Below are 478,509 nucleotides of genomic sequence, written 5' to 3' on the forward strand. Positions count from 1 at the left end.
TATGCATATTTTAGAGCTGCAACGATTAAGCGATAAGTTGTCATAATTAATCAAAACACAGAAGAAACACATAATTAATCGTCAACTGTGGCACTTGATAATCGATTAATCTGTAAAAAAAACAAACAATAGTCAAGATTCCCTGTTCCCTGCTTCTTAAATGTGAATATTTTCTGGTTTCTTTACTCCTCTATGACAGTAGTTTGAATATCTTTTAGTTGTGGATAAAACAAGACATCTGAGGACGTCATCTTGGGCTTTGAGAAACATTGATCGTAATTTTTTCACAATTTCTGAAATTTATAGACCAAACTGATTGATTCATTGAGAAAATAATTGACGGATTAATCAACAATAATAATAATTGCTAGTTGCAGCCCTTGTGTATTTATGTGTGCATTTAGGTTAGTATATTTACTGTATCTATGTAATACATCTGTGTATAGATATTCTCACGTTGTATGTGTTTTTTTTCCTTTTTTCCTTGTAAAGCACATTGAAATCTCTGCTTTTGATGCAGTAAGTGCTATATAAATAAACTTTATTATCACCATTTATATGTAACTGCAAGAAAAATGTTCAAAGCTCCATATATAGTTAAATATAAATAGTTTAATGTACAGACTTTGACTTTACATAATGTTATTGGCACTGTAATGTATTGCAAATCTGGAAATAGCACTACAAAATAAATTGTAATCTTAGTTAAGCCTAAACAGTTAGACAGGTATGATACAAAACAATCCATTTAGTAGCTGTTATTAAATCCCACGGCGTCTGGTCGAACTGCATCGGCTGACGAACATCCTGTAATATGATGGAAAGCCCCAGAGCAAGCAGCTACTAAAGCACCTTAGGGTGACGTTGATTTGTCATTTTCTAAGGTCAAGAATAAACTTTGAAGGTAAACTTAAGGTAAAGTATTCACAAAATAGATACAAACTTAATAATAATAACAATAATAACATCTGTATTTTCACTGTCTCAGTCACATGTAAGATCAACAAACATCATATCCTGTCAAATTGTACAATTTTACTGCTGCACATGAAATAGGAACTGGGGAAATAGCCCTTCCTGTCCTGCTGTGTAACTCCAACTGATGCTACACTGATAAACTGAATAAAGTATAAACAGAGAGAGAGAGAGAGAGAGAGAGAGAGAGAGAGAGACAAACATGTCTAATGGCTCGGATGGATCGGGGTTGTGAAAGTGGAGTGTGAGTTCCATAAAGGAGATCTGGAGGCCGTCTCTGTAGTTGAGTCCACACTGGCCCGTTCCTACACGTAAAACACGCACAGAAACAAGCTGTTAAAGATCTCAGAATAATGTTTCCTGTGATACATAGTTCATATCATACCAATGGTTTTACTTTTAAACAAGCCTCCCTGTCTGGGTATCTAAAAACAGCACATTATCTTGGGTATTTCATAACCTAGTATCACTTCCATCACTACAAATACATCATCCCAAAAATACCCCGTTTTCTGACACTCCCAGTCTACATTCTCCGTCTCCAGCATGATCGTTATGTTGAAAGTTAAAAAATTGCTATTTCCTCTTGCTTTAATCTAAACCGTCACTTCTTCTTTCCCAATTTCGCCGGTTCAAGTCCCCGCCTGGACCAAGTACCAGTTTGCCTCTTGGGGTGAAGTGCCCTTGAGCAAGGCACCAAACCCCCAACTGCTCGGGGCGCCTTTCATGGGCAGCCCTCTCACTCTGACATCTCTCCATTAATGCGTGTGTATAGATCCTGTTTGTGCATCTGTGTATGTATTTCGGGCCTCTGTGTAATGTATAAACTAACAACAGAGAATACAAATTTAATTTCCCTTCGGGGATCAATAACATCTTTTTCTTCTTTCTTTTTTGATCTCTGTTTACTGAACTTTTGTTCAGAAAATCACAGAAAACTGTCTCTAATAAAACAAGGCATAATTGACAAAAATATACCCTCCAAAAGCTGTGATTCGTGATGGAATTACTGCTCTTTAAGCAGAAGGTACAGTAAGATATCACTGCTCAGACTGAGACACAGCTGATATTAAATATTCAGTTCAGCTGTTTCTTGATAGCTGGTTGGTCTTTCCATCAGCTGGCATTGACAGCATTATGTCCTCTATTCAGTAACAGTGCACAGACAGCCTTTAGTGTAATGAGAGCCCTTCATCCAGCTAATTAATGAAGGTGATTACAAGTAATGAGAGGCGGACCAGAACCCTGCGCTACAGCACTAACAAGGAATATGTGTGGGTTGACCGTGTGCTTGGTGATTGGCAGTGTGTGCGCACATGTGTGTGTCTGTGTGTGTTTGTTTACAGCAAAGGGATCAGGGATGTTTACAGTTGTTTGTCAAAGTGAATACAGGAGAAACATACCGCAGAGGCCGCAGAAATACCAGAAATACCAAAAGAAAGAAGCAGACTGATGTCAGAAAACATGCACACGATCAGCCTTATTTTGTGTCAAAATGAATTGTATTGCAAAGTTTAAGTTGCTTAAAAGTCTTGTCATATTCTATGTTTTTCTTATTGGCAACAAATCATTGAACAAAATAATCCTAACAAGTACTGTGTATCCAAACACTCTCCTGCTGCTGCAAATACTCAAAACACCAAATTCGTATTAATCCACTGCTGAAAATGTACTATTTGCGTCCTGTTTGCCAAGAGCTGCCGTGTCCAGCTGTTTAAGATTCACATCTTCAGTAGGAACCACTGGGCTTGGTGCCACAGACTGACAGTATGAAGAAGTCAAAGTAAAGAGAGATTTCATCTCCTAGATATCCTTTAACTCAAGTAATAGAGCATACAAAGTTAAAAGGAAGCTATTGCTTAATCATAGTTGATAAATCCCCCAAGAATTTTTATTAGCAATTGGAGATTCAGGTATTGATTAATAATTACCTGAGATGTGAAGCTTGGACGTCTGAGTGTAAGGTCTGCAAAACAAAGAAGAGAGCAAATATAGAGCAGAACTATTAGTTATAGTTTATTTATGATCATAAACTCACCAACAACATGGTCCTTAGAATGAACTTGAGTCCAGAACTGTGCTTCCTCCCTGAAACAGGTCAACACAGCAAAAAATTTTACCACAATACCAATTCCGCAATTGCAATAATGCATTTTATGTGCCACGTTATATGAAAATCAACTTGATAAGCCCAAATCGGAGCTGTGTAAAGGCAAGCCTATTATGTCAAATGGATGTTGTTATTGTTGGAGTGGGATCAATAAAGTGCAACTACTTTCCTCTGATGGCCATTATAGTACATTTTTAAACATATTCTGAGCAATTTTAAACTGCGTGTTTTATTGATAATCTTTCCTTTAAACAGTTTGTTATGTTGCCAACTTGAGAAACAATATTCGCAATTGTTGTCTGTCATAACTTTAAGAAGACAAAATGATTCAGAATAGACAAACGCAGTGATCTTGGTATTTAACACAAATGAGCACTAAAAAGACAATACCTTTTCTTCTTTTTCTCAGCTGCTGCTTTTACTTTAAAGAAGAGCGGAGAGACAACAAAGAGAGGAAATAATAAGTTTCACGAGGGAAAACAATCATGACAGTGTAAATGTGTCATGTGAGAAAGCAGAAATTCATGTGTGGGATACCTTTCCTGTGTGCCACAACAACCACGAGGGCCACTGAACAAAGGAACAACACCACGGCTGAGAAAGAGCCCAGTACGAGAGGCCAGTCCACATCGGACAGATCTGCTGACATCACATTGGCATTAGTGGGAGTGATATTTGTATTCATTGTCACTGGAGGTAGGTTACTTCCTGCCACTCACAATAGATAAAATATGAAATAATGACATGTACCTGTTGATGATGGAGGAGGAGTTCCTGAAAGATTAGAAAAGAAACAGTCACATTTTATGTCAAATTACTCTCTAATAAAACCACACACGTACAGTACAACCGTAAATCTGCACCATTGGTTACAGCCAAAGGGAGGCTGCGCTCAGAGTGGCTCCATTTCTCTCCCAGTAGGACATCATACTGGCACTGGTACAACGCCACTGGAGTGTCCTGGACAGGCACTGGGAAGGAGATCTGATGGTTGATCATGGTGGCGTGGTGAGTGGTAACAGGATGTTCATGATCAGCCAGGTAGAGGGAGAACATGGCGCCGGGGTACGCGGGAGACCCCGTGCAGAGCAAGTGCCACACGTCCGTCTCCTGCTGGAGGACAAGGGTGGGAACTGGCAACCCATCTGGCAACCAACAAAATCAGAGGAAACATTAGTGGAAGTGCTGCCATGTACTGTATATTTTATTGTATTGAAAGAAAATACATGATGTTACTAGATCAAAGGACTATGATGTTTCAACTAGAAGTGAAATTGTTAATTTATTAATTGCTATTAATCTGCAACAATTGTGATAATCAATTCATCTTTTAAGTAAAAAAAATTACTAGTTCCAGCTTCTTAAATGTGAATTTTTTTATTTTATTTTTTTTTGCAAATAAAATATGTCAGGTTCAGTAGTGGAATGTAACTATGTATATTTACTAAAGTACTGTACTTAAGTACAATTTTGAGGTTTTACTTTACTTGAATATTTCCATTTCATGCTACTTTCTACTTCTACTCCACTACATCAGGGAAATATTGTACTTTTAACTTCACTACATTTATCTGAAAACTACTTGTTACTTTGCAGATCAAGATTAATAATACAAAATATATTAACTAATCAATTATGATATATTATTATAGGTTAAGCTACCAAGCAGTATTTAAAATGAGCTCAACTTTTACTAGCTGCAACATTAAAGTGATGAACACATTAATGCATAAATGAACATAATCAAGTGATATATTACATATGATTCTGAAATGGGTACTGTTACTTTTGGTACTTTAAGTATATTTTTATAGTAATACTTTTGTACTTTTATTGAAGTAATATTTTGAATGCAGGACTTTTACTTGTAACAGAGTGTTTCTATACTTTAGTATTTCTACTTTTAGAAAAGATCTGAATACTTCTTCCCCCACTGGTCAGGTTGAACTTCGGGAAATAGTTATCTGGACATTTTCACTATTTTCTAACATTTTAAAAACAACTTTCACCTCCTTTGCAAATGTTAAATATTTGCATACAGTAATTAATTCAAATAATATTTTTCAGAATGCATCATAATGATAGTTATAACATCTAATTCATAAACGCAAAATGACAAAGGTGAGTCAGAAAAAAACATCCCAGAACAATAAAATAAGTGAAACATTTTGGAAAAATGCAAAGAAAAACTAGTTTGATTGAGTTGTACCAAATGACATCAAAAGAAAAACCCACTTAATGTAAAGCAGGTTTATAAACATTAGTAAAGATTTATAGGAAGTCAATGGAGCAACAAGGTAAATAACAGGGATGCTGAAAAAGTCATGTTGGACATCCTCACCTGAAATAGTGATTTGAACCGTGTTGCTGACGGTTGAATTAACCAATCCCGTTTCCTTGGTGATCTGGTAGAGACAGGTGTACTCGCCCTCCTCTCCCTTCCTCACTGGTCCCACGGAGAAGACTCCTGGCTGGGGTTCAGGGTTCGATACCTGACTGGCCGGAGGCTGGAGGATAACAGATGTCGGCCCTGTTCGCTCAGCGGCCCTCAGCAAAAGGAAGGTCACTGGGTTGTTGTTATGGCTGGACTGGGGCTGAGCCTGGGACAGGAGAGGGAGTGAGCAGCTGAAGGACAGCATGTCCCCAGGTTTTACCACACCGGTAGAGGGATTGACGGACAGGACTGGAGGAGGGAGAGAGGGCATGGAGCGAGTGGGGGCAGTATCTGGAAAAATAAAGAAAGGGAAAAGAAAATGAAACAACTATGTCTTTTATAGTTCAACTGGCACAAAAGTCATAAACTCTAGTAAACCCCATACAATAATGCTGACAACTTTGGTTTGCCACCGTTGCTAGCCAAACTTCCCTCTGTAACCGTCAACACTGGAAGCCAGTACGCATTGTGTTTGATGTGTGTGTGTGTGTGTGTGTGTATGTAGGTGTGTGGTTTCTAAATGAAGAGCAGGATGTTACCACCACTGCACACACCCACAGAGCGGATGACAATAAGAGACCACAGAGAGCACCTGCATGCAGCAATGTGTTTCGGGGGTTGGAGAGGAGCGGATGGGAGTGTTTATTATTTTATACCACATGTAGAATCACTACTGGGTTCACACAGAACAGACTGACTCTACAGACTCTGCTGTTCCACTTTTAATCAGAGGTGGAGCTATGGCCTGGAGCCAACTTCTCTCTGCTTTGTCCTCCAAGTAAAAGAAGTAAAAGAGAGAAAATGTTTTGTCCGTTAAAGTTTCCATCAAGAAACTGAGACTCAAATCAGATTTGTAATCAGTCTCAGGCAAGATTTCTATCAAGATATGGATTTTTTTAAAAACATAGACACACCTCTTGTGGACTCCAGCCACAAATAGGGACTGAACGCGCTGTAACGACCATCCTGGCCTTTGTACAGACAGCACAAGCGTTGGACTGAATCCTTCACCGTCACAGTGAACTGAACCTCCCGAGCACCAGACTGCGGCTCCTGAGAGTCAACCTCAAAGAACAAAGAGAAACACAAAGAGGAATAAAACACACAGGACACAACAGAAAACATACAGTACATCCTCAAAAAAAAAAGTACCCTTGTTGTGTCTCGGTACAACATGAACTGAAGCCCTCGCTGGCCCCCTGGGGCCCGGCAGACCAGAACCACTGAGCCCTCTGACCTCGAATGGACGTCTAGTTTAGGTATGGGAAGATTGGGAGGGGAAGTGGAGGCTGAAAGTCTTCCTAGACAGGAGAGAGAGAAAGGTATAAAGCACAGCAAGAATCACAGATTTTAAGGTGGTGCAACAGTGAAGTAAAAATCATCGCTGGGATTGCAACATGTGGTGACGCTCACTTTGTACCAAACCGGTGATTGCAGCTGATGATGAGAAAATGATGAACTCGAAATACAGATATTGCCGGTAACTTCTATATTTAGTAAATTTACAACAAATAGATTTATTTATGTTAATGATTATATATCTAATGGCAGTTTCACCATTATTTACTTCTTCTTTAACCCCAAAACATCATCAATAGATATTTCTAGTGGAAATATATTGTTGTTAGACAAAACAAAAGAAATAACGATGAGAATAATGTAGAAACATCTATGATACTTACCCCAGAGTTGTAGAGAAGTGAATATCAGAGTGTATATCCAAAGTGATTGTCCACCACTAACAACCTGCATCTTTGACACCAGAAGAAGATTGAATGGAGTAAGAAAGCACATACAAGCATGTAATGTACTGCTCTCTCTCTCTCTCTCTCTCTCTCTCTCTCTCTCTCTCTCGCTCTCTCTCTCTCTCTCTCTCTCTCTCTCTCTCTCTCTCTCTCTCTCTCTCTCTCTCTCTCTCTCTCTCGCTCTCTTTCTCTCGCTCTCTTTCTCTCTCTTTCTCTCTCTCTCTCTCTCTCTCTCTCTCTCTCTCTCTCTCTCTCTCTCTCTCTCTCTCTCTCTCTCTCTCTCTCTCTCTCTTCTCTGTTTTCTTAATACGTATTACATCCTCTTGAAAACAGAACGATTGGGGGAAGTTGAACCAGTAAACACACTTCCTTTTTTGGAGTCCACTGGTGTTGAGAATAAATAGCGGGCCCCAGTAACCCACATGTTAAAATATTTCTGTGTCAGCACATTAATGGGGACACAGCAAATATACAGAAGATGTCATCAGGATGTGGTGTGCTCGATAATCAGGAGTGGAATGTAACTAAGTACATTTACTCAAGTACTGTACTTGACTTGAGCATTTCCATTTCGGAGGAAGCCAATATTGTGCTTTTTACCACTACATTTATTTGACAACATTAGCTACTAGCTACTCTGCAGATTCATGTTATTAATACAACATGTAAATAAACTAATAAATCATGATGTACTTCAGGCCTATTCAATTACTTTTTTTGAAGGGCCAGATTTGAAAAACAGTGAAGGGCCAAGTGGCCGGACAATTACATTTCCTATGTCTGATCTGATCTAAATGAGAAAATAATACACCTTTTTAAACTTAGTAGGTTGTTGTTTTAATAAACATAATGTTGCTTTTAACATATTTTTTTTTCACTTTGACTCTCTTAAATTCCCTCTACTGAAACAGCCTCTTTAGCAGTATTTCTGTGCTTAAGACATAACTAATGAATGGGCTAATTAGCTTCTAATAAAAAGATGATCTTCTAATAATCAAATAATGTAAACAACCATAAACTTTATTACATTATTTAAATAAAAACACAATATTTTTCCGTAACAGCGGAGTGGTAACACTGATGAACGGGAATAAACTCTCTTTTTGGAAGAAATTATTATTTTTTAAATACTGTTTTCATATTTATAAATGATCAAAGGGCTGGATTGAGGTCGTTAAAGGGACGGATTCGGCCCACGGGCCACCAGTTGAATAGGCCTGATGTATTATTATTATCATTGATTAAGCAAGCCGACAGTGTATAAAGCAGATGAAATAAGCCCCACATTTACCTGCTGCAACATTAGTGAGAAAGATGTTAGCCTGTCACATAAGTGTATTCATTTCTTAAAATTAAAAACTCTTATATTATGCAAATCTAGAATTTAATTTTTTTGTGATACAGTATAATAAACCTGGGGGGAAATGAAGTGCAACGGTCTGATACTTTAAGCTTTAAACTGTTGTGAGTCAAGCAGACTGAGATGTTCAATAGAAGATTATTAAAGAAAAGGTGTCATGAAATATTATCATGATGAATTACGTCATTGCTTTTTGTTTCTTCACTGATCAAAACTACTTTTAGTTGTCGTTATGCAGTTGTTTTGTTACTTGTGGAAATAAAAACTAAATACTTTCATAGATTGAATGCGGAGTACAACATTTTGTTTTCAGGCCTGAAAACAAGTTTATTAGAGTCGACACAAAAGCCTGCTCTTTGTAATGCAAAAAGAAGTAGACTTCAAAGTGTGGGAAAAGTCTGAGGCAGCCACATCTGCTGATGATGGAAGAAAAAAGAGAAATTGGATAATAGAGACGGAGAATTGGGTCACTGATAGATGGAACAAGATGTTTATAAACTGTATCAACAACTCCAAACTCGAATCTATGAGAAGCAGAAGTAGTTTAGTTTGCACAACAGCAGACTACAACTCAAGCATAGAGGAGAATTAAAGAGCTCATTATAAATCTAATCCATCTCAAGGTGGTAAATATTCCTTAAAGAGGATAAGGGGACAGATTTAAATCACATTAGTCTGGGAACATTACTCTGGGAACTTCCACCAGCACTCGGCAAAATGAAGACTCATATTTCATAATCAATTCATCAAAAGGAGGATTGCTTCTACTAGTATTTTATTGATAGTGAAGCCAGTTATAGAGGAGTAGTAAATCAAATGATGAGTGCAGATTAGGTGCCCTGCCCATCACTTTTTCTTTAAGAGCCTCCTCTTATAAAGACTTATCAGGTGCAACAACATTTTAAACCCTTTAAAAACACGCCATCTGCATTTCTAAATTTATGCTTATTAAGGAAACTGGGTTTAACACATTTGCTTTAGAATCTCTTATAAGGATTCATATTTCGTGTGTCATTCTCACCAAATACAAACAAATATGTAGAGGGAAGTAAACATAAAGACGCATGTAAAATACAGAAGAGAAAAAGCTATGGTGAGATGGTGGAATATTTTTGAGGAAGACCAGTCATGTTATCATGTTAAGCTCTGTTCTTTAGAAATACCACCGCTGAGTCATTTTCTATGAACAAAAGTTCCCCGTTTTAACCAAGAAATTAGTTTATTTTCTTCATGTAGGCTATAGTTAGATCCAGAACCTAAATGATGTGACCAGTCTCTGAGTAAGATGATTCATCTGACTTCTAATGACCTTTTATAAAAAAAATTGCCCTGATGTCACTCCTAAAAATCCAAGGATTTTTTGCCAGAGGGCCATGTCCAAGACGGCTGCTGGCGACATCTTGAAGAATTGACTTTTGAACCAGAGCACCTCGAATCATGTACGAAGACACTTTTTTTGTGTAAGTCAACCACGAGATCCCATTTCTGACATTAAATTGACGTTATGACACAAAACTGACGAAAACTTAACTTTTGAACGGGAAGATGTTTTCAAGTGAAAATTGTCTATAAAAGACACTAGGCAATATTTGATAATTTTTTTCTGGTAGATCATGACATTACATTAGTAGAAGACGACCAGATCTGGGTAGATTCAGACCAGCTCTGTAGAAGATGACAACATCTGGGTAGAATCAGACCAGATCTGGGTAGAAGATGACCACATCTGGGTAGAATAGGACCAGATCTGGATAGAATAAGACCCAATCTGGGTAGAGTGGTACCAGATCTGGTAAGAATAAGACCATATCTGGGTAGAATAAGACCACATCTGGGTAGAATAAGACCACATCTGGGTAGAATCAGACCCAATTTGGGTAGAGTGGCACCAGATCTGGGAAGAATAAGACCATATCTGGGAAGAAAAGGACCATATCTGGGAAGAAAAGGACCACATCTGTGTAGAATAAGACCACATCTGGGTAGAATAAGACCACATCTGGGTAGAATAAGACCACATCTGTGTAGATTAATAACACATCTGGGTAGAATCAGACCAGAACTGGGAAGAATAATACCCTATCTGGATAGAATAAGACCACATCTAGGTAGAATAAGACCACATCTGGGTAGAATAAGACCAGAACTGGGTAGAATAAGTGTGTATCTAGATTACCGCTAATGAGTATATTACTGAGTGTCTTCTTTACCATGTGTTATCATCCACAATCAGGGACGGAGTCTTTGTCACACTATCAGAAATTACTTTGCACCTACATAGTGTTTTTTTTCAGTACAATAATGTTCTAGTCCTGAAAATCGGTTTCGAGTATGAACCTATTAATAGAAAAACTCTGGATTATATCCAAACCGGAAAAGTGTTGTGGTAATTTTCCTGTTACACAATTAATAATGGATCTCATCCAGACTGGCACGTTAGAAATATGTTTGTCCCTGTGAAGTGGAATGAGGTGTGTCTTATTTGTCTAGATTGTGATCTGCAGCAGGCTAAATGTTGTCCTAACACAAACTAAAACTAATAAAACTCTGCTAAGTCTGTCAGAATAGTCCAGAAATGTGACATTGTCCTGCCTATTCAGGGCTCTATGGCGTGTCTCTCGGCTCTGACACTAGTGAATCTGTTAATGCATCGTTTATCTCCACTCTCTTTTTCTCATTTAAGTTCAGTGTAGAAAACATTCAGGCAGCAGCTTCTCATTAGGCAGCACTGACCGTCACTTTAACCGCTTAAAATGGCAAACGTCGCCAGCGGCAGGTCACATCAACAGCACAGCTGTAGCCAGTAGACGATTTGAGGGGGAGTTCTATTGAGAGTGTTTTTGTTTCTGTTCAGACAACATTTACTGCAGGTTACAATTTAGACAGATGACACACCTCACTCCACTCCTCAGGTACGAGGAAATCTATAGTGTGCCAGATTGGACGAGATCCAATGTTAAAACAGGTTTTCAGGACGAGAACATTGTTGTGCTGAACCCACCATACACGTGTAAAGTGAAAATGTGACAAAAATTCCGTCGCTGATTGTGGATGACACGTGGTAAAGAAGACACTCACACTGTGAATGACACGATAATGCACCAGGTAAACGCTTTAAGCGTGTCATTTGCACGCCATGTAGTCTGTATAGAATGTAATGTATGTGCAATGTAAATGCATCCCCGTAATTATACTGCGCTCAGACCTAGTTACATACATTTTAACCGGGACACCTGTGTTCAAGACTGGTGTTTTGTTTTGTAAGTTAGGTTGGTGACGTGTTTTTAGTGAAGTTTGTCACATGTTTTCCGTACTGATGTTACGTTGTTTCCATACGTATTGTACTTAGTTTACGAACTTAATCTAAGGCCAACCAAGATGTTTTTCCTAAACCTAACGAAGTGGTTTTGTTGCATAAACCTATCCTCTGGTGGACAGGCTGGTCTATTTACCCAAATCTGGTCATCTTCTACTTATGTAATGCCATGATCTACCAAATAAATGATCAAATATAGTTTAAAAAGTAAAAATGTACTTTAGAAAGTGACTTTTATGGACAATTTTTATTGCAAAACATTTTTCCGTTCACCATGCAAAATAGGGAGAATTTTGTGTTTCCCCCCCCCCAGACAGTAGCACAGCGTCACCTCATAAATCAGTGATTTTACATCTGGTCCTTGTAATCCAGCAACTGCTGCTTTCTATCCCACTAACTTATTAACAGCATTCACCTTCCATCCTGGGTGTAAACATGTCTCTGATAAGATACTAAAATTAAAGTGTATTGAGAAATACAGCCATGTATGCACAAATAGCACAATGATTCAACCAGGACCTTTGTCATCATGTAAATCATGTAAACCAGAGAACCATGAAACTCAGTCATATGCAGCTGACGCCATGAAATCTGGTACAGATATCCACGGTGCCCTGATAATGAATCCTAATGACTTTGACCTTTCCTCTAGTGCCACCAACAGGTCAAAGTTTTCATTTATCCTGTGAAATATCTGAACTTTGGGTCTGACTTGAATTTCCTCTGGTGCCACCATGAGGTTCAAATTTGTGGTTTTTCAACAAACGTCTTTACAACTATTTGATGTATTATCATGACGTTTGGTACATTGATGTCCCCCTAAGGATTGATTGTATTGGTGATCCCCTGACTTTTACTCTGGTGTCACCAACAGGTCAAAAATTGTTTGTCCAAATCTTTGGCTCATGCAAAATTGCAAAAAAAAGAAGCCTACTCTGTGTTTATTTCTAATTATCTAATGTTAGCATGCTAACATGTTAAATAACAATTGTGAACATGGTAAACTTTTTTACCTAATGATAGCATACTGACATTAGCATTTCAGTCAAAGCCAAGGCTAGGGATGCATCGATACCGGATTGGATGTGGGCCGATACCGACTCAAATAGCAGGATCGGGTATCGGTGACAAATGGGGTCAATCTATTCAATTCAGTTCTATGTTTATATACCATATACATTATATACTGGGATTTTAATTCCTGTTTAAGTTTTGACCAATTTGTTACATTAAAAAGGTTCACACTTAAACTGTAATTCCTGTTAATTTTTAAGATTTTTACCAAGTTGCTGGTGTACGATTTACTATTTTAACAATAAATAACAATTCAGTAAATTCACATCTATGTATTTATTTGTTACATTTTGTTTTATAAAGTTAGAAAAGCAATGTTTAATGTCAAGCCTGATGTTGCCTTACACATAAAAGAATGATCCCAGTCACTTCCACACAGTGAGGCGTACAGCTTATTAATTAAACACTGGTATCGGATCGGTACTCGGTATCGGCCGATACCCAAAGACCAGGTATCGCTGTTGTTTATTTATTAAATCACTCTATTTCCCCATTCACAATATCTCTTATTAAAAGGCAGGAAAAGGGTATTCAATATAGGCTCTATACACCTACAAAATATACTATGAACTGTGCTTATCTTTGACCTGTTAAAATCTACTATTGCTTGGTACTTTTTCCTCATTTGCCCACCATAAAGAGAGAGCCGAAGGGACTGAAAAAGTTGGATCGCTGCATCCCTAGCCAAGGCTGTCCTCTCTTGTTTAGGCTATATCCTCTCAGTTTTTATTCACACACCACTTTTTTACACTTCACAGGCTATTTTCTTGTGATTTGCTTATTGTGCTATATGGTTTGTTGTAACAGCATGGCAAGGTATATATTTCATAATAACCTCTGCTTATATTTTACTCCCTTACTGTGACAAATTACTTGCCACATTGTTTTCTTTGGCAATTAGTTGTTACAAACACTTCAGTGAAGGTGAAAAACTAATGACAAACTGAATGGGAGGAGGTGACAGATAAGTGTTCTTCTGTACTTTACTGGTAATTGAAAACAATGCTGTGCTTCCGGGTTGTGATTATCTTGTCAATCACCATCATCACTCCTCCTCCTCCTCCTCCTTCTCCTCGCGTGCAGCAGCAGAAGCATCCACGAGCTCCTGTGTGTCACACGCGCACACAGCCCGAGCAGTTTGCAGACAGTGTGTGCACTGTGATAAAAACACCCCGAAAGAAGAAGAATAAAGCACTAAAATGATGGAGGAAGACTTTGTTCCTGAGCCGGACCGTCTGCTGACCTTTGTGAAGATCCTCAAAGAGGTGTTCGACGTGTGTGACGAAGACTCGGACGGCTTCATCCGGCCGGAACACTTCGTGCAGTTGGGTTCTCAGTTTGGACAAGCAGAACAGGTGAGAGCATGCAGCATGGGTCTCTTACTTTAAGGAATTGGACATTTCTGCTTCGTCTTGTCCCCCTGAACCAGGGTCAGCAACCTTTACTATCAAAAGAGCCATTTTAGTCAAAATAAAAAAAAAAAATTCTGTCTGGAGCTGCAAAACATTTGATCATTGTGATGAAGGTAACACAGTTTATAGTCTAAGTATATAGTATATAAGTCTAATGCAGTGAGGGCCAAAGTACAAATGTACGATGGAGTATTAGGGCCACATTGAGGGAAAAAATCTGAGATTTACAGATTAAAGTCATAATATTATGAGAATAAAGTCATAACTTTACGAGAAAAAAGAAAATAACTCGTAAAATTACTACTTTATAATATTGACTTTATTCTCATAATATTACAACTTTTTCTCATAAATTTATGACTTTATTCTCATAATATTACAACTTTTTTTCTCATAAACTCGTGACTTTATTCTCATAATATTACAACTTTTTTTTCTCATAAACTCGTGACTTTATTCTCATAATATTACAACTTTTTTTCTCATAAACTTGTGACTTTATTCTCATAATATTACAACTTTTTTTTCTCATAAACTCGTGACTTTATTCTCATAATATTACAACTTTTTTTCTCATAAACCTGTGACTTTATTCTTGTAATATTACAATTTTCTTTCTCATAAACTTGTGACTTTATTCTCATAATATTACAACTTTTTTTCTCATAAACTCGTGACTTTATTCTCATAATATTACAACTTTTTTTTCTCATAAAAATTTACTTTTTATTTCTTTATATTATGACTCTATTCTCGAAATCTCAGATTTATTAATTTTTTTCCTCAATGTGGCCCTAATACTCCGTTGTACTGTCATAGACCTACAACAATGATAAATACAAATGAAAATGTAAACAATAAACAGTTATTCATTTCCATGTTTATAAATCCACAAGGAGCCACTGGAGAGGAGCTAAAGAGCCTCATGTGGCTCCAGAGCTGCAGGTTGCTGACCCCTGCCCTAAACTATAGTTCACCCTCCACCTTTAGTGAAGTTAGGTGCTATCAACCGAATAATGCCAGAAAATTTGCGTTTTTTAAAATCTTTATTAAATTGAATAATTAAAAATAATAATAATTAGACTACAAAGCCACAACTTTAGGCTACTGTTTATTGCTTTTTGCAAATATATAATTAGGGGCTTTCACATTGCTATGTGATGAAGAAGCTATCATGAAGTTGCACTTTTATTTTGTGAAACACAAGAGAGTTGGAAGCTGGATCCTGTGATCTGATGCAGAGGAGGTTCCTCATGAAAGTTTTCCAGGTTGGGGCCAAAGTAGAAATTGTTTTTGTTCCTTAGCAATGCAGCTTGAACAGTGGAAATATGACAGTATGACAGTCCTGCAAAACAGCCTGATGTTCCTTTTAACGTTACCAGGGCTGGTTCTAGCCCTTTTGGTGCCCTATAGGTGATATTTGGATTTGGAGCCCCTCTCTGGCACCACTCTAAGGTTAGACTCCTAACCCTTGCCCCGTAAACCACAACACACATCAGACATCAAAATAGTTGTAAGACAACAAATTATGTTATTTATTTTCATAAATAACTGTATTTATTATAATATAAATATACAATTGGTCCTTGATATTGTTGGCTTAAAAGTGTTTAGTCAGTTTCACTATAATTTACATATTTATTAACAAATAAGTGCGGCCGGGCAGATGAAAAAGAGTGAAAAGGAGAGTTACAAGGGTGAAAAGTGTTTGTTTATTTATTTATTTATTTTTAGAGAGTGACCAGCGTCCCGCCAGAAGGTGAGGCCCTAGGCGACAGCCTATATGGCCTATGCTTTAAGCCGGCCCTCAACGTTACCTTTCTGACCTGAAAGTTTTGTGTGGAATAAGATGCTTGTTGAGCAGGAAAATGATTTTATCCTTCACTGGGCACACTGTCTAGTGGAAGTATGCTATTCACTTTTAACATTTTTTTCAAACTACAGAATATTAGAGACATTAGCCTACCATACAAGTGAAAACCATTATCCCTTATTTGACGAAATCCAGTAATAAAAGGAGATGAAGCCGACATTTAAACCAGAGGAGCAAGAAAATCATGAATATTGAGCACATTGAGATGTGAATGGTGCAAACTGGCCCAGCAGAAGGCTTTTACTCAGTAGCCTATAAAGAAAAGTGGAGTATGATAGTTTATCGGCAAAATATCGGTGTTTAGTTGTTGTTGTTTTTTTGTAAAGGTTTGTTTTATTGAAAAACAGACAGTGCTTAATTTACAGTGTGATTGCAATATGTTAGATATGGGAAGTTTTCCATTTGTGCATGAAAAATAATTTAAAGAAAGGAAGAGGGAAAAAATACACTTGTCTACAGATACATGTTAATGTACTTCAACATTCAAGTAAAATAGCAGTAATGATATCTTAAACAAACAAAAAAACAATACACATGTGTATATGCACATACAGAGTGAATACACCAGACATAAACAGCAGTAAATAGAGCAATAATAGATTCTATACATTTCAAAAGGTTAAGTTAGAGTTGTTCCAGGAAGAGTCATACGCTCATCTAATTTAAGAGAGGGTAGAATGTTGATAAAGTGACCCCAAATTTTCTGAAAGGTTGCAGGTTTCTTTTTTACATTTTATAATATCTTTTCTGGTATCGGTGTTGACCGATAAGTAACACAAAATTGCAGTATGGAAATGCCAAAGATATGTTTGAAATCATTTATAATGTAACACCGACATAGTTTGACCACCAGAGAGCACTGACACTGTCCCACTTAGTAGCCTACATATAAACAGTTCTTTAATAAAACACATTTAAAGGATCCCTAAAATGCATTTTTTGATCTTTAACTTGATTTATTACCTCAGTAAACATTGTAAACATGAGTTTATGGTCTCAATCACTAGTTTCAAGTCTTCTTCAATACAGCATGATGTTCATTTAGTAAATTATGGTCTCATTTAGAGTCAAATAGACCATAAAGCAGGGTATGCTTTAGAGCGTGGCTACCTTGTGATTGACAGGTCGCTACCGTGGCGCTGTCCGGTCTGGGAGTTGTCCGTGTTTTCGTCTCAAAACTTTAACCCTTTCACAGTGTGTTTTCTGTTCATTAAAGTTAATTATAACCTTTTTGGTCGCCTAAAAATGTCTTATTCAGCGTGCGGTTGTACTTAGCTCCACCCTCTCGTGCCACTTCTGGTTGCAACTCACCAACATAACGAAGGCCAGATACCTAGACGACCAAACTGCCAAACTCAAGGCTTCAAAACGCCAGTCCACAAACCAATGTCACTGTGGACGTCCCTCGTGTCTCACTGCATGTCAGGGTAATTGAACACTGGGCTTGATTGGCTCCCCAGTGTTGTGTTGCTCATCAGCAGAAACATTGCAGAGGCACTGATTAGCTCCTGAGGGAAGCTTTCCACTGACCTGGGAAATGAAGTGGATGCAATTTAGAACTCAAGCACCTACACGTTAGTAGAACCTCTACAATATAATGCAAAACATTTTGCTCTTCACAGTGCAGGGCATTGTATAACCTTTTATGTAAGGGATAATGTACAGCGAGCCGGTCATTGTTGTGAAAGAAACCCACGCATTGGGGTGGTCCTCGGGGAGGGGTCTCTCATTGCCCTGAAGGGGTTTCTTTCACAACAAGCTGTACATTATCCTGCTTATTACACATGTACTTACTGAAGAAATCAATAATTTGACACAAAAACAGTCCGCCAGAGTCCAACATCAGAAGTGCGCCCATAGCAACGGTCTGCTATACATAGCAACGGTCTGCTATAAAGAAATAGCAGACCGCAGAACGCAGAACGCTGTGATTGACCAATCAGAATTGAATATTCAACACAGCCATGTAATAATTATTGTTAATCATTGTTTAAAGGTGTAGTGTGCAGGATTTGGCGATATCTAGTGGTGAGGTTGCAGATTGCAACCAACTGAAACTAGTCCCGTGTGCCAAGTATGTCGGAGAACTTTTGTGATTCAACTCTCTGATTCTTGCGTTGAAAGTAATTTAGAATTTACACACACAAACAATTCTGTGATCATGTAACCCAAATAAGACTGTATACAGAAAAACACCTACTCTGTTTGGTTTGTACTTTTTAATTGATGCACCGTATCAAGCAGCCTCCTGCATTTGTTGCCCTCTCGTGTCATTGTCCTACATTGGCAAATCCCACCGGCTGCTCCGTGACAACCTGACCTACTATTGCACACAGTAGGTGACACTCTCCCAGATGTACACGTGTCACGTGCAAATGTGCACACGCTCAGTAATCTATACAGTGACCTCTTTTCTTTCCCCTTTACTTTGTCCTCAAAAACTGAAGAAGTCATAGACGGTAATCTAGGCTGACAACCTTGTTGAACAGGTCCAGCTGATTCATACTAATAGATAGATAGATTAATTGATCTAAATCCTCCAGTGACCTCAATTTAATGCACCGCAAAATGCTCTATAATCTGTAACACTATACATGTGACCCAGATGCCAGCATAATGGTTACGAGGGTGGAATGTGTGTGGCATATACCCTAATAACAGACAACGCTCATTTTAATAGAAAAATAATTACTGAGAATTACTGAGGTTTTTTTCTATTCTTCTTACGAGACCGCACTATTATTATTTCCACCTCTCAAAGTTGAAGCATCGATCTAAGTTGTTTCTTTTTAACCTGGAAAAAGCCCTGAAGTTATTTCCGTTTCAGTCACAAACCTTTGCTAAAATTAGTGCTGTTGAATTTGAAATGGCTGTGGGTAACTCGCAAAGAGAATAATGCATTATTCAGCCGCGGTGCAGAGCGCTTAAAGGCAGCAGCCCTCTTCAGTGATGTGGATGTGGGAGGATCATGAGTCAGGGTGTGCATGTACTTGTGCATTTCATTATACAAATGTATGATATTTCACATGAGGTGTGTTGGAATCTTTTATTAAAACATCCCAGTGCCCTCAGTCTTGGCTCAGATCAGAAGTTATTTACATATCATTATTTTCATTGGAGACAGTATTGCCTAAGTGAGGGCCTCAGGATGGCGATGTCATTTTATCTGTCTGTTTTTCCATTAGTCTACATGAAGAATACAGCTACTGGCCAAATGTCCATGTAAATTATTGTATATTCATGGTTCCTAGAGAAATATTTTCTAGTGATTTTTTTTTTTTTTTACTTCTTGAACTTTCATGTAGTGTCATTATTAATTAGGCGTAAGGCACCGAGCTGGCAGGCATGAGGAGTCAAATGCGGGTTTTCAAAAAAAGAAAACAAGGTTTTATTTATCCAAAAATGAAACCATTTACAAAATTAGAAACTAAGTTCTGTGCCCATAAAATAGGTTAACTAAACATAACTTAAAGGAACAGTGTGTAACATTTCAGGGAATCTGTGGAATATGATATTCATAACTATGTTTTCATCAGTGTATAATTTGAAGATAGGAAATGTTGTGTTTTCGTTACCTTAGAATGAGTCCTTCATATCTACATCGGGAGCGGGTCCTCTTCACGGAGTCCATGTTGCTCCGCCATGTTTCTACAGTAGCGGACAGAACGGACAAACTAAACATTGGCTCCAGAGGGAGCCTTTCACGTTTTTACGCTACCTATAGACCACCGTAGTTCTCCGACTGGCTTGGGAAATTGAAGTAACGTGAGCCGCCGTCTGACTTCCGTTGCTCCTAAAGTTGTGTTACTATGGTCAGGATGGCTTCTGAGTGAGGCAAACGGCGTTACCATGGTTTTGCACTCGGTGGCTCACGTTACTGCAGTCTTGGAAAGGGAGGAGTGAGCGAAGGGGTACTCAGTTGGTTGCAATCTGCAAACACACCACTAGATTCCACCAAATCCTACACACTACACCTTTAACTCAGGCTATGCTAACTTAACATACAAATAAAACAAAACAGGATAATTAGTCTATTATTATAAATATTTCAGTAATTAAAGGGGTCATATCGTGCTCATTTCCAGGTCTATACTTGTATTTTGGGTTTCTACTAGAACATGTTTACATCCTTTGTATGTTCTCTGCATACACTCCTTTAGCTAATACATGGCGACACAGCATGGGGTGACATTAAAGGGCCAATTATCATGAGTTTCAAGATTGCAGATGTAATTTAGTATCGACCTGAGTCATAGTTATGTGTGTCACATATGCACAGGGTGAGGCTGCCACGAGTCAGTGTGCTGTGGGTGCAAATTAAGGTGCCACTTAAATTCATCGCGTCGCTCAAGCCTCTAATTGTTATTCTGCCTCTTATTCAAACAAATCCCCATTATCTGGAGCTGAATATCTTCACCGTGTGTGCATGTGACTGTACAGGAAGAGTAAACTGTGACACGACAAATCAAGCAGACTTCGCTATTAAATAGCATGCTAGTTTTCAGAATCATACTTGTATTTTGGGTTTCTACTAGAAGATGTTTAAATGCTTTAATTTTCAAAAAGAACATTATTTTTCTCATACTGTCTGTCTGAATATACCTGTATTCAACCTCTGTTTGAAACACTCCATTTTAGCACCTGCCTCTTTAAGATCCCCTCCCGAAAAAGCCCCGTCTGCTCTGATTGGCTTTCAAGAAAAATATGGCGCACTTTTGTAAAGGTAGTTCTCAAGCCGTGGGTGATGTATTTTTTGATGAGCCTGCATGTGACATAGGAAGGGGAGCCAAATCTGAATGGCTTGTTGAATCAAATGTCTGATCTAGGAACTAGGTTGTCTTATTTCCCAGTTTGTGGGTTGGTAGGTACTCCAGATATTCAAATGTATGAGCACAAGCACCGAAAAAGTGAGTTTTTCATGATACGTCCCCTTTTTAACTAAATGCATGCAGTACAAATATAAACCAATGTACTGCCAATACTAAATAAACGGAGTATGATGTATGAAACAAAAGCAATGTGTCAGCATTTATCAGTTCGCTGATGTGTGTAATGTGCATGAGGTCAAAAGGTGAACAAAACTCAATGGAGGAGAAATGATCTATCAAGTGCAAACTACAGAAAGTGTGTGCAGGAGGGTATCTGACATTTAATCAGCTATGTGGCAGCAGTTGTGGTCATCTTATGAGGACAAAATCTCCACTTTTACTCAAGAAAATATCAGTGTAATGGGTGCCTAGAGGTTGAGTCTTGTCCATTTTAGACATCTCTGCACCGCCATCAGGCCAAAATATAAATTTTGCACATTCAATATCTCTCAATCTACTAGGCAGACTGCCATGAATTTGCCAAGATGATAAACCATATTGATTTTAATGACTCTACTGCCTTTCCTCTATTGTCATTATCTAGACAAACTTAACACTCAATACTCTTTAGGCTCTAAGAATATCAAAACCATCAATAATGGTATATTTGGCCAAATAAACAACACAGCATTGTGCTGTACAATAAACATTGCAGATTCCAGTGAGGCTGTAAACATGGTTTTGTTTTCAAGATAAAGGCAGTAAATCACTTTATTGTTGGGGTTATAATCCTACGGGGTTAATATACATCAACATCCCATGTGACCTTTTTTGCTTGACTTGGCATAGTAGATGTTCTGGAGGAGAATTCAAATGTTTGTTTTTAACTTTTTGAAAGCAAAGTTTCTGGAGGTCAGTTGTTTGAGGGGCATGAGTTATTATACAGCATTGACTGCATAGTGTAGCTCTGCATTTGAAAGACCACAGTGTTTGCATTATTATGAAAAGAGTATATATGCAACATGAGAGAGCATGACTATCACTGTTGTACTTAATATGGTTGGTGATGGCAAACATTCTGCAGCATTATTCATCTCTGGAAAGAACCGTAGTGCAATGTTGAAAGTGAGGATGAGTCATGTACTTATAATTGGTTTGTACTTACCAGCCACCTGTCAATCTCAGAACCCGACTGGTTTAGCGTGGCAGTGGGAGGCGCAGACCTGCATTAACACATGCAAATTCACATTGAAGTGGCTGACGATCCTAGGTAATAGATTTTTTCACAGCACACATTTTGAGTCGGCGTAGCGAGGAATGCACAGGTGTAACCAATAACACCACGGCTCGGTTCAGTGATGCACCTAAATGAAACGCAGCCATCACTGTTATTAATCAAACCTTTTACTGCAATGGCAAGTGTTTTTCTACCAAAAACCTTTTACATGCAACAAAATAATCTCTCAAATGTATGGATAATGTTGTCTTCATCGGCCCTCAGCCGGCACACATTATAGATACAGAGCCTTTTACACCATTTGGGCTGTAAGTTACTGGTCACAGACAAAAATGTTTTTTATGTGATATCAAGTATATATGCAAGTGATGTGAGATCATTCAGGGAAATGGGACGGTTGAATATAGTTATAAAACAAATTGCTGACATTAAGACACGTGTGTTGCTGTGTGTATGTGCGTGCATTGTGCGCATGCCTAAGTGCGTGTCATACATGTGTGTGCATACATGCACCTAAGTATATGGATTTACTGTAGGTCATGTGTACTATGTACAATGTGTGAACTACATCTGTATATGTATGCATGTTCTCTTCTGTCAACATGAACTAATACAAAATTGTTCGCAAAAAAAAAAGAGAGAAATATGTTTGATGTGCTCTGATAGCGTCATGTTTTCTCTTCCACAGGTGATGAAGTTGGCCAAATGTCTGTACCCCGACTCTCACGGGAGGATCAACTTCAAAGACTTCTGCCGCAGTGTCCTCTCCATGAAAGGTCAGAATGACATCCTGAGGAAATTACATTGTCTGTGTGTGAGAATTAATAGTTTTAAGGACAGCTCGTGTGTTAGTTTAGAGAACACACTGTGACTTTCTCCCTTTTACAGTAGCCTTGGGAATAATTTAGCACAGACTACATTTCTATTTCCATTAACTCAAAGTCCTACAATAATCAAAATTTTCTTTTGCTACACTACTCAGCTGAACAATTTCAGCATTTCTTTATTGTTGTTTAAATACATTCTCCTGTTTGCGATTGATGCCTTTATGTGAGGATGGTATGTAATCTGAACCAAACCTCCACATACAATACAGATTTAACAGTAAAACCAATGGTTACATTCAAACAGAATGGCAGAAATCTCAGAGACAGATGTTTAAAACACTGGGTACATTAATCCAAAACTGTCTGCAGGGCTGGATACCACTAGAGGTTAGAGAGATAGTGTTTGTTTGTTTTCCTAAATGGAATGAAACCAACCTTTTACTGTAATGTGGTGTTACTGTCATATCCATTCAGCTACCTGCAGGCATTCCTGGAGCATACTGACTGATAACAAACTTGTTTATGTACATAATAATAATAATTGTATTTGTGTAGCACTTTTCAAGCTGGGAGCTCAAAGTGCTTCTCCGTAGACTGCATAAAAAGAGATAAAATACAAAAGAAAACTCAAGGACAGCGAAATACAAGCACACAGCTAAAAGACTATATAAAAGGAAGTCACAAATAAATCATCCAAAAGGTAGAACAAGTGTAAGCATTAAAATAAACTTAAAAGCAGGTGGGTGTGCAACAGAGCTGTATTATGTAAACAAATAAGACTAGTTGTTAGATGAAAACACAAGCAAAATGTATTTTAAGACGGGATTTAAAAGGAGAAACAGAGTCAGCAAGTTGAATACTAACTGGAAGATGGTTCCAAAGCTGAGGTGCCGGTACAGCAAACGCTTGATCACACTTTGACCTTAATCTGGACTCTGGAACAGCTAGCAGACCTGAACCAGCAGATCTGAGAGGCCCTTTTTGGACAGTAAGGAGTTAAAAGTTCACTGATGTACTCTGGCGGATGGCCAGTTTATAAGTTAGTATTTCCCTGCTTTTATGTATTTTACAACAACAATCAGGAGACACTTCTACAATCAGCTAAATGGTCAGCTCAGAGTATGATGGATGCATACTATGTGGCTCTAGTGAAGCCCTAATAACGCTGCCCTGCTCAACCAAGTGGAATAAAGTATAATTTATGCCAACTCATCATATTTCCTCTTCCCGGGTTTTATTCTCTTTGTATTCTGCCAGACAGAGAGTCTTTGTAAATCCAGGTCAGGTCCAGTGGACCGAGGCCAACCAGGACACAGGAGGGGACAGAGCCGGGGTCCTGCCTCTGAGTTAGAGCTCCACAAACTGGGTTTCTGCATTGTTGAGTGGTATCGAGTTGACCTGGCATTAATAATGTTCATTTAACACTCGAGTGTTGGTTAATGATCTTAATGATCTTAGTTAAGGAGCTACACAGAATGTGACGTCCATTAGATTTCCTTTACACCAAAAGTACGGTAGATCATCGTGAAACCCCAATATAGACTATATCCCTTATAACGGCATCATGTATAGGTGAATTGGATGAATTATAAGTACATTTAAAGCGGCTATAATTGGTATTTTTATAATAGCAATGTATCAAAATGACAAGGTGAAGTGTGGTCGCTTGTCCTGGTGAACCTACAGAGAATTGAATCTGCTGCTTCCCTCGGCTTTACTGAGCTTTATAGATAGTTTCAGCTCACTGCTTAGCTCTCCGGCCCTCGTGTATATACAGTACATGAGACTGCTCAAAACCAGCCAGCTTCGACCGACTGCTGATTGACGGTGCATCTCTAGCTGTTAGTTTAGGAAGCACTTGATTTATTCAGCAGTTTTCTATGAGCGGAGCACGCATTTTAAACGTCAATATCGCAGGCGATCATGGTCATTTAATTGTGGGAAGCCAAAATCGTGATCGCGATTAATATTCAATTAATTATGCAGCCCTAGGGTGATGTTAATGTTTGCTCACTTGTTATACCCGCGCGACAACATATTCGGGGGGTATATAGCGCTCCGCATGTCCTTCCTTCCGTCCGTTCGCGTGTCACACTTTCTTTTAAGGAGCAGAACTTGGAAACTATTTAACCTAGGACCTTTAAATTTGGTTTGATGTTTGACAGTGTGGTCTAGTTGTGCCTTTTGGGGTTAGAAGTCCAAGGTGCCCAAAATTGGGCACCTTGGACTTGAGGAAGGAGAGCTAATAACAAGCTAGATTGTGCTCAATAGACTATTTCCATTAGTTCCAACAAGGCAAAACCTTTGGCCCTACTTTAGCAGGGGTCAAGCAGTGAGCCATGCTCACTTTTGCCTCATTTCCTCTGCCCTCAAGTGACCAAAAAAAAAGAGTTATTACAGTTTTAAGGGAAAGTTTCCGTTCCATATTTCAGTTTATTGTGCATTTTGCTGGATAAAGTCTTTCACCTCATGTCAACTCTGTAAGCCGTCCCCTCTGTGCCACTTCACAATTGTTTTCATGTGTCTCTCAATGTATTTGGGTTCCTAAATAATAGATGGGTTTCATAAATTACACCACTTATCTGCTCTCTCCTACAAGTTTTATCACAGGGAGTGTTTGTGTTTTCGTCCCAATATTGACCCGCTGTTTTTAAAGTGGTTTGGGAGCTTCAGAGAAGCTACTTCTCTAAACCACACAACAGAGTCTTGTTGTTGAGGCTTTTGAAAGGTTTGCAGAACAATGTCTTGTTGAAAATCAAAGCTACATTTTCCATTTTCTTCCCTTTTTTAAATTTGCAATGTTGAAAGTAAATAAAAGTGCTCTGGTGAATAACAAATTGAAAACCTAGAATAAGACGAGCATGTCAGTGCATTATCCCGAACCAAGGTACAACTCACAATATACAGGTGTTTGTCTCAACAAATATATTGTGTATTTAGCAGCACCTTCAGTTTTAGCAGCTTGGATAGGAAGTCATTGCTCTGCAGAATCTCACACAGACTGAGATGAGTCATGCATGCTTTTATTCTTTGCAGGTTATGGTGGCATCGTTAAAAAGAAAAGTGGGCCACGGTTCATCAAAAGGCCAAATAAGACAGCCAAGAGTTGCTACTGGGTAAGTTTTTAAAGTGTGTCTGTGTGTTTGTATCCTTTAATAAGTGTCTAATTTAACTGGAATTTATAACCCCAGTGACTCAACTGTCAGTCTTTGACACACTTAATTTTGCATGTCATGCTGGATATACAGTACGTCTAGATTAATATCAGCACTGCAGCACATGAAGTGAGCGGCAGGTTAATTGTGGTACAGACAGAAACGACAGAAAGTACTTGGCAGCTTCCCCTGTGCCTCTGTATTCGTTTTACAGTCCAGTTGTGCACATGTGGGCAGTTGTTGCCCCAGCATTCCTGTAGTCTGTGGGTTATGCCACAGTTTAGAAGTTGTATGTAAAATAAATAATGGTTTGAAACTCAGTCCCAATTCCTACCATGATGAAAAAAAGGTATGTCATTATTTATGAATTCTTTGTTTAGTCTTTGTTTTTAGACACTGGTGCAGTAAACTATAGTTTTCAGTAATACATGTGCAAATAAGTAGAAGAAAATGTGCCAAATTTTCATCCTCAATTTTTCAATATAAGACAAGTTACACTGTGTCTTGTGGACTGTGTGTTTGATCCATTTTACAAAAATGTAACAGCCATAATGAGTCACAACTATAGCAGCAACAACGCTGCAGTAAAATCAGTGGATGCAGCCTGTACTTCACTATTCTGTCCACTTGGTGGCAGTGTTCAACTGCAGATGTACAGTAGAAGACAGTATAAGATAATTTACTCAATTACTTGCTTGTATGTAAACAGTATAAAAATCCCCGATGAGTCATTGGATAAGGTGCATTTCTATAAACTGATTTGTTCTTCTAATTTTAATGTATTATTTTGGCGTTTAAGGACCCTTGGTTAAATGATAAAATAGAGGTAAAGGTTTATTGTCTGCTTTCACAAGAATTTAAAAGATTTTCCAATTTATATTTAAGGTTTTACAGATGGAAAGTTTTTACAGATGTAGTAATTTGGTTTTATTGCCACACAGTCTTTTGTTTGACTCCTACTGACGTCCTGTACGCTGAGATAATTGGTTCGTTACAGTCTAACTGAGGTCCCTAGGTGTTACATGTGACACATATCTCATAAATTCCTGGGACTGTCCTTTGGGAAATTTGATACAGTCTACAATACCACTGCTTTGCATAGCAACGAAGTCAAATAGACGTCAGCTCCACTTCATAGTAGAGAAATAACTGTTGCAGATTATTCTGCGCAACAGTTTGCGTCACTATTCCAGCTTCAGATTGTTTGTCTTTTAACTTGACTCCACAGGTTTCAAGAGTCATTTTACTGCCGTTGGCACAGTGTAACATTTCATTGTACCAATAGAGAAGTGCTCTTAAAATATTCACACTGGGTGAAATGCAATACGTTCGCTGCCTACCGCGTCTTTCACGGGCAATACAAAGCACTTCTCTTTTTTTAGAAAATGCTGTCTCATTTGTGCACTTCCCTTTGAACAGCGGCGTATAAAAGATTTTCTGGTAGCAGTCACACCATTTTCTATTCCAGGAAGAGGTGATTTCTTTTCACTGTTTATCATTTTCTCCACACAGTGACAGGTAGGTGTTGCAGTTATGTGTTTAGTCGTGTATTTGAATAAAAATGCATTGTGTTTTAACTAGGGCTGTCAATCGATTAAAATATTTAGTGACGATTAATCACAAATTCAATTTTTCTGTTGGAAATGTACCTTAAAGGGAGATTTTTCATATATTTAATACTCTTATCAACATGGGAGTGGGCAAATATGCTGCTTTAAGCAAATGTATGTTTATATTAATTATTGGAAATCAATTAACCACACAAAACAATGATACATTTTGTCCAGAAACCCTCACAGGTACTGCATTTACCATAAAAATATGCTCAAATCATAACATGGCAAACTGCAGCCCAACAGGCAACAACAGCTGTCAGTGAGTCAGTGTGCTGACTTGACTAGAGACAGACAGAGGATAAATGATGACATGATATACTGTGATAGAGGATTTTATCATTGCCCACTACAATTTCAAGTTCTTTATTTATCATATGCACTACAATTACAGAGAAGCAGTCGTTTGTATTGAAAATCTTAAGTCTCAGGCTGAAGTAAGGGATAATGTACAGCGAGCCGGTCATTGTTGCAAAATAAACCCTGACATGGCGATACAGGGGTCCACCCTTCCCTGACGGGGTTTATTTTGCAACAATGACCAGCTCGTTGTACATTATCTCACTTATTACATGGCTACTTACTTAAGAGATCAATAATTTGACACAAAAATGGTCCTCAGGCGTCCGACATCAGAACTGCGTCCAAAGCAGCGGCCTGCTGTTAAGAAATACAGGACTGTAGAGCGCCATGATTGACCAATCACAATCGAGTATTCAACAAAGCTGTGTAATAATGCTAAATAAATATGTATGAAAAGAAAAAGATCATGCAAGTAAATACAGAATGAGAAACTAAACAATATGGTCATAGCATAGTCATAACTCACAGTAACGGATGGTTAATGGAGATGATGCTGCTGCTTCTGATTACAATGGAGTTAATGACATTGCTGACAGTGAGGATAATGTTCAAGAGATCTTTTCAGAAGGCTAAAATTAAAAAGATTAGATAGCTAGTAGGTAAATATTTTATATACGGCACATAGACACTTTGGCTCCATTTGATTTCACCTTGTTTTAGTGCTGTTTGTGATAATAGGTCTGCTTACAGCTGCTGATATGAGAGCAACTTGGCCGGTCTGTATACATAATTGATCTGTTGTAACATCGAGTCTATTGTGCTGAGCAGCATAGATGGTTGTTTACAGGGAGTGTGTGTCTTTTCCTTGGATGAAATACTCTGGAAGCTCTAAACTACTGCATGAGGAAGCAGCCGCTGCATTGAAATTCACTGGAAGCTGCAGCCAGTCGATGCTACAGTATTGGTTTCCACAGAAAAACAGAGTGTAATCTGCAGGTACTTCCTCTTTTCCTCTGTGTCTGTGCAGAGCTTATCTCATTTTCCTGTTGGAAGGAGTTTTTCCTCTTGTGGTAGATAGAGATAATGTGAAACTAATAACTGCTATTTAACCTTCTCACTGATTAACATCTCCTCAGTCTACTGGAGGTCTTTTGTAAACGTCTCCTTATCTCATTTTCACATTAGAGAGGACTTCTCTCTCTTTAGCTGGATGAAGATATGTTGCACATTTTTCGTAATTAGATTTACGATCCATAGAAGCTCAGTTATTTGAGTGCCGGGGTGTCCAGTTGTGGGAAAAAATGTTCAGGAGGAGAGTTGTGTTGCCATAGCGAGGAGAGGGAGGAATCCCAGAACTCCCCAGGGTCGCTCTGCAGAGGTGTGTGCGTGTTTGTGCGTGTGTGTGAGGAGAGGTGAGAAGTGTCTCATTATTGCAAGACGTTGTAGGAGAGGATTTATTAGTTTGCTCTCCCCTGCTGCCTGGGTTCACACACACTTGAAAACACACACACACACACACACAAATATGAGTACGGTAATATATTAGGGAAAGACACAGCATGGCCAAGGCAGGTGCTGAAATGAATTTGGCACGTAGCAAAGACAGATTGAACTGGTGCGCTGAGCACCTGGTAGGATACGTGTGTGTGTGTGTGTGTGTGTGTGTGTGTGAATGTGTGTGTGTTTGTGTGTTGGCCTAGATGTTCAGCTCCAGAGTAACAAAGACAGCAATAGCATGATCAATAGGAGAAAGAGTGGGAGGAGGCTGTAAACAATACTTTTTATAGACTTGAGTAAAAGACAGGAAATTAATATCTGATATAATATCTATCTAAATCAGTCAAACATCCTTGATGATATTAACAGCAGCTGTCTGTGGATATATTGTCCTCGCTATGTAACTCCACCTGTATATACCATTTATTCTTTTTAATACTGTTATACAAAAAAGTTTAATCAATATATCATTAGTATGCAATTTATAGATAAGCTCTTATTCATCAGAATATAACACGTCAATCCTTTGTACCTTAACTACAACCTGTATATAAGTATATGCCTACTACGTACTGTACATACACCACATATATCATTGTTTGTATATATTGGCTTAATCAGCACTTCACTAGTTTGCATTCTGGTTAGATGCAAAGCTGCATTTCCTTGTACTTGTACTATGTGCAACGACAATAAAGTTGAATCTAATCTAATGTGCACAGACAAATGCTCCTCCATGTGAATCCCTCAGAACATTTTGGGACTCAAATGTGACTGACGGTGAGCAACCGATTTAACCATGTTTTATAAAAAGCAGCATCAACTGATTTTTGGTCCCGTGGGGACTTTGGAACAAGCTGTAAACACAACCACTGACGTATTACCACCTTATAAAGTTGCAATGGTGAACCTGTTGGCAAGCAGTTTACATATCCAGCTGATAGGGAGCAACATTAGCATTCATTTGGAGTCATGTCTCTGGCTACCTACATTAAGTCCAATGTTCGGTCCCTTTAGCTCTGTTTTTGGTCTCCAACAACTCCTGAGGGAAGTATCTGGCTCTTCAGCTGTTAAGTGCTCCACTATGTTCACTAGTTGCTGACGCCATGTCTATAGAGGAGGCGTATGAATGAGCAGAACGTTAGCAGAGCGGCAGCTTCGGTCCTCCTTCAGAATGTGTTCAGGCGTTACCGCAGCCTGTGTAGAGAGCTGTATTCATTAAAATAGGAGCGTAGTTCTTCCGCCAGACATGCTTGAGACGGACAACTAAAAAACACATCTGTAACTTTGTCTGTCTGCTGTTTTGGAACAATATCTTCATTATTTTAGTCTGACATCCCCTCACATTCAGTAAGAGGTAATTCGAAGCCCAAACACTACATACCCTACATACACCAGACCTTAACCAGCAGAGAACCTTAAAGAATCCTGAATATAAGTGGAATCTGTATGATGGCCCAGATTCGCCGAGCCGCTGCAAGAAAAATAATCAATAATTTACACCTCATTTTGTCCTCGCATGGAGAGATGTTACTTCTTTCTCCTTAGGGTTTCTAGCAGGTCAGAGGAATCATCTGAGCTCTCTGCCTCTAATCTGCTTGTCTGCTCTTTCTCTGTGTGTTTTCTTCATCTTCTGCTTGTATCGTTTGATCTCTGTGATCTCAGTGAACACACATCCTCCCTGGGTTTTCATCGAGACCGTTTTGTTTGTGTGTGTTGTTGCGGCTGCAGAAGTGGAGTTTGCAGGTCAGACATAAGCCACAAAAAAATGTCATCATGTCACCCTCATCTCTCTTTTCCATGCCCACCCATCGTCTGTTTTATATATGCTCTTGTTTAGAGCACATCTCTTGCTTTTATTTATCATCCATCACTCCCCAGCACTCTGCTGCTTGTACGTTTGTTCATCTCTCATCTTTTTCTAGAATTCTCTTTCATGCATTGCTTCATGTCCTCTCTCTTACCCCTCTTGCTTGTCTACATCTTGCTCTCCCTCTCCTTTGCATCTCTTCCCGCTTCCATCCGCCTCTTCTCCCTCCTTCCACATTAGCACTTCAGATGAACAGTGATGAGTCTCGGCAGTCATTTCATGGTCTGATTAAAGAACTGTGATGGGGGAGAAGTGATGCAGAGAGGGGCGGTGGGGGGGAATCGAGACAGGAGAGAACAATAACAGAGAAAGTTGAAACAAAGAACAAAGAAAAAAGGGGATTAAAAAGGGAACCAGCAAGAAACAGAGAGCGTACAAAGGGCATGTTTGCTGTTGTTTGTGCAAGAGCACGATGTGAAAATCAACCAGCCGAGCCGCAGTGCAGACTGCGAAGCAGAGGCAACATCCCTGTCACTGCAACATGAACACTTCCTCATGATGACTATATCAACACTCTTTCAACTCACTGAGTTAGTGGAAGTTTGTCTAAAAGGTCAACATCAGTTTGTGTATAATGTATTCATGCTGTTGTTCATGCAGTATGCATGAGGTAGTGTTGTCCTTCTCAGTCGGCAATGTTATGATTTAAATGGTTCATATCGCGGTGTCGTTTCATGCAGAATTTATCCACAGTATCTGTAAATCACACTGAGCAGCTGCATTCCTCCACCACTAAATGTTGATACCCTGTCTGCAGTATCACTTGATGCCACGTCACTGATGTTGTTATGGCACCTCAAACCCTCTTAGGGAGGAGGTCATAGTTGGTAGTTAGGCTTACAAAGTGCGTGCATTTGACATGAGAGATGACTTTTCGCATCCTGTTTCCTGTCAGAGTCGGTTTCTTTTAACCATGATGACCACAGTCTTTCCGTATCCTTAAAGGGCCCGTGTGAAATGCATTATAATCTTAATAAGTATGTTTTCTTTAGGGTATAATCATGTAAAATTAACAGTTTTCGTTACCTTGGAATGAGCCGTTTATATCTACATAGGGAGCGGCTCCTCTCTTCACGGAGCCGGCTGCGATGTTTCTACAGTAGCCCAGAATGGACAAACCACTGTTAACTTTTCCTGTTTGGGCCGGAGTCTTTATCGTTACTCGCTCCAGAGCGTTACTCCACTCAGCCGCTGGTAAACAAGACACAGGAAACCTCTGTTGGTCTTGAGGAGCTGCAGCATTTATTTCTGCACAAACTGCAACTTCCACTGAACATTCACTTGATATATTCTCAGAGCTAAACTAACTCTGTCTTCTGCTCTACTAGCTCACTTGTTCGCTCACACACATTCGCCGCCGCTCTCTCTCTCTCTCGTGCTTCACCACTCACTTCCAACGTACACACACTCTACTATTCTCCAAATGATACGCTCTTACAACAACTGGCTCTAGAGAGAGCCATTTGCGTTTTCACGTCGGCCACCCTAGTTCTCCTACACGCTTGGCATACGGGAGAGGTTGCAATCTGCAACCTCGCCGCTAGATGCCACCAAATGTTACATACTGTCCCTTTAACCAAAACTTTTTGTTGCTTAAACCTGAATGAACCTTAACCATAGCAGTAGAAAATCAAAATAAGTCATTTATATCTTTAGTATATGAGCAATGAAAAACCACCTATTTTATTTTTAAGTTTGGAGGACATGTTGGTTTAATTTGCATCAGTATCTTTGACTATAAGTGTGATTAAAACATGACTGAAGGCAGAGACAGGTCTACTCCGTCCTAACAATTAGTAATATATGTATTAGATAATTAGACGGCATGTTGTTTTTAATTTGAAGGGTTTCCAGGCTGAACGGGGGCAGTTGTAGAACATGCTGGATAGACTACATCTCCCAGCAAGTATTTTTGGGGAATCCCCATGAGTAGCCGGGGGATGTTGCCGAGTGTGTTTAAGCTGCTCTGCTCTCTCTTGTTGCCACTGTGACTCTGATCAAGATAAGCATCTCGGAAAAGGATAGAAGGATTGTTATCAGTATTTTTTCTCTTAAAGATGAACTGAAAATCAGGCAAGGGATTACATGAACTTGTCTTATGCCAAGTTTTCAAAGTTAGCAGGATGAATAGCAAGACTATTGATCTTGTTGCATCGATTAATAATTAAATTCAATTATTAATATCTAAGAATCTAAGAACCGCACTATAATGAATTCCACTTCTGTCAGATCTCTTTTGCAGATGGGAGCAAAGACTGTATGATTTGTAGAGCTTGACCAACCAGTTCTGTGTATTTCTGCGTATGTTTTATGCTTTTGGCACACGTGGAGCAGCATGTGTGAACGCCTGCAGGCATGTGACGTTTGGACAATCCCAAACCAACACGGTAAACTTTCTGGCCACATTAAAAGCCAACACATCTGACTGATAGCCCCGCTGACAGCCATGGAAACCTTGCGATATGTGATGCCACATTGTGAACCATCTGGTATGATGTGATGTGATGGCACATTATGACAAGCTGTCTTTTTAGATTTACCGTTTTTCTCGTGATCAGAGGACGGGGCTGGCAGTGTGTCCTTCTTCTGTGATGTCTGCTATTGACCCAGACCTTTTCTCAGCTGTCACGGTTAAAGGCTTTTTGAAATTTCATTTGAGACCGCAGTCATCATATGTCATACAGAAGTATGGAAAGCTAAAATTAGTGTTCCATCTTTTGTGGTCTTTCCTGCTTCAACAATTACACATCATTAAAATATGCAATGTACAAGTACAGCTTAAAAATATTTCTGAGGATTTGGGGAGATGTTTGTACTCACAGAATTACACATATTTGGGTTTTGAAATGAACATGTGATATCACAGAAAGCTTAATTTCACATAGTGTGATGATTCAGTCTCTCCTCTTTAATAGCAATTCATAAGACAAGCTGATTTTAATATTATAATGGTTGCATTCTGGTGCAAAACACATCATGTCAGCTCTCAACCTATTGCCATGGCATGTAATGTTTGCAACCCAGATAGTAGTAATACAAGTTTGTTCCACTGTGTATCAATCGGCTTGACTTTTTGCCAAACCAACTGGTTTGACTGCCAAAGCTGTGATTTAGTATCACGGTATAAAGATTTGCGATTAGTGTAAAAAAACAAACAAAAAAAACAGTAAATATTATTATTCATTTCTGCATGAATTGGATCCTGTTCAGGATACATGGTGTTAATGGATACATGGTGTTATAGTGTTCGAGGGTGGAGTATAACACTGAGACCAGTAAGACATTTAGAGCAGAGTGGTACATAAAATCTCACAAGTACAGTATCTTGCTATAGCAACATATATATAGTAATAGACTACTGCATATTACAGTAAAATGAGTACAGCAGCATTTCTACCACGACCTGTAGGAGGAGTATAGCATGTGGGTTAACTAGCTGTAGCACATGTAGCCTAAAGCAAAAATCAATTGGTATTCATTGCTTCATTGTTTGTTTTATTGATAGTATATTGACTTTGAGTACATCTAAAGAAGGTTGTTATGGGAAGCAAGCATGCTGAGTGTGAGTGATGACAGTAGAAAGAAAAAGAATGACACAAGGAAAACATTAATGGATTGATGGACGTGAAGGAACGTGAGTTTGGAAAGAGATAAGAGCAGCAGAAGGAATGCAGAGTCTGAAGAGAGACGAAAGGGAAACAGAACAGAGAAAACAAGGAGAAGATAAGAGGTAGACAAAGAGAGAGAACAGACGAACGACAGAGACAGATAAACCAAGCAGTACCTTTTTATCTAATTTATTAATGGCTGAGCCATTTGGCCTGTGATTGTGAGTGACGGGGCCCATTAGTGCAGGTGACACTCATCAGGCCTCACTTCCAAATCAGTTCTCTGTTCAGATGGAAACAGGAACGAATGATACGGTCAGGACGATATGGTCACGCGTGTGGGGTCTGCACTGCGGCTGCCTTTCTCAAATAGATTAGCATGGTGTTGGCAGATCCTGAAAAAAACATTAAATTGTGTTAACTGAAGATCTAAAATGCAGTTAAACATTGCATTTTAATAGTTAATTTCGAGAATTAAAAAAACAACAACTTGTGATCACATGAAAAAACAGTAGCTGTGCAGTTATGCAGCTGTGTGGAAAATATCATCGATCACAATGCTGCAGAAGTCTCTAAAATACCCTTGAGTAAAGCAGCCAGTCAACCCAATACTGTGGAGTTGCAAAATCATTCCAACTCTGTTGAAGCAGAGTAATCAATGGATGGTATCAATAAGGAAAAACAGCAAGGCATCCTGGTGGAAATGGGACACGGTGCATGTAGCTGCAACCATTGTTGTGTTTCCTTGTTAATTCCGCTTAGTGCTTCACACTGTCAGCTACCACTAAATGCCGTTAAAATATATATTTAAAGCAGTATCTGGCACTCGTTGCTGTTTCTATTGTCTCCGTTATACATCAAAATTCCCAGAGGATTGGAAATGCGTCCAACAATAGTCTGATTGGGAAGGAAGGGAATTACATGTTGTTCATTTGGAAGAGCACAAGCATTGCAGCCTCTCAGCTTTTTGGCACCAATGTGTGTGGCTTAGTTGTTTAATTAAAGTTTTGAAAGACTTTCATACAAACACACACACACAGACTGGAATAGAGACAAGGCCCAGCAGAGTCCCGCCAATGACAGTCAAGGACACACCGCCACCAAGCAGACATGATTATCCTGTAACTATCCGGCTATAAGGAAGGACTGCTAATGAACAGAGGCATCACTCGTTCACCCCGAGACCCTCTCTCTCTCTCTCTCTCTCTCTCTCTCTCTCTCTCTCTCTCTCTCTCTCTCTCTCTCGTTCTCTCTCTCTTTCTCTCTCTCCATCACACATACGAATTGCCTTTCTCCCAGATCTCACTGACTAGCAATGACTTTAAACCGTATACATAACTGGCTCTCACTCAGGGCTGTTGTACTGTCCAATTCCCCAGTTTAATGTTTATGCATGTAACTACTGTACATTTACATTAACACATTCCCTCAACCTTCTTACAGCATTTTTTTTTTTTTTGCATTAATACTCTCGTACTTCCTGTGTTGTGTCGACCACCCCATCTTTCCACTTCCCTCTTCCTCTCATTTTAGTGGGGCAGCTAAGCTGAAATATTCATAACAATTGTGCATTTTGCGATAAAAGTGACATATTTGGGACAGATTTTATGTTAAAAGCTTTTAACCTGAGAAAAACATGAAAACCAGATAAAATGAGCAAGGTCACTTCAGGGTCAAACTTCACTCCCTTGCCTTCATGACACAATGACAACCAATACACCATTAGAACCGCAAGATCTTCAGCTTTCCATTGGTATCTTTTCATTAGCAGTAAAATTGGCAGAGATATCTCTAGATAAAGTTCAGGATTGAACAGATTTCACGATCAACAGATGGATTTATTGACCATTTAGTGACCATGCTCATTCTATTTGGTTTTCACGTTTTTCTCAGGTTAAAAGCTTTTAAAAAAGTACCCTTAAAAAATAAAGAGGTAAAAAAAACATGTCTGTGATCTTCTGACATCTGATCTAATCAGCTTGAACACACTTTGGAAATCATCAAGAGTCATAAAATCAGTTTTCTGCAACATCTAGAAATATTTAGCGCCTATTTAGCGACCCTTTTTATAAATGGCTGCAACATATAAACCTATATCTGTGCTAAATGTGTTGCTTTTATTGCAAAATGCACAACTGTTCAGCTTAACTGCCCCGCTATTTCACCCTCATCATCTCTAAACTCCAGATTACAGAGCATCATCACACACAGAAACAAGTCTCTGATTTTCATCGGCATTTGATCACCTCAGCCAGTCGTGTGTGTGTCCCAGGGATGATTCTTCTATGTTATGCAGAACAGACTTGCAATGTTTAACAAGTTACAAACTCCACAAAAGGTGTTTGAAATCGTTTCATAGCAACATTCGTATACTGCTGATATGAGAATTTTACATTACGTTACATTTTGAGCTTGAGGCAGTGTTGTGAGATGAATTAGCATTTGGAAGAAGACAGCTGCAGTGGATGTGACATGCCAGGCTGGAGTCTGAGAGGAAGCTGAGGAAGGTGGTTTCATGGTAGTTATTTCTGCCGTTTCTATTGAACTAGTTATTCTGTAACTTTACATGACTTTTATTCTGACTTTGAGCAGGCTTTGAGTCTCTATATCCCTATGTGAGTGTGTCCAGACCGTCTGGTAGTGGACAAAGGTCACCTTCTGCCAGGAGCATCTGCTTGTTGCTGGGACAGAAAGTGTCTGAGTGTGCTTGAAAGAAATTAATGAGACTAACCACCCAGGAAGAATGACGGCATCAGTTGTTTCAGCAATTGCCTAAAAATTACGTTCAAGTGACAAAACCGGAGGAATAATGACGGGAACAAAGAAGGAAGCCAGGTGACGTTGTTACAGAGTGACTAAGTCGGGGAGGAGGCAACAAAACATCTTCTAATTGACATGAACAAGCACGACCACAATCATTTCCTAACCGTAACACCGTGTTTACTATTGCTACCATCTCAGTGTGTGCGTGGGTGATCTCTTCTGGCTCTTCCTTTTTTGATGACACCCCTCTTAACACTTTGCTTTGCCATCACTTTTAGCTGTTAATTTCCACACAACTTCTCTTTCTGCCTGGTGCCTCTTTCATCATTCTTAGCACGATAGAACAGAGAGCAGAACAGACAACATGCCGACTTGCTCAGCCGTTAAGTGTCCTTTCTGCAAATAATGTAGAAGTAAGTGTGTCAGTGCTCTGCAGAACACAGTAAATTGAAGATGTAGACATGGATCTGCAGAGATATTTCTTCATGCACTTGTATATATAACATCAAAACACATGTGTGTCAATGCTCATCAGTGGATGTACACTCAAAAACACACATTTGTCATCATCAAAGCTGAAATGAGAGATTGTACTGTATTCACAACCCGGTCTCACAGGAAAGTGTATAAATAGCAGGACATGAGGACGCATTCTAGCCTTTTTGTGTGTCATTTGTACGCCACGCAACGGTAACGTCTGCAGTTAGGTTGAGGCAACAAAACCACGGTTGGGCTTAAATTGAGTGCGTAAACTAAGTAAAATACATACGGAAACAATGTAACATAAATGGAAAACGTATCACAAGTGTGTCTGAAAAACGTGACAAACATCATTAACATAACTTACAAAAGAAAACGCTGGTTTTGAACAATGGTCTCCTGGTTAAAAGTTGTGTTTTTGTTGGACACACGAGCGGCCTTTTTTCCTTTTTTTATTCTACATCACTAGCTCTGAGCGTGGCATATTTGGACAGATGCGTTTACGTTGGACTCAGTACAGACTACGTGGCGTACAAATGACACGCCAAAAGCAAGAAAGGCATTCGTATTGCACAAACGGGCTGGTATTTAACAACGTAACTGCATGGCGAAACGACAATATTTAATGTATTAAGAAGCAATTCCATTGAAATGTAAGGCTGCACAATTAATTTAAATTTTATCATCATCGCATTATGGCCTACTGAGATTTTGAAATCGCAGAAGGCGCAATATTTGTTAAAGGCGAAATGTGTGTCCTGGCCTACACATCATATTCTACAGACTTAAGAAAACATCTTTGTTTGGTACAGATCCTTGCAAAAATCACACCATAATCATTTTAATGTGTTTAAATGAGAATAATGATGTAAAAATTATCATTCCCTCCAATGTCGCAAATTATATCACAATTGCAATATCAGTCAAAATAATCGCAATTCGATATTTTTTCAAAATCATGCAGCCCTACTAAAAAATGACCCTTAATAACCTTCTCAGTCACAACAGTTGCACAGACTGCACTGTGTCAGACTGATTCAACTATCTGACTCTTTCATGTATCATTTAGATTCAGTGTGACCAACAGGATACAGTCTCTGTCATTTAGTCTGACTTTGGGATCCAGCAGTCTCTTTTTCTCTTTCCTTTACTTCGTTGCTTTACTTTACTGCTGGCCTTGTAAGAGCTGCAGACAGGAAATTGGACTGCTTCTAGGTCTTTGTGGTAGTTGGAAACAAAGCGTCACCCCTGTGGCCTCCGTGTGCCCTGATTCTTATTAAATAAAATACTTAACTCTCTTACTTTCTGTCTCCCCTCCCTCCTTAATTTGCTGTCACTCTCCTTTCGTCTGTCCTGTTATCTCCCTTGACCACCAGTGCTGGAGGTCTGGGCAAAGCTCTGCTGTCCGTCTGTCTGTCTTGTTATGCATAATTAGTGTCCAGACCCTGTCTTCCTCTTTTCAAAGTGGATAAACTAAATTGCTTGCAACAGCACTGTTGCCCCCAACCTTTCTCTCTCTCTCTTTCTGCCCCGCAATCTGAGCCAGCGTTTTCTAATGTTGCTCAAGGCCAGTGTGTAAACCTCTTCACTCCTCCTCACTACCCCCTGCTACCATCCCTCTTTCCATTTTCTTACTTTACTCTCTTTCTACTCTGCTGCTCATGTTTTATTTGGGCCTTGCCTGATTTAATCATTGATTTTCTCCACTAGCTCTTTAGATCCTCTCATTCCCTTCCTCTCTTTGCAGTTTTTTTGTTTCTTTGATCTCCATTTTCTCCTTTGTTTTTCTCACTAGCTTTCAGTTCAAGTCAACACATCTTTTTTTTCTCCAGCATCTCTTCCCTCTCTGTTTCTCTCTGTTTTTCTCTCTTTTACTCCCTCATTCTCCCTCCGTTCTATTAATTAGGTCGCTGATTGTCCTGTGATGTGCAGACTGAATAGAAAAGCTGTCACAAGGGGTCATTTCTGGATCACTGCCTCCACCTTCTCCCCTTTTCTCTCCCTCTTCCTCCTCTTTCATAAACAGCACAGATATGCACACGCACACTCCCACTCATAGTGGGAGTTATGGCATTGCACCACACTGACTGTTGATTCACCAAACTGACTGGAAATTACCTCAAAGGGCTACAAACCTGAACCTGAAACTTAAAATTAAGAGAAAATAGAGGTTTAACATAAGTTTTAGCTCCAGTATCATCACATTTTTTATTTGTAATTGTTTGCGTTGTGATATTTCAGTCCGGTCGCATGAAAATGCGTATGAATGACATATCAATGCGCAAGGCAAAAGTGTGCAATTGACAACACTGTTCTTGCAATTGGTGTGTCATTTGTACGCCATGTAGTCTGATGCAATGTAAAGCTAGTGATGTGGAAAACAAAGTGAGAAAGACTGCTCATGGCAGGCGGAAGGGGAGGTGGACGGGTCCAACAAACACAGGCAGTTCACCAGAGACCTAACGAAGTTGTTTTGTTACCTAAACATAACTGCATTATCACATTACCATAGTTTTGTTGAGTGGCGTACAAATGACACCTGAGAAACGGCACACAAATGACACGCAAAAAGGCTAAAATGTGTACTCATGACATGCGGGATGTCACTGTAATGTTGTGCTATTTATACACCTTCCTGTGAGATCAATTTGGATAATTTGTTACACCACTATTAATGATGAAAGTGACTTAAAGGAGCAGTGTGTAGGATTTGTCGGCATCACCGTTGAGGTTGCAGATTGCAACCAACTGAAACTTCTCCTGTGTGCCAAGCGTGTAGGAGAACTACTGTGGCCAACGCGAAAACGCCCTATCTAGAGCCAGTGTTTGGTTCGTCCATTCTGGGCTACTGTAGCTCCCTATGTAGATATGAACGGCTCATTCTAAGCTAACAAAAACATGACGTTTCTTATTATCATGTGATTATGCACTAAAGAAAACATACTTGTTAATATTCCATTTCAGCCAATAGATCCCCTAAATGCTACACACTGTTCCTTTAACATCATTCTAGCGCTCACTTGTTCTAGCTGTGAGGACACTGAACAGTGCATGTAGCAAGTTTACAAGGCAATTTCACACATAAATGTTGCCTCCGCCTCAGGGTTACAGTGCAGCCATAAAGGAAGTTTAACGCTTGCACAAACCGTTTCAACAGGTACAAATCGTATTCTCCACAGTGTCATAACAATGTGACACACAAAAAAACACACAGCTGGCTCAAATCCTTTTTTCCAAGTAAACGAGAACTGTGAGTGAAAGAAAGGAGTCGTCTTGGTGCCAACGTCCTGTGTCGGCACCCAGGTGACTTCAAACCACAACACTGCTGCTCCGCTTGTTGTGCTAATGGAATAATACCACAAAATAAAACATTGTGGTTAAAATGAAAAGACTCATTACATGTTGAACACGGTATCGCCCGTGTCCTGTTGTGTATTGGTTCCAATGCTGCATATTCTGTTAAGCTACTAAAGTGCTTGCGCTTTTCTACAATGTGCCTGTTGCTGGCACTTTACAACAGCTGTGAAGTACGACAAACATGTGAAAATGGCAGCACTTTTCATGCAGGATTTAATGAATTCATGCGTCCATTTAGGAGAAAAGACTAAAAGCCTGTTTGGGAACAGTAGAGGCTTTGAATGCCTCGTCCACTGTGTGGGTGATTTGTTTGCATCTCTTTGCAAAGTGCATTTATATTCCAAAGACCTTGGTCAATAACTCTTTTCATGGTTCAGTGTTTTCCCTCCTGTCTGTCAGGCTAATTAGCAGCCATTGTCTAGTTGCATTGTTTCGGTTCAGCTCACACCAAGTACCCCTTTCTGTAACCTTTTAATAGAGGAAATGAAAACCTCCATTAAACTCCAAACATCCTACTGAAGCTCTGTTGCACTTCTTCTTCATCTGCTCTGAGCTGCAAATACACCGGGGATTTATATAATGGTTAAAGTTTTGTAGAAAAACTTTGAGTGTGCCTCTCTCTCCCCTTCCTGTCTCAGTTTTTAATCAGACCTCACTTCCTCATTGATCCCTCTGTCACTTGCTGTCCCAGGGGTCTGGTAGTGATTTGATAGATGGATAGATGGATGGATGGCCAGGTGGTGTATTGATCATCAGGGTTTGATCTGCTGTCAGTCAGATGCTAGCCGGGCCTGCTCAGCATACTGACGCAGGAGATTCTGTGTGTTGGGTACGTCTCTTTTCACCAAGCTAAGCATTGGCTAATATCGGCCTACATGGATGAAACTCCAATTGTGAGGCATGTTCACTGACTCATTACTGACTCATTATTAGTTTGCAAATAATCCATTTGTTATCTATACTCGCATGCCAATTTGAAATAACACTAAACGTTGATCTGATATGCAGCCAAGGGTCTTAACCTAAAGGGTAACTTTGGTATTTTTCAACCGGTGCCCTATTTCTCCCTGTTTTTGTGTCTAACTGACTAATGGGGTCAACTATTTCTGAAATTGGTCCAGTATTTAGGGATAACGCTGTAACCAGCCGCCGCGAAACAAAGACAATCAGAGCCTGTCATGGCAAAAACAAGCACTTCTAATGGACGTAAACAACAGTGCCAGCTTGCCCCAATAGCACCACATTGCAGCCCGAGATCGGCTGCCGTCTACAGCTCTCTCCCTCAATGCTGGACCAATTTCAGAAATTATTATCCCTATTAGTCAGTTAGACACAAAAAATAGGTCCCACATTGAAAAATACCAAAGTTGCCCTTTAATGTCCTCTATCTGTTACCCAACAGCTGGTATAAACGTGAACTTGTAAGTCAAAACTCCACAAAAGAATTTAATTAAAAAGAAAAAGAGACAAGAAAACAAAGAGAAAGTTACAGACAGACAGGGTTTTGTACTCGTGATGGCTGGGAAAATATGTGTTTCCACCGCAGGGCTTGATTACACTCATTTGCAGTGTCGCTGCATACAGTATCTCACAATACACATACCATACCTAAAGTGCATACCATGGAGTCTAAATCGTATTGTATACTGGATACTTGTCTGTCATTCTTAACTGTGTCAGAGTACATTGTGTCCTTGCATAAAGAGATGTATTCTCACCATGTGAACCGTAATCAATACCTCCACAACTGTGTGTGAGTTTTCCCTGCAGGCAGCGCTAACCCAGTAGCCTGGTTTCACTCATATTACAGCAGCCATACAGTCACCAACAGATAGACCGGGTCCTGCTGTGGCTCATTCTTTACATATTTGACCTGCAGGATTATTTCAAAATATTCTGTGTTACTGGATACGTTACTGCTTATATTTCACTTTAACTACAGTTCTGTGAAAGCCGATCAAACCTTGTTGTTTTGACTATTGCTCATATTTCAAAGACAATATATTTTGTTCTTACTAGATCTGCAGTAACAGGAAATAATGTTGCATAGGTGAAATACTGTTCTACTCTTGCTTGCGACTACGTGTTGTACTGTCTACACACAATGGTGTATATTGTGGCACGGATTAAGCGCAGCAATAAATCAGAGGAAGTTGATACAAAAACACTGTTCAAACTTTTTTGTTTGACAGTATTTATTCATATCCTCTTGTATATGTACGATTGTGTGAACGTGTGTGTTATATCTCTCTGTGTGTTTGTCTATACAGGGTGTGTGTACAGTCTGTGTGAATTGCCTCCTGTAGTGAAACTAAATTGAAATGTCATATTGTATAGCTGTATTTCTGCTCTGTCATTCTCTTCATTTGACTTTTATATTCCCCGCTTCACTTCATGTGTCTTTTTCCTCTTGTAAAATTCATCTTCTGCATTTTCAATCACACGTACTGAGACTCATTTATTCATGGTCTCACTTTTTCTGTCGAGCCCGGCGAACTCAAGATAGCAGCAGAAATGATATTGCAGATTTCAGGCTTCTCAATCTCTCGCTCGCTCACCGACTTGCTCGCTCACACTCCATCTGATCCCCCTCCTCTCAACGCCTACATTGTCATTATAGTGAATTTCACAAAGTTGTGCAGTTAGTGCTTGCATGTTGTCGGATCTTCGGCTCTGGAACAGATGTCACCTTTAAATATACTCCTCCAAACGCCAACCCTGTATAATGAAAGAGTTTAATTACAGCATCTAAAGTGTGACATTTCAAATTATGTGTGACTATCAATTATGCCAGAGATTATACATCATTTAAGATATCAAATCTGTGAATGCGGCCCGGTCCAGTAGTCTAGATCAGTAGATCAGTCCATGCCATGAGGGGTTATGGAAATTGTCAGGGGCAGGAGCACCAAAGAAATTCAGAAGCCTGAAGAATCACCTGCAACATATAATACTGAATACCCGAGGCTAGTGGGACTGAAGGTCCAGACACACCAAAATGACATCAGAGACCTAGCCATGATGAAGGCTGCCTGTTGCTTCAACTCACGTCAACCGTGTCTTGGCCAAAAAGTTGCACTCAAACACACCACAAAGATTACAACCGACGGACAACTACAATGCAAGTTCTGCGCAAGTTCTGTGAGATGAAATAACTCTCCACACATAAATGAAAAGAAGCGGCGTTTGCCGATCATTTTCACACCACTGTCACTCACCACTTAGCTTCATATCCGTGTGTTGGAATGATCAGATGAGATGAAGATGAAAAATAAGTAGAGCCTTCTGTGTTTTTGATTTTGAATTTACTCGTTGGCTTGCCTTCTTCACTTCTGTTTCTCTTCTCGTGCACTGATTCGTTTAAGCTGAACTGCTAATCAGAGTGATTTCTCTCACCAACGGGGCGTCACCGCCAATTCAACATGCTGAATCGGCCGAAAAAAACCTACGACACAGGCATACTAGAGCCGATGGTGCGGGACACACTGCAAAAACTAGAGCTGACAGACGTTCACCGACGGCCCCAAACTGGTGTGTCAGGGCCTTAATATGAAAGGCTAGCGTACATTCAGTTTGTTTTACTGATAAGAGAAAAAACACGAGAGCCTGTTAATAATTAATACATTTATTGGGTCTTATTTATAGTATCTAACATATGTTTTCAATAACACATGCATAAAACAAAGTTGTGATTCCTATTCAAGATAATATAAGGTGATGCGGAAATGACAGTAAAAATGGTCCGGGACGTTCATTTACGCACAGACTCATTCTTCGATAAGGATAAGGCCTATTGTTAATTGGGTCGCGATGGTTTATCATTTTTAAAAAGTGAGTTTCATTCGGCCCAGATGAGCAGTTGGTTGGTAGTATCCCTGCCTTGTTTCTTTCTTGTAAGCTTCTTCTGCTCTCCTTTCCTCTCTTCTTACTCTACGGGGCCTCTTCCTCACTCTCTATCCATCTCTAACCCCACCCTCTTCCTCTCTGTCATTCGTCTTGCTGCATTGCGAACCCCAGCAGCTGCTTGAGAATCCCCCACAGATCTGTTTCAGCTGCAACACGCACATTTGTTAGGTTTTTTTTTTTTATTATTACACTTAAGGGTGTGTGTTTGCTTTAGCCCTACATGTGTCCATTCACCTATGAGGAGTATAATACAGATTACTCAACCACCACCTCTACCTTCATCAATTTAATACTACACCTCCCTTCACTCCTTTATACACCATTATAGAAAGTAATGTAATAATGTCTTCTCCTCTCTGAATGGCATTAAAATAACTGTGTTAACACTTTGTGAAAGCACGTAGTGAAAACCAGGCTCTTGGTCCATAACTATGTGTCGCTGTCTGAATGAGGCAGGTAGACATGAATAGAATTGTAAATGGCTTCTTTGAAAAGGGGGGGAAGGGGCCAGCCCTTTAACAAATTGAACATAAACAAATAACCACAGGCCATTGGCTGAGCCACTGCCAACATCTTTTAAATGTGAAGGAGAAAGAGGACAGGACAGAGGGAGAGAGAGAGAAAGGAGACCGTAAGAAGGGTGCATTCCTTTCCACATAATCAGGTTTTATTTGGCTCCCTCCGCTTGGATCATATCTCTCTCCTCCTCTTCATCTTTCTCACCACCTCTCTCTCTCTTCCTCTCATCACTCCCATCGGTGTAAGAGTACTCACATCAAGCATCAGGACTAAGCATGCAGAGTGTGAGTCATGAAATTAACACTAACACTGAAAATGTGTCAACAGGCGGAAGAGAGAGTGAGAGAGAGACAAAGATAGCAGGAAGGTTACAAGTTCACTGACATTTCCTTGTAATTTTGGCAGGATTGAGTTTTGGCTTGGCTGCCATCAGATCCAGTTACTGGAACAAGACATGAAACCTGAGCTAACACCATACAAACAAGCTTGGAAACCGATATCTATACACCCAGAATATATGAGCTTTTATCACCATTATAATGACAATGTAGGTTAATATGATTTATAAATTACTCTGTCTATAAACAGCCAGAAGGTGAAAATAAATTCACAAAAACAGCATAAAAACATACATCATCCTTCTCTTTGTATTTCAAGTGGCACAGAGACCGAAGGGGATTTGTTGTGATGGCAGTAAGAGTGTGTGAGTTATGTCTCCGCAGCATGAAGAACAGGTCCGTCAAATATAAGTAGGACAGCAGCAGCAATATGGGGGGCAGTGATGTTCTCAGGTGACAATATTAAGAGAGAGCGGATCATAACAGTGTAGAAATATAGCAAATATATCTGAGATATTATTCTCAGTGAAATATAATCTTGTTTGTGATCAGTTCTTAAAAAAATTATAATAGATTCAGACTAACTATATGGTCCATGACATTCCCACTCCAGAAAAAAAGACAAAATACTTACCTCATACCATTTGTAGCTACTCGCCAAGTAATTTTTATGCTACTTGCCTCAACTCTTCTTTCAAAGTTAAGGGCTTACTGTTCAAGGGAAACATTCATAAACATGCATGTGTATATCACAGATATATATTGACAGGAATTTGATTAATAATACGAATTCATTAGCCAATTCTAGACCAAGTATAAGGAGCACAAGTAGTAGGGGCGGGAATCACCAGAGGCCCAACCATACAATATTATCACAGTACTTAAGTCACGATACCATCTAATTGCGATTTTAAACATTTTGCAATGTGCTGAGTAATAAGATACAGTTTTCACTCTGTTCATCTCAAACTTTCCATTCACATATCTTGAGGTCAGAGGTCAAGGGAATCCTTCGAAAATGGCCATGCCACTTTTTCCTTGCCAAAATTTTGCGTAAATTTAGGAGTGGTATTTAGCGTTCTTCCTGACAAGCTAGTATGACATGGTTGGTACCAATGGATTCCTTAGGTTTTCTAGTTTCCTATGATATCATCACTCTAGCTTTAAGACTGAGCCCGTTTGGCCGTCGGATTGTTAAGAGGTTAACCGTTTATATAATAAAAGATTGATAATTGACATCCATTTAGCAAAACAATATTGCGATACTATGCTATATCGATTCCTCCCCAACCCTAACAAGTGCATGTGAGGTTTAGAGTTGCTACGAGTAATCTGTTAATAGAAATGAAACTTCAACCTCCCCCTGTATTGCTTTGTGCAGCACAACTGAAACCAGGTCATCTTGTTGTCTTTGTGGGAAATGTATAGCTTCACACGGACGCAGACATACTGGTCGTTAAAACATGCTGATGGTGTTATAATCTAAAACTCGGGCTCAATCTGCCATCAGTGCACAGCACTCTGCCTGCCCTCATATCATGGTAATGTCCACATGGTCCTCATTTCAGTTGTGGTCCATGAGGGTGAAAAGTTGGTTGGAATCATATTAGAGCCAGTAAACTCCGGCCACTGTAACAGTAACAGTAAAACACGGGATAATAATCACATTACTTGAGCTCTAATTAGAAGTAGCCTGGGCTTTTCTATTCTGTCTTTCAGGCTGAGTTTTCAAGCTAGAGGGAAGATACTGGCATCATATGAAACTAGAAAACCTCAGGAATCCATTGATGCCAATATGCTAGCTTGTCGGGAAGATCACCAAATAACGGTGGAAAAACTGGAATGGCGATTTTCAAAGGGGTTCCTTGACCTCTGACCCCCACCACTAAACCTCTAAAAAAGAGGGCGGAATAGTTAACCAGAGTTTTACCTAACAGAACCAATATGTCCTCTTGTTCTCGATTGAGAAGTAACTGGATTGTAGTGAGTGTAGTTTATGTCAGAGAGGGGGGATACAGTTTATATAATGATATGAGACTTATATGTGGTTATTATAATACTGTTTAGGGCTGCAACTAAAGATTATTTCCATTGTCGATTAATCTGTCGGTTATTATTGTCGTGATTGATCAGTTAATTGTTGATAAAATGCCAGAAAATAGTAAAAAATTAAGCCCAAATTGGCATATTCAAATGCTTAATTCAATGCACTCCAAAAATAAAACAAAGAGATTCAGTTTAATAACATAGAAGACTAAGATAACCAAGAAATAATCACATTGGAGAGACTTGATCTAGAGTATTTTTGGCATTTTTGCTTAAAAATTATTTATTTAATTAATTCATTATTGAAATAGTCGCTGATTCATTTTTTAATTGATTAATTAAACTGCAATGCTACAGCTTAATTGGTGTCTTCTCCTGTTTTTAAAGGACACATTGCAGATACAAGTGATTTTCTGAACTCATTTGAGAGTTTTAGCCGAGCGAAGTGAACAAACAAATACCATCTCTAAAGCCCCTTTTCTCTTTCCCATTGTGACCAACCAGTAAGCGTCTTTTCTTTTTGACCCATCCTGTGGAATCTGCTGCATCACTGAAGACAAACTGTTTCAGTTTAAAGTGACAACAATCACCTCCCTGCCCCCCGTCTCCACGGCCCACACAGGCAGCACCGGCCTCTTCCACAGCACAGACACACACACACACACACTGTGTGAGGCAGGCAGGGCTTCATATGCAAATATAGCCTGAGTGGGAGGCAGCCGAGAGCAGAGTGTGCAGCAATGTGAGGACTCTCACAAGCCCCGCCCACAGAAGCCAGTTGCTAAGCAACCGTTGCATGGAGGGAGGGGGGTGGGGGGGGGGGGGGGGGGGGGGGTGAGGAGGAGGGGCCATGAATTCAACAACTGTTGCCTGATCTGAGCTCTCACTGTGTGAATGCGAGTCAGCCGGCGAACCAGTCAGCGAGAGAGGCAAAGTGTGTGAGTGTGTGAGGTGCAGAGTCTGTGCTTGTGTTGGTGTGTGTGTGAGTGTGTGTGTGTATGTGTTACAGAGAGAGAGAGATTGTGTCAGTGTAGGAGAAGCCAGGCAGCCGGTGCAGTGTTTTAAAGTGAACGATACATCCTGCTCGGCTCCTCTGCCTCTCTTTGGACTATACCACTAACAGGGACTCACCCTTTGGACTATCCCGACTATCCCTTCCCTCTTGGAAGGGAACACCTGTGTGTGTGTGTTGTGTGGTGTGTGTGTGAGCCAAGACAACGGACTTAGCCCTGGTGAATCAGTGGATGACTTCAGTGGATGAGGGTTTTGCTGGTTGGAAGAGGGGGACTGCTGACCATGGACTCCCCTCACTAGTAAACGGGGTAAGCAACCAGACTGCACCCAACCAGCTGGAATAATGGGGCTGATGGGAGATCACTTGACAGAATGGGAACAAAACAGAAAAGAGACCCGTGTGGGTTTACTGAAAGAAACAAAGGCGAAAACATGAAGGAAGCGGAGATAGTTTATATGTGAAGGGGTAGAGTTAAAGACTGGCGAGGGGGGGCAGCTCAGCAGCGGTGCAGAGTCCATTGTCCCCCAGTTTGTGTTTGAATGTGTGTTGCATGTAGTTGACCCTGCCTCACAGCTTCCCTGTCTCTCTGTCTCGCTCAGCTGTCGGTGTCTGTGTCATCACCTCTCTCCTCCTCTCTTCATCTCATTCCTGTCTGCTCTCTTCTTCTATGTCTGTCTCACAGTCACTGGTAGCTCTGTTGCAGTTCAACATCTCTTTTTGATGGTAATGGGATTAATTGGAAACCAGGGTGGCTGCAAGGAGAGGCAATGACAGAGTGTGAATGAGATGTGAAGAAAAAGTGTGAAGGGGACGGGACAGATGTAGCACGTCCAGGTCCGGATAGATCGGAAAAGATAGAGGTGGTGAAATGTAAAAAGGGACTGAGGAGAATGATATTTGGCACATAAATAGTATAGGCTGTTATGATTCATTCTGTCATGTGTGTTTAAAACATATAAGTGTAATTCAAGTTATTCCGGGTCTGTTTATTCAGGCTATAGTTGAGTGAAAAAGGGGAAGTTTATACCATAACAATCATGTTTTGAACCAACCACACTGCAAATGTAGGTGCACTGTAGACATAATACACACATAACAGGGCTTAGGAATGGTTTAATTGTATTTAAAGACATTTAATTAACTATTAGAACATTTTAGATGAAATCATTTCACAGTAAACAATTCAAAAACTGTCAGTGTCAACATTTAAAAAATAGGTTTTACTGTAATTTAGATCATCTAGATCTAAAAAAGAAAATCTGAATACAAAGTGCTGTTGACTGATACCTGTACTGTACTTTCTGTACCTTGTAATATCCATTCATTACTCCAAAAATAGAAAGGCAAGGTGAGTTTCACTTGTATTGTGGGGATTTCAATAGCAACACATGACGTCAGACTCTAGTCGTTTTGAATGCTCCTGGTCTGTGACTGGACATTACGTAATGAGATTTACTCGTCCTCAGCCGAGCAGGAAACTCTCTGTTCATTGTCCCGAGCAACAACAACAACAACAAAAAGAGACTTTTGTCTCTCTCATAAATCATTATGTTTATGGTTATATAGTTACAGTTTTTCACAACAATTTGATTTTGTTTCCTTCAACAATTATTGACACTGAGCCAAGTGCACTGTGAGTACACCAGGACTAGAATAACTAGATTAACATGCGGTGCTGAGCTGTTCTGGATGAATGGAGGCTAATCTGCAGGAGTTAAAGCAGTCGCTCCTCTCTATGATTTCTCTCATTCTGTCTAATACACCGATACTGAGAGAGAAGAAAAGAATAAAACAAGTAGGCAAAACAAATATCTTTAACACAAATACTTTCCCACGTTCTCAGAGTTAATGCACTGCTGTTTTTAAGTATTGTCTCTGGACTTGTTATGCTTGTTTTCCTTTTAGAAATCAGTTATTGTCAGCACAGAATACAAAATTTGAATCACAAACGTCACATGCAACGGCTGAAAATAAGCCGGGTCGTGACCACCTGCTGAGGGTCCGCCACTAGCACCGCACTGAAATGCCCCCATTCAGCTGCCGACAGCAAGAGGGCCGACAAACAAGACAAAGCACTTTGTTAAAGACAGACCTTCTTTTCTTTTCACTGGACATGAGTTTGATGACACAGAGAGGACAAACAACACGCTAAGACACAACACTCTTTGGCTGTGAGACGATGGATTTGAGCTATGAAAGAGATTGAGAGTTCTTGAGTGTTTGTGAGTCAGGGTGCTTTTCCTTGAAGTTGAATCTAACTTCCCTAATAATACTAGTGATAATGATAATTCAAGGGAAGCATGACTGAACCTTCCCAAATGCTGAATCAGTGGACTGTAGACTTAAAACCATTAGTCAATTATCAAACAAAAATGTCAAATTCTCAGGTTCCAGCTTCTGAAATGTGACTATTTTCTGCTTTTATTTGTTTTATATCATTGTAGATTAATGATATAAATGGTTTTAGTCTGTTGGTTGGACAAAACAAGAAATCTAAAGATGTCACCTTTGGTTCTGGGAAATTGCGAGGGACATTTCCTGAACTACATTAATCATTAGTTACAGCACCAGTAGGCTGGAATATTACGCTGTCTGTCGTAGGCTAAAAACAAAGCACACTCATGACTTTGGTATGACTTCTGTGGGTGAATGCCGACTTCCTTGTTTTGATGTGAAACAGTAGCGGGTTTTGTTTAAACATACATACATAACACTTAAGAGTTCAGAACAGGTGGCTGGTACGCAGAGAACAAATGGACTAATAAACCCACCAACACCTGCCTACTTGGTGTGACAGCTTCTCTTAACTACACTTCAATATGTTTCTGTGATGCTGTTTGGCATCGGCCACATTTGGGCTTTTATAACACACGCCCACACAAACAAAGATTGAGCTTCCTTTTTACGATCTATTTTCTCCCTGAAGGGTTGGCAACAGGTGCTCAGGGATAAGAAAGTACGACACAGCTCTTTGATTTAACTTTTGGACCAGGTTGAGCCTATTTCTGATGTCACACATTCCCACACTGACTATGTTTACATGCACACACTATGCTGTTTTTTGCTCTTATTCCGAAAAAGACAATATTCCTACTAAGCTGTTTACCTGGCTAATGAAAATGAATATTCACGTTTACATGCAACTGTGCATACTCCGATTAACGTAACCGGTTTCGTTCCTTCAACCACTTTCTTGAAAAGGTCGGCGTTGTGATATTTGCGCCTATTCAAAAACCTGTTGATATCGAAGTCTTCATAGTGTTTAAAACTAGGTGTGTTTCTCCTTCCGACCAGAAATGTGGCTTTTCTTTTTGGGCATGCATCTCTGCAAACTGTCGGCTAGTTGGTTTGTGTACAACGCCCAGAGCTGGCAGTAACAGGCAAGAGGCCATAAGTCACAAACTGCAGTAAAAAAGAAACAATTGAGACGCATATTCCGAATGCGCTGTATACTTGTCCAAAGAATACTCCTAAAACCAGAATAATATCAGCATATCCCACATGTCTTAATTGGAAAATGCTCCATTAGGAATAAGGCCTGATTTATAATATCCAAAAGGAATATGCTGTTAACATGACCCCTATCGAATTCTGAATATTATCGAATTCTGAATATTATCATATTCGGTATAATGGTTTAATATTAGTGTGCATTTAAACCTAGTCACTGACGTGTACAGTAGATACATTAGAGCATTGATTGAATGTTGTGCAGTCAGCATGATACAACAATAGCTTCGCCTGCAGCTTTGTGTTCTACAAGTAACAGAGATAAATCATCTTGTCATGTGTCTCCAGATTTTTTCTTAGTAATTAAATGCACTTCACTCATTGACTCACGCCCACACACACACACACGTAATGCAATAGAACAGTTTAATAACTCGCAATCAAGGGATGTATTTCAAGTTTTCCTTGTTTAACGGGCTGTATACTGTATATACAGGAACACACCCAAGCACGCACGGAAACGTTTTAAATTGGAACATGTAAGGATCTTTACTGACAGCACTCTTTTGTTAACCGCTAACCTCAACTGTCAACATGAACTGGTTTAACCGTTTAACCTTTTTTTTATAAATACCCCCTTGATGAAGTCAGGATTAGCCAAAATAAACTCACTTTTCAAGGACGTATTCTTTTTATTCAGTAGATTCAGACATACAACAAAACACAGGCACTCGTGTTGTTTCACCTGTTGGTGTTCCTTGCGTGCATCTAACTGGGTTTCATTGAGAAAACCTCCACACAGCCTCCAGTGTGCTGCTCCAGTCCCTCCCTACATTGTCCTTTGTCCAGCGCAGCATTCCTGGTAATCCAAGCAGCTACCTGTTTAAACTCAGGTGGAAATAAATCTGTGTGCGTGTAATGCTTTTAATAGTGTGTAGTTGTGTGTGTCACGCTGCTCTAAAAGCCCCAGTGTTGATGTTTTTAGTGTTGACAGTTTTGACTTTAAGATGAACGAGCACGGAGGAAGAGAGGGTTTATTTCACTAAAGGGAGTCTGAGGTGTTTTTGTGCAGTATTTCAGTTGGACGTGTGTCTCATTTTCTGTAGTTTCCCACAGTGTTGACTTCACAAAATGTTCATGAAATATGACTCATTACTTCCCCTTTGTGTAATGTGTGAGTGTGTGCATGTGTAGGAAGAGTATTGCTTACCATAGGAGCTGAATAATGCAGACACGCAGGCAGAAACATGCACGACACACAAACAGAGATGGTTTATGCTCCCCTGTCGTGCTATTTTGAAAAAGTGCTATTGAAGCAATTAAAATAGGTGTTATATAATGACCATCACTCAACAACTGAAGACTTTTTAAAGATAATATGTGTATATTAGGGTTTACAACTAACTATTGTTTTCATTATAGATTCATCTGTTGATTATTTTCTTGATTAATTGCTTATTTGCAGACCCGGCAGCCGACATAAATCTGTGAGCGGGCATTTGATTTCCATGAGTTGGGCTTATGTAAACATAATAGGCTGCGCAGCCACGTGAGTGTTGATCAGGCCGATTATACATATCTATACATAGCATATGTACATTGTGCTAAATCTTTTCACTGATCTAGAAACAACACAGGTGAAGTCATTGACTGAATATTTTGAGCAGATCAGTGGAAATGCAGCCTAGGAAATGGAGCATAGCTATATGTTCTTGGGCGCTGCAAAGATGTGGACAGGCTGTTATGTTACGAGGAGTAGCCTATCTCACATTCAAGCTTCAGATTTGCTTACATTTAAATTTTTGGGGCTACACTCAAGACTATCAGGGTTAAGCAATGCCCATCCATGCCGCTGGGACTGCTTATTTGTCTACGAAATGTCCGAAAATAGTGAAAATGTCAATCGCAGTTTCCCAGAGCCCCACCTGGCATCTTCAAAAAACAAAAACATTCAATCTAATATCAAATATGACAGAGATAAGAAGCAAATCCCCACCTTTGAGAAGATGGAACAAGCAAATGTTTGGCGTTTATGCTTGAAAAATAACTCAAATAACTGACTTATCAAGTAATCAACTAATCGTTTCAGCTGTTTCGTTCACATCTGTGAATTAGAATATCCTTTTACGGTTCTGTAAAGCCTCTTATGCCCTTCTGTCCCACAGCTTCTTGTTACCCGCTGGTGGGATCTGAGGCTCAGAATGACAGAGGCAGCCACTGCTAACAGAGTCAAAATGCTGAATATCAAAGCAGAAGCATTAAACGATTCACTTTATAGGTGAATATTTCTGTGGTGGCAGCAGTCGAGGAGCTCGGAGCTTAGAAGAATGGGGAGAAAGAGAGTCAGAGAGGATGAAATGAACAAAGAGAGAGAGAGCCTCTGCAGAGAAACGCCTCTTATCTGTGGAGCTCGCTCTGACAAACACAAGCAGAGAGACTGCTGTTCTTTCTCTGCTGCCCTTCTCTCTCTCTCTCTTTCCTCTCTCCCCGATCCATCCTCTATATTCCCCCTTTTTCAAAGTGTCCATCACTCTTCATGCTCATCCTCCAGTCCCTTTACTGCTGACTCACTCTAAATCAAAGCTTCATCAGAGTGGATCGATCCAGTCGATGTCAGTTCTGCTCGTCCAGTCCCTCCCCACACTGCGTGGTGTAGCACTCCATCTCTGTTTTGTCCTCTCTTGTCTTTTGCACAACACTTGTTTTGTGTGATTGTACAGCAACGACATGGTTAATGTCCAACTACTTATACAACAAATAGGCAACACCTTTTTAAACCCCTATAAGCTGTATAATTCCTTTAATCCAGTTTTTCAAATGACAAAACCGCAAAAATGTTCCTTACATATTTTTAGAGGGTGGTCCTGAATAGAGATCATAGCTCATTTAAAGCCTTATAGGACTGCTATGGGGGAAAAGCTTAAAGAAGACCTATTATGCTTTTGTGCTTTTCCCCCTTTCCTTTAGTGTGTTATATAGTTTTTTGTGCAAAGTTACAAAGTCCAAAGTCCACGCCAAAGGGAGTTACTCTCCCCCACAGAAACACTGCTCCTGAACTGCCTGAAACGCTTTGATTGAAGTCCTGTCTTTTCTTCTTTAACGTGGTGATGTCACCAAGTAACATTTTTGCATAACGGCTAATTTGACACGCCCTCAAACAAAGCTAGTTAGAGCGGAGCTGGAGCGGAGTCCAAAGAGTTTTGTTTGGTTGGACTTTTCGAGAAGGGGACAGATTCTCTTGATTCTTGTGTCTTTTATTGATATTAATGGTATTATCTGCTGTATTCTTTGTTTGCTAAAACTCAAAACTAGTTAAATATAAAAAATAAGTGAAACTAAATTAGACACAAGTGAGAATGTCACTCTGCTGGCAGCATTTTCAGCTGAGAAAATAAGATATTCAGGTTGTACTGCTCTTGCCCAGCCATGTCCTGTCAAGTTCAACGCCATCTTCTCCTTCTATTTAACATTTACATCAATGGGGCCATGAAATGCATCGTCATCCACATAATTCTCCGCCTTGCCAGAAGGGGCGGATTAATGATTTGTTCAGCACTAAACTGGTATTGACTATCAGCACTCAGCATAGACTAAAGGGGCTGTGGGGAGTCTATCTTTTTAATGACGGCTGCAACAAATGTTGTTGTCCAACCTGATAAAGACTTAAAGCCTTTGATGACTTTGAGATTGAACACTAACCTCAAATTAATTGGCCTTTTCAGTGAGTAATTAGCTCATGTCACTCACTGTGTGTGTGTGTGTGTGTGTGTGTGTGTGTGTGTGTGTGTGTGTGTGTGTGTGTGTGTATGTGTGCATGTAGGCTTTCACTATATAGAAGAGTTACCGCACTGTATGTAATTATATGCCAAGTATATATGTTAAAATACTTGGCCAGTAAAGTTGACTCTGGTTCTAATTGTTAAAAAGAGATGTCAGAGTGAAAACCATGAAGAGAAACATACAGAATGAACTTGTGCATTTTCTTTCACATTTTCAGAAGATGCATATTCATTTACTTTTCTACGATCGTCCCATAGACTGTATATAAGAAGTGGACGTAGTCACCGTGACGTCACCCATTGGTTTGTGGCAGTTTGGAGGTGGAGCTAAGTACAACCGAACGTTGAATAAGACATTTTTTGGCAACCAAATTATTACAATTAACTTTCATTAACTGGAAACACACGGAGGTTGCCAACTGGATAGTCCTCCAAATTAAAACGACAAAATTCGCCCATTCCCTCTAGAACAACACATTTTACATTCAGTTTGCTACGAATAATGAGTCATTTTCACTTGACTTCCTGAGAATAACCTGCTGTCTGTGCCTCTGTGATACGTACTGTATGTCCATGAGGTATTTGCATCGCTTATTTGGATGGTTTCATGATTTGACTACAGGTCACGTCAGAGGAAATAAGATTGCAAGTGATTATATGAGCAGGAGCACTTCAGTGTGTCTCTGAATGCACGTTTGCCTCCCACTCACCTGTTGTGTTCCAACTCCTTCTCTTACACAAACACACACACACAAATACTGTACGGTGGCCTCCTTAGCGACTAGTACTGTAGCAGTAATTGCAATACAATAACACCATTTGCATCTCACAATTTCTAATACTGTAGTCTTCCACAGTGTTGCTCAACGACTGCAGCATGACAAATACATTACTCAACATTTTGCGCTTCAGGACTGTCAACATGGTGTGATTGGTTGTCGTCATCCATATTGCATAATCTCCCATCCATGCACTGCTGAAAAACTACTGTCAAGATCAACTGAAAGTTAATCAGGAGGTCAAAGTATGACTTAAGGTGAGGCGTGTGTGTTGCACGGATAGCAGGGCTCGCTGTTGTTGTTGTTTTTAAGTTAGTTGCAGTTGTCTCTGGTCTTTTCGCTGCCGTCTCTCTTTTATTTCTCTCAACTTGACATGTGGTGATCTCATGAGACGTGTCCCTGCTCTTTATTTTCTGTCCCTCTATCCCCTTTCTTCTCACTTCTTTCATTTCTATGCAGCTGCAGTGGATGTAAATCATTTATATTTCCCCCCTAAGAGCCTGGCTGTGTTAGAGCCTCTTCTTTACTCCGTATCATACATACTGTATCTATTTATACTGCACAACTGTTGCACAACACCTGTACCTGGAAAAACCTGCGCTATGTCTCTTTGTGTCTAATACTGAAGCTGTCTGACTTGTATTGTCCCAGAGAAAGTTTACACATGACATGTAATAAATCTGTCTCATTTGAGAAGCTCATATTTAAACGCTGCACCTGGACAGAGAGATCATTCACACATACATGCACGGCTAGTCGTCGTTGTTAACATACAATCACACATTGTATACAAATTCACATAATTTTCCTAAAATAACACAACACACCCTCAAATGGACCACAAACACACACCAAAGGTCTGTTCACTCAACCTGAATTTCTCATCTCAGAAAAAAGGAGTTTTTCTTTTGTCTTCTTCATCTCTCCATCGTCTTCTTCTCTCACCTGGGAGAGCGGGAAGAAAAGCAGGAAAAATGGGATGTCTGTATTTTAACTAGGTCAGACCCTGCAGCAACAGACTCACAGACAGATTAGAAATCTTTTTTCCTATTTTATTTAAAAAATGTGATGAAAACCTGTCCAACATTAGGCATGGTGTGCAGCAGAGTAATGCTATAAAGCCTGCTCTGTCCTTCCCTCCATGTCTTTATAATCCTTGTCGATCAAAGCACGATAAAGTGTAAAATCTCTTTCAGTTAATACAGTTCTGTTCTGCATTTGGACCCGTGAGAAGTCGCCATCTCTTATATCTAACTATTACGCAAGGAATCTCTGTCTGTCTCAGAAAATAATCTTTTTCCCCTGGATTTTGTGGGTCCAGACAAATCTATCTATATAAGTCACGCCCATTTGCATCTCTTGATTTTCCGCCAACCTGAATTTTGTCCAAATCAGATTTTTTGCTACTCGCTCTTCGTATATCTCGAGAATCGTTAATCCAGTCATCTTTACACTTGGCGGGTGCAAGCAGCAGTTCTTGACAATGCTGCAAGCAGAACTTCTGGGTGCCAAGCAGTCGGCCCATTCCGGACCGGCACTGCACTAGTTTGGTATACATTTTGACTGTAAGACATTTAACTGAATTGAGCCTAGTTTCATTGCATTTTTTAAAATGCTATTGATATGTGAAAATACCGTCCTGCAAAACAAATACACTATAGTATAAAACAGATGTTGGTATAATACATTAGGTGTACTACCAAACACTGAAAGACACTCATACAGTAGATTCATTCACCTGATGAAACCTGCTGATAAATCACCGATAACAGAGCTGACTTGGCCCCAAAAAGACATTTAATGGTGATAAAAGTCCTCCTTAGACCAAAGGGTGATGTGAAGGCGCGTCAGGCTTCAGGCAGAGCCGCTGCAGTTAAAAGCACAGCAGATCTCGGCGTCCTCGGTTCAAAGCCACTGGCAGGTTGGACGCTGTTCGGCAGACCAGCTGTGTTTGCGCTCCGGGGGAATCAAGCAACTCCAAACCCTCTGTAGGCTCATGTTTTGGCAGTTCTAGCCCTCGGGCTGATCTGGAGCCGGCAGGTACAGAGAGAGAGGCATACTGTATAAACACACACAGATCCTCCCTCCATCATCACTTTTTCACTATTCTCATCAGAGTAACTCAGAGTGACGGGCAGAGTGCAAAGTAGGATGTTACTGTCCGTCAGCGTCTTTGCCTGAAACAACAGCTGTCAGAAAAGCTTTAATTGACAGCCTAAGTGATGCCACATGTGCTTCTGTTCTCCCAAAGATGCTACATGACTGACTGACTGACTTACAGGAAAATAAAGTTCTTTAAATATTTTTGAAATGACAATTAAATACAACTTCTTCTCATCGGTGTTGTAGTCAAGACCACCTAAACCGAGACCAAGTCATGACCAAGATTTGAGGGCTTGAGACCAAGTCAGGACAAAGACCAGACTAGTTGGAGCTGCCTGTTCCTTCACCTCACACTGTGTCTTTTTTTCTGCTGCAGGGAAATAAGGAGGCCGGTCTAAGGAATGCTAACGAGATCTTTATCCTGGGTTGTATTCTCCAGACCCCATGGTGGCTCTTTGTGACAGCACAAAGCCTCAGTTTATGAGTTCAATGGGTACTTTTTAATTTAGTTGTACACAGGCATGCAGGTTTGTGTGCGTGTGCGTGTGCGTGTGTGTGTGTGTGTGTGTGTGTGTGTGTGTGTGTTTGGTTGGGTATGGGATAGGAATGTAAACAAATATGAATATATTATTCGGATATGAAAGATGATTGGCTCTAAACAGACGCGATTGTTGCAGTAATATTCGTGATTTACAAACTATCTCAAAATGCACGCAAAATGGCCAATAGAGCTTTTTGGATTTGTGTTCAATTGCTTTCTAATTCTTTTCATAGACACTTCAAACCAACTTTATTTTCATCTGGATCTGCATGCACAACCTCCCTTTTTTAATTAAGCAGTATGGCCAATAAGCTATTATGGCCCGTTTGTTTATTTTATGAGACACTTCAGACCAACTTTGCATTCCTCTTGACTTCCTCCCATTATATAAACAACATCCAGCTTTTAGAGAAAAATCAAGCAACATGTAATGCAATTTTGACTCATATTTTCCCACTTTTAAAAGCTTTATTTCCACTATTCATTCCCACCCAGACCATTAAAAGTTTCACAAGTCAAGTTATACTTACTTTTATTCTTTTTTTGAAGGTACACAATTACGTTGTCTAAATTGATGATAACAAGCACATACTAACTGAAATTTATCAGAAAATCAGATGTGAAATATTTTGAGGGAATATCATTTGATGATTACGGTTTTTGTATTTACATCACACTTATAAATACACTCATAAAAATAGAAATATTCATTTTTTTTCTTTAGAATTTCACTTGAAAATACTCAGTATTTTTCATTTGTCAAGTATTTAATTCACACAGGAGTATACAAAAATAAGCTTTACCATGTGGTTATTTCATAAAGACTATTTATTTTTTGAACTACCAGAAATCATGCTATAGCGTGATATATATAAATCATTATCAAGATATGAAATTACCTATATTGGGATAGTAGATTTTGGCCATATTGCCCAGCCCTAATTTAGGTACATGTAATTTTGCATATTGTGTTATACATACATACAATCTAGACGTTTTCTAACAACGTTTTGGTGTAGGCTCTGCTCGCTTCTAGTGTAAATCTGACTACATACAGTATATTCTTGTGACATATACATCCAGACAGGAGCTTTGCGTTACACCCCTAGTATGGGATTGAAAATTCGGTGTTCAGCCAAGATTTGTACATCAGTGGAGCTTAAAGGATGAAAAGTCGAGGTTGTGTGTGTGAGAGAGACAGAGAGCAGTCTGAAACCTTTATTAGTCTGTAATGTTGTCTAATACCCACCTGACTGCTACGTTGTTATCTCCCTGCCTCTCATATCTTTCTTTACACTCTCGTCTAATCTCGCCCTCTTACTGCACTGCTAATTCCTTTTCATTCCTTCTTTGTTCCTTATGCCCTCTTTTTCTTCTCCTCGCTTGTTAGCTGTATTCTTCTCTGCTCTACTTATTCTTCCTCCCCACCTCCATCCGTACCGCCATACAGTACATGCCTATTTCACTCCCTCTCCACCTTTCTGTTACCCAACATGTTACTCAGCCTGCTCTCTCTCCTCTGTGATTACCTCTTCGCCTGCCCTCCTCCTTCACGCTGCACTGTGTTTCAGCTGCTCAGTCATGCTGAGATAAGTCCTTGTTCTCTGTTGCATTAGACGGGATTTGAGCAGTCGAAGAGTGAAACTAGATGGAGCGGGACCTGTGACCTTCGACCCGTTGCTCTTTCACCTTTTCTAGCTCTCCAGACCCCCTATGTGAGCTTAAGACCAGTCCCACAGTGAAGGAATTTACTAAATGGGAAATCCAACCAAACACAGAATCCACAAGTGTTAATACTCACAGCAACCATGATTTGTGAGACTTCCATTGTCTAAAGATTATACATTTCCAAGATATTTGGATGTATATCAGAGGGATATGAACATTTCTCCACCATTTGACATGTTGATGGTATGATAGAAGTTCTGGAACCGTTTTGATTGGGTTAGCTGAATTGTTATATATATATATATCATTTTTCATTTGAGCTGCGACAAAATTGATTAGTTTTGAATAATTAAATTAATCACCAACTATTTAGATAATCGATTAATCGGTTTGAGTGTTTTTTTTAAGAGAAAAACAGTCAAAATTCTCTCATTCCCGCTTCTTAAATGTGAATATCTTCTGGCTTCTTAACTCCTCCATGACAGTAAACTGAATATCTTTGAGTTGTGGACAAAACAATACATTTGATGACCACACTGATCAACATTTTCCCCCATTTTCTGACATTTATAGACCAAAAAACAAATCGATTAATCAAGAAAATAATCAACAGATTAATTAACAATGAAAATAATCGTTAGTTGCAGCCCTAATTGTCGTTATGATTTTTTTTACTCTGTATTTCTTTTTGCAATTTGTTGAATATGCACCATAACAAGTCATGCTACATTATTCATGTTTGCACATAACCATGGATATACAGACAATAACTATATTACTTTTGATTAGTTTATGAAAACATCTTAACATGATAGTCATGAGGCAGGATTTGATCTTATAAGGAGCGTCTTTTCTAAATGAAGTGGATTTATTGCTTGCAATAGAAAATAATGGTAACGTAAATGATGCTATCAGTGGAAAGAGTCAATTGTGGTTATAATATTTTCACTAAGAAGGATTTTAATAACATCACCGTGATTGTAATAACAGCTACATTTACTCAAACTCTGCTTCGGTTTGTTTGTAAATGTGTGTGTAAACTTCCTCTCTATCTCTTCCTTTCTCCCCATCATTCTCCAGGGCGGTGAGGAAGAGCGGAAGTGTACGGTCATCATGTGCACGCGAGCCTATCCTGACCTCGTCCCTGAGTGCCAGCTGTTCCCGGGAGAGTTTGAGGAGGAGGTGGCAGACGAGGGCAGGGAGAGGGAGTCAGACAGAGACAGCGCAGTGGAAAGCACCCAAGGGTCAGACACCTCGGACGGGCCGATCAGACCTGGAGACAAAGAAGACGCACTGGGGGATCTCTTTTTCCCTGGGGAGAAGTAAGCTTTGTTTCATCTTTGTTTTTTTACTTCTGCTTTACTGTCTCTACTTACGTCCACCTTCGATGATGCTCCTTGTTCCAGTGCTGCATTCAGTGGAGACTTTCATTCATGGGGACAAATGTCTGTTTCTATTCAGCTTGATGGTCCTCGATGCTGTTTTCTCAATCAGACTCTCTAAAATTCTCTATCAGACTAAAATATAAAAAAGTTATTTTCAATTAAAGGCCAAAGTCCGATAGCCACGGCAGCATGTTTCCTCTCGTCACTACTTTTCTGTATTACGTGTCAGTCTACAAGTTATATTTTGGGGAAAATGTATCCTCTAATGGGCTCAAATAACTACTTTTGTAATCATGTTTCATCAATAATTTCAGATCAGAATGTGAAACAAATTCTACCATCACTTATGGCTTTGTTTTAATTCAACCTAAATGAAGATAATGAATGCTGAGTGTAAGTAAGTATAACATCCCCTCGTTTTTCCTCAGGTGTGGTCAGACCAGCGTCTCAGTGACCTCTGACTTATCGACACGTTCCTCCGCGTCTCTGAACGAGGAGCAGTTTGAGGACTACGGAGAAGGGGAGGAACCGGACTACAATCCCAGCAGCCCCTGTCCGGACGACGAGACTCGAACCAACGGGTACTCCGACCTCGGCTCATCCGTTCCCTCTAGGTAAGAGAGAGTTACAGAGAGAAACACTGAACCTCAACGTTGTTTACCTTGTGCTGTGTTCACACTACGAGCGACGCAGCAACCGGTGACATGAAGCTACAAACTGACGCCTACAAATAAAGTTGAGCTGGTCTCAACTTTTTTCAGCGCTCCAATGACACGTTGAAGTATCAACTAATTATATATTTTGGTTTCAGCATGTTCTGTTCTGTTCTGCCAGTTCCCATTGTTATTTAATGACATAACTATGTCTAGGAGCGCTCGCGCAACACTTCAACAGTGTGACTCGGCAACAATGTAGCTGGCCAAATTTTGTTGATTTTGTCACTCGTAGTGTGAACGTAGATTTAGCCACCGAAATATTTATGAAGCCGCCCAAAAACACCACCATGACATTTCAGGATTTTCCACAGTGTTCTATAGCGGAGATGTGACGACCACCTCTGTTTACATCATAAAAAAATAATACTTCTTAAAAATAAAACATTAATATTCTGCAAACAAGAGCAGAGGCGCTTTTTAACACAGTAAATTCTATATATTAAATGGGTGCGGATATTGTTGTCACGACCACAATAAAAGTCAAACATTTGGATATTAAAACACGCATGTTAAGTCTCTCCCCAACATCCTCCAAAGAAACATAAGTTTTATCAAATTCTCAAAACTCTCAACGTCTTTTTACCCAAGTTAATACAGTAATGGGAACTCTGCTTATTAAACTAAACTTAGCTAATTGCGTAGCTACGTGGATGATGACAGATGATTACGTCATGTACTGATGACCTGCTTCAGTTCAAAATCATTATGACTTTAAGTTTATTTGCATTCATGCTCACAGTTACTTACTTATTCATGCACACATGCTCCCATGCATACTCATTTACAAATACAACCATAACACTTACATACAACCTTGCATACATTTTAAAACAACACTAATGTTTTGTTCCTTTCAGTTCTGTGTTGTACAACCTGACTGCTCTAGGCAGTGCTGCTGCTTTCAACCTGTTTGTTCTGCGCTGGACGTGTGTGAGATTGTTGTTTTGGGCGTAACAGGGAGTGATGTGGAGAAAGTACAGACAGGTAGTTTCTGCAGAACTAGCCTTAATTAGCCTACGAATTTATATAATTATCATTCAGCTTTCTTGATGAATCATAGCATGTCTTCCAGGCACAGTAGCAAATGTTTGGTGGCCCAGAACCCAATGTGCTTTATAATTATACATTATAATAATAATTATACATTTCAGTTGTGTCTAGGCGTCTTTGTTGTTTCTCAAAGGTTATGAAAAGACATTGACCAGTTTCTGTAGCTCCAACTCAGTTAAATATTACGGACTGCAGAATCATTACCTGACTCGTATTACTCTGAGTTTTGACTGTAGAAGTGTAGCTTATGAGTTCTTGCCCTTAAGGCTACATTAATATTCATCAAAGGCCTGTGTTTAATGGGATTAAGTCTCCCGGCTGATAGAGTGGCAATACTGCTGCATGCTCCTTCCGCGCATACCAAGCAGACAAAACTCACCAAATGGAGTTGGCATGGGGATTTAAATTCAAAATGAGGCTCGGATTTACAAGAAGTCTTAGACAACTCAGCATGGGAAAGAAGTTTGAACGACTACAGTACAAAGTGGGTTTAAGGTTCGCTGGTATAGTGCCTCCTAAACCAAATATTAAGAGCTTTGGAGGTCGAGATTGTGAGAACTCTGCTGTGTTGACTTTCAAAGTACAAACGGTGAGCTGGGAGAAAATAATCTGATTTATGGGAGTTATTGGAAACTATTACAAAATCAGGGAGTGTATCTTCAGGTACATGTCATGCATCATGGCCTCTCCTTATTTTGGCAACTGTTTTGGTAATGAGGTCATTGTTTTGCTGTCTGCACCTTCCCAACACACTGTAACACAGGGTAGGCAACCTTTGGCACATGGTAGCTTAACCAACGGCACACTAGCAATAAGTACAAGAGAGTTTTTTGGAAATGTTGAAGTGCCCTCTCATCCAAATGCCAAATTACCTCTTTCACAGCCACTGGCAGTTGCACCTATGATAATAATGCACTTTGTGATAGTCTGTAGATTATGTAGCCTATAGATAAGATATATTTGAATAAAATACAGTTGTACCAACAGAATACAGTAGAGCACAGAAGCCGTTTCCAAGCTGCGAGGCAGACAAGTGCTCACATCTGCCTGTCTATTCACATGAGTAAGCGGTCCTTAATGTGGCCCAGGACACATTTGCGTACACACTGCTAAAAGAATGTGGCCATGTGTGGCCCAGACCACCTCTGAATGCGGTCTGAGCGATCTGATCTCAATGCGTCCTCAATGCGCCTTGTGTGCGTTCACACCTGTACATAGAGCTGTCCACTTGTGATCCGATCACTACAGGACGCACGTTGAGACCACGTCTGAACAGGCTCTTATTTACTGTCATTTGATTGATTATTTTTCCCGGTCCGGTTAATGATTTAACTCAGATGTGGATGTTTTTCATATGGACTGCAGCCTTCTTGTATAGTGCTCTCATATAGAATTACAATGTCCTGATTATGGGAGAAACATGTGTTGAACGTTGCCTACATGGATGGAATCAAATTACAGGTCCGTTGGAGATTTAAATTTTGATGTGGTGTCATAATTAAATTACAAAAACAACCTTATATGATGATATGGCACACTGATTAACAAGAAGATTTAACAATGGCACTTCATACCAAAAAGGTTGCCGACCCCTGCTGTAACACAACTTAGTGGAGACTGCAAGGTGAAATATTCACCCCAAAGTGTCTCAGAAAATGTGGATCATCTCATAGTCAGAATTATTTTTTCTTTCTCTCCTTCTCAATCTTTGACATGTCTTTCTCTTTCAGTTTAAATTTTTAATGCCGTTATACGTAAAGTGGGTAGCCAGATAAATTTTTTAGGTGTCTTGGCACCGGCTACATTGTTTTATATCAGCCTCACTTCTCTACACACTCAAATGGTGTCTCAAATGGTCATATAAAAACTGTGTATGTCTCTGTGTATGTTTACAGTGCGGGCCAGACTCCTCGTAAGGTGCGTCAGCATTACAACGGCGATCTGATGGATGTCTACTGTTCTCAGTGCAGCAAAAAGGTCAACCTGCTGAATGACCTGGAGGTTCGCCTCAAAAACCTCAAGTCTAACAGGTAGGACACACACACACACACACACACACACACACACACACGCAAACCAGTATGACACAAAATCTTCACCCACCAAATGCCAGTTGTTAGTACAACTTCAATAAGGAGTGACTTTGTGAGCTATTTCTACACAGGCTTTAGCCTTTTCCCGCTGACCAACACTCTTCTTATTCTGACTGTAAGCCAGTCAAGTCAAATCAAATCATCAGCATGTATTCGCTGACTGCTGTTTTTCCTGACACTTTTATCCAAATTAAACCTCCGCATGGTGAAATATACTGCAGCAGAAAACACGACTTAAATAACAAAATTGAAAACAGGTAGGGTGACCTGTGTCTGTGGGAAATCAGCGTTAATTATCCCAGCAGGTATTTTTTAACCATGGTACTTTAAAAGAACAAATGTCAGCTATTAAAAGTATTGTGCAGGACAGTATAATTTAATAAGAGTATGTTTAAAGTGTTCCTCCTCCTGTTTCATGCATGTACTAACACTAACTGATTGTTATGTAAGGCCTGCAGTGATGTGCTTACCTCATCAACCATTGTAATAGGGAATCTATTATTGGAAACATAATCCGAGGTGACCATTAATAGATCTGCTGGCTACCTGCAAACACAAGTGCACGCAAGAACACACATGTGGAGTTATTTGAGGACATATAATGTTGTAAAATACGTTTTTTTTTAATATAGTGTGATCTGTGAAGTCACTTTTTCTTTGTTACTTGGACTCAACTGCTGACTCTGCAGGATTTCTCCCCAGAGAGAAACTATATTTCAACATGTCTCTCCTTAATCAGACCTATGCTTTCCTCTCATGAATAATGAAGTAGAGACGGGCAGAAAGAAAGAGTTAGCGGAAAGAGTAAGAGAGAATGGAGAAATTACTTTAAATGGAGTGAGCTCATAGAATAGGACGGTGGTGGGAATGGATTTCGATGAATATGAAACAGCCTAAAAAATGAAAAATACGGCATATAGATCAGTCCAAAGAATGAATGATTTTAGGCGAGACTAAATGGATTCAGAATGGACACAAAAAAGGGAGCTTTTGTCACACAGTATTTAAAGGATCACTTATGCGTGTCAAGCTCCTTCACACACAATTAGTTCATTTAAATTGGCCACAGTGAAGCATGGGTAATAAACTCATGAAATTACTGGGTGGGGTTTGGTTCATGAAGAAGACATAAGTGCAATCACGCAAACCAAAGTTCATGTAAAACACAACATTTTTGCTCTCATTGACAAATATGGTGCTATTGGTAATGTATTCATGTGAAATATTATTTGTCTAGTGCAGTTTATCTCACTGTGCATTCACTTTTGAGAACATCTGTGCATTTAAAGGGATAGTTCAGGTGTTTGGAAGTGGGGTTGTATGAGGTACTTATCTATAGTAGGTGTATTAGCTACAGTAGATGACGGTCGGCACGCCCCCTGCTTGGAGAACCAGACAAGACCACCGACACTGCAGCAAAGCAATACAGTGCTGTGGATGGGGACGGCAGAAAAACATATTTTAGCCACCTAAAAGAAAGGCACACCAAAAAGAATCAATATCTGGTTATGTGTACGCTATATTAAGAATATTTTCACCGCTTTACTTTGCCGTCTGACAGCCCTTTCCTTCTCCTTTCCGACGGCAAACTGATATTCTCTCCTCAAACCCAGCAGCAAAGCCTCAAAAACAGTATACTGTAGATATGTTTCACTTTCAGTTCAGTTCGCCGTTGGAAAATATAAATATTATAAATATAGCGTACACTAAAACGGATATACATTTTTTCCGGTGAGCCTTTTTTTTAGGTGGCTTTAATGTGTTTTTGCTTTGCTTCGGCGTCGGTGCTCCTGTCTGTTTCTCGATGCTGGGGGCGTGCCGACTGTCATCTACTGTAAGTAATACACCTACTATGGATAAGTACCTCGTACAACACCGCTTTAAAACACCCAAACTATCCCTTTAACTTGTGGGAGGAAGCAACGGTGCCAGGGTGAAAGTTTTGCAGCATGCTGTTAAAAAATGTACTGCTCATAACTGTAACGATAACACAAAGTGAAAAAGAAAGTTAAACATTTGAATTGATATATTTTGTACATAAGAGCACCAGTAAATCGATCACATGCACTTTCACACAAAAAAAATCAAATAATAAAAGAGTGCATTGAAAGTTCAGAGATGAAAGATAAATACTGCTAGCAGTAATTCTCCTCTGCAATTTAGCCTCTTAGACTTCTTCAAAGAGGGCATTTAGGTTAAGTGAAACATTAGCTGCAGGGGAATCGTTTTGTCACTCAGGATTATAAACTCTGCTGAGAGGATCCTCCTGGACGATCAGCCTCTGAGACACCCGTGTCAGTTATTTCTCGGTAAAGCCTCTTGATATTGTACCACTCTGTTACCACAAAGTGACATTTTTGGATAAGATGCATCTCTTTTGAGCTTGAGTTTTATATCATTCGTGTGGCCCTACAGTATGTTTGCCCGTTTTTGTTAATCCGATGTGAAACCCAGCACAGACAGACTGAAAGAGTCTTTGGGCTTTTGTCCCCCCGAGACAGTTGCTGAGCTGACAGAAACCCCCGCTCACTGAACCAAGAGTTAAATGGTGTTATCATTGACATGTCCTTCAGTGTTTCTGTCTCTCTCTCTCTCTCTTTCCTGCACATCTGTCACACTGAATAACTAAAATCTTAATTGCCATCAGCACTTAGTTCCACTGCATTGTTGAGCTGTGAGTCTAGACATATCCATAGCAATTGAGTGTAATAAAAACGTCTGTTGTTTTGTTTTTCCCTCTGTAGCCCCAACAGGAAAATCTCCAGCACTGCTTTTGGAAGGTAAGAGACTGTATGTATGTATGTGTGTGTGTGTGTCTACATGGAAGGTCACTCACTTGTACTCTGTGTGTTTATGCATTATACAGCCTGTTCCGCACGTGTTTGCTCTATTTGTTGACATAGGCACACACACAGTAAGATTCGTTATCACTGACCTGCCCGACCATTGTGCTCTAACAGCCAGTTAATTAGTAACTGGTTATTCAGAGAAAATGCATGACATTTGGATGGAAATTAATCTGATCTGAAACCAGTAGCGTGCTGGAAAATCTTTGGTAACACGTCATTTTACAGGTCTGCAAATTTCATGGTAATTAGGTGATAATTAGCAAGTAACCTATTTGAAATTTCTTTGGAATTACTGCCAAATTACCCCAATATTTACCTCAAAATGTATAAAAAATTACTTTCTTATAAACATTATTTCAATAATTATATTCCGCTATTTCCAAATAGCTGGTAATTTATTTAATACATTTCCAGGAAAAGAATACAAAGTTAATTGATATGCTTTATTTCCATGTCTCCTGGTAAATAGATAATAATTAGCAAATAACTCCTTGAAATTTCTTAAAAAACTCCCTGAATCATTACATCAGCTACCAGGTTACATCTGTGTAGACAATAAGTCACACAATGTTGAGATTTGTGCCTGATCAGAAGTGTCTTCTATTAGTTTTGGTTATCCACCTCCGATGAAGAGCAGCGCACAGCCGCTTCTCAAGCCTGAGGGCCCTATTTTAACCATTATATGCTATTTTAGCATCCATCCATCCATCCATCTGCAACCGCTTATCCCGTTAGGGGTCGCGGGGGGGCTGGAGCCGATCCCAGCCGACATTGGGCGAAGGCAGGGTACACCCTGGACAGGTCGCCAGTCCATCGCAGGGCTGACACATAGAGACAGACAACCATTCACGCTCACACTCACGGGCAATTTAGAGTCCACAATTAACCTAACCTGCATGTCTTTGGACTGTGGGAGGAAACCGGAGTACCCGGAGAAAACCCACGCTAACACGGGGAGAACATGCAAACTCCACACAGAAGGGTCCCAAGCCGGATTCGAACCTACAACCCTCTAGCTGTGAGGCGCCAGTGCTAACCACTGCACCACCGTGCAGCCCCTATTTTAGCATATAATTATTAAATAATGTTTATAATAAAGTAATTTTTGATCAATTTTTAGGTGAATATTGGGGTAATTTGGCAGTAATTCCAAAGAAAATTCAAATAGGTTACTTGCTAATTATCACCTAATTACCATGAAATTTGCGGACGTGCAAGTGTTACCAAATGTTTTATTTTTGTTCCGAAGTTGAGAAAAAAAAACTTCAGCTATACGTGGATGTATCCCCTCTTCATGGTCTGTACTGAGAGAAATGTTTTGTCGCTCGGCTTTTGTCCTATTTCCACCCACAGTAACTGAGTTATAGCGACAGAGTGAAAACGGCCTGTCAGACCTGATCTATGTATTCAATTTAAGGTTTGGCTCACTCCCCTCGTTCCCTCTACTGTCCTCTCTGTCTGCTTTGATTACTTCTTTCACTTTATTGCTCTTTTCATCTGTTCTTCTGTTCTTTCTGTTTCTTTCCTCTCCTCTCCATATTGCTAATCTCAGTAATGGATCAGAAGCTTGCTGTTGTCAAGTTATTTCCATCAGAGGAAAAAGAGGGCATATGTAGTCACATCACAGCATGAATGTCACACTTGATTGTGTGTGTGACACAATCAGATATACGCACACATGTGTGGGTGTCTGTTCAGGCATCTACAACAAGGTGTCTATATATATGTGTGTGTGTGTGTGTGTGTGTGTGTGTGTGTGTGTGAGTACTCATTGAAATTCAGTTTGCACCAGCTTCTCTGCTTGGCACCGTCCTTATAGTCCGATGCCATTAATGCAATCTTGCAGTAGGATCACTGCAGAGCAGAGCACACTTCTTTTCACTCCCTCACACACACACATATCAGCTGGTCCTCACCTGGATCTATTCCGGGCACATTCTTATAGTTTGTGTTGTCTCTGTGTGTTTGAGCAGGCAGCTGCTTCATAACAGCAACTTGAGCAGCAGCAACGGCAGCACGGAAGACCTTTTCCGAGACAGCATCGACTCCTGTGACATCGACATCAATGAGAAGGTATCATTGTGTTTGTGTCCTTTTGTGTGTGTGTTTTTGTCCATGTTGATCTGTGTCAGTAGACCTTTATTTAACTAATCTCTTGCAGGAAGTAACCCTTCCTGTTTCTGCGTAATTACTGGAAGCTCATAAAAGATTAAATATATCTCACCTTCAGCATTTTATTACGCTCTTGGCACTAAAATCACAGAGTAAAGCGTTATTCCGGGTGGATGCACGGCCTCTTAAGTTGAGAATGCTAATTCACAGGATGAGCCCTGTCAGGATTCCTCTTACGTCTGCAAATTCAAGGAATAGGGTTATCATTTTCAAGCCTCTAAAAAAAACGTTGGGAGTTCTGGAAAGTGTTGTTGTTTAGTGCCAATATGATATTTCTTGTTTTGTTGAGGGATATTTCCTAATTTCCATACAGGCCAGCATTCCCTTTTCAGCACTAAATATAATTGTCACATGTAATCATGTTTATAGTGCAAATTCAGGTTTTAGTAAACGGTCTCTGTCTCTATCAGGTGAGTTCTCTGGAGAAGAAGGTGGCAGAACTCGAGCATGAGATTCTGATGAACGGTGATCTCAAGTCCAAGCTGAGGCAGGAGAACACACAACTAGTACACAGGTACAGCAAGAAAACGGGTTTCAGAAATACACATGATTTATTTTATAACAATATTCAGTTCCATATTATACAGATCATTCTGTGTAACTTCTTTCCCCATATGAGTAATTGTGCCGACAGAACTGCAACAGAAAAAGTAATACACTCAGCTCAGTTATGAATTTTGTGTGATGTGTTCATCGACTCAGGGTTAATGAGCTCGAGGAGCAGCTGAAAGACCAGGAGACGCGAGCAGAGCAAAATACGAATGAGGGGCTAAGACGACACCGAGAGTCCTACAGCAAGATGGAGAGAGACAAGAACACACAGATAGAGCTGCTGACCAGCCGGTGAGAAACACATCTAACCAGCACACATACCTGCATGTTTATATGCAAATGTATGAATTCATTAAAGTTTATAATCTGATGCTGAGATACAGGTTAGATTATTATATTTTTTTATGTACAAAACTGAACATTGTGTGGCTCTTAGATTGACGTGCCTGCCTACAGAATGTAAAACTAAATGCTAAACAGAGCTCACAGATTCCTCCTGGGGTTAGTCAGCATATACTGTGGACGTTTGCTTAAACCGGTGCCTCGGCTCCCTAAGAGACACACTCAGCTTATTATATAAAAGTAAACTGACGTGCAGGTTTTTGTGTTTTTAGAGCTAAGCAGGTGGAGGAGGAGAACAGTGAGATGAGTCTGAACATGAGTCGACTCAAATCACAGACAGAGAAACTGGATGAGGTAAGTCATATTTACTGTTTGTTTTCTTTCATCTTGTTTGTTTTTTCTTTATTCTGTCCTTATTTTTCCATTTAAAAGGGAACTCCTTTGATTTTACGCATCAAAGTTTGTTTAGAGGTATTGGGGATTACTTCTGCATATGTGAAAAAAGTTGTATAAAGCCTTTTGTGGCTCCAGAGGGAGCTAATCTCCAACCGAACTGTCGGCAGTAGAGTTGTATTGTGGGTAATGTAGGCACCAGGTTTTGACAAGGAAAAAAATGTGTGCAATAAAAAAGACAGATCTCTCATTCTGCTGCATCAGTTTTAATCCTTTTTTTGTATCTGTCCATTGTGGGTCTATCACTTTTATAGGAGTGCATGCTAAATTACCCTAAAGTACCCTTTTAACACATCCAGCTGATGCTCTTATCTGTTTCTCTCTCACATTCAAAGGTCAACACAGTCCTACTGTCCCTTTCAAAAATGTCAGTTTCCTTAATTGTCAAATAATGTGTGCACACATACGAAGATAATGAGGAACTGTGATATTCACAAGATGAGGTGTGCCACTGGGTGCTGCTGAAACACACCTCTATTTTAAGACAGTATAAATAACACCAAAGATCTTGCTCTGGAAATAACAATGTGTGACCTAAGGTGTCACAGAAAATGATAAACTTAAAGGCAGAATAAAAAAAAAAAACATGTATAGACTCGTACAAAATATAATACCTCTCAATCATCACTTGTGACCCTTAAAAGTGTGTGGCGGCAACTTTGAATGTTGTGTTTACAAACCGCAACCGACAAATCCTACTCATTCTGCCTCTAACTGTATATGGAAATACTTTTTTTATGAATAAATGCGCACTGAAAACCTTTGACACCAAAGACATTTGTTGTTTAATATTACATTTACAAAAGTGTCTATCTTTGTAGATATGTGTGTATGACTTTGAGGGTTTTCAAATTTTGAATGATCACTGTAAATAGGAATGCCTGTCTCATAAGAGAGTGTGTGTGTGCTTCAAACTGTAACTGTATGTGTGTCCGTCCTCAGGAGAAGCAAAGGATGACAGACAAGCTGGAGGACACCAGTTTGCGCCTGAAGGACGAGATGGACCTCTACAGGAAAATGATGGACAAACTGAGACAGAACAGATACCAGTTCCAGAAAGAAAAAGAGGCCATGCAGGAGGTGGGGGGAGACTATTTTATGCAATCAGACACATGCACAGAGTGGGTTGTTTGTTGTGCTGCTCACTCTGTTTCCTCTCTTTCTCTTTCTCACTGCAATTATGCCGCCTCGTACACCTACACCTACAAAACACTGCACTGGCATTATATAACACTGTTTCTCTGTCCTCTCTGTGTATAGCTCATAGAGGACCTGCGTCGAGAGCTGGAGCATTTGCAGCTCTTCAAGCTGGAGGCAGAGAGGCCCGGCCGCAGTCGCAGCTCTTCCTCTGGGCTGGCAGACTTCAACAGCAGGACCAGGGAGGTGGAGCTGGAGCACGAGGTCAAGAGGCTCAAGCAGGTACGGATGGAAGACTCTGTTCAAACGTCTTTGTTGTGCACGGTCAGCTCAGCTCAGTGAGTGCTGTAGCCACTGAGTGTGCTTTAAGATGAGGAGATAATCATAAAACGCTTTCACATTGATTTTAGAGAATGGGAAGCAAAATGGCGCCTGTTGCACAACTTTGGTTTGGATGCTGAAGAGTACTAGATGTAAAGATGAGATGCAAATTCTCAAAGCACGCTACATAATTACACCCTCACAGATTGAATGCTGCCTATTGTGTACTTGATTTCTTACAGTATACTCATCATGGTTGTTTTTTTAAAGCGGCAGCAGAAGCATCTTGGCTGACCACTTCTTTTTATTTATTTAAATCATTGAACGAATTATTATAGTTTTCCTATCCTTGGTTTCCAAAATGTGCCTGAAATTGACAAATTTTTGATGGACAGGTTGATTTCATTTATCAGAATCAGAAATACTTTATTGATCCTGTAAATTGGGATGTTATAGTTGTTCTTATACAGTATAAAAGCATAAAGAAATATAAGAATAAAGGAGTATGTAACATGTAAATGGTGTACATAATATATAGTAGATATAGAGAAATATAAATAAATAATGAAAATAAGAATAAGAAATTACAAATATGTACAAATATGTGCATCAAACACATACACTATATAACCACTGTGTAAATAAAAGTAATAAAAAATGATGAGCAATGGGATCTATTAAGTATGGTAAATATAAATGCAAGAATAGTTTAAATAATAATTAAGAATATATAAATAAACAGTATAAATTCTATATTAATGACAGTGTATTGCACAGTTTAATTTTTGTACAATGAATTGTACAGTTTAATCAGTATTGCATAGAATAATACAAAAGGAATTATGGGGTATCATAAGCTTTTTAAAAATATTTTCACCATTTAACATGACTGAGCACCATACTACTTACTCTTAAGCCTCTGACTCTCTGTCAGTCCTTTCAGGTGTTTGCAACTTTTGTAATCACATTGGCTCCTCTCATTCCCTTAAAATCCCCTTCAACAGCAGCACCGTCCTCAACATGTTGTACTGATAGTTTGGTTATGCAGCTTAAGCCAGTTTCATATTTAATTCTGGCTGCAGAGTACATGTGTTCTTTATATTTTTCTCTGTTCTTTCGTTCCTGTATTCCCAGACACGGTGACATTTGCCTCTATTATCTGCCTGCTAGACTTAAATGTCATGTTACTGTTTCCAGTCCTGCAGAGTGTGCAGACCTGGTGTAAAGTAAACATTAGAGACCAGGGAGCAGAGGAGAGTGTTTTTCAGATCTCTCTGATAAGACGTGTAGATGTTAGCGCTCCTTAAAGTTGTATAGGAGCCTGTGTCTGACTCATTGTCGTGATGATATACATTAGAAGTGATGCAACCAAGTTCCTAAGCCAACAGTAAAGGCAATACAGGAGGCATAAGTTACTAAAACCATCAAGCCTTGAAGCAACTCTGTAAATGGTGCATAGCCAGTCAGTTAGAAGTGCTGATTTGTACAGTGTGTGTATCTTATCAGAGACTAAGATGATAAAGTCTATGTCCCCCTGTAGCCTCAGACCAAAAGTGTCACACTATGTGCAGGCGAGCAATTATTCCAGCTTCAATCTGCAGATAGTTCTTTTTTTTATTTATTTCTCTCTCAATATATCAACATCTTATCCTGAGCTACATCCTGCAGTTTTAGATTTAGAACAATTTGATTGTCTGTGGTTGCGAAAAATGATCTAATTTGAGAGACACTGCCCTGTGACATCCATAGCTCACTATCTTACAGTATGCTTGCCTGTGCACTTCTGTAAATGTCTGTATGTGTGTGTCCAGCGATTTGTGCCCCAGGACTTTCTCCCAACTGAATTCCAGCACCTGGTGTTGTCTGGGGCTCGGCTCCGTCCTGGTCTGATGGTAAAATTGCTTCCGTGACCTCCCGATTAACCACTAATCACAATGGAGTAGTGTGAACGCCCAAGCTGAATTGGGGTCAGTGCTGCAACAACCCTCGCTAATGGTTAAGGATAGAACGAGGGGAAAAGCAAACTGACCTCTTGTCAGCACTCAGAGGCAACTTAATCATGGAGCTTTTCATAACACACCAGACAAAGCAGGGCAGCAGTTTGTTCTGTAACACGCATATAACCCATGTTACGTCCTGTAGGTGTTGCCAAAATAGATTGCTGTGTTTGCTGCTGGCTGAAGTACATGAAGTGCAGAGTTTTGTCGTATGGGTTGAGTGAGGCTTGAGTAGCGGACATTTTTTCATAACAAGCATTATCGCCGCTGATACACTTGTGTGGTCCAGACACTTATCTCGTTCTCTATCTACCTCCCGCCCTGATTCTGTGTTTATAGGAGAACCAGAAGCTGAGGGAGCAGAACGATGAGCTCAACGGTCAGATCCTCAGCCTCAGTCTGTACGAAGCCAAGACCCTGTTCGCCACACAGACCAAGGCCCAGTCTCTAGCTGCTGAGATAGAAAACGCCTCCAGAGACCAGGTAAAACAAACATGATACAGACTATACATGCATATTATCGACATTGTTGACTGTTAAATGTTCTTCTATGGATTTCATCTGAACAATATTATAGGTGCTTTACATACAGTAGTTAGAGCGCAACTGTATTTCTAGGACAAATCACAGCATGACCGTGTTCTAGATATTGCATTATTGTAGATTTGAATCTATTATGCATAATATGGAGGTCATTTCTCACACACAGACACTGAACAACACCATGCAAATAAGCTATGCTATAACTAATCACTATGAAATCTGTATCTACAGCAGCATAAGAGCAGAAATAAGTAGTGGATTGATCGATTAATAGAAAATGAATTGGCAACTATTTTGATAATCGATATATTATTTTATTTTTTTTAAGTAAAAATGCCAAATATGTTCTGGCTCCACCTTCCTGTAATGTGAGGTTTTGCTGCTTTTCTTTGTTTTATATATTTAAAAACTTTTTTTTTTGTGTATATATATATCACGATATAGCATATTTTCTGGTAATTCAATAAATAAATATCTATATGAAATAACCACATTTTAAAGCCTATTTTGTATACTCCTGAGTTCTCATTTAATTAAGACCTTTAGTGCAAAATAAACATAACAGCTTCAAGGGAAATTATAGAGAAAATGTAAATAAATATATCCATATATACACATTTGTTAATCGCTTTGAACTGAGTGGTAATGTAAAGTGTGATGTAAAAACAAAACCGCAATCTTCAAATATCCCACATCAAATTTTCGGAGAAATTTGAATTGGTATGTGCTTGTTATTATAAATTTAGACAACATAATTGTGTATCTCGTTACATGATTTCATCACAATATGATTCCATTGAAAGACGTTAAATTATCATATGGAATTATCGCCCAGCCCTGATTATTGCAGGTGTACCCATAAATAATGATTTGCATGCAGTCAACAGTAGTCCCAGAGGAAAACTAAGAAACTTTTGTGTTATAATACTTGTTGATAAACTGAAATGAAAATGTGTTTGACGTACGTCTCTCTCTCTCTCCCCAGTTAATGGAAGCCCTGAAGGAGCAGGAAGAAATCAACATCCGTCTGCGACAGTACATGGACAAAATCATCCTGTCCATCCTGGACCACAACCCCTCCATCCTGGAGATCAAGGTCGACTAGCAGCGACTCAACTGGGATGAGAATCATTCTCGGGAATCTCGGGAGAATGAGGATCATTCCAGTTGTTTGATCGGAGCCTGCGAACCAGAGTCAGGAACCTGTACAGGAGAGCAGAGAGATCCAGGGTCAGTCTTAGAAACTGGAACATATAAATAAAGAAGCATCGCCCCCTGCTGTTTGTGGCAGGAAAATGACTTCCAGAATTGGGCTCTGCGCTGAACTAAAGGGAGTTTTCCCTGACTGCAGGTCATACTACTGTGACTCTTCAACTTGATCCACCCTGCTCTGTTTTTATTCGCTGTGAACTTTAGTCACAGCTTTGATCTCATGTGACAAAACAGGTGATTTCTTCCCAGGAATATTCTGCGCTCAACATGCTTTGAGGATTGACAGTCGCTCGATAAAGTACACTGGACATAAAAACTGGAACAATGTAACCTGACGTGGATTCTACTGTATCCTGGTGTAATATTAGCTGAGTTATCCACAGACGTTTTAGTAAAATACAGCGAGACAGACGAACAAGAAAGCAGAAAGCAGAGCTGCCTGATCTGTAAACTGCCCATCTTTTCCCCTCCGTCATGTACTGTAGGTGTTCTCTGAAGAATGCATGTTGACGACTTATTTGGACAGGCACGTTTTTAAGAGAGGATCGAGAAAAGTGTCAAAAGTGGTCAGAGAAATAAAAACAATAAGAAGCAGCAGAAGATATGAAGTAAAGCATCTCTTCCCTTAAAGAAGAGGGGCGTCAGATGAAGGACCGTGTATGCAAAGCAAAGGAAGGTTTTTAGTGAAGTCGGTGATGGTAAATCGAAGGTGAATTTGTTTATTCTTGAGAACATGTCTTCCAGTAACCTTGCAAACAGCACTTGCAGTGTCAATCAGTCCAATAGTGAATCTCTTTTCACTGAGAAGTGGCCCTTAAGTTGGTTCAGATGAGTAGTAGAGTGTCACTTTAAGGAGCAGAAGCTGCAACCAAGGAGTGTCTTTAAACTGTAACCCTCATTGCTGCTATTTGCTAGCAATGCGTTGGCTTGCAAAGGTACACTGTTGCTCGCAATAGACGCAATGATGTTGCACAGAAATGTAAGGATATGAATGTACAGGGTGTGTGTTGGAGTGACTGGTAGCCATTGTAACATGGTTTACTGAATCGTCTCTATGCTCAGTGAAATCAACTCAGATATTGTACGTGAGCGCGCACAGGAGACTCACTTTTTGGGTACAAAAAACTGGATTAACAATCTCATTGAAACCTACAGGTTGCAGATTGTTTTTTAAAGCCCTCTGATACTGTAAATATCATGAATGTACAACTGGATATTTCACTTCCTGTGAAGCCAAAAAAGGCTTTTTGACTTTAAACCGCTGTAATTGGTTAAGATGCGTTGTAACAGACATGTACAGTATTCAGTACTGTAATGACGAGGGCATTGTTTGGGGTGGAGAAACAATTACAATCTGCTGTATTATGTAATTATTCTAAACTTGAGTTTTGCTTCCTTGCACAAAAAAAAAAAAACATTTTGTTTCCTTTTTGCATGGTTCACCTTTTTCTTCTGTCTGTGCCTTTTGAGGACATTTTTCAAGACGATGTTGCTAATAGATTTACATAGTTTTTTGAAGGTGCGTTCTATGTCTACGTCTGACATATTCTCTTGACTTGTAAATGTTGTAATTATATAGTGATAATTTGTATTCATGTGTCACTCACCACTCTTTTTCAGATTGATACTATGAGAACTATTTTATACTGTTTTATCAAAAAAGAACTCGTGATTGCTTTTAGGTGTCCTGTTAGAAAAGCAGTATAGCACAATGCTTTGTATGGTACGCAGGCCAGGTTTGGGAATACTTTGTTAATGTAATGCTTTTTTTTTAATGCAATGGTGTTTTGTTTGAGTTCTCCGTTTTTTTTGTTAGTCCCGATAAGTCCATTGCTTTTCAATCTGCTTTAAAATGGCTTTTTCTATGGTTGTAAACTGTCTTCCTAACTTAAACTAAATGGTGAGCATTATGAGCAATATTAACTTATTTACCAATACCTGCTGATTTGTGTTTTGTTTTGCTTCACAAATCGTTTCACTCTATAGTTGCTCATGCCATTCTAGATATTAAAAAATTAAACAAATTAAAACAGTACATTAAACTGTAAAATTTGTCACAAACCCATTTCTTGTAGCTCTTAAGTTTTGAATCATTAGGGCGATCCAATGCGATGTAGTCACTATAAACAGCAATAAAAATGGCTTTGGCAGTGATGCAGTCTCATGAAATTTCTTATTTTATATTACGTTCATTTCTTCTCATTTCCATTTATATAATCTGCCATTGTGTACATACTGTGCTGTAAATAAAAAAATTGACATTAAAATAATCCATTCTTATCCATTTTCATGACTGATTTCAGAATTTACAATCACTGTTAATTGAAAGCTGGTTACATGTGGAAGCATATGTCTATACAGACCATTTAAACATTAATGGACCCACAAGACCCCAGTCTTGTGGGTCCATTTGAAGTACCTACGTTGCATTGTTTTCCAGTTGTACTCCGGAAATGAAATCGAAGTCGAAAAAATCACAGTATTTGGCCAAAATTTCAAAAATGTTGGGCACCCTGGACTTCTAACCCCCAAAAAGCACAACTACAGTAGACCCCCATCTACCAGCCACTTGTGATCAGTCTACAATTATTATTTTATGTCCAAAGCTGTTTATTCCTTGGTCTAATTTATGAAAGAAATTAGACCTACATAGTTTTTTTTTCATATTTACATTAATTTTGTATGTTGAAAGTTGTCTCTGAAAAGTTTGCAGCTTGCGTAAAGGAAAACAGAAGCTGAAGTCTAAAATCATACAGGCCTAGCTATGATTTTGCGCAAATAAGAGCTAATACATGGATCTATCATAATGCAAATTATTTCCTTGTGGCAGTACAGGGCCCAAGAGCTAATACATGGAGCAAAGAAGTGACTTTATGCCGCAAGAGGTCACTGTTTGATCATTAACGTCCCTGAATACAAACAAACAAACAAACAGATTAATCTTTTAGGGCTACAGGAGTTGGTGTTTCATACTCAGACTATACAGACTATAGCTTTCATTTCAAACATTTTAAACTGTTTATAAAAACCTGACTTTCCGGGTGATACCTACCGACTTCGCTTCCGGTTCGTCCCATTAGTGTGGACCATCTGGCAGGTGTGCTGCGTGCCTCAGGCTACAGGACAGGTAAGAAGAGGTAGCTGGCTAAAGTTAGGAATTAGAGTTAAATTATGGGATTTATTTTACATTTAACACTTTTACTGTGAGTTTCCCTGAGCAGTAGTTTGTTGACTGGATTGTTTTCTTTTCCTGATGGTAAACACATAAAGCTAACTGACAAACAGTAACGGTTAGTCAGTAACGGTTAGACAGTAACGGTCAAACAGTAACGGTTAGTCAGTAACGGTTAGACAGTAACGGTCAAACAGTAACGGTTAGTCAGTAACGGTCAAACAGTAACGGTTAGTCAGTAACGGTCAGACAGTAACGGTTAGTCAGTAACGGTTAGAAAGTAACGGTTAATCCCAACGGTCAGTTAGCTAATGAGCTAATGTTTGCTAGCCTGTAGCAGCTAGTTAGCTACAGGCTAGCTGTCAGCTAGCTCAGAGCTAAAGTAGCTTAACTTAGTTTGTCTTCATGGTGCTGGGGATGAGTACTACTGAAAGATAAGCTATTATTATTATGATTAACTCTAATCTTAATTTACCAAACATGAAGTTTAGGGAGAAAACGTCACAGAGTGAGTTTGATTGCTTATTAACTTTAGTATCAAACAGTTGGTGCATCAAGGCAGGACCAGATAGTGAAAAAAGACTAAAGATCATATCAGTAACTTTTAGAAAAGGTTAATTTAGGGGGATTAAATAGTCATACTAGGCTTCAGGGTCAGCTTCACAATTAAGTCAATTTATCATCATAAATGTGCCAATATATCAGATGCTAATTCACTCTAAAAGTACATTTGTGTACCAGACTTAATTTTATAAATAGAGGTAGCTAAGTTGCAAAACTTGTAAAAATGTTGGACACAGTAATATACTCTCAGTATGAAGGGAAGGATATTTACTGATATCCTCAATGACCACTAGAGAATTGATACAAATGATCAATAATCCCTCAAAAATGCCACATTAAGACACCAAGACCTTGAGGAACACGATAGAAAAAGCCATGCTGGGATTTGGTATCAAAAAGTTTTGACATTTTGAGATTTCTGCAAGAATTGCATTTTTCGGCGATTAGTTGGAGAGCACTTCTGTTCTGGAAATTGCTCAGAAACCCCCTTATTGTCACTCTACCTAGGAAAGCCATCCATCCTCTGAAGGCTCTACGTCTCTAGTTTGTGGCTGTAAAGTTTCATGAGGCTGTGATTATCCTAGAGGTCACCTCAGGTCATTTTATACAGCGAGGTCAGATTTTTAAAAAAATTGTTCCAATACAATAAAATAGCTACTATGGGGACTAACATCATCACACGATACAACAATTGAGCTCATTGGAGCCACACAAGTCTCAGCTTTACAGTGATTGGCAATTTATGTAAGTCTAAGACTGTTTAGGGACCCCAGTATGCAGAAATATTCAAACACATCGTTTTTAGAATAGGCACAAATAACACATTTATACTGCATTAAAATAACTGCATGGTCTTTGCCCAAAACTGCATGTGATTATTATAAAGTGGGCATGTCTGTAAAGGAGAGACAAATGGGTACCAATAGAACCCATTTTCAGTCACATGTCTTGAGGTCAGAGGTCAAGGGACCCCTTTGAAAATGGCCATGCCAGTTTTTCCTCGTCAAAATTTAGCACAACTTTGGAGCGTTTCTTATCGTCCCTCGCGGCAAATTCCAATGGATTCCTTAGGTTTTCTAGTTTCATATGATATCTGTAACTTCACTCTAGCTCTAAAATTAAACCTACTACAGCCTCTGAAAGACAGTAAAGTCGGTTGGGATTGCCTGCAATCCTGCGGGGTTTCAGAGGGTTGATAAGATAATGACACCATAGGTTTATGTTATGGCTATCAGTTTTAATTATTTCAGTTTCGTTTCGAAGAGTTCTTTGTTCCACTGTTGCCATGGAGATGCTATGAGATTGCTGAATACTAACATTGACTCAGAATTCAAATTATTTAAACTGTTGGATGTATTCTTCCCTACTTTTTATTTTATCAACAAACCACATATTTTCTAGTGCAGTTGCTCATCTTGGAGAATTTCATGCTCATCCAATCCTTCGGAGTACTCTAACTGCAAGTCATCAAACATTCATGTCATTCATGTCTATGTAGAAAATGAAAGATGCCCCAACATTAATACTCCCGCTTTGCCACTCTATTGACAAGTTTTTCAAGGGCATATTTTGGATAAATTTGGATGTATATGTAAAGAAATTCAAATTGCACACTAGTACATTTTAATAATAATAATAATATATTAGATTTATATAGCGCTTTTTAGTGATCTCAAAGACGCTTAAAATTAAAATTATTATTTTGCAACAGATTTTAAATATAAATATGTAACTTCATATATAAATATAAAGTTACATGTACTGGTTTTATTATTTGTATATTATTTTTGACAGGTACATGAAAAATGATCAATAATGATGTGCAAAGGGGCCTAGGTCAGAGGATCACCAAAGTCATCTTCTGGTTACCATAAATGTACCAAATGTCATGACAATACATCCACTAGTTACTAAATATAATATTTTCACGAATATATAAAATAATTGATATGTACATTTTCTGTATACGTTTATTTCTGTTAGATTTTTGATTATTATCAAGTTGTTTTCTTTCATTCTTTGCACTTACATCAAACCCTCTGACTCTATATTACAGGTGACGTGATGCCTCAGAATGGTTTGAGCTATGAGGGCAGAAGAGGATGGACGCATCACAGCACCTGTAAAGCCAACGATCAGGTCCCGGGCACTGGTTTGGTTAATGGAGCCGTTGCTCACAATGGCTGGCCAGCTGCTGCCACTAGAACCAGTGAGAGCACACCAGCTGGCACACCGAATGGTACCAAACCGCAATGCATGGTTAATGGTTATATTAACCATGGGTACAAGGGCAAGAGCACGAAAGCAGCGCCCCAAAGGACACGCAGGAAACATGGGAGCACGATTTCAGATGTCACTGATGCCTCAGCAGCTGGCGGGGTCCGCAGCGCAGGCACTCCAGGTGGTGTCTCAGTGAATGGGGCCGCCAGTCTAGACACTGTTGCTCCGCCGTGTAAATCTGAACAAATGGCACCACGGCACAACCTGTCAGCAGCAGCAAAGAACAAGAGAAGGGAGAAATTCAGACGCAAGAAGAGGTGCGCCACCTACCTTTGAATAAATCATTCATTCATGCAGAGTTAGTTACTCACACCTGTCAGTTCAATCTCCCCTGTATGTAAGCTGTCACAAGGCGGGTGTAGACAATTGCATTGGTTTAAATGGAAATGTTTCTGCTCCGTCAGACAGGCGACTACAAAAATGTATTATACAGGATGTGAAAAATGCAACTCCAGAGTGTTTTTGGTGGATTTCTACTGTCTTAAGGGAACAGTGTTGCCGCACATAACCTCCTGTATAACCACAAATTGTTGTGTATACACTTCGGTTATTGTTTGGATTACGCAAACTGTTTTCAGTCTCTATGCCAAGCTAAGGTAACCAGCTGCAGCCAATGAACAGATATGACAGTGGTATCAGTCTTTTCATCTAACTCACGGCAGGAAGGCAAATAAACTACTCTTGTAAAAGCGACCACAGCGTCAGATAATCAAAAATAGTATATGTATATGGAAAAGTAAAAAGAAGTATATAGAAATTTGCCTGATTGTGGAATGTTTAAGTTAGTTTCAGACCTATCAGTCTGCCAACTTTTTATAGAAACACTGAAGTCGTCTGTCCGGAGTACCCTACACTCCCACTGTTGCCGCCACCAGAGGAGGAAGACTGGGAAAGTGAGATCCAAGAGGTCAAACTGACTGACTGGGAAAAGATGTGTTTTGGCGTCGGCCCCTACGGTAAAGAAAAAATATTTCAATATTACAATTTGCCCCTCCACAGCACTGTATTGATACCATATGCTGGTGCCTGAAATACATACACTAGTTAGTATATATACTTGTTTTTTAAGTAATATGAATGAACAATAACCTATTTTGCAGTAAGGATAATTACAGTAGTGTTGTTACCACTGCGCTCAAATGAAGGAAACTAAAAATGTGTATAGCCAATTTCAGTTTTTTTCAAGGTTTATCTCACAACAAGCCATTTCTACTCAGGTTGAGGTTGGGTTTCAAAGCTGTTCTTAGGTTTCAGGTCAGGCCATGTTTTACTGGTATTCTGTCACTCCTCCAGGTCCAGAAGATGTGCTCCATTTCTCTTTGCGGGATTTGACGCTTAAGCAAAGGGACACCGTTGACCTGCCGGTGACAGCCAATTATAGCCCAGCCGTGCACCACCAACGCCGAGTCCGATGGTCCTGCTACAGCATTCCCTCCGAGCCAGACCAGTACGCAGACGCTGACGAGTAAGCCAGACGTATGCTGTTATGTTAGAGATTTGGTAGAAATCAATGTTCATGAGTTGTGCTGTGAATCTAGTTAGCCCCTATTGGCGTTGTGCAGATTTGGGGATTCTGGATAGTACCCTATGCTTAGAATATTTGTTTAGTCAGCATCTGTCTTATTTTCCTCATCCAAAACATTAGCGGAAGTTAAATTAAATGTAAAACTTACTCTAGGTTAGCATCTATGCAAAGCTTCAAAATCAAAGGGTCAAATAGATAGTAGGGTGGAGCCTAGGTTGCTTTCAGGTTGTTTTTTTATTGTAGGTTTGGTTTTATATTTTATATTCAGATTTTATATTGCAACATATTAATTTGTTAGTGATCTTAAAGAATGATTTTAGATAAACTACCATACTTTGCTGTTGTACCGCTTCAGTGACTGTTGTTATTGAAAATGGTCATGCATTTACTGTTCTTCTATTTAATATCTTCATCATTTTGCTAGTATACCAAAAAACTGAAATAATGGGTTTTATGTAAAGGTTTTTTATGTTTTAAAATGCCTGAAATGGGAACACTGTTGTCTTAATAAGTTGCTCTTTGGAGCTATCAATTCTATTGTTTATAAATTGCACGTTCACATCAAGTACATGAAGTATTTAAATTTGGGGGCAGCCAACCAAACCCAAGAAATTATGGTTTGTTAATGTACCAACAACAAATTGTTCTCTGCCCCTTTCAGACTTTCATTTTCATTTTTCACAACCACAATAAATCAAATTTTCTTCTACCTTGTGGCCAAACCGTGCATGTTTATCTCCTCTAGTCACCGCTGTAGTCAAAGTGGAGGTTCACCTGAGTAGCAGGGCTTTCCAGGAACAGTAGGTCCTCCTCTGTTCAGATCTCTCACTTCCATTTCACTGCATAAACCAACATCATGTTGCATAGTTTAAATCATACTGGTTTCATTTTATGGAGATTTTAGAATGTGATGACAGGTTTCGGCCACTAGATGGGAGTGTTGGCGTCAGATTGTGCTTTCTCTCAGTTATTCCACACACCTTTGGGAGTTCAGTGGGTTCATTCCCAAGGACTTGGGAGACACAAGCATTTACTTGCACACTGTTCAGACCCCATTTCCCCCCGGTGTTTCGTTCAGAATGCAACTAAAGATGGCATTGTTACTAAGCTGATTAATGTCATCTAATAGTGCTAAATCATTCATGTCCACAGACGCCATGTCAATAATAGATTGAGGTCATAATCTCTGGTGAAACCTACAGTCGTGCGCTCTGATGAGACTTTGTAGTTGAATTCTAAGTAGAGCTCTGGGGTTTTTTCTTTTTCTTCAAAAGTATACAGCATCAGACCGTTCACTATCAAAGACATGAAGTAGCTTTTGATGTTCCCCAGGCATCTATGTGAATTTTATTGTTGGTGTGCTGCAAGGGGCAAATGTGACTGGAGGAGTGGTGATGATAGGGGAAGATGATGTCGCACTTTTCTGTTTGCAGACACTTACGATGGGGATTGAAAGGTCACTGAGCACTTTGTGTTTAAATCCTGTTGAAATGTTCATAGGAGAACTGTTGGTAATGGTGTCAAGGGTGAATCCTGCCTCTCGATCAGTACATGCAGGGGAAGCCTTCAGCCCATCCACCCCTGAACGGGATAAGTAGTTTACAGAATGGATGGATGGTTTATCTCTGTCTTTAGTTTCCAGGAAGCTGACCCACGCTGAATGTCATTGTTAATTTACCCTACCGATGATCATTCTTTGCAAACTTGGCATGCCCTAAAGTGAAAATCCACTCCAAAGCGGAATTCATATATGCTATTTGTTTGATCTTAGACAGTTTACTAAATAACTGTGAGCATGAAGAACTCTCTCCCTAACCCAGAAACCAGAAAACCCAAAATCGTATTTGTCATGTCATCATGAGATTAAGTCTTGTAGCTGCTTCTTTGACGGGAAGTGATACACTGTTGCTGTTTTCACATCCGTGTGACCTATTTTGTTAAGAGCAAATGCTTTTCACTCATTTAAAGTTACCCTCAACACTAAGAATCTGTTCACGAAACCCATCTGTTATTCATTGTCATAGGAGCAGCTCACATACTCTCACATTTAGCTTTGTGAGAGGCTGCCTCACATTCACAAATCTTTACTAAAACAGAATCATTTGTTTTAAAAAAGTTGTCTTTAGGGTGAATTTCCCCTTTAATGCTGCACTAGCTGTAATAGTCTTGCATTATAATTTTGTGGGGGTGGTATCAGAGTTGCATTGTTAAGAAATAGCGTGTCTCATACATGTTGTAATCCTGGTGAGTGATTAATTCCCCTATATGTCTCAATGGACCCTTTCTCCACATCCTGCGTTTGGACAAATAAGCAGACTGCTTGCCCTCCTACGTCCGCACTGCAGTTACTGTATGGGTCAAGTTCAGCTCATTGCTTGTAGTTCATGTTTTAACTGAAGTTAACTACATAACTACATTATTAGAGTATCTGTAGTAAACTGATCACCCACAATGTTTGATTGTATTGATAGCCAGATAGACTTTGATGATAATACAAGTTTCATTTCTCAGTGCTGAGATGACTTTGGGAAATCGGCTCCAGGCCTTTTTAGCACTGCATTTCTCAGATGTGAATCATCACCAGTTATTTCATCTGGTTGCAGTATGACCAGTCATTTAGCATTCAGCATCTTGATTGATCTGGCAGCATAATGGTTTGTTAGCCTGGCACAGGAAGAGACTCAGGAGGAGGCAGGAAGGAGGATTGTGGTCAGTTTAACATCCGGCAGCCAACCAAAGCAAACACATTGCGGTAGTGGATGGACATTTGTCACCATAGTTCGAAACCTGCTCTCCTAAATCGCTAATCCTTCCTGTGCTTCCACGTGGAAGCTGCAACCAAATGCTCGGCCTACTTGTAGGTACAAGTGGTAACTTCAGGTCAACTTAAATGGTAATATTGTGCAGTAGATTTTTCTTTTAATGTAAACTAATCCTACCAAGTATTGTCTGTTGTCCAAATACTATTAAAAACACCAGTGAGCCACACCTGTGCACTACAGCATGTTCCTTCAGTTCGATGAAAACAACCACTGTAGTTTATCAGGAGTCAATCCCACATGAACCATCCTGCTGATGTTAATACTCACTAGAGAACCAGATGTATATTTATCCCCCGCTTAAAATAGTCCCCAACAAAATCACTATTATTTCTTGTTAAAGCAACATTTGCTAAAAACTACAGTGCCCAGCTATTTAAGGAAATTACTGAGCCTTTTTTTTAAATTAATCTATATATTTTTGACCCTTTTTTTAAGATATACAACTTCATTTGGAACCAATGGGCATTGGGGCAGAGTGCCACAGACAGGGCCGGGGAGTCAGGAAGTATTGAGAGACCTTCTAACTAGGGATGGTGGGGTGGGGGGGGATCAATACATATTGTATCAATACAGTATTGTATTGATACACAGACATCAAGTATCAATCTTTTATTATATAAACTATTAACCTCTAAACAATCTGACGTTTGCTATTCTGTCTTTCAGAGGTTGTAGCGGGCTCAAGGAATCAGTTGGTACCAACCATGTCATGTTAGCTTGTCAGGAAGAACGATAAGTAGCGCTCCAAAGTTACGCAAAATTTTGGCGAGGAAAAACTGGCATGGCCATTTTCAAAGGGGTCCCTCTGACCTCAAGATGTGTGAATGAAAACCTGAGATGAACAGAGTGAAAACTGTATCTCTTTAGATAAAACAGATGTTGATAAACTACATAATTTGCAGTTTAAAAAAGGCAATATATCGCAATATCAAATCTTATCGCAATACTCAGTATATCGCAAAATGTTTAAGATCGCTATAAGATCGTATCGTGACTTAAGTATCGTGATAATATCATATCGTGGGTCTTCTAGTGATTCCCACCCCTAGTACTAACACATTGTTGGTTTTGGTCTTTTCATGGGATTTGTTGACAATACATGAATATAGAATATCAGTAATATATATGGATGGATGACGGATGACTGTCTGATGGCAGTTCAAACAAGTTATTAGATTTGAGCTTGGGTATCCTAAACTGTTTAAGTTTCGGTTTAGCATGTATAGGAACTAAGAAACGAAACCAAAATGTAACCAACTGCTCTACATATGGTATTTTATAATAATATGGGTCAGTCCTCCTAATCCAGAGGTCTGTATTGATGCAGGGTGCATTAGGTCACCATTGGGGGAATGACCCTCAAAACATATCCTTTGTTCCTTCACATTCTTCCATTCAAACATCAAGTAATATGTGTTGTATCAATAGGATCCTGTTCCCCTTCTTCCTCCTCCTCCTCCTCCTCCTCCTTTAAATGACCTCCTGCAGTGCATGATATATTGCACACCCAGTTCAGACAGGCGCTTAGCTGTGTTTCTCCTCTGTGACTCACCTCCAGTCATAGCTTTTTCATCTCTCCTCAGTGTGTCCGGTCTTTTCCCATGCTTCTCCAGATTGATCTTTTAACAGTACGTTGGCAAGTACAGAAAGATGCCTGTGGTTAGCTAACCACAGCCAGAGCTAACCAGTACGAAAACATAAATTGCCTGTTTTGGGGGTTAGGGGTTCTGGTAAATTGGAACAATTAACTGCAGTCCACTAGGGAAAATTGGTAAAAGATGGAAACTACAAGGCCCCTTTTTGGAAAATGTGCCTCAGGCAGGCTAGATCCATGCCAGTGTTATTTAATTTGGGATTTTTGTTTCTCACAGAAATTTGGCAGCAGTAAATTTAATGATTCCTTGGCATTTTAAATCCTCCAAACTTTCTGGAAATGGTGGGTCGTATTTCATGATTTGTTTTTAGGCTGTGAGGATGTGAACACATTGATTTCTCTGAGGTTCTGTAAAGCCAATTGTATCGCTCCCAAAGAAGACGGTTCGTGGTTTCCTGTCATTGTGACTTGACCCAGTGGGAAGACAGCCAGGGTGAAGGGATCTGGGTGACGGACCAGAGCCTGTGGAAATATCTGGCAGCCGTGACTGTAGAGGTTACGGCAGCCTGATGACCAGGCTCACTGTTTCGTAACTTTGTGATGAAACAAAAAAAAGGGTCTGCAATGCTCCCGACTGTTCTTCCAAGTAGGTTAGCTTACACACTACATCATCTGTGGGCCTTAACCCTGAGCAAGTTTATTGGTGTATATATTGTAGAACTTGGGGCGCTGTAATTAAGTTGTAACATAGTGTTTTTGGGTGGATTCTTCTGAAAGAAGCCGTCGCCACATCTGTTGAACAGAGGAAGGGCAACAGATTTTGCAGAGTCAGAGTGATTGGAATCAGAGGGCGTTTGCCCGGACTAAAATCTTCACCATATGGTGAAACTAGAGCACTGCACCAGGGCTACAAGCCTGGGTCTAGTAAATTCACTTCCTGCGTGTCACTCTAATACTATTCTATGACATTCTTGTTGTAACATGATGGTTTTTATTAGGGTACAGTTAAGGAAATACATATGCTTTAACATCTTCCTCCTGACTTGGATTAAAGCAACATATTTCAGCTATGGTCAATGACAGCCCAGTTTGTGGACACTCACAACTGTCTCTAATATAGAGAAGGTTGTACCATCCTTGAATGTTTAACATCACATTAACACAGACGTTTCAACAGTGAATTAAAAGAATAAAAGGACAATGCCGGGATCATTTTCCAGAATTATGGGTACATTTTATGCGAAAGAGTATTTAAGAATTTGTGTGTATAGTTGGTCTCCTTTTACATAGAAAGCCAGTTTGGTTGATACATCTTCTTGTTGTGGCGTTCTTTGCAACATAGGAGTAATATTTTCATTTTAAATTGACTGCCGTTCCTCTTCGAGGTCTTAGTATAGGAATCCACTGGGACTGTGATTAGTTCATAGTCCATTCAGTCTATACTTAAACTGGACTTTTTTTGAGATTGAAAGATTATTCTTGCATTATGTTTTCGTGTTGTCTGTCCGTACCATTCTTGTGGATGCGATATCTCAGGAACACCTGGAGGGAATTCCTTCAAATTTTGCACAAACGTCCACTTGGACTTAAGGATGACCTGATTAGAATTTGGTGGTCAAAGGTCACTGTGACCTCACAGAACAGGTTTTCGGCCATAGCATAGTCAAGCATTCATATGCTATATATGACAATTTTACACAAATCTTGAGGAGGATAAAATGATGAAGTGATGACATTTTGGACAGAGCCATGTAAACTGCAACTTGCCTTGTTGGCAGAGGCAAACAATCCAGATGCGGTAATTCTAGGATTTTTTTTTGCTTTCATAGTCAGTTTAATCTATTAATTTGTTTTGCCTATAATATGTCAATAAATACTGATGAATGTCCATCACAGTTCCTTTATACCCGAATTGACATTGAGCTTGTTTTGTCAGGCCAACAGTCCAAAATCCAACGATATTCATTTTGTTAGAAGAAAACCAACAAATACTCACAAGAAGAACCGGAATACCTAAAGGACAATTTGATTATCAAAATTATTACAGATTAGTTTTCTGTTGATCAACTAATCGATTAATCGCTTAAACATTACAGCTCTACAATGAACCAGTTGGTGTGCTAAAACTGTGTAATTTACATCTCAAATTTACTAATATTTGAATGTTCTGTGTTGAGTTGAACTCTATTTGATACTCCATTCCTCCAATATCCTTACCCAAAGCCTTACTTGGGGTTTTAGGAGGCGATAACGTCTTCTTTTGAGTCATTGGGTGAACACGCAGAGATTAAAGGGTTATTGGTCTCCATGCAGGCATCATTTAACGCCTGTAGTACCGTACCAGGCCCAGACAGAGGCAGTGTTTATCAGCCATGCAGCCACTGACCCTCTGGCCTGTTGGGATGCTGGGCTCGTAGCGAGCTACGCATCGGCCTGTGACGACCTGCTTGTCTGGCTGCCTACCTGTCTGCCTCCTACTTGCCTGCCTATATCTGTCTTCCTACCTGTTTGGTAGTCTCTATGACAGCCTCTCTATCTTCTTGTCAAACTACTCGCCTGGGTGTCTCAGTGCTGCCTCTCTGGACGTCTCCCGTCCACATGCATTTTTTTTTTTGCCTGTCAGTCTTGCTGCAGTAACTGCCGAGCTGTCAGTCTTTCCTCCTCTCTGGACGTCTTTTGTCATTCTGTCTGGCTGTCTGGCTACCCAGCTGAGGGATGTCTGGATAGGTGCTGGATAACAAGGACCCCGCAGACCCACCACTCACATACAAGAACAGAGACGGAAGGGAGGGAGGGTGAGAGAAATGGGAAGGAGGAGGAGGAGGAGGCTGTGACAGATGAACGGAGAGATAAATGGAGAAAAAGAAGGAGGAGAGGAATAGGGAGGGAGCGCATACAGTAAGAGAGGGTGTGGAGAGAAAGGGAAGGAATGAACACAAGTAGATGGACGTGCGTTTGAGAGGGAGACAACGGAGGGAGGATAAAGCAGACGGATAGGTGGGAAAGCAGAGCGGAGTGAGTGAAAGAAGTAGTTGCACTCCGCTGCTGTTCCTTTATTGAATTAACACGCAGACGTACTGTTAGTCTGAGGAGCAGAAGCGTGACTCTATAGGGACTTAATATGCATAAAAACACACTGGATCTCTCTCACACCTTTCTCATACGCATGCACACCCACACAGGCAGTCATGTAGTGTCAGATTCCTGGTTCCCTGCACACAGTTATTGTGATTAGACCTGCATCTGAATTACAGATGAGTGTAAAGTGCTGCAGTCGGAGTTACAAATTTACAACTCATTTGTATAATACATAACTCATCAGGCAACCTGGGACTATAGTGTCTCTTTCTGCATGATGCTGTGGCCAAACGCTCCGCTCCAACCCCATTTAAAATGAATATTTAGAACCTCAGTGGGCATAAAATGCAATGCTATTAGGGCTGTCAAATATTTAATTGCGATTAATCGTATGATTGTCCATAGTTAATTGCGATCAATCGCAAATTAATCACACATTTTTCATCTGCTCAAAATGTACCTTAGAGGGAGATTTGTCAAGTATTTAATACTCTTACCAACATGGGAGTGTGTATGTATATATTTATTATTGGAAATCAATTAACAACACAAAACAATGACAAATATTGTCCAGAAACCCTCACAGGTACTGCATTTAGCATAAAAATATGCTCAAATCATAACATGTCAAACTGCAGCCCAACAGCTGTCAGTGTGTCAGTGTGCTGACTTGACTATGACTTGCCCCAAACTGCATCTTATTATCATAAAGTGGGCATGTCTGTCTAGCTATAGAACCCGTTTTCATTCACATTCGCCAAAATTTAGCGCAAGTTTGGATCGTTATATAGCCTCCTTCCAGACAAGCTAGTATGACATGGTTAGTACCATGTCATCTCCACTCTAGCTTTAAAACTGAGCCCGCTACAACCTAAAAATCACAAGTTGCGTTAAAGAAATTAGTGGTGTTGAAACAAATTTGCGTTAACGCTTTATTATCGCGTTAACTTTGACAAACTTAATTGCTATGCATTAACATTAGACAAAGATATTCAGTTTACTGTCATAGAGGAGTAAAGAAACATATTCACATTTAAGAAGCCGGAATCAGAGAATTTTTTCTTTTTTTTTTATGAATTGCAAACTATTTTGATAATTAATTATTCTCTGGTTCCAGCTTCTTCAATGTGAGGATTTGCTGCTTTTCTCAATTTTATATCATTATTGAGTATCTTTATGTTTTTGACCATTGGTCTGACAGAAAATGCCATTTGAACACATAAACTTGGGCTCCTGGAAATTATGATGGCCATTTTTTACTATTTTCTGACATTTTATAGGCTAAACAAGTTATTGATTACTCAAAAAAGTAGATTAATCATTAAGGAAAGTGATTGTTAGTTGAGCTCTAATCCTGCGCAGTCCAATGTGAGATGCAGAGAACTAACTGTTCAATATACTGTACAGTACTCAGGACTCAGCAGAAGCTAAAACAGGTGGTATTCTTCATTACAAATGTCCAACTCACATATTAAGCTAAACTCCCTCTGTAGAGTGATTGCTCATAGCATTAGCCTACATGCTATTTGCTGAGCTTGTAACTCTGTGTGTGTGGAGCTGGAAAGGGAAGGGGAGGGAGGGGTGTATATCAGCCTCTCTGTGTGTCTTTGATCGGCAGGGCTGAACCCAGAATCCTCATTCTCCACATTGCTCTGCGGAGCGATAAGAGGAGTTGTTGCTAGCTAGCTCACACCTCCCACGCCCATTTCTACAATACACAAACACACACACTCGCACTCTGCACACCATACATCACCCAGGAATCTGCCCTTTTAAAGATGAATTACATTCACTTTCCTATCTCTGTCTGCCTCTCCCCTTTTCTCACTCTCTCACACACACACACACACACACACACAATCTACGAACTGAGCAGGCTAATACATGACCACGTCCGGGGATCTTCAGCTCTCCTGCCATCCATTCAGAAAAACGTAACCTTTTATCCGCCCCTCCCTCCTGTCTCGTCTGTCTCGGCCCATGTGTTGTCTTTCCATGCCTTTTGTAGCTGTGGTCAGCGGAGCCATCTTTGCAGCTGTATCCACAGCTATAACTAACTTTCCGTAGGGGAAGGCCCGTCCGACAGCCCATAACAAAGGAATGTGACCGGACTGTCACAGCTGATAGAGACATCTGCGGCCTTGTGTGTTAATTTGCACCTCAGCAGTAGCTGGCGGAGGAGTTCAGCTGTTTCCTCCATTATTACAGTAGTGGGTAATTGCCTTCTCCCTACGCTTTATCTACATTGGAAAACACTTTTTAACTCATGGTCCAAAGTCAAATCGTGGGTGGCGGCATGGGAATGTTTTTTGGCCATCTGCTGTGTTGGGATGCTGCCAGGATTCGGTGGTGACACTTTCTCCAAAAGTAAAGCTGCCATGTCATTCTGTTGGCACACAACATGTGTTTGTTTTATTAAATTTGACTCTTTTTAGGAGTCACTTCTTTCAGCATGACATATAGAGGAGTATACCAATGAGATGATTTTGATTAGGGCTGAAACAATTAGTTGATTAATCAATTAGTTGATCCACAGGAAATTAATCTGCAACTATTTTGATAATCGTTTTCAAGCAAAAATGCCATAGTCTTTATAATTATTTGCTTAATACTTTTGGGGGGGTTTGACTGTTGTTTTATATAAAACAAGGTATTTGAATATACTGAAATTGTGATGGGCATTTTCACTATTTTCTGATTGGAGCTAAAACAATTAATTGATTAGTTGATCAGCAGAAAATTAATCGCCACTTGTTTGATAAACCAAGGTGGCAGGAGTTTCTGCTTCTCTCTGTTTTATGTCACAGTATCTAGTATAAAGTAAAGCTGCAACAATGAATTGATTAGTTGTCAACTATTAATTAATCGCCAACTATTCTATTCTAATAATGGATTAATCCATTTGAGTGTTTTGTTTTTTTTAAGAAGGAAAAGTCCAAATTTTCTGAATATCTTTGAGTTGTGGACAAAACAAGACATTTGAGGACATCATCTTGGGCTTTGGGAAACACTAATTGACATTTTTCACCATTTTCTGACATTTTATAGACCAAACAACTAATCGATTAATTAAGAAAATAATCAGATTAATCGACAATGAAAATAATCGTTAGTTGCAGCCCTAATATATAGTATCTTTGGATTTGTTTAGCAAAAATATAAATGCAATAAAAACAATTTTCACAGGCATTTTAACTATTTTCAAACATTTTATAGTCCAATTGATTAATCGAGAAATAATTGCATATTAATTGATAGTGAAAATAACTGTTAGTTTCAGCCCTGTATTTAATGTCGTATGTACCAACCGATTAATCATGAAAATATCTGACAGATTAATAAGAAATGAAAATAATTGATAGTTAAGGAGAAATTGTTTCCGTTGTGTAATTTTCTCACGGGTCACAGCAGATTATCGGTTATCAATCACTGAATGTGACAGCATGTGTAATTTACAAGATTTCCCGAATGGCGTCTTCACATGATGCTTAATATACATGTCACTCATTCATTCAATTTCACTTTGGCAAAACCATCCCTTCATAATGAATGAATCACTTCCCAGCAGTACTTCACCACCATCGCATATAAAGAGTGGAGAAGATCCCCCACATACTAATTAACCTGGGCACGTTTTGTCATGATCCCTGTCAAAGACCTCTCTTAACACGATGCGTTAACGTAAAACAGAGCCGTCTGCAGTTGAAATGTTGGCAACGGCGGCGCGGGCAGAAAAGTGTGCATCTGGTGGAACGCCACCTCTGTGCTCCTGGCGGTGTAACCTGGCACCGGCTGCAGAGAGATGGCAGCTTAGCAGGCAGACAAACAGAGGGAGCGGGCACTGTATCCAGGACGAGCAAGGTCACCGGCGCAGGTTGATTGAGTGCTCGTAGGAGTGGGTGACCTCCTTTGCTTCCCCTCGGTGGCAAAACAGAGAGGAAAACGAGGGGAGGATGGAGTTAAGAGCTTGTGTCGCTGCTGTCTGTCCCACTTTTGCTCTCCTCTCTCTTTCTTTCTTTCTTTCTCCATCTCTGTCCCTGTGGTCACACTCACAGACACTGTTCCCATACACTCACATATGTACACCCTACAGTACAGTATATTTCCATACACACTCATCAGGGCAGTTAAACTCTCTGCTTCTGTTGTTTCCTACATTTCTACACTCAGTGTATATGTCGAGTGCATTTTGGTGTGCCTACACACCACATATAAACGTTTTGGACCTTGACCGTGTTCATTATATAGCATCAAAGCAACGCCCTATAATTTAGAGCCTATGTTAAGTTTATCTGTGACTTTCTCTTTGTCTCAGCCACCTTATTCATCACAGCCTGCTCCTTTTGAACAGGCCATATTATTGTACATTAGCGCAGCCATGGTTGCTGCGCAGCATTGATCACACTTAATCACAGTGACAGACGAGCAGGTTGGTGAGTCAGCGGGCGTGCACTGCACGTCCATGTGTGTCAACCACTGAAATGTAACAGGCAGGCTTAAAACCTGGCCATCATGTGCAAATGTGAAAAGCACAGCAGGGCTGATCTGTGGAGGGCAGGGAGGAAAAGGGGGAGAAAGGTGAGGATATTAATCAGGGCTGACCCCAATGCTTCGAAGTTTCGAGCATTGACCTCCAAATCAGTATTTGAATGCTTTGTTTTGTTTTAATATAAGTATTTAATGATAAACTATAAATCCCCAAATATCCCATGAAATAAGGAATAATCACACAACATTATTCATTACTCATTCAACAGTAATTATTATTAGTGCAGCACTGTCTGGGGCAATGAAATGGGGGAAGCGGAGACAGACAGACAGACAGACTGACAAAAGAACATAGACTTCTAATCAATCAGACTTCTTTTTGCAACCAGAGGAGTCGCCCCCTGCTGGCTATTAGAAAGAATGCAAGTTTAAGGCACTTCAGCACTGGCTTCACTTTTCAGACCTGGAGGTTGCCCACTGCTCTGTCTTTATTCTTCAACCCTTTGCTGTTGTTGCTGTCCTCTGTCTCTCCTCTCACAAACCTCACTCTCTCTCCAGTCTCTCTACCTTCGGGCCTTGCAACAAGCCTTTAAACTCCCACTCTCGCACTCCTTGTTGGCCTCCAATTGCAATTCAGTTGCAAATCGTTGTGTGCAGGGCTCCATCGTCTGCTGGATTTGAGGAGCTCCTTCTCCCCTACCAAGTGTCCACTAACACCTACCTTCAGGCCGGGTCGTTATGGCCACGACAGGGATGCATGCTTTGTCTGGAATCTAGCCTTCCGGATGTTTCTAACAGGTGCCCTTAGACACCCATGTATCTATGTCTGCTGAGATATGTGGCCTGGATGATGTGTGTGACCGTGTGGGTTTGTGTGCGCGTTGGCAGTGATTCCTGCATCCTCTGGGGGGTCATCAGGGGCACTCACTGTAAACAGATCTTCATGGGCATCAGCAGATCTTCTGGCTGGAGCACATGCTCTATACCATTATATCATTTTCTCCTACACAGGCACATAAACACTCCCACTCTCGCATTCACACATATTGCTTATCTGTTGACCAGAGGTTTCAGTCTCTCCCTGCGCACTCGTTGTCACACAGTCTCCCTCTACCCCTTTCCCTGACAGCAGGGCCTCTTGCTTGCTTTACCGTTTCCAGGAAGCGGGTAAAACCAGTCTTGAGTTTCCCTCCCCTCCATTCCAAGCTTCCAGGTGGAGAAAATAGACTCCGCTGTCACCCTTGTCCAAATCCGTCCCCACGTTGGAGTGGAAAACAAACAGTGGAGCTGCCTGACAGGTCCGGGAGGACGTGAGAACCTGCACGCTGTTTGAACAAAGCCCAAGAAGAGAAATGAAGGATTGTACTTCAAAGCGGCTGCAGTTCCTGTCATGTCATTCATTTGTCTTTTCGTCCACCTTCCACCTATTGCCAGACACCGGGGGCAATAAGTCCGCCGCCATGACTGAAGCTCCCTCTTACATCACAACCTCATTGTCATTCATCACTTTGAGCCACATAAGTAGTGTCTTACGCTTTCAGCTGGTACGAAAATGCCAAGCTGTCAGACGGTTTAGTTTCTTTCAGGGCGTCTACGTAATCACATGCTGCTACAATCAGTATAACTTCTCATGTTGAAAATTATTCTAAATTAAGATGTGATGATTCGTAGAAAGTGGGCAATGTTCAGTCGCTTCTTAGAAAACCGTGGTCAATCATGTGACGGCAATTGTCTATTTCCTTTTTTCCAAGTAGCACCTACTGCTGCCGGGTCCCGCCTCTAGTAGTAATCTGGGATGCTGCCAGCTGTTACAGGGATCACTTAAATTACATATGTTAGCCACAAAGTATGCAGTTTAATGGGACAAGTGTCATAATGTGACCACAAAGTCCTTTTAAAGCCGTCATTTGCTTACTTAGAGCTATTCATTTGAGGATTGATTTATTTTAGGTTGTCAAACGCACCATCTCCCCTCTTTGACTGCTACACTGACGCAACACAATTATAACCAAACCTTAAAGACGCTTTGATTAAAGCTGCAGTTTGTCACTTTGAGCAAATATGACAAAATTTAATTTATATGAAACTGTCGCTATATCCTGACAATAGTGCATGAGAGAGATAATCTGTGAAAAAAAACATGTTCCTCTGCTTCCTCCTGTGCTCCTAATGGCATTTGCAAATTTTGACTGCGCCTGAAGGAAAACAACCAATCAGAGCCGAGGAGTCTCTAAAGCAACTGTCAATCACTGCTAGCGAATCTCGTGAACTCCGATGAAACTGTCAAACTAGGCAGCGCTGAGGATTTTTTTTCACAGACTACCTGCCTCATGCACTACTGTCAGGATATAGTGACACTTTTATAAAAATAACTTTTTTATCATATTTGCTCAAAGTAACAGACGTCTGCTTTAATATAGGTTATTTCTTAATTTCAGTCAAAGAACCTTTCATACCACTCTCTCTCATCGATTTAGTGTTTTTTTTGTAAGATTGCATGTGAAGTATTTTTTGTCCGGCTTCCAGGCAAAGAAAACAACAGATTCTACGAAAGTAAACTTTTCACACAACAGCTTTCTTCCATTTTGGCAGGTCTCTCAGTGAGCAGTGTTTTGGCAGGTCTCCCTCATGTGTGTGTGATAGTTGTTTGCTGAGTTTCAGGAAGGCTCACTTTGCCAGCGGGCCTGAAACAATAGAGCACGGTTTTCTCAGCTTGTTGCTGCTCAGTGTAGGCCTTCGCCTGCAACAGCGAGAGGGAAACTCCAGACTTGCCACCTCCTGCTTCTCCTCCTCCTCCCCTTTCTTCTTCTCCTCCTCCTCCTCTTTCTCCTCCTCCTCCTCCCCCCCCCCCCCCCCCCCCCCCCCACTCTGATGACTCAGAGAAATGTGCTTGGCTCAGCTCCCGCTGCCAAAGCGCAAACCGAGGTCTGATGAAAATGGAGTGAAACTGACAGAAGATTCCTTTATAAGAATTTGGCTGGTTTGAGGCCTTAAGCTATTTCAGATGTACCGGGTTCAATAAGTGCAATAAAACACAAATATTTGTTGAAGATAGACCGAATGGGTTCATATTTCTGAACTTCATACATGTTTATGTGCTCGCGCTGTCGTGCTGGAGCCGGTTGAAGGCAGCCAGTTGCTGCCAAGCACAGTTGCAACCATCGTAGCAGCAGTTTCAAGGCTCCGAGTTCTTGAGAAATAATTGCTGATAAGACTTAACTGAGGGGATTGCTTATTTATGCGGTCTGTTTTTGATATAATGGACTTTAATTTCTGACACAGTGGTGTCTGTGTTTTCAAGTATCTATTTTCTTTTACCTTCTGTTAATACATTTTATGACTGACTATAACATAGGTATCTCGTATTGGTAAAAATAGATTTGTTAAAATCAAGCGTTGCTCTCCTTCAGCAAAAATGCTTCTGTTATTTTTCTTTATAATTAATTTATTAATGATTGCATTCCATTTTTGAAGATATTATTATCAGTCTAAGAAGGTTGACTGGACAGAAGAAGTTAATTTAGAATAATTTCGGTGTAATACTTTACTAAATACTAGAATCCAGGTGATGGTATAAGAATTGTGCAGAAACTAAATACAATAAAGAACATAATCAGCTCCAAAAAGTGTGTTATTTAATTTATATATTTCATATGACTTATTAATATCTACTGGAAACCATTTAAAAGATAGAAACTCATATATTGCACAATCCAGTACGTGGAGCAGCATTTTAAAATGATAGTTTCTTCTCCTGTAAAACGATGTTTCATTAAATTAATTCAACAAATTTGTTCTGCTTTTGAAACAAAATGATTGCAGTCTAACATTAAAAAAAATATATAATCAAATCACTCATGAAAGGAGCTCAATAATACTTAACAATATGTAAATCAAATATGGGTCCAACAGGTTAGTTAGGTACTATACTGTAGGTCTATTGCTCATTTGATTTGCTTTGGTAAAATAAATATATTTATTAATTAATTTCATTTCACTGTTAAATAAGCTTAACACTGTATATTAATAGTTTTCTTATTACAGGTACATTTGCAATTTTATTTGCAATCATTAATTTTATCCCATGGGATCCCTCATTATAAACACATTTTACACTTGTTTATATAATTAATAAAATATATTGTATCTCCTCTGTAATACAAGTCTTGTCAGAAGTTAAATAAAAAGTTGAATAAACATGTTGACGAAAGTAATTAGATTTAAATTTCAAATTATTCTAATAAACAAGACTTAAAACTGTCCTTAATTCTATTTATATAATAAACAATATAATGATAATATTAGCAAAGCAATTTCAGTTTAATGTCGATAAATTTTTTTAATAAATCACACAGACTTACTGTACGCCAGCAGGATTTGAAATGCTTTGCCGAGTGACTCACAAACGTTTTTTCTGGATGACTTCTCGTTCTTGTTGCTTCTTGTCTGACCACTTGGCTTTTTCATTCAGGTTTTATGTGTCACTGTGGCTAATCTGTAGCTCCAGAACATTACGATGGTAGCTTTGGCCTTGGCTTTTCTTAGTGAAGTATTTTTAAGGGGCTCTGGCAGCAGTTGGACTGAGTGCCATCAGTGCTGTGAAGGTATGTGTTATGTACATCTGACGCTACATAGTTTTTTTCTTGTTTGTCTTGTGTGTACTTTTGTAGTCACTATTGAGCAGTGAATGAGATGCCTTGACTCTTAATATGCTGACCACCTCGCCCTTCTCCTCGCCCATCTCCTCTTTCCCTCTCCTCTTTTGGTTTCTTCAACTTTATCTTGCTCTTCTCCTCTCCTTACTTTTCAAATGATCTTTCTCCATATCTCTCCCACTTCTAAAAGTTCCCACTTGATCTTTGTCTCTTGTATGATCTTGCAGTCTTTGTCTCCGTTTATCTTTTAATTCCGCTCCGCTTTATCATTCCTTTTCTTTCTTTATTCATCACCGTTCTCTGTTTGCCCCACACACACACACACACACACAACAATAACACCAAAAGCCCCTGATAGTTTCTGCCAGAAATATCAACTCCTTGTCACATCTCGGCTGTAAAATGTTCAACTTTGTGAATTAGAAATTTGGACAAAACCCCAAAACTATGATATTAGAATGCACTGCACACAGATGGTTAAATATGGCAATAATAGCGCAGCAGATTTTCTTGGCAGCGCATTAGGTTTTAACTGTTGGCTGTAATATATTTGGCCAGCTACGATAGCTGCTCTAAAGCTAGCATTGTTGAGGGGTCCCCCAGGGCTTCCTCATTGGCCCCGCACAGTTTCTTTTTTGGAATAGCATCTGCTTTGTTCTCAGCTCTGAAGTACCATCCCTCAGATCACATATCTAACCACTATACTGATCTTAATCGCCGGAGCCTACGGCCCTCTGATACACACAAGCAAACACACACAGAGACGCCATCGCAGAAGCTCAGTTGGTCACTCTCTTACAAAGGGCTCACACACTCGCAGTCATGCTCAGGGCTACCGGTAATCGAATGCCTTGTGCAACACTGGTGATAAATCAGTTTAAGGAAATGACCCTCTGTAAAGGAAAGAGCAAGATCCCCAAGCTACTGCGGCTGCTGTTTAAATGTGTGTACGTGAGAAGGAGAATACACTTGCTTCTTTATCTATTTACTTAGCACTCTTGAGGGTATGTAGGATTACACACAGTTGTTCCATAAGCATACCATAAGTGTATGTGTGTCTGTACATGTGTGGCAGTTACTTTCCAGTGCTCTTTTGTGTGTTTGTTCCACAGGAAATTAGTTTTGTGCAAACTGGTGTTTATGATGAACCTGATTTGGCCTCTTTGTTGTGTGTGTGTGCTTTGACTGTGTGTGTTTCACACAACGCAGCGGGCTCAGAGTTTTATACGGCCGGCCCTGTTGCTGCTAGAAATCCCTGTGCGAGTTAGAGAAGCAGAGCAGGAGAGCTACAGGGTGTCATTGTGTGTGTGCATACTGTTATATATGTATGTATGTATGTGTGGGTGGACGTGTGTGTTTGTGTGTGTGTGTGTGTGTGTGTGCATTGCCTTAGACAGAAGCAGAGCGACAGTTTGTTTGAAGCCTGCCACTGAGACTAGCATCAAACACCACCTCAACTCATTGCCCTTCAGCCTGTAATCGCACACAGTTGCACATCCCCAACACACACATGCACACACACACTTCCATTCTGTTCTCCTACTCATATTAGTATAAAAAAGACATAAAGACTAACAGAAAAAATATCAAACACAGAAGCTGCTGGTATTTTATTATCTCCTCTTCTTCAAATCCAGGCAGTCATCTGTCTTGTCCATCTGTCAGACTAACAAGAAGACATACATTTGCAAACCTTTGAAGTTAGCGTATGTCAGGTCTGGAAAAAGATTAAGACCAAAAATCTACTAGTAAACCTGCAGTATGCAGAATGTTTTTGGCATCATTGGGCAAAAAATCCATAATAACCTTTCAGCATATTGTAATTCAAGTGTTCTGAGAGAAAACTAGACTTCTGCATCTCCTCATGGCTCTGTTTTCAGGTTTTAAAAAAATCTAGTCGGTGACGGGAGACTTTGACCAATCACAGGTCATTCCAGAGAGAGAGCGTTCCTATTGGCTCTGGCTGGTGAGCGGTGCTTGGTATTTCCTCAACTGATCTCAACATGCCTGCCGGGTCACACATTTTCTTATTTTACAGCTAAACAGTACACTACAAGATGTTTCTGAAAAGATTTGAGGCTAAAAATAGGCATTTGAGTAACAGAATATTGATTCATATTTGATCAGCGCTGCCTAGATTGACCATTTGATCGGAGTTTGTGGGTGATTGACAGCTGCTCAGAGACGGCAGACTCCAGCTCAGCTCTGATTGGTTGTTTTCCTCCAGTCTGTGAAATCTTGCAGATGCCAGTAGGAGCACCGGAGGACACAGAGACACATGAGACACATTTCTTTCAGATTACCTGTCTCATGTACTACTGTCAGGATATACTGACCATTTTATAAAAATATTTTTTTTAATCATATTTGCTCCACTTCAGCTTTAAGTTCTCATTTCAGACATACACATTTCTTAATTTTAATATTAAATTAAATTATAATAATTGCCCGACTAAAACACTCCATAATCATAGTAAAACAAGTGATGACAGATTTATACATATTCAGATGATTGATAATGTTGGTTAAGGTGTGTCTTCAGTGGATCCGAAACTCATAGGCCTTGGTGCACATGACCTAGATTGCTTGATGCTGAACATCTCCAAGAGAGGAAGTAAGAAAGACTGTCTTTGGTTAAAAATATGTCAGGGAAATTCCTCTGTGACTCACACTAAGTTGGTGCCGGCGTGTTCTGAATCTGGATTGGTGTAGGCTTTGGTGAAGTCCACCACCCTCTGGTCTCTTGCTCACCATGTCTGGGTGGATGGGAGGGATGGAGAGTGGGCGTGGGGGAGATGTAGGGAGATACAGTCGGGGTGATGACACTGAGTCATCTCCTCTTCTTTATTAGTATTCTGCATCATGGCTCCTGTTCTCACCACACCCTGCCACACTGTACACTGTGCTGTAAGTCTACACAGTCCCCCTGCAGGCTTTTTGCTCTTAAATCTGGGTCAGGACCCAATTGAGAGTTAAGGGAAGATTAAAATGTGCCTCAAATATTCTGAGAAAATTGGCATGTAAAAACTTTGCTTTTCTAACAGAGCCCTAAAGCCTTCCTGTACCCCTGCTATGTAAGGATGAAATCCACTCTAGCCTGTAGATGTGTCATTTTTTCAAGCCAGGGGAGAGAGTTGCATCATTTGTACGGTACAGTACTCCAAATGATGCAACTCATGCTGCAGATAAGCAAACACAATAGTCTGAAAAATCTGTCTGCGTTCACAAGGAAAAATATGTTGAAAATATGTAAAGTCGACCACACAGTCTCTCCAAATGATTGCCAGCTTTACGCAAACAGTTCTGTGCTGCCGTTATATAGATCTCCAGTGGTACTAACTGTAGGCCTCATCTACATCACACTGTTTATTCATTCAGTTCACAGAAACATAGAAACTGTGGTGTTTTTTTCTTAGCAATGCTAGTGGTTTGGCTTCAGGGATGATGGCAACTTTGATGCATCAGTTGGTCTGCCTGTTGAAATATCTCAACAACTGCTGAATGAATGAATTGCCATGAAATTTTGTACAGACATTCGTGATTCTCTGGGTGATCACCTGACTTTTCTTTTAGCACCAGCATGAGGTTTACATTTGTGGTTTTGTGTGAAAAGTCTCAACTACTAAACTGTTACATACATTGTTATGAAATCTGGTACAGATGATTTTTTTAACATTGGGAATCCCCTGACTTTTTCATCCAGTGCCATCATCAGATAGATTTTTTTCCATGTAGGTACTATTAGACAACACTAAAACATAAACAATATGGCACAACACCATATACAGTACAAAATCAAACAGGACAAAACAGACTAGGGATGCACTGATACCGGATCGGATATCGGGCCGACACTGACTAAAATAGCTGGATCGGGTATCGGTGACAATGGAGCCGATCCAGCAGCCGATCCTGGAATCTTAATTCCTGTTTAAGTTTTTGACAATTTGTTTACATTACATAAATAAATACCAATTCTGTAAATGTATATCTATGTATTTATTTGTTAGGAAAGCAATGTTTAAGTCAGGCTTGATGTTGCCTTTCACATAAAAGAGTGATCCCAGTCACTTTCCCACAGTGAGGCATATAGCTTATTACTATTAAGACACTGGTATCGGATCGGTACTCTGTATCGGCCAATACCCAAAGCCCAGATATCACTATCGGGACTGAAAAAGTTGTATCGTGCATCCCTACAACAGACAAACAAAGAAACGCGGCTATGATCTTATAAAGATCTGGAGTCCGTCATCTCCATGGTCATATTCAAAGAGGTTCATTGGCAATAAATCCATAAATTCTTTTAACCAATTTTCAATACTAAAACAATTTGGTTTATGTATTTTCCAATTCATCGTAATGATATGTCTAACTGACAAAAAAGCCAATGCTATGATGTGGTGCATGAGCGTTGACTGTATATTTTCTTCCCTCCGATCAGATCAAAATTTCAATTTGTCCAGTACGTTGGTTTGTGACCAAATACCTGCAAAACTAAAGACATTCCCATCAGCCCCAGCTGTGCTCTGTGTTTAGGTCCAATTAGAAAATGTTAGAATGCCAACACGCTGAACTAGGATAGTGAACATGGTTAAACCTGCTCAACATCAGCATGCTAGCATTGTCGTTGTGAGTGTGTTGGCAAGCTAAAGTTGGCATTTGGCTCAAAGCGTCGCTGTGTCTTAAGTACAGCCTCACAGGGCAGCTAGCATGACACAAGAACTAGTAACATCTGGACTGTGTTAGGACACACACTCCTGGCACAATACATTTCAATCCCAGCTACGGCATTAAAGCAACATTTTCCTGAGTAAGATCTCCTGTGATTAAGTTTTTCATTTCTAATAAAGACTTGCAAAGGGTAGAGGTTAGTTGCCCCGGGCGAGACACATCATGAGGTCAAATGTACAGACATGCCATTCATGCCCATAACTTTATAACCTACTGTAGATCATGATTGTGAGACTGTGCATACACTGGGCCTTAGCCAATGTAAACATGTGTTTGGCTGTGCCGCCACAGTTCATTGAGCTCATTGAAATATCCCAAATAACTCTGAGTCACAAACTTGAAGCTTTTATAATGTGAATAAACAAATCTGCCATGGGGAAGCTTGACATTTAACATGTAGATACTTGACTTAATTGAAATGTTCTTTCATGTTAAACATAATTATATGTAGCATTTGGCCCTTATAAGAGTAGATGTATATAAGCCAGGTTTTTTTTTTTGTATATTTTCTAGACAGCCAGAGAACATGCAGAGACCGTTACCCCGCAGGAATGGATGTTGGCGGTGGAAGCTTTGTGTGTTTGAATAATAGTTAATATCTCACAGGTAGACAGTTTCCCTCAGGGATCGCTCCTGCCCCCCCAGCCCTCATCCTCGCAATATCAAAGGCAAATGTGCTGAATAATCTACTCGTTTTTTGACTGGGAGCTTGACCCCCATGCCCGGAGAGAACAATCATGCACAGGAGGAAGCTTTTCCAGGCAAATTAGCTCAACTGAACTCTTGGAGAGGTCTCCTACCTTGACTTGTTCGCTGGGAATGCACTTTAAGTTTAAAATTGAGCGGAAATTACCATTACATTAAAAAGTAAAGTTAATAAAACATGTTAAAAGAATAACATTTTCAACAGCTCACATCTGCTGGAGGATTCCTGCTCAAAAAAACGAAGGCTGTTCAGAAATCTCTGAACCGTAAAGAAGGTCAAGATGCAGACGATCATGAGATCAAAAGGCCATAAAGCTGACAGTGAACTGTCTCTTTATGAAACTATTATCACAGTCTATACATGGCACACACACTCGTGTGTGACTCAAACTCTGTGACCCGCCGAGAGATTCCTCCTATGTAGACTGCTGGTGTGAATACTGGCACGGTGCCTAGAGAAAACATGTTTTATACCGCTGTCATGATAAACGAGTTCAGGCAACATGGAGGTGATCCTGAAAAAGTAGCACATCAGTGAAGAAAGAGGAGGCCTTACCGAGAATTAGTTTTTTTCTTTAAGTAGATAGTTCCTCATTATTGTTTGTCGTCAACCAGAAAGTAAACATTTTTAGCATTATTATAGTCTTCTGACCATTAAACTTAACTTTAGTGATATTTCCAGTTCTGCTTTTTAAGATGACTGCACAACTAAACTCTGACTCCCTCAGCATGTACATCAGGACAGGCAGTGGCAGACACTAACTAAGCAGATTTACTCAAATACTGTACTTAGATGTAGTCTTGAGGTACTTGCATTTTACTGAAGTATTGCCATTTCATGCTACTTTATACTTCTCTTCATTAGTATTATATTATTTGATTGCTGCACCTCAACCAGCTACAACAGTAAAACACTGCTTATAAGTTAATGATTCAATAATAATACACTATGAAATGGCCCATTTTGCATAATACATTTTACATAAATAAATACATTTACATAATAAATAAAATATGTTTACTTCTAAGTATATTTTTCTGATATATTTATAATATATTTTATGGGTTTGCTTAATTACAATTTTGAATACAGGACTTTAACTTGTAATAGAGTATTTTATCATAGAGGTGTAAAGAAACCCGTAAATATTCACATTTAAGAAGCTGGAATCAGACAATTTCAACTTTTTCTTTCTTAAAAAATCACTCAAACAGATTAATCAATTATCAAAATAGTTGCAGATTAATTGAATAGTTGATAACTAATTGATTAATCTTTGCAGCTCTAGTTGAAACCTTATTTTTTCTGTTGAGTTCATTATTTTAATTTGCTTGCACACAGAGATCAGCTTAGGATAATACACACTATAAAAACACGAGGGAAGAAATAAATCCAGATAACACAAATTCATTTTGGCATTGCTGATTGAATATTGCCAAAGGGGAAAATAAATAAATTAAAGAAAGCTTAGCTGACCAGCCCTGTTTTTGGATAACTCTTTTGACTGAATATTTCTCAACATTGTTAAAATAAACCAATCAAATGAATACATCACCCTTGACCAGAGCATAAGCCTTTGAAAAGGCCAGCGAGGGACCGTGATGGTGTGTCATGTGGGACATAAAAAGGCATCTGAGGCCTTGTTTGAGGAAGGAAGTCATAGTACTTCAAAATAGATTTGGTTTGCTCGTACGGTTTTGGCCATGGTGAGCTGGTTCTGCCTGGAGATTGAGAGCGCCGGGGGGGAGGTTACTGAAGAAGAGAAGGAGTTTTTATTAAGAGGCAGGCTGGCTAGAGTTGATCAGGAGTTTGTGTGTGTATGTGTGTATGTGTGTGTTTTGAATGGGGCTTTTTGTTCCAACGTGACTCACCGTGTTCAAGCCACGGTTGGTGCCTGAAGGGAGAGATGGAGGGAGGGTGAATGGCACAGAAGAAACAGACTTGATGTGGTTAAGTCATTAGGAGACTGCGTGTTCGCTAGCTATGTCAAGCTTCGGCCCACTTTTCTGACGAATCAATAATCCAAATGCCCGCCTGTGAAAGAGACACACACGAAGCGTAAGATCTATCTTCTGGTTCGTCTGGCTCTGGATCAGTTTAACTGTTAGCCAACTCCTCCACAGACTGTGTTTGCTAGCATGGCTAAAAGTACCCTCGACACGACATCAGTCAAACCAGATGGTGCATGTGATTGCTCACTACTGCTTATAAATTTGTCAGCAACATTTTATGGAGTTGACGTTCGTAAACCCTTTTGTCATGGTTCTGATTACTGTGAAAACATAAATGGATTCTTAGTTGTTTCTTAGAAACCACTGTTTGCCTGTGTTTGTTTATAAGTTCTGGAGCTTTAACAAATAGACTCAGCAATTTTACCTCACGTTTTTCCCCTTACGTTTTCTTTAGTAATATCTATATGTTACGATTATGGGAAATTTTGTGCGTCCGATCGGGAGCTCTGTGAGACTGTGGAAAAATAAGCAAAAATGCTGCACAGCGTCGATCACTTGTACATACTTGTACTATATTCAGAGAGTCCAAGTGAAACTGAAACTTCTGGGTTCAGTTGCAGAAGTAAGAAGACATCATACAAAATCACATTGACATTTGTAACAACGCTAATAGCTAAAAAATCCAGCCTTGGAGCAAAGCCTTTCTCAACAGTTATGTCTTGTGGCTTGATTCATATGTTTAGATAAGCATGGTAATTTGAAAAAACAAAAAATCTAATATTGTTTATAAGGGGAGACCCCAAATAGTCAACTATTCGATGATTCGTTCGACGGAGCCTGATTCGACTGCCAACCTCACAGTCGAATCATCGCAGTGATGGGAAAATGTGATTATGAAACAAGATCATTCATAAATAACAACAACATAAGGCTACTGTTTCAAATCAAAGAATAGGCATTTATGAGTGCTAAATATATTTTGATCTCTGCTCCGTGTTAGTACTACGGACGGCGTTGCAACTACACACACACACAACAAACAGCACTGTCCATTATTCTAAATCAACAGCTAAACCATAGTAACATGTATCTCGGTCAATCATTTTAAAATATTTTTCTATCAATACATAAAGCTTAAACAGAGGGGGTTCGATAAGCAAAACATAAAATTAAATATATCAAAGAAATCACATAAACTTAAGTATTGGGGACATCAGATTACTGCATACCAATTGTTTTTTTTAATGAATGAAGTTTTACATTTAAACATTTTTAATTAATAAAAAAATAATTTAAGTTCCATGTTCTGTCATCCATTACTTTTCCTGATGTTTTAGATCCGTGGTATCATTTCGGTAACGAGATATTTAGGCAGGGTATCGCATCGAAGTCAGAACTTTGGTATCATGACAACACTCCTTCCCATGAGACCTAGGCCGTCACGGGCTAAACGTCACGACTCGACAAAAGTGGCGAGTCGATGGATGAGATGGAATGATGGAATGCCAAGCGGACAGAATACAACGAACTACTATGCGTCTGTGGTGTCCTCAGCTGTCCGTTCGGGAGTATAACCAATAATTTAGGCTCTCTATATCCATATGTTAAAATGTTATGAAACAACAACACCTGTTGCTTGCATACGTGCACACGCTCACATGCACACATCACCCGTTTTTTTCTTAGACACCCCTCCTTTGTTTCCCAGCACTCATTGTCACCCAAGTGTGAAAGAAACCTCCACTTGAGGCCCACCCATGACCGCCTCTCCAAGACGTAGTCACGCACTTGGTGTCCCCTCCACCCCTCCACTCCAGCACCGTTTGCCACGGATGTTTCAAAACCATCTGACCTGGCTGTGCTAACGGGTGGCTATTTTGGGAGAGGGATGGCAAAACCGTCTGCTACTCGCAACGGCCATCAGGGAAAAAAAAAAAGAGGGATCGCTAAGAGGGAGTGCTCGCCGAGGGAGTGGGGGGTCCTCCAGTGTGTGTGTGTGTGTGTGTGTGTGTGTGTGTGTGTGTGTGTGTGTGTGTGTGTGTGTGTGTGTGTGTTCGTGTGTGTGTGTGTGTGTGTGTGTGTGTGTGTGTGTGTGTGTGTGTGTGTGTGTGTGTGTGTGTGTGTGTGTGTGTGTGTGTGTTCGTGTTCACAGCCAACCATACCAACAGTGACCAAGTGCGGTGTTGGGGTCATGTGTCGCTGTAGGCCATAGGGATTGCTGTTGAAATTGGAGATTTCATACTCTTGCAAAACCCGCACAGACGCTGAAGTTCATTCTCTGGCAACTGCTTGTTGTCAGTTCAGCCTTTCACCCACATCGTTATCAACATCTTGCTTTTATAAAGCAAAAATAGGCTGTTTTGCTTACTGCGGATCAGAACTCTGCTCGCTTTTTGTGGTGGTATAATGTGTGTGCTGATTTGCACGAGCTTGCACATGCAGTTTGTACTTATTTGATCCCTACAATTTGCACAGTTTATGGAAATTTTTAAATAAATGTATCCCTTTAGCTCGGGGCGTTTGGCACGCAAACCACCTGCCACTTTTAACAGAAACAGCCCGTAGTGAAATATGCGTTGAGGCCTTTTGGGAAAGAGCCTGATCAACAGGTTTGGGCAATGGAACATGCCAGCGAGTGGCTCTCTATTTGCATCTGAAACATCATCTCCCTCTGTGGGACTTGACTAATGCAAGCAAGAAAACGTGTGGTGGTCAAAGGCATGCGTCATCATGCTCGACGCAAGTTGATGCACTAGTAGGCGCATGCACTAAAAGCTTCAGGATTGCTCTAAAGTGGCCTAAATCTGAGATAAATTGAATTTAAAGCAGAACTGAACATTTTCTAAGAAGTTTTCAAGATCATGATTCACGTGTAGTACTTGAAAATTAAATGTAATGCCTTCAAATGGATCTTATTCCACTCCTGCATTAGTTCATCTTACACTTGTACTGTTAGACTTTGCAGGCATGTTGTAATCATTGTGACATTTTACATTAAACACTCACACACACACACACACACACACACACTCTAGAGACAGGCCTGTAGAGTGAGTGGGCCAGTTCCTCCTACTATTTCTCTTAATGTGTCCCTTGTGCTGGAGGTGTGGAGCTGCCAGCATTGTTCACTAGCTACACTGGACGCTAACAGCTGTGTGTATTTACCGATGGTGAACACACAAGTTACTGCGGACATTTTAGCCCTGCAACCACATTTAGTTATTGTTAACAGCAGGTGTTTTGATACATAAGATATGAGGAGCTGTATTTATATTCGTAGGTGTGAGTTCATCTGGCTTTACGCCTTTGCTGTTTTATCTGCGTGTGTCTGTTCAGCGTCTGGCAGAAATGCAGCACGGATAAGGCGTGTCTGCGTGTTTGCAAATCCTAGACTGGTCCCGTTGGACTGTGTAAGCAGTTCCTCCGATGCAGCTCCAGGGTGTGGATCGCAAAAGGCTGTACGACCGGGCCTCCTGATGCAGCTCCGGGGTCAGGCTCATAGGCATTATGGATAGGCCTCGAGATGCAGCTCCAGGGTTGGGCTCATAGGCTTTATGAATGGGCCACACGATGCAGGTCGTTGGGTGGGGCGCATCACCGTCCTCGCACGTGTTTGGTGGAAGTTTGTTTTGAAATATTGGATAAGTAGGATCATGTTTTCCTCCTTTTTTTCCCTTTGGATTCATTGGATAGGTGCTTTCCCACAGTGCATGAGGATTCATAAGGTTTAATAACATTTGAGGATTGATATTAAAATCAGAGTGACACTTCTCCCTGTCACGGCGATGAGATCCTGCTTGTCTCCCATCAGCTCTCTATTTTTATTCAAACTAAGCTTCACGTGACCAAGCAGTTTGCTTTGTTCGGAGCAGTTAATAATTTGGTTGGAGGGATTTGAGAAGGAATTTTGTGGTTTGCCAAATTGTGCCTCTGGGAAAAAACACAAACAAAAACACTCACCACAGATTCTTTACACATGAATAACAGTGATATCAACACACACCAGATAAGGTACTGGAAACTGCTGCAATTAAAGAGCGTCTATTTTAAAACTTGTTAAAGTTGCAGTATTTCTGTCGTCCCTCTTTCTATGAGAAAAGTGTTTAGCTGGGAAACGGCAGCATGTAACATACCATAGAAACTCCAACACAATGACCTAGCTTATCAAACATTTGTGTGAGAGAAAGAGAGAGAAGTGTATTTTATATGCATGGAATGTCTGACTCATTACTCCTGTGTGTGTGTGTGTGTGTGTGTGTGTGTGCGTGTGTGTGTGTGTGTGTGTGTGTGTGTGCGTGTGTGTGTGTGTGTGTGTGCGTCACATCATCAGACAAGCTGAGCTTAACGAGGTTAGTTAGATCATTTACATGTTTATTCTCCCCATTGAGTTCAGGGAACTGTCTCTTTAGCTGTCACTTTGCATAGACAATTGAAGCCCAATATCTTTTTTACATAGCAGTTTAAGTCTGATAACGTGTTGTATCTGTTTGATGAGCTTCCTGGTTCTACCTCAAATATGCATGTGTGTGTGTGTGTGTGTGTGTGTGTGTGTTCTAATGTAAACGATCCTGAGTTGTTCAGTTCAGTGTTTTCGATCATTGCAGATGTTCTGAATGAAGTTAAATGAAAATATAATTTGTGTGACTATTCATTGTAAAGTAGAAACGTAACGCTGGATGTGACCCGCACTCAAGAAAATTAAAGAATCATACTTGTTGTCTTACTGTATTTATTTATTTATTAGGAGCAGGGGACAAACATTTCAGAGCAGTCATCATGCGCAGCAGGCAGCAAGAATTTACACAAATAAGCTGGTCACATGACCCATCAGGTGATGTGTTTTTCTCTTTGAAATATTCTAAAGATGATCTGGAAATATTCTCTTACTGTCAACAAATCCTATGAAAAGAATAAGGCTTCTACTAACGATTATTCTCATTGTCAATGTTGATTAGTTGTTTGATCTATAAAATGGCATAAAATGGTGAAAAAAGTGTTTCCCAAAGCCCAAGATGACGTCCTCAAATGTCTTGTTTTGTCCACAACTCAAAGATTTTCAATTTACTGTCATAGAGGAGTAAAGAAACCAGAAAATATTCACATTTAAGAAGCTGGAAACAGAGAATTTTGACTTTTTTTCCTTTAAAAAATTACTCAAACCGATTAATTGATTATTGAAATCGTTGTCGATTAATTTAATAGTTGATGATTAAATAATTAATTGTTGCAGCTCTAGAAAAGAACAAACCTAACAATTAATTGATCCGTCTATCAAGTTTTGTCTGCGTAGCCAAAGCCTGATATAGTTTATTCCTCCATATAGAGAAAACACATCAAAGTAGTTCCCAACAAATACTATTTACTCATGTTTAAGTGATGTCTGCTACTAGAAACTACAGTACCCAGCTGTACATGTCTAAAAAGTGGAACATAATCTTAATAAGAGGAGATATTTCCCATTTTGTTAAGTTAAGAATTAAAAGTTATAACATACAGTAACTCATTTTCTACACAAAAACAACAACACAGTTAATATTGTTTTGAACAGAATCTTTATTCAACTTATTGCACATCATTAGTACACATAATCCAAGAATAAAACAATTTACAAACCTCCACTTACTCCTTTAAACCTGCAGTAGGCAGAATATTTTTGGCATCATTGGGCAGAAATTCCATAATAACCTTTCAGCATATTGTAATTCAAGTGTTCTGAGAGAAAACTAGACTTCTGCACCTCATGACTCCGTTTTCACACTTTAGGAAATCTAGCCTGTGACAGGAGACTTTGGCCAATCACAGGTCATTTCAGAGAGAGAGAGCGTTCCTATTGGCTGTGCTCCGGCTGGTGGGCGTTGCTTGGTATTTCCTCAACTGGTCTCAACATGGCTGCCGGGTCACAAACTTTCTCATTTTACATCTAAACAGTACACTTCAAGATGTTTCTGAAAACATATTAGGCAGAAATAGGCATTACAGTAACAGAATATTGATTAATATTTGATCAGCGCTGCCTAGTTTCACCGTTTGGTCGGAGTTCGTGAGTGATTCACAGCCAGCTCCCAGAGACGGCAGACTCCAGCTCGGCTCTGATTTGGTTGTTTTCCTCCGGTCTGTGAAATCTTGCAGATGCCGTTAGGAGCAGCGGAGGACACAGAGGCACATGATTTTTTTTCAGATTACCTGTCTCATGCACTTCTGTCAGGATATAGTGACCGTTTTATAAAAAAAAACTTTTTTTAATCATATTTGCTCCATTTCTACCCACTGCTGCTTTACCACTGTGTATTCCACACAAAGTCATTAACTCCTGAAGGTAGCCATCACTCAAAGGGACAACCATCTATCTTTGCATGTGCCTTTACATCCCTCTAGTCATCCTTCAATTCACTCCACGATTAGCCATGGTCACATATAGGCCTGCGACTCAAAGCCTTTTTCACTTGATTTTCATGCAGCCATCAGCACTGCGCCAGACAATCGGTTCTTTTCATATCTCGACAGTGGATGAACCCAGTAAACTTGTCTTAGTGAACACTACTCTGATTTAAAATGCCCTAAGTGGCCTGTGGCTATGCTGCCTGGGGGCACTGCCTCTCAATGACGCTACGTTGTGATGCCGATAGATGGCTTTCACACACCAACACACACATCCTCAGACATTTCTGCTCAATTTGATTTCACCCGTTTGGTTACACTCTGCCAGCCGATTTCAGCTATCAACCAAATCAAAGAGGGAACAGTCTGAGAGGATGTTCAGTAGTAAACTTTTATAACCCTAATCTCCTCTACTTTTTGTCTCGCCGGCCTTCATTTCACTGATTTTCTAAAAAACACCTCGCCCTATTTGTTTTATTAGCCGTTTTAACACCTTCAGAAGGATTTTTAACTGCCTGCCTATGAAACCTACCATGCAACATAAAAATGTAAAAATATATTAGCCATATTGGGCTCCAAAACTGCAGACATTTCAGTGAAAACGTCATTACTGATGGACTATATGATGAATGTTGAGGAGACAAGAAACGATCCCTGTATGATGAGAGAAGTGCAACTTATTACACTAACATACAGATATTATCTTGTTCTTCAGTAGATGAGATAAAACATGATACAACTTCTTGGAATATTTAGCTTTGATTGCATAAATGAAATACAAACCAACCATTGAGAGACATTAGGCCCTCTAGGTGAGACATTTATAGGACGCAGCAAAAAACAATCAAAGGCCTCATTCTTCCAAAACACGCCTTAAAATGAAGTCTTTTGCACTTCCTTCCCCCCGGTTAATGTCGCTCTCCTCAGGCTAAGCAGATGCTTATTGACAACATGCCGCCACCATGTTATGGTCTCTTTGAACCACGAGACTCGGCGTGGCGAACGGGATGGAGACCTCATGACTGCCAACAGACAGGACAGGCGGGGAGGCGCAGTCTCCCCCCGTCAGTTCTCTCTGTGGGACGCTTTTGTCCGATAAGAGGTCACGCACCACACCTGATTAAAGTCATGTGCTCCTCATTGCATGACGAGCAAGTCAAGACAACAGGGATGTGTTCTGCTGTGTGTGTGTGTGTGTTTGTTGTTTGAGCTGGAGGAGAGCGAACGCATCGACATCTGTAGCTGGGTACATTTTGTGCTCATCTTCATCTGAGGAAAATATGTTTGTTGTTTCAGTTCATATCCTTCCTTGTCTTTCTTGTTCTCTCTGTGTTTGTCATGTGTGTCCAAGTGCGTTTTTCTTTGCTGTTTAGCCAAAGTTTGAAAGCATGTGCTGGGCTGAAAGAAGAGTGGTGCTGTGTCCCTGTGAGTGGGTGCGTAGGGTCTGGGTCAAAGCCTTTTAGTACTTTAAGACCTTAACTCTGCTCCGGGGGACTCTTACTCCACACCCACGCCTCGTCCTATTAAACTCTGGACCACATCTACATTCCTGAGATTAATGTAGACACAAGCTCTATAGATACCCATGCACACACATATATTACTGCTCTGAGATACATTTGTAGAGACAGCCAAAAAAAAAAGGTTCGTCAGCCCTCATGTGAGTCCTAAGCTAAATATGTCCAGATGCAGCTTCATTATAAACTACTATTCTATAATTGAAGGCCTCCAAACATGACATAAAACCTGGCGCCTACAATACCCACAATGCAACTTGACTGCTCACAGTTTGGTCCATAAACATTTATAAATAAACAACGCATTGGGCGCTTCAGCCTGTTGCAGCAATATGTCAACGTGAGCGCCATATTGGACCTGGCAAGACTGGCCTGTAACCCTATACAAGTGAACGGGGGAGCTGCCGTGTTTTCTGGATAAAACGCACAATAACGTAACATTTCTCAACCGATTTCAATGAGTCTTTATTATATGATCTAGTGCTTTTTATCCAGAAAAACGGCAGCTCCCCCATTCACTTGTATAGGATTACAGGCTAGCGTTGCCAGGTCCAATATGGTGCCCACGTTGATATAAGATCCAGGAGTCATGCGATGTCTATGTATACAGTTTGGTCGGGTGTGTAATGCTACTTGCGGCTAATGTAGCCTTAAGCAGAGATGAGGGCTGTGTCCGAAATCATTCAACCATTCATGAAACCACATAATACAAATTTATACAACTTTTTTCACATATGCTGTAGGACTCCTCAACACCTGTAAACAGACTTTGATGTGTAAAATCGATGGAGTTCCCCTTTAATCAAACGTTTTTAGTTGCCCAATACAACACCCTAACCATGCAATTTATTTATATTTACCATGACTACAATCTTCCCCTCGCCTTAAACAGTTACACAATTAAACCATACATCAACTGTACTACAGTTGCCTCTTGTGGATGTTGGAATGAAATGGTTAGAAAACGTTGGCATTGAAAGTTCCACAAAAAAAGGTTTAGTCACGTTGTTGGTGATGTTCGTAGACCCAACGACCGTGCCTTTGGGAGGTTTGTTAGCACATGATTGGATGACATTTGTCCGTGGGGTATTTTTCTCATATGAACGATGATCATGTCATTGTGCCCGGCGGTAATATAGTATGTACAATACAATTCATTCTCCGTAGGTTGTCAGGCACAAACACTGAATGTAGCCACAGAGAGCTTTTACCTCATACGTTATGTGAGCTAAGAAAAAACGCCCTTAATGCCCCGTCAGTAATTCATTTATAAAAGGAAATTCATTTGTAAGGATCATGGAATTTTTTCAACCCATAGGAAACCATGTAAGCATGTGACTGTAGTACAATATAAATCACCAAAGTTGAGTTTGCAGCGAAGACACACCAATGCACAATGAATCATTGAAGACTTTTCATCATTAACAGACAGTTCATTGGCTTACATGTGGAAGTATTTTTTTCCAGTAAAGAAAAAATCTGAAACATGGGCACTAAACCAGGAGCTTGTGGGATTTATTCCCTTCTCTAAACTTAGACTACTTGCTGCATCTCATCATCTTGAGACGGGATGTAGGTGATCTATCTGAGCCATGATGAAAAACGATGAATTTAGAAGCACATACTGACACCTGTGCAGCTGCACAATACTCCCCTCTAAACGGTATATATACAGTCACTCACTCACGCACACACAGACATTCACCTTCTGCTAAGCCCTTAATCAAAAACATGCTCGTTTTCACCCTACATGTTTACCCAGACAGATCAATCCAGCTGATCCATCAGCTCCTTGACCTTGAGCTTAACCTAACCCTGACAGATAGAGCTCCTGTACATGCTCACTTTACTGCAGGTGTGCAAATGTGGTGCGCATTTGTGTTGTTTGCATGTAGTGTATCTATATAACAGTGCATGCAGTAGGGGTGGGAAAAAAACTGATTCACCTATGTATCGTGATTTTTTTTTTTTTTTAGAAATGGATTTTTTTAATGCCAGAATTGATATATTTGCTTCATTTGCGTATCCGTGGAGGTAGAAGGAAGTTACCGCTTTTATTGTTGCAGTCAGAGTAGCGTGACGTCATATACGTTCTTTATACGTCAACCAAAACAAACAGTCGCCGGCCGGCCGTAGCAAGCAGAAACCGTCAGATACGGCAGAACAGAAGACAGCGGAGGGTTGGCGTGGATACGACCTGCACCCTCACATGTTAAATCCAAAGTGGTAAACACTACACACACAGTAAAGTATGGAAACACTTTGAGTTTCACACATTGCCAGGAAAAACAGAGCTAGACATCATGGCTAAAGCTGCATACTAACCAAGCCAGCCGTCACTCTCATCTCCGTGGTCAAATCAGCCGACGCTACAACTGTAGAGCACCCATATACTGACATTTATTTTAAATACCTTCAAACAGCGCCGATGGAGCTGACCATGGATGTATAAAGAGAACGGAGCTAATGATAAGAGCTAGCGACGGACTTGGCGAAGTTAGCGGAAGTATACACACGTGATTATGTTCGGTTTTCATAATAAGGTGTTAACAAAGGGAACTGTATATACAAAATACATATATCGAAATAAGATTGATTAGATTATATTCACCAGAAGTATAAAACATTACATGTTGCTCATAAATTAAAAAGAAAATACAACTAATTTGTGAAGGAAATGTCTTTATTTTTTGATTTTTGGGTTGCTGGGGGGGAAAAAAATAATAAAAAATGCATGACAGTGATTGATATATTTGACTTCAGGACATCTCTGAATACATACATGCTGAAAATCAAACATTTTTACTGTATCAATTTAGACAAAGTAAAAGTCCCTAGAAGTTTATGATTCAACTTTTTCCAATGGTCTTGTGTTAAAGAAGTTAACAAAAATCACAATAAATCGTAATATCAAATCGCAATACATATCGAATTGGCACCCAAGTATCGTGATAGTATTGAATCTGGAGATAGGTGTATCGTCCCAGCCCTAGCATGCAGTGGCCTTCCTCATGCATTGATTGGTCCAGTGGGGCTACACTCACTGTGAGTGGGGTATCATTATGTATGAGTATGTGGTTGAATGTGGTGGTTGTGTGCATACATTTGCATTCATCTGCATGCTTCCATACTGTATTTTTTTTCCTGTCTTCGTGTGTGTATTGGTTTATGGTTGTACACACATGCTCCACTATGTGTTCCACATATGTGTGCGCCTGTATGCATACATAGAGTGCTGTACTGTACATGTTTCAGCTATCCGCATGTGCGTTTCAGGTTTAGCATGTGTGTGTCAGGAGCATGGGTTGTAACTCACTCTGACTGCGAGCTGAGGCCCCTGGCAGGGGAGGCTGTGGGTCTGGCAGGTCTCAGCAGGGCTCTAAAGCAGCTCTGCAGCTCAGCTCGGCTCCGCTGGTGGTGGCGGGCCCGACTCCATGTGACACTGAAGAGGTATTCAAGAGAACTCCTTACTGGGAGGCCTCCGGCGGGAAAACAGGGCAGTGTCATCATCGTGTCTTATTGTTGGCAGCCACGGTATAGTGCCACAATAGGTTCAGAGCCACCGAGCTGAAAAGAAGCACGCACATTTATGCCAGTTGATTTCAGTACAGCGTTTGCCATTTTCCCCGTGATGAACGGCAGCAAGAGCACTGTTACAGTTGCCAGGTCTGCCTTAGAGAATAGGCATCAGTGTGGCACCTTTTAAATCTTAAATCAGACTCCATCACTGGCTCTTTAACAGTTTCCGAGCAGCAATACATTGGAGCATATGCAGACTGTCTTAAGGACTGGAGAGGTTCATTTACAATTTCATGTCTTAAAGGAATACTCACGCACTTTAGTCAATAAACCTGCACGGTGGTGGACTCGGGCTCTCTGAGGGGCAGGGGCAAAAAAAAATAAAAAGGGCACCAGCTGCATGCGATGGGGCATTAGCGCACAGAAAGTTTCCTAGCATCTAGTGCAGCCTGCATCCCGTCTTTTCAATTTTAAGGCCACCCTAGAGGGCAGTTTTTCTCCATTTAAGGGTACCAAAGTGAGCACTTTATAGTACTTTCACCTCACAGCAAGAAGGTCCCCGGTTCGATCCCTGGTCTGGGCAGGGCCTTTCTGCACGGAGTTTGCATGTTCTTCCGTGTTCGTGTGGGTTTCCTCCGGGTTCTCCGGTTTCCTCCCACCACCAAAACATGTATCCCCCCCAAAGGGGGTTGCATCAGTAAGGGCATCGGGCGTAAAACGTATGCCAAATCAGTTTGCGGATCAATGCTTCGGCTGTGGCGACCCCTAAGGGGAGCAGCCAAAAGACGAACAACATAGCTGGCACCTTATCAGGTTCCCCTACTGTAAAGGGAACCTTTGTGCTGTTTTACCAGGAGTTGGATGAAAAAATTGATTTAATCTCTTTTCATACAGAGATTGATATGTTTAGCCTATCGTCTGAAAGCGAGGGTTTACAGCTAGCCTACGGCCGTAAAAGATTCAGTCCAGCAACTGCACACATTGTATCCTGCACATTTTACACAAAAAAAGCAAGGCAATGTGGTTTAACTAGCAGTTGACTTACGCATAGGAGCTATTTACTCACCAATAACCACTGGGACCAGTGACTGTACAGTGTGTAGCACCTCTGAGATGAAACTGGCATCAATTTTTAAGCCAATTGAGCGTAATTCACAGAATGTTTGAGTATTTCTTAAAAATACACCTCATTACCGCACTTCCTACATTTATTTTGTCTCGACTTGTTTACCATATAATCAAAGTACCTGATTTTTTTAAGTCCTGTGTAACTGCTGCAGCAACAGCTGCGCCTGTTTTTTTCTTAAATGCTATGAAGTAGAACTGAATAGGCTTATTGTAACAACTCATAACTCATCTGGCTGCCACTGGACCTGCATATGAATCATATGGCTGTTCCTTTCACCCGCCTCAAATGTTCTTAATTCCTCGTGGGAGATGAGCAATAGTTAAAAATCCACCGTTGTATTCTCAACAAAAATTTAAAGTGATATTTTTAGATTGTTACCAAATTTTTTTCAAAATGCAATGTTCATGTTCTTCTTATTCATTTACAATCCATCTTAATCTGAAGATGCTGACGGCAAAGCTGCTGCCTCTGTGGATGGCTCAGGTGGCACGGCATATGGAGAGAAACAAAGACGAGGAGTGAATGAAATAAAGTCGAGGATATGTAAAGTGGGTGAGAAGATAAAGCTGTAGGGAGAAGGAGAAAAGACAAAGAGAGGGTAGTGGGGTGAAATGAAGGAGTGCAGAGCAAGAGAGAGGTTATGGCTTGGACTATGACCCAGATTTTAAATATGATCCCTGACAACCTGATCTGACCACGCCGCTGTGTGGTCTTCCTTTCTTTCCATTCGTTACGGATGCGTGACGACCACACGCCTCTCCTGTCGGCACTCTGTGCAGTCACTCGACAAGTCGGAGCACGTTCGCTTAATGCAACATTAAAACGACGACAAGCTCGAGGTCATAGCGTCGCGAGGTTCTCTTACGGGGTTTTCAAAAAACCCACATTGCTCCTTTCAGCGTATGCATGTGCTCATCAAACATGGATTACACCTCAGGCTCAGAGAGAGGGCCAGAAAATGTAGTTTCATGTAATTATATTATACAGTGTGTAGCTGCTTTACAACAGAGTTTACTCTTTTGCAAGTGTTATGAATAAAACCATTTTTAATACAGGCAGAGAAATTCTATGATTCAAAGAAGAAGTAGGCAGAAATGTCTCCGTGTACCAGTAAGAGAACACTGGGTGCAAGCTGAAGTCTTTGGCAGAGGTTGTTGGCAATCGTCTTTTGCTTTTGCTTGTTTGCTGGCAATGCAGGCGCCTGTTTGGTTATTTTACGGCCAAGCAGGAGCTATAACCAAGCCAATTCCTTTTAGAAGAAAAAAAAAATCAAGATTTTGGGTGTTTGGCAGGGTTAATGGGATTCTTTTTTTTAATAGGCAGTATTAATAAAATCATAATTAATCATATCAAAGAGACACCATATCACAAAAGCCTGTTGTGAAGCTGCAATTATTATTATTATTCACCAAATCAAAAGGAGGATGTCTTGGGGAGGTATTCTAGTCTTTTTAGCGTGGCAAAGTGTCGGTGTATGTTTCTTGAATATGTAACCCGCCTGCCTGGATAAACATGAGCATTACACACACACGCAAACGCCTCCTGCGCTGCCTGTTGAGATCGTTGGGAGTTAGGTGACAGATGCTGAGAATGCCTGGGCCTAAATTAAGCCCACTGCTTCATCAAAAACATCCTGCCTTCCCGCTTGGGCCGAGCTTTGCGTTGACTATACTTCTCATGCTGCGCGCAGGTAAACTAGTGGGGACAAAACACACACGCTTTGTTAAAGCTTCTCTGGAAAAAAAGACGGAAAAGTTACCTTGGTTTTAACAGTTTATTTATAGTAAAAGAATATCAGGTGATAATTACCCGGCGCTGTGTTTTCCCTGCGATAATTATACATTTTAAAAGTAATTTTCTAGTAAATTACATCATTGCTACAACCACTCCTTTTTCCGTATATTGCGAAATATACTTCAGGAAGGAACTGCAACAACACATGGGCCAATTCCTCAAACAAAGAGTACTGTATGGATTCTATGATTACATAGGGCTTAGGCTACTCTTGCATCGACACATACACATGCACACAGATAACAGATTTGAAAAGAGCAAGAAGCGGAAGTTCATATATCAATTGTATGAACTTTTCAATGACACCGGTAATTTGAAGTTGCAAAAAAAACTTTTTTATACAACGAGCTCATGAAACACTAAACTACATCAACACCATATAGTTGGACCGGCTAAAACATGAGAAAAACTTCTTAGCATCGACTCCCACAATGAGAGCTCTTTTGACACACAAGTACATTTTGATTTAACACTTGCATGCGTAAGTACAGTAAGTTATAATCGTGACCTTTACTTTTAAATGCAGCATTGTTCCACTGTGTTGCTACTGTTACTTAAAGGTACAGGTTTGAGTACTTCTTTCCATACGCTCACTGGAAAAAAAAAAGTATTTACCCTCATGTACGCACAATCGCAGTATGACCCATATGCAGTAACAGAGAGCAAAAGAATTGGGTGGGAGCAGGGGAGGCGAAGGAGGCCAGGAGGGAGGAGGAGGAGAACTCTGCACCACTCTGCTCCAGCTCCACTTCCACTGGTGACCCCATGGCTGTAAATCTGAAAGTAGAAGACCATTCCTCGCTTCTTGTTTCTCTCGTTTACTCACCAGCACTGCACATATCACTGACTGAAGAAGTGACTGTCAGTGTGTAATATGGACTCCTTATCCTTTTGGCAAGTCATAGTTAGATGTTAATCTGTTTGACAAGTGGGTTCAGAAAGTGATATCTCAATGTCTGGTTGCAGATGTTATGGACTTTTTTTTCATAGAAACTATGAAGTTAAACAGATGTGATCTGGCTAACACAACAACACGTGTCTCTGTTTGTCTTTTCGTGGTAACAGACAAGTTAATTAAGCGATCCCACCACCTTGACATTCTGATCAGTACGCAGAGCTAAAACAAGAAGTAAGCCATTTTTACTCTCGCTCATTAAGCATGCATGTCGTCTTATTTACACCCACTCCAAAGCTTGAAGTGTGACAGTTGCCAGTAATGGGAAAAAAAAAAAAAGGACAGAAGAGGTGAGAATAGAGAAGAATCTCGCTAATACACTCAACTTCCAGGAAAACTAGACTGTGACCGCTTGATTATCTTGATGCCTGAAACACAACACGTCCCTCTGAGCCTGAGCCAGGCAGATCCCACTAAGACAAGTTAATGTGGTGGTCACCAGCTTAACCTGCAGTAGGCAGAATGTTTTTGGCATCATTGGGCAAAGAATCCTTAATAACCTTTCAGCATATTGTAATTCAAGTGTTCTGAGAGAAGACTTCTGCACCTCCTCATGGCTCTGAGGCCAATCACAGGTCATTTCAGAGACCGTGGCTATTCATTCAACGGAGGCAGCTGTCAATCACTCGCTAACTCCGATCAAATGGTCAAACTAGGCAGCGCTGATCAAATATGAATCAATATTCTGTTACTATAATGCCTATTTCTTGCCTCAAATGTTTTCAGAAACATCTTGTAGTGTACTGTTTAGCTGTAAAATGAGAACGGCTGGTGGGTGGTGCTTGGTATTTCCTCAAGCGGGGTCACAAACTTTCTCATTTTACAGCTAAACAGTACACTACAAGATGTTTCTGAAAGCATTTGAGGCGAAAAATAGGCATTACAGTAACAGAATATTGATTCATATTTGATCAGCACCTTTTTATAAAAATAACTTTTTTTTAATATTTTCTCCAATTCCACCCACTTTAAAGCTAGGGTTGGTAATCTTCTTCAAGACATTTTTTTGTTATACTGTATTTGTTGACATTCTTATTACATCCTGACAGCCATCAATAAATCAAATGCTTTCACAAAAAATAATTCTGTATCTGTGGCTGTCACAGGACTGTAATAAACCCGTCCGTCCAATCATTTCTGGCAGAATGAAATGATTGGACGGCACCTGCGCATTCTCTGCCCGTGCACTCATTGCCCAACAGCGAAGTCTTCCACAAACTGCTAGCGTGACAGCTGTGAGTACTAACAAAAGCCATGTTTGTTGTTTACGTTCATAATGATATTTTTGGAGGAGTGGCTTTGAAGTGAAGCTTGAACGGACGGACTGTCGGTGTTGTTGACTTGGCAACTTTCTCTCTGGATTTAGGGACTTTTGGAGCTAGTGCTGCTAGCGACTTTCATTGGAAACGAGTTGGCAACACTGGGCTTGGTTTTTCGGTTGGATAATTTTAAAAATCTAGCATACTCTTGCTAGTTTCTCAAAATTATCAACCCTAGCTTTAAGAGGGTAGCATTTGGTTGAGGCCTGCCAGAGTTTTTCATACAGCCCCCTCTTGCTTTGACAAGCAAGAGTGGATCAGGTTGATGTTGAAATGACCCCCAAAATGACACTAAAGATGTTAGCATCTGCAGCAGTGTTACAGTGCCTTGCCAAAGTCCACCCAAATAAGTCCTTGTATAGTCAGAATAAAATACTGTTGGCTTCTAAATTTGCAGCCAACATACAAATGTGAAGTTTGCCTACCTAATTGCCTGCAACATGAGCTACGACTGTGAGGGAAAACTGCTATAAAAGCGGCCCACATTTCCAAAACTTTAACGAGTTGCTGTTTTGGTTAAGAATTGTTTTGGGGCATGGTGCGCTACCTGTCTAAATGAACTATATCAGAGCAGTCCCAGGACACTGCTGGAGTCACAGGCCTGTCTCTGTTGGGTTGGTATTATTAGATTGAGTATCATTATGTTCTATTCAGCCATAGATCCATGTCCAACAGTCCATTATTTATTCTGACAACTGTGATCTTAGATCATTGCTCCGGCTTTTGAGAAACAGCGTGAACACTGCTCTTCGTGTAAATGTTCCTATTTCGCAAACAAAGAAAGTGCCCAAAGCTACATCACAAATCTTTCTGTATGCTAATAACTGACAGCCACGAGGTGAACACTGACAGGCCGATGGCAACACCGCAGCACGTAACTGAAAACAACACGTGGGAAAATTATTTTGAAATAAAATATCAAATTGCTTATTCTCCTCAGCTCTTGCTTTATTTGGGCCCACCAAGATCTTGCAGAGATTATTTTGTCATTTTTGCAGCCAAAAATGAATAAATTTGTGGCCACTATCCTGAGAAACAGAGATGCATTTTATGACCCTTTTTTTTTTGTTATTTTGCAATAAATTGAGATAGTGTTTCAAAATGGCAAAAAAAAAAAAAAAAAGAGCAGGGAAAAAGTCACTGGTAATACAAACTGTATGTACTAACTTCCAATAAAAGTTAATAATTGGTCTTAAGATGTTTCAGCTGGTGCCTCATACATATATGCTGGGATCAAACTGAAGGATACAGTATCAGTCCAATAACGGCCCAACCCAACAGATGCGGGGCGTTGGAATGAAAATGAGCCTCGGGTGCGACAATAACTTGTTTTATTCCATGAAGCGTGTCGTGTTGGAAGACAACTGTCCCAAAAAATACACTTGTGTGTCTGAATTGTGGTTAGTTTCAGGTTAATGTTACAAATGGCTTGCTTGGATTTCAATTGGTGGAGCTTGTTGAGGTTGATGCACAGTCTGAAAGTAAGCACTGCTTGAGAAACCAACTTCAGAGGACTGAAAATCCTCTGCAATTTTAAAATGTTTAGTTGGAGGTTTGACTTTATTTTGACCCGTGCCTGTAGTGGTGGATCTGAATTAGATTATTTTATGTGAGAAAATGCAGTCGCTGGTAAAATCTGCAAGCGCCCTTCAGACAAAACTGCAAACTCGCACAAAGATTGTGAGGAATGGTTGAATTTGCGTTCATTATTCCTGGAGGTATTGTATTAAGGGTGATTATTCAAGCTTTTGACATTTTAAATAATGAAATCAAGTTGCTCAGGTTCTTTAATGGCTTTTTAGGTGCTGACTTTGTTAGCTTTGCAGACTGTATTAGAGCAGGTTAATATGGATGGGTGCAGCAGGGGATGGGGACTGCCAAAGTTGAGCTGAGTTTATCCTCCAAACTCCATCACCCCCTGACCCCATCCTCCCATACAGCCTTGGGAAAAGGGGAGTGTTTATTCTGTTATGTACATGTTCCATTATAACAAGTTGATTTATGAAACGACTGTAGCTGTTGCTACGGCTCTGCTGGCAGGATAAGGACTGTGCTTATTGCATTAATGTTAGCCTCTATCTCTCATTTGATGTTGCCTTGAGACGTTTTTTATCCTCCCCATGCTTAATAAAGCCAGAGGCTATTTGACAATGAAGCGCACAGGGAGTTTGAAATGTCACCAGACGTGAGCAAACTGAGAGAATGATGATCAGACTGTGATGCAGGTGGTCAGAATCTGAACAGACGAGCATTAGTACGACTCGCAGTGTTATAGTTCTACTTAAAGGCGTCGGTATGCTTCAAACGTACTTTGTTACAGTCGAACAGTGTTAATTAATGAGCTGTAGAGGTGCTGGTAGGTAGGGGTGTGCAATATAACGAGATTAGATTGTGAACGATTAAAATGTCTCCACGTTGTGCCTTTACAGAGAGATCATTAGTATCTTACTACAGTGCACATTCTATCAGTAGCAGCAGCACCTTTGCTAGGGGTGTAAGAAAATATTGACAATATTAAGTATCACGATATTATGTTGTGTCATACTGATTTTCCATTAAAGAGGACCTATTATGCTCATTTTCAGGGGCATACTTGTATTTTTGGTTCCTACCAGAACATGTTTACATGCTTTTAATGTTAAAAAAAACGTTACTTTTCTCACACATTAGCCCACTAGCCCAGTCTGCTCTGATTGGTCAGCTGGCCTACTATTATGATTGGTCAACAGAACCAAACTCTTCAGACTCCGCTCCAGCTCCGCTCTAACTAGCTTTGTTTGAGGGCATGCCAAATTAGCCGCTAGTCAGGTATTATCAAAATGTGTTACTTGGTGACATCACCACGTTAGGAAAGAAAAGGCAGGACTTTAAGCAAGGCATTGCAGGCAGTTGAGGAGCAGCGTTTCTGTGAGGGAGAGTAACTCCCTTTGGCCTGGACTTTGGGCTTTGTAACTTTGCAGAAAAAAATATATAACACACTAAAGGAAAGGGAAAAAGCACAAATGCATAATAGGTCCCCTTTAATAGTTTACATGCAAAGATGAACTCAGTCAATACTTTATTTAATTTGCAAAGATATGCTCCATCCCTCTCAAAGTAGTGCTATGAACTTTTTTTGCTCAGATTTTATGCATATGGCAGTGTGTTCTTTAAACTATGACAGTTTTCCTATTTAGATTTATATATATATCTATTGGTAACTCGTGTATCATGATACGTATCATATCGCCAGATTCTTGCCAATACACAGCACTATAAAACTCACTATCTCTACTTTAAGCAGCCAGAGTCAGAGATGAGCGAGGATTATAGATCGAACACCCCAAGACATTGCAATCGTTTAGGTTCTCCACGCATGGAGCGGAGGAGAGACGGGTGAAGTGAAGATAACGTTGTCGGTACCGGTTACAAACAGGCTCAGTCCTGAACGACACGCTAACATGCTGACGGATTCTGTGTTTTTAGCTCAGTTAAACCAGAGAATATACGGTTAAAGCAGATCGGTGATGCTGTTTTGCTGTCATTGTTCTCCATGAAGTTTGCTGGAATTGATGAGCCCCGGTGCGTTTTATGTGGAGTGAGCACATCAGCGCCGGACTCCATTTTAAAAAAATAGCCTTTGAAATGCTGCATTGTTTGTCAGCAACCAGTCATATGGTAACTCAGGAGGCAAATTGTCCTTGTGTGCTGCTTTAATTAATTTGGCATGCGGTTAATACACGTCATAATTTTGTTTTAATGAAAACTCAACTCCTGACATTTGCTCCTGGTATTCTTCACTGCTGTTTTAGAAGAAGTAAATAACGGGAGTAACAGGCGAACCAGCTTTATAAGTGACTTATTTTCTTTTTAAAGAAGTGCTGTGCGATGGATCTAATTTATGCCGACATGAAGAGTGGTTCTTGTGGATTTCGAAACTGATAAATATTTGGAAAAGTAACCCATAAATATAGAATAAATAAAGAAACTTTTTTAAAAAGTGTTATATTTGAGAACGGAATTTGCTGTGGTATTTTTTTAAATTGTAGGGCTATATTTTTTTAATTAGGGAAATTAGTTTGGTTGTAGGCTACTGTTCAGTAACTTGCAAAGTAGTCTTAAAAACCAACATGAAAAAGAATTGTGATCAGATCGTGGATCGTGATCCCGCCTGAAAAAAATCATGATATGATATTTTTGCCATATCGCCCACCCCTACTGGTAGGTGGACTTTGTGACCTTTGGGCAGAGCCAGGCTAGCTGTTTCCCCTCGTTTCCAGTCTTTATGCTAAGCTAAGCTAACAGGCTGCTTGCAGTAGCTTCTTATTTACCATATATAGACGTGAGAGACATCACGTTCGGCATTAAAGTGAACCAAAATGTCATGTTAAGCATGAACAAACCATTTATAGGAAAGTCAACATCAAAAGTGTTGACATTACATGATGATGGGAGTTATTTCTCGCCATCAATCTTACATAAAAAAATAGGTTTCTGCATAGTTATACTGTATGTCATACATATTGTTTACATTCACACATCCACACTGCCCAAAATAACCCACCCTGTATGCCGAGGAGATGAGTCAAGACAAAAACAGCCAAGTATAACAAGAAAACATAAGAGGCATAAAGGAAGGAAAATAAAACACTGTCAACCCAAATAAGAGTCATTAAAGTGTATCTCAATATTTGGGATGCGGATGTAAAAGAGATTTCCAAAACTGTTGGTTTTGGAGTCAGACGGGCGCTTCTGCCCAAGAAATGAGAGGGCAGTTCCAAGAAGGCCCATTACAGGGCTTAAGGTCGACGCGGTCCTGTCACATTGTGGCTCCCATCACTCTGATGCAAACATAAAACAGCTCTTCGTTCAACACTTAACACACACAGAGGCAATTTATTTGTGTCCACATCCGTTGCAAAGGTTACAGTTACAGAAAAGCAGTGCAGATGCTGATATTTCACAGACCCAGCTGCACATGTGCTCTGCAGAGCAACAATACTTGCATACAACACTATAGAGCACGAAGGGTATAAAAACACATGCACACTTACACACAAGCTCCCTTTCTTCTGAAAACCAACTGTGGCAGCATCACGCGGTCCCGTGACTGGTGATTTTTGCCAACACGAAGACCAAAAAAAAAAAGCAGCAATTGATGTTTTCCAAGCGGCTTGAATAACTTCCATTGACAGCTTTTGATAGAAGCGGAAAACCTCTTTTCTGTAATGGAAGGTTTTGGGGGGGAAGATGGGTTTTCCCTTTTTGAAATATCCTCAGAGAGCCAAGCTTGGCACAGAGGCCCGCTGGACGGGAGGATGTCGGCTCGAGCCAGACAATGGGACTTCAAGTGAGCCACAGCGAGGAGAAGAAAAGATCACAGCAACCATGAGGCTCTGTCGTGCCCCTGATTAGCTGAAAACGTACTTCACTCCCTGGTTAGCTCCAAACGTTACATAGAAGTTTGGGTAAACAGCAGATTAACTCCACTGCTGTCTCTTTTTTATTTTAAAGACACGCCATAAGCCTACCACAGCTCACCATTTGGATCACAAAAGAGCTGTGAAGGAGGTGGGTGCGGGGAAGTAAAATGGCCACCCTCCCATTATCACTACTGAGGAGGTTGAGCAGATACTCACAACACTCACCGCCGCAGGTTTGTTTGGTGAGTTTTGGCAGCGGAACTGCTTCCTTGGCAAATGATCTTACTGCCAAAACAAACAGCCGCTATTCCTCACCCCTTATACACATACATGAACACACAGGTCTCACTTGCTGACTCCGCACAATGGCATGACTGTATCTGCAGCATCAAACAGACATCTGCCAATCGCCCTGCAGAGCTCATTGTTACTCAATACCGGTGCACACAAACGCTGAGCCGAGTTCAGCCTCCAACGAGTTTTGCAATGCAGAGAGAAAGTGCCGATGAGGTCTGCCAACATGCGTCGTTGACCCCAAATAGCCAGAAAACAACTGGAAACCGACGTGCCCCCGTCTGTGGTTGGCAGGGGACAGAGGAGAAGAGAAGAGGAGGAATGACTTTTCAAAATATTTAGGCTGAACTCAAACTCAGGCAGTGGTGCACCTCTCGACTGTTTCTCCTCATACAAGAGCGAATAGTTTCACACAATACAAACATCAACACTCTGCCTATGTATATGCAAACATAATCACAAAGACAAACAGTGGAAGATGAGGCCCGGCTGCCGACTGAAATGAACGCAGGCGGTTCAAAAAAAAAAAAAAAGTTCAATACCTGCGAGCAGTTTGACAATCCATATGAAAAGCAAACAGTGAGAAGAGAAGGTCGAGAGGTAGAGAGTTAATGTGTCTGGCTGTGTGAGTGTGCGACTGAGTATACTCGGTGTGTACACAGTGGCTGACCCCCGAGTCGAAAGATCTCATTTTGATATATGTGCGAGAGACGGAGACACACCTTCTACACCTATAGGTGAAGCTTGGGTGTCTTATGTGCTGTTTATTTTGACCTTTCAGTCTACCTACTTACCTACCGCCTCAACATACTGCAGTGCGCAGAGCAGCCTTATTATTTTATTTGCTTACTATTACAGCATGCTACTGCCTTCTCAAAAGGATAAACAGGATTTTGTTTCCTCCAGAGTTTTATTTATTGACGCTGGAATCACATCAAATTCAGTTTACACCCTCCCAAAACTTCTTAATAACCACCAGCTGGTGTCAATCTAGCTACTAAACTGGGTTGCACCATTAAAAATTAAGAAATATCTTTGCAAGTAAAGACTTTAGTGATGTGCAAATCGGTTCCTATAGGAAATATTTGATGAAAATCAGAAGAAAACTCTTTAGCATTCCAAAAAATAACAGTTTAAGGAGGCCAAAGGGTATATTAAACTTAACTGCTAGTCATCGATTTGTTTTATTTCTCTACGTATGCAAACATGGAGAGACACGTGTAGTTCATGCAGATTAAAATTATTGGAATATCAGATTAAGCTAACCTAGCTGGTTATTTATGGTATGTCTACAGCTGTATACTCCGGTTGCGTAACAGCTCGCCTTTTATTCACGCTATATGCATATTTTTATGCGTCTATAAGTCTATTTTCTTCTGTTTTTCGCACGTAATTTAAGTCATTCTGTGTTGGGCTCTGAGTGCTGCTAAACGCGGTTGACCTACACTCAATACTGTGCCTGAACGCATCCTGTGTAGACTGCTGCTCACAGCGTAAGTCTAATGTTATTGGCTTAACATTTTGCAATTATTAGGGCTGTTAATCGATTAACATATTTAATCGTGATTAATTGCATGATTAATCGCGATTAATCACACATTTTTTTATCTGTTCAAAATGTACCTTAAAGGGAGATTTGTCAAGTATTTAATACTCTTATCAACATGTGAGTGGGCAAATATGCTGCTTGTGTAATGTATGTATATGTTTATTATTGGAAATCAATTAACAACGCAAAAGAATGCCAATTCTTCCTGAAAAGCTGGGATGATATGGTACCAATGGATTCCTTAGGTTTTTATTTTCATATGATACCAGTATCTTTCCTCTAGCTTTAAAACTGAGCTCGCTACAATCTCCGAAAGATCGATGGCATTAATGCGTTTTAAAAAATAGTGGCGTTAAAACGAATTTGCGTGAGCGCGTTATTATCTAGTTAACTTTGACAGCCCTAGTACTTATATATTGTAGGAAATGGAAATTTCAAATCTTCCCAGTTTACATAGTTTTTAAATGGCACTTTATCAAGTATCAGGACCATATTCATTCTAAAAGGGTAATATATTAGCAAACTAAGGTTAGCTTTGTTAATTCCGTTAGCTATGCAACAGTTACACCTGGCAGTTATTGAGTGTAATTAATCTCTACGCAAGAACTAGTCTGTGTGGTGCAACCCGTTTTAACTTAGTGATTCATAAATCTCTACTCAGTAAACACTTAAAGGCAACATATCATGCTCATTTCCAGATTCATACTTGTATTTTGGGTTTCTACTAGAACATGTTTAAATGCTTTAATGTTCAAAAAACACATTATTTTCCTCGTACATGTCTGTCTGAATATACCTGTCTGAAAACGCCCTATTTAAGCGCCTGTCTCTTTAAGACCCCCTCCCGAAAAAGCCCAGTCTGCTCTGATTGGCTTGCGAGAACAATATGGTGCACCTTAGCAAAGGTAGTTCTCAAGCCGTGGGCGGTATATTCTAATGAGTCTGCATGTGACATAGGAAGAGGAGCCAAATCTGAACGGCTTGTTGAATCACGGATCTAGGCAGCCCAAAAAAACTGACTGGGTTGTCTTATTTCCCAGTTTGTGGGTTGATACGCTCTCCAGATACCCAACTGTATGAGCATAAGCACGGAAAAAGTGGGTTTCTCATGATATGTCCCCTTTAAGATTTAACATAACTACGCTAAGTTAGTGATTACAAAGAAATAGTGCAACCAGCCACAACAGATCCACAAAGGCAGTGGACCGCAGCAACATTCATTTGGCTAAAGGTATTAATAAGATAGTGGGGGATTACCATTGCAGATATATGATGGCTGATTACCCTCCTCTCTATTTGCTCTAGTCATACCAAAGCCCGCTCTCACAAGCTGATTGGCTAAAAGCAGGTCAGGAGGGTTCATTCTCATTTTTTAAAGCGGGGTGCTGGAGGGATCGACACAGGGAAGGTCTGCTCCAGTTTTTCCTGCCTTCTCGCCTTTGTCTGCAGTGTTTGCTCTGGATTTGAGTGGTTCTTCTGGTGTTGGAGCTGCTGTCAGCCCACACCCTAATGGCAACCTCTGTTAGAGAGCGATCTGGGACTGTGCCGCCACTGGTAAGGGGGGGCCTAAACCAGTCCTTTGGGTGTGCCCCGTTCACCTGTTGAGTCATGCCACCATGGTGTACTCATCATCTTTTTTTTGCTGCACATGCAGATATTAAAAAAAACAACCAAATAATCTTGTGACAGGTGTATAGGACTCATATAAAGTAGACCTAGGCGTGTGCGTTTACAGTCAGAAGCTCTCTGCTGACTCCTTCCCCCCTCCGCCACTGAGCGATGGGTTAACGCTTAATTCACCACCACTAACACGCGAGGTCATCTGCAGGGTCAGCTGCCGAGTCCCGAGCACATAAAGAGGAGCCGCGGTGCATGTCGTGCCCGTAACCCTTTTGCGCGTTTACATTCTCTGTCTTGTCATCACTCAATACAACTTAGTCATCCGCGGGCTCGCTGCTGTGTCACATTTATCACTGTAAAGATGGATTTACGCAGCCATGAAAGAGCTGTTTTGTAAGCCGAGCCACAGAGAAGAAAAGAAGCTACTGGACTTAAAATGTCACCCTCTGTTCGCCGTGTACTCCAGATACATATTCATAAAGCCATTTTCAGACCTTTTGAAAAGTTCCCTTTGATTACATATTTTGACAGTGTTGCCTAATTCGGAGAAAGAGCAGAGAGAGGCCTGCACTGACTTGCTGTAATGTAAAGCCCAAATATAAGCAGACAGGGACTGAGGTGAAACTCCTATTTCAAAATGCCTCAATATTTACACGCGATAATACTTATCTTTCTTGATTAAAAGCGGGACCTGAGCCAAGCTGGCCTCCCACACTTTCTAGAAACTATAGTAGCTACTCCACTTGGCCGATGATTTGACATATTCTCCAACACCCAGAGTGACACAGGAGGGCTATTATAGCCTCTGCTGAAATTCAAATGGCTTTGTCAGATAATGATGCCGTATTTTCAACATGCTCCCGTCAGTCACACTGGCTGGCTGTGGAAAGCCATACTGAGACATTTGGGGGGAGAAGTCGTGCGAATCAAACCTACTGGAGTGGATTCAGCTTTGATAAAAAAGAGTTTAAAAACTCATCTAATGTCAGTTCGTGCCTCATGATGTCCCCAAACTGAAGGGGATCCGGCTTTGATGAAAGAATTTATAATAAAAAAAACATCCCGTGTGAATTTGACCCCCGGCTCACCCTGATCCCCATCTTCTCTCTGTTCTCATTTGGCCAAAAAGCGAGGCCGATTGGCGTTGGTGCCTGAGGGAGTGATGGCGGCTGGGCGGCGGCTGAGTAGCAGCCATGGGGGAAGCACACTGTCGGTCCTGTGATAGCCGTATGAGATTCCACATGCTCTGATGAGTAATTCCTCCCTCCCTCCTCCATCACCATGTGGTTCGTGGCCCTGAGTCATCGTCCACACTTTCCCTCGCTCCCTCTCCCCTCTTCTGTCTCTCTCTTTCCCTCCATGTGGAGAGGATTCTTCCTTCCTTCGGCAGCGGCCGTCCCACTGGGAAACTCAGCAGAATAGCCTCCCTCCGATGACTCACTCCACAACACCCGCTCTCCAGCCACGACAGCCCGCCTCACCACACCCGGGCCTGGATCCCAGTCCTCCACAGCCTGCTCCTGCCTCCTCTCTCTATCTGTGTGTCTGCTTGTATCACAGCCTGTCTTTTGCCTGGTTGCCATTTTCTATATCTCTCTGTGCTGCCGCTGTCTCGTCAAGATGTCTCACTGTTTACCTGTCTTTATGCGCCCATCTGCCCGCCTGTATTTCTACCAGCCTGTACTGTATATCTTGATACTCTCTGAGTTTAGTTAGTCTGCCTTCGCTGCTTGCCAGCCTGTCATCTACCTGCCTATCAGTCTCTGTCTTTCAGTCCGTCCCTTGACACTTGATTGCAAAGTCAAAATACCGAAGGGCACGTAGCGCTGACTCCCCCGTCTGCATGTTAAACTACGAAGACTTGGGCAGAAATACAATGACAGAGCAATTCATAAGCCAAAGGGAAACATTGGTATTGTTAGTATGTTGCTCATTGAGCCTGTGCAGTTCCCAGATAGAGTTGTTTCCAACATTGTGCTAATCTGCATCAGCAAACGTGTTGGGAAACTTACGACGAAGGTTACTGTTGGATTTCAGCAGCTCCTGTGAGACTGCATCCTTCCATTCACGTGTTCTGCAATTCAATAAGACTTCTACAGTTGTTTGAACTGTGGTTAAACTCTCTAAATATGGACAATACATACAGCATACATTGACTTGGCCCAGCAGTGCGACAGGTTGTTGATGTGAATCCCTACACAGATTCTATACATGTTGCACGAGGAGATTTGTTGACCATTGCAAGAGCAATAAGGATTTTTAGGGGCATTATGACTGGGTTAATAAAACACAGCTGCCCCTAAAAGTCCCTCACTTTTCTTGCTGCCTTTTTCTCTCTCCCTCCGTCCCTCGCTAGTTTAATGTTTCTATGTCTCATTCCAGACTTTTGAGATCAAACTACAACATTTGCTGGCTCCTCGAAGTGCGATTGGGTGCATAACTTTGGTATCTGTTAAATCGTGGCTGAAGAAACGCAACAACCTGGAGTGACTGCAGCGTCTGAGGTTTGACCTTTTATAAGCCGGGTCATATATTTCACAAAAGGCGAGCACGCTTCCCAGTATTTATGAATTGTATATTTATAATGGCAGAGTTTTATTGGGATTTGCAGTGACGTTTTTAAAGGGGGTTGAATGAGTTCAGAGCAGAATTTCCGAGAAGGAGCGCGCTCCATGTGTTCATTAGAAGTTCAGCTTTCACAGAAAAGGTAAACACAATCTGAAGCTTTTACCTCAGCAGAGTTTTCTATATGATGCTCACAATAACATGCGCGTAGTTGCGGCCAATTTGAGAACTGAAGTGAACCCAGTGACCCAGAGCGGAAAACAACCTGTAGGAAAAGTCTATTTAAAGTCTAACAACCCTGCTAACGAACGGTGTGAGGAGAGAATATGGGACAGCCGCGGTGGAAAATAAGAAAGATGTAAGCAACGCTGTGCAGCAAGTGGCGAGATGAGTCCGATTGGGCCTTTTAAACAATGTGAAATGCCACTGAGAGAGGCTTGGCAGGCGGTAGCAGCCAACACTGTTTAATATCACAACTTTAATCAGCACACTTGGTGACTATCCCAGAGCTCCCCGTAGCCATGCTGCTTATTCAAACCAGGCTCATTCCACCAAGCCTCCCTTACTAGGCCCTCCGCTCTCATACTCGCACTGGCTCGTACTCTCCTGCAGCATATATGGAGAGCTTTTGGCTGGAGTGCTTTTATCTGCTTTCTGTGATGTGTCATTGCGCTTTAGTGGGCTACGTTGGAGGGAATCAGTGATGATAGTTGAGCTCATCTCGTCCTATCTTTGATGCATTTTCATCTATTCTCCATATTTGATTTTAGGTTTATTTTATGATCTGATAACAAGGATGTTAAGAGTGAAATAAAACGTTAATTAGCAGTAGGATATCGCCTACAATCACAAAGAATTTAAGTAGAACTTTTTGACAAAGTGTCAACTTTCCTCGCAACTACTTACAGACGTAACGAGTAATAGCAGGCTTGTACAAACAAACGACCTGCCACTGATCTGTTATACACAACCTACAAATAACTTATGATCGAGCATTAACTTTTTTATAAATAAAACTGACACAAAGATTAATGTAACCACTTCCCACCTACTGCGATGCCAGGGAGTTCATTTACAGGACTGTTTTAGGTTGCGTTTTAATAATCACGGAGGTCTCGTGTTTTTAAAATAAAAATCGCCACGCTTCAGCGAATGTCTTACCTATGTGTCACTTGCAGCATGGAGATGTCACCATGGCCCTCCACTCTATTAATTACATAAAGCATCTAGTGTCAGGATGCTAAATTCATTAGTGAGGTATGTACGGCATGCTAGGGTCAGGACAGATATAGAAGCGGGCCTCCAAAACAACTTCTTCCCCACTTGACACACTTGTTCGACATAATAGAGTATATGGCACTTTGGGATTTTTTTATTGGACTACATTACTTTTATAATTACAATTATACAAGGAGGCCACTTTGCTTGTAACGCAATTCATTTTTATCATTTGTGCTCTTTGTTGATTGATTAATTTAATAAATGAACTGATTTTTGCCTTTAAATTTAATTTAATCTAATTTCTAATATATTTTTGATTGGACGAAAAAAAAAAAAAACGTGGATAAGATAAATAAGATTTATTTTTAAAAATTAATTCATCAAAAGCTTTACCGCAGAATGAGGCCAGCTGAGAAATGCAGGGCTGCTTTTTTTCTTAGAGAAGTGGCATGTGAAAGTTGTTCATCATTGTAAGCATCAGACAGAAACACCCTCTGCTCTGGTTTTCTGTGACTATCTTGAGAAGCATGCTTCTCTTTCACAAGACTTTAAAGTTCAAGTTTGAGTAATCAAAGGTTTTAGCCGATTATTAAGCAATGACATTCACTGTTTGACCCCCTGAGCTATTAAATAATTTGACATATCTTTACATTTCCTTGGGTTAAGTACCTGCAGCTGTTTGCATAGGCCTACATAAATAAAGTGTAATATTCATATAAATTGCGGTCTATAGTGGGTCATATTAGTGACTTTATGATGACCGTATTTTGTCTCGATAGTATCGCCATAATATTCCGCCAAAAAATATTATAGACCGTATTATGCACCAGTGGTATTAAATGGTATGTTTACTGACCTTATCCAGCTTTACAGTGAGACTTTATCTCCTGAGATATCACTGGGCTTCTTTAGAAAGCCTATTTATATTCTCCGTTAAGACTTCCCATCTGTTCCCTATTTCTTCTCTTAATGTGTAGCAGAAGTGTAGGCTATTTCCAATAACTTGGTGGTCACATGAGCCAGAAACTGGGACTTTGTAGGCCAGTTGAACGAAATGAGGACTCACCTTGCCCGCAAAGACCCAGCCTCTGACACACACCATCATCATCATCATCATCATCAGGACTCAGTCAGTGAAGTGTGGAGGAAAACTACACAGGTTTACCTATGGATATTCTGGAAATGTCTTTTTTTTTTTTTTTTTAAACCATTTGACATCCACATTTTCTATGTGGCACAAATCTGCTCCCATCGTCAGTGTTTAATCAGGATTTCAATCAATTCTGTCTCTTAGTGATACAATTAACACTTGAAATGATAAAGGCACTTGCAAATGACATGGTAGTACAAATTGTAAACCGTACTTTGGTGTTTCATTTTTACCTCTTTACTTAAGATTTCATTAAATTTATTTTTTACAAAATGAACCAAAAGTCTGACAAAGAGGATAATGCAAATAGGGTTCAAACCTGTGATATCTCGCTGATACATACCCATAGAAGAAGCAGGTGATGATGCTGCTGCTGCCTGGTTGTTGTTACCTGTGCATGTGTCAGCAGCATCCTGCAGCCATATGGACTTCTTCGCGTAAAAAGCGCCGACTGACTGTCTGGCTGTCTGGTTGGTTGTCTGGCTGCTTCGGAGGAGATCGAGAAATTCGAACTTCAGATCGAGAACTTCGAACTTCGAGCGTCCATCCACCCACCGAGTCCTGCTCCAGCTCCATCTGATCACTTGGTGTTGCATGCATCCCAGATTGAGCACGATTATCCTTTTAAGGGTGGAGGGGGAACGAATTGTCTTTTGGAAGAAGAAGTCGGACAGTCCCCCTCAGGACAGGCCTATCTTTTCCCCTATGTCCAAGGGGGGAAAACATGCAGACGCAACAGTGTCTCGCCTTGTACCAGTCTCCCCCATCCCTCCCTCCTTTAAAAAAAAAAAAAAAAAAACCTTTCCCACAGAGAGATCCCAGTGCGCACCCAGCACCCAACCAGTCACCCAATATCCATTCTGGAAAGAGACAGCCTGGAGAGAGAGAGAGTCTGCTGTTGCTACTGCCATGCATGCTGCAGCCCTCGATATCTTATGAGCAGGATATTCCCAAACAGCTGGAAGGAAGGAGCTGATATATGGTGCTGCCGCCCTCGTGTTGGGGCCCTCCCCAAAATGGACCGGTGCTAAGTGGTAACCTGGTTATTTTCAGCGCGTCACTGGCTCGTCTCCAATTATAGGTTTTCCGTCGTGGAGGGGCAGCAGCAGTAGCAGCAATGTGGACCCCAGTATTTCCAATTATTCTAGTAAAAGAGGACTTTAAAAAACGGTCACTACTGTACACTGAGTAATGTCCGAGCATGTGTGTGTTTGCCTGTAAACTGCACACATTCCTGCGGTGTCCAACATGCGCCACTACTCATCCAGGAGCTTCGGTGCAGGACGCGCTCTGCTGCGGCTCCGGAGCGCCTCGTCTGCGGCTCTCTCTCTCTCTTTCTCTCTCTCTCTCTCTCTCTCTCTCGAGGTGTTCCCCTTCTTTTATCAATGCTGTTCAGGAGGCTATATACATCCCAGGTTCATCACACCTCTCATGTTACCTCCCTGAAACCAGCAACATGTTAGTGTGCCGCGACCCCTGCTGGCAGCAACGCGCCACGACACGACACTTCATCATCACCATCACATGCATGTGTCAAATACAACGTTTCATTGTTTTATTTAGATCACTGAGGGTCATCACGTGCAGCTGCACATCAGGGGGGAACAGCTGGATCACTTTAGACAAATCTATCTCTCAATCTATTTATTTTCTATCTCCTTGTGTTGTGTTATGTTGGTGCTCCATGACTTAACTTAATTGTTCTACTCTATATTCATTCATATTCTTTATGCCATTTTGCATTAAATCTATTCTGTCCTATTCTTCTATTTTACAGCAGTATTCGGTTCTGTTTTATTCTATTTTTTTCTGATGTTTTGCTTTATTTTCAATACTATTCTTGCATTTTCATTATATTCTTATCTACTACAAAGTGCTGAACACACGATGAACAAAATGTAGAATGTTTTTCATAATTTGTATTTATTTATTTATTTTTATTGTTATTTTGTATTATTCCTTGTATTTTATTTATTTTATATTATCTTAAATACCCACCTTTTATTGCTTTCTTATTCAATGAACTTTTATCTTGGTTGTTTTTGTGTGCATTAGTCTCTAAATCCATTTTAACATTCTACATTTTGTCAATCGTGTGTTCAGCACTTTGCATTGCATTTGACTTGTTTGAAAGGTGCTATATAAATAAAGTTTGATTGATTGATATCACAGTAGATAAGAATAATTCTGTTTTTCTTTGTATTCTATTTTTATTCTATTGTTCTACTCTATATTCATTCATATTCTTTATGCCATTTTGCATTAAATCTATTCTGTCCTATTCTATTTTACAGCAGTATTCGGTTCTGTTTTATTCTATTTTTTGCTGATGTTTTGCTTTATTTTCAATACTATTCTTGCATTTTACAACGTTTTATTGTTTTATTTAGATCACCGAGTGTGATCACGTGCAGCTGCATATCAGGGGGGAACAGCTGGATCACTTTAGACAAATTTAATCAGTGGATTCATTCCAAATCTATTTCTATTTCTATTTCTATCTCCTTGTGTTGTGTTATGTTAGTGCTCCATGACTTAACTTAATTGTTCTACTCTATATTCATTCATATTCTTTATGCCATTTTGCATTAAATCTATTCTGTCCTATTCTTCTATTTTACAGCAGTATTCGGTTCTGTTTTATTCTATTTTTTGCTGATGTTTTGCTTTATTTTCAATACTATTCTTGCATTTTTCATTATATTCTACTGTGATATCAATAAGTCAATAAATCAATCAATCAAACTTTATTTATATAGCACCTTTCAAACAAGTCAAATGCAATGCAAAGTGCTGTACACACGATTGACAAAATGTAGAATGTTAATAAATGGATTTAGAGACTAATGCACACAAAAACAACCAAGATAAAAGTTCATTGAATAAGAAAGCAATAAAAGATGGGTATTTAAGATAATAAAAGATTTAAAAATAAAAAAAATTATGAAACTACACAAAATAAGCAGATTGTATTAAAAAAATTAAATATTAATAAAAGTAAATAGAATAAAAGAGATAATGATCAGCAATAAAATAAATGTTGATTAAACTAAACTATATGATGTTCTATATGATGACGTTCTAGTCCATTGTGATATTTTGTCTTATTTTCTATTTTACTGTGGTATCTATTTTCTATCGTATTCTGCTTTGTTGTATTATATTTTTATTCTATTGTTCTACTCTATATTCATTCATATTCTTTATGCCATTTTGCATTAAATCTGTTCTGTCCTATTCTTCCATTTACATCAGTATTTGGTTCTGTTTTATTCTATTTTCTTCTGATGTTTTGCTTTATTTTTTGTTCTTGTATTTTTCATTATATTCTTATCTACTGTGTTATGATATATTCTATTCTATTTTGATATTTTGTTTTATTTTCCATTTTACTGTGATATCTTGCTTTATTTTCTATTGTATTCTGCTTTGTTTTATTCAATTGTTATACTCTATATTCATTCATATTCTTTATACCATTTTGCATTTAATCTATTCTTTCCTATTCCATTTTATAGCAGTATTCGGTTCTGTTTTATTCTATTTTTTTTCTCTGATGTTTTGCTTTATTTTGTATTCTATTCTTGCATTGTTCATTATATTCTTATCTACTGTGTTATATGTTCTATTCTATTGTGATATTTTGTTTATTTTCCATTTTACTGTGATATCTTGCTTTATTTTCTATCGTATTCTGTTTTGTTGTATTCTATTTTTATTCTATTCTACTCTATATACATTCATATTCTTTATGCCATTTTGCATTTAATCTATTCTTTCATATTCTTCCATTTTAGTTCTATTTTATTCTATTTGTTCTGATGTTTTGCTTTATTTTCTATTCTATTCTTGCATTTTTCATTTAATTCTCATCTACTATGATATGTCACCTTCTATACCTGTTCTGTCGTATTCTATTTTTATTCTATAGTGTTTCTACTCTGGAGGTCATGCTCCACTTTTAGTGCTCGTGGTGACGCTCCATATGGCTTCAGTCAGCTGCTTCATGTAGACAAGACGCGCACAGTAACACCGGAAATGGGGTGATTTTCTTATCAAAATAAAATAAAACACCTGATGCTTTGCCCTCATTCATCTGAATAGCTACTGTAACTTTTTTACATGGTGTTTTTTGGCATCATACTCTTTCTTCCATGCACATTTCTATTCGCTTGGGAACTTTCTGTTACTAAAATCTGATAAATTATAAGGCATATTTGTAAGGGTTTGACCGGAAGTGTTTGATTAAAGGCTATAACTTGATGCCAAATAGCAATGTCCGACTTTGTAGGCTACCTGACAGGAACAAGCCCGGCTTCTTCTCCTAAACAACATATTTCATTACTCTACAAACAGCTGGACGGATGTTCATCATCATCTTCATCATCTCATTGACATCTGACAGCCTGCGGTGAGTTAATAAATGTCCTTTTGATCTCTGTGTACAACACAAACTGTCGGCTCGTTCCTCATTTTCCTTTTTGTGGTTGTTGCTCTGCAGATTCTGATCTCACAAGACTAAAGGTTAGATCACGTGAAGCCAGTTCAGTCATTCAGTTCTGGACCAAGTTTATTGATACTGAAATGACGTCAGCATGACGTGTCGACCAGTCGAGACAGAGATGGAGAGGAATCATGTATATAAATAGGCCTCCATCACACATTATTTAAGTAAAATAAGCAACAAGTCTTGCATTTTTTTTTTCTTTACTCAGAGTTCTGTCATGCAAAAAAAAGCAGCCAGAATAACTTCAGTTCAGTGTTTATTTTTAAAAGCAAATTTGTAAGTAAACTCCTAATCTGCAGAGTACCTGCCAAGTAAATGCAGTGGAGTAATAAAAAGTACAATATTTGCCTTTGAAATGTAATAGAGAAGTACCAGATAGCATAAATGAGAAACACTAAAGTAAAATAACTTAGAGCAGCAGTGGGTAGAATTAGAGAAAATATGCTTTTAATAAAAGTTATTTTTATAAAGCGGTCACTATCCTGACAGTAGTGCATGAGACAGGTAATCTGAAAAATAATCATTTGTCTCTGTGTCCTCCGGTGCTCCTAATGGCATCTGCAAGATTTCACAGACCGGAGGAAAACAACCAATCAGAGCTGAGCTTGAGCCTAACGTCTCTGAGCAACTGTCAATCACTTACTAACTCCGGTCAAACTAGGAAGCGCTGATCAAATACGAATCTATATTCTGTTACTGTAATGCCTATTTCTCGACTCAAATGTTTACAGAAACATCTTGTAGTGTACTGTTTAGCTGTAAAATGAGAAAGTTTGCTCCGGCTGGTGGGCAGTGCTTGGTATTTCCTCAACTGATCTCAACATGGCTGCCGGGTCACAAACTTTTTACAGCTAATCCGTACACTAAAACATGATTCCCATATCAATCCCATTTAGAGTCAAATAGACCATAAAGCAGGGTATGCTTTAGGGCGTGGCTACCTTTCTCCCTCTCTGAAATGACCTGTGATTGGTCAACGTCTCCCGTCATGGGAGCCTGAAAACAGAGCCATGAGGAGGTGCAGAAGTCTAGTTTTCTCTCAGAACACTTGAGTTACAAAATGCTGAAAGGTTATTATGGATTTTTTGCCCAATGATGCCAAAATCATTCTGCCTACTGCAGGTTTAAGTACTATACTTGAGTAAATGTATTTAATAAATAAAACTCAAGGCAACTATAAAATGACTAAACTCTCAGAAGAGTTGTTTTCCTGAATGTCATCACAGAAAGAGAAAGTATAAAGATTGCTTTTTGATCAGAAGTTTCAGTCCTCCCAGTGAGTTTCTGCAGTATTTTTGACAATCTTCTCAGATGGAGCTCCTCAGGATCACATGTTCTGTTCATGTCTGTAGATGTGTAACCGTGATTGCTATTTTGGAGAACATCAGTGTGCCCACACAATGCTCTCTCCTCACTGCTCTCCTCTCTCTGTAGTGCAGTGGGGCCAATAAGCGGCGGATGCAGCTGGCGCCCGGCTGCGGGCGGCCCTCTCAATGGTCTCTCCCACCATGAAAGCGTTGGTGGATGCTGTGTGGATGGTGTGGAGCATCGGGGCCTCTGTTTATGACTACATCCACACCAACGCCATGGAGGAGCGCATCCACGCCCTGGAGGATGTCATCACCATCCACCAGTGTGTGATTGGACTCCTGTCTGCAGGCGTGTTGGCGCTCTTCTCCTACATCCTCTTCAAGAAGATCTGAAGATGTGTCCTCAACACGGGAAAGAGGAGATGGTGTGGGACCGAACACATACATGGGCGTCAAGTAACTTATTAACTTTTTTTAACATCGATCTGTTTTGGAGAAGACACATTGAGGTTCATGTCCTCCCTCAGTGATGTGATTGTGGAGGAGGTCAGCATGTGGAGCTACAGCTGTTTTTTAACGGCCTGTATAGATAGTTTTTTTACTGATGATAGATTTAATGTGCCAATATCTTTACATTTTTATTTAAATGTAATGGCTTTACCACTAAAATGATTCACTGTCCCCAACCAAACCAGTATTCTTTACAGGCCTGACAAAGCATTTAGAGCATCAAGTTTTGCAGGCTGAAGCTGTTGACTAAAATAGGTCCTTAACCCATTTCAATATTTTCTCTGGTTTGCTCTGATACAAAAACACAGTGTGTCCACACAGACACTTCATTATATCAGCAGTAAACTGGCCGACTTGCAATTTTTTAAATAGCCCAAGTAGCTCAATATATCAGCAAACCAGTATATGTCTGCCAGCCCTGTCAGAGACCCCAACACACACTGTAGTAGGATTTAAAACTCCATTTACATAGAGGAGACTTCAGCTGATAAGTGTGTGTCTGGAAGTTTCACCAATTTTCTAAAGGGATCATTATTGAAAATGATAATTCGCCATAACTTCTGCCTTAAAGCACATTATTTTTACTCTCTTGGTGTTTTGTTGTTTTCATGTTTGCATTAATTTCATCAAAGCCCGACAGAGATAACAGGAGAAGCTAAGTCCCCTGAAACTAGTGTCCGAGTACCGAGGTACTTCAATATCTTCAAGGTCATTTCTATAAATTTATAACACGGCTTTGTTGAATACTCAGTTCTGATTGGTCAATCATGGCATTCTACGGTCTGTTATTTCTTCATAGCAGACCGTTGCTATGTATAAAAGACCGTTGCTATGGGCACAGTTCTGATGTCGGACTCTGGAGGATGATTTTGGTGTCAAATTATTGATTTCTTAAGTAAGTCGCCATGTAATAAGCAAGATAATGTACAGCTAGTGTGTCATTGTTGTGAAATAATCCCTTCAATGACCGGCTCACTGTACATTATCCCATACGTATTTAATGGATATCATACTCCCCAAAAACTGGCGACATGGTTCTCATATGAACATCTCTTTGAGGAAATAAAGGAGACCATTAAGTGCGTTTGTTTACATCGTCCATGCCCGTGAAAGAAAACATCCTAAAATCCCATGTGATACAATGTTATAGGTGTATTATCTATATTATTAACTTCACGATCCATTTATGTAATGCTTTTTAAATGAAAGTCTTGTTATACCTCATAGCTGTTACATTACTGTATGTGCCGCTGCTGGCACACATGACAAATTTGAAGTGTCCTTAAAAACTGTAAATATATTTAGATGTTTATGGACAGTTTTTTTAAGCTGCTCATAGATGTGCATCTAGCTCATAGTACTACTGCTGCTTAATATTTATTGTTTTGTTTTTTAAAGGAGGCATTTTGTATCATGAAAAGCGGGAACTAGAACGATATGATTTAAGGCCCTGACACTGGATCAATGTGTGAAATGAGAATTTTAGAGGATGTTTTTGTCACCGTAACTTAAATTAACTTCACTAACCTACCAAGAGAACTGTTTAAAGAAAGTGGTGGGTCAATTGAAAACTATTGCAGTGTGAATCCGCTGTGTGTTTATCTGTGTACAGTTGTTATGTCGCTGTCTCAGAGGGATCACAACAGAGAAACACCCCAGAATGAAAGACTGTTTTAATATCATCATAACTGCATCAAAAGCTTGTCTTCACAAAATGACAAATAAATGAATTCAATGAAAATGGACATCTTTACGATACTACCGTGTTACCGACGTCAATCTGGTGTCAAATGCAGCGCAAACTGCCGTAAATGAAAATGGAAAGTTGTAAATTAAAGCTGCAAACATCAGAGGCAGCTCAATCAAGAACATCTCCCCCCCAATGCTTGAAGGCAATTAAACAACAAATGGATGGGCACAGCTCCAATCTCCTACAGGACCAAGAGGAACACTTGCTCCGAAATGTGCGCTGCTGCTTCTTCAGCTGCTGAATTTACTACGCTACCTGAACCTTTCAGGGCAACTCATAAGTGTCCGGTCTGAATCAGAGTATACTTGGACGTGAACCTCTCCACGGTCTCCCCTTCCAGGAACTTCATGGCTCTCCAGTGGATCTTGCCGCAGTTCTCTGGCTGTCCGAGGGATCCCAGCTCCTCCTGGATGTACCGCAGCCACAGATCTTCAGGGAAATAAAAACAACAGAAAACATTTGAAGGATTAAAATGGTAGACGTGTGCAAGGAAGATTAAATAATCTGACATCTGGTTTCTTCAACTCCCCCATATCCCAACTGAAAGCTTAGCTGACTAGTAGTTTGTGTGGGGTCCAGCCACAGATCAATTTTCAGATAACTATTTTGGCATTGACACATTTTTTTTGGTGCGGTTGTTTTGTTTGATAGAAACTTGGAATTCAGTCCTCGATACTTGACTAACAGGATATTGTGAATAAATATTTTTAACTAATGCTACTTTTCCTTTTTTCTCTTATTCCTTTAAAAAGGCATTTAAAGTCTGCTCACCGTCATCTGAGGTACCGAACTCCTGCAGGGCCCTCTCATAGTAGTCTCTCAGGTTGTTCATCTTTGGAGTCTCCTGGAAGAACAAACAACAGTTATTACGGCTCAGGATCGTCTCGGCTTATACAAATAGATATCAAAGTCCACCATCTGTCCCCACAATTTCTTCTTTTTAGGAAAGGTTAAATCTTCTAAAAACAGCTGTAACAAAGTTCAAACACCACCTAAAACCTAAAGAGGTGCAGTTTACGTGACATACAGTACAGTAGTTGCCATACATACTTGTTCCTTCTCGATCTCAATCATTTTGGTGAAAAAGGCCTTGGACAAGGGACGGTTTTCCTGTAAACTACAGAAAACAAATTTTTCCTGGCTTAAAATCGACAGCTTTGTCACAAGATACACTTCTAGGGAGTTTATTTAATATTTGCGACAGATTAAATTAGCGTTCCTTTTGTGTTATTTATCATTTAAATCAACGACAACATGAGCAGACAAAGTGATTTGTTTTTACCTTGTGAAGGTCTTCCTAGCCTTCTTGTAGCCTCCGGTGGAGCACGACCAATCAAGGTAGCTCTCTTTCATCTCCATGGCAACAGCCGCTACTGCAGACAGCAGACCTCTCTGGGAACAAGCAAGAGAACAAACTGTCTCGTTTCGGAGGCCAAAACACTGTGCAGACGTGAGCCGCTGTTCATAATAGATTATAGTTTCCTGATTTCAGTTTATGTGTGTATACTTTACATTACTGACCAGAAGAGTAACATGACTCCTGCATCATTCTAACTAATAAGAACTGTCTATCCAAACCAAGTGTAAACTATAACACAAAGGCATGTCATTATGTGCTACATGTTTACAAGCAGCAGCTCTTCCTGTCAGTTGACATTGAAGTCATTGCATTGACCGTGCAGTAGTTTGAATCTGAATGTGGTGGATTCAGGTGAACTACCTTGAAGACAGCTTCCGTCTCCTCAGGACTCTGGTTGGCCACGCTCCACTGGACCTGCAGCTGCCAGAGTGGTAGACTCTCCTGTTGAGACAGGACAGAAAGGATTTAGCTATCAGCTGGTTTCCAATCAGTGTCGTGCTCAGTGGGGAGTCCACTTGCTTCCTGTAGCATTGAGCAGTAACTTTTTCAGTCCCTATAGCGACACCTGGGCTTTGGGTATCGGCCGATACCGAATACCGATCCGATACCAGTGTTTAATTAATAAGCTGTATGCCTCACTGTGTGGACGTGACTGGGATCATTATTTTATGTGTAAGGCAACATCAGGCTTGACTTAAACATCGCTTTCCTAACTTTGTAAAACAAAATGTCCATAGACATTTCATTTGAGACACGGTGGTCGCATTCCAGATCGCATACTTTTTCTTTTTACTTTTAGTACGTACTGCAGCTGCCCGTACATTCTTCGTACTGTTGCATGCAGTATGCACACAATTGTGACATACTTCGTCATAACATTGTGCCTTGAACTTTGACTCTCTTGCTCATACAGTATATCCGCTGCGCAGAGGATTGTGGGTCAGAATAGACAGAAAAGCTTGCTGGCTTGCATACTGCAAAATGCGACCGGATGTAGTAGGACATCCTGGTATTTTTTGGCATACAGCATTTGACATACTATGTATTGGGACATACTGAATCTTTTTCTGGCAAACTAAATAGTATGATAGTATGGGTATTGAAACGCACATAAAATAACCGTAGAACTTGTTGGCGTAGCAAGCATGAAATACCTCCAGACATGTTTGTTGTTGGCTCCCTCAGGTATGCGGTCTAACGCCGTGCTGCTGACACATGACGTAGTACGCGGACGTGGAATTTAATTGAATAGATCAGTCCCACTGTCACCGATGCCCTATCCAGTTATTTGAGTCAGTATCGGCTCGATATCGGCGCAACCCTAGCGGTTGGTGTTGTCAATGTCGTACAATATCTCCATCCCCTTTTAGTCTTAGAGCGAACATACCAAGCTTAAATCAGACCCATGCTTATAGATTTAGCTACCTTGTTTTCCCATGATATGCAGACTCTTTAAAAATGAGTAATAAGTCAGTATCCTTGTGTAGCATCTGAGTGACAAATCACCTAGCTCTGCTCTCAGCTAGTTTCCCTCAGTGCATAAGTATAAAACATCATCTGGATTAACAGGGTACTCACACGTTTTCTTCATTAATTTATCTCTATACTTCTGTGCCGTGCAGTTATGGAAACATTTCATTGTTCGACATACCCTGAGGGTTTACACTATTTCCCAACACTTACGGAGTGTTTATCTTGAGACAAAGGGAGCTGCCTAATGAGCAGCGTGTAGTAATCCTCCTCACACAGCTACGTCTCAGGGCCACAGGCTTGTGAAACCTCCACCACAACCAGCTATTCTGCTCATTACTGTAAAGGCTGAGTCAAAGTATCTGTATTCATAGACATACAGCATTATATATTACTGTGAGATGTACTGTGTGATGATGTGAAGGGAGTCAATGTGACACAAAATCAAGGAAAAATGTGTGGCTTTTTAGTAAAGCCACACATTTCTAAGGATTAGTTCACTATCCATCCAAAGCTTATAATTCTACTAAGAGTATAGGGTTAAACAGTAATCCTGCCCATTTACCTGTCATGTTAAATTAAGATGAAGTGTCATTCTGACCTCAAATAATAAATAATTACACAGACTATTAATCTCTTTGTTCTCATGTTGCGTTTGCAACGGAAGGTTGCTCAAGTGCCTGAAGCTTTCCTCACATGTAGAAGGGGGCGGAGGAAGCCATTTGAGGAACTTTAATATAATGAAATAGAGACTAATTGGGCCAAGGAGATGGCCCACTTATACAGCAGTGCTGGTGGCTAATGTGTGTGCGCGTGGGTCCAAGTGTCTCCATCCTCCAAGGAGAACAATTATACTGCTACAGCAGGAGGACAACTGATGAGGTGTATGTGCTCAGTGTAAGCAGACAGTTGATGTGATTGAGAACAAATTATGTAGGGTCAAAGTGCGTGTGTGTGTGTGCGAGAGTGTTCTTCGTACCTTAGGACTGATGTGTGTGAGAGCCTCCTGGAATAGCCGGCCCATGTCTCCACTCCCCAGCTGCATTAGCGTCCGCAGACTCAGGCTCCACACTGACACTGATTGGCTGTAGCGCTGCGTGGCTGCCATGGCAACGCTGGCCGCTCCCTCGGCGTCTCCGGATGAGAGCAGCACCTGCAACTTTATTTGAAAAAAATCAAAGAGAGAGTTAAATCAATATCAGATTCCCTCCTGTTTCCATCTCATCGTTTTAACTTATTATTATTTCAGCTCCGTCTCTGCAGGTATATAAATACATAATATAGGATTTAATAATTGAATACCCCCAAAGTGCTACAAGGCAAAAACAACACCAGGTTCCTCTATCTTCAGGTGCCATCACGCTCACTTTGTTGACTTTGGTTCTGATCATATTTGTGTTACATTTTTATATCTGACTTGTTTAGGTTCACGCTGCCAAGCCACTGACTCACTCAACAGAGTTTTGGCAACATGCGGTTTTGGCAGCGAGAGGCTGTTCTGTGTTATTTTATGGACTTTTTTAATCCCTTAATTAGATGGTAAACAATAGAGAGCGACATGAAATGTGGGGCTGGCATGCATAAATAGGTCCTTGACTAGACTCAAAATATGAGCCTTAACCCACAAGGCCACCAAGACGTCATCTTTTCTTTCGCAATTTCTTCTAATCCACTGTCTGGGATCTTGGGAAACAGCAGTCTGGTTATGCTAGGATTTCCAAGAACGAGTAAGTACCGACTATCAGCTTCAGATGTAAATATTGTTCTCCACTTGACAATCAAACCTTGTGTTTTGAGTCCAGCACAGTTAAACTAATGTAGGAAACATGCTGTGTGTGAACAGACATTTGACGAGTCATTATTCAAATGAAGGGAGGCTGAACTATAAAATGCTATGATTACATTTACACATTTAATGAAGCAGTTATCTTACCCAGTTCTTATAATAATCCTCCTTCAGCAGTGAGAAGTCGTGGGCGCGCTGCAACACTCCAAGCAGCCTCTCCTGCCTCTGTGACACAAACACATAAACGCACGTCAGGATTCACCCCTCAAAACATCCACCTCCAAAAACACTGATGCCGCTGATATTTCTTCAGTGTAAACTCACTCACCTTTTCCTTTAACTCTTGGACGTTTGTCTTTCTCTTCAGCCTCTCCAAGCAGAAGGCCGCATAGCAAGTCCACATGGGCTCTAGAGCGCAGAGCACAAATATGGTTTGTTATATATATATATACACATCAAGTTGGCAGGGAATATGAAAGCGGTGCATTAATGCAGGGCACCCGAAGACTTTAAAAAGCCAAATTTAAGACGTAGGCTAAATGGATCTGATTTTTTGACAAACAAATTTTTAAAAACCAAACTTACTTCAAATTCAACAATGTAAACAACATTGACAGTGTGCAAAATAAACTATGGGAACTGAATAAGTAAAATAAAGTAATTCTGGTTTGGTAACCTTAAAGAAAATTACCCTTTCATATTGTAAAACTAAATCTCTTCTTATTCTAAAGCACATGCAATGAGAAGAAATGTGTCACCGCATAGTGATAAAACCTCAACTGTTATTAATAATAATTTAATCATTTTAATACTTTAGGTAATTTTCATAATAAATACAAAACCACAGGTCCCTGTAGTAATGTGTTGATCATAATTATTTATTACAAAGCTTTGTTGAACTCTCGATTCTGATTGGTCAATCATGGTGTTCTACGGTCTGTTATTTCTTCAAAACAGACCGTTGCTATGGGCGCAGTTCTGATGTCAGACTCTGGAGGACCATTTTTGTGTCAAATTGATTTCTTAAGTAAGTAGCTGTGTAATAAGCCGCATCGCCCTGTCTGGGTTTATTTCACAACAATGATCTGCTCGCTGTACTCATTAAACTTCAGTCTCAACAAGGGAAAAAACAGTCCATTTTCCATGTCTATCTCCCTGTGTATGTATGAGCACCTACCGGTGTTGAGGCTCTTGACCCCCTCCTCGTAGACCTGGCAGCAGCGCTCCTCTCTGCGGGTGATATCCGAGGCCCGGCCTTTGGCGGTCTGCAGCTCCTCCCCGGCCCCCGGAGCCTCCAGCTCCCTCTTAGCCATGAAATCCCACGTCAAGCTGTCCTCTGTGTAGTTAGCCTGTAAGCTGCAACACAAGGGTAGAGGAGGAGTAGGAACATTCACACTTACTGATGAAGTTCTGTTTAAGAATGCAGAGTGTGGTTGAGTGGAGCTGGTGTCTTACTCTTGCAGGATGAAGTCCTGGAGGTCTTTGGTGAAGTCAAAGATAGCCGCTATGTTCAGAAGTGAGACGACAAACGTCGCCTCTGTTGGAGAAAAAGATCAATGATATAAAGGGAAATTCTGTTAATAGTTTGACATTTTGGGAGGATCACTTATTTGCTTTTTTTGCAGTGAGTTACTCTTATGTCTGTATCATGAATACGACACTACAGCCAGCAGCCGGTTAGCTTAGCTTAGCATAAAGAGTAGACGCGTGTCCAAAAAGTACAAAATCTGCCTTCCAGCACGTCTTTAGCTCGCATTTATTTAATCTGCACAAAAAACAATGTGTAAAAACAATGGTTTGTGGATTCACGAGGGGTTATGTGGGATATCTTTGCCAAAAAAAGACTTAATTGACAAAATAGGCCAACCTTCTGCAATGCATCAGTTTTCTTACTCAAAATATTAACTAAATTCTTGTTTAAATGAGGAAATAAAATGTAACACTTTGATATTTTTTTATTTTTATGTCTTATGTTTTTGAACAAAATTGGAAATAAACTTTAAAAAGCCTACCTTTGATTTTCCCTGTAGCATCTCTGTACACAACCTCAGCCAGTTTGCCACTCAGGATCTCTGGAGAAAACTCATATTCACCCTGGAAGGAGTGAAGAGCAGAGTATTAAGGCACTGAATACAAAATTAGAGCATGTGTGTGTTTCGGATTTTATTTTTTTTTGTTTTCTTTCCCCACTGTGTTTGTGTTCAATTTGTGACACACTCACCAGGTCCATCTCAGCTTTCTCCAGCTCTTCCTTCTGCTTCCTCAGTTTCTCACAATGCAGCAGCTCCATACGGAAGTACTAACACACAAGTTGTTGGAAACTATTAGAAAAGAATATTTGACATAATCTTACAACAGTAGGAACATTTAGCTTATTTTACCTCCTGGAAGACTTTCTTGTTGTTGGGATGGAAGCGCAGAGCCCTCAGAAACAGGTGTCTGGCACTTTCAGAGGAATTTCTATCCTCCAGCTCACTCTTGGCTGCCATGATCCACAGGGCTTAAAGATGGAGAACTACAAAGTCACTACTAATTACAGTTAATCTTGACTTTGTTACAACAGATTGAAAAGCACAATCTTCTGTACCTGGTTTGTCGGGGTGTATCGCGAGCAAGGCTGAGAACACCTTGCTGATTTGGCCTTTGGTGGCCTGATGAGAGAAACCCAGAGGGAGATCATTATTAGCACGAGAAGACGTTGTGTTTTGTCTCTGATGTACTTAAAGCAAATGATAAAATCATTACGTACCCATTTCTTACAGAAAGCAACATGTGAGAGCCACAGCTGCACATCATCCTGTGGGGGAGAGAAGACATGCAAAATGATATCTCATTACATGTTTAGATTTTAAAGGAAATGGTGAGGGGAAAACATCATGAATAACATAAGAACTGAACTCTAATCATTTTCAAAGAGTCTTAGTTTGATTGAAAACAAATCATCCCGAAGCAATTTGATAATTTCTTTTAGCAGATCAATGCACCTCATTTGGCACGATACATAATCTGTGCAATGATTTCATTGATACACTCCAAAAGTACAATATAAACACTTTGTATACAGTACCTTCCACTTATTTGTTGCTCTTCTGAAGACACTGTTTATTCTATGGATGACGGGGTACTCAATCTCCTCTCTTTTGAACTGGTAATGGATGTGCTGCAAAAGCAAAGTTAGGCACCGTCAAATTATCATCTAAAAGTATACTGTTTGACACTCTCTCCATTTGTTTTGCATGCATGTTAAAAAAAGTTCACCACTAGAATATATAAAAAAAATGTGTGTACAATCAAATGACTCCAATCCAAAATGAATATTAACATGACATAAAGCAAAACACATGCCACTTACCGCTCTTCTCTTCTTGATCAGCTCTAAAACGTTGATTTCATACTGTAATTAAACAAAAAAATAGTGTTTTAAACATATCACTCATAGCTTTTATTTATTTAAAAGACATATGGGTAACATGATTAAGGCACATTACCTGAATGTATGCAATGAAGTCCTCTTTGTTTACGATCAACCTGTGGAGCTTGTATTCCAGAGCTGTTGCTCTCTTGATTATGGATCTGAAAAAGTGAAAAATAAACAGCTTATATATATATATATATACACATACATACACATATATTTATACACACACACACACATATACACACACACAAATACATATATATATATATATATATACATACATACATATATACATACATACACATATACTTGTGAGGTGTATTTTAGGATTTATTTCTCTTTTTAAATCCATTAATATTTCCTCTGTAGCAGTGAGATCACCGAGAGAGTAATAAGATGACAAAATAGATGTTCTAGTCAGGTTTCTCTCTATTATGTCTCATGTCTCCATATTACTGATAGTTGACCACAACAAAAAAACATTTATCAGCTGGGTGGCAACAAAATCTTGTCAAAAGGGTGTCCTTTGTATAGTGATGTGTTTTTTCTACTGAATGAACACATCTGGAAACCCTGGATCCTGGATCATACTTGTATCTCTGTGTTCCTGACCCTCTGTTCCTGTTCCTGTCATCTCTCTAAGCACAAACACACACCCAAACAACACATACCCTTCCACACACTTCACCTCCCTGACCTCCGACCCTTCACAACATTTATTTTTATTTAAATGTATTTATTTTAATTCTTTGAATTGTTTAACTATGTGTCCTCCCTTTTTCTCTGAATTCGATTGAAATTATAGTTTAAGATGAAGTCTTGTTTTTTGTGTGAATATTTGTGTTAAAAAAAAGAGACAGCTGTAAAATGAAAATACAGTAGAAAAGAATGTGATGATTGTATAAGTTGCTGAAACTGCAATAAAAACTTAGTTAAAAAAAAAAAAGGGTGTCCTTTGTATAGTGATGTGTTTTTACTACTGAATGAACACTTCTGTAAACGCTCCTCTGTAAATCATGTGTTCTTCTTACTTGACTTCTTTCTTGGTGAACAGTCCAACTCTCTCCAGCTGCTCTAACTCAGGGATCCTCTCCTCGATCCGGTGCTGAACGACCTCCGCCATCCTGACGACGCAGCCGTTGTTGTGTTATTATGTATTAATGTCAACTTTATGTAGAAATACCATCAGACTGTCTCAGCAATGAGGCTGATTTTCTCCTCACACATGTGTGTGGAAGCAAAGCGGAAGTTGTGATTGGCCGCTTTTCCGGCTCCCTCTTTAAATAGGTCCGTCAGGAAACACCATCAAGTCTGGCAAAACAGATTCAAACCAGCTAATCTACTGATCACTGACACACTATCCTCACTGATTTAAATGACATGAAATAACAAATATATTAGTCAAATACTTTAAAATGAATAAAAAAATTGTTGATTGGGAAATTCTAATTGAGATTAATTCAATTCAATTCAAACTTTATTGCAGACTCAAGGTCCAGATAAGAAAAAAGAAAAAACAACAACAATACATTACATATAAGACATTACAATACAGGGAGAACTATAAAAAGTCATGATTAAAAGATATTAAAAATATTAATATTAATATAAATATATAGATAGATAGATAGATAGATAGATAGATAGATAGAGATAGATAGATAGATAGATAGATAGATAGATAGATAGATAGATAGATAGATAGATAGATAGAGATAGATAGATAGATAGATAGATAGATAGATAGATAGATAGATAGATAGATAGACTTTATTGATCCCAAATTAGGAAATTATTGTGTTACAGCAGCAGGTTATCCAAGCAATGCACAGGAATAGTACATAAAATGTACACGTCAACATTACAGAAATATATCCATAGAATACAAAATATAAAGAATATTGGAATACACTATAAATAAACCTGACTACTACAACTAGCATTAACACAAATCTAAATTAAAAACATAGAATAACCCACTATATGCATTAGCATGTGTGCATTAACATACTATATACATTAGCAAACGTGTGCAAGATACTACAGTATATACATTAGCAAAGTGTGCAATTCAATTCAAACTTTATTGCAGACTCAAGGTCCAGATAAGAAAAAAAAGAAAAAACAACAACAATACATTATAATACATTACAATACAGGAAGTACTATAGATATATATACATACATCAATGCGTTACATATAAAGAACTATACCAGGGCCTCCACAGCTGTGATTGGTACCGTGAAGTGCTAAATCTGATGTTAGACAACCGCAAGATGATGTCATTCTCAGAGTGATTATGCCGGCATATAAATTTGTACATGAGATTTCTTAATATAGTTTGAAAAGTATTTATGCCTGCATACACAAACATTTCACTTGCACTGGAACATCTTGTTCTTTTTAGTAATATTCTCATTGCATCATTATTAACAACTCTGTTAACCCCTCATACAATTTAGAAAATGAATTCTAAATTTTTCATTAAGCTGAATCACAGTTAAAGGAAAATTAAGATGTTCCTAAACAGACATACATCTTAAGAACCTGAGGACAAATTATTCCCCTTGACGTTATTAATTGCCGTCTTGTTATCAACAAAATTAACATTTAAATATTATGTTTTCAATCACCATGCAGCCGACTATACTGTACTGATGTACGTACAGTTTACTCATTTATGCTGCTGTAATGTTCAGTTTCATTAAGAATATTTCTGATTGTATAAAATACAAATGGGATATATAATGTAATATAATATAATATAATATAATATAGTCAAGTCAATTTTATTCGTATAGCCCAAAATAATCATAAATCACAAATTTGCCTCAGGGGGATTTACAATCTGTAGAGGATACGACACCCTCTGTCTTTTACAGTACAACCCTCTCATCGGATAAGGAAAAAAAACTCCCAAAAAAAACTTTTAAAAGGGAAAAAAGAAAAAAATTATAACAATTATATTATATTATATTGTATTATATTATATTATATTATATGATATTATATTATAATTTATTGTTATATAAATAATTTCATTATATGATATTATATTATAATTTATTGTTATATAAATATTTTCATTATATTACATTATATTATATTATATTGTATTATATTATATTATATTATATTATATTATATTATATTATATTATATTATATTATATTATATTATATTTTTATATAAATAATTTCATTATATTATATTATATTTATATATTGCATTCGCTTTACCGCACCGTTGTGACGAAAAGAGAGCTGAGCCGGAAGGCAAAGCTCTCGATCTACCGTTCAATCTTCGTTCCTACTCTCACCTATGGTCATGAGGGTTGGGTCATGACCGAAAGAACGAGGTCGCGGGTGCAAGCGGCCGAAATGGGTTTCCTCAGGAGGGTGGCTGGCGTCTCCCTTAGAGATAGGGTAAGAAGCTCAGTCATCCGTGAGGGACTCGGAGTAGAGTCCTTGCTCCTTTGCGTCGAAAGGAGCCAGTTGAGGTGGTTCGGGCATCTAGCACGGATGCCTCCTGGGCGCCTCCCTTGGGAGGTGTTCCAGGCACGACCAGCTGGGAGGAGACCACGGGGAAGACCCAGGACTAGATGGAGAGATTATATCTCTACTCTGGCCTGGGAACGCCTCGGGATCCCCCAGTCAGAGCTGGTTAATGTGGCCCGGGAAAGGGAAGTTTGGGGTCCCCTGCTGGAGCTGTTGCCCCCGCGACCCGATCCCGGATAAGCGGTTGAAGATGGATGGATGGATGGATATATTATATTATATTGTATTATTTTATATTATATTATATTATATTATAATAAAATTATCTGGCTTATATGCCATATAATAATACCAACCCGAGACTCAAAATAATTACTTTCACCTCTGGACTATTTATTGTAGATGGATTTATTGAAGATTATTTAGTTCCATGTATTTCTTTCCCATGAAATAAATACATTTAACAACATACAGTCACATAGAGATAGATATTTATGGGATACATAATGTACTGCAAACTGTAAAGTCTCTTATGAATAATGAGATATATGTTTTAACACCAGGGTCATCTATATTATATTATAATTTATAGTTATATAAATTATTTCATTATATTGTATTATATTATATTAAAATGATATTTAAATTATATTATATGATATGATATGAAATTATCATATCATATAATATAATGAAATTATCTGGCGTTTATGCCATATAATAATACCAACCCGAGACTTAAAATAATTACTTTCAGCTCTTGACTGTTTATTATAGATGGATTTATTAGAGACTATTTAGTTCCATGTATTTCTTTGCCATGAAATAAATCCATATCCTAGAGGATATGGATTATGGAGTACATGATGTACTGCAAACTGTAAAGCCTCCTATGAATAATAAGACATGTAATAGTCGTCTTGTCTTGATGATGAAAAATTCTGATAAAAAAAATAGATTTCCCGCAAAAATCGCAGAAAGCGAGAGCGGGTTGTGTGTCACCTCCGGAGCTCAGCAGCCAATCAGAGCGCCGCATTCTCTCAGCTCGTCTCCTATTGGCTGACAGCTGACTCCTGCTCTGTTGTTCAGTACAAAAAAACTGAAGAGGAAAAACCAACACCAACAATAAATTACCAATCATTTTATCCAACAAATACTACAACCAGCTCGGTATTTGAAGACATCTGAATGCGGAGAAACCTCAGGTGTTCGGAGGTCACATTGTTTGGGTGTTTTTCTAGTTAAAACCATGTTAGCATTGCGAGCTAACTAGCGTCTCTTTCGCCTCCTCTTCATCTTCATGTTTCAGTCTGCCAGCAGGCTTCTGCTGCAGGCAGCGAGGACAACCAGTTAATGCCATCGGCCAGGGTGGGTTACCTTTATTTACACACTATATATAACACATTTTTTTTGTTAATAATAGTCTAAATACACGAATTGATCCGACGCTGAAATATAAAAGCAAACTGACATGTTAGCATTGAGCTTTTTAGCTGAGCTAGCTCGACTGCTAACTGCTACTGGCTAACATGTTGTATTTTCATTTGTTGTTTTAATTATTATTAATGTGTTTTGTTATCACTGGCAGAACTCAGGTGCTATTATGAGTGGGGCTAGTTGTAAAGCTAACGGAGCTGTGTACCCGGCCTCATCAGCCATGATGAACTCTGTGAAGAAGCCGAAGATGGAGCAGATCCAGGCCGACCATGAGCTGTTCCTGCAGGCCTTTGAAAGTGAGACATCCCTCCCCAGTCACTTTGTCAGGCAAACTTTACTGTTTTATTTGGTTAACACGAGAGAGGACGTTTTCTATGTATTCAATATGTGTTTAGCTACGCAGCTTAACTTTACTGTCACTTATTTTGTTTTCAATAACTAGCTTTTGGCTGACAGGCCTCTCTTAGTTATAACTAGACGAATCTGACTCACTGTTATTTAGGAATCAGACTGCAATCAATAAAACACATGGATTGTTTATTATATCAGTTTTTTTCTTTAGTTGCTGCCTAATCAGCCACCACCTGTTAACACCCCTTCTTTTGGCATGTGTTAGCAATAATATGGATTAATTTCTCTGAGCTATTGACTGACAGCAGACTGATGGAGGGGTCTGTCAGAAAAAGCAGGAGCACTTAGTTTATCTGTTATATGTGGGTTGTTATAACTAGACGAATCTGATGCTAACTGTTATTTAGGTGTCAGACTGGAATCAATAAAAACACGTGGATTGTTTAATATATCAGTTTTGCTTTAGTTGCTGGGGGATTTGCCTAATCAGCCACCACCTGTTAACACCCCTTCTTTTGGCATGTGTTAGCAATAATATGGATTCATTTCTGAAGATGCTGACATACTGAGATATTGACTGACAGCAGACTGAAGGAGGGGTCTGTCAGAGAATAACTAGACGAATCAAAGTTATCACCTTTTTTTCTTTTTCCAGAACCAACTCAGATATACAGATTCCTCCGCACAAGGAATTTAATTTTCTATGTATTCAATACGTGTTTAGCTACCTGCTTAACTTTACTGTTACTTATTTTGTTTTCAATAACTAGCTTTTGGCTGACAGGCCTCCCTAGTTTATCTGTTATGTGGGTTGTTATATCTAGATGAATCTGATGCTCACTGTTATTTAGGTAAATCAGACTGTAATCAACAAAAACACATGGATTGTTTAATATCAGTTTTCCTTTAGTTGGTGGGTGCTTTGCCTAATCAGCCACCACCTGTTAACACCCCTTCTTTTGGCATGATATGGTATGAGTAATGCAACTTTTCTGTTTGTTTTTTTGTAACACTAGAGGAACTTTTCTATGCATTCAATAAGCGTTTAGCTACCAGCTTAACTTTACTGTTACTTATTTTGTTTTCAATAACTAGCTTTTGGCTGACAGGCCTCCCTAGTTTATCTGTGATAGATAGATAGATAGATAGATAGATAGTAACTTCATTGATCCCGAGGGAAATTCAAGTTCCCAGCATCACAGTTCCATAGTGCAAAACATGTTAGTAAATAGGCAATAAAAAAAATGTAGTAGTGCAAAGTACAAAAAATATACCAGATATAAAAATACAAGGAGATGAAGAAAACGGTTAAACACCCCTTCTTTTGGCATGTGTTAGCAATAATATGGGTTCATTTCTCAAGATGCTGACATACTGAGATATTGACTGACAGCAGACTGAAGGAGGGGTCTGTCAGAGAATAACTAGACACGCAAAAATTGTATCTCATTACATGTTTAGATTTGAAAGGAAATGGTGAGGGGAAAACATCATGAATAACTGAACTCTAATCATTTTCAAAGAGTCATGGTTTGATTGAAAACAATGTTTTTTTTTTGGTAACGGGAGAGGAACTTTTCTATGCATTCAATACACATGTTTAGCTACCAGCTTAACTTTACTGTTACTTATTTTGTTTTCAATAACTAGCTTTTGGCTGACAGGCGTCCCTTAGTTAAAACTAGACAAATCTGATGTTAACTGTTATTTAGGTGTCAGACTGGAATCAATGAAAACACATGGATTGTTAAATATATCAGTTTTTTCTTTAGTTGATGGGTGTTTTGCCTAATCAGCCACCACCTGTTAACACCCCTACTTTTGGCATGTGTTAGCAATAATATGGATTAATTTCTCTGACATATTGACTGACAGCAGACTGATGGAGGGGTCTGTCTCAGGCCCTCCCTAGTTTATCTGTGATAGATAGATAGATAGATCGATGGTAACTTTATTGATCCCGAGGGAAATTCAGGTTTCCAGCATCACAGTTCCATAGAGCAAAACATGTTAGTAAAAAGGCAGTGAAAAAAGTTAGTAGTACAAAGTACAAAAAAAAATGTACCAGATATAAAAATATAAGGAGATGAAGAAAACTGTTGAACACCCCTTCTTTTGGCATGTGTTAGCAATAATATGGATTAATTTCTCAAGATGCTGACAAACTGAGATATTGACTGACAGCAGACTGATGGAGGGGTCTGTCAGAGAATAACTACACGAATCTGATGCTAACTGTTATTTAGGTATCTCAGACTGGAATTAATAAAAATCACATGGATTGTTTCATATATCAGTTTTCCTTTAGTTGCTGGGTGTTTTGCCTAATCAGCCACCACCTGTTAACACCCCTTCTTTTGGCATGTGTTAACAATAATATTGGATTAATTTTTCAAGATGCTGACATATTGTGATTTTGACTGATGGAGGGGTTTGTCTCAGAAAGAAGAAGCTCTCTGTAAAACCGCCCCTTTTTTGTATGTCTGCTCATGTTTCAGATTTCAGTGGGCTCCTGGTTGAACCTTGCAAAGTAATCCTGAAAACAGTGATGTGATATCACAATAACACCTTTTTTCTGTTTCCAGAACCAACTCAGATATACAGATTCCTCCGCACAAGGAATTTGATTGCAGTAAGTCATGCTATATTTTCTTGTGAGTCATTGTATTGATTGGCCAGCCCACTTTAAAATGAGTGATTTAATTCATTCTTTCTTTCCTTTTCAGCCCATATTTTTGCACAGGACGCTCACCTTCATGTCTCACAGAAATGGCCGAACAAATGCCAAAAGGTATGAAATCTGATGTGTTTTCAGTTATGATATATGAATAGAGTTCTTTTTTTAATAATGCATCAACAGAGTTTGAAAAGATGAAAACATTCCTATCTGATATGTTTATAATCTTATTTAAAGCATTAATTAATTAATACTGAATTAATAATACTTGAACCTGTGGGACTTGTAATCCCTCCTCCCAGGAAAACGTTCAAAGTGGACGACATGTTGCAGACAGTCGAGAGGATGAAAGAAGAGCAGGATTCTCTAAGGTAACACAGAGTTGTCAACGATATTGACTTAAATCTATTACCATTAATATTCATAGTTGAAGGAGTAGTTGATATGACCCAATCTCACCAGTGCATTGTTTTCTGTTGGTTCTTCAGTTTATCTTCACATCTACAGTTAACCTTCACTGGGTTCTTCCATAAGGATGGTAAGCAGATTTTACGTAGTAGTATATTTGTTTAACGGGAAATACTCACAATTATTATTATTATAATGTTATGTGTTCTGCATTTAAACACCATATTCTGGGATTGGACCTTACTCTGGTGTTGGGAAACCTGGGTATAACCCGGAGTGCTCCGATAAAAAATGGGATATTGTGGTATGACAACACCTTAGTCAGGTTTTCTGATCATTCTCTGTTGGTATAGAATACAGTGGCTCAGATGGGGAGCGGTCAAGAACAGGGTTGGAAAATATATATTTTTTGTAATCTAACAGCCACTCATTAGATTACCATTGTTCTTTGATGTGGCAAGTGAAGCAAATCTAGCAGTCATTTGCATATTTCACCACCATTCGGTTGGTGGTTGGGGCTAATTTCCATCCCTGGTCAAGACACAACTGCACACAGATGATCAGAAACCTGGATACAGTTAGGATTATGTATACAGCTTTCTCATGTTTCATGTAAACATCCTGTCTAAGATCAAAACCAGAATAAAACTCAAAACTAGGATACTAGTGCACATGTAGACATTGTCAGCACTATGTTGCCATGAAACCACTCAACTAAATTCAACAACTGCTAGCATGCTGAAGATTTGTGTTGAAGCAAGGGGTTTGCCAAAAAAAAATATTTAAAACACACAGTGATACTAGTGACAGAAGGAGTGGACGCTTTTCCTCAGGAGCAACATAAACAACGTACCAGTATGGCATCAGCCTTATATACAGATAGCAATGAAAATCACGTGTGCTTCACTTTAATGTAATCTGGGATTTTGTTGTGTATCACAAATGGACTAAAGGATTAACACTGAACTTTTGTTACCATGCAGAAAAGCCATCTCAGAATTCAGAAAATGAACAAAATTCCGTGTCCTTAGAGGTGCTACTTGTCAAAGTCTGCCATAAAAAACGCAAGGTAAAGTCAAACACTATGGAGACAGTCTCTTACTTTAACAGAACATCATTTCATTTTACTATTACTAGCGATCGTGTTTTGTTAAATTACGTTTGGTTATTTTTCTTTCAGGATGTCAGCTGCCCGATAAAGCAAGTGCCTACAGGTAAAAAGCAGGTGCCTTTGAATCCTGACAGTAACCAAACCAAGCATGGCTCCTACCCATCCTTACTGGTCTCCAGCAACGAGTTTGAGCCCAGCAACAGCCACATGGTCAAGTCCTACTCGCTCCTGTTCAGGGTGTCACGCACAGGGAGGAGAGATACTAATGGTCTGGTCAACGGAGAGGCCAACGAGAACATTGGTAGGAAATCCACGCTCTGTAATACAGATACAGTTTGCATCAGGATGACTGATTTCAACAGTTCATGTTGTTATGAGATCAGCACAGGGAGACTATGACAGCTCAGAATTGGGCCACAGCAAGCTGCTGGTTGCAAGGAGCTTTCTCTGGGCACATCATCTGAATAATAATGTGAGATGTCACTGAAATAGTTGCAGGTTGGATATGAAATTTCTCACTCTATTTTTGTATTTTCATTTTGTTTTATGCCAAGATGTAATAGATACTCCTAGTAGAAAGAAGAGAAGTTCATCCCATAGAGACGAGGGAGAGACCACAGAGACCTTTGTTGCACAGATGACTGTCTTTGATAAGAATAGGTAAGGTTTTCATTGACGTTTTCACATCACTTTTTTGCCGTTCTTTTGACTACCTTAAAATCACTCTTGATTTGTTCTCTGCAGGAGATTGCAGCTGCTGGATGGGGAGTACGAGGTGTCGATGCAAGGGATGGAGGACAGCCCTGTCAGCAAGAAGCGAGCTACGTGGGAAACCATTCTGGATGGAAAGGTAAGGGGGGGGGGCTTGTATGGCGGTCATAGTTTCAAGAATTGCTGTCCTCTTCATATCACCACATCCGACCATAACTCTGTATGACCGTTCCACAGAGACTGCCACCATTTGAGACATTTTCTCAGGGACCCACATTGCAGTTCATGCTGCGTTGGACAGGTGATGCTAGCGGAAAATCCACTGCCCCCGTGGCAAAACCTCTTGCCACACGCAACTCCGACAGCTCCAGCCCCATGGAGACTAGAACCAGCAATCACCGAGCTGCCCTCATGAGTAAGTACAAAAACACCACGGGGTAGTTTGAACTTTTTTTAATATGAGGCTGATTTAGAAATATGCTGTGATGTTGAGGATTTCTATCAATATTTTTAGTTTGGAAACATCAATTACATTTAATCCTATGTTACATTTAAGAGCAGGAAATATCAATGAATGATGGGAGGGGCACATAAATGGTTAATTCATCTTCTGCTTTCATGAAAAGTGTTGTAAAAGGCTTCATAAATGACACCAATCTGAATATAATTTCTTTATTTCATGCCAGATTCTCTGATTAAAGCTGAATGGTTCATGGTTTTGGATTTTTCCCCCACTGTGATATTGGTGTGGGATGGTCTATTTGTAACTGAATCTGGCAAAAGGCACTCTGTGAGCCATAGCTCTCGAGTCCTTTTGCTCTTCACTCCATGAATGTTCTGGCAACTTATCATGTGAATCTTTTGAATAAGGCCCTGAGTCATGTTTCTGTAGAAGTCATGAAGTATGTGTGAATATCAAGCAAAATGTTTGCCTACTGCATGAGTCATTACCCAACATCGTGTCATTTTTAACTCTGTTCAGGCTGTGTGAAAATAGGCAGCAGAATTATAGATGTTATATCTAATTAATGAAGAAATTTATACGGTGGTACATTTTAAAGTGTCTACATGGTTGCTTAGGCAAGTGAGAAGTGGGGTCGAGGCTCCCTTCAGCACTCATGATGCATGATGGTCATTAATTAAGCCACAGAGAAACATTTATCCAACTGCAAAATGAGTTTTGAAATCCCTCGCTGATGCAACCCAGGAGAAATCTGTAAACACTCTTACTACATTTCAACTGTTGTGGCAGTAAGGAGCCGAATATTACACAAGCATTGCTATTCTACCTGTAAAGGCCCAGACACACCAAACCGACATCAAAGAACCAGCGGCGACGAAGGCCAACTGTTGCGTTACCTCACATCGCCTTTGTCTTGCCCAAAAAGTTGCACTCGAACACACCGCAAAGACGACAGCCAGCGACCGACTAGCACGTACGTTCTGCGTGAGAGGAAATAGCTCTCCACACCAGCAGGTCGCGGTAGTCTGTATTCATCATTCAAAAAGGGAAACCTGAAGACTAGGAATCGTGAGATGAGGTGAAGATGAAAAAAGAGAAAAGCCTTCTGTGTTTTTCCTCTTGACTTTACTCGTTGGCTTGCTTTCCTCACTTCCGTTTCTTTTCTCGTGCCCTGATTCGTTTAAGCAGAAGTGATTTCTCTCACCGACGGACTCCGCCGCCGAATCGGCCGAAAAAACTCTGGCGCGGGTAGACTAGAGCCGACGATGCGGGACACACCGCAAAAACTAGACCGACAGACGCTCACTGACGGCCCGGAATTGACAATCGGCCTGGTGTGTCAGGGCCTTAATGGTCCATCATCTTTTGAACGGAACCATAATAGAACATTTACACAACAGAGACCTGTCGGGTTTGAATGCCATAAAGCCTTTACTTCAACAGGTAGATGAAGCCAGGTATGTTGCATGTTCCATGTCTGAAAGGAGCTTTAGCAACAGTGATATGTGTGCTTGTCATCTTGATGTTATGGGTGAAACGATACAGTTTCTACTTTTTTTTTGTTTTTTGTCAAATGCATGTTGAATGTTTCAAGTCAAATTGGTGATTCTCCAAGCAATAACCTCTCCATCTGTTCCCGTCAGCAGTGAAAGAGTCAGTGAGCACAGACATTCAGACGAGGAAAGAGCAGGTCCTGTGTGAGCCGCGGCAGAAGCTACGTATATTTTATCAGGTACAACACAGTGAGAAACACAAACTGGGCTTGGGACACTGATTTACAAGAATATCTTTTGGTGAGGTTGCTGAAAAGCAAAATGTCTATGTTGTCTGTTTTTTTCAGACATTTTAAAACATGTTTAGAATTACTGTCACATTTTGATACTGTAGAAAAAAAATTACTGGTTTGTAATAGTTCATCGAGACTCGGTCCTGAGGGTTTCGTGTACCAAAATGTGACAGTGACTCTGATGTTCTGTGATGCTAGAATAGAATCATCCATTTACATCTGCTGGAGGTTTAGATCCTCTCTGGTTTACCTTGATACTAATGTGATCTGTCCATGTTCAGTTCTTGTACAACAATAACACACGGCAGCAAACAGAGGCAAGAGATGATCTTCACTGTCCCTGGTGTACCCTGAATTGCAGCAAACTCTACAGCCTGCTCAAACACCTCAAACTCTCCCACTCTCGCTTCATCTTCAACTATGTGGTGAGTATGTTTGGTTGGGCTAGTTGCGTCTTTGCAAGACACCACCTGATTTCAAGCAATGGTTAAGTATACAAATGTAAAATAGCCAAATATGCTGTACTGTGCATATTTTGTGTGCATTTTTTCATTGGAGCTTTAGTCTCCATTGAGAGTATGTGATAGAGATGCTCCGATGCCATTTTTCTCCTAAATGATACCACTACCTGAACTTGCGTATCGGCCTGATATCGAGTACCGATCCGATACCACTGCGTTTAAAACCAAAAATATATACTATTATTATTTTTTTAACAGCTGTATACTACTAACCCTGTATTGATGTGATATGCTTGCTGCCTGGCTCAGGTTAAACCCTTTGTAAAACATGAACAAATGCATACATTTACAACACATCAATTTCGGACTCAGCGATCGTTTTTTCCAGAACTGATGATAGAAGTGTGAGCCATCTTGCTTCTTTCTCATCTCTGAAAGTTGCACACGCAGTACCAATCGGGTAGGATGAACGCATCGGGTAGTGGATGACACGTGTTGTTGGTCCTGTGTAGCATAAATGACCTGAAACAGGATATGATAACATAATATTGGATCAGTGCATAGACTCGCTGATATTTGATCCAGCACTTCAGGATGTATCGGAAGCATTTCCGATACTGGTATTGGTATCCTAACAACTCTAGTATGTAAAGCTATATCTCAATCCAGAACACGGTAACAAACATTGACAGCTTGGTAGATGAATGTTAAAAGCAGGAGGCCGCTGTGTCTTGGTTAGTTTACTCTGAAGCAATTCTTTGATGATCTCTGGAGAGCAACTCTGTGTCAGACAGACGTCACCGCACACTGAGGGACAGTAATCTGTGTTTACACGGCTTTGCTAGTTCGGTGAACTGAGAGGAATAAATTAAATGAAAGACAAATAAAGCAGCTCTTATATGTTTTGTAACTTTTGTAGAGTTGAATCAAACTGATGCTGAAGCTTAGTCAGTCTGTAGCGACACAGACAATACATATATTGTCTGAATAAAGTAACTTGTAGCTTTCAGGACTTTTGGGGGAACCCTGCGATGTGGACGTGTTTTTGTCACCCAGTGCAAAAAGAAAAATGTTAAAGGTGCTCTATACGATATCCAGAGATTAATATAGTAGCAAACAACTAGTCTGTGTAAAGATATAGAGGAGTAATGTCTACCTGAGCAGAGAATGAAGTCGCTCTCCCTCTGTGTGTGTTGTAATCTGAGCTCCTCCGTGCTTTGTTTATATATATTGCCGGCCGTGGGTGCTATTAGTGCATGTGAGCGTGCCCCACTGAATAGCTCACGGCCGCCGCTCTGCACTGCTCTCAACTTTTGAGGTGTTGCAGTGCATATCATCTGTCAAACCACAAAGGGCACCCAGTATTTAACAAGGGGGTTTAAGAAAGCTACTCTACCTCCTTTTTTAATTGCAGCTAGCTGCTTCTGTTTCTCTAGGGAACCCTCTGTTTCTCTGTCTGAACAGGCACTTTAATCATAAAGCATTAATGTACCTTCCGCTTTGAGAAATCGCACTTCTAACCTTGACAGCTAGTGCCAGGTTCTCCTTAGTCACAATATGCATCGGGCCAGTTTCCTGTCGAATTTCACTGATGCCTTTTTCTTTCTTTTAAATCTGCAGCCTCACCCCAAAGGAGCAAGGATAGACGTGTCCATCAATGAGTGCTATGACGGCTCGTACGTTGGTAACCCTCAGGACATCCACAGCCAACCCGGCTTCGCTTTCAGCCGCAACGGCCCAGTTAAGAGGACTGCTGTAACTCACATACTGGTCTGCAGGTAAACTTGGGACCTCCGTTCAAAAGCAGTGTTTGTATTCAAAGTAAAAGCATGTCAGACATTTCAATGATTTAGAATTTAATTTGATTTCCATTCAGTCTGGTTTAGTGATGAGTTAGTAATCAGTTGAATTAACTCCAATGAATTGTTCATGAGCAGTGAGCTGGATTAAAACAGATTTAGAAGGTGACCCTAAATAGATGAGCTCTTTTCAGTCTGCAGGTTTCTCATACTGGTGTGGTATTTGAAAGCATGGATCAAGATGTTAAGTCCTGATAAAGGTGCACTAGCACACAGGCAATCTCTATCCTTCTGCCTCCGATCTGATACTTCTTTAAATGTAGATTAGAAATGTGTCCAACACACTGAATTAACGGTGGTGGCCTACTTAATCTGGCACACGAAAGTAGTGTTATTTAATTGTGAAATGAAGAAACCAGTATTGAGGTTATCAGTATGTGTACTATCTAATAGATAAGATTTTGAAATATTTAAAATTCCAGAGTTCATAGTGTACATGCAGGATTTTCTTTTTCTCTCCCCCTGCCACAAGGCCCAAGAGGACCAAACCGAGTCTGTCAGAGTTCCTGGAGACTGAGGACGGAGAGTTGGAGCAGCAGAGGACCTATGTCAGCGGACACAACCGCCTCTACTTCCACAGTGACAGCTGCATGCCCCTGCGGCCCCAGGAGATGGAAGAGGACAGTGAGGACGAGAGAGATCCAGAGTGGCTCAGAGAGAAGACTGCCACGGTGAGAAGCCATTACTCGTTGCGTCGGTTTGTGTCTGGCTTCACTGTTGAATTAAGTTGTCACACCATTTATGGAGACGCCCTTAAAGGTCCATTTCTCAAGTTACTCCAAACATAGAATCTCTCCTTGGCTGGGTTTTTACACCTCTGTATTATTTATTATTACTTTTATCTTTTAAAATAATTACATTTGACAGAGCCCCTCTGGGGTCACATGGTACGGAAAAAAAGCTTGATGTGGAAATCCATGCTAACAGATTTGTAATCGGTGTAATCATTAGGTTTCGTCCATCTGGACTTCAGGCTCCTGCACAGTGAACTGTACTTCCAGATAGAGTTTGTCCTGAATAACATCTGCTCGGGGGGCATGTTAGGACTGCCTCAGTCACATTGTGTCCTTTCTACAGGAGAACAGTAGTTCCACAGTGTGCTATAATTTCTCTATAAAATTGTATATTTATGGCACTGAGTAAATTTATTATGAACGTACTTTACTTTGTGGCATTTTATCTGCTGTTGTATCACTTTAATATTTCTAAAGGGAACTTATAATGAGTCTGTGGTACTGAATAGTACCTTTTTATTGTGACCGTACTGTACTTTTGGGCATTTTTATCTACTATGGTATCAATTTAATACGTTACAGTGATATTGCTACAGGGAGTTGTATCCGATCATGCAGTGTAGTGAGTCAAGTTTATAGTGACCGTATTATTCCCAAATCTTACATTTTGTTTTCAATGGTGTATATATTGCTTTAGGAGTCTCTATTTGGCACACAGAATCCATGCTTAATATTTATTTATTCATTAATTTACGTAGGCCTGGCCTACTCATTAATTTATGTGTTTAATAATAATAAAGGTTGATGTCATGGACTTTACCTGTTCTCAGTGGTGGAAGAAGAAGCCAGATCCTTTATTTACGTTAACGTAGCAATAATATAATATATATTCTTAAAAGAAAATACCCCATTAGCAGTAAACGTTTTATTTAAGTAAACGTATGTAAGTATAAGTGAGTATTTCCCAGTGAAAAGGAATATTTGAGCGATGTACAGTTAAGAAAGTAATTTAAATCCAATCCTTTGCATTTGATTGGACCTCTAAAAAGTAGGCAGGCTTATGATGTCAGGAGACACGGAGCTACGAGGACAGGCGTCTCACACACACACACACCTTCCTTGTCGCTTAAAGTTGCAGCTTGATTGATGGATGAATGTCGTGATATTATCGGTTGAAACTGGTTGGTACTAGCTTACGTAAGCACACGTCATTTTATTTTACAGGAAGAAAAGTTGATTGGGTTTTTGACAATTATATAAAATTAATTGTTTTGTAATTTTTTTGCATATATTGTTAAATAGGTGCACGATATGATGTGATCTAAAAGGGTTAAAAAGGCATTTTTCATTTTATCTCCACTTAATATTCTGTGCCCATGTATTGTGAAACCGAGGGGCACTGTTTTTTTTCCTACCATGTGATCCAGCAAGAATCCAGTATTGAAATCTAAGGAAACACTGTGTAGTAACCTTGACTGAGGCCAGGAAACTATCACAATCGGACTCTTACAATGATTTAAATAGAATAAAAGTGGCTGTGTGTGAGTGTTTCTGAGGTGCCCAGAGAATAAAATGTTAACAGGAGGGGAAAATGAAGCTTTGGAGTACTGATTTTGGTGTCGGATTACCATGGCAACAAAGAGTCAAAGCATTTGGGTCAGCCCTGCTCCCCATAAATAACTTAATAGTGCTCAGAGCAAAAACTATTGCCAACACAGAACACTTCTTCAGCTTGCTCTCACACTCGAACACAACATTTGTACCACTTCAGTATTGATTTCCTGAATCTGCTAACGTCCCTTGCCGTAGTCTCTCTCAATATTACAGTAACTTCACTATCAGGGCCGACAGAAAATACCTAAAATTAATTAATCATTAAAATGGTTCCATTGCTATATATTGCTATGTATCATAATTTGTCTTTTTCTTTTCTTTTCTTTTTTACCTACAGCAACTGGATGAGTTCACAGATGTCAATGAGGGAGAGAAGGAAGTGATGAAGCTGTGGAACCTGCATGTCATGAAGTACGGGTACGTGGGATGTGATGAAGCTGAGATTTAACCAATATAATGGTTCAAACAGGAAGATTTGACTACAGTTTGAAAACAAATCCAGAGCACTTAGACGTTGGAGCAACGTATGTAACTAAACTGAGGGCTGGGCATCGTTACTCCAATATAACCCAGTACCAAGTAGTATCGAAACTTTTCAATCAAACGATACCTGCAATCTCTCCTTTTTGTGCTCTGATCTAGAAAAAAATACCATTATATGATTTTACTCTCAGCCAATCATCACAGTAGTTCTACAAGTTTTAACATGGGGGTGAACCAGAGGGTGGGCGTTACGCTTCTGAGACCCCAACACCGCGGGTTGTGGGTCAGCATTACCAGCTGTAACCGCTGTATGAGCGCTACGCAGTGAGGCGGCGATTAGCCAGTGGGACACACACAGCTTCCATTTACATGATGGGTGTTGAATGAAGTATTGGTATGGATATCGGTTTAAGGGTGTTGGTACTAGCCAGCCCTAAGTTGTACCATATTGTAGTTACAGCTTCTCTTATCCCATCAATCTATTGAAACACTAGAAACTAACCTCTTCTATCCTCCGTTTTCCCCGTTTCCCTGTCAGTTTCATAGCCGACAACCAGATGAATCAGGCCATCATGCTTTTCGCAGAGAAAACTGGCGCTCACATCATCCGCCGCAACCTCTGCCGCAACTTCCTCCTGCATCTAGTCAGCATGCACGACTTCAACCTGGTGAGCACGGCCACCATCGACCGCGCAATGGCCCGTCTGCGACAGATCCGAGAGGAGCTTCCGGACGTCGAGGAGGAGCAGGACCAGACTCTGGTACCGGCAGGAGCCTGCAACGGCAACGTCGTCACCTCCGCCGGAGGGAAACAGGGCAAGAGGACAAAAAGCGCACTAACGGAATGATGAAGGATGGATGGAACAACAACAACGATTGTCGTGTTTTTTTGTTTTTGTTTTTCTTCTTCAATGAACATTACCGACCCCTTTGGTGCTTAGATAGGTGGGAGAACTGGTCAGCGGAGGATGTGACCTGAAGCAGACCAGTATACAAGGTAAACAAGTTTTTGGAACTTGAGAACTGAACCAAATATGAACAATATAAAAGTGAATCACCCACAGTTACACAATCCAGGAATTTGAGGACTGGATGATGTATGTTGAACCTACTTAATGTGCATTTTGTAGGAGCCGCTGAAGTATCTGTTTGGGTGAGAGAGTGAACAAACGACTGCCTTCGGTATGTCCGTGTTAGAGACAACTGTATCGAGACTACAGTTCAGACTGTACTGGTAACATTTGTCACTCTTGATTATTTGTACACATACACAATAACCTTGTTGAGAACTTATCCTTTTAGCTGATTATTTTAGCACTTGGTGTTTGTATTTAGAAAGCTTACCTTGAAATTGTCTTTTTTTTTTATTATTATTATTATTCATGCTGCGCCAAATGTTAAATGCAGTGTTTCCACTGTCATCAGTGGAGAAACTCTAGTGGGTTTTATTTCACTGTTGTGAATGACATTTAATTTGAAGGGTCTTACCGTTACAGTAAAAAAAAATCCAGACTATAGGCATCGATGTCTAGAGTATATAAAGCTTGTGTTAGGACCCCCAAATGGATTGTGGGCTTTGCTGGTAGGTTGCCATGACAATAGTGATATATACTGTAAGCTTTGGATCCTGGACAAGAGCATAAATTCAGATTTGGGTCCATGCTGAAACTCCTACTTCATCACCCCTAAGCCTTTCTTGGCCTGCGTTGATAACGGCTCAAGGACAGCCAGGGAAATCAACTCTTCAGAATATTTTATTTACTGAAACCACCAGCAGCACATCACCCCGTGTATCATGCTGAGTGCTTAGCATTCAAGATATAGAAGTTTCTGTTCACCTGTAGTTTCTTTTCACTTTGAGGTTCGAACATGTTGCAATCACACTGTTAACCGTGTTTCTTCAACATGGGTTGTGACTATCGACAGAAAAGTGTTTACATCGTGATCACATCGAATGTTTAGCTCTTCTGAATCCAACAATTAACAGATTGCCGTTCTCTCAAAGCAATATGCTGTTTATTAGATGGTTGGTTTTCAGCTCCAAGTCAGTTTTTCTGGTGCAGTTTTATGCCAAAGGGGAATATTTTTCATCCGTCTCTCTTTAGTTCTGTATATTATTTAGCATCTTTTCTTTTGTTCATTCCACAACAAGTTATTTTTAAAAGCAGCAGTAGTTGTGTTTTTTGTAGTGTGCACTTAAATTGGCTATCACTCACTGTTTCATCAGACTTCCCTTGTCGACAACCAAATTAACAATATATTTTTTTCCTCCCTCCACTATTCGTGGAAGGTTTCTGTATTCATCTGGAAAAAAGGGAGACATATTCACCGTTATTGTCAAAACACCCTGTGAAAAATTGTGAACTGTACACTCTGGCTAGGGGGACTTTTATATTTAAAGAAATAAAATACATTTGACCTTATTCATGGCTGTAATTTTTCAGCGCTTTTGGACACGAACATCATTACACTCTCTCTCCATCACGGTCTCTACTTAGCAATTCCACTCATCTAATAACCCAGTCTGAATAATACCATTCCCTCCAGGCTAAAACCGCGGCTTTTAAATTATATATAAACAATTCATTCAGCATAAATTGAGATATTTCACATGTAGATGTTTTTCAGTAGCAGCTGTTTCTTCTTAAAGAAATGGTCAGCTGCATTTGTATTATACGTCTCTTCGGGGAAACGAAATGCAGAGCAGCAAAACCGTTTTGCTTTTCTTAACTTGATAGTCACTTACTCACTTTTTCTGGAGCTTTTCACCATGTCACACTGTCCTCATCACCAGGTTGTGTTTGATCGAACAGTCGTACTCGAGAACAGGCGTGCAAGTGAACAAGACTATTTTATTTCAACTGTTTTCAAGGTAAAAAATGAACACAAAATGAATTTCATAAACAATGTTGCTGAGTTTTCATGCAGTGCATCACGGCTTAGGTCCAGTCCTAATGAGCTTTCAAGTTCAGCTCTGTTTTTATAATGAATGTTCACTGAATATGAATTACATGCTAAATGAAACTTTGCACGTCTCCAGTGAATACGAAGAGAAAAAAGGATTAAGCAGAGTGCAGACCTTGCAAATTTCCCAGATGCATCAAGCGTCTTCAGAAAGAAGTCTCTGCAGACTCCAGTCTGCCTTCCATCTAACGGGAAGAAATACTCCAAAGTCTTCTGCCTCTTAGAGTCTCCTTTTATTTCTTTATTTTAAAAACGGGTTAATAATGAAGCTCCTCTGAGAGTCTGCGTCAGGAAATCTTTTCTCTCTCCTCAGTCTTCTTGCTGGTACCAAAACATTTGAGATATAATAAGAGAGTTGGTATAATTCTAGCCAAAACCCTCAGACAGCATTTCTCCCTTCAGGTGACTATAGGTTGACGACTTCTCGACACCGTTGGTGCTGTGATAAAACACGCTGGGGTTGTCCTCCAAGGTAGGCTAATGAAGAGGTCAAAGGCTGTGCTCCATCTTCCACAGTTTGCCTATGAAGCACACATTGAGGTGGGTCACACAGGTAAAAGCTGATACCAGTCAAGGTAGTGAACGCTTCAGACCATACATTTCAATTTCCTGTGCTATAAGCTGTGTTCTTTCAGGGCAGATATTCGGTTCGTTTTTAATATTGGAGAACAGGATGTCATCTTGGCCTCAGCTGGATCTCAATGTGTCTCTGGTCGATAGGAAGGACCTGTGGACAGTCGAGAACATGTTTACCATTTACACCCTTTTGTGTACTTTTCAAGGGACGCACTCTTTCAATATAGAGCATTTCAGACATAACAGCAAGGTCTTTTCTTTTAGTTAGGACAACAAAACGGTTATATCAGCATTTATATTGTAGCCTAAATATTTGTTTTAGTATCTTTCTCATATTTTTATTGTAATATTTCTATTCTATATTTCTATTCTTGTCTTTTGCATTACTTTGCCTGTATTTTTTTCCCTCTTAACTTGTTTATTGTATGAATTGAATGTTGAATAACCTACTTGGCAAAAAATCATGTAATAAACCAGTAAAATAAACAATCAAGAAATATACAAAAAAAAGCTGGTGAGAAAACAGCAAGTCCCACTCTGCACTTCATTCTGGGAGATTAAAAAAAAGTGTTGAGTCATGATTTTAGAGGAAAATATGTACTCCACGACCATTAATGTTATTGTTTAATACCAGATACAGATAGCTTAATTTATCCCCGAAGGGCAATTCAGTTTCTGCAGTCCACCGAGACATATACACATTCATACTGCATAATCATCAATGACAGAGGGAACACAGTAGGTGGCATATGGGGAGGTGCAAGATCAATAAAAGTACAAGAATAAAAATATTTGCAATAAATACAAGAATAAAAACAAGACGAGATAAAAGAATAAAGGAATAAAGTGCCAAGAGTATTGCACATTGCAAATTACATTCCAGGAATGTACCTAATTGCAAACACGGACAACCTTTATATGGTTAGTGCAAAATAACTTTACATTCAAAGCAAATAAAACATTTTTGTTTACCATCAGCATTTACTAAAAACGTTTAGGCCTGTGTGATGTGTAGCTTTAACGACTTGTTCATATCTGAATCAGTTCGGTTCACTTGTTAAACTGTACAAAAGCATCCGTGTGGTTTGTCTCTACATATACGATCTTTGGCTACATCCCAATCTTCTGGCGCACGTTTAAAACGTCACTCCAGAGCAGTTAGTTGTGACGTTTTTTGATTCAACCACACCCGTTAAAGTGAACAGAAGTTTTGTTTATTATATATTTGTAGCGTTTTACTTCATGTTTATACTGTAATGAATTTACAGCAAAATATGTTACTGCTGCGGGCATCTCCACCAGAAAAAAAACAGGAGCAGAGGAAGACTTTTTGCACAAAAAACACTAAAATTGCACCAATTTTCTTACATGCATGCAAGAGTAAAGGGAGCAGTGATGAGAGGCTGGGTCAGAGGCTGCAGGAATCAGTCAAACCTCCTCCTCCTCCTCTTCATCACACTGAAGATGTGCAACTAGTGGAAAGTCAGGAGTCAACAGAGTCTCACCTGACAGAGTTAAAGAAGAGGTCCTCCTGCAGAGGACAGCTGTCTCTCTCAGCGCTGCACATCTGTCTGCAGGAAATCCAAACATCCAACCCAGCATTTCCAGTCCAAACTGTGTTCAGCATTTTGCAGAAGAAAGCGAGGCTGCAGGAAGATTTTGGCTCCACAGGTGAGATATGAGCAACAGTCTGTTGTTATTCTGCATTCAGTCCATTAAAGCTGCAGTAGGTAGAATTGGAGCAAATATGATTAAAAAGAAAGTTATTTTTATAAAATGGTCACTATATCCAGACAGTAGTACATGAGATATGTAATCTGAAAAAAACAGAGGGAGAGGAATCATGTAAATAAATAGGCCTCCATCACACATTATTTAAGTAAAACAAGCACAAGTCTTGCATTTATTTATTTTTTTACTCAAAGTGCTGTCAGCAAAAAAAAGTATCCAGAGTAACTTCAGTTCGGTGTTTATTTCATAAGCAAATTTGTAAGTAAAGTCCTAATCTGCAGAGTAACTGTACCTGCCAAGTAAATGCAGTGGAGTAATAAAAAGTACAATATTTGCCTCTGAAATGTAATAGAGAAGTAACAAATAGCATAAATGAGAAACACTAAGTAACTTAACTTAAAGCAGCACTGGGTAGAATTGGAGCAAATATGATTTTAATAAATGTTATTTTTATAAAACGGTCACTATCTTGACAGTAGTGCATGAGACAGGTAATCTGAAAAAAAAAATGTGCCTCTGGTGTCCTCCGGTGCTCCTAATGGCATCTGCAAGATTTCACAGACCGGAGGAAAACAACCAATCAGAGCCGAGCTGGAGCCTGCCGTCTCTGAGCAGCTGTCAATCACTCGCGAGCTCCGATCAAACGGTCAAACTAGGCAGCGCTGATCAATATTAATCAATATTCTGTGAGAAATGAGAACGTTTGTGACCTGGCAACCATGTTGAGATCAGTTGAGGAAATACTAAGCACCGCCCTCCAGCCGGAACAAACTTTCTCATTTTACAGCTAAACAGTCCACTACAAGATGTTTCTGAAAACATTTGAGGCGAGAAATAGGCATTACAGTAACAGGATATTGATTCATATTCAATCAGTGCTGCCTAGTTTGACCATTTGATCGGAGTTTGCGAGTGATTGACAGCTGCCTCCGTTGAATGAACAGCCAATAGGAACGCTCTCTCTCTGAAATGATCTGTGATTGGCCAAAAACTCCCGTCACATGCCATTTTTTTTTAAAAGCCTGAAAACAGCCATGAGGAGGTGCAGAAGTCTAGTTTTCTCTCAGAGCAGTTGAATTACAATATGCTGAAAGGTCATTATGGAATTTTTGCCCAATGATGCCAAAAATATTCTGCCTACGGCAGGTTTAATTTATTCATTCATTAAGTCATTAAGCAGGGTTAATGCTATATGCAGCCATCCAACTGAACCCTTGCTGCCATGTCCAGTTATGCCTCTCTCTCCTTTTCCAAAGCAGAAAACCTCAGCTCCCCACAGAACCACATAAAAGAGAAGAGAAAGCGGGGAAATGAAAGCTCTGAGAAGGTGCCCAAACGTCTGAGGTCTAATCCTCTCACTGCAGAGGGTGCCGTTGGTATGGATCACTGTCACGTGTCATCAGCACAGGATGTCCAGGAAAGTCCTGTCCTGATGGTCAAGAAGCAGCGCAAAGCAAACAAGCTGAGTCGTACTCACAGACTGAGGCAGCAAAGTGGGAGCCCAGCAGGCCTGGTGGTGAACCACTGTGAGCTGCACTCTGGATTGATTAATCAAACCGAATCTCACAGCCAGTCACTCAAAACCTCTGACGTCCTCCAAGGAGGTAAACGTGTCGTATGATGATAAAGTTATGACATGTTTTAAATAGCAGGAAACTAACTTTTTTCCCTCTTTCTTTTATCTAGATTCTGAGGATGTTCTCTGGACAGACAAATACAGTCCTCAGCATTCAAGTGAAGTCGTTGGCAACTCTGCCTCTGTGAATAAATTGCAAAGGTTAGTTATATATAATCAGCTCCCTCACCCTTTCACTGATATATTGGACTTGAAATCAGTGGGAGCTAGAGCTGCAACGATTATCAACTATTAAATTAATTGCCAACTATTTTGATAACCGATTAATCAGTTTGAGTCATTTTTTAAGAAGAAAATGTCTCTGATTCCAGCTTCTTAAATGTGAATATTTTCTGGTTTATTTCCTCCTCTATGACAGTAAACTGAATATCTTTGAGTTGTTGACAAAACAAGACATTTGAGGATGCTTTGGGAAACACTGATTGACATTTTCACCATTTTCTGATATTTTATAGACCAAATAACTAATTGATTAATCAGGAAAATAATCAACAAATTCATCGACAATGAAAATAATCGTTAGTCGATGCCTAGTCTGAGCATAATCTTTTATTTCTGTGTTTTTCTGGAATTCAGTTGGTTGAAAAAATGGAAAATAAGAGCTGACTGTGACGAGAGGAGAAAAATGGAAGAGAGGAAACGAGAGGAAAAAAGCAATGGTATGAGCTGGCATTTGCCACACTTAACATTTGCTCTTGTATCTCCGCTTAGGGTCAACATTTTAATGTGGTTTCTAATGAGCCGTGACCAAAAATGTCTCACAAGCCAGCTCATTTTTCAGTATCCATCCACATGACTCACAGAATTGTCCATGTGCGGGGATTTTTGGTTGGAAAAGTCACGACTGTCCTCCTCCTGTGCAGACTCGTGGGACTGTGGAGACTTTCAGGGTGAGACTGGGGCTGAGGACGACAGAGAGGAGCCGCTGTGTAACACCATGCTGATCACAGGACCTCCGGGTGTGGGCAAGACCGCCTCGGTGTACGCCTGCGCTCAGGAGCTCGGCTTCAAGGTTGGATTCAAACAGGACCAATATCTTTGTATACATACTGCCAAAAGCTGATAATCTGAATCCATATTCATATCTTTAAATACACACTGTAGCTCATTGAAATGATGTCTCTTGACTCTTTGGCCTCAGAGAAGATGAAGAATTTAAAATACATTGTGTGGCCATTTGGCAGTAATCACAAAAATCAACAGTTTATTTATGATACTGCTGATTCTAAATGAAAGCGAGTCAAATTTGAAATTGATGGTCAAAATGAATTACTTGGTATTTTGTGGCCCTTACCAGCAGTAGAGGATGAAGTACCTGAAAGCCACACTTGAGTAAAGGTAGAGATATCTAACTAGAAAATGACTTTAGTAGAAGTTAAAGTCACCTATTAGAATATTACTGGAGTAAAAGTCTTAAAGTGTCTGATATTTTCTTGTGTATCAGAAGTAATTTTCTGATATTAAATGTACTGAAGTATTGAAAGTAAAAGTACAAGTAACTCTTATACACTTCCTCCACAGCTTAAAGGATTTAAAGAACAAAATCCTATTTTTCCTTCCCTTGTAGTCGCAGGTAGCATGATCTGCCGACTGCCTGGACTTGAGCAGAAATCAAAACTTAACTACGGCTTTGAGAGCACTTTGTTTGCCCATCATGTGAATGATGTAACTTGCAAGCTAGGACCGCTGATTCGCCAAAGTACAGATACTTCCAAAAAATACATAAGTGCTGTAATGAACTATTATTACTTTGTTACATTACACCACTGCTTACCAGAGTAATTTATGGAACTAGACTCTGCTTTCACAGCAAAGAATCATCTCCACATCACACTTGTATAAAATGAATTATCTTTTAATTTTCCTTTTCCTTTGCTGTCAAAGGTATTTGAGGTGAACTGCTCCTCGCAGCGCAGCGGCCGCCATGTTCTGTCCCAGCTGAAGGAAGCTACCCAGTCCCACCTAGTGGAGATGTCGGGGAAGGACCCACTGAAACCAACTTACTTCAACAACTACAACACCAACAGCTGCACTCCTAAATCTGAGACTTTACCTGGTACGACATAGATAGATGATGATGACACGGTGCTCATTGAAATCCAAATAATCATGCAAAATCTCGTGCTTCCTTACTTTGAAAAGCTTTCAACAGAGATTGTTTTGTAAGAAAGTTAAACACCTTATGGTGTCAGGTTTGTGTGATGTTTAAATGTATATCTGTAGATAGTAATGGCCTTAACGTCGTATTGATATTGACACATTTTACAGGCATTTGTATTAATTTCTTTCACAGGAAAAACAGTGCGTCCTAAAAATGCCTCAAAAAAGAGAGCAGCACAGAAGTTTGGCCACTCCAGTCACAAAGGAAAAACAAATCCAGCCACGGTCACTTTGGCCAACTACTTTAAGATGAAATCCAAAGCAGATCACTTACACTTCGGCGGTTTATCACCATCTGAAAAACCAGACAGCGAGAAATCATGCAACCCATCACCAGGCTCTGATCAAACGGTGCCGCGGAACAAAAAGACAGCCACATCACTCATTCTGTTTGAAGAGGTAAACCATCTGGCAAACCCCACACTGTAAGCCATATAATTTAACGGTTATGAGAACACACATTTTTGGGTTTGATCCCTTTTGCGACTGTCTGCTCCCACAGGTTGATGTCATATTTGATGATGATGTTGGTTTCCTCGCAGCCATCAAGGCTTTCATGACGACCACTAAAAGACCAGTCGTACTCACCACCGATGGTAAATGCACACAGTGTAATTTTAGAATAGAATAGATTTAAGGATGAGCTTTGATGCAAAAATGAATGTCTTCCTCAGATCCTTCATTCAGAGAGAGATTCAACTGCAGCTTGGAGGAGATCGTTTTCAAAACCCCGTCAGCGGTAAGTCCGATTTTTATGTTTACACTCTTGTACAACAACTTTGTTTGTTCGTACTTTGTTTTCCTGAAGTAGCTCACACTTCTCTTGTATGTTTGTCTTGTATGTCAATAAACTATTCAAAGTTTCCCACACATGCAAAATCACTAGAGCAAATAAGATAAGAGATAAGACAAGATAAGATGATCCTTTATTAGTCCCACAGCGGGGAAATCTGCAGTGTTACAGCAGCAAAGGGGACAACAACAACAAGAGGCATCAGTAGAAAAACAAGATATCATAAATTATTAACAGTAATTAAGAAAACAGTAAAGTAAAATATAAGTAAGTACAGTATAATAAGTAAACAATAAAAAAGCAGAAAACAGTAGTAAACAGACTGAATGGTTGAGTTCACATTTGCACATATGAAACATGGATAGCACAGAATATTAATATTGCAGTTTAGTATACATTGATATTGCACATGAGTGAATGAATGAATGCATGCATGTTTTTGGTATGTGCAGTCCTGCTGGGAGCAATGTTGAAATATGAGAAAAAATGACCCAGTTTGTCATAAACTCACTCCATCTCTTCCAAGGTGAACGTCTGTAGTTACCTGCAGCTGGTGGGTCTGGCTGAGAATGAGCGACTGGAGTTGGACGATGTCGGCAGCCTCCTCAGACTGTCCAGAGGTGACGTCAGGCGCTGCCTGCTGCAGCTGCAGCTCTGGGTGCACAGCGGTGGAGGACGGGCATCTCAGGCTGGAGGCTCGCCTAAGGAGTCTGCTCGTGTACAACGTAAGTCGCTCTAAATAAATCTCAATCAAGCCCCCTTATAAACGACTCAGTCAGTGGCTTCCTTTAAATCTAAACCTAAAACGTACTTCTTATGCACTACTTTCCCTGATTTCAATTGATTCTAGTTTTTATTGTATTTATATTTACTATTTTACTTTATATGTTGCTCTTTAGTACTTTTATTTTGTTCTTGCTGTGTTTTTTGTTTTTATGTGAAGCACTTTGTGACTTAGTTTTGATAAGTGCTATATAAATACATTTATTATTGTATTATTATTATTATAGACAAGTATTTTGTTACCAGAAACAACAGATTTGCAGGATTTTTTTTATTTCCGTATGTAGACTCGAGTGTTACTGAAAGAGGAGATGATGTAGACTCCCAGCTTCCTCATTGCAACCGAGGCTGCACTGCTAGCATGCTGGGTCTCCACCCTGTGAACCGACACCAACTGTTAAACCTTCTAAAGGCAAGTATTGATATCTTAACCTGGTGCATATGAAAAAATAACTTATTTTCTAGTTTCTTAAAACAACTGTTGATTAGTTGTTTTTAGAAACCAGAAAATATTTACATTTCAGAAGCTGGAATCAGAGAATTTTGACTCTTTGGTGATTCATTTAATAGTTGATAACTATTTGATTAATTGTTGCAGCTCTGTTTCATTTGTCAATACTTTCTTAAATTCTTCAGTGTCCGTTCTGGTCTGAATTGGACATGAACAACCTCCTGAGGCTGCTAGCTGAGAGCTGGAGAGGAGGTGTTCCTCTTCTGTACTCCAACCTGGAGCTTCTTCTACCCGTCGGGGCCAAGGGGACTTGTTCTGGGCTGCAGAGGGAGCTGGTACCCTCTGACACTGATCTTCACATCCAGCAGCTGGATGGATACGTCAGTGGAAAGGCATCGGCCACCAACAGCAAATCTGTTAGGAGTATCTCCAGGCTTAGCAGAAGGAAATGTATCACAGCAATCTCTGACGCCACATCATCTTCCAGTTTGACACAAAATCCTCAAAGAAAATCAAAGAGGGCCCCTAGTTCAAGAGACAAGACTGAAGACGCAGCCAAAGCGGAGACCGACTGTTTGAATGCCTTGACCGACTTCTTCGACCTCATGTCGTTCCTTGATTCCACAATGCCAGCTGCTGCAGCGCCGCTTGTCTCAGGCTCATGCCGACCTGAAGCGTTTGTCTGGACGGGAGCTGAGATAAAGGATGGCTTGTTGGATGAGTTGAGCGAGGACGAGGAGGTGAGCAGGATTCAGAGCCAGGAGAGACTGTTGGATATTCAGGCTGCTGTTGAGGGCTTGGGGTGTCACAGGTGCTGTTGCCGAGTGTCTGAGACGTGGACTGAAGCCCAGAAATACAGACAGGAGCTGGGAGACACAAGGAGGGAGAGGCTGACACTACCTGCCTCTTCTAAAAGACAGAGCCTCAGCTTTTGTTCTCAACCTCTGTGTGCACCAAGGTGAGTCTATTCTCTATCTCAACTCTGCCTGGGATTTCAGTCTGTTAAATGACTTGTGTCTACAAAGCACAAAACAACTGTTTTTCGTCGCTCCAGTGTTTCCAAAAGGAGGTATGATCTAAGCAGGAGGGTGCTTGGCAGTAAATCCTTCAGCCTGCTGGGGAACAGACGAGCTGTGAGTGTCGACTACATGCCGGTCCTCCGCTGCATCTGTCGCTTTCAGAGGGCGCAGGAACAGAAAGAGGAGCCAGTCAGGTGAGTCAGACACAATACAGATTTAAATTCACTTTCATTTCAGGACGCCAACTGTCATCAGTACAAACAGTGAGTCATTTAAAATGAAGGCACTGTTATTAATAAATTAAATCTAGTTTAACTCCATTATAATAAACCCGGTCTCATCAGAGCAGTCAGTGTAACAGTGAAAGACAGATGATGGTTGTTTTTGTTGGATCCAACTAATGTTATCAGCCTTGTCTTCCATTTGAGTCACTCTTGGATGAAATGGATTTGCAGACAAAATTCAAATGATTTATTCTTGTATATTAGGTGCCTGAACTACCTCAGCAGCAAACACCTGGGCCTCTCAAAGTCAACTATTCACCTCCTGGCAGAAGATTTCTCATAGAGAACCTCATAAACTACCTCACCTTACTCCACTCAGTATTTATTTGACTGTTCATTCATTTTACCTGAATACTATCTCCACCTAAATACTGTAAATGAATTGAATGCAGTCGAGATGACAAATCGTGTTTTATTTACATGTAAGTGTAACCATGAAAAGTAAATAAAAACATATTTTTGTAAATGATGATCATTTTTAAAGAATGTAAAGCACTTTGATTGTTCAGGTACTGATGTGGGTTGCTGGTGAGATCATTGCAGTGTTTTTCATTGTTGTAAAAAAGTTAAGCAAAAGTTATTGCATAACCCAGAAAACATTTTAATACAAACCAACAGGAGTGAAAAACCTCAGACGGTAGGAAGATGGCAGTCAGCATTTACCGTGCAAGTGTCAAAACCGAACATGTAACAGTAAGAATATTCAGTACTTAATATTTATCATTAGCAACCACCAAACCTGTTCAAGAGGTAAATGTTTGGTAAAAGTCCGACAGGGCTCAGAGTGCCACCCAGGAGGTTTGTTTTGGTGGATGCGGTGCACGGTTCGGTCATGAGATCAGTCCATGTGTCGGCTAACTGGAAGATTCACTGAGCAGCTCGTAAAAAGCCACAGCCTGAAGCAGAGCGTCACAGAGTTCCTCTCCTCCTCTTCTGCTGCCCATCTGAAAAGAATTCCTGTGCTTCACCAGCAGCTCCGGGGGGAAGTTTATCCTGGGAAGCTTCTGTGTCACCGACTCCGTCATCAGCTGTCGCACTGTCGGCGCTCCGCTGGTCCGCGACTCGCCCACCATGAGTCCAAAGTGACGTCCCACAGCAGGTCGCATCATGTTCAAAACTCTGCAAAGGAAGGAAGAAATGAAGGAGGGAAAAGTCATTTCATGAACCGTCACCGACCTCGAACAGTTGCCACAAAAAAAAATAACACGAAATGCAGAGCACATTTCAAAATAAATGTCATGTAAGTGTTTCCCACCTTGGAGGAATGTTGGCATCAGCTGGTGTGTTTCTTGGCTCAAGCAGAGAGAACAGCATGGCCTCCACGGTCCTCATGTGGGCCATGATGGGGAACAGAGCCGTATTCTGGACTGAGATGGAGGATTTCTCTATTATGTAAAAGTCAGCTGAGGGGAGGAGTGTCACAACTGTGGAGACCTAATAGCAGAGAAGAAAGATTTCAAATTGTGAAGGTGTATATGGACTTAAAACAAATGAATTCAATTAGTCACTGTGTAAAATGTCAATAATTACATGGACTCTGGTATTTATACTCACATCAGTCAAGTAAGCAGAAGCCATGTATGTTCCCCTCAAGAAATTTGGACAATCCAGCTGTTGCCAATCCAGCACCATCATCCCACGGTCCACATGAGCCCAGGCGATTTTATTAGTCCCACATACTAGTGACACAATGGTACTGGCATCCTGAGTAAGCAAATACAGAATCATGAAAGGTGGTCACAGTGAATCATCCTGCTTTCTACTTTAACATTTAGTTTGACAACTGAAATGAGGTGAACAGGGGATCTATCGCAGGGAATTCAAAGTTCAGTGTCAGTTATCCATCAGGAGAGCCCTCTACACTCCACTGATTTTACATGTCAAAGTCAATTTATCAATTACAGGGAGTACGACACAGCATGGGAAAGCAGTTGTATAATATCTTCTGTGGTTCATGGAGAGCTTTGTCAAGAAAATTAAACCTGCAGTAGGCAGAATGTTTTTGGCATCGTTGGGGAGAAAAATCCATAATAACATTTCAGCATATTGTAATTCAAGTGCTCTGAGAGAAAACTAGACTTCTGCACTTCTTCATGGCTCTGTTTTCAGGCTTTAAAAAAAATCTAGCCTGTGACGGGAGACTTTGGCCAATCACAGGTCTTTTCAGAGAGAGAGCGTTCCTATTTGCTGTTCAGCCAGCGGAGGCAGCTGTCAATCACTCGCAAACTCCGATCAAACGGTCAAACTAGGCAGCGCTGATCAAATATGAATCAATATCCTGTTACTGTAATGCCTATTTCTCTCCTCAAATGTTTTCAGAAACATCTTGTAGTGTACTGTTTAGCTGTAAAATGAGAAGGTTTGTGAAATCCTCCAGATGCCATTAGGAGCACCGGAGGACACAGAGGCATATGATTTTTTTTTTTTTAGATCACCTGTCTCATGCACTACTGTCAGGATATAGTGACCGTTTTATAAAAATACCTTTTTTCAAATCATATTTGCTCCAATTCTACTCACTGCTGCTTTAACTCAAATGACATTAGTTGAATAATTTTGGCATATTCTTAACACAAATCCTGCATTACAAACAGGAGGTGTAGAGTTTTAAAGGCATGGTTGCTTTCCAGGTAAGGAGGGTTTAACAAAAGCTACTATCAATTGTAGGAAATCCAGGATCCAGCAACTAATATACTAGGGACTACAGGTCAGGATATATCTGCGTCTGCGGCATTGATTTTAACAGGTTTTTTTTTCTGTATCTCACAACTTTATAGAAGTGCAATACTAAATTGTAAGAGTACCCCTTTCAGTATCTCAGGCAGACCAAAACCACCAGTCAGCCTTGTATAACCTAAATGTAACAGGAGCGCACCAGCAAACACAGAGACTTAAACCCGAGTCCCAAAGAAAGTCTCTGCTTGGCCACCCCCCAGTTAAGTTCATGTTTACAACTCTGGCAGGTGTGTGAAAACGCACAAGGACCTCACCTCCAACCAGGACCTGTCAACCTCTGGCCTGATAAACTTGGCCAACTGAATCCTCACTTTCTTCTCCTTCTTAACCGGGTTGAGGATGGAGTTGAACACGGTGACAGCACTTTTGTGCTTCAGCAGCGGTACATTGACAACACTCTCCAGAGTTTTAAAAGGTCCATTTTTAGTCCTGTACTCCACAAGGTTTTGAGACTTGCGGCCTCTGAGGAGCTTGACACCGGCCAGCTCTGACTGCTCGGCGGTGTTGAGCAGCTGCAGGATGGCGTCTCGTTGCTCGGAGGTGTAGCAGGCATCCAGGGATCTGTTGTCCTCATTGCAGGGCTCAGATGTGGAGGAGATGGTGGCGTTCAGGGTCTCGAAGCCTGCCACGGGAACCCGGCTCCGCCAGCAACATGTGCACTGGAGATACCGCGGCTCCAGTTCAGGGAGGCAGCCGTGCTGAGGGCGACGGAATAAGCCAGACTGTCCTGCATGCTGACCTGCAGAAGACACACAACATGGAGGTGACTTGTCAAATCAGCCTGTTTGGATAGCATAAAATCTACTACAAGTTGGACTCCTAAACACTAAGTAGAGAGCCATTGTGTCAGTTAATTTAATGTGAACTTGTCAAATAGACATCAAGGCAAGGCAGCTTTATCTGTAGAGCACATTTCAGCAACAGGGCAATTCAAAGTGCTTTACATAAACATTCAAGAACATTGCGACAAAGTGCAAAAGAACATTAAGAAATAATTAAAACAGTTATAAAAACATTAAAGATTAGAAAATAAAAAATAAAAGCTAGAATAAAAGCTATAGGATAGAAGCTAAGAATAGAGTATAACACACAAGAGTAAAAGCTCTAGTGCAGTATAAGATCATTATCTGGTTTAATAAAAGGCAGCAGCAGCAAACAGGAAAGTTTTAAGCTTTGATTTAAAAGAGTTGGAGTTGATCCAGCAGGTTTCTGGGAGCTTGTTCCAGATATTTGATGCATAAAAACTAAACCCTTCTTCTGCATGTTTCGTTCTGACTCTGGGGACACTAAGCAGACCTGATCCAGATGACCCGAGAGGTCTGGATGGTTCATAACATAGCAGAAGATCAGAAATGTATTTTGGCCCTAAACCATTTAGTGCTTTGTAAACCAGCAGGAGTATTTTGAAATCAATTCTCTTGAGAGACAGTGAGCCAGTGTAGAGACCTCAGAACTGGACTGATATGATCCACCTTCTTGGTCTTAGTGAGGACTCTGAGAGAGAAAGGGAGGCAGTGTAGAGACCTCAGAACTGGACTGATGTGAGCCACTTTCTTGGTCTTAGTGAGGACTCTGAGAGAGAAAGGGAGGCAGTGTAGAGACCTCAGAACTGGACTGATATGATCCACCTTCTTGGTCTTAGTGAGGACTCTGAGAGAGAAAGGGAGGCAGTGTAGAGACCTCAGAACTGGACTGATGTGAGCCACTTTCTTGGTCTTAGTGAGGACTCTGAGAGAGAAAGGGAGGCAGTGTAGAGACCTCAGAACTGGACTGATATGATCCTCTTTCTTGGTCTTAGTGAGGACTCTAGCAGCAGCAGCTTTCTGAATCAGCTGCAGCTGTCTGATCCATTCTTTAGGAAGACCAGTAAAGACATCATTACAGTAGTCAAGTCGGCTGAAGATAAATGCATGGACTAGTTTTTCCAAATCCTGCTGAGACATCAGTCCTCTAATTCTTCTTGCTGTGTCCTTCAGGTGACAGAAGTCTGTCTTTGTAATTGTCTTTAATATGGCTGTTAAAGCTCAGCTCAGAGTCCATGACTACACCAACAGCAGACATGAGACTCAAAGGCTGTGTGTCTAAAACAAATACTAACACAACCTGTAAGAGTTAAAGTTAGCAATGAAAACCAGCTGAGTTGAGTTAGCTTAGCATTGCTAGCCGGCGAATTTAAATGAATGTAAACAAGTAAAGGAGCAAACATGTCATTATAAACAACTTACTCCTCTGAGCGACAGACGACAGAACTCGCCTGGCGACCCACATCGTCGTTGATTAAAGTAAATAATGGTTGTTTTCTGTCTATAACATCATCACACTGTAGATCACACTGGTTCAGCAACTTCAACCTTTTGGCTTGTTGTCCGACGGTTTCCAATCAGCCGACGTAGCACCGCGACACCACTGCTCTTTGGTTCCGGCTGTGTCTGGCGGATTGCGAACCGTCGTTAAAGGTGTATGCCGCCACTTGCTGTATGGGAGTGTATGGAGCAGGGGTCTGCAACCTAGTTCAAATGTTGCTTATACAGTCATGCAACACTGAGAGGAGCCATTCTGCTGCATAATAAGTACTTTTAATACTTTAATTTTGCTGATAATACTTGCATACCTTTACTGAAGTAAGACGTTTACTTGCTATTTTGACTTAAAAAATAAATCTTAGATTTCGAGAATAAATTCTTAATATTACGAGAATAAAGTCAGAAGTTTACAAGAAAAAAAGTAATATTATGAGAATAATGTCATTATGTTTAAGAAAAAAAGTCGTATTAAATAATAAAGTATATAATATTATAGTCAGAATATTATAAAGTAATAATTTTACGTGTTATTTTATTTTTTTCACGTTAAGTTATGACTTTATCCTAGTAATATTACAACTTTTTTTCTCGTAAAGTTATGACTTTATTCTTGTAATATTACAACTTTTTATTGTTAAGTTATGACTCTATCCTAGTAATATTACAACTTTTTTTCTCGTAAAGATATGACTTTATTCTCGTAATATTACGAATTTCTTCTTGTAAAGTTATGACTTTATTCTCGTAATATTACAACTTTTTTTCTCGTAAAGTTGTGACTTTATTCTGGAAATCTCCGATTTTGTTTCCCTCAATGTGGCCCTAATACTCCGTAGTACATTGCACTTTGGCCCTCACTGCTTTAGACTTATATGCTATATACTTAGACTATAAACTGTGTTACCTTCATCACAATGCTCAAATGTTTTGCGGCTCCATACAGATTTTTTTTTTCTTTGCCTAAAATGGCTCTTTTGATAGTAAAGGTTGCTGACCCCTGGTATAGAGTCATACTGAGCTGCATTAATACATTTGTTTATTATTATTATTATCTTTTACTCCAAAACGTGTGGTTTATAGATTATAAAATATGTTGAATTGATATTGATTAAACTACCCAACCATAAAGTAGTTCAACCAGCTATAATATGAACTAGTTGCTTATACAGTAATGCAACACTGAGAGGAGCCATTAAGCTGCATAATAAGTACTATTTATACTTTAAGTTCATTTTGCTGATAATACTTGCATACCTTTACCTAAGTAAGATTTTGAAAACAGGACGTTTACTTGTAACAATTGCTATTTTGACTTAAAATATCAGAATATATAGATATAAAATACATTTATTTATATGTATTTATATCTTTGTCTGAACATTTCTTCCATTCCTGCAAACCACAGCCTCCAAAATGACCATAATTCTGAGCCAACGACTCTGTAAAACAGTTCCAATAAGCTTCATGAAGGTGGGATCTTTTTTTGCAGAGCTGTTGTATTCGACTGCATTAGTGATCAAGCACCAGGTACCAAGTTAATAACTAATGTATTTATTACCAAGGTAGCTACCTTGGTAATAAATACATTAGTTATAAACTGGCAAAGGAATGTGTCTATTAGCTTGTTTTGTAGTTTGCCTGGCCCCTTGTGGCCAGAATACATCAATGCAGCTTTAAATTTAGATATAAATACACCAGTGTTTCAGCCATTTGCGTTGACTTTATGCATTTCAGCAACAAGGAAGTGCTCAGACTCCATTATTTTGCCTTTTAACTTCCTGTCTTCACTGGAAGTATGTTGTATTATGTAGTCAGGCTATATGACCTCCGCAAAAAATGTGGAAGTGTTTTCCCAACTTTGAGAAATTTATATTAGGGTGTGAGCACTGAGCAGGAACAGCAACCAGAAGGTAAGACACAAAACAACAATAGTAAAAGGGGTGCCCCGCATAAGGTCAATACGCTGTCAGATGTCACAAATAGCTTATTGTTAATTTTAGCAATTGGTCTCTATTCATGGGTTTGTGTTTGAAAGCTCCTGCACACTGGTGTGTTCATTTAGTCTGGCTGATAAGACCTCTGCTTGGGTTAAAGTTGAATGGAGCTCTATTGGGAACCACACAAGGTCATCAAAATCTATATATTATTAAAAAAAGGTAAAGGTATAATTCTCTTGCTCTAATAAGTGGGTAAATATAAAAGAACAGGAGATTCAGGGATGTGTCAGTCAAGCAGAGTCATGTCTTGAGAAGAGGTTTAATCAGACATAATGCGTGTAACATACATGTAGGTGGACCAAAAATGTGTAGAGCCTTTAAATCTTTGCATACTTAAATAAGTAAATAATCATATAAAATGTAATTAATTAATTGAAATTCATTTAATTAAATATTCTTAAATGAAAAAACTTTATTTCAGATATTTACAGTGTAAACCTCGCCCACACAAGTCAAACCCACAATTATGAGCTACACACAAGTATATCAGTCTCTTACTGTAAGTCGCCCTGTTACACAATGACGTCGGTTTCACTTCCTTTCTCTGTTATTTCTGGACCTCTGCGTTTGTGTGCAGAACAATAAACGTAATGATGCTGTGCTGGTAAGAGGAAACGCTGGGCCACTGCTGGCCTCTGAGAAGAAATGATGTTTTCCACCTGCTACAGAGCAGAGCAGCTCTGTACTGTTCAACATGTGGAGTTAATATCTGGTAGCTCTTTTGTTGGGACTCAACTGTCAATCTGACTGAAGCAAACAACCTTCACCTATGGCCAGTCTGGACAGAAATAACAAGATCCTGCTTGATTTGGTGCGACAGCCGGGTAACAACTTGTGTGCGGACTGTGGAGTTCCTGGTGAGTATGCTGATAAAGATTCATAACCACATTATAATCATTTTGATATGATATCAACTATACATGTTTTGTCAAAGACCATCATACCTGATTTCTGTGTGAGTGTTTTCTTTGTTAAAGTTAAAAGAATGATGAACAGTAACCTGCGTCAACAGGCCACGCAATGTTGTTTGTTAACAGAACTCTCTCCAAAGTCATATTTTATAACCGTGTTTTGTAATATACTTTCACAAGGGGAAGTGGTGGCCCCTGTATGTTCTGTGGTATGACCTCATTGTTCCTCCTGTAACACTATGTCGCCATCACTGAGAAGGGCAGTCTGTTTGAGAGGGAAAGACAAACAACAAATTAAATTCTTAAATTAAATTTAATTTACACACAGATTTGCTGTTATTGTGACTTTATTGTATTATGCACTGTATTTGCTGCTCACACAACTAGAGTTTGTACTGTATTTAGTTTGTTCTTACACTGTAAACATTGTGATATATATATATATATTTATTTCTTTTGTTCACAGAGCCGGACTGGGCCTCCTACACTCTTGGTATCTTTGTGTGCCTGAACTGCTCGGGGATGCATCGTAATTTGCCTGCTGTCAGCAGGATAAAATCTATACGTCTGGATCTCTGGGATGATTCACTAGTAGAGGTATATGTTTGTAGTTTGTATTCATTTCGTATGGATAGTCATATTATTCATTTATTAAATTTACATTTTTATATATTGAAAATTTGCACAGCCCACTTAAAGGACCAGTCTGTAACAATTAGGGGGATCTAATAGCAGAAATGGAATATAATATTAATAGGTATGTTTTCTTTAGTGTATAATCACCTGAAAATACAAATTGTATTTTCGTTACCTTAGAATGAGCCGTTTATATCTACCGTCCTCTTCACGGAGCCGGTCGCCATGTTCTACAGTAGCCCAGAACGGACAAACCAAACACCGGCTCTAGATAGGTACATTCACGTCTTTGCGTTTTTTCATTTTCACGTTTTTGCATCGGCTATCATAGTTCTCTTACAGGCTTGGCACACGGGAGAAATTTCTATTGGTTGCAATCTGCAACCTCACCGCTAGATGGCGCCAAATTCTACACACTGACCCTTTAATACTCGGACAAATATATACAAATATGTATATATTTTTTTAGCTTTGATTTTTTAAATAATTTTTCTTATTCTTATTCTTCCTCTTATTCTGTTTATTATTCTGTATCTATTGTATGTGCATGTGACAGATAAAACCTTTAGATTTTGAATCTTGAAACCTAATCTGTCCACCACGTTAATGCTCTATTTTATTCAAGGTCATTGTTGAAGACCTTACAAAATGGATACTGTACATGTTTTGTTATTGAGGTCTGTCTAACTTGTAACTTGTTTCTGGTTTTACTAAATCCCTCCTCCTCCTCTGCGAGACACAAATCTAAAAATATAAAACGAAGGTAATTCTTGTGAATTTTCCTAAATCTCACATCCTATATGGTTTCAGTTCATGCGGAAGACGGGAAATTCCGCAGCCAAAGCCATATATGAGAAGTGTGTCCCTGCCTTCTTCTACCGGCCACAACAGAGAGATTGCATGTGAGTGACCGTCACCACAGTCCCCATCCATTCATCTCATTAACCCAGTGGAAGTGAAAAGTGAAGTATTTCTAGTGAATGGGTGTGGAGAGGTACAGTTAGAGGAACAAACACTGAGAGTCAGGTACAGAAGTGGAGCTATTAATACAGACAATATGAATTAGACTCATTCATCAGTGACATGTTTTCTGTTATTTACTTATCTTTCAACAATAAGGAAACAGTAATGAGTTTTTTGCTTTGTTGTAGTGTTCTTAAGGATCAATGGATCCGTGCAAAGTATGAAAGAAGAGAATTCACAGGAGAAAACAACTACGTTCAGCAAACTTATTGCTCAGGTAATTATCCTGCCAAGATAAAAAATAATCTTCCAATCAGCAAAAATATTCAGAATTATGCATTTGTTTTTGTATTTTATAAGAAGTTTAGTTCATCTCTCTCATTTATTTGATGTATCTAACCCAGACCCGATTGAGTTGACACTGTGGAAGAAGGGCAAAGACAACAAGCAGTTTTTAAAGAGGATCTTCTTGCTGTCCCGGAAAGACTTCACCCTCAGATACTTTATTAAAGAGGACGTGAGTTTTGCCACATCAATATTTCATCTACAACATAATATGAGCATTAGAGTCAAATACCGTTTGTTTCTAATCTCTTGAAATCCTTCCTCAATCCTTCTCTTTGAAACCAAGTCCAAGCTTCCCAAAGCTGTCATCACCATGAAGGACCTGAATGCTGTTTTCCAGCCGGAGAAGATCTGCCACGGTCACGGTCTGCAGATCTCCTACATGCACGACAAACGCACGAGGAATCTGTTTGTTTATCACGAGAAAGGACAGGTGAGCTTGAGTGCCATTCTAGTGCTGTTTTATTTCTACTTTTAACAGATAAATGTCTTGACTGTATAGAGTCTCTTATACCTTTTGAATCTCACACCTACTGTGATGTACATGTCAAAGACTTAAGATGTCTGTAGCTCAGTGGGTAGAGTGGTCATCGTTTAACCGCAAGACACTGAACCCCAAGTTGCCCCCCGGGCGCTTCACAGCAGCCCACTGCTCCTACGGATGGGTTAAATGCAGAGGTCAAATTTCATGTATGTACCTCTATATATATGACAAAGCTAATTAAGTTTAAGGGTTTCTCTAAGCACAAAGGCAATAGATCACAATATCAACAAATACATTTGTGAGCTAGAAGAAGGGGAACCGATAATGTTGTACAAAAGCATCCTTAAAATGTACATATACTGTACTTCAAAAAAGGCAGAGAATCTCCACACTGCACGCATTGTACTTAACATACACAAATATACTGCATGCATGTGTCATGGTCGTATATATTTAGGAATAATATTGGAACAGACACTCTCCTGTGACTCTATTGCTGCTACATTGTTAAGCGGGCCAGCAAACTCAAGTTCCTGTTTCTCTCGTCATCATTGATGCAGTGTCATTGTGATCATGCATGTTCTGCTTGGTACAGTGGTTTGACAGCTAAACTTAGGAACAAACTGTTGTGCAAAACTAATTTTAACTAATTCAGAAGGGTAGGACTGCTGCCAGTAACCTACAGATCGGAGTAGGACAACAGAAGCTGCATCATATGTACAATATTAGCAGTGGGTATGATCCTCAATATTTGTGTTCTCAGATAACAATGGTTCATACTCAGCATAACTGTAATACCAGGGCCGCTGTGCATTCATGTAAAGTTTGGTTTCAGGATTGTGTTTGTTTAGTTTTTATGTTGAATGTCTTGTGCTTCTTTGTGTTTTATTTGTCTTCTGATATCTTGGGACCATGTTGGATCTTTGGATTTTTGTTTCTATATCTGATAATAAATACAGCTTTTATGTCCAGCTATCCTGCTTTGTAAAGCTCTCTCCTTTTGTATGTTACTGTCCAGACAGTGTACTTGCATGGATGTAGTTTATGTCTTCCTGACATGCTCTCCTATTATATCTGGTGCCTTATAGTTAATTGTAGCCCTGTTCAATGCTATTCGGGCAACACGCTTGGCATACCTCCAGAAGAAACATCCCACTCTTCGAGATAATGACGTGAGTAAAAAAAATTCAAAAAGATTTAGCTCGGATAGATTGTTAAAGTTCAAGTGTTAAACTGACTTTTGTGTTTCCTCTTTGCACAGTTAATACCTCAGATAACGGGACGTTGCCTGAAGGAGGGGTACATGGAGAAAACTGGCCCAACGGTTCGTAAACTACCTGAGTTTATTACAAAAGTTAATTTGATTTATTTACATTTATCTAACAAATGAATTAGATTAATTGTTTTCTCTCTCTCTCTCTCTGCCTCTATGTTCCTTTGTCTGTTTGTGTGTTTTCAGCATCGAGAGCCATTCAAGAAGAGGTGGTTCACACTGTGCTCAGTGAACAGAAAGCTTCTGTATTTTAAAAATCCACTGGTAATTAACAGATAATACTTACTACCTTGCACAACATTTCTAGGAAAATATGCAGCTATTATCCTGATATGAAACTATAGATAGTTTTTGCTGAGTGCTCTTCTTTGTGCTGTTTAGGATGCTACAGAGTTGGGTGCCGTCTTCATCGGCACAGAGAGCCACAGCTACTCTGCTTCAGAGGGCAGGGGGCGGAGCACGAGGGGAGGCCGCTGGAACTGTGGCATCACGCTGAAAACGCCGGAGAGGGAGTTTGTGTTTATGTGTGAGCAGGAGCAGGAGCAGAAGGATTGGCTGGAGGCCCTCAGAAAGGTCATCACTCAACCCATGACCCCAGAGGACTACGCTAGTAAGACACTGATGTTAACACCTGATGCAGTGCATTTGTGTGTTTATCACATGTGAACACTCACTCCTAACTCTTTCTTTCTTTTAGATGAAGCCAACATGAGAAGAGGGACATGACTGGAGGAGTTCAGTACAATAAGCATCGTGTTGGGACATAACAGACTGAAAGCCTCTTCTTCTTGTCAGTGAGGGTAAAAAAATGGAGTCAAACTCTCTCTTTTATAACTGCAATAACTGCTCGACACCTCCACTGGCAAACGATCAACTCCAACACTTTGCAGTCTGTGATTACATCTTGTGACACCTCGGAGAAGTTGATATCAGAGCTGAGACGTCGGCTGCTCATCAGAGGCTTGAATTTATTACATTGTCGTTGCCACAGCGACACCACATTAAAGAATTCTTTGCAATACTTCAGTAATACACTGGAACCAAATATTGTATTTATTAAAGATAAGGTAAGAATAAGAGGATAGGACTTGATGTATAGTTTGCAATTGTTTGTATTTTATGTTTCACTCAATTTGCACATTTTGAAAAGATTTTTTTCCACACATTGTCGTTACAGCTGTCTATATAGTTTTCATTTTAATAAAATGAATACACAACTGATACTTGCTTTTAATATTTTACCAATTCTAGAGGTATAGCCTGTACAGAAGTATATATTCCTCTTCAGTAACAAAGTACAAAAACCACAGTATACTGTAGTGATGTATCACAGATGACAGTTGAGGATGATGCCTTCACTGTCATAGCATATAGGCAGGTGTTTGTGATAGACAACTAACCAGGCCAAGCGGTCTAGATGAGCCCTTTTTAAGGCCTTTATTATTTCCGTTTATACTGTGTGCTACATGATGCAATTCTCTAAATAAATGTGTGCTTAATATAAACACTATGCAAAACTTGTGGTTTCTGCTGTTGGGTTTCTATGGCGCCTCTTGACAGGCGCTGTCTAGCTGGGGAGGAAAGTAGGAAGTCTCTCAATATTGAGAGGTCGGTCTGTATTTTAAGCAACGATAGAAAGTAACTAAGTACATTTACTCGAGTACTGTACTTAAGTACAATTTTGAGGTATTTTTGCTTTACTTGAGTATTTAAATTTCATGCTACTTACTTCTACTCCACTATTTCTGATGGAAATATTGTACTTTTGCACACTACACACTGCAGAAGACTTCGTAGCTCTGAGAATATCTAGTGAATGTACAGTGGACGTTTGTGCAGAAATAAATGCTGCAGCTCCTCCAGACCAACAGGGGTTTCCTGTGTCTTGTGAAGTGACGGGGCTCCGCAGCGAGAAACCTTATCGTCTCCGACCGGGTGCCGGTGTCTCCCTCCGACCGCGGTCGGGAGGCTGAGGCAGGAAAAGCCAACACTAGGATCAGCAGTGATTCATGGAGAGAACTTCGTCTGGTCAGCTAACATTACTGCCAAGCAGGTGAAATATAGAGTGATATTGTGGTTTTAGCTGACGTGTGTCGCCTCACTGTTTTGAGCGATGCTCGTTCATGTCTATTTAGAGCGAGCACAAGCGCGAGCCCAACGCTGACTTTCGTTGACTTAACGGCCACTGGTGTCGCTGTTAACAAGCATTTCTGATTCTTACAAACAGTCCCTTTAATAGCCTACTTGAAGTACATTCTGTTAAAGGGACTATTTGTAACTTTGTACGCGCATAAATGTAGCGGGTCGTCACACATGCGCGCTCGCATATGCGCGTTCGCGTGTAGCCGCTGTACCCTCCTCCTCTGCCTGCTCGCCTTCACTCAGACAGCTCAGCTCGCTCCACCTGTAGACGTGAACGCGCGCTCACTACACACTGCAGAAGAGTTAGTTTAGCTCTGAGAATATCTAGTGAATGCACAGGGGACGTTTGTGCAGAAATAACTGCTGCAGCTCCTCCAGACCAACAGAGGTTTTCCGTGTCTTGTGAAGTGACGGAGCTCTTCAGAGATTTACGTTGTCTTCTCGTTACCGACCGGGTGCTGGTGTCTCCTCTGCTCTCTCCGGCTGCGGGCGGAGAGAGCAGGGAGACATGCTGGAGAGCCCCGCTGCCTCAGCCTGCACTTAGGCAGGAAAAGCCAACACTAGAATCAGATCTAAATCATGTTCATGGAGAGACCTTCGTCTGGTCAGCTAACATTACTGCCAAGCAGCTGAAATATAGAGTGATATTGTGGTTTTAGCTGACTTGTGTCGCCTCACTGTTTTGAGTGATGCTCGTTCAGGTATATTGAGAGCGAGCAAGCGCGAGCCCGACGCTGACTTTCGTTGATTTCACGGCCACAGGTGTCGCTGTTAAGAAGCATTTCTGAAAGTTACATATAATCTCTTTAATATAGCTATTTTTACTTGTGAAGTTAGTGAAATCTTGGATGTAGGACTTTTATTTGTAACAGGAGATTTATACAGAAAGCTATTACTACTTTAAAAGATATGAGTACTTCTTCTGCCACTGATTTTATATCACAGTTATGTCATTATACTGTATTTCTTACTTTAAAAAAACTACAAATGCTCTCACTTCCGGGATGGGTGGGCGAGTTGTTTACGACGTGATGACGTATTGATAATATACGATCTTTGCACGCTCTCTCACAGGGGGCGTGACGGAAGATCGCCCGCTAGCGTCCGTTAATGCTCCAACTGTCAAGTTAGTGTGAAGATTAGCTGGTGAAGACAGCAGCAGCAGCAGCAGCACTATCACTATCTGAGACTTACTGAGCTTCACAGGTTGAATAAAGTAAAAACACCTCGTTAGTATACCAGATATCTACCGGTTTGTACGTCTCTCTACCGTCTGTTGTGAACCGGAGCTGACATGTTAACGTAGCCGTTAGCAGGCCGAGGAGAGCTGGCTGCTGAGTGTCCTTCATCCAGACTCAGGAGCATAGATGTTTCTCTTTACCGAGTCTGTCCACGTTGAAGAGGATGCGCAAGGACGTGAGGATACTGTTAGTGGGAGAGCGTAAGTAAAGCTGTTATTATATGTAACATTACAGTGTGTTTGGTTGGTTAGCAGTAGGGAGATGCTCTGCAGCATTACTGATGCTACCAGCTGGGCATGTTGATGTGATGACAACCAGACCTCTGTCTCATCTTTCCTCCTTTTTTCTGTCTGATTTTGTCACATGTTTTGTGTTTTAAATAGTCTGTGTGTAACTTAGTGTTACTGCTGCATATCTCCTGCTTCTGCTGTAGCTTTTTAAAACAGTTAGGTAGGTGTTTTATTTCCCTATTATACAACTAACCTCAGTCACTTCATTGTTTGTTGCACAGACTAGAAAAAAAAAGGTTGTTGTCTTTAAATTAATAATATTTTTTTTTTGCATCTCTGTGTACATATATCACTTTTTATCATGCATATACATACAACATCTTTTTTTCATTTAATTTAAAAAATGTATTAGAGGATAAACCCTGTGACACATTTAAGCTCATACATAATAATAATAATGATGTGTATTTTGCACAGGTTATTCTCTTTAAATTAATAAAATAATGAATTAATATATATGTTTTACATCTCTGTGTACATATATTACTTGTCATCATGCATATACATACTACATCTTTTTTTCATTTAATTTAAAAAATGTATTAGAGGATAAACCCCTTGAGATCTCGTTTTCAAGAGGGCACAAAACATGGAAGTTAACAAACATTTAAGCACATAAATATTAATAATGATACTAAATTATTATTATTATTATACAACTAACCTCAGTCACTTAGACTAGAAAAAGGTTGGTCTCTTTAAATTAATGTTTAGGTCCCAACCTATAGTAAGATATTGCAAGCTGACTGTTTGTTTTTACATCTCTGTGTGCATATATTACTTCTCATCATGCATATACATACTAAATCTTTTTTTTAAATTTAATTTCAAAAATATATATTAGAGGATAAACCCCTTGACACATTTAAGCACATACATATTAATAATGATACTAAATTATTAAACAAAAACATAAATTCAACAACACAACATTCAACATAGTAACATCAACAAGGACATATCCCTCCATCCATCCATCCCAAACCACACCAACATAACATTCTGATTTTGTGACATGTTTTGTGTTTTGAATAGTCTGACTTTAACTTAGTGTTACTGCTGTATATTCCCTGCATCTGCTGTAGCTTTTTAAAACAGTAGGTAGGTGTTTTATTATTGTTTTATTATTTAACCCCAGACAGACAGAGCATTTTATTTTCCATCTTTCCACCTTTGTCATTAACAGAAGTAATACAGTTAGGAATAAAGAGTGGATTTTATTGAAGGTCTGTGGCTTAGTAGTAGGACGTCATGGAGAAGGCCAGTAATTAAAAAAAAAAAGTATGAAAGCTGCAATTCATAGATTGCACCACAAAAATGGTCCTGTGATGTTGTGATGCTCATAATGGGAAATCTGTGTCCCAGACAGTCACATGGCCCAGATAGCTTGTTAAGCTCAATGAAGATCATGTTAAATTAATAAATGATGTCCCCGCAGTTAAAAGTGTATGAGTGTATGAGCAAAGATCTACCGAAGAAAAATCTGTCTCGTTTGTACTGAACTCTCACTGCTCTTCTCTCTTCCTCCTTCGACAGCCAAAGTGGGGAAGACATCTCTCATCATGTCCCTGGTCAGCGAGGAGTTCCCAAAAGTGGTATGGATAAATGATTATTACGTCAGCTATTAAATTAATAGCCAACTATTTTGATAATCGATTAATTGGTATGAGTCATTTTTTAAGAAGAAAAATTCTCTGATTCCAGCTTCTTTAATGTGAATATTATCTGTTTTCTTTACTCCTCTATCACAGTAAACTGAATATCTTTGAGTGGTGGATAAAATAAGACATTTGAGGATGTCATCTTTGGGAAACACACCATTATCTGACATTTTATAGACCTAACAACTAATCAATTAATCAACAAATAAATCAACAATGAAAAATCGTTAGTTGCAGCCATAATGATTTGACCATATTACTGAAGCCTTTTAACTGGTTGTAAACATGTCTGTGTTTAGTGATAGCCATGTTGCGTTCATCCTTAGGTTCCCTACCGAGCTGAGGAAATCACCATACCTGCAGATGTCACACCGGAGAGAGTTCCCACACACATCGTGGACTATTCCGGTACTTTAAGCACATGACTGACAGCATTAAATTGTGGTAACCGTTGTTGTGAAATCATAAATGTGAGAAAGAAGAGCACTTTCCTGTTTTTAACTGTAGTACACTTGTGTTTCTCCTACAGAGGCAGAGCAGACAGATGAGCAGTTGTTCCAGGAGATCTCCAAGGTCAGTCAGTGTATTATGTTCTCCTGTTAACATGGAGTTAAGTGCTGAGTTCAGCTATAAGCCTAATGGGCACTTGTGTTGGTCTTTCTCATAGGCAAATGTGATTTGCATTGTCTACTCTGTCAACAACAAGACGTCCATAGAAAAGGTGAGCTGTGGCTAGCATTTCCATATTTGGTTTATTTGTGTTGCAGTTGAACAGTAAAACTTGTGAGGCTGTCTGTGTGACATTCATGAATTAGAAGTTGTCTCTCAAAATGGTGATTACATTTTTATCTTTTGTTTTCCATAGGTGACGAGCCACTGGATCCCCCTCATTACCGAGAACACAGACAAGGACAGCAGGTGTGAACTTGTGTAAAAATAGTTCAGAGTTTTCTTTGTCGGCTCAGTTTTGGACGATGAAATATGGGGAGAAGAGGGTGCCAAATCTGTAGGAGCACAGCCTGCCCTGTCTCCTAAAAGTTGCATTCCCAAACTACGAAACTGCATCGTAAATTACATTTCGAGGGAAAAGTATTTTGTCGCAGATCATGTTTGTTTTTGACATATCACAAATATGTTTCTAATGATAATCCACAGAAATCTGCTCAGTGAGAAGGTCGAGGCAGTGGATGGGTCAAACAAACACAGGACTTTCACCCAGGAGACCACTCCCTGTGTCCCGTGTGAAACCAAACATCAATGTACACTTATTTTTTAACTTAGACTCGAACTTAGACATTTTAAGCCAAACCATGATGTTTTTTTACTAAACCTTACCAATTAGTTTTGTTGCGTTTTTACGTGTTTAAAACTGAGACCATAAATCTGGAGAAAATATGTTTCCCTCGAAACGTAATGGAGAATGCAGTTTGTTGTTGTATGGGAATGTATTAACGTAATTTTGCAAGAGGCCAGTCATGGAGTCTTTCTAGTGTTGTTTGAAGTGGTGACCTACAGTCACAGGGTGGAAAATGTCACACAAATGCTTCTCTGTAAGCACAGAGCTGAAGTGGAATTGCAACCTTTCACATGAGCAGATTCAGCCTTATTCTCCCTTTTGTTGTTGTGATATTCTCGCTGTGAAATGAGTCACTGCTTTTCTGAGAGGGGAAATACTAAAATACATTTATAAAACAAAACATTACCTCTGTTAAATGTAGACTTTATGTTTTTATTAGTTTTAATACAATGATCTAATGTGTGTTGTTGATGCGTCCAGGGTTCCTCTGATTCTGGTGGGGAACAAGTCGGACCTGGTGGAGCACAGCAGCATGGAGACCATACTGCCCATCATGAACCAGCACAGCGAGATAGAGACTTGTGTCGAGGTGAGAGAGAGTGAAGGCTCTGTTTATTGTTTTACTTTTGAGAAACCATGGGAACAGTAGTGTTAAGTGTTGTGAGAGTGCTGATCTGTTTTGATTTGCTTGATAAATGCTTCCATGTTCAAGTAATGTAATGCTAATGATTCAGACAACAGACATGTTGCTCAGTACACAACCCTAAAAGGGACATAAACACAAATGGAAATCAATATCTTCCACTATTGTCATTAAACAGAACATAAAGAGGGGAAGATGTTTTTTCAACAATAACAGTTGGGTGTAAACCTTTTAGGAGCCCAGAGGAACTGGACTGTTTTTAGATTAACATCCAGACATTTTTTGCTTTATTGACGGTACTTTTAAGGGTTTTATCAGTCAATTGAAGACACTTAATGTAGTTGATGTTGATGTAAAAAACATGATGATGATTTCACATGATGACAATATAGAAAAAATAGAAATGGCCCAAATTAAGAATATATTCTCGTCATTTAGAGCGGCATCTATAAGTAAAGCTTTTTATGACCTTTGCTCCTACATGTTTATGTTTATGATCCTCACTATCAACCAAACTGAACATGTGTTTCTCAGTATCAGCATGTCAATTTCTCAGTAATGTGATTTGAACTTGTTGAACTGCTGAAATGTGTAAGTCTGCAGCCTATAGATAATCACATCAATTATATAGATTTTTGTCTTAGTTTGTATACATTAACCTGAATTTACCTTTTTGTAAATAGTATTGCTATTGCTGCCCCTTTTTATACTTTCCATGATGGATGCTATGTTTTGCATATGTTTACTATACACAGTGTTTACAACGAGGAAGCCCAACAACAGACCCTTTTCACAGCAGTCATTTTGACCTAGCAGGATAAACACAGGTGTAATTAATAACATTAATTGTGGCCCTGTTCCATTTAGGTTGGCCAGGCGCCTGGTATTGTGCATGCTGGCTCACTGGCATGTGACACACTAAATAGAATGAGACCGTAATTAATTTGATCAATTACACCTGTGTTTACCGCTGCTATGACGTGTAAAAATGGCTGCTGTGAAAAGGGCTTATAGTACAAGAGGATTTGATACTTGACACCGGTCATGACCTTTACTCACGGTGTTTTTTTCAGACTGGTTAATTAAACCAGGCGTGTCGCTCAGACAGATCCTGTGTGTTAATACCTCGTCTGGCCCTGACTTAGCTCCCACACACACACGTGTACAGTACATACACACTCACACACAAAGGTAGATAAACAGAGATGGCCTGACTTTGCCAGGACACTGCATTTTCACAGGGTTGCAAAAGCGTTTTAATGCAACAAGGTTATATACAGAGTGTTATAACCAAACTCCCTTCTTTTTCTTGTGTATAGTGTTCAGCAAAGAACCTGAAGAACATCTCAGAGCTGTTCTACTACGCCCAAAAGGCAGTTCTGCACCCCACAGGTCCTCTTTACTGTCCAGAGAAAAAAGATGTAAGAGCAGAAATATACTGTGTGAACTCTGCACTACTGTTTTTGTGATGAGTGGCTGTCGACTTGTTTTTATTATGAAAAAAATCTATGAATTTACATTTGAGAGAGTTCTGTCACTGAATTTTAGCAGAAGGTGAATTATAAAATAATTCTGTTGAAGTAACGTTTGATTTCCCTTTTTTGATTCCCAGATGAAGTCACTTTGTGTCAAAGCTCTGACACGAATCTTCAAAGTGTCCGACCTGGACAATGACGGGAGTCTCAACGATAATGAGCTCAACTTCTTTCAGGTAAGTCAATTGATGGCTGCTGTAACTCACAAAGTTAACAATGGGTTTATCTAAAAGGACAATGTACATAGGAAATTGTTTGGCTCCTTTTTGACAACAATAATGTCTTTGTCTGACCGCTCACAGCGGACGTGCTTCAACGCCCCACTAGAGTCTCAGGCGTTGGAGGATGTAAAAAATGTGGTGAGGAAGAATTTGAGTGACGGAGTGTGTGACAACGGACTCACTCTGAAAGGTAGAAATGGATGGACATTGCTTCCTGTTCATGTTTACGTACACACAAATGTCTTAGTCACATCGTTCCTGACTGTGTTGTTTGGTATTTTTGTGATATTCCTCTCCAGGCTTCCTCTTCCTCCACACCCTATTCATCCAGCGAGGTCGCCATGAAACAACGTGGACAGTGCTGAGGAGGTTTGGGTACGACGATGACCTGGAGTTAAATCAGGACTACCTCTTCCCTCCGTGAGTCTCAGGCTTCATTTTTTCCACTTCCGCTTGTTGTGTTTTGTTTATTCATGCAAACAACCAACACCCTTGGTGCAACCACAACTTTGGTCCGTGTTCCAAATGCAGCACATACAGTACAGTTCCTATTGATACAGGTGACCCCTCAGGTTTCTCCTAAAACCGTGTCTCACGCTCTCATTGGCTGTTGCTCCCCAACAGACTCCCCGCCAGGTCCAGATATTTAGCGTGCTGGATATCTGGAATGTGTCTACGAGGCAACGGCGAGCCTCTCGGCTTTCGTCTTTGAAGAGTTCACACATAGTTCACCGAGCGCCGATGTGCGATTGGCAAGCCAACGCAGGTTTGCCTCTGATTTGGGGCTTTTGTCGGGGAGCTCCAAAAACTGTCGGCGAGCGGAAAATCCATGCTAAAGTTGTGTCGTGTGAACTAGGCATAAAACAAACATAAAAGTGTAGCAACATCCGTCTTTCACTTTTGCCGCCTTTGCTCAATTTGATCGAACTGTCAGTGTTGTTAAAGCCCTTGAATTAGATCTTATTAGCAAGGAAGGATTAATAGGTAGACTAAGGACTACTGAGCCACTTTTCTAAGTGAAGTGTAATATTTATCCTCTTGTTTAATCTTTTGTAGAAATGTTTTCTGTGTTTATCTTGTGTTCTGCTCATTGCCTATAGCATTTACTTTGAAATATGTCACTGTCTCTAGGTTGAAACTTCCTCCAGACTGCACCACGGAGCTCAATCACAATGCCTACCTCTTCCTCCAGAGCGTCTTTGACAAACATGACAAGGTATAATCCTGTAAACCCAGTTCTGTATTTACTTTACCCTCTGCCCTGGAGAGGCTTTTACAGAAAGCTGCTCAGTACGGAACACTGCACAAAACCAGAATACACTCCCATAGCCTGCGCTGACCACCTGCTGAGGCGCGATTTAACGTGTTGTCACTGAGGAGGGATTGACATGAGAATAAGCCGCGAGGTTAGAATGAAAGTCAAAGAGTGAAAGTGGCAGCTTGTGCCGAGATCTGCTCTCTGTCATAGTGATTAGTGTCCAACTGTGAGTCCAGCATGTTTGTTTTCTCAGATAGAAATGACAGGCAACAAACTGAGTGAAATATTTCCTGCTTTGAGCACCATTTCCCATATTTTGCTCACCATCCTGAACAGTAACCAACCTTTGTGTGTCTCAGGACCGTGACTGTGCCTTGTCACCAGATGAGACGAGGGATCTGTTTGATGTTTTTCCCTACATGCCCTGGGGTCCAGATGTCAATAACACAGTTTGCACTAATGAGGAGGGCTGGATCACCTACCAGGGATATCTCTCCCAGTGGACGTAAGTGGCGATTAGTTGCATTTAGGGTCGTACCAAATGTCTTTTTCTTTTTTTTTTACATTTAAAGCCTCTGTTGAGGTTTCCTAAGAAATCGTCTGTCGTCATATGTTATGACGTCATCACACTACAAAAAAAGAAGAGAGACTTTGCGTTACTGTGGTTATATAAATGTAATTTATGGTGCTGTTATATTGCTGCCAGGCCGCCCCGTTAATACAGATGCCGTACTTCCATTCGTGCACGGCAAGTGAGAGAAATATAAACACCTGGCAAAGTACTCAAAACCACTTCTGTGGTAGTTCATGCAGTACAATAGGTGTCTCCAGGCTTTGAGTGGTCAGAGGACTGGAAAAGCTCTGTATAAATGCAATCCATTTACCATCCAGGACCACATTTTGCCATGATGACTCACACACATACTCACAAGGTGTAAACAATACCAGCATTGCTGTCGCGTCTAATAAAAAAGCAGCGCAGCATACTGAATGTTGATTTAGAATGTCAACGTAATGAGTGAAGCTTCAACTATTCGGTACAACCCTAATAAAGTTAAAGCCAGTATGTGTTGAATTTGAACCTTTCTGACTTTTTGATACTCTGGTGGCAGTATCAAAAAGGATGCTGTGTCTTAAACATGGGGATACTGAGGTTAATTGACTGAAAAGAGTGCAAAGATGCCACCAGTTGTCTCATTTGTCAACATCAGGGCTAGCTATTAAACTTTTCTACACATAGTGGCTTTCAACTATTTTTGAAGTTGTTTCCAGGAAAACACCAATGTACAAGTATTTCCCTGTCTGAGTGTATATGTTAAAAAACACAATATCTCAGTCACATTGGTTTCTATGATTAATAAACCTCGCATTTAGTCTCTTTTGCTTTCAACATTTGTTCAGGTTAACAACGTATCTGGATGTCCAGCGATGCCTGGAGTATTTGGGTTACCTCGGTTACTCAATAATTGCTGAGCAGGAGTCCCAAGCGGCAGGAATTACAGGTGAATTACACCATCACATCTTCTTTTCTATATTCATATTAAATCATGAGTTGTAGCTCATCAGGAACATGCTTTATATGTTATTGAAGTATTTTACTGAACAGTCATGCAGTCAGTAATCACATCCGTAAATCAACACCGTCATTACACCAACATTTGGACAGCTGAAGCAGCAGTTCAATCTGAATGTTGTTGCTGACTGACTGCAGGCGTGTGTTGTGTACCGCAGCAGTCTGAACTGATCCTCTGATGCCCGTGTATGGTTTGCCCCCCCCCCCCTGCAGTGACCAGAGATAAGAAGATTGACCTGCAGAAGAAGCAGACCCAGCGTAGCGTCTTCCGCTGTAATGTCTTTGGAGATATTGGCAGCGGAAAGAGCGGCTTCCTCCAAGCCTACCTGGGTAGAAACCTCATGGTAAACAGAAAGAAACACCAGTAATGACACATTTAAAGCATACGTTGCCTTCCACCCCACAGACGTGGCAAAAAGCAGTACAGTTCATAACATATATGAAAAGTATTCCACTGAAATATTCCATGTAAGATATCAACATAGTCACAGATTACAGTTGTATACTATCACAACACACTTCTTATTCTTGCACATATGGGAAAGTATCAATAGACTGACGAACATTTTCCCATTGCTGCTTTCAAACATAGTTTACAGTCAGTTTCATGTCCTGATCTGCTTTTACATGATGTTTCTTCTCCTCTCTCCTCTCAGCGCCAAAAAACGATTAGAGAGGAACACAGATCCTACTACGCCATCAGCACAACCTATGTTTACGGCCAGGAGAAATACCTTCTTGTGAGTTTCAAAGATAGCTCTTATGCTACTTGAATCAAATGCATTTTTTTGCAATTATGACTTGTCTCTAAATACAGCTTTTCCAGTGCTAAAAACAATAATAACTAGAAAGGTGCGCTCAAAGTACAAATCTCTGCCAAGTGTGTCTGCAACAACCTTTGCTGTAATGCTTGATTAATTATGAATACAATCACAATTGGCTAACCCCCCGTCTAGACTGCAAGTGTATCAAGATGTGTTTTTCACTTGCACGTCACACGGGGTTGGTTAAGAGTAGGGAGTGAGTAGTCTGCAGTCAATCAGTGGAGGTATCAAACAGGCAATTGAAAGGTGTTCTAGGAAAGTGTGAATCACTGCAACCACGAGAGGTCCTTTAGCATGCAGCCATAAATGAGAACCCAAAATATTATGTAGTTTGGTGTAGCAGTATGCGAGATTAGCCGTGGACAGACACACCCGCGCACACAAATCTCATAATTATCACCTGGCGGAGCTAATAATAATTGTCAAATTCATCATTCATTCATGATATATTCATATTAAGTTTTAAATAATATTTGATTCTGTTCATATAAAAGACATGGTTTATATTTATATGCACCACTACTACGAGGTTGTCAACTGTGAACCATCATGTGTACTGTGAACCAGCCCAGCCTGAGGTTGGCTGTGCTTACCTGGCTGTTTATCTAAGCTTCTTATCATGTCCACCCAATGCTTTCCACTCTGCACTACTTACCTGTAACAGCACATGCAAAACCTACTGTGTTTGCTGTTAGGGTTGTAAATTAGCGAGCACCAGTCACCAGCCAAATGCTGGTAAAAATATGCAAGTGGCTGCTAGATTTGCTTCACGCACCAGCCAAAAAAAACAACGGTAAACCATTGAGTGGCTGGGAGATTTTGGAATCTACCAGCATCTACCAGAATCTGTTGCCACAAGTTTAACACACAGGCACTCCCTTTGTGCTGGCGTCCACATTGAAACACCCTTTGGCACAGTGACTCAACTAGAGCACAAATGCTGTGGCAACTATCTAACATGTGACTCTTGTTGAAACTCAGCAGCGCTCTACTAACTCTCTCGTCTCCTCTCAGCTTCATGAAGTGTTCCCTGACTTCGACTACCTGTCTGACGCTGATCTGGCTTGTGACATTGTCTGCCTGGTCTATGATGTCAGCAACCCTTGCTCCTTTGAGTACTGCGCCAAAGTCTTCAAGGTAAAACTGTGTGTGTGTGCATTATATCAAACGACAAATAACATCTTAATCACAATCATTCACGCCCTCTCTTTACCCTCCTCAGCAATACTTCATGGACAGCAAGATTCCCTGCATGATGATAGCAGCGAAGTCCGACCTGCCAGAGATCAAGCAGATGTACGGCTGCAGTCCTCTGGACTTCTGTAGGAAACACAAGATGCCGCCTCCCCAGTCCTTCACCTGTAACATCGCAGCAGCGCCCAGCAGAGACATCTACACCAAACTTACCACCATGGCCATGTACCCGTAAGTATGGAGACACTTCTAGATCTAGATGTGTTAAACTTGCACAAATGGTAACAGAGTTAACTGAGTTAAAGAATTGTATTACCAAGAAGTCATTTAAATGGATACCTGTAATGTGTATTTGGGTATGATATAATGCTGATATGATTCCATATCCACCCAGCTCCTGTTCACGTGTTTTATTACACAGCTTTTGTTGAATGCTAATAAGCTGATTAAGATTTCTTTAATCACGGCATTCTACGGTCTGTTATTCCTTTATAGCAGACCGTTGCTATGTATAACACACCGTTGCTATGGGCGCAGTTCTGGTGTCAGACTCTGGCGGACCATTTTTGAGTCAAATTATTTATTTCTTAATTATGTAGGGGGTAGCTAGTAAGCAGGATAATGTACAGCTAGCGGGTCATTGTTGTGAAATAAACCCCGACAGGACGATGCAGCACAACAATGACGGGCTTGCTGTACATTATCCCTTACTTAAGCAAGGGCATTGTCTATTCCTTAATGAAAGCAAACTACAACTGAAGTTTTACCATTCTCTGTTTATCTGTTGTTTTTTTACACACGAGACTTTCTGGGTTAAAATGTTCCAAAGTCATAGCAGGACATACAGTCCTTTACATGGCAGTATGTTAGATACACCTAGCTAAAAATAATGCAGTGTAATACAACAGTCCTACAATAAATCCTACCTTCATAATGTTCAGTTTTGGAGGATGTAGTTTGTGGTCATGAAGACACATTATTATTGCAGTTTTTTACACTGTGTTTTGCTGCATTAGTTGTAGCTCAGGAAAGCTGACATGCTCTTATTATCACATTTCTTGTTGGTAAACCTACCAGATATTGAAGAACTATGATGTTGGGATATGATGGTTAGTACAAATTGTCACTATGGAAGCCTTGTGAGGCGAGTGAGAAAAAACTAATTCTGGTGATCCATTTTCTAAATCTGATCTAAATTGTTTTCTCTTATCTTCGTTTATGACTTAAGAACAGGTGAACAAAAAGGTTTTGCCAAGATAATCTTTTTAAGTTCCTTCATTTTTTTTCATCTGTGAATATTTATTGATTTATAGTAAGCTTTTTGCAAAGTAGTTGTTGTTGTAATACCCATTTCGGCCAAAAGAGGCTGATGTGCACCACTACCCCATGTTTTGATTTCTCCATGCACTCTGAAGGCTTGTACACACTGGGGGTGTTTTTTTTTTGTGTGATTGATTAATTAATTTTCTCCAGGTAAGTTTTAATTTACATAACTTACTAACACACAATATATGTACCTTGTGTTCAAGGCCTTTACACTCAGGGGGCGTGACGATTAAACTACACGAAAATGCGAAATACTCGCCTGCGAATATTTTGCATCAAAACTATTCATACCGGCAGCGATGGGAATTTGCGACAGTTGCAACACTTTTTCAATAAAAGGTTTGAATAGATTTGTGCAGGCAGAGGCCTAAAACTATTGACCCAGAGCAGCATCTCACAGTCTGTCTGAGGTCAATTATTGTACAGCCTAAACTATTTTTGTAAGCTATTTTAGTTTCCTTTTAGCGAAATGCTCCGAGTGAATTTGCCTCTGGTAAACAGTTAACACAGTGTACATGTCTAGAGCTTTTATTGTGAAAGGTAAGAACTAAAGGAGTGGATCTGTTATGCAAATGTATGAAAATGGATCCTTTTTTTTTCTCACTTGCCTCTCGGGTCTTCCGTACATCACTCACCAGAATAACACTTTAAATTTTTGCTCCCAATAGTGTAAAAAAGGGAATTGCTGTTGCAGTCATTTCTGCAGTTGGGTTATAATTGGCAGGAGATCCTGTTATGTGTGAAACAGGAGGGATAGATGCCTTCTTTTCTTTTGCAGTCCACCTTATCTGTTAGTTTACAGTTTAAATCCGAAGCTCTACTGTGTGTAATGTCTGTGACTTTACTTCATGCCTCAGGATAAACCCGCTCCCTTTGGGGATTCTCCTACTCTCTGCGAGTGTCGGTATCCGACACGATGTACTTCAGTCTACATTAATGCACTTCACTGCCTTCTGGACATGTTGCTTTCAAGTCTGATGCCACAGTGTTTTGCTCTGTGGGTAAACGGGTTTCCCTGCCGAGCAGTAAGGATGATCTCTCCCAGAGGATCTCACTCCTGCAGTCAGTCAGGTTGCAGCGCGCTGTCAACACACAGTGCCTCTCTGCACATCACACAGTTACATAATTACACCAGACTAGCTCTTATTTAATCCACAATCTGTTCAGCAGTGTCATCATTTCTGACAGGATCACAACAATTATGAGCCACAAACTACTCCTTCCATGGTGGCGACATCTTTTAACTCTATCTTACCTTTCTTCCTCTTGTGTGTATTATATATAAACTGGGTGTTGGTGTTTGTCTTTCCCCATATCTCTCCTCAGCCACGCCCGGCTGCGCTGCATGTGCACTTGTAACCGGTGCACCTTCTGCTTGTGTCAGAACTTCCTCAACTCTGAGCTGCTGCAGACGGTCAGGGCCAAACTCTACGCTGTTGTGCTCAGAAGGTCCTTTTTTTACCTTATATCACTTTCCAGATTTGTCGGCATCGTCACCTCAAGCTTTTCTCGTTTATTTCTCCTCATTTTTTGTAGAGTTGTTGTATTTTTAGACGCAGATTTCACAGAAATTAGAATAGAATAAATAAGTCATCATGATCTCCTGCCACATTTCTCTTTTCTCCTTATTTCATGCTGTCCTTGTCCTTTTGAGTTTGTCATTTTCCATCTAAGAAACCATTCTGATATCTTTATTTTCCATCTACCTTCTTTGATATTACTTGTGAGCTTCCTGTACTACAGAAAGGATTGAAAGCATCTACTTTTCTATTTTGATCTCAGTCCCATTGTCATTCAGTTGGAGTCATCTTCCTTGTTGTTGTCTTTGCTCATATCACTGTGCCTCAGTCGTCTCATTTAACAGAGACGTCCTAGCTAATTTCTGGTCTTGTTGTTTCATGTCATAACTATAATCCTGCATGTCCCTCATCTGTTTAACTGGCTTTTTCCTCAGCACATATATCCATGTTTCAAGGCTGCATCCCTGTTCTGTCATTTAATCCATATTTTCTTTTGGTTCACTTCCTTTATTTTCACATCAACACCTCGTCTCTTTATCTCTTTACTGTCCTTCCTTTCACCTTGTCTCACCTTGTATTTATCCCTCTCTGAGCCTGCTCCTCTCTGTTTAACAGACACGTAAGCCAAGCGGACCTGAAGAGCTCGACCTTCTGGCTGAGAGCGAGCGTCGGGGCCACGGTGTTTGCAGTGCTGGGCTTCGCCATGTACAGAGTGCTGCTCAAACCACGGTGATCCTCGGGCACCAGGGTCAAATCCTCTTTACCCCATGGTACATTTATAGAGCTATGTTGACCAGTCACAACACAAGGCTTTCACACTTGCATTTAGTAAATCTATTGAAAATCTGTCATGGTTTTGTTTTGGCGGGGGAAAAAACGTACCTAGAAAACATTTTTTTTTTTTTTGCATTTTCATTCCTCTGTCATAAATATTAAGAGAAAAATATTTAATTTTGTACCAAAATTGCTAATTTGCTTAACCTGTTTGTTTGCAAGTTTTTGCAAAAGTAATATATCTATATTTATATATAAAAAATGAGGGTAAGCCACTGATGAGCCGTAGTGAGTAACATGAGTGAGTTACATATAGAGCTATTTTTTGGTTGCTTGGTGTCAGTTGTGATAGGAACTGTGATGTATGAGGTTTGCAATAACATTTATGCTTTTATTAGACAGAGCTATATGTAAATAGTGTATATAATATAGTAGACTGTACATTTGTTTGTCTTTGTCCAAAAGGGCCATGTCTGATTCATGCTCGAAACACTGAATGCAAAGGTATTATTAGCTTAACAGCCTGGTTATGAACTCGCACAAACATTAGCATTCATATTCACAATGACAGAAATGAGTTTGCCCTTCAGGGCCAAAAAATGGATGCACATTTTTTTTAATGTTTGTACATCTGAGCAGGTCAGTGTGATCAGTGGATGTGAATGTGAGGAAGGGTCGGTCGCTCGCTCTCTTTTCATGTCTTCCCATGTTGGTCACTTTATTCATCAGATGGTGTGTGTGTGTGTGTGTATGCGTGTGAGAAGATATTAAAATTGCCACTTTACAGCCGCTCTGTACATTTTGTGTTTGCATGCTTCTGAATTTCCGACCACATTCCTGTGTTTTTGCTGCACAAAAAGAATCACCACGCCAAGCTCTCCACATTGCTTTCCATCTCCCGATATTCCAGGGATTATAGTATAGTAACATTTATTGACAGGAGTGCTGAACAGAGAATAGTCGAGTCATAGTGACGTCATTTGACCCTTGTCGTGATTCCCGGTAACTTCTGATCAGAGAAGATGCAATAATGTCTCCCCAGATGTTAATTTCCATGCAACTGCGACTCCTTGACACAAGGTTCAGTCTTGATGTATTCACTCAGCCCTGCCTTTCCAAAAGTTTACAATAAATAAATATCTGTATTACATGTGGTGTGATGGAATTTCTTTTCAGTTTCCAAGAGATTTGACGATTTTGCGACCAAGTAATGGCAAGCTTTCGAGTGAACAAATCAAGGTAATTTGATTATTTTGTGTATTTCCGAACAGCTGTGAACGGCATTGAAGGATCATGTGTTACCTGTAATGAACATGATGCAGACAGTATTCTTTAATTATTGAAAAGGAAACTTTGTCAGTTATGTGTGACCATCAGAGCTTCTTTTTTTTAATCTCACCACATAACTAATTTTGACCTGCTCTGACAAGATGATGGTTATATTTAGTAAATTAAGATTGTACGGAACATTCATGTAATGATGTGAAAACAGGAGAAGACACAAGAGGGCAGCATTGCTTAAAAAGTTGATGAAACTAAATTGAGTAGCTACCATGTAATGTATATTTTAAAATGCAGTGTGAAACTGACTCAAGTCTGTTCATGTGATTAGATGAGTACACCAGCTTGAGCCAGTCTGCGAGGGGAGATGGACCAGGGTCAGATCAGGAGGAAGAAGAGATGAGTTTTCTTAGTATATAGGAAGCACTCATCAGGAGTAACTTTGAGGAAGATCATACGTGTATGGCTTAAATATACAATCATTATTTTATTGCATTATTGTCCAGCACACTACAAAGATATAATAAGATATAACCTCGACTTACAGAACCCATCTTGTTCTTAAACAAATAGGTCTTTTCTCTCCAGATGAAAACCTCTCATTTAGTAAAGTAAAATACAATTTATAAGCTCATCAAGCTGATACCTCTATAATTTAACAGAACCCATGAGTCATCATAGTGGGTTTTTGGTATTGGACTAATAATGGATTTAACCCATAAGGTGGTATTCAAAGCACATTCAATTCATACAGAATATCAAATAATGTGGGTGATTTTTAAATTGAATTCAGATACCTATTTTACCGCAGTTTGACCTTATTTATTCATTTTCTCAAAACATGTTTTACCAAACCATTTATGTCATTTTTTTTACAAGCATATTAGTCTGTAGCAGCTTTTGTTGAACCAACTGGGGAGAATATGGATGACTTCAATCATGAGGGATGTGGCTGAGAGGGTTATCTGGTTTACTCAAAGTCTTGACCTTGAATTTTCAGCTCTTCCAGACCTTTAGACCGACTCACTAACCTGCAAACTTTTTTAAAAGCACAACCCAACATTGTGCTAAATGAAGCAGTACCCTGAGCCACTCGAGAGTAAAAGGCCCCCCAACTTATCTTGGGGTTGTTAAATCCGTAGAGTCCTAAGAAACGCTGCATTTGGACGTCTGAAGCTGAATATTCTGGTGCAGTTCAGGACATTTAAAGCACCACTGGTTCTCACTAATGAGCATCTGTAATTATGTGAGACAGTTAAGACACTGTGCTGCATGAGAACTCCTATGTAACCATGAAAATGAAGTCCCTGCAGCCTACTCTGGTGATAACACTAAAGTAATCTGAAGGTTTGTGTGCGTTTGATACAAGGAGGACTTTAAGGCCTTTACTTAGAGCAGTGATTCCCAACCATGGGTACTTATTCCTCAGCGGGGAACTTCTACAGTTTCTGTTTCAAATGTTTTTCAAATCATTTTTCCAAGATAGATGCCTATATACTATACACACATATTGCGTCAGCTGTAACATCTGAATGTCACTGTTGCAATAGAGAGCGCATGAAAAGTTAGCAAGCAGAGAAGTTGAAACACTTAGTTAATGAATAAACAGCTCAAATGGTTATCTATCTAAGCAAGTGATAAATCAATCAATCAATTCAACTTTATTCCAGACACAGGGTCCAGATAAAAGACACAACATTACATATAGCCTAATAAATTACATGCAAAACCACACTAAAAGCTCATGGATTAACAAGAATATAAACAATAAATGATTGAAATAGTTAAAGTTGTGGATAAACGGTTGAAATAGCTAAAAGATAATTGGTTTGAAATAGTTAGCTGAAAGTAAGTGGTTAAAATAGTTGTCTAACAGTTGTTAATGATTGAAATGTCCAGCTTCTAACACTCCAAGTGTAGTTGCACTAATACAAATTTGACCAAAGCTTTGACAATGTTCAATTGTATGAATTAAAAAAATATTGTAACAATATATACTTTTATACAATTAACAGTGTGCAACATCCATTTTCAAATCAATACACGTGAACACATTTGTAACATCACTAATGTCGATTAAAATAGGTACTTCTGTGGTTCTGTGGGGTTTCGTCAGCTACTGGCTTAGAGAACAGTTTGTGCCTGCGAACACATCTGGCTCCTGTGAAAAGAAAGTAAAACTCCCCAGCTGTTAATGAGCTATATTCACCCACATAGCAGGTGTTTTTCTGTATATCTTGTCTCTTTTGCTCCTTTTTGCTCACACTCTCTTCCCTCATTCGCCTCCCATGTCACAGCTCTTCAACTGATGTTAACACATGACTTGTGAAAGCTGCCACATCAAAGTGTATTTTGTCCAATTAGCTGTTTTTAATGGAAAATTCCCATCGGTGCCTGTAGCTAACAAGGCAATAATTCCCTTCACTCCTCGGTAATATGAAAGATGGAATGTGATCTGTCCTAGGGAGATTGTGACATGCTTTATTTAGTAAATTTATGAATCTACTTAGTTCATTTGGGTCATTGTGGGACACAAATAATACATTTGATTTTAATTTTGCAGCGTTATTATTCATTCTCTCCAGTTGTTTAGTGCAGCTACACCCTGTTCTGTGTCCAGGAACAGTTGGAAAAAAAAACCCAGTTGTGTTAATATTGAGGATAAAAATGCAGATTCTGCAAGTTATAACTTTATGCAAATACAATATACACTGCATCTGTTATGCAAATCCCAACAGCTTAAAGGAGCAGTGGGTAGAAATGGAGCAAATATGATTTAAAAAAAGTTATTTTTGTAAAATGGTCACTATATCCTGACAGTAGTGCATGAGACAGGTAATCTGAAAAATAATCATGTGCCTCTGTGTCCTCCGGTGCTCCTAATGGCATCTGCAAGATTTCACAGACCGGAGGAAAACAACCAATCAGAGCAGAGCTGGAGCCTTGCCGTCTCTGAACAGCTGTCTCGCAAACTCCGATCAAACGGTCAAACTAGGCAGCGCTGATCAAATATGAATCAATATTCTGTTACTGTAATGTCTATTTCTCACTTCCAATGTTTCAGAAACATCTTGTAGTGTACTGTTTATCTGTAAAATGAGAAGGTTTGTGACCTGGCCACCATGTTGAGATCACTTGAGGAAATACCAAGCACCGCCCACCAGCCGAAGCACAGCCAATAGGAACGCTCTCTCTCTCTGAAATGACCTGTGATTGGTCAAAGTCTTCCGTCACAGGCTAGATCTTCTAAAGCCTGAAAACAGAGCCATGAGGAGGTGCAGAAGTCTAGTTTTAATTGTTGCCTACTGAAGCTTTAATACCTTGAAGTCCTTATATATTCTATGAATGCAGTCCCTAAAGTGTCACCCATGTACTGGCATTGTCTGCACAGAAGAAGTTTTTCAATGTTTTAACGATAATCAGTATGTGAGAGGTAAAAGTAAATATTTTGAGGCAGTAAGTCTGAATTCTAGGTGAGGCCACAATAACTTAAATTTCCATAAAACTTGTCTCCCATCCACGCATGAAAACACAGAATGTGGCCGTGGTTTGCTGATCTCTGACCGCGGCTACAGAATGGCCCCTGGGTCTTTTCTAAACAACATATCAGACTGTAACTTTAACCCAACACTGCTGTGTAGGAGTCAGGTTAAGACCCTAAGGGTTAAAAATATCGGCTGGCCATATTGTTTCCATGGCAATGCTATCACATACTGTACCTGGGGGGCGTTTCACTAGAAGGATACTGATCAACCTACACACTGCAGACCACACCGCCATCACACATCATACCCCCTCATCCACCCAGCTATTAGTGTTGTTTGATGTCTCTAGAGGTAATAGGTAGGTGTTTGTCTGAAATCATTTGGGTGATTGTGGCAGCAGAGTAGGAGGGGACGGTTTACAACCCTGAACACTCCCTCCTTTCTGAGCCTTTAAGCAATTTACGAGCAGCGGTGGAATGTGACAAAGTACATTTATTTAGAATTTGAAGTACTTGTACTCTTTCCTTGCCGCTTTCTATACTTCTACACTACAATTCAGAGGGAAATATTGTACTTTTTTTACTCCAATAATATTATTTGACAACTTTAGTTACTTAACAAATTAAGATTTTAACAGACAAAACATATGAAGAACTTGTTAAGGTTTGTATGATGTTGTTAGATGTAGAATAACCTACCCAACAGAAAATATATTGTCAATTTGCTCATTTTTAATGCAAAAATATTTTATGGTTCCACTTTACAAATGTGAAGATTTGCAGTTTTTTCGATTATTTAGTTTATTATTATTATTATTATTATTATTATTATTATTATTATTATTATTATTATCATTATCATTATCATTATTATTATTATTATTATTATTATTATTATTATTATTATTATTATTATTAATATTATTTTCTGCATTGAGTGCTTTTACTTTTAATATTTTAAGTACATTTTCTTGATTATCTTTACATATTTTTACTTGAGTAACAATTTCAATGCAGGACTTTTACTTGTAACTATTTTTACAGTGTGATATTAGTACTTTTAATTAAAGTTTATAACAGCAAACATGATAGCTTATTATAAAGTGAGAAACTCATGTCCAACATTTAAAACAAATTTAATTGAATCATCCTCTTGTGGGTGGCGTCTCTCTGACCTGTAAACTATTAACCAATGATTGATTTACCATTAGTACACTGAACCCTTGCCTATAGCCTAAACACTTTATACAGGATTCCTTATTAAAAACTGATACCTGATAGGGTTACCTTATCGAATATTAGACTGGTGTAGTAAATTACCATTACCTAAAAACATTTAAACATCATGCATAAATGACCTACAACCTGTGAGTCAGTGGCAGCCAGCTGTTCTGCCATGAGAGCAGGAGTTCCTCGAAACCTCTGAGAGGGGAGTGTCTGGTGATCCCTCCCTCTCTCTCTCCCTCTCTCTCTCTCTCTCTCTCTTTACATCCCTCTCTCTCTCTCTCTCTCTCTTTACATCCCCCTCTCTCTCGCTCTGTGTGCCTGGAGGAGACGCATGCGGCTGGAGCAGCAGAGTCTCCGCGTCTCCTGGAGCTGAACCAACCATCCCAACGCAGGCGGTCGGAGAGACGCAGACGGCAGAAAGAAAAGCAGCGTGCCAGGTATCATGACGCACCAATAAATGGGGCACTTGCTTGTGGACTTCTCTCTCTGTGTAGAGTCTGCCATGTGGCCCACGCTGTTTATGTGTCGACTTGTGCGTCATCCAGTCAGTCCGGTGGATGGTTTTGTCATCTCTTGAACTGCGTTTCATTATTGTTGGCATGATTGTTTGATGATGTCATTATTTTCTTTCAGATGGATCCTTGCTCTGCCTCTTCTGCTGCTTCGCATCTCTCAAAGTGACAAGACTCGCTCTGTAAACGCGCGTCTCCTGCTTCACTAACTTGGACCGAGTAAAAACCAGGCTCCTCTCCAGCTGCGCAAAACCTTCTGACACTGTGGGTGTCCTCTGATTTAATCTCCGTTATTAGCTTCAACCAACACAGATGTGTTGTTGACCAGATGAAACATTGCATTGTGCTGCTTAAAGGTCATGAAACATGGGGAAGATTTTTTTTGGCTGAACTGAGATGCAATTTTGCACCATAAGCATCCGTTGGAACAGGAAACACAGTTTTAATGAGAAGGTCCAAATTTAGTGCTTTTTTTTTTTACAAATCAAACCAGGCTCCTCTCCAGCTGCGCAAAAACCTCTGACACTGCGAAGGGACTTCACAGACCATAACTATTAACTAAACTATCACCAAATCAACTTTTTTCCTCTGCTGATGAAGATTTGTTTGCACCGGTCTATGTGGAAGTGCGCTTGGAATAACTGGATTTACGCACACCTTTAATTTATTATCTGACTGTCCAGAAAAAACCAAGACAGGGATGCGCAAGCGAGCATACATGCTCTGCTTTCTTGCCTTCTTCTTTCGCACATAGGAGGAACGAAATGGGATTGTAAAAACTATGTGGAGCCATTCCTGAGGATTGGGGGTGTATGGAGGAGAAGAGCAGCCCGAGGATGACGGGCGGAACCCGGGAGGCGACTGTCAACTCCTCTCCGGCGGTGGCGTCCAACGCGGAGGGAGACGAGATCGAGGTTTTGGAAAGCACCGAAGTCCTCCCAGTGGCTCCAGAGGACGTAAGTCTACACTCCACACAACACACACACACACAGGGTTACCTCATATGACCACTGGTACCTTTTCACATTTTTTTACAATTACGCATGAACTCTACCTTTCTTGGCACTGATCTGCCTTTGAGCATGCACTATCTGCCTTTAAACATGCACTATCTGCCTTTAAACATGCACTATCTGCTTTTAAACATGCACTATCTGCCTTTAAACATGCACTATCTGCCTTTAAACATGCACTATCTGCCTTTTAACATGCACTATCTGCCTTAAAACATGCACTATCTGCCTTTTAACATGCACTATCTGCCTTAAAACATGCACTATCTGCCTTTTAACATGCACTATCTGCCTTAAAACATGCACTATCTGTCTTTTAACATGCATCTGCAACCATCTTGGACTCTAACCATTGGCGCACTTTACACTATACATACACCTTTTCACAATTTTTACAATTACGCATGAACTCCACTTTCCTTGGCACTGATTTGCCTTTTAACATGCACTATCTGCCTTTTAACATGCACTATCTGCCTTTAAACATGCACTATCTGCCTTTAAGCATGCACTATCTGCAACCATCTTGGACTCTAACCACTGGCGCACTTTACACTTACTTTACACTATACATCCTATATACCACTTGCACATATGCTCACATTACATTTATTTATTGCACATACTACATTTATTTATTGATGGACTGCACACTATGTTCACCCATTCACTCTGTATCTTTTATATCTCTATTATTGTTTTTATAATTTTTGTAAACCTTTACCTCTCCTGTGTTTCACTCTGTTTGCTGATGTTGCTGCTTTGACACCTGAATTTCCCTCCAGGGATTAATAAAGGTTCATCTTATCTTATCTTATCTTATCTTATCTTATTTGATGAAGCAGAATGTCAGAGCATGAGGCTAAAATTAATTTTAGAAGGTTATTTATCTAAATGTCATTGCATGCCTGGAGTTTCACAGTGATACCAGTGTAAAATACAGAGTATTACAGAACAATGAGAGGAGCTACCGTACACAACCCACAGCACATCTTTTCTAGGAGTATATTACTATCATTTTTTCAAAGGGACACTCACACATACACACCACTCTTGCTCCATTAGCTGTCTCAAACATTCAAATAGCCTACTATAAGAAACCCCTTCCACATAATGATCCACACTTTGGTACCTTATTATCTTTTACTGTGGCTCATTGAACACAATGATCAGATAATAACAGCATGTGATTTCAACACTGCAATTAAGGCAAATGCACGCAGAGAGAGGGAAGTCCTTTTGACCGAGACTCATCATTTCCAAACAGGTGCTCCTCTCCACTCCGGCACCTGCTTCTGAGATGTTTTTCCTCTCACTCACTCACTCCTTCATTTCTTTTCTCTCTTTCCTTGTCTCAGCAATGGAAGTCTCTGTTTGACAAGGTATGTATGTGCTGCAAAGCTACAGTTGCTTAAATCGCTCACCCATGTGCATGTTTCACTCATCGTGGATCAGGGTTGTCTTAGAAGGCGCTCATCTGTGTGTGAACTGTGGGTGACCTCTGATTTAATCTCCGTTATTAGCTTGAACTAACACAGATGTGTTGACCAGATGAAGCATTGCATTGTGCTGCTTAAAGGTCATGAAACATGGGGAAGATTTTTTGGATGAACTGAGATGCAATATTGCACCATAAGCATCCGTTGGAAACAGGAAAACAGTTTTAATGAGAAGGTCCAAATTTAGTGCTTTAGTGCTACTTTTAATGACGTGATTTTTACAGATTTTGTCCATGCATCATGGCCTTGACATTATGCTTTAACACTGGCTTTATCACTAATGGAAGTGAATTAAACAAGCACTAGGAAATTTTGCACGTTGGCCCCAAGAGGTAGCTGTCAAGAAGAAATTTAACCTCACTAATCAGAAATCACATATCATGATGTTAAACACACAGCTCGCTCATGTCTGCCATCCTTGCTCATCTGTACAGCTTGAAGCATCCCAAAAGATCTAATGCTGCTGAATGCAGCTATTTAACACTCACTCACTGCTGTCTATATGTTTTTATATCACTGATTAATTCTGATTTGTCTCTTTTTGTGGGTAAACATACCCGGCACCAGAATATAATTTGGCTAAATGAGGTGAAACTACCAGGACTCAGCTGGAGGAGATGGCTCTTTCCTTCGGCCCCAGTTTGTGATTTAGGCTGATTAGACAAATGTATTTTTAGATCAAAATCTTGCCTGGTGCAGCTTTAAATCCTTTGCCTGCTGGGTAACAATCACGGCGTAACAACATGTAACCGGGCCGCGCCTTTGACAAACCAAACTCCTGCAGAGGCGAGAGCATCGGGGGAGTGGGTGTGTCGTCCGCTGACATTGACCCTGATAATGCAATTGTGGTGATACATAATCCTAGATGCATTGATCCATCAGTCACACCGATCTTGTAAGAAACACATGGGGGCATACGCGCGCACACGCACACGCACGCGCACACGCACACGCACACGCGCACGCACGCACGCACACACACACACACACACATTGATAGAGCCAAGAAACCCCAGGAGAAGAGAAACACAGACTGGCTGATCATGCATGCAGCATGTTGGACTGACAGACGGCAAACGGGCCCCCTACTATCACACACACACAAACACACACACACACTTATGCACGCACGGCCACCACTCTGTGGGGCTGTCGCAGCACCTGCCCGACCCGAGGCCCCCTACTTTCTCCGGAGGGGGAATTGGATGCGTGTGTGTGTGTGTGTGTGTTTGTGTGTGCAGGGTGTTAGCGGGGATGTTGAGGGTTGAGTCAGAGGCTCGTGTCAGGCTCGCTCTTTCAGGGGGAGACTGAGGTCCCATGGGATTACGGGAAAGGCTAGCTGGGAGGTGTGTTGTGTGTGTGTGTGTGTGTATTAGTGATGGAGCATTTTCTATGGACACGCAGTAAGTGGGCCTCTCAATCCGCCGTCTTTATGCGTGCGGCACGGCTTTGAATTTCCTCAAGTGGACGGCGGTCTAAAAAAACCCTGCAAGTTTGTCCGAATGGCGAGGTCGCTGCCCGGTCTGGCAACAACAAATGTCCTTTCACTCTTTTATTCTCCTCTCCTCCTCCTTCCTCCTCACAATGAGTTGCTCCATTTGTCAAGGGGCTGACCTCTGAGACCCTCGGCTTCTGTGAAGCGACTAAGGAAGAGAAATGATGGGCCACTAAAGACGAGGAAAAAGAAGGATTTTAAACCAGTCTGGCCAAACCGGAGAGACAAAAGACAAAGCCTGCTGCTTGAAAACAGAACAAGGTCTAGGAGGCTTTTATTTGTCTAATGCAAAGATACACACTACAAAGTGCCTCTGTGCATGGAAGTCCAGTGTATGTATTCAGTTTGTTTGACAGCATTATGAGAGGGCAGACATAGAATAACACATCTGCAAACATCAAGAATAACACTGTTTAGTCTGCAAGGACTGCAGTTCACACACACACGCTCACATGGCAATGGCTGGCTTACTTACTGACTTAACCATCGGGGGCAGTTGGGGTTCACTGTCTTTGCTCAAGGGCGCTTTGACATGTGGACAGGAGGTGGCAGGGATAGAACTGCCAACCCTGTAAATTAATGGACGGCCTGCTTGTCCAAGACATTTTCATTGTGGCTCTTTAAAGAGTAAAGATGGTGTTAGTCCAGGTGGCTGGGCAACGCCACTCATCCAACAAACCAACACAGACTTTGGCATGCTTCAAATGAAGTTGTTGTCGGATTCTAGACCAGCGTCTAGACATCGTCTTTCCACACCTTTCCAATGTCAAAACTTTTAGATGTGGTCAGACAACCCTTCTTTCAAGCAAACTCCGTTCTTTACCCAAACTTCCCATAATCCACAATTTGACCCTCTAGCTAGTGGCTGTAATTTATTTATTTAATAAACTGTTCGAGTGAGTGTAATACATCGGCAAAATAAGATGTCTAGAGATAAAGACAATGCTGTATCTCTTGTGTTAATCAATTCTGGCATCCCTGCCTTATCAAATGCAGAGTGCATTCATTTCTGTCTATCCCATCAGGGATGTTTACACAGCCGAGAAAAGACAGCATCATTTTCTCTCCTCTTTTTGTTTGGACTGCGACTTTCCTCCGTCTTCTTTAACGCAGTTTGGGCTGCGTACACAACCTTCCCCGTCATATAATTTTTTTCCCGGCCCCCGTGTGAACTCGGTACACACAGCTATCAGTTTCTGGGTTTCAGACCGTCGTGGGCTGGAATCAAAGTGCTGCGTCGCTCTGTTCGCTTTCCCCTTCACTCCTCTCTCCTGTCCCCGGAGAGGATTTTGTTGCTGTATAAGTGCTTTCCTCCTCTGCGTGCAGGAAGTGAGAGAGCAAACCTCAGAATGCTTTGATTCATGTTCCCCATCGCCTGAAACAAACATGAGGACTGAACACAGACAGAGACGGTCTAATGAAGCAGAGGAGATGCTGTTAGGAGGAGAGCAGCTGCACTGCCCTCTCTCTCCCTCATAATCAAAGTGTCCCAGCTTCTATCTGTCCTCTAGTCAAACACACACACCAATCTGGAAAGACTGCAGTCATGGTAGCCTGATTACGCACAATACGTGCATCATCTAAAAAGGTCTGCTTGGAGTCTCCTTCAATCATGTTGTTGTTGTTTTTTTGAGGATTTCTGGGGATTTGAGGATGGATCACAGTTCATATCCAGGATTTATCTGATAAGCCGTATTAAGCCTGTTTAGATCGCACCCCGAAATGAACCAAACACATTTGTTTTGTACTCGCTGGGAAGGTTTGTCAGATAGATTTCCTTGTGCGACTGTGGCTGGAGGAGCCAAATTAGAATCGTTTTACAAGAATTCATTGGCTGCATCCAAAATTGCATACTTTGCACTACATTCAACATACTTTTGTGTGAATAAACAGTAGTGTGTATCTTTTCGGACACACTAAGCAGTAATTTACATCGTCACTTCCTGAGAGCCTCCTCACGCAAATTGCAAAACTCTCGATGGTTAAGGATAGGCATTGACCTCAAATAGTTAAGGTTGTGAAAGGTCGTCGTGCAGCGAGTCTCTCAAGAAGTTTTGCAAGTTTTTTGCAAGTTTTCACAATTTGTGGGATACCTTTAAGACCCGACCGTCCTTGCTGGTTGGAAACACGTAACCATGGCAACCCGTGCCATCCTCATGTGACCGAACAATGATTTATGAGAATTATAAATTCTGAGCTAATTTAAAAAATATATTACGCCTAGCAAAGTGAAATCTTATACTTACACTTAAATTAAAGCGTAATTGATGTTACGGAGCTGCCTCTCAGTGTCTGTTATGAACTGTGTCGTCACTACCGCATTACATTGTGGGATATTTATGCTGCCGTAGTGTCCAGCGTTTGCATACTGTAGTATTTCACCAGAAATGTATGCAATTTGCGAACTACGGACATACTAAAAGATCTCACACACTCTTTTAGCGTACTAAATAGCATGTTAATATGGAATTTAGGACACAACCGTTGTCTTTTACCTCAGTATTTTTCATGTTCATTTGTAAAAATTGAAATGTAGAGGGGCTTCTCTGTCTTTTAGTTGCCTTATAGCACAGCGAGTGATTTTGTACAAGGTGGATTATGAAGGGCTACACCTACAGTACAGACACACTAAGTTTTTAATCCAAGGGGACTGGGAATGTCCCAATGCTTGTAAAGCCTGAGATTGGAAGTCCTCACATGTTACAGACTGGAAACCTGGCTCAACTCAAAGTAGATGAAGCATTTGTAGAGACGTGATGTATACAAACCGTTGACAGTATATCCGTGGTTTTTCAGTCCAATGGAAACATGTTTTTTACTCAGATGACTCTTCACTGCAACCTTGCAACAGATATGTGCGTCACTTGTTATGATAGAAGACTGAAAGCAGCTATCAGTGAACAGTAACATTGCTTTGTGTCCGTGTGTGTGAGAATGATCCGTAAGTGTGTCCACTGTTGCCTTTGTGTTGACAGCCTGCTCCCAATGGCATGTTGAAATGCCCCAGGCACGCGCCTCCAGGAGCTTAGCGATTAAACACTTTCACATGGCTGCATACTTTCCATGGAAGTGTTTCCCCCCTTAATTTCTTGCTTGGTGGCATAGAAAAGCCTCCTGAATGCGAGTTATGATCCTCAAAACTCCTCACTCAAACCGCACGAATAAAAGTCTTTCAGATCTTTCAGGAATGTCGTCCAGCCAGAGGGGCTTACTCTGTGTGCATACTGTTATAGTGAAACCACTGTTTTACCCATGTGGTACGTGATTTATGATCACCTCTTAGCTAAAGTAATGACAGTGAGCTGTGGTGTTAGAAAAGCCCAGCGAACGTCATTAATTAAAACAAGCACATATTCAATGGTGGGGAAGCCACCTGTTCCTGGTGGGACTCGTGTTTCCCCGAGTTTCTGTCGTGCGTTTCAATGAGCCATGAGCTATGCCTGAGAGAAAAGGAAGGTCATTATTTAAAGTTGTTTTGTCTGTCAGTGCCGTCTCGCCTCATCGTCCCGTGCACGACACAGCTGGCATCCTTCTCGGTGTCTCGCTCTTTTTGTAAGTACTCTTCAAATGAATGATCCACCACCCAGGTAACAGGCACTTAACGGATAAGGAGCCCTCAGCTGCGTTTACCGGTGCATGACTCGCCACGCCCCGTCAGTTTTACCTACATTAAAAGCAAAAAGGAGGTTTAGACAATGAGATCATAACAGTGGTCACTGCAATCACTGATAGCAACGGTAGTAGAGACTAGAGCTGCAGCTGTTGAGGTAGTATTTCTGAGTAGGTGAGGATGTTTTTATTAGTTCTAAAAAGAAAGTGCATCAGTTCAAAGACTCAGGTGAGGAAAAGATTGAAAGGAGCCTGCACACTACAAGTGTAGAATTTCAAGATATGTGAGTAGAGGTCAACTAATAGAAAAGGATATTTTACTGATCATGTGACCAAAATATTTCATGTTAATGCACGTTTTTCTGTCACTTAAAGGACCAGTGTGTAACATTTCGGGGGATTTGTTAGCAGAAATGGAATACAATATTCATTGTTTCCATTAGTGTATAATCACCTGAAACTAAGAATCATTGTGTCTTCATTAGCTTAGAATGAGCCCTTCTACATAGGGAGCGGATCCTCCTTTAGGGAGTCCGCCATGTTGCTCTGCCATGTTTCTACAGTAGCCCAGAACGGACAAACCAAACACTGGCTCTAGAGAGAGTCTTTCACGTTTTTACGTTACCTGAATTCCGTTGCTCCTAAAGTAGTGTTATTATGGTAAGGATGACCTCTGAGTGAGACAAACGGCATTACTCGGCAGCGTTACCACAGTCTTGGAAAGGGAGGAGTGAGCGGAGGGGTAATCAGTTGGTTGCAATCTGCAACCACACCACTAGATGTCGCCAAATCCTACACACTGTACCTTTAAGTAGGTTATATTTTCCTTTTCCTTTATATTGTGTAGATTCCTCTATCTTTTTCTCTTTTACATCTTTGGTGTACCGATGTACATATCAAGCTAATTGCCAATGACACATGCACAAATGGTGGAGGGTCACAGTCTGCTGACCTGTTCATCTAACTCCACAGTAGTGATTGACACCAGCTGAGTCTTGGAGATAACTCAACGACGGGGGAGATATTGAACTGTGTTTTCTCTATTCAGGATCGTAAAAGTAGTTGAAGGCAGCAAAACCACACCCCGCCCCCATGCTATTAAAAAAGCTGCTGGGGCTGTGTGGTGATGAAATAACAGACAGAGCCTCAAACATTTTCATTGAAAGATTTAATCAGAGCTCATCGTTCCCCGCTCCTCCGCCTCCTTCTTTCTCTCTCTCTCTCTCTCTCTCTCTCTCTCTCTTTCCCCTGCTCAGCTCTAAATAGATTTCCTTAATGAAAGGCACAGTTCCAGTTGGCGAAGTGTGAAAACAGTCACTGCTTTTATGCAGAGGTAAAAATAGCTGCCGCTGTGCCTGTCGATCTGTAAACGGGAGAAAAGAAGATGTGCCAGTTTACCCGTAATTGGCTACAGTGTGCAAACTCATAGCAGCGGTGGCATGAAATCGAAGTGTCTCTTTTGATAGCTGAACGGCTCAGTGATCCGGCAACCTCCATATGCTTTGTGTGTGTGTGTACATACAGTGTGTTTGTACCCACCAGACCTTAAAATGTAAATCCATTACTAGAGGTCAAGGGAGGGCAGTGGCAGCACACAACCCCCGCTGAACATGTGTGCGTGTGGTGGAGGCTGGGTAATATGCCTGCTGTCTTTTAGGACCAGTGTGAGTTGTGATGGTGCTCCTACACAAATTAGCCCTGATTTGTCTGCTTTCTGTCGCCTCTTTCATCTCCCTCTCCCGTATTACCTCTACCTCTCTTTCTCTCTGTCTCTCATCTTTTTTGTTCTGAAGTCCCTATCAGCGTTAAGTGGATGACACTGCAGATGTGAGGAGGCTTCGGTCTCCGTCTGCTCATCGATGCTTTCATCTCATCTCTTCTCATTAGCTCTGTTTAAGGTTCGCCACACGCTAGATCATCAGTTGTATAATAACTGCACAAACACTGAAGGGCTCCATGTGGAAGAAAAGCGTCAAATTAGGGTTTGATCAAGGAGCTTAGAGTGATTTTATTTAGGTTACATGTTGTCGTGAGCTCAGTCTTTGTCACTGCTGGCTGTAACCTACTTTTGTTTGGAAGAGTATCATGTTTCAGTCATTTCAGTTAGACAAACTGATGGATGCCTTATTGTTCTGGTCTTTCTTAAGCTGCACCTGTTAAAGAGGCCGGCTGAAGTTGATTCCAGGTCTTTTTGAAACCTCGGTCCTGTCCTCTGCTGCTCTCCATCTCATTTATGTGTGTGTCTGTTTTTATTATCAGACAGCTGAACACGTATCTGATTTGATTACTGCCTGTTAAGCAACAGTAATGCATGCCCTGGCACAATCAAATCACTGTTTTATGAGAACAAAGTCATCCAGCTAAAAGACAACTGTACTGTGAAATCAGCCACGTTGACATTTAAAACGAGTGTTCATAGAGAGGGTTTTAAAGTGTTTCTGCTACACAGCCCAAGACTATGCCTGAGCAAGCATACAGCATTGTTTACCAATGGCTTACTTTCACCGTCCACACATTTCTTTAGGTGTGGAGTAACACAGACGTAATGTGGCCACACAGAAGGCCACAATGGAGAAAAAGAGGTTTTCAGGTTTAGTCAGCCAAAGGTGTCAGTATGCTCAAAACAAACTTGTACAACGTTTCGTTCAACCCGACGGACGTGAAAGTGTTTAAAGATGTTCCAAACATCCAGACTTGACGGTGGGTTTAAAAGCCTGCTGCCATATAGAGAGCGGCAAACGCGGTAACCGTTGAAATAAGGGAATAACGACACACACTCCACTTTCGGACTGTCTTTCCTTGAAAGCATTCGTAGTGTTGGACACGAACAAGCATAACCTCCGGTGCTGAGAAGTGAAACCAACACGTAGGTGCCAAAAACTTCCCATTCTTCAAATGGCCACTTAAGGTTGGCTCCAAAAGGGAGTCAATCCTCATAGACACCAAGCCCATAGGAAGAGCGCCCGCTTCAGCTTCACCGGTGATCCACCTCTTTGCCCTTTTTTTGGATTTGCTGTTTGGCTTTAGGCTGTGTCGTCACTGCCAAGGCGACGGCCGGAGCCACCCACTTTAAGCTTCACAACGGCTCTTCAGAAACCTATGAATGACGTCATGGAGACTACGCCCATATTTCATACAGTCTATGGACGCGAAAAGTGTCAAAGTAGTTGTGTGAAGAATGATAAAAATCTTGAGAAAACCCGGCTTTCTTTCTCACCTCTTCGCACCTTCACTGCATGAAGTGGAAATGATTGTCTGATTGTTGGTTTTCATAAAGTTCCCTCTATTCCAAAGTCAGAAAGGTGCGAGGGTAGGGGGTCTCCAGCGCTGTTCGACCAATCCACAAGGACATTGGTGTAAGCATACTGACACCTTTATTGTGGACGTAATGCCAGAGTTTATCATTAGCTTGTTTATTTTGGGTCAAGACTACCTTTGTTCAGGGTAAGTTGAAGAACGACTAATCAACCATCGCTGTTAAACAGCTTCCAGCTTCCTGTTTCAGTCCGTCGCTCCGAGCCTCCGGGGATCAAAGACACAGTGCAGGTCCATTCATTCCCGATGGCTGAAACTGTAATACCTTCCCATAGGTTATAGTTACAGAGCCGTTGACAGAGTGACGTGCTGGCCGCGCCCCATCATCACACTGGTGTGCGTGTGGTTGTATGTGTGCACTAGTGTGTGACTTGTAGGCCTGTTGTTCTTCTGTTTTCTCGTGACGGCTCAGAGGTTCCAGGGACCTGTGGAGCACAGAATGGAAAATGTCTGTTTTTTGTCACAGAGTTTAAAGTCACTATGGGAATGTTCACCGAGTTAGAGATCCTGGGAAACACACGCACACACATATACATACATATCTTGGGACTCATTCCTATGCCGTAGGCCGCACAGGTCCGCAGTGAAGCCTAGCAGGTGCACTGCTGACACAGGTACAATAACCCTGTGTTTGCTGTGTACACCTGTGTGTGTGTGTGTGCGTGTGTTTGTGTGTGTGCATGTGTGAGCGTTCGTGTTAACTGATTTCTGCCTCTTCAGTCAAGCGCTGCCCATTAGGGAATGTTCCACAGCGAACGTATGCGACTCCGCCAACTCTTTCATTCCCCCTTTGGAGAAACAGTTTAGTCTTTACGGAGACAGATGGCGGCAACGTTGACGACCACCACAAACGAAAGCTGACAACTACCAGCGCAGATGTTTATGCCTGTGCGTGCTGGATTTTATGATGCCAGCTACACTTTCTCTGGATTTGAACTCCAAATTGTTTGCCGGCTTTCAGATCACTTTGTCTCGCTATGTGCTCAGCTGTCCGTGAAGCGCCGTTCAAACAACATCGTCTCCCTGTTTATTCCTCCTTCTCCTCCGCTCCCTGGAGAGTTTGCACTGAAGTCACGGCAGACTGCGGTGTAAACAATATGAATCGAGACACTCGTAATTCAAAAGTAATGGCGTTTCTCGCTGCTGTATATACGCCCACGCTAAACCTGTTGGTAGAACGTTTAGTTTGCAGTTCACAGACGCTGCTCTCTCTGGATTCACTCTGCGCATTTTTGAAAAACTTTTTTTGTTTAGTGGCATTTGTTTGTTTCATAAAAATCTGTGCGGTATTACCTTTTAAAGACAGGCACAACCCAGTGCTTATTCTCTCATTTGTCCTTCCTTAGCGTTGCCTTCTCTGATTTGTGTTTGCATGACAACTTTCCAGAAGCTTAAAGCTTTCCTTGCAACCAGCAAAGCACCTCACTTACGGGAATAAAAACAATTTCCACATTTGGCGAAAAGCAAGTGGGGTCCCAGTCAGCTATGGGCTTATGATAGACTGTGATAATCACAGTAACCTCTCCTCCCATAGCAGTCGTTCCCTCTGTGCAGCCCTGACGAGCACTGTCAGATTGCTCAAGTGAATCAAGTCAAAGTGGCTTCCCCCAGTCTCCGTGGTTGTCCCAGTTACAGGATCAGAGTCCCTGAAGAAAGGCAGTAAGACCGACACTGTTTACATTCACGGAATAGTCGAGTTAGTTTGAATAATCAGCTTACTAAGTAAGTAACAGGATATTTACTGGTAATCCAGGTTTAAATGCATTTATTTTGGTTTGTTTACCCAGCGAAGTTAATGCTGCAGTGATACACACCCTGATACCTGTATATATTAAAGTGGCATTATTCTCACTTTTATTAAACCAGATGGTATCATCGTGCAACAGTTCGTATGATATCTTACAAAAAATGATTCCTAATTTTTCGTGCGCTTTCCTACAAATGTAACACGTGTCAATTTCTGCTTGTTACATGCATACAGTCTTTTACAGATCGTCCGATTATCTATTGATAACATGCCGCTGATACGCCAAAATTAACTAAATGGGTTTTATTTCTGTTAAAAAAGCAAAACGACGGTGGGGGCGGTGGGTACGTAATGTAATCGGTGTGTGCCCGACCACCGTGTAACACCGGTAACACCGACTACTGCGACAAGCCTATCGAATACCATGGCAACGATCGAAGTTTCGAAGCATTCGGGTCAGTTGTAATGTACTGTATGTATGTTGTGTCACTTCTCAAACATGACCTGCTGAATTTTCCAGCACAGTGAAGCTGGGTTTCGGCCTGTTAAATAAAAGTATTCAGTTATTCTCGGATACTGTTTTGCTGTTGTCATGGCAACCTGGCCCGGCCCAGGCGGGCAGGCTCAGCAGATGCCCAAGGTGAGCGACAGTGCTTAGCTTTCACCCAGATCTCCGTTCCCGTCCTGTCCCCCGTCCGTGTCGTCTTACAGGGCATCGCTGCCAAAGCCTGCCAGCAGGGCCAAAGTGCTGAAGTGGCTAGCTGCGACAAGGAGAAAAAAACCTCACACACACAAAAAAACCCAGACCAATAGAAAATATAGCCATTCATGACCCTTTACTCCCTGGTGTAATGTCTGACTTTGTAGCAGTGTTGTTGCTGACTGCTGGTGTGTTTTTCAGAGCACATACTGCAACATGGAATTATTCAGTGTATCACAACATGGCCAGATGTCTTGTATATGATTCATTGATGAAGGCTCATTGCCAAAATAGGTAAAAAAGAAAAACACCAAAAAAATTAGGTCACAGATGGAGTTGGTCCCACTGATAATAAAATGTACTCACGTTTACTATGAAGTATGAGGGTCTGTGGCAATTCTGTGATCCCCTTCTCTGAAGTACATTCACGGCCCTAGTTATATAAAAACATAATTTTTTTTTGTTTTGATCATAAAAAGAGATTAACCTGCATGACGAAATACAGTTGTCTGTAAATAAGATTAAAAACTACTGTCATATTTTCACAATACAGAGATGTCTTTTGTGCAGAGATTAGTCTAGTGAAGAGGTAATAAATCACTGTGTTGTCACAGGCCTTTGAGCTTTAGCCCAAATATCTTGTGACACTTGCTCATTTCATGGTTGAGCAGGTGGAAAATCATGCAAGTTGGCTGTTTGGGTTTTGAAAATGAATACTGAAGGCCAGAAATCTCACCTTTGAAGTAGGGATGCTCTGATCCAACTTTTTTCTCTCCCAATACCAATTCCAATAACTCAACTTAGACTAGAGCAGCTGCCAAAAGCAAGAACTGATCTAAGACCAGAGTTCTGTCATACAAATCTGTTTATCTCGTTGCAGGAGACCCATTTTAATCATCTTTATGCCTCCGTGCTGGCAACAGCCGTGGCTGGAGGCGTTATGTTTTCGGGTTGTGCGATATCTCAGGAACGCCTGGAGGGAATTTCTTCAAATTTGGCACAAACGTCGACCTGGTGGTCAAAAGTCACTGTGACCTCACAAAACACGATTTGGCCATAACGCAAGAATTCATGATGACAATTTTACATGAATGTTTAGGCTAAACTTAGGATATTTTGGATGGACATGGATGTAAACTGCAACTTGACTGGTTGGCGGAGGCGTACAACCGCGAGGTGGTAATTCTAGTTATGTATTTTATTTATTTAACAGGGGCAATGGACTGTCCTTGAGTTAGCTGGATAGCTAACTTTCATCAGCCGTCCCTGGGCAGGAACATCCACAGAAGAGTTATGGCATCAAGTGTTAAAATTCATACAGGGGTACAGAGAATAAACAATGACGTCCAGGGATTTCTTTGGTACTAAAAAATGAGTCTTGGTGAACCGCCTAAATGTAAGAAATGTAGAGAAACCACAACTTTAAAATTACATTGTCAAAGAAACAGTATGTAATGTGGATCGGTCACATTGTGGCCTGAATAAGGTTAGTATCGGGGCTGATCCCGATATTGCCCTGTCATATTCAAAGTCAGTAATTGTTGGCATTGTGCGGTGTTCCCGCTTCCTCAGAAATGTGACGTCTTTCTGAATTAACCTTTACTACAATACACTATACATAGCTACTTCCAGATATTGTTTCGAAGATGAATGGTTGGAGACCTTTTGAAAGGTTTTGCAACTGCAATGTCTCTGCGCTGTACTTTGTTCAAAAAGTGATCAGGTCATATAAATTTAGCTCAGTTCATCTTTCTCAAAACTTGTTCAGAAACTACTATAGTTTTCTGATGCTCTGGTCAGCTTTAATGCCGCTGCACTTTGACCAGATAACTCTGCCCTGCCCCTTGGAGATCTGTTACTATCATTTTGTGCTATGGGGCCGTAAAAGCTGTGTTTATTGCACCAATTTGGAGGTTTCTCAAGACCCTCCCCACTAGCTGTTGAATTCCCACTTGCTGTACTTTAGCGGTTGCAGTACTGTCTTGAATACCAACATTAACTAGGGTGACATGTAGGATGTGGCAAGTGTTAAGAACTGTAGACGACAAGGGAGCTATCCTCCTTTTATACCAGTGCATTTGGAAGGTTTTCATTGTGGATATATCCCAAAATACTTTGCAAACCCACCAGGGAATTTGTGTTTTTATGTGGCCATCATGTCACCTCCAAATGTGTCTGTAGTGATCGAATCCCAATGTGTGTCCCGGATGTATTTTTGGTGCTGCAGTCCCACTTATATTTACAGCTGTCCGCTTGGAATCGGATTACTGCATGTTAGTGCAAAGTGTGAAAACAGGGCCAAGGAGAGCCTTTAGGCGGTCCTGTCCAGTGACAACATCATCGCCCTGACAGTGTCGCTGTGTCTATTAGAAATCTTCTCAGCGTTTCAGGAGCAAACGGGAGGGGAATTCTTATCTTTGTCGCTGGGTTTACCGCAGCCACAGTTGCAGACACAGCGGCTCATCAGGGTGCCTGTCAGGGTCTGGCACTGAGGGTGTCGCTATGATAGGAATTATCTCCTTCAGGGGAACAGCTGCCAAGGTTGTGATAACTTACAGTTGCATTACAGGTGAAGTAAGGATCCCTTTTTATTCATCACTTTTGCAGCAGAGCCTTTCCAAAAATATTTCTTTAATGTGGTATATGTAACAGTGTTTATGTGGGTATATTGTCTGTGTACTCTGTCCACTTTTTTCTGGTATCTTCTGTATAAAACAATGACGTCAGGGTCCACAGTTCATTTCATTATCTCGACTGTCACCGCAGATCTCATTATTTCGAGTCTGTACCTCAACAAGAACTGCGAGTTGTAAAGATATTGGCTGCGAGACTCCGCTCCAATTAGTCACACAGGGAAGGATGGAAGAAGTGGCAAGCACTTCCTCTGCCTCTTCAGCTGACTTTTCTTTGAAACTTTCTAAAGACCTAAGTTCATATAAACAGCTTTATGTGAACAAGACAGTAAAGCGCTTCAATAAAAGTGTTATATAATGCAGTCAAAGAGATAATGTGTTAATAAGTGAGCTTTGCAGGTGTTGGTAGGTGGATTTTGTTACCTTTGGAGAGAGCTGTTTCCAGTCTTAATGCTAAGCTAAGCTAATTGGCTGCTGGCTGTAGCTTCATATTTTTCTAAAGCTGTTTTTTCATAACTCCGGACGTTGTTTGGAGTTGGCCTTTCACACATGTAGCACACAACAGGAGATTGTCCGTGTCAGACGCATTTTCACCTACTGGAAATACTCCATTTCTCTTCTAGAGATTCAAGGTCTCGCTTATTTTTACTGCGTACCACGTGCGATTCACAGCAACAACAGACAGTGAAAATGATCTTTTGACAGTATATTGACATCATACCGGCAACATTACTACACTTTCAATATCTGTATCTGTAGAATATGTCACAGACATGAAAAAAATAAAAGCCCTCAAGCATTTTATCTGCTGACAGAATTCCTTCATTTGGCTTTTATTCTGAAATATGTGCAGGACAGTGTTGTAGAAGATGCAGTGACTTGCACAGCTCCATGAATGAATAAAGTACCGGCTTTTAATTGTGGATTATTACTATTATTTACAAATGAGCTTCTTAACCTTTTTTCTGTCTAAAATAAATAGAAATTACATTTGCAATGAAATGAAATGGCCATGATGAAAAGCAAACTCCATGTAGAAAACAAAGGACTGGCAGCAGAAACGCTGCCAGTGTAGACGCCCCCGCTGTAACATTTGAGAACAATAAGAAAATCATCTCCCTGTAAGAAGTTGAAATCATCCTCCTGATTTCATGAAGATGTGAATCCCTTGGCTGCTGCATGAAGGCGTTATATCTGCCTCGCCTCTTTAGCACCCTGAACTGCCTTTCCTGGAAGTTTTTTTTTCCCCTACTCCAGTAATACCATTTGAAAGAACTCTGCTTTCGCCTTAAAAGGAAAGGGGTGTTGGTCACAGAGAGAGCGGGGACTGTTTCTTGCTCGCTGACCTCTGAGGATTATGGGAATAGGATTAAAAGTAGAGGGTGCCCTAGTGGGGCTTTCCACCACCACCAAGCCTCAGCAGACAGCTGACCGCCTGATTGTAGTAGATTAATAAAAGCTCCTGCTTGCAGAATTTCCCCCAAAACAGTCCAGGAAGTGAAATGTCAGTGTGGTCAGAGCTCATTTGTCCCGCATACTGTTATATCCTTTTCTCTCCATAGCCTTATCCATCTGGTAGGGGAGGGGTTCTGGTTGAAGATTGACAGACAGTTTGAAGGGTCCCACCCGACCCAGATGGCAACCTTGAAAATGTTTCCGACAGTCCCCCATCCTCACCCCCAGCCTTGCTCGGCTCCCCCTTTTTTCATGCCTTTTCTTCTTGAAGAAAATAAGTCGGGGGGCCTCCCCTCGAGGCAGCCCCGGCCGCGGGTCCATTTGCCAGCTATTAGAGATCATAAATCTCTACGTTGAATGGAACCGCTGCCATCAGTGGTGCAGGGCATTGATGGTGTTATTGGGGAGGGATTGACCTCGGGGCAGGCCTGGAGCAGAAGAAGGGACTGAATGGGAGAGAAAGACAGCCCGGGGACGGCTTGTTAAACAAATGTTTCTCCCTTCTTTTTGTTCCCCTTCTTATCCTGTGAAGAGTTGCTGAATGCGTGCAGCAGTGAAGGGATGTTTGGTGGAGGGTTGGGCCTTGCTGTTAATGAGGGGTTCTCACCTCGGTGTAAATGGGAGGTTTGGGGAGAAAAGGTCACCGATCTCCATCTATGTCTCTGCGGTGACCTGCCTGTGCCCTATGCTTGGATACTCCATCACAGCTTTGTGTGCGTATGTGTGTGTTTGACAGGGCTGTCAAATGGGGTTTTGACTTTTGGATCTTTTGGCAAATATAGATCTTGTGTTTTTGTCTCAGTGAGAGTGACGTTAATAGCCACAGTGGTTTAAGCTTTCGCTTCCTGGTTGGGTGTTTGTATGTCCTGTTTGCGTGTGTTTTTGTTTGTGTGTCTTCTTCATACATGCTTCTCTCCAGTGTGAATGCTTTCACAAGCAGCGACAGGGGGTAAAGTGTTTATTTGAACACATTTGAGAGTCTGCTGAGGGCCGTTCGGCTGTCTGCTGCAATCCCCCGTGCTTCTGGAGACAGCTGGGGGGCAATACCGCTCTCTCTCTCTCTCTCTCTCATTTAGCCTGTCTCTCCCCCCTCTTTTAAACTATCAGCCTGTCTGTCTCGCTCCATCTCGCCATCAAACCATGTCCACACTAATGCAGATCTTTTTTGAAAACATATCCTTTTCTCTCTCCCTTCATCCGCTTTTTGACGTCTGGCTCTAAAATTGAGCTTTTTAAAATTCTTTCTAAATTGCTAGTGTCGCTAGAGAAATCTTAATGTATTTGTATTGCACCTTTCACAAACAGACGGTAGCTGACATAAAGAATTTCTAAAGAAACCAGCTGCACTGAAACCTCTGAATATGTCATTCAACATGGCAGAGTTGATTGTGTAGTGCAATTTAAAGGTACAGTGTGTAGGATTTGGTGGCATCTAGTGGTGTGGTTTGCAGATTGCAACCAACTGAGTACCCCTCCGCTCACTCCTCCCTTTCCAAAACCTTGATAATGGCGTTCGCCTCGCTCAGAGGCCATCATTACCATAATAACACTACTTTAGCAGCAACGGAAGTCAGGCGGTGGCTAGCGGTACCATGATTTTGCACTCTGAAGATGGTAACACACCAACCCAACATCAAAGTCTGGCGTTTTGGAGCATACTGCAACAAACAACACGCTGAGCATAAACGCCTCTGTGCATGCTCATAGCGCGCATGCCATCTACGGAGGCCCGCGCCACGGTGCCGCGCGCAAGTATAAACAAAGCGTCACTGCATCACTGCGACAGTCGCCTTTTGCATCCACGGAGCAATCTTCAGCCGACAACCAGCACTGAAGGATTCTTACAGCACCCAGAGCCTTTGTGATGAACAATCTTCCTGCTTGATATCGCAGCATCTGTCAAATAAAAGCCCTGATGATCTTATGATTGCATCTCGTCTCCTTAGAAACCTGATTTCCTCTCTGTCTGAGATAGCACTAAACCTGCAGGGGAATACGGTTTTAAACTTTAGGGACCAAGTTTATAGAGAGGAAGTAGGCTCTGTGCAATAACTGTGCAATGAAGTGTGTGTATGTGTGTGTTAACGAATGCTCAGGGTTGAGGCAGAGACCGAGAACAGGGCTGGCGAGTGGGTGTGCTGGGTAATAGATCTCAGTGGCTGTCTGTGGAGCGAGCTGCTGCGATATGGTGGGAATTAGCAGAGGTGTCGATGGGACAAAGACCGAACCTGCTGCCGGTTGATCAAGCATATTGATACGCCGTTGCCTAGAAACATTTCATTTGGATTAAGCCTCTCTCCAAGGTGGTATCAGTCCTCAGGTCTTTACGGTGTTGCGGAAGACAGTTTTCTCGAGAAGAGAGTTTGCTTAAGGGCAGATTCTTTTTAATTCAACCTTAATTAGTCAAGCCAGATAAAGAGGATGGCAGCATTATTCACAACAATGTGTGGGCTGGTAGCAGGGAAAAGAAAGGTTGCACATTTCACACCCTCAGCAGAAAGTAATATTACATAAGGTTTGCAAGGACCCGCTGAACACAAGTTACGCGGAATATCAGCTCTACAGACGCCATTCGAATTCACAAAAGCGACAAAGAAAAAGGAAGAAATAACGTAGACTCACACAGTCAAGTGGCTGCTTTGATATCACCTAAAGCTTTAAGGGAATGAGACACTCATCATTATCTTGGTTAGATTGCCTGCCATGCACAGATGAACTGAAATGATGACTCTGAGATCTATTTTTTCTGACGTCTAGCCGATCCAAGGTTTCATTTACATGATCTAAGTGCATCTTGAAGGATTAACCTTGTTAAAAACACCTTGTTCAGTTAAGATTTCCTTCAGTCTCAAGAACATTGAGAGCGCTTAATGATCAAGGTCACGTCGGGGGAAATGTACTTGTAGACAGACAGCAGTGGTTGCTAAAGGTGAAACAGCTCCTGTGGTTTGGATGTAATTACCTTTTGGATCAGTTGAAATGACTGTGATGCTGCTTCAGTCTTGGTATATATAGTCTGTGTGCTGTATCTATGTGCTTCAGGTCCAGCACTATAAGGGAATCAGGTGTCCAGGGATTTACAGTAATACCGTAGTGTCTGACACCTATCCACATATCAGGCCCCATCTGTACATGCGCATGTATCCACTGAAGACATCTTCACACCGACCAACGTTGCCTGGTTACAGGCCAGTTGGCAAGGAAACGGTGACGGCCCGTGCTAATTTGTGATGGCCTCAGACGAATGCGTGTGTGTGTGTGTGGGAGATGAATGACGGCTTCTAATCTGTCAAGCGAGACAGGTGACCCAGCGCTCCGTTGATTAGCCCAGACAGACACAGCGTCAGGCATCCCCGCAGCCCCCAAGAAACACGCCTCTGTATGATAGAAAACCAATTCAGGACTGTCTGAAATCAGTTATATTGACTGAATGAACAATTTAGGTGACTTTTGCAACCTCCAACTATTGGCAGGAACTATATGGCAATCTAACAGCAATTATTTTAAAATGTTTGTATTTATTTGTATTATATGTTTGCAATGTTTGCAATGTTGGGTAACACTTCATTTTACAGGTCCGCAAATGTCATGGTAATTAGGTGATAATTAGCAAGTAACCTATTTGGAATTACTGCCAAATTACCCCAATATTTACCTCAACATTTATCGAAAATTACTTTATTATAAACATTATTTAATAATTATATACTATAATAGCATATACTTGTTAAAAAAGGGCCCTTAGGTTTGAGAAGCGGCTGTGTGCTGCCCTTCATCAGAGGTGGAAAACCAAAACTAATAGAAGACACTTCAGCCCTACTTTTGCGTTACAGGATTGAAGTTAAAAGAAAACCAAGTTTGTTGTGCATGTAGAAAAGCATCACAGTGCAACAGTTGTCTGAAGATTGATGCCGGTCCCTGAATATGCGCATTGTGCACTCAGTTATCTGTTTTATGGTGAAGAGGACGGAGGAAAAGAATGAGAGGAGAGCAGAGAAAGAGTACATTAGACTGCATGCGAGAGAAAGCAATTACCTGTGGCAGACTACACGTCTTCCCCGTCACAGAGGACAGGAGAGCGGTGGAGAGAGGAGAGATGAGAGAATGGGAAACGATAGAAGAAGAGGGAGGAGGGTGAGGAAAAGAAATAAGAAGAGAGAGGAGATACTGGCCTGCCAGTCACTTCTCTCTGTACCTGCTGATAAGACTAATCTGAGTGAATATAGCTGCACAAGTAATGCCATGCACTTGAAATTTCAATTTTTTTGGGCCCGATAGTGGGACTTTGACTTGGTATCATTTGCAGGTCCAGATACGAGCAGCTGCTCTTCAGAGAGAGCTTTAGCCTCACTGCAGGATTTGATTCTTATTCTTCCCAGTGAGTTTTTCTCTCTCCACATATTCACATGGCTTTCCTCTCATTTTCCAAAAACATGAAATGTGCTCTAAGTTACCCATAGGTATCAGTATGAGTGTGAATCTCTGGAAGACTTCCCTGAGGTTTTATTTAACCTTTTCTAGACCCTTGAGACTAATTAAACACAACGTTTTTGATGGTGTAATAAGTTCTTGGACTTCCAGACTGCTTGGAAGAAAGGGAGACACCATACGTTTGTATACAGGATTATTTCTGAGCATCCTTTTTCAAATTGAGTACCATGACTGAAAAGATGAGAGTCTATAGCAGATGTGTGGACTTGATTCAGAAAATTAATCGCACATTTTTTATCTGTTCAAAATTTACCTTAAAGGGAGATTTGTTAAGTCTTTAAAACTCTTATCAACATGGGAGTGGACAAATATGCTGCTTTATAGAAATGTATGTATATATTTATTATTGGAAATTGATTAACAACACAAAACAATGACATATATTGTCCAGAAACCCTCACAGGTACTGCATTTAACATAAAAAATAAACTGAACAGCCCAACAGGCAACAACAGCTGTCAGTGTGTCAGTGTGCTGACTTGACTATGACTTGACCCAAACTGCATGTGATTATCATAAAGTGGGCATGTCAGTAAAGGGGAGACTCGTGGGTACCCTTAGAACCCATTTCATTCACATATCTTGAGGTCAGAGGTCAAGAGACCCCTTTGAAAATGGCCATGCCAGTTTTTCCTTTCCAAAATATAGTGCAAGCTTGGAGCGTGATTTAGCCTCTTTCCCAAAAAGCTAGTGTGACATGGTTGGTATCAATGGATTCCTTGGGTTTTTTCTAGCTTCATATGATACCTGTATCTTCACTCTAGCTTTAAAACTGAGCCCAACTTAACCTGAAAATCACAAGTTGCGTAACTGTGTTAAAGAAATTTGTTGCGCTTAAACAAATTTGCGTTAACATGTTATCGCGTCAACTTTTACTGCCCTAATTATTTAAGAACTGTGCCATGAATCAGTTTATTTCCTGAATCAACTAACGTTAATGCTCCTCATTCCCAGCAACAATTCATTCCCGAGATCCACTTTGTTTGAACCAATCTGACAGCATCCAAGCAAGTTGCAGGAGAGAAACAAGAAGAACTAACGTTACTTTACTGAGCGCCGGTTGGAAAAAATTATACCAAAGATAATTTAATTTGTGTACAAAAGATATGCAGTGTTCAACAAAAAATGTATTGCATTATGCAAAATGTACGGGTCGAAAAATTATAGACGGAGACGCAAATGGCATCACATTGGTGAAGAATGCATTATGACTTGTTTAGGACTCAAAACTCACAGTTTAGGACTTTGGACTTGTCAGTCTTGACTTTGGGCTTTAGTGCAAAGACTTGAGACTTACTTGTGACTTGCAAAACAATGAATTGGTCCCCCCTCTGGTCTATAGATACATATTACATAATCAAGTAGCTCTCCATAGTAGTACCAGCCTGTGAATGTTCTTCAACACTGTGCTAGTGTCCCAGGGGTGGAACAGTGGTCGGTAAAAGGTCAGTGATGATCCTGTTACTTTAAAGGACCTTTAACCAATGAGGGGCAATATTAAGGTTTTTATAGTGGGTGGTATAAGATAGGAAACATCTATAGAAAAAGAGAGAATCCATTACAATATCCGGTCATAAAAGCCACCTCTGTGAAGCTTATAAAGTATGTGTCAGAGAGATGCGTGGTTAAATCTGTGGTCATTTTTCTGGCTGTAGTTTGTGGTGTTTTTTTACTCTTTTGTTGTATTATAAAGAATTTCTAGTGTTTTGCCACTTCGCCTCGTTTCCCTCCCAACCTTTCTATTAAAAAATGACACAAAACAACACTTCATAATTATCACCTGCTAGTGATTAGTCCGGATCTTTTGTCTCTCTTCCTCTCCCTGCGTCTCTTCACACTTCAAAGCAGAGTGGATTCGGTCTGCTCCCTGCAATAATCATCTCCTCGCATAATAAGCCGGGGAAATAACAAGTTCAAGTGTGCAGTCTTTGCAACACTTGCCCCCTCAGTCTTTCACCAGTGAGTTCCCCCCGGGGGAGAAAACACTGCTCGTATTCAAACATGAGGAACGAGGGAAAGAAAGGAGAGTGGGTGAGAAATTGTGGAGGAGCTTGCTGTTTAATGAAAGTGGGTTATAATAGAGTGCTGTGCTGGGACAAGCGAGGTCCTCTCTCAGCTTGTTGATCTTGCTGATGTATGCTGCGTCACATTGTTGCTTAATTGACTCGGTTTGTGCCCAGCTGAAGGTTACCCTATCAAAGGCAGTAATTTCACCTGCCAGCAACTCGGCTTTATTTCTCTCCAGCAAGCTACGCTGATTTATTTCAGCATAGTCTGGGTATTTCTTTAAATACTATTAAAGCACATACTGAAGGCATCATTATGTTATGTTATTACAGAAAAGGCCCTGACCAATTTGGTGCCCTAGGCAAGATTTTAGCACTGCAGCCAATTCCACTACCAATCATTGTGTTCATACACTCACAGAATATGCACGGCTTTATGTCTTAAAGATTACGTTATGCAGATCACACAGTTTTTCACACACAGAAAAAATATGTTGTAGATTTTTCCACAAACTTGTCTTTACAACTTTCCTTAATGACTTTAAGGTGGGAGTAAATGTCGTTAACTTTAGCCATTTCTTAAATTAGCAAACGTTAGAACGCTTTTGGGGCGCCCCTATGGATGGATGGATGGATGGTGCCCCTAGAATTTGCCCTTTATCGCCGATGCCTATAGGTCTGGCTCTGTGTTATTATGTCACATACGTACGAGTATGACATTAAAGGTGGGGTCGGTAGAAACTAACAACTGTACAGTATTTTATTTATTATTTTAAAAATGATTCAACCGAAATGCCGAGCCCAGTGTTGCCAACTCTTTTCCAATGAAAGTAGCTAGCAGCACGAGCTCCAAAAGTCCCTAAATCTATCCCTTTAGGCCTCCCTCCAAAGCCACTCCCACCAAAATTATCATTATGAGCATAAACATATCATAATTAACAACAAACACGGCTATTGTTAGTACTCACAGCTGTCAAGCTAGCAGCTTGTGGAAGACTCCGGTGATGATCAATGAGTGCAGACAGGTAGCCCGTCCAATCGTTACATACGGGCCAAATGAAATGATTGGGCGGGTTTATTACAGTCCTGCGGGAGCCACAGATACCGGATTTATTTTTCTTCTTTTTTTTGTCAGAGCATTTGATTTATTGATTTATTGATTTCTGTCAGGACATAATGAGAATTTATAACAAAAAAAATTTATTGAACAGCTATCTGTAACATAATTAAAAGAAGATGACAAGTCAGCAGGATAGCCAGATCGAATATCAGCTTCCAGTCCCAAAATGTCAAATATTGATATTTTGTTGTTCCGTTGTTCTAACCTCAATTTTCTGATTTGATACATTACCAGCACTCCTCAGTACAGGCCAGCTCGGCACACTGAGCTCTCATCTATTTATAACTCCTACTCTTTTTAATAATGCTTTTTTTCTTGCTATTTTCCACTTGTTTCCTGCCGACTCCACCAATTCTCTTCCTCTGTCCTTCTCTTACTCATCGGTGTCCTCGGCCTTAGCCTCCGAGTCTAGGTGTTGTTTATAGCAGCATTAACGTCCACTGCTGTGGCATTTTGGGGGCTATTAGAAGTCTCGTTGAGGCATTAGTCATGTCTCGGAAGTGTGACGTGGGCAGAGCACTGGCTGGGCCAGCGGGGGCCGTGACATGCATGGCGAGCTGGTCTTTATGCAAGCCAGACGGCTGACCTTTTCCTGCAGAATCCTCCGCGACGGGAGAGGTGATGTCTGGGTAATTAATGGTGTGAAACCTCGACGGCTCATCACATCCCTCCCCGCTGCGTCCCGCCCCGCTCTGCTGTCTCCGGTGTCGCTGTCAAGTGACACCAGTGGGAAGTCTGACTGGGAAGAGCAGGGAGGTATTGGATCTGCCCATCTGTGTTTGTCCCTGGTGGAAATTTGTTCCCAGCTGAGATGAAGGCAAAGCTTTGATGATAATGAAATTGAAAAGAGGAATGAGAATCTGAGTGACAGACGAAAGTGTTATCCTCTGAGATTTCATGGTAAGTAGGTGATAATTAGCATAAGTAACGCATTTGATATTTCTTTGAAATTACCCCTATATATAGCTCAAAATTATTTAATAATTATATTCTGCTATTTCCCAAAGCAGGTAACAAATAGCTGGTAGTTTGTGATAGGCAATGATGTACAGAATCAGAATCTGGGGGTTAACAACTCATAGCCTTACCAGACACAGTTTATTACCTGCTTTGGGAAATAGCGGAATATAATTATTAAATAATATTGGGGTAATTTTGGATACATTTTGAGGTAAATATAGTGGTAATTTCAAAGAAATCTCAAATGTGTTACTTGCGAATTATCACCTATTTACCGTGAAATTTGCGGACATGTAAAATGAAGTGTTACCCAATTATCCTCTTGAGTTTTTAGATGTTACAGCATTCCTGCATCTTCACTTCTCCTCTTCTGAACAGTCCTGCTTTTGTCTGACTCTGAATTCTCTCTCTCTGTCAGAGAACAATGAAACAACCCACCGGCTACTGGCTGGTACCCCGTCAGCATCAGTGCCTGCCCGAGCCGGGAGCTGACAGGTCAGACACAGACTGTGCTAGAGATTAGACTTGCTCGTGTCAGATCGACCTCCGTGAGCGTGGCGCTTTATTCTTACAAACTGCACTGACCGCTGTATCGGTTTATGTGTGCATTTGTGTGTGTGTAAGGCTCCACATAACTTTCAGTTTATACAAGTTGCACTTAATAAAAAGAGTTATATGTACCTATGTACATAAGCAGGATGTTAATTAGAGGGCTAAGCATGTACACACTAAGGCAAATACATCTAAAAATATGACATAAGTATGGTTTTATTAAAAAGCCCAGTCCTCAGTTTTGTCACCTTTGCTGATTGTGGAAATCTCATCGATATTTGTCTCTTTCTGTTTCCATCCAAATGAGTATAAAATGGTTCGATCTTGGCTTATAAATGATACCAAGAAACTAAGGGCCCTTTTTTCAAGCCAACACTTAGTCCGTTTTAATCAAACTCTGGTGCAGTTCGTTTGGGAGGTTGTGAATACAGAAATCAAACTCTTGGAAGACCACCTCTGCAAGTGGTCTTGGACCGTTTCCAAGCGAACCAAAACCTATAGGCTGTCTGTGCGGGCATTTGTTTGGGATGGACACAGGTAAACGGCAGGTTAACATGAGTGGGAGAGGACTGACCTGGACGACTGCAGAAGTCTGATGTTTGCTTGACATCTGGGCCAAAGAGACCATACAGAATATGCAAAATAAAGTCCACAAAAATAGTGACGTTTATAAATTCATTCGAGATAAACTGGAGGAGAAGGGATTTGTGCACACAGTAGATCAGTGAGTCAAAGTAAAAAAACGAATGCGATGCCCTGCATAGAAGTGACAGCTCTTGAGACAAAAAACATAAATTTGCTTCTTCGTTCACGCCCCTCAGCAATTTTTTTTTTTTAATTTGGTCTGCTTTAATTTGTGCACTGTGAAACCGAACCAGACTAAATAGAAAACGAACCAAAAGTATAAATTTCACTCTGATTCGGACTAGCCAAAAGGACTATGGCTTGTGAAAGCGCCCTAAGGCAAACAATATTTATACCCCCGCGACAACGTAGTCTGTTTGCGTGTCACACTTTGGTTTCCGAAGCAGAACTCGGAAACGGTTTCACTTAGGAACTTCAAATTTGTTATGATGGTTGACAGTGTGGTCTAGTTGTGCTTTATGGGGGTTAGAAGTCCAGGGTGCCCATCATTTTTGATAATAACAAGCTAGATTGTGCTCAATAGACTAATTTCATTAGTTCCAAAAGGGCAAAACCTTTAGCCCTACTTTGCAGGGGTCAAGCAGTGAGCGGGGGTATGAACTTTGCCTTGTTTAATAAAAAACTAATTTAGTTTTCACAGTGGTGCTACATAATATTGGGGGATCAAGATTCAGGAGTTTTATTTGTCACGTACTCATACCGGATATGCAGTGAAATGCAAAGTGGCAGTGCTCACAAGATTGTGCAAAACAACATCAACTATACAAATATTTTTAAAATGTAATTAAAATTGTAGGGACAATGGCATTATTTACAGTGAGAGGGGTCTATATACAATATGGATTATGAATATCACCAAAGTCATTGGGATTTATCCTCTGGGGACAATGAATGTATGTACAAACTTTTATGTCAATCCATCAAATAGTTGTTGATTTCATATTTCCATCTGGAGCAAAGTGGTGGACTGACTGAAAAAAGACAATAGAAGTCTAGAAAGATAGAAAAAGATTTATTTTTCAGCCCACAAACTCCCTCACCAACTTGAGGATTTCCAACCATGATGTCCGCTTGCTTCGCTGTCTTGACTGTGGTCTTCTGGGTGATGTCAGCTGTCAGTCTGAGTGTTTGACTTTTCACCTCTCCATCGCTGCCCCGCCCCTCCCATTCAGCGCCTCCGCCCGCCGACAAGCTGTCGACTCTACTCAACCTGAACTAGTCTCCTAAATGAGACCAAGTCTGGGCCCCTCCGCCGGGGGGCCGACGATAAGCCACAAAACCACAGAGCTTCTCCCAGCTTACAGTGGCCAATAGCACTGATAATGTACTCTTTCAGCTGTGTCAGATAATGTGACAAAAAAGTGTGTGTTTGTGTTTGTGAGGAAGAGACAGAGATAGAGGCAAGTAATATATCACAGAGGAAAGCCCCTCTGGTGTTAAGGGCACGGTCTGGAAAGCCTGATTAACATGAGTAGGTGAGTGTGTTTCCATTGTATCTGCTATGTCGGCATGTGTGTGAGTGATGGCCGGTGAATGAGGTTGCCCCTGGTCTCGCCTGTCCTCCCTGGTGTTTTGGTGTAATTATCGGGGAGACTAACGAGCTTCTCCCACTCTAACGAGGCTGGCTTTTTATTAGAACTGCTAATTGCTCCATATCGAGGGAATACTCTGGCTTTGTGTTGAGGAAGCAACGGGAAGCAGAGTAAATGTGTACGAGGGTTGTGTGTGATTGTGTGTGTTTATGAATGTCTACAGTCTTTGCTGCTGCTCTGTTGACATACCCACAAAAATAGAAGACTGTATTTAATAAACAAGCATCTACATATATAATTGTGCATAAGTCAGTTGGCAACCTCCGGGTCTGTGAAGTGAAGCCAATGCTGAAGTGCCTTAAACCTGCATTCTTTCTAACAGCCAGCAGGGGGCGACTCCTCTGGTTGCAAAAATAAGTCTGATTGTATAGAAGTCTATGAGAAAATGATCCTACTTCTCACTTGATTTATTACCTCAGTAAACATTGTGAACATGAGTTTATGGTCTCAATCTCTAGTTTCAAGTGTTCTTCAATACAGCATGATGTTCATTTAGTAAATTATGGTCCCATTTAGAGTCAAATAGACCATAAAGCAGAGTATGCTGTAGGGCGTGGCTACCTTGTGATTGACAGGTCGCTACCACGGTGTTGTCCGGTCTGGGAGTTGTCCATGTTTTCGTCTTACATCTTTAACCATGAAAGTTAATTATAACCTTTTTGCTCGCCTGAAAATGTCTTATTCAGGTTCAGTTCTTAGCTCCATCCTCTCGCGTCACTTCTGGTTGCAAAAAAGCAAGATGGCGACGGTCAAAAAGGCTACGTCCACTTCTTATATGCAGTCTATGGTAGCCAGTTACTGGTAGCGAGCAAGCTACTTGTTGGATACCCCTGGATTACACCCTGTTGATCAGCGATTGAAGATAACTATCAATGATATAATGCCACAAAAAAAGCTTTTACTGCAGCCATCTGCTGGCTTATAAGAAGACATTTTTAAGGCTTTCATGAAATTGTTTGCTGAGCGTATAATGTACAGCGAAGACTCTGTAGGTATGGTGGAGTATTATAGAAGTCCAATTTGCTACAGCCAGGTAGAGTTGACATGTGACAGTGTGTACAGTATGTGTGTGTGTTGACTCCTCTGACTGAGCTGAGTGTATACCTGCACCTCATCGCTCTAATTGGAGAACACACATTTTTATTCATTACAGTATTAATTAAAGTCGCTAATACAGTTTTTTGTGTGTGAAATTTGAGTCATATCTGAACATGCGTTGCATTTTAAAAGGATATATCTGAGTTTTTTTAACACCAACAGCCTGCCGTCCAGCTGCAGTGGGAACCCTTATGACTAAAAAAAAAAGAAGGATAGCCATTAGGAGAGCAAGACTCTGCCAGCTCATGAAATGGGCTGTTATAATGTCAGCCACAGGTAATTAGTCTGTGTTGGCTAGTCTGCCTTCATGCAATATAACAGATTGTATGTGTAGTGCAATACACTCGACCACATCATACAGTTATAACCCTTTAAATTAGGGGCTTGCAATTGTACAGGAATGAATCGAAAGTAAAAAAAAAAAAAAAAAATTGATATCCTTGAAAAATCCTTGCTATATATAGATAACCTAATGGCTTGTTTTGTCTGTGGGTCATCAGATCGAACAGGTAGAGGCTGTTTTTTACTGCATCGTCCTTATAATAGCAACAACTCAGTGGTGCACGCTGTCTGACTCTGTGGGGGGATTGGAAGTAATTATACTGCTGGAAAGGCTGTACGCTGACTGGATTTTGCCATACCAGTTATTTAACTAGAAGAAAGGCAATAATAATATACAGAGATCCAATAATATAGTAATACATTTTTGACCTTAATACCCCAAAATGATAGTATGTTGCATAAAGTAAATATTTGAGATGAGCACAGCTTTGCAGAATCATACTTTTATGTTGACTGTGTTTTTCAGACATACAATTTAGTCACAGTAATAATGTAGGGCTGTTTTCTATGTCGTGACACATCGAGTATATACTGTATATAGTACAGATAATGTAAGCATTTGCGGAAAGGGTGTAACGATACGTTTTTACAACGATACGATACGTATGACTTTACGTGGTTGCGATATGATTCAAGGACGATATTTGGCTCATCTAGAGCGATACGATACGATTCAATGACTTGAAATTGATACAGTAACTGTTTTTTGCCATAAATTTAATTTAATTTAAATTTCGTTCAGGAGTTTTCCTTGTAAGAGAATCAGGGATAAATTAACTATGGCTATAAACAAGCAAACACAATGATTAATGGCAAATACATACACCTTTTATTTGAAAATAATAAAAAGTGCAACTTCAGGACCCGCTGCTTCAGTTCTCAAGATACAAGGCAGTGTTTATTCTGCAAACAGCAAGTGATTTATCAAGGACATCTCCCTTTTTGCAAAAGGCAAAATGTTTCCGCACGCTGGACCTCAAACGCAACTGGAAAATTTCTCGCTCGTCTGGCTCTTCCTCACCATCGACCATGCTTTGCATTGTTGTCGTCTTTCTGAGATTGGCGCTGCTGGCTCATGTCAATGACATCATACACATTGTGAGCGTGAACCAGAGTAACGTTTAACATTTTGTTATTATCAAAAGTGCTAAAATATACATTCATATAACGTTTGTCGTGCCTAAATACAAAGTGCAAATTCTTAGTATCGTTACAATCGATTATTTAACTTGCAAATCGATTTTAGATGGATATACGTCCCCCATGAAGGACAACTTGCCGAGCACCTATCCATGTAGTTGGATCGTATGAATATCAATACATCGATATAGTAGATAAATCGTTACACCTCTAATTTGCGGTGAATTTGCGTTCTTCTCTGATGCTTGTTAGTATGAAACAATGCTGCCAAAACTAAGTCTCCTGTATCTTAAAGACGGTGTTTATTTTTGGCACTTTCCCCTCCCAACCACTTACAGTACACGCTTGCACACACACTTGTACGCACAAATTACTTTCCTCAATTCACTCCTTTGTCCTCTGCCCCACTATCATTATGGCCATACAGTAACTCAAGGGCTATTGGAGCTCCTGTTGCTTAGGTTACACGTTATTGCACCCTCAGTCAGTCCCGTCACGCGTGTTGCCATGCTGATCGGTCATGCCTGCCGTACCGCCTCAGCCTGTAGGATGTTATTATCAGAAAGTATGACATTAGAAGTCTTTACTGGCAGCAGCTGTGTTGTATTTATGCAGTGTGTTTACTGCTTCAGAAACAGGTCACACATGTTACGGTGCTGAATGACTTCTTCATACCTCTTACTGTATGAACCTGTTCGGTTGTATTATTTTCCTGTGTAGAATTAGATGACTTTATATGAGATAAGACTTCAGTTTTCCTTCCCTGTCATCACATAGACGACAGTGAGGAGGGAAAGAGACTGACTGACTCACAGCAAAGGTCTTCATACCAGTTCAAAGCCAACAGTTTGTGATTACACGGTACAGTTTCCCGCAGAGCTCCCAAGGTGCATCTTGTCTGAAATGTTGATGATGTTGTTATCAAAGGGCTTTCTGCGGCATAAATTAAGTTTATCGTCAGCAATGTAGCTACTGATGTGTGTTTTTGCTCTTTCTTTTATTTCCAAAATAAGATTACTTGCAAGCACATTCTCACTTTTGAGATGTTGCACTGGACAGAGGAGAAAAGATGCTCGTGCAGATGAAAGTGAAAATGTTGTCCTATTGCCGAGTGATTATTCTGCAGCGCTTTTTCCACACACCACATGATTATCACACGCCAGCATTCACTACATCAGCTCTTTAAGGTTCAGCGTGTGCGACGTAGGTGTAAGAGGATTTGAGAGTGGCCGCCAGTTTGCTGTTAATAAACCAGGATAGGATTGAGTTACTCACTGTCTCTCTTAATTAACTCTTCTTTCACGCCTTCCTTCTTCCCTTTAGTCCACACTTACTGTTCCAGACAGCAGCTCATCAGCAGCTCAACACTCCTGAACAGTGACCCGTACCAGTGTGGGTCAAAATGTCAAAGGTCACTGAAAGTGCCAGAGGTCAGAGAGTCAGTAGTGAAGTCGATCACAAAGCCTTCCTGCTAAGCCTTTCTCTTTTTTTTTTTTTTTTTTTTAAGGGATTTGATGGGCGGGTGTAACTCAGGAAAACAAGTTAATTGCTTGTGATAAATATCCTGTAATTAGCAGATTTTGCTTCTTGTTTTGCTTCTTTCCAGTCACTTAAAGGGACTATTTGTAACTTTCAGAATTGCTGCTTAACGTCGCTGTGGCCGTGAAGTCAGCGAAAGTCAGCGTCGGGCTCGCGCTTGCTCGCTCTAAATATACCTGAACGAGCATCGCTCAAAACAGTGAGGTGACACACGTCAGCTAAAACCACGATATCACTCTATATTTCAGCTGCTTGGCAGTAATGTTAGCTGACCAGACAAAGGTCTCTCCATGAACATGATTTAGATCTGATCCTAGTGTTGGCTTTTCCTGCCTCACCCTGCCCACTGACACAGCGCGCACCAACAGAGGTTTTCCGTGTCTTGTGAAGTGACGAGGCTCCGCAGAGAGAAACGTGAACCGTGACACCGGCTATCGGTCTCTCACTGCGGGCGCAGGAGGGAGACGGTAACGTTTCTCTCTGGAGGAGCTGCAGCATTTATTTCTGCACAAACGTCCACTGTACTTTCACTAGATATTCTCAGAGCTAAACTAACTCTCCTGCAGTGTGTAGTGAGCGCTTGTTCACGTCTAGAGGTGGAGCGAGTACGCGAGAACGCGCGCTCTGTCTGAGTGAAGGCGAGCAGGCAGAGGAGACGAGGCTCCGGCCATACGCCAGCACGCATATGAGAGCGCGCATGTGTCCCGACCCGGTACATTTATATGCTTACAAAGTTACAAACAGTCCCTTTAAAATGACTGCGTTGAGCCAGTTGAGATCATTGAAATGTACAACAGCAGTAACAGTAAGTTAAAGTCTCACTTTTTACAGTAAAATTACAGTTTTAATAGTCGGAATCCGCTTACTTATTTAAAAGATTTTGCGATTGCTCAGTGTGTGTCCCCCGCAGGCTATATTTAATCAAATTTTAAGTTGCTGTGAGTTTATCTTTTACTGTAGCCTTTTGTATATTTTATGTTTGCCCAGGCTTCATCATTTCTCCAGGCTCTCTGTGCAATCTTCAATAGTTGGAAAAACTCCCTGACCCTTACAAACCGCCTACCCTCTATATCTAGTTCCTTAATATTCAGCTTTATGAAAATGAGGCTGAAGACAAAAAGCCTTGTATTGTGTCCAATATTGTGTCCCCTCCCCCCCCCCAGCCCAAACCAGCTCTCCTTTATTTCCTGCTCCCCACCCCTCCCTCTGCTGTTTTTCTCCTCCGCACCGACACCAAGCCCTCTATATGAAAGCTCATTGGCTGTGAATGTTTTGTGGTATTATGTCTGCACCAGGATTTGTGTGCATGTGTGTGTGTGTTTGTGTGTTTGTGTGCTTATTTTAATCTGAGGGATTTGCATCACGCTCTCTTTGCTGTTTGCAAAACAAGCCTTATGGAGCAGAGACAATAACATGGTTATGAAAATGGAAAATGTGCTGGGATAAAAGTTTAGTCAAATTCACAATCTGGTGGATGTTCCAACACGCACAAGCTAAGCACTTACTAGTATGTAAGTACTACGTTACCCCAAATCCTCTCCTCATATTAGGGATGCTGTAACTCAATGCAGTCCCATATGTTTTTTATTTATTATTGTTATGACCTAGTAAAGCCAGTAAAAATGTGAATAAATAGACAAAATATAGATAAATAACGGCCAATACATTGAGTTATACACTCTGAATTAGTCGATTCATTGTCAGAAAATGAATTGGAAGTCATTTAAAAGGTTTCAATGGCAATAATTTACTAGTTCCAGCTTCTTACATTGTCAATATTGTCATCTATGAGAATAAATTATTGTCTGAGAATTTCTGTTCTCGGACAAAAACAAATTTACAATTGCCATTTTTCACAATTTTCCAAATATTTCATTGATTAATCGATCAACTAACGATTGTTTCCATTAGTTGCAACCCAGCTAGGGCTGCACAATTAATCTACATTTTTTAAATGTGTGTCAAAATACCATTTAAAACTAAATATTGTGGTGCTGCAGAGATGTCTTGGCCTGCACATCATACTCTAGAGACTAAAGAAAACATCTTTGTTTGGCACAGTTCCCAGCAAAATCACATCATAATCATTTTAATAGTTTTTTTTTAATGAAAAAGAGAATATAGATGTAAAAATGATCATTCCCTCTAATATCGCAAATCATATCGCAATTACAATATCAGTCAAAATAATTGCAATTAGATATTTTTTCAAAATCGTGCAGTCAGTTTGTGGTGAAGCTGGAGGATTGTTGGACGGAAACTTACTCTTGTATCATACACTGTCCTTCTCTGCATGGACCTCTGGGTGCATCAAAAGGAAATGAACACTAATTGGAGTGAAGGGATTGGGTGAACCTTGCATGAAATTGCCATCGGAGGCCCATTGTTGAGTGTGTGTTTGTGTGTGTGTGTGTGTGTGTGTGTGTGTCTCCGTCGCTCCGCCCCAGCAGCCAGCCTGTTGACTTCAGAGAGCGCTCACTCAACTATGAAGCCTGTGGTGGTGTTGCAGAAGTGGAGCGAGGGAGTGTTTGTGTGAGGAAAATAATGTACAACTGCCTGCCTCTGGGAGTGACAGGAAGAGAGATAACAGGCAAATTTATTGAGCTATTTATTTTTCTTCTGAGGGGGCCCACATGTTGGCTTTAGAGAGAGAAAGTGGAAGGAGAGGGGTCTGAATGTAGGGTGAGGGGGTGTTGTGTGTGTGGGGCGGGGCGATGAGGGTGACTGGGGTTTTAGGGGTGTGTGTGTTTGTGAGAGAAAGATGGGGGAGGTGTGTATTGAGGGTCTTGGATTGGACTGTAATCCTTTAGTCCTGGTTAGAAATAACCCTGCGCAGTCTGGGACAAACAATATGACAGGGACACTCACACATACACAACATCTTTTTTCACTCACACACTGGTGGCGAGTGGTGAGAGTGGCTTTGGCTGACGTTACTTCATCATGACAAAATGGCCTCGACAGAAACTGGATGATTTACTGCAAGAGAAGGTTGGTTCTCTCTGGAAAGTAGAGATTAGATTTTATGCATAAAGTGTGTGGGAATGAGATATTTTGGTGTTTTCATGCACGTGTAAGGGAAGTGGGATAGTAGTGGGATAGTGTTTGTGTGTTGGACTCAGCAGTGCAAGTTGAATTATATATAGGAGTTTTTGTTTGTTTGCCTTTGCAGAAACGTAATTTGTAAAAATGCTCTGTCATTGTGAGAATATCCTCCAGTTTAATAGCAATATACAAATGATTTTCTGCAACACCTCTTTCCTCCTCCTCTTCTTCTGTTGGATGCCATGTGGCAGATGGCTCACATTCAGACTGGTTGTCATAACTGAACAGCTCACTTCTGGGAAGGTTACACTTGTGATCCCAGTTTACCTTTTCTTATCCATCTGGTGGCACCTAAATAGGATGTTACTTAGGGGTGTAAGAAAATATCGAAAATATTGAGTTTATTATGTTTTGTGATACTGTATCTATTCTCAAAAACACTGTATTGATACTTAAATAATATTTTACATGCAAAGATTAACGCAGTCAATACTTTATTTCATTTGCAAAGAGATGCGCCCTCTCAGTGTTTGTGCCCTCTCAAAGTTGTGCTATGATGTTGGATGTTACAGGGACTGTGATAAATGCTAAAACAGATCCTACTGTTCTGATTGCATGAAAAAAGTATCTTTTTTTACTCAGATTTTATGCACATGGTGGAGTGTTCTTTATGCTATGACAGTTCTCCTAAAATTAGATTTTAACACAGCCCTAATGTTACTCACATTGCTGTCATACCTCCCACACCAGATGTGCACATGGAAGTAAGTTCTCACACAGTCAAGATACAATCTAGCTCAGATACCCATAACTCAATATAAACGCAAGATTTAAAGTCATAATTACATAAAATTACTTCATCTTGTTGGTTTAATTTTCCTCACCATGCATCTATCTATTTATTTTATTAATAATTTTAGATTTTATTTGACAAATCTTTATTTCCTGGTATCACTCTGCTAAAAATCATATTACGTTTGCTTATTGGGTAATTATATGTTCTAGTGCTTACTTTTGCACTGCATGGAACGGCTCTGCTCAACTCCATTCACTTTTTGGTACCAGGTCCTTTTCTCCATTCGTTTTCCACGGTGGATAGTACCCCCACTGTGTAGGCGGGAGTCTCAACGGATCGACGTAGCAATATCTGCCGTGACAACATCTTCAACTTGGCATTCGCTGAATCCTTTCAGCTGCAACCGAACAGCAGAACGTCTGCCCTTCGTCAGCTGTACGCCGTAGTTTTGCCGGCTGACATTTAAAAAAAAAATCTGGTTTGAGTGTCGGGCTGTCCTCAACTGAAGAAATTCTTACTTGGCTGACACTCATACTCATAAGATTTTGTTGACTAATCGATTATTTAATTAAATCGATCCACAAAGAATCACACAAAAGCACCACTTTAATCTTTTGTTTTCCAGAGATGTGCCCATAAGTTTCTTGGAAATAAGTCATTCAGCATGGAAAAGTATAAAAAATTACTAACTGACTAAAGAAATCTTAATCAACTGAGACCAAAACAACCGATTAGTTGACTAATCGATTAGCAAGGAGTGAATGAAAAAACTCCATATTCATGAATGGAATCTGTTAGTGTGGTGTGCTGTTTTGGCCAAATCGTTGCTCACTACACACTATAGGAACAAAACTGTTAAATTTAACATAACATGTCGTTATGTGTGGGGTCTCTCACATTTTCAACATCTGTTAAGATTTGAAAACTCTTTTAGTGTGGGCCAGCCTTAAGCTGTTGGTCGTAAAGACCTTCGTCAGATCATAAAACATGCCAAACACACAGAGAACATCTCTCATCTAGTACCCTCTGGCAATAATTGCTTTTCCTAAAAATGTCCATCATTCACAGATTTCTGTAACACAACTGTAAGTTCACAACTGTGTCTCAAATGTCATCATCATAAGGCGCATCACTTCTTGTTTTAAATTTGGACGTCACACTTGGACAAAATATTCCCCCTTATCCGTCTTCCTGTCGTGCCTTCTCTCGCTCACCCTCTGCTCCAGGAACAGGAATGATGGGGGTGTTGATGGAGGCCCTCTACTAACGTTCACCTCTTCTGAGTGACTGTGTGTGTGATCATCCAATCTGCCCACCTCCGAGAGTTAGTCCATGCCATATTTCTTCCAAACACTTAATATACCTACTATAGCATCGGCATACCTGCCACACAGAGCTATCTACCAAAGACACACAAACAAGCAAACTGCAGCCACACGAGCTAGATAAAATACATTTTGTGCCAAGTGTGAATGATTAGAACCACCAGATCTCAAAGATGACATTGAGTGGAAAGTGTACTGACAACTGTAGCTTTAACAGCAAAAAAAAACAACCTTAGCACTGTTAGGTAACACAGAGAAAAAACAACACGAAGCAGAGCCAAAACCTCTTCTCCCCGTTGCCATTTGGTCGAGCCGCCAGCCTGGCTTTACTCAGCGTCTGCCAGCACCGGCGTATGGCAAACACACACTCATGTACACGCATGCGTGTGCACGGTCACTTTTTCTAGTTCAGGGGTGTTGGAATCTGGCAGGCGGCTCATATTGTCTGAATGTCACATCTTTATGCATGAATGTGCTGTATTTACACACACACACAGGCATGGTTACACTCGCATACACACATTTTGCAAATATACAGATACAAAGACACACACAGGCACATATAGAGGAGTAGCAGCTGTCTTCTGCCTGCATCCACAAACAACCTGACATTCAAATGAAACATTCAAGTCCTGGATTGATATGTATTCCAGGCCCGTTTGTCCTCAGTTGAACAGACAAATACCGTCACACAGCTGCAGCCTTTTTTTATCTGCTTTATCCTTGTTTTAGGGGATCAAGAGCAGCTTGATTTTTAGGAATCTAGTCTGAATTACTGGCAGGCTACAGGCTATAATAAGTGTCTTTGCTCACTTCTCTCTTCAACCTCTGTTATAGCTTTTAGTTCTCTTGGATATAGTTCACAAACACAAACAAAATGTACATTTCTTTTTTATATTTGTATATTTTTCAAGTGGCAGTTTCACTCTAAATTGAAGCCCCCAAGCTATTACGTGCAAAGCAAAGAAAAGAGTGTGATGTCGGGAGTAACAAAGATGGAGAAAAGTGCAGAGCTCTTTGCACATTCAAGTGCTTAAGTGATCACTCCTCTGAAGGTCGTTTTGCATTCCCAGCTTTTTTAAATATCTTTGGTTTTTATCTGAATATCTGACGTTTTTCAGATACATTTCAATGCCTCCTCTGTTCTGGCTGTGAATACGCAGAAAAACAGCCTGTGGTTAAATGCGGCGCTCAGTGTCATTTCAAAGCGAAATCCAGAGCTGTTAAAAGTCACTGCTGCGTCTCAACAGTTGGGTCTTTTTGGAGCAATTAGGGCTCATTTATAAGATGCTCATACTGTGACTAAACCACTGCTGATGTTTTTTTTTTAGCTTTTGATGTTTGGCTCCACAGAAAATTATGCGCTGGGGGGGATATTGACCGCTCATGAACTTCTCACATGTTTATTTGAATGTGGTGCTTATTTGATATACTGTACGTGCCTGTAATCTATACAGTGGTGCAAGGATGATGTATTTTTGTTGGCCAACCCGGAAGTTAGAATAGCACGGGTCGACAAAAGCCAATGGGATTTTTCCATTGGATTTTGGATTATTGCAGAAAATAAGCTCTGTGGCAAACAAACATTTATGATACTTACACATGTTGTTCCATAAGATAATCTTTACAAATGAACACCACTTTTATGATTTTTGAAGTGTGAATGCAATCGTCACTAGTAAAAAGCTAATGTTAGGCTATAAATTAACTACACCACAGTCGCGTGAGAGTATAAACACAATAAGGCTGTAAAGGTGGACGAGTCGGCGTGATGACGTTTAGCAGTCTCATTTAGCCACTTGTTATCAACCGCCTTTTTTAAGACACGTAAAAGCTTCAAAATTCACGAGTGGGATATTTATTGACATCATAAAATCTCTTAAGCTTGTGTTAACCACAGACCTTATTTCAGGCATCTAACTAAAAGCCAATTCAAAGAACGCATTGACTTCCAGGCGAGGGAACCAGAAGTGCTAAAATACTAAATCATTTCTGTGTTTTTGGGACTCATTCCTGCACCACTCTATTGAGAGATGTCTATTCTATTCTATTACACTTCCATATTCATTTTTGCATGGTCTGTGTTCATTTGCAGTATGACCCAGAGAATTCGGGCTTCATCAGTACGGAGCGGTTCAGGGACCTGCTGGCGACCCACGGCTCCGAGCTTGACCCACACAAACTGGAAGTCCTGTTGGCCCTCGCCGACGGCAACGCCGACGGAAAGATCTGCTACCAAGACTTTGTCAACCTGGTGAGATGTTTTAACCTTTTATAGGCTTGCTGACATCAGTGTTGAGTGCAAATCAATGTTTTATTGGCATCTCTTACCACACACTGTGTCCTTACATCTATGTTTAGATTTTTATTATAATATAGATTTGTTTTGCATGCTGTGGTTTTCATGTTGAATCGGAGTCAAGTCTGTATCTGATGACTTTAGACATGACTTGACTTTAACACCAAAGACTCGTGACTTCACTTAGACTTTAGTCCTTTTGATTTGTAATTACTTGATATCCTTCACAAGCCTCAAAGCTTAAAGATTACATTATTAAAAAGCATGCATCAAATCAGATTGTTATTTCCCTGACAATGGAGGTACTTTGAATCAGTCCGTCAGCAGCTAATCATGTTTCGCAAGCAGGAGGAAAACTTAAGGTGAGGCAGTGCAGACCTGCAAAATGATACCTCAGATAATCACATTCAACTGTAAAATACTCTGCTGTGGTCAACAAAAAATGGACGGCGACACGCAAAACATTCAGCTCAGAAATTACAAATAAATGTTACCGTGACACAGAAAAAAACACACCAAGAAAGACCCACTCATTTTACATTTAAATGTTCTTTGAAAGTATTAAATACAGACTTTAACGGAGCAGTGTGTAGGATCTGGTGGTATCTAGCAGTAAGGTTGCAGATTGAAGCCTCTTCCGTGTGCCAAGCGTGTAGAAGGACTTCGGTGGCTGACGCAGAGCTGTTGTGTAGAGTGTGTGTGTACGTGGGAAATGAGGGGTGAAGCAAGAGAGAGAAAGTGGTGGCGACGGGAGCAAGTAACGTTATCGACTCGGGCCCAAGCAGGAAAAGTTAACAGTGTTTGGTTTGTCCGTTCTGGGCTACTGTAGAAACATGCCGGTGCAATATGGCGGACCCCATGGAGAGGGGAAAGGGCTCATTCTAAGGCAACGAAAACAAAACGATTCTTATTTTCAGGTGATTATACACTAAAGAAAACATACTTATTAATATTATATTACATTTCTGCCAATAGATCCCCCTAAATGTTACTCACTGGTCCTTTAAAGAGGCATTTTATTATTCCTGTAAATTCCCTACACTAACTTTTACTCAGTTTAAAAATTTAAATGGTAATGAATATGAAATGAATTGTTAAAGGGCGCATAATGACTTGTTTAAGACTTTAAACACAAAGCTTAGGATTTTGTCTTGACTTGGTTCTTGACATCATAGCCGAGAACTGAGACTTATGACTTGCAAAACAATGTTTGTTCTCTAAATACTCCGCTGTCTACTGTCTTTCTGGCACACATCCAACCTTTCTTTCCATTTTTACATCCAGCCCCAAAAGCCATATTCCATAAGATCACCTCAGCTACAAGGTAGAGAGTCCTCCTGATAGGAAACGACTCTCAGTCTGGTGATAAATTCCCCTCTTGTCGCTCACCTTGCCCCACTTTCAGTTTCACCTTCAAACTGCAGCCTGCTGCTGTTTATCCAAGGTCTCACTCAAGCATCTCCAGCTGTGCTCGCTGCCTCATAACCTTCTCATTTTCTGTTTTCCGCTGTCTTGCTGCTCTTCCGCATGGGAGGGTCGGCTGAGCTGCTGACCCGGGACAGTGTAGAGTGGTCTCGGAGTGGGAGTAGCACACATTACACAATAACTACTGGGTGGCAGTGGGGGTGTGTGTACGTCTGCAGAGACTGTAGGGAATTCATTGTTGTCTGTGAGTGTGAGTTTGTCCATCTCTCTCTTTCTCTCTCGTTCCTCAGAGCTGTTTATTGTCTGATACAGTGGGTGAGGAATGAGCTCTGTAGGAAGCTTGGAAACAAGTCAAAAGGGCTTTATGCCTCTGGTTTCCAATTGGTGCATTCATGTCATGTGACAGGCTGCGGGTCATGGCGTGCAACTGGAAGTGGGACAGAGAGGAATGGGGTGCCGGCATCTGTGTGTACGTTCACAGTTTTTTTTTTCTTAGTCGCTATTGTGTCCACCCCCTCAATGGTTTATACATTCACAGAGGCAGCCACAACAGAAGCTAAACACAGGGAGGAAGGGAGGGAAGTAGTGACACGTATTCATGATTATGGTAATATACTGTACAATGAATGAATAAGTGCTGAAACAATTCATTTTGTTAATCCTTTAACGGGCATAAATGCCAAATATTTGCGTGTTCCAGCTACTCAAATGTGAATATTTGCTGTTTTTTGTCTCTTTTATATAATTATAAATCAAATATTTTGGATTTTGAGCTGTTGGTTGGAAACATAAAGTGACATGTATTCATGATTCTGGTATTAAATAATGTGCTGAAAAGACTAGTCGATTAATCAGTTGATCAACAGAGAGCTAGTTGACGGCTGCTTTGATAATTTTTGAATTGGTGAAGTCAGTTAGTCCCGAAAATGTACTGGTTTCAGCTTCTAAAATGTGGAGATTTGCTGCTTTTCTCTTTTTAAAATTGTTGTTAATTAAATACCTTTAGGTCTTTTGTGGATTAGTCAGATAAAACAGGAATTTATTTACTTTCTTGGCGTTTTATTAGGGCTGACTCGAATGCTTCGAAGCTTCGACCGTCGTCTATTCGATCTCAAAATCAGTATTCGAATTCTTCGGGGGGGGTTTTGTTTTTGCTTTGTTTATATATAAGTATGTAATTATGATGTTTAAATTCCCAAATAGCCCATGAAATAAGGACTAATCCCACAACATTATTCATTATTCATATTCAACATTAATTATTATTAGTTATTATTCTCAGACGGATATCGCTGTTTGTTGTGTGTGAATAGTAGTGCGGCAGCAGCACTGAAATGGGGGAGATGGAGACAGAAGAACACGTCAACCTGCTGCGCCGCGTCGTGCCGCATTGCGCTGTGAAGCTTTGAATACCTACGAATATTTCTCACCGGAGCTTCGAAGCCCAAAAATTGCTATTTTATTTTATAAACCAAACTAGTAATAGAATAAATGGGGGAAAAAAACTTGATTGAGTACTAAAATGAAAGGTCAAAGGCTGTACAACCATTAAACAAACAATAATAACTGAAGTTCAGGCCCTGAAAGTGTCCACCTCTGTTTCAGGAGCTTTGACATTCAAGGCTAAATGTCAAGGATTTCTGCACATATCAACTCACGCTTCTGTGAAAAAGCTTGTACATATGATATGAATATTTCAAGGAATGTAAGGTATGTAAAGACGACATAAAGGACCTTCTAAAGGGCAGGCATTACTGGTTTCTAATATAAAGATCGAAGAGGTCAAAGCCAATATGGGAGCTTGAGAAAGAGTTATAATTCTTCCAACAATTTAATTGTCAGTGCCTAGTCTCTGTTGGTGCATCTCTCCAGCTCTTCTGCCTTTACAGAAGGAAGGAAAGTAGATGGAAAGAAAAAGGCCAGGACAGACAGAGACAAACTGTGAGGGGTTTATTTGTTGCGCCATCTCCCCTTCACACCGCAGCTCCTCCATCAGTGTGATTGTCAGTAATTGCCTGCTCACTGCTTCGTCACAGTCTGCGTTCAAATCACCGCTCACTACCTCTCTATACCTCTTCCTCCCTCCATCTTCTCTCACTCTGTACCTTCTCCCTCGATCTCTCTTCCTTCGCATCAGTGCCTTTCTCCTTCTTCTTCTTTCTTTCCATCCATCTCCTCCTCCTGTCTGACTCTCTCTCATAAAACGCACTGCGACTCTTCTTGGTAGAAGCTGGCTCAGTAATGTGTTTACACTTCCTAAAATATCTACAAACAGGTTGAACCGTTCTGTTTTCCCCCCAGTGGGATGAAATTGTGGAATGATCATGATGGATTTGTGCCGGTGCTTACAGATGCACTCGTATATATATATATATATATATATATATATATATATATGCTGTGTGTGTGCTTAATACAGTTATATTTTGCTTGAGATCCTGTTTTTCATGGTTTGGGCTTCTTAGTTCCAAGGAAGCGAAATCTTAATGCTGATGTTTTAGACACTAGTTTGCTTCCAATCGTGGCAACAGTTTGGGGATTACCCTTTACGGTTTTAACACACAAAGTACCAACGCAGAGGGCAGAAAAAGTGAACCTGGGGGCGCCCTGGTAGCCGAGGGGGTTGAGGGCAACAATGAACCGCAATGTCCCTGGTTCGAGTCTGGCTGGGGACTCTTTGTTGCATGTTGTTCCCCATCTGTCCTTGCCTTCATTCGCTGTCATCTCTCTCCTGTCAACTGTCTAACAAAGGCAGGAGATGCCAAAGAATCCTCAAAAAAAGAAGTTGGACCTGGTTCAACTTTCACCACAACATAATACAGCGTGGGGGGGCTGCACGGTGGTGCAGTGGTTAGCGCTCTCTCCTCACAGCGAGATGGTTCTGGGTTTGAACTCTGTGTTGGCATGTATTTTCTTCTTCTTTGGCTTCCTCCCACAGTCCAAAGACATGCACATTAGGTTAACTGTTGACCTTAAATTTCCCGTAGGTGTGAATGTGACCGTGAATGGTTGTCTGTCTCTGTGTGTCAGTCCTGTGATTGCCTGGCAACCTGTCCAGGGCGTACCCGCCTCTCGCCCAATATCAGCTAGTATTGGCTCCAGCACCCCAACAAACCTGCAGAGAATAAGCGGTTAGGTTAAGCACATGGATGTAGAGCTGCAACAATTAATTGATTAGTTGTAAACTATTAATACTAATACTTATCGGTTTGAGTATTCCAGATTCCAGCGTCTTAAATGTGAATGTTTTCTAGTTTCTTTACTCCTCTATGACAGCAAACTGAATATCTTTGAGTTGTGGACAAAACAAGACATTTGAGGACGTCATCTTGGGCTTTGGGAAACACTGATGGACATTTTTCACCATTTTCTGACATTTTATAGACCAAACAACTAATAATCGTTTGTTGCAGCCCTAGATGGAGGGATAATACACCGTTATCCGGCAAAGAGCCGTGTTGGCCAAATACGTCCAAGTACACATTCCTGGTAGATTGCTTTACAGAGTGAATGCCATATTTTTAATGTTTACCTGCCGATTGTTGCAGCAGACAATAAAACTATTGTAACTCATGGACCTATTACTAAAACTGGAATCCCTGGATTGTATTTCACTGTCCTACCGGTATCTGACACAACACGCCTCCATCAACGCTGCATTTTTTAATTACATTTTTTTGGTCCCTCATTTCCTCATCTTCCTCTACTTCCTTCTTCCATCTGTCCTCCTCCGTCTCCTTCTCATTCCATCTGTCTCTCCCTCTCTCTGCGTCTCGATTATGTCTCTCTCGCCTGTCCCTCTCCTCTGACTACATTTTCCATTGATCAAACAGTGAAATTGTCTCTCGCTGGCCGAACACCCATTTGTCCCCTTCACCTCTTCCCTCTCCTGTTGCCAGTGGGTAAACAGACAGAACGTCATTCTTTCTTTTGTGTCCTACAAAGAGGAGAGGAATTGCAGTCACTTCACACGAAGAATTGACTGTCTTTATGGAGCATGGCTGCCGGGGGGGAGGTCTGGGTGTGTGTGTATGTGTGTGTGTGTGTGTGCACTCTCTTTGCGGTCTAGAAGTGGCCATGGTAACCCGTAATCATTTTCCCACAGTTCTCTGTGCCTAACATAAAGGCTGAAATAATTGGCTTTTTTTCTTAAGTTTATCTCCAAACGGTGATCCATGCAGAGACACTAAAGTCTCATTAAACAGTGCCAGGAGAACCGTCAGCCAACTGTTCATTCATACAGAGATTTTTATTGATATTCTGATTTTACATCTGTCGTCTTATCGCTATTTTATTCTAACTGTGTTTTCTTTTTCAAACTCAGTCAAATTAAATGGATTGTACCTTGGTATTCACAGAGAAGTATGTCCACTATCTTCAAACGAAAATGTTCCTTATTTCTGTCAGTGTTTGTATTTGAATAAACATCAATCGCAGCTTCAATACACAGGCGACGCTTTAAAGTTCTAGCTTTAGAAGTTGTAGCTTTAGAAGTCCCTTTTTTATCATACTTTTAATGCCGATAGCCACATCACATTTATCTACAGTATTTTGCCAATCTCTGCCCTTGCTGAAAACGATATCGCTCACCCGTGTCGCCTTAAAATAACATCTGCTAGCTGACACATCTGAGCTTCCTGCAATCCTAGAGACACAAACACAGTAGTAGGGTTGAGTTATGGAGTGTGACATATACAGAGCAAGAGTAAAAGAAAGAGACTGTGGGAGTGAAGTGGGACAGGAGCCATTGCATCGTCATGGAGAACGTTATAAAAACACACAGCCAGTGTAATAAAAGGCACAAAGCTTATGGAGACAGACAGTGTTTTGTTTAGGCACAAAGTTGAGGCTGCCAAAAAGATCTGTTTCACATCAATGCAAAGAAATGCGAAATGTTTTTTGATTGTATTAACTGCTCTTAAAAGGGACGAGCTCAAACCCTTAACATCATTGACTTTCTCTTAATTGATTGATTAATTGCCGTTCTTGGGTTTATTATAAATATTAGTAGCAGTTTCATTGTTCCCCCTATAAATATGTTTAGTCTCATATTAATTCCTATAGGTGTTTCCCAAACTTTTTCCTCAGGACCCTCTTTTTAAAAATGACAAACCATGGCGACCCAATTCACAATAGGCCTCATCTATAAATATTGAGAAGAGCGAATTTGTGCATAAAAGAACGTTCCTGACTATTTTTTACTGCTATTTCCTCGAACAACCTTGAACAACCATTTCGAAGAGATACACGTTTGATAAATCACAACTTTGTTTTATGTTTGTGTTATTGAAAACCTGTTAAATACTTTATAAAAGAGACCAAATAAATGCATTTAGGTAGCGTTAACAGGATCTCGTTCTTTATATTTCATCTCATCAGTGAAACAAACAGAATGTACGCTAGCCTTTCATATTATATTCAATGTTATAAGTAGGCTAAAATTATCAGAACTGTATGAACATTCAGGCTTCCTCGCGTGGCTTCCTCGTGTGTACTGCAGATATAAAGTTAAATAAGATAAAAGACGAAGGTAGAAATTCTGCAAAATTTATGTGGCGACCCTAATAAAATCTCCTGCGACCCACCTGTGGTCCCCGACCCAGTCTTTGGGCATCACTGCTATAGTGTGTGTAATATCAAATGTAAAGATTTATTCAGTATATACATGCGTATACCTACAATATATTCTGACTTTTCTCACCCGCTTGTACTGAAAATGGCTAAAACAGGCTACCACTGTATGTGATAAAGCTTTTGATCCTTCTACATCCTAGATGGTGCCCTCAGATGAAGGTGAAATTTCATTGTATGACGAGTACGTTTTCAACCCTTGTGTTTGGAGTGAGGAATAATCGCACACGCTCTTATTATTTCTGCCTCTAAAAGTCAAGGACATGTTTCTGCCTCTCAATCAGAGTATCATACTCTATCTGAACTATAATTGACCTCTTGGTCCGGCGGAGGTCCATGAATAATTTTAACTTGAGATAAAGGAAAAACATCCCTCACATCTTCTCTGTGGACTATATTCAGTGGCTTGTGTGTGTATGTTCAATTGAAAATGTGTGCATGTGTGTGTTTTGACTGCACAGTATATGTGAGTGTGTTTGAAACTGAGAAGCCTTGAAAAATGTGACACCCGTGCTATAAAAACGATCGCACTAAATCAAAATAGATGGCAGCGCTTTTGAAATGAGAGCAGAAAAAGTCATTTTGTCAGGTTTTTTAAAATAAAACGATAGTGACTGACTGGTGGGATCTTCTCTGAATGATGAACTACTTGTGAGGTCCCCGCCCATCAAAACTGAACAGATATGTCTGAGAGGGATTGAGAGAGGGGTTTGGTGGTTGCTAGGTGATGATTCAGGCATTCTGTTGCCATGGCGAGGTGGGAGGGGTCCGTCAGCATGCTTGACTGAGGAGGATTGGTGTGTGTGTTTGTGTGTAGCCTGTACCACGAGCGTTGTACATCAAGTAGCTGTGAATATACTTAACAAAATAAAGCACCTTGAAGTGTTCACATGTTAAATAAAACAAGGTGGTCATTAATGTAAAAATATGCTGAACCACTGATAGTAAAGCTCTTATCCCTCCTCCCTCTGTCTTCCTCCTCTCTCTGCCTCCCTCTGTCTCCTCTTCCTCCCTTCCTTCCTTCTTCCTCCAGATGAGTAACAAGCGCTCCAACAGTTTCCGGAGGGCCATCTTGCAGGGGAGCAGGCAGCTAAAAGGCTGCAATCTGAGAGATGAGGCAGGCTTGGGGCTGTCTCAACGGCTGGTCCGGCACGTCGCCTACGAGACGCTGCCCCGAGAGGTCGACCGCAAGTGGTACTTTGACAGCTACACCTACTGTCCCCCACCCTGGCTCATTCTGGCTATCACCATCGCTGAGGTAAATTGTTTCGGAGCGTGAGCCCAACATGTTCTATAACCTCTGTTATTAAAGGTATGCTGCAGAGTTTTTGACCACTTGCGGCGCTATGGAGCTATGTTTTGATAACAGGCCTATACACAAACCATAAACTGGGTATGACTGTAAAGCTGAAACTCTTGTGGATCCAATGAGCCCAATTGTATTCATGTGTGATGATGTTAACCCCCATAGTAGCCATATCATTGTAGTGAGACCATTTTTGAATGACCTCATTATATAAAATGACCTGTGGTGACCTCTAGGATAATCACAGCCTCATGAAACCTTTACAGCCACAAACTACAGACCTAGAGCATTCAGAGGATGGATGGCTTTCCTAGCTAGATTGACAATAAGGGGGTTTCTGAGCAGTTTCCAGAACAGAAGTGCTCTCCGTCCAGTCGCTGCAAAATGCAATTCTTGCAGAAATCTCCAAACGTCAAAAGTTTTTGATACCAAATCACAGCATGGCTTTTTCCATGGTGTTCCTCAAGGGTCCTGGTGACTTAATGTGGTCTTTGGAGGGATTATTGATCATTTTTATCAATTCTCAAGTGGTAAAAAATTGTTAAATTTAGCACCAAATCTGTGTAACAAATGGTATCAACTCTAAAATTGCTGCAACAACTTATGAGACATAATAGAGCATGTGAATGACCATCATATACTTCTATCATAATGTTCTAAACCCTTATACACTTTCACAATGTATTTTAACTAATTAATTAATTCATGTTCATTTCTGATTTATGACTAGAACAACTTGACACAGAGCTGAGCTGCATCTCAAATTAATCTTCAGGTTCCCAGCTTTCAGATGATGTACACCACTTTTATGTGACATCTACTGTTGACCTGCTATCTCCCCCTAAAGACCCCCTGTACCCCTCTAAAAAAGACAAAAATGTGGGTCTCTTAGGGTAATGTAATTTGACTGATAACTCTTGAAAGATAAATAGAAGGATTAAGTGTTAAGTTTGTGTTCAACTTTCATTTAATTACCAGAGCAATTTGTTCTGGTTCATGATGCAGAGCACTATTTCATCATGGTGTGTATACTGATACCACTGTTTATCCATCTGTGTTCCCCCAGGTGGCCGTGTTCATGTACTATGGGTTCCAGCTGGAGCGCTTGGTCCTGCAGGTATCCAGCCCGTCCTTCCTAAAGAGCCCTTTACCTTACCACCCCCAGCTACGAGCCCAGGCCTGGAGGTACCTCAGCTACATCTTCATGCACACCGGGTGAGTTCACATCTCGCTATTTTCTAGTATTAGAAAGCCTCAATGACTTTACATGACGTGAACTCATCCACTTGAATGTGTTCACGTCAGTCGTGTGATCAGGGGATCGCGTGTGACTATCATGGGGTGGAAATAATACACTGATAGTTGAACTCAAACTAGAGGTACTGCATATCTGCGATGCCTCCGGTGGTTTGGGTTTATGTTATTTTGAAGCATTCGGTGAGTCAGAGCTTGTTACATAACGATTTCATTAACAAAAATACTTAGTGCAATCAATTTCTAGTGAAACACACCAACTGAAAGCCATTAAATCCTTTTCAATCATGAAGGAAAGATGCACAGAAGGAAGAGGAGATGAGGGATTGTGAGTTGGATAAGTCTCGCAATTCTCAGTGAATTCACTGTATGTGAAGTGACAAAACAAATAAGCAAGTGACAAATACACCTAAAGTATCATGGTCTTAAACAAGCGATGATTATTGGATTATTGGTGTGATGTGTATATACTGCGATGTGATGAGTGCGGGGACATTTGTCTCCATAATGACTCTCTTCTACCAAAACAAACCACTAAATACTAACTTGACAGATTGAATTTAATAAAACCTGCAATTATACTTCTTCAGCATCCTCTCCTCTCCTCTCCTCTCCTCTCCTCTCCTCTCCTCTCCTCTCCTCTCCTCTCCTCTCCCACTACAAGCACCACGGACTATTTTATTTTCGGTGCAGGCCAGATCATCCAGGTTTAATTAACCTTCTGGGTAAATGTAGTCTAGAAGAACTAATAAAATGGTAATTTAATTAGGAGAACTTGGAGGTGCCGCAGAGAGACTGTAGGGATGACAGTGTGTGGTTAACAGATGAAGTAGAAGGGATGAATGGAGGGAGGAGGGATGTTGTACACAGGAACATATTGAAATGATTTAGGTCCTCAGGGGAAGTAGCTGTATAAAAGAGCCTGTGGGAATCATCCTTTGTCTACCAATGTGTCCAATTATATGTGGTAATGGTTTCTAAACAGCTTCCTGATAGTAAAATCTCATTCCTTGTGGTATTGTAGTAATAGTGAGACGCCCACCACTCTGTACACGTTCTGAGCCAAGATGGTGAGGATGCAGTAAATGAACACACTGATATGACGATGACCTTGATGATTGTAATTCTCTAAATTGCAATAGCGCATCCTTTTGTTGAATAATTTTGAGTGCATTTAGAGGGCTTCATTTCATTTAGTCTACCACATTTTGCAGATTTTTGTTTGAAAGGGTTTTTTGTGTTTAATGCACACAACTTCATAAATATGCAGGGCTGATCAAAAATCGCTTTTAATAATTCAGGGAGTATAAACATTTCATTACTGGTTCATATTGGATCCTTTGGGGGCAGAGGCACAGAAGAACATTGGTCGTTATATGCTGGCTGACTGAATCAGTTCAGCTCATTTGCTAAAGCTGATATGGAGCCGCTGGGAGAGACCTTCATTAGGAGGCACATCAAGACACACTTCTCAAAGTCTCTGTATTCAAAATCGTTAGAGCTGCAACGATTAATCGATTAAATGAATCGCCAACCCTTTCGATAATCAATTTATCAGTTTGAGTCATTTTTTATAGAGTTGTTTCAATACTGAAACCAGTATCAGGAATGTATCCGATACTACCTAAAATTTGGGGATCGGGTATCGGTAAGTACGCCAGTCTGTGCACTAATCCAATACCATAATTTATTAACCAAGAAAAAAATCTACTTGTTTAACTGGAAATTAATTCTTCTTCGCTGCTCCAAAATAGTAGCCTTCACTTGCCAGATGATCCGGGAACTCTATCACACGGCAGTCGAGCCATTTTGGCTTCATGCGCCACTGAGCAACTCTCATAGCAATGAACGGGAGCTCACCTCCAACGCTGTATCCAGTTCTCTTTATACATCAATGGTTTCTTTATTTAGTTATAATTTACTGAAGAGTGACGGAAAACATTGGTACAAGGATGGAGTGACTTTTAACAAAGGTCACGGACAGGAATAAAAGCAGGACTCTGTGTACACAATGATCCACCAGTACAGACAATACTGTGCTGTTTACCGCTCAGTACCCACTGCTTATAATCATTAACAGTGACAATGTCTTTTGGAAAGCTTTTGTGACTGATACCACTGCTATATTTCGCTTTCTTTCTCTCTCTCTCTCTCCCTCACACACATCTGCAAACCATGTAATCCTATCAACAGCTCAGTAGGACTGATCCTTCCCAATTCTCAACACTAAAACAGAGTGTAAATATTGGCCCCAAAACATCCCTCAGTAGAGCGTTATGCAGACTTTCTCTCTCACTCTGTGTCACACACCACACAAAAAACTGTGTGTCAGTAGCAGCTGTGAAAACTTCGGGAAGATTAGCTTCCCGCAAGATTAATCCATGACTTTATAAACATTTTGCAGCAAGATATTTGGTAACATTTCATTTTACAGGTCTGCAAATTTCATGGTAATTAGGTGATAATTAGCAAGTAACCTATTTGAAATTTCTTTGGAATTACTGCCAAATTACCCCAATATTTACCTCAAAATGTATCAAAAACTACTTTATTATAAACAATATTTAATAATTATATGCTAAAATAGCATATATCGCTAAAATTGGGGCTCTTAGTCTTGAGAAGCGGCTGTTCGCTGCTCTTTATCAGAGGTGGAAAACCAAAACTAATAGAAGACACTTCTGATCAGACACAAATCTCACCATTGTGCGACTTATTGTCTACACAAATGTAACCTGGTAGCTAATGTCATGATTCAGGGAGTTTTTTAAGACATTTCAAATAAGTTATTTGCTAATTATTATCTATTTATCAGCAGACATGGAAATTAAGTATATCAATTAACTTTGTATTCTTTTCCTGGAAATGTATTAAATACATTACCAGCTATTGGGAAATAGTGGAATATAATTATTAAATAATGTTAATAATAAAGACATTTTCGATACATTTTGAGGTAAATATTGGGGTAATTTGGCAGTAATTCCAAAGAAATTTCAAATAGGTTACTTGCTAATAATCACCTCATTACCATGAAATTTGCGGACCTTTAAAATGAAGAGTTACCAAAGATTTCTTTCCAGTTGCATTCGTCCTTCTTCTGTCCACCTCTGATTATCATGAAAAGAGTGGCCTACAATAATAAATGTGAGTGCAACACTATCTTTTCATCAGTTTGATGCCGCTGAGACAAAAAAAATAAGTTTCACTGAGTTCAGTGTTTAAATTGTGCAGTAAAGTTAACTAACAGTAAAAGTTCAGCTGTAGTTTGGTGAGCCAGTGAAAGATTAAAAAGCGCTTTTGTGGAGCGCCCTGAAAAGACCATGGTCATCTGGACACAATAGGACCTCTCATGGGTATCCACAGATCTGCCTGACAGTGCAGCCCATCCCTCACAGCCTCATTAGCAGTATAGAAATAGATAGCCGCTGTTATCTGGAGTGGAGTTGTCCTTGTGCATTTGGACAGGCCTCTCCCAGCTAATCAATACCCCACATTGTCTCTCTGATCACTGGAACGATCCTCTCTGTCGGCATCGTAGCTGAGGTGGCTGGGTTGTTTCAAACTAAATAGATTATCGGCCTTGTCTTGTTTTTTTCACCCTGTCTGTATTGGGGGGGATTGTGCGTGTGTGCGTGCTTGTTTATTTGTGGGAATGTTTGCATTCGTTTCTAGGATGTAGAAGCTGTTTGTTGAATGACTGCACAGACAGCATTCAGCCGTTCAGTTTGTCAAACTGTCGACTGGGGAAGAAAAAGGGAGAGCCATCTCTCTGTCTCCTGCTTTCATTACTGTCGTCTCTCTTTCAGTATTGTGAAACAGAAATGACAGCATAATTCAGACTGAGACAGAAAACAGACGAGGGGAGTGACTGAAGCGAGTGAGAGACAATGATGAAGATTATGAGAGAGAAGGATTACGCTAGCTGCTGTGACACCCCAAATGTGTCTGTGCTGCTGACTGAGGTTTGGCTGGAAGGACTTTCTAGCCATGAAGGGCACAGTGAGCGTGTGTGTGTGTGTGTGTGTGTGTGTGTGTGTGTGTGTGTGTGTGTGTGTGTGAACAAGCTATCCCGTGCTTATAGTCATCAAACTGAAACACAAGCCGTGAACGGATTTGGGTAAATTTGCAGCAGCCACACACCTCTTTTATCTTTTTGTGTGTCTGTGTGATTGTGTGTGAACACTGTTGGTGTTCATGTGTAATGTTTGAGTGCACTGGAGTGTGTTGATGATTATCTGTTGATGGCCACAAGTGCGGTTTGACGAAGGAGCAGATGTTATGTGTGAGTGTGTCCATGAGCAAGCATAATAATCTGAGGGAGCCGGCAGGTGATAATGTGTTATAATAAAAACTGCACACTCTCAGTGACTGTTCGGAGTCTTGTCATTTTAAATCAGTTTGCCACGGACATAAATATATCTGTGGCAAACTGAGTATTTGCTTAAGGATTTCCTCTATTATTGTTTTGGTTATTTGTCAAAGGATTAGTGTTTTTTATACTTGTGCCAATCATCAAGGTCACTCTTTACTTTTTCTCTATTTCTAATCAAGTCTGCACAGTCAGTGTAGCTTGAGATGTCAGTGTAGTTTGAGATGTCTTTATAGTTTGAGATGTCTTTATTTGCTGCCAGTGTGGAAAACAACTCCCATCGCAGTAACATAAACCCAGAATTAGATTTTGTCACAGTTTCTGTTTTATCATTGTATGGTGTCAGAATTGAGTGTGTATCCTGTCGATCATCTGACACCTCACCCGCGGGAGGAAATGGAAGCACGTTGCTCGTTCAAGAGTTTATTATCACATCCATGTCTTCACATTTGGAGCATTTTAATGGCAGGAGAAATAAGTTCTTTCCAAGCTGCAAGTTTGTCTAAAAATCTAGATAAGGGCATCATGGATTGAAAATGATTGGAAAAGTGTATTCGTAGACAGACGTAAAAGCCACTAGGTAAGCATTGGTGTGTTTAGTTTGTTTTGCACTAAATCTGATTCCAGCTTCTTAAATGTGAATATTTTCTGGTTTCTTTACTCCTCTATGACATAAACTGAATATCTTTGAGTTGTGGACAAAACAAGACATTTTAGGACGTCATCTTTGGCTTTAAGAAACACTGATCAACATTTTTTCACCATTTTCTGACGCCTTATAGACCAAACAATTAATCGATTAATCGAGAAAATAATCAATAGGTAAATTGACAATATAAATACTCATTAGTTGCAGCCCTATTTTGCAGCGTTAGAAGCCACAATATAAACAGTAACAGTTGCATTAAACCACTACTAAACAGCATACAAACAGCAATTTGATTTTTGTTGATACTCAATAGCTGCACACGCACATGCATGAACCAAATCCTGCCAACAGCTCAGCAACGCTGATCCTTCCCAATTCTCAAAACCAAAACAGAGTGTAAATATTTATTATGCAGACTCGCCCACTCTCAATCTCTCTCTCTCTTTCTTTTTCTCATTTAAAGTATCAAGGAATACATATATAAATGTTTCTTTTAAGCGTAGCAGGGATGATTTTCTCAAACTATAAACTCATTTTATCTTCTGTTCTGGTATCTACACATGCAGACACTTAGATTAATTGTCTGCATTGATTAACTGAAAATGAAGCAGCAACATTTGTGATAACCAATTATTCATTTCATTTGTTGAATTAAGCAAAAATGTCAATTTATTTTTTGTCCCAACTTCTCGAATTTGAAAATATGCTGCTTTTTGTGTGTTAAGTATTACTGTTTTTAACATCTTTGGAAACAAGATATTTTAAAATGTCAGCTTTGGCTCTCAGAACTAGAGTATAGGGACTATTTCTTCAGTAAAAAGACGCTCTAATGACAAACGTTCACTGCATGATCTGTGGTCTATTCAGAGTAACTGGTACTGATACTCAACTGGTATTTTTCTGTTTTATTATTAAGGTACATCAGTTCATGTTATTCACTAAATTAAATAATATTTTGTTTATTTCAGACTCATTTAGCCCTTAATGGTTAATAAGAATATTATCAGTATCAACACGAACACCAAATCACTTTGTCTCTGCTTCACTTTTCATATCATCATTACATTTATGTTATTATTGTGGCTCATTTTCTGGGGTCATGATTAAATATTGATTTAATTTTAACACGGGCTCTCTCTGACTCTATATATGTGTGTGTGTGTGTGTGTGTGTGTGTGTGTGTGTGTGTGTGTGTGTGTGTGTGTTTTACAGGATTGAACACCTGAGCCTGAACATGGCCATGCAGCTGCTGGTGGGAGTCCCTCTAGAAATGGTCCACGGAGCCCTGCGCATTGGACTGGTCTACGTGTGTGGTGTGCTGGCAGGTGGGCATGTGGTTTCACACACACACACACACACACACACACACACACACACACACACACACACACACACACACACACACACACACACGCACACGCACACACACACACACATGCAACAATTGCAATCTCATTCCTTCTCCATTCACTGCATACATTTCCCTCCTTTTCTACACACTCACTCTACACACACATGCAGAGTTTTGCCTTTCAGCTCCACCGTTGTTCCATCTGCTGGTTGTATGTTTTTCATGCATTCAACGGCCTATCAGGTTGCAGAGAGTGTGCTGGTGGTACTGGTCAATGAGAAAATGTAGCGTATGTGTGTGTCCAGGACAGATGGCCTTGTGTTTCTGTTTTCCTACCAGACGTGGTGGGATGTAGGGGGTTGTCAGTGCCCCGTCAAAGCCCCCTGTATCCCCCTACGGTCATGTACAATAGGGCACAGCAGAGAGGGTCATCTCAAATGGAGCTCAATCAGAAGAACACACACATACACACACACACAGTGATAATGGAATAGGAAGGGGGAGTGTGTGATGAAAGGATGAAGAGGGAGAAGAGACGGAGGAGGGGAGATGAATTCATAAGTGTTAATAAGCCTGAGAGGGTTTGGAGAGGGGGACCAGGATATGAGAAACATGGAGATGGGAGACGAGTGGAGGTGGGTGAGATTTAGGAGGAACCGAGCGAGCAGCTACAAATGAGAAAAAAACACAGACATGCAGCTTTGAACGAAATGTCACCGCTCCCTTCCTACTTCCCTATCAAGCTCAGGTACTGGTGCAATTTCAGTGTTCAGCTCTGTTCAGCTGAGACCGTAAGTCGGTATTTCTGTATGTGTGTGTATGTGTGTGAGATCACAAGATCTGTTTTTCTTTGCTGAATCAGTACAGACTAACAAAGTCACCCACTCCACAATGTGTTGGTTTCCTTCCCCAAAACAAACATTTTAGGCATTTAAAAAAAACCAAAAAAAATGGTTTTGGTGCTCAGGAGTGACACTTTTAGCTACGAGCATAGATTGTATATAAGAAGTGGACGTAGTCACACATGTGACGTCAACCATTGGTTTGTGGACTGCCGTTTTGAAGCCTCGAGTTCGGCATTTTGCCTGTCTTCTTTTTGGTTTTTGGCTGTCGCTATCTTGGTTATGGCTAAGTACAACCGAACGCTGAATAAGACATTTTTAGGCGACCAAAAAGGTTATAACTAACTTTCATGAACTGAAAACACACTGTGAAAGGGTTAAAGTTTTAAGACAAAAAACATGGACAACTCCCAGACCGGACAACACCATGGTAGCGACCTGTCAATCACAAGGTAGCCACGCCCTAAAGCATACCTTGCTTTATGGTCTATCTGACTCTAAATGGGACCATAATTTACTAAATGAACATCATGCTGTATTGAAGAAGACTTGAAACTAGAGATTGAGATCATAAACTCATGTTTACAATGTTTACTGAGGTAATAAATCAATTGAGAAGTAGGCTCATTTTCTCATAGACCTCTATACAATCAGACTTCTTTTTGCAACCAGAGGAGTCGCCCCCTGCTGGCTGTTAGAAAGAATGCAAGTTTAAGGCACTTCAGCATTGGCTTCACTTTACAGACCCAGAGTTTCCCACTAGCTACGAGATAGCTGGAGTGGAATTATTGGGCTACTGTTTGTGATAAGTGTTTAAAGATTTTGGGGGATGGAAACATGATTCCTTGTAGCAGTGAGTATGTGTGTGTGTGTGTGTGTTATTGAAAGAGGAGAGAGGATTGTGGGATATTAATTGCAGCCAGCGTGATTTTGTTTAATATTCATGAAAATGATGTATTAAATCTCTCTCTCCATCTCTGAGTGTCCATCTGTGTGTGTGTGTGTGTGTGTGTGTGTGTGTGTGTGTGTGTGTGTGTGTGTGTGTGTGTGTGTGTGTGTGTGTGTGTGTGTGAGAGCGCAGAGGGGTCAGTGACAAACACCCTGGGGATAGCAGCTGTGGTGGCCTGTAGTATTAACCTCGCATTGAAATGAGGAGGAAACGCGCCATAAATCACACGCACTTATGTACGCACACAGACAGATCAACACACACACACAAACACACACACACACACACACACACACACACACACACGTCTGCTGTTTTAATTAGATATCGACCACCGGAGGAAGAGGGGAGGCACGCTCTGGTTGTGTTTGGCTGTGATGTTTGGGTTTGTTATGTCTGACTGGGCTTCTTTTTTTTTTATTTTGTCAGCAGAAGGACTTTAGCCAAAGTCACAATCCTCAGAATATTCAGCATTTAGCAACAAGTGGATGGATGTGATAAGATGCTACTTGTTTATCATTGTATTTGTGGCATTTATGCATTCATGTTTTATAGGATGCAGTTTTATGTCTGATCATGACTTATTTCATTGGATAGTAAACAATGGAGAGAGATAGGAAAATTATTATTTAACGCCCAGTGAAGTTTATTCTTCAAAATGTATTGTTATCTTTTATTATTATAATTTTTGATGGTTAAGTTTATTTTTCGGCTGTAAAATAATATCCTGCCCACAGGGTTGTTAATAACCGAATTTGAGAGATCACTGACAAAAGTGTTTGCTCAAAGGAAGAATCAATATCAGCTTACTCAGTGCATCATTTTTTAAAATGATTAATTCGTTCCATACGTTCAAACATAATTCAGTGTGTGCATTTCTTACATGTGCTTTATTGTTTAATGCCATTTCAGCAGCTTGGCTTAATCCTTGAGCATTTTCGACGGGCTGCAACTAACCAATATTTTTTATTGTTGATTATTTTCCCGATTAACTGATTAGTTGTTTGGTCTATAAAATGTCAGAAAATGGTGAAAAATGTGGATCAATGTTTCCCAAAGCCCAAGATGACGTCCTCAAATGTCTTGTTTTGTCCGCAACTCAAAGATATTCAGTTTACTGTCATAGAGGAGTAAAGAAACCAGAAAATATTCACATTTAAGAGGCTGCAGAATTTTTTCTTTTAATTACTCAAATCGATTAATCGATTATCAAAACAGTTGGCGATTCATTGGAAAGGTTACAACTAATTGATTAATCGATGCAGATCTAATTTCAAATTATTTTTTCTAATCAGTTAAAGTGCAGACTTTAAATTTGCTACACAGTGACACTGCTAGATTGTGTGGAGAATCACAACAACCAATAGTGAACAGAGAGGGGCTCAGCTGGCGCACACAGGGGTCAATGAAGAGGTCAGAGGTCAAGTAATGACTCAGAGAGAGGTCGATGGCCCTCTAGGGCCAACACAAACTCTGACACTTTAATGGAAACAATGGACTTGCATGCAAACACACGAGTATTCACTTATGGACAGCAGACAAGGACGTAGACACAAAAACAACAACACAGAGTGCACAAAGAGCATACGGTGCAGCAAAGAACAAGTGTACAACAACAGAGGATCAGACATGTAGACAAGAAAGGGAAATCACACAAAGTCAAACAACTCCAGACTCAACTATCGGCTCACGACTTTGTAGATTCAGTCATCTCAACATGCAGCCGAACTGTTGACTTTTTTAATTATGAGTGCTGATGTGCGTTATTATTATTCCCCCTCGTGTTCCCGGCTCTTTCTCTGCAGTTTGGATGAACAGCCAAGATAAATGAGATGCCACTTTGGACTCTAAAAACTACAGGCCTCCTGGGGCCTGCTGAGGGACTAAGAGAGACTGTGTCCTTGTCTCTGTGTGTGTGTGTGTGTGTGTGTGTGTGTGTGTTTGTGTGTGTGCGTGTGTGTGTGTGTGTGTGTGTGTGTGTGTGTGTGTGTGTGTGTGTGTGTGTGCGCGCATGGAGCCAAACTAAAATAATGTTATCAAACCAAGGTAATTACAGGGATGGAGGTCATCCTGCCCAGACACACTTCCTAAACACAGGAACTAGAGAGGTGGAGGTGTCCCAAACCAGGTGTTTGAGTGTCTGCATGACCGTGTTTCAGTGTGTGTGTGTGTGTGTTTGAAGAGGAAGGAAGTAATGTAGGGTGCTTTCAAAGGGTGTAACCTAGGGAGTGGCAATCTTTGTGCATATTACCGCTCGCTTTTATTATGTAGGGTCATAATTCAAATTGATGCTTGATTTAATAATAATAAAATATTTCAAATTAATTAAAGCCGTTCCATAATTCTTAATATTAAAATCTATTTTTTTTTTTATTTGAGAATTAATTCAGAATCATTTTTCCTGTTAGAGAGAGGAAAACTGTGTATATGCTTCTGTGAGCAGGTGTGGGTGTGTATTTGTGTGTGTAATCATTCAGCTGCTTAGATTACTCTGCAGTGTTTAATGACCTGGTGAGTCAGATGCTGTTATTACACCACCTCACAGTGCTGCCATTATGGTTCACACACCTGAGGGGCCACATATTAGGCAAAGAAGGAGCCCCTATTTGGTTCTAAATGTCACCTGCTTTTGAAAAGTCCTTTCATTTCACATGCCACATATTCCTTTAAGCAGGGTCAGAAGCCAGCACACTGATTTGGAACACAGTTTTTGTTATCGATGAGAATTTTTTAAATAACTTCAGTGCAGTTTTGAAGGCTTATCAAACACAAAGACGCCACACGACGGTTTACAGCAAAATTAGCACAGTGCCACAAGCTGCACACTACAAGGTTATCTACCTGGTGTGGAGAATTGAGCTTATTTGATTGGCCAACAGTGCCAAATCAGGAAAAACTGTAACACAATCCTCTGGGTCTGAAAAATGAAGCCAATGCTGAAGTGCCTTAAACTTGCATTCTTTCTAATAGCCAGCAGGGGGCGACTCCTCTGGTTGCAAAAAGAAGTCTGATTGTATAGAAGTCTATGAGAAAATGAGCCTACTTCTCACTTGATTTATTACCTCAGTAAACATTGTAAACATGAGTTTATGGTCTCGCTAGTTTCAAGTCTTCTTCAATACAGCATGATGTTCATTTCGTAATTTATGGTCCCATTTAGAGTCAAATAGACCATAAAGCAGGGTACACTTTAGGGCGTGGCTGCCTTGTAATTGATAGGTCGCTACGACACCGTTCTCCAGTCTGGGAGTTGATGTGTTTTCGTCTTACAACTTTAACCCTTTCACAGAGTGTTTTCAGTTCATGAAAGTTAATTGTAACATTTTGGTTGCGTGAAATGTTTTATTCAGTGTTCGGTTGTACTTAGCTCCACCCTCTCGTGTCACTTCTGGTTGCCAAAAACCAATATGACAACGTCCAAAATGCCGAAATAGAGGCTTCAAAATGGCAGTCCACAATCCAATGGGTGACGTCACGGTGACTACGTCCACTTCTTACATACAGTTTATGATTATAGGACACATTGCAAGATGAAATAGGTTAATTCTTTCTGAAATCAACAAGGTTTATACAATATACATTCTCTCCACATCTCTTTAGTCCCTCAGGACCGTCCACTCTGTGTCCCCATTCCTCATCTAGAAACAGTGGCAAAACAGCATGCAACCTTTTTTTTTATTGCAATAGAGGTTACTGCAACGAACAACATGATGTGGTGTGTGTATTCTAACAAAACAGTTCCCAGGTAAATATGCAATCTTTTCAGTGTTTGCAGTGTTTCATTGTCCAAATACAATACTGTAAAAATGTAATATAAGAGCAAAACTCTCTAAACAAACTGACAGAATGAGGCCACTGTAAGGACGCACGCATCAAAGGAATTCACTTGTTTTTGTAGCATGTCTGGATGTGTGTATGTGTGTGTAGTATACTGCATGTGTTTTTGTTATTCTATGCACATCTGTATGGTGTGTGGCTGCATATTTTCTTATGCTTGTGTGTGTGGACTAGTGTATGTTTTCTTTCACCTCATGCTGTGCCAACTCCCATAAATAGCACCATGATTGAGATGCCGTGGCTTATCCCATCATCCCTCCTTATGGTGATTTGATATCTATGAACTCCAGAGCCCTCTCTGTACAGTTTGCCTACTGTATAGTGTAGCTTGCTCTGTGGTTGTGTGTGTGTGTTGTGTACGGGAGAGAGAGACTAAACGTAGGTGAAATTGCGCTAAATGTGGGCTGAGCATCGTCCAAACCGCACGACGGCATTAATGTACAAAGTAACAAGGTTTGGCTAAATGTGGCTTGAGCTTAGTCGGTTGATTTTACAGCTATTAGAGCGCTGATCTTAGCCAGCTGCATTTTTAGCAGAAGTCACACAGGCTTAAATATCTAAATAGGGTCCACAGCCCAGTGAGCGTGTTTATTTTGTTTACTTCTATTTTTGTTTATTTACCATAGGCTACAGCAAATACTGTACGTCCTTGCTCCAGAACTACTGCGAAGAGTGGGATTATCAACAAATACAGACAAGAGCGATGTTTCAACAAATATCCAGGACTCAGGAATAGGGCTGCCGCGGTGAGGGAATTTCCCATGCGGTGATAATGATTGGCTCAACAGTGCGATACGCGATATTATTGCAACTTTAAAAAACATTATAATAATTTAATACATGTTTATTGTTTAATGCAGAACATAGAAGGGCAATGATGCGCAGCGTTTTTCAGCTGCGCTTTGTTTGCATCTGGTTGCTATGATATGGAATATCAAGATGTCGGCACAGGTTAGAGTACTTTCTCTGGATGAAGGGGAGGCTGAAGCACGTATAGGGAGAAAGGACGGACAATTTGTTCCTAATAACTTCATATCATTGTTTTCTGTTTGAATTAGTGCTTTTTAAAAAGACAAGAAAGAAAATGTATTGGGGTTCTGTGGGACTCCAGTCAAAAGCACCCAGTTCTGCCTATACAGTTTTAATAGATTTTATTGAGTTCATATTTGCCATGGGTCCTAATTTAAAGTATCACACATTATCAAGAGGGTAAGGGCACTCTGTTAGTCATTTTGAATGATGGCGACAGACACAGATGCAGCAGACAGACTTACTCATGTTCTCTGTCTATTTTTGTTTTACACTTTATGTAAATTAACTGTAACTTTCCTAAAATAATAATAATCAGTTTTTTTCCCCTTCAGATGACATTAATTACATAACTAATAATGTTTTGAGGGTTAAACTGTTATAAAGAGCCAAATGAGATTAAAACGAACAACAAATGACAGTGGTACTGAGTTCTGTGTATATGTAAATTCTAGTACAGTTTATATGCATGCACACATTTATGTGTTATGCAAATAAAGTATATTTGTATTTGAGATAGAAAGAGAGAGAGAAGGTGGGAAGAGCGTGGGCAGTTGTGTCTCATATACTGTACGCATGTACACAGGTCAGCACCATGGAGAGAAGGAAAGGAAACGATATACTGAGAAACAAAGAGTGGATGGAGTGGATGCACAATGGAGAGAAAGAAAATAAGCAAAAGAGAGAGAATGAGGGAGTTTGTGTTAGCGCAATTTAATAGTCCAACTAAGCACATCTCTATCTCCTTTTCTTCTGTTATCCTTACACACACTGCAGCGAGAGCAAATTCCCTCTGGTGACTCTGTCTCTGAATGCCCCCACATTTAAACTTATGAATGCTTGATTGGATCTTTTGTGCACGCGATGAATTGGTACCAAGGTGCCAAAGAGAGCAATTCCCTGTTTGCGGCAGCGCAATTTGTATGAATGCATTTGTTTTACATAAAATCCCAGTGTGTGCTGGTACAGTATGAGCAAGCCTCTATTCATGAAGGCCTATTTATAAAACACCCACATTAAACAGCGAGTAGCAAAGCCGCCTTTATGCCATTCAAAATAGATGTTTTCAGTGCACAAATGCACTTGTATACAAAAAACAGTTTAAATTAGTCACTTAGTCACAGTGTCTGCCAGCATGATCCTCTAAGGGAAAAAAATATTTAGATTTCCTCCTGAATAATGAAAGCTCAGACTCAAGATTGTAGCACGAGACACATTTCAAATAAACAAATAACGTACTTTATCATTTAACATTGTGTTGCATTATAGAACATTTGCATAAAATAAATATATTCATTCATCCCCAAAATGGCCAACTGCCATGCAAAACATATCTAGTGTAGTTGAGTAAACATTCTCACCACAAGGTCTGTGAAGTAGCTGTTATTGAGCTTTCGATCATATCACATGATCTTCATCATCTAATGAAGTTTGCACGGATTAGGGATTTCTATTTTTTCTTAAATGTGGATGATACAAGAATGCTCTCTTTTGTTTATTTACCTAAGGCAATGGTTCCCAATCTGGGGGTCCCGTCCCCCACTAGGGGTCACCAAAGCTGCACATGGGGTCGCAAGGCCTAGTGTAAGATAATTTTGAAAAAAATTATTAGGGCTGTGAAAGTTAACGCGATAATAACGTGTTAACGCAAATTAGTTTTAATGCCACTCATTTCTTTAACGCATTAACGCGACTTGTGATTTTTAGGTTGTAGTCATATTAGCTTGTCACGAAGGAGCCTAAATAATGCTCCAAACTTGCACAAAATTTTTGCAAGGAAAAACTGGCATGGTCATTTTCAAGGGGTCCCTTGACCTCTGACCTCAAGATATGTGAGTGAAAAGGGATTCTTTGGGTACCCACTTGTCTTCCCTTGAATGTGATTAAAAGTAACAGGAAAACTCATCTGATGCAATATTAATAGGAAATAATCTGCTCAAAATTCATCCAAATTGCTAATTTTATACAATCTTCCTGCAGTTATCGCATTCACTAGTTACAGTTATTCTGTACTGTTATTGTTATGCATTGAATATAATGAAATATCTGTTTACTCAATGATAGAAAAGGGGTCCCCTAACCACTGACCTAAAGCATGTTCCTTCATCGCTACAGGGTCTCTGGCGGTGTCTGTCACCGATATGACGGCTCCAGTGGTCGGCTCATCTGGTGGAGTGTACGCTCTGGTCTCCGCACATTTGGCTAATGTAGTAATGGTAAGTTTTTGTGTGTGCGCACATATGTGTAGATGCTTATCACATCACTCAGTCGTCCTGTCACTACAGAGCACTACCACATCATCAAAGCAGCCTGTTTTGGGGCCCAGCAGGTGCTGCCCTATCTACAGATGCCATACATTCCTCAACGTCACCATCACGTTTTTTCTCCCCCCCCCCCCAAAGATCAGAAAGTGTGTGAGCGTGTGCATGTGAAGAAACCCCATCCCACACTGCACTCTCTGACATCTGCTCTCTATTTGGTCGAAACTCCCCATCCTGTGGGTCATCACATTAGGCAAAAGGCACTCAGGTGAACCTCTATAATGTGTAATAGGGTACTCATGATGTACCCTGCTGCCAGATCCTCCAATACATTCTTGGCGTCGGGATGGAGTTTGTCTTCCTCCTCTCAGCTGAAATCACATTATCTAACACAGTGGGAACAGATTGGGGGTCAGAGCGTCTCTGGGGCTTTCAAAATTGACGTGAATTGAGACAGAGAGGGCGAGATCTCATGTCATTTCATGTCAGCGTATGTATGTGTGTGTGTGTGTGTGCGTGTGTCTGAGGAGGACTTGACCTTCTAGCACAGTTTGTTCTGTCTTTATCATCAGAACTTGAAAATGACCTTTTGAATTACCCCCATCCTCTCTTTCTTTGTCTTTCTGTAGAATTGGTCTGGAATGAAGTGTCAGTTTAAGTTATTCCGGATGGCCATGGCTCTGGTTTGCAGTAAGTGTGAATAAAGATGCCTCACTCCCCTTTCACCTCAGTTTAAGAATTATTTTTCAACAAAAGAGTTTGTACTTTTAATCTGCTTGTCCATCACAAGAATGTAATCTCACAGCAAAGGTTCCTTATTAGAGAAATGTGATTTTGCTCCGAAGGCAGCGATATTAAACTTCCTGGCTTTGCTGCTTCAGCATATGGAGGATTTCTAACTGTGAAGACCCACCGAGCATGGCGATGCAAAGCTATTCATTTTATATGCGACACAAGCAAATCGCCTTGCAAGGCAGTGTGGGATTCTCTTCACTTGCTGTGGATACATGTCTGTGAGGAGGAAACGATCATTATTATAGTTCCTAGGATGCCTTTTTTATGTCTCTTTCCTCCAAGATTACAGATACAAACAAAAATGAAGTGCTGCTTGACACAACGTCAAGTAAATTGTTGGAAAAAGTGGTGGGTTGTTTGACAGCAAGCTACTTGCTAGCTTGTGACCTTCGATACGCCCACAACAATGAGTGAGACATGGCAGAAATAGGAGGACCTATTGTGCTATCTATTTCTTTCCTTTAGTGTGTTATATAGATTTTTGGTGCATGTAAAAGGTCTGCAAAGTTACAAATCCCAAAGTCCACACCAAAGGGAGTTACGCTCCCCCACAGAAACACTGCTCCTGAACTGCCTGAAACACCTTGATTGACATCCTGCCTTTTTCTTCCGTAACATGGTGATGTCACCAAGTAACACATTTGTAGGGACAGGAGCTCAGACAGAGTGTTTTAGACAGAGGGTGAAAAGAGGTGCTGCAGCACAGCCGGTATGAGAAAAATAATGTGTTTTTTGAACATTAAAGCATGTAAACATGTTCTAGAAAAAAAACAAAATAGAATACAGGTCCTCTTTAAATTAATTCCAAAGTTTATCTGAAGTTAAGATGAGGTTTCAGCTCAATCTAGTGAGTAGTATCTTCCTCAGTTAGAGTGTTTTTAGTACAAAATTCCCTCTTTCTTTTACTATCCCTCCTCCACAGAAACACTGTCAGTGGAAACACAAACAGGGACCTGTAAAGTCTTCTTTGTTATCGGCTCAATGGCCCAGTATAGTTGGTAACAATATAAAAGCAACTCTTATTCTTCTACCTCTTAGAAGAGATGGTTTTATTACATTTTGATAAGTACAGTAGTTGTCAGGAACTACGCACACATACCTTGCTAATATCGTGTTTTCTCTTTCTCCCTCTGTCTTGCTCACAGTGAGTGTGGAGTTTGGTCGGGCGGTGTGGCTGCGGTTCTATCCCCCGGCCTTTCCTCCGTGCCCCAACCCCAGCTTCGTAGCTCATCTGGGAGGGGTGGTGGTTGGTCTGACGCTGGGCGTGGTGGTCCTGCAGAACTACGAGCAGCGACTCCAGGAGCAGTCCCTGTTCTGGATCTTCTTCTGCGTCTACACCTTGTTTGTGCTCTGCGCCGTCTTCTGGAACATCTTCGCCTACAGCTTGCTTGACGTGCGACTGCCCCCGCCACCTTGACTCGCTTATCAGAGGCAGAGTAGAAACTGGTAGATCCCTGCTGACCGCCTGGCTGGAGAAGTCCCCTCAGCCTTCATGTTCTGAGCCTCATCGTGGGGCGATCAGAGTCGTCTGACAGCCACCCTCATCCTACATCCAGCGCTCTGATGCAGGGGTGCACCTGACACGCAGCAGCCCTCGCTGTCTGTCTCGTCACATGTTTTTCAGCCCACCTGCTCCCTCTTCGGGTTAAGCCTTACCATTGTTTCCGCATACCATGCAAGCTAACCTCCACCTGCTCTGTGTCTACATCTCTGTTGGACGTTTGTCTCAAGAGTATCAGTCAGTTGGACTTTATTTGACAGCACAACGACAAACGAGAAGCCTCGGATCTAACGCAACAAGCACCTGTCCACATGGCTTAACCTTCTCTGCCTCTTCCTCCTCAATCCAACGGTGCCTTCTCATGGAGATGTCAGCCTGATGAAAGTATTTCTGCACAGTTGCCTCTCGTGTGGGGTGACAGCAGCAAAACCCTGCAGTTTAAACCATTTTCAGACAAAGGAGTTCCTGAAAATCCTGTAATCTCCCTGCGCCCCTCATCAGTAAATTAAGAATAAGGTCATATGAGAATTTAGGCTTAGTTGGTGTTTTGTCATCATTACAAGCGGCTCACAAGCATGAGAGGTTTAGATTAAGCAGACAGCAGGATAGCTAAACCTCTCCAGGTTTGTAAGGAGAGCGTGAAGTATAAAGGCTACAGCAACCTTCAAACGTTATGATGAATTTGCTTTTTGAAGGAAAGTGTGGGTTACTATTCAGTGTTGCCTTCAGCATTCGGTACTTCCCCAGAGAGAAGGATTAATTTGAACCTCAAACTTGTGTCTTTTGACTTTTTCTTTGTGTGCAAGTAGTGTGACAATTGTACCATTGTGCGTACAGATAAAAAAAAAAAAGAAGTAGAAGTGCCATTCAGATTTTTAAGCTTTCAAAAATGATGCCAAAACATTGCTACAAGCAAGAGCACATCCCCTGACAAGAATTGCCTTTGTGCATGCAAAATTAATCTAATTTAGTCTGTAAGGAGTCGGTCATATGTAACAGAAAATGTTCATGATCTCTAAAGACTGACACCCTTGGGACAACCCAGAGATGCAGTTTGTCATTTTGTTGTCCCCTGTGAGCATTTGCAGTATTTTTTTTGCGATTCGTTAAAAAAATAGCAAAGAAGTGGTTTAAGTTTATTTAATGGTGAGGTGGTAAATTGTGGCAATGTGGGATTTTTTTTATAAAAACATTCACCGGTGGGTACATTCTGAATAAATCTTTTTCTCATTACCAAACGTAGAAGAGCAAACATGCCTGACCTCGACTACATCCGGGCTGGGGTCGTTTCACTCTCATATCAGGAGGCGATGGGGTAAAGAAGTAAATCAATGCTCTCTCATTAGTTCCTGTCACAATTGTTAATTGATGGAACCGGAATAGAAAACGACCCCAGCCCATAAGCTGCAAGTCTCAAACTGTACTGTACTTTAACCTCATGTTACGCTAGTAACTGCTTCGCACAAACATTATTATAATGTAATTATATACAGATTAATATTTTAACATGCATTTGATGTTGATTTTTTTTTTTACTTGGTGATATTGGTATGTTGCGTGAATTGTTTGGTCATTGTGATATGTTAGCTATATCCTGTATGTATCCTATTTAAAAATTGGTTCAAGGTGGTCTGGGGTAAGGGCTATGACACAAAAGTGCGTGAGGGGTAAATCGCTGATAATATTTTAACATTGTGCATATTTTGTAGATTTGATATGTACATACTGGAGTACATTAAACCGTTTTATACAGAAACAAAGATTTCGCCCTCATTTATACACATGCTTGCACGCACACATACACGTTTAATTCAATATTCTTCTTGGGACAGGAATTACCCCCCATTGTGCAAAGAAAAGTGCTCAAACCAAACAGGTTTGCAGCCTTAAAACCAGATTAGCTTCAAAATCCAATCGCAGTGTTTAGAGAGAGCTCAGGGCCCCCAAGTTGGAGAGCCAAGGGAAGAGCCTTTGTGGAAAAAAAAAGCAGACGTCAAAGTGATCAATGAAATGTGCGAGCATACAAGAGTCAGCCATAATTCATTCAGAGAAGGGACTCCTTAAGCTGTCACTGAACGTCTTCTCTGTCTAGCCGGTACAACCATATGGAGAGTAGCGGTTTTTGAAGGCGTACAATGAAAAATTCATTAGGCGGCCAAGGAAAGGCGCCTCCGTTGTGTTTCCCCTTCATAAATCTCCAATTTCAGAGGTAATCATTCACCTTGGTGAGAAAGAGAAGACAAGTGAGGCTGCAGGGAAGGAAATTCTGTGTGGAAGCTTTTGTAGTGTCCCTGCGTTTATGCTGCCTGCTGAGAGCAGTATTCGATTCAATTTGGCCACGTTTTAATTTGCATTTCATATCTTTTTAGGTTACATGCAAGAAGCGGGATTTACAGTTTACACATTACCAATGTTTCTATCAAGCTGATGGTGTGACAGTGGCATTGTTGGTGTAGTCCTTAACCATTTTGATGTCTTCTCTGTCAGTATGAGTGTCATTTATGAAGTGTATTGCATATGTGTATGTATGTACACGTGTGTGAGATCAGTGTACTCTGTAAAAAATACAATTCTTCAGTGCACATCAGACTGTGCCTTGGCTTATTCAGTGGTATATAGTATTTACAGGGCGCCGGTAATTATGACACTATGTGGCCAAAAGTATGTGGACACCAGGACATTACAGCTGTGTGTGATTTTGAACATCTAATTGTAATACTATAGGTAATTATTCAGTCTCCCCTCTCCCTGGCTGTGGGGATGTGCTCCCATTCAGCCACATTAGTGAGGTCAGCGGTGTGACGATTGATTTATCCCAAAGGTTGTTGGATGGGGTTGAGGTCAGGGATCTGTGCAGGCCAATCAAGGTCTCCCTCACCTAGGAGACCATTTCTTTATTGACCCCGGTTTGTGCGTGGGGGTACTATCACGTTGAAAGAGAAGAGGTCCTCTTTCCCAGATTTGTTGCCAGAAAGCTGGAAGCAGCTATTGTCTAAAACAGTGGTGAATGATGTGGCTTTAGGATGTCCCTTAAAGCTGCAGTGGGTAGAATTGGAGCAAATATGGTTAAAAAAAGTTATTTTTATAAAACTGTCACTATATCCTGACAGGTAATGTATGTATGGTAGTGCATGAGACAGGTAATCTGAAAAAAATCGTGTGCCTCTGTGTCATCCGGTGCTCCTAATGGCATCTGCAGGATTACACAGACTGGAGGAAAACAACCAATCAGAGCAATTCAGAGCAGAGAAAGTTTTTGACCTGGCACATGTGTTGAGATCAGTTGAGGAAATTCCAAGCACCGCCCACCAGCCGGAGCCAACTTTCTCATTTTACAGCTAAACAGTACATTACAAGATGTTTCTGAAACCATCTGAGGAGAGAAATAGTCATTACAGTAACAGAAAATTGATTCACATTTGATCAGCGCTGCTTAGTTTGTCCATTTGATCGGAGTTTGCGAGTGATTGACAGCTGCCTCCGTTGAATGAACAGCCAATAGGAACGCTGTCTCTCTCAAAAAATTACCTATGATTGGCCAAAGTCTCCTGTCATCAATGCCTGAAAACAGAGCCATGAGGAGGTGCAGAAGTCTAGTTATCTCTCAGAGCACTTGAATCATAATATGCTGAAAGGTTATTATAACATTTTTGATGATACCAAAAATATTCTGCCCACTGCAGGTTTAATTGGGAAGGAGGAAACCATAAAGAAACAGCCCCCAAACCAAATGTATAAAAAAAGATTGTGTCCACATGTAATTTTGTACAAAAGACAAAAAAAGCCTTTCAAAAATCACATTGAATGCAAACATGAATCCATGATGCCAAGGAAGAGACCCAGTTTCTATTTCTGCAACGGTGTCTCCATCAAGTGGACACTGAAGACATAACAAGTAACAATCGTATGCATGTGAGTAGAATTGATTGTGTTTATCTCCATATACATTATTAAGTATATAGGGGAACCAAATTGGGCATCATCAAGACATAAAACATGTACAAAGACTGTACTTTGCAAATAGTATTAAGCTCAGTAAAGTTATATAGATATATCTTTATTTCTCTCTTTTTTTATGCATTTATTTATTTATTTATTTATGTATTTATTTATTTATTTATTTATTTTAAGCTTTCTTTATTGAACTCATGCTTATTAACAGAGGTACAGATACATACAGTTGAACAAAAAAAAAGTAATTACATATACATTTCATAATGCCAGGGTTTGTGTTTGTTATATATATTATATTATAATCATTTAATATTTTAAAAGTCTTAATGGCTTTTTTGTTTTTAATATTGGGTATGATGTTGCTATACTGTTTGAATTAATTTATAAAGTGCAGGACCAAGTTGGCTTGGTTCCTGACCATTTTGTCCTATGAATATGAAATTTTCCAAAACAAATAATAAATAATTGTATAATATACAGCATGGTATTTCCAATCTTATCTTGACTAAAATATATCATTATATCAAACATTTATTTCAATATTCATCTTAAAATGGCAGCTGTCATTGTACTGCCTTGTAGCTAGCTGGGACAACTGTAGTGAGTATGGATGAGATGGTTCTGAAAGAGGTATGTATGACAAATGATGCTGGGAGGGATTTTGGGTCAGGAACCATGGTGTAACATATCTTTAAAAAGACAACAACTAGGGTGCTGTACTGTATTAAAGTTTACATCGCTACCAGCTAGTCATCTCTCAGTGATTAATAATACAGTAAAGATGCTGACAAAGCCATTTTTCGTTGAAGGGAATAATGTGTAAATGCTGAATATTTCGTTTTAGAGGTTCAAGCCATGACATTGTTACTTTGTTTATCAACCTTTCCCATGGCTTTAGTGAGCACAGACTTAGTGGCTGGTTAATTTTCTTCATATCACAAGAAGAGTACCATCAAGCTAATCCTTAAAGGTTATATATTTCTTATTTTCAAAAGTGTTTTTCATGTAACAGACCTCATCATATTGCTTCATATTAGACACAGTTAGAGAAACTGAGTTCAAGTATTGTACAGTCCTTTGTCAGATCCTCCCAAGTGTGTTCTACCATGACTTCTGAATGGATTGGTGATACATTTTGAAGATAAATGCAGTGAGACTGTGCATAGCAGTACAGTTTACATGGGAGGCGGGATCCCTTCACTTGCAGATGAGGCTGGCGGAGCTTTGGTAGCCCCAGTCACCACATTGGTTGATGTGGTGGAAAGCTCTCTCTTGACTTTTGATGAAGTGAAGGATTCTCATGCAACTGCTCCAAACAGCAACGAGCAGCCATCAGTCTTGGTTACAGATTGCTCCCCACAGCCATCGCCTGCTGGTGATAGCGGTTCAGATGAGAGTCCATCATCCTCTTCCGTCCAACGCACTTCCAAAACCTCCCCTACTGACTCGACAGCCACCTCTGGGATCTCTAATGTCCCTTCTACCCTCAGATCCGACACCGTCAGCTACTGCCTTGCTTCCAGCCCACAAACCAGTACCAGCACCTCCGCTCCCTCACATTCCTTGTCAACTCTGTATGACTCTGATTGCAGCCGAAAGCTTATCTCCCACATCCAGAGCTCGCTGTCACAGGAGTCACCGCTGGCTCGTCAGCTGCCTGAGGGTGAAAGTGGAGGTGAGAGGAAAGGGAGCCCACCTGTCAATGTACAAGAGGACTGCATGATGGTCTTTAAGAAGAGTGTGCAATACAAGTATGCACAGCAGGAGAAAGATATTCAGAGGTAAACTTCTATTCTGTCAGTCAAAATGAATGGTGTCAGTTATTAGATTAACCTATGTGTCTGGTTTAGCTGCTGCTTGGAGTAGCTGATGATGTAATAGGGGCCACCTTCATCATGTCATCTTAAACTGATATTTGTACAGTGCTTGGCTTCCATTAATGGGTCAGTTTAGCAAGAGATTAAACTTTCTAATTATTTTTCTTTCACCTAAGTTGTATTAAAGGAAAGGGACATATCGGCAGAAATGGATTATAATAGTCATGACTATGTTTTCATTAATGTATAATCAACTGAAACTAAGAATCGTTGTGTTTTGTTACCTTAGAATGAGCCATTCATATTTACATAGGGAGCGAGCGGGTCCTCTCACGGAGTCCGCCATGTTGCACCACCATTTTTCTACAGTAGCCCAGAACGGACAAATCAAACACTGGCTCTAGAGAGAACCTTTTGCGTTTTTACATTACCCGAAGGCCACCGTAGTTCTCCGACAAGCTTGTTGAACTGCAGTAACATGAGCCGCCATATAAAAATAAATTGAATTGAATTGAATTGAATTGAATTTAAATTGAATTGAACTAAAATATGCTGAAAGGTTATTATGGAAGTTTCTTGCCCAATGATGCCAAAAACATTCAAGCCTACTGCAGCTTTAAGTTTGTCACTTAAAACTCACAATGACAACTTGAAAAAAATAAAAATAAATCAACATATACCTATTCCCAAATGCAGTTTTTTAAAGTTGCGATACTATCATTACATTACTTTACATTACATCACCCTGCCTCAGGAAGTCCCTGGGGGTCATTAAGGTCACCACACCCCCCCCACAACAGCCTGTTCTCCCTCCTGCCTTCTGGTAGAAGATACACGACCCCCAGGACTCACACAAGCAGACTGAGGAACAGTTTTTTCCCCCAGGTCATCAGACTTTTAAATAGATAATTCATACGACACCTTCTCACAGAAAAATATATCTTATACCAGGGGTTCTCAACCTTTTGTAACTCGAGGCCCACTTCCGATTGTAAAAAAATTTCCGAGGACCACTTCCCAAAAATTGCTCGATTTTGTGTCACTGCATCTGTGACATATATGTCTGTAAAGGGGAGACTCTTGGGTACCCATAGAACCTATTTTCATTCACATATCTTGAGGTCAGAGGGTCAAGAGACCCCTTTGAAAATGGACGTCAGTTTTTCCTCGCCAAAATTTAGCGTAACTTTGGAGCTTTATTTAGCTTCCTTCCCGTCAAGCTAGCATGACATGGTTGGTACCGATGGATCCTTTAGGTTTTCTAGTTTCATGTATACCTAGCTTTAAAAGTGAGCCCGCTATAACCTCTGAAATACAGAATAGCGGTTAATTTAACCATTTGGCAGCACCTTCGCGGCCCACTCGGCGGCTCTCTGAGGCCCACCAGTGGGCCCCGGCCCAGTGGTTGAGAATAGCTGTCTTATACTGTATATACTGTATATGTTCTTAATATGCCCTTGTACAAAGTATTTCTTCTTTATAATTGTAATGTAAATGTAATATAACTTATTATTTTAATGGAGCTTCCCAGCAAAACGTATTTCACACCTTTATACCTGTATAACAATAAACATCTTGAATCTTGAATCTCTTGCCTGGGGGGGGCGTGTCTACGATATGACGTCACTTCTCTGTTATCGCGAGACTTCAGCAGCCTCTCTCCACTACAACTTCCTCTCCAACACAAGCGCCATTTTCGGCGTTGTTCCGGGACTGCAGCATGCTGTCGTCAAACAGATAATAAGACGAGTATTTAACGCGGTAACAACCTCTCTAACCAGGATTCAGTAAGGAAAGACATGGGACGGAAAAAGAAGAAGCAGATGAAGCCGTGGTGCTGGTATCCTTTTGACTTGGACGACATAAACACCAACAGGAGAGATGCTAGAAGCTAATCCCGTTAGCTCGACAAAGGAAGGCCTCTAATCTGTGAGCTAACGTTAGCTCAACGGGTTAGCTTCTGGAGGCTATCTAATCGATTTGAGGTTTTTATAGTTAATAATGGTAACATATTCGACGTCGAGTATATTTTCGCTGTAGTAGATTATTATGAGTGCATGGTGTTGCTAATATGAATGCTAACTACCTCCGTTAAGATGCTACCTCACGTTAGCCTGTTAGCCAGCTGTTTAATCACATCTGTTACTCTATAGTCTCTTACAGAAACTACATTTCACAAATCTATCAGAAAGAAACTATTCACATGTTACGAACTAAATATATAAAATTCCTCATAACTCTCAAAAGTAAAATAAATCCATTTTAAAGTGTTAAACGGAGTATCACCATCCATCCAGTGATATAATAATATAATTAATAATAATAATAATAATAATAATAATAATAACATCCATCCAGTGATATAATATAATTAATAATAATAATAATAACATCCATCCAGTGATATAATAATATAATTAATAATAATAATAACATCCATCCAGTGATATAATAATATAATTAATAATAATAATAACATCCATCCAGTGATATAATAATATAATTAATAATAATAATAATAATAATAATAATAATAATAATAACATCCAACCAGTGATATAATAATATAATTAATAATAATAATAATAATAATAATAATAATAATAATAACATCCAACCAGTGATATAATAATATAATTAATAATAATAATAATAATAATAATAATAATATCCATCCAGTGATATAATAATAATAATAACATCCATCCAGTGATATAATAATATAATTAATAATAATAATAATAATAATAATAATAACATCCATCCAGTGATATAATAATATAATTATTAATAATATAATAATAATAACATCCATCCAGTGATATAATAATATAATTAATAATAATAACATCCATCCAGTGGTTTGTTGCGACAACGATTTGGAATTGAAACCAATAACTTTTTTGTGATGATACTGAAACTACTCATCATTTATTTTTTCATTGCATGTATTCTGCAGCTTTATGGCTTTATGATATTCATGACTGGCTTTTCACAAACGTTTCTCATCTGGGAGACTTCTCTCAAAAGGACATTGTTTTATGGTCTTGTCATGGACAATAACAAAGATGACTTTTTGCTGAATAACATTCTCATTCTTGGAAACTTTTATTTGCACAAATGCAAGTATATGAAAGTGAAACCTAGTTTTAATGTGTTTCATTCCGAGTTTCTTTCTTACATAAAAGCCCTTAAAGTCATGAAAAACTAAAATGCATTGAAACTTCTTAGTATAATAGAATAATATGAATTACAGGTACAGCCCTTAATTTAATTTATTATTATTTTCATGTATAATTTTACATATTTTATTTGTTCTTGTTCTGTATGCAACTTGTCCTTTTACTCTAATGCAATGATCTATGAGCCATGTTTGTAAATTTGAGTCTGTTCAATAAAAAAACAAAACTGTTAGCTGTCTAACGTTAACCTGTTAGCCGTGCATTGATGATTCGGTACCATTTAACGTTATGATTAATGTTTTGGTCTTTTTTTTCTTGTTTTTGCTCTTAAAATGTAGTCTGCCAGGTCATTGATCATAAATGATGATTAAGACTAACGTTACGCTTCAAAGCACGTTTTTTTTTTATATTTCACGTTAGGCAACATTAACATTATTTTGCATATGATTCAATAACTTTGTGAATTTGGGTGTTTTTCGCTCATGGTTCCTGTTTCGAACACGATCCTTAACTTCCTTGCTCCCAGGTACTGTAATCGAGACTTTGACGATGAAAAGATCCTCATCCAGCATCAGAAGGCAAAGCATTTTAAATGCCACATCTGCCACAAGAAGTTGTACACAGGCCCAGGCTTGGCTATCCATTGCATGCAGGTGGGGGGCCCCCTTTCTTTGTCATTTATAGTAGTTTAGTTACTGATTTTCTTAAGTGTCTTTGTTTCCATTGTTCCTGTAAAGGGCTATTAGTTTGTTCTCATAAAGTGGGCAATGGATGTACTTTGCTTGTTATGACATTATGCACTGGCTCACTTGTTTCAGGTACATAAAGAAACGATTGACAGTGTACCAAATGCAATTCCTGGAAGGATAGACATCGAGCTGGAGATCTACGGTATGGAGGGGATTCCGGAGAAAGACATGCAGGAAAGAAGACGAACGTTAGAACAGAAATCACAAGGTTTGTACACTTTCATGTGCTTTTCTTACCAGTTTGATTAAAAGTCTAGATGACCAAATGAGGTGTTTCCTTCGATTTTGTGTATTTGTCTACTTGGTGATGGGTAGCATTATCATGTGGTAAGAGCCCTGAGAGGTAGTGGAGCGTAATCCTGGGGTATCCCATCTTGGTTAATTATATGTTCTATAACTACGTTGTTTCTGAAAGAGAATCAAAACCAACATTAGAGGGTTTTTTCTTTGTGGAAGCCTGGGTTCATTTGCATTTTGTTAAAGCTTCACCATTACCTTGAGCATTATCATTCTGTTTGCAGAGAGTCAAAAGAAGAAGTCAAACAATCAAGACGACTCTGATGAGGATGACGACGATGATGATGAAGCAGGACCATCAGTTCAGCAGGTGGCTGCTGTCCAGCCCCAGCCAGGCTACGCAGCTCCAATGGCCCAGCTTGGGATGCCTCCAGTGGCTGGTGCGCCTGGGATGCACCCTGGAGGATATCAAGGCAAGGACCTCTTAGTAAAATGTAGAAGTTGTGAATCAGCACTGACTCAACTTGACAAAAAACGCTCATAAGTTCAATTTCAGTTAGGGCCCTTTCCCACCTACCTGGTTTGGTTCTGGGTTACTGTGGGATGAGAGGTTGCATTGATATCCACTGACATTTTTATATAGGCAATTATGGAAATGAATCTCTGCGGCAAGGCTGTTCACGCTTCACCAAGGAATATGTCAGTGAAAAGTATTGAACATAAGCATTCATCATTTGTGGTGTCTTGTGACTTATTTAAAATCTTCTTTAGGGCTTGAGACTTGAATGTGACCTGCAAAACCTTGACCTGGTCTTATGTTTGACAATTAGGTGGTCAAGTTGTTGGACATATGTTAGTTTTTCTTTTGTTTTTGAGCTAGACTTAATATTTATTTATAACTTCAATTCTAGCCCTCTCCCACTAATCTCTACATTACTTGTATTTTCTTTATCACATCTCTGCTTTTAATAATCTGTTTATTGTTTGACTGTTTTAGTCCTTGTTTGTGTGTTTCTAATGTATATGTTGTCCTTAAACAAGGATGCTGTGCTATTGATGTGACGCTTCCACAGTGCCAGCAGGTTCAGACCTGTAATCTAATAAAATGTGTCAGAACTGAGTTCAAGAAACTGTATAGATACAGCAGGGCGAGGGTGTAGGATTGTTGCATATGTCTTCTTTTGTTGTGTGTTCAGTTGCCTAGATGTGTAGCTGCCTTTGTGGAGTTGTTAATCAGAACATGTCCTCTTACTCATTGTTACAGGAATGCCTCCCATGATGCCGGGCGTTCCTCCCATGATGCATGGCATGCCCCCTACCATGCATGGAATGCCACCAGGGTAAGAGATCCCTCATTGACCGTGTTTAATGATACCATTTCAGATTCAATACTATTTTTGGTTTGCTTCTTTAATTGATTATATGCACATACAACAACTTATTTAGTTTTGGGGTATAAATTACATGTAATTTTACCGCAGTCATAGTAACACCAAATCATCATCATCATCTTACTGGTCTTATTGCCTTTTGCAGCATGATGTCAATGGGTGGAATGATGCCTCCCATGATGCCAGGGATGCCCGGTATACCCCACGGTAAGTTGTGGTTGTATTTTGGGTTAGGGTTACAAGAGACATTCAATGTAATGGTGCAATAAGTGTTTACTGACCTGTTTTTTGGGGGATTGTTTAGGAATGCCACCTCACATGGCTCCAAGGCCAGGGATGCCCCATATGGCCCCAGCTGCTGCAGCCGGCGCAATACCCAGTCGACCGGCAGTACCAGTGGCCCAGCCCGCTATCACCAAACCTCTCTTCCCCAGTGCAGCACAGGTGGGCACCATGCAACCCCCCCAACAACACACGCTCACCTCACACTCGCACACGACTTTCCAGAGAGTTCAGAGGTTCCTGTAAGCCTGTCCCCTTATTCAAAGTAGATAGCTGTCAATGTTATTAAACCTTCTATACGGTTTCGTATGAACACAGTACTCAGGGATATTATTTTATTACCTAACACTGATGTCCTGTTTCCTCATTTCTTTTGTCAGCTGTTCCTCTTTCTCACCCCATTTAGTTTTTTTTAATCGGTGTCACTATTATGTAGCATATTTTGTTCTCATAGTTGAATTAGGACAGAGTATGTGGACATGTTACATGCCAATACTGTGATCTCCTTTCCACAATGCTGCAGATGGGCGCTGGTGTTCACAGCAGCACAGCAGCCGTTTCCTCTCCACCTGCAGACCTTCAGTCTGCCTCCTCCCAGCCTCCCTTTCCTAACACGCCACAAGTACGCTCACAGACAGGACTTTGACTTGGGCTGTGGCAGCTGCATGTTGCTTATTTATTAACTCTGCCTGTAAATTCTCAAGTTGTAAACGAGGCTGATAACTAATAATATTTGCCTTGTCCATCAAAATGAGCACATTGGCTAAGATGTTGGTGTCAGAGGATAATTATCCCTGACAACAACTGACATACTTTTTGTCTGTGAGCTTTATTACTGTGCATGCGCTTTAATTAACGCAGAATGAGGCGCAACAATGGATTTAAATGGGTCTTTTTTTGCATCATTCACCCCTCCTAACCTCTGAAGCATGAATTCTGCTATAACTACTCATCAAGCTTTGACTTTGTACGCTACAACAGTGCGCAACACTCTTTTTTCCCCACACTCTGAACTCTAAATGTGTGTCGATTGGTTTTACTTGTATCTTAGGATTACATCCGATGATTCATTTACTATTATGGATACAAAGGGTTCAACTCATTTCATGCAAAAGTGGCACTCCAGTTGAAAGTAAATGGTGTACGTGTAAACGGCAATTGTTTTGTTCCTCTAATTAAAAAGACTTGACTGATTTATTGGGAGAATGTAATTCACAAGTCAAATTGATATATGATTCCCACATTTTAAGTGGAATCCTAAAACTACTTTGCTAAATCTGGAGTGAATAAAAATGTAACTTTGAGTGTTATAAAAGGAGAACCTTCTTAAATTGAATGTGGGGGGGTTTATATACCTGAAAGTAATTTGTTACCTAGTGGTTGTCACAAAGCTATCATCCATTGACGACTTTTGTGTCTTTAAAGTTTTTTTTGCATCTTTGAAAAGTAAGAAAGCATCAGTTTGGACTACCTGTCAATTACCTGTATTGTCTTTTTACAGGCCCATCAGAGCACTTCAGGAATCGCAGCTTCAAACTCCCACAGTACAGCCGCCTCCTCCGACCCTCCCAAAGCAACATTCCCTGCCTACACCCAGCCCTCTGTCTCTTCTTGCTCTTCCACCTCTTCTTCTTCTAACCCCTCTAGCAGCACTGTGGCCAAACCCCCGGCCACAGTGCCCACCAAGCCTGCCACCCTCACCACCACGAGTGCAACTAGTAAGTTGATCCATCCTGATGAGGATATCTCACTGGTAAGTTGCTTGAGCTTTCTATTTTGCCCTTTTCACAGTAAGTAATGACTGATACATATAATAGTACATTTATGGATGAATGGGTTAGTTCACTGTTTGACTGTCAATCTGGTACTAAATATCAATATCATCATGAAGATATATATATTTATTGGAGATCCGCCAAGCATTTAGATTCTATATCCTTACTCTTACTTAGTAGTTGCTCTTTTGTGGTTATGTTGAAGGATGATTCTGAATATCCTCAGTGTGAAATCAGGGCACGCCAACATTGGTACCCAATTCCTCTTCATTTTTGTGAGTGTTTATCTATGTACTGTAAGGGGCATAACAGTGTTTCCTTAGTCTGAATGTTTGCTTTGTGTGTTGTCCCTGCCAACAGGAGGAATTGAGGGCCCAGTTGCCCCGTTACCAGCGTCTTATACCCAGATCGGGTCAGGCCCATGTGGCTGCTCCGCCAGTGGCGGCTGTGGGCGGCCTAATGCCCCAACAGCAAGGCATGCCACCTCAGCAGCCTGGCATGAGGCATCCCATGCATGGTAAGAAAATGCTCGTCAGGAAATCAGTCTGTGTAAAATACCCAACAGATGTTCATGAGTGGGCAAATATGCTGCTTTATGCAAATGTATGTATATATTTATTATTGGAAATCAATTAACAACACAAAACATGACAACTATTGCCCAGAAACACTGCATTTAGCATAGAATGTGCTCAAATCATAACATGACAAACTCGAGGCCAACAGGCAACAACAGCCGTCAGTGTGCTGACTTGACTGCATGTGATTGTCGTAAAGTGTGCATGTTTGTAAAGGGGAGACTCGTGGGTACCCATAGAACCTATTTTCATTCACATATCTTGAGGTCAGAGGTCAAGGGACCTCTTTGAAAATGGCCATGCCAGTTTTTCCTTGACAAAATTTATCAGAAGTTTGACCGTTATTTAGCCTCCTTGGCGACAAACTAGCATGACATGGTTGGTGCCAATGGATTCCTTAGGTTTTCTAGTTTCATCTGATACATTCACTCTTGCTTTAAAAATGAGACCGCTACAACGTCCAAAAGGCTGAATAGCGTTAATGCGTTAAAGAAAGTAACGTGTCATTATCGTGTTAACTTTGACAGCCCTAATTATCAATGAATTGTGGCCCCAGTCTACAGTTTTCATTGCACTAAAAGTTCAGCTTTTTTCCAATAATTATTTCCTCTTCATCAGTGATTCTCAAACGTTTTTAAACAATGGCACGTCTTCATAGATATTCTTTTTTATGGCACATTAAGTCGACAACAAAGTAGCCTTTGGTATGCATTTTAATGCATTTCTTGGATATGTGAAGAAGGCATGTTCAAGATAACACTGGGTGTTAAGTTGCTCTTTAATCACTTGATTTTAACTACAAAAGTAAGCATCAGAATTAATTTTAATAAGTTGCAGTTTAATGACATCAACTGTTGAATCTGTTAGAATTGCAGCATTAACACATTGTGCCTTCCTTGTGTCCTCCCTGCAGGTCAGTATGGTGCTCCTCCTCAGGGCATGCCAAGCTACATGCCTGGAGGGATGCCTCCATATGGGCAGGGTCCTCCTATGGTGCCCCCTTACCAGGGAGGCCCTCCCATGGGCATGAGGCCGCCCGTCATGTCTCCGGCTGGACGCTACTGAAGCAGCAAAGCAGCCACCACATTAGGTTTGAGGTTAACACCTTTCTCTCATCCTTGTGCTTATTCAAACCTAGCTGCAAGCAAAGAGCAGTAAGACCAGTGGTGGTGAAGACAAACGTTATTTGTTAAAACTAATGGACATTTAATGTAACATCTTTATTGGAAAACAGCCACCCGAGTTCCTGCTATTTTGTTGTCATTTGATTACATGTGAGGTTATATATATATATTTTTTCCCCATAGGTTTCACTCAGGTTTATAGAAGTGAAGTGTGTTAAGATGATTCATATTTCTTTTGAAGCTGCTGGAGTTACATGAATGTACCAACCCCTTACAAAGGCAAGTTTCTCTTGTAAACATTTGATTCTTTTTATTTTTTGTTATTTTTTTTTTTTTTTGGTAGATTGATTGAGGCCCTCACAGCACGCTTAGGTGCTGTTGGACTTGCGTCCCCAACCTTGGTTGGTGAGGGTCTCAGTGATGAAGATGATTCCAACTAAGTAGTGTTACAATTTCTCATCAGTCTTTAGCTTTATCCTCATTTCAGGTTTGTTTTTAATATTTTCTGGTCAAAAGGGTACCTGTATGCATCCTTTGTAATGTTTTATGAATCTGTTGTAATAAAATTCATCTTGAAATCCAATGCTGGTTTGTCCTGACGTGCGTTGAGGTGAGTGATGAAGGTTTGTACTGGTGTTCTTATCTTATGGCTCTGTTTTAACTACAAGATTTCATCAGATATTTAAAAACCAAGTTTGCCATCATCTATTTTTTTTCGCAGCGTCTTGATAAAAGACTGGATATTGAAGCACAAAAGAAACAGAATAAAGATTTAGTGTGCTGAAATCTCGTGTACCACCAGCCCAAAACTAAGATGTTGGCCAACTTCTGGTTCCAAATACTGCATGTTACCTTATAACGATGGAAATAACTGCAGATTAAATAGATATACTTGTAGATACACTTACACAGAAGTGAAAGAGTAACTAAATTTAATTCCTGATTCATTAACTCTTTTGTCTGTATATACATACCAGTACTCAAACATGCATGAATGGTATAATGTTAGTGTTGTCATATCTCAGTCTTGTCTCCATAATGTACTACAGGGGGCAAGCAAAACGGCACACCCAACAATACAGTAGCTCTGTGTTAAGTTCCAGTTTTGTGAAGCTCAGTTCTCAGGTTTTAGATTGAAAAGTTGATTCAATCTTTACTTTCATTCTTTGGTGTTTTAATATATTTATTTTTAGACTTTACCACATAGTGTTTGCAACTAATAAGCAATTCAGTGGTGATCAGCTTCATTGGTTTATCCATGCTCAATACATTACTGATGTTGGAAAGTCTCCGAAGGTGGTTGTCAGATGCTGACACAAACTGCTAAATGGTGACTCGGTTTGCATCTGTAGTTGTGATTTACAGCAGCTTGTGCATCGATTCCTGCAAAAGGATATAGAAAGTAAAAGTTTCAAAATGTGTTGACATAATCCAAACAAGAAAAACTTGCATCTGCAAGAAGGAACAGTAGTCACAAGGAAACCCTCACCAGCACTAACTGATAACTGTATTTCTAAACTACAAATTACAGCGTAAGAATAAATCAACACCTGAGACGGTCTCACTTGATTGGTATTTACTGCAGTGCTAGTTTGTATTGCTGGGTGTTATTTTGCGTTGTCCATCCTTTCTATTCTAAATGTTTTTCATAATAATCAGCCAGTGTCATCTGCAATGATCCTGTGTTGGAGATTGCTGCACAGAGAGCAATCTCGTTATCTTAGTGTGGCTCAAGTTTTTCCTCTGCACATATCACTTACTGCTTTGTATTTGTTTTTTGTTGTCTGTAGCCCATCCATATCAGCCTTAAAACCCACTCAGCTGGCATGAAAGGTCAGTTAAACCCAGTAAGTACCTGCTGTTTATTATAGTGTGGGTCTGTCCTGTACAACTGGATGCTAGGCCTTTTACTATATTTATTGTTTTAAACAATGTTGTTGCGATGTATAAGGTTATTGAAGACTCTTACGTAGGGGTTGTGTTAATGAGATGAGAGTATGCCTAAAGTAACGTGTTGATTCGTTTTAAATTATTAAAAGGCACCAAGATGTGTGCATTGAAATGTAAATGATGATTCTTATGGTTTTGTTCTGTCTGGTATCAAATTGATTAAAGCGTTCAGCGATGTGTGTTACATTAAAGGGCCAGCTCGGCTTAATGAGAAAGAAAAGGATCACTTTTCTCCAGTGATATCTAACGCAGTGGTTCCCAAACCTTTGGGTTTGAGACTTCTTAAAGGAGTATTCCACTTCCATGAAGCACCCTCCCAGTTCTTAACGCAGGCTTTCTGTCAATAAATAAATAAAAGTTGAATTCTCAAACCCAATTTCAGAGAAAGATACATAACCATTTTCAAGGGCTGAGTAGTCCTTCTTAATGTGCGTAATTGGTGGAGTAACTCTTTTAAAATTAAGCAGCGTCTACTTGTGACTGAATGGCACAGATTATTGCCTCAGTCTTAATAGAATTTAGTTTGTGGTGATCACAGAATTTCAAAAGTAATTTAACTTAAAAAAAATGAAACTGCAACTTTCTGTTAGTCTGAATAATCCACAGAACACAGTTAACACTTTATTTTATAGGGACTATTTCTTTAGAAGAAATAAACCTCAAACCACCACAAACATACATCTATATACCTCAGTTGTATTGCAGTATTGAGGGCAGAAACCGATATCTCAAAACCTAGACACGTCAAACCAACACCATTAGCATGACTAGAGGCCACAAGAGATAAGCGAGGAAACGTTATCTTGAGTTTGGGTGACTGACTCTTTAAGTAAAAACCTCAAGTTGTTGGCAACAACACGTATTAAAAGTATTCATTAGTTCATCATGAGTTCTTTACCACTAGTATGTAAGGAAAATTATTCATTGACAGTAATGGAAGTTGAAATGTATTAAATTTTAGATAAATTTGGTTTTGACAAACTCATGACCAGTCAAAATCGTGTGTAAGTCTATTGCAGATCATTTTTAAAATATTATTTTCATACTCTTGTTTTTGGATCAGGTGTATTTGTATTTAAAGGAATACAAGCTGCCCTGTAAAGAACAATTGTCCAGAAAGTAGCTTGACATTTGAATGAAAATGTTACAAATCACAATGTCAGATTCATGTTTTTTTTTTTTTTTAAATAAAATGATTGCATTTTGCTGCCACTTGTTTTCCTTCATTTAGATTCAAACTTGAGGTGAAATCCACTATTCTGAGGCTCCCAGCACCTTTAGGTGCTCAGTGTTTGTGGAACCAGAGCACCACCTAGTGGCTTATGGGGGATATTATTGACCCCTCAAAGAGATCCACGTTAGACCCTCTACTCTTCATGATAGAGATCCAGAGAACGTCTGTGGTTAGACACAGTCTGATATATTTATTGTTTACAGTATATACTATAATATGAAGTATGAAGCCTGATTAAAGCAGTTTTAGTTCAGATAACTTACAGAGCGGGGAAATGATAGAAGCATTCAATATTTTGTAATTTCTTGTGGCACTAGTGTAGCCATTGAGATGAGAATTTAGTGCATCATTCATTAAACGTTCACTCATAAGTGACCATGAAGTAAAAAATAGACTTGAAAATAAAGTAAAGATTACAATAGTGAAATAAGTTCCTGAAAATGCTATTTTAACAAATGAATAAATTACAATCTGTTTATTTTTTTTCTGTATTTATGAACAGGAATACTCCCAAATGTTGAGTTAATACTGTTTTATTTAATATTGGCCACAATACATCACTTGAACTTTACATAAGTTTTGAATTGAAATTATTACCTATAACACAATTAGGCGCTACAGCCATCAAATGCGTGTATTGGTGTAAAAAGTACTTGAATGGAAACATTGCATGTCTTAATTTAGTTTCTGTCTTCCTCTGGTGGGTTGGTCGCAAACATTTCCAGGAATGCGTCACATGTTTTGACAGCTAAATTTGTGGTTAAAAGCATCATGCCACACGCGCTCTACATATATTGCACAAGTAGTTTGACCTCAAAAAGCATTTTCATTCAAAGCAAACCCACCAAGCAGTACTAACACGCACGGAAATAAATGCACGAAGACCCTCAAACTGCAGAACCCTTCTTAAACACTCACTGAAGCTTAACTGTTATACATATAAACCTTCTAATTGTGGTTTCCTGCTGGACGAGTACAAGACACATAAACCACAGAGCAAACCCCCTGTTTAGAAAGATGTACTGCTTACCACATTCAAGTGACAAACAAGTCTAAACTCTTCCGGTGTGTTTGTAAATTAAGAATGGACTAACATTGTTTGTGCTTCTGCAGGTTTGCATGTGTTCACCCTAAATTTAAGCCTTTTACTTGATTCCATTTCTAAGTCTGCATTCAAATTGCGTTATAGCCCTTCTACCGTCAACAAGTGACTACATAATTTGTTCTTTTTTTTTCATCTATAAGAGAGAACAAGGTTAAAACTCCCTGCCAGTCAGAAATGAAGAAGCATCTTAGATGAGTTGCAAAATATCTCCAAAAACGAAACAATAAATCCAGCTGCCTTTGAATTAGTACTTCTAGATATCAGGTAGCCAGAGTTGTTCAAGTCTTTTAGTCTCTTACTGCTGACCTTTAAATTGGCAAGATATTTGAACATTTTCAAAACTGTGTAAAAGGATAGATTAGCATTTTTTTTTTACTTAAATGATATGTAGAAAAGTTGCTGTAATCATTCCTCCTGTCGATATTGTCTGTGAAAGATTTATTTTTTTGTTTTTAGACCAGGTTTTTTTTCAATGCTTATAGGCCTAATAACAAAATATTGAAGCTGTACTTGAGACTTGAATGTTTTTGCTGTCAATTCAGAATCCGAATCAGAATGGTGTTTATTGCCAGGTGTAAAAGGTATACACTAGGAATTTGCTTTGGTTTTGTTGGTGCAAGTTAAACAGTATAATAACGAAAGAATAGATACAAAAATTTTGAATAAAATAAGAATTAAAAAAAATCTTTGGGCAGTTCAGGTTCACATTTTTGTCATTTTTGTCTTTTGCAGAAGCCCCCTCATGTCTGCCGGCCTTTTGACAGAGTTGACGCTCTGTCCACTGATGCAAATTATCTGAAAGCAGACGCATCCTGTTCAGGAACAGGCAGTCAGAATCATTTCCTCTGGAATATGCAAAAATCTATTTTGTCTGTAGAAAGTGTTTCTCAAGCACGTGAGACACAATGGATGCAAATGTAACTTTCCGAATGACGCTAATTGAACCTAAGAGTCGGGTCAAACTGCTTAAAACAAACAAACAAACTTGGATCTTAATAGAATAGAATATAGAATAAAGACTTTATTGTCATTGTCATTGTAAACAACGAAAAACAGTTTAGCATCTCAAACATTAAAAGCAAACATAAAAACATTCAAATCAAAAAGTAGACAAATAAATGGATCATAAAGTGCCATGATTATGGTTCAGCAAAAGGGGCCTTCTTACTGTGCTGCTGAGATACTTCTTAATCTGACCCTAAACGTTTTGTCTCAGCCGTGTTATATTTTTCATTTATTACCATATTGCCTTAGAAGGAGCTAATCCAACATACGTTGTGTGGGTTAGTGTTTGCTTCCTCTTGTGTTCATCTTGAGGTTTGAAGGTGGAGCTTCATGGAGTTCCTCTTGGTTTCATTTACAGTCAACCAAACTTATGACATCCAGTACTGAGTACTTTGCATGAGTGTTGTCATGCATGATTCACATCCCTGACTTCCCTCAGGATCTTAATTAGTGTCTTCTGACAGTATTGAAGATGACTGGGATCAAGTACCTGGCTTGTCTGTGGACTCTGTTCATCACACTGACTGGATTTGGTAAGTTGATCATTTGTCTCCTTTTTTTCCAGTTTGAGTTATACTTGGATCGATGAGGGAAGTCAATGGGAGTCAAATAACAGGTCACAATATGAACACCGCTATGAAGAAATTATATCAGATTAATTTACCTATGCTGATGTTTTGGGGTTGCAGTTTGTAGTGGTGTCATGTTGGATTATACTCTGAGGTGTTGTTTTGTCCATCTCGTGTATATTGAATAGTTCGGTTGGAAGATTACCAAATAGGATTTTTAAAAAATGGGGGATGCACGTCTCCCAATTTGTATTTGTTTTTTTAGAATATTATAAATCCAATATTATAATTAACAATGACAATTAGCTGCGAAATGTTTCTTAAATTTTGTTTTGAAACTGACATATCTTTATAATCACTTTTTTCACCAGACAAGAAATGTGTATTCTAAAACCTTTTTTTTTTATTATTATTCAGTGTCCAGCGACATTCAGTTCTTGGAGAGAAATGAGGGTGAATCTGTGGTTCTTCCCTGTGTGGTTGAGCAAAGGAACCCTTCGCCCTTCGGTATGTACCTGAAGCGCAACTGGCTGCATCCCGGTGAAGTGATTTACAAGATGAACGAGGCAGACTTCTATGCGGATAATAAAGATGACGAGAGCCGCATCAGCGTCAGCGGAGACCCGAGCATCCACTCTCTGAATGTGACCATCTCTCAGCTGACTGCCAGTGACACAGACCACTACTACTGTGAGTTTGTTGTGGAAAAGACCTTCTCTGAAGACGAACAAATACGTGGAACAACTGAATTCTTCCTCCATGTTAAGGCTGGTGAGTTTTTTTTCTTTTTGTTTCCATCCCACTCATTTTTCACCTGTTTGTCACCCACAATAAGTTAAACTTTCCAAAACTACCACGAAACAAGAAGGTCAAGGAGGGTTGACCTTTGGAAAGTGTGTTTGGTGCTGTTGTTTGCTCAGCACCAGGTCCAGGTGCCTTGCAGCCAGAAGGAAAGTGGTGGAACTGTAAATTGAAGGGGAATTAAAGAGTTAACTAAAGATATAAAGTATATTATACTGGAGGAGGATATACACCAAAAAGGGGGATTTTTCACAACCTGGTAACCCAAAAGTTCCCTTATTAACAACATTTTACTGACATATAAAGTGTTAATAAGTCTAATAAACCCTATATAAATGATGCTTTATTAAAATTGGTGACTTTAACCTTCTAAATTAACTAACATGGTCTCTCAGCAGTTCCCGAAACATCCTCACAGTTCAACACTGCTTGTTTTGTCCTCCTTGACACACATTCAGCATTTTGCCCCCGATGACTCACACTGGTCGGTCTCTCTGTGTTTAAGCACTGCCAACTGTTAGAATAGCCGTGGCCGTGAATTACACAGTGCTGGTTCCACATTTGAAAATACAACCACCACCACCACCAGCAGCAAAAACAAGAAAAAAATTAAATCATACTGAGTTTTGTTGAAATTAGAAATGTATAGGAATATTGCTGACAACACTAGGTGGAGTTGGAAGTAATGAAAGTCACATCAGCTCCTCTCAGCCTCTTTAAACCTTTAAAAACAGCAGACACGGAACCAGTTAGCCAAGAGAAGAGAAAACTGTTCTTTTACTGGATGCAACAATATACAGTACAACAAATACACTCCACATTTCAATATATTGTACCCAAAATATAATTTTTTTCACAGCACCATTAATATGTATAAAAAATATTATATATATATATAATTTATTTTTTTTAATTCTTTTTATTTAAGGTTAAAGGAATACATACACATACTTGTAAAAGGGACATACAGACAGCAGCAACAACATATATCAAATAAAAAAAAAGAAAAATTATAAATAAAAGTATTACCCGTTGTAATAGTACAGTGTCAAGAGATAAGTTCATATTCATATACATACATATTCATATTTATATACATACAACCAACCTCATATATAGATATATATACATACAGTATATACATATGTCTATATCCACACGCGCATACATAAAGATATCCACTTAGACACATTCGCTTACACAATTATCTATTCTATTTTACAGACATTAATGTTTTTTATGTTGTTTTTTTTTTTTTACATAATATGAATTTTAAGATACACTGAAGTTCCTGTTAAAAAAAGCGTATATATTATTGTTGCCTGTTTACTACACATATTGATTGATTAAAAAGGTTGCATTCAATTAGTCTTATCTGGGTACATGTATAGTACATATGCTCAATAATGCCACTACTCTAAATAATCTATATAATCAACTGTGAACTTCCCCTAATAACCAAACACCTGCTAACCCCAAACACATTTAGATTGTTCAGAGGATAAGGGATTTCACCATAGGTCATATTCTAAGTTTTACTCCCTTTCCCTTCTGGAGACGCCCCTGGGTCGGTGGACATAGGGTTGGTAGAGACGTGTTCTGGGGGCTCGGTCGTGCTCCCCTGCACCCCCCCACACGGGGAGGCCTTGGCCGTTGAGGGGGTGAGTCTGAAGCGGCAGAGGGGCTGGGCACCCGTGGAGGTGTTGTACCACTCAAAGCGTCACCACGGCAGCAGCCCTCCATCCTCCTCCCAGTTCCCTGTCGAGAGGGTCCATTTGTCCTCGGCGCCCGGTCCCAGGGGCATCACCTACAACCTCACCCTGCAGCAGCTACAGCCAGACGACAGCGCCCTGTACAGCTGCCAGCTGCTCCTGCGCGGCGGGCCTGACACCAGCACCACTCTAGGGAGACAAGTGTTCTTTGTTTCTGTGCAAGGTGGGTCACGTCAGAGAGGGGACTTGATCGCCAGGTTACTTATACTAACTTCCTTTTTGTTTTTCAGGCTTTTGGAAATGAAAATGTTCTTTTCATGTTGTTCTGTTGCGCGCATTTGTTTCCCCCCCTCTCTCTCGTGCTGTTGTTTCAATGTCTATCTGTGTCTGATCCTTATCAGTGCAGCGCTGATATCTCAGGATGTCAGCCTTCCACTAACATAACTGCTACTAATAATATAAATAACAACGGCTATAACTTAAATAAAGATTCCACTGATGTTCATATTTTCTGTGTAAACTGTCTCGCAGTATTGTTGTTTGTTTCTTTTAAAATAATACTTTGTATTGAGTGGGTTGGGGTTTTAGGCAGAGCTCTGAAAACCCTTTATCTCTGCCATCAGTTTCACAAACCCTTCACAATGTTCCCCTTTTTTCTCGCTTGTATGTTTGTGGGTGTTTGCACAACTGATAATACTAGATATTAATAGATATCACTAACAGATGACATTCATATTTTTTCCATACTTGAATGTCAGTTAATCCATCAATCACTCTGATGATATTTAGTGTGGTGCTGTCCCACTTTAGCTGACATGTCCAGCAAGGTTTGGCAGTGCCTCAAACCAGTAATTCAGAGACTTAGAAAATGATTTTTAATTCATAATTATGTTGTATTATGTGTCTTAAAGTCTGGTGCTATTCTATATAGTTCTTTCTAAATGCCATACAAACACTGAATTGCTCCTACTAACAAGTGTTGTCTGTTTAGCTAAAGCCTAATATAGCTTATTCTTCTGTGCCATAGAGCTCCATTGTTGTCTAAAAACTATTAGAAACACATAGATGAGCCACACTGCTGCACTCTGTAACACGTTCCTTTATTACAATCAACAATTTCAGGTGGGTAAATCCCAGTAAATGCTGAGAATAGTCCCCCAACAAATACACAGTTTACTTCTGTTTGAGTGACAGTTGCTAAAAACGACTAACGTGTCCGGTTACTATCTTTGACTAGATTAATCACATCTATAAGAAGGATGATTCAGATTACTGAGCAAACCAAACCGCTATCACCTCCTGATGATATCAGACCAATCTGATCTCCTGTTTGCTCACGGTAGCAGGCGTTTATCTCTATTCATGAACAGTTTTCAGATCCTTTGATCTTGACGTTATACAGAAGCCTCGTCGTCCCACAATGACTGAGTTCCCCTCAAAATAATATATTCAAACTGCAGCCTACAACTATGAAGGAAGTTTGGCTCAGTGGTTCTTGCAATTCCACTGAACACGTCATACTACACATAGAGAGTGAGAATGAAGTGCAGCAAGGAAGCTGAGTGGTGTCAGTGTGGTTCCTCGGGGGGGATGTTGAGGCCCCCCGAGTGTTTGTGTCCTGCAGCAGCTTTGAAGTCCACCTCATCTTCAACATCTCTCTCTTTCTCTGCTTCTTCACAGGAGGTCAATGCGGCTGCTCCAACTACTCCACTCTGCTGTATGCTTTGTCCGCAGCTGTGGCCGTTCTCCTCCTTCTCCTCCTCCTTGGATTTGTGGTGATGTATAAAGTGAGTGGACTTAAAACGCGCTGCTCCGGCACTACACAAGAGTTAAGGGGGAAAATATAAGCAATTACCGCCAACAGCACCTGCCTGTTTGGAGCGTGCTAGACAGTTCCTCTGAGCGTTCACCGCAAAACCACACTAGTTTCGTAACTTGTTGCTGTCAGATGTCAGCATGTTTTTCTTACAATTCAATGAGGAAGGAAGTGCAACCCTTATTCTACTTTTTAGTTTAGTTTTAAAATGTTTTTATGAGTAGTGAACTATAGTGTTTTTTTTTTACAGTAAAACATATAATAGTGTGGATTAGACTTGGTTTGGATTTTTTGGTTTTAGGTGCTGCTTGGAGAGAAAATGACTAACTCTGATTTTGACAGGAAATCGAGAGTGAGTTCACTCTGTTCCCTTCACTGATTTGTTAACCTCCTGTTTCAATGACTGTCAGGGCAAAGCTCACCGCAGTGTCAAGTCACACCCTCAGGCCCCCATCTACGAGGAAATGACCGGGTTGAAGCCTGTCAGTCGAAAACTAGCCGCCTGCCATCTGGAGGAAATGGAGTCTTCGGAGTACAGAAACTGCTCTGCGAAGAAAACCTGTCCTGAAAACCATTACGAAAGTCCCAGCGGGGCCCTCCGCCCCTGGAGTCAATCTCAGAAATGAAATATTAGACCTTATTGTCACCAGCATCGTGAACTAGACCAACTTATCAACTCAGCTGCCTGAAAAGTCCCTGCACTCAATTCAGCCCTTGTACTGTCTTTTATCTCATGTTTATCGGACTGTTGATATTTGAAAGTGTTTTTTTTTTTGGCATTTTCTTTAAAAATCTTTGTAAATGTTGACTGCCCCTGTCTGTTTTTGAATATTTCAGCAAATAGGTACTCTGTTTTGGAAAAAATTATCTGTAGGGAAGGAAACAAGATTTTGGTATCGGAAGCGTTCTGGTTTCCGTTTGTAGTCTGAGTGGTTACTCTGTTGATCTGACTTTTTGTAAAATTAGAGTAAAAGCCAAGTTGACCAAGGTATTAAAGTAGCCTATATACACTGAAGCAGAGTGTTCAGCAGGTATATAAACCCAGAGGTCTTTGCTTTTAAATCATATGCTTGATCTTTAAGTTGACTTTACCAATTTAAACTTGCAAATATTACAGATAAGCAGTATTTATATGTGATAAACAATAAATTGGAGTCAATATTAAAACTGAATGTGGCTCATTTTTGTTTGTGTACCTATAACAAGGCAATGCAATTACACAGCTTAGAGGCAGGTTGTCCGCTGGGCCTATGGCCTTCTGGGTAGGCACATTAGAAAGCCCTTAGCCTCATGAGTTGTGTCTGCCATCAGAGGTTTAAATCAAGAGTTTTAAATGGCATCATTTGGGAGACAATCAATACAATTAATCCCAATCACAAAGTGTCTTACTGCTGTATAAAAGCATGTTATGCAAGATCATGTACTGTATGTGTATATATATATCTCAAATGGACTGCATGCAGTAGCAGACTAATAAACATTTCTATTATATACAAACTATTATATTCATGAATTGCCAAAATGTATTGTAAAAAGGAAAAAAAATACCAATTGGACCCATTTAAAACTAGAAAGCACATTACACTGTACATACTTTAGCTATTAGCTATTTTATCACGTTTTCATTTGCAGGTATTTATGACTTTTTTACCCAACATACTATAGTATGCATTTTTACGACTTTTTTTATCAACATAATATAGTATGCAATTTTATGACTTTTTTCCCCCGACATTATATAGTATGCTTTTTATTGACTTTTATTCTGACATAGTATACTCTGACTTTTTATGTCTGTTTTTTCAGCATACTTTAGTATGCTTTTTTATGACTTTTTTCATCGACATACTACATAGTATGCATTTTTATGACTTTTTTTCATCAACATAATATAGTATGCATTTTTATGACTTTTTTTCATCAACATAATATAGTATGCATTTTTATGACTTTTTTTTATGACATAGTATACTATGACTTTTTATTGGCTAACTCTTTTGTCGACATACTATACCATGATTTTTATTATGATTTGCTTTATTATGACATTTTTATGGCATGCTATACTTATTTTTTATGACTTTTTATGACAAAGGCTACTATATGTTGGAGCCATAATGAATATGAGCGTTAGGGTTAAAACTTGGGAGAAGGGGTAATAAATATATTAAAGTAAAAAGCACTAGGTAATGTATTTGTAATGGTTAATGTGGTTGTTTAAATGGTTCATATGAAGGGTTCTCCAGCTGGTTCAGCTCTGCTACTGCATGACGGGTAATTAGGGAGATTGGTGTCACCTGTGATGAGATGGAGGAGCAGAACAGTTTTTCGACCGCAAAGTAATAAAGTATAGGTACCGCTGAAATATTAATTACGTTTTTGTTATTTTGAAAGATTCAAGTGCAAAGTTTTTGTTGATGAAACACCTTTGTTGACTTTAGATGCGCGGTTGCTGATTGTTTTGGACCCCAGCTGGAGCAGAGGCCTACTGGATGTGGGATTTGTTTGGAAGCCACCAGCTATATCAAGTCTAAAAACTCCACCAGGACTAAGAAAACAACACACAGGAGATGACAGACTGGACCAGTTGTAAAAAAAATACTTAATTAATTCGCTCCAGTGGTGGGGATTGTTTTAACTGAGGTGGCCTAGAGTTGGATGCTAGCCTCTATGCATCAGCTCTGATATAGACCACAGGATTTATTGCCTATATAGCCAGCTGGTTTTAGTCCATATTTTTAAAGGTCCCTTATCGTAAAAAGTGAGATTTTTATGTATTTCATATTATAAAGCAGGTTTAAGTGCTATATAAATACTGTGAAAGTATCAAAACATTCAATCCATGGAGAAGTACACACAGTCCGTATTCAGAAATTGCGCGTTTGAAACAAGCCGTTAGGATTTGTGTCATTTGTGATGTCACAAATCTACAATATTTAGACCATTTCACAGTTTTAAATGTAAACATACTAAATGTGTCCCAGTTTATTTCCTGTTGCAGTGTATGTAAATAACATCAGCTGACAGGAAGTAAACATGGACCCAAGCTGTTTCCTAGCAACGCAATTCCGTTGAAATGCACTAAAACGGAGCCTTTCAGACAGAGGGTAAATGCAGGTATATTCAGACAGACAGTATGAGAAAAATAAAGTGTTTTTGGAACATTAAAGCATGTAAGCATGTTCTATTAGAAACCCAAAATACAAGCATGAACCTGAAAATGAGCATGATATGGGACCTTTAAAACATCCTTAGGCTACATATGGTGCCATCAAAGGAAACTCGTGAGCTCCTGTTTACAACATGGGAAGTCGTGTACAACATGTGTTTGGCAATGCTCCTGCTGGTTTACAAAGCACGACACGGTTTAGGTCCAAAATACATTTCTGATCTTCTGCTATGTTATGAACCATCCAGACCTCTCAGGTCTTCTGGATCAGGTCTTCTTAGTGTCCCCCAAGAGTCAAAACTAAACATGTGGAAGCTGCGTTCAGTTTTTATGCACCAAATATTTGGAACAAGCTCCCAGAAAACTGAAGGACCGCTCCAAGTTCTTTTAAATCAAAGCTTAAAACTTTCCTGTCCGCTGCTGCCTTTTATTAAACCAAATAATTATCTTATAGTGCACTACACAGTAACATAGCCTACTCTATTTTAACTTCTATTCTATCTTCTATTTTTGAGAGACTTCCATAGGCTACAAAATCGACTGTAACATGCTTAATTCTGAACCGATTTTTCATGAATACTATTAATAGTATGGAATGTCGAACGAAGAGTAAAAAAGTCATAGTATGGTATGTCGAAAAAAAAGTCATAGTATAGCATGTCGAAAAAAGGGTAAAAAAAAGTTATACTATACTATGACTTTTTTTTCGACATGCTAAATATGGCTTTTTTTTCCCGATATTCTATACTATGACTTTTTTTTCTCGATATGCTATACTATGACTTTTATTAAAAGAAAATTTCGACATATTATACAAAAAAAAAGCCATAGTTTATTTTGTCGAAAAAAAAGTCATAGTATAGTATGTCGAAATAGTTTTGAAAAAAATGTCATATTATAGTTTGTTGAAAATTGTTTAAAAAATGTCATGGTATAGTAAGCCAAAATTTTTTTAAATAAATGTAATAGTATAGTACATTGAAAAAATTCTTGAAAAAAAGTCCTACTATAGTATGTAGAAAAATGTTGTGAAAAAAAGTCATATGTTGTGAAAAAAAGTTATAGTAGTTTGTCGAAAACTTTCTTGAAAAAAGTCATAGCATAGTATGTTGAAAACTTTCTCGAAAAAAAGTCATAGTATAGTATGTCAAAAATTATTTGTAAAAAAAATGTCTTATAGTTTGTCGAAAATTGCTTAAAAGTCATATGATAGTATGTTGAAGAATTGAGAAAAAAAAGTCATAGTATAGTGTGTCAAAACATTTTGAAAAAGTCATAGTATAGTATGTCGAAAACTTTTTTGAAAAAGTCAAATTATAGCATTTCGAAAAAAGTCATAGTATGTTGAAAAAAAGTCATAGTATAGTATATCGAAAAAAATGTCAAAAAAGTCATAGTACAGCATGTTGAAAAAAAGTCATAGTATAGTATGTTGAAATAAAGTGATAGTATAGCATGTCAAACATACTATACTATCACTTTTTTTTGACATGCTATACTATGACTTTTCTCGACATACTATACAATTACTTTTTTTAACCTTTTTTTAAACATACTGTACTATAATTTTTTCCTATAAACTATGCTATGACTAAATTTTTTTTCACATACTATAATATGAATTTTTTACTTTTTTCGACATTCTATACAATGTCTTTTTAAATTACCTTTTTTATATACAACTTTTTAATGATATTTTTATAGCATACAATATGACAGATATTACGACATACCATATAGCCTACTATGGTTTTTTTAATTACATTTTTATGGCATAGTATAATATGACATTCTTTTATGACATACTATACCATGACTTTTTAATGACATACCATATTGTGATTTTCTTCTTTTATGATGTACCATACTATGACTTTTTTACAATATAGTATATCAAAAACGTCACAATATAGCATGTCGAAAAAGTCAGTAGACATACTATATTTAATTTTTTTTTGACATACTATACTAGGACTTTTTCATGACTTTATTTTGACATACTATATTATGACTACGACATTTTTCGACATACTATGATTTGTTTGCGAATTTTATTGACATACTATACTATTACTTTTTTACAGTAATATAAGTAATCATATGTATGTTAATGACTTTTTTTAGGAACTACTATAGCCTACTAGGATGTTTTCAATACATTTTTAAGGCATAGTACACTTTGACATTCTTCTATGAAGTTGTTGTTATACTGTGACTCCTTTTATGACATACCATATTGTGATTTTTCTTTTCTGACATAATACAGTATGTCAAAAAGAAGTCATAAAAAGCTAATGTATACTGAGTTTTTTGAAATACTATACTATGACTTTTTTTTACTTTTTATGACATACTATGAATTGTTATACCATATACAGTATATACCATATCATCCGTCATATCTCGCACCCCTAATAAATAGTTAAATATTCACTTTTACCTCTCTACTGCACTTATACAGTATGCATTAAAATAATAAAATGACTCTGAATCATAGGTGAAACTAGGAAACCATTTTTTAAAAAAAAGGGACGAGACCCCTATTAACAGCCAAGAAAATTTGTAATTTATTAATATAGTCCGAAAGAAGCTCCATAATCCATGGAAACATTTTTTCCGGTGCATGTCCTTAACAATCACATTCTATGAGGAGAAAAAAGAACAACATTAAAAGCCACAACTTTGTATTTCAGTTACAGACATTTTTCCTTAATGTTTTTTTTTTTCAAAGTAAAGAGAAAAGGCAAAGGCAAAGTACCCCCATTCCCCCACCCACCCTCCTTCCCTTTAAAAAACTGACAGCTTTAAAAGTCATGGGCTTTTTTTTCTCAGTACAACCCACAGTGCTTTAGCAGAAGGATAAGCGCTCATTGGTTAAGGATTACACAGCATGGCGACGCAATGTAAAGTTTTGCTAAAACATTAGATGACGATGATAATGAGGAGGAGGAGGAGGAGGGAAGGGGGAAGTAGAGTGGAGGAAATTTGAGCAAGAGACAAAACAAGAACAACCCTACATCAAACCCTGAACCCCAGAGTCTGAGTCGACAAACGCCCGCAGTACAGCAGCTGGGTTTGGACTCTTCCCTCCCACTTGTGCATAGATCATGATCCTTTAAAAACCAGCTCCACTTCAAACCTGCCTCTGAAAACCATCTGTTACATGTTAAGAAATCTCTCAACTATTGAAATACCTGTCACAGGAACAGACATGTTAACAGACAGGAGAGATGATTAAAAACAAACTAAAAAAAAAACTTCTTGCACAATGCTCCTGGACTACAGGATGGAAACTTTAAAGTCAAAACATACAAATGCATTTTTCTGTCACTGTCTTTTTGACAATCAAACCATTGATCAGTTTAAATGTAAAGCAATTCTACATAGATTTCACATGTAAAGCACTTTTTTCAAAGTTGATTCTCAGTCTTATTTGGTAAATATATAACTTGCTACAAACTTTTTTTTGTTGTTGCTTTAAAGAAACAATGGTACTCTCTATATTCTGTTAAACTCATGACCTTCAGTGCTTGCTTGGAGTTTAATTGTTTTCAGTTGCTTTTTTTTTTTTTTTTTCACACAAACATTAAACCTAGAAATGATGGAGTTGGTATCTGGAACCCTGGCCTTCCTGAGACAAAATCCACATCTTTTGAGTGTGCAAGATAGTGAGCAAACTGCGTCGCTTACAGGAAACATAAAATCACAACTCAATACATACAGAGATAGTCTGTCGACACTGAAAGAGAACTTAAAAATTGAAATGACACAACACTGATCAATCCCAGAGTTCTTAAAGTAGCATAAATCTTCATTTTGCAAGATTTCCATGTCCATATTTGATGGAAGATGAAATTAGTCTTTTTTTTTTTTACAACATTCCTGTTATAAATTCCTATTTCCTTGAACTTCAGACAAATGAAATGCTTGTAAACGGCAGGTGGCTTTTGCAAAAAACAAACAAACAGAAAAGATAGGCACCTCTGAAATGAGTCTTGTAACAAACTCACCTCCCACACTTTATCCCTTTCCATTTCTCCATGAAGTTAACATAGGGATTACTAGTACTTCTACAGCTATCTATGGCCACAGTTCTTTGTTTTTTCCCCTTTTTTTGTTTTGTAGTTTTTTTTTTTGTAGTTTTTTAATTTTTAGGGTTTTTTTCTTCATTTTTTTTGTATAATCGGAACAAAATGGTGCAATACTCAATGATAATCCTTGTATTGGATTATTCCACAATAAAAGCCACTATAAGGTAGATAAACTTTTTACAGATAGAATGAAAAAAATCCATTAAGTCCTTGAGTAAACATGTACACATGAATTGTCACCATCTCCCCTCCGTACTTAAACTCGTTTATCTACGATTAGCTGAGTGAGGGGTAGAAGACACTCAGTGCAACGTTAGAAGATAATAACAATGTCTATCAGAATAACTTTTGACAGAACAAAAAAAAGAAGAAGATAAAAACAGACACAAAATATAACATACTGAGTGGAACATAACAGCAGGCCATGTGCCCGGTACACACAGTTTCTTGCGCACACATTCATACAAACATCTGACTTTCAAGCACACATCTAAGATGACTTTTGCATTTTTTTTCCTCAAAGACTTTGTATTTGTAACTTAATGCAATACATTTTGAATATTCTCTAAAAGCCCCTAAGTGTACCTGTCAGATGGAGAGAACAAAAGAGAATTACTGACTTCACATTACATTATTGGCGCTCCATGATTCAAGTATTTGAGTTCAATATTTTGTCTTGTTTTGATATGTTTGTGATTTCTTTTTTTTATCGACTGGTTGGGTTGGGCTTTTAGACAGGTTAATTAACAAACAAATACACATATATACAGTACAAGCACTTCAAAGTACTGTAATATGTCATCAAAACCAGAACGTGCATATCCAACTCCATATAAGAAAGACGTAGCTTTCAATCAATCAAGTATCAGTTTACACCCGACCCCAATTCTTTCCTTCGTATCACTTATTTGCGGGGAAAATACATATTGCTCATTTTTCAGTTGTATTAAACCAAGACCTTTCAAACAAAAATGAAAAGTTTCAGAGGTTACGATCCAAGAAGTCTGAAGAGGTGATACCACACACCGAACTCACAGTATATATGTATATATATGTAGTGTATACATATATACTGTTATCTAGAACAGAGCTGTAGAGAGGAGAACCTCTCGATGCTGGTGCAGCATGGGAAACCCCCTTCACTGTCAGGGTTCTCCAGTTAGTACAGGATGCTGGGAGGTCCTCGGCTATTGGGTCTGTCTGAGCTTGGATCAAGGCAGTTACAGAAACAGGCAATAGTGATTTTTGCTTGTGTGCTGCAGGACTGCAAGTCCTGAAAGGTAGCCTTTTCCCGTTTTCTTGTTTATTTTTATTTTTTTTTAGATTTTTTTAACTTTTTTTATTTTTATTTTTTTTAAATGTTTAAGACTTTTGTACCTCTTGAAATGTGCCCCTCCCCTCCTGCTGATGCAGAGCGAGGAGAGTGAGGCTGATACAGTGGGCCCAAGCCATCTGGGTCTGTGGAAATGTACAGTTCAGTGGACCTGCTTTGAGCAGGACACAAACATAAAAACGAGATAAATACAGCATCCACAAAAAGGCACCCCGGCCACCAGTCTACTCCTTTAGATGGTGGTAGTAGAGGCTGATGACCGGAGACGTTTCAGCTAGAAGTGCAGAGCTTTAACATATTATAGATCTTTTTTTTTTTCACTTAGATTTTTTAGCATTTTTAAGATTTTTATGTCAAACTTCATAAAAATGACGTTAAAATGCGATTTCATTTTTGGTTTTAAAAAAATATGTACCCGGGATTACCCATCATCAACTGTGCACTGTAGCAAACTGGAACCCCCAACTGAGTAAAGATTTTCTCCTTAGCATGGGGCATTACCCACAAAAGCATAAAAAAAAAAAAAAAAAAATCTCAGTCATTTAAGGGTGTGATGCTGCCGCCCATTTGTTTGATCCCTCCTGTCCCCCGCTGCACCCTCTGCAAAGGTTATCAAAGCTCCTCCAAACAGGGAACAGAAGTGCTCTCTATGAAGATACAGTATGACACAGCAAAATTTATGTTGGCACATTACGTTGGCAACTTTTACACGCAATAATGGGCCCCGAAACAGTAACGATAGGCCACCTTTTGAGAAAAGGATTCAATACAAGCCTTTTCCCTTCCAATTAGGATTAAGTTCGAGGCATGAGGTCCGTACATATTGTTGCGCAGATGGCCTTTTAATTTAAGACTTTGCTCTCACAGTAGAAAGGACAGACACGGAGAGCTGCATCTCATACTTGGTATAATCTACTCCCCTACCCTGAGATCAAGCTGGACAGGAGTGTCTTCAGCGCAGAGCGAAAAGGCCGACCTTTGATAAAGTGTTCGGACTTTAGTATACGACAGTGTTCTGGTGGCTTAGCCTGACTTTACAGAAACCGCGGGCCTTCTGAAGTGCTGACAGAAGTGCACGAGGGACGAGTGTTAGGGTTTGCCAAGCTCTGGGAGGAGTGCTCATTCCCCGAGTCCGGTTTGGCGTGCTGTAAAGGGCCCCAGCCTCTAGTCTTTTGCATAGAAACAGATAGGAGGGCCTGTTGGTGCCTGGTCAGGGGAGGGCTACTGGGTCTGGTTGAGGTGGAGAAGGAGAGGAGGTCATAGCATAGCAGCTAGGCAAAGGGCAAGGGGGGACAGCCTGCGGGCAGGCGGAGCAGCTTGGAGCAACAATCACCCACACCCCTCGTCTGAGACACCCTATTTTTACACATCTCAAGATACTACCTGGAAGTACTACAGAATACTGTCAAACACAAAAGCATGATCAGTTAAAAACAAATAGACAATCAATAACGCTCTGTAGTATTGATCCTCGTTTTGCATTCAATACACAGGATGAACATACAGAGGCACCTCTGACCAAAGTGTATCTGCATATGAACAGTGAAGGGCTAGTTCTGCAGCCAGTATTTTGTAGACCACTGCATGTAGACAAAAATAACAATATAACACATTGAAAAAAATAAAGTCAAAATGATCTTTTTCCAAAAAAATAAAAAGTACACTGGCAAAAATTCCAGAAATATGACTATTACATCTTCCAGCTAAAGTGATCTTTGTGTCAAAGAACAGAGATGGGGGAGAGGGCAGGACGACAGCGGGGTCGAGTGGTGGCGGGCCCCCCCGTTGGAGATGCCGTGTGTGGCGGAGAGCCGTGATTGGCCGGTCTTGGAGGAGCTGCATTTCTTGCCAGACTGAGGGAGGGTCAAGTGGAGCCCAGGAGGAAGTGCTGCGCTGTGGGGGCTGCCACTTGACACCCGGAGGACCACAGCAGAGAGGCACTCAGTGGACACTCCCCCTCCCCACCCCACTCCGACTCACCCACTGACTGACTGGCCAGCGGGTGTCAGAGACGGCTGACGTTGCAAGTCTAGTGCCTCCAAACAGAACAAGGCTAAACATTTGGAGTAACAGTGATATTCACTTTGATATTGTTCAAAGAAGGGGGGGGAAAAAAGACTGCAGTTTTCCCCCCAAAGTCCAATGGTACTTTCAGTTTTCCCTTCATCCTGCTACCAGAGGAACAACTCCAGACACGTTTTCCAAGGAATAGATATAGTACATAAAAGAGCAGTATGTTTTCCGTTGTTTTCAATGTTCATGCTGCTCCTTTTTTGATTTATTGGATTGCAGTTGAAGCGATTTGCTCTTCATAAGTGCTATGATAAAACCCTTTGAATTTATAAAAGTCTTAAGTCTCTTCTGTTTGTACAGTACCAAACGGAAGGAACACTCGTAGGTCTACTGCATTAGGAGAAACCCCTCTTATTTGGTATTGTGCCAGATACCCAGAACCATCCAATCCCCCTGTGGATTCAGTCTCTGTTGGGTGTGGCTGTGGCACGCAGAGAGGAAGTGTGCATTATTGTGTCACTCTTTAGTACAGTTTGCTGCATGCACAGTTCAACAGCTTCTTCTTCCTCTTTGCAGAGTTTTCCCAACAGTTTTCAGGGGAATTGGAGGCCTGGAGGGAATCCAAGTTTTGAAAAGGTTTGTGAAGTTCCAAAGTCTTTTTTGCTGCAATCAGCAACAATTAAAAACAAAAACAAAAGAGAAACCAGCTCCGTTGGACATAAAGTATGGACGGAAGAAAGGTCTATGGTGTATATTGCACAATGTAACTGTCACATGAAGGTGAAATTGTGTTCTTTTTTTTCCCTCCGAGAACTGGCTGACCATACAGACCGCTGGGCTTCATAACAAATCGGACAATAGAAAATTCAACAAAGCCCCAGTAAAGCGACTGGGTTGAAGGTGACCAGAAGGATCTGGGCTTGCAGACGTCAATGATTAGGTGCCACCGGACATACATCGACATGTACGGAAACGGAGACACGCAGCGAGGTTGACAAATAATCTTCTCTCAGCTTATATGTTGTGATAGATATCAAAAAATGCGCTTGGGTCTAGACCTACAAAAAAAAGAACATTTAACAGCTGTGTCAATCCCTCTGAGAATACAAATCAAAATAATTAAGCTGATGATTGGTAGGGCCAGTCACGCGGCCAGGCCTTCTTACTGCCCAGTGACAGAGTTGGTCACCAGTCATGTCCTGTACCACTTGCTGGCTCAGAGGTGAAAGTGTGCAAGATTTCAGCTTTTTCTTCAGTTACAAAACAAACTAAAAAAGGCGGCTTGGGAAGGACCTGGGCCAGAGAGCACTTAAGGCTAATATTAGTGCTGAGAAACAAACGTTAACATAACTAGTAAAGGTCTTTGAACCACATCGTTGGCCATGGACATGCTGGGAATGGTCGTTTTAAGTCTTATTTTGGGATGATTTTTTTTTTTTGGGAGGGTAAAGGAAAGTCTCAGATGGCAGCTTTGATTGCTTCTCCTAAAAACACTTCACACAGAATGTCATGTATACTTAATGGAAAAACTAAAAACACTTAAAAGGTTTCTTTGTGTTGTGTCTCATTTCAGTTTGTTTTTATACGACGCATTTCAAAAATACCAAAAGGAGAGAAAAAGCTTTTTCCCCCCCAAAAAAACGTAAACCGAACAAAAAAAGGACAAAAGCGAATCCGAGGGACTGGAGTCTGCAGTCTGTGTGGTAGGGACTCCAGCCTTCTGATTCACTATTCACAGTTCAAAACAGTTCAAATTGATACTGATTATCGCCACATGATTTGCTTGGGTTTTGCTCCTGTTCATATTGAATTTTTTTTTTTCGTTTTGTATTTTTTTTTTTTCACTCCACCTTCCACCGATGGCTTACTTGACATGGTGAAAGGTGGGTTGGTTGGTTGGTTAGTGTATCGTGGCATCATCCTACATGGACTCCCCACTCAGCAGATCTCCAGGCAGCAGGGTGTTAATGGGGGTGGGGCTCCCGATCACACGGGCGTCCTCTCCGCTCGGCGGTCCCCACAGGCTGGAGTACTGGGGCACGCCGCCCCACAGCAGGTCGCCTCCACTCGGCTTGCCTCCGCCGCCACCGCTGCTCCACTGGCCGAGGGAGTGGGAGTGGGACTGTGCTGCCCCGCCCATCCGGTTTTGATTGGATCCCTGGTTGGCCTGCCAGCTAGTGGTGTTAGCCCCCAGCGACTGACCTTGTGCAAAGAAGCGGTTCACCTCCTCCTCGCCGGCAAACTCCGCCAGGATGGTGGTGTTTCCAAGCACACACCTTACAGAAGAAGAGGAGGAAATCATTAGTCTTACAATGATAATTCAACCGGAAATAAAGAACTTTTCATGTTATGTAAGAAAAAAGGGGACAGCATATTGCTGACATACTTTTTAACCAAGTGGTACTTTTTATTTGTTTTTTACCACACTATTATGCTTTTTTTGTATCCGGCCATAACCACATTCCTGCTGCTGATAATGAAAAGTGGGTCACACATCTTGCATTTTGTTTCCATGACAACCAGCTGCAGTGGCTGCCACTATTAGCAAAGCAAAATTAGGGACAAACCCAAGACATTTACAGATAAATCACATGTGCCCCCAGACGGCCTCTGCGGTGGGGTTTCCTCCCGTTTCACTTTATGACGATAACCACTGTAACATTATAACACAGCTGACTACAGCGTGACTAACCACCTCCTCTTCCATGTGACTGCCCAGATACGAAAATAACATTATCTACACTCATCCAAAAAGCTGAACTGTTCTCAGCATGGGAAAACACCAATAAGAAACCACGAACATTAGGTTTTCCCGAGGTGTTCCCCATTTTCTTTCTCTGTAATAGCTGTTTCACTTTAATATAAAAAAGGGCAGCAGAAGTTGAGAAAGAAAGGGTGAACGTTTCCTTAATTTCAATTTGCTAAAGCTGATGTGAGAGACTTAGTTGAGGCTTACATGTGCAGAGACTTCTGGGCCTTTGCGGCCTCGTCCTTGGAGCTGTAGCGCACCACAGCGTTCCCCTGGGTCAGGTTGAGGTGGAATGTGATCAGGGGGCCGTGCTGCATGCACAGGGTCCGCAGAGTCGAACCATCAATCTGAAGCACAATAGAAAACAAAAGTGTAAAAAAAAGTTACAGCTGATATCTGAGTTTATTCATCGATATTACACTGCATATTCAGTCACTATTTATTTCCCTTACTCGCTGCCCACGCTCTATTTCTTGTAGTTTTTCTTTCTTTTTTGTCTTTTTTTTTTTTAGTATACGTCAAACTGGCAATAAGTCATCCAGAGAAGGCTCACATGACCATGCCTCATTTCAGGGGAAAACAATCCTGTGTCCCTCATACACGGTAACAGTGTAAAGACAAAACGTTGAAACATGTCTCTAAACTTCTACTTTAAACAAACATAGTAATAACGCTATGCTGAAGACTATCTGTGTAGTTAGTTGCACCAACAATAAATCAAAAAACGCTTTGTTCCGCTTTGTCCCCAAATATGTAGAGATGTACGGGGGAAAACTGAAGGACATGGCAGTGATCAACCTTAATTTATTAAGTTATCGCGAATGCTCAGGTTCAGGCAAGAACGCAAAAAATAATTATTGTGTATAAAACAAACGTTTGTATAACATCAGATGAAAACATAGAAACTTGTCAAATTGCATTGAAGTCTATGGGATCTTTGTTTTTTGGTTTTCTATCCCCCAAAAGGGGGATTGTTGTGCTGATATTTCATCTGCCTAAGAATGTTTTTTTAATATTATTATTATTTCTCCATCTAAAGTGTTTTGTACCACACTTGCTAGAATGGCAAACTAAAAGCACAGAATCATATTTATTACATTTTGAGTATCCTACTCCCTAATCTATCAGATGAGTTGTTTGAGACATGACAATGATCCATGATCAGATCTCGCTTTGAATTCCTAATATTTACATGCTAGTTTTTTACTCATAACACACTGTGGCTTCAATTTAGCAAGAATTAGCAGCACAGAGTACGTACTTGTGGGGTGAGATTCCTCAGCACCAGCCAGCTGCTGGTCCTGTTGGAGCTGTCAGTACTCCAGGTGGTTCCCTCTGCGACAGAAAGGTAAAATATAATGTTAAGTATTAAGTGTAAGAAGAAAAAGTAGCAGAGCTGCAGAGTTTGTCATGATACAATGTTGTCGGTGCATTAGTTTCTCTGCAGTTTATATACAATATATATATAATAGGCAAATGTGAAGACAAAGGGAGTATGTGACAAATACATTTCAAGGGACAGTGCCGTTATAAAAGAAGTCTAAAAGGGAAACTGTTCAAACTAATTTCCTGTAAAATCATTTGTGTTGATTTTTTTTCAGCCCCCGTGATGCTTTTTCAAGAGGGGCTCGAGGTCAGACAGAACACACATTCCTCCAACTGTTATCTACTTCCACACACATGATTCTGGTCTACACTACTACAAGTAGTTTCCTCTTCAACCTGTATCAACTTAGACGTGTCATGTCAAAACAAGGTCACATGTATGATGTTTAACTGAGGTTTCTCACAGAGCCGGTAAACCTCAAGATGTCAGTTTAGCAGGGTGTGTTCACCCGGCCTTTATATAGCGAGTGGTGTCAGTGCACAGTCGCAGCTGCGAACTTCGGCACACCTACACATCTTCGGTCACGTCTGTGTTTTGCAGGGTGTGAAATACATCACAGATATTGATATGTGTTGATTTCACTTTGGGGAAAGGTGTCTTCAAATCAAAATTATGTTGAAACTCAATGTAGATAACAGATTTTGTAAATGACTTAATTCTACAATCTAAGATAAAGTCTTCACAGCTACATGTTTGTTTCTTTCCAAGTTAATGGACTTATTGTAATGATGTTAAGACATTTTAAAGAGATCTAGTCCTGGTAATGAATACCTCAAAGTGAAACCTGAGACTCAGAAGTGTTAATAGACTTAGTAGTGTTTCCCATGTATAGAATGTATACGTCCAACCAACTTAAAAAGATGCTAAATGTTTTCTTTTTTTAAATATTGTGCTTTGAAATGCAGTCGAAATTGCAGGTTGGTTGAAAAGTCTGGAGGAACGGTGCTTGAGTTTGTGACAGATAGATTCACATCCGCTCCATTAGGGGCTGCTAATAGAAATGAAATGAGTGCATTGTAGTTTAGAGGCTCACCAGATGTGTAGGAGCCGCTCCAGCCTTGGGCCAGGCCCAGGGAGTTGCCACCCCAGGTGGAAGAGGGCTTGTTGTTGGTGAGGCCTGGCGGGGGCCGGGAAGGGGCTACGTTGCTGCGTTGCTGAGGGACTTTCCACAGCTCATGGGACAGGGAGGCTTGGCTCTGGGAGATGGGCCCTGGAGACCAGGTGGACTTCATGTCAGACAGTTTACCTTCACATGGAGAGAGGGAGGGGAGATCGAGGACAGAGAATCAGTAACAAAAGACAGATGTGACGTTACAGCTATAAGTCTGTTACAGGCTCCCAACATTTATGTTCCTGGTTCAGCTAATGCCAACGATGCTTCAGTGGGTCTTGATGTTTCCTTAATGTAATTAAATTCACCAAATATTTTTTTTTAAAAGATAAAAAGTTATAAGAAGTCTTTCTGCTGTAAAAGTGAATTCAAATCATACAAATCAGACACAAACGCTTGCGGAAGTGAAAGTAGAAATTAAATTGATAAACTATATTTCTCAGTTTCAAGTACCGCTTTCCTGGACTGATGTGAAATTTCTGCCTTCCTTCAAAATTTGTGTAAATGCAAAAACAAAAGAAATTGTCTTAAAATAGTATATTCAAAGAATCACATCTCAAATGACATTCACAAAGTAGAGAGCTGAATTCTTTGGGATTCTTTTTTTTTTTTTTATGTCAAAGCACACAAAAACACACCCACACACACACCCACACACACAAACAAACGCAGGGTGTGTACTGATGTCACAATGGGCTGGGGTGAAGCTTGTTTTTTTGTGGGTTAGGTCAAAGAAGCACAGATGGTTAAAGGTCACGTTTAGGTGAAGTTGCTGTCTTAGTATCGGTAAAGGTGTTGTCTAAAAGGCACTGAGGGCACAAGTTTAGGTGTGACTTGGAGTAAAAGAAGGGTCATAAACACGGGTCAGGGGTTGGGTAAGGTTTAGGATAAGTAGGGAGCCAAAGACAGAGTTGTATCAGGGCTCTCATATGGATGAGGAGAGGGGTTTTTGGCAGGTCCACACATGGAGGGAAGATACTCTGGATGTGTACCTGAGCTGTCTCCATCAGAGGACGACAGACTGAAAGAGCTAGAGTAGCCACTGACTGGCCAGTCACTGCTGGTTGGAGGCAGAGAGCCATTCTGTAGTGGCGGAGCTGGGGAAGTGGCTATGTGGTCGTAGAGGTAACAGTGTTGTGACCAGAGACAGAGAGAGAAAAAACAAACAATCATGTATGCATCAGTACAAGCACATGCTAGTGGGGCCTGTGGTGTAGTAGAGATAGTGTCAGCATGTGTAAGTGAAGTAATTATTCATTTACATCGGATTCACTTTACACAGCATGTTTTTGCTTTAGGACTACTGTTTGTCTTTAATAACTATTTGTGGCGTGGCTTCTGTTCGTACCTCCATTCCTGTCCCGCAGCAGGTATCGATTGACGTCGTGGATGTTGGTGTTGATGGTGGGACCGCTGGGGACGCTGCCAGGGGTCATGTTGGGGTCATTCTCAGGGTCGATGTTCTGAAGGCCCTTCCATGGCACACCTGGGCAGAACTCTAATGGAGCAAAATAAAGTGCTTAATTCAGGGTTTTGAAAGCGTGTATGTTAGTGTGCGATTTCAGACATAGCCTGAGTCTTGAGAAGAGTAGAACATAAGTGAAACACCTGTATGGGTTGACTGTGGATGTGTACAGACTTTAGTGGATATGTATTTGCATCTTGTCCTCACCTGGGGGCCAGTTGATGTTGGTCCCATTGGAGATCTTTTCATTGGGGCTCTTGCCCTGGCCCCAGCTGTCTTGGGACACCATGGGGCTGGTGGGGGACTCAGAGCTGGACATTAGATTGTAAGGGCTGTATGAGTCCTCCAGATGGGGGGGCTTCCCAGGGGGGCCCAGGTTAGAGGCAGCAGATATGGCACCTAGTACATGCAAAGACAAATAAGAGATTCAATTTAACTTGGTTTTACTTCATAATGAGGACATAATATATGAAGATACTCAAAAAATATTCACATTGAAGGCCTTTTCAGAACAACATGTAATTGGTGTGATGTCTACAATAAGTTATCTATATCAATACCTCTTTCCATAACACATGGGAGGCAGATTTTTATATCAGCATCACTTTGAAGTCAGAATGTGTGGAATTTTCAGAGCTGATGATATCTCAAACGTTAAAATGGCAAGCGTAGGAGTCAACAAGATAATGTTAGCTAGATTCTCATCTCAAAACAATATGCAAGCCAAATGTGTTTTGGCAGGTGGTTAACACTGTTCATTGTATGATGAATATGTACTTCAGTGGTACCACACTGGCTCAAATATGAGAATGGTATATATTATATTCAAGGATTTTACATTTCCATTTTCTTGGCTGAAAGAAATGTGGTGTCAAGGTTCCCACATTTGGTCATGCACCTGAACGATCAGGGAGCGACAAACTGAAAGCTTCTGTCTAGGCTGACGATGAGCTTTCAGTCAGAATGTGTGAAAACAACAAGTCACGGATAACACTTCACGTGTTATGACAACAAGCTAGTGTCAGTTGATAAGTTCCATATCTGCAAAGATATCCGATAGGCTCAGATGAGTTTGGGCGGGAGGCTGACATTATCGATTGTGATCATGACTCATTCTGTTTTACAGCTCTTGAGTAAGTTACTGTTATCATCAAGTTACCCAAACTTTAACATCAAAGTCATTCCTTCTCTCCTGTACACAAAAGAGCTATTAGTATAGCTGCTATTGTACAACATATTAGCTGCCTAGTGGTACTTTACAATACAACATGTGTGCAGGGGGGAACTGTACAGAATAATGTGTACATTTATTTAAGATGGCATGGGAATTTATTGGTATTGTTATATATAGTAAAGGAGGTTTCATGTGTATTTTTACTTGACTACTTCACTGTACAGTACTGTATGTATACAGTATTATACGTACATGCGTGAATGGTATGCCTGTCTATGTTTTTCTGGGACGTACCGTGCTTATTGAGGTTGTTCTCCATGTTTGAGGAGTTGCCAGAGAGGCTGTCCATGGAGTTGGAGTGTGTCCACTGGGACAGGCGGGATTGGGGCTGAGGGGGCTCCTTCAGGGACAAACCCCCAACCTCCATGCAGTTTACATTCATGTTTGGATTCAGTCCAGCTGCACACACAAGAAAAATGAGATATATCAGTCAAGTCAAGTTTGGTGGCACAATCTGGCAGTCAAGTCAGTGGTGGAGGATTTCTATTTACAGGACCAATATGTAATATATTTACTGTAATAAATCATAAATTGGCACACAAACACAGCCTTCTGCAGCCATGGAAGCAAGCCAACGGACTGGATCAACAGAGATAACGTTAACGTTAGATTCTACCCGACCTGAAAAGCCTCGACACATCTCTCTGTGGTCCGTGTGCAGCTGGGTTATCAAGGCAGCGACTATTTGAGACACACAGTTGCTGAAGTGATTCTGACAACTGCTGCTGGCCAGAGGCTAACGCCGTGATGCTAACACACACTAACTGCTATCAGTCACACTGGAGGAGCAGACGGGCCACGGCTCCAATGTTTTAAATTAGGATTGTAGTACCCATTTGAGAACGCTAGCTGTCAGTACTACATATTATTATTCTATTATTAGATTAAAAATCTAGTAAAACAGCTCAAAACAAAAATAATCCACATTAATACGTTGTCAGATGTCAAAATGGAACGCCCTAAATGTGAATCTGCATGTATTTCTCAAGGAAAAATGGCTATACACTGATTATGTTTTTAATTGGGTGCGTTCAATGAATGAATTGTGGGTGGCCACACTGTATTGTATGAGTACAGAGGTTGCTACCTCAAGGGCTGCAGAGGAAAATTGCTATTGTCAACAAGTAAGCTACATTTAGAAAACAACAACAAATTCAGATTCTTTTCAATTTGTGTTATCCCCATCCCAGACTCACAGAGAGGGTAGGTGCTGTAGGCGTTGGGCGAAGACGGCGGCTCTTTGGTGTGCAGTGTGTCGGATAGGCCCGGAGCCTGGTGTGGGCCTGTGTAGGGGTCCAGGGTTGATTTGCCGGAACCATGGCCTCCGGTGGGGCCACCGGGGGGATGCAGACCAGCGGAGGAGGAGGAAGAGGAGGAGGAATGAGAGGGAAGTTGCTGCTGCTTCATCAGCAGCGCTTGGTACAGCTGACGCTGGTGCTGCTGGATCTGCTGCTGCATGTTGGTGATTGTACGTGCAACCTGGGAGAGACGAGAAGCAGCGTCACAACAATGTGTCATAAACAGAACGTTTGAGTATGACGGGGGAGGAAAACAAGAAGATTATTCAAATTATGTGGTGGCAATTACAAGATGGATGGAAAAATAAGGAAAAGATAGAGAGGAAAATGGGGACAGGAAGCAGAGACAATCGAGGTTAGAAGGGAAAGGATGAGCAAATAAGAGGATGAGGAGGTATTGGACAAAGTGGAAGGAGATATGGTATGGAAAGTGGAGAAAAACGGTGGGTGAAGCAAGCACTTGTTTACAAAAGCATCCCCTCTTTCAACAGACCCTATCTTGCAGCAGTCTGAGGATAATATAGAACAAAAGAACCAACATTTTTAAAAAGGAGAAGAAACTCTGACTTTTTGGCTCATGAGAAGTAACCTTTTCCCATGTCGTTATCTTAAAGCTTGAGTAACTTCTGTTGTAACAACACATGATCCTTTTCCTCTCTTTGCTGTTTTTGGTATCGTGAGAATAACAACATTTGTGTAATGATGCATTTGTTGACTCACTTGCTGCTCTTGTTGTCTAATGGGGCCGGAAACATTGCGTTGCGCCTGCATCATCTGCTGCTGGATTTGTAAACGCTGGTACGCCTGAATGAAGGGAATTAAAAGTACAACACGATGATTAAAAGATACAATAATAGAGGGAGAAAAAATACAACAAAGTAGGAGAGAGGGGTCAACCGTTTCAATTTTAGCTCTACTAATTCCAAGTGTTTTCAATAATACCATTCAAGTGTGCCTGGTTTCATCTCATTTCCATTTAGATAAAAGTCCACAACACACATTCTCTGCCTCGGACCTCTAAACACACGCTGAGCTGCTAATACAGATGGAAAAGAGGGACTCTGACTCACCATTTGCAGTTGCTGAAGTTGGTACAAGAGGGTCATTTGTTGAGGGTTTATTGGTGAGGTTAAAAGTGCAGGGTTCAGACCAATGTTTTTTGCTGCAAACTGCAAGAGCTGTGCTTGGACCTGGGGGGGAAGTATGGAAAAATGGGGAGACAGAAAGGAGAGATGACAAGTTAGTCATTGCAAATCACAACAACTGTCCAAAAGCAGCTTCTGGCAAGGTAAAGCTAGTCACTGCTACATTAATGCAAGGAGGAAAAGAAGAGGAGAAAGGGTCTGCTAGAGGAATCTTGTAAAGCCAAGAGGTTGTAACAGGTGTAGTGTGGTTCCCAGAAAATAACTTGGTGGGGATGTTTTGTGCCAGCCTTCACAATATATTTTAATTTTAATTTTATGATGCTGAAATGATTCGATGATATACATCGGTTTTCGGCTTCTGGTCAAGCTTATAACTCAGATGGTGCATAAGTTAAATCGTGTTCCCCAGTTATGTGACAACCAGCACAATTTATATATTAATTATTTAACCTTTATTTAACCTGGCAAGCCCTTAAGAACAAATTCTTATTTACAAAAGATCTACCCAGCCAACTTTTACGTGGTCTTGTGTGTTATGAACCAATATAGCTACATGTTACACATTAAATATGTACATGATCATGTGTGTGTATGTAGCTACCTGAGGGGAGAGAAACTGAGGCACTTGAGCACGTAGACTAGGCTGGGAGGAGCTGAGAGGTGGCACTGGTGGCTGAGGAGGCTGCTGCTGCTGTTGCTGCTGTTGCTGCTGTTGCTGCTGCTGCTGCTGCTGCTGCTGCTGCTGCTGCTGCTGCTGCTGCTGCTGCATGGCCCGGGTTTGTGCTGCTCCACTACTGCCAAACATTCCACTGGGTATCTATAAGCAGGAATCATAAAAGTACAATGAAATGTCTTCAAAAGCTCCACGTTTAAATCAAATAACTGAAGCCGTTTCTAAACTGAAGAGCTGAGCCACTGAAATGAGAAAAAATTTGTGTATTCTCCACCAAACGGTTACAGAATACCTCGACAGCAAGGTCAAGAGTAGACTTCCAACCGTCAAGTCTTCATGAATTTGATGTGTTCATTTAATACATGAATGAGCGCACTTGAATTTGATGAAAAAGAAAACTCAAAAGTGCACTCAAAAGCCCAGCATGGGTCGGTTATATTTCCCAGCCCACATAGCAATGTCTAAAAACATTTTTCAAAGCATTTTCCTCCAAGGTCTAACCTCACACTACACCTTGTTCACTAAAGCAAAAAAGAATATGGAATTGTAACTATTTTATCTATTTTACCGTTTATCAAATGGCCCAAAACATTTAGCCTGTAAAAGGCAGCTTCATCCACATTTCCAATTCTATATCGTTAAAGAGGTCTTTCTATTCAGTGCATGCTGCTTACACTGCCTTTGTTTGGGCTTCAAGGACAAACTGTAGTTTTTCTGGGCCATGACTGCCTCTAGGGGTGATATTTGATAGAGCATAAACTATCTGATTTCAATGGCCACTTCAGGCAAGGTCATACAAACATAAGTGAGCAATATAGAGGTGGAGATTTGGGAGATCATATGGGTAGAGAGCTGTGAGTAAAACAAATTAAATGTATCAGATGTTGCCATCACTGCATCAAATCCTGCACGAGCCATTACCTTTTAGAATGATGGTTTTGCATTTGCAGTGTGATAAACACAGACTGTTGATCAAAATGTTTTGCACTGACTAAGGTTTGGTTGCACAATCTGTCAGCATATTCCCCTGTTAATAAAGCAGCTGTTCAAATGTACTGAAGTCCTCAAATGTTTACATTTTTTGTCTTAAATTGTGGACCACAAATGATGCGTATCACTGTTGCTGGTGCAAATTTGGGCATTTTGCATTTTTCTGCTATCAATTTTGAAAATATAAACTCTGTTTTTTCACTATACATTAAAAGAGAGATGAAATAACCACTAAAAATAATATTGCTGTTTTATATATTATCACAAAATCCCCACAATCTCAACAATGTTTTATGCACATACTTTACAAAAGTAGTTTTCACTCAGGTGTTTCTGTTATTTTTCCCAACTGAATTTCAGTTCTGCGACAGTGTGTAGTATAACTTTTGTGTGCTCAATTTGTTACCTGTTGTCTGTTGTTCAAGTTTTGCATGGCCAGCCCCGGGTTGCCCTGTCCCAGACCCTGCCCAGGAAGGCTACTGTTGGCCAGGGGGAGCTTCAGGCTGGGGGAAGGCAGAAACGGTGATGGGGGGGCATCATCTGACAGAACACCATCCTGGACCAAAAATAAATGGAATAAACAGATGAATAAAAGCAGAATAAAGCATTAATCATTACAAACATGAATGATTAAGTGAGTGAAGATTAGATTAAAATGTGTACTGACAGGAATGATGAGATAATGAAAGTCATAACAATCTTTTAACCTTTGTTTGTAGCACGTCAAAATACTTACAAAGTAAAAATAAAAAAGGCAAATGCCCCAAAAGATTAAAAGCAAAAGTACCACGATGCATTTATGTTGTATTTTTCTACACTCATCATTTCCAACAGATGTTTGGAAAAAGTCTCATGTGCTGCTCAGTTGTCTGACCTTGTCAAGAAAGGAGTTGCGGTCGGAGGGGTCTTTGGAGAGTGCAGAGGGCCGACACACCATGGGCTTGTTCATGCCGTTGCTGTAATCAGACATGCCCATGCCCCGCTTGTCCAGGTCCGTCTTCTTCTCCAACAGGGCGCCTGGGAGCAGAAAGGAGGAAGGTCGATTTATTATATTATAAGACTAAACAAAGAAATATACTCTGTCACAAAATGCAATGATCATTTTGTAGTTTTTATGTATTTGATCTACAGTAATGTCATTTAGATGTCCTTTTTTAAAAGGTCATTTTTATATCTGTATACACTTTGCTTATGCTGGTATTTGACAGAATTTACTGAGATTAAATACTGCACTAACTAAGGGTAATATTCCCTGTTGAATTGAAGTGAAAATGTGGCAAAAGAATTTAATTCCGATCTTAATTCCTTGAATGTAAGACAGCTACATATTTGCAATAAGTAAAACTATCTCATATTAGCATATACAAAACACACACATATACAAAAACATGTTGTGAACTTACTCATGGCCTGGTCAAGGTTCATGTTGTTGCTCTTCAAAGCCTCCTCAGCAGGGTCTCTCTGTAACACATGGACAACATAAGCCCGTCACTGACCATGGCTTAATTGCAGGATGTTTAACAGTTTTCTTGAGTGGCTGTATTTATCATTGGATGGTTTATTTCAACCCCTTAATTGATTGTGTTTGTTCTCATGAGTTTCTACACTACACAGCAGGGGATCATGTATTTAATTTAAAAAATGTAGAACTTTGAAAAGCTGGCACATTTTTGGCCTACTTGGGTTAAAAAACTTAAAAGAAAGTCGGTTCAGTGCTATGTTTCAGTGTGAGAACTTACCGGAAAGCCCATGTCAGTGAGCTGTTTGATGAGACGGTTCATGATCCAAGCTTCATCTGGCTTGCCCATCTTCCCCTAACAACACACAAGCAAAAATATTAAATTATCATTTAAATGACAATAATCCCCACCATTTAACATCTGCCAGTATATTTATGTCAAGCGTCAGGTGTGTTCTCTGACCTTGCTCGGGCCCTTCTTGGGTCCATTGCCCCAAGAGTTGCAAGAAGAGCTGCTCTCCTGGGAGGTGGGGCTGTTCCACATGTCCCCATCCTCAGTGTCCCATTGGTTGGTAGACATGCCCATCTCCTCTCCTCCATTTCCCCAGCCATCTTGCATAGGTTTGGGGCCTGAGAAAGCGATGACATAACAAAAATAAACATTAGGTTGTGTTTTAGTATCTGTGACGCATCCTTCATGCCACACAAGCCATTTCAGAGGGTGAGAAGCAGGTAGTTTTCAACCTGACCACTTGGTGCCACTGTTGCCATTTAACATGCTGCATTTGTTTCCCCCCTACACCTCCCTCTGCCATTTCCAACATTTCAAACCAACAGCACAAATAACCAAGACCTACTGAGGCGTGGAATTGCTTTAATCCCAGCAACACTCCAGTAGCACTGACAAAAACCTTCAGAATTGGCACAAATGATAAAGGTCTGAAGAAACTTCCTGTTTTTGTTCCCTTAAATTAAGTGTGGTAGTGCACACATACTAGGAGTTACCATCAATCTGTATTTTACAAAAGGTGTGGCACCACTGGAATCGACCCAAATCTCAAATCCCATAACAATGTGTGGTATTGTCTAGATTGTGTGGATCTGTCTTGTACACCAGCTCATCTGAAAGTATGTAATATATCTAATCTGTTCTGTGTCACAGTTTGCTGTGGTAATGAGTTTAATCAATAACAGATGGTACCATAGTCCTTCGTCCCCACATCCCCATGTTTGACATAATGCACGACTGTAAATATAGTTCATCTAAGGGTGTTACCTGGCTTGCAGGGTGCAGAACCTGTGGGTCCGTTGGCCCTGCCATAGGGTCCAGAGGGCTCGTGGCCACCGTGGCCACCGTGACCGCTTTGGCCACCGTGGCCACCGTGACCACCATGGCCACCGTGACCACCATGGCCACCGTCTCCCGCCCATGTTCCTACTCCCCCTGTGGGCTTGCCCCAGGCAGAGGTGCCATTGTCCACAGATGCTGTTGGAGCTGCTGGCTCTCCCCAAGGAGGCTCCGACTTGGGTTGAGCACTTGGAAGCTCTCCCCAACCTGGAAGAAAGAGGTGAATTAGAAGAGTTTACATTTAAGACGTCTGAAAACACCTTGTAATCTGCAGTGTACTCGTGCACAAGTCAGATCTTTAACACTCTTTTACCAAAAACTATATTATGATAAACCAAGCAACTGAAAACCACAGCACTGTAGAGGCATGTTATTAAGAGAATCGAACAGTAAGCTTTTCAGTTGAGATAGTGCCATGCAGTCTATATATAGTCGCCTTTCAGCCAGCCCTATACTAACAGCAACAGGCCCTTGACCAGCTCAGTCTGGCTCGTCGGGTGGTGTGTTTGTATGATTATGTAGGAGGAGACAGCTGAAAGTAGCAGCTCAGGCCAGCCGGTGCAAGCTCTTACACTACATCTTCTCCTCCATCTATACTGGCTTCAGCAGAGATGGGTGATTGGGTATAACTGTGATCAGCACAAGTACGTTTAAAGGTGGCCACTGTGCTTTTTTGGTAGCTGCAGTGCAGATGGTAAACAGCAGGGGGCAATGGTCTCATTCACAATCAAAAGGAGAGGAGAATGTTAGGCATTAAAGCTGTGCCATGTCTATATGCATGGCCTTTGTCTCCACAAAGACTTATTTGAACTGGCTGCAGAGGGAACTTAAGCTTGCTGCACAGACTCTTAATTATATATGCATGACCATGAAGAGGCCTTAAATTCCTCCGAGACTATCTGCTTAATAATCACTGTGAGTGAATTACTTTAAGGAATAACCTGTAAATGGAATAACCATTGTTGGCAACAATGCTTTTTATTAGTAATTTAGTCACTTTGTGTGTCAATGAGTGAAAACAACTTTATTTAAACTTTGTCTCTCCCCATATTTCATTCTGCTCATAATCAAGACCGACTGTAAAGCTTAATACCATTCACGAAAACATACTTATGCTGTCAGATAAGAACTTTGGATCACTAAAACATCAGGTTTAAATCTGCTTGATACAAACATACTGCATTTTTAAACATTCCTGTGTCCTTTGCATTGGTAAGAGATTATTAACTTTTTCAACATTTTCAGAATATCAAACATTACTTTAATTTCTAGTAGGGCTGTCAATCGTTTAAAATATTTAATCGCTATTAATCACATGGTTGTCCATAGTTACACGATTAATCGCAAATTAATCAAATTTTTTTATCTGTTCAAAATGTGCCTTAAAGGGAGTAAAGTATTTATTGCTCTTATCAACATGGTAGTTGGCAAGTATGCCTGCTTTCTGCAAATGTATGTATATATTTATTATTGGAAATCAATTAACAGCACAATACAATGACAAATATTGTCCAGAAACCCTCACAGGTACTGCATTTAGCATAAACAAATATGCTCAAATCATAACATGGCAAACTGAAGCTCAACAGGCAACAACAGCTGTCAGTGTGTCAGTGTGCTGACTTGACTATGACTTGCCCCAAATCGCATGTGATTATCATAAAGTGGGCATGTCTGTAAAGGGGAGACTCGTGGGTACCCATAGAACCCATTTTTATTCACATATCTTGAGGTCAGAGGTCAAAGGACCCCTTTGAAAATGGCCATGCCAGATTTTCCTCACCAAAATTTAAAGTTTGGAGCGTTATTTATCCTCCTTCTCGATAAGCTAGGATGACAGTATCTTTACTCTAGCTTTAAAACTGAGCTTGTTACAACATAAAAATTGCAAAACAAATTTGCGCTAACGCGTTATTATTGCGTTCACTTTGACAACCCTGATTTCAAGTAATATACAAATTTGAGATTTTTAACACAACAGCACAACCATGATGTGTTACCTGGGTTGGCGTGGGGGGGTCTGCCCTGGGGGCCCGCACCTGGATGTGGGGCGCCATTGTTGGATGACCCATTGTTGTTTCCATGGTGTTGCAGGTGAGTTGGGGGCTGGCCATGATGGGGATGGTGGTGCATGTGGTGAGTGTGATGGTGATTGTTGTTGCCGGGGCCGACAGAGTGATTGTTGTTGTTATTGTTGGGGATATTCGCTCCGCCATTCTTACTGGGCGGTGGGCCGCTGTTGCCTGGGTTATTATTGGGATTGTTGCGATCCCACAAGTTGACAGTCTTGTTGTAGGTGCCGGGATCGCCCCAGGTGGACGTTCCATCGTCAATCTCCATCTTCCTGCGGATGGAGGGAGGGGAGGGCTCTTCCCAGCCCGTGGGATCCATGCCCTGGTCCTGTTTGCTGCCATTGCCCCAGTTTGATGAATTCTGCTTCACAGTACCAGGACCACCCCATTGACCCATGCTGCCACCTCCTCCGCTGCCAGTGCTGCTGCTGCTGCTGCTTTCCTGGGGCTTGGAAGAACCCCAGCCTCCCTGCACAGGGCCATTGGTACGTGGGGTCTCCCCCCAGCTGCTATTATTCACAGAAGGAGCGGGCTTACTCCAGCCTCCTCCTCTATTTCCTGCCCTGGGGCTATCCTTCCATCCACCACTTCCTCCATTACCTCCTTCTCCTTCCCACATGCTGCTGGAGGATCCATTCTTCTTGACCTCCGCCTCTCCCCACTCCCCTGTGCTGGTGCCGTTGGAGCCCCCATTACTGTTGCTCCATCCATGGGAGCTTTTGGGGCCCTCTCCCCAGTTAGTGGGCTGACTTTTTGTCATGCCATCGTCCCAACTGGGTGACTTGTCCTCAGAAGCCCAGGATGGTGTGCCTCCATTTCTAGGACCATTGGTAGGCTGAGGTTCACCCCAGCCACTGCTAGTGCCATTCGGCGCTTTGCTGTGTGACTGTTGGGGCTCTCCCCATCCTGATCCAGTCTGGATAGGCTGAGGTGGAGGGGCTCTCCAGCCAGAGGATGATGATCCTTCACTGTCATTTTTGTCTCCAGACCCAGGCCTCTGACTGGGGCCAATTTTCGGGTTGATGGTACCTCCATTGATGGATGAGGGTCCACCATTAGAACTGGAGCTTCCTATGGTGTCTGGGCTGCTTTTGCTCTTCCCAGCCTTAGCGTTGGCTTCTTCCATCTCCCATACAGTGTGCTGTCGGATCGGGGTCTGTCCCCAACCCGTGTTACTCAGCACCCTAGGATCGAGGTCCTGCCGGGGTAGCAGAGGGGTACAATCTGTGCCGGAGGACCTGTCTCTGTGGTCAGATTGATTTTCGCTGCTCTCCCCACTACCCTCACTTGCCGGGGTTGGTCTTTGCTGCTGGCCCCATGAGCTATGTTGCTGCTCTTGGCCTGAACCAGAACTACCAGCGTCTACCGAGTCCCAGCCTTTAGATGCCTCTCCGCCACCAGAGGATTTCCCCCAGTCACCCCAGCCACCACTTCCACTACTCCCACCTCCACTGCCTTGGCGGCCCCAGGCAGAATGGCCTCCAGAGGGAGATGATTCCCAGCCTGAGTCCTTGGGAGAGTCAGCTGCCTTGGTTTCACCACTACCCCATACAGAGCTGCCTGTTGTGTCTCCATTGAGCTGGGATGATTCGGTGGGTGACTGGCCTCCCCAGCCAGTTATTCCATGGATAGGGCTCATAGGCTCCTGAGCTTGCTGCTGCTGCTTAGTGTGGTTTGGTCCATCAGAGTTAAGGTTAGAAGGTTCCATTTTGAAGGACAAGCTTGTGTTGGTTGAAGGGTGCTGTTGATCATTTTCGTTACCACTTATCATGCCACCCCAACTTCCCCCGCCATTATCTGCACCTCCCAGGCTCCCATTTCCCATGTTTCCATTGCCATTAATACCTGGTGGGAGGGACGGGGAGTTTGACACCGCATTGGGGCCAATACCACAACCTCCACCACTCTCATGGCCCAGAACAGGCCAGGCTGATGGGTTGGCATTGGGATTGAGGTTCAAGTTAAAATTGGGAGACCCCCAGTTATTTGGCGCTCCTACTCTGCCGCCATTCATACCATCTTGTTTCCCATCTGAGCCCCAGCCTCTATTACCGCATGTGTTGGCTGACCCAGGTCCCGTCATCATGTTATTGTTAGCTTTAAGAGAGGGGTAGTGGGCCTGCTGGCCTGCGGCACCTGTGGCCATACTCATAAAACTACTACTACAGGTGGTAGTGACAGCACTGGTGTCTGCGTTAGAGCTAGCTGAGCCCAAGGGGCATTCTGGTGCTGCGGGGTGGCTGGGGTCACTATTGTGGCTGATGGATGGCCAAGCTTCTGTGTCACTTCCGTCAATAATCACTTTGTCCCAGCTGTTGGCACTGGAGGAGCTGTCAACTGGCAAAGAGGCTCCCCAATGAAAGGTCTCATACTGGGCAACAGAGCCACTCTGGAGGGATATGTCTAAAGAAAGAGGGAGAGAGAGAAGAGAGGTTTAGACAAAGTGAAACAACAAAAGAAGCAGTGGACATGATGAATCAGTCAGAGAGAAACAAAAGAAGATTTCAGTAACAGAAGATGCAGAAATGCAAGAAATAAAGAAGAGATGGAGAAACAGGAGCGGAGACAAAGGTTAAAAAAAGAGAAAACAAAAGGGAGGATAAAGAGGGATGGGGTGAGGAAAAAAAATATACATTAGGTTAGACTAAGGAACATCATGTAATACAGCCCGTGTAAGTCCCCTGGACCGATTTTTATCTTCTTGGTTGGTTAATGCTAGCTATCAAGAATCCTTGGCAGGAGATGGTCACACTTGCTCGTTCCACAATCCAACACATAATCAGAATGCACAGTCAAGCGTGCTACATGTCATATCAGCTATGACATATCCATAAATTCTTGCCCTTGTGCAGTCGGCCAAACAGAAACAGGGAGATGGAGCCCTCACTTTCTTTCCTTTATCCATCCTTCTTTTCTCCTCACTTATAACTTCCTTTTCCACTTTCGTTTCTGACTCCTCTCCTCTTCCCTTGCGGTCTTATTTTACCCTTTACTTCCTTCTCACTATCAAGCTTCCCTTATCTATTATTACCTCCTCCTCCCCCTTTTCTCTCTCTGTCCATGTCTCCTCTCTCACTTTCTGCCCCCATCTCTTTCCTCACCCTTTAATTCCTCCCCCTCTCCCCTCTGCTCTCCTCTAACACCCAGCAGTGAGAGGCCCATCCGTCTCCATCGTGGCTTCACTGGCTGGGGCTGTGAAGGGAAGCCCAAGTGGAACGCCGCTCATTTATTGGAATGAAACCAGGACGGCTTCTCATCCATCACTCCCTACGCTCCGCCGGGCCTACTCCTCCTCCAACTAACCACAAAACACTTCCTCCAAGCTTGTGTGAATACTGTATGCGTGTGCGTCTCTGCTAGCTTCTCACTACCTGCGTATAATACGGTTTGCATATAGATAAATTTTTTATCACAATCTGAGAACTAAGGACTGTATGTAAAATGTATCCTACAACTTACAAGCTTTAAGCTTGACTTACAAATTCAGTACCACACTAACAAAAACAAAGCATTTCACAAACGATTCTCTAACCAACATGGTACCACACACAAGCAATTTCATTAGGCACAAAAGCATCCCATCAGAGGGGGAACTAATAATAGACTAATTCGATGCTGTAAAGGGGTAATCAATCAGTGGGAGGCAGCTAATCAATGATCTTATTAATGCTAGTGGGTGAGAGCAGGGAGGCTATCGATCCAGCATGCAAACATCCAAACCACTGGGCCAGCCTCATGTAATGGGATAAAAACCAATGAGAACTGCTAAGAATCTCAAAAGCACACAGGCCAACCAAGGATATGAAGGGAGAAATTCATCCAGTAACTCTTGGAGGAGAAAGGAAAATGAATGTGTATTATGAAACAGCCAAATTGTGTACATGAAATCCCAATTTATCCCAGTTTGAGTGTTTTCCAACATTCAGCAAAAGTGGACGTTTCAGTGGGAAAACAGCAGATTACAGCAGTTACTGCATGTAAACACTATGTATTCTTATGCAAACGTAATATTCTTTATGACAAAATATACGCCTAATATGTTTTTAAGATGACTGCAATGCATTTAACATGAACAAAATGTGATGCCAAACCATATGCAACACGAGAAGTCCTTTTCAACAAGCATACTATCCTACTAGACGAGAATACATTTCTGGCTACCCTCCTGAGCAGCTGCAGTAAGCGTGGCTCACTAACCTTTAATTATAAGACCCAGGCTGTGTTTGTAAAATATTGGCCTTGTTTAGTAATTAAGCTGTTTTACCTTCCATTACTCTGCCATTAGTTTCCATTAGATTGTTGCAGTGATTTCCATAATAGCTATACGTTATCCATCATGAGATAAAGACCGAGTGGTCAAAACAATCCAGTCAGATGAGGGGAAAGTCCATTTGTTTGACAAACGCTGGCAGATATGTGGCTTTAAGATACTGCGCAACACGCCACAGAGTGACTGTGAATGCAATTTTCGCCCGAAGACACTTATCTCCACTCCCCAGGCAGCCTTATCGCACAGGGTCGTCAGACTGATGGCACACACATATACACACACCAACACTATTCTGGAGTTAGTTTGCAATCAGTTGAACGCAGAAAAAAAACCTACTGGAACATCACATCAAAAGTGATCCCTCACAACTGCTGTGACGGTGCCAATTGTTTTGGAGGGAAGTTAGAAGTTGTTTGAACTTAAAAAAAAAGCCAGATATAAGCCTTCAATAAGAAAGACTTTAATTGGAGTTTCCATGAGTTTTCTCTGCCATCTGACAATAAGTTGGTCTTGAAAGTCAAGGCCAAGGCCTAATTTCGGTTTGCATGACTAATCTCCAAGGAAATACAGACCACAAAAGTAATGTCAGCACACAAATCTGTCCAGTCAAACTTTCATTCATTTATGGACACAAAAAAATAGTCAGGTGGAAAATGCCTGTTGCCAAAAAGACAGCAAGCTAGTACAGCATTAAGGAATGATTTTGGAAGATATTCAAGCGACTTGGAATTTAAGTCCAGAATATTTGTGTCAGATATACGGGACATATTGTAGGATGAGATGCGTTGATTATATTTTCGTCTATAGGAAAGTAGTGAATGTTTAGTGAATGCTAGAGATGTCACATTGGACTACTGTAATCATTGAACAGATGGGTCAAAGAGGTTCCAATATTCTTATTACTTCCTTCTTAGTTACAAAACATTTAAATCTAAATGTCGGTGTTTTGAGATTTGAGTTCCACCACAATTGGGTGAGAAAAGTGTCTCTCCTTCACAAAAACGATTCCTGATCTATTGAGTTGGTGCATGACTGCTGCTTGCCACCAAGTCAATTTGTAAAGAAAAGAACAAAACCCAAACAGACGATCTTTTACTACTGTAAACTCTCAGTGGTTTGTAGGTCTTTTGCTTCTAAACGCTCCCTTTCTGTTTTTGTCCCAGCTCTGTTCTCTGTTAATGGTAGCTTTACGAGCAAAGAGAGATCGCCATTTTATCAGACCTGAAACATAGCCAAGGAGCTCTGAGGCTGCAGCCTCAGGAAAATTTGGTTCGGTCGACCCCTCACCCACCCGCTGTATCTTCCTGTCTCTCTTTCTCTCTCACTTTCTCTCTGTCTTTGTCTCACTCTCATTTGCACATTTTGCTTCCTGAAGAGCGTAAAAATAGGTTACATGATAAGTTAATCAAAGCCTGGAAAGCAGCCATCTTTCTATCACTCCTGTCCCAGACACTGTGAATCAGACAAATGTTAAAACAAAAAAAAACACATAAAAGAAAAAGGAGTGTGTGTTGCCTGTGGTGGGGAAAAGGGGTCAGTCAGAGAGAGAGAGAGAGAGAGAGAGAGAGAGAGAGAGAGAGTGGAAAAGTACCTGAGGAGAGGTGCACCAGCGCCACTCTCAGAGTGCTTACACAGATATCCTCTTAGTATGTCTACAAGCTAACTGCTGCTACTAGGTGGCTGAGTTGTATCTGGACCAATAGTGTGTGCAGGTATTTGTGTAACTGCAATATAAATAGCAAATGTGGGTAACAAAAATGCAACATTATGAGCTCCACAAAAGGAGTATTTATCGCTGGACTATTGCATTGGATTGCATCATACTGTATAGGTGCTGATGCTATTGTGTCTACCTCTGCGGATGTGTACACGCGTGCATGTGGGGACTAATGCAAAACAGCCTCTTTTTCCTTTCACCTAAACATGCCCCGATTGTTCCCCTTTCGACTCCCTCCCCAGACATTCCAATAAAAAGGTCTTGCTGATTCTTGGCAAAGCGGTGATTTGGCAGGCGGGGAGACGAAAGAAACAAGCTGGACATGAAAAACAAAGAAAAGGGGGACAATTATTACCGTCCACCATTTGCAATCATGTGTCAGTAATGTGGTGCTGCTTTCATTCTGGTTGCAATTAGGAGGGCAGTCTCTTATTACGCTTTGTGAATGAAAAGGGGTCAAAAATAAAAACTAAGGGGCCCTCTATGGCTCGTCGTGCTTCCAACAGGGAGCTTTATTGTGTATGTGCAAGTCCATGCGTGCAGATACAGGCTTGTTCTGTTTAGAGATCCTGGACTACAGCTAAATAATAATAATACCAAATTCCTAATGATGAGTACACCAGCAGTGCTTGTGCTGAAAATGTGACATTAAACAACAGCAACAAACCACTGACGCTGCGATGCCAGCATGCCAGAGTTGAAGCAGAAATAAGCAAGAGATGAGCTTCTGATAATGAGACTAGCTGCCATCATAGAAATGGGCAGGTAGCCAAGAATGAAATGCCTCCCCTCCCCTTCGAATGAAATGAAAGGCAGGGTGACAGAAAGAGAGAGGGAGAAAAGTCTGGGGGGAGGGGTTTGGCACTTGCAGTGGCAAGGGAAAAGAAAGGGAGACGGTGAGAGAGAAAGCATGGACGGACTAAGAGATGGCGTGGCAATAAATAGAATCATTAGCTCGACTGTGAGTCGAAGACTACGCTTGGTTTTCTCCGAGCAAACCGTGGGGGTGACATAACACCAGAACCAGAGCAGGAGGGGACGTTTAGTAGTCTTTTGTCCCCAAATAGACCCTCTCCATCTCTCTTTGAGGGGTGCTTTACGCCCACTTCAATCAAAGACGGCATGTACTTGTTTTTCCGGAAGCAGGGAGGACAAGAAAGAGTGAGGGAATGGTCACAGGAGGGTTTAAAAAGCTCATTATTCATGTCTGTTTACCTCTGCTGAGAGAAGAGAAAAAATAGGAGAGCGAGACCATGGTGACTTCTCTGGTTTCCCTGACAGAGGCTGGATTAATTAAGCCACTAGGGGGTTCTCTCATTTCTATGTGTGTGTGTGTGTGTGTGTGTGTCACAGCCTGAGCACATGGGGCGATCTATACCTCCCCGGCTTCATTAGGGCCAAGTAGTCTTGTGATTATGATTTTAAAAACGTACAAGATCTAAGTGGTAGTTATTTTTACGTCTTAATGGTCCCATGTTTGAAGAAGCAGACCTGCATTTCCATGAGAGGGTACTTGAAGCACATTATATGTTTTACAGACCAATGTTTAACACCCTATTCCACCTCCACACTAGGCATTTAACTTAAATAAGATAATCAAAAGGGCCCAAATGAAAGGGCCAAGTGTTTTAACAGCACCCAGCAGAGTGCCTTCTGGCTACATGCTCTGTCTGGGTGACCAACAAACAGCTGTTGGGCTGCAGTTCCCACAGTCTTAAGAGACCCCCACTCCAGCACCTGCTACTGGGGAGCTTGTCTGGATGGCTGCTGGCTGCTCCGGACTTAATGGTCCCCAGTCAGCTGGAGAGACTGGGATGGTGGGTGTGACGGAGGGAGGGAGGGAGGGAGGGAGAGGGGACAGGGGGTCTCTGTCTGGTGTTTGGGACAATTAAATGGGGTTCGGAGAGCGGAGGTTACGTGGGAGGGGTGTGAATGCCCTTGACTTTAGAGGGGGTTGCCTTTCAGACTTTGTGGATGGGGCGGTGTGTGTGGATAGCCTGCTGGAATGTCATAAATCACACACAGTTAAATTTAATATGGTTTTTAAATGAAGTCAGTATGATTTTCTGAACCAAATGTGAGGAAAGTAACCAAAAAATGGGTCAAAGGAAACACATTTAACCACCTTAGGATATCTACCCAATAATACTGCAGTACTGCTGCCTCATAAACTAACGTGTGTGTGCATGTGTGTGTGTGTGTGTGTGTGTGTGTGTGTGTGTGTGTGTGTGTGTGTGTGTGTGTGTGTGCGTGCATACCCTTTAAACTCAGCCAGCTGGCCTGCAAGGCAGACAGAGATCTGAGAGGACACAACTAGGTCAGACTAGTGTGTTCTTACTGCTGCACAGCCATCTATGCACATGTGTTTGTGTTTGCATGTGCAAGTGAAAAAGTGTGTGGAAGGAACATCATCACATCCCTTTCGGCCACAGTAACCTCACCGGAGAGGTCAGAAACATGTCCTCAAAACAGTTCATCCCTCACTTACAGTTACACTGAGGAAGAAAACTTTGTATCTGTACTTGCAGGGAGGGAACATAACATAATACTTGAACTAGGGCTGTGCATTGGCGAGAATCTGGGGATACGATACGCATCATGATACAGGGGGTTACGATTCAATATATTGCAATATTGTAAGCAAGGCAATATATTGCGATGTTTTAATCTAATTTTAGGGAAACTGTCTAGGACTGCACGATTTTGAAAAAAATTAAGAATTGTGATTATTCTGACTGATATTGCGATAAGATTTGCGATATTAGAGGGAATGATAATTTTTGCATCTTTATTCACGTTTTCATTGAAAAACATAAAAATGATTAAGGTGTGATTTTTGTAGGGATCTCTACCAAACAACGATATTTTCCTAAGTTTGAAGAATGTGATGTGTAGGCTAGGACATCTCTGCAGCATGAGAATATTTAATTTAAAATGGTATTTTGACACACATTTGCCTTTAACAAATATTCACCTCCTGCGATTTCAAATTGCAGTAGGCTATATTGCGTTTTTGATTACATTTTTAAAATGCATTTTATTTTTTAAATTGTATTAATTGTGCAGCCCTAAAACTGGCATAGTATAAAGAACACATCGCTATATGCATAAAATCTAAGTGAAAAAAGTTTACTTTTTAATGCAATCAGAACAGTGGGATATGCATTTGCATTTATCACAGTTGCAAAATCCAACATCATAGCACTACTTTGAGAGGGCACATACACTGGAAATTAAATAAAGTATTGACTGAGTTAATCTTTGTATGTAAACTATTAATAAAAAATCAATATCAAATCGTTTGAGAATCAATACAGTATCACAAAACATAATATCGCGATACTTATTTTCGATAATTTAGAAAATGAATATGTTATCTATGATAATGATCTACATGATTCTTGACTTGATAATTAACTTAATTCCATGTACTTTGTTTACATGGTTGAGTGAGTTCAAAACACTGAGTTGCAAATGTGTAGTCTGGCAAAAATAGAATAAAAGTCATGCATAAATAAGGTGTTCTGTTGGGACAGATATTTGCTACAAACACAACCACTGTAGCCGGGACCGGTACTTGCAAGAGCAGGACGTGGTGTAGTAATATTTGTGTCTATTTAAAGTCATTTCTCAAGCTTCTACTAAAAAAGTAGTGATGTTTTATGTAAGTAAAGCAGAGGCTTGGGTTTAAATCTCCAAGTGCAGGGCAGTAAGTTAAACTACAGTGTCCACTCTCTAAATTATGTATGCCAGAATCTGTGCAACAACAGGGCCACTAGCTTGAGGCTATTAGCTGAGCAGACAGGATAGAACAGGCTGTGAAGGGGAAGCCCTAGGGACAAGACCGAGAGGGGAAGAGGGGTGGAAACCCAGCCAATGGCTACTATGCCACAGGCTGTGTTGTACTGAGAGGCCCCTGGGAAAACCGGGGCAAGGTGAAGGCCAAACAGGACAATAACCGCTGGACTAGGACAATAATAAGGACATTATAGGTTAATACACTCAACCAGGGGAGCTTAACTTGTATGAAGCCAAAAGGAGAAATATATTCTTTTAAATCTAAAGGCTTAGAGGTATTGCTTCTCTTGAGAGACTTAAGCCTGCAGCCAAATTTAGATCCTTGCCCACAGCTAAGGAAACCCTGCACTAAACAGCTGAGCACAGAGAATAAATATCATAATAGAGAGTTTCAGCTTCTGAACTAATAATTCCAGGATGAAACAAAGCTGTCTCAATTATTAATGTTTAAATATTGTTTGCGAAATGCTGACAGAAAGCAGACTAATTCTCAACATCCTTCATTAAATTGACTTGCAAAAAACAGGCATCCATTTTTGTTTGATGCTGTAATTGGTGGCATCGGCCCAAGTACGAGAATAACGGCGACTAGACCGAGCATACAAGGACCAGTTGCCTCTGTGATGCTGAGGGCTGCAGTTTGCTGACTAGCAAGCCTTGCAGCACAGCTGCTGCAGATTTGTTTACCGAGTGCTTGGTGTTGTCCCAGCAAATGTTGAGTTAGTAATGAAAGGCAGCACAGAGCGGCAAAGAGCACTGATGAAAAGAAAGAAAGAAAGAGGGAAAAAAAAGGGACTGAAAGAAGAGAAACTCAACAAAGATGCAAGCAGATACTCATGCGAGTTCCTGTTAACCTGAACATGAAAACACTGTGGTGTGCTGCAAAGATATCCTTGCATCTATGTCTTCAAAGTGTTGGATTAGAGGATGTGACGTGCATCGTTGTGTCTATGTACATTATTAAGCAGATGGTTGTGATTGCTTTACAAAGAAAATGACGCAAGTACACACAAAGAGCAGAAATTATAATAAAAAATGAATCTTCTGCAAGTGAAAAGAAACACAGTGGTGTCCATGAACTGAGAGGAATATAGCTGTAAAAATGATATAAATAAATCATGGCCATCCTTTTATCAACACATTACTTGCATACAAATGCACACAAGCAGCCACACAATGAGCACCTTAAGGCAGGTTCAGTATTAGTGATCTTAGGGGCCACTGGTGAGTTCATTAAAAGATTACCGAAGGCTATACAGGTCTGAGTGTGTGTGCAAGTGTGTGTGGTCCTGTGAGTCGAGCAAAAGAGCATGCAGAGGTTTAAACAACTAAACCATGCTCTTCTGACTTAAGATTTTCCAAGGCGTTGATCAAATTTGTCGTTATTATTGCCAGTGTTATAAGCACTTGGATTCAGCCTTGAACACTAACAGCACATACCTACTTTGGAAACAAGCATTCAGCTATCAGAATCCTTTCAAATGGCCAAAGAAAGGAAAATGGAAATGCAGCCAATTGAACACAGCTTAAACTTGAGTCTTAAATTTTAATTTGGCTTTAAATTGGTCAGCCTACCCACATAATTTAGGGGCTGAATCCCCTCATTATTTTACACTGACAGGAAGTGAAGGTGTGCCGTTAAACTACAATTATAGTCATCATAATTTATTATGCCTATAATGCAGTAAATCTGTCAACGCTGCTTTGCACACCACTTTTATCTGTGCCAGGCCAAACTGAATACAAACTCGGAAATTAAGCTTAATGTAGGATCCCTAAAAAAAATATGGATTATTTTGTCTCACAATGTTTGGGAAAATCAAAGTGAGTGTAACAGAGGTTGAAGCAGAATGTTAGATTTAAAGGACGATTTACTACGCTCATCGAGAGAAATGTTACTAAACATGTAGCCAAAATACAGCCGACATACACAAAAATGAAAACAAAATCAGGATTAAGTTTGAAGGATGAAACAATTTGCACACAGCCACCACAACAGTGTTCAAATTAAAAAAAAAATTTAAAAAATGAATCTATTCAAGGGCAATTTGTTTACTGTATTGACACAAACCTGAGTGGCGTTTGCTCGCAGTGGACGTGGCAGAGTTTAGGGAAGTGCTGCTGGTAGTCGTAGAAGAAGAAGCGTAAGATGATGAGGGCGAAGAGGAGGAGGAAGAGGAACAGGAGAGGGTGAGCGCGCTGAGGGCTCCCGCAGGCAGTGGCTGGCCTCTCTTCAGTAGCTGCTTGTGCTCCTGCTGGCGGAAGCGCGGGGGCACCTCTCTGGGCGGGTAGCGAGCACTGGCAGAGGACAACTGGCACTGCTGCTGAGGGGGAGTCTGAGTCGGGAGTTGGCTACTGGAGGAGACGCGCTTGCCATTGCCAGAAGAAGAAGAGGAGGAGAGGGGCAGCGTAGGGCTGGCGGGGTGGAGGTGGTGGGGTGGGCCGGGACTGGGCTTAGTGGGAGCAGGCTCTGGCACTGGATGGATACAGCACACAGGCACACACACACACACACACACACACACACACACAAACACACACACACACACACACACACACAGAAAGACACATGCAGGTAGCAAGGTATTAATGTCTGGGTTAACTCACTATTAAACCTTTATATAAACGCAATTATATTTGGCTGGGTAGTGCTAACATTTGACAACCGGTGACAAAAAAAATAAATAGTGGCTAATAGTTTTTTTGGGGGGGGTTAATCAATTATTGTATATCTCCCCAAATGCTATACAATGTACCATTAAAGAATGTGTGGCAGACACGTTTTACTTTCAGCTAATGTTCATGCAGTCTCAGTTTTATTTTGTGTATTGTATTTTATGAACAGTACACAGCAGGTGTTAATAATTCAATCTGCTTGTCTGCACTGTGTGTTGCTGTGGACTGTCTCTTTAAGTTAACTGCCTCATGCAACCTTTTGTCGAACATATGTTACTGGCCCAGACGCACTCTATGAAAAGGTCATATTTTTTTCTGCTGACTGAACACCGACACACACAAACACATGGAGACATCTCCTTTCCTCTTCATTACACTCTCTTCTCTTGCCCCCCTACCCCACACACATACACACAAACCTTTCCCTGCTGGTTTGGCCTCAGCCTGACCCTTTCCCTGTGGTTGCAGTGACCAGTCAGCCATCTAATTGAGCGTTAGCCTGAAAGGTGTTATTATTAGCAGGACCTGGACAGCTAGCAACCAAACAGATTGGCTTGGCTAAAGTTTCCTCTCCGGGGTCTGTCTGGCCTATACACTGAACATTTCTTCTGAGGAGGCTGAAGAGGATATTGGTGTGAGTCTGTGGCTGTATGAACATAGGGGGAAACTGAGCTAGATCTGGTATAGCACTACTATCAGGGCTCAAGCCGTCGTCCTAGGGCCAAAGAAAATATGATCGGGGAGGATGAAAATTGATTTTGGGATGAATTTGGGACGAGGCTTGAAAGAAAAATACCTGCTACATTAGAATGAACGGCAATGAAAATGACGTTTTGTGTAGCGCACCTTTATTATTGAACCTCTTTGACAACATAAATACACGCACATACTGTCAGTGCCCGATCCGTTCCACACTGACACACACAGCATATACCGCGATCTCTGACCTCGCGACAGCCGCAGCAGCAACGGAAAATTATTCCCGAAGTCAATGAGGTAAATTTTCTAGTATTAACGTTACCAGTTAGCAAACATTTGACTGTTTGACGTTAACGGTTACGTCACAGTTAATGCTCGCTGACGAGCCAGTAGCCAACATTTGCATTTACAGTGAGTGAGCTGACGATAACGTTACTTTAACGAGGAGTCAAAACTCCGCAACAGCTCAAATCCTGTTACTAATGTTAACCACTTATTTACTAAATTACTCCTCTTTGTCCCCTTTAGGTAATAAGGCTGCAATGAGATCTCTCCGTCACATTTTGTCCGTGGCGCCTTCTCACCACAACAAGTGCATCATGTCCAGCAGCTCTTCCAACTTTAGGACGCGCAGCTAGCAGGGCCGTTTCTAGCTTTTTGGGGGCCCATATGCAAAATCTTGTTTTTTGACCAAATGCTACTTTTTGCTCATGAAAAATATTTTAATGTAACTTAGCTGCATTTTTAACATACAAATCAAAACAAATATTTATAAGTAAATATTAAATAAAAAAAATTATTAAATTACTTTCTAAAATAAAAAAAAGTTTGGGATAAATGATAGATTCATGAACAAAAATAAACCCTCTTTTGATGTCCGTTTTATATTAAAAGTATTTTTGAATGATTAATTAATAATAATGTAAAAAAACAAAGATTTTAAATTCGGGATGATTTTGGGACGGTTCCGGGAGGATGGTGAAAAAGGTTTGTTTAGAGCCCTGACTACTATACCTGAGAGCTCCCTGCTGCACAGAAACAGCTGCTTTCATAATGGCTGCCAATTGCTAGTGACCTAAGAGCTGCAGTGAATTACAGTTTCTCAGTCCATGGGTAAATGCATGATGAATAGAGTTGATGATGTTGTTTTCTATAGTCCCTAGATAGATATGGCTGCTCTACACAACAGCTGAGACTGCCTTCACACAGGGGAGGAGAGAGAGACACAGGTTGTGTGAGTGTGTGTGGAGGGAAGGGGGATGCTTTTTTTACACCATGAAATAGTGGGAAATTGATGGCATGGAAATAATTTGTTCATTAAAGCTTCACTATGTCCACTAAGAGAACTATTCCTACAGCAGTCCGGTACTGCAGTGCTGGCAATTAACCACACAGTGACACGCACACACACACAGGCCAAAGCTGCCACACTGGAGGAAGTAAATACAGAGTGCAGAGGTATTCACTGTGCCTGCCAAGAGCTCGACTAAAAGCTAAAAACAGAGGCCCTCTCAGTGAGCACAACACTAATCCAGATGGCTGCCTACCTGCTGACACACAGAAACAGCAGTGATGTTTGGGAAAACTTGAATTTGCAGTAACACAGCCAAATCCAAAATACAAGCCCCTCTACATGAAGAGAACTACATATGTAGAAAGGCAAACATTGTTGTCTTCTATTGATGCCCTTCACAGACACACACGCACTTCCTCACAGGCACAAACACGTGCGCCTCTACATGTTTCTTGAAAACATAAAAATACTCAAAAAGGACATTTTCACAGTTGTTTGCACCCCCTTTCACCAATGTAGTCAAACAGGCATGCAGAGAGGGGGAGGGAGAAAGAGAGCGAGAGAGAGCCTTCCCCCCTCCAGCAGTATCTGGCTGGCTGTTGGCTTCGAACTGCAGCTGGTGACGCACAACTCTGATTAAATTCATCTCGGCCCGCCTGACGTTGCCTCGACCAATCACACTGCAGGACGGTGAATACACGCTGCCCTGCCCCCTTTCCTCACTGTCCTCCCCACTCTGTTTCCAATCGCCCCCCACCCTCCTCTTCTTTCCATCAGCGGGTTTCTCCATAACCCCACTGCTCTCTCTCTCCATCACTATCTTCCCCCTCTTTTTTTTGTGTCTACCCATCTCTCAGCCTGGTGTTCTCTGCTCACTGTGTTATTCTCCCTCTGGGCCTTTATCCATCTTGATCCCTCATCTCTTGAATTTCAGTCTCTTTTCTCCCCTGTCTTGTTTCTGTCTCCTTACCTTGCCATTTCCAGTCCTCCATTTCCCCACTCCAAATGTCTCCCCTCCACCCAACCTCGTTCTCTGCTTTATTTTCTATTTCTTTCATCTCTTCCAACTCCAACCAATTGTTCTACCTAGTGAACATTTTGTAACCCCCTTTTTCTTTCCCCTTGCTGTTAGGCATTACTATAGAAGGTAGTGACAGAACTTTAAAACCCCCCAAAAAACAGGAACCCTTAAATGAACTCAGAAAGTTTAAACTTAGTTCTAGTGTTGGTACTTGGACTCCTGCCACCAAAAAAGGGCCCAAGCTAGTACTTTCCAATGGCCCAGGAACTACCAGGATGCAGATTGCACTATTGGGTGTTACTCATTGCTCAAACAGAAGCCTGACGACTGGGAAAGATTGTGTGCAGAATTCATTGAGATTAAAATCACATAATGGTTGTTGCTAGGAAGGGACTCTCATGTAAAGGTCCAGTGTGTAGGATTTGGAAGCATCTAGTGGTGTGGTTGCCGATTGCAACCAACTGAGTACCCCTCCGCTCACTCCTCCCTTTCCAAGACTGCGGTAATGCGAGCCGCCATGTGCAAAGCCGTTGTAACGCTGTTCAACTCACTCAGAGGCCATCTTAAGCCTATAATAACACTACTTTTGGAGCAACGGAAGTCAGACGGTGGCTGGCAGTACCACGATTTTGCACTCTGCAGCTCACATTACCGCAGTTTCACAAGCATGTCGGAGAACTACGGTGGCCTTCAGGCAATGTAAAAACGCAAAAGGCTTTCTCTAGAGCCAGTGTTTGGTTTGTGCGTTCTGGGCTACTGTAGAAACATAGCGAAGCAACATGGCGGACTACGTGGAGAGGACCCGCTCCCTATGTAGATATGAAGGGCTCATTCTTTTATTAAAGTTATTTTTTGGGGGCATTTTCCATTTTTTATTGACAGGACAGTGGATAGTCTTGAAAGGGGGGAGAGAGAGAGTGGATGCGGAAAGGGCCACAGGCCGGATTCGAACCCGGGCCGCCGCGGTCAGGACCAAGCCTTAATACATGGACGCCCGCTCTACCAACTGAGCTAACCCAGGCGCCCGAAGGGCTCATTCTAAGCAGAACGAAAACACAACGATTCTTAGTTTCAGGTGATTAACACGAATGAAAACACAAGTTATGAATATTATATTCCTGCTAATAGAGCCCCTGAAATGTTACACACTGTTCCTTTAAAGGATTTGAAATCGAAATACCAGTTAATGTACCCATGTCCCGACTAGTTGAGATGCAAGAATTCAAAGTTGTTGTCTGTAGTTACCAATTGTTTTGGTGTGGTTAGGTTATTTAGCAGGTGACCTACTTGATAGATGGGTGGTTTTGGCTTTCTGCCTCTTTTGATCTCCTTCTCCACCTTTGCACATATCCTTCCTGACAGTCAGTCACATACTTTGCTGTCTCAAACAAAGGAATTCCTTTTTAATCTGTTATCTGTCGAATTTGCCAAATGTTTGCAATTCATACACACAAACGCACTAAAGGAACTTGAAGAGCTCCTAAGATTTAATCTTAGTTCCCTGAACAATTTGGTCAAAAATACACATGAGGATGTTACTCAGTCGGGCTCAGTGTTTATTTCTGCTGCCAGTGTGGTACAGGAAGCAGACGAACTCAGATGACAGATATACAAGTCCCTTCGCTCAAGCGTGCCTCATACACACCCTGCAGCTTCATCCAGCCTGTGTTTGTGTTGTTGTAGTAACAGGGGTGTATCCATGCTGCAACTCCCTCATGTTGCAGATGACCACATCAAATTTCTTCTGCACAAGCAATGACATATTTCACTAAAATAACCCTGAGACATTTAAAACCACATTGTCACAAACCTGCTCAATCACATTATTCTGTGCCCGCAAAAAAAAAAGCTAAAATGATCTGTCATTTTTCAAGAAAATTGCTGCTATAACACTATCCAGCTGGGTAATGTGTAACCATCTACAGTGTAATCTGTATTTAACAAGTGAGAATTAATGAAGGCAGGAGTGTGTGTATGCAGACATACTCACACAAATGAGATGGCACAAATGGCAGTCTGAATGTGTAATAGGTGAGAAGAATAGTAGGCTATGTGTGAGAGACGCAGCTCCACTCTGCCCTGAATAAACATAAATACATTTACTGAGACGCGTCTTTTCATTTTGAGGAGAGATCTTTTCCTAATCCATGATTGATGGGTAAGTGCTTTTGAAGAGGTGGGGGTTATAGAAAAAGACTACCAAGGAAAATAATGGAGAAAAGCAGGGGAATCCCTCAGATGAGAGTGTGCCTATAAAAGATTAAATGAGGAAAGTGAAGAGTTATGGTGGTTACACTCACTGCCAGTGAAAGGCAATGAAATCCACACAGTAAATTAGTGAAGTTGCAAGCCTATTGCATTTGAACTCAACTGGATGACTAATAGCTTTACAGAAACAGGGTTTCTCTGCTTATTGACCCCTTAGTATAGGTGAAGTTTCTTTCCAAGACTACTAATTAACAGCTTCAAATATCAGACATATTTTAAAAATATCTATTCACAGGACACTTTTTAAGAAATCTACAAACACTGGGCATTTTGACCTGATGATGGTCAGGAGTTTACTTAAGCCATGTTTCCACTGCAGGAGTTTTCCCTCAGAACTAGGAAGCTTTTGAGGAACTCATTGCGTTTCGACCGCAGGGACCAGGGTCTAAAATAAGTTTCAGGGACATTTTACGGGGCTTTTTTACCCCTTGCAAAGGCCCTGGTCGGAGGGTAGTACTTTCTGAAAGTACCGGAACCTTCAAGGTGGGGTTTGCAGGGATGTTCGTCGCTGATTGATGAAACACACACACACACACACACACAGTGGCACTGCCAACGGCTTCAACTCGTGTACCGCTTCATTCACAAACAAGGAAGTACTCTTGTATCTTGTATTCTTTGTTTGATTACATTGAAAGTAAAGTTAGACTCTGCTGTCGGCGTCCCGACTCATTAAAAAAAAAAGACAGAGAAAAAGAGAGAGAGCGAGATTTCACTACGGTGACGTTCTAAAGCACAAATAAATAACCATCTAACACTCAACAGATGATTTACTGTGCAGACAGACGCACTTACATACATACAAACGTTTATTTTTTTTAGATGAAGCGGGCTGGCACACTGAACTGCAGGCTACAGAGTGTGTTTACCACTGTGACCCCCAGCAGCCCTCGTCCCATGTCATGTTGCTGGCTAATTTGGCTAATTTTCACGGGTCTTTAGACGGCGGTGGAAACGCAGACAACATTGGGCTGAAGGAACCTTTTAGTTCCCTTAAAAAATAGTTCCAGGGTCTAAAAGTACCAGGAACTTTTGGTGGAAACCTGGCTTTAAACACTCAACGAGACCACAAGATTGAAGAGGCAGAAAACAAGATTCTTCAACTGTCCAACTACATTAGAAATGGGTAACTTGTAGATATCATCTCGACAGGAAAACAAGAGACAACAACAGACTGCTGAAAATAACCATTTTACCATCGTCATTAGCAGAGGTGAATACAGAAATATTTAAGTTGCAGCGGTGCAAGTGAGAGTTGTGTTGTGAAAACCAAATTTAGACTTTAATGTGGAGGTGGCCTTTGTACCTCTAATTGAAGTTGAAAAGGAGAGCCAATTAAATTAGCATCTGTATCAAGTGCACTGTAAATTCCATTAAACCCTCCAGCTGAGGCGCTCTCTGCAACCTTGCACCAAACTTTTAATTACAGCCCTTCCTCACACTAAATGGTTAATTACACACAATGAGAGCGAGCGAAAGAGCAACTGCATAAGAATAGAGAACAAGTGAGCACTGATGAAGTAGGGGGAAGCGTACAAGATAGATAGAAATATATAAAGGAAACCAGATATAGAGTTGAAAATCCATAAACAAGGCATAATGGGCAGGAAGGTAAGTAGGGTATCTGTTATTGTAAAGAACAACTGTGATTGGTTCTCTGAGCCTAGTGCCAGGCAGCGCAGGTTCCCACATCTCTTCTGTCTATTGTCTGCAGAGCCACTTTATTATGCAGCCATGTTTATAGAAGGGGGAGGGATGGACACAACGCACAGGCCTATATGCCTTACACAATGGTGCATTTCTTAATCCAATAAGACGTAGGGAAGGGAAGGGAAATACAGCATGTTTGTCTGCGTATAACAATTGTATACATGCTGCTGTAGTGGTTTTAAAAGACGTGTACAATTGGGTGCATCAATGGGTTTTTTTAAGCTCACGAAAACAAGCTAAAGAAAAGAAGCATGTCCTTGCCTGAGTGAAAGTAGTGAGACAAGATCCACTCAGTTTTGTCCCAAGAAGTCGGATCAAAACAATATGGAGGCAGAAGCACAAATAGATGAGTTTGCCAAGTGCATGAAGTGCACAAACTTAAAACAATGAGCTCATGACCATCTTATCACGCCTCTTATTTCCTTCTGCAAATTCTCTGTCAAAGCAGATTTAGGCTGCTTACTCATCTTTGCTTCTGTGGTTACTATGGCTAAGTTACTCGTTACACTACTCAATACTTTTGGTCTACAATCCACAAACCTGATGACTATATTCTCTTTTACGATGACACTTGGTTGTTTTGACACGGTAACCGAGAGGACCTTTTTGTCCTACCGTATGTGCGTATGTTTATGCACCCATAGGGGGGGGGTTAAGTGGGTGTGTCTCTATGAGGTCCCATCTGTCAGTATTAGCGGAGAAAAACAGAAAGACCCTCGATCTCGCACAAAATAAAAGGCCCAAAAAATTCTCACCCTTCCTATAACGGGCCGTTGCTATAGAGACTGACAGTTGCCTAACGCACTCTCCGTTTGCCTCGTGACCCCCCTGTGACCTCTTCCCAAATCCTCTCTCTCTCTCTCTCTCTCTCTCTCTCTCTCTCTCTCTCTCTCTCTCTCTCTCTCTCTCTCTCTCTCTCTCTCTCTCTCTCTCTCTCTCTCTCTCTCTCTCTCTCTCTCTCTCTCTCTCTCTCTCTCTCTCTCTCTCTCTCTCTCTCTCTCTCTCTCTCTCTCTCTCTCTCTCTCTCTCTCTCTCTCTCTCTCTCTCTCTCTCTCTCTCTCTCTCTCTCTCTCTCTCTCTCTCTCTCTCTCTCTCTCTCTCTCTCTCTCTCTCTCTCTCTCTCTCTCTCTCTCTCTCTCTCTCTCTCTCTCTCTCTCTCTCTCTCTCTCTCTCTCTCTCTCTCTCTCTCTCTCTCTCTCCCTCTCCCCTGTTGTTCCTGTTGTTCATCTCAGCTGTGCCTCCCTGGCCTGTTAAGATTATGAAAGAGTTGCCCCCTTTTTGCTTTATCATTAGAGCATAGGGAACACAGTAGGCAAACACTCATTTTCAGTCTTAATATGAATTTTTCATTAGTATATGTATATAATATGACTAATATTCGAAGACATTATAACCATACGCTATATATAGTTAATAAAAACAATCTCATCAAGTCAAATTCAGCTGGTACAATCATTTTTCTAACTGCCATTTGATAAAGGCCTGAGGGGAGACTGAGATGAGCCCCTTATGCAAGCATCACAGCAGTCTTTGAACCTTACAGACACATATATATATGTGCACACCTTGGCCTCAAAGCGCAGGCTGGACTGTCATTCATATCAGTTGAGTTACATCCCATTAATCTGCCTGCTATTTGACATGAAGCAGCTCACAGATGGGGGAGGAGGAGGTGATGGGGGAGGGGCAAGAGGCACCGAATGGGCTCTCTTGTCAGCAGCTTGTGAGTGATCATACAACATGAATACGCAGAGAGGAAAGCATTGTTTGAGTTTGTGCGCCCCTCTTGTTTCCTTTCTCTCTAACCTCCCCCCCCCCCCGGTCTCTCTCTCCATCCCTCACTCTCCTCTTGCACTTGACATGCATGCGGGGTGAGCACACGGGGGGTAGAGGAAAAACAATTATGCTCGGCAGTCATAAATCCACAGGATGTAATTCACGAGCTATTCACTATTAATTCATTGAGTGTTTATAAAATGTGGTTAACAGAAGAGAAAAGCAGCCGGAATGCTAAAGTAAATTAGCCTCTAATTAGATTGCGATTCATGAAATTCCCTTTCAAAAGTGTTGACGCAATTAATAGCATGTGAAATTGCAAATTAATCCAGTGCGGAATTATACGACACACTTGTGTTTATGTGCGACTCTCGCCACTTTGAAAAACCATAATGGCGTTATCACGGTGGTGACACCGTGTAAATATGTTTCTCCTCAGATGCGGTCGCCGGGGCCGAGCGAATCGTGGCGGAAGAAGGCGGCGTGGGTAAGGAGGAAAAGTGAGGGACGAGGCAGTGACAGGTATTACATTTGTTCTCTAACCTTTCGGCAGTGAAAAGTGTGTGGGCAGCAAAAATGGAGATTGCCGATTTTCTGATTATGGGGGTGTGGGAATGCGACAGATGCAGGGTATTACTGTGGCTTTCCGTGCCTGCGTGTAGCCACCTGTTTCATGAATTGCATTTGTGTAACTTCCTGCTAACTTCAATAATATTTGTGTGTGCCCGTGCATGCTAAAAGCCATCAAATGGCTGCTATATTATGGCCTTCGCTGCTTTGCAATTCCACAATGTAAGCATTTTCTTCAGTCACAGAGTAGATTGAAAGTCGCTGTAGGGAGATATGTGCATGTCTATTAATATGACTGTGGGCATCTAGGAAAACACATCTGCAGCTTGACAGATACTCCTCACGCAGTACTCTGTGTGTATGTATGTGTCTTGGCATGTGCATGTTTTGTCAAGTATGTGTAGCAGTCAAACTGACTGATTGTGATTGCAGTGGTGGCAGAGATTGTGATGAAGCTGCGTGTGTGCTGGGGGTGAATAATCAGCATCCCTCTGAGGTAATGGGGACCAGGAGGGAGGGAGGGTGGGAGGTCCAGCCTGTGTGTGTGTGTGTGTGGGGGAGGTGGGTTGGGGCAGTGGGACGCTGCCTCCTGGAACCCTGCGTTCGGTGAAGCTCCATGCCTAATGGGGGGCAGAGAAGTTAATTCCACTGCGCCGAAGCTTTATCTCATTTTCATACATATGAACGCGCCAGGCCGAGATCGATTACCGCAAACAAATTGAAATGCCTGGGACCGAGGAGGCCTGCAGAGAGGGAAAGCAGAGAAAGGCGTTGAGGATGGGGGGAGGTGGTGTGCATGCGTATGTGTCTATGAATTTCTGAGAGTGTATAAGGAAGGCAGAATTCACTGATATGGATGGAAAGACACAAATCACTACCGCATACTGATTTTCTCCCCGCCTGCATATACACACACACTTCTATTATTTAGAGTCACGCCTGAAAACTCAACTCATTTCAGTTGATGCCACCTTCCTTTTAAGAGATATTGCCGATGGGAGGTTATGAGCAAACTCTGAGGTCCTGATGGCTCACTGAATGATTAGTCCTCAAACAGGCCCCCTTTTCTCCCTATTTTCTTCCTCTTTCTGTCTGCATGAGCACCCACTACATACACACAATTAGTTTCTCATTCTATGTTCCTTTCTCGCTCTACCTCTCATTAAACATACCATAAAACAAATGTCCATGTCATTAGTCCTATTCTATATCAGCTCCGTCATTGACTCCCGACGGTCATTTTTGGCACTCGTCTGAAGTGCTCACTGCTTCATTACTTTCTTTCCTCCCTTTCCTTACTTCATTTTTGCTTTTATCTGGCCCCAGAACACTTCCTCTTTCTTATTCTCCTTTCCTTTCCTCCTCCCTCCTTCTTAGCTGTGCCCCTTGTCCATGGCATCTCTCACAGGCAGAGTTTTCAATATTGACTCTCAGCATTTCCTTTACCGCTCCTATCAGTAACACTTGGTACAGCCCACATACTCACATCATACACTGTAGTCAGGAAGTAGTATCCCTGTGATACGCTTTTCATTTTTCATGGATTTGAAATGAAACAATGAATATGTGAATGAGTTTTATATATATATACTGCCTTCATTTTAGAACAATGCACATAGATCATAAACAAATAAGACAAACAATGAGATGTTCTATAGCAAAACTATAAGCAACCCAAAAAACCCAAATAAAAGGCCCCTGAAACAAGCAATACGGTGCAGCTGCAGCACAGGTCTGTCAGAGCACCACCAGGGAAGATACCAAGTGTCTGCTCACTTTAAACTCATTTCTCATACAAGAAATATGCAGACAAACTATTGTTGCCCGCATAATCCTTTGGGGCATGTGGATTTGCACCATCTGACAACCACAAACCTCTCCTCTCCACAAAACACTCACCAGTCATTTCTCAGTCAACAGTCTAGGTAAACACATAAAACTCAACCCTGCCTCATCACCGCCACTAACATACTGTTGAGCAAGGCATTTAAACCAAAGTAAAGCTGTTCAGCGGCCAGCAGATAAGACTGTGGTTGTAAAAAAGACAGCTTCCAGGTGTGAATGTAAACTATGTGAGTGTGAAGCAGGGTGTTCCTGGAAAAGAGCATTCATGCTCAACAGTTCAAAAAAACAGATGCTGCACACTATAAAATATGCCTGTTCTCTCCTAAAGTGCTCTGTTGCTCTCTAAATACTATTTGTGACAAGGACCTTTTGTCAAAGTACCATATATACGGATATCGTACACATAGAAAAGAATTTCCATCTCAATCACTCAAGCACACTGGCATTAAATGCGTATTCAAATCCGAAGCAGCTAGCTTTGTGTGGAAGCTTAGAAACTTAGATCATAGGCCAAGCTCACAGTCAGGGCAGTGAAAGACAGGGAGGCCAATTAAATAGACAGGTCAAAGTTCAAGGAAAGCTGTGGTGACCTTTGTCAAAGCCCGAAAGTCATACCCAGATGGCCAAGCTGTTGCTCACACTGCAGGAGGATATGCACTGGGCCGTCTTCACCCAAACCCGATCGTGCAATAACAAGACCTATTTCAAACCTTTTGCATTGATTGCATCAGATCTAACTGTAAATGCAGGGATTACACCAGAGTGGTGCAAGGTGAAATATAGGGCTGGGACGATTCATACACATCATACACATGTACATAAAACCGGACGTAGGTGCACATGTATATTTCCGCTAACTTCACCAAGTCCGTCGCTAGCTCTCCCGTCAACTCTGTTCTCTTTATACATCCATGGTCAGCTCCATCGGGGCCGTTTGAATGCATTTAACATAAATATCAGTATATGGGTGCGCTACAGTTATAGCGTCGGCCGATTTGTTTACGGAGATGCGAGTGGCGGCTGGCTTGACCGCACGTTACCGCAATACGATAACTTTAGCTGTCCGGGACAGAGTTAGCATGCAGCTTTAGCCGTGATGTCTAGCTCTGCTTTTCCTGGCAATGTGTGAAATCCAAAGTGTTTCCATACTTTGCTGTATGTGTATTGTTAACCACTTTAGATCTAAAATGTGAGAGTGTAGGTCGAATCCACGCGGACCCGCCGCCTTTTTCTACTTTTTCGTTTCAGCTCGCGGTGGCCGCTTGCTGTTTGTTTAGGGTGAAGGTTACAGAACGGATACGACGTCACGTTACTCTGACTACAACAATAAAAGCGGTAACTTCCTTCTACCTCCGCATAGACTCAAGTGAAGCAAATATATAAATTCTGGCATTAAAAAATATATTTCAAAATCGCGATACAAAGGTGAATCAGGTTTTTTCCCCCGTCCATAGTGAAAAGACATCAAAGCAGGATGCTGTTTGTGATAATTAGTACTGGCAGTGACGCATGAAAACGCAGGTCTAACTAACAGGAAGAGGAAAGGGCCAAAGAAGAAGGCAATAAAGATTTGCATATCTTCTGCTTAGGACTTGGCTTACTCACTCACACATTTATTTGAATGTATATATTATATATTTCTTAAAAGGTAAAAAAAGGTACAACCTTTTCCTTATTTTGAAGCAACTGAGAGCAACAGAGGCAACGCTACGTATTTTGTAAACATTTCAAAAGCAATTTCACAGCAATGTTCTCTTAAGATCTATTTTAGCATCTTAAGAGAACACCAAGGGCATTTGAGGACACTGTTCTTTCAGTCCCAGTCTCTCTGCATTTCAGCTGAGCGCTATGCCCTTCTTTTATTCTACTCTTCCTCTGTCTTCCTCTGTCTTCCTCCTTTACCCCATCCCCTCCCCCAACCCCTCCACCCACACCACACTCAGTGTGCTGTCTGGGTGCCTTCACGCTCCACTGCCTGGTGCTGCGGGCGTACTGGGCGTCACTCTGCATCACTCCGCATTAGACTCCACTGTATTTGCTCTGCTGCGTGTGCGCATGTGTGTGTGTGTGTTTGAGAAACAGAGAGTCAAACGGCACAATTGTGCATGCATGTGCAAAATGTGTGTGTCCATCTGTGTACGAGAATGCTAAATGCTAATGCGTGAATAATGTGTTTGTGTGTGTCTTTATGGGTCAATGTGTGTTAATCAGAGCTGATTAATGCATATCAGTGGCTGGAATGTAGTTTTAGAAAATGAGGTAGATGAGAGGGTGCCAATTACTTGATCATGACACTCACCTTTGGGTTTCTGATCAGCAGTCTGCAGGAAGAGAAGAGAGAGAAATGAATATAGGAACTTAACATAGTGAGGGTGATGTTTAACAATCACTCAAATACTGTAAATAAATAAAGAGCCTAGACTTTATTCAACAGGAAAAGGGCTAATGTTACAGAGTAAAGTGATCCAATCTTGTTTCAGTTGTTGCTTTACTGGAAGTTTGCCATTGATTTTATTAAAAGCCATCGAGTAGAAAAGATTGAAGTTTTAAAAAAAAGCACCAACTGTATAACCCACACAAATACAGTGCCAACTGTAAGTGCCTGCTGGTAGACTCAAAATAGATATGCACAGCTCTTTAATAGGTGTGCTGTGAGTGCATCATTTTCACCCTCACCTTTTTCTGAGCGACGTCCGTCTTGGTCTTTTCTTCTTGTTTTTTCTTTTTCTTTTCTTCCATCAAATGGTTCTCTTTCTTCTGTTGCTGGCTTCTCTCAGCTGCACAACAAGATAGGGAAAGAGTAATGAGTGAAAACATGAAGGAGAGAGGCTAGTAATCGACTCAAACGCTACAATAATGTAGACCCACAGGCATCACACACTTTTTTCCAAGTGACATTTTTAAAAAAATCAGTTTTTAAAAATCGCAATATATCACCTTGCTTAGAGTATCGCAATACATCGCAATATATTGAATCGTAACCCCTGTATCATGATACGTATCATATCGCCAGATTCTTGCCGATACACATCGCTAATGTTCGCAATCACACGCACAAACGCACACATACTGCGCATATAAACTTTCAACCCCTTTCCCCTTTGATCCATGTGTGAGTCAGAGCCAAAGTGCACTCTGTCTGGAAAAACTTTTCCATCCACAATCATCACCTCATGCGAAAATCATGTCAGGCACTTCTGAGAAACACTTTCCCTCATGGTCAAAAACTGTAAAAGGAGAAGGTGGAATGGAGGGGTTACAAAAAAAGGAAAAGGAAAAACATGTGAGTTAGAGAGAGCGATAAATACAGAGAGAAAGAGAAATTCGGTAAGAGTGAAGGCCAGTGTAAAAGGGCTGGTTTAAAGACAGCAGGAAATGGCAAGAAGATAAAAAGGCAAGGGATTAAAAGGTTTGAAAGGAAGACAGCGTAAAGGCCAACAGATTGACAGAATAGGACACAAGGTCTTTTTTTTAAACAAAGATCTGTTTCTAGTGGGCGCGAGTCAAACTAGCTAGATAGCTAGCCCGAGGGCCAGGGAAACTAAGTGCTTCTTTTCAGCCTGTATTTCCTTTGGCTCAGCTTCAGTGACAGCTCCTGGAAACTATTAGGAGGCATGAGCTGGGCCAGAGGGACTCAATGTGTGTGTGTGTGTGTTTAGTCTTCACTAAGTGCAATGGACACTAATCTATAATACAGCACTATGTCATATCAAATCAATGATACCACACTCTGAAATGTGCAAATACAATCGATCATCTTCATGCCAGTCTAAAATAATGGTCTATTCCTATTTAATGGCCATCCTGCTAAAAGTGCACGCACACACACCCACACACGCACGCCTGCCTTGTACAATAAGCCCTTGTGCTTCATCCTCGTGAACTGGAAGGACATGACTTTCTTCCAAAAAACTGTCCCACTGCTCGAGCGATATGTTGAATTTGCTTCGCAGAGTTTCACATAACTATCCACTAACGTCATGCTGCAAAAAAAGTACTTTCAGTCAATCCGCCTTTTCTATTGAAGCCACACAAGAAAGGACCTCTACGCCAGCAAATATTAGAGAACTCAAAACCTTCCATTCATGTGTTGGAGTCTGTTATAACTTGGACAAATTCTTTGGATTGCATGTACTGTATTCTAGCCTGTAGTCTCGGAGAGTCCTTTTTTAACAGTTGTTAGTTGATCATCTCGCCTAATAACATTGGAAAGTGTTTAGAGTAATAGCTAAATGATGATATATCCGAATACGGCCTGACAATTCATTATTAAAAGTAATTTATCAAGCAAAAATGTCAAACATTTGCTGGTTTAAGCTTTATATTATTGTGATTTTAGACTGTCAATTTTTCATTATTTTCCTTACATTTTAAAGAACAAACAAAAACGGACAGATTAATTGATAATGAAAATCATTAGAGCCCTTATGTTGATTAATGTGTACTGTCCCTGACAAGTAAACTTGGCACAAAATACAACACAGGGCCTGGAAATTGAATCTAAATCTGAATGTATGAATGAATCATAACGCTCATAACAGAGGATTAATGAAAGGCGTGCCTCCCACTGTGCTGCCCACTGGCAGGGGGAGGGAGCTGTCAATCAAAAAGACAGGAGAGGCCTCACAGAGACTCTGATGGTGGGGTAATGTCTCTATGGCAGTAAGGGAAAGAAGGAAAGAAAGAAAGAAAGTAGACAAGGGTCAGACAGACATACAGATGGGCAGAGAGACAGAGACGGAGGAGGAGAGACATTGAAGACTTGTCAACAATGAGTTTAGAGCCAAACCGTGGAGACGACTGCCAGACTAGTGGCCATGGCAGCAGGGTAAAATCAAAGAAAGGAGATATTCCTTACATTACTTTTTTGCCTCCATCTGGATTTTCTCTTCTTCATTGCGCTCTCTTTCTCTACCCCTCTCTCTCTCTCTTACATTCACACAGTCCTATTTTTCATACTGAGGAGTCTGTGCGTGTGTGTGTCATTGTGCTACCTCAGCAGCTAGGAGGAAGGCAGCCCTCGGGTAATAAATAGGAGCACAAATTATGTGTGGGTGTTTGTGTGCATTCAGATAATTATATGCAGTACGTGTAGTATGTGCAGTTGTGTATTTGTGACATTCTCTGGGCTCTGATACGGTGACAGCATGCAAGCAGAGAAAGGGATGGGGGATATATGTGGGAAGAAACTGGCTTTTGCCATTAACACAGCATGCTAGATTTTTCTTTCACCATCAGTTGCAAGTGATAGAGGCTACATCCACAATAATACTCTGTTCTGATCTCTCTGATCTACATGCAAAAGTGTTTTAGCGTCGTTTCAGGAATAATCTCCAATAACACCCCTGAAAACGCATATCACATGACCATTCACGTACACTGGGCATGTGTGTGCCAGTGTAAACAGGAAGCAGATTGATAACATCGCTGGACTGTCGCAAATCGCTGAAATAATATCTTGCCTCCTGTGCATGTAGGGAGTAGTAGCATTACAAAATGCAATACAACAATAAATACAACAGCTGCTAGCATAGAGAACAAGGTCAGCAACGCCTGTAATTTGTTATCCATGTTGAATTAACCACTGGTAGTCAAGTCACGTGATTGGAGCATGAGAAATCAGGGAAGGACACGTCGTGACTGATCGGACCCAATCAGGAAACGAACGCGAGTGTCTGCGTCATCGTAGGGATGTGACGGTGAGGCAATTTTCCAACCGGTTAATAAACTTGTGATAACACCGGTGTTACAGACTACAACGGACATTTTACAAGAAAAGATGACGCTCAATATCTGTAGATCGCTTACTTTGATCTTTATCGTTGGAAAAGCAAAACAACGGTGTGGGCGGTGGGCAAGTAATGTAATCGGTATGTGCACGGCCACCGTGTAACACCGATAACACCGCCTACCGCGGCAAGCCTATGACATCTTTTTCGAAACTCTAGAGTAAAACGCAATCCCAGAGTTTTTAAACTAAAGCAGTGTCAGTAGCATTTTCAAAAGTCTCCATTTTAGAGGTTTGAAAACTCTGGAGTAGTGTGGTCGCTAGGCGTAAACTTAGCAAAACGTATTCGTGTGGATGTAGCCACAGCCTCTCTGCTGCGGCTGACCCTGTCATCCTGGTAGTCTCACCTTTTACCCCAGATGATAGTGGATCCACCCTATCTGGTTACTACCGCTGCTGTCACAGAGAACAGAGAGGACAAATACTACAACAATACCACCACATCCGCACAACAATATATTTATCATCTAATTCGATAGATGTCAATACACTATGGAAGGCTTACAGTTAACTGGTTGTTTTTGTTATTATTACTGTCATGTTGGAGGCAGCCTGGTAGAAAACCAGTCATGTGAAATGTGAGAGAGCGGACAGTTGTCTTTGGAGCTGACGTAGTCAATGCCAAAGTTAGCTTCCCTCCTGACCTCCTTTGCCCCACATATAACCTTACCTGCCTCTCCCCGTCTCTCTCCCTCTCACTCAGTACTGCTGACACCAGCACCTCCTCAGCAATGACCCTGGGGTGTCTCTGTGCTGCCGTCCAGCATCAGGTTTACCCTCGCTGGCAGTATGACACTGCAATTAGGCAAAATATGTCCTGTTTTGAGGTTACTGACCTACAAAGCCACAGTGTGTCATTCAGTCTTCTCTTACGTGACAGAGCCTCAGATCACCACAGCTAACATAACGTAGCTAGTTACTAAACCAGTCATTATTTATCTCTTCCATTTAAAAACAAAACATGATAAAAAAATATATATTTTAAAAGGCACTGTTAAAATAAATATGCATTTTGGAGAATTTGCTTTTAACCAAAAGTTGATAAGATAAATATTAATGCAAAGATAGCTCTGTGGTACATTTAGCCTAACTTAGCACAGATACTAAAACCAAAGGCTAGCCACAATGAAAAGTGAAAATAATTTGCTTCCCAGCAAATCCAAAATGGTTTTATTCACATGTTGCTGACAAGCTGTTCACCAATATGTCCAAGAGGCAGCTGTGTCTTGTCCAAAGTTGTAAATGTATGCAAAGCTGGCAGATGCTTTCAGTCTGTTGGTCAAAAATTCGCTCCAAGCTAACAGCTTGTTAAACCACAATCTCTCTTTTTTCTATTTCTACATATATTGAATACAACATAACATTTAAATAGCTTTGAGTTGTTGAAATGGACCTCTGCCAGGGTTAGGCTAGCTGTTCGAGCTAAGCTACGCAAAGCATGGAGCCGATGAGTGTGCGAACAGTTCGGGAGGTTTAAGACTGGAGCTGTAAACCCCTCAAATGACCAGATAATCTGGGTCGAACACAGTACCGACCAAGGTCCCACAGAATCTGAGCTAAATCGGCCCAAAACTCAAAAAGTAGTCTGAGCCCGGCTTTAGTAGCGTAGTAGAAATGAGTAGGAAAACATCCCAAATCTAAGCAAACTGGAGCCGCTGGGAAATTGTGAAGAAATTGCATAATGAGGCAGTATCCTCTCTTCCTCTGCTGCACAAAACAGTTCATATCCTGGGACTATAGGGCTAAGCTATAGAGGAGGCATGACAACAGGAACACACTGTACAGGAATGAAGGGGCTAGAAACTCACACAAACCTAGTCGCATGAAAACACACAGGGAAGCTTGATGTACACAGGCAGGAGGCAGTCTGTCTGATGCCTGTCTTTTTCTGCCAGGGATGCATAGGAGAGGGAGGTGGGAGGAGGAGAAGGAGAGATGGGGAAGGGGAGGTGGGGGATGAGAGGAAGGGAAAAAACAGGCGGAGGATGAAAGCACACGCAGAGCAACACCAATTAAGAACGACAGCCGCCGGAGAACCAGACAGGGCACAGAGAGAAAGAAGAGAGACTGTGCTGGAAGAGGGAAAAGGCAGAAAGAACCCTCACTGGAGAAATGGAGCAGTTGAAAAAAAAAAACTGAACAGAGCATTACTGAGGCTGGCAGACACGGAGAGACGGGAGGGGGGGGGAGAAAGAGGAACCGAAATATCCACGCAACCGAAATACCCACGCACCTTGATCGCTAGTATCTCGAGATGCAGGCAGAAAAGCGAAGGGTGAGGGGGGAAACCATGCAAGGGTGATAGAAAAAAAGAGAATAAAAGGGGAGTAAAAAGAGCTCATGTGAAGACTGAGCGAGACAAAAGAAGAGACACAGAGAGAGAACTTGAAAAGAGGAAGAGCTGCAGCTTCACGTGTCCTGAAAGGCTGTCAGATCTACCGCAGACACAACACCAATCACAAAAGGAGGGGGAGAAGAAGAGGAGAGACTTTCCTCTCTCAGCAAAAAAAAAGGAATATGGTCAGGTCGTGGCCACAGAGTGTGGTAAATGCACTCTCCACCAGCATTACCATTCACCCAGCCACCCATTCCTGTGGCATTAAAGAAGCCACAGGGCTCTCCTGAGCCTTATTACATGGAACATGATCATGGATGGCCATTACCTGGGGTATAATTCTTCAAACTCCTGCAGCTACTGCTGCTACAGACCTCAACTACTCTCCACAAATGTGTGTGCATTTGTGTTTACTCGACCTGAATGGCTTGGGAAAAACAAGCCTGTAAATTCCACAGTTGATAAGCAGCAATAATGTTGTTTCCATCCCTCGGTCGCACTAACTGGTCGCTTGGTTTGTAAGCATTCACCGCATACCAGCTTTGCTTTCCTTTCCGCAGGTGGCGAGAGTGGCTTGTAAAGATATACAGCGCACTTTATTGCTACTAGACTGGACTTGCTCAATGAACTGTGGCAGAAATATTCTTGGTTGTTGGAATCTGTAGACGAGGGGCTGATTGAGGGCGAACGGGTGGGTGGAGAGCGGCGATGAAGGGCGACGCAAGATGGAGAGAGAAAGTCAAAGAATCAGATAGTGAGAGAAGCAGACCTGCGTTATAAATAACAGCTTTGAGGTTTGCCTCCAGAAAATTAGCTCTCAGTGTCTTGGCTGCTTCCTCTGCCAAGTCGATATGAAACTTTAACACGATGGCAGCTCATTAAATAGGAAAACAGCACAATGCACAAGACCAAGCAGGCCTGCTCCCTGCCAGCACCAAAGCTAAAGCTTATTGAATTCAAGAGGAAGCTGTCAAGCCGAGTGTGTTGGTGTATGCGTTTGTCTTTCCTTGCGACTGCTTTGTGTTTATGAGAATAAGTAGTTGAGCATGGTCTGCATACGCCTGCATATTTGTTTTAATCTGTGTGCCTGCCTGGCAGCGTAGAGGCTGTGAGGTGACTCCCTGTCGAAGAGGTCTGTATAGTTATGAGGTGCTATTAGCATTAATACAATGCCTGGCCTCTGGTGATTAACCTTAAGCAGGAGTTCCTCAAACTTTTTTTTTTTACCAAAGACCAAAACCGAGCATCTCTAAATGTACACTGGCATTCATTAAGCTTTATACCACGGCCACAGAAAGCATTGGTTGGCTCAGCTGTTAGTGATTCAAACTGTAGTTTGATCACCAGTCAGCCTGCAGTATATCAGGCTGCAGCTAACCATATATATATATAAATGTCAGTCAACAAATCCCTGGCTGCCAACAGTGTAAGCAATAACATAGACTCTGAAAGAGAGACAGAAAATAAGTGCGGTGGTTAGTTGCGGCAACAAAGCCTGCTTGGAGGCGAGGAAGACAGAGATGAGGACAAGAAAAAACAGGGAGTAAGTAACAGCCCCCTCTGTACAGTTGTGGGTATGACGGTAGAGATGTAGAAATACCAGGGAAAGCAGAACAGTAGCGTGGACATGAGTAAAACTTAGCTAGATTTGCTTTAGTGAGACTATTGAGAATGGGCATCCTGAGATCTACACTCTCAATATCTTCAGTTTTATCCTGCATTAGGCTCATGACATAGTTCTTAAAATACAGAGAATACCACAAATTACTACAGCAATTTCAGTATCAAAACATTATTAAAGAAGGTGATGTGTTGGGCAAACAGCTTTAGCATCCTTAGATACTCAGTGCCTTCATAAATATGAATTAGTCTATGCCAAACTCTGTTGTTGAAACTTAATCTGCCCCACAATTTTGTGATTTAACAGGGTCCCAACTCAAACATCACAAGAAATGCTTTGTTGGTAGTTTCCAGCAGTTCTGTTTAATCACACTAAGTCTTTAAAATATGCTCTAACAATCAAAATACACAAAGTGAAAGTAAACACTTGAACTTCATTGATTGTACTCAAGTTGATTAAGGCGATTAAACATTCCAAGACAGCAAACAAATGACCTGCGCCTCAGCATAGGGGAAAGCAGCAGAGCATGCTAGTGCTATTTACAAAGCAGTAACTGAAGGCTTTGGAAGTGCCATAGGGCCTAAGTCCTTTTACATAATGAGTATGGCTGTCTAATGTTGGTTTGGAGCAGGAAAAAGGGAACACTGGATGTTGGATGTCCTGCATATTCTCTGTTATCTTCCATGTGATGGCTCTCTCCTTCTCTCCACGTCCCTCCAATTAGCCGACATGGAGCAGAGGGAGGGAAGCAGGCCCCCACCGAACCTCGGCACATTGAACATTCCCCTGGACCCCTGCCAAGACTCACAGGCAGCAGCTCGCCAGTTTCAGCTTCGCTTCCCCCATCCCTCTGCTTCCATCCCGGCCTGGCTTACCCCTGGTGGGGCCCCCTAAGCTCTGCCCCCTCCACTGGCACACAAGTTGGACAAGAAGATGGGGGTTGCACAGACCCTCCAAACCACCCAAACACCCATAGAACTCTTTGGTTACAACTCTCCTATACGTCTTTCATGCAAAAGCCCTGTGCATGACATAATGCTGTACAGCAGCAGGAGGTCTACCCGTGTTTGTACACGAGACTACTGGTCACAAGCAAATACCTGGTGTCTGGCTTTCACACGGGACATAAAATATACTTCAAACTAAGGCTGTGTATTGGCAAGAATCTGGCGATACCATATGTATCATGATACAGGAGTAACAATTCAATATATTGCAATACTGTAAGCAAGGTGATTTATTGTGATTTTTTAAATCTAATTTTAGGAAAACTGTCTTAGTATAAAGAACACACCACCATATGTATAAAATCTGAGTCAACAAAGTCACTATGTGAAATGGCTACTATGGGGACTAACATCATCACACATGAATACAACTGAACTCATTGGATCCACAAGTCTCAGCTTTACAGTGATACCCAATTTATACAATTCCAAGACTGATTAGGGACCCCAGTATGCAGAAATATTCAAAAACACCATTTTGGAATAGGTGAAAATAACACATTTATACTACATGCATAAAACTGCATGGTTTTTGCCCCATGTGATTATCATAAAGTGGGCATGTCTGTAAAGCGGAGACTCGTGGGTACCCATAGAACCCATTTTCATTCACATATCTTGAGGTCAGAGGTCAAGGGACCCCTTTGGAAATGGCCATGCCAGTTTTTCCTCACCAAAATTTAGCGTAACTTTGAAGCGTTATTTAGCCTCCTCAGCGACATGCAAGTATGACATGGTTGGTACCAATGGATTTCTTAGATTTTCTTGTTTCATATAATACCAGTATCTTCACTCTAGCTTTAAAAGCTAGCTACAACCTCCGAAAGACACAATCCATCCAAACCATATAAAAAGGTGAATGCAGCTTACACACTTGCAATCAGGAAGTGCTGAATTTAGGGCAGTGAGCACTAGAAGATAAGATTATGACTATCATAACATGAGATCACTGTCTCATACCAAAGCAGATTAGCGTCAGACCTCAAGTGAACCCTGGCTGAGACCATGCAGACCCAGGTTGCATAAACCGTGTAGACCCAGTCACCAATCGAGTACACAAAAACAAAGCACAACACACCCTGCACAGGAAATGTCACTTGGAATTGTTAATGACAGATTGATACTGTTTGTTTTCAGGGTGATGTTCATCCAACTAAGGATACTACAACTATGTCTGGCTTCCTGGCTGCCTATCGTTGGCAACACCACAGTTAACTTACACTACCCCCTCGCTGGCTCTCACACACATACACAAACACTCCTCATTTAGTACAATGGCCACACCAAACACAACTGCCTGGCGAGTCTTTATATTGCCCCCCTCGACTTCAAAATAGCCGTCCATAGAGCAGAGGAAGAGGGTAATGGCTTATGGCTGCCTCCCACTGAATCCAGCTGATTCTACTGTCAACGCCTCCCTACTGCAGCAGCACCCTGCGGCAGTGTTAAGCGCGTTATCTATCGGGACTGTGCCAGTTGTTTGAAAAGCCACATAATCACAGGCTCAGTAACTACCACGGATAGACCTGGGTTAAAGGTCAATGACAGGGAAAGGGGATAGACAACACAAGCCACTTTTCCAAAGCACGACTAAGTGGGATTTACCAGAGCAAACACAAAACGTCTGACGGGGGATAGAAAGAACTTTGTTTATTGGAAATTGCAGTCTCCAGGGCAAATAGACAAACTACTGTACAGAAATTAAAATTCAAAACAGAAGAAGTGTGTATGGGGGATATAGTGACATAGAACAAGCAGGTCCATTCCAGTTACATTTGGCCCTGTAGTGGAAACCAGACTAAGGATAGCAACCTGAGGACTGGACTAGCGTTCGTTTGTATTGTCTGTAAAGGGTCAGACAAGCTTCCAGTTTCCTTTTAAACAAATGACCCTGCCTCCTCGGTGATAAGGAGCTGCAGATGGAGTTACTGCCAGGGTTTGTCCTCATGGCTTTGCTATAATACACTCTAATCAAAACAATGTTGAGATGCCAACAGCCTACAGCCTGGTTGGATCCAGAGCCAACATGGGTTATGGGTTTCCTGCAAGCTCGCTGCCAAAATGGCACAAGTAGTAATATAATTCATTGAGTCTGGGCCCCAGTGAGAGACTGAATTTCTCATTTTGGGTCTTGTTGCACTGGGAAAGAACCAATTATACACCTCAAGATTGGAATAATTTGGAGTTCTGCAATTTCTGTGTCTAGATTTGCAGATGTTGGCATGCATTGATAGACTATCCATGCTCTCCAGAGACTATCAGTGCTATCCACGTTCTCTCACTGGATAATTTATGCATTCCCTTCAAACCAAAATAAACAAAGCCAAACCTTTTATACTACTCCGTAGACTAAACATTTGTGAGGAAAGGTTTAAAAAGAGAATCGCTGCTGACATCTTCATGGCAACATAACGCGTCTTGCCTTGGGGGTAACCCCGGCGCTGTGGACCTAACACCTATACACACCCCCTATTTGCCCTAGTGCCCTCTAGATGAGCCACCTGCTGTGGCCGTAGTGGTAGCTATGGTGCTAAAGCAGCTATGTCTGGGAAGGGTAAGCCTAACTGTATGGTGTTTAAGAAAACTAGCAGACTCCCTCCTCCTCTTACAAGGCTTTAGGTCTCTTTTTTCACCCTATTCACTCATTTTACATACACACCAGAGGGGCCCCTGCAACATCTTTTCACAGCCACCCCCTTACTGCGTGCTCTTAAGCCTTTTGGAAAGATGGGCGTGCGCATGGAAGCGAGGAGGACCCCTGACCCCCGGGTAAGAACAGGGCTCAGTGTGTGTGTGTGTGTGTCAGCTGGGTGGCTAGGGTATGCAGGAGACAGCTCACGACCTGAACAACTGCAGGGCATTAACCAACTGCCGGGGCTTTGAGCTTGACATAAATGGTCACACACACACACACACACACACACACACACACACACACACACACACACACACACACTCCCATGGCAAAAACGACAGGCATTGCACATGTGTATTCACTGGCTGATTCAAGACACAAACACATGCGACTACATTCCGAGACATGGCACAGACATACACACAAATGTGGATACCGTACACACGAATAAATGCCCGAACAGACTCCCCGTCCGCCTGCAAATGCACATGTATGTGTGCCACTGCTGCACGCGCGCATTTTTCATTTCATCACCTCACTGGTGTGTGACGATAGAGATAAGACAGTAGTGACAGAGATGTCAGGGGGAGGAATGAAAAGGGGGTTTGAAATTGAACGGGAAATTATGTACTTCAATTAAGACACGCGGAGGAGATATTAAAAGCTATACTCCACTGCCTGGGGACAGGATGCAGGAAGGGGGGATGCAATGGAAGGCGACAGTTCAATCAGTATCTACGGCTTTCTCACCAAGCCGGGGGGGTGGAGGGAAGGAGGGGAAGAGAGACAGGACAGCTATGTTTAATAATGTACTTGGAATTAGTATAGTGGAATGTGTGCAAGATACAGGATGTGATACAGCGACAGATTGAACCAAAGACTAAGGAGGAGTGACAACGTAACAATCGGGATAAAAATGCAAGAATGTGTCACACACTGGAGAAAACAATGCAGCTTCAATTTGCAGGCACAAAACAAAACAGTCCTGCTGTCATAATACCGTTCTACTCTGTCAACGATCAACCTATAGATAGTACTGTGTGATCAACAAAAGCAGCCTACTACCACACCATTACCTTCGAATAACTACGGAAACATTGGAAAAAAGGGCAAGGCAGTCCAAGAAATCATCACATTACACGCTCACATGTACCGTGTGTTCCAGTCCACTCAGCCAATCATGAAAGAGCTATGATATAACACAAAAGTTCCCAACATTTTCACAACAAGCCCCCTTCAAACAAACGCATAGCTACTATATTTAGTCATTATGACTATCCAAAATGGGAGAATACCTCTGATCGGTTAGTGGTTCCTATAGGGTTTTCTCATCGATCCAACATCACATAAAGCAGCACCAATCCTAATTTTGCAGGGGGGACTCCCCTTCAAAAACCCTTCGGGTGTTTTCACTAGGAAAACTGTCTCAAATCCATATAATAACCCAGCCTTATTTCTGAGGATGTACAACATGAATATTGTGAAGAAATGTCTCAAATCCATATAACAACCCAGCTTTATTTCTGAGGATATATACACAACATGAATATTGTGAAGAAGCTGTGACACCACAAATAAGCACAGATAATTGTTAATTGGGTGTTTTAATTATGTGACACTTGACATTGCTTGTTAGTTGTAACTGGGCTGGAGTGAGATATATCATAGAGAAAATAATGTTGTGATATTTATTTGACATTATAGCTATAGCTTGCAGCACCAATCCTAATTTTGCAGGGGACTCCCCTTCAAAAAACCCTTTGGGTGTTTTTCGCTAGGAAGACTGTCACAAATCCATATATAACCCATCTTTATTTCTGAGGATATATACAACATGAATATTGTGAAGAAACTGTGACACCACAAATAAGCACAGATAATGTTAATTGGGTGTTTTAATGACATTGCTTGCTGTCGTAGTTGGCTGGAGTGAGATACATCATAGAGAAAAAAAAATTGTGATATAGTTATTTATTTGACATTATAGCTATAGCTTGCAGCACCAATCCTAATTTTGCAGGGGGACTCCCCTTCAAAAAACCCTTTGGGTGTTTTCACTAGGAAGACTGTCACAAATCCATATAATAAACCCAGCCTTATTTCTGAGGATATACAACTGAGAAACTGTGACACCACAAATAAGCACAGATAATTTTTAATTCGGTGTTTTAATTATGTGACACTTGACAATGCTTGCGGTCATAGTTGTAACTGGGCTGGAATGAGATATATCATAGAGAAAAATAATGTTGTGATATAGTAATTTATTTATAATAATGTTTTAATTATGTTACACTTGACATTGCTTGCGATTGTAGTTGGCTGGAGTGAGATATATCATAGAGAAAATAATGTTATTTGACATTATAGCTATAGCTTCTGTCCACTTTCCTCTAGACGATTTTGATTTTTTCAAACACCCATCAACATTCATTATCGCATAAGATAAAACAGTATTGATTAGTTGAAACGTACCTTGCTTTAACCACAGCTTTGGCAGCTTTCAGTGAAGAGTCGGTGCATGGCAGCAGAAAAAAAAAATATGCAGAAAAGCATCCTCCGATGTCTTTTTTCTGAAGTTACCCGTAAAAGAGATGGAGCAGATTGAGTCGCAGTTCAAAGTCAAGACTTGGCAGATAAGCCGACTTGGTGACAACAAGATACCGAGGTAAACAACCGGCTATACTCAGCCAGATATACAACACAGCAAGTACGGTAATTTAAATGTGGATTTACACTCGCTGAAAAAACAGTTTTGTTAAAAACGTCACGATATACTGGAGGGAGGAGAGGGGGGCGGGGAAGGGAACGAAGCACCACTAACAACAACAACAAAAAAACAGGAATAAAATGTTTTAAAAGCAGCTAAATAACGCGAGCTAACGTCAGTTAGGTTGACGTTGTGAGTCGTCGACCGTTAACCAGAGAGAATCTGGCAGTTTAAAAAATGACCGTTGAGTTTCTCGCGTATAATAATAATAGTAATAAGAGCAAAGCTGACGGTTGCCAGGCAGCACAGCCAGATAACTTGTTTTAAAGTGCAAAAAATTAGAAATATTTGTTGTTTTAGGTCGCCAGCTGGACGACGACTAGCGACGGGCTGGCGTGAGAAACGACTCCGGGTGAATACATTCTGTGTGGATCCAGACAGTCATGGTAGGAGGCGGTTCAGTGAGCTCTCGTTGACAGCAGTGGTCTCGCAGCCATTTTGTTCAAACTAACAACACTGCTGCAGTCTGCGCTGTCCTCCTCCTCCCACAGACCAGGAAGTGGCTCCGGATACGTCACACTCACGACCAATCAGAAACAGGAGATTCCAACTCCGCCCAACCGCCGCCCTCCGAGCGGCCACTGGACAGAGGACGGATGGATGGATGGATGGACGGATGGATGGATGGACGGCTCATATTTCCAAGAGCACTTTGCTGAAGCATGCAGCCAATAACTGTGAGCTTAAAAAAAAATAAACAAATGTGACGCTGTTATGGATTTGGGGGAGGATATTGTAAAGATAAAAAAATAACAAAAAAAAATAGTTCACTACTGGCTCCTGATGACAGTTACATAATACTTTATAAAAAAATAGGATGCCATACTTAAAGGGACTGTTTGTAACTTCTCACACTTAACCTCAACTTTATGCAAATGAGGAGCTTCCGACGCGATGATCCGTCGCGTCGCGCCGCCACGCTACCAGAATGCATTGCGCAGACGAAGCCTGTGGACACATACCTTAAAGGGACTGTTTGTAACTTCTTACACTTAACCTCAACTTTATGCAAATGAGGAGCTTCCGACGCGATGATCCGTCGCGCCGCCACGCTACCAGAATGCATTGCGCGGACGAAGCCTGTGGACACATACCTTAAAGGGACTGTTTGTAACTTCTTACACTTAACCTCAACTTTATGCAAATGAGGAGCTTCCGACGCGATGATCCGTCGCGTTGCGCCGCCACGCTACCAGAATGCATTGCGCGGACGAAGCCTGTGGACACATACCTTAAAGGGACTGTTTGTAACTTCTTACACGTATAAATCATTCTGTGTTGGTGTCTCATGCGCGCTCGCGTGTGGCTACGCTGTTCAGACTCAGACTCCAACACAAACTACACGGAAGCACCAAAACCGCAAAGTTCTATCTAGTGAAGCCCGTCTTGCAAAACAGTGTTGGCCGTTGTGTTGGCAGTCCCTTTAAACCTGCAGTAGGCAGAATGTTTTTGGCATCATTGGGCAAAAAAATCCATAATAATATTTCAGCATATTGTAATTCAAGTGTTGACTGTTTTTTTTTTTTGGCTGTTTATTCAACGGCGGTAGCTGTCAATCACTCGCAAACTCCGATTCAACGGTCAAACTATAGGGAGTGATCAAATATGAATCAATAATCTGTTAAAGGGACTGTTTGTAAGAATCAGAAATTGGTTGTAACAGTGACCTCTGTGGCCGTTAAAGTCAACGAAAGTCAGCGTCCTGTTGCTCGCCCTCCCCCGTGTGCACGCGCTACCTGAATGTGAGCGAGCATCCGTCAAAACAGTGAGGCGACACACGTCAGCTAAAACCACAATATCACTCTATATTTCACCTGCTTGGCAGTAATGTTAGCTGACCAGACGAAGGTCTCTCCATGAATCAGTGCTGTTTCTAGTGTTGGCTTTTCCTGCCTCAGCCTCCCAACCGCATCCGGAGGATGAGCTGAGCGAGCAAGAACGAGCGCGCTGTGTGAGCGCGCTGTGTGAGCGAAGGCAAGCAGGCAGGCAGCGGAGCAGAGAACCGCAGAGACTCCGGCCCTGGAGACCAAAGCTACGGTCTCCCCCGCGCCCTCCGACCGCGGCCAACACTGTTCCACAGGCTTCGTCCGTGCAATGCATTCTTGTAGCGTGGCGGCGCGATTCGAGAGACGGACCGTCGCGTCGCCCGCTCCTCATTTGCATAAAGTTGAGGTCTAGGCTACTTTATGTGAATCACAGTTGGTATTTCCTCAACTGATCTCAACATGGTTGTGGGTCACAAACTTTCTTATTTTACAGCTAAACAGAACACTACAAGATGTTTCTGAAAACATTTGAGGCGAGAAATAGGCATTACAGTATTGATATTGATTCATATTTGATCAGCGCTGTCTAGTTTGACCGTTTAATCAGAGTTTGCGAGTGATTGACAGCTGCTCAGAGACAACAAGGCTCCAGCTCGGCTCTGATTGGTTGTTTTCCTCCGGTCTGTGAAATCTTGAAGAGGCCATTAGGAGCACCGGAGGACACAGAGGACACCGGAGGACACAGAGGCACATGATTTTCTTCAGATTACCTGTCTCATGCACTACTGTCTTAATCATATTTGCTCCATTTCTAGCCACTGCTGCTTTAATGTGAGTCATGACCAACATAGTGCAAAAAAGACAGAAATAATTGAGTCGTAAAAGTTTACAAGCACTTTGGAACTCACGTCATGAACTTTATTTAGCAGACTCAAAAGTCTCTGAGAGGGCCCACCCCAAGTTTCTCTACCCAAGATGACCTTTGTCAAGAATCTCTTGATCACATGATGCCCAGAAACATGGGGCGATAATTCCCGGCTATTCACAACATGATGGATGAGGTCGCCCTTGTGCCCCTCTGAACCGCGGCTGCAGCCTCCTCAGAGAAAGAAAATGCAGCCCCTGTCCATTCTCTGCGCTCTTTTCTCATGGAAATGACCGCTCTGTGCACAGACAACACACACACACACACACACACATACACTGTGAGGTGGGAACAGGTCAGGGCTGCAGTCCACAAAGGGGAAGGCTGACCAGTGAGAACTCTCTCAGCAAAGCTCTATACATCACTGGGAGAGACTGCTAATGAGAAAGCCAGGGGCCCCGGCCAAAACTTTTTTTTTCTCCTTTTCAAGGCAAGATGCCCAGAGCTATTAAAATAGCAAGCTCCAACTGAATGGAGAAAGCAGATGTTCCACACTCGGGGTTAAGAGAGGTGAGCGGAGAGGGGAATGCCGTCAGAAGCGCCTGAGGGGATATGTAGTTCACTGCAGATCACAGACTATTAAACTGTATGCAGATGTTCATTCATGCCACCTAAATACATTTTGTTCCGTGTAAACATGTTGCCAACTTGAAGCATCATTTCAATGATTTACAAACTAAGGTACCTACAAACTACCTACTTGTAGCTTAAAGCTGCAGTGTGTAGAATTGGAGCAAATATGATTAAAAAAAGTTATTTTTATAAAACGGTCACTATATCCTGACAGTAGTGCATGAGACAGGTAATCTGAAAAAATCATCTGTGTCCTCCAGTGCTCCTAATGTCATGATTTCTAAGACCATAAAACAACCATTTCAAGCTGATCTGGAGCCTGCCGTTTCTGAACAGCTGTCAATCACTCGAAAAGTCCAATCAAACGGTCAAACTAGGCAGCGCTGATCGAATATGGAACAATATTCTGTTATTGTAATGCCTATTTCTCACGTAAAATGTTTTCAGAAACATCTTGTAGTGTACTGTTCAGCTGTAAAATGAGAAAGTTTGTGACCTGGCAGCCACGTTGAGATCAGTTCAAGAAATACCAAGCACCGCCCACCAGCTGGAGCAGACTTTCTTATTTTACAGCTAAACAATACACTACAAAATGTTTCTGAAAACAATTGAGGAGAGAGATAGGCATTACAGTAACAGAGTATTGATTCATATCTGATCAGTGCTGCCTAGTTTGACCGTTTGATCGGAGTTTGCGAGTGATAGATTTTTTAAAGCGTGAAAACAGAGCCATGAGGAGGTGCAGAAGTCTCTCGGAACACTTGAATTACAATATGCTGAAAGGTTATTATGGATTTTTTTCCCAATGAGGTCAAAAACATTCAAGCCTACTGCAGGTTTAAATCTCCTTCATGAAGACTAACATGAGTTATCAAAGATGGAGATGGAAATCTATGCACCACAAAGGACAACTGAGACTTGAAACGATAGTGGTTTGACCTGATCTTAAAGGTGAGCACTACTGATGTGTTAATGTTGATGAGAAGAAAAAAGACGAAAGAAGGAGAGTGTGTGTGTGCGTGTGTCTCTCGAGCTCATCACAGCCATTCCGAGATGTTTCTTTGACTCCGCCAATTTCCCCAATTGCTTTCACATTTAAACAGACTGCTGACAGAAGCGAGCCAATGGGAAAGGTCCGCCTGACATTCTGATAGGAAACAGCCCAGACACACGCTGTATGACTGCAGCAGAGGCAATCGCTCACTCCTTCCCCTCTCAGACAACACATTTCTCCTCCTCCTCCTCCTCCTCCTGCTCCTCTCCATTCTCTTTTTCTCCTCTCTCCATTTTTTCAGTGCACTCTTCTGCTTTTTTTGTTTTAATTCCAGTCCAATCATGAGCTCCGTTCCGCATAAGGTTTTAATTTCAAGCCGGGAGTCTGCCAGACGCACACATGCACAAATTCACACAAGAATGCATGTGCACACACCAAACCACAGATTCTCATGCATACCATACACACACTCGCTTCACTCTCGCATCACAAATACACATATGCGTTACGTGGCTACATGCATATTTAATGCGTGTGCTCTGTGGCTACATTTTATCATTTAAACATGTTTCCCGTGAGAGAAAGTAACTCCATTTAGATACATTAATAATCACACACATTCATAAAAGGCAGAAACATAACCAGACAAATTACATAAAAATAATCCCAACAGGCTATATCTTTTTTTTTTTTGCTTCAGAAGTCAAAACATATTCCATAGTTTATGACAGACCCAGCTGAATTTATAGGATCATCAAATGAATTTGAATGTATTTTTCGCCTTACTCTTAAATACAAAGCCCCCTATCCAAATGCTTAACATTTAATCTTGTGGAATTAACCAGACAAACATGATCTGAGGGGTAGCCAAACATTTCGTGACAGCACTGAATCCAAAAGCAGATCTCGGTTTAAATCCTCATTCCCCAGTGACTGCATACTAGAAGAAGACATTCATAGTTTGCAGTGTGATGCTGAATGACTGATGAGTCGGGGGGTGGTGGTGGGGGGGGATGTCAGTATTTTGGTATTGATTATGAATACGCAATCCTCCTCCACAGTCTGGACTTTATGTATGTGAGTAATCAAAATGCAGACGGCGAGCTACTGCTGCTTCGCTCAAAGTGACATTTCCAAAGGCATGACTTGACATATGCAAAAGGACCGTCATGACGATAATTCTGACAGAGGAAGGAGCCAAATGAAACCGTCTCCTAACTGCACATTAAAGAAGAGGAATGTTGTGCAGCGAGTCTCCCAGTCCTGCTACTTCAAGGCAAAAATTTGCAAGAAGTAGCTGTGCGATTGAGCTGAAAACATTCATTGTGAGTTTTTCGCACTCTGATTAGCAACTTGATTGAAGTGCCTATCCATTAAATAATAGTGAAGAGTGGTAAAAACCCTGCTGAGTTGCTCATTGCTCTCATCTCCAAGGTCTGCAGCGTTGCACTGAGAGATAAGACAGACTGCAAGTAGCTGAGGGTAGTCCATAAGAGGAGGAGGAGGGATCCTTTTCATTAACTTTCATTAAGACTAAAGAGTGAATTACCCTGAACAAAAGAGGTCTGACACATAAAAGCCATTAGGTAGGGAAATGTATACACACTCGCACTCTCCTGCACTAAAACACACATTTATATACAAACATGGGATAGAGATGTTCCGATACCATTTTTTCTTTCCCGATACCGATTCCGATACCTGAACTTGCAGTATTAGCCGATAACCGAGTATCGATGCGATACCAGCGTGATAAAAAAAATATATAGTTATTATTATTATTATCATTATTTAACAAATGTATTTGCGACCTGGCAAACTGTAAAAATGCTCAAATGCTCCATTAAGCAGCGAAATCCCATGTTTTCAACGACCAGAACGATGATTTCCTCAACTTTGGCGGATATCTTCGGCGCTTTTGGGCTATCTTTGTGAAATGTATCTCGTCGTTGGAATGCGGCTTCCAACGTTTGCTGCTTTGGTTAGTCTTTTTCCCCCCCCCTTTGCCTTGGGGAAGTCGTCGTGCTCTTTCGCGTGATGCGTCTTCAAATGTTTTTTAAGATTGTTGGTGTTGAAATTGGCAACGCTAGTGCCACCCTTGGAAACGGAAGCCTTACATACTGTATATATCGCCGTTTTACTGTTGTTGTTTGCTATCGTCACGTGACAAACTACCTGCAATAAAGTTGCCAGTGGCAGCCATGATACATCCAGGGCGACGGCACAGTGAAGGCTACTGTTTTGGAGCAGCGAAGCAGAATTTCCGGTTAAACAAGTTGATTTTTTTCTGGGTTAATAAATTATGGTATCGGATCGGTGCATAGACTGGCGTATTCGCCGATACTCAATTCCGAATTTTGGGCAGTATCGGACGCATTTCCAATACTGGTATCAGTATCGGAACAACTCTACTATTAGACATACAAATACAGTGCAGACCATGGCGACAACATGCTTCTAATCCTCCGTATACTGCTGTGCCTCTGTATAGTACATAATATATTATGGGGGGAGGACAATAGTAAGAAGAAACACTCTATGCAGCGGCTGGTAAAGGGGCAATGCCTGGAGTGGGGAAGGGGTTACTCAGTCGCTGTCTGCATGTGTGGGGGTGTTTTTGTGTGCATGCATGCTCGTGTGTGAGTGCATGTCCACAGTATACGACGTGTGTGTATTTGTCCATATGTGTGTGCTGTACGGGTGTGGAGGAAGGGAGGCAGGGCAGAGCGGAGCGTTGCAGTGCAGTAGGACAGCGTTTCTGAGCTGTGGTAATTTCCCCTGAGGCGAGCGAGCAGGTAAAGGCCAGCGAGAGAGGGAGGGAGGGATTGAAGGAGGCTGGAATGGAGCGAGGAAGGCAGAGAGGCAGCGAGCGCGTGTGTCAGAGAATAATGAGGAATGATACAGCGGCGGCGGAAAAAGAGGCCGGCAGATTCGCCCAATCAAACGCACAGACACACCGCATTAACGGCATCTCAAGGTTGAGCGTAGTCGCTCTCGTTGTCAACACATTAACGTTTCTATTTTCATTTCAAATGCCTTATCTTGTTAATGAGCGGTTTTGAACTGAGTCATTGTTTTTGTAATGAATTCATCTATTAATTACAAGTGTGCCTTTTTCCTGATGACCTTGCTTTATTTTGTTGCGAGCCGCAGACCTTAATATTAGCATACATTAAGCCCTGCTTATCTTTCATCCCCAAATGCTAATGCATCAAATTATCACCCGAAAAAAAAAAAAAAAAACACAATAGTGGTTTGTATAACGGGGGTTTGTGCACGTGTGTGTGTGTGTGTGTGTGTGTGTGTGTGTGTGTGTGTGTGTGTGTGTGTGTGTGTGTGTGTTTGTGGGTGAGCACCCACACTTATTAGCCCCTTCCCCCCTCCCTACTTGCAAACTCATTACCAGGGTATAAGACCTGCGTGGATTTTATGGTGTTTTGGGAACTGACTGGTTAATCAGATTTATTGCACACTTAAGCTTAATTGATTGCCTTTATGGATTCAAATGAATAATTAAGTGCTAACAAGCCTAGTTTCTGTTTCATCATTCTGAAATGATGATAATGACCCACAGAGAGGGAAGGTAGTAGAGGTGTCAATCAAAAAAATGCTAACATCACAGGTTGCACTTTTCTGCCTTAGTCCCCTGTTTACGATAGAAACTGATTATAATAATGCCATGCATGATTTGTTCTACTTAGCCTATCACTCAAAACACTGACTCAAACACATTGTCCACCTCATCTTTAAACTTGTAAAAGCCGGATATTTATTTTGCTGTCTGCTGCTCTCGCTCTTTATATGGGCCCTCCGCTGTTATATTTGAGGTTTCTACTAGAGATGAAGTAGTATGTGCTGCCGTTATATACCGGCAGTGAAAGGACAGACAGTGTATTAAGATCAAGGCGGTCCAAACAGAGACAACACATCCTGACCTTCACATGATCTTCACCAGATCAATACTATCATCAGCGCAGACGAGCAGTCACAGATTAACCCAGCCTCCTATAACCACCCCCAACCCCCAACCCAAACACACACACACCCACACTCTCCCTCTCACACACCTGATTCAGTAAGGGCCCTGGGTGTATTGATTGGTTTGTATTGACTGACACACAGAACTACCACGTGTACACACTAGCTTGTTGACTTTATTTTTCACTGGCTGGCTGGCTGGCTGGCATTGCACAGCGGGGTGGGCGGATGGTTGAAGCTGCATATTTAGGTCAGGGAAGTCCTATTGCAGCTCCTCATCTGGATTTATTTTTAGTAATTGTTTTAAAAGTTTCAACACAAATTAATTCTATACTTACACCTCACTATAGGTCAAAACTGTGCAGTGTTGTGCAAATAATGATTGCATCTGTATTTACATGTGTGTGTTGACATTAGAGAAAAGGGCATGATAAAGGCCACATGAATAGGCCGATATTAGAGGCCTGGCGCTGCATTTTTCACATACCTCTGCACATTCATTACGTGCACGCATATATTCAAACGAGCATCCCGACCTGACTTCCCACAAAATATGAACCGACGCAGAGAGCAAAACAAGCACATCGATATCTGCGCCGTCTGCGAGTGGCCAGAAGGCAACTCACTCAATCCCACATCCAATGTAAATGTTGGTGGCATATCCACAGGCAAGGGCTGATATTTAGAAGTCCATTAACACAGGGTGGAGACGGGTTAATTCACTGTTTGTAGCCGGAGATCCAGAGAGGGTTCAGGGCATGCAAAGAGGAGGAGGAGGAGGGAGATGGATGATGTGGAGGAGAGAGACGGAAAGAAAGAGAAAAAAAAGGGGAAGAGGGTGATGTGTGGAAAGCAAGACAACAGAAAGAGAAAGGTGGCAAGAAGGAAGAATGCTAATAAATGTGGTAGAGGGGTTGCTGGTGTTGATGGGTGGGTGGGTGAGAGGGGGGTTGTTGTGAGCATTGCTGCTATCATCCGCCTCAGCCTGGGCGTCAGTTTGATTAATGCTGCTTTCCTCCAGCTGACCTCCAAGGTCACTGGAATAGTGGGTACTCAGCCTCTCCCATTCGCTGCCGCACCGGAGGGGGGTAACGGCCGTATAATACGCTCCCCCAGAGGCTCTTCCTCTCTGTTTTTTTTTCTGTTTTCTTTCCGTCTGTCTCTCATTCAAACTCTCTCATACTTCCCGTCTGTCTGTCTGTCCCTGTCTCCCCTTGATCTGCCCTTCCTTCCTCTCTTCCTGCGTTCCGTATCTCTCATCCCCATCCATCTCTTTCTCTCTCGGCCATCATTTCTCTCTCTCTATCTGACTCTTTTTGCTCTCTTTCCACAACCGCTCTCTAATCTGAAATGCAATCAAAAGCGGCAATAATGTAATGTGTTTGAAGATGCTGGAGAGAGGAAGGGGGAACAGGCCTGCGAGGGGCTATTAGAGAGCACCCAGTGAGGTTTAGATAAACACATACACATTACACACACACGCCACCACAACCACTCTTCCCTCCCCTCCCTTTGTTTGTAGACAGACTGCCAAGGTGAAGGCACATGAATAGAGTTGTCCTACACCAATAGATACTTGGCAACGACACACTTCCTGTGTCTGAGAAGCTTGTGGCAAATTCTTGTGCCAGACGGTCTTTCCTGGCGTGGACTTGGCAAGAAGGGAGTTACATACAGAGAGAGAGAGGGGGAGGACATGGGCAAGAGTTTCAAGTGTGCCAACCTCCTTAAATCAGTAATTAAAGTTGTGTATTAGTGACCTACAACCTTTCCTGACTACAGACAGTTTTCAAAACTCTTAAGAAAGTATTATTTTTGCTGTGGCGTCATACTGTCTGTGCTTTTCGGGTTGACATTGAACTTTTTTAAAAGCTTGCATCTGTCTGCAGCTGCGCTACACGCAGTATAGGAACAAGTTTGTGAACAGGCACAAGAAATGATTCACCGAGAGAGACACAGATCATGTGTTTGTATCTCTACTTGTTAAGCTGTGTGTAGACCAACATTACTGCATTAAAAAACGTCCTCATTTATGTCAGTGAGTCGGCACAATGGGGGGTGTCGATGCACAGGGCTCTGGCAAGTGTTTTTCCGGTAGTTGCTTCTTGTTTTGTCGTGTTCTGGTGTCTGATAAGCGTCGAAACTCATGGACGTATCAGTCAAACAAAACTTCTGTATTGTATCTCATCTCACCAGTACCTCTAGCAATACACCCACATCAACTCAGCCTCTTGCAATTTTTATCACAGTACTATTTTCGGTCTGAACACCCGCTTAGTTCTATGAAAAGTAACTCAAGGTTGGATTTAGACAGGTCCCTTTATTCGTATTTGCACTGCATGGCAGCCGCATTGTCGCTGGCCTGTAAAAAACACAACAGAGGTTTTAACGGGTCCACTTTGTTCTGTGGAACTGAAATCTGACAGCAAATTCTACTCAGTCTAATCTGGTAATCTTGTTTTCTCGTGTCTGTGTGTCAATATGTTGAATACTTGAGTGGATCCGAATGGATGTGAGCATACTCAGTATCAACTTTCATGCCATCATAATCACCACAGGAGAGAATACTTCATTACGCTATGTAAAAGATTTATGCTTTTGAATGCCAATTTTTTTGATTCCCTGATATCAAATTGGTTGGAAAATTGTTATATTCTGTCTGTCTATAGCAAAGTCTGCTACAGAATGATTTGTTCTTGGTGCAGGAGGTGATTGAAGGCAAATTGCAACAAATAGTTTTTGTAATTTCAATGTCTTTACATTCATTCTTAGGACATTATTATTTTATTTCTGCTTTTTTGACCACATCTGCTTGTTAACTGATGCATAACGCTGCTGACAGTGTTGGTGTTCTCCCTCTATTAAGGTCTGACAGCATTTCGGTAGTGTCTATCTGTGGGTCTTCTTTGGATTGTGTCTCTCTTTTTGGAAAATTAATTTAATGCTCTTCAGGTAGGTTTTCCACAGGACTTTACAGATTGGGTCCAAAAGACCCTCAAGACCATTTATCTCCAAAACGTTTCTGTTTAATTGAAAAATTCAGACATTTGTGTTCCAAACTTTTGCAACTGGTCATTTCTAAGCCTAACCAAGATGGCGTCTGAAAGTGTGTGCAAAAAAAAGCCAGTAGTATAATCGCAGCCTGGAGAGTTAGCCATGCTGTGCACCGTCAATTTGTCTCACACTCTGCACCCTCCATCCCCCCCAACCCTCTTTCCTTTCCTCTCTGTCTCTCCCTGTTCCCTTTTTCCAGTCAGTGCCTGAGCGTGAGAGACACACATACACACACACACACACTCCCGAGCATCATGAATCTTTCATGCGAGCGGGCTGTATAATCCCTGAGGCGTGCTCTCTGAGACCCACACACACCCGCCTCCATCACCTTGCACCAGGAGAGAGGGAAAGAGAAAGAGAGAGAGAGAGAGAGAGGGCGAGTGACAGAGAGAGACAGAAAGATAGATGGAGAGAGGGAGACATGCGAAGGAGGGGGAGGCAGTGGAGAAAGGAGAGGAGAGGAGAGGAGGAGGGAGAGCAGCAAAAGACAAATTGAAGGTGTGAAGTAGGACCTGGCTGGAATTACCTTCCTTCTTTAGACCATAGAGGGAGGGATGAAAGAGGAGGAAGAAGAGATAACAATGGAGAGGTTTGTTCTTTTTCTTCTTGGCCGCTGAAGGCTGCAGTGGAAAGTCAATTGGCTTCTCATTACTAGACCTTGTCTGATGGAAGCCAGCTAAACACTTTGTCCGAACCCCCCCATGTACCCCGCCATTAAAGAAGGGGAAAAACTGCAAGACAAATCTACAGTATGCCCTTCAAACACACATACACAACATGGTGTATGCACATCCATAGTAGACTCATACATATGTAACTATATACACACATAAAAACATGCAGGTTTTCAAACTTTTTAGATGGCTTAAAGGTGCTAAATGCGAGATTGGTAGCATTTCCATTGCCTCCGCACGGCTCTCAACATGGCGACGGCTGAGCTGGCAGCTCGCAGCTAACAGTGCTAACAGCGCTAACAGCGAAAACAATAGCAATGTGCTGACAGAGCTAACAGTGTTAACCTGGGGGGGAACCGGAGGGTGGGTTCTACGCTTCCGCTACGGTGCCGTTGGTCGGGACGGCGTTATCAGCTGTGACCGCCGTATGAAAACAGTGCAGAGCGAGCTAGCCTGTGGGGCACACTCACATGCACTAAAAGGCACGCACGGCCGGCCCGGCTATGTCAACAAAGCACGGAGAAGCTCTGATTACAACACACACAAACGGAGAGGGACTTCATTCTCTGCTCAGGTAGACATTACTCCTCTTTATCTTTACATAGCAAATAGTTGTTTGCTGCTATATTAATGCTCTGAATATCATATAGAGAACCTTTAAATATCTCATAATAGCTCCTCCAATAGACTCCCAACACAGTTGATTAGCGTCATACTGGCTTTCTTCTGTGCGCGTCAACCCCGAAAGCAGGTTGTCCGGGTTAGTTGCTAATGGAGTGACAATGGAGGACTCACAGGGGACTGGACAGCACAGTTGTGGCTGCTGCTTTAATTACCTGAAACCAGTCAACACAGCAGCAGAGAAAATCTCCTCACTGGCTAGATGAGCTTATTATGCCACCCAACCTCACACCCCAGGCCTCTGATTTACTATGACACTGATTAACAAGGCTGTCTGAGAGGAAAAGGTGGAAGTGTGCGCGCGTGTGCGGACACGTTTGATGGTATGACTGTGTCTGTGGATATGTCTGAAGTCATACAGGCAGTTTAAATGCATGCAAGGAGCGAAAATGTTATTAGCATTTTCATTGTAGACGTAGAGCTCTATATAGTCCAGACTGGGACGTCTCAAGGTCCCCAGCATACACAAACAGCCTAGGAAAAGGTTGAATAAAGGAGATGGGGTGCAATAACTCCTTCATGCTCATGTGCATTCATCAACAACTAATAACTTGTGTAGATGTACGAGTGCATACAGTGTTTTTGTACATGTGTTAGGGATGTGACGGTGAGGACATTTTCCAACTGGTTAATAAACTCGTGACAACATCGGCGTTATCGATTACACCGGACATTTTACAAGAAAAGATGACGGTCAATATGTGTAGCGCATTTACTTAGATCTTCAACATCGGATGGCTTTTCTTCTGGCCTCTCCGGTCGAGCTTTCGCTCATTAAGTACCTCATTAATGTTATGGTTCCCTTATAGCATTGGGTTTAAATCTAAAATATTGGCAAATAAGCACTTTTGCTTTTCGCTTCGACACCAAATCCTCCGCCATCATCTTGTCGGTCAATTCTCTCTCGTCCCGTGTGTGTTAAATCTGACTCCTGCTACTCTGTGCTGAGACTCTGTACGGAGTTGACACTTTAACTTTCAGTTTGTAGTGTCCGACTATGTATTGATAACACGGCGCTGATACGCGAAAATTAACTAAATGGGTTTTATTTCTGTAAAAAAAGCAAAATGAAGCTGGGTACGTAATCTAATCGACGTGTGCCCGACCACCGTGTAACACCGGTAACACCAACTACTGTGGCAAGCCTAACGTGCCACCGTAAATGCCCACCTGTCTGCATTAGCGTATGCGTTTCCATGCTTGCTGAGGGTGAGCATGTTTATGCCAGTGTGTGTGTGTGTGTGTGTGTGTCCACCCTAAATGCATAATGTGTGTTTTCAGGGGCCAATAGGTCGGTCGTTTCCCCTCCTTCCAGTACTCTGCCCTCATTCCCATTACTGCTCTCTCACGGTCTCAGCTACATTTCACCATGCACTCTACGTCTGAGCACCACCTACGAAATACAATTAAGGTGAGTTATGACCACTCCATAGGAGGGTATCAGGCAGGGAGGGTGGGGTGAAGCGTGCTTGTGTATGTGTGTTAACGAAGAGATGTATGTAAGGTAAGGGGAGGGAGTGAGAGAATGCATCACTTGGTCATATCAAACAGAAGTGTCATATGTAGCTTACTGGGTACAGACACACACATACACTCATGCACACATGAGTGCTATAGTCAGTGCAGACGTGGTCCCTTCCTCGGTGGAACAGAGCGGAGGGGGCAAGCAGGCTGAGATTGAGGGTGGTGGACGGGGCTGTGGGTGGTGGACGATGCAGTGCCAATTTCACGCCTCCGCTCATCTCTGCCTCTTCCAGCTGCACGCTGCATGCTCTCCTCTTCTCTCTGGCTCTCCTCCCCCAACTAAGCTTTACCCCCCCTATACACACACACATACACACACACACACACACAACCCTTTCTCCACTGACTGTACCCCTCACCCCCAACCCCATCCATCCCTCCTTGCCCCTCCCAGCCTCCATCCATAGGTTGGAGTGTGACAGCACAGTGGCATGGGGGATCCATCTCCAAATAACAACCCAGAACACATAATAAACCACATCCAAAGAAAAAAAGAGAGACAAAATAAGCAACTCAGCAGCAGTGCGAAGACGCACATGAGAAAACTCGTCCCCGTTCAATTCTTTTGCACCCACATCCAGCTCAAGATGGATGCCTCGGTGCGCTCCCTCCTTACGCTTGGCGGCGCAAGGACAAAAAAAAAAGAGGGCACGGGAAAAAAACAAAACAGCAGCTCGATTTGCATTCGTAAAGGTAACATTTGTTTATAGCGCGTGCGACACCTCTCTTAACGACCCCGCCGCTGATTGAAGCAAGCTTCCTAATTAAGCATTAATTACTCAACAATAGAAGCGGCAACCGGGGGGTGGGGACGCAGCGCTGACATATTCCCACCTGGGCTAATGTCAACACAGCATTATTACCATCACCGCCTGCTGTGGTTATGGCTATCTAAACAGTCATAAACGTCAGCCCCGGCATATTGTACCACAGTTGCTGGACGACTAAGCAATATGTTTTCCCTCTCTCTCTCTCTCTCCGACAGTCTCTCTCTACTGGTAAACACCAGCAGACGGCACGCAAGCGGCGAGTTTCTTCCCTGGTGTTAATTGGTGAAAGCAGTGGGATTTACACAGGCAGGCGGGCGGCAAGGGTTTTCCCTTTGTAGTGGCACCGTGTTTACAGTCCTGCTGCAGCGCGAGCAGGGGCCGCGTGGACGCTGCCTTTGTTTGCGCCACATCACACCGAGACAGAAGATAAACCCTGCTGCTTTTCACATCACACACAGACACACGTGTATGCACAAAATCACAAAGAGACACACAAACTCAAACACACCTGACAGAGACAAAAAGGGGATTAGAGAGCTACTGGTGGACAGATGGGAACGCAAATGTGTGTGTGTGTGTGTGTGTGTGTGTGTGTGTGTGTGTGTGTGTGTGTGTGTGTGGAGTGTGTGTCCGGTGGCTTGGGTGTTCTACGAGACATGAGATGAACTCAGTCTTGAGTGGACACCTCTTTTGGAGATATAGAGTGTACGGGTTTATGACCACAGCAGATTGGACAGAGGAAGATTAACAAAAGTGAAGAAGAAGGTGGTCAACTGGAGTGTTTCAGTGGAGTGTGTGTGTGACGGCAGCGAGCACCAATTTGGAGATAGAGTGTAGGTGGTTGGGCTGAGATTAGAGGTTGGAGAGAGGAAGGTTGGTCACTCGGAAGGTGAGAAATAATCTGACAGTGGAAAAGTTGTCAAGTACAGTAGGTTTTCAAAATAAAGCACACAGCAACAGCTCGACTTATACGATTAGTATGCATACTAAAAGGTAAATGGTTTAAATGTTAAATTACAGACGCTGTTCCCACTTCTTCTGCTAAACTGGATGGGTGAACATCACTCCAAGTCATTAACAGCATAAAAGCCCTCATTCAGAAACAACAGGGAAATGGGATACTAGCAGTAATCTATAAATATAGTGTAACCTCTAAAACATCTGGTGATACTGTATCCTGTAAACCTAAAGAGTAACTGAACTCTATCCTACTTGAAAAAGCCCAGGATGGGGATTTCACACATGAACAAACTTTGCTTTTTTCTGCTCCTCATCCCCAAAGGCATCCTCTTGTGCCTGTGGGCTAACTAACCGATGGGGAGAATCATCCCACTCCCGATCCGCCGTTCCCTTTGGCCCATTTCCCCCACCCCTAAATTAGTGAGATTTTCACAAAGCAGGAATACATTAGGGAGGGATCAGGGCAAATGGCACATTATGAATACTGTCAGAAGTGGCCTATTAAAGAGGAATCAGACATTATCGACGCCTACGTATCTGGAGAACAATCTCAGTTAAGTTAATAATGTGCAATTAATCATAGGTCACTTAGCGCAGTATGGGGTATAACATACCGCGGTGGAAGCAGGCCTAATCTGCTGTCCATCCGTCCAGAGGAAGAGAGAGATGGATGGAGGCAGGCTGGCAAACTGTAATCTAGACGGGGAGCTGGCTTTGATTTCTGACAGCTCGCCAGATATGGAATGGCTGAGGCTAACCACTTGTCACTAGCATACAGCTTTGCTCAGCAGGCCCTTGGGGTACTTCCCATTACACTTTTTTACGAGTACAGATAAGCATTTTTCATGAAATTTAAAGCAATATAGTTTTTTATGTCATTACCAATATATACAGCCCTGCTGGGCTACTGGGTGGCATGGTGGTGCGAAGCAACACTATTGCATTACAGCAAGAAGGTCCGTGGATCAAATGTGAACGGAGGTCATGTTTAGAAGTTAACCTGTAATTTGCGAAATGTGGAAAAAATTTGCAAAAACTCTTGCGAGACTCGCTGCCCGACGACCTATCCTTAACTATTCAAGGTCAAAGCCAATCCTTAACCATTCAAGGTAAATGTCTAACCTTAACTTTAAAGATCAACACCTAACCTTAACTATTAAAGATCAACACCTAACCTTAACTATTCGAGATCGACGCCTAACTTTAACTATTTGAGATCAACGCCTAACCTTAACTATTCAAGATCGACGCCTAACCTTAATCTAACCTTAACTATTCGAGATCAACGCCTAACCTTAACTATTCGAGATCAATGTCTAACTTTAACTATTCGAGATCAACGCCTAACCTTAACTATTCGAGATCAATGTCTAACTTTAACTATTCGAGATCAACGCCTAACCTTAACTATTCAAGATCAATGTCTAACTTTAACTATTCGAGATCAACGCCTAACCTTAACTATTCGAGATCAATGTCTAACTTTAACTATTCGAGATCAACGCCTAACCTTAACTATTCAAGATCAATGTCTAACTTTAACTATTCGAGATCAACGCCTAACCTTAACTATTTGAGATCAACACCTAACCGTAACTAATCGAGCTCAACGCCTAACTTTAACTATTTGAAATGAACGCCTAACCATAAATATTCGAGATCAACACCTAACCATAACTATTCGAGATCAACGCCTAACCTTAACCGTATCGCAAGAGTTTCACAACTTGTGGGTTACCTTCTAGACACCACTGTGAGTAGGGCCTTTCCTTGTGGAGTTTGCGTACTCCCTCCATGGTCATGTAAGTTTCCTCTGGTTTCCAAGCCTGTTGGGTATTAGCAATGCTCCTACCAAGGTGATTAAGGGTTAAGGGTTAAATGCAGTGACCTCACATCCCTTGATGTTGAGCTGTGACCTATTGTTCCTGAATTCAAATGTGACAAAAGCAGAAAACTACTTTCCCCAAAAGGTACACTATAACCTGCAGCAATTTACTGACACTTCTTTGTACAGGTTACTTCAACATTCAGAGAGAGACCTGGTTATTGTCATTCTTGTCTGAAGCACTCACTTTCAGAGAAAAGGGTGGAGAGTTTTGGAGGGACTTTTATTACCCAGGCTGCGCCCTCTAATGGAGCTTAGCTGATGGATTTCACGCAGAACGGTACCGAGTTCAATAGGGATGCAAAAACGTGTAACTACCTACCGCTGAGAAGCCCTTGTCCCACACGCATGGAAAATCCTTACTTCAAATGCATGTGTTTAAAACGTAACCACTAGTGTTGTGAGCTAATGTTATCACTATATCATCTTAAGGTAGAGTTGAATGCATGGTATGTACGCCAGACTCATTCAACTATTCAGGAATAACATTCAATGAAACATACTATTAATCCAAGCCCACAACTGAAATTCTTAATTTCCTTTGGTGGAAGTTTTCTCTGAGCTTTCCTAAGCACAAATATGAAGACGTTTTCAAAATAGGTCAACCAGTTGGGCTGAAAAGTGAGTTTTGTTTTTAAATCTAGACTTTGGGCACATGGGACTACTGTTTTCGCAATAGACTCCATTATATTTTAGTAAAAAACAGTAGTCCCATGTGCCCAAAACACTAGATATAGTATGATAAGAAAATGTCTGTATCAGAAACTACAAGGAGCTCAATCAAGCATTTGGTATCTATGAACTCGTAATGAGTTGAAGATCAACGATATGCACACATACGCAGTGTAAAAAAAGTCATATGGAAAACATTAAATAAACACAATGCTAGCACAAATGGGTTAACCTATTAAATTATCAGTATTTTGGAGTGAGCCTTATTATATTTATCTTACAGACAACTTGCATATCCAATTTTGCTGTCTATTTTGCACACATTATACCTGATATTGTCATTTCTAATAAAAAAACAACATTAACAAGTCCCTACACATCAAACTAGCACAAAATACACATAAAAAAGTCATACAAGTTTTGTCGTATTTGTCAAAGAAATTTTGTGAACTTGTGAAAAACTGATATGAACAAAATGCCTTTCCTACCATAACCAACTTCATATCATTCTGGCCAGTTGTCGCAAAGTGTTGGATGGGCAGATGGATGCGCCAACTGCTGAACTGATCATCCAGCTGACCCCCAGGGTAGCCTACATATATTTTCCACCTTTGAATATTTTACAACATATGTGGATATAATTCAGTTGTTCGTGCATCTGTCTAGCCAATGTTTTGATTTCCAAAAGACTTTAACTATAAAAACACAGAATATAGTGACAATGGAGAGGCATGTAGACATGAGAAGACAGACATGTACCACAGACAGAGGATAAAAGAGTATTATCTGACATCACAACAGCACTGGAAAGGAAATAGGAATATAATCCATTGCTCAGTGGCAGGGAAGAGACGTTAGGGACAGAGAAGATGAGGGAGGGGGAGAAAGTGCGCGAGAGAGGTGGAGGAAGAGAGGGAGCGAGAGGAGACAAGCAGGGGAAAAATTCACTTCCACAGTTGGCTGATCTAGGAAATCCTGCAATCTCGCGGCAGCCAGAAAGCAGCGGCAGATGAGCCATGTCTCTCCATCCCTCATCCCCTCTCTCTATCCATCTTCCTCCCTTCTTTTCCTCTCTCCCTCATTCTCCAGATGACTTGGCCTTTATATTTTTTCTTTCTCCTTCACTCCTTTGTTCTCTCACGATCTTTTAAATCGTCCGTTTCTTTCTTTCGCCTCCACCTCACTGCACTCACTCTGCCCCCCCCCCCACACACACCATCTCTCTCATGATGTCCGGCGCTGTTTGACTAGTGCTCAAGCCAGACTATAGCCCCCAGCGGGCTCATTTCACACCTCCAGGCCTGATGCCGGCTAGCGCGTGGTGTTACAGACTGACAGACATACAGCACTCGGCGCTCTGCTCGCCCCGATTAGGATGCGTACTGTGGACTGGAAGGAAGAAAGGGAGGAAAGAGGAAACGCTGGAATGCAGCGGGTTCATTTTCTCCCTCATTTAGATGAGCTGGGTGAGAGGAGTTTGGGTAGAGAGAGAAAAAAAAGTGTGCATATAGTTTTGTGGGTCTGCATGCTTGTCTGCGTGCATCTGCATTTAAATTGTGTGTATCCACACTGAGGCCAGTGTGTTACAGGAGGTGTCTGCACATTTTAGTGTGTGTATGTTACACCACAGAATACCAATTGCCAGTGATCCAGCCAAAGCCTTCAGGCTCCCTCATTGTACTTCACAGCAAACCAGCCATCACCAGTGAAAGCCCACTTCTCTCCATAAAAACAATAAAGACAACTCGCCATGCTCGCGGAATAATAACTGAAGGGGGGGTGTCGAGGGGGGGGGTGTCACATATCACATAGCAGGTCAAGTATGGATGAGCATGTGCATTGTATAATGGCAGGAGTAAACGGCGCACAACAAGGACAAATTGAGATGCTCTAACAAAGCAATTACATCTTCTAATAAAGCTGTAATTGTGTTTCATTATGGCGAGACGACATCTATTTGCATCATCTTTTATTCCCTTGCTCATCGAGTGGTGCCTGCTCGCTAACCTCTGACTGGCTCCAACAATGCTTATTATGCTTACGGTGGTGATCACACACAAACACCGGCAACACATAAATGCATACACACACGCACGGAGCCAGACAATGAAATGAGGGAAGCCTCTAGCGTCACGAAGTAGATCTCTCCATTGAGAACCTGTAATTATAGACGCTGTCTCATGATAAATCAATTAACGCCAACATATAGCTTTTAATTTAATCCGGAGCTAATTAAAGTGAGGAGACAAGCGGGAGGGGTGGAGGGAGCGAGGGAGGAGGTGGTGGTGGTGGTGGTGCTGGTGGAGGTAAGGCAGCACAGGAGGTGTGTGTATCTGCGGAGGCTGGGGGATTGTCTCAGTCCCTGGGTTCAACCACGCACGGCGGAAGATGATTGAAATGAATTCCGCTGGCAGTTTGGTTCGGGGATCTCTAATGTTGGCTCAACAGTACAAAACATCACCTGGAGCCGCATGACTGACAGGTGACACTTTAATTGAAATATTTAGTGGCTCATTAAGGGAGAAAGACTAAAGCCTCGGAGTGGGAGAGAGATGAGAAAGCGTGTATGTGTGCGTGAAAACAAGCATATACGGACAAAGGGAGCAATTTGCCTGGAATTAGCCCTTTTTCTCAGTGCCCTGCAGATGCAAGTAAAAACTGACACAGTGCTGACTGAGCTTCTTATTACACAGAAGGGGAAGAGGAGAAAGTCGTTTTTCGCTGTGCCTTTGCCATGCCAACGGCCTACTTGTGGGATTGCTTTACATGGTAACCAAATAGATGCATTTTTAATGACAAGACAGGCTGAATATGTGTGAGATGAGTCTGATAAACACTGTGTGTATGAGAGTGTGCATGATGTTTTATTGAAGAGACCGGGCATATCTCATACATCCCCTCCCTAATCGTGGCTAGAATCTCCGCTAGTCACGGTATGAAGCCCAGTGCCGGCGGAAATCGCACCGGTCCTCAATTTAGCCATCGCTGCGGTTTGCGAGACGTGGTTCCGGTCCTGCTGATTATCTGCTTTTTCAATCCTGCCACCCCGCACCGCTATCGGCTCCTACTGTACTTTTAAGCACACTAAACACAGGAGAGACCCAAAGCAGCGTCTCACTACAATGGAGATGAACAATCTAAACTCGTATGTGTGTCAGAGGTGTTAAAAAGTCAAAGAATTGCAAGTCCAAGTTAAGTCTTGTGTTTGAGTTCAAGTCTCCATAATGGTCCAGACTGTTATTGTTCAGACACTGGGGCTATTTCTAGAAATGACCCTGCACATGAATCATATCCTCTTTAGCAACGAACGCCTATATACTTTACGTACAGCAGGAAACAATTTGATGACTATCAAGCGTAACAATCTGGTGTTACTAATATCACTAATGATGGCTCTGCTCATCATCATCAATCATTCATTTGATTAATCATGTCTGTGCTTTATTCTACTGTGACATGTCAAATGTCTTCCATGACAAAATGCTTCTTACGGTTTTCAAGTCAAACATATCATACATACAATCATCTTCTGAACAGCTTAACCTGTACAGGGTTACAGTGGACTGAACATAGAGGGTATATAAAAGTGGACAGTGTGACGTCACCCATTGGTTTGTGGACAACTGTTTTGAAGCCTCGAGTTTGACATTTTGGCTGTCGCAATCTTGTTTTTTTTGGAACCGGAAGTGACGGTACTTGGACTAGAGGGTGGAGCTGGGAAGAGCTGCTGTCTGACTCAGACTGGAAGGTATGCTTTACTGGAAGCTGCACACACCACTGCAGAGTTCAAAGTTGAGTTTAAAATGAATCGCTACGAAAGAGCGGTTTGGCACTGCAATAGAGACTTTCAATTGTGAAGGCGTGGAAAGTCAGTCTTGCTGCAAATTTGTCTCAGTAGCCAAAAAACCCTTATGGTTCAAATGCATTTTTTCCATTAGTTACAAAAGACATCTATTAAACTGTTGACAGGACGCCTCAAACGGCACACAATGCCAGTTATTAGTCTTTTTATTATGATTATTTAAACGGTGAGGATTTAATTCAATCTGTAAAACTGGCAGGGCCATGAAAAGAGACACTAATGCCTGTGTGTAGTGGGCCACACAATGCAGAATCAAACCAGGAAGAGAAGAAAGCGTTTTGGCGTATGCACTGGGTGAATAACGTTCACATGTGGGCGCCATATTGAAACACAGTAAACAAAGTTCTCATAATATATCCACGATTGAGAGCGTTCTTCTTTTTCTTTATTAAATATGAATTCATATCATATGAACATTCATTTATAACCCTAAAATTAATCTAGAGTAAACTTAAACTTGTGCACAATTTAAAAAAAAAAAGACTAGATTGTAAGTACTAGATTATTAAACTATTTCAAAAAATACATTTTGAAAGCGGCGACGGCAATCAAAAATAACCAGAGAGGGAAAACAAAATAATGAGTAAAAGAAAAGGGAAACTATTGAACGACAGAGAGCAGTGACAGATCTCTCTACGATGCTCTCTCATTACTTGGCCCCAGGACACACTGTGAGGTGACAGCACATTGTGTTGCACACACAAACTCACAAAAACACAAATGCACAATAGCACGTTTTATCCCACACCACTCACATTGATCTTTATCTTTCTTCTGGGTTGTCTGCCATCACATTCAGTGCGACTTGAAAACTGCTCGGCATTAACGGCTGGCAGATCATTAGGAAGAGACAGGAAGGGCAGGAATTTTGGTTTGCGTTTTAAACGGACAATTTTGGCATCAATTAAGGCAAACCTTTGACTCTACTTTTGTTCCTTTGTTAACCACATTATCGTTTTTTATTTCATCTCATTTGCCAACGTTCAGCCGGGCAAATGATAATATTCGGCATTTCCATTTCCAGTAGCGTTACCGCCATTTCCGCCAAGAACTATGAAAAATGCAATGCAGACACAACAGCAGAATCTCATGAATAAAATAACTATAGAAAAAAATGGTTTGGTACTCTCATGGTAAGTGAGAGTTGTTCATCTTCAGGTCTTTAAAATGATACCCATGCATCAAGTTCTTTGGTATAAAATGACTGAAATGGGAACGTGATTGGAGGGAAGCACACTGAAGCGCTGCCTGGTTATTTGGCTGGGAAAAAGTTGCCTTTCAAACACAGTGGGGTAATTAAAAGCCACAAATGAACTCAATGAGGACATCAGTCACTTTACATATTTGGGAGAAAAAGAGAGATAAAAGTGGCACATGACAACTGAGAGAAAAAGATAGAAAGAAGACTAGAAAAAAACGGAGGCACAGACCGATCAAAGATAAATAGGATGATATACCATCTGTCCATTCAAACGTACAATACATACATCAAGCAGCTACAATGCTCTTATGTTTCCAACAAAGACATGAAATGCCTATTATATTTAATAGCTCTCTATATCATAATCCATATGGACACAACATATTGAGGGATTATGCGTGTGTACATAGAGCACATGACCATTCTCGCCAACCCTTTCTGCCCTGGGGGATCATAAAATGCTCATTAATTCCTTGAATTAGCTTAAATGCCCTTATTGAACGCCACCTTCATGATTATTTTTTGCTTATTAACTATTCCCTAAGTGGGCTGCCGAGGGTCCTGTCAGGTCAAAGTGTGTGTGTGTGTGTATGTGTGTGTGTGTCGGGGGAGAGGAGAAGCCAGTGCAGAGGCAGACATACACCCCTCCTCCCTCCTCCCCACGTCTCTCTCTCGCCAAGCACAGGGGCCTATCGCAGTTGCCTTGGTGACGCTGGCTGGCAGCCGATAGGAAAAGAGGCTGGCAAATGGAAAATGTCAATTACTGCTGAAGATATGTAGATCTGAGTGAGAGACTGCTGCAGAGCGAGAGAGAGAGAGAGAATGAGAGCAGGAGAAGAGGGAAAAGAGGAAGAGGGAGTAAAGAGAAACCAAATAAAAAGAGATGGGGTGTCAGACTGCAGCAGGGAGGAGACAAGGATAGAGAGAGACGGGGGGGAGGAAGGGAGGGAGGTTGGCGGCCAAATATAGCAAGAGGTTACAGAGTACTGTCGAAGCGGTGGGGTGGAGGTGGATGGGTGGGTGGAGGGGGGTAAGGGAAGGGATGGCACGAGGGTGTTAATGCAGGAGATGAGAGGCTGAATTGAGCGCTGGCTGCTGACAGAGAACGTCTGTCCACATCTATTATAACACCTTTCCCTTTCTGAGGCGGAGCACGGTTGTGTTCATTATTCCCTTCTTTCTCTCTCTCTGTCTCTCTCTCACTCCTGTGCTATCTCCCATCCACAACCTTCAGCACCAGCCTCTACCTCTAACTGGCAATTTGATTAAGCCTGGGAGATAAGGTCGCACAGGAGAGGAGAAGAGCGGAGCGGAGCAGAGCAGAGCGAGGGGCGCTATACTAGATGGAGCCAGAGCCATTCTGGTGTAATCACAGCATTGATCTCCTAAGCATGTGGCCAGTGTAGATTATGGGACAGAGTTAGGTCCATCATGGGCTTTGGAGTCCAAGATAAAGTGTGTGTATATGTGTGTGTGCCTGCCTGTGTGTATACATTTGAATCCAGTGCTGTTAATCATGCATGCATATCCTGCATAGTGTGTTCACCCCTATTTGTATGTTTGCATATTTAGCCTTTTTTTTTTTTTAGGTGGATGTATGCATCTCCTAGGTGTGCGGATGCGTTTGTGTGCACTTCATATCCCATTTGAGTGCGCATCACGTGTTGTATCACTAGACCCAAGTTGAATTAATGTGTCCCTACCCCCCATTCCAATTTCCATCAGGGGTCTCTTGACCCTCCCACTCTGCAGACACATAATGGTCCATTTGGGGTTTAGCAGCAGGCATTACCAGGGAGCACGGAGACAGTGAGCTAGACTGTATTTCCATAAGACTGGGACACAGAGGCCCTTCTATACATATATTACCCCCTTTGTGTCTGAGAGGTCTCATGTGGGGCTTGTCTACACCAATGCATGTGCAAGAGGCAAGCGTACACTTCCATACACACACATAAACGCAAAAACACACAAGACAGGATGCATGTGCTGCCGGATGTGAAAACACATACATACTGTACACACAAGCACTCCTATAGCAATGCAATGACACGTGCATAAGCACATATATGCGCACGCACACGCATGAATGCAGACATGCACACACATATCTGACAGTTACTGTATAATGGGACCTACACAGCAGCCTGGATGTGATTGACACTGATACACTGTGAAGGGAGACATCCCACCTTTGCTGTCATACTGTAGCTGCACAGTCTCACACAAACATTTGCGGTCTCTAATGCATTTGCTTGACTTTGATGCATTAGAGATCTGTCTCTCCCAAACACACCTTGCAGAAAAAAAAATGTTTTTCATCCATATGGATTTTTATTATGTTGCTCTCTTTCCAAACAGTGGGCAAGTGTGAAGCCAATGCGAAGTGCCTTAAACCTGCATTCTTTCTAACAGCCAGCAGGGGGCGACTCCTCTGGTTGCAAAAAGAAGTCTGATTGTATAGAAGTCTATGAGAAAATGAGCCTACTTCTCACTTGATTTATTACCTCAGTAAACATTGTAAACATGAGTTTATGGTCTCAATCGCTAGTTTCAAGTGTTCTTCAATACAGCATGATGTTCATTTAGTAAATTATGGTCCCATTTAGAGTCAAATAGACCATAAAGCAGGGGATGCTTTAGGGCGCGGCTACCTTGTGATTGACAGGTCGCTACCACGGCTTTGTCCGGTCTGGGTGTTGTCGTTGTTTACGTCTTGCAACTTCAACCCTTTCAGTGTGTTTTCAGCTCATGAGAGTTAATTATAACCTTTTTCGTAGCCTAAAAATGTCTCATTCAGCGCTCGGTTGTACTTAGCTCCACTCTCTCGTGTCACTTTTGGTTGCGAAAAATCTAAAAAGGCGACGGCCAGAATGACAAACTCGAGGCTTCAAAACGGCAGTTCACAAACCGTGACGTCACAGTGACTACGTCCACTTCTTATATACAGTCTATGGTTTCCAAATAGACCTTTTTCACTGCAGGTATTTTGACTTGTCATAGCAGGAAAAGCATAAGTGTAATTAATAACATTAAAACTGACGCTGTTTCCATTTCGGTGAGCTATAGCTCCAGAGTTCTGGTATTGTTCATGCTGGCTCACTGGCATGTCGTACTGGGACACTTGATGGAACTGAGACATTTTTAAGAAAATTTGTTTCACCTGTGTTTTTCCTGCTATGACAAGTCAAAACATCTGCCAAATCCATTGCTGCTGCTCGTAGCAAGTTTTTTGGGATGTAAGATTCACTCCAAAAGAAGACTCTTTAAAGAGATGAATGCTGCCTGGTGTTCATTGTTCAGCATAACTTAATAATTATGAGTGATTACATCGGTAACTTTAGGATCACAATTAGCAGCAATCACAGTCATATTTCATCTTAAGACGTGCCAAAATTTCTTTTGTAGTAAGAGGTGGAACTCAACTGGATAATTTCCCCCCCGGTAGATGAAAGAGAAAAAAAAAAAACTGTTCAAGTGTCTTTAAGTGAACAATTTCATTGAAATCAAAGGTTTCATTTGTAATGGGAAAATGTTCAATTTGATTTCAGTTGTATATCTTCAGTTTTATGGAGTGCCTCTAATAGACTCAGATTGTCAGTAAGAGCTTAAATTGCCATCAACTATTAGGGCTGGACTGTTATCATATCATTTGATCATGAGTACGCAAGACCCTGAGAGCACCTTAATGAACACAGCGCCGGGCTTACTCACATCAAACACAATGTAAATCTCTCTCTCTCGTTCTCTAACACACATACACACACTATACACACACCGCACATCACACTCTCCCTCTACAAATATCAGCAAACAGCTGACATTGCTCTCTGTTGACCCACTTCCGATGGTATCGTCTTCAAAGAGAGAGAGAGGGGGGAGGGGAAGAATCAAACGGAAAGGAAGGAGAAAAGGGGGCGAGAAGGGATTAAATTGAGGAAAAGGGAGTAATTGACCAGTGTTTCTTTATCTGAGGGAGTGTGAGGCGCTGGTGCGGTGTAGGTAGGTATAGCTTGGGTTGCCCAGAGGCAGAAATGCTCCCCGTTCATTTACAATTTACAGGCTGCTGCTGTTTGAAGCCAGCAACTCATCTTCATTTGGGATTCACACACGCCCGCCCGTGGCAGATGGCTATTTCATCATCATCACACACATGCACACACATACACACACACAGGGTAGCTGGCACGCTGATGAAGTAAGGTGGCATCTGTGCATGTGTGTGTGTTTATGTGTGTGTGCGTGTTGGGGGATTCCAAAGTATCATTATTTCAGCATAATTGGCTGACAGGAGCATTTGGAGGTAATTGGTTGGCTGACAGTGTAAACCCTAGGGCTTATGGGTATTGTAGTACGGATAATGCAGACATTCTGCTTGGTCACACAGCCTGACGGAGACGATTATCTGAATGCTTGAACAAATTTATCAGTGGCTTTCTTCTCCTTTGTGAGTAAATTAATCATAAATTCCTCAGATTTTGGACCCTTAAAACCTAAATTAGCATTTAGTTTCCATAATCACGCTTTACAGTGGGAGAGTAAAAAAATAACAATAATAAAAACATTGTTTTCTGTGTCTTTCAGGCATCTCTGCTGACGGAAGTGCCTGTAGGAATCTTTTAAACTATTCTGTCTTTCCCTCCGTCTGATTTATTGGGGTCAGCGTAATTGTCCCGAGGTTTAAATCAGTGTTTCCCAACCGGGGGGTTTCAGGGAGATACTTCTGTTCCACTAAATCATTTTTATATTTTGTATATATTTTGACTTCCATCTTTTCAGAGGGGTGGACTATGAAGCAAGTTTTGACATAGACAGGCTTTTTTTGCGTTGGCTGGCTTTTCACAGCTTTAGCTTGCCGTCAGACAGCCCTTTCCTTCTCCTTTCCAACGGGGAACTGAACTGAAAGTGAAACTTATCTATGCTCTCTCCAAAGCCAGCTGGCTCAGATGACAAAAAACGTTGTTTTTTTTACGTTTTTCTGCCGTCCCCGTTCACAGCACTGTATTGCTTTGCTCCGGTGCTCCTGTCTGTTTCTCGATGCTGGAGGCTTGCCGACCGTCATCTACTATAAGTAATACACGCACTATGTATAAGCACCTCATACAACCTCACTTCAAAACACTCAAACTATCCCTTCAAGCAGTAGTTATAAGGCAGTAGATAAACTTCAAACAAGTCTTTAAAACCCTCATTTAATCCATGTAGACTTTAGCTACTGAAGACAATTTTCAGTGTATACTTGCATTACTGCGTTACTCCCCCTCCTTAGAGGACGCATTTGGTAAATTTAGACTTTATTTTCTTAAATATCATCAGGAGATTTAAGGATTAGTTTTGGCAGCCAGCTATTCAACAAATGTAACTGTGAACTGTTTCCATTCAGCAGTATTTGTGCAGTCCCTTGATGTTTAATGTGAGATATCTATGATCGTGAGCACAGTAGGTCTGGGTCAACAGCCGAGCAAATCTGCTTTCAGAAATCAAAGTAAAGAAAGTGTTGAATTGAACTGTGCCCCTGAGGCAAACTTCAACTCTGGCAGAGTAGTAGCTACTGCGTGAGAGATGCTGCCACCTACAGCAGATTTACAATTTACCAAGCCCGTGTCTGGTAATGAATTCAGCTCAACACACAGCAGCGGAGGAAAAAGAGCCTCAGGCAAATACGAACAGAGGTTCCCAAATCTGCTGCAATAAACCTCAATCATACGCTACTTAGGCTGACTGACAGTCAGTCAAAACAGAGGCGTGAGTCACCAGATTAAAAAGGGGAAATGGAGTTGAAGAAGGTGAAATTGGAAGAGTCGCTTATTTAGGAGGTCGTTCCACATAAAATCCTAACAATTGTAAAAAAATAAATTCCCATCACCTAACATTTGTCCTGCAGGATTATGGCACTCCAGAGAAGAGGCTGAACTTCCTTGACGGCTGATCCAGTGGAGAAATACGAATGTGAGGAACAAAATAGCAGCAGTGATGAGCCCATGCTTTTTCAGAGAAACACTGACATTTTTATGACAGGCACACAGAAGTTTGTTCTGTTCACACTCCTGGAAGGGTGTGTTTATGTGCCTTGGAGACAAATCTGGTGAAAGAGTGACAGAAAGAAGCCAAATGCACTTTTGATGGGTATTTGTGAGTGAGTGTGTGTGTGAGTGCGCCCAGTGCTAAGAAAGGCAGTAAATAAATCACCCAGCCCGAATGTGAGATATTACCTCAGGGGCGAAACAAAAGGACAAAGCAGACATGGCAACCAGCAAAAGGTCAAGGGGAAGCAAGGAGGCGAGGCACTGGGAAAAGGTCGGCTGGCACCAGTAAAAATTAGGTGGATGTGAGCAAAATAATGTGTTGGAGTCAGGAGCAGCGTGTTCTCTAACCTCAGTGCGAAGGATCGGGGGAAAGGAGGATGCTTGATGAAAAGAACAAGCGAGTTGATGAAGAGACTGAAGCCATCATCATGTGGTTTTCATGTACGCGTGTTTGAAAAAGAATGAGAGCAACAAAGGAAATGGCCTATTTTCATATAAACATGAGTAACAGTGAGCAATAGATAGCCAGGCATTGCCAAGACGGATAACAATAACTCCAACAACAAAGCCAGTGTTACATAAATGATAATCCAATGGAAACACACAGGGCTCTAATGACATTAAATCATAAACACACCCTCAAATGAATCTATCACCTTCATGTTATTCCTAACACACGCACACACACACACACACAACGATTAAAGTGCTAACTCGGAACATGATTTACATCATTATGATTATGACTGTCATAATTACGAGCGCTGTTATCACTCTCATTATTAATAGCAATGACACTATTATTAGCCTGTCTGCCGGCGTGCTACTTAGTCTGCAGGCTAATTGCTACGTCTGACTGTCCAGGCATGGTGCCGGTCCACGGCTCCAAGGTCACAAACCTTCTCCTCCTCTCGTCAAGGGGCTCTCACACTTACTTAATTCTGCCACTCATAATCTCTTTTAATCTCGTAAAACGATAGTGAAAGCGCTAATTCTCTCCCGCGCAATTTATTAGTGTGTGTTTGTGCCACCGAGACCCAGTAGTGCATTACTGTCATGGCTAATCCAATTAGTGTGGATGTATCTCGCCGGGCCCGAAGGGGGGGAAGAGGAGCGGAGGGAAGGGGAATGGGAGCAGGTAGGGGAGGCGTGCAGGAAGACGGTGCTCCCCGCTGTGGGGAGAGCGCATTAGGGAGACTCCCCTCCTGCGTCCCGTGTCTTTTTATCATCGCTTGTGATGGCCTGAAAATTGGTGTGTGATCTCAGGGAGGAGAGAGAGAGAGAGAGAGAGAGAGAGACACAGTGAAAATATGGAGCAGCACCTTGTGTGTGTTATTGTTTACACAGCTCAGGTGGTGTGATGATGAGGCCCTTATGGGGCTTTCCGTTTTGATCATCATCCTCACCCACATTGGGTGGTATTTGTCATTACTGTAACAATCTGATACCTGATGTGAAGCTGTTTTTCACTGAACCTGGTCTGTTTGAGCATGACACTGTACGATACAAATGTAAAGACAAAAGAGACAACTTGTTGAGCTGCTTCAATTCTGCACAGTGACTAACTTTTATGCATCCATTAGGGTGTATTACAACTGATTTCTAAGTCTTAACTAAAGGCTTTAACGTGTTATAACAGGGAGATGAATTCTCCCTCTTGTCCCTCTGAATATTAGTCCCCGAAAATGTCTTCTTACTGGACCATGCCATAGCCTGTATATATAGAGATGGACGATGCGTCTTCACTTCCGCCCACTGTACAAAAGAGAAGCCAAAATATCCCTGATACAGGAGCCAGAGTCTGCGCAGCAGTAATCGGGGGACTGGAGCCGCAGTATCAAGGTCCCGCCCACACGCCCGCCCGAGCAAATCACAAGCCGAGCATGGACGCAGCTTGTTAGCATGAGCCACCTAGCTGCTACGTTAGCCCCACGGTAGCTGTTTGGCTAGAAAGACACATCAACTAATATCTCTATAACTACATTTATGATCAAATTGACACACGTTCTATTACACAGACTTGTGATGGTTATGGAAATTTAAAGTAACATCTCCTCTCTCGTACAATTCCTGAGCCTCTGGCTCCGTGACTACTTCGCTTAGAGCAGCTGTCAATCACGACGTCTCACCTCCTTATTATAGCATCAAACAACTAATTAAAACGAAACTCATCAGAAGAAATGAACAACGTGTTAAGAACTACATAAAATGACAGAAACCATCTTTGGGAAAAATGTACTGTTACGTGTACTTTGACTTTTTATTTTGGTATATGTCCCATCCGCTAACATGGAGGGGGCGGGATTTATGACCTATACTGCAGCCAGCCACCAGGGGGCGATCCAGATGTTTTGGCTTCACTTTTGGGGAGCTGTCATGTTGTCCATCTTTTTATACAGTCTATGGATGATACCGATTCAATATGATTTTTTTTACTGTATTTTTTAAAAAGGTATTTATCTGTTTAAATTGATTTTCAAATGGATTTTATGTTACCAAACATTAAAACAAATTTTGTGTTTTTTGCTTTTAGAAGACAGGAAGGTTCTGAAAATGCTTCAAGTGATAGAAAGTGATTAGCTGCTGAATACAGTATGCATCAGAGTCCCTCAGAATAATTACTACATCAATAAACGCTTCAACTACTAGAATGTTTGTGCAGCACATAGTATTGTTTTTTTTAAACCTTTTTCCATCTTTGTATTTTTAATAATCAGATTTCACCAATTTATTTTGCATGAAATTTCAAGATTTTGAAAAATAAAAACAAAGAATTGTGATCCCTGCATACGCAGCAGCACTATACGGTGACTACACACAGAAGGCTTTCAGACATGGCATCCATGATCATCAGTTTTTTAAATGGTATGATCTTCATTAGTACAACCAAAAAATGGCTCCCACGTGCATTATGATCTTTGTAGAATGATTCACCGAATCCTGCAGTGGTTGTATAAAAGTGCTTCTACTGATTACTCACATAAACACAGAGTGTTTGCAGCACTTGTGACACCAATTATAACCGAGGCTTTAATTAAAGAAGGCAGGAATCATCCACAGGGGACGAAAACAACAGGCTGTCTGGCGTTAAATACCAAAATCATACATCTCTCATTTCTGTAATTATGATGTGACAGCACACTGACAAAATAGTACAATATGCTGAGTCTTGTTTTAGAAAACACAATATTGACAGGTGTTTATGTGGTTGAATAGTTATGCACTTTAGAAAGATCAAGATCAATTGAAAATGGAAAAATAAAACTTTCTTCTTTACTGGGAGCAGAATTTCAGTAATTCACCTGCTGTTATTTAAAAACTTTCTTCACTTGAGTTTTCATTTTTTCTCAAGTACATTTCACCCAGAACAACACATTGAATGGGGTTCAAAACGCACTGTTCACACAAACACACAACTCATCAAAAGACATTACCACGAGGTAATGGTCATGTTATCACGACAGTGATAAATGATCGAAGAAGAGAATGCTTTTAGTTAAGGATGTGGGATCCTTGTGAGCTCTTCACTGTCAGCGTCCAATTTCATTAATCAGTGCTATTGTCCTGTGTGCATGTGTGTGTGTGTGTGTGTGTGTGTGTGTGTGTGTGTGTGTGTGTGTAAGAGAGAGAGAGAGAGAGAGAGAGAGAGAGAGAGAGAGAGACTGTGTCTGTGCATGTAAAGGCTTGTGAGCTTGTGTGTATTTAATAGTGCTCCAGCAACTTGCACTTTTGAAACTGCAATTATATTTTTTTTAATTAACAGTTCCTCACAACGACTGCAGACCACTGACAAGATAATGAGACTGACATTTGCAGAAATTTCCGCAATTTGATGTCACTTAAAACCATAAATTACAATAAAATGAACAGTGGTGGTTTTGGTGCCCTCGGCAAACTCTCATGCTCCCCGTGATGCCCCTGTGATGATTAGGAGGCGGGACCTGCAATAGCTGATTATTTTTGGCCAGTTGGGGGCAGAGGAAACAAGTTGGGCAACACAAACACACTTTGACATAATCACCGTTTAAGTTGATATGACAAAGTTCTTTGCAAACAGTTGATTATTAACACATCCAGCAGTTACGGAGCAACATTATCATTCGTTTGGAGTCTTGTTTCTGTCCACCTGACGAATGTACAATATTCACTAGGCTTGCTGCGGTAGTCGGTGTTACCGGTGTTACGCGGTGTTCAGGCATACACCGATTACATTACTTGCCCACCGTCGTTTTGCTTGTTTTATAGAAATAAAACCCATTTACAACACTGGTGTTGTCACAGGTTTATCAACCAGTGGGAAAATGTCCTCACCGTCACATAAGATGCGCATATTTCTATGATTTCTAAGTAGATTTATGGACTTTTAACAGTAATGGACATCACAGATACCACTATCTGTGTAGTGTCGACAGTGTTGCACATAATCTAGTAATGTGTGCATCATGTTTGTGTGTTCAGACTGGAATGAGTAATGACTCTGACATTAAGGGGGTGCGAGGGGGAGGGCCAAGCATTTTTTTTCTCCAAAGGCCTTTGTTGCCTATAGCACAGATGTAAACTAATTATTAATCTAATACATCTACGATATAAGAGCTCCCTCTCTAAACAGAAAAACAATCAGTTGTCAAGCAAACACCTTCTACAGCTATCTAAACTGATCAATATGAGATGTAAATTAGGAGCACAGGCATCACTGTTCTCAAGAGACTTTAATCTGAAAATGTAAATTTTCAATATTGTCAGATTAAATGTAAAATCCTGTCTTTTTTCTCTCTATATTCTTGGTGTAATCATTCTAATAACACAGAGTATAGCCACACTGAGGAAATGTGAAAGAATGCGCCACACACTTTGGCTGCTTCCATCCTCTGATGATAAAAAGCACAATGAAAGAGGGGTCAAGCTGTTTCTTGGCAGACAAGAGCTATTCTGAAAATCCATTAGTGACTCAATGCAGCATCATTATCGCCAGCTGCTTAAGCATACAATATCCTGCTTTTGACTTTTCTGTCTTCTTGGCATTTTCCTCTGAGGTGAGTCTCAAAATACCACATGAAATAGGAAAAGTAGACAAGGAGAGGGTTCTTTAATGGAGATAGCGGGGGTGTGGTATTTTAAAAGCCATTTTTATGCTTCTGCTGAAAGGACATGAAGTCCTTCCATTAGCAATCATGTCGGCTTTGCGGCGGGACGTATTTTGGACCTTGTAAGAGTATTGTGCAGCACGGATACGTCTGTTTCTGGTATGCTGTAATCAGAGCCCCACAGAGGAAAATCAGATTTGACAAGTCTGAAATAGAGGGACACCAGGAGCTTGAGGATTCAGACAATCAGACATTTACACAGAATACAGAATAAGTCACACAGAGACACAAAAATAGAGTACACACTACACACAATCAGAATCACACACAATGGGGTGGAGTATTTCCTAATCCAGATTGCGGGTGTTGTATGCTGCTGTACAGATTGTAAAACCCCGAGGCCAATCATAATTGTGATTTGGCTATATAAATAAAATTGAGTTGACTTGACTGGACGTTATTATATACAGTATTAGTAGGATAATAAACATTAATACAACACAATGAAAGGTTGTGCAGACTTATTTGGCACCACCAAAGATACATTTTTAGCATTTTTTTCAACAGTTAACAGACCTAACTAGCAGCCTGGTAGAAATAACGTTTTTTTCTGCATCATTATGAGTCACTTTCACATCACACAGATCCTTTGATCTTTTGCTAATATATATAAAACAAGTTGATTAGTGGACCTTTACGTAAAGTTTAGTTTTGCTCGGTTTTCTCCCCATGGTGCTAGTTTGGTGGTTTGTGCTACACACACTCACAAGCACACATACAGGCACACAGCCACAGCCATATGAAGTCATACATGACTGGCCTGAGATGGCGCAGAGCCAGGCTGTGGGGGTTTGAACTGGTGTTCTAGTATAATGGTTCATACTGGAGCTATTTGTTCTATGTTATTAAAGGTGCACCAGATTCCCTCCGGATCAAGTGAGATTGGTGTTGCAAGGGGCTAACACAAAACCACAGAAGATACAGGCTTCTGATTCGCACATACAAAGGCACCATATCAAACACACACATGCACACTGATACACGCAGACACACAGCACCCTGTGGCACTGTCTAATCACAGCCAGTATGTATTTCTGTGTAGTTGTCTCAAAGGAGTCTCCATGCTGGGCTTACAGATCCCTGGTGAATGCCAACCCAGTGTGTGCATGTGTCTTGATCACAGCGGCAGGTTCTGTCACACAGAGGGATAGTTAGTGATCAAGAAGCTACAGGACAGGTCAGGTGAGGAGAGATAACTGTAGGGAGAAGAGAAATGGAGAGACTGAGGTATACGGCAAAAAAGGGGGATGAAAGTAAAGAGAAAGAAGAGAAGAATAAAGCCTGAAGAAATGGGGACTTTGTTCAGTTCAGGAACAGAAACAGAGAGAAATCACCCACCAGATCAGCAGACATCTTGCCATGAAAACGGGCATAAAGTGAAGGTGGTCAAGCATTAGGGGTGGGAAAAAAAACGATTCACCTATGTATCGGAATTTTTTTATCGATATTTAAATGCCAGAATCAATATATTAGCTTCATTTGAGTCTATGCAGAGGTAGAAGGAAGTTACCGCTTTTATTGTTGTAGTCTGAGTAACCTGACGTCACATCCGTTTCGTATCCGTCAACCAAAACAAACTGCAGTCAGCTGTAGCAAGCCAAAGCGGAAAAAGTAGAAAACGGCGGAGGATCCACGTGGATACGACGTGCACCCTCACATTTTAAATCCAACGTGGTAAACACTACACATACAGTAAAGTATGGAAACACTTTGGGTTTCACACATTGCAGGAAATGCAGAGCTAGACATCATGGCTAAAGCTGCATGCTAACTCTGTCATGGACAGGAAACGTTATCGTGTTGCTGTAAACGTGCGGTCAAGCCAACCGTCACTCTCATCATCGTGGTCAAATCGTCCGACGCTATAACTGTAGAGCACCCATATACTGACATTTATGTTAAATACAGTCAAACGGAGCTGACCATGGATGTATAAAGAGGACAGAGCTGACGGTAAGAGCTAGCAACGGACTTGGCGAAGTTGGCGGAAGTATACACGTGCGACTACATCTGGTTTTCAAAATAATGTGTTAACAAAGGGAACTGTATATACAAAATACATATATGGAAATAAGATTGATTGGATTATATTCACCAGAAGTATAAAACATTACATGTCCCTTATAAATTAAAAATAAAATACCACTAATTTATGAGGGAAATGTCTTTATTCTTTGATTTTTGGGTTGCTGGAAAAGAAATAGTATAAAATGCCTGACAATGACTGATATATTTGACTTTAGGACATATCTGACTACATACATGCTGAAAATCAAGCATTTCCACTGTATTAATTTAGATATTTTCCAAAGTAAAAGTCCCTAGAAGTGTATTATTCAACCTTTTCCCATGGTCTGGTGTTAAAAAGTTAACAAAAATCGCGATAAATCATAATATCGAATCGCAATTCTTGTAGAATCGCGAAACTTAAAATTTGCAATACATAGCAAATCAGTTCTATCAAGCAGTGCCCCGTATTTGCTTTGGATTCATTATGATTTAGTCCAGATTGGAAAGAAATTACACAAAAGGATGAACAATGTTGAATATGCATCCACCCTGTGGACTCTGTCGTCCAGTCTCAAACACACACATACAGCCAGACAGACACAACCTCATTTCGCTGCCCTGTGATACAAAATGGGATTTCTGTGTTTGAGCAGAGGGGGTCCGACGTCTACAGAGGGACACATGAAGAGGTGAGGGCGTTATAATCGCTGATGCCAGATTGGATGTCAGCTGCAGCATAAGTGACTATCTATCACCAGCGCGTGAAGAGGCCTCTTTATAGACGGCTAGACTTCAGACGGAACAGAAAAAGCCTCCTCTCTCCAGCCCACTCCACTGCCCTGCAGGAGGGATTGCCACACATGCACACAGAGGATTGCATTCATGCATACATGCACAAAGCAAGCAGACACACACATGGTGTTCACCCATACGGCTGTGAACATTCGTACACACAAACTGTGGCAGAAAAACATTTAGAAACACACACACGCTCATTTGCATTGCAACCCACACACACACACACAACACATCAAAGACGAAGCCTTGGGTCTCCTCTAAACACTCACACACACACACATTTTTTGGCTTTCTGCTAGTGCGTAGCAGCTCACTATATTGCTCATATTTACAGCAGTATAGCCAGTGGGCATCAGTTTAGAGGAAGTTCAGGATGTGTGTATAACATTTCAGTGATAAAATTAATGAGTTTTACTGCTAAATTGAAACGGTTATATTCTGTAGTTTTGTTTTTCCTTTGATGCATCATTTTATATACGGTTGAAACTCATGGATATTTGATTTTTACTTTAGATGGAGGGGTGTTTTAGTGTTGATGGATGTGCATAAGTTCAAGAGAAGTAACTAGTGGTGGAGGAAGTATTCAGATGCTTTACTTAAGGAAATGTACTTATACATTGTAAAAACAAAATCTCCATTACAGGTAAAAATCCTGCATTGAAAATGATCATCATCCATCCATCCTCTGCAACCGCTTATCCCGTTAGGGGTCATGGGGGGTCTGGAGCCTATCGCAGGGCTATTGAAAATTATATTTAAGTAAAAGTATGTAAGTATTATCAGGAAAATGTACTTAAAGCTGCAGTCAGTAACTTTGAGAAAATATGATAGAAAGTATTCTTTATAAAACTGCCACTATATCCTGACAGTAGTGCATTAGACAGATAATCTGTGGGAAAAATGCTGTTCCTCTGCTTCTTCCTAGTGCGCCTAATGGCATTTGCAAGATTTCACCGTGCGCGAAGGAAAACAACCAATCAGAGCCGAGCAGTCTCTACAGCAGCTGTCAATTACTGCTCGCGAAACTCGGTCAAACTAGGCAGCGCTGATCAAATATGAATCAATATTCTGTTGCTGTAATGCCTATTTCTCGCCTCAAATGTTTTCAGAAACATCTTGTAGTGTACTGTTTAGCTGTAAAAAGAGAAAGTTTGTGACCCGGCCGCCATGTTGAAAACAGTTGAGCCAAAACCAAGCACCGCCCTCCGGCCAGAGCAAACTTTCTCATTTTACAGCTAAACAAGTGCACTACAAGATGTTTCTGAAAAAATTTGAGGCAAGAAATAGGAGCGAGAAATCCTACAGATGCCATAAGGAGCACAGGAGGACACTGGAGGACACAGAGGCACATGATTTTTTTCACAGATTATCTGTCTCATGCACTATTGTCAGGATATAGTGACGCTTTTTTATCATATTTTTAAAGTTCCCGACTTCAGCTTTAAAGTATCAGAAGTAAGAGTAATCAATGCAAAAAAATGACTGTCTCACTTTCGTAGTTGGTTGAGGTGGAGCTAATTTTGAACTATTATGCATAGGACTGCAGCAAATTATTATTTTCGTTATATTCATCCTCTTGATTGGTTGTTTGGATTGTAAACATTTCTGAAAATAGTGACAAATGCCCATCACACTTATAATTATAATACACAATAATTAAACTAATTTAAAGGAAAAGCACCAGATCCTCACATTGGAGAAGCTGGAAACATGAAATGTTCATTCTGCATGAAAAATGACTTAATCAGTCATCAAAATATTGACTTATCGGTTAATCGACTAATCGTTTAAGCTCTACAGTACACTATTGGGTCATTTGATTTACAACAAAGCATCATATTTTATAAGCTCTGTGTTGGTTTAGTGTGCACAAATCTTAATTTGTAAAGTGGTCAGATAAATGTAGTGCTGTAAACGTATTTCCTTCTGCAATGTAGTGGATTAGAAGTGTAAAGTAGCATGAAAAGAAAACACTCAGTTATTTTCAACCACTGGAAAGAAACAAAGAAAGAGAAAGAGGGAACATGTTTCTATAGAAAGGTAGAGAGAGAAACAGTGTTTGTTTTCATCTCTGGGATCCTTTGCTAAACCATGCATGTAATTTGCTCTGCAGCCTCCATTTGTACATTTGTGTCTCTTTGTGTGTGTGTGTGTGTGTGTGTGTATGTGTGTGTGTATGTGTGATTATGTGTCAATGCATAGTCTCTGTCTGCACGTGGCCACATGTACAATATGTGTGTGTGTTTGTGTGTGCGTGCTTTGTCTTGCAGCAGCAGCGGCGGCTGCGGCAGATGCTAATCTGTGCTGAGAGTCATTATCTGTGTTTCCTGGGCCATTAGACTAATGCTAAGGGATAACACAGAGAAGTAGATGAGACCTGACGCTAACAGGGGCTAATCATCGGGACCACCTCTCACTGTGAGCTCAGCTATGACACTAAATATCCCTCAGAGGCAGCAACCTCAGGCAACGGCAATCAGATAATTACAGGAGCCTGGAGCATTTTATTAATAAAATTTCAATAAATTGTCTCAAATATTTGAACTAGCTGAGGTGTGTGTGATTTGATTTGACACTTGAATGGCCTCAGAAGTGCTAACATCCCTTTTGTCACTATTATTAATTATTAATATTCTCAAATACTGATAATTTCATTGTAGAGTAGTTTTTCTGGTCCAATATGCAGCCTGGCTGAGCATGGGGTTTTATTGGATTTGGAAAAAAAAAATCTTCGGGAATACTAAAATCTTCTAAAAATTGGCAAGTAAGTGATGCACAAAAGCCTGCAGGTGTATTTCTTACAGCTCTCTTAACCCCCAAATTTCCCCTAGCAACAACCATCTCAGAATATTCCCGGCATGTGGTGCTGGAGCTCTCTCTTTGCCAGGCATTGGCACAGCGTGGCAGCTCTAATCTGCATATCACCTGATCTGACCAATGAATCGCATCCTGTTTAATCATTCCATTTGACCTAGCAACCAGAAGCACCCGGCAAGCTTTTCGACTGGCAAACAGTAAAATAGAATAAATCCGCGGGAGCTCCAAAATCAGATGTCGAAAAAAGCGCTAACGAGGCAGGTTTCTGAGACTTTTTTTTTAGTTTTTAATGAGACGCTACCCGATGAGGGTGACCCCGCTGCTTCACACAGCACCGGGGCTAGTGAATGCACCCCCACGGATTCATCAAGGCTACAACTCAATATTAAACAGTCACAGGTACGTATTTACTCGGGGTTAATTCACTGTCTTTGCCCCATGAGAAATAAACTAGATTGCACACTGAAATAAAAAGAAAATACGGAGAGGGAGAGGAGACAGGAGGGGTGAGTGTGTATCAGGTAATTTACGAGTGATAAAAAAGACTGCTCATCTGTACAGTATATGTGTTTGCGTGTGTGTGTGCCATCTCCCGCTTCAAACACCAATCTTAAAAAGTGGAGAAAACACAGCGTCCCTGTCTTCTGTCGTCCCTGTGTAGCCGAGCTCTGGCTGCATTTCAAAGCCAACCTCGCTGACTGAGGCCTGGCCACAGAGAAGGCGAAGGGAGGGCTGCATGTGATTGAAGAAGATGGCTGAAGAAAAACAGCAGCACACACAAATACGTGCATGCAGACGCATACACACACACACACTTCTCTCCTGGAGGAAGCAGTAGTGGGGCTCCGGAGCAGGGCCCGGCTACAAAGGGACCCCACTGAGGCTGAGCAGACAAACAGAGGTGGCCCTGGGCAAAGGGAGACGATTGAACGCCCTACCGACCGAAGGGGGGAGAGAAACTTCAAACAACCTTCAGGATGAAAAGATAAAGGGAAAAGGAAAGGAAAGGATGAGGGGGAAGAGGAGGATGAGCAGGAGGCCACAGCTCCTGTTTAGCATATGAGTCTGTTTACTAGACCTTGCAGGACAGACTAGACTTATAGATGGAAGAAAGAAAGCAGGAGCGAAGGTTAGGTGAGGAGAGGAGTGAAGAGGAAAGGAGAGGAGAGGTAGGAGGGAGCGGGTGCAGGATCGGAGAGGGCCCCTATTAGCGAGGTCCGTCACCTTTTGGCCTGCCTGGATCTCCTCATCTCCATAATAGGCTGACCCCCCGTGTTTCAGGCTCATTAGAAAGGCAGACAACAGGGCCGGGCAGACACACGGCTGTCACCTCTCTGCTCCCAACGGAGACCTCGATGAGACGGGAGATAAAAGAAAGACGAACGGAGAGAGATGGTCGGAGAGGAAGAGAGAGATGGGGATGGAAGGTTGGGCCCCAGGTTTGATCAGGAGAAGAGAAGAAAACGAGAAAAGAGCTGAACTGCTTCTTTGGTGAAAAGACAAGAGAGGCGAGAGTGGTAACAGAAAGAGTGGTTTGTGTGGAAATAAATCTGCCTAGAAACAGTAATTTGATAGGAGCACGGAGCGTGCAGGACAAATAGTCTGCTGTGATTTGCCATTGTAAACCAAGCATATACAGTTTCAGTCAGTTAGAGCATCCCTAATCCCATATAAACACAGAATCACTCGTGCATCTGTCAACTGTACACAAGGGCGTATTTGCCACTTTGAAATTCATGTTTTATTCCTCATTTCTTCTAGTTTTAGTTTGAGTTGCTCAATTAAATCTCTCTAAACAGTGGTATCTTGTGAGAGAGAGAGAGAGATCTAAGTTGATCAAAATGTTGGTATACCCATCTTCTACATCATAGCGCTCACTGCAATTAAGCTTTACCAGGAAATGATTAAGTAAGTAAGCGGTTTGCAGACTTTTACGTGTTTTGCCTCAAAGGCAACACACAGGCTGCCTTAACCTCTTGATTGAGGTTATTGACGCCGTATGCAAACTGTGAGGAAGACTATAGTATCTGCATGTTTCGGGGGTTAAAAATGTGATTAATGTTTTTATTTACAGTTACATACCCCCTAAAGGGATGCTAGAATTCAGCATCAAAAACAATTTGTGGTAAAGCTGGAAATATCAGGTCTGTATCAGGAAAAGAAAATGTGATTTTGTTGACGAGGGCTGCAACTAATGACTAGTTTCATCATCGATTAATCTGCCAATTATTTTCTAGATTAATCGTTTGATCTATAAAATGTCAGAAAAAAGTAAAAAATGTCCATCAAAGCTTCTCACAGTCTAAGGTGAGGTCTTTAAATGTCTTCTTTGGTCAGTCCAAAACCCAAAGATATTCACTTTAATATGATATAAAACAGAGAAAAGCAGACAATGTCCATATTTCAGAGGCTGAAAAACAGCTTTTCTGCCATTTTTGCATGGAAAAATTACTTAGATTATCAACTAATCGATTAGTAGAAAGGCTTTAGCTCTATTGTTGACATTTAATCTTTTTGGTTATGTTGCCATTATTATGAAAAGCAGGATAACCAATTTCAACATACTATGTTAATTGCTAGATTGATAATGATTTCTATTAAAGCATTCCCCTCCGGACCTCTCTGATCTTATTGTGTCGTCACCCTTGGCTTTACAAAAGGAAAACAGTTACAACATCAACAAAATCATAAACACTCCTAACTTAAAACTTAATAACATCTAGATGAACTGGATCAGCTGATACACCTTCTTCCGTCTTAACTGCTGTTTAACGGCTATAAAACTCCACGAGACTCAAACAGCAGGAGAGAAACAACCATCTCCGAGTTCATTACTGTCACAAAATTGTTCCGCTCTGTTCAAATCCCCACTCTGTCACTGCTCATAAAAACAAACAAGCTCGTAAAAAAGCGTGACGCCGAACACGAGTGAAAGTGGTTGATTGACAGGCGGCCTGGCCATTGAGGACGCTGGTGGTTTATTTGGGATCCTCCCTGGAGAGCACGTGTTTTATTACATGCCGTTCCTGCTATTGATTAACCCGGCGTCCCGACGCCAGACTCCCGCCGGACCAGACCCAGGGATCAGAGGCACAAGGTCAAGGGTGACGAGGTCGATGACCTCATCTGGCCTTTTCGCTATTGGATGGTGATCAGTTACCTCACGGCTGATTGACCGGTGGGTTAAGTCGATGCTGCGTGTTGCCCGCAGGGAAATCATGGCTGATGAAATCACAACTGTCCCAGACGGGGGAGGAATTAAAGATGATTGATCCAACAAGAGCTATATTAGGAATATGATAAAAGATTTTCCTAACATTTGAAATGAAAAAGTGGAGCAGACATTTCCCCGATCCATTTAAAAATGTATTTCCCCTCCTGCAAGACTACGGAAAACCTTTAACAGATCAATCCTCCCTGTCTCACGAGAAGCCTGATCTCACCTTAGATCTCTCTATCCCTCATCCCTCCATCCATTTGTAAGCCTCTGGCTTCCTTGCTTCCACCCTCTCCATTCAGTTTTCAATGTGTGTATCATTTAAACCACCTGCCCTTCTCTCTGCATCACTTCTCTACAGCCCTCTCTCATCCCTCATTCTCCTCCTGCTTCTTCTGTTCTTCTCATTCATTTAATCCCCATACCAACCCTCTCTGTGTGCATTTGCTTGCAACACACACAAACACATAAAGGCAGGCCTCCCCAGAGGAAATGCCTGGCTGAACAGAGTATCGATTGGCTTTGAAAGGTGTGTCGTTTGGGTTTTTAGTGGACGTGAAGACGGTAGACTTGCCCGGAGCACCAAAAACTCAGGTAACATTGAAGTAAGCTTTGTTAGGTCCCAATTTGTTAAGAGGGGTGATCAGATAGTGACACAGAGTGGTGGAAAGTTACTAAACACATTTACACAAGTACTGTTCAACTACTATCTTGAAGTACTTGTACTGTACTTGAATATTTAGATTACATGTTACTTTATACTTCATTTCAGAGGCAAATATTGTACTTTTTACTCCACTAAATTTTTTTTCACAGCTATAGTTACTTTTCTAATGTATCCTCTAATGTGGGTTTTGTTGGTGGCGTTCTAGCTGTGAACATAGGTGTAGCAGACAGTGTGTGTACAGTTTATTTGTTGGTGAATAAATACTACGAGGCTACATCTCCTCCGCTCAAGCGAGCTATAGACGGGAGCCAACTTCCTGTATCTGTAACGCCGGCTCAAACTCTCTTAAGGTGGACCAGCTTTTCTCCTTAAACTGAAGAGTTTTTCTCAGCTTTTTAATGAATTATTAACATTTCTTTTAACCGTTTTAACCGAACGCGTTAATCGGTTAAAGCGCTTAATGTCGGTTAACGGTTAATTATTAACATCCCTAGTATCCTCATACAACAGTTAGGATATCTTACGAAAAGTTATTCCTCATTTTTCGTGCGTTTTCCTACGAATGTCCAGCAACACGAGACGCACATGTCAATCTTCACTCCAGTCTTTTCAAAATACACTTCCATCTTCATAGGTAACTACTTAGTTAGTAGGGCTGGGACGATACACCTATCTCACGATTCAATATTATCACGATACTTGGGTGCCTATTCAATATATATTGCGATTTTTAAATATTGTGATTCGATATTACGATTTATTGCGATTTTTGTTAACTTTTTTAACACTAAACCACGAGAAAAAGTTGAATCATACACTTCTAGGGACTTTTACTTTGGAAAATATCTAAATGAATACAGTAAAAATGTTAGATTTTCAGCATGTTGAACATGATTATGTGGATTACATACAAATTGATTTTGTAAATCTACTCCACCTCAACCCACTACAAAATTCAAGTATTGCTTACATGTTAATGCATCAATGCATGAGCTGCGTTAATGCATAATCACTCAATAATATAATCATGACAATGTCAATAACGACAGACGACAGGTGCCACTCTGCATAACGTTATGAACCCTCTTTCTGTCATTCTCAAATGCAAACACATACTGACAGGAACCGCGTGCATAATCACGTGTACATTTATAGGGCCCGCAAACACATACAGTAACCAAATACATTACAGCCTTTAGGATAGAAAAACAGGCAATCATTATCTACTACACACAGACCAATTGAAACGCCTCCCTTCTGTCATACACACAACCTCCTGAGCAATGCACACACCGAACTAATTGAGCGGATTTCAGATTTCACTTCCTCACAACTGATACACTGGAGATCCCTAAACAAATTTATCCAGCTTTTACACAAAGCTCTCCCTGGTGGTGTCTCAGACCCCCCTCCCCCCTACTCATCTCTCTGTCTGGCTCTCAGGGAGCTCGACCATTTACACTAGCTGGCCTCACCTGTCACAGAGCCGTTGATGGAGATGGAGAGAGCAGAGAGAGGTGAAGAAATGAAGAGAAAGAGAGACGTATGATTGCATGTGTGCGTATGTCTCCCTCCATGACAACCCTGTCCTCTCTCCTCCCCTCCTCCTCCTCCTCCTCCCCACTCAGTCTGTTGTTTGCTTTAATTTGCCCTGCCGGCCGCGACCGCAAGCTCATAGTTTATTTTGATAAATTGAAAGGGGAAGCCCCGTTAATAAATCAGGGCCCGTGATGAAGAAAAGCCTTAAATAGGATATTAAGATTTATATCAGAGACTCTGGTCGTACGCTGACAAGTACACAATTGCTCCCTCTTCTCCCTGTCGTCTTTCTTTCTCTCAAACGCACTCATTTCATCTCCCTCTCCTGCTCTCTCCTGCTCTCTCTCTCAAGCCAAATTGTCCTTGCTTTTTTCATGGCACCGACAGGACGATTTCTTATCAGGGCTCGGAAAGGTGGGAGTGAGGCGAGAAAAAAAAAAAGAGAAGTAAAAGAGGAAAAGGTAGGAGGAAAAGGGGAGTTGGAGAGCAGAGGGGGTTCTCTGCTGCAGCCTTTGTGTTATTGGCTCAGTGGCCGAGCGTGAATGCAACACACAGAGCTTCATTACAGGAGCGCAGGGGCTATCCGTGTGACAGGATGCAGGATGTGGAGTGTGCGTGTGTGTGTGTGTGTGTTCTGCATTTGTAGCAAGATGCAAGATTGAATTTGTGTGCCTGCGCCTGCTCCTGGGAGTATGTGCATAAGAGTGTGTGTATATGTTTGCATGTATGTGTGTGTGTCTTCCTTAGATCTGCGGCGTGAGCACACACTCTCCCAGTGACTTATTTACTCCAGAGGCGAGGCTCTAAACCCCAGGTACAGAGCCCTGCACAGAATAATTGCTTCTTTTTTTTTTTCCATCCCCCTGCATCACGTCGCCTCTTTGTTCCTAACCGCTCACATGCAAGAAGTGACATCTATTTGTGACTGAGTGTGTGTCCGCATGCATATGAATAAATAAGAGTGTGTGTGTGTCTGTCTGTGAGTATGTGCGTCTGCATGGGTATGAGACCCACAATGTGTTTAAAGCAATACTCCAACATTTAACACCTAACTCCACAAAGTAGATTAGAAGATAATAATGTTAGAGCTATCAAAGTTAAGGCGTTCTAAAGCTTTTAAAGCTAGAGTGAAAATACTGGCATCATATGAAACTACAAAACCTAAGGAATCCATCACCAACCATGTCATACTAGCTTGTCGCAAAGGAGGCTAAATAACGCTCCAAACTTGCGCTAAAGTTTGGCGAGGAAAAACTGGCATGGCCATTTTCAAAGGGGTCCCTTGACCTCTGACCTCAAGATATTGAATGAAAATGGGTTCTCTGGGTACCCACGAGTCTCCCCTTTACAAGTCTCCCCTTTACAGACATGCCCACTTTATGATAATGACATGCAGTTTGGGGCAAGTTATAGTCAAGTCAGCACACTGACACACTGACAGGTGTTGTTGCCTGTTAGGCTTCAGTTTACCATGTTATGATTTGAGCATATTTTTTATGCTAAATGCAGTACCTGTGAGGGTTTCTGGACAATATTTGTCATTGTTTTGTGTTGTTAATTGATTTCCAATAATAAATATATACATACATTTCCATAAAGCAGCATATTTGTCCACTGCCATGTTGATAAGAGTATTAAATACTTGACAAATCTCCCTTTAAGGTACATTTTGAACGGATAGAAAATGCGTGATTAATGCGATTAATCACAATTAACTATGGACAATCAGGCGAATAATCGCGATTAAATGTTTTAATCGATTGACAGCCCTAAATAATATTAATTTCATCTTTGTGTGTTCAGCATGTGACCTGGTTAGCCGAGCTCAGCACAAAGACTAGACGCAGAGAGGGAAACAGCTAGCCTCTACTCTGTACTGAATACGCAGTGATGAACTTGATCATATGAATCTCATCTAACTCTCAGTGACTTTCAGCGAGGCATAATAAGCTAATTTGCCACAATGTTGGAATATTCCTTCAAACTGCATCAGCGGCGTCTGTGTTTTCAAATGTGTTCACACCCTCAGAGAAAAGATGCAGCTATGCAAATCAGCGACCACAACTGTGAGCAATTACCAGTTCAGCATTCGACCATCATTTCATTCAGTTTCAGAGAAACCGGCTCCAGTATCTGGTCTATTAGACTGTTGAGTAATGCTTTTAACTCCGTTCCCATAATTAAACCCAGTGTACAATTGAACACTCAAAGGCGGGTTACTTGCGTTGCGTAATGATTGCAATTAAGGGTCGCACACAAAGCTGGGAGCTGCTTTCGGAGTCGCCGCGCGTGACGCTAGCAATTAATTGAAAATGCAAATACACAAGCTGATGAATGAGACGAGTGCTGGGTGTACACTGCGTGAAAAGACTATCCGCCACACTTCAGAAGGCGGGGGGATGCGCCTTGTATTCCTTCAGAGAGGAAATCAAACCAATTGGATATGAAGCATAGCCGAGCCGCTGGGGAGAGCGTGCCGTTTGCTGAGACAGTGTGATACTGCAGACTCCAGGCACAGACACAATAAGACGCTGATTAGACAACAACAGGGTCGTGGAAGAAAAATGCTCTTTGCGTTTGCAACATAGGGGGAAAAAAAGCTAATATTGCCTATTTATATAAGCATAAGCTTCCAAATTCACCAGTTTATCAGTCAGACGCAGCCTTACTGTGATCAGTCACGCTGATGCCGCTGCCAAACTGCTACCAAATATTGCTCTCAGTACGCAAAGTACTTGTGATATCTGAAAAGTACCAGCCATGTAAAAATAGTCAGACAGGCGCAGGCAGGCAGACAGACAACCGGAGACACAGGCAGAGCCACTGTGTGCGGTTGTCTTGACAACAGAACAAGAGCAGCGCCCAAATAAATCCACCCAGCACTCACAAAAAATCAGTGCTACAACATCAACTTTTGTGGAATATTCACCTCTGCGTTTTCTTTCCCGCAGGCAAGGACACACAGAGGCAACATGAAACGATGGTGACGGGCTATTTTGCCTCAAAACGGTTCATACAGCCTATTATGTTATCTACAGTGATTTCACCCCAGCTGCCTGTCCCAGAATGCTAAATGAGCTATGCACCAAAACAGTTGCCCATTATCCTTCATTGCTGTAAAACCCTGCTTACATTACCAACATGAACCTTGACATAAGTCTGAACTGCAGCCCCAAAAAAAAAGAATCCAAGCCTGAGTATCACTATGAGTAACTCTTATGTGGTTACTTACTAGCCTTGTTATGCAGCAGACTGATGGTATCAATGCAGTGTTGGTGTGTCCAATTGACCATATATACACTAGGGCTGTCAATCGATTAAAATAGTTAATCGTGATTAATCGCATGATTGTCCATGATTGCGATTGATTGCAAATTAATCACACATTTTTTATCTGTTCAAAATGTACCTTAAAGGGAGATTTGTTAAGTATTTAATACTCTTATCAACATGGGAGTTGGTAATGACTTGCTTTATGCAAATGCATAAATATATTTATTATTAGAAATCAATTAACAACACAAAACAATGACAAATATTGTCCAGAAACCCTCACAGGTACTGCATTTAGCATAATAAATATGATCAAATCATAACATGGCAAACTGCAGCCCAACAGGCAACAACAGCTGTCAGTGTGTCAGTGTGCTGACTTGACTATGACTTACCCCAAAACTGCATGTGATTATCATAAAGTGGGCATGTCTGTAAAGGGGAGACTCGTGGGTACCCATAGAACCCATTTTCATTCACATATCTTGAGGTCAGATGTCAAGGGATCCCTTTGAAAATGGCCATGACAGTTTTTTCCTCGACAAAATTTTGCGCAAGTTTAGAGCGTTATTTAACCTCCTTCGCGACGAGCTAGTATAACATGGTTGGTACCAATGCATTCCTTAGGTTTTTTAGTTTCGTATGATGCAAGTATCTTCACTCTAGTCCGGTACAACCTCCGGAAGATCGATTGTGTTAATGCGTTAAAGAAATTAGTGGCGTTAAAAACGAATTTGCGTAAACGCGTTATGATCACGTTAAGTTTGACAGCCCTCGTGTAAACGTATTCACCTCCCTGTAATGGTACACCAGCAATGTGACAGAAATGGTTAGCGGTCTGTGTCTGTGCCAGCTACCAGTGTTCTCCATCAGCTGCTGCTGGTTAACCCTTGTGAGCCGTGGCATTACACAGCTGGCACAGCCTGGCAGGAAACACTGGGTTTAGAGCAGCATGCAGGAAACAGGATGGATAGAGTGGGTAATTCCTGGCATATGATGGTGAACATACTAGATCAAACATGACTAACAGTGGCTTTTTCATGTTCATTGGTCTGTAGGAGGATTTAGCTGTTGCTGCTATCGGATGCTTCATGTCAAGATTTGCTAATTTCGATGACAAAAGAATCAATCCTAGTCAATACCAGCTCTTCCATCAGGTTCCTGCACTTACATGATTATTCCGTGGCCATGGGGGAAATCTAAGTCTCTAAACTTTCAACTTCTTCCACTTCCACTTGTTTGGCTTCATCAACAACATGTTTACCAGCCAAATGACTGCTGATTTTAATTCAATCATCTTTTTTGTGCATTCAGGGTCTGTGGTGACCGGCAGCGTCCAACTGGCTGAACTTGGCAGAGAGGAAAGTATTAGCACCTGGCTACTGGACTGACTCTAACAGAGAAACTACACTGCCACCATTGAGCATCTGGTGACACAATCAGATATCAGCAGTCAAGTGGACGCTCCCTTTGAAGCCAGTTGGACTTTCTGTGGAGCCTGGATGTGTCATCTCCAGTGGCAGACTCCAGGGTATGCTATGTCAGTTTCAGCTTTGATGTTTCATCGTGGTCTGAAAGCAGTTTATTATTGAGTATTTGAGAAAAAATATAAAATAAAATTCAATAAAAACACACAATCCCATTTTAGTCAAAACCCAACCACAGACAAACACTTCTGAGAAATGATCTGCCTCTTCTCAGCGTGGAACAGCACAGCACAGCATGTCTGGGCTTGGCACAGGCAGCCAGACCACCTGGCTGATGCCAACTGTGATGTATGGCGCTGCCTTGGCAGGGGCCCCCCGCAGAGTGGCACGGGGGCATCGGGAGGGTACCACCAGTCTGACTAACAAAAGGCACTTAACTTCAACGCACTCCATCAACATCTCTATTCAGCTCCTCTGTGCAGAAGGGGTGGACCCTGTTGTATGCTATGCAGCACACACACACAAATGCGTACACACACACACACAGGTGCTTGTCTGTGTGTGTGTGTGTGCCTGGTGACAGATGGAGGATTGAGTTGTCAGACCCACGCTTGGCGGTGCTGTAGGCCCTTGTCGGCTGGCTGCTGCTCCTTAACGTGTTAATTAGCCTACTTGTTCCTCCTGTTTGGTAATTACAGTCAGCCTGGGCCAGGACACTCATCAAGGGCCACTGATCGCAAGACAGGAGGGCAGGCAGGGGTAGTATGGGGACATATGTCTGAGGTGGTATGTGGTGCATACACGTAAGAGTGCAGAGTGTTAGAAAATTGTCCAAACTAAAGCCTCATTTCCACTGCATGGTAGGACATGACTCAACTAGAGTCGCTATTTTTTGGTTTTCCATTGGCAAAAATTGTGGATAGTACCTGGTACCATAGGCGGCGCCGGAGCGAGCAACGCATGCTGTGTCACGTCAAAGATGATGTCACGGCAGCTAAGAATCCCGCCTACATTGATGGGTATCTCTGCAGTGGAAAACAAAACTGAGAAGAGCACCTGCTACCAAAAGCGAGTCGAGTAGAGTCGAGTCAATCCGAAACATGCAGTGGAAACGAACGGCAAGTAGAAATCCAAGATGAGACAGAACTCTATGCAACTTAAAGGACCATACTGGCATGTTTGCATTCTTTATCACTTGTTCAGACTCACACTCACACGTGGAAGCTGTCCAGTACAACCACAGTGTGATCTGTTGGCCACTCAGCAGTTGAGAGTTAAGGGCCTTGCTCAAGGGCTCCTTACTGGTGGTAATGAAGAAGAGGAGAGCGATGCTCTTCACTCCTCCCACCCACATTTATCCTGCCGGTCCCGGGATCAAACCGGTCAAACGCATTAGGTTCGTTAATGTATTTTTCCTGCATTTGAAGAGAGCCATTGGCTTCCATTAGCGTGAACATCAAGTCTGCATAAATTCATGTCAATGTTACATTATTATTGAGTGTTAATGTAGATGAATTTCAAAATGCTGCACTGCATTACATCACTGCAATAATGTAACTAAGACCAAAAACATAATTCAGACTTGATGTTGACTGTGTTGGTTTCAAGAGTGTGCTGATATATTTTAGATGGGAATGAATGGAAACCAGCAGAACGGTACGGTAAGCTGTGATGTGAAGCATAAGTGATTTGTAGTAAAACATGCAAATCCACTACGACGATGCTTTAAGGAAATAGGATCACGACAGCTAATTGACAATGGGCAGAAAGTCAGAATGTTAAAAAAATAAATAGCAAAAGAGGTATATTAACACACAAAACTGTCAATTTATACACTGACAATTACAACACTGAATGTAGCTGGTGGAATATGTGAATAAGAAGTATGCAAAAATACTTTTGATTAAAGCAATACTAGAATAGAAAAGAATATTGCACTGAAAGCAAAAGCATAAAGGGCTTAAATTGTTATTCACTGTGGCTGTTTACCTTGAAGAAGGTAGACAGGGGAATAAATGAGGTGACAGAGGGGGAAAAAAGATAATATATGTAGAAAAACATGAGCAGTAGGAGAAGGTTAATAAAATGAACACGCTGAGCGAAAAAGCAGTCAAGAATGGATAAAACAGGGGTTTTTTTAAGCACCTTGAATGGACGTCAGATAAGTGCTGGGAGAGGTGGAGTGGTGGTGGTGGTGGAGGTGGTGATGGGGTGTCTCCATCTTTTGCCGTTATCTCTCCCCCACCTCCCTTCAGGAAGCAGCCAGTTCATTTGCCTATGAGTGTCTGACAGAGGCGATTAAGAGCAGTTTGTTTTATGGACGTGGGCTAATTGAGTTGGCTAGATTGCCGTCGCTCGTCTCGCTCTCTCTATATTGAAGATTACATATTTCCTTTTCATATCTTGGCGCTGCAGCCGCCCGACCCATCTATCTCCATTCCTCCTTTCTTCCATTCCCCCTTCTACCGCCATGTAAAGTGAGAAGGGGCTTTGGTCCTACGTCTAATTAGTGCTCCTCTCCATCACTCTCCCTCTGCCTTGTTCACTACTATATCCTCACCCGAGAGACCTTGCTTCGCCTCTCCATTCTCCGTCTCTGACCCCTCCTTCTCATTACCTCCTCCTCTTGCTCCACTCTTCCTCCTCGTCTTCCTCTTTGCACCACTCCATCTTTCACCCTCTCCACCTCTCTGTCATTATTCACCCCCCCTCTGCCACTGTCCCTCTCTTCCTTTCTACTCCCCCTCTCCCTCGCTTGCTCTCTCCTTCTCAATGAGTTAATTAGGCTCATCTCTGGCACCCTCTCGCCGAATCCTGTGCCCACAGGGCCAGTCGCAGCACTCCTCTGATGATTAGCGGGGGGCGGCTCTATTTTTAGAAGACAACAGAAAGAGGAGAAGCGGAGTGGAGAGAGAGAGAGAGACAGCTGAAGGTCATTTGGTACTTTCACTTTGAGCATATCTATATCAGAATGTGTGAAAGTGAAGGACAGAGAAAGGAAAAGGGAGAGAGATGGAGGCGAGATGGAAAATGACGCAAAAGCCTTCCAAGTGGATTCAATAGTTGAAGACGCAAGTGTGCATATGCTCTTCTTTCAATGACACCGTTTACATGCACACTTATATTCCACTATTATTCCGAATATTACAATATTCAGAATTTCTGGGTCATGTAAACAGCATATCCATTTGCATATTCTGAATAGGCCTTATTCAGAGTGGAGCATTTTCCGATTAAGACATGTCGATATTTTGGGTTTATTTCTTTGGACGTGTATACAGCGTATTCCGAATATGCATCTCAAGTTTGCGACACACGGCTTCTTGCCTGTTTTAAGGCCCTGGCACACCAAGCAGACAGTGTGCCGTCGGATCTAGTCTGCCCGTGTTGGAGGTTTTTCGGTCGATTCAGTATGTTGAATCGGCGGCGGTGCCCGTTGGCGAGAGAAATCACTCTGATTGGCTGTTCAGCTTAAACGAATCACTGCACAAGGAGAGAAAGCCAACGAGTAAAGTCAAGAGGAAAAACACAGAGGGGCTGTTCTCATTTTACATCTTCATCTCATCTGATCATTCCAATACACGGATATTTTCACAGCGACAAGGCCGTCTGGAATGAAGCTAAGTGGTAAGAGAGAGTGGTGTGAAAATAGTCGGCAATCGCCGCTTTATTTCATGTACGTATCATAACAACGACTTGTATAGCCGCAGTCATCGGTCTTCCAGTTTCCGTTTTTAAATGACAAATACAGACTACGGCGACCTGCTGGTAGGGAGAGTTATTTCATCTCCCGCAGGCGCAGAACGTCCGGGCTAACTGTCCGTTGGCTGTAGTCTTTGTGGTGTGTTTGAGTGCAACTTGTCGGCCAAAACAAAAGTGACGTGAGGGCGAAGCAACAGGCGTCCTTTGTCGGCGCTAGTTCTCTGTCGTCGGGTTGGTGTGTCCCCAGGTTAAGGCCAGCTCTGTGCGTTGTACGCAAACCAACTAGCCGGCGGTTTGCAGAGATGCATGCCCAAAAGACAAGTCCACATTTCTGTTTGGAAGGACTAACGCCTACTTTTAAACATTTTGAAAGACTTGGATATCAACAGGTTTTTGGATATGCGCAAATATCACTAGCCAACCTTTTCAAGAAGGTGGTCGAAGGAATGAAAGAGGGAGGTTGAAGTTCGCCACCGGTTACGTTAATCGGAGTATGCACAGCTGCATGTAAACGGGAATATTAGTGGAATATTCATCTTCATTAGCCATGTAAACAGCTACTGTACGTAGTCACAGTAACCAAATGGAGCTCCATTGTTGTAGTTACTATGACTATGAGGACAACAGAAGCATGATGATTATTATTTCTATTGGTGAATTGCATTGAACATGTTGGAAATTCCCAGCAAGGACATACCCCAATCCCAAGACTTGTTTTTTCATAATTAAAATGTTATGCTACACACTCATGATCTCCCACAATTCAATGCTGCTTGGACAGAATGAGTCATTTCTTATACGAAGGCTATTCCAGACTGGAAGTATGGAAGGTCTTGCCCTTCTGTAAAAACACTGTGGGCAGAGAAAATGAAGACACCAAGTATGTGGGATGATAATACTATATTACTGCAGTATTGTACAGCTGTGCCAGCTATTAAGCAGACGACATTTGCATGTACTGTAATGCTGTTTTTGTGGAGTCTCATGGTATAGATTACAGCTGCATGTGCAATCCATTGGACTATATTCAGTGAGTATATTCTGTTTACCTCGAGGGGATGCTGATCAAGTAGGTAGTAGTGATCCAACACAAAATCTGGCTGAACACCTGCTGTACAACCATACTTGTATTTTCTATTCATTTCAGGCAATAACAGGAGTGGAGGCATACTTGAATCTACTTGTTATGAGGCAATGACAGCACACCACCGAGTTACAAATGTCCTCTACTTTGCCACACACTGTCAAGCTGACTGAGGTTACATTTCCTTACCGCTTTTCTAATATACCAACCGCCTACTGTATGTTAACAAACAGGACCACGAGGCACACATGCCTAATGACAAATACAGACACCGGGAACAGCGGAGACGGTATGAGTCAAACCACCAGGAGTTCATTTACCCCTCTCTCTCTAATAAACAAAGCAATCACTGACAGTCAGAGACACAATTATGAGGTAATTACGCAAAATAACAGATTTTCCCTCTCCACCTTCCACGCTTGTTACACGCCGGTGCCCCCGCAGATTGCAACAACCCCTCCTCTCCTGTGCGACTGTTAACCCCCTGCACTCCCTAAACGCGTACGCGCTCACGTGTACTTACACAACACGGAGTATACACACAGATACACAAGCACAAAAAAAAAGAAACGCACACAGATTTATGCAAAAGGTTATTCATGCGAGCGTGCGCTCACTCACACACGGAGTCATCCCCCTCCCTCCCAGAGCTCGTCTTAATTAGCAGCCAAGTCGTCTCATGGCAACACACTCGTCAATCTCCCTCTATGTAGCCTTGTACTAATTAACTGATTTAAATGGGAGTGCGTAGCGGAGTGACACGGGGCGCGGGTTCTTGTCTCTGAACCGCCCCCTTTCCTCCAAACCCCCCCCAAGCCTCCAGTTATCAAACCAATCTCTAGCTCACAAACTTTCTCTCTATTAATCCCTCACTCCATCCCTCCCTTTCTGCTTCTTCTCTCCGACCCTTCAACACAACCGCTGACTTATTTGATTACAGCCGTCGACCCAGGCACGCTCTCCGCCCTGCCAACTGGCAAGCCACCGTGCCCCCGTGCCCACATGGCTCATTGGCACGGGCGCTGCCGCTCATTTCACAACATGGTCATTATCGTGGGCAGCTCCACAGGGAGGGATTACGCTAAATATGTAAATGAGAGCAATGTTGAAAGTGTCACGGAGCAAGAAGGAAAAGGGGAGTGTTGCGGAAAGAGCTGTGTCCTGATGTCAAAGCATCTGATGTTGGTAAAAGTGCAAAATTACAATTTGAAGAGTCTGGGCCTTATTCCGAATGGAGCATTTTCCGATCAAGACATGTGGGATATGCCGATATTATTCTGGTTTTAGGGGCATTCTTTGGACATGTATACAGCGCATTCAGAATATGCGTCTCAATTAGGGTTTTTAAGGCAGTTTGCGACACACTTCCTCTTGCCTGTTTACGTCCAGTTCTGTGCGTTGTACACAAACCAACTAGCCGACAGTTTGCAGAGATGCATGCCCAAAAAAAAGTCTGCATTTCTGTTTGGAAGAAGAAACACACCGACTTTTAAAAATCACCAACGACTTGGATACCAACAGGTTTTTGAATACGCGCAAATATCGCTAGCCGACATTTTCAAGAAGGCGGTTGAAGGAATGAGAGAGGGAGGCTGAAGTTCGCCACCGGTTACGTTAATCGGAGTATGCATAGCTGCATGTAAACGGGAATATTAGTGGATTATTTATCTTCATTAGCCATGTAAACAGCTTAGTAGGAATATTGTCTTCTTCGTTATAAGGGCAGAATATTTTTAGCATGTAAACGTAGTCACAGTATAATGACATTTTACAGAAGAAGTACGTGAAAAGACGATTTAAGAGTTTACTTAAATAAAAAAAATAAATAGAAAACAGTGCTGCTTTGTCGCTGTAGTAGAGGCCACATGTTGAAGCAACAGCCCATTGTGTGTTATAGTAAATTCAACACTCTATAATGAGCCCCTTTGAGAGTTCTCTATGCATACTGTAACTCTGCAGACAAACCATGGCTCATTCCCAGGTAAGCCACCCATACTAATAATCCACATCTTCACGTGAGGCGCTTTGTTAAATTGCCTGAGCAACCAAATGGAGCTCCATTGTTGCAGAGAGAGCCGTGTCCTGATGTCAAAGCATCTGATGTTGCTAAAAGTGCAAAATGACAATTTGAAGAGTCTGGGTAACAAACTGAGCCAACAGCCACGGGATAATCGGCGACTGCAAAAAAATGAAATCTCATTTCCATAAAATGAAATGTAACAAAAATCTGTCTGAGTGACAATTTTTGTTTCATAGACAGTCCTGCCTCCAGCATTTTTCAGCCCAGGCAGTTTCTTTGTTTTTTTTGCAGAAAATGAATGAATCGCTCTTGGCTACCATATATTTTGTGGAAATGATGTAGAAATCATAACTTTGCCTGTCCCACTCACCAGTCAAATTTGATCGGATACATATTTGAAAAAAAATAGTCTTCATGTAGAGGGGGGCACTATCCAGACATAATGCTATAATCAGTCCCAGTGGAGACGGACTTAGGAGCATTTGAAGGATAAATGATGTCCAATTAATGCGAGATTGGAAAGTAGATTCCCCAGAATTCCCTGTTTCAGTCTGTGAGGTCCTTGGTTGGAGCAGGAGTGTAGCTGCTGGCTCTTGCAAGCTGCCCTGAGGGCCTCTCTCTCTCTCTCCTACTGCTCAATTACAGCCGCAAATGATAAAGCACCTCATATAGTAGCCAAGGCTACAGAGCTGCAGGCTCCATGTCGGGCCCTCATCAATATTTCAGCTCCCTTCCTTTATACTGTATTTACCCTTATCTGTACAATGATAGGTCACATCACACCTCCAACCTCCCTTCCCTCAGGCAGTGGGTACGAGCCGTTATACCTGAATGAGAGCAACAGCAAAGCGGCACAGATGGGGTTTCACTGAAGTGTGTGTTTGTTTTATTTGTTTAGGGGAAGGCGTGGCCACATTGTCTCAAACTGGGCCTGAATTTATTGACATGTTTCAGTATGTCCAATAAGTGAGGATACAGTCCATCTCTTGGGACTTTGCTGCTGAGCCACAAAAAGGCCCCTCAGGCTGTCGTCTTTGGATTCCATCAGCCCGACTTGTTTTACAACTCATCCTTTTCTTCCTCTACTTGCTCTCATTTCTTCTTATCAGTCTTCTTCTGAGTCAAAGAATAATTCAAATTCATTACAACTTGGGGCTAATTTTCTTAGTTTAGGCCGCCATCCTTGTCAGTAATAATAACATTGGACTCATCAAGTTAATTGCTGAGATCTGGGAATGAAATGGGGTGAAGAAACACGAGCAGTCAGATGACTAGACAGGGTTTTCATCAAACAACCAGGTTAGTCAAGTTAGTCAGTCCTTATTTGGAAGAGAAAATGAAGGCAGACATGAAAATTATTTTCCACACTGTTGTAAACATCCATCAAAGATTACAAACACCTGTTTCAACATTGATCTCCTCTACTGTACTGTACTCCCTGTATTTGTGTTTCTGTGAGCAATGAGGGATTATTATTACCAACCTGTATGCTCACTTTCAGTTTCACCTATAACTGATGTAGTAGATAGTCTGGCTGAACTATTGGTTTGTTCACAAACTTGTCTGATTATCTGACTGCTCTGCATTGTCACAAGTAATCACCGTAGAAATTTATGGTCTGAGTTCGGGGAAGTAAATTTGGAGCGTTATTTAGCCTCCTTCGCGACCAGCTAGTATGACATTAGATTAGATTCCTGAAGTTTCCTAGTTTCATTGATGCCGGTACCTTCACTCTGGCTTTAAAACGGAGCCTGCTACAACCTCCAAAAGACAGAATAGCGGCCGAGTTTGCCGACGAGCCATCTGATTTTTAAGACGGTAATTAAAAATCAAAACGGCGTTTTGGAGAATCGCTTCTGTATTGCAAAACATAATATTGCGAAACTCCTGTGTATCAATATTTTCTTACACAGAACAGCCTCTAAATATCGTTTAAGAGAGTGAAAGGTAAAGCAATAAGAGCTAGCGATAGAAAAAGAAGCTGCAACGGAAAAATCTGAGTGCAGCAGTGAGGGTTAGTATCAGAGAGCCTAAAGGAGTCTGAAGGGACGTTGTAAGGCCATTTTTCTCACAGCGATCCAATATTATCAGAACGACCCACACACACACACAAACACTTTTACACACCCTGTACCCCCCCCCCTCCTGAAACCCCCTGGCTCTCCATCACGGCTCGCGGTGCCCGTTTTTCACAGCAGGTAGCTAATTCCGCTTTTATCCCCGAGTAATATTGGCCTTATCGCTCGCGCCACTGCATCCATGCCGAGACTCAGTGAGCCACAGGGTGGGGGCGGTGGTGGTGGTGGGGGTGAAGCGAGGCGAGGCGAGGCGAGGCAGGTGCTGCTGGAATGTCAGCTTGGTGGAACTGATTGTGGCCACAGAGCGGTTACACACACACAAACACGAACACACACACATAAAGAGAGAGAGAGAAACATAGTCCCCCAGGTCCTGCTCACTCAAGCCCCTTCTTGGGCCACCAATATTGCCACTGATATTGCCTTGGTGTTATATCCTTCAAGATACACACACACGCATGCGTACACACACACACACACACACACACACACACACACACACACACACTCCCTGAACGCTCTGCATTCACCTCGATGCAGCCACTGCTATCACTTGCCATCCAGCCATATCAAGGCACCCACAACCTCTGCTCCTGCCGCTAGGAGAGTCACACACACACACAAACACACTCACAAGGGAGGGGCAGGGGAAAACCATTTCACATTTCGCCCACCCCTGCTCCCTCTATGACTATTTTCACTTTTTCCGTCCACATTTTCTCATTCCACTCCTCAATTACAAGTGAGACCTGGGGCTCCCCTTGTGCCCCCTTCCTCCCCCGACCCACTCTCCTCACCCCCCACCCAGAGGATAGGGTCCCTCTCACTCGGTAAACAAGGTGCGGATGTCAGAGAATACAGGAGCCTGTTAATGTGCTCTGCTGCTATACCACACCATACATCACCATGTTTAGGTCTCTGGTTGTCACTTAGCCTTGCAAACAATCGCAAACACATACAGTATAGACAGGTTGACACACAATAGTGGGGGGACTTTGCAGTATTGAAAGCTAAATGCCACTAATAGGTTGATTCTGCACACACAATGAATTCAAATTGCCTGCTGTGCACCACATCGAGCTTAACACACTGCACTTGAGCATTCCCATCAAACTGGGGGCATTTCCCCCGATGCCTATCTGAGCTGCGTTAATGAAGATATATGGCGCAGGTACACTGATGACATTTTCATGGGCAGCAGACAGCTTCCATCTGTCCCGAGGCATCGGTTCATACCACGGCTGTCTGCTCTGTGATTTGGCAAGTCCACAGTTTCGGACATCTCGAGAAACAGGTAGTGAGGAGTTTTATGGAAATGAGCTGTGTGTGTGTGCTGTCAGACGGAAAACTCTGCAAGTTGTGACAAGATGATTGTGACAAGATGATTTTATGTTATTGTTTTCTGACATTAAAGGATCCCATGGTACTGACACAAGGCTTAAATAAACCTCCTTCAATAAGTTATTAAACGAGAATTACGTTTTTTTACAACGTGGGTCTTATTTTCATAGTTTTGGCCATCATGTTACAAGAACATTGTACTCACCAAAGTAATTGCTGAGATCTGTGACCGCAGCAACAGTACATCGCATTAACAATGTCAGGACGCTCTGTCCAGGCGCTCGCTCGCTCCGGTCCAGGCGGTTGCGCGCTCTGTCCAGGCGGTCGCTCGCTCTGTCCAGTCGGTCGCTCACTCGAACTGAAATATGAATGATGATAATAATGTTTAAACGTGGCATTTTGACAGGTGAAGGTGCTTTTTGTATTCAAGCATATGTCCCACACAATGACAATGTTTTACATATCATGGATTTAGTTCATCTCTGGTGACGTGCTACAAAACAACTCTGAGGACTCTGCCAGGCCCCTCAATTGCTGAATGCTGAAATAGATCTCTGTCATGGCAGCAACAGTTACCAATCGGTTGGTGGGTTGGTGGGTTGGTGGGTTGGTGGGTTGGTGGGTCGGTCGATCTGTCCAGTCGGTCGGTTTCTGGATCTGTCCAGTCAGTCGCTCACTCAGTCCGGTGATCCTGTCGGTCACTCGGTCCAGTTGGTTGATCCAGTCGTCAAGTCGCTCAGTCACTCTCGCTATTCAGTCAGTCGCTCGCTCGTTCGGTCCAGTGGCTCGCACGATACAGTTCCCCTTCCGCTATCTATTTTGAAAGGCATTGTCGCTGCATCCTGGGCATAGCATCGCCTAAGATGATTGTGATCGGTTTAAAGAAATACAAACAAGCCAGAGTGTTTTTTCCCTTATACCAAAATGATAATGAGTGGAGCCAGACCTATCTCTACAGCGCTGACACAGCGCTGTAGAGATAGGTCTGGCTATGCAAGACTAGCGAATACGTAATGTTTGTGAACACTGGTGTAGGAACCATGCAATGGTCCTTCCTTGGAGGTAAAACCAAAAGAGAATGAAACCACAATGTTGTAATATAATAATATTAATGTATCATTGCACAATAACTAGAGCACGGTAGGTTAAGTTAAACGAAGATGTCAGACTGTTAAAGGATATTCATGGACATTTTGGATAAGATGTTTTGTGATGTATTTTTTGGGCAGCTTTATAAACCCAAAGTTTGGGCAAGAATGTTACCATTCATCTTTGTCTGCCACGTTAGGCTAACCTGCGTGTTTATTACCCAAGCTGTAATAAACTGTAATGATCCTTTATGAAATGCCAAAACTGTTTGTTAACGTTATCTGGAGTTTCACCTTCTGCTCCTGTAATTCTCAACTATTTGTTTGATGCTGCCTTGGTATTTCTTCTTTGCCTTTCTCTATCTCTTCTCCTGTTTTTCTTCCTTTCTCCACCGATTTCCCCCATCCCTTGCTACTCCCTCTCTCCCTGCGTGTGTGTCTCTCTCTCTAGGTGGTTGTAGCTGGGAGGGTTGGGGCGCTGGCTGGCTGATGGATGAGGCTGAGCACGTTGCCATGGTGCTACCTGGTGGGGAATATTCTGCAATGGGAGGCTAAAGCCAGCCGCCTGCCAATGGGAGAACAGAGGCAAAGAGGAGGTGGTGTTGGCTGTGTGTGTGTTTTTGTGTGGAGGAGGGGTTGTCTAATTTCACAAATACATACACACAGCTAGCTCAAACAAAACCTCGCAGGCATGCATGCATCTAAGCAAGTGCACACACATTCACACACACACGCTTTCCCTTCAGTAGAATTAAATCTCACCGCTTCCAGAGACGGCGCAGTTGAATTATTTATGGCTGCCCGTCTCCGGGCCAGGCCGTAATAAAGTTACGGCCGAGACTAATTTGCAGTTTGATGAGGTGGGCTTTTAGCAGTGGATCCTAGGCCAACATTAAGTACATATTGTTTTTACAGATTTGATTACCTTTTTATTGTTATTGTTATTAATGCACTGGGTGTGTGCATGAGGTATAAGGAAGCGCACCCCTCCTCCTTTGCTCTAGACCAGTGGTCTCAAACTCAATTTACCTGGGGGCCGCTGGAGGCAGAGTCTGGGTGAGGCTGGGCCGCATCAGGTATTCCACAAAAAAAGCTTTGTTAAAAAAAAAACAATCTTCTCAAACGTCATTATTAACAGTTCTTTAACTTGAATGGGTTCTTCTGAACATGAACTGTCCTGAACATGAACTGTCCTGAACATGAACTGTCCTGAACATGAATGGAACATTGAAGAACATGAACGGTTCTTCTGAACATGGCCTATTGCGTCTCCCACTTTTCCTGAAATTGTCTGTGCTCGTCACCAACCTTTCTCTTCACTGCAGGCTTTGAAAAAGACAAGATATATATTCATTCCACTTGGTGTCACTCCGCAATAAAGTTGTGCCTGCTGTGTTTGTGTTGCTCTGCAATTACACCACCAAACCGCTAGTTGGCGGCGGCGTCTCTATGAGTTTCCTTCTTCTTCTTGTACTACAAACAGAAACTGAGCGGAGTTGGAGCTAATAACTGTTGAACCACAGAACTTTTACTGACATTACTGCAACGCCGAAAAGAGACAATATATCTGAGTGGATTTGTGTGAACAAACATTGAAAAGATGGAGGCAGAGAGAAGTAGAACTTGGTCCAGTCTCTCAGCATCGCTGAGAGACTGGACCAATCACAGCTGTTGCGGTCTGCGTCGCCGCGACGTGTAGTTACATTTCTGGAGAGGTGCACGTCAGGCTACGGCGTCGATTCAACGCAGAAGTATAAATCAAGCTTTAATCGAGCTTATGCGATGTAACACGGGCGCCGCCATAGTTGTTGTGAAATGTTTCTCTGCTTGCATCAAGCCCGGCCGATTGCCCGCCCCCGGGAGCCATATACCCCACTGTGATTGGTAGGTTCGTTCAGCTCGGGCTCGCGCAACAAAGGGACCTTCCACGGCAAACTGCCATTCACATAAAACTCGCGGGCCGAGGGCGCCTGGTTAGCTCAGTTGGTAGAGCGGGCGCCCGTGTAACAAGACTTAGTCCTGACCGCGGCGGCTCGGGTTCGAATCCGGTCTGTGGCCCTTTCCGCATCCACTCTCTCTCTCTCCCCCCTTTCCAAGACTCTATCCACTGTCCTGTCAATAAAAATGAAAAAAATGCCCGCAAAAAAAAAACTTTATAAAAAAAAAAAAAAATTTGCGGGCCGCACTAACATTAAACTTTCATATCAAGGTGGGGGCCACAAAATATCGTCTTGCGGGCCGCAATTGGCCCGCGGGCCGCGAGTTTGAGACCCCTGCTCTAGACAATACAAAAAGCCGGACCAGAGGAGAGAGACAAAACTGAATAAGCAGTGTGTGGGGAACCATTAGACATATACGGGATGTAATCTCCTCACTTTAAAAATCCAATAAAAGTGGCAGCTCAACACCTTTTATAGCAACCTGGAGGCAATCTGCTTCTAAATACATAAGCCTCAGCTGTGAATCAGCTGTGAATTGGACCTGAGCCATCTGCCTGCTCGCACATATACAAACACACACACACACCTCCATAAGGGCCTATAGAAAAGTATCAGGGCTGGTAAGCTGATGTTGGCACTCTCAGACAGTACATTAAGGCTAGAGTGGGGAGCTTTACAGTAATGGGATGATGGTGTTGGGAATAACAGATTTTGATTTGTGATTTACCCAGGCTAAACAAAATTCAATTTTACACAATTTTCAAAAGAACCCCACTTTGCCTGGTAAAGGCGGCACACTGTAAACCCTGTGGATAATTTGATGGAGTGTTGCTGGGCTGTAAAATATAAGGACTTTCACAAGCTACTAAAGGCTTAAAGCCTGTAAAAGTGTTATGGCGATTAAAACACACGGAGGAAAGTAGAGGGGTTATACAACACCTTGTGGACACCCCATAACATCTCACACTGCTAAACAAGAAGGAGACACAGTGCATTCGCCCTCCCCTGGATACATGATCACCCTCTGATTAATGACACCCGGCGTATTTAATGCTTAATACGTAGAACGGGAGCTGACAAGCCAAACAATTAGGTCAATTAGCGGATGACAACTATGTTGTGTTGGGTTAATTACTGGAATCTTCTATGGCGGGACACATCCATTTGAGGGCCAATGGCACGTAACAGAGCGCCCATGCAAATGAGCTCACCTACAGTACAGGGCCATGCTGGAGTATGTGATCTGTGTAATGGATGAGGTATCAGTATGCTGGTGTGTATGGGTATGCTTTTGCATTTTGCAGAGATAGATAAAGGGACTGTTTCTTTCACGGTAATTTATTACTATTTCATAGGTATAAAGGTTGGGGTTGAATGCGTATCTCTGGCCTGTGCTGTCCATGTGTGAATATATTGCCCTAAAGTAAATATTTATAGAGAGAAAAAGAGAGTCAGAGAGATAATTTATGTTTGCATGTATTTTCAGTATTAGTTATATTGGTCTCTGGTGTGTAATGCCGGTAGCTCCACCAGGAGGAGAGAGTTGAGGTCCTGGCAATGCTCTCAGTCTGTCAGGGGCCGCTATCATTGGAAGCATATTAATTAATCAAAACCAGGACACTTGAGCAGCTCGCAACCACTCCTCGGGGCCCATCATGTCATCATGCTCTCTCTCTTTCTCCCCTCATTCCTCCCCCCTTCCTCTGCAACTCACACACACATCCCTCGTGAGCTATATCTTAACTAGAGACGCACTAGACACCCTCCTTTAATGCTTCGACGCTGACACATAAACAGAAACAGGACATTACTCGTCTCTATCACGCTGTTCTGTGCATTTGGAGAGGTTGGCGTGGGAGCAAAAAGAGGATGGCGAAGGTCATTTCCATATTCACTTAGCAGAGTGTTGCCTCTCTCCTTTCTGCACTGTAGCGCTTTAATCAAAGCGAGCGGCGCTGCCACTGCTCCTAAATGGCCCTGGAGCGCCTTTGAAACACACTGACACCAGTGTCACGCTGAAAAGGACATGCTTTTTATCCCCTTAAATAGCTTGTAAAAGGGCCCCATTGACTACACAAGCAGCCGACACTTCCATGTGTCCTCGCTTTTGCCTCTATTGTGCTACCAAGTGAATGTGTCAACGATACTGGACGAACACAGGCGCCATGCTCAACAATATCCTGGTGTCTTCTTTTTTTCTTCTTTTCAATAGGCTCGGAGCGTTAGTGCGTGGCAAATATTTATATTGACATCCGTGAGCTGGTCTTTTATGCCGCTGCTTTGATGGGGAAAAAAATATAATAATAAATAGAAGGAAGAAACCTGGATGTGAAATTCAAGGACATCATTTTCACAGTTTCCTTCAGAGAGTGGATACGCAAGCGTTGACACAGACAGTAAATGGCACGCAGACATGCACATTCGAACCACGATACACAGCCATCCACACTCAAAACTTAATCACGCACTAACATGCACATGTACACCCAAGCCCCCCTCGGCACACACATCCTATATAAGCGCGGCAGTACAGTATGAAGGCTGTCATCCATCAAGAGGTATTGCCTGTCCTCGTTAGAAAGTCCTAATCCACTTGTTTCTGCAGTCTATTCTCCTGGTAGTTGCCCTGCACTATACCACTCTAATGGGCCCACAGAGCTCACTGCACACACACACACACACACACACACTCTCTTCCCCTAATGGTCTTGGAGTGCCCAGATAGAAGCAGGAGAAATATTGGACCATTGCCTCCAAACTGTGTGTGCATGTGTGTGACTGAGAGGGAAAAACCATAGACTGTATATAAGAAGTGGACATAGTCACCATGACGTCACCCATTGGTTTGTGGACTATCGTTGTGAAGCCTCGAGTTCGCCATCTTGGTTTTTGGCCGTTACTGTCTTGGCTTTTTGCAACCAGAAGTAACACAAGAGGATGGAGCTAAGTACAACCGAACGCTGAATAAGACATTTTTAGGCGACCAAAAAGGTTATGATACACTTTCATGAACTGAAAACACACTGTGAAAGGGTTAAAGTTGTAAGACGAAAATATGGACAACTCCCAAACCGAACAACGCCGTGGTAACGACCTGCCAATCACAAGGTAGCCATGCCCTAAAGCATCCCCTGCTTTATGGTCTATTTGACTGTAAATGGGACCATAATTTACTAAATGAACATCATGCTGTATTGAAGACTTGAAACTAGCGATTGAGACCATAAACTCATGTTTACAATGTTTACTGAGGTAATAAATCAAGTGAGAAGTAGACTAATTTTCTCATAGACTTCTATACAATCAGACTTCTTTTTGCAACCAGAGGAGTCGCCCCTTGCTGGCTGGTAGAAAGAATGCAAGTTTAAGTCACTTAAAGGTCACCTATTATGCAAAATGCACTTTTCCATGTCTTTTAAACATCAATATCTGTCCCCAGTGTGTCTACAAGTCACCATAGTATCATAAAAGACCATCCTCTCTCTTTTTCTCCTCCTCCGTTTGTCCGGAAATGGGTGTCGAAAAACGCTGCGCAGCTTTTCCTTCTCTTCTGACGTCATTTGAGAATTAGCCATATAAGGGTTTCCAGGTCGAACCAGAGAGAACCTTCAGTAGCTGACCCCGCCCCACAGCGCGTCACTGTCTCTCCTCCTCAACCGAACTTGAGCAAAGTAGCTCCTACTGTTAGTCTGTAAGAACCAGCAGAACAGGCTTCATGTACTCCCATCATCTAAATATAACATGTTCTTTCACAAAGGCTTTATGTAATTACACTGTTTAAACAGATGATATTTATATATTATATATATTTGATGTCATGCATGTAGCAGAGTACAGGTAGTAAATAGTGACTGTAAGCAACACAACACATTTCTGTTTCACAGTCAAACTTTATTTGAGTTGACAGATGACAATATTAATTATTCACAGCATTTGTAATCATCTCACCTGTTAGTTAGTTATGTTAACATGGTACAGGAGAAAGTCTTCAGCTCTGGTAAACTATGGTAAGCTAAGCTCCGGTGGTCTGTAGTCATGGTAACACAGAGACAGCTACTATTGTAAATAATATACCATTACTCTGATCTTCCATACATTTATCTTTTAGCAGAAATAATGAACTGACTACTGTTTCACATCTTCTATTTTCCACCCTGATGGTCGCTGTGTTTACACACCGTGTCATAGCGGTAGCATGTAGCTAACCCGTTAGCATGTAGCTACATGCTAACGGGTTAGCTCTGTATCTCCCATCTGCTCTCAGCTGTCTGCTCACAGCTATCTGCTCTCAGCTGTCTGCTCACAGCTATCTGCTCACAGCTATCTGCTCTCAGCTGTCTGCTCTCAGCTGTCTGCTCACAGCTATCTGCTCTCAGCTATCTGCTCTCAGCTGTCTGCTCTCCTCTGGGATGATTCTGTCGGTCATTTCTCACAGATGGATCTGTAAAGACAGACGTAAAACAGAGTGTATGTTTACGGTTTACAGAGTTGATGCATGAGGTAAACACTGAGTTAACTAACAGAGATATAAACAGTATTATTTACCTGAGAGAAACCGTCAGGAAAACCTGGAATCTGGACCGCAGATGTTCATCATGTGTCGCCGATTTCTGATCAGATTCCTCCGGTCACGTGCGCTGGGTGAAGTTTCTGGTTTATAAACTTTAAAGTGGTTTATAAACTTTATTCTAGCTCCTCTCTCTCCAGAGCTTCTCCGGGAGGGAGGGGGAGGGTGACGCTGTTGTTGTTGAGGAAGTTTGATTGACAGAAAACGCTGACCAATCAGAGCAGAGTGGGAGGAGACAGGCTGTGAATCAGTGGTTTTCAGACAGAAGCTGAATTAGGCTCTGAGGCAGGCAGACTCAGGCTGCAGTATGAGAAGAATAAAGGGTTTTTTGAACATTGCAGCATGTAAACATGTTCTAGTGCAACATTAAAATACATCTATGAACCTGGAAATGAGCATAATATGTGACCTTTAAGCATTGGCTTCACTTCTCAGACCCGGAGGTTGCCGCCTGGGAACACATATAAATATACCACAACAGTTATTCTGTAATTTTACATGTAGCTGATTCAGTCCTTTGAGCTGTGAACACTGTGTTGTAGTTTGACACACTAAATGTAAACATTATGTATATACTAGGGCTGTCAAAGTTAACGCGATAACTCGTTAACGCAAATTAATTTTAACGCCACTAATTTCTTTAACACATTAATGCAACTTGCGATTTTTAGGTTGTAGCTGGCTCAGTTTTAAAGCTAGAGAAGATACTGAAAATACTGGTATCACATGGAACTAGAAAAGGAATCCATTGGTACCAACCATTTCATACTAGCTTGTCGCAAAGGAGGCTAAATAGGAAAAACTGGCATGGCCATTTTCAAAGGGGTCCCTTGACCTCTGACCTCAACATATGTGAATGAAAATGGGTTCTATGAGTACCCACGAGTCTCCCCTTTACAGACATGCCCACTTTATGATAATCACATGCACTTCAGGGGCAAGGTGTATTGATATTTTCTTCCAGCCCTAGAGTATATAGTAAACAATCACGTCATCCTGAAGGAGAGTGTCGGAGACATTTCAAGGCCTCGCAGACACAACAGAACACTCTATCGACTATTTGGTTTACCCTTGCTCTGCGCTGAGAGACTTCTTAGTGCTGCTATATTAAGTGCCGCTGCCTCTTCATCAGATGTGATTGGTGTGTTTTGATACACATAATAGGGCATGTACAGCGGGCTCCACAGTGCCTCTAACACCAGTTTCTTCATGCGGCTACATGCATGTGTTGGTGTTTACTTGTGCGCGCGTGGAAGTGGCGGGTGTGTAAGTGGATGTGTGTGTAATTGAGCTGGTGTAAGCGCGGCCCTATCACTTCTCACTCTCTCTCTCTCTCTCTGTAGTCTCTCAATTAGGCGGAGAGAGGGCCCATGGGGAGCCATTGTTTGAGCAGCAGTGGAAGACAAACAAGACTGCCACCGCACGCAGGAGCTCCCTGGGCAACACTTGAGACTGCTGCAGTCATTCACTCACCAGCTCCTGAACACACACACACACACACACACACATGAGCAGTCTTACCTCTAAACCTTGCATACACTTACTAATGCGTATAGGAAAAACACACACATGCACGTACATTAGCACTCACCACCAAATTATGATGCATGCATAGATGCTCGTGTTTGAGAGCTGAAAACACACACTCGTGCAAAATTCACACACAAAACATGCACACATACAGTACACACACACACACACGAACATACACGGAGGATTATAGCACAGCCCTGCTCCTCTTGGTAAATGGACCAAAACCACAGATCCGGGGGGAAAAAACGAGGGCACACATGTTTACACACAAATTACACCCTGTGGGATAACTTAGCCCCGTTTCTACGACGAAAGGCCACACAGTGTTAGATGATAATGTGCACACGGATATTCCCCTTACGCCGGTTTACTTACGCCTCAATAACAGCCGCTTTGGTGAGACGAAAAGCCCGAAAACACCGAAAGGGATTTGTCTACAAATTTGTGTCCGTTTACGGTAGAAGAGCAACAACAGAGATGCTCATTTTGTTGCTTTCCATCAGTCTCCATTTCGCCCTCACGCTTTCATCCTTTAATCTCAGTGTTTCTCTCCAGGGAGAGAAATAGAGGATTTTCAAGTCATAAAAGTTTTATAGGAGCCGTAAAGGGTAAGCATGTACAGCCGGCCCCCTCTGAACTCTCACTCCCTGCTCTTTATATCCATCTGAGAGGAGAGAAGGGCAGTCAGGTAAAGAATTGCTCTGGAAATAATCCAATAGCAAAGCCTTTTTCTTTTCAGCTCGGAGGTTTCTTTTTTTTTCTCCATTTTCTGTTTTTAATTGCACTGTTTCAAGGCTTCTGATTTTGTGATGCACTTTGGAGTTGATCCTACCTGCCAAGTGTGTGTTTAGTGACTTGAAAGCACTCATGTTAATGACAGCTTTGCAAAAGGAGACGAAAGCTCATTGAAAGATAAAAACAAAACATTTCAAACAGCCTCAAGTCACAGACAGTACAGGTATTACTTCATATTACAGTCTGGAGGTGCAAAGATGTACTCCCAGGCTCTCAGTGTCACATTAAAGCACAGTTATATTTATTGTTATGTACTATTGGGATACACACCACCAGTTCTATTGTGGGCATCTCTATCTGTCTTTTCACAAAATAAGGAAATGACTTCCACGTACAACACGAGCTCGCAAATAGGAGATGACAGTTATTCAGCCGAACGGGGTGGCAGCCGGCTCTTTTCCCCCCTAACCTATGCGGCAAGCTGTAAAATAGTAAGCGAGCGAACAACAAGAGAAATAAATGACTTTCTGGACAAAGGCGGCAGCAAAGCAGAAAGCATTTCTCCTGAGGCTAAGAGGGAGAACGAGAGAGAGATGGAGAGATGGAGGAGGAGAGGGAGGGAGCGGGGAGGGGATACATCACCTTGCGCAGCGCTCCATATCATTTGCATGGTTTATACTCTCCAAGGCCCCCACCATGCAAATGACTCATAAAGTAGAAATAGAGAGACTTTGGAGCCGGTGTCAGGAGTGAATTTATATATGATTGCCAGGCGGGCCCGGTGTCCTAAATCATTTTCAATTAGATGACACTTTCAATATCGAGCCGCTGATTTAGAGATATTAAAACTTCTTCTCCCTTATCCTCCACAGAGTTGAAAGCAAGCAAGCTTATCTGCCACCCGGCCCACCCCTCCTCTCTCCTTCCTCCTCTTTCTTTTCATCCACGCTTTCTCATCTTCCTCTTCTTAAAAGGTATATGTCAGAGAGATCTTTTACAGGAACGAGCCCGGCTCTTCAAGGGGGAGGAGAGGCCCCTGCATACAAAATGAGGGCAATTTGCAATTCATTTTTAAATTTACCATGTCATTGTCTGGGTAGGCATATGCAGCACTGAAACAAATAGGGGGAATTTTTGCCATTTGTGAGCGATTGTCTTTTATTACAATTAGAATAAGGGGGGGATGTAAGTCAAGGTGGCATCCATTTACAGAAGGTGGGGAAAAGGAATACATTACAGATTTACGATGACATTCCACCGGATTGCGTTTGCATTATTAACAGCAAAAGAAATACGACTTTAAGTATTGTCGCAGAAAAGTTACCTCGTGGGTGTTTGAGGGCTAAAATAACCAGCACATTTCTTATTAAGCGGCTGGAACTCTCGATGCTTCACCCTCGCAAACAACCTTTATGTGCTTTGTCTTTGCACATCATCAAGACAAGCATCGATCCTGAATCTCTTTAAATAGTCCTCCCTCATTCACATTCTGCTCATGCGGCCCTCTCGACCTTTCTCGAGGCTGCCTTTCAAGCCTTCATTGTGCCGCGCTTAACGACTCCGTTGCATCTGCCCGAGCTATATTGTAAACCTCCGTGTGAAAGGCACCTACATTTAACCAAGTGCATCAACGAGCTCCTTCTTCTTCACCCAACCTTTCTTCAAGGCAATAAAAGCTGACTGGAATTGACAAGAAGTGGGTGTCCACACTAGCTGGCACCGTCGCCATCACCTTATCTCGGCAACACTGCACTGAACGCGCAGCAACCCCGACCCGTTCTGAGGCAATAAAATCTATATCTTAATGGAAATACACTAACAGAATGTCCGGGCAGTAATGCAACCAAATGGCATCTCCAGCCCTCATCGTTATAGTCAACCTCCCGCATTTCGCCTAACTTATGTCTCCCTCCCCTCGCCCTGAACCACCACCACCTCCATGCTTTCAGGAACAATAAAACCAGGGCTTAGATGGACATCTCCCATCTCTACACTTCCCTTCAACATGCTGCCCTCCCACCTCATCTTCCTTTCCTTCCTCCCCCCCCACCCATCTCTACCTGCCACTTCTCTATCTCCCTCTTCATCCCAGCACTCTCCCACCCTCCCCTCCTATCTGTTGTACCCCACCTCTTGGATCTCTCGCTCCGTCCTATCAGCCCCCCCCCGTCCTCCTTCCTCCACTCTCGCTGCCCCTGGTGTGATTGTGTGTGGGGCAGGTCTCGCTGACAGGCCTGGGCAGGGCCGATAACGCCGGGAGCTGAACAATGGGGGGAATATTGTAAAGCCTAATGGAAAGGAGCTGGAGGTGGAGGGGTTCAGGGACATAAATCAGAGCGCTTGGCACTGATGGGGCTTTTCAACAGCAATAAGGGAGGCAATACCTCTCAGAGCCCCGTGGCAGAGGACGGGAGAGGGGACCTACACACTCCTCCCCTTGTCTCCGATTGAGAGAAGACGAATATGAAACGACCTGACACGCACGCACTCTTACAAAAGACATACTTTCATGCATACACAAACACTCATACATACACAAAAGTCTCTCTTGAAAACATACATCCACGGGCATCCAGTGTAAAATGCTCGATGTGTAAACATCTCCTGGACACGCAATCTAAAAGCACTTTCTGAAGGGCTATGTTAAGTAGGCACTGTGTCAAAGTGTGTGGGGATGGATGGGGGTGGGGGGTGAGGAGGGGAGCACTCCCATAAGCCATCGAGAGTGATAACCGGTGGGGATGGATGAGTCACATTTTACCTTTATGGTGTTCTGCTATTCACTGTGTAAAGATAATGGACGGAGCCACTTAGTAATCAGAGGTAGAATTAAAGAGCTTCTCTCATCTCCATTCTGACTCACTACAAAGCCTTTCTTATTCCATCACTTCGTACTCTTTTTTTTAACCTGCCATCATTTCTAATTATCTAGAAATAAATGAATTGCTTCTGCATTTGAAAAAAGGTGCTGTGTGTGCTGTTATCCAGCCAAACTGTGAGCGAGGGCATCTACTGTATGCAGAGCGGCTTGAAAGGTAAAAGGTTTTTCTTTTTAGCTTGCTGTCAGTGGAGGGCTGCAACAATTATATACACTGTTGTTTCATTTGAAAAACATACAGTACTTTCACAGATGAATTGTTAAAGGATAAATCTGGTTATTTTTTTTGTAGTATGGGCCAATCGTTTTTGTTGGTTTTATGGATCGTCTGTCCAACACGTTCTCATCCCAACTCGTCACATACTGACGCTTTGTCATGTACCCCTCAGTTTCACTTTACGGTCGCAGTAAACACGTGCTTAACATTCTGAATTTAAACAAAAACACTTGCTTAGGGTAAGACAACAAACCCACTTAGTAAGGTTCAGGAAAAAACAACATGGTTGGGCTTAAAATGACTGTTTGTAAAGTGAAAATGAAACTTAACGTGAACGCAGGACATGCACCAACAGCTGATTGTAACGTGGAAGTGAGACTTAATGCACGGTACACAAACAGCGGTCTCCAGGATGAAAGTCCTGTGTTTGATGGACCCATCCACCTCCCCTCCCGCACGCCCAATGTGTGACTTTTTGCTCCTTAAACTACGTCACCACACTCGCCGACCGCTTCACTGCTATCAGGTTATTAAACTCAGACAGTAGTCGTTTCATGTGAGATTTTTATTGACAGTTCCCTTACATGATAAATCACGTAACTATGTCTATTTATTATCTATTTGTTTTCTCTTTTTATCTATGTTATTACTATTTATTATATTTTATTAACTCACTTATCGGCTGTCCTTAACCGACCGCTGTTTGTCAGTTCTACTGGTATGTGATTGACATAACATTTTGGATGGTTGTGTGGATGTTGTCTGTGTGTGTTTATGGGGTAAGCTGTGAATTGAATTGCTCTTCTTGGGATCAATAAAGTTGTCTGAATCTGAATCTGAGCTTTTAACATGGACGTGGATGGGTTTACATTCGGGATGGGTCATGATTTTCTCCCGATTTTTTGAATTGTCATTAAATAATATTTTTTTTTACCAGTTTATGCGACTATCGTCCTGTCTTAAAATACATATATTTCCCTTGTTTTAACCGTCGCAGGCGCTGCCTGATAGTAATGTATCTACCGGTAAAAAACGCCTGTGGCATGTTCAGTTCGGTTCTTTTCAGTCAGTGCAGGTGTGTGTGTGTGTGTGTGTGTGTGTGTGTGTGTGTGTGTGTGTGCGCAAGTGGCGCCACACCCCTCATAGTTTCAGCTGGTAGATCAGCTGTTAGAGCAGCGGAACATATCATCATTCAAACCCGACAGAAACAGAATAAAACTCATATGCGCCGATTTTTGAAGTGATTATTGAATAGTATTTTTGCTTGGAATGTACATCCCTAGTTTACATTACTTGAAAACCTGGTGTGTCTCATATAGACGCTAAAGGGTGCCTTGTACAGCGGATCGCACACCGATGATGGCCGCGACACAGCGGCTGTATTTGACGCTCTGGGAATCTGAACGAGCTGGTCTGACACCCCGCTTGACTTTAGCGATGTTGCTATGTTCCCATATCTCAGCAATTAACTTGTTGAGTATACAGTAATGTTATTTTAATCAGGAGGGACTAAATGAAAGAAGGGCTTAAAGAGCTATATATATATAGAGTGCACAATAGTTAAAAGGTGAAGGGTTGGAAGAAGGAGTGAAGAACAGCCTAGCCGAAGGTCTGGATGGATGTGGTTTTGATGAAACTGAAGGTGAATTGGGTTATGGTGGGTTGCATTGATCTGACACTGAAATAACAGCTGAAAGCAGCAGAGAAAGGGTCAGTTATAGTCAAATTTGACAGCAAAGACATGATTGGCTCACAGAGGTTGTGGCAAAATCAGATTGGTTTAAGTGAAACGTGTCAACGCCCTCAGTCTGCTGATTGAAAAAATCAGAATAAACAGAGTAAGCATGAAGATAGTGTTCCTGACTGAACTTTGGCTAAGCTTCATAATTACAAAGAAGAATGACCCAAACTATGAAAATAAGACCCATGTTGTAATAAACCGGAATTATCCGGATTAACATGTCAAAGTGTGAAACAAATGTTGCTCTATGTGAAGAAACAAGTCAATGAAAACAAACTTTGGACAGAAGAAGATACGCGGCAAATACAAATGTACAGAGCAGGATTCACACATACACACTTTCATTCTCATCCCACCTCTGATCTTACAATATAAAATTAGTGTCATGGGCCATCTTTGAGCATTCATCACTGTAATTGGCTACATAACAGCAGCTGCCCGGTCTGAGACTCCATCTACAGCAGTCAGTTTTGTTTAAGGAGCGAGGAAGCGCGGGAGACAGAGAGAAAGAGAAAGAGAGAGGGAGTGATTAGACATCCTTCATAGGTCTTAAATCTTCATTAATCATTGCCCCTCTATTCACATCCCAGACTCTGACACAGATAAGAGCTAGGTATAAAAGAGGAAGTGGGAAAGACGGAAAGAGGGAGAAAAAAGAGCAAAGGAAAAGTGGGAGATCACAGACTTGTTAAAAATAATAAGCTATACAGAGCCGTGTGGAGAGGCCCCGGTGAGATGGGAATTGCTGATTAAATTAAAGGCTCATTAATCAGCCCTTGACCATGACCCCCCCCCCCCCCACCATTACTCTTGTAAAGCTCATGCCACTGACTTCCCCCGTTTTTTCTCTCACGTTTCTACCTCCCTCTTGCCAAGAGAGGGATCTCCTGCTGGAGGGTCAGGGTTAAGAGTCAGCAGGAGAGGAGGGGGATAAGAGGGGGGAGAAGACCTGGTAACCCGCTCCAATGATTAGCCTGGAAAAACAGCAACCTGGCCTCCCACCTACTTGACTGCCCCCTGGTGAAACTGAATGCAGCCAGGGTTGCCAATTTGGCAACACCAGAAGTCCACTACCTCTCAGAAACACACAAACACACTCTCTCTTTTTCATCCAAACAAAGCTTTATTGGCAGCCAGCTACATTTCTGCTGTGACTTGGCTGCAGATCTGGCAGCTAGCTTCGGTGATCTGTTTGGCTGACAGGAAGAGGAGCGAGGAGTGAATGAGCGATGGCTGTAACTGTAGGCATGAGTAGGCAACACTCTGATGATGAAGTGGTTCTGAGAGCCGAGCGCCTGTTTCATAATGGTGGTGATTATGCTGAGGTCATTAGAAACCTACGCATTACATCATGGATGCCAGCAAGGGGAATCCCACCCCCCGGTTCGCTTTAATGGAGAAAAATGTGTTTTCCCCTCATTACAAAACCAATCAATTAGTCAGTCAGCTAATCAATCAATCAGTAAATCCATCAGTTGGTATTGTGGGAAAATGATCCCTGCTCCCCTTAATATGGAACATGCATTATGGATGTTGTGTGTCCTCTGATGCTCTTAGTGGAGAAAAACATCATGTCCTCATTATGACTCTATCAATTAGTCAGTCAGATAATCAATCACAGAGCCACTCAATCAGTCAGTAGTTGGTGTGTTTACAGTGTGGAGTGCATTCTACAGTAACTGACATGGTGACGTGATACCTTACGCCACGTAGTCTGTACTGACTGCAATGTAAATGCATTCGCATGAATAAGCAACGCTCAGAGCAAGTGGCGTAAAATAAAAAGGGAGAAAGGCCACTAATGGCAGGCGGGAGGGGAGGCGGATGGATCCAACAAACACAGGACATTCAACCAGGAGATTGGCAATCGAGACCGGTGTTTTGTTTTGTAAGTTACGTTAGTGACGTGTTTTCTGTACTTATGTTGTGTAGTTTTCGTATGTACTTCGCATAGATTATGTACTTATTTTAAGCCCAAACCATGACGTTTTTCCTAAACCTAACTAAGTGGTTTTATTGCCCCCTGCTGGTAGGCTACTGCACCTTCATACACGCATGTAATATTCACTCGGTGAGGCAAAATGTGACACTGTCACGCTATCCTCTGGTGTACCGGCGGTTTTATTACATATCGGGTTGTAAAAACTGTACCTCAAAAGTCCAGTAACTGCATAAATGTGCCAACGTTCCACCATTGTCTGCAATAATACATATTTTTATGAGCAAAATCCAGGTTTTACACACAGGCTAACAATATTAGCATTGCCACCAATGAGAGGAACAGTTGAGAAAAGAAAACCAAGAATAAATGGCACATTGGAAACACTTTTACAGCAGATATCCCTGCCAAATATAAATCCCCTTTCCATTATTGTCAGGTTGGATGTGGCCATCCAAAAAACACAAGTCTACCTATGCTGTCTGCACCTCGCCCTGTGAGGTCCCCCCTCAGGATCACCGGGTAAATTGAACAGGAGTCCTTGACATATCTGACAGCAGCCTTTTCACTCCTCGACGTGCCCTATCCCTCGCCCACCTCGCTCGTCCCCTGCTCCCTCCATCCGCCACAGAGCGGAGGAGGGGGGAGTAATGGGATCCGCGGGCTACCTGACCCCCACATATGAAAAGGGCCGACGCACAAAGCAAGGAGGGAGCGTCCACTTAAAAAGGAAATGGAATGAAGGTGGAGGAACAGAATAGGAAGGAGGGAGAGCGAGAGAAAAGCGGAGGAGGATGATGAGGGGAGCATAGAGAAAAAAAACAAGCGCCCAGCCATGTGTGAAAGACATAATTGAAAATGTCAAAAGATGTAAGGAATGACAGCAATGAACTGGCTGAGCATGGCAGTGCAGTCTGTCAGTGAGCTACTACCTCCATCCTGAATAGGTTCTGCCTCCCTCTCCTCTCCTCCGCATAGTATATTCTCTCTGTGTGGCACGAACACACACACACACATAAGCACACACTTAAATAATTTGCGATATTCTCTTTTACTCATTTGATTTCATCCATCTGCTTTTTGTCGCTGTGTGACTTAACCTTGCTCTGGCGGGTTTCCCAGCAGAGCGTGTGGGCGCGCAGCGGCACACACGTGCGGCTTAAGACCCCAACGTGTGCATGTGAGCATATGCATATAGATGGATTTGAAAGGGAAATGTGATGCCAGATCAGCACTTGACCCTAATGTCAGCTTTACCGTTTATCCTCAATTCTGCCCTTTATTCTTTTCTTCACAAGTTGTCTCATCTTCTTTTTCATCTCTGAAGATGAAGACAAGATTCGTCGCCCACATTGGCCATAGATGATGAGTAGAACGCATGACTTGTAATTCAGCGAATCTGCCAGCTGTCAGGTATGTTTTATCTTATAATAGTGCAGGGTGGAGGGGGGTCTTTGTAGGTGTAACATATAGCTCACTGAAAAACGCCTCTTAAGCATCTAAGGCAATGTATAATATACCAGAATCAGAATGATCATAAATGAATCATAAAAATGATTCCTCATTGTGCGGATAAAAAACATAATTCAGGTGGTAATTTTTGGGAAATTATCAGTAGAGCTGCAACAATTAATAGATTAATCGATTAGTTATCAACTATTAAATTAAATCGCCAACTATTTTAATAATCTATTAATCGGTTTGAGTAATTTTTTAAGGAAAAAAAAGTCACAATTCTCTGATTCAAGCTTCTTAAATGTGAATATTTTCTGGTTTCTTTACTCCTCAATCACCGTGAACTTAATATTTTCGAGCTGTGGACAAAATATTTGAGGACGTCATCTTGGACTTTGGGGATCACCGATTTTTCACCATTTTCTAACATTTTATAGACCAAACAATAATCGATTAATCGAGAAAATAATAGACAGATTAATCCACAATGAAAATAATCGTTAGTTGCAGCCCAATTATCAGTATATAAATGCAATTTCTGGGAGACAGGGTTCCAGTTTTGTCAATGAATAATGCAATATGAGTGAATGGCTTCAAGTTAAATATGTTATGGACGTAACAATAGTACAACAAATGGGCAAAAAAGTCTATCCAATCAGATTTCCCTTTTGATTTATTATCCCCCGCAGGGTAAAATCGGCAGTAAATTCACATCTTCAAGTATTTACAACCTCATTTTTACGAGAGCCACATAAAGAGGTGTGACCATTTGATGGAGAATATGGATTTCCTTCAGTCATCAAGTCAAAACAAGTCCAGAATGATCACTTCCCATTAATATCTGCACCAATTCGGTCTTGAAGGAGCTAATTCTCTTTGGATGAAAAAACATTTTCTCAACGTTATTAATTAAGGAGAAAGAGGGGGCTGTATGGCCGCGTGGAGATGTGAGGATGTAATTTGCATAGCTTGATGACACGGGTGGAAATCACTACGATACATATACGAGCTTTCTGCACATTCATGAATATTCATCTGTTCGGTGCGCCACCAACACAGCACATCAAAAATAGATGTGCAGGGCTGAAAATGATCTTATCAGAAAATCCATGGGTGACATACAGCATTAAGCTGCAGCATGGAGAATCTGCTCAGTGATTTTAAGTTCACTGAGTTCAGAGTCTTGGTGTAAGCTGGTTTACACAGCCATTTGATAACAGAGCTCAACAACATCATGCAAGTCTTGTGTGAAAGATACCGGAACCCTCTGTTGTAAAAACAAGAAACTCTGAAAGACTTAACTGCACAACAACATGCTGTAACTCTCCCAGTCGGAGAAAAGGCAAATGTCACCGTGGCTCTGAGACGGTGACGGACTATATCCTGCAGCGATGTCGAAGGTGAGCGAGGAAGCTCATCCTTGAACACTAATAGGTGTTTCTTTTTGTTGCCTGTGGGAATCAGTTGTACTTGTACTGAAATGCTGCCCTCCCAAAAGAGAGGGAAGGAGAAAGGGGGAGGGAGGCAGCGAGGGAGCAAGGGAAGGAGATTAGGGTAGGGTAGGGACGCAAAAAATGGCTGCAGGGTCTAGGGGGTTTATTTAAGACTCAAATTAAACATCCAGAGCAAAGGCGCCAACAAAAATTAAACCTTTAATGACAAATTATAACCCCCATATTAATAGCTCACAAGACACTGAGAGAGGGTGGCTTGGGAGACCTTATGCATGTGTTTACTGTGTGTATACAGTGTATGTATGGGAGATAATGTGGTCTGATCAGCTTTACTGCTCATATGCCTCACATTAACTTGAAACAAGAAGAATATGCAGTGGATTAACCTTTACAGTGAACATCACTTATTCCAGAAGAATAGAGAGGCGCGACCCTCCCCTTCCGGTGGACCCCATGGGATCTTGTTACGGAAAAAATATGTACGGTAGTCATCCCGTTTGAACTGCGCACACACACATATGATGTTTGTCGATTTGAAACATAACTTTGCAAGTCATGAAAGTCACAGTTTGTCGTAGCATCATTTAGTTTTGTGTGAAGCCGCTCAGTGAACTACATCTCTCGTCTCGCACAATAAACGTCACCATCGCTGGCTGACCATCGTGTAGTCTTTCTAATTGTCACAGTCTTATACTTCAACAGTTTTACAACAAACGGCGACTTTCTTGACTTGCAAAATTATGTTTTAAATTGACAAACACCATATGTGTGACTCATGGCGCAATTCAAACAGGATCAAAATATTATAATATACCATAGCAACGGTCTGTTATACATAGCAACGGTCTGTTATAAAGAAGTAACGGACCGTAGAACGCCGTAATTGCCCAATCACAATTGAGTATTCAACAAAGTCATGTAATAATATTATTTAAACTATATGGAAGCAACCGTAATAACAAAAAGACAAAAACTATATGTATACTATTATATATTCGACTAACTTAGTAAATTGTACATTTTACTTTTAATATTGTTTTTCTTTGGTCATCCCTCAACAGGTATAAACTGGATTTGTACATGCGTGTGTCTGTATATGTGCATGTGTGCTGGCATGCGTGTCGGACTGTGCACATGTGCCCGTGAGCACTGTTGTGTCGAGTTTAGCTGCATCCAAACAACCTGTGAGTGCCTCGACACACGACACAGTGGGAAATGAGCTGGCCAGCCAGCAAGAAAGAGTGCCGACGCAGCAAACAATGCTGCGACCAGGGACAGCCGGTAATGGGATAAGTGGCGGCTTGCAAATGTGTCAACTGGAGTGTGAACGCCATGTTAGGTATGCAAATGAGGAGGAGAACCTATTGGCTTGGCATGCATGGCCCATCTATTCCACAGCAGCCTGCCACAGTGATACAAGGCTTGTCAGAGACAGCCTGTGGTGGTTGCAGCGGGTTTCTACTATAAATTAGAGTTTATGGGTTATTGATTCCAACCTAAGGAAAATTAATCCTATATATCTCTTGCTGTGCGCTCAGTGATAGCAAAAACGTCCTGCTTTCTGAATGCGAGCTCTACTGCCATATGCACACTGACTATGCACTATACTATACTGCACAGTATATGCTGATATATACAATATGTGTCTCTGATTACCTTGACCAAATCAATGCATCCTGTATTTATTAAGAGTGTGGGGGGGGATCGATACAGCATAGTAACGCGATATTTTGCATGGCAATATTGTATCGAAACACGGTCGCCAAGTATTGATCTTTTATTGTATGAACTATTAACCTCCTAACAATTCAACGGCCTGCCGGCGGGCCCGGCCACTATTCTGTCTTTCAGAGGTTGTAGTAGGCTTAGTCTAGTCTCGCATGGCAATTTTCAAAGGGATCCCTTGCCCTCTTCCCTCAAGATATGTGAGTGAAAACTCTGAAATGAACAGAGTGAAAACTGTATCCTATTAGGTAAAACAGATTTGGACAAACTGCATAATTTTGCAGTTGAAAAAAGGTAATAAATCGCAATATATCTTAATGCAAAATCTTTAAAATCGCAATAAGTTCGTCACATGACTTAAGTATTGTGATGATACTGTATCGTGGGGCCTCCCACAAGGGTGATTACCACCTGTCGTATTGACAGCTGTCCACTTACGACCAGAACACCTAGAATAAACTCCAGACCTGCACCTTAGACCACACCTGAGCACTGGATAAATAAGAGGTCTTTAACATTACCTACTGTCTCACAAGCTGAGCAGAGGACACGTTATTCTTACTTAACTGTTCACAATGTTCCACCTGGCACTGGAGTTTGCAAACATGGTCAGCAGATTTGGGAAAGACTCAGTATAACTTCTAGCCCTTGGTCTACCCTGAAAATCAGACTGGATCATTATTTCCAGGAACCGGGTTATCCCTGGTTTAGACCTGCCCAGCACAGCTAATCCTGACATAGTTCTACATGCCTTTTCCCAAGTGACATTTCTGTTGTTGTTGTTGTTGTGTGAAGCTGCTGGTTGGTATCACAGCACAGATAAACAACTCAGTTGTTGGGCCAGTTCAAACACACACAAACCCTCCCTCCACCACCACCACCGCTCCCCCACCTCTTCCTCTTCCAGCACCCTTATCTTTGTGATTTGGCGCCCTCATAGCCAGAGACTTTGTTTTTCCTCTTTGTACATAAACAAATGAGAAAAAGGCCGTTGGCAGTGTTAAATGTGCAGAGGAGGGGCAGAATGTACGTTGAATGCAAAGGCAGAAACAAAAGCAAAAGAAAGTGACCCACGGCGGCGCCCAAATGACACGCGGCACGCCTCGAGCTCCTTTGAAGAAAAGTCAGGAGCCCTTAAGGTTCAGAGTGGAGAAAAAGCTGATTTCTGTTCCTCTGCATTTTTCTTTGTCCTTTCAGTCCTCCCTCGTCCTCCCTCAACTCCCCCCTCTTTTTCTAATTTTCCTGAGGACGGAGGTGCCTGCCTGCCTGGCACATGACATTGATTTCCATCAGCGCTTGGAAATAACCTCGGAGCCGTTGCCAGGGCAACCCGCATCTACCTTTTTGCATTTTTGCATATTGCCGCTGAGTATTTTTTTCTATCTTTCTTTTTTCATCGTGTTGGCCGCGGCTCGCAGAGCGACGGGATGACAAATGCTCTCAGGTAGAGAGGCGATGGCAGGGGATGGAGAGGAGGGGAGGGGAGGGGAGGGGAGTGATGGAAGAGGAGGAGAGAGCAGCGGTCGGGTGGGTGGTGAGCTGAGGAGGAGGAGGAGGAGTGGGGTGGGGTGGGGGGTTTGCACGGAGAGATGGATGGCTATGCCAGGCAGGAGCAGGCAGGGCCGTGGAAACTCTGGCACGTAGTATGTGTGTGTGTGTCGTGGGGGATGGTTATTGATGTCTCCCCATTGGGGGCCATGGGGGGGGACAATAAAACACCAGAGCACCGACACCGATGGACTCCTGCCTCCTAATTAACTACATAAGGACAGGCACCAAGATTGAGAGAGAGAGGAAAGATGCATGCAGAGAGATAAAAAGAGATGGAATCGAATTACATTCAGTGGGTCACAAGCACAGCAAGATGCTTCTCTCTTTCTAACATGAACTATCATCCGTACACACAACTGTCTGTGATGCAGGCCAATGCACTGCCACTCACAATGTAAGCCTGCGGGGGGACATCAAGTTCCTTCACTGACAACGACAGCAGGTGTGCATGAGTGTGTTTACGTGCATTCGTAGTGGTGTGTGTGTGTGTGTGTCACGAGCGGTCGTCTTGCTTTGGTCATTTACAGTTCAGTGGTGTAGAGAGGGAGGCATCCTTGTTATTGTGTGGGTCTCTGCAAATTTGTATGTGCACAGGAGCATGGGGCGTGTGAATGGGTGCGTGGGGGTGGCTATCGAATCGCCGGAGTGCGTCATGAGAAATGTTGATGCACACAGAGAGAGGGAGAGGAGAGAGAGGGAGAGAGAGGCCAGGCTACCTACGACATTCCCTCACCAACATTTGCCTCGTGATTTCTCTTCGCCTTCCCTGTATCAACACCCCAGTCAAAGTGCAGCCAGGGAGAAAATTAATTTCTTATTACCTGATTATATTATTAGGTTTCGCTTGGAGTGTCACTTAAATATTCCACATCAGCATTTCATCAAGCAGGGTATAGCGTGGTATAGAGGAGTGCATTATAAAGCAGGACTGTGGGTTGAGCGGAGCAGGCCAGCAGTGTGAGCCCGAATCGGGGGGCTGTAATCGTCCGAGACGTGCCTCCCCATCCCGAGGAATAAAGACTGGCGCTGGCAATATGCTGGCAGAAAGCAATTTGCTCGAGTGCTATACCCTCTCTGACACACACACATACACACACACACACACACACCAAAGCAGTGCGATGCCCGACCATTCGATTCACAACGGGTTCAGGAGCTTCAGCACTCACCTACATACACATTTTCGGTCTCGCTCTCACTCACACAGACAAGATAAGGCTGCTATTCCACAAGCTCACTGCATTCATCCAGCCAGCCCTCAGATTTGCCTTTCATTCCCCCTCTGCTCCAACACACGGAGGATTTAAGACTGAACGATACCTGAACGGACCCTGAAAAACCACCTCCCTGCATCTCACAAACACCTAAACTGATAGTGGAATTTAGAGGCCATCAGATGAAGAAAATGAAAAAATTATATTCTGAGCACAGCAGGGGCATCAAGCAAGAGTATATATACTGTAGAAAAGAAAGAAAGATGGACATCCCGGGTGTAAATCAATCTCATGTCATATATCCCTGGCTCAAAATGTTTTAGAGGGGGTACGGTAAACAAAATTGATCATTACAAAATTCATGAGATCCAGAAATTCTAACTTGGGTCTCTTTCCTCCTGGAGGGCAATGTTATTATTTTTTTCCACCTCCATCCCTGCAACAAATCTACACAGTCAGTGGCTAAGACTCGCGAAAAGGGCAAATTTGCATACCTTCCATAAGGAAGAAAATCTGATCATATAAATGTAAATAAGGTGAGCTTAACTTATATTTTCCTTGAGAAAACAGTGAATTGATAACATGAGTGAGCAGCGGGCGCAGGAGGCGAGGCGGATGGAGTGGAGAGGGCTCCAAGGGGCTCGTGGATCAGTATATGCATTAATGTCAGGGGCTGACGGTGGGAAATTAGCTTTGTTGCACATGCGGGCACAGGCTTGAGATGTCAGTGCTGTGGACAAACAGCAGGAGGCAGTGGTGCAGCATCAGCAGCACAGATGCAAACACATGCTTCCTCTGCTTACTATCTGTACCCATCTGCTGCTATCCACCTTTACTTTATGATTTGTTGTTTTACAGTTTTTTCACAAACATTAAGTGCTATCGCTACATCAGTTTTTACTGCGCAGAAAAAAACTTGTGCTGCAAAAGGTCGTCACTCACTCAAAACACTTAACTCATCTCTCAAAAGTAAATAAATGCATCAAGTGCATCACAGCAACCAAAATGTCTCTTTATCATTGCTTAACTAAAACAGGAAAATTGTGTCAAACTGTGTCAGTATGACAGAAAGCACTAAAACTGTAATTTCTCATTCAGACTTGCATGCAGTAATGCAATAATAAAGTCAGATATCCTCTACTACAGCTGACTGAATAAACTTGTGTCATACAAACACCAGCTTCAACAGTCTAATCTCACGGTCAGTGTTCACCTTTCTGGTATGTCCCCTATTCACAATATGTACCTACCTTATACAGTATGTAACTGTGATGTAAAATATAAAACCCAATAATAAAAGTTAAGAAAAATAAATTAAATTATAAATGAAAAACAAAATGTACACGGCCTGCAACACCTCAATGGTCATTCAAACACTCCAACATAAGACTCACCCCGTACAGGTAAAATATAGCAGTGAAATTGCACCCGTAAATTAAATTTGACAACATACGGTCAGTTGCACTAAATTATGAGGGTGAACCATAGACTGTTTATAAGAAGTGGACGTAGTCACCGCTACGTCACCCATTGTTATGTGGGCTGCCGTTTTGAAGCCTCAAGTTTGGCATTTTGGCCGTTGCCATCTTGTTTTTTTGCAACCAGAGGCGACACAAGAGGGTGGAGCTAAGTACAACCGTACGCTGAATAAGTCATTTTTAGGCGATCAAAAAAGGTTATAATTAACTTTCATGAACTGAAAACACACTGTGAAAGGGTTAAAGTTCTACGATGAAAACTCCCAGACCGGACAATGTCGTGGTAGCGACCTGTCAATCACAAGGTAGCCACGCCCTAAAGCATCCCCTGCTTTATGGTGTATTTTACTATAAATGGAACCATCATTACCTAAATGAACATCATGCTGTATTGAAGAAAACTTGAAACTAGTGATTGAGACCATAAACCCATGTTTACAATGTTTACTGAGGTAATAAATCAAGTGAGAAGTAGGCTAATTTTCTCATAGACTTCTATACAATCAGACTTTTTGCAACCAGAGGAGTCGCCCCCTGCTGGTTATTAGAAAGAATGCAAGTTTAAGGCACTTCAGCATTTGATTCACTTTTCAGACACAGAGGTTGCCCACTGGGGTGAACATGTTACTTATTGAAGTTAAAGATTCATGTTTCTTTCATGTTACTAACAGGTTACTGAAACCCATGAAACATATTTTTGAAAGGTTAGGACAATTACTCAAAATATTTTTCTCAGTTCAATAGAAAAGCAGTGTAATCCATTTTGACCACCAAAACTAACTCACTGCATCTGGGCCAGTTGAATATATCTGTATTTATACATTTAATTCTTTATGTGAAACTAGGAAATGCTTATAGTATATCAGGAAATGAGCTGTGGATTTGAGTTGCAGTTCTGTAACTCATGATATAAACATATAGCTAGCTCTGCACTTTTTGCCAATATCAGAACTACTTCAGAGGTATATGAATGAACGTCCTTGTCGAGTTCAACATAAACATTTGACTGCTTTGTTTCTGCTAATATGCTGTATTTCGCTGCGAGGCACACAGCCTTCCAGACTGAATGTAACTGTCAGAGAAAAGTTCATGGCTGAAAAGATACAAGACAAGCATTCTATTAGCCCACTCCGGGAGACGCTGCTCTACCTACAGAGAAAATGAAAGGACAGCCTCTCTAGCTGTATACGCACTGCAGGATTAAATCTGATTATTTTCCCTACCTATTGTGCCTCAGAATTTTATCTTTTCATTTCTGTCCAAACAAACACTCAATCTGATTTCCCCCATGTTTTGACGTGCAATGAATACATCAGATACATGCCACAAACCGCAAGAGAAACGGAAGAAGAAAAAAAAAAAATCAGGTTTGAGGGTGCGGTTTAATTCTTCCTCAGAGCAGTGCAACCCACAGAGGAACAAAATGTGATTCCCATTATCATGACCTCGAAGGGGGTTTCATCGCAGTGTGACTGTGAGGATGCCAACTCGGTCAATGGTGCATGAAACTGCCTCCTTTTATTGGCATGGCATTCAATCAGTTCCTCTTGGGTATATGTCCTTGGCTTTGCAGCGGGGGCCACCCATTACAGCACTCCCTGCACCTGCCCACATCTCACTATACCCAATCCCTTTTAATGCCTTTCCCCCCCTCGCTTCCATCCTTGCATAAATACAATCAGCCCTGTCAAGAAAGGCAGAACCACTTGCTCTCTTCCTCTATTGTTTCTGATTGATTATGCAGAGCAACAACCACTCCCCGTCCTCCTACCCTCCCCATGTCTTTGATTTCCACTGGAGTTGGCTCCATGCCAACAGATCCTCCCCCATCCTTCCTATTCCCACCCTCTGACCTCACATCGTGCCCACCCACCTATACATCACCCTCGTCCACCTCTCGTAGGGCGACCAGTAAAAGAAAAAAGGAGACAAAGGCCCCGATCAGACAGAGCGCGTTTTGCAGGTGGAAAGAGCAAGGTGCACCATACTGCCTTTTTGTTGCCCGATCAGACAGTGTTTTTTTTTGCAGTTTGCTGCGTCTTTTTATTTTATATTGTTGCTAGGCAACCACCAAATGAGTGCTTATGTTCCCTTATTACAAACCATGAACTGTACGCAACCCAAATAGTTAATAGTACAGTTTAAATTAATGAAAACAACTTATATCAAGTACCGCACTACTTTGTTTGTTCACATCATGGTAACTACGGTTGGTAAAGTATTATAGCCCTGGGTATCCAGCTAATTCACCACAATGAGAAAAAAGGCTAATGACGTCAGCCGCTTTTCCGTTCTGAGTTGAATTTTTTTTCAGTTTGAGGCATTCAAGGCGCTCCTGTAAAAACGCAAGGTTCCACAGCAATGCAAAAGCAGCACGCAAAACACTTCAATCTCATTGAAAACAATTACAAAAAGCCACCCCAGGCTGCTAAAACATACTTTGTCTGATCAGGACCAAAGAGGGGAAAGAGTTAACCTTTAGCCGTTCACAAATTCATACTAAAACAAACAAAACAAGTGTGAATGATACATTTGTACCATTGCTCAGCCAGCCTTCAAACACTGAGAAGCCAGAGCACAAGATGAAAACTTTAAGAGAAACAACTTATTTCACCAAAGAGGTGAAAATGTATCGGTGAAGCAATGTTTATTCCATCACCCAGCCCGCAAGGGAGCAGCCTATTTGCCATAAAGTAAAAAATGGCCACATGAGAAACCATTTCTCATTTTATTACTCACAAACAGGAGTTGCTGTTTCTTTTTCTCAGCAGCCTGGCAGCGGTGGGTCGCAACACAACTGCCTTGGCATGCCAGAGCACCTTGAAGGCTGACGGGGGTCTATATTTCATTGTCAATTGCTTCAGTTATCATGCAACGCACATTCACTGGCGCTCTGCATCAGTGTGAGCTTTAACTGATGTGCCAGTCAGTCAGCCCCATTAAACCCCAAAGCAGTCCCTGGGCAGCCCTTTTGTCTTCGCTATTTGTTCCCCTCAGCAGCACTAAACAGCAGCTCCCACAACATTCACTCCAGCTAAACAACCTTCGCCTCCCCAGAGAGGCATGCCTTCTCCTCTCCCACCTCCATTGGTGACTTTAATGAAATATGCAGCTGTCTTTTAATCAAAACAAGGCCAATTTGCATACGGACAGGAAGGAGGCGGTGGACCCTCCTCTCCCCCTCCACCCTGGCCGCGATCCAGGAAGATCCGGATGTCGGAGCGGCATGAAGGAGCTGGAAAGGTGGCGCAGGAGGAGGAACGGGAGATGCAGGAGGTGTGGATGGGGGCGAGGGGAGGAAACGGCGGAGTAGGAGGGGGCGGGAACACGGCTAGAAACAAGCAAAATCCAAATTAAGCAAACGAACAGATGGATGTTGCACATTAGCATACATCAACAACAAACAGGGGCGCCATGCTTCGTGTCCAGGAGAGTGCGTTGGCAGGGCTCAAGGGTAAATCGGGCAGAGGATTAGAGAATACTAGTGGTCTGTGTCTGTCTGTGTGTGTGTGTACACATTTGTGTAAATAAGTAAGGTGATTTTCAAGGTGCTGATTATCCCAGAGGGAACAGGACGAGACAAAACACAAATCGTCAGCATGCGCAGTTTTAATAAATGCAAAGCCATTAACGAACGGCGATTAATTACCAAATTACCTTGCGTCGATTACTTTGGAGGCGCAGTGCAGCGAGGCTGGGTGTGTGTGAGCTGGGCAACGGGTCGGGTAGCGATCTTTTGTTTTGGGTTGTTCCCGCAGACTGAGGACTGAGGAATAGGCTGATATGACAGAGTTCTCTCCTGTTCTGTGTGTGTGTGTGTGTCTAAGTAGCTCTGAAGGAGACAGAGGCTGATGAAAAAAGATGTGTGTGTGTTTAGGACTGAGAGAAGCAAGACAACTAGCCACTGGTGCCACACCAGTACAGACAGGCGTTGGCTCGCTCCACGATAGGCTTACCAGCCAGATGGTGAACTGGCTGACTGGAAGCCTATCTGGTTGGCTTGCTGGCTGTCTGGCTGGCCTGGTGGCTCATTGGCTGTCTGGCTGGAAGAACTCTGCCTGGTAACGACTGAGCCAGTGAAGGAACAAGGAAAGCAGTGTTTTTCAACACTGTGAGGTTCTTTTTCTTCCACATCTCTCTCTTTCCTTTCTTAAAATTTGTCTCTGATCTTTCCTTTTGCATTCGGGTGTAAATTTATGCACGAATGGATAGTACTTTTTATCTGATAAACATCCATTACGGACTAAGACACTGTTAGATTACAAGGGTGGAAAAGGCAGAATTTTCTACTGGCTTTATTCCTACAAATGCAAGGTGAATCACTGTTTTCCTGCCAGTAGACACTGGTAATGTGCCGCCGCAGAGCAATATGGTGGTGGGTGAATAATATATTAGGCGATATGATCCAGCTGAGACACATAATGTACCTGCTGTTAGATTTGGCATGAATTTCTACATTTCTAATACAGCTCTGTGGTGGAGGGAAGAGGCGAGCCACCCTTTCCTGCCTGAGAATTAATCAGTACAGAGTTACAGCTGAGCCACTGAAAGAGCTATAACCCCTGTGAATTATTATCAAGCTCCTTTGGAAAAGAACTCATACCTTGCCAATCTCCAACTGCCCCGCCGATGCTGTCAATCCAGGAGACACATCATCAGAGAGCGCCAAGCCCAGCCAGCCACCTGCAGACAGACCGCTCACCATCTGAGAGAAAAAGTGATGAAACACATTTCAGCATGCTGTCAGATTTAAAAGCTTGTCACATCTACCTTGCTTGAGCTGACATAACTTAAAATCATGCCGTGTAGCTGGGTGTTGTTGAATGGCTAATTAATTCAGACCGCCCAGTGTTTCACAGTGTGCTGCTACATGTTGCACGTAGTTGCATCTGCCAATACTGGAGAACACTGGGAAACATGTTTAAAGCCTCCCAGGAGAGGTTTCTTCTGCTTTTTGTGACTTCTATCTACATATTTGTTAGAAATAAAGGCTTTGATGAGTCAAAACTCCACTGATTCTGCAGTGCTGATCAGGCCGATGTAAGCTCTCAGAGTCAGCTATCCTGTTAACTTCAGTTGTTCAGATGATTAGAACAGAAATCCTTTTGAGCTACAATCCAATGCATGCTGTGTTAAGTTGCAGTGCCCAGGTGGGCTGAATGAATGAATGGATGAATAGATGACTGACTTACTGACTGACTGAATTGCTGGCACCAGGTTTCAAGGAGAGTGCATAATCTATTATTGAGCCCTCTGGGGGTGTCCTTGCAATTCAACAAACCATGGTTCTCACTTGATACTACTTCTTCCTGAATTTTATGACATTATTTTGACATTAAATGGGGAATCTGGAACAGCAAGTAGCAGCAGCCCAGCTAACATTAGTATGTATGTACTGTATGTCCTTAGTTTTACATTTCATTCGAAGAAAACCTCAAAGAATCCTGTAAACGTGATGAATCTGGATAAAGATAGGTGTTCACATAATAGTCTATATTCGGCCGCAAATTGCTAGGTACCCTTTACCCACCCTGTAGGTGGCTAACTTAGATACAGAGAAATACACACAGCCCGTATTCAGAAATTGCGCGTTCGAAACAAGCTGTTAGGATTTCTGTCCATTTGTGATGTCACAAATATACATATTTAGACCATTTCACAGTTTTAAACCTAAACATTCTAAATGTGTCCCAGTTTATTTCCTTTTGCAGTGAATGTAAATAACATCAGCTGACAGGAAGTAAATATGGACCAAAACTGTTGCCTAGCAACGCAATTCTGTTGTAATTCCATTGAAATGCACTAAAACGGAGCGTTTCAGACAGAGGGTAAATACAGGTATATTCAGGCAGACAGTATGAGAAAAATAAAAAAATTTTTAACATTACATTACATGTAAATATGTTCTAGTAGAAACACAAAATACAAGTATGAACCTGAAAATGAGCATGATATGGGACCTTTAACTTAATTAGCTAACAGTGAGAATGACAGTGCCTGTGTCAACTCAGTTGTCCAGTTCTCTGCTCATCAGTCTATAGGTAATTTGTGAAATAAAAATGACCAAAAAAAAGCTCCAATTGTTGCTAATTCACACCCATTAAGCCTCTAACAGTATTTCTCTTGTCTGAAAAGTTTCACTTAACAGCAAACTGGCTTAGCTAATTATGGAAATACTACAAAAAAATGTTAATTTTAAAAGACCAGGGACGTGCAGTCCCTGGTCTTTTAAAATTAACATTTTTTTTGTCTGGGAGAACTGAAACATGTAAAGTAGCTAGTCTAACAGTGCTGTTGCTACTTCACAAGAACAAGAAATGTGTAAAACAGAGCTGTATGACTTACTTGCTTGAACCAACACACTTTAGCACTCAGGGAATTTATCCGGGATTTTACAGCCTATAAACACCACAAATGGCGGGCTCCGCACCGACTCCAACACACCGCAAAAACTACAGGTAACGGTCAATTAACACGTACGTCCTGCGCATGCGTGAGAGGAAAGAACTCCGGCAGGTAGCCTTAAAGGATGTTGCACCTAAAACAGGAAGTTTTCAAAATAAAAGTTCTCAGTTTGCTTCTGCAGAATAGATGTAAAATTTGAGGAGTAGCCTATTGTATTTTTCTGATATTTTTTTCTAGGTTTACCTGTTGCATTAGACTGCATTAGTTTTAGCTATGTGTACCTAATAAACTGGCAACTGAGTGTATATATAGGTTGTGATTTTATTTTACCCAATTAAAGGGACTGTTTGTAACTTCTTACAGGTATAAATCAATCCGGGTCGGTGTCCCACGCGCGCTCCCGTGTGGCTACGCTGTTCAGAGACTCCAACACAAACTACACGTAAGCACCAAGACCTCAAAGTTATATCTAATGAAGCCCGTCTGTTAAACAGTGTTGGCCGCGGTCGGAGGACGCGGGGGAGACCGTAGCTTTCGTCTCCAGGGCCGGAGTCTCTGCTGTGCTCTGCTCCTCTGCCTGCTTGCCTTCACTCACAGCTCGCTCCATCTCTCACGTGCATGAGCGCACACTACACACTGCAGAAGAGTTAGTTTAGCTCTGAGAATATCTAGTGAATACAGTACAGTGGACGTTTGTGCAGAGATAAATGCTGAAGCTCCTCCAGACCAACAGGTTTCCCTGGTCGTAATCGTCTCCGAACGGGCGAGCGCGAGCAACAAGACACTGACTTTCGTTGACCTAACAGCCACAGGTGTCGCTGTTACAACCAATTTCTGATTCTTACAAACAGTCCCTTTAAAAAAAAAAAACCCTGATGAAGGCCATGTGCAGAAGTGTATTAGCCGACTCAAGTACAGACCCGTTGGCAAGTTATCTTTCACATTTACAAAGCAAATGAGAGCATAGGCGAGCTCTTTGTATCTATAGCACAACCAGGAATATTATTAGCGGCTGTCAGAATTTAGACCACATTTCCCAAAAGTCAAACACAATCTTTGCGTCTTTGATCAAAGGATTTCTATTTGTCTTTTCCGAGGAGGTTACACATGTTGGAAATGATTTTATTTCCCCACAGATATTTCGGTTTTTCCACAATCTGCCACTTCAAGAGGAAGCTCTGAAAGCTCATTTTGGCTCAGACAGTCTCTCTGTGTGCCATAAGGTAATCCGTCTGGTTTCTGAACAAATCTGTCCTGGTGTCTTGCCGTGTAAAATGCTGTGTAGACTTTGGCTGACGGTTGGAAATTCTTGGTTACACTCACAGTTACTAATAGCCTACTAACAGCACTAATCTTCGAACATTTTACTGTCTAATTTACCACACTATTACATGAATTTCCATTGGGAAAAGTCATCAGATTAGATGAAAACATGCTGTATCAGTGAGAGAGTACAGATGTCAGTTCATATGCACCACCAAATTGGTTTAGTGCCTGTGCCAGACAGTGGTCCTGTCATAGCAGTGTCACAGTTGTCATTATCACTCACCTTCATGCTTCACGATGGCTGCCTGGGAAACAGTTTAGATAGAAGTGTCAACGTTAGGTGAGTGTTCAATATATACTGATTTTTCTGGAACTTTCATTGTCTCTCACCTTCACGTTTGTCATTTGTCACCCTGGCGGTGTCGTCCTCGGCATAGAGAGGAGTTTCAAACCAATGAATCCTACACAGAGATGGCAGGGAAAGCCACAGCAGGAGCTCCCAACGTGTGAAAGGGTGACAATGACCTTCGACAAACAACGCTGTCAACACATTACGATCGGCAGGGTAGTTGAGAAAGACTGTGACAGGAGGTGTAAATGAGAAACCCTATTAAACCAGTGCTGTGTGAGCGAGGTGTGATGCCAAGCTGCAAACTCACATTTCCCTTCAGTTGGGGTTGTATTGTGTAGTATAGGCTAGACTGCGTGTTTTCATATACTATATATGAAAACCTATTATGAACTGAGCTCAAGAAAAGTGAGTTGCTCGCTTCCTGTAATGAGCAGGTGTCATTACATAAAAAATAATGATCTCCAGTAAGTTCACAGCTAAGCATTTTGTTGACACAGCTGGCTAGTCTTGCAATTTTCTAGCCTATAGAGTGCCATTAAATATATAGCATATATTGTAATATTTTCATCCGCATATTTCTCAGCCAATAAAAAAAATGATTGAAAGTCTTTACAATGTTTTGCTACTGTTCAACAACTATACCCTCTGCCAGGTATTTCTCATTTAGTGAGGGAACATGTCCAACATTTGCACTTTATTTTTTCACTCAATGACTATGTTTTATGAAAGTGAAAAGCAAGTAATGTAGGTCTTTGATTTCAGAATAGCTGAAAGACAGAGATGTGGACTCAAGTCATTGTGACTTGGACTTGAGTTGACTCGAGTCACTGTTTTGATGACTTGCACCTTGACTTGACAGAAAATAAATGACTGGAGATTGGACTTGGAAGTTACAAACCCTTGACTTGACTTGAGACATGATGACTCGAATGACTTGTCTGCATTCATTTTTATTGTGACTTGAGTTGAGACTTGACTTGCCTTAACTAAGGACTTGACTTTACTTGACATAACCTGTGACTTGACCATGAAGAAATGACTTGGGATTTACTTTAGACCAAATGACTTGGGATTCACTTTTGACTTGGACTAAATGACTTGGGACGACTTGGACAAAATTACTTGGGACTTGCTTGAGACTTGGATCAAATGACATGGGATTTATTTTAGACTGGGGACAAAGGTCTTGGGACTTGCTTGAGGCTCGGACCAAATGAGTTGGGACTTACTTTAGACTTGGACCACAGGACTTGGGACTTACTTTAGACCAAATGCCGTAGGATTTGCTTGAGACTTGGACCAAAGGACTTGGGACTTACTTTAGACCAAATGACTTAGGATTTGCTTGAGTCCTGGACCAAAGGATTTGGGACTTACTTTAGACTTGGACCAAAGGACTTGGGACTTAATTTAGACTTGGACCCAAGGACTTGGGACTTGCTTGAGACTTGAACCAAATGACTTGAATCACATGTCTGCTAAAAGACATTGAAGGAGTCATACCTCTTTGAGATGTTCTAAATTTAGTGCAGTAAGCAATGTGTTAGTGGCTT

The 478,509-nt window shown here is 41.2% G+C and overlaps 13 protein-coding genes and 1 long non-coding RNA gene across 40 annotated transcripts; 10 read left to right on the forward strand and 4 right to left on the reverse strand.

Annotated features, from left to right (window-relative positions):
• Positions 1-524: 524 nt before the first annotated feature.
• On the reverse strand, positions 525-7,377 carry LOC141764826 (uncharacterized). Of its 5 annotated transcripts, none has more exons than XM_074630443.1 (11): positions 7,202-7,377; positions 6,672-6,820; positions 6,434-6,572; positions 5,427-5,810; positions 3,949-4,230; positions 3,836-3,859; positions 3,623-3,724; positions 3,476-3,506; positions 3,014-3,063; positions 2,907-2,941; positions 525-1,280 (listed from the first exon to the last, which is right to left on the reverse strand). In XM_074630443.1, the coding sequence occupies exons 1-11, from the start codon at positions 7,311-7,313 to the stop codon at positions 1,182-1,184; spliced, it is 1,407 nt and encodes a 468-aa protein (XP_074486544.1). In that variant the 5' UTR covers positions 7,314-7,377; the 3' UTR covers positions 525-1,181. The 5 variants fall into 5 exon arrangements, with proteins under 5 accessions (XP_074486544.1, XP_074486542.1, XP_074486541.1 ...); XM_074630441.1 differs by having other exon boundaries at positions 6,434-6,584; positions 7,202-7,368; XM_074630440.1 differs by having other exon boundaries at positions 3,623-3,727; positions 6,434-6,584; positions 7,202-7,368.
• Positions 7,378-14,179: 6,802 nt separating this feature from the next.
• Positions 14,180-80,935, forward strand: rab11fip4b (RAB11 family interacting protein 4 (class II) b). 6 transcript variants are annotated; one of them, XM_074630445.1, is made up of 16 exons: positions 14,180-14,369; positions 23,033-23,120; positions 26,208-26,287; positions 63,042-63,283; positions 63,775-63,960; positions 67,008-67,142; positions 69,950-69,985; positions 72,028-72,127; positions 72,637-72,740; positions 72,929-73,069; positions 73,393-73,474; positions 74,516-74,653; positions 74,834-74,992; positions 76,843-76,923; positions 77,368-77,511; positions 78,557-80,935. In XM_074630445.1, exons 1-16 carry the CDS (start codon positions 14,214-14,216, stop codon positions 78,674-78,676), a joined length of 1,992 nt encoding a protein of 663 aa, XP_074486546.1. In that variant the 5' UTR covers positions 14,180-14,213; the 3' UTR covers positions 78,677-80,935. The 6 variants fall into 6 exon arrangements, with proteins under 6 accessions (XP_074486546.1, XP_074486547.1, XP_074486550.1 ...); XM_074630446.1 differs by lacking the exon at positions 76,843-76,923; XM_074630449.1 differs by lacking the exons at positions 14,180-14,369; positions 23,033-23,120; positions 26,208-26,287 and adding an exon at positions 27,691-27,844.
• An 819-nt stretch (positions 80,936-81,754) lies between these two features.
• Positions 81,755-87,033, forward strand: LOC141764829 (uncharacterized). Of its 2 annotated transcripts, none has more exons than XM_074630452.1 (4): positions 81,755-81,910; positions 84,576-85,056; positions 85,619-85,755; positions 86,093-87,033. In XM_074630452.1, exons 2-4 carry the CDS (start codon positions 84,584-84,586, stop codon positions 86,266-86,268), a joined length of 786 nt encoding a protein of 261 aa, XP_074486553.1. In that variant the 5' UTR covers positions 81,755-81,910; positions 84,576-84,583; the 3' UTR covers positions 86,269-87,033. The 2 variants fall into 2 exon arrangements, with proteins under 2 accessions (XP_074486553.1, XP_074486552.1); XM_074630451.1 differs by lacking the exon at positions 81,755-81,910 and adding an exon at positions 82,301-82,463.
• A 61,717-nt stretch (positions 87,034-148,750) lies between these two features.
• utp6 (UTP6 small subunit processome component) lies at positions 148,751-158,133 on the reverse strand. Its single transcript, XM_074630453.1, has 19 exons — positions 157,908-158,133; positions 156,947-157,031; positions 156,811-156,852; positions 156,526-156,618; positions 156,208-156,255; positions 156,046-156,109; positions 155,840-155,958; positions 155,680-155,757; positions 155,471-155,552; positions 154,914-154,995; positions 154,636-154,814; positions 153,787-153,866; positions 153,606-153,683; positions 152,652-152,831; positions 150,563-150,643; positions 150,125-150,234; positions 149,893-149,959; positions 149,614-149,686; positions 148,751-149,271 (listed from the first exon to the last, which is right to left on the reverse strand). Exons 1-19 carry the CDS (start codon positions 157,997-157,999, stop codon positions 149,117-149,119), a joined length of 1,788 nt encoding a protein of 595 aa, XP_074486554.1. The 5' UTR covers positions 158,000-158,133; the 3' UTR covers positions 148,751-149,116.
• Positions 158,134-161,426: 3,293 nt separating this feature from the next.
• Positions 161,427-176,892, forward strand: suz12b (SUZ12 polycomb repressive complex 2 subunit b). 4 transcript variants are annotated; one of them, XM_074630459.1, is made up of 18 exons: positions 161,427-161,579; positions 161,684-161,742; positions 162,030-162,107; positions 164,748-164,794; positions 164,889-164,953; positions 165,142-165,210; positions 165,328-165,377; positions 166,231-166,316; positions 166,428-166,659; positions 166,913-167,018; positions 167,103-167,208; positions 167,307-167,484; positions 169,176-169,264; positions 169,600-169,743; positions 171,400-171,557; positions 172,111-172,309; positions 174,324-174,403; positions 175,008-175,469. In XM_074630459.1, exons 1-18 carry the CDS (start codon positions 161,563-161,565, stop codon positions 175,315-175,317), a joined length of 2,073 nt encoding a protein of 690 aa, XP_074486560.1. In that variant the 5' UTR covers positions 161,427-161,562; the 3' UTR covers positions 175,318-175,469. The 4 variants fall into 4 exon arrangements, with proteins under 4 accessions (XP_074486560.1, XP_074486559.1, XP_074486557.1 ...); XM_074630458.1 differs by having other exon boundaries at positions 161,441-161,579; positions 161,963-162,107; positions 174,324-174,397; positions 175,008-176,892; XM_074630456.1 differs by having other exon boundaries at positions 161,441-161,579; positions 161,963-162,107.
• A 2,256-nt stretch (positions 176,893-179,148) lies between these two features.
• On the forward strand, positions 179,149-187,332 carry atad5b (ATPase family AAA domain containing 5b). 2 transcript variants are annotated; one of them, XM_074630460.1, is made up of 14 exons: positions 179,149-179,680; positions 180,997-181,344; positions 181,427-181,517; positions 181,953-182,035; positions 182,240-182,388; positions 183,261-183,432; positions 183,670-183,935; positions 184,039-184,132; positions 184,211-184,275; positions 184,856-185,054; positions 185,400-185,524; positions 185,749-186,521; positions 186,618-186,776; positions 187,071-187,332. In XM_074630460.1, the coding sequence occupies exons 1-14, from the start codon at positions 179,266-179,268 to the stop codon at positions 187,147-187,149; spliced, it is 3,018 nt and encodes a 1,005-aa protein (XP_074486561.1). In that variant the 5' UTR covers positions 179,149-179,265; the 3' UTR covers positions 187,150-187,332. The 2 variants fall into 2 exon arrangements, with proteins under 2 accessions (XP_074486561.1, XP_074486562.1); XM_074630461.1 differs by having other exon boundaries at positions 179,150-179,680; positions 181,000-181,344.
• On the reverse strand, positions 187,259-192,040 carry tefm (transcription elongation factor, mitochondrial). The gene is made up of 5 exons (XM_074630462.1): positions 191,828-192,040; positions 189,857-190,341; positions 188,421-188,570; positions 188,122-188,300; positions 187,259-187,985 (listed from the first exon to the last, which is right to left on the reverse strand). The coding sequence occupies exons 1-5, from the start codon at positions 191,868-191,870 to the stop codon at positions 187,721-187,723; spliced, it is 1,122 nt and encodes a 373-aa protein (XP_074486563.1). The 5' UTR covers positions 191,871-192,040; the 3' UTR covers positions 187,259-187,720.
• Positions 192,041-193,634: 1,594 nt separating this feature from the next.
• On the forward strand, positions 193,635-199,735 carry LOC141764835 (arf-GAP with dual PH domain-containing protein 2-like). 2 transcript variants are annotated; one of them, XM_074630464.1, is made up of 12 exons: positions 193,635-193,815; positions 194,480-194,759; positions 195,280-195,410; positions 196,260-196,351; positions 196,601-196,689; positions 196,817-196,929; positions 197,044-197,190; positions 198,330-198,413; positions 198,503-198,565; positions 198,701-198,778; positions 198,896-199,124; positions 199,212-199,735. In XM_074630464.1, exons 2-12 carry the CDS (start codon positions 194,672-194,674, stop codon positions 199,238-199,240), a joined length of 1,143 nt encoding a protein of 380 aa, XP_074486565.1. In that variant the 5' UTR covers positions 193,635-193,815; positions 194,480-194,671; the 3' UTR covers positions 199,241-199,735. The 2 variants fall into 2 exon arrangements, with proteins under 2 accessions (XP_074486565.1, XP_074486564.1); XM_074630463.1 differs by having other exon boundaries at positions 193,635-194,759.
• Positions 199,736-201,707: 1,972 nt separating this feature from the next.
• rhot1b (ras homolog family member T1) lies at positions 201,708-217,163 on the forward strand. 3 transcript variants are annotated; one of them, XM_074630468.1, is made up of 20 exons: positions 201,727-202,097; positions 203,724-203,782; positions 204,175-204,256; positions 204,378-204,421; positions 204,516-204,569; positions 204,714-204,766; positions 205,626-205,734; positions 207,108-207,209; positions 207,401-207,499; positions 207,626-207,734; positions 207,844-207,964; positions 208,676-208,760; positions 209,162-209,307; positions 210,204-210,304; positions 210,589-210,719; positions 211,032-211,115; positions 212,214-212,336; positions 212,422-212,624; positions 215,046-215,168; positions 215,855-217,163. In XM_074630468.1, the coding sequence occupies exons 1-20, from the start codon at positions 202,061-202,063 to the stop codon at positions 215,970-215,972; spliced, it is 1,983 nt and encodes a 660-aa protein (XP_074486569.1). In that variant the 5' UTR covers positions 201,727-202,060; the 3' UTR covers positions 215,973-217,163. The 3 variants fall into 3 exon arrangements, with proteins under 3 accessions (XP_074486571.1, XP_074486569.1, XP_074486570.1); XM_074630469.1 differs by lacking the exon at positions 201,727-202,097 and adding an exon at positions 202,214-202,347 and having other exon boundaries at positions 215,855-216,110; XM_074630470.1 differs by lacking the exon at positions 215,046-215,168 and having other exon boundaries at positions 201,708-202,097.
• Positions 217,164-222,281: 5,118 nt separating this feature from the next.
• Positions 222,282-293,127, forward strand: rhbdl3 (rhomboid, veinlet-like 3 (Drosophila)). 3 transcript variants are annotated; one of them, XM_074630465.1, is made up of 10 exons: positions 222,282-222,442; positions 222,639-223,473; positions 224,889-224,912; positions 262,730-262,888; positions 271,023-271,247; positions 272,362-272,510; positions 278,783-278,895; positions 287,694-287,794; positions 288,469-288,529; positions 289,780-293,013. In XM_074630465.1, the coding sequence occupies exons 2-10, from the start codon at positions 223,330-223,332 to the stop codon at positions 290,049-290,051; spliced, it is 1,248 nt and encodes a 415-aa protein (XP_074486566.1). In that variant the 5' UTR covers positions 222,282-222,442; positions 222,639-223,329; the 3' UTR covers positions 290,052-293,013. The 3 variants fall into 3 exon arrangements, with proteins under 3 accessions (XP_074486566.1, XP_074486567.1, XP_074486568.1); XM_074630466.1 differs by lacking the exon at positions 224,889-224,912 and having other exon boundaries at positions 289,780-293,127; XM_074630467.1 differs by lacking the exons at positions 222,282-222,442; positions 222,639-223,473; positions 224,889-224,912 and adding an exon at positions 258,214-258,459 and having other exon boundaries at positions 289,780-293,127.
• Positions 293,128-297,569: 4,442 nt separating this feature from the next.
• On the forward strand, positions 297,570-305,807 carry znf207b (zinc finger protein 207, b). 2 transcript variants are annotated; one of them, XM_074630471.1, is made up of 11 exons: positions 297,570-297,746; positions 299,615-299,741; positions 299,907-300,045; positions 300,359-300,547; positions 301,339-301,414; positions 301,611-301,672; positions 301,770-301,909; positions 302,271-302,369; positions 303,249-303,500; positions 303,883-304,039; positions 305,014-305,807. In XM_074630471.1, the coding sequence occupies exons 1-11, from the start codon at positions 297,706-297,708 to the stop codon at positions 305,163-305,165; spliced, it is 1,434 nt and encodes a 477-aa protein (XP_074486572.1). In that variant the 5' UTR covers positions 297,570-297,705; the 3' UTR covers positions 305,166-305,807. The 2 variants fall into 2 exon arrangements, with proteins under 2 accessions (XP_074486572.1, XP_074486573.1); XM_074630472.1 differs by lacking the exon at positions 302,271-302,369 and having other exon boundaries at positions 297,573-297,746.
• A 126-nt stretch (positions 305,808-305,933) lies between these two features.
• On the forward strand, positions 305,934-316,583 carry cd7al (cd7 antigen-like). Of its 2 annotated transcripts, none has more exons than XM_074630474.1 (6): positions 305,934-307,071; positions 310,983-311,051; positions 311,505-311,858; positions 313,446-313,823; positions 315,281-315,387; positions 315,827-316,583. In XM_074630474.1, exons 2-6 carry the CDS (start codon positions 310,991-310,993, stop codon positions 316,040-316,042), a joined length of 1,116 nt encoding a protein of 371 aa, XP_074486575.1. In that variant the 5' UTR covers positions 305,934-307,071; positions 310,983-310,990; the 3' UTR covers positions 316,043-316,583. The 2 variants fall into 2 exon arrangements, with proteins under 2 accessions (XP_074486575.1, XP_074486574.1); XM_074630473.1 differs by having other exon boundaries at positions 306,775-307,057.
• A 4,545-nt stretch (positions 316,584-321,128) lies between these two features.
• tnrc6c2 (trinucleotide repeat containing adaptor 6C2) lies at positions 321,129-475,413 on the reverse strand. 5 transcript variants are annotated; one of them, XM_074630475.1, is made up of 25 exons: positions 475,279-475,413; positions 473,537-473,638; positions 443,624-443,776; positions 369,274-369,374; positions 368,897-368,918; positions 354,810-355,214; positions 342,882-345,356; positions 340,810-341,088; positions 339,997-340,163; positions 339,814-339,888; positions 339,478-339,535; positions 338,949-339,091; positions 338,481-338,630; positions 337,013-337,228; positions 336,337-336,456; positions 335,987-336,070; positions 335,165-335,447; positions 334,203-334,367; positions 332,942-333,133; positions 332,618-332,767; positions 332,262-332,378; positions 331,192-331,404; positions 330,033-330,106; positions 328,979-329,118; positions 321,129-328,298 (listed from the first exon to the last, which is right to left on the reverse strand). In XM_074630475.1, exons 3-25 carry the CDS (start codon positions 443,667-443,669, stop codon positions 327,944-327,946), a joined length of 6,030 nt encoding a protein of 2,009 aa, XP_074486576.1. In that variant the 5' UTR covers positions 443,670-443,776; positions 473,537-473,638; positions 475,279-475,413; the 3' UTR covers positions 321,129-327,943. The 5 variants fall into 5 exon arrangements, with proteins under 5 accessions (XP_074486576.1, XP_074486578.1, XP_074486577.1 ...); XM_074630477.1 differs by lacking the exon at positions 332,262-332,378 and having other exon boundaries at positions 475,279-475,412; XM_074630476.1 differs by lacking the exons at positions 443,624-443,776; positions 473,537-473,638; positions 475,279-475,413 and adding an exon at positions 382,459-382,599.
• LOC141764841 (uncharacterized) lies at positions 382,499-383,507 on the forward strand. 2 transcript variants are annotated; one of them, XR_012593314.1, is made up of 3 exons: positions 382,499-382,651; positions 383,054-383,139; positions 383,219-383,507. It is a non-coding gene; the product is annotated as an uncharacterized LOC141764841 (long non-coding RNA). The 2 variants fall into 2 exon arrangements; XR_012593313.1 differs by having other exon boundaries at positions 382,501-382,651; positions 383,245-383,502.
• Positions 475,414-478,509: the final 3,096 nt, after the last annotated feature.

The sequence above is a fragment of the Sebastes fasciatus genome, chromosome 3, assembly GCF_043250625.1.
Source record: "Sebastes fasciatus isolate fSebFas1 chromosome 3, fSebFas1.pri, whole genome shotgun sequence".
Classification (NCBI taxonomy): Eukaryota; Metazoa; Chordata; class Actinopteri; order Perciformes; family Sebastidae; genus Sebastes; species Sebastes fasciatus.

Excerpts from the sequence above, each read along its gene's own strand:
- suz12b (XM_074630456.1), top strand. Across the intron at positions 166,660-166,912 it reads AGAGGCCAACGAGAACATTG|ATGTAATAGATACTCCTAGT; the intron begins GTAGGAAATCCA and ends TTTTATGCCAAG. Across the intron at positions 174,404-175,007 it reads CTGCATGTCATGAAGTACGG|TTTCATAGCCGACAACCAGA; the intron begins GTACGTGGGATG and ends TTTCCCTGTCAG.
- cd7al (XM_074630473.1), top strand. Across the intron at positions 311,859-313,445 it reads CTTCCTCCATGTTAAGGCTG|ACGCCCCTGGGTCGGTGGAC; the intron begins GTGAGTTTTTTT and ends TCCCTTCTGGAG. Across the intron at positions 315,388-315,826 it reads GATTTGTGGTGATGTATAAA|GGCAAAGCTCACCGCAGTGT; the intron begins GTGAGTGGACTT and ends AATGACTGTCAG.
- tefm (XM_074630462.1), bottom strand. The coding sequence starts at position 191,870 with ATGTGGGTCGCCAGGCGAGTTCTGTCGTCTGTCGCTCAGAGGA. Across the intron at positions 190,342-191,827 it reads GTCGTCTGTCGCTCAGAGGA|GTCAGCATGCAGGACAGTCT; the intron begins GTAAGTTGTTTA and ends TGTCTTCTGCAG. Across the intron at positions 188,301-188,420 it reads CTTCTGCTTACTTGACTGAT|GTCTCCACAGTTGTGACACT; the intron begins GTGAGTATAAAT and ends CTCTGCTATTAG.
- LOC141764826 (XM_074630440.1), bottom strand. The coding sequence starts at position 7,313 with ATGTGCTTTCTTACTCCATTCAATCTTCTTCTGGTGTCAAAGATGCAG. Across the intron at positions 6,585-6,671 it reads TGTACCGAGACACAACAAGG|GTTGACTCTCAGGAGCCGCA; the intron begins GTACTTTTTTTT and ends TTGTTCTTTGAG. Across the intron at positions 3,860-3,948 it reads CCCTTTGGCTGTAACCAATG|GAACTCCTCCTCCATCATCA; the intron begins GTGCAGATTTAC and ends CTAATCTTTCAG.
- atad5b (XM_074630460.1), top strand. The coding sequence starts at position 179,266 with ATGAATTTACAGCAAAATATGTTACTGCTGCGGGCATCTCCACCAGAA. Across the intron at positions 183,433-183,669 it reads TAAATCTGAGACTTTACCTG|GAAAAACAGTGCGTCCTAAA; the intron begins GTACGACATAGA and ends TTTCTTTCACAG. Across the intron at positions 184,276-184,855 it reads TTTTCAAAACCCCGTCAGCG|GTGAACGTCTGTAGTTACCT; the intron begins GTAAGTCCGATT and ends ATCTCTTCCAAG.
- rhot1b (XM_074630468.1), top strand. The coding sequence starts at position 202,061 with ATGCGCAAGGACGTGAGGATACTGTTAGTGGGAGAGC. Across the intron at positions 204,257-204,377 it reads ACACATCGTGGACTATTCCG|AGGCAGAGCAGACAGATGAG; the intron begins GTACTTTAAGCA and ends TTTCTCCTACAG. Across the intron at positions 209,308-210,203 it reads GGATATCTCTCCCAGTGGAC|GTTAACAACGTATCTGGATG; the intron begins GTAAGTGGCGAT and ends ACATTTGTTCAG.
- znf207b (XM_074630471.1), top strand. The coding sequence starts at position 297,706 with ATGGGACGGAAAAAGAAGAAGCAGATGAAGCCGTGGTGCTG. Across the intron at positions 299,742-299,906 it reads TGGCTATCCATTGCATGCAG|GTACATAAAGAAACGATTGA; the intron begins GTGGGGGGCCCC and ends CACTTGTTTCAG. Across the intron at positions 304,040-305,013 it reads CATGAGGCATCCCATGCATG|GTCAGTATGGTGCTCCTCCT; the intron begins GTAAGAAAATGC and ends TCCTCCCTGCAG.
- rab11fip4b (XM_074630445.1), top strand. The coding sequence starts at position 14,214 with ATGATGGAGGAAGACTTTGTTCCTGAGCCGGACCGTCTGCTGACCTTT. Across the intron at positions 63,284-63,774 it reads CTCTTTTTCCCTGGGGAGAA|GTGTGGTCAGACCAGCGTCT; the intron begins GTAAGCTTTGTT and ends GTTTTTCCTCAG. Across the intron at positions 76,924-77,367 it reads GGCTCCGTCCTGGTCTGATG|GAGAACCAGAAGCTGAGGGA; the intron begins GTAAAATTGCTT and ends CTGTGTTTATAG.
- tnrc6c2 (XM_074630475.1), bottom strand. The coding sequence starts at position 443,669 with ATGCGATGTACTGTTGCTGCGGTCACAGATCTCAGCAATTACTTTG. Across the intron at positions 339,092-339,477 it reads GAACCTTGACCAGGCCATGA|GCGCCCTGTTGGAGAAGAAG; the intron begins GTAAGTTCACAA and ends TTCTGCTCCCAG. Across the intron at positions 332,379-332,617 it reads GCTGCGGGACAGGAATGGAG|CCACTTCCCCAGCTCCGCCA; the intron begins GTACGAACAGAA and ends ACGACCACATAG.
- rhbdl3 (XM_074630465.1), top strand. The coding sequence starts at position 223,330 with ATGGAGGAGAAGAGCAGCCCGAGGATGACGGGCGGAACCCGGGAGGCG. Across the intron at positions 223,474-224,888 it reads TCCCAGTGGCTCCAGAGGAC|CAATGGAAGTCTCTGTTTGA; the intron begins GTAAGTCTACAC and ends TCCTTGTCTCAG. Across the intron at positions 288,530-289,779 it reads GGCCATGGCTCTGGTTTGCA|TGAGTGTGGAGTTTGGTCGG; the intron begins GTAAGTGTGAAT and ends TCTTGCTCACAG.
- LOC141764835 (XM_074630463.1), top strand. The coding sequence starts at position 194,672 with ATGGCCAGTCTGGACAGAAATAACAAGATCCTGCTTGATTTGGTGCGA. Across the intron at positions 195,411-196,259 it reads GGGATGATTCACTAGTAGAG|TTCATGCGGAAGACGGGAAA; the intron begins GTATATGTTTGT and ends ATATGGTTTCAG. Across the intron at positions 198,779-198,895 it reads TGTATTTTAAAAATCCACTG|GATGCTACAGAGTTGGGTGC; the intron begins GTAATTAACAGA and ends TGTGCTGTTTAG.
- utp6 (XM_074630453.1), bottom strand. The coding sequence starts at position 157,999 with ATGGCGGAGGTCGTTCAGCACCGGATCGAGGAGAGGATCCCTGAGTTA. Across the intron at positions 156,619-156,810 it reads TGATCAAGAAGAGAAGAGCG|CACATCCATTACCAGTTCAA; the intron begins GTAAGTGGCATG and ends TTGCTTTTGCAG. Across the intron at positions 156,110-156,207 it reads TTGCTTTCTGTAAGAAATGG|GCCACCAAAGGCCAAATCAG; the intron begins GTACGTAATGAT and ends TTCTCTCATCAG.
- LOC141764829 (XM_074630451.1), top strand. The coding sequence starts at position 82,406 with ATGATTAACTCTAATCTTAATTTACCAAACATGAAGTTTAGGGAGAAA. Across the intron at positions 82,464-84,575 it reads TAGGGAGAAAACGTCACAGA|GTGACGTGATGCCTCAGAAT; the intron begins GTGAGTTTGATT and ends TCTATATTACAG. Across the intron at positions 85,756-86,092 it reads TTTTGGCGTCGGCCCCTACG|GTCCAGAAGATGTGCTCCAT; the intron begins GTAAAGAAAAAA and ends TCACTCCTCCAG.